Below are 576,716 nucleotides of genomic sequence, written 5' to 3'. Positions count from 1 at the left end.
GAACAATCAGTTCTTATGACATGGCCCTGTTTGATGCTTGCCCTCATGAAGCAACCACTGAAGACATGAGTGCTATAGCAAAGTGTGGTGAAGAAACTAGATGGTTCCTGGCTATCAGAAAGAATCATATCTGGGGTCTTAAGGGCTTGTCTTCAAACAAGCAGCCATCTAAGTTAGGTGTCAACTACGTCCACATGAAGGAAGCACACCATGAGAAGTCCCAGTGATGCAGTGTTTTTGTGTCAGGCTGAGAATGGCAAGAAGCACACCAGCCTGTGTGACCCAAGGATTGTGAATAACAAAATCCAAATCCGAAGGAGGGCATGGTATTAGAGTTTCAATTGTGAACAGCTTGTTTGCAGAAGGCTATGGATGACAGAGGAAGGATGACAGGGTCCCCGCATGGATTTAGTCTCTGCTGAATCCCCTCTGACCATAGTCAAGGCATGTGACTAACCATGCTGTCATACAGAGAGCACTGTAAACTCTATGAGGGCAGACACAGGTTAAAATGTAAGACCTTATCAGTTACTCTCCCTTTTGACACATTTTAAAGTTGTTTCACTTTGAATAATAATAAAAAAGATTTTCACTGAAAATATGCTGTGTAATAGAGAATATTGGGAAGTAATAAATGTGTTGTGATGGTTAAGGGTATGTATCAGCTTAGATAGACCATGATTCTCAGTGTTTTGGCAATTATGATGTAGTTTGGCAGTTATGTTATCCCCCATGATAACATCCAATATCATGTAATCACGTCTATGATCAGATCTGATGTGAACAACCAGTCAATTGAAAGAGAGTTTTCTCGATGATGTGGCTTTTGTCCAATATGTATAGGCATTCTGGAAAAGTTCTCTGGATTTTTGCTTGGTCTGGATCCTGCATAGGTCTTGTCATCATTTGACCTCTAGTTCTTTGAATGTTAGTCAGCAGCCAACCATAGGAGACATGTCCAGCCTGAAGTCTGACACACAGACTTGAATTTGCCAGTCTCTAAACGGCATGAGCCATTTCCTTGAGATCAGTCTCTCTACATCTATAGCTATATCTGTAAAACTCAAATCCACTGTCATCAAAATGATTCTGACTCATAGGAACCTTATATATGGTTTGCAAGATGGAAAATTGTTCCAGGAGCAGACAGCCTCATATTTTCCCTGCAGAGTGAGTTGGTGGGTTTTGAATTGCTGGATTTATTTTAATGGTCTAAGGCTTATTCCACGGCATAAACAGGGCTCCTCATTTATCTCTATATCTCTGTATCTATCTTTCCATATATGTATCATCTATCTAGCAGCATCAGTTGTTTTAATTCTTTGTACAACCCAGCTTGTGACATTTGTGCAGGCAGTGAGGTCTAAGGAAACAAAATTAAAAAGAGGTTTCTAGATTGGTTCTCAAATCTGACTAGTCTTAAAAAGTGTTAATAACTATGCCTCCATTAGTAACCAGGGCGTTGCTCATCCATGGCATGGGTTGGCAATACCATTACTACACGAAATATCACCATACTGGGGAGAAGTGAGGCTCTGGGTGATCACGTTTGATAGGGTTGTGTATTTTTGTCAGAATGAAAAGTATAGGGAGGCTGGTTGGTTGGTTGTACTTACTTTAGATAAAGTGGTAAAGGAAAGAGATGAGTTTAGGGCATTGAAACCACCGCCAAAGTGCCAAATGAAACACTTGCAAGAGAGATTAGTGCGATTTCATCCCTCATACTTTGGATACGTTTCCAGGAGAGACCAGTCATTGGAAAAGAGTATGGGGATTGGTAGAGTCAGTAGATAGATGAAGATCTTCAATGTGACAGATTAACACAGTGACTGCAACAGTGATCTGAAGCATAACAACAATTGTGAAGATGGTGCAGGACTGGGCAGTGTTTCATTTTGATGTACATAGAGTCATTCCAAGTTTCAGCAGACTTGAAAACACGTAGCAACAACAAGCAATAGCATCCTAGCAATAGCTGACAGATATAGGAGGCCCAGAGAGAATGAAGACTTAGACCCAGATGATAGTAACGGAGATCCTTTTTGTTTTAAGAAAAGGTCAGATTCAGGCTGTAATTGGAAGTAAAAACTGACAGGTTTCCGATGGTTGGGTTCGAGGTAAGAAAGAAGCACATATACACAAAGACACAGAAAGGGAGACTGTTCAAGTATGACACCAGAATCAGAGCACTGGAGAGAGTTGCTATTTGGTGACTTGGAGAAGACACACGGTGGGGAAGGTTTGGGGAGGAGTAGCAGGAGATTGGCTTTGGACATGAGAAGTTTAGATATATCTGCTAGACACTTCCTTGCTCTGTGTTTCTTCCCCACACTGTCCTGTATTTTGGACATTGAAAGAGTAACGAAATAGAGAGCAAATGTGTTGAGAATGATGAGGGCAACAAAAGTACAAATGTGCTTGACACGATGGATGGATGGATGGATTGTGATAAGGTTGTACGAGCCCCCAAGAAAATGATTTAAAAGAAAGAGTAATGATATCTTCACTTCAGCGAATGGTTTGGAAAAGCTCAGAAGATGCACTGTAGTCTGACCCAGCACTCTACTTTTCCACCTAATGGTGGCTTTGATATTTCTACATCGAAGGGATTTAAAGAAAGCAATCTCTGACGTATGGAATGATATGATATAAGTATTAACTCCCAATTAAGAAAAAAAAGGGTGGGGGAGCAACCTGCTCAGAAAGACATTAGAAACTTTTGTTGAAACTGTGCTTACATAAAAGTTCATAATTTCCACTTGGATTTTATGCTTTGTTTTGTTTCTTCAACATTTTTATAGGCACTTCATCTACCTATCATACAATTCAATAGTCAATCATATTAAGAAGAGTTGTACAATCATTACCACAATCAAGTGTAGAACATTTTCTTCTTCCTTGTACTCATTGTTATTCATGTAATTGTTTTTTAATTGTGGCAAAGGTAGACACGATAAAACATTATCCAATCCAGCAACTTCTACATGTATAGTTCACTGCTATTGATTATAATTTTTCATGTTCTACAACCATTATTGATATCCTTTTGCAAATTTTCCCACTACCATTAACATAAATTCTATGTCCCCTAAGCAAAACTCTTCCTCCTTCACCCATGGTAACCATGATTGTGTGTTATTAAGCAATAAAAAAACCCTACGATGCTTTGCTTATCCATTACATTAAGATGAAGAAAATATCCATTTTTCCTATCACATAATATGAATCTAGAAGAAGTTCTTGTGGGCATACTATCTCAGAATATACACTAGAACGAAGCTTTCCAGCAAGCCCAGGGCCATACGCACACTTGAGAAGGCAATCTACTTTCTCCCTTTCTTTCTTTTTGCTAGGGTGGAAAATGCGATGGTATATCAGATTGTGTTTTTATTTAAATGTGTTCATCACCCATCCTTGGAGTGTATGATACGATACCACTCTGTGATATTCAAGACTAGCTGGAGTTACTTTGGCCAATGAAATGTTAATGAAAGTGACTATACCACTTCCAAGTAGATGCTCTGAGAGCCTCAGAGGACTACTGTTATTGCCAGTCTCCTTTCTGCCATGAGAAAGCGCACCCATATCCCACAGAGTGAACCTGATCCCTAGAATGAAGAAGGTGGGATCAATCCATAAGTCGCACACAGGCAGCATGGAATATATGAACTTTTGTATTGATATTGTGTTACTGCAACAGAACTTAGACTCAAGCGAAGCATATAAGTTGTAAATGAGATAGTATCACTGTCTTTATAGAACTTATGATCCAGTGGAGGAAGTAGTAAATAAGTTATGAAAATAAAAGAGGAGGGTCAGTGCAGGAAATAGTCTGTTGTGAGTGAAAGAGATTAGGGGTGTGTGTGTGTGTGTAGGCCTGCTTTAGATTAGCAATAAATCAAGATACATAGACCCCCAAAGTCAGACTTCCTTCTCTCCCTCTTCACACTGTATTTTCTCCCTTCGTAACCCCTTCTCTTATCATTCGCCATCATCGCATCGTATCTTTCTCACCTTCTCCCTAAGTCCCCTTTCTACCCTGGACATTTGTGCGCATCCATATGCACACTTGCAAACATGCAAACACACACACACATACATAGGCACACACACAATGCTTCGAAGAGTCAAGTGTAATATCATAGCCCAGGGAGCCCTGCTGGTCCTACCAGAATGGCACACTGCTTTGCTCGCAGTCATTATTCACAACACCGCACACATTTTCTGTCTCGTTGACAGTGTTTCGAAACAACAGCTGCTCCCTTGCTTTCACATGGATTGCTCCTGTTTTGCCTTGCCAAAGAATATTAAATATCACCGTTAAACACAAATCTTCTTCAAGACAGCTTTTGCTGCCAGCCATCCCAATGGCATCTCTCTCGCTCCACTGGCAGTGGCTCCTTGGCTAGGGGATTTCAAACTGCCCGGCTTTCGTTTGATCCCAGCTTCTCTTCCTCCCCTTCAGCATCTCCGTTGCTGCCTTTATCTCCTCTTTCCTTCAGCTCATCTCCAGACTCTCTATCTCCCCAAAAACCAACTTTCTGCCACTAATTCCACATGACTTTTTATAGGGCTCTAGGAAGATTCCCAAGGCATCCTGGTGGTGCAAGGGCTACGTGTTCAGCTGTTTACTGAAAGTTTGGTGGTTCAAACCCACTAGTCACTCTGTGGGAGAAAGAAGGGGCCACAGGCTTCTGTAAAAGATTCACAACTTTGGAAATCCGATGGGTCAGTTCTACTCTGCTCTCTGGGGTCACTATGAGTGGGATTCCACTGGATAGCGATAGGTTTGGTTGGGAAGATCTCTGCCCTCCTCCCTAGTTTGCGGTTCCTGAAATGACCTACTTCAAAGTGCATTCTTTCACCTTACATTTTCTGATTAACTGGCATGGGAGCCACATCTGACCTCCTCGGACTTTAGTAGGGTAAAAGAGACTTCAATCCCCCTCCAGCCTAAGGCTGATTTCCACAAGGCAGAAGCCAGACCATCTGCCTTTCTTTCCTCTATTCTGACACCAACTATCCCTTTTCTAATATATATATTAAAAATCATTTACTTAGGAACTCATACACCACCCATCTCGATCCATACATACATCAATTGTGTAAAGCACATTTGTACATTCGTTGCCCTCATCATTCTCAAAACTCTTGCTCTCCACCCAATCTGATATATCTTCAAAATATCTTGTCTTATATTTCATTGCAATGGCCACACAGAATTCACAGAGAATACTTAGGATTAGGGAGAAGCTAACAGTACAAAATGTTCACGATACACTTTCATTGCCCACAGTGCCTTGTCTCAGCCATCCTGACAGGCCTGTCTCTCTCTGGTCCTTGGCCTCTCAGTCCAGTGGTCCCTGGGGCTCTGCCTTGTTCTGTGGGCCAGAATGCCCACCTGCCACTCTGATTCATGGTCTCGGTATTGCAGCCTTTGGTACCCCTATTGCCTCTGCCACTTCAGGCAAGGATCTCCCACGTGCTCTGCTGGTGGCTCTTCTTTCTCGTTGGCCTTGGGATTTCCGGTTTCTACTTCTCATATTACTTACTCTTATACTCAGCAGAATGGTTAAACTGACCAATCCTAGAGTTAGAATTCCCTACACTTTCTTTCCATGTCCCCACCTAGTAAATGGGTGGGAGTTAAAAAGATTATGGAGAGAAGAGCCATACCAGAGCAAGTTAACTTACTATCATTTCTAAGCCAGTATTCTGCACATTTAAGAACAAGAGTTTGAGCCCACTAATGATCTGGTAAGAACTGTGATCTCTCTCCTTCATTGACCCAGTGGCCTATGATACCCTCCCCACTGTCCCGCAACTCTCCACCCAATCCTTCCTGCCCAAGGTCAGAGCCAGGCCCTTGTAGATTAGGCTCCTGGTGCACCAGCCCCATGCCTGGAAACATGTGCAATCTTCCTCATCAGATCAACCTAACCTGGCCACCCCTGGATGGGCAAAACCTCCTTATATAACCAGTCATCCTGTCCCCAGCTGCCCACTGGTCCTGAGAGTATTCCTTCCAGGAAAGAGCACCCTGACCTGAGCCAACACCAACGACTTCCAGATCAGGTGCCCTGATCACAGACAACATCAAGGCCTGCAGGAACTCCATTTAGCACCAAATGTCGTATGCCCTTATCCCTCCTCTGCCCCATATAAGCTCATTGGCCAATAGAAGTTGCTAACCCATGGTGCCCACCCCCTACAGTTTTCTTTTAATATATTTTTTAAAGTTCCCATTTGTTTTCCTTCGCTTTCTTTATATCTTTTTTTCTCTCCATTTCTTTTTTAGTCTGTTAGGTTTTATTACAGCAAACACACAAATTTATGATTGTATGACATCGCATTCCTATCTCTCCAGGAATTCTTTTTTGTTTTTTAAAATCATTTTATTGGGGGTTCATACAACTCTTATCACAATCCGTACATCCATCCATTGTGTCAAGCATATTTGTATATTTATTGCCCTCATCGTTCTCAAAACACTTTCTTTCTATTTGAGCCCTTGGTATCAGCTCCTCATTTTCCCCTCCCTCCCCAACCCTCCCTCCTTCATGAACCCTTGTTCATTTATAAATTATTGTTTCCTATCTTACACTCTCTGATGTCTCCCTTCACCCACTTTTCTGTTGTCAGTCCCCTGGGGAGGGGGTTATATGTAGATCCTCATAATCAGTTCCCCCTTGCTACCCCACCCTCTCAGTATCCCTACTCTCACCACTGCTCCTGAGGAGTTCATCTGTCCTGGATTCCCTGTGTTTCTAGTTCCTATTTTTGCTTTTTAAAAAAGTTAAGTAGAGCTAATCAGGCACAGAAGGGAGATAAACGCATTTCACAGGAGTGAAACAGCATATGAAAAGGGCCTGTGGTGGGAGAATATCACAATTGGAGAACAGAGAAAAAAGCCATTGTGATCCGTTCCCCTTTCTCCTCCACCTTCCCCTTGCCCTCCTGGTGTCTCTATTCTTATTATTGGTCTGAGGGGTTTATCAGTCTTTTTTTTTTTTGTCTTTTCTTCAGTGTCTCTTAATTTCTCTTCCTTTCTTTTCTCTTTATTATTATTTTTCCTCCCTAGTTTACTTATGGTATTTGTATTTCTGATTTCCTTTCCCTAGTGTTTTTTTATTTCTTTATAAGTTAATTTTACTTGCTTCCCCCACCCCCAATTCTGCTTTTCCCCATTCGGTTTTCTTTATTATAGTGTTTTCTTTTTTTGCTGTTGTCTTTTATTTATTTTTTTCATTGTCCCACCAGATGGGATATAGCTGTGTCCGCACATCTAGACACACTTGTACCTCCTGCAGTCCCACCTACTGGGCAAGGGCCACTACCCACTCCTGTACCACCTGATCATCAATAAACAACATCCAACATGAACCAAACCTACTTTCAACTGTGCTACTGAAACAGTACACAGAGAACTGTGCCTAAGCCATACTCCCATCACATTCAACAGGAGACAAGTAGTGAGTGCCTAAGAACACATCCACATACAATCATATGAAATACAAATATGACAATGTCACAAAGTCTCAGTGACAAAGTCTCAGTGACAAAGTCTCAGTGACAATATAAATGTACACAAAGAATCAAGAGAGAATGGCTTGAACATTGATCAAACCAAAGAACCAAAACACCTTTCTGAGGAAGAAGGGACATTGGAACTACCTGATAAGGAATTCAAATGAATGATATCTAGGTACTTTCAACAAATTGAGAGAAAGATTAAGAGAGCAGTAGATGAAATAAAGGTGCAACTGTTGGTTTCCCCCTGTCCAGAGGAAAAAAGAGTGATGAAGTAACAGAGACACATAATAAGTCCAATGGACTAATGGACCATATGAACATCACTCTCCATTCCCTGAGACCACAAGAACTAGTTGGTGCCTGGCTACCACTACCAATCTCTCTGAAAAGAATCCCATTACATGGATAGGGTGGGGGAAAGCATGTGTAAAAATAGGCAAAATCATGGGGAATACCAGTCTTATTGGTCAGAGAGAAATTGGTAGAACCCAGTACTTTGGTCATCCTTGAGGTCTGGAACGGAACTCAACCCCGTGGCTCAATTTTCAGTCAAGCAATAGACAAGTCTATTTTCTTTTGTCTCGCTCTCATCGAGTTAATGCCAACTCTTAGCAACCCTGTGGGGCAGGGTAGAACTGCCCTTGTGAATTTCTGAGATTGCAACTCTTTATGGGAGTAGAAAGCCACATCTTTCTCTTTAGGAGAGGCTGGTTGTGTTAGGGTTCTCTAGAAAAACAAAACCAGGATACTTAGGATTTTATATAGACATATAGATAGAGAGATATAGATAGAGATAGATGCAGCATGAAGGAATATAACAGCTAATAATTGAGTCACTTTAATGGCAGCAATTTGGAGCACAGGCTGCTGTTATGTTTTAGTTGGCCCCCCCAATATTTAAAAACCAGGGACTGTCATCAATAATCTACAATTCTCATTTTGCTGCATCTAGCAATGCTGGGCTCCCTCCCCATATGGCAACAATTGGCCACAGAGAGGCAGCAAGTGCTGCAGCTCACCAGCTTGACCTTCTGGACCGCAGAGGGTGTGAGCCCTTCTTTTAGTGGATGGATTGTAACTTCACCATCCACAAGCCTTACAGCTGGACCAATGGCCAACCTCATGATAAATGAAGGTAAAATGGGAGTTGTCTAGGCTTTCCTTTTCCTTGGATCCACAAGCAACAGCCATGGAAGCCGTGGTCAAGAACCCACATGACTCATTGCGTTGGGCAAAAGACCTCTTTAGACTGTTCAAAAGAAAGACGTCACTCTGAGGACTACAGTGCACATGACCCGGGCCATAGCATACATTGGCCAGTGAAGAAAGAAGACTGGGCACTGGATACATTTGAATGATGACGTTGGCAGAGAGTATGGAATGTGTCAGGAAAACTAATTCATCTTACACAGCCAGAATACGCCTCAGAACTGAGGACAGCAGGGCTCCAACTCATGTCCTGTGGACGTGCTCTCAGGAAGAATAAGTCCCGGGAGAAAGACATCAGGCTTGGTAACATAGAGAGTCGTTGAAAAGAGCAGGACCCTCAATCAAATAGATGGACACAGTGACTGCCCCAGTGGACTCCGACATCACAATAATTGTACACTTGTGTAGTACCAGCACTGCTTCATTCTGTTGTACCCAGGGTCACTTCACAATGCTTGCCAATATTTTGGGAGGCCTGCAATTTAGGTTCCCTGGTCTCTGCTATTCCCCAACCTGAATTATGTTACTTTCCCTTGGCTCTCGGTATACCCACACATCAATCCCTCACCCAACACTTTTACTTCCCTGAGCTCTCTAGGAGCCCTGGTGGCTCAGTGATTAAGAATTCAGCTGCTAAATGAAAGGTCAACAAACTTCACCCAATAGATACTTCATGGGAGAAGGATGTGACAACAAGCTGGCAAAGGGATCAATCAGGCATCAAAGACCAAAAAAATCATATCATTGTGTGCTCACCTCCATGATACGATCACTGAAAACAAATAGGTGCATAAGCAAATGTGGTGAAGAAAGCTGATGGTGGCTGGCTATCAAAAGATACAGCATCTGGGGTCTTAAAGACTTGAAGGTAAACAAGTGGCCATCTAGCTCAGAATCAACAAAGCCCACACGGAAGAAGCACACCAGCCGGTGCGATCACAAGATGTCAAAGGGATCAGGTAACAGGCATCATTAGAACAAAAAATCTTACCATAGCGAATGCGGGGGGCAGTGCAGAGTGGAGGCCCAAAGCCCATTTGTAGGCCACTGGAGATCCCCTTGCATAGGGGTCTTGGGGAAGAGACGAGTCAGACAGGGTGCGATATAGCAACGATGAAAAATACAACTTTCCTCTAGTTCCTAAATGCTTCCTCCGCCCCCTACTATCATGATCCGAATTCTACCTTGCAAGTTTGGCTACACCAGAGGGTATACACTGGTACAGATAGGAACTGGAAACACAGGGAATCCAGGGCAGATGATCCTTTCAGGACCAGGGGTGTGAGTGGCTATACTGGGAGCGTAAAGGGAGAGTGGGTTGGAAAGGAGGAACCGATTAAAAGGATCTACATGTGACCGACCTCCTCCTTGTGGGATGGACAACAGAAAAGTGAGTGAAGGGAGATGTCAGACAGGGCAATATATGACAAAATAATAATTTATAAATTATCAAGGGTTCATGAGGGAGGGGGGAGCGGGAAGGGAGGGGGAAAAAAGAAAAGCTGATGTCAGGGGCTTAAGTGGAGATCAAATGTTTTGAGCATGATGAGGGCAATGAATGTACAAATGTGCTTTGCACAATTGATGTATGTATGGACTTTGATAAGAGTTGTATGAGCCCCTAATAAAACGATTTAAAAAAAGAAAGACGTGGCAATCAATTCTACAAAGATTCTCATTGCCATTGAATTGATTCTCACTCCTAGGATTTCCAAAACTATAAATCTTTATGAGAGCAGATAGTCTCATCATTTTCCCTCAGAGAAGTCCCGGGGTTTTAACCATCAACCTTGTGGTTAGCAGTCCAGCACTTGCCTAACAGAGGCACCAGGGTTCCTCCCTCCACCCCCACCCCTTGGAAACACTATGGAGCAGTTCTACTCTATTCTATGGGGTTCAAATAGACACAATGCCAATGGATTTTGGGGAGAGCAATCTAGAGTCTCTGTGGTTTCTGTCACTTATAGCTAAGAGATACAAAGGATATCCAAATGGCTGACTTCCTATGATAGAACCTCCAAATGATCTCACAAAGTGGTTCATTCAAGCGAATCCCCAAGCCAATGAAGTAGTCCTCAGACATATTGATGAGTTCTCAGATTGTGAAATCTTGTAATGTTTTCAGTGAATGCAGTTTTTACACATTAGTATATAACATATATGTATTTTGACTTAATTTTCCTGGCTTTGTTGTTGTTAGATGCTCTCAAGCCAGTAACAAAATCATAGTGATCCTCTGCGGAACAAGATGAAAAACGGCGCCTTCCTTACCATTGTATGTTGGAGTCCGTTGTTGCAGCCACTCTGTCAATCCATCTCACCACGGGTCCTCCTCTTTTTCACTGCCCCTCTACTTCGTCGAGTATGATGTCCTTCTCTGGATACTGGTCTCTTCTGATATGTCTCACAAGTCTCAGCATTCTGCATGTAATTCTTCCCAGATACATTTGGTTGGGTCCCCCCACCCACTTCTTTTGGCAGCATGGCACTTTCAATATTCTTCACCAGCACCATAATTCAAATGCATCCATTTGTCTCCTGGCTTCTTTATTCAATGTCCAGCTTCCACATGCAAATGAAGTGGTTGCAGAATACCATGGCTTGAGTCGGATGCACATTACTCCTCAAAGTGATATTTTTATTCTTTAACCCTTGAAATAGATTGTGTGCAATGGTTTTGCAAAATGCAATACATTGCTTGATTTCTTACCTGCTGCCTCCATAAGCATTGCTTATTTGTTACTCCCACCAAAACATCTTCATTTTTCCTGGGGGGCCTGAATAAGAAGGTGGAGGAAAAGATTATTGATTGTACGATTCAGCTGTGAGCGATTGTTAACAGGGTTCATTGTGATTGCTATCCTGCTGGGTATAAAATCAACCATCTCTAAAGCAGGAAGAGGATCTCGCATTCAGTAAGAGAGAAGCGCAAGGAGTCAAGTGTGTTCATTTAGATGCCTGCACATTGATCCTTCTTGATACAGGATACATCTTTGACATCAGAAGACCTGCAACAGCAGAACCAGGGCCAGAGCAGGAGATAGAGTGGTGGACTTCCAGCCCACAGAGCAAATAAAGCAGAGTGCTTTTGAATAGGAGGCTGGCTTGTGGAATGGGATGCCTCTGTGTACTTAAGTGAGGGAGCTGGGCTTACTGACCATGGAGCTAGAGTTGAGTGCCTTTGGATAATGCTCATATTGGCAGAGCATACCCTTTGGACGTTTATTAGAAGCCCCCAAAGAACTTTTTAACTTTGCCCAAGCAGGGCCGAAGACAGGTCCAATGGCTGAAGGCCAGAAAGGCCTGACTACAGGCATGGCAGAGAAGACATTGTCTGGACTGAACAGCTGTATCTTGAGCATTTCTCACCTGAATTGTTAATTTTATACTTACACTCATGAGCATTGTTTGTAACTTCTGTGTAGCCACTGCAATGAATTATTGAGCCCAGCAGAAAAGTAGAGTTCAAGCAAGTAGATTGCCACTGGGAGGAATGGTTGGTATCAGAACAGGGCTGATACGATGAAGGGTGGTGGCATATCTGACCCCTTTCTTGTGGCAATCATCCTTGGGAGGTCATGTATAGCCTTGGGAGGTCATGTGTAGCCCCCATGCCATTTTCTTCAAGAGTCTTCTACAACAAACTTTTCTTCATATATCATGTTGTCTATTGGTCAGATGTGGGGATTCTTATTTTCTTTACATTGCATTGTAATCCATACTGAAAGCTATAGAATTTCATCTTCATCAGTAAGTGCTTTAAGTCCTCTTACTTTCAGAAAGCACTACTGGGTCGTCTGCATTTCACAGGCTATTAATGAACTTCCCTCTACTTCTGATGCCTTCTTCATATAGTCCAAGTTTCCAGGTTATCGTCTCAGAATACCGATGAATAAGTATGGTAAAAGTTAACAACCCTGACATATAGCTTTCTTGACTTTAAACCATGAAGTATCCATATGTTCTGATGAAATGCCCTGGAATTCCCCTTCTTTGCAATATTATCTATAGTTTGTTAAGATGCATACAATAGAGTGCCTTTGCATAGTCAGTGAAACACAAGTAAACATCTTTCTGGTATTCTCTGCTTTCAGTTAAGATCCATCTAACATGAGCAATAATAATCCTTGTTTCACATCCTCTTCTTAATCCACCTGAAATTTCTGGCAGCTCACTGTTTTGTGTACTGCTGTAGCCATTTTAATATTACCTTCAAGATTTTACTTGTACATGATATAAAATATATTATTTGATGATTTCCGCACTCTACTGGGTCATTTTTCTTTCGAATGAGCACAAATATGCATATCTCCAAGTGAGTTGGCTATGTACTTGTTTTTTTTTGTCAATTTCTTGACATCACGTTTTTGAAATACTTCAACTGGTATTTATTTCATCAATTCCAGGAGCCTTCCTTGATTGTTATTAATGTTTTAAGTTTAACTTTGACTTCTTTCTGAAATTCTATTGGTTCTCCATCATATATTACCTCTTGAAGTGATTGAACAAATATTCACCAATTCTTTTTGGTACAATACCTCTGTGTGATCATTCCTATATCATCCAAACTTTTGCTCATATTGCAACTCAAGGTTTGAATTATTTTTTCACTTCTTTACGTTTGAAATATGCTGAGTTTTTTTTCCTTTTGGCTCTCTAACCCCAGGTATTTTCACATTTCTTTATAATATTTGGTTTGTCTTCTTGAGCTGCCCTTTGAAATTTTCTGTTCAGCTCTTTTACTTAATTTCCTCTATTTGGTTTAGCTACTCTATGTTCAATAGCAAGTTTCAGACTCTCTTCTATAACCTATTTTGGTCTTTTCATTATTTATGTTCATATTAATGATCTTTTGCTTGTTTATGTATGATGTTCCTGATGTCATTTCACAGCTCATCATTAATGTTCAGTGTGTCAAATCTGTTCTCAAAAAGTTCAGGAAAGATATACTCAAGGTTGCATCTAGGTTCTCATGGGCTTGTTTTAATTTTCTTTAGTTTCATCCTGAACTTACATATGAGCAAATGATTCTATGTTCCAGGGTTGTCCACAGATCTTATTTTGACTAATGATATTGATCTTCATCATCTCTTCTCACAGATATAGTCAATTTGATTCTTGTATCAGATCCCATCTATCAAGGTCCAAGTGTGCAGTCACTGTTGTGCAGTCACTGTGAATGTTGTTGACAAAGGGTATTTGAAATGAAGAAGTCATTGGTCTTGAAATTTTTTTTTTTTTAGCAATAATCGTGCCTCAGGTAAACCTCATTTGCTAAGGTATTTCCACTGCATAAAGCTTGGTCTTGCAAAATTTGTCATGGAAATTCCAGTATTTTTTCTATTGCCAAGGCCATATTTTCCCACTTCATTTTTATTTCTCATTTTCATATTCCAATCTCTAATAATTATCAATGCATCCTGAATGCATATTTGATCAATTTCTGACTGAAGGAGTTAGTAGAATTCTTCAATGTGGTCATAGAGCTATAGTGGTTGGTGTGAAAATTTGAATAATAGTTGTCCTTGATAGGTATATAGATATTATGCTGTTACAGGCAGCATTGCACTTCAAAGTTTGAAATGGTATTTGTGATGATAGATGCAACAGTATTCCTCTTGATTTTGTCATTCCTTTAATAGTGAGCTATATGATTATCTGACTTCAAATGGCCAATACCAGCCCATTTCATCTCAGTAATTCCTAGGGGATTTGGGCACTCCATTTAATTGTTGATGTCTTCCAATTTTCCTGGATTCCTATTTTGTACATTCTGATTATTATAGATGTTTACAACTCTTCTCATTTTGAATCATGCCCCCATCAGCAAATGTTGATCCCAAAAGCTTGATGTCATCCACATTGTTAAGGTCAACACTACTCTGAGAAAGAAGCCCTTTCACATTCCTATTTTGAGTGTCTTCCACATGGAAGGCTCACTTTTTGGCATTAGATCTGACTGTTCCATTGCTATTCATAAAGCGCTCAGTGGCTCATCCCTCAGAAGCGGGCAGTCTATTCCTTATGCCTAGACTTCCCTTAGTCTGGAAGCTGTGCTGAAACCTATTTCCCGCAGGTAACTATGCTGGTATGTGACACACTGATGGCATAGCTCATAGCATCACAGCAAGTGTGACAAGCTGACAGATGCGTCCTGAGAGAATCATGCAACCAACAAAAGTATCCCTCAACCATGATGGAGAAATTAGGACATTTCCAGGTAAACAGACCTACTCTACAAGGAATATTAAAGGGAGTTATTTGGACAGAGAATCAACAATTGTAGACAATGATCTGAGATTCACCTATATACCACCACCCAGAATTCAACCCAGATATAGGAGTTTCTGAAGTAAAACAGACCTACAAGACTGAAAATAGGGAACCGGAGTCTGGTGAATCAAAATTACTTGAAATGACTCTTCTGTCCATGTCTTTGTAACTCCCACCAAATGATTGGGTAGAAAAATACAAATAGAGTGTATGAAACACTAGTAGGAGGATTGGTCAGTTTTACCATTTCACTGGATGAGTCATCTCAGAAACAAGAAGAGAGAGAGTCCCATGACTATCAAGAAAGAAGATGTACCAGAGGAGCATTGTGAGATGCCACGTGTCTGAAGCACTGAGACCATACGGTGGATGAGAAGAGCAGCACGGAGACCAGGAGGCAGATTGGCAGGCTTCCTAGCCCACAGAACTGGGCAGAAGCCAAGGGACCATATGGCTGAGAGGCTGAGGACCAGAGAGAGACATACTTGCCAATGTGACATAGAAGAGGTATTATGAACAAAATATCTGTATCCTCAACATTTTGTACTCTGTGAGCTTCTCTAATAAACTTCGTAATCATGAGTACTGTCTGCCCCTGTGGGTTTCTGTGGCAGCCAATTTTATGGGAGCAGAAAGCCTTATCTTTCCCCCACAGAGAAAGAAGTGGGTTGGAATCGCGCGACCTTAGAGTTTGCAGCCTAACATGCAACTCATTATGCCACTAGTACTCTTTGAAGAAAATTACAAAGTTTATAGAAGGGATGGTGTAGTTACAGAATTTTCAAACGGAGAGAAAGTCAAGTCAATTTTAAGATAGAGCAGACTATTTTAAACTTGGAAACAAATTAATAAATTACAGAACAACCTCAAAGAAAATGAAAAGAACATCAAAATAAGAAAATATTAAAATTACACAGATGTACTAAACATTAAAACAACAGCACTGAAGGAAAGGACAAGAAAACCCATGAACAAAATTAACTCATCACAGAAAAGTAAATGGAACAAGGAAACTGGCAAATGCACAACAAAATGACAACAATAAATTGATAGTTATCAGTTTATTACACTGATTGTAAATGGGTTAAATGCACCAAATAAGAGATAGAGTAGCAGAATGGTTAAGGAAATAGAACCCATGAGTATACTATCTACAAGAGACACACTTTATACATAAAGACAAAACTAGACTAAAAATTCAAAGGATGATATATATATATTTTTGAGCTAATGTTAACTTAAAAAGATCAGGAGTAGCAATATTTTTTTTTGTAAAAAGTAGACTTTAAGATAAAATTTTATGTAAAAGAGAAAGACGGTACAAATCTGGCTAGACCAGACATGTATGCTGGTACAGATAAGAGCTCGAAACACAGGGAATTCAGAACAGATAAACCCCTCAGGACCAATAAGGGTAGCAGCGATACTGGGAGGGTAAGGGTAGGAGGGGACAGTAAGGGGGAACCGATCACAGTGATCGATGTATGGCCCCTCTCCCAGGGGGATGGACAGCAGAAAAGCGGGTGAAATGAGACAGCAGTTGGTGTAAGACATGAAAAAGAAAAAGAATACAGTAATTTATAAATTATCAAGGGGACATGGGAGAGGGAGGAGGGAAATGAGGAGGGTTCAAGTAGAAAGAAAATGTTTTGAAAAAATGATGACAACATGTGTACAGGTGTATTTGACACAATGGATATATGTATGAATTGTGATAAGAGCTGTAAGAGCCCCCAATAAAATAAAAAAAGAAAGGATATTATATAATGATTAAAGTATCAATTGAACAAGAGACCATAACCATAATACTTATGTCCTCAAGAAAAGAACCTCAAAATACAACCATCCAATTTACAGAGTTAAAGAAATAGGCAACTCTACAATACTAGTAGGAGACTTGAATACATTGTTTTAAATGAAAGATAGAACAACTGGAATGAAACCCAACGGACACAGAAAAACTAAACAGTACAATCAACCAGCCAACCTGACCTCATAGATACATACAAAGCAACAACGCAATATATATTCTCTGAGTATAGAAAAGGATAGAAAACTACCACATTCATTTTATGAAGCCAGCATAAACCATATACCCAAAGCAGGCAGAGACGTTACTGACAAAGAAAATAATAAAAAGTATCCCTCATGAAAATAGATGCAAAAAAATACCAACAAAATCCTAGCAACAGAACTCAACTATATACATAAAACAATACATCATGACCAAGTGGGATTCATACCAGGTATAGAGTGATGATTAAATATAAGACACCCAATCAATGTAATCCATCACAGAAATAAAGGAAAGGAAAAGAACTACATGATGCTATCAATTGATAGAGAAAAGGCATTTGACAAAATCCAATACCCATTTCTGATCAGCACTTAACAAAATAGGAAATAAAAGAAATTCTTCAACATAAAGGGCATATGTTCAAAAATCAAAAGGATCCCAGTGGTGTAATGGGTTATATGTTAGGCTACTAAGTGCGAGGTCAATAGTTTGACCCAGCTGCATGCTGGGAGAAAGATGAGACTTTCTGCTCCCCTAAAAATGTAGTCTCTGAAACCCATAGGGGCAGCTCTTCTCTGTTATGAGTCATTATGCATTAGAATGGACTTGATGGCAGTGAGTTTGGTTAATTGGGTTATACAAAACCAATGGCTAACTGAAAGCCTTCCCCTTGTACGGATACCTTTTAACACCCTTCCCATTCAATACTGTGCTGGAATTCTTAGCCAGAGCTATCAGGCAACACAGGAAACTCAAAGATATCCAAATTGGCAAAGAAGCCGGGAAATATTTGCAGATGACAGATCATATACATAGAAAATTCCAAAGACAGCTAATTTGGAGCTAATTGAAAGATTCAGCCAAGTGGCAGGGTGCAAGGACCAACATACAAAAATCAGTTGGATTACTTTATGCTAACAAACAGAACGCTGAAAAGGAAGGCAGGGAAACAATGTCATTTACAAAACCCACTCAAAAGATTAGATATATAGGGAGAAGCATAACCAAAGAAACCAAATATCCGTACAAAGAAAACTAGAAAGCACCACTTCAAGAAACTCAGAGACCTACATAAATGGAAGAACATACCATGCACAAAGATAGGAAAATGGCAATACTTCCCAAAACATAATAATGTAATGTAGCCCAGATTCCGTTTCCAACATCATTCTTTAACGAGATGGAAAACTAACCACTAACTTTACATGGAAAAGAAAGTGACCTCAGATAAGCAAATTACTACTAAAGAAGAAAAATGGAGGAGGCCTCTCACTTCTTAACCTCAAAGCCTACTACACAGCGAGGCTACTCCAACAGCCTGGCCCTGATACAGTGGTAGATACACAAAATCAGAATTGAGAACCCTGATGTAAATACATCCATCTATAGATGGCTGATCTTTGACAAAGGATAGAGACACATTAAATGGGAAGAGATTATCTCTAACAAATTGTGTGGTCAAAACTGGATACACATTTGTAGAAGAATGAAATAAAATCTATATTTTACAGCATATGCAAAAGCAAACTCAAGATGGATCAAAGACCTTAGTGAAAATCTAGAACTATAAAGATCATCAATAAAAGGGACAAACTTAAACACTATCCAACATAATGAGAATGTATACATACACGCACACCCACACAGGCAGCAGAAGACAAACAATATGACTGAGACCTCCTAAAATTTAGACACTTGTATGCATCAAAAGTTTCACCAAAGGAGTGAAAAGATAACCCACAGACTGGGCCAAAAATTGACAATGACGTTCAACAAGGGACTTCTCTCTAAAATGTATAGGAAATTTCAGCACCTTAACAAGAAAAAGACGATTAAAAAATTAAAAGGCAATTTAAAAATGGGCAGAGGGGCAAAAACAGACACTTCACCAAAAAGACACATTCAGGCAGCCAAGAAATATCACCCTCATTAGCTTTTCAAGAGGTTCCAACCAAAACAACGATACGCTATCACCTCATGCCACCATTACCAGCGAAGTTTGGTGGGGGTTTGAAGAGACTGAACCCCTCCTACACTGCTAGTGCGCCATAAAATAGTGCTAGCACTGTGGACAGCGGTAGGGTGCTTCCTCACACAGTTGGGAGTAGAGATACCATACGACCTCGAACCTCGCAGCTTCTCTATATAGTATTCCTCTTAGACAAATAAGAGGCAGGCTGTGAATACCTCCATGAACACACATGTCCATTGTGTTCACGTGAACAACAGCAGATGAATGGGACAAAGGGCCATGGGTGGGACTAGAGATCACTAGACGTTGGGTCACATGCACAATGGAGTACTGCGGGGAGTTCTAGAATGAGGGGTCTGCAGACCACCTCATAGCACTGGTGAACCTGGAGAATGCTATGCTGAGTGACAAATGCCATATATGAGACCAGTGGGTTAGGCCGCGTTAGAGAACCAAAGCCCTATTGATACGTGTCTGTATAAAGAGAGAAATGTACATCAAGAAAATGGCCACCACAATTGTGGAATCAGGTAAGTCAAGCCGACGGGTCAGACGTTAAGCAGGGAGCTTCCTCTAACTCATATGGTGGCAGGGACTGATGGACGAGGAAGTATGGAGATGAAGCAGGAAGATCTCAGGCTGGTGAATTCACAGGGGGATGAATCCAAGTTCTGCAGGTCAGTCTTGTGGCTGCAGATTACAATGAAGCCAAGATCAGCAGGTCTGATGGCAGGCTGATGTTGGCTCCCAGGGTCCACAAGCACCAGGATCTGTTGGCCCAAGTTCAGAGGATCAGAGATTGATGAGTCAGCAGGAAGCAATCTCTCCACAGAGTCTACTTATATAGGAATTAAGCCACACCCCCGAGGAAACATCCTTTCAATTGCATTAGGGCTGTGATCTGAATAAAGGGGTTGGCTGCACCCAGTAGATCTGTGATGGAGTTGCTTATATTGGGTTATGTAATATCATAGATGATGTTCACATTGAACACAGTTGCTAGGTCCATGGAGGCAGTTCTACCCTGTCCTATAGGGTCACTATGAGTCAAAATTGACTCAATGATGGTGAGGTGCTTTTTGAGGCATGGGAGAAGAAATCATGACCTAGAGCAGAGGCGAGAAGGGTGCTTTTTTTTTTTTTTTTTTTTGCCAAGAGCCATTTGGATATTTGTAACATAATTCTTGGACCATCCAAAATTATCAACTTAAAAATTAGCCTGCTATATTTGGTTAAGCATATAATTCATCCACTCTTAAGTGGATTAATGTTGGCTGAACCTGCTTCTCTTTGTGATATAATCTCAAATTGATGATTTCCTGGGCCTCATATGGCCTATGGGTGAGACATTCCCCATCCCTGGTCTAGAGGATCAACCCACTGCTATCGAGTCAATACTGGCTCATAGTGACCCGATAGGACAGGGTAGAACTGTCCTTGTGGGTTTCTGAGACTGTGATTCTACAGGAGTAGAAAGCCTTATCTTTCTTCCAAGGAGTGTCTGGTGGTTTTGAACTCCCAGCTTTGACATTAGCAGCCCAACACGTAAGCATAGAGGGTAGTCAGCTATTAACTTGGGGGAGGGAGGTAAGAACAAAATGATGGAGGCAGGGAAAGTCATTGGGAGGCTTAAAAGACAGAGCAACAGTAGAATCTACAGTTTTATCCATAACCCTGAAGCAGTTATCTATGAGTGGTGCTTAGCTAGACATGCATGCTGAACCGGTGTGGGAGGGAGAGTGTGTAAATACTAGAAGGTGGAAATCAAGTGGAGCTCTCTTAGAGATTACCAGTCACAGAGTAATATTCCCGATTCTAGGAATATAGGCATGTACAAGACAGAACAAAAGACCTCTTTCTAAGCACTTTTAAGTTCCAGGATTAACACAACAAACAAGTAAACAGACAAGATTATCCAAGAAACATGGCATGTGCTACGAAAGTAATTACATAGGATAATGTGAAGGAAAGTGACTGGATGGTGTAGTGGTAAGAGATTGTTTTATATGAGGTAGTCCAGGAATGTCCCTGAGTGGTACAAATGGATAATGGACTCTTTGCTAACTTGAGAGACTGGTGATTTAAGTAACCCAGAGACACCTCAGAAAAAAGACCTGGTGAACTACTCCTGAAAAATCAGCCATTGATATAGAGATAGTAACTGGATGTGTTAGTCTGGGTAAACTAGAGAAACAAATCCACAGAAACTCACTTGTATAAAAGAGAGTTTTATATAAAGGGTAAGTTCACATTAAGAAAGCATCCCAACCCAGTGCTGTCTAAGCCCATAAGTCCAACATTAGCCCATATGTCCAACACCATTCTACAAAGTCCTCAATCTCACAAAATACACACAATGACTCCACTGCAGAAGGAAAGCCGAATCAGTGAGCCTGTAAGCATCTCAGTGCTGGCATGGATCTCCACGCTGCTCCTCTAGCATCCAGGGCTGCATTGGGTTAGGTTCATGTGGCTTCTCCTCAGGGATGTCTTGCAGGCAATCAGCCTTGCCAGCCGGAGCAGGGAACTAGCTAAGGCAGCTGCACCCTGGTCCAACCACCAGAGAGCAAGAGACCTGAGAACTAGAAAGGCGAGACTCACCAAGCCATTTATCTCTCCGCCCTTCAGTTAATCCCACATGTGCTTATCGGCCAGGTTGGCACAATAAACCTTAATTATCTCACTGGATTACTGGTTTCTTGTAGGTAAGGGAGGGGGATTTGGGGGGAGGTAATGGGAGCCAATTATGATGAGTAAAAGAATGAAGAAAATGTTCTAAAATTTATCTTGGTGATGATTGTACAACTCTTCTTAATATGATTGAACCATTGGATTGTATAGCTTGTGAATTCTATGACAATAAAACTGTTTAAAAAAATCAGCCACTTAAAATTCTATAGAGTTCAACAAAAGAATGGAACATACAAACTGTAGTATCTGCATACAATGGAATACTACTGTCAGTACGAAAATGAAGTCTTGATACATGATACAATGTAGATGATGTTTGAAGACATTATGTTGAGAGAAATAAGTCAATCACAAAAGGACAACTACTGTATGAATTCAGTTATATAAAAATGTCAGAAACTGTCAAATTTATAGAGACAAATTTATAAGTGATTACCAGGATTGAAAAGGGAAAGAGGGGGTTATTGTTTATGAAACATTGAGTGTGGCTTATGGTGATGGAAAAATCACATTGATTAAGGGTAGGTTTATACAGCCAAATATTAAATATTGTCCCTAAGTCACACACCAGTAAAACGTTGAATTGGTAAAAGGTGTGTGATATTTACAGGAATGCCTGAAAAGGATTAACTGTTGAGATTGCTTAGGTACAACCAATAAGACGTGGTTCCTTGGTTTGGAGGTTTGTTAAGTTCCATGATAGTTAGATTTTGTGTCAACTTGGCTGGGCCAAGATTCTACGTGGTTTGGTGGGTGTGTGGCCTGGTTCCCATACTAGTGGATGCTGTGGTAACGCTTGTTTTTGGCTGGATTTGGATCTTGCTTCTGGCTCATTATTTGACCTCATGAGCCAGCAGCCAGCTGTATTGCCCAATGATCCTGGAAATCAGTAGCAGCTTGCTGTCTTATCCACTGATTTTGGATTCCTTTGCTTCTGCAGCAAGAAGCCTGCCATCTGACCTGTCAATCTTGGATTCATCAGCCTTTGTTGCTGTGTCTGAAGAGATGCCTTCAGTCTGCCGTCTGAGCCGTGGACTTAGAACTTGCTTGCATCTACAACTGTGTGAGCTATTTCCTTAATATAAACCTGTGTGTGTGCGCGTGCATGCACGTGCATGCACATCGGAGCCCTGGTGATATAGGGGTTATGCATTGGGCTTTCATCAACAACCAAAAATAAGATCAATTATAAAAATTACAAAGCCATAGAAACAAAATTATTTATATCAAAAGCGATAATGCTAATTCAATAATTATCTCCAAACCAAACTCACAGCCATCGAGTCATTGCCAACTTACAGTGACTCCTGTGAGTTTTTGAGACTATACAGTCTTCTCCAGAGGAGCTGCTAGTGGTTTCGAACTGCCAACCTTGTAGATCATAGCCTAACATGCAGCCACTACACTCCCAGGGCTCCTAATTTAATAATAGAGTTGAATACTATACAAACCCAATGGTGACTGAAAAAAAAAATCACCCTTAAAGCACTGTCCCCAGAAGTTTCACTAGTTTATGCATAGTGCTTAATCACTGGATAAATTCCATACTCCATTGACTTCCTTATATATGTAGTCCTGTGGTAATAATCTTAGTTACTTGTTTGAATTAATGCACTTCTCACCTTAAAGTCATAATGCAGTTTAAATGTTCCATATGCTCTCAAATCATGTACAGAAGATCACCTCAAACTGAAAACGTGGTTTTATTACATTGTGCTTGCTTAACTATTAAAATATGTAGTTGTTAGTATCTAAGCACACCACATAAATTATTATTGTCATAAAATATTTTTCTTTTGAATTGAAAAGAGAAAGAAAGAAAGCCCTACTTGCATGCACATGGGGCTGTCACGAAGCCAGATTGACTCAATGCCAACTGCTACTCGCACAGTTTAACAGGGGAATCATCTCTGAGGGGGCAGTTGAGCTGTGAACTAAAGAATGAGAAATAATTATCCACACGAAAATTTGGGAGAAAACCTTTTCAGACTGAGGGAACAGCCTTTAGGGAATGAGCTGTATGAGCACAGGAAGTCACAGCTGGTCCAAGATGGCTAGAGGAAAAGGAAAGAACACAAGCACCCCAGAAGAGAGACCAGAAAAGATACTACAGGGCTCTGTAATCCACCCAGGAAGCCAGGTGGTGGAGTGTTTGGCTGCTAATCCAAAGGTCAGTGGTTCAAATCCCCTCATCACTCTTCAGGAAAAAAAAGATGTGGCAGCCTACTTCTATAAATATTACAGCCTTGGAAACCTTTTAGGGTAGTTGAGGTGGGCTGGCCAGCAATGGATTTAGCTTTGAGTTTTATTACTCACACATGGTGAGGAATTTGAACTTCATCCCGAGAGCAACAGGACACCATTGGCGGTTTAAAGGAGGTGGACAACATACTCTGATTTCTATTTTGATTTACTTTGTCAACTGTAGGGAGAATGTAACATGGAATTTAAGAGTGTTTGAGCGAAGATCTAGAGTCCCGGTGATACTTTCAGGTAAGTCTTTCACTGGTATCTGCATAGGGTCGGCAGTTCAAAGACACTAGCTGCTCTGTGGGAGAAAGTGGACGCGATCTGATCCCATAAGGATTTTCAGCCCCAGAAACCCTGTGTAGCATTGCGACGACTTAGCATCAAATCTATAGCAGTGGTTTGTTTTTGGTTTTGTTTGTGGTTTTCCGATCCAAAGAGAGATGGCAGGACTTAGGATGGAGAAGAAGGCAGAGGGGCAAGTGTCTACATAATCACTGAATGATAAAGAGCTTGGTAGATGCAAAAGAGGAAAATGGTGATACCGCCTCCTTGAAGGGGCTTCAGAATATTAGACTGTTTGGCATGAAGGCGGAGGAGTCCTGGTCTGGACACACCTCTGAGGAGCAAGGACACCAACCTTACCTTCTATCTTGGAAGTGGACAGATTGGGAGGGAATGAGAGTTTCCCTCACTAGGGAGGCTTGCATGAGAGAGAGAGAGAGAGAGAGAGAGAGAGAGAGAGAGAGAGAGAGAGAGAGAGAGAGAGAGAGAGAGAGAGAGAGAGAGAGAGAGCATTTACTGAGGACTTCAGTAGCTGTGCCCAGTGATGCGGAGCCCTTTATCTGGCCCCATTGACCCATAGCAGAGATCATTCAGGGTCCAGCTCTGATTGAGAATAGTCCCATCTAATTTGAGGCGCAGAGAACCAGACAAGATAAATTGTGAGAACTCTGAGGTGTGTTAGAAAGATAAACGGCTTTTCTAAATTAATTTGGGCTTTAGACTTCAACCTTTGAAATTCTAATGAGGTTATTAGCCAGCCACCTCTCACAGATCTTCAACTGCTTGTCATCCCTCCGCCTACCCCTGCCCTCTAAAGGAGTCAGATAGGGCAGTTTGACTAGGAAGACATTCTTTTCTGTCTTAATACAGCGATGGCCAGGGAAATGCAACACCATTCTAAGAGGCGGAAATAAGCAGGCCAGGAGTCAATTTGACCATGGACTGGGAGGTTTCTTTCCCTTTCCTTAGTTCAGGGTTTCTGACCCATACCCCCCCTTCTAAGCCTCCCCGCCTCTCGACACCCCCATTATCTTTCCATCCTAGACATGCTGTCAAGAGAGACCAGTCCCTGGAGAAGGACAGCATGCTTGGTCAAGCGGATGGAGTGGCGAACAAGAGGAAGGCCCTCAATGAGATGGATTGACACGATGATTGCAACATTGGGTTCGAACACAACAACAATTGTGAGGATGGCACAGGACCGGTCAGTGTTTGCTTCCGTTGTACATTGAGTTTCTGTGAGTTGGAACCCACTCAGTGGCACTAACAACAACAACAACATCCCTCCACCGAGGGGCTCTTTTAGGCTTTCTGTCCCTGGTGATGTAGTGGGTCACTCATTGAGCTACTTAGCACAAAGGGAACCATTTGTGCCCACCAGCTGCTCAGGGGAGAAACATGAGGCTGTCTGATCCCATAAAACCCAAAGCCAAACACACTGCCACTAAGTTGTGACCATTGAGTTGATTCTGACTATAGCAGCCCTATAGAGCAGGGTAGAACTGCCCCCTTTAAGTCTTCACTGTAGTGGAAAGCCTCACCTTTCTCTGGTGGAGCAGCTGGTGGTTTTGAACTATTGATCTTTCGGGTAGCAGCCCAATTAGTAACCCACTACCCCACCAGGCCTCCCTCTCCTTGGAAACCTAGAGGGGCAGATCTAACCTGTCTTTTAGGATCACTGTGAGTCAGAATCAACTAGATGGTAGTGACTTTGGCTTTGTGGTTTTTCCTCATCACCATCCCCATGAGTTGTGAAAGCTACAGATGTCCTGTGTATCTGTTCATAGAGTGTTCTGGTGCAATAGCTAAGAGTCCCCCACTCCCAAGAGCCAATTTTTGACTCATGGGAGAGAAGAATTCTCCTACTGCACTTGTATATCCTAATGAAAAGGAGTGACCCAACTAGTAAGGATTTGTGGCACAAAGACAGAGCCTGTTGTGGAGATCTTTGAAGCTGGAAGCCGAGAGAAGCTAGACACCTCCCAAACTCACATTATGTGGGAACCAAATTGCTGCTACAGACAGGTAGAACTCTCACCGGCGGTTAGTAAATTGTAGGTCTGATATGCAAGTCAGCTTGGTGGGGCTGATTTGACTTTGAGCAGCACAGATGTCAAGCACTCGAGTACAACCAGAAAGGCTGGTGGTTCTGAGCCACCCAGAAGTCCTTCAGAAGAAGGGCCTGGCATTCTGCTTTCCAAAGGTCACAGCCTTGAAACTCTGCAGCTCACGGAACATAATGGGAGCCGATTTAAGTTTGTTTATCCTTGGTTGGTTCCTTTGGTACTCATAAAAGTCCTTGTTTGTCCTCTGTTGATTCCTCTTGGGCAAGGTAAGTTCAGTTCAAAGCCAGCAAAGTAGACCCAGTACCCAAACTGGCCATCTTGAAGCAGTCACATTGTGTCTCTCTTGCCACAAAGACTGGAAGTAGCAGTTGGAAAAAGACTTTTCATGTTCCGTATGCACACTTAGCAACCTGCTCATGTTCGACTCCTCCAATCTATCTGACAGGAGGTGTTCGTGCAGCCTTCTGGGAGGGCGGCTTTCGTCAGCTCCTCGTTGATTGTTTCTTAGCTACTAGGTATTAGGGCGCAGAAGAGTCAGAGAGCAGCCTCTGTCCGAGCTACATGGAGAGTGTTGGAGGTCACGCCAGGAGAACACAGCCGAGCAGAGCGGGTGGCTTTCTCCTCTACACGCTCAGCTCTCATGCGCCTTGGCCAGATGCTCTGGGATTAACCAGGTGTCGGTTCATCAGAGCCCATGCCCATCCCCCTCCCCTCACAACAGCAGGCTCTTATCGACAATTGTCAAGCCTGTGTTTACAGTACACAGGGCTCAGAAAGACGCAATCTATAAAAAGAGGCACTGAGTAGCTCTCAGGCTGGACTATTCCTGTTTCTCATCTCTCAGAGCTAGCAGGTGTCCTAGGATGCTCCCCAGTAAGATCTGACCTGGGAAAAAACCGAAATCGGTGCTTTTGCCTCATTCGGAGAGGCTCACATGTTAGACCAACGTGATAGACCCCAACGTCTTATGCGTCCCTCAGCTCACTGATCCTACATGGCGAAGACTGCCTTCGAAACCAAAGGAGCACATCAGCGGGAAACTTCAGCAGGCTCCTCACTCAGAATCCATGGGTCTCTGGCCCTGTGAGGGTGTCTCAGGATCACCCGTGGGGAGGGCAGAAGATGGGTCAGGAACTTGTACCCTTTTGAATAGTTGTCTTATGAGATCAAACTGTCAGCGCCCCCCGATCCAAAATAAAATCCAACTCACTGCCATGAATTTGATTGTGACCCATGGTGACCCTGTAGGGCAGAGTTACACTACCCCAGTGGGTTTCTGAGACTGTAACTCTTTAAACAGTAGGAAGCTGCAGCTTTCTCTCTTGGGGAGAGAGGCTGGTGGTTTCAAACTGCTGCCCTTGTGATTAATAGCCAAATGAGTAACCTACTATGTCACAGTAACTCTAAAAACACAAATGAGAAGCTTAAGGGGGTAGTGAGTCTATTCCCTCGGGTGGGGGCACACTGTGGGGAGAGATAGTTAAGAATGGTGACAGCATGAAAAATTATAGCCACTATTATTGAATTGTACATGGTGAAATTGATGAGTGGGCATTTGTTCCACTGTGTATATTTTTGTCAAAATTAAATTTAAAAAAAAGATGAAGTGAGCAAAAACAAATAAATTACTAATCACTTCGAGAAGCCTGTCCAGGCAGAGAGGCCCTCCCACGATTCTGACGCAGAAAGGGTGATGTGAGACTTGGGCATTTGTTTTCCAGAATGCACTGCCTGTGCCCCCCAAACCGGGACTCAGATGTGCAGCAGTCCATGACTATAGCTTGGGAAGGAGGAACCTCAGGGATTTCAGAGGCCTTCCCTGGCACTGTGTGTGTGTGTGTGTGTGTGTGTGTGTGTGTGGCTTTTGTCCAGATAGAGGGTCATAGAATTAAGAGACACTGCTAACCTGAAACCAAAACCTTCCCTAGAAGTCTGCCTAAAACCAAACAAGAGTTTAGTTCCACTAGTTTAAAAAGAGGAGTGAAAAAGAGGAGGGCCCTCAGGGAGCTGGACTGGCACAGTGGCTGGGATAATAGGCTCAAGCACTGGGACAATAGTGCAGATGGCGCAGGGCTATGCAGGGTTTCCTTCTGTTGTGCAGAGACTGACTAAGGGTCAAAACGCAGGCAATGGCACCAAACAATAACAGTAGTTTAAAAAGAAAGGAGCCCCGGTGACATATTGGTTACATGTTAGGCTGGTAACCTCAAGGTCAGCAGTTTGAAACCACCAGCCACTCCACGGGAGAAAGGCGAGACTTTTTGTCCCATAAGGAATTACAGTCTCAGAAACTCACAGGGGCAATTCAGTCCTGTCCTGCAGGGTCACTATGAGTAGGAATCAACTTGATGACAGTTTGGTTGGGGAATTAAAAAAAAAAAAAGGTCTGTCTTGAGAGCTTTCTATACAGAAGTAAAGTGACAACAGCAAGTGAAAAGATGACATAGGACCCTTAGGGGACAGAGAGCTTATGTTCATGGGGGAGGACCAGCTCGGAAAAGGAGAGTGAGAATGGTCCCACAGCTCAAAGCAGGCAGTCCAAGTCACTAAATTGCCCATGTATAAATGGTTGAATCGGTTACCTTGAGCTGGATATATATTCCCAACAACAACCAGCCAGCTCCGCAGAGGCAGGATGGAGCTTTATAATGCTGAAGATTCACAGGCTTGGAGATTCACAGGGGAGTTCTCCCCTGCTCCATATGGTCGCTGTGAGTCAGTATTGACTGGATGGCAGTAAAATGATGCTCCAGGTGGATGTAGGATAATTCTCTTTAACACAAAATGACAAGGATGTCTCTCAGGTAAATCAGAGACCTTTATAAATCATCGATGCATACGTGGATTTTGGGCTAGCCCCAATCGAAGTACAATCAGTTCTTACGTCATGGCCCTCTTTGATGGTCACCCTCCTGAAGCGATCACTGACATTAGGAGTGCGTAGCACACTGTGGGGAAGAAAGCAGATGATGCACAGCTATCGAAAAGAAGAGCATCTGGGATCTTCAAGGCTTGTCTTCAAACAAGCAGGCATCTAAGTGAGGCATCAACTAAGTCCACACGGAAGAAGCACACCAGCCTGGATGATCCAAGGATTATAAATATTAAAATCCAAATCGGAAGGAAGGAATGGTATCAGAGCTGAAATAATGAACGCCTGGTTTGCAAAAGGCTGTGAATGACAGTGGAAGCCCCCTTTCCATTTTCAGGGTCCCCACATGGATTAAAGCCTCTGGTGAATGTCCTATGATCATAGTTGAGGGATGTGAATAGCCCTGTTATCAGACAGGGAGCATTGCAAAGTTGATTGTGGCAGATGGAGGTAGATCAAAATGTAATAGCTTATCATTTGTTCTTCAATTTTAAATAAAAGTGAAATGGAAATGCAAACAGATTAAGCCCTTGGTAAATCTTCTCTGACCACGGACCAGGGATGTCAACAGCCTTGCTAACATGCAGAATTCACTGGGAAATGAATTGTTGCAGATACCATTAGGTTAAAATTTCGTACCCTATCATTTGATATATCTTGTGATCCATTTACACTTGTTTTAGTTCTTAATATTTTCTGCTTCTTTTTCAACTGAGGTTTTTATCTGTTTTACTTTGTTATTCTTGTTAGGTTTGTTGTTGTTGTTTGTTTTTTAATGTTTTCCTGTACATGCAATCCCGGATGGGTAAATCTATAGACAGTAACTGGATTAATATTTCCTTGGGGGTATAACAGGAGAGGTAAGGGGGAAGTATGGAGCTAAGAATGATGAGTACAAGAATGAAGAAAACATTCTAAAACTGATTGTAGTTATGATCACATAACTCTTCTTGATATGACTGGACTATTGAATTGTATGATACGTGAATTGTGTCCCAATACAACTGTTGAAAAAAAACCCAACAGAGTGGCAAAGACCCTTCTGTAGGAGAGGAGCCAGCTCACACGAGTGTCAGCAAACATTCATCAATGATCCCTAAGGCCAGAAGTGAATGGGTTCCTTCCACACCACCTCGTCCCATCTGGGAGACTGCTTCTATAAAGGAAAGTGCCACCAGCCCCAAAGAATGGCCTTGTGACCTCAAGAGAGCGAAAAATTGAAATCTTAAAAAACCGGCATATTCTTCTGGCAAAAAGAAATTTTTATTTTTACTCAATTTGCCTTTATCAACTACTCATCCCAATAGGACTCCATCTCAAACCAAAATTCCCGCCACTGAACTGATCCTGACCCATAGTGACCCTTTATATAGGTTCCTCTTTCTCCCACAGCGGGGCTGGCGGGTTGGAAGTGCTGACCTTGTGGTGAACAGCACGATGCCTAGTCCACAGTGCCCCCAGAGCTCCCTAACAGGATTCCCTCACTCACTCCCTGCCAGCGAGCCAATGCCAACCCATGACAGCCTGGAGGTCAGGGTAGAACAGGAGTAGACGGCCCCCTCTTCTTTGTGGCTTGCAGCCCACCTCAATACCACTGTGCCACCCAGGCTCCAAAACAAGATTCAGGCCTCTGCCAAAGTCGTGGCTTGACAAGACAGGGTTTGGGAGGACATTTTTACGTTGGCATCTCATACCATTTGCATGTATTTCTCATAAAAAATAAATAAGATGTTTAAAAGTGGAAACTAAATCACGCAAGCAAGCTGGCTCTGTCTGCAGCGTGAAGGGTGGGCTGACGGAATGGGAGGCATGCGAGGAGATTCTCACATGAGAAGCATGGTCCCTCGGGGAGAGACTGAGCGGGGCTGTGCCGTCACTGCCACCAGAGTGACAGTGCAGATGCTCAGAAAGTTCTGGTTGATGAACAGGTGAGGCACATCATATTCCTTGGGTATGTTTTGGGTATCAGTAACATTGAGAAGCACTGGACCGAAGCAGGGAGACCTTTAAGGAGGCACTTTTCTCGACATCTTTTTCCTGTTCTGCTAAGTGCAGTTCAATGGGAGCCAACAGAACAAAGCTCTGCCTGGTCCTGTCCCTTGCTTGCTGTTGTCGCTGTGCTGGAGCTCTTTGTTACAGTCCGTGTATCAATCCATCTCATTGAAGAGCTTCCTCTTTGTCCACTGACCCTCCGCTTTACCAAGGAGGACTGCTTCTTCCCGATAGCATATCCAAAGTACAAAAAGCAAAGTCCTTGCCAACCTCACATCTAAATGGATACTTCAGTTGTTTCCGCCTTTCATCTGTTCTGGAGAGTGCTGCCATTCCTTTCTTCCTTATGATTTATGTTGCATGCTTCCTGCACTGCATCACCAGTTTGGAGATTTCCTAAAAAGCAGAATCTGAGGGCTAAGGACAAGGTGGTCCTTCACATGCTAATGATGCGAGATCACTAGATTACATGGAAACCAGTTCCATCTGGCTGAACTTCTTCTAAGACAGGTTTGTTTCATTCTACCCACCCTCACACAAAGACCACATTACATTTTCAGGAAGTAAAAGGGAAAGATTAAGAAACCAACTCTTAGCTTGATTTCTGTTTTCCAACAACACTATCAAAATTTGCCTTAAGGCCACACACACTGGTCCTAGCCTCCAGCATCTTTCTCTAACTTGACTTCCGCTCCAATGTCTGATCAGTAACCAATGATGCTCACAATTCTGGCCTGCAAATCTGCACGATGCACACTCAGCCAAGACTGAATGGTAGTCACACATAGCCCATTCATGATCATCCAGTCTTACCATTTGTTTAGATCAGGGGCCAAATCCCACCCACCTTCTGCTTTGATAGTGGTTTATTGGGGCATATCCTTGCGCATTCATTCACATATTGCATATGACTGCTTTCACACTACAAGGGCAGTGCTGAGTGGTTGTGATAGAGATCATGTGGCACACAACGCCTAAGATGTTTGCAATCTGGCCCTTTAAAAAGTGCACCATCATTGGTTTATACCAGTGTTTTCCAAATTGATCGATACAGCCCCCCCCCCCCCGGGGGTGGGCACTGGAATGACTCAGAGGGGCTACAAAAGTAAGTGGGCAATGATTTTTCTTTCCTGAAAAGGCAGCAGTCAGCTCCGTTTGGGTGCCTATGGCTTAGAGCACTCTTGGATCTGGTCCCAAACAACTGACACACACCTCCTTCCTCTTCCTTCTTCCTCCCTTCCTTCCATTGTCGCTCAGACACATTTGCAACACACATCCCTAACGGGAAACCCAGGCTGACTGGGAACAGGAGAAGGACGAGGGTTGGAAAGCAGATCCAACTAACTTTCAGAGGCCCAGTTACCTTTCTATCGAACACACATAAAACACAGTTCCCTAACTTCACTTCGAGGTGTAATTTGTGGTGGTGAGGGTTAGATTCAATGTGAGAACGGTTGTATTCGAAGTGGTGGTGTTATGCACATGTGACATCTGGTGTGGGGTCTACAAGAGTCAAATCTGCACTGGGAGAGCCACTTGTGTCCTTCCAGTGTAGAGTCATCTTTGATTTCAATTGAGGGACAGGGAGTAGGGAAGGGGCAGTGTGAATGGAATCTGTATGGAGAATTTCTTCACACATCTCTGCAATTTTCTGTTGATGAAACAACTCCTTTCCTTTTGGGGCAGTGGTTATGTGTTGGGCTGTGATCCGCATGGTCGGCAGTTCAGAACCCCCAGCAGCTCCAGGGGAGAAGGACTGGGCTTTCCACCTCTGTAAACAGTAACGTTCTCTGAAAGCCACAGAGGCTCGCTCTGACTCGATGGCAGTGCGTTTTGCTGTGTGTTTTCCTTTTTCTCGAAGGAGCCCTCACATTGGACTGCTAACCACAAGGTGAGTGGTGTGAGTCCAACAGCTGCTCCACTGGACAAAGGCGAGGCTGTCTACAGTCTCAGAAACTCACCAGGGCAGTTCTCTCTGTCCTATAGGGTCACTGTCCATTAGAATTGATTTATGGCAGTGAGTTTTTGTTTTGTTTTGTCTTCCCTCTGGTATCTTCTCTGTCTTAGTAGTTAGCATAGGCTTAATTAGTGTTGGCACCAAGGTGGGGAAGTGATCGACCATGGAAGCATCACTTTAGGGATTACTCCGGAATGCTAGATAAAAGCACGGACCTAATAGTGAACACAGCATGTCGATGTATTCATTTTCCTCTGCCTTTTCGCTTTTAAAATCTAGGTATTATTTCATTGCTTTTTTATAATTGTTATAAACATACATATAACACATTTACCTTTCCATGTGTATAGTTTTACTGATCTCAGTTCTATGTTGTGCAATCATCGCCAGTCATGGTTCCCAAATTTCCCATCACCATAAACAGGAACTCAATACTTCCTAAACAGTGACTTCCTTTCCCACCCCACCCCCACCTCTCACCCTGCCACATCCTGACAACCCCTAATTAAACTTCCATCTCTGCAGAGTGAGAATGGTCGCACATTACAGAAGTTTGCATATAGAAATGGTTGGGTTGCTGTGTGCTCATCTATAGATATCTTAAAATAAGACAACTCAATGAAAACATTACGATAAATGGTACAAAAACTTTGATCTCTACCTTCATCTCATCTAGCTTTATTACATAAGTGAGATCAGCCAATACTTGTCTTTGCACACCTGCCTTCTTTCCCTCAGCACAGAGTTTTCAAGGTTCATTTGTGCTTCCTCGTGCATTTGGACTCCATTTCTCGTTGTGGTTGAGTCCCTGGAGAAGGACATCCTGCTTGATAAGGCGGAAGGGCAGTGCTAAAGAGGAAGCACTGAACAGGATGAACGGACACAGTGGCTGCAACAATGGGCGCCAACAGCAGAACAACGGTGAGGGTGGTGCAGGGAGGAGAAGTGTTTCATTCCGTCGTACACAGGGTCACTGTGATTTCAACCGACTCAACGCACCTAACAATAACATATAGTGGTTTGTGTGTGCCACAGTGTATTCATCCATTCATCCGTTGGTGTGTATCCATTTGGGTTGTTTCCACTTAGGGCTATTGTGGAGAGTGGGACCATTTCTTCCTTCTGAATTGCTTTGAATGAATAATAGTAACTGATTGTATTGAATCACCAATGTTGGAAATGTTCTAAAAAGCTCTATTGAGATGGCGTGCCCTGAGGGCAGAGGACAAGGTGGAAGACTAGATGTTGACCACAAGAGCTAACTAGATTACACGAACGTCTGCTCCGTCTAATCACTTTGTGAAGGTTCAGCAATGCAGATTGAAATATGCAAGGACTCTCAGATGGCTAAAACTAAACACCGAGGCTGAACTAGAAACTCTGACAATGTTTTGGTTTTTGTTTGTTTTCTGGTGTGTGTGTGTGTGTGTGTGTGTGTGTGTGTAAGACAGCCTTAACTTTACTCAAGGAAGGTTGGTTGGAGGAAGTGGTAGTAAGGAGGAGCTTAAAAGGAAATGTTAGCTCACCTGACTTCCAGGGAGCAGAGAAAGGAAAGACCTGGTCCATCGCTTAAAGGAAATCTTGTGGGATAGGAATGGAGAGACCCTGGACACGGTTTTAATTCAAGAAGTATGCTGGAAAGTGAACAGATCATAGGACCAGCTCTCTGGCTCATGTCTACATTATGTAACTCAGGAAACATTGCCCCCAAAGTCTGTTCCTTCCCTGAGCATGTCCTTGCTCCCTCCACATTTCTCTCTGACAAATTCAGCTCTCAAAAATAAAACTGAGGAATGCTAATTCCAATTGAGGTGTGAAAGATTAGAAAGGCTAAATCTATTACCTCTTCCAGGGTGATTTGCATTTTGATAAAAAAAAACAAAAACAGTGCTTCTTTACTGATGGGAATCCAGGCATGAAATGAGCTACTCTGAAGGATTCTGGGGGTAGGAGGCGAGGAATAGGCAACTAAGTTTTCTCTATCCTCCAAAAGCACACTCATGTTGCTGGAGCTCTCTTTTCTCACTGCTTCTGACTCATTATCCATATCATCAACTAACAGCTTTGTTTGCTTTGTAGTGTTGTTTGGAAGATAAAATCAGATACTCAAGGTATATAAAGTATTTAGCACAGTCCTTGGCACGTTAGAAAGAATCAGCAAATGTAAAATCTTTTTCTTGATTACAATTTCTACTCATCAGATGCCATCAATATTGCCATCCCCTTGGGCAGGCAGATGAGGCTTTGGCACAGGGAGGTTAAATAGTTTACCCTAATTAGTACAGAGACCTGGGATTCAAGCACGAGCGTTCTGCCAACAGGCTCCATGTTTAACAATTCTGCTATCCTCTTCAGAAATCATACGTGATGAAATTAAAAAATAGTCTCAGGAAGGAATTGGGTAAAATATTTTGATAATTTATCTGTAGACCAAATGAGAGGTAAACCAAAAAAATAAAAATTAAAAACAACAAACTCACTGCCATCAAGTTGATTCCAATTCATGGTTACTTTGTAGGACAGGGTAGAAAATCCTGCCCCTGTGAGTTTGCAAGACTGTAACTCTTTATGAGAGAAGATAGCCCATCTTTCTCTCTCAGAGCACCGTGTGGTTTTGAACCACTCACTGTAGTAAGCAGTCCAGCACATAAGTGCTACACCACCAGGCCTTTTTATTAAGGGGTAAGATGGGGATATTTAGGTCTTCCCTAGACTTTTTTTATTGTGGTAAAATATATGTAACAAAACAGTTTACATATCAACAACCTCCACATATAAGGTTTAGAGACATTATGTTCACTATATTGTTTAACTATCACCATTTTTCATTCCTGAATTATGCAATCATCATCACCTTGAATAAAGAGGCTCAGTGTCCCCTAAGTCCTTTTCAACATTTTTGAGTCTTGGTTTCCCATCCCTCCCACCTCTTACTGGTACCCATGGATAAGCTTTGGTTTCTATGTTGTTGTTAAGTGCGGTTGAGTCTATTCCCACCCATAGTGATCCTATGCACAACAGAATCAAAAACACTGCCCGGTCCTGTGCCATCCTCACAATTATTCCAAAAACTGAGCCTATTGCCACAGACACTGTCATTCCATCTCGTTGAGGACCTTCTCTTTTTTGCTGCCCCTCCACTTCAATGAGCATGATGTCCTTCTCCAGGGACTGGTCTCTCATGATATGTCTCAAGGTCATTAAAAAGACAAGTTAGAAAGAAAGAAAAGACCAAAGTTGACATCAGAAGAGACCAAAATTTTCCCTTGAATATAGTGTAGCTAAAGTAAATGGAAGAAATAATGATGTAAAAGCTGAACAAAAAATTTCAAAGGGCAACTCAAGAAGACAAAGTAAAATATTATAAGAGCTGGAGATTGAAAGTCACAGAGGGAGATCATGCTCAGTATATCTCAAGCTGAAAGAACTGAAGAAAAAATTCAAGCCTCGAGTTGCATATTAAAATATTATATGGACAAAATATTGAATGCAGGAAGCATCAAAAGAAGATGGAAAAATGCACAGAGCCTCTGTATCCAAAAGAACTGGTAAACTTTCAACCATCTTAGGAAGCAGCACATGAAGAAGAACCAATAGTATTGAAGGCAGAAATCCAAGCTGCACTGAAGGCAATAGCCAGCATCATAGGCTCCAGAAAGACCAATGGAAATGTTTCGACAAGCTGATGAGGCACGTGAAAGCACTCACTGTCTATGCCAAGAAATTTGGAAAACTACCTGGCCAATCAGTTGGAAGAGATCCATATTTGTGTCCATTCCAAAGAAAGGCGACCCAAACGAATGGGGAAATATCTAACATCATTAATATCACAAGCAAGTGAAAGTTTGCGGAAGATCATTCAACAACAATTGCAGCAGTACATTGACAGGGAGCTGCCAGAAATTCAAGCCGGATTCAAAAGAGGACATGGTACAGGGGATACCATTGTCAAATGGACCGTTACTGCAAGCAGAGACTACCAGAAAAATGTTTACTTGTGGGTTGTTGTTGTTTTGTTTTTCTCCTCTTCCTCCTTTCAAGTTGAAGTTTATTGGGGAAGAAGATTCCAGTACTGGAGGGCACCAAGCCGCATGTGGAAAGACACTCCAAAACTTTTGGCTTTTGTTGTCAGGAGGAGGAAGTAACAGCTTATCTTTGACGGGCTCTTATAATTTAAGGGGTTCATGGGTCAAGGAAGGTGAGCTGGCATACAGGAATCTAGGCAGTTGCAAGAGGTTTAATTAGGCTTAAATTAGTTTGGGGAGGGAGTGGATTTGTTTTTAGGAGTTTTGTCCACTTAACTGTTGATGCCATCTTTTTTTAAAAAAAAATCATTTTATGGTGGGGGGGAGCTCTTACAGCTCTTATCACAATCCATACGGATTGTGACACCATCTTATTACCCACAAGAGTCCATTTTACTTCATTTCACATGTGCCAGGTATGGGTGTCTCCCTGTTTGTGTCCTTCTACAGATGTTCTTCTGGACATCTATGCAATGTCCTGTGTGCCTAGTGCTGTGGGCACAGCATGTGCCATTCTGTGGGTGTGCATCTGCAAGGTTTGTCCCCTGCGGTCTGTGATATAGCCATGGTGTACTTGAGGGGGCGGGCTGCCCGTACATGTGTGAGTCCCTCCAGACTACACGTGTGCAGGTAGTAACCAGCATCATAGCCCAGGATTAAGATGTGACCCAGGAGAGGGACCCTTCACTCACTAGCTTGGTGACAACATCCAGCTTGCCTGTGTTCCTGTTCCAGCGATACTCTAACAGCATGAGGCATCTTTATTGTTGGGTGTGGCCACCCCATCGGCCTCATCTTGGCTACTCTGTTCCACTAGCGATCCTGGGCACTGCTTTCCTAGGGTTGCATTCTTGGGCCCTCCAACCTGAGTCACTCATGGTACATGGCCTGACGTGACTCCCGGACAGACACAATGTTTACTCGTTTTATTGTCCTCCTTAAGGCATTTGACCACGTGGATCATAAAAATTTATGGATGGTATTGAGAAGAATGAGATTTTCAAAAGACTTCATTGTGCTCATGTGGAAGCTGGACATGAGCCAAGAGGCAGTCATATGAACAGAACAAGGGTATAAGAATAAGAGTTTATGTTTTAAAATCTGGGAAGGTGTGAGCCATGGTTGTATCCTTTCATCATACTTATTCCGTTTGTACGCTAAGTGGTTAATAGGACAGGCTGGATGAACTATCTGGAGGAAAAACAATGGGACCGACAGTTCTGGGGGGACTTGGGGTGGGGGGGTAGAGGGGGTAAGGAAGTGGTGTTAAAAAACCCAGGGACAAGGGAAAAACATGGGACCCCAAATGGTAGAGAAGGGGGAGTGGCAGGCCTGGTGGGAAACGATCAAGGGTAAGGTTGCTTAGAGAAGAGGTATACTCTAGCCCAGGTGGCGATGAAGCATGGTAGTAGGGCAGGAGGAAAGTCAAGGGAGATGGAGGAAAGAGCTAGGAGTCAAAGGGCATTCATGGAGGTCTAGACAAAGACATGTACATGCAAATATATATAGGAGGATGGGGAAATAGATCTATGTGTCTATATTTATAGGTCAAGTATTAAGGTGGCGGAAGGACCTTGGGCCTCTACTCAAACACTCCCTCAATGCATGAATGCCTTCTTTTATTAAATTGGAACTCTATGATGCTCACTCTCCCGACACAACGGCTGGAGCCAAAGTGGGTGAACAAGTAAATGTGGTGAAGAAAGCTGATAGTGCCCGGCTATCAAAAGAGATAGTGACTAGGGTCTTAAAGGCTTGAAGATAAACAAGCGGCCATCTAGCACAGAAGCAACAAAGTCCACATGGAAGAACACACCAGCCTGTGTGATCGAGTGGTCCTAAAGGGATCAGTTACCAGGCATCAAAGAACAAAAAATCATCATATCATTGACTGCACACCTCCATGATAGGATCGCTGAAGACAAATGGGTGCATAAGCAAATGTGGTGAAGAAAGCTGATGGTGCCCGGCTATCAAAAGAGATAGTGTCTGGGGTCTTAAAGGCTTGAAGGTGAACAAGCGGCCATCTAGCTCAGAAGCAAATAAGCCCACATGGAAGATGCACACCGGCCAGTGCGATCACGAGGTGCCCAAGGGACCAGGTATAAGGTATCATGCAAAAAAAAAAAAACCAATGATATCAGTGTGTGTATGTATGTGTATATGTATATATGTATGTGTATATATGTATATATATATATCATATTAAATGAAGGGGGAAGTGCAGAGTGGAGACCCAAGGCCCAAGTGTCAACCAATGGAGATCCCCTCATAGAGGGGTTTAGGAGAGGAGATGGGTTAATTAGGGTGTGAGGTAGTATCGATGAAGAACACAGCTTTCCCCCAGATCCTGGATGCTTCCTCCCCCCAACTACCATGATCCGAATTCTACCTTGCAGGGCTGGATAGAACAGAGGCTGTACACTGGTGCATATGAGGGTTGGAGGTACAGGGAATCCAGGGTGGATGATACCTTCAGGACCAAGGGTGTGAGGGACGATGCTGGGAGAGTGGAGGGTGAGTGGGTTGGAAAGGGGGAACTGATTACAAGGATCCACATGTGACCTCTTCCCTGGGAGAGGGACAGCAGAGAAGGGGGGAAGGGAGACTCCGGATAGGGCAAGATATGACAAAATAACGATGTATAAATTACCAAGGGCATATGAGGGAGGGGGGAATGGGGAGGGAGGGGGAAAAAAAAGAGGACCTGATGCAAGGGGCTTAAGTGGAGAGCAAATGCCTTGAGAATGATTGGGGCAGGGAATGTATGGATGTGCTTTATACAATTGATGTATGTATATGTATGAACTGTGAAAAGAATTGTATGAGCCCCAATAAATTGTTAAAATAATAAAAAAAAGAATTGTATGAGCCCCTAATAAAATGTGAAAAAAAGAAAAGAAAAAAATTAAAGAAAATTATTAGGGCAAAGAATGTACAGATGTGCTTTATACAATTGATGTATATATATATATATATGTATGGATTGTGATAAGAGTTGTATGAGCCCCTAATAAAATGTTTAAAAAATAAAAAAATAATTAAAAAAAAGAAAATGAGCTGATTCCAGGAACCCAAGTGGAAGGAGAATTTTGAGAATGACGAGGGCAACAAATGTACAAGGGTGCTTTACTCAATTGATGTATGAATGGATTGTGATAAGAGTTGTATGAGCCCCAATAAAATGATTTATTTTTTAAAAAGAAAAAAAAATGAGAAGCTGAACTCTCTGAAGAAGAATATAGCATCAGGGTGGGAAAGAGGTTTGTTAACAACTTGCAATATGTAGATGACACAACCTGGCTTGCTAAAAGATAAGAAAACTTTAAGCACTTGCTGATAAAGATAAAAATCTGCAGTCTTCAGTATGGGTCGAAACTCAATGTAAAGGAGATAAACATCCTCACAATTGGACAAGTAGACATCACAATAAATGGAGACAAGATGGCAATCATCAAGGATTTTCTTTTGCTTGGATCTACAAGCAGAGCTCACGGAAATAGCTGTCAATAAATCCAAGGACACTCTGCATTGGGAAAATCTGCAGAAGCCGTTTCTAAACTGTTCAAAAGCAAGGATATCACCTGACTCAAGCCATGTGATATTTTCAATCACCTCATATGCATGTGAAAGTTGGTCTTGGAATAAGAAAGGCCGAAGTAAATAGGTGCATTTGAATTATGGTGGTGGCAAAGTATATTTATTGAAAGGATCAAGGAGTGCCACAAGAAAAACAAACAAACAAACATAAACAGCCCAAATCAGTCTTAGAAGAAGTACAACCAGAATTCCCCTTAGAGGCAAGGATGGCGAGACTTCGTTTCACATGTTTTGGATATGTTGTCAGGAGAGACCAGTCCCTGGAGGAAGATATTGGTAAAGTAGAGGGACAGAGAAAAGGAGGACAGCAGTGGACAAGAGTAATTGACAAAGTGGCTGCTACAATAGGCGCACACAGGACAATGACAGTGAGGACAGCAGAGACCTGGGCAGTGTTTTGTTGTGCTGGCCATAGGATCACGAGGAGGCAGAACCAACTCCACAGTACTTAACAACAACAGCTGCCACCGTAAGCCTCCATGGCGTGAGGTCCTGTAAATCTTAGCCTCCACACCTGTGGTTATAGTCCCATTTTGTAGTGAAGTATCTGTGCCACGAATTAGGCAAGATAAAAGAGGATATACCTTGAACCTCCACCTTTCTTGATAGTTGTGACACAAGTGACCACCCTTTGTTTCTGTGGCGGTGTGGTCTGTAGATTCGCTGTCATCTTGGATATCTGTGTTGAAACAGGAACTAACTTCCTGTTTTAAACCATTCCCTTAATAAGCAAACCACAAACTTTCTGCTTATCAGATAAAAAGCAACAGAACTGGCAGAAACTAGACCTGGCCCACCTAACATCCACAGAAGGGATCAGCATATTCTCTAGTTAACTTCTGATGTCAGAAGACAAAAGCCACACCAATATCAATGCTCCAGATGTGGACAAGACATCCACTTGGTGATGTGAGGCCTAGTGCATTCTTTTGCTTGGCTAAGCAAGAGAAACGTTTTTTTCTTTTTCTTTTTTCACTGGCGGATGTTTTGTGCCTCGGCAGCTGCACTGAGAAACTTGGCAACGCTCACCCTCTTGCTCTGCATCTTGCATCTGGCTTGTCTCTGCCTGACCTCCAGTTCTTGGGACTTGAGCTAGTGGTCTACCACCAGCTTCTTCAGCTTAGGAGTCAACAGCCCCATTTAGGACAAATGAGACAAATCCTCCAGACAACAGTCTGAACGATGGATTTGGGACTTGCCAACATCCATAGCCATGTAGGCATTTCCTTGATCATTGAAGCCTTCTTTGAGACATTTCAGTGAATTGCACGAAGGAGAATACTGAGGTGGGGAGTAGTGGTTTGTTGAAGGCCATTAAGACTCAGCCTTAAAACAGCTGAAAATTCTCATGACTTGTGTCAGTGTTTGCTGATTTCTTCTGTAATTTAAAGTTTAGAACAGACTGTAACGAATAAGAAAGTATGCAAGGTCTGGGAAAAACAGGTGGTTTACTTTTCTCAAGGATGTCTGGCTTAACAAGAGATAAAGTTGCTATATCTATCAAATGTGCTTGCTTAACAATGAGAACATTAACCCAGGGTTGTTTCTGCATGAATATAAGGAATATGTTATTATTATTATTTTTTGAAATCTATTGCCTTTTTATCTGCAATGTCTTCAAACCATGCTAGCACGTATTACTGCACAAGTTCATCTGAACAGCCTTGAGTTGAACCAAGTTCATGGAGTTATCCCCCTCCGCAAAGCCTGAAGGACTGACAGTCAATGACAGGTAAGATCGGCACAAGACATACCAACCTAAGACAGACATTGGTTTGCTCTTATTTTATGAAGGCATTCCATTGATCAATGACGGGTAAGGATGATTCTTGATGCCTGACGACCTAAGACAGACGCAGTTCCTGAGGAGTTTCTCTTGGCTTTGAAAAAATATATAAAAGGGGGACCTGTCCGGAGCCATGAGGCCCGGCCATTACTTGGAATTTATTAGGACCTGTCTGGAGCCGTGAGGCCCGGCCATTACTTGGAATTTATTAGCCTGAGTTCTGAGTATTCTTCTACCCCAGCCTATGTGATAGAACACTGCAGCTGTAAAGCTTACGCAAACAAGGTGTGATGTTCTTTAGATAAGCACCTGTGTCCTGCTTCCCCTTGATTGGGTAAAAGATTGTCCTCGCCTGCGCTTGATTTGCATGAACACGCCACTCCACATACATGGTTGAAGACTGTAAGCCGTTACTGACTCACGGACAGGGCGCGCTCCCCTGAACTCCCTGATTGGCCTGTCGCCAATCAAGCCCAATTTGCATGTGCGATGGGTACTTCCCCCATTGCTGGCCCATATAAGCTGTAACCCTTTGTTCAATAAACGAGACTTGATCAGGATACTGTCTTATCTCCATTCTCCGTGCCTCTTGTCCCCCCAATTCCCACTCTCTCCTCCAAGATCCACGTTGAAGTCACCCGCGGGACGGGACAGTGGTTGATATCTGGAAAAGTAGAACATTTGGAACCTCTTTAACCTAAACCTCATTGGGACCAATGATCCTTTGAAAAGGATCATTGTGATCGGTTCCCCATTTCTCCCCCACCTTCTCCTTACCCTCCTGGTATCATTACTCTCATTATTGGTCCTGAGGGCTTTATCTGTCCTGGATTCCCTGTGTTTCCAGCTCCTATCTGTACCAGTGTACATCCTCTGTTCTAGCTGGATTTGTAAGGTAGAATTGAGATCATGATAGTGTGTGGGGAGGGGTAAGGAAGCATTTAAGAACTAGAGGAAAGTTGTATATTTCATCTGTGCTATACTGCAACCTGACTGGCTCATCCTCCAGCAACCCTTCTGTAAGGGGATGTCCAGTTGTCTACAGATGGGCTTTGGGTCTCTACTCCACACTCCCTCTCATTCACAATAATATGATTTTTTGTTCTTTGATACCTGATCCTATTGACACCTCGTGATCACACAAGCTGGTGTGCTTCTTCCATATGGGCTTTCTTGCTTCTGAGCTAGACGATTGCTTGTTTATCTTCAAGTCTTTAAGAACTCAGATGCTATATCTTTTGATAGCTGGGCACCATCAGCTTTCTTCACCACATTTGCTTATGCACCCACTTAGTCTTCAACAATTGTGTCAGGAAGGTGAGCATTATGGAATGCCGGTTTAGTAGAACAAAGTGTTCTTGCATTGAGGGAGTACTTGAGTGGAGGCCCCATGTCCATCTGCTACCTTAAGACTAAACCTATAAATATATGCACATAGATCTATTTCCCCATCATTATATATAACTATATTTACATATGTGCATGCCTATATTTAGACCTCTTTAAATGCCCTTTTGCCTCCTAGCTCATCCATCTATTTTCTTTTACTTTCCTCTTGTCCCACTATCATGTTCAGCCTTCATTTGGGTTTCAGTAATTCCTCTTGGTTACATTGCCCTCAATCAAGCCCTACCAGGCTTCTTCTTCTTTTTTTTTTTTCACAAGAGAAAAGCTTGTAGTTAGTTCAGGGATCGTTTGCTGGCCCTTAGGAGCGTTTTCCAGTCCAGTCTGTTGGGGCACCACGCCCTGGCCCCAAAGTCCACTTTCAGCATTCCCTGGGGACCTTGCCACTCCATTCCCTTGCTGTTCCACTGCACTCCCCCAGTGCTTTGCCTCGGTGTGGTGGGATCAGGTCAGGTGCAATTCCCACACTGTGTCTCCGGTGCTGTCCACTGTATCGCCCTTAGTCACTGATTGGCATCATTTCTCATAGTGGGGCCAGCCATGTTGTTCTCTCTGTGGACTGGCTGCTCTACTCAGGAACATCATCCTCACGGCCTGGTGGGCCAGGCTGTGTTCCACTCTCTCCTCCTGCCCCTTCATCTGCTCCCGTGTGCTCTGATCAGATATGTCCATCTCCCAGAGCTGCAGAGTCAATGTCGTCCTTTGGAACAATTCCTTTTTGGGGGAGGGACAGGAATCCACTTAATTTATGGTGCTGGGGTCAGCCTCCCAGACCTCTCCACTGGTTCCCTACTCCACGCCGGGATTTTCATTCACACCTTGAGGCACTGGGTTGAAGTCTGGTCCCACTTTCCCTGTGGAGATATAAACAATACCCTCCCCTTCGGTGGATTAGTGCCCCATGCCCCCCCTACCCTTTTCTTCCTTATATTCATCCTTTTGTTTTCCTTCCCCCCCCCTCCACCATTGTCTACCATGTGCATCCCTCCTACCAGGCTTCTTACACCCTCCTCACCATTGATTTTAGATCACTTGCTGTTACCTTGTCCCTGGGGGTTGTTAACACCCACTTCCATGAAGGTCTTTCTTATACACTTATGAGTGTCTCTGGATTTGTTTCTCTCGTCAACCTGGACCAACACACTAGCAAGTCACAAGTCCGTGGGTCAGACATCAGGGTAGAGACTTTTAACTAATGTATCGCTGGGCTAACAAACCCAAGATTGATTGGTCAATTGCTGGCTCACAGCCTGAAATATTGTAAACCACTGGTTCAAGGCCAAAGAACCAGAGTTCAGATGATGATGTGTTAGTCTGGGTAGGCTAGAGAAACAAATCCATAGAAACTCCTATGTATGTAAGAAAGTCCATAAGTCCAATATTATTAGTCCCTATATCCAATGCCAATCTATAGAGTTCTCTTCAGACTCACAAAACACTTGCAATGATGCCGAATGCAGGAGGATCACAGCCCAATGGGTTGGATGTCTTGTGGATCCAGTGGTGTTGTAAGTATCTCAGCACTGGCAGTGGTCTCTATGTGGCTTCTTAGGCTCCAGAGGTCTGGTTGCATCAGGGTAGGTGCATGTGGCTGCTCCAGCTCCCAGAGTGTAGTGCCATGTGCTTTGTCAATAGAGCATCTCTCAGGGAGTGAGCTGAGAAAGAGATATCTCCCGCCTCCAAGGAGGAAATCCTGGGGTTCCCAGAATTCTCAGGAGAAGGTGGCCATGCCCACACAGAGACCTCGTTGGCTATGATCTGATTGACAGACTAGACTCCACCCCTTCACTCACATCCCTTTCATAGTGACATGATTATGTGACTACCACACACATGTAGGATCCAGACTGAGCAAAAAGCCAGAAAACTTTGCCAAAACATTCAAATATACTGGATGAAGTTCATACTTCATTATATAACTGTCAACCAACTGCCTAACTGCCAAGCAACTGAGAATCCTGGCCCAGCTATGTTGACACACAACCTTAACCTTAACAATTACACTCACCAAAATTTGTTGTTTTCCATTTTTTTGATAATAGCCATCCCAGGGTGTGTGAACTGGTTTTAATTTGCCTTTACTTAGAAACTGATGCATTAATCATCTTTTCATGTGCTTTTTGACATTTGTATATTCCCTTTGGGGCAATGCCTATTCAAATCATTTGCCCACTTTTACAATTGGGTTGTTTGTAGTACACCCCTAGTCTTTCAGAGTGATGTCTATATAGTTGGTCACTGGGCATCTCCTGGGAGCCTTACCCTGAGCATACTCCCCATTGACCTGTTTTCCTCTATAATTTTATTTCAGCTTGAAACCATTTTCTTTGAGAAGCCCAAGGTGACCTGAGATTCAGTAGTCAGGGGGAGACACTGAAAATGAAATCCAGGAAAAATTCTAGTTGAAGTGCCAGTTCCAATGGGAAGGGCAGAGGACAGAGTCTGTGTTTTATAGTTCTAGTAACCAGGCACCGAAAACCAGAGCTTTCAGGGATCAGGACAGTGAGGCAGAAGTATATTCTATGGAGACTCCTTTAGACCAAGTTGAAAAAGTTTTCTATTAGGGTGAAGTACCAAAGCCTGCCCAATGAACAAACAAATCTCTCTTGGAGGAAGCATGGCCAGAAGTCTCCTTAGAAGCAAAGGCGGTGGGACTTTTTCTCTTGTACTTTGGATATGTTGTCAGGAGAGACCAGTCCTTGGAAGAGGACATCATGCTTAGTAAAGTGGAGGGACAGAGAAAAGAAAAGAAGGCCTTTCAGAAGATGGATCGACACAATGGCTGCAACAATGGACTCAAACATGGGAGCAATTGTGAGCACGGTGCAGCCCCGCTCAGTGAATCACTCGGTTATACACAGGGTAGCGCTGAGTCTGCACCTCCTCGGTGGCACCTAACAACAACTGCTACATTGTGAAGTAGCTAGACAGTGGTTCTCAAACTGGGGTTGCGACCCCTTTGGGGGATGAATGACCCGTTCACAGCGGTCACCTAAGACCTTATTTCCGATGGTCTTAGGCCAAGACACTCTGTCTCCAGGCGGGTCTGCCCATATGCAGATACGCCCACATACGGGGTCCCCACAACATGAGTAACTGTATTAAAGGGACCTGGCATTAGGAAGGTTGAGAACCACTGGGTTAGGAGGACGCAGTCCTTAAAATGTGTAAAATGGAGATAATAACACTGTGATACTTACCTTGCTTGGGATTGTACTCACTCTCCCTCCCATGGAGTCGATCCCAATTCACAGCGACCTTATAGAACAGGGTAGACCTGTCCTCATTGCTCTCTGAGACTGCAACTCTTTAGAGAAGTAGAAAGTCTTGTCTTTCTCCCATGGAGCGACCGATGGTTTCAACCTGTGGACCTTGAGATTGGCAGCCCAAAGGGTAACTACTACACAGCACCAGGATTTTGTTTAGGGTTTTAATAATTAAATAGAGTGATACTTTGCTTGTTGGATGGCTCCAAACTTTAACTTTCCACTAGTCAAACAGCAACGTTTGAAAAAATAATCTGCTCCATGTTCGTAACTCTGCTCAATTGGCTAACTGAAAATCCGACTTGAAAAAGCTGCACGGGCCTAGTAAACTTGACCAACACATCTCGCCTTACACACAAAGGGGTGAGACTTTAGTCAACATTTAGTGCTTATCTCGGTGTGTGAAAACAGCAGCCATTGTGCTTTTTTGGTACTTTCCTTGTTGAAGATATCATAAAGATGGCTCTAAAAAAAGTTAGTGATGCCAGCAAGTAGGCTCGGAGGAGAACTGTGAGAGGCACGACAGAGTTAAAGAAAGAAATCATTGAGAAATGTGAACCTGGTCACCACTGCCTGTCTGCTCTGGTGGCTAAATGCAACATGGGTAAGTTGACATTCTCAACATTTTGGGGGCGGATTATTAAATCGGCTTTTATAATAAAGGTGTGAGATCGGATAAATCAGAAACAATTCGATGACTGTAGTGTATCCAAAACAATGATATGCAAGAAGGCTAAAACGCCTCTATAGGGAATTTAAAGTCTTGGAAACATGAATTTATAAGCGTGATTTGGGACCTCAGAAGTAATTATTTGGTTTTCCATGATTTCTTGTGGGAAAAATATGTTCAGGGTTAGAAGAAGGCTTATAAACAACCTACATATTTTTCAGTGTTTGAACATGAATTTGGAATGAATTAAGTTCGACAACCAACGTATCCCTGTAATATGAAATATAAGTTCTTTAAAAAACATAAGCAGTAAGTGTTAACAACTATTATTTTTAAAGTTGCATCAAATAAGTTCAGAAAGCAAGATAAATGTCAGCCCATTCCAGGTAGAATCTACCTGTTGCCCATGAGCTGTCTCAAAATCCACAAGCAGATCTCCTAGGTAGGAAGCTGGGAGGGTTTTGTTGTTTCTGTGCTTGGTTCAGAAAAGGCCGCTGCTGGGTTGACCAGCTGGCTGCAGAACATAGATGCTGTGTACTTAAATGTTTCCCACTGTCAAGCATATCAATATTTTAGGGAGTGGTGAGTTGTATTAATGGAGGAGAAGCATCGTAGAAAAGGAGGAGATGGTAGGTTATGTCTAAACTTGGCTGGGCCAGAATTTGCAGTGGTCTGGCAGTTGAGACCTAGGAATTCCCATGATATGATCTAGTACAATGTAAACAGACCCATAATAGGACCTACTAATGAGTAGCCTGTAAGATTAGGGTGGGATACAACAAACGTACTCAGATCATAGCCCTGATGCAATCAGTCAAATGGAAGTGTTTTTCTGGGAGTGTGTGTGACGTGCTTCTAATGCAAGTGGGAAAACTTGCCTGCTTTTACTGGGTCCGAATCAGTGACTTCTAATTTTTTGCACTTGAGTCAACAGCCTACCATACTGCCTGCTGACCTTTGATTTGCTTCCCTCAGTAGCCATAGCCTGGTTGACTAGATTTATCAGCCCCTACAGCTACACAAATAGGAGAAACCTCAAACCTAACATCTGACCCAGACTTGGACCTTGCCTGCTTCGACAACTGTGTGATTATATACATATATATATATATATATATATACATATATACAATAGAATGCAACACTGAATCCTCACAATTGTTCCTATGTTTGAGCCCATTAATGCAACCACAATGTCAATCTGTCTCATTGAGGGCCAATCTATCTCATGATGTCCCTTTCTAGGGACTGGTCTCTCCTGGCAACATCTCCAAAGATGTAAGATGAAGTCACGCTATCCTTGCCTCTAAGGAGCACTCTGGTCCTATGTCTTCCAAGTCAGATGTGTTTGTCCTTTAGGAAATCCAGAATACTCCCATAGTGTATTCTTTGCCAGCAACCAGAGTTCACACATTTCAATTATTTTTGGTCTTCTCTATTCAATGTCCAACTTTCACATGCTTATGAGGCAATGGAAAATACCATGGCTTGGGTCAGGTGCATTTTAGTCCTCAAAAGGACATCCTTGATTTTCAAAAATGTAAAGAGGTCTTGTGTAGCAGATTTACCTCGTGCAATATGTCTTTTGATCTCTTGACATCTGCGTCCATGAGCACTGGTTGTGGATCCAAGCAAGACAAAATCCTTCACAACTTCAAACATTTCTCCATTTTTATTGATGTCACCTATTGGTCCAGTTGTGAGGGGTTGGGTCTTCTTTACATTGAGTTGTTAACCATACTGAAGGCTGTCATCCTTAATCTTCATCAGCAAGTGTTTCAAGTCCTCCTCATTTTCAGCGAGCAAGGTTGTGTCATCTGCAAATTGTAGGTTGTTTATAAGCCTTCTAATCCTGATGCCACATTCTTCTTCATATAATCCAGCTTCTGTGATGATTTGCTCAGCATACAGATTGAATAAGCATGGTGAGAGGATAGTAGCCCTGACACACACCTTTCCTGATTTTAAACCCCGCAGAATCCCTTTGTTCTGTTTGCACAGCTTCCTCTTGATCCATGCACGATGACGTTTTTTGAAATTCCCATTCTTCTCAAAATTATCCATAGTTTGTTATGATCGACACAGCCGAATGATTTGGCATAGTCAATGAAACACAAGTTAACATCTTTCTGGTATTCTCTGCTTTCAGCCAAGATCTATCTGACATCAGCAATGATACCCCTTGTTCCCCATCCTCTTCTGAATCCAGCCTGAACCTCTGGTAGCTCCCTGTCAATGTACTGCTACGCAACAAAGCCCACATGGAAGAACATACCAGCCAGTGTGATCACGTGGTCCCGAAGGGATCAGTTATCAGGCATCAAAGAACAAAATATCATATAATTGGCTGCACACCTCCATGATACGATCGCCAAAGACAAACGGGTGCATAAGCAAATGTGGCGAAGAAAGCTGATGGTGCCCGGCTATCGAAAGAGATAGTGTCTGGGGTCTTAAAGGCTTGAAGGTGAACAAGCAGCCATCTAGCTCAGAAGCAATAAAGTCCACATGGAAGAAACACACCAGCCTGTACGATGTGTCACGAGGTGTCAAAGGGACCAGGTATAAGGCATCATGCAATATATATATATATATATATATATATATATATAAAATAGTGAATGAAGGGGAAGTGCAGAGTGGAGACCCCAAGCCCATTTTTCAGCCACTGGAGATCCCCTCACAGAGGGGCTTAGGAGAGGAGATGGGTCAGTCAGGGTGCGAGGTAGTACCGATGAAGAACACAGCTTTCCCCCAGATCCTGGATGCTTCCTCCCCCCAAATACCATGTTCCAAATTCTACCTTGCGGGACTGGATGGGGCAGAGGTTGTGCACTGGTGCATGTGGGAACTGGAGGCACGAGGAGTCCGGGGTGGATGATGCCTTCAGGACCAGGGGTGTGAGGGGCGATACTGGGAGAGTGGAGGGTGAGTGGGTTGGAAAGGGGGAACTGATTACAAGGATCCATGTGTGACCTCCTCCCTGGGAGACGGACAGCAGAGAAGGGGGAAAGGGAGACTCCGAATAGGGCAAGATATGACAAAATAACAATCTACAAATTATCCAGGGCTCATGAGGGAGGGGGGAGCGGGGAGCGAGGGGGGAAAAAGGGGACCTGATGCAAAGGGCTTAAGTGGAGAGCAAATGCTTTGAAAATGATTAGGGCAAAGAATGTACAGATATGCTTTATACAATTGATGTATGTATATGTATGGATTGTGATAACAGTTGTATGAGCCCCTAAAAAATGTAAAAAATAAACAAACCAACAAAAAACCCATACGAATCAGTGTAGGCCTTGAAGTAATTTTCATGTAAAGTAAATTATCTACCAGGATCCCTTTAATTCAAGAGTCCTGACAAGCAATTACCATTGAAATTCATTGACTGTGGAAATAATTGTATAATTCTGTTTGAGGTGATTAAATGATGGAATAATATGATATATGAATTAACTCCCAATTAATCATTTAAAATTTTAAAGAAATTTTTAAAATGTAATGCTGCAACCGTTGTTGGAAATATACATATATTTTTCATTGGTTTTGCATCTCTAGAGTGTAGAGAGAACCCGACTTAGGAACGAGGGTGAGAATAATTGTACAATAGAAAACGTAATTAATGTTCCTGAATAAATGTAATTTTAAAGCACATATCAAGATTTCATTAGTGGTTACCAGGGTTGGCCAGAAGGGAGGCAAACAGAAAGGAAGATACAATATTTAGATTCTGTTAAGGGCAATGAAACACTTGGGAATAGCTAAAGGTTATGACTGAAGAACGTTATGAATATATTTAATGTCACTGAACTGTGAAAGTGAGGATTATGAAAATGGCTAATAGTTCTCCACCTCTGTATTTGCCACCTTAAAAATATAATTAGTATAAAAAGAAAGAAATATCATGATTTGCCAAAGAAATGTTTAACCACAAGTATCACTAAAAAATGTAGACATGTAAGACCTGGATTTAGAGACTGTAGACTTTTAAAGTGATGTGAGGCTGTTTGGTGGAGAGATTGCTAAAGAGAAGTTCCTACCTTTCATAGCAGACAATGTTGCCATTCTTCCTATTTTGCAAAGCATTTTAGAACCGTGTTTTTTAAAACACTTACATCAAATGACATGTAGCAATGGGTAAATATGCTGCAAAAGAACCTCTTTACAAAAAAATTTTTTTAATGTCACTTGGAAGCTTAAGGTGTCCCTGCCCTAAGTCGTGATGTGGTGTTTTCAATCACCTCCTATGCATGTCAAAGTTGGATACTGAATAAGGAAATCTGAAGAATTATGCGTTTAAATTATGGTATGGGCAAAGAAAGGAACCCAGGTGGTATAGTGGTCACAGGATGAGCTGTGATTTACAAGGTCGGCAGATTGAAACTAACCAGCTGCTCTGTGGGAGAAAGACAGGGCTTTCTACTCCAGTAACAAATTCCAGTCTCCTAAACGCACAAGGGCAGTCATTGTGAGTTGACATAATGGCGGTGAGTTTGGTTGGCAAGGAATATGAGATATATCATGTACTACCAGATGGATGAACAACTATCTCGTACCTTAGAAATAAGGATGCCCACCACCACCCCACCACCACCACCACAACCACCCACCACCACCCACCACCACCACCCACCACCACCCACCACCACAACCACCCACCACCACCCACCACCACTACCACCACCCACCACCATCACCACCACCCACCACCACCACCACCCACCACCACCACCACCACCACCACCACCCACCACCACCACCACCACCACCACCACCCACCACCATCACCACCACCCACCACCACCACCACCCACCACCACCACCACCACCACCACCACCCACCACCACCACCACCACCACCCACCACCACCACCACCACCCACCACCACCACCACCCACTACCACCCACCACCACCACCACCCACCACCACCCACCACCACCACCACCCACCACCACCACCACCCACCACCACCCACCACCACCACCACCACCACCACCACCCACCAACCACCACCCACCACCACCACCACCAAAACAAAACAAAACAAAACAAAAAAAAGAAATAAGGATGCTGCTACTTCGCAGATATTTTGGACTGGTTGTCAAAATACACCAATCTTTAGAGAAGCGCTTCATGCTTTGTAGAGTGTTAGAGAAAAAGAGGAAAACCCTCACACTATGAATTGACACAGTGGTTGTAATAATGGGCTCAAACATAGCAACAATTGGGACGATGATACAGGGCCAAATGATGTCCTATTCAGTGTAGCTAGGTTGCATTGGCATTTCATGGGGAACTAGTTAAAAAAGCAGATATTGGACCCTTGAGTTCTGATTCATTAAGCTTAGTCATCTGCATTTTTAAGTAACTCCCAAGCTATTATTCTATTTAATTATTTAACTTTTGAGCAGATAAAGCATTTGCATGGAAACCTCCCACATAGAAACCCATTTTTTTTAAATGTGTAGATTGCACACGTCTCTCTCCCATCCCTGTTCTTCAGCTGCTTGGTTCCCAGTTTGCTCCAGCCCCCACCAAGAGACAAACCGGGATAGTCATTCTTATTCATTTCTTTCGGACCTTTATAAAGCTTGTTTTTTATATCAGATTGAAGCAAGTGCAAATGTATATTTGCACCGTCTCTTAGAACACTTTTTTCCCCTTAGAATACTTTTGTCTACTATTCTGTATCTTTTTAAAAAGTTACAATATTACATCATGATCCTTCCAAATCTGTGAGAGGTGGTACCTTAACACTTTAATAACTGTATAGTATATTATATTGTATATGGCTGTACCTATTTAACCACTCACTTATTTTTTTAATTAAAAGATAATTTTTAATTAAAAGATCATTGTGGGCTCTTACAGCTCTTATTGCAATCCATACATCAACTGTATAAAGCATATCTATACATATATTGCCATCATTGTTTTCTAAACATTCACTTTCTATTGAACCCTTAGTATCAGCTCCTCTCCCCCCTCCCTCTCGTGACCCCTTGACAAATTAGAAATTATTATTATTTTCATTTCATACACCAACTGCTGTCTCCCTTCACCCACGTTTCTGTTGTTTATCTCCCTGGGGGCGGGGGAGGGTAGGGGTAGGGGGAGTATGTGTTGATCATTGCGATTGGTTCCCTCTTCCTCCCCAAACCATTCACTTATTGATGAATGAATACATTTGCATTTTCCAATCCTCTGCTGATACAATCAATTGATGTACTAATTTACCTTATGCACATCTAATTTTGTAGAGGTAGGATGCATTCCAAAAACTGGAACTGCTTCTATAGCTGATCGTGATGCACACCGGAGTATAGGAATCACTTGCTTAGGGAATTTTGATGTGCTAGTACCTGCAGAATGACAGCAGTGGAGGGGCTCTTGGAGGACACCCCCTTCATTTCACAGATGAGGAAACTGAGTCTTAGACAGGGTCACTTATTCAAGATCACGCATCACGCTGGTAGCAAAGCTGAAACTGGAACCCGGTCCTCTTTATTTCTAGGCCAGTACCCTGCTTATCATCTGCAAACAAATGTGGAGTGTTCTGTGCATTATGATGTTTAGTTCATGTAGCTAGGGCTTGCATTGGAAAGATAAGTAGCAATTCAATGTCCAAGGTAACATATGCTGAATGCGAGATCTCTGCAGTTGTGGCATGTTAGGCTTTCATAAGATATCAGGATTAAACAGACTAACTCCAGTACAAACAATTATCAGCCATTGACGTCCCTCCATAAAATAGACAAAGGACGGTGGCTCCCTGCATATCTAATGTAGTCCACATTCTGGGAGAAGCCAAACCTTTGTCTCTCTGTGCAATGTTCCTTGTGGCCTTGCTGGAGAAGGGAAAGTCTTGCTAGTGAATAATTCCTGAGCACCAAATCTCAGAAAAAGAGACTTTGGAGTTGGGAAATCTCAACAGAAGCACAGGTCTGATCGCATCCATCCATCTTACAAGGTAGAGAAAACTTCCTCAAATCAACCAAGATCTTGCAGAAAGCACAAGTAAACCTCCTCAGCATCTCTTCTGCAACATAGCAGAGTTTTATTTCTCAGTTATATCCTGCAGAAGATACTGTCTTTGTCACCTTTCACTCATCATGGCGGGACAGGAGATGTGTCCAAGCAAAGCTCATCAAGCACCAATTTTTATACATCTTTTAATAGTAACCTGTCCAGTCTACACAATCTTCACCAAATAAAGGGCTACTTTTTAACTAAGGGAAGGTCTTGTGCAAAGAGTGGGGCAATTTATTGTACAGTTTTTCAAATCCTAGCTTTGCGGTAACAATATTGTAGAATTAGTACCAGACTAGTCCCAAGAAGTTGAACATTAAAGATGTCCCAAACATCAGACATTCCCAAGAGGTTACGCCGCTCCATTACACCCAGTGTCAGCCACCACTCCCCTCCCCCTTACTCTATCCCCTCACGTCTTTGAGCTCTGCAGCTCACTGCAATGTCTCACAAAGCTTAAAACATTTTAAGAAAATGGTTCGAGTGGTTATGCGTGCTCTTAAGCCCCCAATCCGACATTCAGTCATCTGGCGAAATCAGGACAGGTGGTAGACCACAACTCAAGTCCCAAGGCAGAAGTAAGTCCCATGGAGGCTCCAGAACCCGAAGCCAAATAAGTCCGAATGCCAATCTTTCGTCAGGAAGCAGAGCTGACAAGGGGTGGGTGGGGGTGGGCTGCTGGAGGGATGGTTTTCGTCTTTCAGCCCACCAGACCTCCAAGGCCAACAAAAGGTGGAGACTTACAGTGCATCCCGCCTTTATCCTCTACCCGAGAACTCCCTCCAACGCGCACGAGAACCAGTCCCGGAGGCTAGAACGAAGACGACATCACAGAAGGGATTATGACTAGCAGAGCCAGATTAAGGAATTGACTACCTTTCACCTTTATAGGGAGGGAATGTCCTAGTTGAAGAGTTTTGGACAGGGATCAAGAGAGCCTGGGATTTTGAACTGTGGGGAATGTGTGTGCCAATCAGAGGAACTGCATTCTGTATCCCATCAACAACCACCCGGCGGTTCTAATTTTGATGTGGACACGACAATTGCGCCACATTGGCGGGAGCCTCCTCTTTTTCTGGTCAGCAATTAATTGTCTCTCTTGAGAGCGGGGAGTGGGAGAGATGGCCTTCAGGAAAAGAGCATGTGAAGCAGCAAATGAAAAGTATTGTTTTTTATAGCTCTGGATCATGTACAGCCTAATAGGACCAAGAGAGCCCTTCATCACCCGTTTCCAACAAGAGAATGAACTAGGATGTTGTCAGCCTCACAGTGTTTAGTCAAGAACGATTGTTGTTAAAATCATCTCACAGACTCTCTCTCTGTATATAGATACATATGCTTCAAAAGTTCATGGACGATCATTTCATTCCATCTGTCTGTGAGCTTTTTGAAACCAAAATACATATATACATTGAGGTGGATTCCAACTCATAGCGACCCTGTAAGGCAGAATAGAATTGCTCTATCGGGTTCTCGTGGCTGTAGTCCTTATGGGAGCAGACTGCCGCATCTTTCTCCCAAGCCAAGGAGTGACTGCTGGGCTTGCGCCGGTCATCTTTTGGTTGTCAGTCAAGCATCTAACCATTGAACCATCATTGCACCATCATCTAACCATTGCACCATTTAATATCTCTATTTCTATGGTGGTGAAGTGGGTATGCATTGGGCTGCGATTCACATGGTCATCAGTTTGAAACCACCAGTACCTCCTGGAAGAAAGTCTGGGCATTCTACTCCCATAAACAGTTATAGTCTCAGAAACTCACAGGGGTCACTGTGAGTCAGCATTGACTCAATGGCATCCAGTTTATCTATCTATCTATCCTCTGTTTAGTGTATATGTGTATACATATACACATATATGAGGAAGTTTCAAAAAGTTTGTGGAAAAATGGAATTACAAAGTAATGGAATTTGTCCACAAACTTTTTGAAGTCCCCTTGTATATATGTGTAGGAACCCTTGTGATGTAGTGATTATGCGTTGGGCTGTGATTCGCAAACTCTGTAGTTCTACACCACCAGCAGCTGCTTGGTAGAAATACTAGACTGTCTATGCCCATAAAGTCAGGAAACCCACACGGGGTCACTTTGAGTCAACATTGACTCGATGGCAGTGAGTCACATGCAGACACAAGCACACATATATGAGGCAGCTTCAAAAAGTTTGTGAAACATGGAATTGAAAGACAATGGAATTTTCCCATGAACTTTTAGAAGCCCAGTGTATGTATATGTGTGTAGTCTAAGACCTAGACTAGGATGCCCAGGCGACTCCTTCTCAAAGTTTAGCCCTTTAAATACATCTACCGAAATGACCTGAGCTGCTTGTTAAAACATGCCTGCACCCCAGGCAACTGAATCAGAATCTCTTGTAGTGGATCCAGATAGCTGCATGTTTCCCAAGTTTATCTGGCAATTCTGTTATAACCTAGGAGGGAGAGAACTGTTGCCTTTATGAGGAGAGCCTTTGGGAGTTCTTACTCATTCTGCTCAAATACACTCCAGTGTTTTAAGCACATCAAAGCACCATGGTAATGGCAAAGAGTATTTACTGGTCACTCACTGTATACCAAACACTACGCTAAGTACTTAAGATATTATTACTTTATATTTAAGGCTTACAACTACCACTTAAGATATTATTACTTTATATTTAAGGCTTACAACTACCAATTAAGGTTGGGGATATGATCTGTGTCCTATAGATAAGGAAATAAAGGCTTGGAAAATAGAAACAAAAATAGCGATTAAATGGCTGAGCTGAAAAATAAAACATACTAATGGCAGAGCTGGGATTTTAACTTAAGTCTCTCCAGCTCCATATAATGATCAGAAGCATTCCTGTACTCTGCTTATAACAGTCATTCTATGAGTGGTTCTAATAGTAGTTAATAGCCCTCAAAAGTCACCAAAGAATGATAAGATGAGGGTTGTTACTCCTTTGGAGGAATGTAGCACATCTGTAACATTTGTGTATGTGTGTGTGAATATATATATATTTGAAATTCTCTTTCTCTGCCCTCTTTCATTATAGCATCTTTGGCAATTTCCCCCTGAGTTTTCAGCATTCTGAACATTGATATTTGTTTGAGTTAGGCTTCTGTTATGAAATGAGTTTATTTGGAGCATTCTTTGCATGATATTTGGTTATGCAATTATGCTGATCCTTAACACGTTGTGATTAAAAAAATATAAAGCCCTTACCTATTATCATTAAGCAACTTGCATGTCACCTTTTTACAATTCAACTGATGACTTCATAATATGGATACTTTTTTTATAACACCAACCACCAGAGTCCACCTGTATTCCTGCCTTCAAGGGACTACCACAGAACTGCTTTTGGAAATAGGAATATTTGAGAACAAGCACAAGTTGAGATCAATTGATTTAGAAAGAGAATGTATTATTTGCTTTTAATATTGTCAGCTTCCAGACTGAGATATAATAGGGAGAAATCCCGGGAAGACTCTTTCTAAAATGTATCCAAGGAAAACTGCATGGAGCACAACAGAATATTGTCCCAAATCCCTTACATTGGGCACATCATCAGGAAGGATCAAGTGCATAAAGAGGAAATCATGTGTTGTGGCCATGGAGGGAGATAGTCAATGAGACAGTTTGGCTCAGTAGATGCAATGATGGACTCGAAGATGCTGAATATTGTGAGACTTGCCCAGGACCAGGCAGTATTCCAATCTGTTATACATAATGTCATCATGAGCCAGAGCAGATTCGATGGCAGCGAGCTGAATCTAAGAATACAAAATGCATGAAAAAGATACTACCCTGGCTGGATGATTTACTGAGTAAGAATTATTAACTCCAGTTAAATGTGTAGTTTAGTACAACCCCTTTTTCACTTTCTGGGTCTCATCTAAAACCAGAGAATCTTGGACTAGTGATAAAATGGTAGCTTGCTCAACAAAGCCCACATGGAAGAACACATCAGCCTGTGTGATCATGTGGTTCCGAAGGGATCAGTTATCAGGCATCAAAGAACAAAAAATCATATCATTGGCTGCACACCTCCATGATACAATCGCTGAGGACAAACGGGTGCATAAGCAAATGTGGCGAAGAAAGCTGATGGTGCCCGGCTATCGAAAGAGATAGTGTCTGGGGTCTTAAAGACTTGAAGGTGAGCAAGTGGCCATCTAGTTCAGAAGCAACAAAGCCCACATGGAAGAAGCACACAGGCCTGTGCGATCACGAGGTGTCAAAGGGATCAGGTAAAAGGGATCATCAAAAAAAAATCTTCATAGTGAATGAAGGGGCAAGTGCAGAGTGGAGATCCAAAGCCCATTTGTCGGCCACTGGAGATTCCCTCACAGAGGGGCCTAGAGGAGATGAGTCAGTCAGGGTGCGACAGAGGGGCCTAGAGGAGATGAGTCAGTCAGGGTGCGACGTAGCACCGATGAAGAATACAGCTTTCCTCCAGTTCCTAAATGCTTCCTCCCCACCGCCCACCTACCATGATCCAAATTCTACCTTGCAAGTCTGGATAGAGCAGAGGTTGTACACTGGTGCAGATTAGGAGCTGGAGGCACAAGGAATCCAGAGTGGATGATACCTTCAGAACCAGGGGTGTGAGGGACGATACTGGGAGGGTAGAGAGTGAGTGGGTTGGAAAGGGGGAACCAATTACAAGGATCTGCATGTGACCTCCTCCCTGGGGGATGGACAACAGAAAAGGGGGTGAAGGGAGACGTCGGATAGGGCAAGATATGACAAAATAATAATTTATAAATTATCAAGGGCTCATGAGGGAGGGGGGAGCAGGGAGAAAGGGGAAAAGAGAGGACTTGATGCAAAGGGCTTAAGTGGAGAGCAAATGCTTTGAAAATGATGAGGGCAAAGAATGTACAGGTGTGTTTTATACAATTGATGTATGTATATGTATGGATTGTGATAAGAGTTGTATGAGTCCCTAATAAAATGTTAAACAAAATTTAAATGGTAGCTTGCTAACTCTAAGACTTTATGATTCTTTGCCATAAAGATTTAGAACAGCCCCCCCAAAGCTAGCCAATCTTCCCACTTATGCTACAATTAATTAACTATACGCTCAATTGCTATAATATGAGTTGCCTGAATCCCCCTGAGTTTAAACAAGTGGATATTTATTTCTCCAGATGGGGCACTCAAGGATGGTATGGGGGTTTGAAGATGTTAAGGGCACTGTATCTTTTTGCTGACCACCTTCCTGACATTCTCATGTGCAAGAGGAGGGAACACGATGGAAAACGTGCTTCTTTGCCTGAAGCACACAACTCAGAGGCTGCACATCGCATTTTTGCTGACCCTCTTACGGACCAGAGCTTTCTATGGCCACAGCTAGTTGGAAAGGTTATTGGGGAAAGGAGTCCTCATTTGAACTCTCATATGCAGGTAAAATGTCTCGGTGTAGAAAAAGTTGAGAGTAGTGTGTGTGTGTGTGGGGGGTGGGTCACCAAGCAGCTTCTGTCAGATTATTGTATTATGAACAAATAAAATTGTCTCTTACTTGGTGTAAGAAGGTTCTTGATGCATCTGCCTTAGGGGTCATGAGACCAGAAGTTGATGGTGCCCAATTACCATTACTGAACATTTTGACCTAAAATTCTGTGAAAGAATCGTGATCAAAAGTGGAGGCAAGGGAGGAGCAGTGGACAGAACAGAATTTACATTTGTCAGTGGAATTAGGCCTTCGGGAGTCATCAAGTCTGAATGAACACCTGAAACTATTGCTCTGAGTTCATCTTTAAATGTAAAACTTCAAATGACAAATTTTCATGAAAGTCTGCTGTGAGCTTTCCAAGACTAAATATTTACCAGTGCGGAAAGCCTCAGCCTTCTCCCTCAGAGTAGTTGGTGGGTTCAAACAGCTGACCTTGAAGTTCACGGGCCCATGTGTAACCCATTGCACCATCAGGGATCCTTGAACTAAACAATAATTGAACTGCTCCTTTGCCTTAACCATGTGCTGTGCTACCTGTGGGATCATGTGGCCTTGCTATGCATCGCTAGAGCATGTTGCTCCATGGGGACCGGCTTCTCTAAGCTCCCATGCCACTGGCCTCTGCTAAACCTCAACTCATCTTGTCTGAGGGCAGATTCCACTGTCTGCTTGCTTAACCTTGAACCAGCAGCAGATGAGTTGAAGGACCTTCAATATATTGACTGTCCATGAAAGTGAGTTGAACTGAGTCCCCTGTACTGCTGTGTTGTATTCCTTCTCCCTATATGATCCTATATCTCTATCTGTCTGTCTATCTATCTATCTATCTATCTATCTATCTATCTATCTATCTATATAGATATAGATATATAAAATCGCAAGTGCCCTGGTTTTGTTTCTCTAGAGAACGTTCCCTAACACAGTGAGTGTTCAACAGATATAATTGAAAGCACCTAATTTAAGTATACAGTGTGATGTTTTGGCATGTATGTACATCTGTGAAAACATAAACACAATCAAAACACAGTCAAAATCAAAACATAACTATCACCCTTAAAAGTTTCCTTGAGTCCCTTATCAATTTCTGTCAAAATAAATTAATTTGCATTTGGTAGAATTTTATAGAAATGCAATCATTTAGTATAAATCAGCAGTTCTCAACCTTTGAGTCGTGACCCAATAATTGTATGGTTGGGAGTCACGGCATTAGGAAGGTTGAGAACACTGGATGGTGGTTTATTTTTTGGTACAGGTTTGTTTTCACACCACATAATTGAGATTCATTCATATTGTTGTGCATATCTTTGGTTCATTCTTTTTATTGAACCCTATTCATTGTATGTATATGTGACAATTTTTCCATACCCTTGTTAGATATTTGGACTGTTTCTAGTTTTGAGTTCTTACAAATAAAATTCACATGAACACTGTGTACAGGCCTTCGTATGAATATATGCGGTCTTTTCTAGTCCATAAATACTTGGGAGTTTTGGGTGGGTATACATTTGACTTTTTAAGAAGCTTCTGGATTGTTTTCCAAAGTTGTTTACCATGTTATACTCCCTTTAGCATTGCATAACACTTCCAGGTTGTCATAGTCATTGAGGCTGCCATATCAAATCAAATAGAACACATTGCAGGGCGGATTGTTGCTGGAGTTGTGTAGTTAGGTCCACATGTGACACCTGTCATTGGATCTCCATCTTGATCCAGAATATAATTGTTCCAGTTTTTAATTTGTCTACTTTGTTTTTGATTAAGGTTTCACTGTTTCATTGTGTGATTGTGATTGAGCAGTTTGTATATATTTTGTTTTGATTTTGTATGTTTGACTGTATAGGAAACTCAGGAGAGGTAAACCAATTGATTCATAGTTTCAAAGGGACATGGCAGGGGAGGCGGGCAGGAAATGGAGAGCTAACAACAGTGACTACAAGGAAGAAGAAATGCCCTCGAATTGATAGTGTTGATGGCTGTACAACCCTTATGAAGGTGATTGAAATAGTGACATGTATGATATGTATACTGTATATCAGTGAAACTGTTAAAAAACAAACAATTTTACATTTATTTTTTCACAGGCTGTCAGCTATTTTGATTCTTTTTCAGGACTTTGAGACAGGAATTGTTTCATGCCTCCATCCTACTTTCTGGTGGCTGTCATCAATTCTTGGGGTCCCTTTGTTGCTTATAGATACATCTGCCACCATTGTCACGGGGTGTCTGTCTTCCTTTTGTGTGTGACTGTTATATAAAATACCATTCAGAAAGGATTGGGACTAGTAGCCCCCCCCCCCACTTTGATTTGACTTAACCGATAATCTCATTGTAAAAAGAACTCAAACCAACCTCTCTATCAGATTTGGGCTCTCAGCAACCCTATAGGACAGAGTAAAACTGCTCCTTTGGATTTCTGAGACTATAAATCTTTACATGAGCAGAAAGCCTCACCTTTTTCCCTCAGAGCTACTGGTGGGCTCAAACTACCGGCCTTCTGGTTAGCAGTCCAATGTATACCCCACTGCACTACCGAAAAACCCAAACCAAACTCACTGCTATTGAGTCAATGGCAACTCATAGCAACCCTATAGGCAAGATAGAACTGCTCCTGTAACGCTTTTCAGGGATAGAAAGCACTGTCTTTCTCCTGGTTACACCACAGGGGCTTCCTAATTTCTTCAAAGAGAAACTCTATTTCCTTAAACAAGATCACACATTAAAAAGGTCATGGTGTAGGACTTTATGATACTTTGGGGGTGGGAATATGTAAGTAAATCTAAATATATATCTTCCCTGGAGATGTGTCCTCTCAAACATTTTACCTATTTTTATGTGGGCTGTTTGTTTTCTTCGCATTGAGTTTCAGAGCCGTTTGTATGCTCTAGATCAGTGGTTCTCAACCTGTGGGGTGTGGCCCTTTTGGGGGTCAAATGACCCTTTTACAGGGGTCGCCTAAAACCATCAGAAAACACATATTTGCGGTTGTCTTAGGAACCAAGACCCCACTCCTCTATCCATCTCCAGGTAGGTCCGCCCACATGCAGAGATGCCCGACGTGAAGCCTGTTATCCATGCTACAAGACAAAATTTCATTTATTTGTTATTAGAAGTAAATATTCCACAACATATAATTACATATTTTTGTGATGAATCACTATGCTTTAATTATGTTCAATTTGTAACAATGAAAATACATCCTACCTATCAGATATTTACATGACGATTCATAACATTAGCAAAATGACAGTTATGAAGTAGCCATGAAAATAATTTGATGGTTGGGGGTCCCCACCACATGAGGAGCTGTATGAAAGGGCTAAGGCATTAGGAAGGTGGAGAACTGCTCCTCTAGAGACCATAATTTGCATATGCACAACTTGCACAAATTTTTCCCAGTCTGCAGCTTGTACTGGCCTCTTGAAAAGAGCAGTTTTTAATTCAGGTGAAGTAAAATGTTTCAATTCTGTTTCACTTCTGCTTCATACTCTTTGTATGAGAGCTGAAAAAAATTAAAAATCCTTGCATAACCCAGCGTTTTCCTAACATACAGATTTCCCCTTTCTGTTTTCTTCTAGAGGTTTTACAGTTACAAGTTTTATAAGTAGGTCTATGGCTCATGCTAAGTTAATGTTGTGTAAATGCCCTAAGGTATGGGTCATTTCTTCATCTCTGATGGTGCCAGAAACATTTCTGGGAAAGACTATCTGTTCTTCCATGAATTGCCCCGTTATCATTGGCCCAAAGCCCTTGTTACAAAGTGGATGGCTTTCAAGACAGAAATGTATTTTCTCACGGTTTTGGAGAGCTGCAACTCAGGTTGTCAGCCACATTATTACTTTCTGAGAGCTTTGAGACAAGGACCGGTCCAAGTCTCCCTTCTGTTTTTTCTGCTACAAAAATACAAAACACGAAGCTATTATTTGTCAACACATCCTCCATCTGGGTCTAGCCATTTCTGAGGGAGGTGTTTTCGTCTCCCTTCCTCCAAGGAATTCTGTGCTTTTCTTTTACACCGCATCCAAATGGCCACTTTCGCATCCTAGAGGAATTTAAATCATGTTCAGTTTCAATGTTCTTTGAGTGTTTTGGAAAGGAGCTCTGGTGGTGTTGTTGAGGGTTAAGCATCAGACTGGTAACCACCAGGTTTAGCAGTTCAAATCCACCAGCTGCTCTATAGGAGAAAGGTGAGACAGTCTGCTTCCTTAAATAATTTCAAATAGGTAAACGTATAGACACAAAAGTTTATTAGTGGTTAACAGGAACTGGGGCTGGGGTGAGGAGGGGAGTTATTGTTTAGTTAATGGTTGAGATGATAAAAATGTTTGGAAATTAATGGTGGTAATATTTACACAACATAGCTGAATTGTGCTTTTATAAAGATTTATAGCCTCTGAAACCCCATGGGACAGTTCTACTCTGTCCTATAGGGTCTGAATCAACTCTATGGTTGTAAGTTTGATGTTTTTTGGTTTGTTTGTTTGTTTGTTTGTTTCCTTTTGGTTTTGAGTTTTAGAAACAAAAAGAACTCTAAAGGGGCAAGATCAGGCCTTTAGGGTAGATAGGATGTGATTTCCCAACGAGGTTCTTGTGGGATAGCCCTAGATACCTTTGCAGAATGAGCAGGTACATTGTCATGTTAAAAAAAATTTCCTCTGCCCACCTTTCCCAGACTTTTTCTTACCAATGCAGTTCTCCATTTTCCTTGAACTTCTTCACAAGAAGCCCCTGTGTTTGCCCTTTGTTCTTTGAGACAATCTGTCAAATTGACCCTTTTGGAATTCCATAAAATAGTCACCATAACCTTCTAACCTGACCTTTCTGCCTGGAATGTAACTGGCCTAATGGTTAGGAGTTGGGCTTTGATCCAAAAGGCCAGTAGTTCAAAACCATCAGTCACTTTGCAGGAAAAAGACGAGCCTTTCTACTCCCATAACTAGTTACTGTTCCAGAAACTCACGGGGGCTCTTTTACCCTGTCCTCTAGGGTCCTTATGAGCCTGCATTGACTCTATGGCAGTGAGTTTGGTTAGGTTGGAGCAGAATCCTCAGAAGCCACACTTTTGATTGGACCTTTCTTTGGAGGGCACTCTAATTAGAGACCAAGACAAGACCGATACTGAGAAAACTTGTCTGCTTGCAGCCCTCTCTGATCTCAGAGTCGTGTCTGAACATGTTCTGCTTGGAGTAAACCCATACATGTATGAACTGGAACCCTATGTGCATATTTTTTAGCATACTCTCATACACGTGAGTCTGTTTCTAGACTCTACGCAGGTCCATTGATCATGTTGTCTATCTTTATGCCAGTATTACACTGTCATGATTATTATCGCTTTATAGTGTATTATAATAGGGTCGTGCTAACCTATCAACATTTTTCTTTTTCAAGATTGCTGGTTACTCTAGCTATTTTAATCCCCATATTAATTTTGGAATCGCCATGTCAAATTTCACAAAGTAGCCTGCTTGGATTTTCATTTCAACTGTGTTGACTCTCTAAACTTGGAGAGGATGCCTCTCAACATTGTTGAGTCTTGCAACCCCAGGGGCATGATGCAATTGTGCTTTGGCTTGGGTAGTCTTTCTTCACTCTCACTAGTGTTTTGTACTTTCAATGTACAAGCCTTGCATACCTTTTGTTGTCGTCATGAGTGATATGTTTTTTCATTTAAATTTTAGTTTGTTGATTGCTAATATTTAGAAATAAAATCGATTTTCTATAGGCTACAACTTTTCTAACCTCACTTGTTAGTTCTCATAACTATTTTGTATAGTCCCTCAAATTTTCTACGTAGACTTTTATGCCATTGGGAAAGAAAATTTTATATTTTCTTTTGGTCCCATTATTATGTCTTTCATTTTTAGCCAGTCACTCATGACTCATGCCTAGCTGCACTGGCCAGAACTTTCAGCAAACTATTGACTAGAAGTGGTGAGGGTGGACCTCCCTGTCTTGCTGGTCTGAAGGGAAAAGTCTTCAGTCATGCATCATGACGTTGGATGTTAGTTGTCCATTGTTCTTTTTACCCCCCAACATTTTTATTGACACATAATTTTCATATCATACAATCCAATAGTTCGATCATTGAATCATATCAAGAAGAATTGTAAATCAGTTTTAGAACACATCCCCTCAATGGTTGAATCAGCTTTAAAACGAGTTGTGCTCCCTCCTCAACTTCATTGTTACTCACGATCTCCCCTTACCCTCCCTATCAACCAGCGCCCCACCCCTACATCCCCTTTAAACCGTTGTATCAGTTATAATCACTATGCATCTACTCCTCCTGTACCTCGCACACTGGGAAACCCAACAGAAACAAGAAAAGCAAAATCGACACAAGGCGGTAAGGATAAAATAATAATAATATAAAAATACAAATAATGACAAAAAAGACCTCTATCAATATTTAAAAAGCCAGGGAAGAAATTTTGTCATGGAACGAGTAAGAGATACTTGCACTTAGAACAAATTCAGGTTGGGTCTACATGGAGGTTAACTGGCCAAGTTCAGAGATCAAGCCAACACTCAATATTACAATGGTTCCATTTTTCTTAAATACGCCTTTATTTAGTTGGGAAGGTTGTCTACTATTCCTAGTTTGCTTTCAGTCATGATCAGACATGGATGTGGAATTTTGTCATGTTTTTCTAGGCCTCTCTTGAGATGATTATGGTTTTTATTTTTTTCTTGTTTCTTTGTTAATATGTTGGGTTAAGGGTGCAGGATAGCACCGGTTAAACACACCATATTCCTCTGGTTCCTTGAGGCTTCCTCATCCCCCACTATCATAACCCCAGTCCTGCCTTTCACTGCAGGCTAGACCAGAGCATGTACACAGGGACGAATATAACAAAACAATAATAATTTATAAATTATCAAGGGTTCATGAGGGAAGGGGTGGCGTGAAGGGAGGGGGAAAATGAGGAGCTGATGCCAAGGGCTCAAGTAGAAAGTAAATGTTCTGAGGATGATGGTAACAAATGTAAAAATGTGCTTGACACAATGGATTGATGGATTGTGTTAAGAGTTGTATGACCACATGTGACCTCCTTCCTGGGAGAGGGACGGCAGGGAAGGGCGGGAAGGGAGACTCTGGATAGGGCAAGATATGACAAAATAACGATGTATAAATTACCAAGGGCACATGAGGGAGCGGGGAGCGGGGAGTGAGGGAAAAAAAAAGAGGAACTGCTGCAAAGGGCTTAAGTGGAGAGCAAATGCTTTGAGAATGATTGGGGCAGGGAATGTATGGATGTGCTTTATACAATTGATGTATGTTTATGTATGGATTGTGTTAAGAGTTGTATGAGCCCACAATAAAATGATTTAAAAAAGATAAGAACTCACGACACATGGAATCCAGGAACAGGAACGGGAGTAGGGATACTAGGACGGTAGGGGGAAGGTAGAGAGAGGAGGGGAGGAAGGGGGAACCGTTCACAATGATCAACACAGAAACTACACCATACCCCACCTCAGGGGGATGAACAACAGAAACTGTGGGGGAAGGGAGACTGTGATCAGTGTAAAATATGAAAATAATAATAATTTAAAGTTTATCAAGGAGTCATGAGGATGGGAGGGGAGGGAGGGAAAAAAGAGGAGCTGATACCAAGGGCTCAAATAGAAAATAATGATGGCAACATATATAAAAATATTCTTGATACAATTGATGTACGGCTTGTTATAAGAGCCCCAATAAAATGACCTTTTAAATTTATATATATATATATATATGTTAATGTTTCCAAATGTCAAACAAATCTAACTTTCTGAGATGAACCCCACTGGCCACAAGGAATTCTCCTTTTTTCATATTATTGGATTCAATCTGCTAACATTTGAGTTCAAATATTTGTCTCTAGGTTTATGAGAAATATTAGTTTTCCATTTTCTTTTCATGCCTTTGTTTGGTTTTGGTATGAGGGTGAAGATTACCTCATGTAAAGTCTTTTGAAGGATTGTCCACTTATATTTTATGGAAGAGTTTGGGTAGAATTAATATTACTTGTTCCTTAACTGATTGATAGAATTGAACAGTGAAGCAATCTGAGCCTGAAGTTTTCCTCATACCAAGATATATCTTATTCGTTGTGTTAAATAAAAGTAACAAAAATGAGAATTTTAAACATTTTCAGTGCACAATTCAGCTATGTTGCATAAATATCACCACCATTAATTTCCAAACTGTATTTTATCATCTTAAATACAAATTCTTAAACAATAACTCCCCTCCTCACCCTCCTCCAGTTCTTGCTAACCACTTACAAACTTTTGTGTCTATGGATTTTTCTATTTGAAATTATTTCATTTATGTGGAATCATACAATCATTTTCCTTTGGAGATGATTTTTTTTTAACATGGCACAGTGTTCTCAAAGTCCATTCAAGTCATACTATGTATCAAGATTTTATTTCAATTTTATGAATTTATCACATCATGTTTATGCATTCATCTCTGGTTTTATTGACAAATTCCTTTAAAAAAACAATGTAGAGCTAATCAGGTTATCTATTTGTTCTGGAGAAAACATTATAGATTATTCCTTATTATTTTCATATTTCATAAAAATTATTTTCATATTTTTCACTTCATTTAAAGCATTGACATTTTAGGCATAAAATGTTCATAATGTTCCTTTAAATATCTGGAGACCCTTAAGTGGTACCATTTCTCTCCTTAATTGATTGTGTGCCCTCTCCCTTTTGTTTCTGATCAGTCTGGCTAGAGAAGTATCCATTTTTTTTATCTTTGTAAAAAACAGACTGTGGTTTTCATGAATTTTCATTCTTATGTCTCACTTTTCTATTTGATCTTTAGTATTTTGCCTCTTCTACTTTTTTTCAGTCCTACCTTGTCTTCTTTTCTAGTTTCTTAAGCAGGAAACTGAGGTCATTCCTTTGATATTTTTCTTCCTTTAGTGTTAACATTTCACTACGATTACTTCCACTTTTGTACATCTGTGTATTTATTGACATCATGAGTTCATAGCAACACATCCCCCTTCCAGTTCAAAGCCACAAGGTTCATTATAGGCTTCTGCAATTCTTTATTTTTAAACTTTTCTTCACGGACTCCCTTTGTTTTCTTGCATGTCTCCAGTCTTCCATGTCTGTCATCACTGGTTCCTCTCCATAGATGCTGCATATAATAGCAATGAAGGAGGACATAGCTGATCTCCTTTGGCTTCCCTTTTGCTACAAGGCAAGAGTCAGGCATGCCTCCGCCGTCCACCCTTCCACCCTTTCTTACCTATACTGACACCAACTCTTCCTCCCATGCCACTCTACATCCATACTGAGTTCAAGAATTTGTTGCAATGACCAATCAATACTCACAATTAAGGGGTTTGTTAAGGACATCATGGAGCCCTGGTGGTGTAGTGTTGTGTATTCAGCTGCTAACCGCAAGACCAGCAGTTCAAAACCACCGTCACTCTACAGGAAGACGATGAACCTTTCTACTCCTGTAAAGAGGTACAGCCTTGGAAATCCACAGGGATAGTTCTACCCTGTCCTATAGGGTCACTATGAATAGGAAACCACTGATGGTAGTGAGTTTGTTTATTAGAGAAATTAAGGATCAGCAAACACTAAGGATACTGCCATTGGTCTCCTTAGCCAGCAGCCAAGTCTCTCTCTCCAATCCTCAGTGTCTCAGCCACATGGCCCCTTGGCCTTTGCTTCCATAGGTCAGTAATCCTGTCCCCACCCCCTCACCCTGTCACTCTATCCCATGGTTCCATCTGCTTGGGCAAGATAAGAAGGTACTCCACAGTCTTGGCACTGCATTCAAGTCTCTGTGCCATGGTCTCTGATGCCTCTCCTCTGGTCAGCCTTCGCCACTTCAGATAGAGGTCTTAAAAGCACTCTTCTAAGGTCCTTGGGGTTTCTCTTTGTGCTGCTTCAAAGATCCGCACATTCTTTTATCCAGAGAGGTGGGAATGAAACTGAAAACTGACCCATCCCTCCTCTCAGTGCTACATGGGCCTTATTTGCTTAGGCCCACCCAATCATTTGGTCAGAGTTATGGAGACTTGGGTAGAAAAGCCATATTAAGAAATTTCACCCCTACACAGATGCTTTAACCAATTCACACATAACAATGTGGATGATCTCATAGACAATTTGTCAAGCAAATTATATCAGATACAAAAATGCACAAGTAATTTGATTCATTTAAATTCAAATCAAGAATACGCAGTATTAATCAATGGTGGGGGTATCAGAATAAGGTTATTTCAGAGATTAGGGGGAATGCTCACGAGAAAGGAGCATAAGGGTTCAACTTCATGAAGCGACCACTGAAAACATGGGTGTTAGGGCAAACGAGACGATTATCGAAAAAAATACCATTTGGGGTCTTAAAGGCTTGTCTACAAATAAGCAGCCATCTAAGTGAGGTATCAACTAAGCCCACATAAAAGATGTACACCAGCCTGTTTGATCCAAGGCTGACAAATAATAAAATCCAAATCTGAAAGACGAAATTGTATTAGAGCTTAAATTGTGAACGCCTGGTTTGCAGAAGGCTATGGATGCCAGTGGAAGCCAAGTGCAGGGTCCACACCCGATTAAGCCTCCCTGTAATTGTTTCTGATCACAGCCAAGGGATGTGGCTAGCCTCGTCAACACACGGTATTGTAAATTTCAGTACGGCAGATATAATTAGGGTAAATGTAATATCTTATCATCTGATCTCCCTTTTGACCCATGTTAAATTTGTTTTACTTTTTAACATTTTCTGCTTTCTTTTTGATTGGAGATTCCCCCTGCTTTATTTCGTCATTATTGTGATTTTTTGGTATATTTCTCTGTATGTGAAATCCAGGAGAGAGTACCTGGATGAGTGGTTCATGAGGATCTGAGGATACGACAGGGGAGGTTGGGCAAATGGGGAGTTAATAACAATGAGTATAAGATAGAAGAAAATGGCACATGAGGGATGGGGGAAAGGGGAGGGAGGGGAAAAAGAAAAGAGGACCTGATGCAAGGGGCTTAAGTGGAGAGCAAATGCCTTGAGAATGATTGGGGCAGGGAATGTATGGATGTGCTTTATACAATTGATGTATGTATATGTATGGATTGTGATAAGAGTTGTATGAGTCCCTAATAAAATGTAAAAAAAGAAAAGAGGAGAAAAAAATGATTAGGGCAAAGACTGTACAGATGTGCTTTATACAATTGATGTATGTATATGTATGAACTGTGATAAGAATTGTATGAGCCCCAATAAATTGTTAAAAAAAAAGATAGAAGAAAATGTTTTCAAACATTGTGGTGATGATTGTACAACTCTTTAATATGATCAAACTATTGAATTGTATGATACGTGAATTATATGGCAATAAAACTGTTAACAACAGAAACACAGAAAGGAGCATAAGGGATGGTGGAGACATTCCATATCTTATTTGGGTAGTGGTAACATGAGTCTAGACATGCATAAAAATCCATTTACATATTCTTCATTTATGATTGGGACATTTGATGTACTTTAATGCAAATATATCAGGTATCATACAACTTTAAAAAAAGCAATCAGTATGCTATTTTTTCCTTTCTTATTATCATTTTATTGGTGACTCGTACAGCTCTTATCACAATTCATATGTACATCCATTGTGTCAGGCACATTTGTATATCTGTTGCCATTGTCATTTACAAAACATATGCTTTCTGCTTGAGCCCTTGGTATCAGCTCATTTTTCCCTTCCTCCCCACCCTCCATCCCTCATGAACCCTTGACAATTTATAAATTATTATTATTTTTCCATGTCTTACACTGACCGATATCTCCCTTCACCCACTTTTCTGTTGCACATCCCCCAGGGAGGGGGTTATATGTAGATCCTTGTGATTGGTTCCCCCTTTCTCCCCCACCTTCCCCTTCCCCTCCTGGTATGGCTACTCTCATTATTGGTCCTGAGGGGTTTATCTGTCCTGGATTCCCTGTTTCCAGTTCCTGTCTGTACCAGTGTACATGCTCTGGGCTAGCCGGATTTGTAAGGTAGAATCGGGGTCATGATAGTGGGGGGAGGAAGCATTGAAGAACTTAGGGAACATTCAGTGTGCTATCTTTCCGAAACATTTTGTGATTATGGAAAATGGTTACTTGTATTAAGGGAGTCTTCCTGAAGATTTCGCAACATTTATAGCATCATTAATTGAAGAAGCACTCTAGGCAAGTTTAGAAGTAATTTCTGCTTTACAGAGTCACAGTTACATAACAATAGTTAAGTACACTTCAATATTCCTTCTGTCCATAATTTTAACATTATGTCATTTTTGGCAACTTTTCATTAGAGGATTATATCGCATCAAATTTCACTCTTGAGCTGAGACTTCACATTAATACTTTAATATTTCACCATCTCAAATATGTATAATTCAAGTCCAAATGGTAAAAAGATTTAAATAGATATTCTCTAAAGAAGTTATTTTAAAAAATAAGTTATACAAACGAACAATACATGAAATAATTAGCATTGAACTAAATTCCAACTCAAAATACTCCTATAGGACAGAGCTGAACTGCCCCATAGAATTTCCAAGGCTGTAAATCTTTATAAAATCAGACTACCCCATCTTCTGAACAAAGGCCGCTGGGTTCAGACTGCTGTCGCTTCCGTTTGCAGGCAAGCATTTAACCTAGCGCCATTAGGGCTCCTCTAAAGGACACTAAGCACAGGCAGAGCTGTTAAAAGCCATTCGTCATTCAAAGAAACAGTCCTCACTGCCATCCGGCACAGCAATCCTATAGAGGGTTTCTGAGGCTTTGTAAATCTTGAGAGCAAACTGCCTCATCATTATCCTGAGGAGGGGTTGGTAGGTTTGAACTACTCACCTTGAAGTTAGCAGCCCAATGTGTAACCGCTATACCACCAGGGCTACCCTTATTGTTGTTCTTAGGTGCCATCCAGTCGATTCCACCGATACCAACCTTAGGCACAGGAGAACAAATCACTGTGTGGGTCTGCACTATGCTCACAATTGTTCCTGTGCTTGAGCCCGTTGTAGCAGCCACTGTGTCAGTCCATCTCCTTGAAGGCCTTTTTCGTTTCCACTACTCTGCTACTTTACCAAGCATGATGTCCTTCTCCAGGGACTGGTGGTGTTAGTCAGGGTAGACTAGAGAAACACACCCAGGGAGACTCATATGTGTATGGGAAAGAGCTGTATATACAAGAGCAATTGAATATTGAGAAAACATCCCAGCCCAGTCCAGATCAAGTTCCTAAGTCTGATAGTAGCCCACATGGCTGTCTGACCCCAATCTATAAAGTCCTCTTCAGACTCATGAAGTACATGCATTGATGTTGAATGCAGAAGAATCACAGGCCAGTGAGTGGGAAGTCTTGTGGATCCAGTGGTGGTGTAAGCATCTCAGTTCTGGCAGGGGTCTCCACATGGTTTCTCCGGCTCCAGATGTCTGGTTTCATCAGCCTCTCTCCATGTGTCTTCTCCACAGGGATGTCTCGCAAGGAGTGAGCAGAGAGAGTGTGTGTCTCCTGCTTCTAGGGAAGAAGATAGGAGTTCTCAGAATCCTCAGAAGGCCATGCCCTCACAGAGGCCCCATGGACTATATCCTGATTGACAGGCTAGACTCCACCCATACACTCTTTAAAAAAAATTTGTAATCATTTTATTGGGGGCTCATACAACTCTTATCATAATACATACATACGTACATTGTGTCAAGCACATTTGTACATTTGTTGCCATCATCATTCTCAAAACATTTGCTTTCTGCTTGAGCCCTTGGTATCAGCTCTTCATTTCCCCCCTCCTTTCCCCTCAACCCTTCCCCCTCCCTCATGAACCCTTGATAATTTATAAATTATTATTATTTTGTCATATCTTCACTGTCTGACATCTCCCTTCACCCACTTCTCCGTTGTCCATTCCCCAGAGAGGAGGTTATATGTAGATCCTTGTACTCTGTTCCGCCTTTCTCCCTCACCTTCCCTCCACCCTCCCGGGATCACCACTCCCAGTACTGGTCCTGAAGGGATCATCTGGCCTGGATTTTCTGTGTTTCCAGTTCTAATCTGTACCAGTGTACGTCCTCTGTTCTAGCCAGATTTGTAAGGTAGAATTGGTATCATGAGAGTGGGGCCGGGCGGGGAGAGGAAGCATTTTAGGAACTAGAGGAAAGTTGCATGTTTCATCGTTGCTACACTTCACCCTGACTGGCTTGTCTCCTCCCCGCGACCCTTCCATAAGGGGATGTCCAGTTGCCTACAGATGGGCTTTGGGTTCCCAATCTGCACTCCCCCTCATTCACAATGATATGATTTTTTTTTGTTCTTTGATACCTAATACCTGATCCCATTCACACCACGTGATCCCACAGGCTGGTGTGCTTCTTCCATGTGGGCTTTGTTGCTTCTGAGATAGATGACCGCTTGTTTACCTTCATGCCTTTAACACCCCTACACTCTTGATCCTCAAATTGACACCAGATTATGTAAGTACCACAATGGTCTCTCCTGATAACATGTCCAAAGTACCGAAGACGAAGTCTCACCTTCCATGCCTCTAAGAAGAACTCTAGCTATTCTTCCAACACAGATTTGCTTGTCCTTTTAGCAGTCCATGGTACTTTCAATATTCTTCTCCAGCACAATTCAAATGCAGCGATTCTTGTTTGGTCTTCCTTATTCAATGTCCAACTGTCACATGATTGTGAGGGAATGGAGAATGCCCTTGCTTGAGTCAGGCGCGCCTTAGTCCTCAAAGTAGCATCCTTCCTTTGAATACTCTAAAGAGGTCTTGTGCAGTAGATTGACTTAATACAACACATCGTTTGGCTCCTTAGGGCGCTACAAAACAAAACCACAGTGAGAAACTACTTTATACCCTTACTAGTTAGTTACCAGCTGCTGCCACGTCAATTCCAACTTACAATTACCCCATGTGCATCTGAGCAGATTTGTGCTCCATGATTTTCAATGGCTGCTTTTTAAAAACAGCTTGCAAGACGTGTCTCCTAAGGTACCTCTGGGTAGACTTGAATGTCTAACCTTTCAGATAGCAGTTCAGTCCTTGAATCATGTGCATCACTTCAAAGCTCTTCATACCCACTAGCATGGCAACAAGTTAAAAAGACAATAATAAGTGTCAATGAGAATGTGGGAAAGAGTTCATGTCTGGCCCAACAATTCCACTCCTACAGAGTTGAAAATGCATAGCTATACAAAAACCTGTACATGAGGGTTCCTAGAAGTAGTATCCATGATAGTTAAAAGGTGAGAACAGTTCACCAATCAACGGAGTAAACAAAATGTGGCCTCTCCATAGGGTGCAAGATCACTAAGCTATAAAGAGACATGTAGTTTTGATCCATGCGATGACATGGAAGATTCTTGAAAACATTGTGTTAAATGAGAGAAACCAGATACTAAAGACAACATATGAAAAAGGACACATATGATTCCTTTTATATGAAATGTCCAGAATAGGCAAATCCATAGAGACAAAAAGTAGGTTAATGATTGCCAGAAGCTAGGAAGAAGGGGAAATGGGAAGTGATTGCTAATGGATATGAAGTTCCTTTCTGGGGCAAGGATACAGTTCTGCAATTAGATAGAGGTAAATATTGCATAACTTTGTGAATGTTCTAAAACCCAATGAAATGAACTGTAAACTTCAAAAGGGTGAATTTTATGGAGATCATAGTATATACTCTGTTAGGCTGAGTTCTCTAGAGAAGCAAAGCCATGGACACATATATGTATGTCTATAGAAAGAGATTTATATCAAGAAAGGCCTCACACACATGTAGAAGCGGGCACGTCTGATCCAGTTCAAGTGTGTGGGTCAGATGTTAAGCTGAAGGCATCTCCTGACTCATGTAGCTGCCGGGGCTAATGAGCCAGGAAGCAAGAAAGTCTAATGAATACAAGGCCACTCGCTGTCCTCTCATGGTTCCTGTGATTGGTAGACAATATGCTAAGAGGTCAACAAACGAGAAGACACATCCAGAGCCATTAGAGGGGAAGCTTTCCCAGATAATCTGCTTAAAATGGATGAGACCAAACCCCCGTTTGCCAATGTCATCAAGACTGTGACCCAATCCAGCGGACTGCATTCCACCACAGTTGCTGGCTGCACCCAGAGTTGATTGGGTTATAGTAGATCCTTATCATGGGGGATTATTGCCAAACTACTGAGAAGTGTAAATCTGCTGCACAGAACCTCTTTGACATGTTGAAAAGCAAGGATGTTACTTTGAGGACCAAGGCGTGCCTGACCCAAGCCAGGGTATTTTCAGTTGCCTCATATGTATGTGGAAGTCGGACATTGAATAACAAAGACCAAAGGAAAATTGATGCATTTGAACTATTATGCTGGTGAAGAATATCATCGCTAACATAGACTTCCTAAAAAAAAAATGGAAGAATTGTCGCCAGAGTGCTTCTTAGAGGCAAGGATGCTGAGACTTTGTCTCACCTGCGTTGGACAGATTGTCAGGAGACATTATCGCCCGGAGAAGGACATCATGTTCGGTAAAGTAGCAGAGCAGCGACAAAGAGGAAGGCCTTCAAGGACATGGACTGACACAGTGGCTGTAACAATGGGCTCAAACGTGAAAACCATGGTGAGACCAGATGAGGTCTCAGTCGGTTGTCCATGGGGTCACTGGGAGTCAGAACCGACTCAACGGTGTCTAACCACAACTACAACAGCCGAGAACGCTGCCCCCCCCCCAAGGGAACTCCCAAACCGAGCCCTCACAGACACATTCTCTGTTTTTTTCTTTTTTTTTCCCCAGAAAATTAGGCATGCTTGAGATTTCCGACGACAAGATGAGCTATACCTCATGCTTTTCAATAACGACATTGCAATCTATCACATGTCTCTCTGCTAACTTAGAGCATCCATTTTCGAGGAATGGAAATGGTTTCTCCTGGTCTGTTGCTAAGGTGCATCCCGACAAGGATAAAGGGTTATTGAACGGTCTGAACATAATTCATGACGAATATGAAATGTTCTCTTCTCCAATTCGTGTTCTGAATTTGTTCAGGCAAATCTCCTTCCCTTCCCTTAAATCATGTGGTGTGGGCAGCATCGCTGGTTTCCTAGGTGCCTTTATGTCACAGCGACCTCTATGAAGACTGTGCTCCATAGGCTTTGCACGGGCTGATTTTTCAGAGGTACATTGCCAAGTTTTGCTCCTGCTGTTCCTCTGGGTACACTTGAACCTCTAACCTTTTGGCTAACAGCCAAGCATTTTAACCATTCGTACCACCCAGGAACTCTTCAAACCTATTGTCAATTCCCCCTCCCACCAAATTGTTATTGGCACATAACAACTCTATAGGGCAGGCTGTAAATCTTTACCACATTGTCCTGCTGGTGCATTTGAACTTTTGCTAGCAGGTCATTCACCACTGGGCCAGCAGGACCTTTATACTCATTAACACAGAAACCAAAACTCAAACTCACGGCCATAGAGTCATTTCCAATGCACGGGGGGTCTCCAGGACAGAGTAGAACTGTTCCTGTGGGATTCCAAGACTGTAACTCTTCGTAGGAGTAGAAAGCCCAGTCTTTCTCCCACTGAATGGCTGGTGGGTTAGAACTGCTGGCCCTGCAGTTATCAGCCCAGTGCATAACCACGACACCACCAGGGCTCCTTCCCATTAACATGGTTATAGTAAAAAAAAAGAAAGACAAGAAATAGCATACTTGAGGATGTCAAATTGTTTTCTAAAGCAGTCTCCTCCTTCTTAAAATCTTTAATCACATATCCAGGCCTAGGTTCTTCACAGGCCCCTCAGCTCAGTCCTTTTTCTCAGCTCATGTTATTTCTGACTTCCCCAGCGTAGGAGCTGTGTGATGCTAGCATTAGAGGAACAAGGTAAGGCTATTGAGTGTGACTGGACACATTTAGCCCCTCTGCCCTCTGTGCGGTAGGCATTTGGTGAGTTCTTATGTATGCCAACCACCCCACAGGCATGGCAGTCACCCCTTGGCTTGTTGCTCCTGGTATCTTAATTTTTCTCAATTAGACTTCGTCTTTGTTTGCAAAGAATAGCAAAACAGGAACTGTGAGGGTGAATGTAGTATGTCGAAGTATTGTTTCACACAAATTTTGTGCCAGTTATCTATGGCTGAAGGAGCCCTAGTATCACAATGATTAAGGACTTGCTGGCTAACTAAAAGGTTGGTGGTAGCCTATGTGATTATGGGGTGTTAATAGGATCAGGTATTGGGCATCAAAGAACAAAAAGGTCATATAATTGAATGAGGGAGAATGCAGATTGGGGACCCAAAGCCCATCTGTAGGCAACTAGACATCCCCTTACAGAAGGGTCTCGGGGAGGAGACGAGCCAGTCAGGGTGCAGTATAGCACCGATGAAACATACAACTTTCCTCTAGCTATTTAATGTTTCCTCCTCCCCCGCGCCCCCACTATCATGATCCCAATTCTACCTTACAAATCCAGCTAGACCAGAGCATGTACACTGGTACAGATAAGAACTGGAAATACAGGGAATAATCCAGGACAGATAAACCCCTCAGGACCAATAATGAGAGTAGTGATACTAGGAGGGTAGGGGGAAGGTGGAGGGAGCAAGGGGGAACTGATCACAATGATCTACATATAACCCCCTCCCTGGGGGACAGACAACAGAAAAGTGGGTGAAGGGAGACATCGGTCAGTGTAAGACATGAAAAAAAATGTATAAATGATCAAGGGTTTGTGAGAGCGAGGGTGCGAGAGGGAGGGGGAAAATTGAGCTGATACCAAGGGCTCAAGTAGAAAGAAAATATTTTGAAATCGATGATGGCAACAAATGTACAAATGTGCTTGACACAATGGATGGATGGATGGTTTGTGATAAGAGTTGTATGAGCCCCCAATAAAGTGATTTAAAAAATGAAAAATGAAAAAAGGTTGGTGGTTTAAACCCACTCAATAGCTCTGCAGGAGAAAGAGCTGGCAATCTCTTCTTATAAAGATGGCAGGCTAGAAATCCCTATGGGAATCACAGTGAGTCAAAATCCACTTGATGGCTCCTCACAATAGCAACAAAAGTATGTGTGTTTGTGTGTGTGGCATGGGGGGGGCATGTTACAGCACAGAATGCATCTTTTTCTGTGAGTGGTAACTCGAGAAGTTGAGGATCCCCTCTTCTGAAAGGTTAATGCGGTGCTTTGACAACAGTGGCAGCACTAGGGTTGGTGCCACTCCAAACTCACTGCCGTGGAATGGCTGAGGACTCAAAACGGCCCTGTAGGACAAGGGAGAACTGCTCCTGTGCGTTTCTGAGACTGAAATCCTCTACGCAAGTAGCAAGCTCCATCTTTCTCCTGAGCGGTGGCCAGTGATTTTGAACTGTTGACCTCCCGATCGCAGCCCAACTTCTTGGAACCATTACACCATCAGGGCTCCTCTGATGCCATCCAGTGTGTGGTAACCCAGGCCTGGTCACACAGACACACATGCAAGCAGGAGCGCAAGTGCGTGTACATCCACACTTGCCCACACACACACACACACACACACACACACACACTCTCCTGGGGCTCCTGCATGGTCCTCCTCCCCTAACAGAACATATATAATATATAATCCTTAGTAATATTGATTATCCACTTCTATCATAGAATCATAATTTCGCATTAGCATTTATTTTAGGTGGGTCGCATTACATGCATGTATTTATTTATCTATTACTCTCTTACTGATCATGTTTTGAAATGACAATATTTTCTCCTCCTCCTCATTCTGCCTCTGTCCCTCACCTCTTCTCACCCCTGCCCTCCATGTGGCCTTCAAAGTTTGCTTCTTTGGGGGTTTTCACAGAAAACCCTATTTCTTTTTTCTTTCCTAATAGCGGTCTTACACAGTTTTTGTCTTTATGAGATTGATCCACTTTGCTGAGCATCATGTTCGTCCATATGTGAGATGTTGGACAGTTTCATCACTGTTTTTTAGCGAGATATAGTATAGGAACACGTTTTTGTTGTTATATCTAACTACAGGGATATTTTTATAAAATAATACATTTCTGCTGAAACACTGTGCAAACATTTGATAGACAGTCATTTTGGTGTCCACCCCTGCTTACCTCTATGAAACCACTTAGGCTCTGAATTCTGGACATTGTAATGTTTAGGAAGAGTCCTGGTGCTATATGGTTATGCATTGGGCTGTGATCTACATGGTTGGCAGTTCAAAACCACCAACAGCTCCTCAAGAGAAAGACTGGACTACTCCCATAAACTATAAGTACAGTCTCAGAAACCCACCGAGGGTCACTATGAGTCAGCACTGACTTGATGGCAGCGAGCTTGGTTTTTGGTCTAATGCTTACAGGTCAGGAATGAGAGGGGACATCTACAGAGGAGCCACCAGTGTGGTAGTTGGTGAAAGAATGGCGTTCTTAAAGTCCCAGGGGAAGCAAATTTCAAGAAGGAAAAGGGGTTCAAATAATCAGAGAGGAGCTGAAATGTCAAGGAAGACACCGACTGAGAATTGATCATTTGATTTGACAACATGGAACAGCTGGTTTGGGGGGAGTGATGGAGACAAAAGCCTGATTGGAAATGATTCAGGAGAGAAAAGGAGAAGAAATGGAAATGGAGTCTCGACAGATCTTTCCAGGATTTTCCGTGTGATGGGGAGAAGAGGCATGAGAAAGAAGCTGAAGAGAAAAATGGAAGTTATTGGTAAAAAGAGAAGTAGGAGGGGTTTAGGAGAGGAGATGGGTTAATTAGGGTGCGAGGTAGTACCGATGAAGAACACAGCTTTCCCCCAGATCCTGGATGCTTCCTCCCCCCAACTACCATGATCCGAATTCTACCTTGCAGGGCTGGATAGGGCAGAGGCTGTACACTGGTACATAGGAGGGCTGGAGGCACAGGGAATCCAGGGTGGATGATACCTTCAGGACCAAGGGTGTGAGGGGCGATGCTGGGAGAGTGGGTTGGAAAGGGGGAACTGATTACAAGGATCCACATGTGACCTCCTCCCTGGGAGACGGACGGCAGAGAAGGGGGGGAAGGGAGACTCCGGTTAGGGCAAGATTTGACAAAATAAGGATGTATAAATTACCAAGGGCACATGAGGGAGTGGGGAGCGGGGAGGGAGGGGGGAAAAAAGAGGACCTGATGCAAAGGGCTTAAGTGGAGAGCAAATGCTTTGAGAATGATTGGGGCGGGGAATGTATGGACGTGCTTTATACAATTGATGTATGTATATGTATGGACTGTGATAAGAGTTGTATGAGTCCCTAATAAAATGCAAAAGAAGAAAAGAGGAGAAAAAAAAGAGAAAATGATTAGGGCAAAGAGTGTACAGATGTGCTTTATACAATTGATGTATGTATATGTATGGACTGTGATAAGAGTTGTATGAGCCCCTAATAAATTGTTTTTAAAAATAGAAAGACCTAGGGGCATGGCAGTGGAGGTTGGGGGGAAATAGAGAGCTGACAAGTACCAAAAGGAAGAAAACATTCTAAAATTGACTGTGATGATGATTGTTTAACTCTTCTTATGGCTGGCTATTGAATTGTATGATATGTGAATTATGTGCTAATTGAAAAATTATTAATAAGTAAATAAAATCGATCCTAGAGAGTAAAAAAAAAAGAGAGAGAGGTGGAACTGCTGGAACGAGGTTTCTGAGAAGCTGAGAGAAAATGAGATTAAGGGCCCTAGTGGAGCTGGTAAGTAAAGGAACCGGGATTTGATCCAGATTTTCCCTCTTCAAAATGTCTTACTGTCAACCCCCTTAGCTCTGTGCTGCCCAGATAATGCCCCTTAAGCACCTCCAGTCACTTAGGATGGCACTTAACATCCCATTCTCAGGCAATTTCTTTCCTTGGGATTTAGGCCTAGGCCCTTTCCATTTGAGAAGACAAGTGTTAAAGCTATAAAACGTGAGTCTGGCTCATCGTGTGATTTCATACAAGCCTCTCTGCACTTCTGGCTTAAAAAAAAGAAAATGATGAGGGCAAAGAATGTACAGATGTGCTTTATACAATTGATGTATGTATATGTATGGATTGTGATAAGAGTCGTATGAGCCCCTAATAAAATGTTAAAAAAAAAAAAAAAAGAAGACAAGTGACTCCAAAAGAGAGTCCAGTGACTGCTCTGTTTTATTTGTAATCTCATCCTAGTGGGCGGAGAACACCATTTCTCCCTCTGCCATGGTTCCTTTTCCAGTCGCTACAGACCTCTCAAATTGCTTTTGCTGGTTGTTGTTTTCATCCTTGAAGCAATAGTCATTTTTGCAGGTGTTTTTTTTTTCACATGCTTGGAAGCCTAGGCAAGAATCTTGGCAGACAGGAGTGAGAATGAGGGAAGAAAGCAGGGAAATGTCTGAGCCACCTTGTTGCCACCGTGCCGGGTCGGTTGTTGGAGAACAGCCAAGGGAATTTCACTTCAGTGCAGGCAAGTTTTTTTTTTTAATGATTATTTTCCAAGTCTTCTCTAGTGCTTTATTTTTACAAATTATTTTAAAACTTTTGAAATGTGAATTTGGTAAAGGTTTACAGAACAGATGATCGGTTTTATATTCAACAATTCACACATATTCGGTTTCATTTCATTCATGGCAATCGCCTTTACATACGTGCCATACTGTGTGTCCCACCTCCTCCATGTGCGCCTTGTTTACATTCTTCCTTCTTTCCTAACCCTTCCAAACTCTGTCCCTAAGGTAAAAGCAACCCTGTTGATCTCACCTGGTTGATAATCCAAGATGTATATACCTCATTTGTTTTATTTTTCCCCTTTTAGAGCTGTCTATTGTTTGATATCATCTCACATGCTTTAGGCATGTTATCAGGAGAGACCAGTCCCTGGAAAAGCACATCATGCTTGGTAAAGTTGGAGAGAATAAAAAAAGGAAGACTTTTGACAAGATGGATTGAGTCACTGGCTGCAACCATGAGCTGAATCATAAGAACTATTGTGAGGATGATACCAGACCAGGCAGTGTTTTGTTCTGTTGCACATAGGGTTGCTATGAATTAGAACCAACTCTCTGGCACCTAGCAACAACACTGTTTGACTGAAAACTGAGCCATTGATCTGAGTTCAATTCCAGACATGAAGGTTGACTGAGGGTCATAGTCTTGAGGTTCTACCAATCTCTATCTGATCAGTAAGCCTGGTCTCTTTTATGATCTTGAGTTTTGTTCTTCCAGTTTCTACCATTCTATCCATACCTTCTAATATGATCCCTTTCAGAGTTGTTGATAGTGGTAGCAGGGTACCATGTAGTTGTTCTGATCTCAGGGTCATGGGGATTAATGTTTACATGGTTCACTAATCCATTGAATGAATTGTTTCTGTATGTCTTTCAATTTTCATCTATTTTCTATCTTCTGGACTGGCAGACACCAACAGTTCTGCCTTAGGGGGCCACTCATGAGCTCCTAAGATCCCAGTCACTACTCTCAAAAGTAGAATATGAAACAGTGTCCTTGTAAACTATGTTCTGTCCATTGACTTTAGTGTCCCCCAAGAACAGAGTCCTGATCCCCTAGGCCCAGTGTTTGGTTACATTGAAGGCATTTTCATAACTTTGCCCCTTGTATGCTCTACCACATTTATGGTAAAACATGCAATTAAGGGAAATACACATATCCCAGTAGTCTATCATATATCTATATCTACATCTACATCTATATCCATATAACAGAGATAGTTCTCTTGACAGGCAATTCATTTGGTCCACTTTCATCCTATTGTGCACAAAGTAGCAAAACTTAGGCATGCATTATGGAACACTTGGGAAACTGTATGGGTCATTTGGGGTGACTGGGATGACTAAGACAAGAGATGTGAGTGAACCCAGGGAAGAGAGGCCAATGGCAAGAGACTGACAAAAAAATAGAGGTCCTCAGTCAGGCGGTTCTATTTGAACTTTTGTTGGCTGTGTCCCAAAGTCACTATGATCCTCTTGGCAAGGGGGAAAAGAGAAAGTAAGGGGGTAGGGTGCAGAAGAGAAAGAAGATAATAGGAAAGAAGGAACAGTGAAAGACATGTGGCATGATGTCAAAAGGAAGAAGAAATCAGCCCCCCCTGTCCTGTCCTTAATAATGGTAGCTATTTAGTGCCTTTATCTAGTGCATGAGCCCTGATGGGGTAGTGGCTTACACATAGGGTTACTAACTGCAAGGTCAGAACTTCTAGTCTATCATTGGCTTCATGGGAGAATCCCATAAAGATTTCCAACCTCAGAACCCCTAGGGAGCAGTTCTACTCTGCCCCAATGTAAAACATTGGATGATGTTTTACAGGTGCCAGCTATGACCAAAAAAAAATCATACCCTTTGCTATCCAACATCCTCCCATTATTTGCAAAAATGCAATGCTGAGCATTATGGTTTTGAATTCTGACATCAGGGCAAGAGGAAGAAGCAAAAGACACGATTCTGCCTTGATTATAATTTTCTGAATCGAAGTTATTCCTCTCATCATCTTCCTAGATTTGCAGGGCCTCCAACCGATGTAGCATTCGGCATCTTCTCCAAAGATTCACCTTGACTGAGATCCATTAGGTCTTCCACATGTGAAGAGAGTTCACCTAGTACAACTGGAATGCGGTATTATGCTATTTGTTTTGTAATCTAATCTGCTGTCTTTTGATGCTGGAAATGAGAATTACTCAGTCTAATCTCTCCAGGGATGTTTTCTTTCCAGGCAAGCCTGGTCTGTCTCCTATAGAAAATAGGATGAAATCCAATCTTCGGATTCTGTATTAGGCTGAATTCTCTAGAGAAGCAAACTCAGTGACACTTGTATGTGTATGTAGATAGAAAGAGATTTGTATCGGGAAATGACTCATACAGGAAGTGGGTAAGTCCATTCCATTTCAAGGCCGTGGAGCAGAGGCTTCTCCCGATGAAGAGGAATCAGAAAGACAAAGCAGGCAGATCACAGGCTGCTGGATACTAAGCTGCATGAATCCAGGGTTGGTAGTCAATGAACCAGGATCCAGATCCAGCAGCAGAGTGAGCTAGCTTCAGCACAGGGTCAATTTCTACTGAATAGGCCATGCCCTGAATGAAACCTGCCTCAATTGTATCCAGGCTGAGATCAGATGAAGGAGACCTAGTGGCACAATAGTTATGAGTTGGGCTGTTAAAGGCAAGGTCAGCAGTTTGAAACCACTGGCCACTCTGCAGGAGAAAGACAAGGCTTTCTACTTTTATAAAGAGTTCCAGTCTTGGAAACCCACAGGGGCAGTTTTATGCTGTCCTATAGGGTTGATGTGAATCAGAATTGACACAATGGCAGGGAGTGAATAGGAGATTCGCAGAAGATCCCATCATGCAGCTGACCACAGTAAGTTAGAGCGTATTATGGAAGAATCATGGCCCACCCAAGTTGACATAAAGCCTAATTATCATGGAGGCTGTGATTGAAAAGGAGAGGCCAACAGGACTAGGAGAGGCCCTTAGGGTGTAAATGGACTCCAAGGTCCATAGATCCTTTTTCTAGAATCACCATTCTGAGGAGCTCCCTTGTGTTTATAGTTAACATAACCAATCCCATTCAGATGCTGTGGTTGGGTGAAAACAAGATTCAGTGATTGGAGTGCACTTACGTGACAGAACAACAACAACAACAACAACAACAACACAACCACCATGACAAAATACCATGAGGGAGATCTCACTCTTCTTTGTCTTTTTTTCTTTCATTCTTTACTTGAAAACAATGGAATATTCATCTGGACCTGCTCTCTATACACAGAGCCAGAGCTACTCTGCTCTTTGTGAGAATTTCTCAGACTAAACCATATATATTAAGATCCTCTTCTGTTTCCTTAAAAAAGTTAATTATTTTGAGGTGATCGTGTGAGGGTAAATTCTAAGTATTTTTATTAGGAGTCCAGTTCATAAGCACACAAATTTATTCCATGAACAAATGTGTTTAAACATGCTCTGTGATCAGGGATGACGGCAGACAATTTCTCCCTCAGAAAGACACATGTCTGAGTCTTGTGCAATCAAAAACTCTAACCTCAGTGACATCGAGTCATTTTGGATTCATGGTGTTGTTAGGGTACCTTTAGGACCACGTCCAGCCACCACAGTGGTTTCCCAGGGGATCTGCTTGGCTCAGTTTAACTACAAACTCAATGCAGAGAGATCAACTCAGAAGGTCATAGTGAATGTTTGTTTTGTGGGTTTTTTTTGGATCCCAGAGGGATACTCTTAATAAATTTTCCTAAAAGACACTGGGCAATCATGGGATCTTATTATGAAAAAATTTTAAGAAATTTTAAAACTGCATTGGTGAGAAAAAGGCCAGACAAACTGTGCTGATGAATTGTTTTTCATCACAGCAATGCACCTACCTGGTCAGTCTTCTGGAATATTAAGGGCTGTCCTACAAGAACATCATTGTGAAACCTTACCCCATCTCACCTACAGCCCTGGTCTTACCCCTGCAGACGTCCTCTTGTTCTCCAAATTCAAAGAACATTTCCAAGGGCACATTATTTGAGTCCCTTGAGAATGCCCAAGCTACCCTTTGAATGTGGTAAAAATTGAAGAGTATAGAATTCATCAGGGAACGGTTCAACTCAAGCCACTGCCATTGAGTTGATTCCAACTCATAGCGACCCTATCTATAGGAAAGGGTCAAGTTGCCCCTGTGGGGTTCTAAGACCCATAGAAATGAGTTTGGTTTGGGTTTAGTCTTTATTAGGAACAGATAAGCCATGTTGCTGCTGGGTAGGTTTGAACTACAAACTTTACTGTTAGGAGTCCAAGGTTTAACCCCTGCCACTATGAAAAGAAATACCAGAAATGGGTAGCTTCAACAATCAGAAGTTTATTTCCTCACTGTTAAGGATGTTAGAAGCTCTAATTCAGGGTATCTGCTTTAGGGGAAAAAGTAGTTTTAGTGGTATAGTAGGTTAAGCACTGAACTACTAACCACAAGGTCAGTAGTTCGAAACTGCCAACCATTCCACACAGGAGAAAGATGAGGCTTTCTGCTCCTGTTCTACTCTGTCCTATAGAGTCACTATGAGTCAAAATGGACTTGATGGCCATGAGAGAGAGGTCTAGGACATGGTTTTCTTCTGTCTACTCTGGGATAATGCCTTTATCTTCTGTCCCTCAATTCCATGGTGACCTCCTATGTAACCTATACCTTTCTTTCCATTTGTGCTCCTTTCTCTATGCCTATTCCACTCTTTTCATATCTCAAAGTGATTCATTGGTGTAATAATGAAAATCATATTCTGAAATTGGATTACATCAACAGGTGTAGATACCTAAACCCATTGTCATCAATTTGATTCCACCTCAAAGCAACCCTGTGTATGTTGTCCGAGGCTATAAATCTATATGGGAGCAGAAAGTCTCACCTTTCTGCTGAAGAGTGCTGATGGGTTTGAACCATGGACCTTGTGGATAGCAGTCCTATACTTACCCAACAGTGTCACTGGAGTATAGATAGGCTGTTAGAATACAACATATATTCCTGGGGACACAATCAAATTCCCTACAGAGTCAAGGTGCAAAATGTGACTCCTGTCTTATTCCTCTCTTATTTATGCTTCTGACTTTTTTCCCTTAGAAATAAACCCATCAATATTTGGAAAATCCCATTCAAGAGGAATTTCTATGAAGTTATGAAATCTTCAAGTGTTTTGAAAACAGATACCAGCTATACCACCAAGGTCTTTAAAGAGCTAAGTCTCTTACCAACTTAACAGGAAGCAGGAAGTCAAAGAATCAACTTGTCTTTAGTGGTAGGAGGTACCCCCAAGTGTTCAGACCATCAAATTATTGTCATGTTGTGACTGAGCTTCTGTACTGAAATGCTGAGTGGCCTGATCACTTCTCTACCACCAAGCCCCAAACTGTCTGAACTGTGCGCCTATCCTCCACACCTTGGTTCTCCAGACCTAGTGAGTCATCTTACAAGAATGGGCCATGGGTTACAGGAGATCTAGGCAAGAGAATCAAGTGGATATGGGGCTAAGCTGGTCAGGGTTTGCATTTTGATAAAACTCCAAACCCAACTAACTGCTATAGAGTCATTTCTGACTCATAGCAATCCTCTAGAACAGGCTAGAACTGTCCCTGTGGGTTTTTGAGACTGTAACTCTTTACCAGAGCAGAAAATTTTTTCTTTCTCCTCTGGAGAGGCTGGTGGTTTTTGAAGTGCTAACTTCGTGGATTCAGCCCCATCTAGCTTGGAATATTACCTTTCCACTCATTAACAGTGTGACCTTAAGAAAATTATTTACCTATTTCTTTCTCCAAGCCTATCTCCTCTCAGGGATGAAATAATTTATGACACAATATGGAGAAAAAGATAGCTTTTATTATTGTTGTTAATAATGATATTGGGGGAGGGGTATAGACTGAGACCTAAGGATAAATTCAGAAGCTGATTGCAATACCCGTTCAAAGCTCGCTGGCTCTGGATACCCTTTAACCCATTCCAAGAGGAGATCTTTTTTTAATTGTAGTGACTTTAAAAAAATCATTTTATTGGGGGCTCGTACATAATACATCCATCCATCTATTGTGTCAAGCACATTCGCACATTTGTTGCCATCATCATTCTCAAAACATTTTCCCAAGAGGGGATCTTATTGGTAATGCCCTTTAGTAATCTCAAGTACTTTGGGCGTGTTATCAGGAGAGATTGGTCCTTGGAAAGGGACAGCGTGCCTGGTGGAGGGTCAGCAAACAAAGGGAAAGACCCTTGATGAGGGTGCAGGACCTAGCAATGTCGAATTCTGTCATACAAAGAGTCACTAAGAGTCAGAACGGACTCTACAGCAACAAAGAACAACAATCTCAAGTCAAATGACAACTATTTCCTCTCTTCAATTGGACACCACGGCTGGAACAGAGAATCAAAGGCGATCTTGGCTTTCCCATAAGAGGCTGATAACTTGAGGTGTAACAGGGATGCGAGAGTGCTCTGCCTGCCATCTTACACTCAGAGCCCCAGGTTAGGGTACGGGTACTTTCCTAGCGCCAGAAAGGATGCTGTCAACAGTCCTTTGAATCCTCTAGAGACTCCCACTCAAGCTTTCCAAAACTGCTTTCAGCTTATTGATTTCTGCCAGTGTTGCACTTCAGGAAAAGAGCAGCTACAAACCGCCAATTTGATCACATCTCAAAATCAATCACACATGTAGCAGATGCTTGTTTATGCCCCCACCCTCTTCTGCCTCCCCTGCAGCAAAGTGTTTGGTTTCTAAGAACACTTCTCCTATGACATGCAGGGCAGGATGAGAAACCCACCTCTGGCTGCCCAAGTGGAAGGATGGTTCACAGAAGATGGGCCCATTTGACCAAGGTGGGGTAGCTCTGATAGCTCCTTGAGGAATAGAACATGTGTCTTTGGAATTGGAAAGGAGGTCTGTAAAGCAAACGGTTATTGAGTGCCTTGCCTGGCAGGCAGGATGCTAGCTACTCTCCATATAGATTACCTCACTGATGCTCACAACTACCCTGCTGGGCTGCGATTGCTAATTCTTGTTCCACCTAGGAGGGAAAAAAGACAGCGAGAGGCTGCCTTCCTTGTATGGGGTTGCACACACTCTGCCTTGGAAGGGGTTCCCTTGAACCCGCCTTCAAGTCCCCAAGGCTCTTCGACTTTTTAATGCACTTTGTTATTAGTGAAATAAAGGCTATGTTTACTTGCATATTACTTTCATCGGGGTCTTACACACTTTCTTGCCGTAGTCAACTCCTGTAAAAAGAAAACTGTGCAATGATACATTATAAAGCTTGAAATGTGTTTTCTGTTAAGTGTCACCCAAAATACACTTGTCTGGTATGCCATGCTTCTTTCTTGCTTGTTTCTTCCTGGCCTTCCCATTGTTTAAGATAATATGCAGAAATTAAGAAGGTAGACACGAGCCGTGTGCAGGAAGAGTCGCGGTCAGGTTGGCTCTCACTCACAGTGACCAATGTGCGACTAACAGAACACAGCCAGCCGAGCTCCCAGAGCAGCGGTCCTCGTGCCTGTCCCGGGAAGCGCTTCCTTCGGAATGGCACCAGGGTCCACAAAGAAAAGAGAGCCATGGGCTAGGAACCCAGGACTGCAAATTTGCAGCACTAGTTTTGTGCTTCTCACACCACCATTCCCTGTGGTTTCTGGGGGATGTTCAAGCCAGAAAGCAGAGAATTGAGAGATGAATCACTAAAATCTCTTTGGCTTTCAGAAGAGAAGACTGAACTGCCAAGAAAGGGAGGGACTGGTTTCAGCTTGTTAAATCAAACCCAGGAATGGTAACCGCAGACTGTTTACTTTTCAACTACCTGGCACTGTGGCTCAGCCAAGTAGTGGTAAGGGGGAAGGGGGAGGCGGCAAAAGTAGTCGGACGTCCTGAAGAACTATTTTTGCTACTTGCACCACACCAGTTCATGACATGTGACCACAGACCATTCTTGGAACTCTTGGGGGGTGGGGAGGGAGACAACTCACCTGCCACCTTCAAGATTTACATCTCTGTGGGTGGTGCAGTCCAGTGGGTTCCCACACCTAGTGGCCCTATGTACAAATGAAACACTGCCTGGTCCTCAGCCCTTATCTTGGAGCCTGCCATTGGAGGCACTGTGTTAATCCATCTCTGTTTGCTGCTCCTCCACTTTAGCAAGCATAATGTCCTTCTTCAGGGACTGGTCTCTCTGACAACACATCCGAGGTATGTGACATGGAGTCATGCCACCCTTGCTTCTAAGGAACCCTCTGGCTGTACTTCTCAGACAGATGTGTTGGTCCTTTCGGCAGTCCACAGTGCTTTCCATCGTCTTCTCTGGCAGCCTCATTCCAACGCATCTTCCTATTCAATGGTCCAACCCTCACATGCTGATGGGGGGATTGAAAATGGCTTGGTCAGTCACACCTGAATCCTCAAAGTGACATCCTCACTCTAAAACGGTAGAGATCTTATGCAGCAGATTTACCCAGTGCCATCTGTCCTTTAGTTTCTGGATTTTTGTTTTCATTGTGGATCCAAGTAAGATGAAATCCTGGACAATTTCACTTGTTTCTCAATTTATCCTGTTGTTATCATGACAAGTAGAACTTCTGAAGACAGAGTAAGTGGCAGCTTAGAAAAGATTTCTCCAAGAAGATACTAGCTTAGAAAATACTTCGCCTGTGAAAGCTGAGTCATGGAAATGAGGGAAAGTATACATCGGGATGAAATCCCAACCTTGCCACTTACAAGGCACTCTGACTTGAGCCTCCCTTTCCTTGGGTATTACATGGGAATTCTAACAGTATCTTACCTATTAGGGTTGCTTGTCATGAGTCTTAAATGGGGTTCTTAACAAAATTCACTTGGTCAATTCTGGTGTTTCATTAGCCTTAACTCCCTGCCTCCCCCACCCCTGCCCTCTGCCCACATTGTAACTATTTCTGTAGATATTCTTAATCTTGTCTTTAAAAAAAAACAAGAAATAAGGAACTGGCTATAATTATTGATGTATAAACAAACCCCACCCCTAGGAGGATGAACAACAGAACCATGGGCTAAAGGAGACAGCAGATCGTGTAAAATATGAAAATAATAATAATTTATTATTTATCAGGGTCCACGAGGGTGGGGGGGTGAAGGAGGAAAAAATGAGCTGATACCAAGGGCTCAAGCAGAAAGAAAATGTTTTGAAAATGATGATGGCAACATATGTACACATGTGTTTTATACAATTGATGTTTGGATTGTTACAAGAGCTGTAAGAGCCCCCAATAAAATGATGCATTAATAAAAAAACAACAAGAGACTAATACCAAAATCTCATTCCCAAAGTTTCTGATTATCTCAGTTTGAGTGGGGCCCAGGAATCAGAACCTTTACAAAACTGGCTAAGATTATTCTAAGATATTGCCCAAGCTGCCAACCACTGGGTTCTATTCATTCATGGCATCTTTCCTTCCACGAAAGTATTCCTAGCAGATCCCCTCATAGAGGGGTTTAGGAGAGGAGATGGGTTAATTAGGGTATGAGGTAGTACCGATGAAGAACACAGCTTTCCCCCAGATCCTGGATGCTTCCTCCCCCCAACTACCATGATCCGAATTCTACCTTGCAGGGCTGGATAGGGCAGAGGTTGTGCACTGGTACATATGAGGGCTGGAGGCACAGGGAATCCAGGGTGGATGATACCTTCAGGACCAAGGGTGTGAGGGGCGATGCTGGGAGAGTGGAGGGTGAGTGGGTTGGAAGGGGGGAACTGATTACAAGGATCCACATGTGACCTCCTCCCTGGGAGAGGGACGGCAGAGAAGGGGGGGAAGGGAGGCTCCGGATAGGGCAAGATATGACAAAATAACAATGTATAAATTACCAAGGGCACATGAGGGAGGGGGGAGCGGGGAGGGAGGGGGAAAAAAAAGAGGACCTGATGCAAAGGGCTTAAGTGGAGAGCAAATGCTTTGAGAATGATTGGGGCAGGGAATGTATGAATGTGCTTTATACAATTTATGTATGTATATGTATGGATTGTGATAAGAGTTGTATGAGTCCCTAATAAAATGTAAAAAAAAGAAAAGAGGAGAAAAAAAAAAGAAAATGATTAGGGCAAAGAATGTACAGATGTACTTTATACAATTGATGTATGTATATGTATGGACTGTGATAAGAGTTGTATGAGCCCCTAATAAACTGTTTAAAAAAAAGTATTCCTAGCAATTCCATCTCCTTGTGTTTTATCTCTTCTTCTAAACTTTTTTTTTAATTGAGGTATAATTCACAAAGAGTAAAACCCACATCTAAAGTGTTCATTCTATGAATGTTTACATATGAGAACAGCCAGGCAACCTCAAGATCAAGCCTCAGAGCACTTCCAGCACCCCAATTAGTAAAGGCCCCCTCTAGGGTAACTGCCAGGCCAACTTTTCTCACCATGGATTGATTTTGCCTGGTGTCGCACTACTCCCGAATTCTTCTTGCAGTCCTGAGCTATGCAGGGCCACTGGATACAAAGGAGGTTTGCTCTGGGGCAGTGCCTCTTATCTTCTTGGTTAGGAATTTATACCTCCCCCACATATTGTTCTTGACCTCCCTATCAGTGAGTCTCGTAGGCCTTGCTGGATTGTAAGTGCTTTGAAAGCAGAGATTGTCTACAAATCCAACATGTTCCTAGACACAAAATAAAAATCCAAACCCATTGGCAATGAGTCAAGTTCCCAGTGATAGCAAGCTTATAGGATAGGGTAGAATTACACCATAGTGTTTCTTTATCTTTCAGGGGGCATGTGGTGTTAAGACCACTGACCTTTCTGTTTGGCAGATGAATGCTTAATCACGGTGCCACCAGGGCTCCTTATGCACATAACAACTCAAAAACCAAACTCACTGTCATTGAGTCAATTCTGTCTCACAGTGACCCTACAGCAATAGCTAGAAATGCCCCTGTGGGTTTCTGAGACAGTAAATCTTTACGGAAATAGATAGCTTCATCTATCTCCTAAGGAAATTTCAAACCACTGACCTTGTAGTTAGCAGCCTAATATGTAACCCAATATGCCACCAGGGCTCCTATGAATATCACAGAGGCTCAGTAAATGCTGATGTTTGTATGAATGATGGGAAAACAAACAAACAAAAAGAAGCAATAAGCAGACAGATCCAGGCAAACGCTTTCCTCTTCCTTGACCTCCCTACATATAAAGCTTATTTTTTAAAATTCATTTTATTAGAGGCTCATCCAACTCTTATCACAATCCATACACACATCAATTATGTAAAGCACATTTGTACATTCATTGCCCTCATTATTCTCAAAACATTTGCTCTCCACCTCAGTCCCTGGCATCACCTCCTCATTTTCCCCTCCCTCCCTGCTACCCCCCCATGAACCCTAGATAATTTATAAATTATTATTTTGTCATATCTTACACTGTCCACTGTCTTGCTTCACCCACTTTTCTCTTGCCTATCTCCCGGGGAGGAGGTTATATGTAGATCCTAGTAATCCGTTCTCCCTTTCCATCCCACCCTCCCTTCACCCTCCCAGTATCACCACTCTCACCATTGGCCTTGAAGGGATCATCCATCCTGGATTCCCTGTGTTTCCAGTTCCTACCTGTACCAGTGCACATCCTCTGGTCTAGCCAGATTTGCAAGGTAGAATTGGGATCATGAGAGTGTGTGTGTGGGGGGGGGGAGGTAGCATTTAGGAACTAGAGGAAAGTTGTTTCACCGTTGCTACGCTGCACCCTGACTGGCTCATCTCTTCCCCACGACCTTTCTGTAAGGGGATGTCCAATTGCCTACAGATGGGCTTTGGGTCTCCACTCCATACTCCCCCTTATTCACAATGATATGATTTTTTGTTCTGATGGTGCCTGATATCTGATCCCTTCGACATCTTGTGATCACCAGAAGAAGCTGGTGTGCTTCTTCTATGTGGGTTTTGTTTCTTCTGAGGTAGATAGCCACTTGGTTACCTTCAAGCCTTTAAGACCCCAGATGCTATAGTTTATGATAGCCGGGCACCATCAGTAAAGCTTATTTTTTACCGATAATTCTTCATACAATATCCAGGTTGTCCATTGGTGTTTGCCTGTGGATGGTCTAGGATGCATTTGACTTTTAGCTTAGATTGTGGGACCAGGAGCAGGTGGACGGAACAACCTGAAGAAGAGTCCAATGACCTAGCCAAAAAGAAATAGCTTGCTCTGCCCACACTGTTGAAAGAGCACTGGACCAGGCATATGAGCTCCAAACTCCCACCCTCCCTCTGTCAATAACTTGTGTGACCTTAGGCAACCCACTTCACCTCTCTGTGACTCATTCAGTTTCTGTGACTCAACAAAGATGATCACACTACATGTCAACTGAGCTGGGGGCTGGGAGGAGGGAGGGGCGTGCTATGGAGAAAAGAATTTAGGACAATGTCAGTACAGGCAGCGAAATGGCTCTTGTCACCAAGCCAGCTAGATCCACATTCTGCTTTCAGAATCAAACATGCCTGGGATAGAAAGGTGGGCAGGCAAGTTCATAGAATCATGGACCATTCAACTGTGCATCACAGACTATACAATCTTAGCCAAGTCACGTGGACAAACCTCCTCATTTTGCCTGGGATGCACAGTGAGATGATTCACCTCAAGGTCTAACTGAATTCAGCTGCAATTCCAGGTTTTCTTTAACTGTGCAGTGCAAGGCGCTACTTAAAAAGCAAAGTTCATTTGCTCTTGTTAGTGTCTGGAGACAAGAAGGCTCTGGCCTGTGTCCAGCACAGAAATAATTAGGATATTTTTCTGAAGTTAATTTCATTACTAAACCTTGACACAGCATTTCAGTTGTAATTATTGCTTGCCTGTTACCTGTGGGCAAGAGTAAGAGGGGGATTTCTACTCCAGTAAAGAGTGACAGTTCAGAAACGCACAGGGGCAGTTTTACCCTGTCCTATGGGGTCACCTTGAGTGAGCATCACTTTGATGGCAGTTTATGTTGTTGTTTAATCTATGGGGACAACAATTCCGTGTTCTTCTCATGCCTACTGTGTCCCACAGGAGCCCTGGTGGTGCAATGGTTAAGCACTAGGCTGCTAACTGAAAAGTCAGTGGTTCAAACCTTTCAGTCCTTTCTGGGATAAATGATGTGGCCCGGCACTCCCTATCCCCAGCTCCCGTTAAGATTTAGTCTAGGTCTTACCATAGTGAATGAAGGGGGACGTGTAGAGTGGAGGCCCAAAGCCCATTTGTCAGCTACTAGAGATCCCCTTGCAGAGGGGTCTAGGGGAGGAGATGAGTCAGTCAGGGTGCGATGTAACACCAATCAAGAATACAGCTTTCCTCCAGTTCCTAAATGCTTCCTCCCCCATCCCCCACTATCATGATCCAAATTCTACCTTGCAAGTCTGGATAGAGCAGAGGATGTACACTGGTGCAGATAGGAGCTGGAGGCACAGGGAATCCAGGGCAGATGATACCTTCAGTACCAGGGGTGTGAGTGGCGATACTGGAAGGGTAGAGGGAGAGTGGGTTGGAAAGAGGGAAGTTATTACAAGGATCTACTTCCTGGGGGACAGACAACAGAAAAGGGCATGAAGGGAGCGTCAGACAGGGCAAGATATGACAAAATAATAATTTATAAAATATCAAGGGCTCATGAGGGAGGAGGGAGCGGGGAGGGAGGGGAAAAAAAGAGGACCTGATGCAAAGGGCTTAAGTGGAAAGCAAATGCTCTGAAAATGATGAGGGCAATGAATGTACAGATGTGCTTTACACAATTGTATGTATGGATTGTGACAAGAGTTGTATGAGCCCCTAATAAAACGTTTAAATAAATAAATGGAAAAAAATTTAAAAAAAGATTTAGTCTTGGAAACCCTATGGGGAAAGATCTATTCTGTCTTATAGGGTCATTATGAGCCAGAATCGACTCGATGGCTATGGGTTTGGGTTTACTATGTGTCCACCCTCTGCTAGATGCTGTTCTCGATTTAGAAACATAAAGACCTAGCCCCTACTCTCAAAAGGCCTGATGTGGGAGACAGGATTAACAACAAGAGAACAATGGCATGTGATGAAGAATGAAATCAGTAGTGTAGGTAATGAATGTTGTAGAAATCTGGAGGCGGAGAGAGCTTTAGACACTGAGAGTTGGTGAGAGTGGGATTTTCCACGTGGGCTTAGAAGGATGGATAAGATTGTTTGTGCATATTTGGAGGAGGGCTTGGATTAGAGTGTGCATATGTGAGCAGAGGCACAAAGGTGGCCAATCATGAGAGGTAGCATTTGTTTGGCACTTTCTATGGCCTTCAGGCATCCTCAAACTATGGCCTGCAGGGCCACACGCGGCCCGCACGGTGCTTTTGCCCCGTTTGATTTTTTACTTCAAAATAAGATATGTGCAGTGTGCATAGCTGTTTGTTCATAGTTTTTTTTTTTTAACTATAGTCTGGCCCTCCAACAGGTCTGAGGGACAGTGAACTGGCCCCCTGTTTAAAAATTTTGAGGACCTCTGGCCTAGATAATTCAACTCATTTAATATGCATAATGCAGGAACCCTGATGATATAGTGGTTAGCCATTGGGCTGCTAACCACAAGGCCCACAGTTCAAAACCACCTGTCCCTCCTGGGAAGAAAGATGAGGCTTTCTATTCCTGTACAGTTAGTCTCAGACACCCACAGGGGCAGTTCTACCCTGTCCTATAGGGTCACTATAAATCAGAATGGACTCCATTGTAGTGCGTTTGGTTTGGGATTTTAAACTGCATAATGGAGTCCTGGTGGTGAAGTGGTTACCCATTGGGCTTTGAACCAAATGGTCAGCAGTTCAAAACCAGTGGTTATTCCTGAGGTGAAAGGTGAGGCTTTCTATTTCTGTAGAGTTGCAGTCTCGGGAACCCACATGGGTAGTTCTACCCTGTCCCATAGGGTCACTATGGATCAGAATTGACTCCATGACAGTGATTTTGGTTTTCTGGTCTTTGAGAATCTGTACAATAACTGGATGAGGGGGCTTCGCAAAGTTCATGCGGAAATACAGTATGAAAAGGCAATGGAGGTTTTACAATGCACTTTAGGGTTTTCAAGAGGAACTTTTCAGAAGTTGCCAGGCATGTGTTCTGAGATGTCTCTGGGTGGGATTGAACTCTCAACCTTTCAGCTTCATAGTTGAACACTTAACTGCTCGTGCCACCCAGGGGATCCTGGATTAGATAACACAAAACCCAAACCCAACGTACTGCCATAGAGAGGATTCCAACCCATAGTGATTGATTCTATACAGGGTTTTCCAAACTGTACGTTTTTATGAGAGCAGATAACATCATCTTCCCCTGATTTGTGTTTGAATCACCAACTGTACAGTTGTAGTCCAATGCTTAACCCACCACACTGCCAGGGCTCCTTTGGATTACATAATAAACCAAACTCACTGCCATTGACTCAGTGATAACTCACCTGTCCCCGTGGGTTTTCTGAGACTGTAGAAAGCCTCCATTTTCTCCCTAGGAGGGGCTGATTGTTTTCAACACCTGACCTTATGGTTAGCAGCCTAATGGGTAACCACAGTACCACCAGGGCTCCTGGATTAGACCCCACAACCTTTCGATTTCGGTATGAGGCCTTTGAGGTACAGAGGCCCAGTAAATTGACCAAGGTCACTGAGCAAGGAAGTGTGACATAAGTAAGATTTGAATGAAAGTCCTAAACACTTCACTATTCTACGAATGAAGAAGCCTGCGGCTTTGTGAAAATGCTGGCTACAGTCATTAAAAACCCCCCACAGAAAAGTGGGCGGAGGGAGATGTTGGACAGTGTCAGATATGACAAAATAATAATGTATAAATTATCAAGGGTTCAGGAGGGAGAGGGGAATGGGGAGTGAGGGGGAAAAGGAGCTGATGCCAGGGGCTTCAGTGGAGAGCAAATGTTTTGAGGGTAATGAATGTACAAATGTGCTTTATGAAATGGATGTATGTATGGATTGTGATGAGTTGTATGAGCCCCCAGTAAAATGAGTAAACAGTAACAACACGCACTGTTTTGCAAACCCAGGATTCAGAGCTACACCAAAGGACAGAGGACTGTGCCATAGGGTTTTCAAGGCTGTGAATATTTACACAGGGCAGCCTCCTCTTTTCCCCATATGGGTTTGAACCCTATGGGTTTGAACCGCCGACCTTTCCTCTCATATCCCGACGTTTAACCCACCAGAGCACAGGTTACAAGATAGGGCTAGGTCAAATGCCCAGTTCAAGTTTTAACGTGGAAATTGTTAGGATTAATGAAGTCATCCACCAAGTGCTACAATCTTAGAAAATCCAGAAACAACAAAGGATTGCCCGAAGCACCAGCACTGTCTTTCCTTATCTTGCTACTTGGTTATGTTGTTGCAGGTGGAGCTCTTTCCTAATTAGCACTTGAAGAGAATCGGGCCCAGGGTAGATGCAGTACAAAAGCCCCGAAGCACACAAGGCTACCTTACGGGGGAGGCTGTTTGTCAAGAAAACCAGACTTGGAAAGAAATGGGAGGACAATGGCTTGACGATATACTGGATTTTATGTTTTGCGCCTGGCTGGCTGCCAGCGACGGAAAAGTATTTCCTAGATGGGGTGTCTGGTCTTTGTTTTATCTTTCACCCCTCTTAGACATCCTCCTAACTCATTGTGAGTCTTCAATATAGAAACGAACAGGATTCTGAGAAGCTTCTTTTCCTGTTTCCTCCCCCCACCCCCTCCACAAAAGGTCAGTGGGGTCAGCAGGAAAGAGGCGACCACGTTTCAGTCAGCCTCCCTTGTCCAATTCCGGCGGTCTGACGGCTCCCTCGGTGCGCATCCGCGGTCGCGGCGGCCTTTTAGTGACTGCACTTTTGGCCACGTGCAGGTAGGGAAGCGGCTGCTCCCGCGCAGGGAGTGGGAGGAGGACGTCGGGGAAGCTCCCTCCGTTCGCTCCCGCGAGCCAGCTCCGCGCCGACGGCGGGCACGGCGGGCGCGAGGTAGGGGCCGGAGTGGGCACGGCCAGGGTGGGCGCTGGGGCTGGAGGGGAGAGAGGAGGCGATCTGGGCCGCAGCCAGCAGGGGAGAGGGCCAAAAGGCAGCGAATCTGTCCCTCGTCCGGGAGTGGGACGGCGGCTCGCCAGGTGAGGGATGAGGCGACCGTTTCACGGCGCCCACGAGGCCACGCCACCCGGAGGCCGTTCCCAGCCACCAGCCCAAAGCCCCGTCGGGCGGCGCGGCGGCGCTCCCCGCACTCGGAGCGTCTCCTCGGCCCCGGAGAACTTAGAGAGGGTCCGCGAAGTCCGCCGGAGCCCCCAAAGCGCCCGGGAAAATCGGGCCACCGGGGTGGGGGGAGGGGCGGAGCCCGGGTCGAAGACTTCTTGGAGGAGGAGGAGGAGGCCGCTTCTCTCCCAGGGTCTGCAGGGCGGGGGGGCCAGGGGGCCTCGGGCCGGCCAGAGGTGAGGAGGGCGGGGAGGGGGTGGAGGAGGAAGGAGGAAGGGGGCGGAGAGTGCGCTGGAGGCGGGAGGGCGAGGGAGCGCTGCCTGGCGGGTGGGAGGGGCGGCGGCGGGGGCCCGCGGCGGGCGGGAAGGCGGCGAGGCGGCGGCGGGGGCGCGAGGCGGAGCAGTTCCCGCGGAGGGCGGGGAAGGAGGGCGCGAGCGCCGCTGCGGCAGGGGGCGGCAGACCGGGAGGAGGAGCCGTGCACGCTGGTGGCGGCGGCGGCCGCCCAGGGGAGCCCAGCGCCGGAGCGCGGGGAGCGGGGGAGGCGAGCGGCCGCCCGAGCCTGGGCCACGGGGGGTGAGCTGCCGGTGAGTGGAGCCCCGCGGGCCGCAGAGGCCAGTTCCCGGGGCCGGGCGGAGGGCGGGGGCCGGCGGGAGCCCAGCCCCCGGCCGGCCCGGCCTCCCTCGGGCCCGCCCTCTGGCTTCCTCCCGGCGTGCGGGGCTGGTCCCGGGCGGGCCGCGGGGAGGTGCTCCCCCGGAGGTGGAGCTGGGGGCTGGGCGCGGGAGGCCCGGCCCGGCCGGCTCTAAAGGGGCCGCCAAGGCGGTTGGCGGCAGAGTTGCTCACGAGGGGGGGCCGGCCCAGCCACGCGGTGACCAGAGTAAGCGCTCCCCTAGTGGCGAGGGCGGGAGAGGTGGAGTCCGGCGGCCCGCCTGGCCCGTCGCCCGCCCCGCTCGCCCCTCTCCGGGGGCTTCTACACGCGCCTCCCCTCCTCACCCCTCTTGACCCCCTGCTGACCCCCGTGGCGTGGCCCGCTCCCCTAGGTCGCCCGCCCAGACCCTCCTGGCCTCTGGCTGACTCTGACCCCTGCTTGCCTCGCCCCCCGCCCCCCCCTCCCCCCAATGGTTCCCCTTTTCTTCCCTTGATAGTTACCCTGCCCTGCTTGGTAATGCCCAATGCAATTGCCTCTTTCAGACCTTTTTTTTTTTCCTCTCCTTCCTTTTAGATTGGCCAACGGCTCCTTTCAACCCTGCCTCGTTGGTGGCCACTGGAGAAGCGCGGGGGGCTCCCCAGACAGCCGTGGGGAGACGTTAGAGCCAGCACTTTACCCCAGGCCTCGCTCGCTCGCGTGTAGCGTTCCCTCCCCCTGCTCAGGTGCCCCAGTGTCCAGAGGGGAGTCTGGGGGCGTGCCCTCTGTACAAGTCCCAAACCCCGGGCAACCTTTCCGGCTTGTGTTCCATCTCGGTCTGGGCTACCTGCACAGTGGTCTGGGGCCACCACTTTGCATCATGTCCCGGTATAGCTACCAAAATCTCCTGGACTGGCTCTATGGGGGTGTGGACCCCAGTTTTGCGGGCAATGGGGGCCCCGACTGTGCTGCCTTCCTCTCTTGGCAGCAGCGGCTGCTGGAAAGTGTGGTGGTCCTGATCCTGGCCCTGCTGGAGATCCTGGTGGCCCTGCGGCACATCCTGAGGCAGCCAAAGGAGGACAGTAAGGGTGGCCATGGCAGCCAGCCAGAGCAGGTGACCGAGCGGCCAGAGGAAGGCAAGGAGAGCCTGAGCAAGAATCTGCTCTTAGCAGTCCTGTGCCTGACCTTCGGGGTGGAGGTGGGCTTTAAGTTCGCCACCAAGACCGTCATCTACCTGCTCAACCCCTGTCATCTGGTCACCATGATGCATGTGAGTCTGTTGACTTTTTCCTGGGCAACCGAAGTGCTAGAGTCAGGTGTGTGCTCTGGCTACTCGGCTGTGTCGAGCACCTCATCCCAGTGGGGAGTGGGACCCTTGAAAAAGGATGTTCTAATGCATGCCTGTCAGTGTGCCGACTGTAGCATGGGCTCCCCAGCCCCCAACTTTGCACAATGTGTCAGCCCCAGAGTAGAGGTGAGGGGCATTGTGCAGGGAACCCTAGGGACGATTGGCATTGAGGCCTGCAACCCCTTCCTTCTCAGCCCTGTGTAGGTGGCCTAGCAGCAAGTCCAGCCCCTCCCCACATCCTCATTCTGCATCCCATCTGTGGACAACGGGCCCAGCTCCCTGGCCTTGTGAGACTTTATTTCCCAGGGGTTTGGTAACACTTTTTCCTCAAGGTAGTCACATCGGTGTCCTAGTATTCACTGTGGGGATCATACTTTGCTGGGTTTCTTGTCATGACTCTTTCATTGGGGAGGGGACACTCTTAGAATGAAGCCGGCCTCTGAATTCTGAGGGGTTGGAGCACCACTGATTTCTTATGAACTGTCCCCTGAAACAAGCCCCAGACTGACTGAGAGGAACTTTGGGGCTGGTGGTCCCCTTGTCCATATGATGCTGGGCACACCTCTTCATCTCTTCCCTCTCCTGTCTTCCCTGGGAGTGCATGGTCGTAGGGTACTCCGTGAGATGCTAGCTTACCCTCCCCAATGTCCACCTATTAGCTGTGCTACGCAAGACAAATGGGGTGGAAAAGTCAAGTGGCCAGCGCCATACAGATCATCCCGGTGAGGACCGAGAGCCAGAGTGTCTGCCTGGACTCGGCCGAGCAGAGAGATGCTCTAAAGCTGAAGAGGAAGGGGAAGGGAAAAGGAGAGAAGAGGGAAGAAGACCCTTCCTTTTTTTCGATTTCAGGCTGTGGAAAGCCTGCTGCGTTTTATCCCGTGGCAGTCTTCAACCTGTCACTGGCATCGGATTGCTTTCATATTTGTAGAAAGTTACTCTCAGGAGACTTGTGAATGCCTCCGGTGGGGCCGGAGGTGGAGATTATTATCCCTATTTTCCAGGCCTGGCACTTGCCTTCAGTCAAAAGATGAATTAGCATGTGAGTTGGAAAGCCAGTGCATGTCCTCTCTCTGGGGCTGCAGGCTGTCACTGGAGAGGCAGGGCCTTCTCCAGGGGAGGCGCAGACACTTGCTGGTTGTGTGTTCCTTGCAACATGCATGATGACAGTTTCCTGACCTTAATTTGCCAGTTTGTCAAAGGCAGTGAGTGTCCTCGGGCCCCTTTCCTTCTGGCAGATGTGGCCAGGAGGTGTGGGCAGCTTTGGAGTCCAGAAACGGTTATGGATTGATGCACCCACCTACCCTCACCCCACGCCCGTATTCCCGGTAAGCATCAAGCAGGGCTATGCATTGGAGTGGACAGAGCTTTTGAAGAGAAGGCTTCTTGAAGTGATGCCATTCAAAGAAGCCCAGGGTTCTCCCACCCAGCTCGAGAATCTCTGTAAAATTTGAGCTGATTCCCTTTCTTTTTTCATGAATGGGCTTTTTTTTTAATGAGAGGAAATAACGCATCCCAGCCTCTGCTGTGTGAGGCTTTCTGGACAGGAGTGCTTTTTTTGGACGGCAGGTGGTAGGGGCCAGGGGATGGCTCTACTACAAATGGGGCCTGGAGCCTATCCATAAGGTCAACAAAGGACTAAATCCATTCTGTCTGAGATTGCTGCTAAGGAGCCCTGATGGCACAGTGGGCTAAGCGTTGGCCTCCCAACCAGAGAGTTTGTGCTGCGGGCCCACCAGCAGGAGAAAGATGAGGCTGTCAGCTCCCTTGAAGAGGTATAGCCGTGTAGACCCACAGGAGCTGCTCTGCTCTGTCCTCCAGGGCCGCTCAGAGTTGGAGTGGACTTGATGGCAATGGCTTGTGGTTTGGGCTGGGCTGAGACTACTGCTGTGTGATGGTATCTCTGGGTTTTAGTGGCAAGGTTGTTAGTAGTTTTTAGAGGCTGCCGGAGACTGAATTCTATATGGTTGTGTGACTTTGGGAGAGTACCCTTTCTGAAACCAATGTGGAAATTGTGTCAGGATTGTAAGCCTGACAGCTTCTTGGCTCTGTCGACAGGATGGGGATGCAGCAGGAAGCTCTTCTGAAATGCACCTAGCCTCGGGTGGAACAAGGAAGCTGGTATCTTCTCTGAAGAAGTCAGATGGCCAACCTTGTTTAATTTTGGCTCTGTTTCTCTTCAGTGACGTAAAGCTGACCAGCCCACCCCTGGGGACACGTGCAGATGATGATGTCCCTTGGAGCTGGTAGGGACAGAGGGATGGATATTTGGGGGACTATAGGCTGCTTTCTGTCATCTGTGCTTTTTTTATGGTCTTGTGCTAAGGGGTCCTGGTGGCGCTGTGGGTTTGGGGCTGCTAACCACAAGGTTGGTGGTTCAATCCCACTAGCTGCTATGTGGGAGAAAGATGAGGCTGTCTGCTTTTCTAAATATTTATAGTCTCAGAATCTTCTATAGGACCACTGTGAGTCAGCATCAGTGGGAGTGGGTGTTTCTTATTTGTTTGTTTTGTTTGGCTTCAACGCTGATCAGGCAACGAGCAGCATTTTACTGAGGGATTCATAAACGTGTCTAGGATTATACTCCTTTGCCCTTTACCCCCAAGTCTCCGCTTTGTCCTATTTAAACAGTAATCCCCTGGCTTATCAATGAAGCCAACTTTGCAGCCCTTCTATAGACAGTGAAAATCATATGCATTTTTCAAAGTTGATGTGAGTCCTTAATGAAAATCCAGCGGGGACTTCAAAAGGTTCAAGGATAAATGGATGAAAAGATCACCACCCCCCTTTGAAACCCCCTTGTCTACTAACAGAAGGTTAAAAGTAATTTTCTTACTGGGTTGCAGCCATGGCTCCTGATCATATATCTGGCTAATGATGCCTGACATTTATCTAGCACTTCCCTGTTTGTAAGGCACTTCCACATGCATTATCTTATTTAGTGGTGTGATAGATTAGCCTGGCCTTGGAGAAGCAGGATAAATGTTTCCTGTGATGGTGTGTATGCCCAAGGGAAGATAATGAGCACACAAAGAAAATACTTTGGCAAGTGAAGGAGGTGAATTCAGCTATATTATGGAAGTTGGTTCCCTGGGGGTTCAAGGTTCTGACAGGGAAAGGGCAGCATTTGCAGAAGGGAACAAGGTAACTTCAAAACCCTTTTGCTGTGTGCCTTTCGATAGATGGATACCAAGAGACCCTCTTTCTCAGAGAGTAAGTGTATGTTAGCTTACATCTGTGTGGTATTCTTTTCAGGCCAGGAAGTAAACTTGGAGGGAAAGCCGTTTGTCTCCCCAGCTCCCATTTTTATTGCAGTCAGTAAATATTCCCATGGTGGCGCAGTGGTGACACACCGGGCTACTAACCCCAAGGTCAGTGTTTCAGATCCACACTCCATGGGAGAGAGGTGTGGCAGCCAGCTTCCAGAAAGATTCACAGCTCTAGAAACCCTCCAGGGGTAGCTCTCCTTTGTCCTACAGGGTTCTTATAGGTTGGACTCTACTTGACAGCAGTGTGTGGATGTTACCAGACTGTCACGGCCACACTGCCTTTGGGGAACGAACTGCCAACTTGAAGAGCATGTGGAAAGGCAGAACTATATCCAAGTTCTATTCTTGATTAATATATTCCTGCTGTCGGCTTTCTTTTTGGGCCCTTCTGATTTGTCAACCACCTCAGGACTGGAAAATGATAAAAGACTTGCAGGATTGAAGCAATAGCATCTCGTATTTAAATGGCAGCCAGAGATCTTTGGGGGCCCACAAGCTTAAAACCCCATTGCAAAATCCCTTGTTAAATGTCAGTAGCATTTACCAATTATACCAATGCATAGTTCTTCATGCCTGGATAGTTCTTTTCTGCAAATTCTTTCAGCAGGTCTGGGTGACAAAGGCCCACGGGGCCCAGTCCACCCTGTCCTATAGGGTCTCTGGGAGTCGGCATGAATTTTGATGGCAGTGATTTTGGTTGGGTAACAGGGGATGGTCCTGCTGAGTGATCTCATTATTTATAGTTAGTGGCAGTTAGGACTCAGCTGCTACAAGCGGTGCGGAAGCTTTAAGCACGAAGAGATTCTGAGGGCTGCATAAGTTCTAAAAATCTCATTTCTCAGAATCAGGGATTCAAATGGCAAACAATTTGACTGAATGTACCAGCAAAGACAGATGGGAGCCACCGCCTTGATTCCGCCTCCTCGCTACCCTGGATGAGAGAGGCAAACTGGTGCATTGGTTCTTCCAGGCTCTAATCGATCTGGGAGCAGATTGTCAAAGTCTTTCTCTTCTGAAGCCATCGGTGGATTCCAATCGCCAACTTTTGGGCTAGCATCTGAGTGCTTAACCACTGGACCACCAGGACGTATTCTCTGAGTGACCCTGTGTTTCCCATGAGTCTGGTTATGTGATCTTTATCATAGGAACTTCACAGGAAGATGCTATTTTTGTCTGGTTCTAGTGTCCAGTGCCCTTAGTGTCCATATGTGTCTGTGCCCACATCTTCTGATTGGACCCTAAACTTCACAGGGCGCAACATATGTCATTCAACCCTCCATGCCTATGCACATACAGCTAGCTGTATCCCAGGTGGACATATGGCAAATGATAATGGATGTTATTGATCCCTTAGCCCCAAGCCAGTGGCTTTTAGCCAGTCATATTAAGCTCCAGCTTCATCTTTGCCACCTCCCCCCACTTCCCCCCGCACCACTAGAGCAGCTGTTGCTCTTTGCTTCCCCTTTTCAACCGTATTACAAGTCTAATTTCTGACAAATATTCATTATCTGTGCTTGGGGGTCATTCTTGGACCATCTTCCTGCCACCCCCTTGGCTAAGAGTTCACAGAACTTAAAAGTGTACATACCTTTAAAAAGCTTTGGAATGAACTGAAGTCACATTGGTATATTCCCATTGCTATGTGATGGATTTGTGTTCCAGAAAGCCTGATGCATTTCAAAACTAGGCTTTCTCCTCCCCCACCCCTGCCTTCAGATCAGACCACACCTCCTCATTCTGCATCTGTTGTCTGGGGCACTGATGACTGTTTCTGCTTGGAATTGACGTTGGTGGGTAAATGGGTACAATGAGGGATCCAGCCATCTGCTGACGGCTTATCAGATGGGCTGTGGCCTGTGTCATCAGTCCAGGGGGACACCAGGGGATGATGTTTATATGGGCCTCAGCAGTGAGGCATGGCATTCTTTTTCCATTGTTTGATTTTTTTCTCCCCCAAGGAAATTTGCAGAGGCTTTTTCCAGCTTTCATTGTTGCTGGCTTTTGAGGGCGTCCATTATAAAGAGAAGTGATGTGGATTGGTGGATTAAACAACTCACAGGCAGTGGTAGGTTTTAAAATTATGTGAGCTTAGCCCGTGCATTGCTATGGGAATCTGAGCAACGGCTTTAACCTTGTCCTGTCGCAGTCTTTGCTGCGAAATGGGCCACGTGGAACAGAGTGTTTTAAATCCTCTGGAAAACTATGTGGTCACAAACAGAGTGCCTGGGCCAAGCCAGTCAGATTTGGCAGGTGCCGAAGACATTTCCCCCTGAAGCTCACAGACTGACAAACTTCAACTCCTTTTAACCTTTCTTGATAGCCACTAGAATCCATTCCCCTAATCATTTCACTGGCTTTTCGCTGGATCCTTGCCCATTTCTGCAGATCTCTAATGCTGGCATAGGAATCCAGATGCTGGAACACTTCACAGAGGTCTAGGTCCCCTAAGCAAAGAGGAAAGATTTACTACTCATGCCAGGCACCTGTTAATACAGCCAGACTTGTGCTTGCTCTGTAATGGCTCCTATTCACTTGATCATCCTCTGGCTCCTGGGATTCTTGTTCTTCAGCCAGAGATGTGCCAGCTTCTTAGGCTTGCAGAGCTTGTCCTTTGCTCCTCCCCTCAGTAAGCACTCCTGATATTCTCTTGTATGCAGCCCTTATAGATAAGCCTGATCTAACTCCAGTTATTCCAGGCATTCTGGTAACACCTTCCGTCCTCTTTTCCTGAGCCTTTGAGTCTTCCTCTAAACATCTCACTCTTTCAAAAGGCAAAACTTTGTAGACATGACGGGTAAGTGTTTGTCTGGTTACCTCTTTTGACACATTATTAGTTCCATCTCCATCATGAGCTCGGGTAGCTTTTTGAAGACAAAGAATCATCTTTTGCTCCCCCCCCCTTTGTACCTCCCTGCAGAGCTTAATGTAATAATGTGCATGCACATAATTGTTTAATGTGTGCCTGGATAATGGTGACTGATGGAGCTGAGGTTTGGGGTTTGGGTTCTTTCTGTCTTCTCTTCCCTCTAGTGGCCTTGTCTACGTTTCCTGGAGGTCTCCTGGGCACTGTTTCCATGCACCTTGTACCCATTAAGAGAATTTCTCTGTCTGCTTTTTGAAATATCCAGAGGACAGCAGCTCCCGCATCGTTTTGTTGAATTTCCATCACAAGGAACTGGTTATTAGAACCATGGTCTGTGTTCTACCCAAAGTGACTGCTTGCTTTCATCCCAACCAGGGAACGAAGGCTGTTGGATCTTGGTCATCGTCCCGTGGTAGACATCTGGATGTGCCTATTTTCTTCTTTTGCTTCTTTAATATCATACAAAGTAAAAAAAATTGATACTAGGCTAGTGGCTTGCTGTTCACCTCTCTCCCTCCCTCCCTCTCCCTCTCTCCCTTCTTCTGTATTATACAGGCAGTTCCTGGCTTATTAATGAGATTTGTTCTGAAGTGTGTCTTTAAATGGAAGTTATAGTTAATTCAGAACAGGTGCATATGTTTTTTCTTTACCTTTTCTTTATAGGGTCGCTATGAGTTAGAATTGACTTGATAGGAGTTTTTTTAAAAAACTTTTCACTGTTTTTTGTTGTTTACATTTTTATCTGCACCCAATCCACATATCATATAATTTGATAGTTCACTCATTCAGTCATATCAGAAGAATTGTGTAATTATTACCACAATCAGTTCTAGGCCAAATTGCCTTTAAAATGAGCTGTGTAATCACAGTCAGTTCCAGTGCTCCCTCCCCTGTGAGCTTGATTTTAGTGCAGTAGAGGATGGCTAGTGATCTAGTGCATTAGGTGTTATGCATCGGGCTGCTAATTGTAATGTCAGCAATTTGAATTCTCCAACTTCCCCATGGGAGTAAAATGAGGCTTTCTGTCCCCCAAAAGATTGACAGTCTTGGAAAGGAGTACTTTGTTCTACTCTGTCCGATAGGTTGCTGTGACTCAGAATGGACCCAATAGCAGTGGGTGGTGGGTGGGCTAATGCAGCAGAGGCCCCCCGGTGGCATAGCCGTTTCAGTGCTCAGTTACCAGCCAAAAGGTCAGTGGTTCTAAACCACTAGCCGCTTGATGGGCCAGAGAAGAGGCAGTCTGTTTCTGAAAGGATTTATACCCTTCAAGTGGTCAGAATCCACTTGAAGGCACTGAGTTTGTTTTTTTGGTGATTTAATGCAAGAAAAGGCTCAAAGCCTTTTTCAGTGATTTAAAAGCTGCATGTCCAGCAGGCGAAGGTGATGAAGATGAAGAATTTGTTGTGAGGCAGGGGTTGATTCAGGAGGCTTGGTGGCATAGTGATTACACGTTGAACTTCTAAGCACAAGGTTGGCAGTTCAAAACCACCAGCCACTCTGAGGGAGAAAGTGGAGGCTTTCTACTCTGGTAGAGAGTTACACTCTTGGAAACCCACAGGGGGCAGTTCTACCTTGTTCTTCAGGGTCACTGTGAGTTGGCATTGACCTTGCTATCAGTGCCTTTCTAGTTTATGTGTTGCATCAGTCCTTTCAAAGTGAATGTGAGTTTCCATACTATTTGTAACCTGCAAACTCACTATGTGAGGGGGCTTCAAAATCTTCATGAAAACACGGAATGCCAACGCAAACTTTTTTGAAGCCTCCCTCTGCTCCATTGGATTTTGGAGTATCTGGTTCATTTCAGGCTCTTTGGCCTGTAACTGCTAAATGGACAGCATCTGAAGAGGAGCGAGTCTCTGATTTTATTTGTAAGAGAATCCCTGGGAAGCTTGTTATGAATCAGATGCCAGGTCATCTATACAGAGATTCTGAGAATACCTCTATGACTGAGACTGAGAGCCTGCATGTATAACGAGGTCCCAGGTGATTCTGAGGTCACTGACCTTGACTCCTACTTTGAGAGACATTATTTTGTGGTTGAACTACTAGCTGGGAAGTTGGTTCAGAAATTCTTCCTGGCTGGTGTGAATTTTGGGTGACCTTTGGGTAGGACATTTAATCTTCTGGCAGTATCTGGTAGTTACGTAGGTGTTAAATAGTGATGCTCAAATTAGAGGTTGAGAACCCTAAGGTGGAATTTCAGGTAGCATTATGACTTGATTGGTGACTCTGTTTTGTCAGTAGATAAGGTCAGCTATGCTTCCTTTATCACCTTCCAGTCCTTCCATCTGGTCACTAAGATCAGCAGAGACCAACTAGAAGAATTGCTGGCACGTGATGGTGATTTTTGAATCCTGTTGGCAGGCCTGTGCTTTTACATGCCCACATGAATCCATTCATTCTTTCATTCATTCAGCAAACGTTTATGGAGTTCATATTGGTGTGCCAAATATTGTGACAGGCACTGGAGCTTCAAAGATAAATAAGAAACAGACCTCGCTATCATGTTGCTCATGGTTTAGAGGAGAGAGACAAAGAAGGAAAAACTGGGCAACAGGATTACATCATGGCAAATACAACACAGACTTGAACAAAGCCTTAGGGGCGCATATAGGACAGAAGGGGTCTGTGTGTGTGTGTGTGTGTGTGTGTGCGCGTGTGTGCATGAACGCGGACGCATTTAAGGAAAGTTTCCTAGAGGAAGTGACATATGAGCTGACTCATGAAAGAGGAATGTTTGCTCCATGAGAGCAGAGATCCTTGTTTGTCTTGTTCATTCTTTTGTCCCCCGTGCCTAGCTCCAGGCCTGGGCTCATAGTAAAACCGAAACCAAACTCACTTCCATTGAGTCCATGCTGCTTGACAGTAACCCTATAGGACTGTAGGTCGAACTGCCCTTGTGGGTTTCTGAGACTGTAACTCTCTACAGGAGAAGAAAACCTCACTTGCTCTCCCGAGGAGCAGCTCATTGTTTTGAACTACTGATCTTGCTATAGTTAGCAGCCCAATGTGTAATGCCTATGCCACCAGGGCTCCTACTTTGTACCTGTGTGTAAATGCATGAATAAGAGTTTGTGGAGTGTTATAGGACGAAGGGGTTCGCAGGTAGAGCAAACATTATGTGTGAATGCATTGGGCTACTTCCTCCCTTAAAGGACAATGTCTCACCAATTGTATCCTGGCGTCATTCACATGTTATTATCAGGGGCAGGTTCTCAGTATGCTTTCTTTGGCAAACCAAGTAGAACTCTGAGTGCTCTGTCATTTCTGGGATGTGGGTAAGAAATCCTTTGATGGGTCACATAAGGTAGAAACGTGTGTCTGTGCTGCCTTCAGATAGGCTCATTCTGTAGAGGACATAAAGGCAGGTGAGCAGACATTAAATACATATACGAGATAGGACAATATTGGACAGGCAGGAGATGTTCAGCAGGCAGGAGATGCGTTTTAGCGGCTCATGGAATGACTATTGATTGTCGCCACCTAGGTCCCCAGCAGAACTGATGACCGTTGGTGCCAACCTTTCATCTTTTTCATATTCTTCCTTCCTTGCGTCCCAGTCCTTCCACCTTCCCAGCCATTCAAACTCGCTCTCTCTGAGTATGCTGAGCTCTAGAGAGTCCCTTCCATACTTCAAACTGTCTGTCCTGCACAAGGAGCCCTGGTGGCATTGTGGTGCTGTGTTGTGCTGCTGACTGCAAGGTCAACAGTTCAAAACCACCAGATGAGATACTTTCTACTCATAAAGAATTTTAACCTCAGAAGTCCACTGGGGCACTTCTATCCTGTCCTATAGACTCGCTAGGAGTCGGCATGCACCGACTTGATGACAGTGAGAGTGGTTTTGGTTTTACGTCCAGTTTTTGGCCTCTTCCCCATGGCCAGGAGAGGTCTGGTCAGCAGTATTTCAGTATGCTACTTGCTGAGGCCCAAGATATCATATCGATGTGAGTTACTTTCCAGGTTGGATAGAGTAGTTAATCTGAAGGCATGGGAGGTCCCCTTCTCTTCTGGGTCCCAGTCCTGTTTACTTGGCTCTTTCACAGGGAATGAACTGCCAGCTTAATAGGGTGTGGCTTGCCTATTTGTCAGTCAGTACATGGTATGTCAAAGGACTTGGACCTGTGACTAGCCTGAGATCTTGGAGGTGATCTTGAGGGCATCTCACAGTTCATTGGTAGGAGCTGCCAGAGGAACTGCCAGGAAGAGAGAGGGGCGGATGAGTGTTGTCCCTGGATTGGTGGTTGGTTCTGAGGAAAGGGAATGGAGGGCAGGAGTTGGAAGGTTAGGGAGACTTGGCTTGTTTGTTGAGGTAGTCCCAACTCTGCTCTGTGGGCAGCATTTTAGTTGGGTAGGAGAGAAAGGAGTATGCCCATCTGGAGAGGAAAGGACTCAGACACTATCATTGAGTGGATGCTGACTCATAGCAACCCTACATGATAAGGTAGAACTGCCCCTTTGGGTTTTGAGACTTCATCCCTTTACAGGCAGAGAAAGCCTCATCTTTCTCCCTCAGGGTAGCTGATGGTTTCAAACTGCTGACCGCAAAGTTAGCAGCCCGATGTGTAAGCAAGCTCTGATTCCATCCAGATGCCTTCAGCCTCCCTGTCTGTGACACACATCAGCAGTGCCATAAACGTGAGGTGTATTTTACCTGGGAATTGAAATGCCTCTGCCAGTTAACCAGCTGTGTTTGCAAAGAGACTCTTGACAGACTGGGCTCTGGCTGTTGCCAGTCAAGAGACATTTTGTTCAGGTGCTGACTATATAAGGTGCTGAACCAGATTGCACTGTAAGCCCCCAACAACATCTCTGGGACCACAAAAGGAAAAACAACAACAAATAAACAGACCCACTGCCAGTCTAGTTGATTCCAACTCATACTGTGAGTAGAATTGCTCCACAGGGTTCCCAAAATATGCAGTTACTAGATGTTCTGGGCAGAACATTAGCAGAGGTTGCTGAAGGTGAGGCACTCTTTTCAGAAATCAGGTTGAGGGAAAATGGGATGTGTTAGGTTGGGTTTTCTAGAGGACCCAAACCAGTGACATTCATACATGTATAAGAAAGAACTTTATATCAAGGAAGCAGCCTGGCCTAGTTCAGTTGAGGTCCAGGGGTCCAATGCTAGCTGGAGCCTCCTCCAGACTCATGCAGCGGCGGGCTGAAACAGCAGGAAAGTGAAGGAGGAAACTGGGAGACCACAGGGTGGAGGGTGCAGAATTGCGCGGATCCGACATTGTCAGGAACAAGGCAGGGCGCCAACAGCTGCTAGGGTTTGCAGGTCACATGGGCTGCCGGCCGCAGAAACCAGCCGGATATAAGACCCAAGCAAGCCAGAAGAACTGACAAGAGAGAGGCCAGTTCTCCACAGTATGTCTTCTTAAATGACCACACCTCCAAAGAGGTGTCATCAGGTTGTGATCTGATTGACAGATTGGACAACACTCATATCTTCTTACAAGTATGACTAAGTTGGCACAAAGCCTAATCATCACATCGGGGTAAGGAGAGACTTCTAGAAAGACTTGATCTTCTTTTCCTCAAGTTTTCCAGATCTGAGTTGCTATTATGTATATGGAAGGGGTAGCTAGGTTTCTCATTGGAATTCATTTGCCACATTCTTGGTGGGACCCTGTGGGTTTGGATCAAGGCACCACAGGGATTCTCAAGTAGGGCGGTCTGAAATGCCGGCTTTGCCAAGTGTGAGCCCAATGTAGAGGTTAGAGCTTTCAGGCCATATTTCTTGGCTTTGTGTTGGTGTTTCATCCCCATGTGAGTTTACATATGTTACTGAGCTGCTCTAAGCTTCGGTTTCCCTCATCTGTCAAATGGGAGTTCTGTAAAAAAACCACTTTGCCATGGGGTCAACTTCAACTCATAACAGGCCTTTATCAAGTTCCTGAGATTGTAAATCTTTCTTCCCCGGAGTGAGTGGTGAGTTTGAACTGCTGATCTTGCAATTAGCAGTCCAAAGTTTACCTGACAGTACCACCAGGGCTCCGTACCTGATCTATAAGGAACCCTGGTGGCATAGTGGTTACATAGTTAGACCTGCTAACTACCAGGTCTGCAGTTTGAAACCATTGACTGACCTGGCAGAAGGATGAGGCGTTCTACAACAAAAACAGTTATGGTCTTGAAAACCCACAGACGCAGTTCTACCCTGTCCTGTAGGGACTTTATGAGTCAGCATCAACTTGATGGCAGGGAGACTAGGGTTATTGTGAGAGGGCAATGAAATTGTTTCCGTCAAATTGTTAGCAGCTGCTCTGGCTGATTGTGTACACTCAACCAATTATATATCCTTCTGGCACTGGCAGCCCATGTGGCCCGTTTTTACTAGTCATCATGTTGCTTAATCTTTATGAACCTAAATTTATACATTTATACAATGGGATCATAGCCATGTATGCCCTGCATGGTTTTGTTGAAAAGTCAGTGAGAACATGCTAATAAACCACATAATATACCCAGTATAGAGTAAATAGTCAATCACTTTTAGTTGTGATGATGATGGCAGTGATGACCACCATCATCATGGCTGTTACTGTGAACTTGGGTGCCTGATGTTGGGACTTGTTACAGGAAGGCAGCTTTAAGGGATCTAGATCTTGGGTTCTCAAACTGATTTGTCCTACTACCCTGGTTTTAGACACACAAACCCACAAACAAATAGCACCCGTCCCTGGCAATTAAAAACTTTTGAACTCTATCCCTTAATTCAGGATAAAGTATATATTAACACCCCCCCCACAAAAAAACCCTCACTGTCATCAAGTTAGTTCTGACTCATAGCAACCCTTGAGGACAATCTTAAGGACAAGGTAGACCTGCCCTTGAGGGTTTCTGAGACTGTCATTCATTTATCATTGGAATAGAAAGTCTCATCTTTCTCCTGCAGAGTGGCTGGTGGTTTTGAACTGTTGACCTTGAGGTTAGCAGCTTTGTTAGTCTGTACTGTCTAGAACAGTGGTTCTTGACTATCCCTAATACCACAACCATTTAATACAGTTCCTCATGTTGTGATGATACTCCAAACTATAAAATTATTTTCGTTGCTATTGCATAACTGTAATTTTGCTACTGTTATGAATCAAGCGACCCCTGTGAAAAGGTTGTTTAATCCCCAAAGGGTCATGACCCATAGGTTGAGAACCGCTGGTCTAGAGAAACAAGCCCAGTGACACGCATATATATGTAAGAAAGAGCTTTATATCAAGAAGTCATCTTCTATCAAGAAGGCATCCCAGCTCAGTCCAGGAAGCTAGCTGGAGCCCTCCTTCAGATGCACGTAGCTGCAGGCTGATGATACAGAAAGGGGAAGTGGGATACAGGAAGCCCACGGGCCAGTGAGTGCAGAGTCACGAGTGGATCCAAGGGCTAGTGGAAACATGGCAGGGTACTGATACACTTCAGGATTGGGCGGCCCACATGGGGCTGCCCCTGCAGGTTGGCACAGAGTCCTAGGATGCAGGAAGGTTAAAGGGGCAGAGAAAGGACAAGAGTCCTCAGTGTCTCTTATAAAAAGGCCACACCTCCCAGGAGGCATCATCAGGCTGTGACCTGCTCAACAGGTTGGAGCCCCCTCTTACACAAGTACAAGTTGACATGCCGACTGTCATGGCAGCACAACACATAACCTATTATGCCACCGAGGCTCCTGTGACTATAGTGTAAGCACCTGCTTTTGCAGCCTGTCCCCAGGTCATTCTAGCACTCCCCAGGGGGCGATATGACCCACTTTGTGAAAAACCGATCTGAAACAAGGAAAGCTTTCCTGGTAGCTTTGACTCATGCATGGGCAGAGAAATGTGGGTGCTGGCAACATATTGTCGGCTACTGTCAAGTTGGTCCCGACTCAGAGTGATACTGTGCACAACCCAAGTGCCTGTGTCTGTACCATCCTCCTGATCAGTTATGGATTGGATTGGTGATCCTTAGAATTTTAAATGGTTGATTTTTCAGAATTAGGTTGCCAGGCCTTTCTTCCTAGTCTGTAATTGTTTGGAAGCTCCACTGAAGCTTCTTCAGGACCATAGCCGCATCTGCAGCAGCATAACTGAGTATAGGGGAAACGGCTGGCTGCTGCACATGTGATGCAGTGGCTGTATGGAAAGGATTCTATCACTGCCTCATCCTACGGTAGCATCGGTTTATAATCTCTGAGGGGCAGTGTCGCCTGGTTGTTGTGGGCCAAATGGTTTTTTTTTTTGAATGATCTGAAGCTTACCTTCAATCACTCGGTTCTTCCTGAAGAATTTGGAGGATGGCTTTTTTGGTTTAATTATTGCTGTTATTCATCAATAAGCTGGATCCATCGTGTAAGCCATATTGAGACTGGTAGCCTAGGAAACCATGGAGGACGTGACAGAAGTATGAAAAGAGTGGCTGGAGGAGGGGATAGAAAGAGACAGGCCATTGGGTATCTTTCAATTTTTTCCGTTAATCTCTTGATTGAGATGGAGGCGGGCATGAGAGGTGGGTATGTCCAACTTTCCAAGGGCTACCCATTACCAGAGTTGGGTAAAGAGAAAGGACTATGCCCAGGCTTCTGACAGAAAGGCAGGTGTGCAGTGGATCAGAATTGCAGCAGAACCCTAGTTAGCTTGCTAACTGCAAGGTCAGAAATTCGAAACCACCTGCTACTCTGTGGGAGAAAGATGTGGCTTGGTATTCCCATAAAGAATTTTCACTGCCATTGAGTCTATGCCAACAAAAGCCTATAAGGCAGAGTAGAAATTCCCCTGTATGTTTCCAAGACTAACTTTTTGGGAGTAGAAAACCCGAGGAGCTGGCTGGTGGTTTTGAACTGCTGACTTTGTGGTTAATAGCACAATGTTTAACCACCATACCACCCAGCTTGTAAAAAGTTTCAGCCTCAGAACCCCACAGGGCCAGTTTTACCTGTCCTACATAGGATCAGTGTTAGTCAGAAACAACGTGATAGTAGTGACAGTATTTCAGCTGAAGGTGAAGAAGAGTGTAAGGAAACATCAAATTATTGTGCCTTGTTGGTGCTTTTATTGTTAGGTGCCCTGGAGTTGGTTCGAACTCATAGTGGCCCTATGTACAACAGAGTTAAACATGGCCCAGTCCTCACAATTATTGTGATGTTTGACCCCACTGCCGCAGCCACATGCCAGTCCATCTCATAGAAAGTCTTTGTCCTTTTTACTGATCCTTTGTGTGCCTTGACTTATACATCATTTAATGGCAGGAAAAAGGATAGATGATTCCTTGAACATCTTTGGGACATGACAAACTTCTCTCCTTTATTGAGACTAGCTATTCTTTTTCAGAATAGATTTTTCTCTGGGACCTAGCAGCCAGGCACCACTTAAATGCAGCTTTCCTGAGCCTGGGAGTTGGTCCTATGACTTTACAGCCTTGTGATGGGGTGGGGATGTCCCACCCTCCCAGAGCCATTGGAAGGCCTCCAGGCATTTTTCCAAGTATTATGGGTAAATAGGCTGCTCCTTCGTCTTTGAGTTTATGCGAAGTGATAAGGCTAAGGTCATGTTTTCTGTAATAATCCTGGTTCCCTGGGAGGAGCTACTTATTTTAGAGGGCATTTCTAAAATAAACATCAAGCCAACCAACCAGCAACCTCTAGAAATGTTGCGGGGAAGTTCACTCGTTCTAACGACCTGGGCAAGGCTGTAACAAAAGGTCTCTTCATGTCAGCACTTGTTCTTTGTTGGTTTGCATTTGCTCAAGAGTTTCCTTTTTTAAGTTCCAGACACTTGAGTGTGTGTGTGCCTGTCACTACACTTTATTCTCTGTGCCCTGCAGGAATGTTTCTGCGGGTCATGTGCACAAGTGCCTCATTATTTTCAGTGGTTTCCAACTTGGCCTCTTCAGCTGCTGGCTGCTGTTGGCTGCTGTTAGCTGAGGCTGGGACTTCACTTGGGCCTGTCTCCCAATTTCCCAGGCTCTCAGTGTCTCTGAGGCAAGGGGCTGGTTTTACCTTGGGATTTCCAGTCTGCCCTGGGCTAGTGCTGTAGAATGAACCTTGGGCTGCTATCCACAAAATTTGTGAGTTCAGAACCCAACAGTCACTCTGTGAGAGGAAGTTGAGGCTGTCTGCTCCCATAAAGAATCAGAGTCTTGGAAACCGGCCTGTAGAGTTATTGGGAGTGGTTACAGGGACTTGATGGCAGTGAGCTTTCTGATTTTGGTTTATGATAGCTCACGATGCCTGCTTTCCTGTTTAGCCAGCGAGCTTGCCGCACAAAGCCAAGATCATGTTCCCTTGTTTGCAGGGTGGGTGTCAGCTGGTGAAGACCTGCACCTGGCCTTCTTGAGTAGGACTATTAGGGGCCCTGTTGTGGGCATAGGTCAGGGATGAGCTTTAGACCAAGACAGGAGAAGAATGTGAAACATGCCATTTCAGAGGGGCTCCTGGAAGACTGGCAGCTAGCATCTGGCCCTGCCTCGCCAGTCAGCCTAGGGTCATCTTCCCAAGTGTCTCACTCCCTGCTTTGGAGCTGTCTTGCAAAACAATTTAGAAAGTACACTGTGGCCTGCACGTGGGCTTTGTTTGGTTTTTTAATTCTCCCATTCTACCCTGTCAGTTGGCAGTGAAGTCAGGATTAATTCTGACTCCTCCCACTTAACTTTGGTTTCTCTACCTTTTGGGGTAGGGGGAGGCAGTAGTTTTGGTGCCGTTGTGCTTATAAGTTGGGTTGCGGTTTGAAACTACCAGCTGCGCAGAAGGAGAAAGATGAGACTTTTTACTCCTGTGAAGGGTTACAGTCTCAGCAACACAAAGGGACAGTTCTTCCCTGTTCTGTAGGGTCGCCAATGAGGCAGCATCGACTCAATGACAGTGAGTTTGCTTTGATTTGGTCTCTCTGGGGGTGTGGGTGATGCAGTGTGTGTGTGTGGGGTGTGAGTTTCCCTTTCCATTTGCAACTGTCCATTAATATTAAGGACAGCTGGTGCCATTGCTCATTTTGGGCTATCCTCAGGTGCCCTATAAGGATCCCTGTTGGTGTAGTGGTTACACATTGGGTTACTAACCACAATGTCTGCAGTTTGAAACCACCAGCTACTCTCAGGGAGAAACAAGGAAGCTTTCCTGCTCCCATAAAAGTGTTAGTGTCTCAGAAACCCATGGGGCCAGTTCTACTCTGTCCTCTAGGGTCGCTAGGAATTAGAATTGACTTGATGGCAGTGAGTTTGGGATTTCAGACCTTTTAAATCAGCGGTTCTCAACCTGTGGGTTGCGATCCCTTGAGGGGGCTGAACAATCCGTTCACAGGGGTCACCCAATTCATAACAACAAAATGACAGTGATGAAGTAGCAATGAAAATAATTTTATGGCATGGGGGGGTTACCACAACATGAGGAACTGTATTAGAGGGTCATGGCATTAGGAAGGTTGAGAACCACTGTTTTAGATACTGTCAAACTAGGCCAGGGTCAGGTAGAGCATAGCCAATCTTAAGAAGAAGAGCTCCCTATCATTTTTTGTTATCTCAGCCCACTCACTGAACAGGTTCTGAACAGTAGTAGTGATAACACTTGAAACCTTTTAGCATGCTGCTGCTTACACCACACGCCTTGTTAAGCACACTTCCTGGGTTACTTCATTTGCAGCCTTCCACAAAGGTCAGTTTTGTTTGAGCTAATTCTTCTTTGCCCCTACACGCTGAGTTCTCTTTGGATGGACTGCAGACACAGGCTGTTCTCGTACTACTTTCTCTGATGATTGAAATGGCAGAGGGGAGGCCAAATCCGAGTGAAAAGAAACCTCAGTGAGGTTATCATTTTCACCTCTCCCAATTCCTTCGTTTTTCCACGCAAAGAAACTGGAGTCCTAGAGCCCCAAGTCACACAGCTAGTCACACCAGAAGTCTCCTGACTCCAGGTTCATGTTCTTTTTACCATAACACACATCGAGCTGGAGTTTGTTTCTGGCTCAATCTCAGAGAAACTGAAATCTTGGGGTTTTTGAGTATACGTGTCTATCGCATCCTCCAGAGTGAGCGTCCCGAGGCTGTATGCCACCTCTTTCTCGCCCCCCCCCCCGCCATTTTGGTTTTCTGGTCTTGTTGCTTCTCTTCTACAGAGGACCTTGGAGTCTCAGTATTTGCTTGCTCTGGGCAGGTCATCCGCGGGGCCCCGTATTCTCATTGAACCCGCATGTTCAGAGTCAGCGTGATTTGCCTCCAGATAATGGTTACAGGCAACCCTGGATGCATGCTGTATCTAAGTGATGATGAACACACTTACCATCACCCAGGTTTGTTTGCGGATATCTTATCATTAGTACTATGATTAATTTTGCAGCATATAATTTCTTGCTGTTATCTTTCTCAGATGTAATGTTTCCAGGCTCCAAAGACAGAGATCGAATGTATAAAGTTATTGTTAGTAAAGTGCAATGATCATGAAAACTAAAGAAATCAAATAAATGAGGCATTCGACTTACATCAGAGTCAACTTTCCACAGAGTAGTTCTCAGAACAGAATCTCATAAGTTTGGGGACTACCTGTATTTAGAAGTAGGGCCTTTTCCATCAGCTATGGATTCAAAGGACATCATCACATCCTTGCTCTACATAGAGGCCTCTACCAGGCCTTTGCGGAGCTCTGGTCGTGTAGTAATTACATGATGGGTTGTGATCTGCATGGTTGGTAGTTCAAATCCACCAACAGCTCTGAGGGAGAAAAACTGGGCTCTCTACTCTTGTAAACAGTTAGTCTCAGAAACCCAGGGTTGGTGGGTGTGTGTTTGCTATGAGTCAGCAGTGACATCATGGCAGTGAGTTCATTTGGTTTGGTTATTAGACCTTTATCTGTTCCTAGAGGGAGCCATGGTGGCTTAATGGTTTACAAGTTGGGAAGTTAACCGCTAGGTCAGTAGTTTGAAACCACTGGAGGCTCCCTGGGAGAAAGTTGAGGCTTTCTATTCCCATAAAGATTCACAGTCTTAGAAATCCATAGGGGCAGCTCTACTCTAGGGTCAGTATGAGTCAACTTGACAGCAGTGTTTTTTGTTTTTATCTGTCCCTAGGGGACAGACATATGAGACTCTAGGGCAAGAAACTGTTAACAGAACCCAGAACCATTCTCTAACATCGATGACAAAGGTCAGAGAGGAGAAAGGACTTACATAAGCCACCAGTCCAGTGGAAGACATTTCATCTTGGTAAAGAGTACTGAATTACCATCAGCTTGACCTGGCTACTAGTTGTACATTTTATCATTAACTGGTTGACAAAGGAAAGTCATTTTGGCTAGTCATATAGCTGTTCTATGCCTCAATTTTTCTTATGCAGTGAGATATACCATGTATACTCATATATAAGGCTAGTTTCCTAGCACATTTTTAATGCCGTTTTTGTGGTAAAATTAAGTTCTTCGGCTGATAGTTGGGTCAGCTTATACTTGAGTATATATGGTAATATGGTAGATATGAGTCAGAATTGACTCAATGGCAATTAGATTTTGGTGTGGTATTTTTGTGACAACTCTGGAGCCAGTGTTCAGGTTCAAAACCTAGCCCTACTTTCTAGCGGCATGGCCTTGGGGAAGTTAATTAAAATCACTGGGCTTGTTTCCTCTTTGTTGTTTCTTTTCTTTTTTATTAAACATTTTATTAGGGGCTCATACAACTCTTATCACAGTCCATACATATACATGCCTCAATTGTATAAAGCACATCTGTACATTCTTTGCCCTAATCATTTTTTTCCCTTTTCTATTTTTACATTTTATTAGGGGTTCATACAACTCTTATCACAATCCATACATATACATACATCAATTGTATAAAGCACACATTCCCTGCCCCAATCATTCTCAAAGCATTTGCTCTCCACTTAAGCCCTTTGCATCAGGTCCTCTTTTTTCCCCTCCCTCCCCGCTCCCCCCTCCCTCATGTGGCCTTGGTAATTTATACATTGTTATTTTGTCATATCTTGCCCTATCCGGAGTCTCCCTTCCCCCCCTTCTCTGCGGTCCATCGCCCAGGGAGGAGGTCACATGTGGATCCTTGTAATCAGTTCCCCCCTTCCAACCCACTCACCCTCCACTCTCCCAGCATCGCCCCTCACACCCTTGGTCCTGAAGGTATCGTCCACCCTGGATTCCCTGTGCCTCCATCCCCCATATGCACCAGTGTACAACCTGTGCCCTATCCAGTCCTGCAAGGTAGAATTCGGATCATGGTAGTTGGGGTGAGGATCTGGGGGAAAGCTGTGTTCTTCATCGGTACTATCTCGCACCCTGACTGACCCATCTCCTCTCCTAAACCCCTCTATGAGGGGGTCTCCAGTGGCCGACACTTGAGCCTTGGGTCTCCACTCTGCTCTTCCCCCTTCATTCAATATGGTGTGTGTGTGTGTGTGTGTATATATATATATATATATATATACACACACACATATATATACATGTACATATATATATATATATATCTTTTTTTTTTTTCATGATGCCTTATACCTGGTCCCTTTGGCACCTCGTGATCGCACTGGCTGATGTGCTTCTTCCATGTGGGCTTTTTTGCTTCTGACCTCTGTGTTGTTTCTATTCACTATCGGGTTGATTACAATGCACTGTGACCCCATGTGTTACAGAGTAGACTTGCTCCATAGAGTTTTCTTAGCTGCAGTCTTTTTTTTTTTTTTTTTAGCTGCAGTCTTAATGGAAAGTAGATCCCTAAGCCTTTCTTTAACTGTATGGTTGTGGGCTCGCACCACCAACCATTAGGCAAGCAGTCAAGCATAAAACTTTTACACCATCTGGGGACCTTCTCTGGAGCTCTGGCGGACTACGAGTTGGGCTGCTAACTACAAAGTGAGCAGATCAAACTTACCAGTTGCTCTGCAGGACAAAGATGAGGCTTTTTGTTCCCATAAAGCTTTATAGCCTTGGAATTTCAGAGGGGGCATTTCTCTTGTGTCTTATAGTGTTGCCATCTGTCAGAATTGACTTGAAGGCATTGAATTTGTTTGAGGGATCATCCTCATCTATAAAATGGGGGTAAATAATAGTATCTCTTGTGGGGTTGTTGTGAGAATTCAATGTATAACTACATATAAAGTATTTAGAAGAATGTCTGCTGCATCGCACTGCCATCGAGTCAGTTCTGACTCTAGTGACCTTATAGAACAGAGTAGACCTGCCCCTGTGGGTTTCTGAGGATATAGACATTTACGGGAGTAGAAAGACTCACCAATCTATAAGGCATCATCAGAAAAAAAATCTTACCAGAGTGAATGAAGGGGGAAGTGCAGAGTGGAGACCCAAAGCCCATTTGTCGGCCACTGGAGTTCCCCTTGCAGAGGTGTCTAGGGGAGGAGATGAGTCAGTCAGGGTGTGATGTTGCACCAATGAAGAATACAGCTTTCCTCTAGTTCCTAAATGCTTCCTCCGCACCCCCCCCCCACCATCATGATCCGAATTCTACCTTGCACGTCTGGATAGAGCAGAGGATGTACACTGGTGCAGATAGGAGCTGGAGGCACAGGGAATCCAGGGCGGATGATACATTCAGGACCAAGGGTGTGAGTGGCGATACTGGGAGGGTAGAGGGAGAGTGGGTTGGAAAGAGGGAACCTAGTAAAAGGATCTACGTGTGACCTCCTCCCTGGGGGATGGACAACAGAAAATGGGTGAAGGGAGACGTTGGACAGGGCAAGATATGACAAAATAATTTATAAATTATCAAGGGCTCATGAGGAGAGGGGAGCGGGGAGGGAGGGGAAAAAGACATGATGCCAAGGGCTTAAGTGGAGAGCAAATGCTTTGAAAATGATGAGGGCAAAGAATGTACAGATGTGCTTTACACAATTGATGTATGTATGGATTGTGATAAGAGTCCCTAATAAAATGTTTTTTAAAAAAAGACTCACCTGTCTTCCACCGGTGCATGGTAGACACTAAGCAAATATGAGTTATGACCTATTATCATCTGTTAAATGACTATGACCATTGCCCTTCCTGTCTTATGGGGTAATTATGAGAATCAAGCGTAATAAGGTATGCAGACATGTTTTATAAATAAGAAAGTGCAATCTAAATGGGTGGAAATGGCATTTTGTGAGACCATGGATAGTCAAAGGTTTATTGGCTCCTTGATTGTTAGATCAGATATTCATGGTTACCTTCTTAGCAGAGAGGAAGAATTGTCGGTTCATATGTGGTTATTGTTACTGTCAAATGCCATTAAGTTGATTCCAACTCAGGGTGACCCCATGTGTGCAGGGTAGAAATGTGCCACATAGAATTTTCATGTTTGTGACCTTTTGCGTGGAGCCCTGGTGTCACAGAGTGGTTACTTGTTGAGCTGCTAACCCCAAGGTCAGCAGTTCAAAACCACCAGCTGCTCCGAGGGAGAAAGATGAGGCTTTCTATTCCTGTAAAGAGTTACAATCTCAGAAATTCACAAGGTGCAATTCTACACTGTCCTATATGGTCACTTTGAGTTGGCATCAACTTGATGACAGTGATCTTTTGGAATTTTACTTCATGGCCACATGCATGTACCAAAAGAGCTGCATATAACTCACAAGCTGCCACAGTTTGCCGATCCCTGCTCTCGTCTATTATGTGTCCTTATTAAGTATGCATAGATATAGAAGTTTGAATTGTTGGTTTTTATAGAAAAACATGAGCTTACACTATATACATAGAAGGAGCTCTGGTGGCATTGGCTAAGTGCTTGGATGATAGCCATGACATCACTATAAGTCAGAATTGACTTGATAGAAATTAGTGGTTTTTTTTTTAAATTTCAATGAGAGCATAGTCCATCCAGACCACTGGTTCCTAAATAGTGCCTACTCCTGAGGGAATGAGGAAGGTGGTAATGATTAACATATTTGTATACTGTTTGAATTTGGTAGGAATACACATCTCTTTTATAATTAAAACATACAAGGGAATACTACCCCCCCCCCCCCGCCAAAAAAAAAGACAAAAAACTGCTGGTTGGAGCTTTCCTAGTATGGGTTTTTCCCACTAGGTGAGCATCAAGCAACTCGCTCTGAGTTAGTGTACCCAGTGACATCACCTGGGAAGGTTCTCTCTGGTTACAGATTTTTTCATAAAAGTCTTATCATTCGAACCTCATTTTTTGTGTGTGATGGCTGATTTAAGAGAGCAATGTGAAATTTTGTTTCCTGCTTGGGGAAAAATGCCACAGAAACTGTTGTGATGTTGAACAGTTTACAAGGACAACACTATGGGGAAAACTCGTGTTACAAGTGGTTTTCTCATTGAAATGTTGATTGATGACAACCCTCCTTCTGGCTGGCTGTCAACTTCCTGAATGGACATAAATGTCGACTTGTAGTGCATTTGGAGTTTGTTCCACCAGAGCAGACTGTTAATCTAGCTTTCTATTTGGAGCTGTGGTTCTCCTCAACCATCCCTAATGCTGCGAGTCTTTAATACAGTTCCTCATGTTGTGGTGATCCCCAACAATAAAATTATTTTCATTGCTCCTTCATAACTGTAATTTTGCTACTGTTATGAATCGGGCCACTCCTTTGAAAGGGTCATTTGACTTCCAAAGGGTTTGTGACCCACAAGTTGAGAACTGCTGATTTAGAGGTTCTGAAAAGATTGCGCGTAACTGTGTGTGACAAAAAAGGCCTGATCTGTGGCAAATGGGGGATTGTTTTTGCCGCCAGGACAATGCACCTGCTCACGCAGCCATCTCTGGGCCAGATTTTGGCCTCCAAAACCCAGCATGCATCTCTTGACCCACTCACCTGACTCACCTGACCTTGCTCCGTGTGGCTTTTTTTTTGTTTATGTAAATTTAAGAGAGACATGAAAGGACTGCGATTTGACAACATAGAAGAGGTAAAGAAAAAAATGAGGGAGATGCTTTCAGCCATTCAAACAGATGAGTTTGGAAAATGTTTCCAAGAATGGAATTGCAGATATGACAACTGTGTTGTGAAAGGGAGGGTACTTTTGAAGGTGATAAGATTTCTTTGTAAAAAAAATTTAATTGCATAGCTTTGAAAAAGAAATCTAGGTTTTTTTTTTCCAGGGGTACACCCTTGTGTATTTTTCATAAGAAAGAAACACCATTGGCAATCCGAGAGAATTGTTTTAATGGAAAAGTTACAGCGAGTGAAGGAAGCCAGCTCACGAGAGAAAATCTGGCAACTGAGACAGCATCATGTGCTTGGGGAGGCTGTGCTCCCAGAGGCCTCGGAGTCTGTGGGGTGGGGGTGAGGCAGGGGCACAGAGAGATTACCACTGGAATGAGGCCCCTCTCGTATTGCCAGGAGGTTCTGCTGAAAGGGAATTGCACAAGTAGAAGAGTAGTCAGTAGTCTGCTACTTACTTCATGAGGAAGGAATTAAAGAAGCAGACCTATGCCTATGCACTACAGAGGGAGTGGGGAATGTTCATCCCTGTGAGGGAAACACCACCATAGGGCTTCCTCTGAGAAGGGACAAATTAGATCTCAATTATAGCAGGGAGAGTTATTTCCCCCAAAGGAGATTAGAGGCCAGTTAAACCTCTGTTAAATGACATGGTGGGGACATAGGTTAGAGGTGTTAATTGTCTACTCTGACTAGCTGAGGGTTAGGAAAGGCCCTTTTTGGTTTAAGTTCTGGCTGCCAAAAATGTTTCTTCCTGGCTCTGGAAAGTGCCTGAAATAGAGTAACTAGGCGTGTTGCAGGCTTCCGAACCATCTTCTGCACTAGGTTTGGGGTGAGAAGAGAAGGAGAAGATTGAGGTCAGGAGTTCTGAACTCACTGCCCCTAACCGCCCTTGTTGCCAGCTGTTAGAAATTACCAGAGACGCTCTCCCCAATCCCATTGTGGTATAATTGACGTGGACTGAGACTTGGACATTAGCATTTTGAAAGGCTGCTCTAGGTGATTTGAACATACAGCTTGGGTTAGGAACCACTAGTGCAAGAGAATGGATTCAATATGTAGTGTGTTCAAAACCTAAAGTAGCCCTAAGATTGTAGAGGTGTGTGTGTGTGCGTGTGTGTGTGTAAAACATCATCTCAGTGCATTTATTTTCGTTTCCATCCTCCCAAAGCCCATGAGGAATTCTGGTGTCATAATGGGTTATGGGTTCAGCTGCTAACCGCAAAGTCAGCTGTACAAAAACACCACCTGCTCCAGAGGAGAAAGAGGAGGCTTTTTACTCCTGTAAGGAGTTACAGCCTCAGAAACGCACAGGACCAGTTGTTCCCTGTTCGACAGGGCCGTTATGAGTTGGAATCTACTCAGTCATAGTGAATTTCTGAGTAGGCGCATCACTAATAAAAGACTCATTGAGTTTGGGGATGTTACGTTGAGGATGCTACTTTGAGGACCCGAGGTGCACCTGACCAAGCCATGGCATTTTCCATTGCATTGTATGCATGTGAATGTTGGGCTTTGAATAAGGAAGACCATATAAGAATAGATGCAGAAATGATGCCACTCATTGACTAAGGGCGATACAGGGGACAGCACCGGAGACACAGTGTGGGAATTGCACCTGACCTGATCCCGCCACACCGAGGCAAAGCACTGGGGGAGTGCAGCGGAACAGCATGGGAATGGAGTGGCAAGGTCCCCAGGGAATGCTGAAAGTGGACTTTGGGGCCAGGGCGTGGTACCCCAACAGACTGGACTGGAAAACGCTCCTAAGGGCCAGCAAACGATCCCTGAACTAACTACAAGCTTTTCTCTTGTGAAGTGTTTTGTTGTCAGTGGTTTGTTTTTGTTGTCTGGTTGTATACTGTTGCTTTGTTTTCCTCTGTCTTGTTTTCGTGCATGTTAGTGTCTCCACAGGTCTGTCTGAATAGGACAGGCTGGATGAACTATACTGGAGGAAAAACAACGGGACCGACAGTTCCTGGGGGACTTGGGGTGGGGGGGTAGGGGGAGTAAGAAAGTGGTGTTAACAAACACAGGGACAAGGGAACAACATGGGACCCAAAATGGTAGTGAGAGGGGAGTGGCAGGCCTGGTGGGGAATGATCAAGGGTAAGGTTGCGTAGAAAAGAGGTATATTCTAGCCCAGGTGGCGACGAAGCATGGTAGTAGGGCAGGAGGAAAGTTAAGGGAGATGGAGGAAAGAGCTAGGAGTCAAAGGGCATTTATGGAGGCCTAGACAAAGACATGTACATGCAAATATATATAGGAGGATGGGGAAATAGATCTATGTGTCTATATTTATAGGTCAAGTATTAAGGTGGCGGAAGGACCTTGGGCCTCTACTCAAACACTCCCTCAATGCATGAATACTTTCTTTTATGAAATTGGAACTCTATGATGCTCACTCTCCCGACACAACTGCTGGAGCCAAAGTGGGTGAACAAGTAAATGTGAAGAAAGCTGATGGTGCCCGGCTATCAAAAGAGATAGTGACTGGGGTCTTAAAGGCTTGAAGATAAACAAGTGACCATCTAGCCCAGAAGCAACAAAGTCCACATGGAAGAACACACCAGCCTGTGTGATTGAGTGGGTGGTCCCTAAGGGATCAGTTATCAGGCATCAAAGAACCAAAAATCCTATCATTGACTGCACACCTCCATGATAGGATCACTGAAGACAAATGGGTGCATAAGCAAATGTGGTGAAGAAAGCTGATGGTGCCCGGCTATTGAAAGAGATAGTGTCTGGGGTCTTAAAGGCTTGAAGGTAAACAAGTCGCCATCTAGCTTAGAAGCAAAAAAGCCCACATGGAAGAAGTACACCAGCCAGTGCGATCACGAGGTGCCAAAGGGACCAGGTATAAGGCACCATGCAAAAAAAAAAGAGATGTGTGTATATGTATATATATGTGTGTGTGTATGTATGTATATATATGTGTGTGTGTGTGTGTGTATATATATATATATATATATACCATTTTGAATGAAGGGGGAAGTGCAGAGTGGAGACCCAAGGTCCAAGTGTCGGCCAATGGAGATCCCCTCATAGAGGGGTTTATTAGAGGAGATGGGTCAACTAGGGTATGAGGTAGTACCGATGAAGAACACAGCTTTCCCCCAGATCCTGGATGCTTCCTCCCCCCAACTACCATGATCCGAATTCTACCTTGCAGGGCTGGATAGGGCAGAGGTTGTACACTGGTACATAGGAGGGCTGGAGGCACAGGGAATCCAGGGTGGATGATACCTTCAGGACCAAGGGTGTGAGGGGCGATGCTGGGAGAGTGGAGGGTGAGTGGGTTGGAAAGCGGGAACTGATTACAAGGATCCACATGTGACCTCCTCCCTGGGAGAGGGACGGCAGAGAAGGGGGGGAAGGGAGGCTCCGGATAAGGAAAGATATGACAAAATAATGATGTGTAAATTACTAAGGGCACATGAGGGAGGGGGGAGCGGGGAGGGAGGGGAAAAAAGAGGACCTGATGCAAAGGGCTTAAGTGGAGAGCAAATGCTTTGAGAATGATTGGGGCAGGGAATGTATGGATGTGCTTTATACAATTGATGTATGTATATGTATGGACTGTGATAAGAGTTGTATGAGCCCCTAATAAATTGTTTAAAAAAAAAGAATAGATGCAGTTGAATATAGGTGCTGGAGAAGAATATTGGCAGTACCATGGACTACTAAAAGGATAAAATCAATCTGTATTAGAAGTAAGGCCAGAGTGCTCCTTAGGGGCAAGGATGGCAAGACTTTGTCCTAAAGCCTTTGGACATATTGTCATGAGAACCTAGTCCCTGGAGAAGGACATCATGTTTGGTAAAGTAGAGGTACAGCAACCAATAGGAAGGTCTTCAGATGAGGTGGATTGACACCGTTAGTGCATCAGTGTGCTCAGGTATAGGAACAATTGTGAGGATGTCACAGGACCATGCAGCGAGCGCTTCATTCTGTTGTGCATAGACTTGCTATGGGTCAGAGCCGACTCAATATCACCTAACAACAACAACCCTGAGTTCTAATTAGTTATTGGTGTGTTAGCAATCAAACCCAAACTAAAATTCACTGCCACCAAGTTAATACTGACTCACAGTGACCCCATCGGACGGAGTAGGACTTCTCCCATGGGTTTCTATGATTGTAAATCTTTACAGAAATAGAAATCCTCATCTTTCTCCAGCTGAGTCTCTGGTGGTTTTGAACTGCCAACCTTGTGGTCAGTAACCCACTGTCCAACCAGGGATCCTATTAGAGCGAAATAATTCAGAAGTTTCTCAGTAATAGCAGCAAGAGGTGGTATGAAGTCATAACCCAAAAAGGCAAGAGAAGTCAGAGGAATTCTTGATTTCTGACTGCTAAGTGGACTGCTAAGCATAAGGTTGGTGGTTTACACCCACCAGCTACTCTTCAGGAGAAAGATGAGGCTGTCTGTTCCTATAAAGATGTACAGCCTCAGAAACCCTGTATAAGGTCGCCATGTGTCAGACTCTATATGAAGGCAGTGGGTGTATAGTTCAAGTATGGAGCCCTGGTGTTGCAGTGGTTAAGCTCTCAACTGCTAGTCCAAAGATTGGTGATTCAAACCCACCACCCATGACTCCATGAGAGAAAGAAGTGACAGTCTGCCTCTGTAAAAATTAGTCTTGAACCCCTTTGAAATGGTTCTTCCCTTCCCTTCCCTGTAAGATCCTTAACAGTTGCAATCGACTTGAAGATAAGAGTTATTAGAGTTCAAGTGCTTTCCTTTGTAGATAAGGAAACAAGCCCAAGGTAAGAAGCTACTTGTCTGTAGTCATGCCCCTTCCAAATGGCAGAGAGCCAGAGCTTATGTGCCAAGCCAGTTTGCTTTGAGGTCTTATTACACCCCTGTTCAGTCAGTCAGTTAAAGAACAAGGGAACCTAATGGCATTATTCAGACTTTCTCGAGAATTCTACTCTGTGCTTTTTATGCTTTCAGACTTCCTTATGGTCAAAGCTTGCCTGAGGAGGAAGGGCAGCATAGCTTTAGGCCCAAGAGACCTGAAGATAGTTCCATTTCCCTTTCCAGAAACAACCCTTGTCCCTAGCTCCTCCTTTTCTACTCCTTCGAAGGAGCTATAAGCTCTGATGGCATAGTAAGTTACACGTTGGCCTGCAAACCTCAAGGTCAGCAGTTTGAAACCACCAGTCAATCCTTTAGAGAAAGATGGGGCTTTCTACTCTCATACAGAATCAGTCTAGAGAAAAAATTACAGTGTCAGTCACAGGGGCAGTTCTACTCTGTCCCATAGGGTCGCTATGAATCAACATTGACTTGATGACAGTGAGAGTTTTGTTTTTACCTTGGAGGCCAAAGGTGCCTGGTTTTATGTGTGGGCCTGAGATTTAGTGCACTAGGTGGGACAGGTTCCTAAGGTCTGCCATCAGGTTGGTTCTGCGGCCTGTCAGTTCTTAAGTCAGAAATCCAGTTCCAAATCTGAGGTTTTATGTGAAGTTCTTATTGTTACTCGATGACATCCAGTCAATTTCAACTCTTAGTGACTCCGTATGACAGAACAAAATGGCTCCATAGGGTTTTCTAGGCTGTAATCTTTACAGGAGCCAACTGCCAGGTCTTTCTCCAGCAGAGCTACTGGCTGGGTTCAAAGCACCGACTATGGGCAGAGCACTTAACCATTGCACTGCCAAGACTTACCGTCCTCTCTTAAACTCACCCACCCTTTGCCCTTGAGTCGATTCTAACTCAGAGATCCATATGAAGGTTTTCTGAGACTAAATCTTCACAAGAGCAGACAGCCTCATCTTTCAGGGAAAGCTAGTTGGTTTGAATCATCACTCTTTGGGAGAAAGATGAGGCTCTCTATTCCTACAAAGATTTGTAATCTCACTGACAGTTTTGCTCTGTCAGTCACAGCCCAACATGTAACCACTGTATCACGAGGACAATATGGAGATAGTGTTTGCTAGCCTCAGAGCCCTTCCCACCAACACAAACAAGAGTTAGAGACCTGACAGCCCTGCCTTCTTGTATACTAAGTTGTGATCGTCACAACCAACATTTTTATTGAACACTTGTCATATACCAGCCCTCCTGTGGGATAAATGCTATTACTGGCATTCCCAATTTACAGATAAGGAAAAGTAGACCCAGAGAGGTAAAGTAAAGTGACCAAGGTCATACAACTAGAAAGTGACTAAGTTGATATACAAATATTAGTTGGGCTGACTCCAAAGTCAATGTTGTTCACTTATAGGCTTGTCAGAGCCTATCATTTAAAGAAATTACTAGCTAATTGCATTTCTTGTATAGCTGAAGAACAACTTGCCATTTTCCTGAAAGTCAATTTAGAGAACTAATCTGAAGAGAAGAGATGAGCATGGGGTGGACCAGGTCAATAGACAATCAGTTTCCCACATGGTCAATTTTTATACTTGTAAATGAGAGGATCTGAGCAAATGATAGCCCTTTCAGCTCTGACAGGTGATGCTAGGCTGGCTCTTTTTCCACCTTGTGGTAGAATGGGAGGCAGGGGGAATTAGAACTAGATGAGGGGCAAAATGCATCAGAAACATCAGAGCAGGGGTAATTTCAATATTCCTAGGAGTCTCTTAGGTGGGTCAGTAAACATCAGATGACCTTACCATGCTTGTTTCTGTTTTCCTTTGGGAATTTATAAAGAAATTTCTTTTCCATTAGCATCTCACTCTTGTCGGCAAACACTAGTTCTCCTAAGTGATTGTTATTTCATTTCAGGCCTGTGGGCTCAAATATATATACATACATGTATGTGCATACACACATATATACACATATATTTCTAAATAACCAACAAACCCTGAAAGGTAACAGGGCACCTAAATATAGGGTACTCATATTGTGTTGCTTTATGTTAGAATGACTAGAATTTGTGTACCACTTTTTAAAAGAGAGCTTTGGAAGATAATGGATTCTAGAATAAAAGCAATCTAAACAACAGGTGGTACTTGAAACTTTTATGTCCCAACAGAGTTTAAGAGCAGATACATGCATAACGAGGTCTTTTGTAATTTGCCTTTCATTGATCTGTTCTGGCATTTAAAAAGAATCAAATAACCAACAACCTCGTATTCAGGAACACTGAGGCTAATGTGGTAGGCTGAGTTGGTTAGAGCAGTAAAACCAGCGACACTCATGTATCAGAAAGAACTTTCTATCAAGAAGACACCCCAGCACAGTCCAACTCAAGTCCAAATGGACTCAAACGGGTCCAAGGCTAGCTGGCGATGCAGAAAGGTGAAGCAGGAAGTAGGGTGAACACAGGCCTGTGGGTGCAGAGTTGTGGATCCAAAGTTGGTGGGAAAATGTCAGGGTGACAGTTCCCAGAGTTGGTGGCCCACATGGAGCCACCCCTGGAGGCAGACAGAGTCCCAACCTGCAGGAAGGCGAAGGGACAGAGAAAGAGGGTAAGGGTCCCTAGTGTCTCTCTCATGAAAAGACCACACCTCCCAGTAGGCATCATCAGGCTGTGATCTGACTGACGGTAGAACGCTATCCCTCCACTTATACATAGGTGCAAGTTGACATAAACTCCAACTGCCACAGCTATTTAGCTCTAAAATCTATCTTATGCTACAGTTAGAATGGCATCTTTGATCTTGAAGAAATGTTTTTGTGCTATTGTTGGTATGTGTATGTATGTATGTATTGTTGAGCTCAAAAAAGTTTCATTTGAGTTGATTGCAACCCATGGGTGTCAGAGTGGAACTTCTACTCCATATGGTTTTCAGTAGCTGATTCTCAGATGTACATCACCAGGCATTTTGGTCAAGGTGTCTCTCTGGGTAGAATTGAACATTTAGTATTTTGGCTAGCAGCTGCATGTGCTCACTGCACTAACCAGGGACTCTGAACTCAGAGATAGCTTGCCATGGAGTTGGCTCTGACTCGTAGTAACCTTATGTATAACAGAATGAAAAGATGTCTCGTCTTGTGTTAGCCTCATGATTGCTGCCATGTTGGAACCTATTCTTGTTGCTACTGTGTCAATCCACCTTACTGAGTGTCCTTCATACGGTTAGTAGTGCTATACCTCACAAAGCAAAGCCTGATGTTCTTCTCCAGTGATTGATTTTTTTCAGACAGCATGTCCAAAGCAAGCCAGTTGGACATTGTTCTGTTGTGATCCATAAGGATTTCATTGGTTAATTGTCGGGAGTGGGTCATCAGGCCTTTCTTTGATTTTGCCCACTTCCATTGAGTCGATTCCGATTCACTGTGAACAGCTCCCCAGAGTCTTGGAGACTGTAAATCTTCATAGCAACACATTGTCTCATCTTTCTCCCATGGAGTGGCTGGTAAGCTTGAGCTGCCAACCTTGTGGTTTGCAGACCAAGGCTCATCCCACAGCTCCACCAGGGATTCATATCTTCACAGAAAGAAAGCAAATTCCCTGTGCTTGAGTTGACACTGCCCCATAGTGACTTTCTATTTGAGAGGCCCTTATTTGCGACTTCATGTGGCTTACCTTGCATGTGACATGTATCTTAGCTCCTATTTTTTTCATTTATGCATGTCTGTCACCCTTTTTGTAAGGCAGGACAGGTTAAGACTAGGTACTTCCACTGGGAGGGAATATTTTTATTGGAAAACAGGAAGAGGAAGTGCTACCTGGCTAACAGGTGAACTCTGTTTGGCCTTGGTGCTTGGCACATAATTAGTGCTATACAGATGTTAGCCTTCTTTGGTTTGTGTTCTGCTAACCCCCCCCCCCCAAGATGAAACCCTTGGGATATAGTCATCGCTTGTGTTCTCAAGCTATTTGGGCAACCAAGTTAGTAAATGCAGTCATATGGAAGCAGTTGAAAACCAGGTGGCATCAGAAAAACCAAGCTGCAGATATGAGACAGCTTCAAAATGTTCATTGAAAAATGGAATGAAACAATATAGGAATTTTCCATGAACTTTTTGAAGCCTGTACCTCCTGTTTTTCAGCTACCAACGCTATATACCACAAGTTGATTTTATTCTAACTGGAGGCTGTGTAAACTCATATGAATTCATTTCCTGCCATTAGTATTCTGGCTTTGATTAAAAAAAAGTAAATGAAATGAGAGCACAGAGTGGCAGTTTTTCTGTTTGCTTTTTTCCCCTTCTGTTTCTTTTAAGATAGCTCAATCATGCCACAAAATAGCAGTATTTCATCTGGATTATTCACTAGGCTAAGCTGGGTGCTGTGATACCATAAATACTCACGTATAAGCCGAGTTTTTCATCATATTTTTAATGCAGTTTTGTGGTAAAATTAGGTGCCTCAGCTGATATTTGGGTTGGCTTATTCTCAAGTATATACAGTAATTTGCTGGTATTATTGTCTTTTTTTATTGTTTGAATTCCCAATGTACTTTTGGCCTCTGGTCTCTAAAGGAGGGAGAATTGAAACCCATAGCTTCATACATGTGTTCCCTCTACTCAACTTCATTTTGGGAACTAACTCCCTTTTTTTTATTTCTTCTAGCTTGGCCTGGGGCTTTGGAGTCAAAAAGGTCAGGTTTAAAGTTAATTTCCACCCTTCATGAGCTGTATAGTCACCTAATTACTCTCATCTTGTTTCCTCAATGGGGCTAATAATTCTGTCAGTCTCATCAGGTTACTGAGAGAATGAAATGTGTTAATATTTGTAAAGCCTTCAGTATACTTTGTGATAGATAGTAGTTGTCAAAAAAAAAAATTCTTTAGCGCGTCCTCCCTCCCATCTAAGATAATGAATCCCCAATAGCAGCAGTGTTCTTATACATCACGAACCGCCCTTTCATGACATGTTATCAACAGAGAGCAGTCCCTGAAGAAAATCATCATGCTTGATAAAGTGGGTCGGCAACAAAAAGGAAGGTGCTCAACAAGATGGATCGACACATTGGCTGCAACGATGCTCTCAAATACAAGATCAGTTGTGAGGATGGTGCAGGATTGATTGGGCAGTAACTCCTGTTGTACATTGGGTCTCTATGAGTCAGAACTGACTCGATTCACCTAACAACAAGGGACCCGAGGCTTTTCTATTTCTTTTGAAGATTAGTGGTCCCTGGAACTCTGGATTTCATCCTCAGAAGAAGCTTGAAGTTGTTGACTTTTACTGCCAGTTAAGAGTTGGTAAGATTGGGATAGAACTCTTCAGAGAAAAGCAGTGTGCTTGTACTAATTGCTTTGTAGACAGTGGGGTATATAAGTAATGAGCTGTGTGTGGATGTGGGAGTTAGTGCCCAGCCTTTGGGAAAACATTCATGAGTTTCCTTGCCTCTTGTAACAGGTGACTCCTTGACTCCTTACCCTTGAGATACATTGAAGTCCAATAGTTAGAACCTTAGAGCCCTGGGGCCTATTAACTGTTTCTTCCTAGTAATTATAATGGTTTACATTCACTTAGTCCTTACTTTGTATCTGACACTGTTCTAAGTGCTTTAAGGTGTATTAGCTCATTCAATCCTCTTAAGAATTCTGAAAAAGTAGAGCACAGAATTCCTAATTTGCTGAGAAACAAGACTAGTAAATGGTGGTGCTGGGACTAGAAGCCAGGGGGTCTGGCTTGAGAGCCCAAGGGTTTTAGCCAGCTACTCTGTGCAGTCTCCAGTACATAATTTCTCTGTTTTAAGTACACGTGGATCATTTTCTGATGTCAAGAGGTGCAATTGATTTTTGTTCATGACGTTTTGTTTTCTAGCATTCTGGCTCATGTGCTTTTAAATTAGATTCTAACAACCTGGTTGGTTCTCATGTGTTTAATTGATATCTTTATTAATTTTTCTGGAGATTCTTTGGGGTTCCCTTTGTTGAGAATGCTACTCAACAAATCATGAGATCTTTTTCTCTTTCTTTGTGGTCATTATGTATTTTTAAAATTTCTTTTTCATACTTTGCTCTTCTGGTTAAGACCTCTTCTATTGTTCCTTGTCTTCTAGGGTATGCTTTTGGTGCTTCAACATAAATTATGATGTTTACTATACATTTTTGGATAGATTTCCTTTTTGATTATTATTCTCTTCTATTCATAGTTTGCTAAGAATGTTCCATCCCCCATCCCCAACTCATGAATGGACATAGAATTTTATCATGGACTTTTCTTTTTTCATCTATCGTTTGATGTGGTGAATTATCTTTTTTTTGTGGTGAATTATCTTGATTGACTTTCTAATATTAACTTTGTATTCCTGGAATCTGATTGCCTTTTTCATGATGTATTATCTTTTTTATTGTTTCTGGATATGACCTGTTGGTATCTTATTAAATAGTTTTGCAACTATTTCCCTGAATGAATCAGGCTTTTGTCTTCCTTTGCCGTACAGTCCCTGACAGGTTTTAGGATTAAGTTTATGCTGACTTCATGAAATGTGTTGTACGGGGCTTCTTGTTCTAAGCCCCGGGACAGTTGGTATAGGGCTGAAGTTTTTTGTTTCTTAAATGTTAGAACTAGCCGGTGAAATGGCATGGAGTTTAGCATCTTCCTGTGGGAAGATTTTGGATTACTGGTTGGACTTTTTAAAAAATTAAGTCATTTTATTAAGGGTTTGTAGAACTCTCATCACAATTTACACATACATCCATTGTGTCAAGGACACATTAGTTTCCCTCATCATTCTCAAAACATTTGCTTTCTACTTGAGCCCTTGGTATCAGCTCCTCATTTTCACCCTGCTTTATGAACCCTTGATAATTTATAAGTTATTATTACTTTGTCATATCTTACACCATCTGACATCTCCCTTCACCCACTTCTCCGCAGGGAGGAGGTTATATGTAGATCCTTGTAATCTGTTTCCCCTTTCACCCTTGCCTTCTCTCCACCCTCCCGGTATCACCACTCTCACCATTGGTCCTGAGGGTTAATCTGTCCTGGGTTCCCTGTGTTTCCAGTTCCTCTCTGTACCAGTGTACATCCTCTGGTCTAGCTGGATTTGTAAAGTAGAATTGGGATCATGATAGTGGGGGAGGGGAGGAAGCATTCAAGAACTAGAGGACAATTGCATGTTTCATTGGTGCTGCATTACACTGGCTCACCTGACTGGCTGGTCTCCTCCCTGTGGCCCTTCTGCAAAGGGATGTCCAATTGCCCAGAGATGGGACCTGGGTCCTCAATCCGCACCCCCCACCCCATTCACAATGCTATGATTTTTTTGGTCTTTGTTGCCTATTACCTGATGCCTTCAACGCCTCATGATCTCATAGGCTGGTGTGCTTCTTCCATGTGGGCTTTGTTGTTTCTCAGTTAGATGGCCGTTTGTTTATCTTCAAGCCTATAGGACTCCAGACTCTTTTGATAGCCGGGGACCATCCGCTTTCTCCACTACATTTGCTTATGTACCTACCCTGTCTTTAGCGAACGTGAGGGGATAGGCTGGTGTGCTTATACCATGTGGGCTTTGTTGCTTCTCAGCTAGATGGCCACTTGATTACCTTCAAATCTTTAAGGCACTAGAAGCTCTATCTTTTGATAGCCGGGCTCCATCTGCTTTCTTCACCACATTTGCTTATTCACCCACTTAGTCTTCGCAGTTATGTTGGGAAAGTGAGCACCATATAATACCAGTTTAATAGAACTAAGTATTCTTGCCTTGAGGGAGTACTTGTGTGGAGGCCCAATGTCCATCCGCTACCTTAATACTAAACCTATAAATATATGCATATAGATCTATTTCTCCATTTTCATATATGAATATATTTACTTATGTTCATGCCTTTATTTAGACCTCTATAAATTCCCTTTGCCTCCTAGCTCTTTTCGTTATTTCCTTTTACTTTCCTCTTGTCACATTATATGCTCACCCTTCATTTGGGTTTCATTAATTTCTCGCCGTTACACTACCCTTGATCACCTTCTACCAGGCCTCCTATACCCGCCTCACCACCAATTTGGATCATTTGTTGTTCCCTTGTCTCAGAGTTTGATAACACCACTTCCTTTCCCCCTACTTCTCCCCCTCTCCCATGTCCCTGCAGAACTGTTGGTTCCATTGTTTTCTCCTCCAGATTGTTCATCCAGCCTACCTTATTTAGACAGACCTATAGAGACTTGCACAAAAAACAGACAGATTAGTAATAATAATAATAAATTGACCACATGTAATGTTCCCTTTGTTCTAGGAAGTATTTCACTTTTATATCAATCTCAACAGATGTTTCTAAGTTTTATTAAAATTTCATAAGAACCAATTTTGCGCTTTGTTAACTCTTTCAATAGTATGTTTATTTTCCATTTTTATTTTCTCTTCCTTTCTATCTACTTTGGGTTTTGTCTTTTTTTTCTTTTTCTCACTTAAGTTAGGCACTTACCTCATTTATTTTCCCACTGTTATTTGACGATCAGCATTAAAGGCCAATAGTTTTGTTCTAATTACTGCTTTAGCTACATTCTACATATCTGGATATATAGATTTTTGTTGGGGTGGTAATGGTTCATTTCCAAGTGTTCTATCATTTCCATTGAAGGTTTTTCACCCATGAACTGTTTAGAAGGTGTTAGCATTTTTTTCTTAGACTTCAGTTTTTTTACCCTTTTGTTATTGTGTCACTCGTTTCTGTCTTAATCACATTGTGATCAGGGAATGTGGTCTGATGTTTATATTTCTTTGGAACTTGTCGAACCTTGTTTTGTGGTCCATTATGAAGTGTATAACCTGTAGATTAATCGTGTTTTTTATATTACTCTTTGAGAGCCCTGATGGTGTTGTGGCTTTGTGTTGGGCTGCTAACTACAAGGTCAGCAGTTTGAAACCTTGACTTGCTTTTTAGGAGAAAGATGATGGCGTTCTTACTCCTGTAAAGAGTTCCATTCTCAGGTCTGCTTGTTCTATCAATCCCTGGGAGAGGTGCTAAAATATACTACCTGGAAGCTGGATCTATCTGTTTCACCCTGTAGTCCTGTCAACTTTTGCTTTATATACTTTGAGCTTATGCCATTAGGTATATTAAGCTCTTTTTTCAGGTTTCCTCATTATATCTATTGATCAAGTGTTGAGTATAGGGGTGCTATTGGGTGCAGTGGGCTAAGCATTGGGCTGCTAACCACGAGAGCAGCCTTTCAAACCCACCAACGGCTTGCTTTTTGGGAGACAGATGAAGCTATCTGCTCCTGCAAAGACAAAAGCCTCATAAAGCCTAAGGTGCAGGTCGACTCTGTCTTATAGGATCGCTATGCGTTTGGGTCAGAATCGATGCACTCGCAGTGAATATTACAATTGAACCTGTAGATAGATCAATAAAGGTGACTTGATGATGGCCAAAGCATCCCTCAAGGTGGGCTGGGTAAATTGGGTTTTGAGCTCCAGGGAAGAAACACATTTAAAATCAGAATTGCACATTCTCGGGACTAGAATTGAATTTTAAAAACAATTTGACTTAGCCAAATAAAATTAACACCCTCAGAGCCTCTGTTGCCAAAGGCTTTTGTCGTCACAGCACAGTTTTGAAAGCTGTGTTCCTGTTGGGTTGGGTGTGGGGTAGATGGAGAGCTTTCTTTCCCTTGGGTCTTATAGACATTACTATTGCTTGGCCAGATAGGTTTCTGACTCATTAGTTATGTTTCTTTCTCCTGCTTACCATTTTCTGTGGGACATGGCCCCAAATCCCATTACTTCTCTGCCTTTCAGTTGGCTGTAATTATGTGAGTCATATGTGTTCCTCTTCCACCTGACAGGGCTAAGGTGTGGAGAAATTGAGATAAGAGTTGTATGAAGGTTCTAAATAATTTATCAGCTTCTTGGCTCACTTTGCAGAAAGAAAATTCAGGCTGTAGGAGACAAGTGCTCACAAGGACCAAGCACCAGAAATGATGACAACTACTACACCTTTGATTAGATTTTTGAATAGAATCACACTACATGAAGCTGGAAGTCATACAGAGAAATAAATTACTTTTGGCCACATTTGGGTGAAAATGGAACTTTCCAGCACTAGTTCCTGAACCTCCATGGTGCTGTGAAATCTTATTTTCAGGCTCTGTTAGGACAGCTCCTGATTCACATTTGATTTCCAAAATAAACATTCTGAGCTGGCCCTCTGCTAGGCCTGTCTTCTCTCCCAGAGAGTTTGGCAAAAAGGAAAGGCTAGCAGGTGGATCAATTCTCAAACTCTCACTTGCCATTGAGTTGATGATGACTCATAATGACCCTGTATGACAGAGTAGAACTGCCTTTATGGGTTTTCAATACTATAAACCTTTATGGGAGTAGAAAACCCCATTGTCCTCTTTTGGAACTTCTGGTGGTTTCAAATTAGTGACTTTGTGGTTAGCAGCCCAAACTCGAAACCACTACACCACTAAGGGCTCCTTGGGGAGTCCATTAGGCCCCCAGCTTTGAAGCTGCCCACTGCTTTAAATACTCTCATACTCATCCTTCTGTCATTCTTTTAAGCAAATGCTTAAAATTAAAAAAAATTACAGAAGTAATATGAGGGGATCCCCCCCAAATAACCCAGGTTTTTTTCCCCAAAGCTATGTATTTAACATTTTTTTCGAACACAACCTTATCACCTTCAAAGTACTCTCCATTCCAAATAATGTATTTGTCAAATCTGCTATTCTATTCTGAGAAACATTTTTCAAAATCATCTGTTTGGATTGCTGACAGCACTTCCATTGTTTTTGTTTTTTCTTCACCTCTTATACTTTATCAAATCACTGTCCTTTCATGTCCCTCTTCATTCACAGAAACAAAACAGAAGTCGTATGAAGCAACTCAGTTGCATGGGGCAAGAGAGGCATGCTTTTTCTTTGCCAAAAACTAGCGCAGTGATATGGCTGCATGAACAGGTGCATTGTCCTGGTGGCAAAACTAGTCCTACGTTTGCTACAAATTGGGCCTTGTTTGTCACTCAGTTACACAATCTTTTCAGAACCTCTAAATAGAAAGCTTGATTAACAGTCTGACCTGGTGGAATGAACTCCAAATGCACTACAAGTTGGCATTTTCATTCATTCGGGAAGTTGACAGACATCCAGAACGAGGTTTGTCATCAGTCAACATTTCACCATTTTTGAAAGGAGAAAACAACTTGTACACTTGAGTTTTTTCTCATAGCACTGTCCTGGTAAGCTATATTCAACATCACAACATTTTTTGTGGCATTTTTCCCGAGCAGGAAACAAAATTTCACAGCTGTACACTGTGTTCTCTCAAATTAGTCATCACAAAAAACGAGGTTCCAGCAAAATTGCTTTCATGAAAAAATTCACTGACTAGAGTGCCCCTTCCCAGGCAGTACCACTGGGTGCACTAACAGAGTGCATTGCTTGATGTTCACCTAGTTGCAAAAATGGTACTATGAAAGCTCTGCCCACCAGAGCTTTTTTCTATGTTTTTTGGGGGTACCCCCTCTTATAGGATCATGCATTTAAGAAAATAAAAATACAGAAATACACAGAAGAAAAGTGAACTTTCCTGGTCATTTCTCCCAAATGATCAATGTCAGAGAATATCACCTCTACACTCCCTTGGTCATTGCCTTTAAATTGGCTTTACACACACACACACACACACACGCATCCAACTCCATGGGGAGGGGTGGGGTGAGTTTTAGCTTTTACAGCATATGGCTGTATGAAGAAAAGTGAGGACTTAGAGGTATTGGAAATACCAATTACTCATCTTTATTTTAAAAATCAATAAATTATAAGGCAGGGCATAAGAGCTTAGCTGCACATACCCTGGTTCAGCTGTCTCTATGTCTGTTGGGTGGGTTGGACAAGAGAAACCACTGAAGTTTGGTCATTTTTTTCCCTCCATATAAGAGAAGTGGTACCACTGACGCTGATTGTGGATTGTGGGTTTGTGTTTTTGTCTCAACTACTGGTTAATATGCATTAGTGGGTCAGTGCCCAAGGAACTGGCAAAGTCATATCCTGGCCCCCTGTTATGTTGTGGCTTCCATTTTGCAATCCCAAAGCTTATTTGATTGCTTGCAGCAACTTAATATATGCCGCATCCAAAGGGCCTAAAAGCACAGTGAAATAACCAGCCTGATGGAAGTAATGGCAGAAGCATATAATCATAATCTAGTATTGTCTTCCAACACAATAAAGTGGTGATAGTATTCTCTAAACTGTAAAACCAGGTAATAATGCAAAAGATCATTGTGATCATGACTAGTGAGATTGGCTGTAACCCAGCAACTTAACTGTGATATACCTCCATTGCAGTTCCAAAGGGGGCCCTTAAGCCCCTTTCTTCCCCAGGCACTAGAAAGTGCTACAGAAATACAATCTGTTGGTGACTGTAAAAGCTAGGCAGCCAAATTTAATAAGCCATTTGTCAAGAAGATGGAAGATAATGACCATTTTTTGAAGGTGATAGACAGATAGTTACCTGCTGAAACAAAGCTTGTACTGAACTATTTTGGAGTGGGAAGAAGTATTGCTATGACAACACATTACTTCTATTTGATTTAGAAAGGGAGCAGTGCAGTCAGATGGTTCAGAAAGCTTCTGAGAGCAATTGTTGGTGCTGGGTGTGTTAAATTATAAAATGTTAAGTATGGACTCTTAAATAATCGAGCATCTTAGTGCATTCTGTATCTTCTTAAACCAATAAAACTATCACTGCTACTCACACACTTACTCTCTCACTCTCTTACTCACTCACATTGAGTCGACTACAACTCATAGTGACCCTCTAGGACAGGGTAGAGCTGCTCCTGTGGGCTTCTGAAGTTGTAAATCTTTATGGGAGCAGAAAGCTTCATCTTTCCTGCAAGGAACGAATGGTGTGTTCAAACTGTCAACCTTGTACTAGTAGTACTTCCTGCTTAAACAAATAAAACAAATACCCAGCAGCAAAGTTATATGTGATTGGTTTCCTTTGGATAGGGTGCCCCAGTGAAGTTCATGGCCTTCACTTGCTGAAATAACAAAGATGCTCATGTGTTATTTGTGGTGGAGAAGGTCAACTTCATGGTCCATTTTTGTTTACAGTATCTATTTTAAAATACCTGATAGACCTGCAATTATGGTAATTTGGAGTTTCTCATTCTGTAGATGATTTTTTCGTGTGATGGATAGGGTGCTTAGGCCATTTCCATCCCTCAGTATCCATGCCTGAGAGAACAAGGAAACAATGGTTTGTATGAACTGGTTCGTTGCAGTTTGGGGAAGTAGGCCTGAGGCGGTGGCAAGGCATTGAGACCAGAGGAAAACATGTGAATGTGAAGGATTTGTCCTGGAAAGACATAAACCAAACACATGACCCCTATTAACTGGAGATAACTCTCAGGGATTTCTTGAGGGTTAGTTAGATATGGGAGCTCCTTTGAGGCTCTTGGAGTGCGGGTGGTGTAATGGGTTAAGCACTGGGCTGCTAACCACAATGTCAGAATTTGAAACCACCAATTCTGAGGGAAAAAGATGAGGCTTTCTCCTCCCATAGAGTTACAGTCTAAGAAACCCACAGGGGCAGTTCTATCCTGACCTATGGAATTGATATGAGTTGAAATTGGCTGGCAATGTGATTTATTGAGTTGAGATTCTTGAGACAGAACCTTCAACTAATTTCTTATCTCTCTTCTTTTGTGTCTTCCTCAGGCTCTCTGTCCCTGTTCCACCTTAACCCCCAAACATCTCTCTGTTTTTACGTACTTCTCTCAAACTCTCACCGCCATCAGCCCATGCTGACTCATAGCCACCCTATAGGACAGGGTAGAACTGCCCCGGTGAGTTTCTGAGATTGTAACTCCTTTTTTAAAAATAGTTTTATTAGGGGCACATACAACTCTTATCACAATCCATACATACATCAGTTGTCTAATGCACATTTGTACATTCATTGCCCCCATCATTCTCAAAACATTTGCTCTCCACCTAAGTCCCTGGTATCAGCTCCTCATTTTCCCCCTCCATCCCCGTTACCCCCTCCCTCATGAACCCTTGATAATTTATAAAATATTATTTTGTCATATCTTTCCCTGTCCAACATCTCCCTTTGCCCACTTTCCTGTTGTCTGTCCCCCAGTGAGGAGGTCACATGTAGATCCTTGTAATTGGGTTCCCCTTTCCAACCCACCCTCCCTCTACGTTCCCAGTATCGCCACTCACACCATTGGTCCTGAAGGGATAATCCTCCCTGGATTCTCTGTGTTTCCACTTCCTATCTGTGCCAGTGTACATTCTCTGGTCTAGCCAGATTTGTAAGGTAGAATTGGGATCATGATAGTGGGGGAGGAGGAAGCATTTAGAACTAGAGGAAAGTTGTATGCTTCTTTGTTGCTACATTGCACCCTGACTGGCTCATCTCTTCCCGGAGACCGTTCTGTAAGGGGATGTCCTGGGTCTCCACTCTGCATTCCCCACCTCATTCACTATAATATGATTTTTTGTTCTTTGATGCTTTATAACTGGTCCTTTTGGCACCTCGTGATCCCACAGGCTGGTGTGCTTATACCATGTGGACTTTGTTGCTTCTGAGCTAGATGGCCGATTGTTTACCTTCAAGCCTTTAAGACCCCAGATCCTATATCTTTTGATAGCCAGGCACCATCAGCTTTCTTTACCATGTTTGCTTATTCACCCGCTTTGTCTTCAGTGGTTGTGTCAGAAAGGTGAGATCATAGAATACCAATTTAATAGAAGAAACTTATTGCATTGAGGGAGTACTTGAGTGGAGGCCCACTTTCCTTCTGCTACCTTAATACTAAATCTATAAATATATGCACATAGATCCTCATATATAAATATATTTGCATATGTACATATTTTTATTTAGACCTCTATAAATGCCTTTTGACTCGTAGCTCTTTCGTCTATTTCCTTTGACTTTCCTCTTGTCCCACTATTGTGCTCGAGACTGTAACTCTTTGTATGAGAGTAGAAAGCCTCATCTTTCTCCCAAGGAGTGACTGGTGATTTTCAACTGCTGGACTTGTGGTTAGCAACCCAAACTATAACCACTATGCCACCGGGGCTCCTTGTATCCTTCTAGAACAGAAAAATTAGTTATTGTTAAGGTGCTAGGGAAAAAGCTTGGAAAATGGAGGGATGCCTTCAAGAAGACCAGGAAACTGCCTTAAACTGCCTGTCCAAGCATAACTCACAAGTTTGCATATGGCTCTCCCTTTGGTGGGTCATTACTATAAGACTGAGGCCATTTCACAGGGTTTATGCTGAGTATGAAGTTTGGAAACAATAACAAACCCTCTAACCTTTCCCTTGAAATAAGTAGTGGCCCTATGGAGGGAGGGGAAAAAAAAGAACTGATGCAGAGGGCTTAAGTGGAGAGCAAATGCTTTGAGAGTGATTAGGGCAAAGAACATATGGATGTGCTTTATACAATTGATGTATGTATATGTGTGGATTGTGATAAGAATTGTATGAGCCCCTAATAAAATGTAAAAAAAAAGAAAAGAGAAAAAAGAAAATGATTGGGGCAAAGAATGTACAGATGTGCTTTATACAATTGATGTATGTATATGTATGGATTGTGATAAGAGTTGTATGAGCCCCTACTAAAATGTTAAAAAAAAGTAGTGGCCCTAAATCACAGCAGTTAGTGAATCATAGGCTCTGCCTGCCATATAATTTGTATTCCATCTTCTTAAATGAGCTGTTGTTTGTGTTTTACTCCTTGGCATCCTGTCAGGTCATGTCCCACCCATTTCAGAAACTTGTAGTGCTTTAAGTTGTATAAAAAATAAAATGTTGTTAGGAGCTGTATTAGCCCCAAATAAAATGGTTTAAAAAGGAAAAGAAAATGTTGAATGAAAATGTTGAAATGAAATTGTTAGTTCTTCCTAAAGGCCCTTAACCATGTGGAAATAGACCTTTTTTGGGGGGAAAAAGATTGTAAAAGTAACCATAGTGATTACAGACAGTTTGGAAAGTAATATTAGAGTATATAATTGGGGCTGGCAAACTTCTTTTGTCAAGGGCTATACAAGGAAGCTTCAAAAAGTTCGTGGAAAAACAAAATTAATAGATCATGTTATGTTTCCATGAAGTCCTTAAAGCCTCCCTTATATACATGTACATTAAATACTTCAGACTTTGCAAGCTATACTGTTTCTGGTGCCATAGTGATTTACTCATTGAGCTGCTAAACTCAAGGTCTGTGATTCAAACCCACTAATTCCTCCATGAGATAAAGACAAGGCTTTCTGCTCCCTTAAAGATTTACAACTTTAGAAACCAATAGGGGCTATTCTGCTCTGTTCTATAGGGTCTCTCTGAGTCAGAATTGACTCGATGGCAATGAGATGGGTTTGGTTTTTTTAAAGTTTACTGTCTCTGTGGCAACTACTCAACTCTGCCAATGTAGCAACCAGACAATGATAATATGTGAATGAATAATGGGCATGGCTAATACCAATAAATCCTTATTTACAAAAAGGGTAGGGGCCTGGACTTGCTCATGGATCATAGTTTGCTTCTTCCTGGTAGAATAAAACTTACCCAAAGTCTTGCTGTCAAAATATTAACAGTTGGAACTTAATTTTTTTCCTTCAATTCAAATTGCTTTATATGGTTCTAATTATATTGTATATTGCAAATTGTGTACTCTGAATTATTTTCATTTAACATTGTGAAACATTTTCCATGCCATGTAAAATTTCTGAGGCATACAATTTTTTTAATAGTGAATCTTTCTTTTATTTTAGTATGACTCGGGTAAAAGTTAATAGAACAAATTGGTCTTCAGTCAACAATTCATAAATATTTTTATTCAGAGGAAAAAAATTTAACTTAAAACAAGGGATTTATTTATTGTATTATTGAATACAACTTGAACTTTGGAAATAGTATTTAGTGCTACTGCTCAAGTAGGTCAGTGAAGACAGGCTCTCCTTTTCTCCTCTGTAATTCTTACTGTTTGCTTTTGCCTTCATTGTTGCAAGATGGCTCCTGTGCCCTTTTTCATAGGACCGGGATGAAAGGGAAATGTGAAATGGCACAGCCCCTGTCACTGAGCCTGTTCTTTTTTTAAAACTATTTTAAAAATAAAAAATATAATTTTATTGGGGGCTCCTACAGCTCTTACAACAATCCATACATCAGTTGTATCAAGCACATTTGTACATATGATGCTGTCATCACTTGCAAAGCATTTTCTTTCTACTTGAGCCCTTGGTATCAGCTCTTTTTTCTCCCTCTGTACATGCTCCGTATTTGTAAGGTAGAATTGGGGTCATGATCGTGGGGGTGGGCAGGAGGAAGCATTTAAAAAAACTAGAGGAATGTTGTGTGTTTTGTCAGTCCTATACTGCACCCTGGCTTGCTCATCCCTTCCTTGTGACCCATCTGTGAGGGGATGTCCAACTGCCTACAGATGGTCTTTGGGTCTCCATTCTAATGCCCCTTGTTCACATCAAAATGGTGGTTTGTTTTGGGTCTTCTGATACCTGATCCCATTGACATTTTGTGATCACACAGGCTAGTGTGCTTCTTCCATGTGGACTTCTAAGTGGCCCTGCTGGATGGCCCCTTGTTTAACTTCAAGCCTTTAAGACCCCAGATCCTATATATTCTAATAGCTGGGCACCATGAGCTTTTTTCACCATATTTGCTTATGCACCCATTTTGACTTCAGCGATTGTGTTGGGAAGGTGAGCATCACAGAATGCCAGGTTATTAGAACAAAGTCTTCTTGCATTGAGGGAGGAGTTGAGTGGAGGTCCAATGTCTATCTGCTACCTTGATACTTAACCTTTAAATGTATGTTCATAGTCCTATATCTTTATCGTTATATATTAATATATTTACATATATACATGCCTATATTTATACCTTGATAAATGCCTTTTGCCTCCTAGTTCTCTCCTATATTTTCTTTTACTTTCCTCCTGTCCCACTATCATGTTCGACCTTCATTTGGATCTCAGTAATTCCTCTTGGCTACATTGCACTTGATCAAACCACATCAGGGGTTCTACACTCTCCTTGCCATCAATTATAGATCTCTTGTTGTTCCCTTGCCCCTGAGTTTGTTTGCTTCATCCTCCTTTTCACCCACCTCCTCTTCTCTCAATTCCCCTGGAACCTTTGGTCCCATTGTTTTCTCCTTGAGATTGTTTGTCTTGCCTATCTTATATAGATAAATATGAAAAAAAGAAAAAAGGGGGGGCGTAATAAATAGTTCCAGATCGGTCAGCTGACCCTTATGTATGTTTTCTGATGGAGTCTGAAGAGGTGCCAAGGCCTGCCCTCTGAGTCTGAAGCCTATTTTCGTGATTCCTCGGGGGCTTCATTGCTTTGCTACCCTTACTGCTCTGTTGGGCTCCCTTCGTGTTTTGCCCTGGTGTGTGTGTGTGTGGGGGGGGGGTACATGTCAGATTGGGCACAGTTCCCGCACTGTGTCTCCAGTGCTGTTCCCTGCAATGCTGTGTGTCAGTGAGGGGATATCATGCTTCATGGTGGGGTTGGTCCTATGGTAAGAAAAAATTTTTATTAATGGTTATATAGTATTCCATCCTATGTATATAAGACTTTACCTAACATTGCCTATTGTTTCTGCTGTTGTAAAAAATTTAAACTGATTTATGTATAAATTTGTATTTCAGTTTATTTTGTCATACCATTTTCCTTGAAGTGGAATTATTAGGCCAAAGTATGGATGGTTTTAAGGAGCTTATTATAAAGGATGAGTCAAAAAGCATTGCTGCAAAATCATAGAAACATTTATTGAACAAAAACATCAAAACATGAAGCTCTTGTTTCTTGACACACCATCTACCTATGTCTCTGCATTTCTGAAAGCAGAATTTCTCCCTCTCCAGTCCTTCCACACCCCATTCTGCACTTTTCAATTTGCACCACATCAAAACGACAGTTTGGGCATCTTTGAGGGACTCAAATTGTGTTCCTTTTAAATTTCTTTAAATCTGAGGAACAAAAAAAGTCTGAAGGAGCATGGTCAGGGTTGTAGGCTGGGTAGAATAAGATTTACCAATAATATTCTTGTATGCCAGCCCTTGCTACCCTCAAAAATTGAACAGGTGCATTGTTATGATGGGAAACAATTCCTTGGAGCCGCTTTCCTGCTCTTTTCCTTATCAGTGTGCAGTTTTGTTGTCGTTTGGTGCCATCTAGTCAGTTACAACTCATGGTGACCCCCATGTACAACAGAGAGAAACATTGCCCGGTCCTGTACCATCTGCACAGTTGTTTGTATGTTTGAGCCTATTGCTGCAGCCACTCTCTCAGTTCATGTTGTTGGCCTTCCTCCTTTATCACTGCCCAGCTCCTTGACCTTCTCCAGGGACTGGTGTCTCCCGACAACCTGTTCAAAGCACGTAAGATGAAATCTTACTTCTTCCACAACAGATCGTCTGTTCTTTTCACAGTCCAAGATATTTTCAGCACCATTAGTCCAATGCATCAATTCTTCTGTGGTCTTCCTTCTTAACGGCCCAAACTTCACCTGCATAGGAGGTGATTGAGCATAACCATAGCTTAGGCTAGTCACACCTTAGACTTCAGAGTTACAGTGGAAAACACGTCTGATCTTCCACTCACCAGCGCAGTTTTCTTAAAACTTCTTAATAATAAGCCCCCGTGTCATTTTAGAAAATAGATAAAGATGATCCATTTAGAGATTCCCCCAATTACCATAACCTTCCAAGCTATCCTCTATGTCAGCCGATCCCATCAGAAGCCACTGTTCTGATTGGACATTTGTGTTTCTGTAAGGCATATTAATGTGAGTAAGACCAGTGTTTTATTGAGAGAAATTCTTTGTAGCCATCCACTGATTTCTGAGCTGCGTTTAAATGTTTGTTTGTAATAAGCCCATGCATGGATGAACTGGACCCCCAGTAGCAATGTTTTTTGATATGTCAAACTAAATGACTTGCCAAAAAAATATAGTTCCAATATACACTCTCTAGAGAGCCTGTCCTACCCAAATTCTTGCTAATATCAAATATTCTCATTAAAATGAAATCTTTCAACTGTCTTTCATTATTAAGAACAAACAAAACAAAAAACATCCCAACTCCCTGCCATCGAGTCGATGCTGCCTCATACTGGCCTTGTAGAACAGGGTAGAAAGGCCCCTGTGGATTTCTGAGACTGTTTCTCTTGATGGGAGTAGAAAGCCTTGTCTTTCTCCCTCAAAGTGGCTGCTGTTTTTTAACTTCTGACTTTCTGTAGCGTCACCACTATGCCACCAGGGCATCTCTCTTTTATTATTAGAGTGGACTAATTTTTTTAATTTTGTAAATTATTGTGTAATTAATTGCCATCTCTTTTTTGCTCACTTTTCTGTAAATACACTTTGGACCTCAACTCTTCCCACCTTTTCATGCAGCATTGTCCTTTTTTTCCTTTTAGCCCCTTCCGTTAAAAGTCTACTTACCCTTTGAGCTTAATCCAGCTCTGAGTTCATCTTCTAGTTTGTGGATCTCCCTACTACTAGTTCCTCCCTTCTAGCCTTTGAATCCCCCATAGCATATGTGGGTAGCTCATTCTGCCTCATTTTGAAGTTTTCCATGCACTGGTTTTGTCCTTATGCCATGTTATCTTTATATTGACTCTTAAAGCCTAATAGAGAGTTTAATACACATGGATGGACCAATCTATTAGTTCTTTGTTGTATTCAGTTATTCTTGTTGAAAGGGTCCTGAGATTTGTTGCATTGCAAGTTATATATATATATATATATATATATATATTGCATTGTCCCTATGATAGTAACAAGACTGGCTGAGATTACTGATAAATTATATGATACTTTCTGGTTACTTAAGATGTATCCTATGCATTCCTTTGTGTGAAGATAAACATTTTACTGCTGTAGGATATTCTGGGAAATGTTCTTTATCATCACTGTTAGTGGAGTAGCCACTCATCACATGTGAATATTGAGCACTTAATCCTTGGTTCCTGCAACTGAGGAACGGGATTTTTCATATTATTTAGAGTCCTTTCAGTAGCCACATGTTGGTACAGGCTACCATGTTGGACAGGGTAGGAGCGTATAGGATATTTAAAGACACAGTGTTTTCTTATGCAAAGAATAGCTTGGTAAACATTTGGGCTGCTTACTAGTGGCTCCCTGGGATCTGCTCTCACAAAGATTAACCCATTGCCTCAAATTGTATTTGGCTTATAGTGACCCTATAGAACAGAACATATAGAAGTACCCCCAGAGGTTTCCAGGGCTATAAATCTTTATGGAAGCAGACTGCCACATAGTTTGCCCATGGTATGACTGGTGGGTTTGAACCTACCGAACTTTTCAGTTAGCATTGGAATGTTTTGAACACTGTACCACCAGAGCTTCACGTAGAGGTAATGGCCTCAGAAACTCGACAGGGGGCAGTTTTACTCTTTCTTGTAGTATGAGTTGGAATCGACCCAATGGCACATGGTGTAATTAGTTCTGTGCTTGGAAAGGTTGAAGGTTTGAGTCTATGCAGAGGTGGCTCAGGAGACACGCCTGGTGATTTACTTCTGAAAAATCAGCCGTCTGAAACCCTGTGCGCACAGGTCTGTAGTGACACATATGGTCACAGTGAATCTGAATTGACCTCAATAGTACTGGTACTGGTAGAGTAACATTAAAGTTGTGGTTTCTTGGAAATTTGAAGAGATAACCTAGACCTGGTAGAACAGCAAGGAGGGAAGAAGATGGAAATTTGATGCCAAATGGAAACTTGACTGCAGTGGGAGGTTTCTCTTGGGAGGAAAGGGAGATAATTGTGGTTTGGTAGGGGTAGAAGTAGAGCAGGATAATGTAGATTTTCCAGAGGAGGCCTTTGAATTTGGTGTGGATGATAATAGGGTGGGATGAAACATTCTTGAGAAGATGTGGGATGATGAGAGTGGTGTTCTAAAGTTGTCGCTGCCAGGAGTGTGTAAGGTACTGGAAGAGGATGTTAGTTTTTAGCTCATCCTTTATTGGATGAGCCCTAGTGATGTAGTGGGTTACGTGTTGGACTGCTAACTGCAAGGTCAGCAGTTCTACCTCCCAGTTGCTCCATGGGAGAAAGACAGGCTTTCTACTCCCATAAAGAGTTACACTCTTAGAAACCCACAGGGGCAATTCTACCCTGCCCTGAGTTGTAATTGACTCAATGGCAGCAAGTTTTTTTTGGGGGGGTGGGGGTGGGTATTGGATGATGGAGCATTGGTAGTGTAGTAGGTTATGGAACTGAACTGCTAACCGCAAGGTCAGAATTTCTAACCCACCAGCTGCTCCTCAGGAGAAAGATAAGGCTGTCTACTTCTATAAAGATTTACAGCCTCAGATTCCCTCAGGGGAGGTTCACATCTGTCCTACAGGATCTCTGAGTTAGAATGGGCTCAATAGCAGGGGGGTTGGTTTTGGTTTATTAGATGAGGCTGAGCCCTAATTGAAACCCAGCCACATAAAACAGTCATGATTTAGTTTCACATTAGCTTCCAGATATTGTGTGTCTTGCTGTGGCTCAGAAACATGCCATACAGAAGACCCAGGCCTTGTAGATAGTTGAGAGGTCCAAAAGAATAGCCACTTGTGTGAGGGGAGCCTGGCCAGTCACTTGTGCTGAGCCACAGATGAGATTGTCAGATGTAATCCTGGTACCTTGGTAGGTGTGTCTTGAATGACTCTCTAACCTATTGGAAACAATCTGGGAACTTTCCCAATCTCTTTCCACTTACCTGCTTTCTGTAAGGCCCAGTGACAAATTTTTAGTTTATTGTTAGAAAAATTATTTTTAGTTTGGGGATCCCCTCCTTAACTTTCAGTCAGGTCCTTCTATCAGCTTCTTTCTGCCCTCAACCTGTCATCTTCCTTACTGCATTGCTTCTATTTCCTTAATAAAGAGCCTAGAGGCATGGGGTGGGGTGGGTTATGAGTTGGGTCGCTAACCACAAGATTAGCAGTTCAAATCCAGTACCAGTGTCTCAAGAAAAAGATGAGACTATTCCTATAAAGAGTTAGGAAATCTTGGAAACCCAAAGGGGCTGTTTAACTGTCTAATAGGGTAACTGTGAGTCTGAATCAACTCTACAGCAATTGGGTATACATGCACACACATGCGTGTACACACACACACACACACACACTTATTTCCTTAATTAGGTTGTGACTTTAGCACGTGGGCTTCATCAGTATCTGTCATTGTTCTTACTATCTGCCTCTGGACTTGCTTTTAAGGAGAAGAAAAAACATTCTCAAAGGAATTCTCCATCTCTGTCTCCCTCACACCCCCTGACATTACCAGCAAACCTGGTCATTCCTGTTCTCTCCTCCAGCGGTATTACCAACCTCCAGCCCCTCCCCCCCGGTTCAGCAAGACAGCCTCGCTTTCAGGATCCTTATTTTTGGGGAAACATGTCCTAGTGAAATAATACCTGAATGTCTTCAGAAATCATTGACTCCAGAGGGACCATTGGAGACAGGCTGGCAGTCAAATATGTGTGTGTCAGCTGGTCTTGCACTTGAGAACAGAGCGCCCCTTCCACTCCCTGACAAATCGACAGGGAACAGTTGTTGAGAAAAAAAGGCTGCCTGTGTGGGTCTTACCTCACTTCCTGCTCTTGAGATTCAGGGGGCCAATCATAAAGTAGCCCTTCTTTCTTTTGACAAGAGGAAAACCACTTCCTGATAATCACCCTATTTATAAAGTCTTTACCTTGAGGGAGTATGAGGGAGTGGGTAGGGAAAGTAACCCCATATAGTGGCACTCTTTTAAAAATTTAATTCTTTTAGATTTTTGTAGAAAGCAACCAAGGTTCAATCGAGATCATGAAGAGCCTTGTTGCCTGCAGACTGCTAACTGAAAGTTGCCTGGTCAAACTCCTGAACTGCTGTTCAGGAGAAAGATGCGCCGTCTGCATCCCAAAAGAACTACAACCTTGGGAATACAGCAGCAGTTCTACTCTATCCTGTATGGGTGCTATGAGTTGGGATCAACTCAACAGGGAGGTGTTTATTTGTTTTTAAATCCTGCTCATGTAGGGGTATTTTTTAAAGATTAGAAACATGGACTTCCGCACGATTTATTGAGCACCTACTACATGACGTGTAGTAGAGTGACCCCATGTGTTAACACAGTAGAACTGCTCCATAGGTCTTTCTTGGGTGTATTCTCTATGGAAGGTTCCATGGTGTTACATATGGGTCAGTGGGTCATTGCTAACTGAAAGGTTGATGGTTCAACCCCATCTGGTGGCTCTGTGGGAGAAAGACCTGGTGATCTGCTTCCATAAAGTCCCCAAACTCAAACAGTAACCCAAATGAACTGCCATTGAATTGATCCCTACTCATTGCAACCTTACACAGGGTTTTCTGAGACAACCTCAGCTTTCTCTTAAGAGAGGTTGGTGGGTTTGAACCGTTGGCCGTGTGGTTAGCAGTCCAATGCTTCTTTCCCACAGCACCACTAGGGCTACTTTTCCTTAAGATTACTGGCAAAACAGTAACAGCAGCAGCAGCAAAAACCTATGGGGCAGTTCTACCTGATCACTGTGAGTCTGGGGTCGCTATGTGTCTAAATAGACTCGCAACAACAGTCTGCATTGAGGCACTTCATCAGGTCTTTCTTCCACTGAGCCATGGGGTGTGTTTGAATCTCTAACCTTTAGCCTTTAGGTTACCAGCTGATTACAAAACACCTGCCCCTTCCAGGGGGCTACCAGGAACCAGGAGCTGACATAGCAACAGTTAACAACAACATCATTATCTGCAAGTAATTCTGTGGGACACTAGAATTCCACACTACCGGCTTAAGAGCTTAAGTGTTTGATGCTGCAATTTTCTAGGTGCAAGGTAATTGAGGAAGACTAGAATTACCTTTGCTAAGAAAAGCTGAGGTAATTGCCATCTGTCTGAGAGGGTTCTGCCTTGTCTGAAGGCAGGAAGATAGATAATATGCTGCTGGCCACCTCAGAAATAGGATTTTATGAAAACGGCTGCTACTTTTTGCAGTTGGGTGGAAAGGGGAGCTGGATTGTTTTTGAGTCAGGGAAATGTTACACTCCAAACTTGAGGGGGTCATAGTTCCCCATCTGTTGGGGATGCCTTCTTGGCCTGGCATTAAGGAAAGCTAACAAAGGAAAGCTTTCCACTTGGTTTCTTAATCTTAAGAAATAACTCCAAGCTCTGGTTCACTCACTGCCATCACATTGATTCTCACTCATAGAGACCCTACAGAACAGGAACAGACTACCCCTGGGGATTCAGTCTTGGCGGGAGCAGATAGCTTCATCTTTCTCCCACAGAGTGGCTGGTGGGCTCGAACTACTGACCTTGTGTTTCACAGCCCAATGTGTAACACAGCACACCCCAGAACTCATTTAAGAAATGGCATAAATATCAATGGAACCATCACCTCCTGCAGAAAACGAATTCGTTTTCGCTTAGCAGAGTCATGTTGTAGGCATTCAAGGCAGCTGGACTTTGATTGTTTTCCTGAGTAGGTGAACCAAGATTTCTGGAAGCTGGGATGCCTCTGAAAGCGAGGGTTGTGTTGCACAACCTTTGAGCAAAGATGAGTAGATGATCCTTATCGCTTGCCTTCATAGGAATCCCAGCCAGCAAGGACAGGATTCGATCATTGTAACCAATCAAGAGAAAAAGTCATAGATAGCTTAGTAAAATGTTAAGAGGGCTTTCCACTGAGGTGTACCTGTAACCTCTCCTTGAAATTTGCCCATGGGTTGCCACCATCTCTTTAGTAAGAATGAGAAGAGTCTGGCAAACCTGACTGTAACAATTGCACCTGTGAGAAAATCGCTTGTGATCTAAAGCGTTATGTGCTCCACCCTGGTTTAAGCACAGGAGGGCAGCATGCCAATATAAGGAATCCCATGAAGATCCTCATAGGAAAAAAAAATCCTTAGTGAATTGTAACCTTTGAAGTTCCTGCTTACATTTTCATTTTTTACATATTGAGGTTGCTTTCAACCGTAGACCCATTTTGTAGGCTACAACCTCCATTTAGTAGGATGACTGGGTGTGTTCTTATAAGATGCTCTGGGAAATGGAATCAGTATCATGGTCTTCCTTGAGCTAGATCCATCGACAATAAGACGTCAGGTTTAGCAGCAGGGACCTTCAGTTCGTGCAGGAGTGGGGAACTTTTTTTTTTATGCCAAGGGCTATTTGGATACTGATAACATCATTCATGGGCCATGCTGGTCAAACATTTCATGAACTCCCCTTTGATGTGATGGCTGGAACTGCTTCTCTTTGGTGAGGAGTGAGGTGAGCTGGTATAGATGATTTCAAGGCCTTATATGTTCTTCACCCCTGAGTTAGTGTGTTAGGGTTCCCAGCAACTTCCCGACACCCCCTCCCCCCCGAAGAGCTTTATTAACCTATGCTTCATATACCAGGAAGGTGACTCATTTCAAGTATACAGTTCAGTGGTCTTTAATATATTCACAGTTCAGTATAACCACCGGCACAATCTGCGAACCTTCTCATGGAAGCTTCCGTACAGTTTAGCTATCATCTCATCCCCACTATATTGTTGTCGGCTTTCCATTAGCGATCTTCATTACAGACTTTACTTGATGGTGTTTTCTCAGTTAAGGTTCGTGAGTTGTTACAGTGATGTGCTGGTATATGTTAATACCCCCGCCTGGGAGAGGGGAATAAAGCCCTGATTTATTACATTTGCCAAGTTCCATGGTTTATATATTTCCACCATAGACATTTCATGCTACTTTCCCACCAGCCTCCTACCCTTCCTCCCTCCATCAAGTAGACTCCAATTCATAGTGATCCTATAGGACAGATTAGAACTACCCTTTTGCGTTTCCAAGGCTGTAAATCTTTATTAGAGCAGAAAGCCTCCTCTTTCTTCCACAGAGGAATGGTGGATTCAAACTGCTGACCATGTGATTAGCAGCCCAGTGCATAAACAACTACACCATCAGAGCTCGTAAGCCACTAATCCAGCGGTTCTCACTAATCCAGTGGGTCGTGACCCCTTTGGGGGTTGAACAACCTTTTCACAGGGGTCGCCCAATTCATAACAGCAAAATTATAGTTATGAAGTAGCAATGAAAATAATTTTATGGTTCGGGGGTCACCACAGCATGAGGAACTGTACTAAAGAATTGGAGCATTAGGAAGGTTGAGAACCACTGATCTAATTAGTCCTGACTAAGAAACAGAGGAATTATAACAAAAGAGCCAGTGTCACTTAGACTTCCAGCATACCACTAACTGATAGTTTAATGAGTTACTGGCTAGGCTGCTAACCACAAGGTCAGTGGTTCAAACCCACCACCTGCTCTACAGGAGAAAGATGAGGCTGTCTGCTTCCATAAAGATAAGAGAAACTGTTTGGGTTACGAGTTGGGATGCTAACTTCAAGCTCAGCACTTCAAAACCACCAGCTGCTGAGTGGGACAAAGATGAGGCCTTAAAAAAAATTTTACTGGGGGCTCTTCCAACTCTTATCACAATCCCTACATACCCATTGTATCAAGCTCATTTGTACATTTGTTGCCATCATCATTCTCAAAACATTTTCTTTCTAATTGAGCCCTTGCTATCAGCTCCTCCTTTTTCTCCTCCCTCCCACCCCCTCCCTCACGAACCCTTGATAATTTATAAATTATTATTATTGTTTCATGTCTTACTCTGTCCGATGTCTCCCTTCACCCACTTTTCTGTTGTCCATCCCCCAGGGCGGGGGTTATATGTAGATGATTGTGATCAGTTCCCCCTTTCTACCCCGCCTTCCCCTTCGTGTCCTGGTATCTCTATTCTCATTATTGGTCCTCAGGGATTTATCTGTCCTGGATTCCCTGTGTTTCCAGCTCTAATCTGTACCAGTGTACGTCCTCTGGGCTAGCCGAATTTGTAAGGTAGAATTGTGATCATGATAGTGGGGGGTAGGGAACATTTAAGAACTAGAGGAAAATTGTATGTTTCATCGGTGTTATACTGCAGCCTGACTGGCTCGTCTCTTCCCCGATACACTTCTGTAAGGGGATGTCCAGTTGCCTACAGATGGGCTTTGGGTCCCCACTTCACACTCCGCCTCATTCACATTGATTTGATTTTTTTGTTGTTGTTCATTGATGCCTGATACTTGATCCCACCGAAACCCCATGATCACACAGGTAGGTGTGCTTCTTCCATGTGGGCTTTGTTGCTTCTGAGCGAGATGGCCGCTTGTTTATCATCAAACCTTTAAGAACCCAGACCCTGTCTCTTTTGATAGCCAGACACCATCAGCTTTCATCACCACATTTGCTTATGCACCCGGTTTGTCTTCAGCGAGCATGTTGGGGAGGTGAGCATCATGGAATGCCAATTTTAACAGAACAAAGTGTTTTTGTATTGAGGGAGTACTTGAGTAGAGAGACCCAATGTCCATCTGCTACCTTAATATTAAACCTATAAATATATGCACATAGATCTATTTCCCCATCATCAGATAAATATATTTACATATGTTCATGCCTGTATTTAGACCTCTATAAATGCCCTTTGCCTTCTAGTCCTTTCCTCTATTTCCCTTTACTTTCCTCTTGCCCCACTATCATGTTCAGCCTTCATTTGGGTTTCAGTAATTCCTCTCGGTTACCTTGTTCTTGATCAAGCCCTACCAGACCTCCTACACCCTCCTCGCCATTGATTTTGGATCACTTGTTCCCTTGTCCCTGGGTTTGTTAATACCCACTTCCTTTTCCCTGCCTCCCCTCTGCCATGTCCCCCAGGAGCTGTCGGTCCTGTTGTTTTCTCCTCCAGATTGTTCATCCCGCCTTTCTTATCTAGAAGATGAGGCCTTCTATTCCTATAAAGATTTACAATCTCAGAAACCTACAGGGGTAGTTCTATTCTGTCTTATGAGGTCCCCATGACTTGTAGTTGACTCTGTGGCAGTGAATAGTGAGTATACTCTATAGAATAAAAGTCACATATACATATATTTGTATCACACTATATATATGGAACATATTTTAAATGAAATCGCAGATATCATAACTTAAGTAAATGAAAATAATTTTCAATTGTGACATTCTCATTCCTTATTAAAATAGGAATTGCATAAATAATGTCCCTGAATTATGCATGCAAAGAATGTTGAAATGACAAATGTTTTCTTAAGTATAATGTTGCCAGTATAAGGAAGAACCCCCCCCCCCAACTTCAACAGTTTAGAAAATAAGACAAAATAGCTACCATTTGTTGAGTGTCTAAGTGGTTAATGTTTGTTATCTGAAACAGAAGAGGAAATTACAAATGCACAGTAGGCTGGGGCTTGAATCCAGATCTCTCAGACTACTGTGCACTACCTTATGTCTCATTACCAAAACCAAAGCAATCTCACTGCCATTACCATTGCGCCAATGCTGTTACAGTGACCCCCTTGGGATTTCCGAGACTGTAACTGTTTATGGGAGTGGAAAGCTCATTCTTTTTCCCTGAGAGCTGCTGTAGATTGAATTTTGTCATTCCCACTCACCTCTCAAATTTGAGTTGTACATTCTAGGCTCTGTCTGTGTTTACAATCTTCTTTGAGATTGAGTTCTGTTCTGTTAATGAGGCAAGATTAGTCTTTTGAAATATAAAAGAGAGATAGAACGAGAAAGATGCCAAGTCAAATGAGGATCACTGGGAGCAGAAGCTCAGAAGACATGGACCGTCTAGAGCTCACAGAGAAAGGAAGCCTTTTCCCTGAGCTCTGACTTCCAGCCTCCTAAACTTGGAGGAAGGAGCTTTGGTGGTAGAGTGGTTATGCATGGGGCTGCTAACCACAAAAGGCCAGCAGTTGGAAACTACCAGCTCCTCCTCCGGAGAAAGATGGGGCTTTCTATTTATGTAAAGAGATATAATCTCGGAAACCCACAGGGTCAGATCTACCCTGTTTTACAGGATCATTATGAGTCAGAATAAATTTCTCTTTGTTAAAGCCACCCATTTGTGGTATTTCTGTTACAGCAGTACTAGGTATCTAAGACCGCGGTGTTTAATTACTGAGGGCTGATTGCCATAGACAGAGTCTGCTCCTCAGAAGGTCTTCTTTGCTGCTTCTGACCTCTTGTCTCTCTAAAGGCTGTTCAAATTGGAACAACTAAAGGGAAATCCACCAATCAGAGAAAACATGCATGGTCCAAAATAACCTTTTTCTGATTGTAAAACTGTAAGGACATGGCTAAAAATAACTAGTGAAACCCCCCTCACCAAAAATCATCCTTTTTAATGACTAAAGTGTATTCTTTCAAATAGTGCATATAACTCCCTCTTCGTATGTGCTTTCTTTTACAACTTCGTAGTTCCTTATAATCTGAAGCATTTTCCACTTAATAATATGGTAGGCCTACTGTCCATTACAGTGCATTAGTTGTACCTCATTTATTCACAGCCATTGAGTGGATTCCAACTCATGGCAACCTTATATGACAGTGTAGAACACAGACTGTGGGGTTCTGAGACTAAATATTTTCATGAGTAGAACGTCTTATCTTTCTCCTGTGGAGCAGCTGCTGGTTTTGAACTGCCAATTTTTCAGTTAGCACTCTGAGGCAGAACTCACTAAGCCATAGATGAAAGAACACTCCAGGTGTTTAGAATTGAGACACTGGTCCTATTCCCTCCTCTGGGTTTGACTCTTTATTATTTGCAATGCTTGAATCCACCCAGTGACAGCCATTGTTTGATGGCTGTCTAGCATGCTTTATTCTCTCTGCCACGTATCACTCTAGGGAATGAAATAATCCAAGAATGATAAGCTCTCACTTGCTATCTGTCTATGATGCTGCTTGCCTTGTGTCGTTTAACATTGAACACTGACCTCACATAGCACTTGGAGAAACTTAGAACAAGATAAGATGATTGTAGGGTGTAAAGCAAACTGACAGAGTGCCTACAGAGAGATGGGCTGAAGGCCAGTGTTACCAGTTTATCAGAAGATTTTTTCTTCCTACTTTACCACGGGGAGCTGGCAGCAGGGTTTTTTTTTTTCCCTTCTCTGTAACATGCCATATTTAGATTCTTCTAACAGTTTAGAGAATGAATAGGGTACTAAGCTGCTAGCAATGGAGTTAGGTGACGTTTTTGTCTTGAGAGGGTAGACTTATGGATGTTTAAAACTCATGAATAGGCATGTCATTTTCTTTCCAATGACTTAGTATGCATCAGACCTGTACCAGATATACTTTATGGTGCTTGCTAGTCTATATTCCTCTAGAAGGCAAACTCTTCCCCCTGTAGGTATGTTGTGGGAGGGGTAAGGAGCAGCCAGTAGTAGCCTGTGCCAGAGCCTTTTGAGTTTTTCAAAACAACCCATCCATAAGCTGGTCAGCTGCATGGGCTTGATAGACCAGACTGGGTCATCCCATTCTTCTCTGTGGAAATTTGAATGTGGAAGCCGAGAGCCTAGATTAGGGCAGTTAGCAAGGAGAAGAGCCCAAAGATGGAGATGAGCGTTAGATATGTTTCTGTTAGAAAGGGAAAGAAGCCATGAGTAAGCAAAGGAAGCAGGTGAGACTTGAATCCAGAATCACCCAAGCACCCAATTTGATTCCACCTTCCAGTTCACCTGAGTTCCAGCTTTGTCCTGCCCTAGGATTCTTAGGGGATACCTGTATTTCTGCTACTGACTTTTCCTTCCTTGTCAGCTGAGTCTGCTTTCTTGTGTTAAAAATGGTCAATCTGCTAAAAGGTGGAAACAGCTTAACTCTCCATTAGGAAATGAATAAATACCATGAGGTACACCCATAAACCAAGACACCAAACTCGCTGCTATTGAGTTAACTTTGACTCACAATGGTCCCATGGGGCTGAGTAGAACTCCCCTGGTAGTTTTCTGAGGCTGTAAATCTTCAAGGGAGCAAACAGCTACATCTTTCTCTCATGGAACCAACTGTGCCAATGGAACTCCTTGGGAGACATCCATATAATGAAATATTAATCAAACATCAAAAGAAATGAATTGATTGACACTATAGCCTGGATGAAACTTCAAAAATCTTATGCTAAATGAAGAAGGTTCTTTTAATAGAAATTGTATAAAATCAAGCTATATAGACAGAACACATAGAGACTGGTGGTTGCCAGGACCTGGGCCATATGGAAAGGGGGTGTTGACTGCTGAAACAGGTCTGGGGCTTTCTTTGGGGCTGATGAGAATGTTTTGGAACTCCATAGAGACAGTGCTTGGACAGCATTGTGAATGTACTAAAGGCTACTGAGTCACTGACTTTTAAATGTTGTGTGAATTTCACTTTACCGTTGAAAGAGAAAGATTGTCAAAGTGGATCTAGGTCCTTAACCTTTACAATTGTAGTTTCTGGGGTTGAGTGCATAACAAACAGGTGGTTAGCTTTGAAGGGCTTGTGTTGCAGATTGTGTAGGTATTGCAGGAGCAGTGGAAAAACACAGATACCTGACAATTTCTCTCAAGCTCAGTGCTGACTTTATGGGCTTTCAATCTGTGTTCCTGGCAAATGGTGAGAATGAAAAGAGGCAGGGATCCCAACTGTTCATTTGTCCCCTCTCAGCTCAAACAACGGGGTGCCTTCTATATCCTAGTTAACCTCTCAGTAGAATATTTGCCTGCCATTATTTTCCCTTTCCAGTCAACTCTTGAATATTTTTGTAATAGAGGGAAACATTTGTGCGAATAATTGAAGACAGCCCCACCTTGGCCTCTCAGTTCTCTGCCATCACAGTACTGCGTGCTAGAAATGGAAACCAACTAGTTACTAGTGGGAGAGGCAAAGAGATTGAGAAAAGTTGGGGCACAGCCAAGCAAATTAACATGGTTTCTTCTTTAACATACCTTCCTTCAAAATGGTCCCTGTTGAGTTCCTTTTGTAGTGCCAGTAGGAGATTTCTGGAAAGGCACTGCCATTTGCTTTGTTAAAGTTAAATACTTTTGTGTTCTTATTTTCACAAAAGCTTACATTAGAGTTAGGGACAAGCTAGCTGGCTAGGATGCTGTTGTTGTCTCCCATCTATTTTGCCCCCAGTCTGTCAGTGCGCCACAGCTGCCTGATTGTTCCAAGTTGAATGTTGAGTCCTCAGCAACCTTTATTCTTACTCCATTCAGAATTTGGGACTCATCTACAACCATGGTTTTAAAATACGACTTTTGGGCCACTTGCATGAGAGCCATCTTGTATGCTTATTAAAAATACTGGGTTTTGGCCCTACTTCACTCAAAGCTCATTGCCATCAAGTTGATGCCAATTCATAGTGACCCTGTAGGACAGCGTAGAACTATTCCTGTGGGTTTCTGAGGCACTAATTCTTTACTGGAGTAGAAAGCCTCATCTTTCCCTTGGAGGGGCTAGTGAATTTAAACTGCTGACCTCATGGTTAGCAACCCAATGTATAATGATTATGCCAGTAGGGCTCCTATTTACCCTACCTGCCTCAATTAAATTCCTATATCTAGCAGGAGCAGGGGGAGCTGGCTTGGGAATATGCATTGCAATACTCATCTATCTTCAGGTGATACTTCTATACGTTAAACTTTGATCAGAGGGAATTCTGGGAAATTAGCAGCACTTTCATTTCACTTGTAGTGAATAAAATGAGTGGGCAGGGAAAGGAAAGAGGCATTCATATGTCAGAGAGTTTTTTCTGAGTGCAAGTAAGTTCTCTCGAGTAAGGAAAGTAGGGGAAATGGATGTGGGGTAGAGGTGAAGGGGAGATGCCACGGTAAAATTTTAGAAAAGTCGCCTCGCCCTTATCATTCAAATTCATATGTGTTGAATTAATGATTGAGTAATTGAGATTGTATGAGGGGGTTCCCCCAAATAATGGAATTTTTTCCAAAGCTATGTATTTATTTATTTATTTGTTTTTACAAAACAACCTTATGGCCTTTTATATTAGCCCGGGTTGATTAGGGAAACAAATCTAGGACACTTATATATATGTAAGAGAGAGCTTTATATCAAAGAGTAATTATATGTTAAGAAACAGCCCAGCCCAGTCCAGATCAGTCCATAAGTCTGATATTAGCCCATATGTTTGAACCAGTCTATAAAGTCCTCTTCAGACTGACAGAACACATGCAATGATGCCAAATGCAGGAAGATCCCAGGCCAGTGGGTGGGAAGTCCTGTGGATGCAGTGGTGATGGAAGCATCTCAGGGCTGTCATGGGTCTCCACGTGGCTCCTCTAGCTTCAGGGCTCTGACTGCCATGACCATGTGGCTGGTCAACAGTAATGTCTTGCAGGGAGTGAGTGTATCTGGCCTCCAGTGAGTTATTTATTTCTGTCACACCTCTAAATAAGGTCATCAAGCTGTGAGCTGATTGACAGGCTAGACTGCACCCCTTCACAAGTTGACAGGAGATTATATCATTGTCATACCTTCAAAGTAACCTCCATTACACTTAATACATTTGTCAAATCTGTGTTTCCATTCTTGGAAACAATTTTTTCAAACTCATCTGCTTGGATGGCTGACAGCACCTCCCTCATTTTTCCTGCAATTTTCTATGTCCTCAAATTGTTGTTCTTTCAAGTCCCTCTTCATTCTTGTAAACAAAGAAGTCACATGGAGCGAGGTCAGGTGAGTAAGGTACATGGGAGCAAGAAACGCTTGTTGTCTTTTGTCAAGAACTGGAGCACTGAGATGGCTACGTGAGCATGTGCATTATCCTAGTGGCAAAGCCATTCCCCCATCTGCCACAAATCAGGCCTTTTTTGTCACATACTGTTAAGCAATCTTTTCAGAACCCCTAAATAGAAAGTTAGATTAACAGTCAGACTTGGTGGAAGGAACTCCAAATGCTCTATTCCCCTCACATCAAAAAGTCAAATGAGCATCATCTTGGTCTTTGATTTCATTTGAGCTATTTTTGGGTGAGGTGACGCTAACTGGCTTGACTGATGTTTGCTTTCAGTATCATAAGAATAGTACCATGCCTTGTCACTAGTAATGACTTCGGAAAAAAAGGCTGGATCTCTTCAGAGCTGTTCTTTCAAAGTAGGGCATGTTTTCATTCAACACTCTTTTTGTTGGTCAGAGCCTGAGGCACAAATTTCAGTGACCCTTCTCATTCCCAAACATTCCATTAAAAATTGCTGAACCAAGCTCCAAGACAATACAGATAACTTCCCCATCTATCCAATGGTTCATTGTCAGTCTTTGAGCACAAGTGGATGAATTTTGTGGACATTTTCGTTCTTTTGGGAAGTTGCTGGACGTTCAGAATGAGGTTTGTCATTAATTCACATTTTACTTTTTTTGAAATGAGAAAACTACTCGTACACTTAAGTTTTTCCCATAGTGCTATCCTTGTAAACTGTGTTCAACATCACAACAGTTTCTGCTGCATTTTTCCCGAGCAGGAAACAAAATTTCATAGCTGCATGCTGTTTTCTGATATCAGCCATCACAAAAAATGAGGTTCGAGTGAAACTGCTCTGAGGAAAAAATTAGCTGTGACCAGAGAGGCGCTTCCCAGGTGAAGCCACTGGGTACACTAAATCAGAGCGAGTTGCTAGATGTTCCCCTAGTGGGAAAAAAATGTGTACTATAAAAACTTCACCTAGTGGAGCTTTTTCCCGTTTTGGGGGGGTTGTACCCTTTCGTATGTGTGCAAGTTACAGATTTGGTTTATATCTATGTCTCTTTCGAATAAGAACCCACCTCTTTCTCCATTTCTGCTGTTTTCTTCATTTAAAGTGAGAATTGCAAGTAATCTTCACCAAATTTGGGGCTTTGTGGCAATTAAAATCTTTAAATAGCTACTGCATAATGCCATTCAGTGGTTGTACCTAAATATAACCCCACTAATCAAATGAGAATCCTGTGTTTGTTTTAAGCGAGTGGGTAGAATGCTCTGTGTTTTTCAAACAGTCTCTGTGGAGTAAAGCAGGGTTCTGTGTTTCATTGCTCCCCAGAAATTTGCCAACCGTTGAATGGGTTTTGTTCCAAAAGTTTCTTTAGAAGTCTGTTTAGAATTCACATGGCATTTTCTCATGGACACAATATTCTTTTGGGAGGTTAGGTTCCCAAACCAGCCTGCAAAAGCCTATTTATTTTGAAGTCGAATTAAAAAGTTCAGTCCCTTAGCTCCTAAACATAATTCCTAACAGTATTTTTTTTTTATGGAAGAAAGCATCAGATTTCAGGCTTGTGAGCCTAGGAACTTCATTCCCTAGGGATAATCATAGAGATATCTTGTTGAAAAAAGAATCCAGAGCCCTTCACAGTTTGGGTTATCTGATTTCTGCCTACCTCTCCAAGGTCAAGTCTTGTCTTATTAACTTGGCATTCTTATCCAGGCAAGAGGAATTTCGTTGAGTTCCTTGACCATGCTTTTCTAGCCTCTGGGACATTTAGGTCTTTTCCTATGCTCTTTCCTCAGTCTGGACTATCCTCACTCTCCCACCCCCTGCCCCCACATACCTCTCTTTCTTAATTGGTGTGTGTGTTAAAAACAAAACACGTTACTATCAAGTCAACTCTAATTCACAGCAGTCCCATGTGTGTAGTACCGCTGTGCTCCATATGGCTTCAGTGGCTGATTTTGACAGGGAGGTAAAGCACCAAGCCTTTCTTCTGAGGTACCTCTGTGTGGACTTGAACTGTTAAACATTTGCATAGCTTGTTTCACATTTGTACCACCCAGGGACTCTTGAAAGGCCGATCACAGTTGTTGTTTTTTTAATGATAGCCTTGTCTCACATCTATTGAGCCAATTCTGATTCATGGTGACCCTATAGGACAGGGTAGAATTGCCCCTGTGGGCTTCTGAGACAGTAACTCTATATGGGAGTAGAAAGCTTCATCTTTTAAGGAGTGAATGGTTTCAAACTGCTCATCTCCAGGTTAGCAGCCCAGTGCGTAACCACTATTCCACACCATGTCTCATCCTTCCTGTCCACAAAAACAAAGATGATGTCTGTGTTGCTCACTGTGGTATCTCCAGCGCTTAGCATTGAGTGTCTGGCAAGTAGTAGTTTCTCATGGCAGGTAAATGAATGATCTAGTCCAGAGGTTCTCATTTTTTTGTAGTTGCTATTCACATGAAGCGAGCCTTGGTGGTGCTATGGATTAAGCATTCAGCTGCTAATCACAAGGTTGGCAGTTCAAAACCACCAGGAGAGAAAAATGAGGCTGTTTGCTCCCTTAAAGATTTACAGTCTTGGAAATGTTACATAGGATTGCTATGTGTTAGATTCGGCTTGATGGCAGTGGGTAGTTTGTGACTCGTGATTCAGAGTCCAGGTGGTGCAGTGATTAAAGCACTCAATTGTAAACAAGAAAGATCCACAGTTAGAATCTTCCATGGGAGAAAAATGTGGCAGTCTGCTACCTTAAAGATTTATAGCTTTGGAAACCCTACCCTATGGAGAGCTACCCAGTCCTACGGAGTTGTTCTGAATAAAAATTAAGTTGATAGCTGTTGATTTGGGTTTTGGATACATATGATAAAGTATTTTTATGTGCCCAAACAGACCAAGCTGAGTTGCTAAACCATTCTGAGACCCACCAGTTGGTTCCAACTCTCTTCTTGTAGAGATGTGTGCACTATAAAATAGAGGAGCCCCACATTTTGCCCACGTCCATACTTTTGTTAAAAACTGTTCTGAAACTAGAACCCAGGACTTCTGACTCTCAATCCATTGTTTTTCCTTCTAGAAGTTTACATGTTATAGAATTTTAAATACCTTAGAACAGCTTAGCTCTCTGTATTTGAGGCAGTTTCAAACCACTTGACCTGGCTCACTACTGGTGAAGTACGCTAAGGGGAAACAGGAGGGTGTGAAGCAATATTGTAAGTACAGTCTGTGATACAGGTTTGGCTTCTCAGTGCTGAGTTTGGAAGAGAGGTAAGGGAATACAACTTACCCTAGGTATTCCTTACGGTATTTAAAGATAACAGTATTTAATGGATATGCATTATTCTAGGATTCCACAACTGTAGAGAGCATTGAACATAAGTATATGCTCAGTGGGCTTTTAGTGAGTATTCTTATGTAATTTGCTAAAATCCCCATTAGTGTATGATGATAGCATTTGGAATTTTTTATACCAAGGGAGGGGAAAAGAAAAGAGGAACTGATACCGAGGGTTCAGTAGAAAATAACTGTCTAGAAAAGAATGAAGGCAACATGTACAAATTCACCTGATTGCAAGCAATGTATGGATTGTGACAAGAATTGTAAGCGTCCCCAATACAATGGAAAATTTTTTATACCATTTCACATTTATTTGAAATGCATGTAGTTTGATAAACATTGTTGTTATTTTTATTGGTTTTACATTGCTCCTATAGAGTTGAGCATGGCGGCCACTGGTGGGTCAGTGGTAGCATTCGGGCCTGCCATAAGGAAGACAGGATCCGTTTACTGACCAATGCACTTCATATGCAGTAGAAGCTTGTGTCTTACTACGATGATAAATTTCCAGTCTGAGGAACTTCCAGACTTGGAGAAAAGGACTGCTGATCTACTTCTGAATACCATCAATCAAAAAAACTCTCTAAATAACCATGGTCCAATCTACAACCAATCATGGGGATTGTGCAGGCACCAGCATCATTTTGTTCCATTGTGCTTGGGGCCTCCACGGGTTGAAGGCCAATTCACTGGCAACTAGCAACAACAGTGGGCGATTTAGAGCCCTGCCTCAGTTATAAAAATGACATAGTACTGTGAATATCTTCTGCACAATACTTGCCATACTCATTGGACCTTTCTGGGGATTGTTGTCCATAATATAGTGTACTGTAACCAGTTGCCCTAGAGTTGATTCTAGTTCATAGAGATCCTATGTTTTTTCAGAGTAAAACTGCAAACCCCTATAGGGATTTTCATGGCTGTGACTCTTCAGAGGTAGAGTGCCAAGGTGCTTCTGGGTAGGTTTGAACAGCCAGACTTTCAGTTAGTAGCCACATGCTTAACTGTTGTGCCACCTAGGGACTGGATTAAAGACCATATGGCCTAATGGGTCATCTTAGTAAAGTTGAAAAGCATTTAGGACAAAAGAAAGTAGTGGAAAGCTTCATCCAGTGACCTGCAAGGAGGAAATACATGTAGACTCTGGGAACGAAAGGGAAGCATGCTTTTCCATGTGTATGCCTGTGGCTTGAGTGCTGGCTGTATGTGATAGGTACATGGCTAACTGGAGGGGACTGCAAATCTCAGTTCACCACTTGGATTCCAGTAGGACACACTCTTGTTATATTTCTCCCTGCAGAAAAGAAAACAGCTGGCAGGTGGCTCATTAAGAACATATAAGATCAAAAACCCCCAAATCAACTTCAAAGGCATGTTAGAGCCAAGTAGCCTTTCACTGGGCCATCCAAAGTCCTTAGAGACTTGTTGCGCCAATATCATAGTGAATAACAAAAGGGACTCACCCTTCATTGCAGTCCTTTAAGACAAGGCATAAAGTTTGGTTCTGTATCCCCTCAAGCCAGTTGTTTGCATGTATGTTCTTTCTGCAAGTCACTCTGAATAGACTTGCCTTAGTCTGCCTGAGCTGAGCACACCTAGTGAGCTTAGAGGGACTCTTCTTGAGATAACACATTCCCCTCAGGATTGCCAAACCACCAAACTCTGGGCCGTTTGGTTGCTCCTCAGAACATGAGGTCAAAAGGATTTCAGTGGGCTGGACAGTAGCAAGTATCCCAGAGTGAGCCCAATGTGGAATACCCTTAAATTGGAGGCAGTTTTTCAAAACAAGCCCCTTTTGGTATAGAAAAGCTCTTTCCCCTCTTTTCTTTGGCCTTCCCCCCCTTTTTCTTTTCCATTTATGCCTCATCACAATTTCAGTTCATCTCAGGCTGAATTTTCCTTTTGATGTCTGCTTTCCAGAATAGCCCTTGTCCGAAAAGAAGAACAAAAGGCCAACAAGTCCAGTGGCTTTTAATTTGCAGCATCCTCAGCTCTCTCAGCCATGTCTGTGCTTCCCTGGTTGGGAACAAAACCAAGCTCTCTGGTCAAGAGTGCAACAAAGGAAGAACCCTTTTTAGAAACCCAAGCACCTGTGAATTTGATGTTCTATTGTCAGTCAGCTTGGCACAACGGGTCAGGTGTATGAAGGGAAGAGAGAGAGGGCCAGGAGAAAAAAATTGGTTTTAACCTCTGCAAAAGTGGCCCTCCCCCTCCCTCAAGTTTGACAGAAAAGAAAGCAGGTTTGTAAGGATTTTAAGTTGCTGTATTCAGGGCTGCTTTCAGCCGTTGGTGTCAAAATAGACACGTTGGGCATGGGAACAGGAGTTTGGTGTACTAATATTCACGAGTGCTCTCAGACAAGATGCCTTTGTTCTTTGGCTCCCTTTGCCATTTTTTAACCCCCCCCCTGCAACCCAGTTGCTTTCACAAACCTCTTCCACCTCTCCTGCTTCCTTTGGTTTCAAATCACAGAAGTCCTATCTCTGTGCTACCAGCTTGTTGTCTTGGTTACAGGCTTCTTGGGCCTGCCTATTTTTGAGCGAAATGTATTGCTGAAAGATTTTTTAAAGAAAAAAACAGTGACAGAAGTTAGCTCTCTCTCTCTCTTTTGAAGAATACTAGACTTTCGTTTGGTGAGGAAGAACAGTTGTTTGCCAACCTGGGGCACTTTGTATAAATCACCTGGGGGCACACTACACAGCTGAACCCCCGGGGCCCAGGCCTCAGCAATCGAATCAGGGGCTTGTGAGGTGGGCACCACACATTTTGATACTTACAAATTCTTGAAGTGATTCAAAGGTGCATTCAGGATTTAGAATCACTGCCAGCCTGACCAGCTCAGTTCCAGGCTATTTGAGAGAGCAGAGGAATATTGGATCAACTTTTGTGTACCTTGGTTTTACCATCTTAGAAGATGGGGCCAATCAAGCTTCCATTAATAAAGAGGCGCACTCTGAGCTCCTGCCAATACAGTTGCATAGCAAAAAAGCATGCATCTCCACACACAAATCCAATTATCCAGCTGGCTTAGTGCCTGGGACGTTATAATGGCTTGAGACAATCTCTGGGATTAAAATATATCTTTCCATTTGCTTGGAAAAGGTGGTTATGAGAAACAGCAGTTTCCCTTTCTTCAATACAATTTGGTAACATACAAGTCTGTCAGTTGGCACCATGGGTTACTCATTGGGCTGCTTACCACAAGGACAAGGCCACCAGCCACTCCTCTGGGAAAGATGAGACCGTGTCCACCCGCAGAAGGATTTACAGCCTCAGAAACCCTATGCAGGGTCTTTATGAGTCGGAATCGACTCTATGGCAGTGGGGTGGACTTAAGTTTTGCAACCTGTCCACATTTTAGCAACTACCATGTCTCTGGTGATTAACATAGTGTTTATTTTTGTGAAATTCCTCTTTTATAGTATATTCCTAACAGACCAGTAGTGCACATTCACGATCAAAGGCAGGAATATGATGCATAGCCAATAAAAAAGCCCATTATGAGTCATCTCCCTTCAATTACCATTGTAAGCATACTTTTTCTCTCTGCATGTTATACATGTTCTTCTAAGAATGGGACCATCTACAGTGTTTGCAACTTTCTTTGTCTTAAGATATCGTGTTTATATTTCCATGTTAGTACATGGAGATTGACCACATTAAAACAAAAGTTTTATTGACATATAATTCACACATCACATACTTCAGTGGTTTAAAAAATATTCGAAAGAGCTGTGCAAGCATCACCACAATCAGTTTTATAATTTTTTGTACCCATTGTTAATAGCTCCCCATGTCCCTCGCAACCTACCCTGCCATAACCCTAAGAAACAATTCATCTAGTTACTGATAGATTTACCTTCAATCTCAGTTTTAAGGGCTTCTGATTCTCATACAGACTTGTTTACCAATTCAAACAATTTCAAAGGAATACCCTGACCTAGATCTAATCTGTTTTTTTGTTGAACAAACAAGCGTTATCAGTTTCTTGGAGTTCTTGAGAGGGACTCTGCATAAATAAGGCTTGGCTTTTTGAAAGGACCCTGGTGGCATCCTGGGTCATGCATTGGGCTGCTAACTACAGGGTCAGCACTTAGAAAGTACCAGGGCTTCCATGGGAGAAAGACAAGGCTTTCTACTCCCTTAAGGAGTCTCAGAAATTTTCGGGCGAAGTCCTACCCTGTCCTTATCGGGTCAGTATGGTTGGAATTTACTTCATGGCAGTGAGTTTGGCTTTGGCTTTTGTGGTGAGTCTTTCCAAGTAACTAAGCTGTTTTATGATTTTGAATTCTGTTTCACATTTTTCTCACTCTATCCAGGAACTTCTCATGCAATCCTTTTCAGAAGTAGGTAGTGGTAGACCTACTTCAGTGGTTCTCAACTTCCTAATGCTGTGACTCTTTAATACAGTTCCTCATGTTGTGGTGACCCCCCAACCATAACATTATTTTCATTGCTACTTAACTGTAACTTTGCTACTGTTATGAATTGGGCGACCCCTGTGAAAGGGTCATTCTAACCCTCAAAGGGGTCGTGACCCACAGGTTGAGAACTACTCATCTAAGAGTGATGGGTGGAGTCTCCTCCCCCCACCTTTAAAAACCAACAACATGGGTCTAGATGGGAGATTGGAAGCCAAAATTTAACTCCTGGCACTTGTTCTTGCCAGTACTTTCCCCCCTTCGTTCCCCTCAGAATATTCGTCTCTGAGTGGCACAAAGGAAGAAACGAGAAGACACAGCACAGAGGATGCATTCTAGTAGCCAGGTTTTCCTTATTGGTTGACAGAGTGCTGTACTCTAGAGCAGAAGACTTTTGTCAGCTAGACAGACGGTGAGCTTCCTGCAGACAGTAACTCTGTTCTGCATCTCTTTGGTCAGAACCCGAAGCAGGACAAACTGATACAGGCATCAGAAGATTGGTATTTTAATTACATTCTTACTTTATAATTTAGCAGCTTTGCAAGTTGTGGCATTAGTTGTTAGGTGCTGTCTAGTGAGCGTCAAATCATAGCGACCCCATGTTCAACAGAATGAAACGTGGCTTGGTTCTGTGCCATCCTCCTAATCATTGCGATGTTTCAGCCCATTGTAGCAGCCACTGTGTCATTTCATCTTTTTTCCCTTTAAACGATACCCTCTCTTTTTGATGAACCCCTCTTCATTACCAAGCACGATAGCCTTGGTCTTTCCTAATAACATGTCCAAATCAGGAGAGAGAAAGTCTCCCCATCCTTGCTTCTACGGCGCATTCTGGCTATCCAGGAGGATAAATTGGCTTGTTCTTCTGGCAGTCCGTGGCACAGCCCAGATTCTCTGCGAACACTGCATTTCAAATGCCAACGCTCTTCTTTGCGCTTCCTTTTTTATTGTCGAGCTGTTATATATTTATGAGATGATTGAAAATACTACGTCTTGGATCAGGTAAGTCCTAGCCACTCATACTCTTATGTTAAAGGATGAGAAAACGGAAGCTTAAGTATAGGTTTTAAAAAATAAACTAAATTCCCTGATTTAAAACTACCCCCATCATTCTCCTGTTCTCCCCTCCCCAAATCTTTGATCATAATCACATAACTCACTGAGGGCAGAGCTCTGCAAACATTTGCTGGCCCATGTGCCTGGGACCCTGACATAGTTGGTTCCCTTCCTGCAAGCAACTGGACACCACCCATCCATCCCAAAGGTTGGTATGGGCTCTATTCTAATTTTCCTCCAGGCGTTCAAGGCAGCTAGGTCATAATGTCCTTGGTATTGTTCTGGGATGGAAGTCAAGGTAGCAGTGTGATCCGCTCGTGAATAGGTCAGAGGAGAAAGACTCCCGTCTCACTGTGCTTCTCTTTTACTTTGTGTCCTGGGTTAGGCTCTGGCCAAGGAGAAAATTCACACATGCTTGTTGGGGGCACTTTTATGTGGCTGGCACTGTGTTAATTATTATGAGGAGTGAAGACAGGAATCAGGGATTATGGGATACAAACATAGTTCTTTGGGGTTGGCCAATTCTTAGTTCATAACTTGACTTATTTATGAGTTGTGGGAGCTTAGGCAAGTTACTTAGCATCTGCGGAGCTCCGGTTCCTTATATATAATTGGTGAAAACTAATAGCTCTTACTTCATAGCATTGCTGTGAGGATTACATGAAATAATATGATGCTAAGTGGAAAAGTATTGCAATGACAGTTTAAATTGATACACGCACGGGTTTATTCCAAACAAAACATGGTTAAGCAGGGCTGCGATCAACAGACAACTGCCGACACATTCTGTCAGTCATACACTTATTAGTCTCATTAGGGTGCCTTCAAAAGACAGTCCAATCAAAACAGTGACTTCAATGAGATCTGCGTCAGTTAAGTTCAAAGCGGAGAGGTCAGCTCAGAAGGCTATGGTCACTTTGTGAATGTGTTTGTGGGATTCTAGAGAGAATCATGTTACATTTTCTGGAATGGCACAAGACAGTCACTGGGGTTTTATTGAGAAAAAGAATTAAGAAAACAGCCATGCCATGCCTTTTGTGATAACAAGATGCTTGAAGCCAAATTAATCAGGCTTATTTGTCAAGTCCAAAATGAGAACCTAATGGAGTGCTAAAAGTTTTATGAGAGAAAACATGTAGACTTTTGGATATCAAGGGGACCTGTGCTTTCTCTCTTTTTTTCTTGCTCAATCAACTCTTTATTTTATTATTTTTTGATATTTTATTAGGGACTCATACAACTCTTATCACAATCCATACATATACATACATCAATTGTATAAAGCACATCCGCACATTCTTTGCCCTAATCATTTTCAAAGCATTTGTTCTCCACTCAAGCCCTTTGCATCAGGTCCTCTTTTCTTCCCCTTCCTCCCCGCTTCCCCCTCCCTCATAAGCCCTTGATAATTTATAGATTGTTATTTTGTCATATCTTGCCCTTTCTGGAGTCTCCCTTCCCCCCTTCTCTGCCGTCCGTCTCCCAGGGAGGAGGTCACATGTGGATCCTTGTAATCGGTTCCCCCTTTCCAACCCACTCACCCTCTACTCTAGCAGTATCGTCCCTCACACCCCTGGTCCTGAAGGTATCATTCACCCTGGATTCCCTGTGCCTCCAGCTCCTATATGCATCAGTGTACAACCTCTGCCCTATCCAGCCCTGCAAGGTAGAATTCGGATCATGGTAGTTGGGGGGAGGAAGCATCCAGGATCTGGGGGAAAGCTGTGTTCTTCATCAGTACTACATCGCACCCTGACGGACCCATCTCCTCTCCTAAACCCCTCTGTGAGGGGATTTCTAGTGGCCGACAAATGGGCTTTGGGTCTCCATTCTGCACTTCTCTCTTGATTCACTATGGTATATATATATATATATATATATATATATATATATATATATATATATATATATATATATATATATATATATATAAAATTTTTTTGTGTGCTTGATGCCTTACACCTGGTCCCTTTGGCACCTCGTGATCGCACTGACTGGTGTGCTTCTTTCATGTGGGCTTTGTTGCTTCTGAGCTAGATGACTGCTTGTTCACCTTCAAGCCTTTAAGACTCCAGATACTATCTCTTTTGATAGCCGGGCACCATCAGCTTTCTCCGCCACATTTGCTTATGCACCCGTTTGTCTTCGGCGATCGTATCATGGACGTGTGCAGCCAATGATATGAATTTTTGTTCTTAGATGCCTGATAACTGATCCCTTCAGGACCACGTGATCACACAGGCTGGTGTATCCTTCCCTGTGGGCTTTGTTGCTTCTGAGCTAGATGGCCGCTTGTTTATCTTCAAGCGTTTAAGAGCCCAGACACTATCTCTTTTGATAGTTGGGCACCATCAGCTTTCTTCACCACTTTTACTTGTTCACACGCTTTGGCTTCAGCAGTTGTATCAGGAGGGTGAACATCGTAGAGTGCCAATTTAATAAAAGAAAGTATTCATGCATTGAGGGAGTGCTTGATACTAAACCTATAAATATAGATACATAGACCTGTATAAATGCCCTTTGAATCCTAGCTCTTTCCTCCATCTCCTTTGACTTTCCTCCTGCCCTACTGCCATGCTCCATCCCTACCTGGGTTACAGCTTTACGTAACCTTACCCTTGATCATTCCCTACCAGGCCTGCCACTCCATCACTACTATTTTGGGCCACTTATTGTTCCCTTGTCCCGGTGTTTGTTAACACTAATTCCTTACCCCCACCTCCCGCTATCCCAGTCCCCCTGGAACTTCGGTCCCGTTGTTTTTCCTCCATATAGTTCATCCACCCTGTCTTATTTAGACAGACCTGTGAAGACAATAGGATGCACAAAAACAAGACAGAGGAAAGCAAAGCAACAGTATACAACCAGACAACAAAACAACAACAACAAACCACTGTCAAAGAACAAAACAAAACACATCAAGAAAGAAGAGCTTGTAGTTAGTTCAAGGATCGTTTGTTGGCCCTTAGGAGTGTTTTCCAGTCCAGTCTGTTGGGGCACCACTCCCTGGCCCCAAAGTCCACTTTCAGCATTCCCTGGGGACCTTGCCACTACATTCCCTTGCTGTTCCTCTGCACTCACCACACTTTGCCTCGGTGTGGTGGGACCTGTGCTTTTTCTATTGTGCATCAGACCTTTGTAGGGATCATAATGTGTATCCATGTGTCTTTCCACTGCCATCTCTCCACTCTACATCAGTACTAATGATTCTGTTGGATATTTCTATTCCATGCAAACAATTTTTTCCCTTCTCCCTGTGTCATTCTTTTCATTTTCTTTTAAATCTTCTTGCTAGGATTTGGAAAATGTTTCTCTCTCACCAGTGATACAGTTGCAATAATCACCTCATTGAATTGTCTTTTTTTTGACTTTGTTTCCAAATTCTAGGAACGCTTCCAAGCTGTGCCGCCTCGAATGGGTATGCACTGCACAACCCTAGGAGTGGGTGCCATTCACATAGACTCTAATTGAATGGCGCCACTAGGGTTGTGCAGTGCATAGCCTGCACAACTGTACTCAGCGGCCCCAGGCACAATGTGATGCCAGTGCTTTCCTGGTCAAGGGCAGGGCATGGGAAGAAGTAGAATAGAAGTTTGAAACCATTCTCCAGGATTGCGGAAGAGGACCAAAGTAGTAAGCTGCTACTGTGATCAGAAAAAGAAGAAAGAAGTGGTATGGCCATGGGAGGATTATCCTCTGCCAGTAACTATTGAATGGGAAAATGACTTATCTTAATTCATTAAGTATAAAGTATACAATTTCGGGGGGGGGGTGTTGAATAGGAGGGAGCCTTGTAAATAAGCTTGGAGTTAGAAGCTGGTTATAAGCTTGTCTGTGGGTTGTGAGGAGAACATTCCAGAGGAGGTCAGAATAATGAAAATGAAGACAAAGGTAGGACACTGCAAAGGGATGCATGGGTAATGGTGAGAAATTCATTTTGGTTGACCGGAAAGACGCAAGAAAGCCAATGGGGAGCAATAATGCTGGTTGGGGTTGGGGAGGGTGCCAAATGATAATGGAAAAAGGGAGAGAATTGAATCCCAAAATAAGAAGTTTGGACTTTATATACCAGGTAAAAAGTAGGCACCAGAAGGTTTGGTTTGGTTTTTAGAAACACATTGCAGTGTAATTCATATACTATGTAATTCACCCATTTAAATTGCACTATTTAGTGTAGTTCTTTTTTTTGCATGTCACAGAGTGTACAACCATCACAAACAGCCTCCATTTCTCAGTAGCTACTGCTCTCTACTTTCTGCCTCTATGGATTTCCCTCTTGTGAACATTTCATATGAATGAAACCACTTAATGTGTAACTGGGATCTTTCACATAGAGTGCTCTTTTCAAGATTCATCAGCAACTTGGCATGCATCTCCATTTCATTCCTTTTATTTTACTAAATAAAATTATGTAAATATATCACATTTTGTTTACTCATCCATTGATAGACATTGGTTACTTCTACCTGTTGACTCTTGTTAATAGTTAATATTACTGCTACAGGCCTGTGTGTATGAGGGTGTTGTCTTAATTTGTGCTTAAGTCCACAATCCTAGGACTGGAATTGTTGGGTTATATGTCAATTCTAGGATCCCTGGTCGTGTAGTGGGTTGCTAACCACAAGGTCGGCAATTATAATCGACCAGCTGTGTAGTGGGAGAAAGATGAAGTTTTGTGCTTCTGTTAAGAATTATAGACTTGGCACTGGAGACACAGTGAGGCAATTGCGCCAGATCTGACCCCACCACACCGAGGCAAAACACTAAGGGTGTACAACGGAACAGCAAGGGGAACAGAGCAACAAAGTCTCTAGGGAATACCAAAAAATAGACTTTGGGCCCATGGTTTGGCACTCCATTAGATGACCAGAAAACACTACTAAAAGTCAGCAAACAGACCTTGAACTATTTATAGGCTTTTCTTTATTTTGTCATTGTTTTGTTGTTGTTTTGCTCTGTCTTGTTTTTGTGCATATTATTATCTCTGCACGTCTATCTTGATAAGATAGGCGAAATGAAAAATCTTGAGAAAACAATGGAACCGATGGTTCTGGGGGCACATGGGAGGGGGGCAGGGGAAAGGAAGTGAGTGTTAACAAACCCAGGGACAAGGGAACAGGTGATCCAAAATTGATGGCAAGAATGGTGTAGGAGGCCTAGTAGGGCTTGATCAATGGCAGTGTAACCAAGAGGAATTACAAAAACTCAAATGAAGGCTGAGCATGATAGTGGAAGAAGTGGAAAGTAAAAGGAAGTAGAGGAACAATCTAAGAGGCAGAAGGCATTTATAGAGGTCTAAATACAGGCATGTGCATATGTAAATATATATAAATGATGGGGAAATAGATCTATGTGCATATCTTTATAGGTTTAGTATTAGGGTAGCAGATCGACACTGGGCCTCCACTCAAGTACTCCCTCAATGCAAGAACACTTATTCCATTAAACTGGAATTCCATGATGCCCCCTTTCCCGACACAACCACTGAAGACAAATCGGGTGAATAAGAAAATGTGGGGAAGAAAGCTAATGATACCTGGCTATCAAGAGAGAGTGTCTGAGGTCTTAAGGGCTTGAAGATAAATAAGCAGCCATCTAGCTAAGAAGCAACAAAACCCACATGGAAGAAGCACACCAGTCGGTGATCAGTTATCAGGCATCAAAGAACATAAAATCATGTCATTGTGAATGAGGGGGAGTGTGCAGTGGGGACCCAAAGCCCATCCGTGGGCAACTGAATATCCTCTTAGAGATGGGTCTCGGAGAAGAGGTGAACCAGTGAGGGTGCAGTATAGGACCGATGAAACAAAACTTTCCTCTAGTTCTTAAATGTTTCCACCCCCCCACTATCATTATCCCAATTCTACCTTACAAATCTGGCTAGACCAGAGGATGTACACTGGTACAGATAGGAATTGGAAACACAGGAAATCCAGGACAGATGAACCCCTCAGGACCAGTGCTGAGTGGGGCGATACCTGGAGGGTGGGGGGAAGGTGGGATAGAAAGGGGGATGGACAACAGAAAAGTGGGTGAAGGTAGATATCTGACAGTGTAAGACATGAAACAATAATATATAAATTACTAAGGGCTCACGGGGTGTGGTGTGGAGGGAGGAGAAAAATGAGGAGCTGATATCAAGGGCTCAAGTAGAAAGAAAATGTTTTGAGAATGATAATGGCAACAGATGTACAAATGTGCTTGACACAATGGATGGATTTATGGATTGTGATGTGTTGTATAAGCCCCCAATAAAATGATTTTAAAAAAAGGTTTACAGCCTTGGAAACCCTAGGTAGCCATTCTACTCTGCCCTATACGGTTCTTGTGAGTCAGATTCAAGTAGCTGGCAGTGGATTTTTGTTTCGATGGTAACTACCGTATATACGGGAATATAAGCCAACCCCAGTATAAGCCTAAGTACCTAATTATTACCTGGGAAACAAGAAAAACTGATTGACTTGAGTATAAGCCTAGGGTGGAAAATGCAGAAGCTATTGGTGGGTTTCAATAATCAAAACATGAAAATAAAATTACTAAAATTTTAGATATCAATGAGGTAATGTATTTAAATATTTATTTTAAATAAAAACATAAATAAAAGAACAAGTCATTTAACATTAGTAAACCAGCACAGTAAATGGAAAATAGGTTCCACAAAAACAATAAGGTATCAACAATGATACCTTAAGAGTACTATTCCCTGAGTTCAATCAACAACCAAGCTAAAATGTAGAGAGTTAAAATCCTTTGAAACTGGAGTCATCATCATCATCCATATCCCAGTTCAGAGCTTCAGCTGGTGTGAGGTCATCATAGATGCTGTCCTCACTGAGATCACCCTGATCACCATCACTGCTGTCATTTTCGTACAAAGTACAGTCTTCACTGCCATCCATAGCACTACTAATACTACATTTCTGGAAGGCACGTCACAACATGTCTTCTGGAATGTCTTCCCATGCATCTCGAATGCACTATGTAAGCCCACCTGGAATAGCAGCTAAAGTAACTTTACTATATTTTGCCAATATTTGTTATGTCATCTGATAGTTGGGCTCTGAACATATCCCAAACAAGTAAAGATGGCTTTTTCTTTTAGGCTGCTCCTGGTCATCGGTTCCAAATTTCTTCCAGCCATTATTTTTTGTTCTGTCTTCATCCATCCAGCCTTTTAACATGTGCACGCACAGTAATTCTTGATGGGAAATAGATCTTTTTAGGCTTTTACAAATGATGACAGGACACAGGTTAGTTTCATTAGCCAAACATGATAGAACAACTGTAAAGTGTTTTTTTTTTCATTACCTGTGATTTTGAGAAAAATGTTTTTTTTCTCCTAAACTTGCCACAGTTCTGTTGCTTGGAAGATCAAAAGTCATGACAGTTTCATCCATATTCCCAATGTCTGTCAGGTCATAATTATATATCCTTCTTTGTTTTATAATAAATGACTGGAACGACATTATTTTTTCTTTAAGGTCTTGTGGCAATTTCTGGGAAATATTTGTTCCTTGTCTCAAACATACCAGTAGGCCGAGCCTATTCATGAAGTGGGTACACCATCCTGCCGATGCAGCAAATTTTTCAATGCCTGGTGCTTTATATTTGTCATCCTTAGCCATTTGTACAGCACGTATGCGGATTCCCATGCATGTCATGCAGTAACCATTTTGACGACACTCCATAACCTATTTATGCCATTCACTCTCTAGAGTTCCATAAAAAAGGCATTAAAGCACGATGAGCTTTTTTAGCTTTAGGAATCTATTTCTGCCACTCCCTCACTTGCTTTTCGCCAACACAGAATTCCCTACTTGCAATACTGTTATTGCTCTCTTCTGCTTTTGACACAACTTTCATTTTGAAACCAGCCTCATATGACCCGCGTTTTTGTTTTGGTTCAAGAGTATCCATTTCTAATAGGATAAAAAAACAAGACTTTGAAACAGAACTTTCATGGTAATGCCCTGCAGTATCAGTGGGGCTTTGAATGAACAGCGGAGAAATGGCAATCACCTGCGAGATAATGGGCGCTCGCCCTGTTACCTTGGGGGGGGGGCAACGAGATGTTATACCTCGCTGGGGTACCACTGACCTGTGTATAAGCTGAACCCCAGTTTTTCCGCACATTTTATTTGGCTGAAAAACTCGGCTTATACATGAGTATATATGGCATTTATAACGGAAGAACCTCTGAATTGTTTGACAAACTGCTTGCACCATTCTGTATTCCTACCAGCAGTGGATGAATACTTCAGGGTAGTCAGTTTTCAATTGCCCCTCATTCTTACCAATACTTGTTATACTGGACTTTTTTACTTTAGCCATTAAACAAAAGAAAACAAATGCAAACTCAATGCTGTTGAGTTCATTCTGATGGAGGACGTCCCTATAGGACAGAGTAGAATTGCCCGTTTTGGTTTCTAAGACCTGATATCTTTTTAAAAATTGGATGCGCTTACAGATATTACAACAATTCATAATTCAGTTAAATCAGGCATAATTGTAAAATTGCCACCACCATCATTTTCAAAACATTTTCTTTAATATCAGCTCCCCATTAACCCTTCCCTCCCCTACCAAATCCCCCTCCAGGAACCCTTATTGTTATATATTATCATTGCCATTTCTTACCCCATCCAGTGGAACCGTTCACTTGCAATTCTGTTATTCATTCCCCTTGTGTGGGGTTATACAGTCATCATTGCTATCAGTTTCCTATTCTCCCACCCTCTCTCTTCCTGTGCTCTCAGAGAATCATTACTCTTGTTACTATTTCTGAAGGGTTTATCGATCTTGCATTTCATGGATCAAAAGATCTTAGTTATACAAGTGAACATATGCAGGTTTAACATAATAGTAAGGGAGGAAATATTAAAGAACTAGGTTATTAGCTTTGTCCCAGTTTTCTTAGTAGTTTTACAGGAGTAGACAACCTTATATTTCTCCTGTGGAGTTCTGGTAGGTTCAAACTTCTGACCTTGTGATAGCAGCTCAGTGACTAGCCTAATTTGCTGCCAGAGTGTAAAGTAGCACTTCATGGTAGTTTTCAAAAAGTGCTGTAAAAATGTAGAACCTAAAACTTGTCGTTGAACCATTTTATCTGTGAATAATTTAGTGGCTTTAATTACACTTCCAGTATTGCCTAACAATCACCACTCTTTTACAACTCACCATTCCAAACAGACCCTCTGTAAACTCTAATCAGTTATTCTTTATTCCTTTCTTCCCCAGTCACTGTTTGCCCCAAACTACTTTCTGTCTTCCTATGTGTGCCTATTCTAGATAGCAAATGTAAATGAAATCATACAATATTCGCTCTTTCTGTCTGCCTTATTTCAAAGTTAATGCTTTCAAGTTAATCCACGTTATGGTTTGTATTAGAACTTTTGTGCGTTAAGAATATAAGAACTTCATACATGCTTATGGCTAACCAATATTTCTTTATATTGTACATTTTGTTTATCTATGTACTTACGGAACTTTTTGCTTATTTCTACCTTTTTGCTTTTGTGAGCAGTAGTGTACCTGTATCTGTTTGAATCCCTGCTTTCAAGTCTTTTGTATACATACTCAGGAGGGAAATTTCCAGGTCATAAGGCTATTCTGTGTTTTACTTTGTAAGTAAGTATCTATAAGGGTTTTGGTTTGCATTTATCTGATGTCTACTGTTGTTGCGAAACTTTTGTGTTATTAGTGTTCACTTGCAAATCTTTGAGAATTGTCTATTCAAATCTTTGTTCTGTTTTAAATTGAATTGTTGGCCTTTTTGTTGATTGGGTGCAAGAATTCTTTACATAGTCTGCATGATATCAGATAAATGTTAAGAGTCTCATTGAGAGGATTGTCTGCACTTTCTTGATAGTACCCTTTGAAGCACAATTGTACTTTTGTTGTAGATTAATTTACTTAATTTTTTCTTTTATTGTGCTTTTGGTGTTATATCAAATAATTTATTTCTAAACCTAAAGGTCAAGATTTTCCCCATCTGAAATGAATGTACAAGTGTGCTTTACACAATTGATGTATGTATGTATTGTGATAAGAGTTGTATGAGCCCCTAATAAAATGATTTAAAAAAAAGGTTTACCCAACTGTTGGGGGCAGGGAGAAAATTTACTCCTATATATTTTTCCAAGATTTCTGTACTGTACTTTTTTTGCTCTTATATTGAGATTTTTATTGTTTTGAATTTATTTTTGTATATGGCATGCTCACATTCTTTTACATGTAGACATACAGTTTTGCCAACACCGTTTGTTGAAGTGACATTTCCTTTCCCATTGAATGATCTTAGTACTCTTGTTGAAAATCCATTGATTAGATACATAGGTTTATTTTTAGACTCAATTCAATTCTGCTGGACTTTATGTCTTTCCTTAAGCAAGCACTACACTCTCTTGATTCTTGCTTCTTTGTATTTTTTAATGTTTACTTGTAGTTTATTGACTACATAAAGGCATTCGATTGTGTAAATCATAAAAATATTATGGATAAAATTAAGAAGGGGAATTTCAAAGCACTTCATGTGGAACCTGTACATGGACAAAGAGGCAATCATGACTAGAACAAGGAAATATTGCGTGGTTTAAAATCAGGAAAGGTGGGTGTCAAGGTTGTATGCTTTCTTTTTTTGTTTCTGTGTTTGCTTTAATCGTTTTATTAGGGGCTCTTACAACTCTTACCACAACCCATACATACATCAATTGTGTAGAATTGGTGTTAACTTTCCTATGATCCAGAGGAGCCCTGGAGGCTTAGTGGTTACACTTGGGCTACTAACCGCAAGGTTAGCAGTTTGAAACTACCAGCCACAGCCACTCTGCATGAACAAGATGAAGCTTTCTACTTTTATAAAAATTTATAGTCTCTGAAACTCACAGAGGCCATTCTACCCAGCCCCATAGGCCCTCTACAAGTTGGAATAGATGCAGAGAGTTTGGTTTGTAATTTAGTCTAATATGAATACTTGGTAGAATTCCTGGGTGAAGCCATCTGGTCCTGGACTTTCTTTAGGGTGGGAATTTTTAATGACTTGATCTACTTTGTTGTTGTTGCTATGATCTGTGATGCTTTCTTTAGCAGTCTGCAATAATTAGATAGTACACTTCTACACATGTGTCCATTGCATGTAAGTTTAAAAATTTGTTGTAGTACAATCTTGCATACTACTGTTATCTTTAAAATTGTTTTCAGTTGGCCCTGTTTTGATGTCACCCTTTTAATTTCTTATTCTTGATATTTGCATCTTCTTTTTTCCTTCAAGTTTTTAGTAGTTTCTCAGTTTTGTTTTCATAAAATCAACTTCTTGTTGATTTTCTTTCTATAATTTTTTCTGTTTCATATTCACTTATTCTACTCTAATCTGATTTATTTTCTTCTTGTTTCTGAATATTTATTTTGTTTTTGTAATTGTTGAAGACGTTTGGTTAAGGGGTTGATACTGGTTTGTTCTTTTTTGGATGTGTGGTTTAGTGCTATACATTGCCCTCTGAGTACTGGTTTTGCTAAGTCTCAATGATTTGGGTATATTGTATTTTCCTTCTATTTGTCTGAAGGAATTTTAAGGTATTTCTTATTTCTTCACTCACCCAAGAGTTTTGTAAGCAGGCTGTTGTTCATTTCTATTTGATTTTTTCCTTGATCTTTCTATTATTAATTTCTACTTTTGTAGCATCATAGCCTTATAAAGTGGTTTTTAATATTTCAATGTTTTAAAATTTATTTAGACTTACTTTGTGGCCTAACATAAGGTCTATTTTAGGAAATATTCCATGTGCACTGGAAAAGAATGTATATTGTGTTGTTGTTTGGTAAAGTGGTTTCTATATATCTGGGACTCATATTGATTATGTGGTTTAGTTCTGTGTCTTTATTGAACTTCTTTCCAAATATTCTTACCTCCCTCAAGAGTGGTCTATTAAAATCTTTTACTATTATTGTAGTACTGTATATTTCTCTCTTCAGTTCTGTAAGTGTTTGTCATATTTTGAGGATCTTTAATTAGATGCTTATATGTTTATTATGGTTACGTTTTCTTGTTCAATTGTCCTTTTAATCATTAAGTAATGCCCATTTTTGTTGCTCATGATGGTTTTACCTTGATGTCTGTTTTATCAGAGATTAATAATGTCATTCCTTTTTTGATTGCTATTGGGTTGATATGTTTTCTCCATCTTTGAATTTTTAATATAATTTTGTCTTTGTGTCTACAGTGCATTTCTTGTAAGCAGCATATTGATGAGTCCTCTTTTCTTATCCACTCTGCTACTCTCTATCTCTTGACTGGCATCTTTAATCCATTTGCATTCAGTGTTATTATTTATTATTGATATGTTTCAACTTGTTGCTGTGTGTGTGTTGTAATTGTTTTGTTTGTTGTCCATAAATTTCTGTGCTGAATTAATTTTTATTTGTGTATTGTCCTTTTTGATTTGCTGTTAATTTTCTTTCCAGATTTTTTGTTTTCTTTTTTGATGAGATTAAACTATTTTTTTTTAACAATTTACTGGGGCTGATACAATTCTTTTCACAGTTCATACATATACATACATCAATTGTATAAAGCACATCTGTACAGTCTTTGCCCTAATCATTTTTTTCTCTTTTCTTCTTTTACATTTTATTAGGGACTCAAACAACTCTTACCACAATCCATACATATACATACATCAATTGTATAAAGCACATCCATACATTCCCTGCCCCAATCATTCTCAAGGCATTTGCTCTCCACTTAAGCCCCTTGCATCAGGTCCTCTTTTTTTCCCCCCCTCCCTCCCCATTCCCCCCTCCCTCATATGTCCTTGGTAATTTATACATCGTTATTTTGTCATATCTTGCCGTATCTGGAGTCTCCCTTCCCCCCTTCTCTGCTGTCCCTCTCCCAGGGAAGAGGTCACATGTGGATCCTTGTAATCAGTTCCCCCTTTCCAACCCACTCACCCTCCACTCTCCCAGCATCGTCCCTCACACCCTTGGTCCTGAAGGTATCATCCACCCTGGATTCCCTGTACCTCCAACCCTCATATGTACCAGTGTACAGCCTCTGTCCTATCCAGCCCTGCAAGGTAGAATTCGGATCATGGTAGTTGGGGGGAGGAAGCATCCAGGATCTGGGGGAAAGCTGTGTTCTTCATCGATACTACCTCACACCCTAATTAACCCATCTCCTCTCCTAAACCCCTCTATGAGGGGCTCTCCATTGGCCGACATTTGGGCCTTGGGTCTCCACTCTGCACTTCCCCCTTCATTTAATATGATATATATATATACATGTATACACATACATATATACATATACACATACATACACACACATATCTTTTTTTTTTTTTGTATGATGCCTTATACCTGGTTCCTTGGCACCTCGTGATCGCACTGGCCGGTGTGCTTCTTCCATGTGGGCTTATTTGCTTCTGAGCTAGATGGCCGCTTGTTCACCTAGATTAAACTATTTTTGAGGTTACCTTTTTTATTCTTAAATTTAAGACAGTCTATTCCCTCTTGTATACTACTTTTCTTTTCCTCCCTCTGAATATTTTGTATCTATACTTTTCTCTCTATCTTCTCTATATTTATGTGACTAATAACTTTGGTTCCATATTTTCTGTCTTATAAGTTTGTTTTATTTTATATACTGTGGTAAATGGATTTACGGTTTGGATGATTTTGTCTTGTATATTGATCTCAGATTTATATCTACTGTTATTGTTAATTTTCTGTTCAATGGACTCCCCTTAGTATTTTTTTGTAAAGTTGGTCTTGTTTTTACAAATTCTTTTAGTTTTTCCTTGACTGGAAATATCCCAATATTTCCCTCATATTTGAGGGATAATTTTGTTCATTATAAGATTTTTGGTTGGCAAGTTTTTCCTTACAGGATTGTATATGCCTTGTTGACTGCTTGGTTTCTGCCGAAAATTTTGAGCTGTGCTTATTAGTTGTCCTTTACAGGCAACTTTCCTCCCCCTCCCCCTATGTTTTCTCAGGATTCTCTCATCCTTGGTATCTGAGAGTCTGACTACAATATGTTGTGGTGATTTTTAAGTGGGGTTGGTGTCTATCTTATTTGAGATTCCTTGAGCATTTTTGAATTATTTTCTCTTCGTTTTTGGTGTTAGGGAAGTTTTCTTATAGGAGTTATTATACTACTTTCTGTGTGGACATTTTTGCTACTTCTTGTTCTGGATTCCTAATTACGTGTATGTTGTTTCTCTTGATAGTGTCCCACATAAGTCTTAGGCTTGTTGTAGACAATTTTTTCTTCTCTTTTTTTGTTGATTGTTCTTCTTGTAGATTAACTTGAAGAGAATTGTCTTTAAACTCACTAATTTGGCTTTTCATTGCTTCATTTGTACTGCTTTGCCCTTTTAAGCTGTTGGCTAACTCTGTTATCTTAGTATTGACCTTAGTTTCTGTTTGTTATAAGGTTTCTAATTTTTCATTAATTTTTGTACAACTCTCTTAATCTTTTTACTACATACATTGAAAGTATCTGACGATCATTCTTAATAATTTTTGTGGTGGTTCCAGTGACTTTCTTCGACAAGGATGTCCTTTGGGTCTGTGTATTGTTCATTTGTTTGTGCCTGCCATTCCTGAGTTTTTGTGTGGCTTGAGATGGATTGTTGTCTTCATGACTTTGTGGTGTAGCTGTTAGACTTGACGGGTAGCTGGGTTATGTGGGGACAGTTGACTCAAATGATATGAGAAAGGGAGAAGAGGGAAAGCAAAGCAACACTGAGGAATGTAGCACATTTTGGGTAGGCTCTTCCCTCAAACGCATAGAACTGAGGTGGATAGGTGACCAAGAGCCCTTGTACCTTTTTTCTCAACTAAGTTGTGGGGAATTTGTTGCTGGCAACCCTTTAAGGGTTAGGAATTAAGGGGAAAAAAGGAAAGAAGCCCCATGCCTGCTTTATTAAGACTCAGGCCATAGGAAGTAGTGATGAGAGGGAGTGAGCTGCCCTGCCCTGATGGTCAACAAGTTCATGGAAGAAAAAAAGATGAAATAAAAAAAAAGAAAAGAAAAATGTTCTACATGGAACCTTTATTACCAGCCACGTTGAGAAGGAGTGGGCCTGGACCCCCTCCAATTCTCAGGATCCTTGGAGAAACAGGGCTGGTTTGGCCCCTTTTCTATTCTCTTCTCCAATATAACGGATCTGTCTGTCTCACCCCTTCAGCACCCAAAGTCTAGGGGGTGTAGAAGGTTACTGATTTGCTTAATTTGGCTCACTTAGCTTTTACCTTGTTCTTCCTAGTCTCTTAGCACCTGTCTCTCCGTGTTTGTGAGCTACGTTTTTTGTTATAGATGGAGTAAACTAAAACCAAACTCTCTGTCAGTGAGTCACTTCTGACTCATAGTGACCCTATAGGACACAGCAGAAAACTGACCCTTTGAGTTTCCAAGACTGATCTCTTATTGAGAGTAGAAAGTCTCATCTTTCTCCTGAGGAATGGCTAATGATTTTGAACTGTTGCTTTTGTGGTTAGTAGCCCAACTCTTAAACAGTCTGCCACTAGGGCTCCTTTAGAAGGAGTACTTTAAGAAAATTACAGGGATTAAACTAGGATAGATGGTGAGGATGGATTTGAGATATGTTAAAAATGGTAAAAGACAAAGTGATGACAGGACTTTAGAGACTTACTAGATATGGGAGCTGAAGAAGAGAATATATAAGATATCTTTGAGGGTTGTAAGATCAACTAATTTATTGGGTAGAAGTGCCCCTTGTAAACTTTGAATTTCAGAATGATTCTACATTTACAGAAAGGTTACAGCGATATTGCAGAGAATTCCTCTTTATTTTTTATTCGGCTTTTTCAAATATTAATCTCTATATAACCTTGGTAAAGTGATCAAAATGAATAAATTATCATTGGTATAATACTATGGACTCCGTTACAAATTTTATTTTGTTAATGCGCTTTTACTCTTCCAGGATATAATATGGGATTCCCAGGCCGGATTTAGTTGCCATGTCTCATTAATTTTCTCTAATCTTAGTCAATTCCATAGTCTTTTGTGACTGATAGTTTAAAAAATAGTGGCTGATTATTTTGTAGAGTATCACTCATGATTATATTGAGATTCTGCCTTTTTTTTTTACCGTAAGAGTATCACTAAAGTGATGTTGTGCTCCTCTTGTGCATCATATCAAAGGTACTTGATGTGGATATGTTAACCTTGATTCCTTAGGTAAAGTGACGGATGCCAACATTCTCCACTGTAATATTACTGTTTTCTCATTTGTAATTAATAAGTATCTTGAAGTCAGTGTTTTTTTTTTGTCATACTTTCATTACCAAGCCTTGTATCTGCTAGTAGTTCTGCAACAGTTGTTGTTTTGCCTTATGTCAGATGTCTAGGGTCTGCATTCTTTTCTTTAAGCTTCATTAGTTTAAATTCTATTTTAAGGGAGAGTTATCACTTCTGATCCACTTTTGTTCAGGGACCACCTGATGAGGATGGGGTTAGGGAAAGAAGATGAAAAATTCAGAATCAGTCATCTTAGGTCTTAAGTGCCTATGTGACATTTAGGTGGGAACATACAGAAACTACTTGATGTTCTTGTAGGAACAACAGTTGAGATATTATAATATTGGAGGTATGCATTATTATTTCCATCTAAGAAATGTAAAAGCGCAATCAGGGTGAAAACGTGAGGCATAGTTGGAGATAAATCTGGCAAGGCAGCCTAGAGCAACATCATTTAAGGGTTTGATTGTTTGGGACTTTGTTCAGTGGCTCACCAATACAAATTTCAGAATTGTGAGCAGGAAAAGACATAATTAATCCTGTTTCTCATTGTCTAACACCATGTGCAGCTACAATTATTTAATATCTTAAATGAAGTAATATCCAAATACCAAATGATTTATATAAGACATTAGAGAAAACAGAATTGTTGCCTGGAATTTTTGGTGAAGGCTTTGCGGAGGAACTAAAATTTGACTTGGGTTTGTTTGAGATATTCAATGAATGGAAGAAGAGAAAGGTCTTCTATTTAGATACGATGCTATCAATAACTTAAATTAATTTTTTTCTTACTGTGTGCCAAACACGGACCTAGTATTTCATGCATTTAATCCTCTCATCTGCCCTATGAGATAGTACTGTAACCCCCCCAGCTAACAGATGAATTAACAGTGTAGAGTGGTTAAATATTCTCTCCCCATAGGAAACTAGTAAAGGAAGGCAAATAATGTAACAGAATGTTAATATGTAAATATGGAATTAAAAGTAGACCTAGGTGAGTTCGAAGTTTAATAGGAACTGTTGCTGATATAGCTCATAGAATGGATCAATCTTCTATTGCAATTAGAACATTATAGCTATTATATATTGAGGGCTAGCTATGTGCTAGATATTGTACCAATTACTTTTCTTACTTTATTTCATTTGAGCCATTCAAAAACCTTATGAAATTTAACTTTCTCTTAGAGATCAAAAGCCCACCAATCTTTTATTCAAGGTCACATTCCTAGTGAGCGGCAGACTTAAGTCTGTCTTCACTCTAAAATATGAATGTATTCTTAACTCAGCCACACTATCTGCCCTGCCTCCATCCCTTTAAAAGGGAAGGATTTACCATCAGACTAGAAAAGTAGATATTTGTGAACAAAATCCTCTGCTGGACAGTGCTTAGAGCACTGTCAAATATGACTTTGCACCTTGTTTTTTTCTATATCACGATGACTAACCACAGTGTATTCTTTCTTTATGTTCTAGTTTATGTAGATAATAATTTGGTCTTTCAAATCTGGGAATCATTCTGTCTTTAAAATGAACTTGCAATCTTTTAAATTTATTGTATGTTGATTTTAAAGCTCAACTCCAAGTAAGCATTCTTATTTCTGTTTTTACCTGTGTTCTTAAGGTAAGCTACGTATATTGTCCAAAAGGGAAAGTTCTGAGAAAGAGGTAAGAAGGAAACTGAATATGATCATTCCACCACAAAATTTGGGGAAGACCTTTTGGGTAGACGATGCTCACTTTTGTATTTGAGTTAGCCACAGGAGGAAAGGTAAAAAAGCCATTCTCTAATAGTGGATAAGGTTAACAACAGCGTAGCTCCTTCATGGTGGAGAATTGGATTTCAAAAATAAAATTAGGAAAATACCAGGACACAACAGGCATGTTTATAATCCCAGAGTTGTACAATGTTTTCAAAGCATGGCATCAAAGGCAAAAAAGCCATCAAGGAAAGAATGACCAAAACACCTGATTACCTAAAAATAAGGAAGCTTCTGCGCACCATAATACTACTGTAAGCAAAAACAATACAGTGACAAAGTGGCACAAATAGTTTCAACATAGATCAAATGTTTTTGGTACTTGCATGGAAAAAGTGCCAATTCATGGCAACCTCATGTATAATAGAATGAAATATTGCCATACCATCTTCCTGATTGATTGACTATGCATGCATCCATTGTTGTATATTGAGTACCTGCCAACCTAAGGGATTTATCATCCAGCACTGTGTTAGGCAATATTGTGATCCATAACATTTTCGATGGCAATTTTTAATAAGTAGATTGCCAAACCTTTCTTTCTCATCTGTCTTAGTTTGAAAAACTCCCCTGAAACCTGTTGGTTTTGGAAACACAAGTGTCATGGTATCCAACCGCATACCAATACACAAGCCACCCCAGTTTGACAAGCTGACAGACAGGTGGTGGATATGCTAAATACCGTGTATTAAATATCATTAACATATAAATAGCTTTTCTAACAAAATTAGATGAAGAATACCCCAATTAAAAATAGGCAAAACTCACAGATGGTCACATCACAAAAGAAGCAATATAACTAGCCAATAAACATATTAGAAAATAGTTTGTTTTGGGTATTCTGAGACATAGAAATTCAAATGAGAAGTTGGGTATGTATATTACCTTTCAAACAAACTATAGTTACCAAATGATAATTTATCAGACTTTTACCAGAAAATACATTCTCATTTGTTGCTGATAGAGGTATACATAGTTTTTCTATATTCCCTAATGTTTGGATTCAAATAACTTTTCTAGAAGACATTTTAGCATTTGGATTTATGCATCAAAATGCCTTAAGGAAAATAAAGGTTTTAAGAAAAAATATTGTTTTATTTAGAATGTCTCCTATAAATGTAAACTTAGGAGACCTGGTGATGCTGTCAGATAAGCGATGGACTGCATGCTCAGCAGTTCAAATCCACCAACCACTCCCTGGGAGAAGGATGAGGCCATCTGATCCTGTAAAGATTTTTATAGCTTCTGAAATAATATACTAGATTACTATGAATCAGAATTGACTGGGTGACAGTGGTTAGGTTGAGTAAGGAATTTACCCATGTCACAGTGCATACTTAGGGCATGTTGTCAGGACAGACCAGTCCCTAGAGAAATAAATCATGCTTGTTAAAGTGGAGGGCAGTGAAAAAGAGAGGAAGGCCCGCATGGAGATGGAGAGATACAGTGGCTCTAACAGTGGGCTCAGGCAAAGGAACAATTGTCAATTGTGAGGATGGTGTAGGCCAGGCAGTGTTTCATTCTGTTTTGCACAGGGTCACTATGGGTTGGAACTGACTCAATGGCACCTAAGAACAACAACAACAGAATGGGATTGGTTGAATAAATTATTATGCATTCATTATCATTGAATTAAGTGAAACCATTTAAAAATGAGAGTCTAGAAGTGTGTTTCTTGCCACTAAATATGAGGGTTATCAAAAAGTATTGCTGTAGAATCTTTAAACTAAAAACTCTTCTTTTAAGCAAAATGTCAAAATGTGAAGCTATTGTTTCTTGACATACCATCCATCTAGGTTGTGGAAATAATTTCTTTCAGAAAAATTAATACAAGACTCGTTCCAAGAAAAGGAGCCGTAGTGGCATAGTGGGTTATGCACGGGACTGCAAGGGCAGCAATTTGACACCATAACCAGCTGCTCCAGGAGAGAGAGATGGAACTTTCTGTTGTCAAAATGATTTGCAGCCTTATAAAGTCACCATGAATTGGAATCAATTTGATAAAAGTGAGGTGTTTGTTTGTTTTTTGGGGGGGCAGGACTTAGGCCCAAGGAGATAGGAATTTAAGATGTTCTAAATGTCACACTTTTCCTCTCTAGTATCCCTGATAGCAACTAGCACTTTCCCCTTATTACAGTCTCTCATGTCCTAGGATTCTGCAACTAGTTGCAACATCTCACAGAACTCATGAAGTATGAAGGAAAATGGTTCACAGGGGTGTGGGTGCAGTAAGTCTCAAATTCAAAGTTCAGATGTCTTCTTAGAGCAGTGGTTCTCAACTTGTGGGTTGCCACCCCTTTGAGAGTCGAATGACCCTTTTACAGGGGTTGCCCGATTCATAACAATAGCAAAATTACAGTTAAGAAGTAGCAATGCAAATAATTTTATGATTGGGGGGGTCACCACCACATGAGGAACTATATTAAAGGGTTGCGGCATTAGGAAGGTTGAGAACCACTGGTTTATAGCAGGGGTCCTCAAACTTTTTAAATGGGGCCAGTTCACTGTCCCTCAGACCTGTTGGAGGGCTGGACTGTGGTCAAAAAGAAAACTATGAGCAAATTCCTATGCACAGTGTACATATCTTATTTTGAAGTAAAAAACAAAACAGGGCAAAAACGCCTGGCGTCCTGGATAAATACCCTCGGTGGGTCGCATGTGGCCCGCGGGCCATAGTTTGAGGACCTCTGGTTTAGAGGATACTCCTAGTCCAAAAGGCTACAGAAGCTGGTAAAATCAGGCCAGGTGTTAGCCCCCAACTCAAGTATGAAGAACCAAGCATCAGGCAGAAGCAAGCCAGGGCCAGAAGTGAAAATGTCGAAAAGTTAAAGGAGGTATCCTTGTTTAATCAGGAAGGGTAGGTAATAACAACAAGGGCAAAAATAATAATAAGGCTTTAATGGAAGTGTGGTATTTTCTTTTTGCACACCGTACCTCCAGGAAACAAAGGGTGATGATTGAGTAGTAAAGTAGAGACTCAAAATGCATCCCTTATTTAGGATAATAGAGACTAACTCTTGGTCTATTAGGATAATAGAAAACTCCCTCTAAAATGACCACAGGTATAGAGGCTAGAATTTATAATTCATCACAAAAGGGATTATGACTTGAATGGCCATAGTAAGTAATTGATTGCATCTCATTGGGCTATCCACTTGTGAAGGTGACGTTTTCCAGCTCTAATCCTTCTCCAAAAAATTTTGTGTTCTTCCGTTTGCATGACATCAAAAATGGCAGTTTGGGTATCCTCGAGTGAGACTCAAATCACGTACTTTTTAATGTTCATTGAGTTTGGTGATCAAAAAGAAGTTGGAGGGGGCAAGATCACGACTGTAGGGTCAAGGGGGGAAGGTTTCACAATGAAATTATTGTAAGACAGCCCATGTTACCTTTGATGAATTGAGTGGGTGCTTTGCCCTGATGGAAAATGATCCACAGGTCAGCTTTCCCAACCCATTTCTCACCAACGCAGTTTTCCATTTTCTTACCACTTGTTTCTAACAAGTCCCACGATCATCCTCGATCCTTCAAGGAAGTCTGATTTTTTGAATCACCCCAAACCAGTGATCATACCCTCTGAGTAGACTTCTCTAATATGAAATGGCCCAGCAGATCTCCACAGCAACAACACCATTTTCATTGTACCTTGCTCTCTAGATTGTGTTGGTCAACCCAGGAGTCATCCTTGGTTACAATTAGTTCTATAAAATCATCTTTATTACCTTTGATCTTCTCAATACTTTTGACAACAATCAAACCGAGTGAAAATTTGTGGAGGCTATGTTGTTCTCATAAAATTGAAAATGCCCAAACCACATTATATCCCAACCTCAATAGCTATCACTACACTGGTAATCCTCCATGGGTTAAGCCACCATTTCTTAATTTGTCAGGCTGGTGGTCTTTCCTCTCTTGGTTTATCTTTCAGGTATTCCCAACCTTCCTTAAAATACTTTATCCATTTACAACTGGAATTTTTTGAAACGGGCAAAGTATTACCTTAAGCTTTTTGGAAAGTCCCAATGATTTTTGAAAATGTCCATGTGAGTTTTGGTAAAATAATTGATATTAGCCTTGACTTCAAAATCATTTCCCCATGGTACCATATTGAGACTAAAACAAGTGTATGAATGAGAGAGAGCTTATCTGCACTGATCACAGACAGTTTTTAGCCACATTTTGTTGGTTGTAAACCTGTGCATGTATGCACTGGAACCCGAGTAGTAGCAATGCTTTTTGACTTATCCTCGTAGGTTCAGGTTACCATGCTGGAGAGGTAAGTGAACTTCAGAGCAGAGATGAACTTGTTTGCCTACCAAGGCACTTGGACTCTTTCTGTAACTATTAGCAAGCCAATGAAGGATTTTTTAATGGCAGAGAAGACTGGCTACATTGTTCTTGACGGTCAAGAGATTAGTGAGCAGACTATTTCTTCGCTTTTAAAAAATAATTTTATTGGGGGCTCTTACAACTCTTATCACAATCCATAAATCCATCCATTCTGTCAAGGACATTTGTACATTTGTTCCCCTCCTCATTTTCAAAACATTTGCTTTCTACTTGAACCCTTGGTATCAGATCCTCATATTTTTCCTTCCTCGCTCCCTCATGAACCCCTGATAATTTATAAATTATTATTATTTTGTCATACCTTACACTGTCCAATGTCTCCCTTCACCCACTTTTCTGTTGTCTGTCGCCCAAGGAAGAGGTTATATGTAGATCCTTGTAATCCATTCCCCCTTTCTACTCCATCTTTCCTCCACCCTCCCGGTATTGCCACTGTCAGCACTGGCCCTGAGGGTATCATCTGTCCTGGATTCCCTGTGTTTCTAGTTCCTATCTGTACCAGTGTACATCCTCTGGTCTTAGCCGGATTTGTAAGGTAGGATTGGGATCTTGATAGTGGGATGGGGTAGGGGAAGCATTTAGGAAGAAGAGGAAAATTGTATGTTTCTTCATTGCTACACTGCACACTGGCTTATCTCCTCTCTGCTACCCTTCTGTAAGGGTATGTCCAGTTGCCTACAGATGGGTCTTGGGTCCCCAATCTGCACTCCGCCTCATTCACAATGATTTGATTTTTTTGTTCTTTGGTGCCTGATACCTGATCCCTTTGATACCTTGTGATCACAAAGGCTGGTGTGCTCTTCCGTGTGGGCTTTGTTGTTTCTGACCTAGATGGCTGGCTGCTTGTTTACTTTCAAGCCTTTAAGACCCCCCGTGCTATATCTTTTGTAGCCAGGCACCATCAGCTTTGTTCACCACTTTTGCTTTTGCACACATTTGTCTTCAGCAATCATATGGGGAAGGTGAGCGCACAGTGATATGAGATTTTGTTCTTTGATGCCTGATACCTGATCCCTTTGGCACCTCATGATCACACAGGCTGGTATGCTTCTTCCATGTGGGTTTTGTTGCTTCTGTGCTAGCTGGCTGCTGATTTATCTTCAAACCTTTAAGATCCCAGATGCCATATCATTTGATAGCTGGGCACTATCAGCTTTCTTCGCCATATTTGCTTATGAGCCTGCATTGTCTTCAGCGATTGTGTGGGGAAAGTGAGCATCATGGAATGCCAGTTTAATAGAACAAAGTATTCTTGCATTGAGGGAGTACTTGAGTGGAGGCCCAATGTCCATCTGCTACCTTAATACTAGGTCTATAAATATATGCACATAGATCTATTTCACCATCTTCATATATATCTGTGTGTGTGTGTGTATACACACACACACACACACACACACACATATATGTACCTGCCTTTATTTAGACCTAGAAAATCCCAGAACAGACTATTTCTATGATCCAGGGAGAAATGAGGGTCTGGGCATATGAACATTAGTGAATAGAATTTTAGGACAGACCTTGGCAACCCAGGAAATTAATCTTTCGTGGAGAATTAATATGAACTATTGTCCTTAGAAATCTCCAAATAGCTGTGTGCCATTGTAGGTGGTGGAGTCAGGAGAACCATACCTAGATGGCTGGACCTGGTAAAGTTGTGTGCTAGCCCCAGCACCATTTTCACACCTCTATAATTCTTTAAAACAATAAAAAAATTTAATCATTTTATTGGGGCTCATACAATTCCCATCACAATCCATACATACATCCGTTGTGTCAAGAACACATGCACATTTGCTGCCATCATCATTCCCAAATCATTTGCCTTCTACCTGAGCCCTTAATATCTGCTGCTCATTTTCCCCCTCCCTCCCCATTGCCCCCTACCTCATGAACCTTCATCATTCATAAATAATCATTATTTTGTCATATATTACACTGTCTAATGTCTCCCCCTGCCCCCTTCTCTGCTGTCCCTATAAGTTGAGGAGGCTCTAAGTTGATTCTTGTAATCAGTTCCCCCTTTCTACCTCACATTCTCTCCACCCTCCAGGCATCGCCACTCTCACCACTGGTCCTGAAGGAGTCATCTGTCCAGGATTCCCTGTGTTTCCAGTAGCTCTCTGTACCTATGTACATCCTCTGGTCTAGCCAGATTTGTAAGGTAGAATCGGGATCATGATAGTGGGTGGGGAGAAGGAAGCATTTAAGAACTAGAGGAAAGTTGTGTTTCATTTGGTCCTCATATTTCCTGTGGCACTAACACTTCCTCTTGTTATCAACACTGTCTTCTATAGGTGCTATAAATATTATGCTTCTGCAATGTAATGTTGGGATGGAGCTGAGTAGTGATAACAATGAACTGATAAGACTTTGGGGACAGGAACAGAAAGCAGTCGTGTCTGAGAGATTGAGCAGGGAAGATTTGGGAGCCTGGAACCTGAGGAGTAGCTCACAATCAGAGGATGAATTGGGACAGCATCAGTGTACCTAGTTGTGATGCTTAGGAAAGAGTTGAATTTGCAGGTTTCTGGGCAGGAGGACTTTGGAGCAGTCCAGGGAATTTCCTGGGGAAGCTGAGAGAGTTATTTTCCATCCAAACCAGCTGTGAAGACTTCGATGTAAGGATTCAAGGATGCAAGAGTTCACCACACCTAGGGATGAGACAAGTTGGAGCTGGTACTCTGAAACCAATTGTGTAAATGTAATTTTTTCTCCTGTTCCTTTGTGTTTTGAAGTGTCTCACATTGTAGGCAATAGATCTTGTAAGCTTTTTGAGGTCACAAGTGTGGAACTATTCAGGTGACTCTTGGGGTAACATTGGGATCAAGGGATAGGGCAAGAGTCTAAAGAAAGGAAGCCCCCTGGTGCCTGCATTGTGTCAAATTTGACGTGAAAAGTGCATTGAAGGAGGTAGAGAATCTGGATTCTTGTCAGAGAACCGGTCAGCACCTTTGTCCGCAATTTCTTTATCTGTAACATGGGGATTAATTGCACAGCCATGCCTAGCTCAACAAGTGATGGGAGAATGGGACCTACTTTGTAACACTTCTTTATATGCTACTGCTCTTTTCTTGGGGTGCTGAGCTGGGCAGAATTCAGCATGGATACAAAATGAGATGTGGGTGCTAGGATATATTCAGATGCTTCCTCATCTTCCTTTAGTTCTTGCGTGCATTTCCAAGTACCCCCTCTTACCATTCTATTTGGAACTGAATCAACAGTTATCTTTCTATTTGCTTGTCTCAAACACATGCTACCAAAATTTGGAGTTTGGTGGAAACTATATTTCCAGTGTTCTCTCTTCCAAGGGGCCAAGGCTGAGGGCCCTTGTGACTCATTGGTCCTTGGGCCTCTGATGAATTCAAATGCTATTTTCCTGTGACTCCTTTGGTTAGTGGTACTCATAGGGATATGGCTTAAGCATGCCGGAGTAGAGTTTCAAGGTTATAGATCTTTGAAGTTGCTGAAGGGGAGGCCATACGATTGCTGGAAATAGAATATAATGAATGTGTGGGTTCCCTCCTACCCTCCAAAATCTGCTGATTTGACATGTCTACAAATATCTGATTTAAAGATGGCTTTAAAGATGAGAAACACCAAATGTTGCTTGGGATGGCTTGGTCTCATGAAAGGAGCTAATGGAGAATCAATTTAGAGTCAAGCCTCAAAGGAAGTTGGATCTATGACTGGTGGAAGATAATATAAGCCACTTACTTTATAGGATGGGAACTGAAGATTTGCTCCTTTTAGTGATTTCTAAGTTTCTGACTTAGTATTTTTGTAGATCAGAATGAGCCAAATGGAGCAGTTATGGGGAAATTTGCCTCCAAGATCTTCTCATCCTCTTTTGACTGTAGGTATAGAAAAGCAGGAGTTAACTGTGGGGCCCTGTGCTGTATTGTACTTCTCTATCTAGCATGTTGGAGGTGCTTTGAGTAATCCAGAAACTCATGGCTCTTTGATGACTCCAGAGAGCGGTACTGTGGAGCTTTCTTGGGTAATTGGGTGGTTGTGTGGGAGCAGTCTATTCTTTCTGTACTGAAGCAAATGAGTAGCCTTTGATGAGCCTGATGCTGGGTAAATGTGCAGTCTTCACTCTGGTCCCTTGTGTAAGGTGAGTAATTTTACTGCTAGATCAGTGGTAAAGAATACCAGCTCCTTAGGGATGGGGTGGGGAGCAGGGATAAACTCATTTATATGATTGAAATTTTAAGCCTACAATCCTTATCTAAAACAATTTGGCCAGATGTATTTTAGAAATCAGAATATTTGGGATTATAGAGAGGTGATTTAATACCTCTAGTGTGCTTTACATGTACTCCCAGTGAGGCCTGGGGCAGCAGCCTCCCATAATCACGTAACATGATTTCTATCAAAACTATCTTTGCTGTAAGTGGAGTAAATAAAATCTGTGAATAGCCTCACATCAGCGCTAGACAGGTTTTGTTTCCAAATTGGCTTTTGGGGTGGAGAAATTAAGTTTTTAGAGTTTTTTGGGGGTGAGGTGGAATTACAGGTAAGATTTGTAGATTGGTAATTTTCACTGGTTTTGTGCTTTTCACCAAACTGCTTCAATGGGGTAGAGGTAGAGACTTATTCACAATGAATATTTCTTCGGATGGGTTCTTGGATAGAGTGCTGGTGTTGGACTCCTGGACATTTTTTTTCAAGATTCTTCCATTTTTCTTTCTCTTCTTCTGGGCAGGGATTCAAGTAGGTGTCTTTCCTTATAGAGATGTTGTTCTTCCTCCTTCCTGCAAAACAAACTGAGAACACATACATGACAAGGCTTACAGCCCATATAACAGATCAAATATATGTTAATAAAAGTTCTCAACAAGGTAGTGCAGTGCATCTATGCTCTCTAAACAATTCCATTAAATGACTGCAGTTGGCAGGACTCTACCAACATGAGTTTCATTCCATTGTGACTTCTCAATTCCCGACGAAGGTTGGTGATTTGAACCCATTCAGAACTGCCTTCCTGACCACAAAGTCAACGGTTTGAATCTATAAATCTTTCTGTATGAGGCTGCATATGCCTGAAAAGATTTAGAATCTCAGAAACCCACAGGGGCAGTTCTACTATGGCTTGGGAAGCGACTGGATGGCAGTGAGTCTTTTTGAGTTTGAGAGGAGTCCTGGAAGACAGATATGTTGAGCTGCTTCTGAAAGGTCATAGCCTTGAAAATGCAGTGGGGCTGTTCTCTTCTGCACATGAGTTGTCACAGGTCACAATCAGCTTGAAGGCAACTAACACCCATGACAGTCCTGACCCCTAATATCCTCTGTCACTGTGACTCTTAGCAATCTAATATTTAGGGTTTCTAAGACTGCGTGTCTACGGGAACAGATAGCCTCATCTTCTTCCCAGAACTGCTAGTGATTGTGAATCACCCACCATGTGGTTAGCAGCCCAGTGTCAAACCCACAGGGCCAGCAGTGCTCTGACAGTAGTTCAGATAGTTCAAACATTCTTTATATGGCTGCCTGTGATAGAATCTCCTGGGGTCATGTTAAGCAATCAGATTCCTGAGCTTTGCGTCATAGAGAATTCCTAATCGGAGAGCCCAGGAAACTTGTATGGGCAACTAGTTCACCAGGGACTTCTCTGTGCCCCCTGATACTTGAAAACTGCTGCGTGGATAAAGGCCAAACTGCCACCACTGCAGGCTTTTAATCCTGGTCTACGTCACACCCAGAAGCATGGAATTGATGTGTCTCTTAGAAAGCCCAAGTTCTGGTTTCATTTGCCCTGGGAGGAAAGTAGAAGAGCAGAAGCACCCAGACTTTTTAGAAACAAACCCATCAATCAAAAAGAGGTTTGAAACTTGGAGTGGCTGCATTGATAAAAATAGGACACCCAGTTATATTGGAATTTCAGATAAACAGTGAATTTTCATTTGGTATAAGAATGCCTTACAATAATTAGAACACATGTATACTAAATTATACACCATCTGAAATCCAATTTAACTGCAAAGCCTGTCTTTTTAGTTGCTACATCTGGCAATACTGGACCTTGATAAACCCTACCTTCCCTCACAAGAAGCAAACCAGAAGCCATTTGTGTATGTGTCCCATGCTCAGAATCTATTTTCACTTGCCCTTGGCTCAAAGCTTCTGAGATTGGCCATTTGTATCATATTGAAGTTGAAGCGGTGAAAGACTGAGTCAAATTAACCCATGCTCTAAGTCAAGAGGAAGTGTTCCAGGGACTGAAAGTTCTCTGGTGCTGCTTATTTACCTAGTGCTGTCATGATCCAACCACCCCAAGTGGGTGACTTCGGAAACAGAATTGTATTGTCACACAACTGAAGAGGCTAGAAATCTGACTCCAGGGTGCCAGCTTTAGGAGAAGGCTTTCCCTCCCCACCCTGGAGAAAAGCCCTTGTCTTTTGAGCTCCGATTTCTAGGTGAGTTTCATGTGACTCTCCTATCTCTGTTCTCTTGAACCTTTTTTAATCTCTTCCAAAGGATTGTTGTTAGGTGCCAGTGAGTCAGTTCTGACTCCTAGCGACCCTGTGAACAATAGAAGGGACCCTGTGCCCACTCCTCACAGTGTGTTCTGACCATTGAGACCACTTGTTGCAGCCACTGTGTCAATTCACCTGGCGAGGGTCTTCCTCTTTTTTTCTCAAGCATGTGCCCTTCTCTGGGGACTGGTCTATCCAGATAACACATCCCTCCAAAGTACAAGATACACTGGATACTAACCCCACCTCATTAACATAACAAAGAGGACCCATTCCCAAATGGGATTATTACTACCAGCCAAGAAGTTAGGATTTAGAACACATTCTCTGGGAACATAATTCAGTCTATAATGGGGCCTATGAATAATCTTTGAGATTCTGCTTATTAAAAGTTTCCTCCATAAGCTACCCATCGAATACATCCCTTATATTTTTCTGTGTCTCTATGTATGGCACATACACAGACGTACCCAAATACACAGGAGTGCCCACAAACCACACGCATGAGGGGAGCTTCCAAAAGTGTGTGGGAGAATTCCATTATCTTTTAATTCCTACTTTGCACAAAATTTTCAAGCCACCTCATATACAGATAGATCCATGTATGCACATACACACACATACAAACTCAAAACAAACAAAAATACAAACCCCAAACTGATTGCCATGAAGTTGATTCTGGTTCATAGTAACCCCATAGGACAGACTAGAACTACCCCAGTGGGTGAGTGCTGGTAGTGTAGTGGTTATTGTTGGACTGCAATCCATAAGGTCAATAGTTTTCTGCTGTGCAGGAGAAAGATAGGGCTTTCTATTCCCATATAGAGTTACAGTCTTGGGAACTCACAAAGTTGGCATTGATTTAATGGCAGTGAGTTTAACTCTTGGGGAGTAGAAAGCCTTGTCTTTCTCCCAAGAAGCAGCTGGTGGTTTCGAACTGAGCTTGTGGTTGGTAGCCCAACTTGTAGCAACTATGCCACCAGGGCTCCTTATTACACACACACACACACACACACACACAGTACATGAGCTTATGCAATTCTAAACATATGTTGGAAAACTCCCTCCTTACCTTTATAATTTTTATATTTCCTTTTTGTGTTGAGTTTTCACAATTAAAGTAATTTTCCCTCAAATGTTGAAATAACACAGACTCCCTGTGTCCCGTATTTCTTTTGATAACCATACTTCTTTTTCAATTGCAGATCTTTCTCCTGGCCTGCCCTCCATGTCGAGGAGCGATCGTTGTATTCAAGTAAGGGAAAATTGTTTTTTTGTGTGTTTTCTTTTTTGCTCTTTTGTCATTGCTATACAGACTGCTAACAAAGAATGATGAGGACATTGTTGTGAACACCTTGGTAACCCCAAGAAACTGCATCTTCTCTGGTCTTTTCCCAGGGACAAACATCTTTAAAAGTCCCATGAAACAGCAATGTTGTATTTAAAGATCTGTATGTTGTCAAACCCTTAAACATACCCTTTAAGCAAATCCATGGAAGGTTGCTGTCCCAGAGTTTTTCTGCAGAACATAATAGGGGATAGACAACTTCCCTCTTCTCAAGGATCTTTTCATTGTGATCCTATTGCTGTAGTGAGGATTTAGCTCTTCCCTCTGAACGACACACACACAGACACACACACACACACACACACACACACACACACACACGGGGATAGAACAATATTATTTTATTAAAAGCCTTGACTTTTCTTCAAAATGCTGTTTGATTCCAACTCATGATGAACCCATGTGTTGTAGAGTAGAACTGCCCCATAGTGTTTTCAAGCCCTGGTGGTATAACTGGTTACAGATTAGACTCCCGACCTCAAGGTCAACAGTTCAAACTCCCAAGCCACTCTGTGGGAGCAAGATGAAGCTGACTGCTCCTGTAAAAATTCACAGCCTCTGAAACCCACACGGGCAATTCTGCTTTGTCCTGCACAGTCACTACGAGTCGGAGTCCGTTTCATGTCAATGAATTTGGTTTGGAGTTTCATCTTTATGGCAGAAGTTTGGGTCATTAGAGTTTCACACGTGAAGCTTATGGGTGGATTTGAACGACTAACCTTTGGTTGAGAAGCTGAACACAACCGTTTACCCTACCAAGGCTTCTTTTCTTAAAAATAGCCAGCATCAAATCCATCAATGTATATTGGAGGCAAATCATGTGTATCTGAAAGGCAAATTTGCTTAAATGAAATTGCTATGAGCCCTAGAAGCCTTATTTTAAATGTGAGATTTGACCTTCTCACTTATCAAATCTTTTATTAGAGTTGTTAATGATAAGCTAAATCTGTAGAATTAATTTCATCCCTTCCTCCCTTTCTGTGGCCCGCATTTTAGAGCTGTTCATGAGCAGTGAAATGGCAGCTAGCCAGAGGGAGAGAACAGGAAGCTAGGAGCCTAGCAGAACCTTGGATAATTGAGAGTAGTGTAAATGGCTTTCTGATTTACTTAAGTCATTAAAGTGTTAGGGGTAGGATGGGGATACCCCATTTGCTGCTTCCGAATAGCCATTTAAGTCTCTTGCCTTAGGTGAGAATGTTTCTGCTGGGTGATGGATAATGGATCCTGATTTCATATATTTCTTACTTGAACAACTCCTAAAGGGAAGGGGTATTTAACCTTGTTTTCCTTCCTTGATTTTCCAAAATGAGCTCAATGATTCAGTGTAATGTTTTTAGAGTAACATTTATGGATTTTATTTCATCATAATGAAAGTAACAATATCCATTTTAGGAAATACAGAAGCACATAAAGAAGAAACTAGTGATTGCCCATAATCCAACTCTAAGAGATCATTTTAGGCAATTTTCTATCTTCTTCTTTCTTTTTTGGTGATGATCAGAAAGCATATGGAGTAATTTTTGTTTTCTCATCGTATGTTTTCCCAGTTTAATTGACTTAGATATTTATATAGCTGCATAAGCATGTAAAATTATTGCTGGAAAAAATTATTGCTGAAAATTTTGGTGGTAAATTGTATAGGTGTAATAAAACATGTATTTATTGTATTTTTTCACATGTATAATGCAGTGACACTGATGATAATCATTATGTTCTGCAATCATTCCCATTAGCCTTTTCTGAAATTATTCTAGCACATTTGCTGAAATTGAGTTTCTGATTTTCTAGTGTTACCATTTTTTTCTCTTCCTATTTGTGTCCTTGCTCTACCTTTCCCACAGATTCCTGCATATTACCAGACCAGTATGTATTCTTTCATATTTTTCTTCATGGTCATTTAATTATACATACATACGTATATACATGTTCTTATATGTGAGAAAGACAAGGCTTTCTATTCCCATAGACAGTTACAGTATCGGAAACCCACAGGGGCAGTTCTACCCTGTCCTATAGGGTCCATATGAATCAGAATTGAGTTGGTAGCAGTGAGTTTGTAGTAGACATATGCTTATATAAATATAAGTACATACATAAATGGATATGTACATACACACATATTAAAGTTCACACATAGAGTTTTGGAATTTTTGTGTTCTTAGTCATTGTTGTTTTAGAAAAATAGGTTTCTTTTGTCTACTTTTAATATATCTTGCTTTTCTCGTTCAACAATATTTCATAGAAATCAGTGATAGTATAGCTGTTAACTCTTTTGACAGATTACAAAATATTTCATGGATGACAGTAATTTAGTTATTTAGAAATTCTTCTATTATTGAGTATTTTTGTATTTATATTTCCAGATTTCTGTAGCTAACACCCCCTACTCACTTATTGCTATTGAATAATTCTGTCGCATAACGATTCTATATAGGGTTTCTGAGGCTTGATAAATTTTCATAGATTTTTGTTTTGAGCAGACATCCTCCTCTTTCTCCTGCAGATTGACTGGTGGGTTTGTACTTTATGGTTAGCAATCAATGCTTACCCAACAGCAACACAGGCTCCTTTCTATCAATACAATAAATGCTGAAATGTATCATTGGACATAGACCCTTACATACTGGTGCTTTCAATGAACAATTATACGCACGTACATGTATACAAGGGGGTGCCACCCCCACAAAAACTGGATGTGATGTGAGGGAGATAGTGCATTTGGAGTTCATTCCACCAGATCAGACTGTTAATCAAGCTTTCTATTTAGAGGTTCTAAAAAGATAGTGTAACAGCGTGCGACAAAAAAGGCCTGATTTGTGGCAGATGGGGGACTGGTTTTGACACTACAGCAATGCACCTGCTTACGCAGCCATCTCAGTGTGCCAGTTTTTGGCAAAAACCAGCATGGCTCTCTTGCACTATGTGCCTAACTCACCTGACCTCGCTCCGTGTCACTTCTTTTCCTTTCCACGAATGAAAAGGGACATGAAAGTACAGCAATTTGGTGACGATATAGAAGAGGTGAAGAAGAAAAAAACCAACAAAAATAAAAAAAGAAGAGGTGAAAAAAAAATGAGGGAGGTGCTGTCAGCCATTCAAACAGATGAGTTTGAAAAATGTTTCTAAGAATGGAATCACAGCTTTGACCAATGTATTAAATGTAATGGAGAGCATTTTGAAGGTGATAAGGTAGTTTTGTAAAAAAAAATTTATATACATAGCTTTGGAGATGGGTGGGAATTCCGTTTGAGGGGGGGCACCCCCTAGCAAATACAAAATATAAAATCCACTGCCTTCGAGTTGATTTCCATTCATAGCTACCCTATAGAGAGTTTCCCAAGGCACTGTAAATCTTTACAGGAGCAGACAGCCTCATCTTTTTCCTGCAGTGTCTATTGGATTTGAACCATCGGCCTTGTGGTTATTAACCCAATGCTTATCCAAACAGGGCTCTGTGTGTGTGTGTCACTGTTATCCCTGACTTATGGTTACCCAATGCAAAGTAGAATGAAACACCGTCCAGAAATGTGTGTGTGTGTATATAGATATTTATATACTGGCAGTAGTTATTATGGTTCTTTTTAAAATTTAACAACTTAACATGTATATTTTTATTACTAGTAGTAAATTTCAGTATTATTTCATATGTGGTTTATTTTTTGTCCAATTAAATTTGGTCTTCCTGAATTGCCTATATATAGCATCTGCTTAATTCCTCCGTGTTGTTTAAATTTTTCCACATTTGTAACAACTCTGTGTATCTTAGATATTGATAATTGGTCTACCACCATTGTTACAATTATCTTAACCAAATATTTGTTTATCTACTGGATTTGCTTGTGGTTTATTTTCCATGTACTTTGAAAAATATTTTATATATCCAAATAGGACTCTTCATTTTGACTTCAGGATTTCCAGCCTTGGTTAAGAAGTGCCAGCCCATCTCTATGTTTTACATCTTCTTGCTGTTGTGCACCATCAAGTTGATGTTGACTCATAGGAACCCCATGTAACAGTATAGAGTTGCCCTTTAGGGTTTTCTGGGCTCCCTGTGTTTTCTGTGGAGTGGCTGGTAGACTTGAAACACTAACTCTTTGACTAGCAGCAGAGGGCTTAACCATTGCACTGTCAGGGCTCCATACATGCATACATACACACATGAAGGGGCCTCACATGTTCAAGTAAAAACTCCCATTTCCTTTTAATTACATTTTTCCCTGAACTGGATTATGCATTGTGCTGCTATTTGCAAGATCAATGATTCAAAGCCACCAGCTGCTCTGAGGAAGAAAGATGAGGCTATCTGCTCTCAAAGATTTATGGTCTTGGAAACCCACAAGGCAGTTCTCTGTCTTGTAGGCTCCCTATGAGTTTGGATCAACTCGATAACCATGAGTTTGCTTGATTGTTTTTTTGTTGTTGTTGTTGCAGATTTCTTAAAATAATATTCTCTGCTACTCTGATTTTCATTAAAACCTTGGAAGCATGCTATTTACCATAAATGTCAGTGTACCCAGATGGATAGTCCTATGGTCTTGATGCCAGTGGTTGCTTTGTTGAACAGCACTGCATCTCTTACTTTTTTCTCTACTGTTTTTTTTTTACTGTGACAGCCAAGTGTGAGTTTGCCAGCATATGAGCTAGGCATTTTCTTCATGGACACATGCCCAGTTACTGCAAGAAAGGGTATAGTGAGCACAGTAGGCTGCAAAACCTATGTTGGTCAGGAGCTGGCAACTCTCTTTGGAATGGAAAAGGGGCAGGTCTTTCCACAGGGCTTCCATAATCCACTTGACATGAGGGAGTGATCGCTCCCTAGTGCTCTGGCTAGGTCCCAGAGTGCATCATTTATGTGTGCCTCAGTTGACATGTGACTTGCTAAGCCCCACTGCTATAGTCTGCTGCTGGAAAGACTGCCTCAGTCAAAAGCCTGCCAAGATTTTAAGTACTATCTCCCTTACTTAACTACCACAGAAGGACAATGCTAAATAATGGTATTAGTAGTCTTATTGGTGATTTTAATGGAAATGTCTCAAGAGTTTCCTTAATGTCACTGATGTTTTTATTATGTTAAAGAGGTACCATTTTCTGTAATTTTCAGATTGTGTGTATGATTGTGTTTGTTTTAAATTCAAGAATGGTTGCTGAATTTGGCTAATGTTTTCAGGGGGCTTATTTGTGTTTTCTCTTTTGAGTTTTTTGTTGTAGGTTCCCAAACTTATTTGGCTTAACACCCTCTTTTCAAAAAACAAAACAAATTATTCAGTATCCACCCCCACCCAGTTAAAAACTTTTGCAGTGTAGCCCATAATCCAAGATAGAGTACATGGCTCTGCTTTTGCAGCTCTCCGGGATTTCTCCAGCCCTCTTCAGGGTGTGGTATCATCCATTTTAGGAAACAATGTTTTAAGGGGTCTGGTCGCCTCGCTTAGTGGGTCATGCGATAGAGCTGTTAACTGCAAGATCAGCAGTTCAGATCAGCAACCACTTTGTACAAAGTTGAGGTTTTCTACCCCTGTAAAGATTTATAGTCTTAGAAACCCACAGTGACAGATCTACACTGCTATAGGGTCGCTATGAGTCAGCATTGACTTGATGGCAGTGAGTGTTCGTTTTATGCATGTCTTTGTCTTTTTTGGTTCTGGAAAATCCTACAAGGAGCCCTGTTGGTGTAGTGGTCACATGTTGGGCTGCAGTCCACAAGGTCAGCAGTTCAAAGCCACCAGCCGCTCCAAGGGAGAAAGATGATGCTTTCTACTCCCCTAAAGAGTTACAATCTCAGAAACCCAGAGGGATAGTTTTACCCCTTCAATAGGGTTGCTATGAGTTGGCATTGATACGATGGCAGTGAGTTGTTTTGGAGAAAATCTCACATTTTTGACTTCAAATAAAGAGTATCTCTGTGTGTCTTTAGATACACTCTAATGTATCCAAGTATATTCTCTGACACCAACTGCAAATGTAGTTCCTCCGCTTCTGACCCTCACTATGGGAGCATGTTCAGACCTCGCTAGTTACAGTCCACAGATGCTGGTTACAAATTTGGGGGTTCCCAAGGCTCCTTCACTTCCTAGCTGCTGGCTACAAATTTGGGGGTTCCCACTATCTTGTCAGTCCAATAATGGATTAGAATGATTCATAGAACTCAGGAAAGTAATATTAGCAAAAAAGATACAAATGAAGAGGGCAAAGTCTGGGAGATTCCCTAATAGGAAGCTTCCTTCACTCATACATTGCTGTTTATCACAAACCAGGACGTTTACTTGAGCGTCAGTGTCCAATTCTTAAGACATTTTATGTGAATTAGGTGGGCTTTACATTTTAGATCATCATTTTGTATTCAAAAAATTAAACAACTTAGCACACCTCCCAAGAGCATTTCTTGTTTCCACCCCCCTTATTTTTTCCATTTCGCTCTTCATTATCATCTCTTTTTCTCCAGTTAACACCTGTCTACCCTCTTGCCCATTGCTTACCCATTTTCTCACCTACCCCTGGTAGCCATCAATGTCTATTTCTGTTGGTATTAAAGTTTTTATCTTGATTATTCTTTATAACGGTGGTCTTATACAATACTTGTCCTTTTGTGACTCACTTCACTCAGCATAATGTCCTGAGTCCCTTCATGTTTCACAGTTTCATCTTATTCTTTAATGTTTCAGAGTGTTCCACTGTGTGTAGGTATCAAAGTTTCCCTATCCATTCTTCCATTGAGGGGCATTTTAGCTTGCTTCAGTCTTTTTGCTCCAGAGTTTTTATTGAGTCTTCATGTGGCTGCCATGATTGATTGGGTCACTGTCCCATGGTTGATCTCAACCTCCAGGTATCTCCTCACCAAAGGTTGTACTGCTGTTACCTCTTAGGTGTTTTTGTTCTACATATCCCAACTACAGAGTCAGTTAGCATAAGAAAGATGCTAATTACTCAAAATTTCAAGAGTTTAAAGTTACTCTCAGAACCCCAAGGACAAAGACTGCATTATTTGGGTAAAGTTCATCATATATCTCATACCTACTCATTTCCCATAATAATAGATCCTTGGTAGGGCAGTGGTCAAAAGGGAGGAGGTTTGAACTCACCAGATGCTTCACCTGAGAAAGATGAAGCTGTCCGGTTCCATAAGCCTTAAAACCTATGAGGCAATTTTGCTCTATTTTACAAGGTTGCTATGAATTGAAATTGGCTCGACTGCAGTGGGAATGAATAGAATTCCTAGTATCAATGGTGTTGCCTTATTGGTCCAGTTGTCAGGATGTCGGTTTTCTTTACACTGACTTGTAATTTATATTCAAGGCTTCGGTTCCTGATTTCTATCAACAAGTGCTTCAAGTTCTCCTCACTTTCAGCGAGCAAGGTTGTGTCATCTGCATATCATAGGTTGTTAAGTCTTCATTCCTGATGCTATGTTCTTTATATTGTCCAGTTTCTCAGATGATTTTCTCAGCATACAGATTGAATAAGTATGGTGACAGGATACAATCCTGACACAAGCTTTTCCTGAGTTTAAACCATGCAGTATTCCCTTGTTTTATGCACATTTAAAGGAGATTGTTATTTGTCAGTCAAAGCATGTGGGTTGCCTTTGCCTCTGAATATATTGTTGGTGGTCAGAACCCTGTTTCCATTACACAGTTGGCAGAGAAGTTGATGCATAATTCCCAGTGTTTTGTAGCTAATCTTCGAATGGTTTCTGCTGAGCATCTAAGGCATCTTCTACCTTGTTTACCATAGTTTGAGAAGAGTGACTTGAGTGTTGGGCTGCTAACCGAAAGGTTGGCAGTTTTCTCTATGAGAAAAAGATGAGGCAGTTGCTTCTAAATATTTAAAGCTTCAGAAACCCTATGTAGCAGTTCTACCTTATCCTATTGGGTTGCTGTGGATTAGAATTGACATCATGGCACTGGGCTTATCATGTTATGAACATATTAAGTATGTGATGACTACAATATCTTGCATGCCTATTGCCGGAGTTTACTTGTGAAGATTATTTCTCTGTCTTAGTCAGGGTTGACTAGAGAAACAAATCCATTGACACTCATGTGTAAGAGAGAGCTTTATATCACAGAACAATTGTATGTTGAGAAAACATCCCAGCCCAATTCAGATAAAGTCCATAAGTCTGATATTAGCCCATATGCCCCATACTACTCCATAAATTCCTCTTTAGACATGCAATGATGCTGAATGCAGGAAGATCACAGGCCAGTGGGTGGAAAGTCCTGTGGATCCAATGGTGGTGGAAACACATCTCCAGGACTCTGGCTGCCATCAGTGTGGCTCCACATGGCCTTAGAAGAAAGGTGAAACACACACACTCACAACACACACACACACACACACACACACACACAGTGAGAGAGGCCCACCTTTTCTGGTGGCAGAATTAAGAGAGAGAAATTCCCAGAAGCTTCATGAGAAGGTTTCATCTACAAGGAGGGATCAATTAGGTTGTGACCTGATTGACAAGCTAGACCCCATCCCTTCATTCTTTTACCAAGTTGACATGAAATTGTGTAACTACCACATTCTCGCAGTATGTAGTGTACCACAACCAATCCCACCATTTCTACCCTACTGATATTTGGGAGTTGAAGTCTTCAAAAGCATGAAAGAGCAGTTCGGGGCTGAGGTTCTGTACAGTATAGAATTAGCATGCAGAAAGCCATTTGGGCTTTGGTCTTGGTTCCTGAGATCTGAACCAATGTATGAGGCTTATAAATGGAAGCCAACCAATCAAAGAGAGACCACCTAAGGGCCAGATGTGAACTAAACCTCAAGGTTTATGATATAATCTATCGTGGTCACATGGGGAGCCCAATAAGCATTTCAAAATATAGATGCTCAGAGAGCTTCCTGGTTCATGTCTGTTCTTGAGAGAGGGTAGAGTGCCCTTCTTTGGAACATGGAAACTCCATGCTGTGACCTCTCCTAGACCTTGTTTTCATGTATACTCTTCGTTTTGTAATATTACAGCTATTATTATGAATATATTGTCCTGTGAGCTCTGTGAATGTTTCATCAAATTATTGGCCCCAAGGATGCAGGGGAGGAGGCTGGTCTGAACTGGAATGAGTCATGTGGACTTCAGGACTTGTGACTGGTAGCCTGAGGGGCTAAAGAAAAACCCCAGGCTTGGAGCAAATGCTCTGAAGTTGTGGGTGCTTTGTGGACTACCTCCCTTGTAGGGGGTGCACATTGACTCACCCATAGGCGACTGGGGATGAGAAAAAAAAGACTGTTGTGTGGGCAGCTGGGGTCTGAACTGAACAGCAAAAGGAAACAGAGTGCTATAGGGTGCAGTTGGCATGTGTTGTGGGATTTGTTATCCAGCCCCTATACTTTGCTGTCAGAGGTTGTTGGTGATCGTAAACCAGTTTGCACCACTGACACAGTGGGCCTGGTTAATGAGCCCACAGAAAGTGCAGCTAGATTGTTGAATCTCCCTGCAAGTAGCAGTTGTGTAGTGGAAGAATGGCCACCCAGTTTTTTGATTACTAGAAGGGCTTTTCTACTTCTCTTGCATCTTGAGAACCCTCTGCAGCTGTCTGAAACATTTCTATCAGATGCCTTCTTGTCAACAGTATAATCAGCCATTATGGCTACTTCCTGCAAATGATTTCTTCTCTTCCCAAGTGTGGTAGTTACATAATCTGGTGTCAACTTGACTATTAAGAGTGAAGGGGTGTAGTTTAGCCTGTCAATCAGGTCACAACTTGATGACCTCTTTTGGAGGTGCTAGGGGGATAAATAACTCACTGGAGACCAGATACACTCTCTGCTTCATCTTCCTGCTGATAAGACACATGGAGCTATGCTAGAGCCCTGGAGCTTGCGGAGCCACATAGAGACCCCTGCTAGCACTGAGATGCTTCCATTCCACTCACTGGTTTGTGATCTTCCTGCATTCAGCGTCATTGCATGTTTTGTGTGAGGCTGAAGAGGAATTTATAAATTGGTATTGGACATATGGGCTAATATTGGACTTAGGACTTGATCTGGGCTGAGATGTTTTCGTAATATACAATTACTCTTTATATAAAACTTAAAAAATCATTTTATTGGGGCTCATACAACTCTTATCACAATCCATAATGTGTCAATTGTGTTAAGCACATTTGTTCATTCATTGCCCTCATCATTCTCAAAACATTTGCTCTCCACGTAAACCCGTCATCAACTCTTCAATAAAACTCTTTCTTATACACATGCGAGTGTTTGGATTTGTTTCTCTAGTCAACCCTGACTAACACACCAAGGCTTGAAAATCTTAACATTGTAGTTATTAGCCACCAACAAACTCATTCAGTGAAAAGAGTAATTATCAGTCTGTGTCAGATGTTTCTGCAGCTTTCATACTAGTATTCTTGGGCTATCAGGACTTCTTCATCAACCGGAGCCTTAAGCCTTTCACATATGGCAACAATGCTGCCTTTATGATACTTAGTCCCTTTTCTCTTAATAGCTTTAATCCTTTTCAGGATACTCCTGACTTTCCAGCTCTGACAAAGATATGGAAAGAGCTTAAATTTCTACTATGATCTCCCATTTGCTAAGTGAAGAACAGATCTTTAGTACATGACATTATTCTCTAAGTAGTGCCAAGGTCTAGTATCTCCTCTTCTGAAGTGGTAAGAAAGCTAATAAATCCCCATTGCAGCTGATAGGTGGGGCTGGGCCTGAAGAAGCCAACAATCCTGTTCACTGCAGGCCTCAGTCTTGGAGTACCTCACCAGGTGGTTCTGAACGTACTGGGCTCTGTTAAATCTGTTATCCAGGCTGCAGGAGGGTAGATGCTAGGTCACTGGTATTTGAAATGCCACTTGAATCACCATAAGTTGAACAGGTTTCAGCAGCGCTCCTAGACTAAGAACAGATTATGAAGGAGTAGCTTGTCCACTTTAGAGAAATCAGCCAATGAAAACATTATGAGTAGCAGCAGAACACTATTAGATACTACTCATCTCATGAGTAGCAGCAGAACATTGTTGGAAAAGATAGTGCTCTTTAGGTGAGAAGGCATTCAACATATGACTGAGAAAGAGCTGCTTTCTCAACCACAATGACACGGATGGAGTAAAGCCTTTGGGATCTTAATTTGCTGATGGTGTAAGACTCAAAATGAGAAAATTAAGCTGCAATCATCTATTAAAAATTCAAACTATGAATTTAGGAAAATTGGAAGTTGTCAAAAAATGGAATGGAACTCATAAAGCTCTCTATCCTAGGAACATGTGGGGTGAAATGAAGTGATCTGGGTCATTTTAAATCAGAAAATCATATGGCTCACTATGCCAGGAAAGATAAGTGGAAGAGGAATGTCATCTCGTTTGTCACAGAAATTAAATTGAATACATTTATGGGAAGAGATGATGGAGAAGCTCAATATCACCACCTAAAATGTGGTCGGGAGACCATAAATTGCTCAGCTCTAAGTTCAGGTTGAAGCTAAAGAAAATTAAAAGAAATCTACAAGAGCCAAAATATGACCTTGGGCATATCACACCTGAACTTCAAGAATGTCTCAACAGATTTGATACATTGAACTCTAAAATGGGTGTCGGAAGAGACTGACCCTTGCTTTTCATCGCAGAGTAGTTAAGGCAAGTAGAAGAAATGATGAAGCAAAGAACTGCTAAGGGCAGTTTAGATAGAAAAATGCTAAGTGCACCCTGAGAAGACAAAGTAAAATATTATAATGGAATGTGCAAAGACTTAGAGTTATACAACCAAAGAGAAGAGCCAAAGAAAAACTTCACGCCTCGAGTTGCAATACTGAAAGATAATATGAACACAATACTAATCGATACAGGAAGCATCCAGAGAAGAGGAAAGAATACACAGAGTCACTCTACCAAAAATGTTCAAACACTTCTAGAGGTAGCATATACTTAACAGCCGGTGGTACTGAAGGAAGAAGTCCAAGCTGCACTGAACACGTTGGACAAAAACAAGGCTTTGGAAATTGATGGAATACCAATTTCTACAAGCTGGTAAAGGACTGGAAGTAAGCACTCTCATCTATGCCATGAAATGTGGAAGACACCTACGTGGCCAACTGACTGGAAGAGATCCATTTTTGTACCTCGTGCAAAGAAAAGTGACTCAACAGAATTTACAAATTATAGAACAATATAATTGATGTCTAATGCAAATAGAATTTTGCTGAAGATCATTCAACAATGGTTGCAGTACATTGACAGGAAACTGTCAGAAATTCAGGCCATATTCAGAAGTGGATTTGGAACAAAGAATATTGTTGCTAATATGAGATGGATCTTGACTGAAAGAGCATACCAGAAAGATGTTTACTTGTGTGTTACTGATTATACAAAGGTATTCAACTGTGTGGATCATAAAAATCCATGGAAAGCCTGAAGAAGAAACTTGTACATGAACCAAGAGGCAGTGAACGGAATAAGGGAACGCTGCATAATTTGAAATCAGAGTTGTATCCTCTCACCATGCATATTCATAATGAGAGAGGCTCGGCTATATGGAAAAGAATGTGGCATCAATTTTGGTGGAAGTCTTATTAATAACCTTCTTTAGATAATGCAGCTAACACAGCCTTGCTTGCTGAAAGTGAGGAAGACTTGAAGCATCTGCTGCTGCTGGTCAATATGGATTACAACAATGTAACTCAAAAACTCGCTGCCATTGAGTCAACTCTGATTCATAATGTTAGGCTGTTAACCACAGGTCAGCAGTTCAAAACTGCCAGCTGCTCCTTGGGATAAAGACTAGGCTTTCTACTCTTGGAAAGAGTTACAGTCTTAGAAATCCACAAGAGGAACTTCTACCCTGTGCTATAGGGTCACTATGAGAACTTAATGTAAAGATAACCAAAACCCTTAAAACTGGACCAATAGGTAACATAATGATAAATGGGGAAAAGATTGAAGTTAAGGATTGCATCTTGATTACGTCAGCAATCAATGCTCAAGAAAGGAGCAGTCAAGAGATCAAATGATTCATTGCATTGGCTAAATCTACTACACAGACTTGAAAGTTTTGGGAAATACGGAAGTTACTTTGAGGACTAAGGCAAGGATTTTCCATCGCCTCATATACATAGGAAAATTGGACATTGAATTAAAAAGACCGAGGAAGAATAAATACAGTTGAATTATGCTGGAGAAGAATTTTGAAAGTCCATGGAGTGCCAAATGAACCAACAAATCTGTATTGAAGTACAGCCAGAATATTCCTTAGAGGCAAGTCTTTTGAGACATCATCTCACATACTTTAGATATGTTATCAGGAAAGAGCAGTCCTTAGAAAAGTACATTATGTTTCATAAAAAAAGAGGAAGACCTTCAAGGAAGTGGACTGACAGAGTAGCTACAGCAATAGGCTCATACCGAAAAAGAGTTGTGAGGATGGCACCAGCCCAGGAAGCATTTTGTTCTGTTGTGCACAGCTGGGGTTGCTATGAATCCGAAAGACTGTGGCACCTAACAATAGCATACATTTATGTTAGCAGTCTGCAATCTGTAAACAAGCATTGTATTGGCTACTAACTGTTTGTTCTATCACAATGCTGAAACGCTTAGAACATATGCACATGTATCTCGATGATGAATCCCAGTAAATGGGATTTTAATAATGCAGGTATAAGTTTTTTTATTTTTTAAAATAGAAGAAAAATACTGTGCAGTTGATTTTGACTTATGGTAGCACTATGGTGAGTCCGAGTAGAACTGTCTTCCATCAGATTTTCCATTGCTGATTTTTAAAAAACATTTTATTAGGGGCTCATACAACTCTTATCACAATCCACACATATACATACATCAATTGTATAAATCACATCTGCACATTCCCTGCCCCAATCATTCTCAAAGCACTTGCTCTCCACTTAAGCCCTTTGCGTCAGGTCCTCTTTTTTCCCCCTCCCTCCCCGCTCCCCTCTCCCTCATGTGCCCTTGGTAATTTATACATTGTTATTTTGTCATATCTGCTGTTTTTTTTAAAAAGGTAGATTACCAGCTCCTCTTCTGGAGTGTATCCAACCAAATGCAGTTGAGCCTCCAACATTCCCATTAGCAGCCGAGCATGTTAACAGTCCACATCATCCAAGGACTCCTACATTTTCATTGATATCTCTAAATTGATCTCCATACAAGCTATACTTTAAATGACAAGACTGTTAGTTGTTGTTGGATGGGTTTGAGTTGGTTCTCAGTTTTACTTTGGACAGGCTATCAGGAGAGACCAATCCCCAGAGAAGGACATCATGCTTGGTAAAGAATGTCAGCAATAAAGAGGAAGTCCCTCAACGAGATGGCTCAACACAGTGGCTACAACAGTTGTGAGGCTGGCGCAGGACTGGGTGGTTTTTCGTTCTGTTGTACACCGGACTGCTATGAATCAGAACCCACTTGTCAACACCTAACAATAACAACATGTACAACAGAATGAAATCTTACCAAGTCCACTGCCAACCTCAAAATCATTACTGTATTTGAACCTATTGTTACAGTCACCGTGTTAATCCATCTCATTGAAAGTCGTCTTCTGCTTTAATAAGTATGTTGTCCTCCATGAATTGGTCCATTTTGATAATATGTGAGATGAAGTCTCACTATCACTATAACTTGCTTTTAAGGAGATTTCTGACTGTAGTTTTTTGGACAGTTTTGTTTATTCTTCTGCCTCAAAATCCCACCAAATTGATTGCCATGGAATCAATTCTGACTCATAGTGAAAACACCATTAACTCCAAGAGAGGAAGTAAGATGTAGAACATTGTCTTTGTGAGCGTTTGTATTCCACTTGACTAAGCTGTTTCCCAAGAGTTTGATCCTAAGTTCCTAAACTTAGCGATTCATTCCTCAGGGTATTTGGGTCTGGAAATACACATACAAACCGTATATACTTGGGTATAAGCCCGAGTTTTTCAGCACATATTTAATGCACTTTTTGTGGTAAAATTAGGTGCCTCGGCTGATATTCAGGTCGGCTTATAGTTGAGTATATATGGTATGTGTGTAAATATATGGCCAAGGTATATAAGAAAGGGCTATCCCTCCATGATTATAGTACTGTAGTGGTTACAAAATGGGCTGCAGCTCAGAACCACCATCTGCTCAGCAGGAGAAAGATGAGATTTCCACACCTATAGTTAAAGTTTCAGAAACACACAGGCCAATCTTCCCTGTCCGATAGGGTCACTATGAGTTGGAATGGTCTTGATGCCCATGAGCTTGATTTTTAGATGATTGTTTTCTTTCTTCTTTTTTTGAAAGTTTTTATAACTTTGCCACCTGTATATCATATCATCACATTCCTGGATATATTTGCAAAAATTATGAATAATTATGTAGAAATATATTTTGTTAAATGTTTGACATGAGGAGCTGGTACCAAGAACTCAAGTAGAAAGAAAATGTTTTGAAAATGATGATGGCAACAAATGTACTAATGTGCTTGACACAATGGATGCATGCATGTATTGTGATAGGAGCTGTATGAGCCCCCATTAAAATGATTTTAGAAAGATGTTAGACCAAGAATATTTCTACAAATGTATTCCTATGTGCTACATATTTGTGCGTTTGCATTTACACATTTGTGGGTACAGACTCATTCACTTTTCCGCTCCTGTTGAGCTCGTGTGTAGAAATATTTGGTCACAGATTATTGTTACTATTCTTGTCGGACTGTGTGTGTCATAGGATTCACCCCTGTTGCCTTTCATCCTCATGCTCCTCCCAGTGTCTTGATCATTTTGTGCCGACCTTTCCTTTATTAAAAGTTGTCTTTCCCTTCAACCAAGTCTGTGTGGGTAGACGTGTCCTCTAGTGATTTGCCTTCTCTTTCCCTCTCACCCCTCGTAACCTTAGTTTTTTAAAATTAATTTTATTAGGCGCTCATACAACTCTTTTTACAATCCGTACATACATCATTTGTGTCCAGCACATTCGTACATATGTTGCCATCCATCATCATTCTCAAAACACCTGCTTTATACTTGAGCCCTTGGTATCAGCTCCACATTTTCCCCTTCCTTCCCATTCCCCCCGCCCCCTTGATAATTTATAAATAATTATCATTTTATCATATCCTTACACCATCCAACGTCTTCCTCACCCAATTCTCTGCTGTCCGTTCCCCAAGGAGGAGGTTACATGTGGACCTTGTCATCTGTTTCCACTTTCTCCCTCACCTTCCCTCCATCTTCCCGATATCGCCCCTCCAACCACTGTTCCTGAGGGGCTCATCTGCCGTTGATTCCCCGTCTTTCCAGTTCCTATCCGTGCTAGTGTACATCTTCCGGTCCAGCCGGTTATGTAAGGTAGAATTGGGATCATGATAGTGGGGGTGAGGTGGAGGAAGCATTCAAGAACTAGAGGAAAATTGTATGTTTCATTGTTGCTACATTGCACTCTGACTGGTTCGTCACCTCCTCCCAGCCTTTCTGCAAGGGGATGTCCAAATTTCCCCCAGATGGGCCCTGGGTCCCCACTCTGTACTCTCCCTCATTCACAATGCTATGATTTTTTTAAAAATTTGATCTTTGATGCCTGATACCTGATCCCTTCGACACCTTGTCATCTCACAGGCTGGTGTGCATTTTCCATATGGGCTTTGTTGTTTTTCAATTAGATGGCTCCTTGTTTATCTTCCAGCCTATCGGACCCCAGATTCTATATATTTTTATTACTATTTTAATCACTTTATTGGAGGCTCATATAACTCTTATCACAATCCATCCATCCATTCGTTGTGTCAAGCATATTTCTATATATGTTGCCATCATCAATTTCAAAGCATTTTCTTTCTACTTGAACCCTTGGAATTAGCTTCTCATTTCATTCCTCCCTCCCCCACCTTCTCTCCCTCATGAACCCTTGATTATATATAAATTATTATTATTTTGCATTGTCTTACACTGATGGATATTTCCCTTCACCCACTTTTCGGTTGTCCATCCCCCTGGGAGGGGGTTATATATAGATCATTGTGATCAGTTCTCCCTTTCTCCCCCACCTTCCCCTTCCCCTTCCCCTCCTGGTATGGCTACTCTCAATATTGGTCCTGAGGGGTTTATCTATCCTGGACTCCCTGTGTTTCCAGCTCTTACCTGTACCCATGTACATGCTCTGGTCTATAGCCGATTTGTAAGGTAGAATTGTAGTCATGGTAGACGGGGCCAGGGGAGTGGGTGGGAGGCAGCATTAACGAACTAGAGGAAAGTTGTATCTTTCAATGGTGCTCTACTGCACCCTGACTGGCTTGTCTCCTCCCCGTTGGTAACCTTCAAAGAATGCTTCTTTCTATTAGTAAACCCTTTCTTGTCTTTGTATCGTAGTGGTCTCATACCATATTTGTCCTTTTGTGATGGACTGATTTCATTCAGCATAATGTTCTCCATGGGAGCCCGGTGGCAGAGTGAATATGAATTGGACAACATTCGAGAAGGTCAGCAATTCAAAACCATCAGCCGCTCCGAGGGAGATAGATACGGCATTCCACTCCCATAAAGAGTTATAGTCTCAGAAACTCACAGGGGCAGTTATACCCTGTCCTATAAAGGTTGCTATGAATCAGCATTGACTCGAGGGCAGTGAGTTTCGTTTAATGTTCTCCAGACTCATCTATGGCATGAGGTGTTTGGCAGATCTGTTGTTATTCTTTAAAGTTATATAGTCCTCCATTGTTTGTTTGTTTATCCTCTGATGGACACTGAGGTTGCTTCCAATTATTTTCTATTCTGAATAGAGCTGCTAAGAATATAGGGGTGTATATAGCTGTTCAAATTAGAATTCTTATTTCTTTTGTTTGAGACACAAAACTTAATTTAATAGAAATTTGCTTGTAGTTCTTACATTCTCTGGAAATCACTGCCCCATCCAGAAGTGGCCCAAGTCCTGGGAGCAGGGGTCAGAGAGCAGGTCCTAAGAGCTCCCCTTTTCCTCAGTGCTGGAGGGCTGGGGACACCACCCTCTTTCTCCTGCCTCCCCCCCACCCCCTAGGCTCCAGCTAGGAGAGCAATTGGAATCTCGGACCTGGGCTTCTGCATACCCCTGTCCATGGGCTGGAGAGGAGGCTAAGGGTTTGAAGGGAGGAGAGGACAGAGGAAGAGAAAGATGTCGATCAAGAAAGATGAGAACCGGGGATGAGGTCTGAGTGATAATTGAAGACAAAACACCAGTAAAAAAGAAAACAAAAAACAAAAAAAGAGGGAAGGGACAAAACCAAAATCCGCCCCAAATCTGAACCCGCCTGGAAAAAAACAAAAAGTTCTCTAGTCTCATAGAGACATTATTTGATGCGGCCCACTCTGCGGCGGGAGAGCTCAGGCTTCAGTCCAGCCCTGGAGGCAGGAGGCCCAGCCTCTACAGCTCGTCTTTAGCCTGTCCCACATCTTCCTCGTCCTCTTCCTTGTCCTCCTGCTCCTCCTTGTCCTCCGCCTCCTCCTCCTCTTTGCGCTTCTTGTCTTCCTCCTCCTTTAACCTCTGCTCTTTATCCTGCTTGTCCTGCATGGCCTTTTCTGCAGCCTTTTGTGACACCCCATGTCTCATTGCCAAACTCCTCGGCATAGGCCTCGTTGTTGGTGATGAGGAAGTTGTCGAAGATGGTGCCAGACTTGACTTGCCAGAGATCCGGGCCCAGCACAGCAAAGCTGTCGTAAGAGTAGATGCTGTCATCGGGGGAGTACTCGGAGTTGTCGATCTCCGGGTGGATCCACTTGCCTTTGTAATCTGGGTTGTCGATCTGCCGGGGCATCCACTCGCCCTTGTAGTCAGGGTTCTGAATCACGGGGGGCACCCACTCGCCATCCATCTCCTCGTCCCAATCATCGGGCTTCTTGGCATCAGGGTCAGGGATGTGCTCTGGCTTATCCCAGTCCTCAGGCTTGGAGTCTGTGGGGTCATTGATCTTGGCTCGCTCATCCCAGTCTTCCGGCTTGGCGGCATCGGGATCCTTGATCTTCTTGGGTGCCAGGAAGTCCCAGTCGTCTTCCAAGGAGCCGGACTCCACCTGGCTGTTGTCAGTCTTCACTTCATAGGTGTTGTCAGACCTCATGATCAGAGTATACAGGTGGGTGAACTCATCATCCTTGCAACGGATGTCCTTGTTGATGAGCACATTCTTGCCTTTGTAATTGAAGTTGACATGAACCTTCTTGGTACCAGGACCACAGATGTCAGGACTGAACATGATGTTGTACTCAGAGTCGCCGTGCATGTCTGTCTGGTCCAAGCCATCAGGAAACAGCTTCACGTAGCCACCCCCATAGTCAATGTTCTGCTCGTGCTTCACGGTAAACTGGACCACCAGGGTCTTGTCCTTGTTGCTGAAGGACTCGAATCTTGACGACAGGGCATAAAAGTGGGCGTCCTGGCTCGTCTGCAGCCCTTTATCTTTCTCCTGGTCACCGTAGAACTTGCCAGAACTGAGGACGAATTTGCCAAAATCCGACTTGTGTTTGGATTCGATCCAGCGGTCCGTCCACCTGTCTCCGTCCAGAAACTGCTCCTTCAAGTACACGGTGGGTTCAGCGGCGGCCAGGCCGAGGAGGCCCAGCAACAGCGGTACGGGTAGCAGCATGGCGGGCCCAGGGGGCAGCGGCTCTGCAGCAGGGACCTAGAATTCTTATTTCCGTAGGATTTATACCTCGTAGGATTTCCAAATTTTATAGTATTTTTGTTTCCAACTTTGTGAACATGTACCATACTACTTTCCATAGTGGTTACTCCATTTTACAGTCTCACCAGCAGTATATGATGGTTCCAGTCTTTCTACACCCTTGGCAACATTGGTTACTTTGGTTTTGTTTTAACTTTGCTATTCATTCAAGGGCAAGATGACATCTCATTGTTGTTTTGATTAAATCTCTCTAATGGCTAATGACGTGCCCTGGTGGTGCTATGGGCTAGGTGTTGGGCTGCTAACCTCAAGGCTGCTAGTTTAAGCCCAGCAGCTGCTCTATAGGAGAAAGATGAGACTATCTCCTTCCAAAAAAAATGTACAGTGTCAGAAATTCTGTACAGGCTCACTGCTTAAAGTTGCTCTGATGCATAGTGGACTACGAATTGGGCTGCTAATGGCAAGGTCTTCAATGCACATCCACCAGCTACTCCTCAGGAGAACGACGGGACTTTCTACTCCTGTAAAGAGTTTCAGGCTTTGAAATCCACAGGGGGCAGAGTTCTGCTTTGTCTTGCAGGCTCACTATGTCAGAAATGATTCAGGGGTGGTGGGTATTTATGTAGAGTCACTATGAGTCAAAATTTACTGACAGTGTGTTTAAAGGGCTGATTTTGTTTCTTCATTTGTTTTTTGGTCACTTGAATATCTTCCTTGGTGGAGTGTTTGCTTATGTCGTCTACCTATTTTTAATTGGATTGTCTGCCTTGTTTTGTTGTTGTTGAGATGTGGAAATGTTCTATAAGCTTTAGAGATCATTTCCTCATCCAATATGTCATTGCCAAAAAGCCCCCCAAAACCAAAGCACATCTGCCCCATTTTACAGGTTCTCCTCTGACCCTTGTGCATGCATATCTAGGTTTTTGGAGGTCTTAGTATTTTAGTGTGCCTTTTGCTGTTTGCACATTTCTAATGATGCTTGATAGAATATTTACTCCACGTGTTAGGCTGCTGAAGTGTAGCCCTGATTTCTTCTTCTTCTTTGACCTTTATGGAGGGAATGGTGGTTACATTTTCCAGGCTTGGGATTGTGCTCAGAAAATGTAGCTGCCTTGTGAATACCTACCACTTAATGTGATGGGTTGTCCAAGTGTGTGCAGCTAGGGTGGGGGAACCCATGGAGTGAGTCACTGAGCCGGTGCAACTTGAATAGCACGGAATCATCTCCCACCCAACTCTGGGTAAGGAAAGTGCAGAGCAGAGAGCTGGTGTACACCTTCCTCTGCCTCAGGAAGTGTACGGTAGCCTCTCTGTCTTCCTCCAGTGATCAAGCCCTTAAACCAGCTCATTTCCATGTGCACGTGGAAAGGAGTGGATCTGTGATACAAGTGGGATTATTTGGTCTTGAGTATCTGCTGACTCAGACCCGTGAGGCTTTTGAAGGAGGTGAGATGAAATTTCATCTGTGCTGCAGAAAACAGGGAGTGCATTGCTTGATGGAGAGAGGACTGTAGGCCAGGTGTGAGCCAAGGTAGGTGAGGGAAGCATGGGGATGGGTGAGGGAAATTGGGACAGCCTGATATGTGATCTTAGCATTGTGAGATTGATACCCTGCTAGCCTTGGGCTACATGATATTATGAGACTTCCGTAGCCTCATGGCTCTCTCTCTTTGTACACACCATTGTTAGACTTTTACTTTTTTAATAGCACGTCTTTTCCCAGAAAGACTCAGATCTAGGGGACTACCCCAAAGTTATGAGATGGGTTTAGGTCAGATCTATTGTGTTCTAATGTCTTAGAATGATTTAATCATTTCAGTATTCCCTTTCCCACTGCTCATAAGCTCCCACTGTTCTCGAACCTGTGGGATTCTGAGCTGAGAGTTGTGGATCATTTGGTGTTAAAAATGAGCAGTTCTTGGGTACCTGTGCCTTAGAGATGGCTGATTTTGGCTCAACATTTACCTTTATCCGTACAGAAAAAGGTGTTGGGACTCCAGTCTCTGACCTGATGAGCCCTAGCAAAACTCTGCTCTTGGCACTGGAGAGAAAACCATGCATATGACATTTTGTAGCTTGAAAAGGGTAAGAGATCAGGTTCCTAGAAAATCTGTAGTGAATAATGATTCAAGGGGACAAATTTCTTTTGCTAGGTAGATTTTTCTTAGCAGTTAACATCTAATTGACAGGTTGCCTAAATGCTTAGGAGAAGGAAGAAGTTTTAAAGGTTTTCACAAATCTCTTCCCTTTCTGTACACACACAGCAGCTGCCCTCCCAGCATACATGCGTTCAGTTTTGTTTGCTCCTGGAAGCTTTGTCTTCTTTAATCTTGGGCCAGACTTGCCGATTGAATATTTTCATTACCCCTAATCCTCTGTTGGAACTTCTCTCTTACTCTTTCTAGAACCAGATACCTTTTATTAATCTTCTTTCTGGATTTCAAGGCTTTATATAGGTACTACATCTCTGGGTAAAAAGCCGTTCAGGTGATTTCTCCCATCTGAAGAAGCACATAGCATAGTCCTCAGCAGATAAGTAGGGAGCAATCATGGGCAGCTGTTCAAAGCTACCAGCTACTCAGTGGGAAAAAAGATGAGGCTGGCTCTTCCTGAAAACCCGAGGGAACAGTTCTACTCTTCTCTACAGGTTCTCAATGAGTTAGAAACAATACAAAGATGGCAGTGGTGGCTTTTGGTTTTATTGGATGTTGTGACAGATAAACTGATTTATGTAAATTTCTTAACAGGAGCTAACACCTATTGAGTACTCGGTACAGTAAGTGTTCTCTTAACAACAGTATACTAGTATAGCATTATATTTGTCTTGATATATATATATATATATATATATATATATGTATGTATATAATTTATTCATAGAGTTTGAGTCCCAGGAAGTAAAAATTGCATTCATTCAGATAAATTGAATATTAGAATGATAATGACTTTAAGCTAAATAATGCCTTTTCTCTACTTCCTGAGTTTTACATGGGGGGAATATTAGAATCTCTGTAGTTATATGGCCCTTATCTCTATTTGGTCCAGGAAGAAGGACGTGGGAAGGAATTCCCTTTGTGGCTCTCAGGAAAATCCAGCCAAGGATTTCTGTTCTCTGTCTTTTTAATTTCCAATTTTTATTATGGAAATGTTCAAACAGAGGAAAGGGAAGAGAATAGTACAATGAATACTTGTATGGCATGCATGAGATGAAACAGTTAGTGGCATGTTTTTCTTATGTGTGAGTTCTGAAACTATACGAACAGACAGAGTGGAAGGAGCCTGTGCTCTGGGGTCAAAGAAATGTATTGTTTTTATAAGTTACAGGATGCAAATCTCAATGTAATTGGCTAAAGGGTTATAAATGTCAGATGCCAATATCTTGCAATATATTCATACATTTGAGTAAGCTCGAACAGTGAAAAGTAGAGATACATGTCTCAATACAGATCATTAGAAGAAGCCATGCTGAGTAAAAAATGTCATTTGCACAAGAGTATATACAGTACAAATTTTCCTTAATATGTTCAACCTGAACCAACACTGTATATGGTTTGTGGGTACATACAAGTGTCATAACTTTTTTTAAAGTCATGATCAGAAAGGATACCTGTTCACTTCAGGATAGTAGTTACCTCTGTTTGAGATAGGGCAGAGGAATGGGATTCAGGAGCAGTACACCAAAGTCTTCAACAGAACCAGTGATGTGCAAATATATTTAAAGCTGGATGGTAGGCACAGAGGGGCTTATTATATTTCTTATATTTTTCAATATGTTTGAAATTTTAAATGTAAAACAAAACAACCCTGGGCATTAGAAAACATTCATTAAAAAATCGGAGAATTTTGGCTCACTTATGAATGTAAAAGCAAAGATTGGGGGTACAGTATTTTGCCTCATTTAATTACACAGTAAAATTGACTTTTTTAGTACACGGTTCTATGAAGTTTAGCACATATATACTCCAAACTCAGAAAACCATCAAGATGATTCCAAATCATAAGCCCATGTGAACAAGCAAAGCAAACTCACTGCCCTTGAGTCATTGTGACTCCTAGTGAGCCTACAAGGCAGAGGAGAACTGCCCAATGGCTTTCGGAGGCTGTAACTCTTAATAGGAGTAGAAAGCCTCATTTTTATCTGAAGGTGAGGCTTTTGGTTTTGAACTGCTGACCTTAAGATTAGCAGGCTTTCTGGGGCTGTGAATCTTTATGGGAACAGCTTCATTCTCTCATAGAGTATCTAGTGAGTTTGAACCACCAACCTTGCAACTAGCAGGCTGATACGTACCTGAAAACACCACCACGGCACCTTTACTTGCTACACTGTCAGGCATATGGCAGTCAGGGTATAGCAGTTTTTCAAAAAAAAATCCTCTTTCATATGGTCTCATTAGAATAGCATCGTCCCACATAGTAAAAGGTGATACTAATCTTTTCTCTGACACTCTTGTCCTTTAGAGAATGGCATATAGCTGGGTCCCTACAGGATATGACCATTGTGATTCAGTCAAGTTATCGAATGCATACGTCCTCCTTTACTACTGCCGACGGGGCTTCTGTGGTGTGGGTCTACTACAGATATTTATTCGTTCACCCATTGAAGGCTCTCTGGGCTGATTCTAGATTTTGGCGCTCATGAAGGGTTCTCAACGTCTGTGTACAGCTTTTTATGCATACATCAGTTTTTTTCTCTTTAAAATATTCCAGATTGGTATTTGGGGGCCATCTGAGGATAAATCAAATAGTATTTCTACTAGGGTTCCAGTTCATGCACGCACAGGTTTATTCCCCCCCCCCCAAAAAATGCGTTTAAACCTGTCTCTGCAATCAGTGGTAGCTCCAGATAAATTCTGTCAGTCATATACTTGTCAGGGGGTACCTCCAAAAGAGATCTAATCAAAAGAGTGCCTTCTGAGGGGGTCTGCCGGGCCAATTAAATTCGAGGCAAGAGTGCTAAGTTCAGAAGGTTATGATGACATTTTTTAAGGCTCCTAAGGGGCAATCCTGATAGCATTTCTCAAAGGACAATGGATGATCACAGGGGCTTATTAGGAAGACGTTTTCAGAAAATTGAAAACTGTGTTGGTGAGAAAAAGGCCAGGAAAGTTGTCTGAGAAGTTTTGTTTTGTCACAACAATTCACCTGCTCATTCTGCAAAACAGCAAAGGTTGGGAAACGTTACTCCATTCGCCCTACAGCCCTGTTCTTCTTACCCCTTCAGACTTTTTTAAGCTCCCCAAACTCAAAGAACATGTATAAGGAACAAAATTTGAGTTCCTCACAGATGCCCAAATTGCCATTTCAATGTTCTGTAAATCAGTTCTTTGGGGGCAGGTTTAAAACAACCCAATCCCACTACTGTTGAGTAAATTTTGACTCATAGTGTCCCGGTATGTAAGGTCAATCTTTATGATAGCAGAGAACCTCATCTTTCTCCTATAGAGTTGCTGGTGAGATTGAACAAGCAGCCTTGCGGTTAGCAGTCCAATGCCTAACCCACCGTGTCACCAGGGTGCCTTTTAGCTACAAAGTTAGGTGAGGAATATGACAAGAAACAGCAGTATCACATTTTGACATTTTTGTTAATAATAGTTTCTCTACTTTGTCAGGGGAAGCTAGCCCCTAACACATCATTATGGGTCCAGTAGGCACAATTATACAGCAGTAATAAGTAATGATCATAGTAAAGTTATAGAGAGCATAAGAAATAGAAGAGAAGTATTGAAATAAATGGAGTCAGACACAATCATGGTGCATGCTCACCTCAGCCCCGCTTGGTGGTCCACATGGAGGGAGAGAGCATTTAATGCTAGCCCAGGCTTTTTATATTCTCTGGGGACATGCAAGCCCCCTAATTACAGGCGAGGACATACATCACAGGGATGGGTTGTACTATAGGCAATACAGTAATGAGAGGGGGTGGTCTAGGGACATACATGCAATAGGAAGAGGAGGGATTGGGGGGTATGTGACAAGACAGGCGGATCCTAGATTTAGGATAGCAACTTAACTTTGGATGTCACAGAGCCTGTTTTGCCTGTTAGTTGGCTCAATGGATTGAGACCATTATTGGTAGGGTGTTAACGCTTGGTCACAGGCCTCAAGGAGAAATAGTTTATTGTCCCCAGCAGCAGGGAGCTAGGCCTACCCTGTAGTCTGGTGACTAACTGCCCTAGAGGCCTACCCTGTAGTCTGGTAACTAACTGCCCTCAGGTAGGATGTCTGTAAGCGTCTGACCTCCCCCCACACTACTTTGTAGCAGTACTTTAAAAAATAATAATTTTATTGGGGGCTCATACAACTCTTATCACAGTCCATGCATACATCCATTGTGTCAAGTACATTTGTACATTGGTTGCCATCATTCTCAAAACATTTGCTTTCTACTTGAGCCCTTGGTATCAGCTCCTTTTTCCCCCTCTCTCCCCGCTCCCTCCTCCCTCATGAACCCTTGATAATTTATAAATTATTATTATTTTGTCATACCGTACACTGTCCGACATCTCCCTTCACCCACTTTTCTGTTGTCTGTCCCCCAGCGAGGGGGTTATATATAGGTGCTTGTAATCCATTCTCCCTTTCTACCCCATCTTCCCTCCATCATCCCAGTATGGCCACTCTCAACATTGGTCCTGAAGGGTTCAGCTGTCCTGGATTCCCTGTGTTTCCAATTCCTATCCACACCAGTGTACATCCTCTGGTTTAGCCAGATTTGTAAGGTAGAATTGGGATCATGATAGTGGTGGGGAGAGAGCATTTAAGAACTAGAGGAAAGTTAAATGTTTCATCATTGCTACACTTCACTGACTGGCTCGTCTCCTCCCCGACATCCTTCTGTAAGGGGATGTCCAGTTGCCTACAGATGAGCTTTGGACCTCCACTCCGCACTGTCCTTCATTCTCAATGATATGATTTTTTTTTGTTCTTTGATGCCTGATCCCTGATCCCTTTGACACTTCGTGATCACATAGGCTGGTGTGCTTCTTCCATGTGGACTTTGTTGCTTTTGAGCTAGATCTCCGCTTGTTTACCTTCAAGCCTTTAAGACCCCAGGTGGGCACCATTAGCTATCTTCATCACATTTGTTTATGCACCCGCTTTGTCTTCAATTGCATCAGGAAGGTGAGCATCATGGAATGCCAGTTTAATGGAACAAAGTGTTCTTGCATTGAGGGAGTACTTGAGTGGAGGCCCAATAGTCATCTGCTGCCTTAATTCTAGACATAAATATATGCTCATAGATCTTTTTCCCCATCATCATATAGAAATATATTTACATAAGTACATGCCTGTATTTAGACCTCTATAAATGTCCTTTGCCTCCTAGTTCTTTCCTCTATTTCCTTTTACTTTCCTCTTGTCCTACTATCATGCTCAGCCTTCATTTGGGTTTCAGTAATTCACCTCGCTGACCTTGCCCTTGATCAAGCCCCACCAGATCTCTTACACATTCCTCACCACTGATTTTGGATAACTTGTTATTCCCTTGTCCCTGGGTTTGTTAACACCATTTCCTTTTCCCCACCTCCCCCTCTTATGCCCCCCCCAACCATCATTCCATTGTTTTCTCTTCCAGATTGTGTATCCAGCCTATCTTATCTAGATAGACCTACAGAGATAATAATATGCACAAAAACAGGACTGAGCAACAAAACAACAACTAAAAACAATGACCAAAAAAAGAGAAAAGCCTGTAGATAGTTCAAGGTCTGTTTGTTGACCTTTAGGAATGTTTTTTGGTGGAGTCTGATGAAGTGCCACACCCTGGCCCCAAAGTCTATTTTTGCTACTTCCTTGCCCTCTGCTGCAAGACGCCCTTAGTGTTTTGCCTCAGACTGGTGGGATCAGATCGGGTGCAATTCCCTCACTGTCTCCAGTATTGTCCCCTGTAGGGCTGTGGGTCAGTGAGGGCTGTCATGTCTCATAGTGGGGCCAGCCATATGTTCTTCTTTGTGCATTGGCTGCTCTCAGCAGGGATATCGTCCTCAAGGCTTGGTGGATCAGGATGTGCTCCACTATCTCTTCCTCCACCTTCATTTGCTCCAGTCCCTCTCTCTGAGATGTAGCTTCAGTGCTGTCCTTTGAAGTAAATTCTTCTGGGGAGAGGGGCAGCTATCCACATTGGTGGGATTGGGGCCAGCCCCGTAGCAGTACTTTTTAATTTATACTCATATGATCAGAGTATTTGTATCTATATAAGAAACTGCTTTCCAAGTGGTGTAATAGTTTTTATGTCTACCAACCCTGTATGAGAGCTCCAGTTTTTTCTCCCCATCCTCTCCACCAATTTCCACTCTCATGATTTTTATGTTAATGACCCTCCTACCTAAGTAACGATAATGGAATGCCTTGTAGTGGTCTGCTCAACAATTTCCGCACATTTTAAGATGGGGTTATTTTGTATTCTAATTGTTGAACTTCAAGGTTCTTAATATATTTTGGAAGAAGTCTTCTTGAACGGATCTATAATTGCTAAATATTCTTCTCCAGTCTATAGATGATCTTTTGGTTCTCTGTAAAATATCTTACACAAAGCAAATGGTTTCAATTTTGACAAAGTCCAATCAATAATTTAAAAATATCTTTTCATCGACTGTGATTTTGGTGTCACATTTAAAATTTCCTTGTGTATCTGACAGTCCTGAATATGTTTCCTGTTTTCTGTGAAATGGGTTATTATTTTGGATTTTGTACTCAGATTTATGACTTAGGCTGAGTATATTGCATGGACCTGAGGCTCTTTTTTGCTTTTTTACATCTGGTTGTCAGTTGTTTGGATAGCCATGAACAAGAGAATGAAATTGCAGCCTTCCTTCTTACTATATATATAAAGTAACTCAAAACGGATCAACCAAAATATAAGCGAGAGAAAACAAAAAAACCATTTCAGAGAAAACGTAAAGGCAAATCCTCAAGAGCACCAGGAATAGCATAGAGCAATTGGACTTCATAAACATTTAGAATATTTGAGCTTCATATAACACCATCAAGAAAAAAATAAAGGGACAATCGCAGAACAGTGGGGGAAACTTGAATGTCTCATGCAGAATACCTATATAACTTTGAAAACACAACAATGACAAAGACAACCCAGTTTCAAAATAGATGAAGGAATTGAATAGGCATCATACCAAAGACGATATAGAAATAACCAAGCACCCCATGAAAGGAGGTTTAACATCATTAATCATTTGGGGAACACAAACTAAATCCACAATGAGATACCACTTCTCGTGGCAACCCTATAGTGAATGGTAGAACTGCCCCTGTGAGTTTCCAAGACTGTAATCTTTGCAGGAGTAGAAAACCTCATCTTCCTACCTCAGAGTGGCTGGTGGTTTCCAACTGCTGACCTGGCAGTTGGTCCAATCTGTAACAATTAAGCCACCCACCCCGGCTAAAAAAAAGAAGATAGACAATAGCAAGTATAAGTGAGAGTTCTAATAAATTGATATTGTTGGTGGTGGTAATGTAAAATGGCATTGCCAACTTTGTAGAACAGTGTGGTAGTTCTGTAAAGGGTTAAGTCTAGAGTTAGACGTGACTTAATAATAATCATATTTCTAGATATGTACTCAGGAGGATAGAAAACATGTCTACACAAAAACTTGTACAGAAATACCCATGACAGCATTGTTATTAGCTGTGTCAGACTGGGTTGACTAGAGAAACAAATCCAGTGACACTCATATATGTATAAGAAAGCTTTATGAACCGACAAGAAACATACAACTTTCCTCTAGTTCTTTAATGCTTCCTCCCCCACACTATCAGGATCCCGATTTTACCTTAAAAATCAAGTTAGAGCAGAGCGTGTACACTGCTTCAGATAAGAACTTGCAAAACAGGGAATCCAGGACAGATAAAGCCCTCCAGATCAATAATGAGAGTAGCGATACTAGAAGGGGGAGGGGAAAGTGGGAGAAAGGGAGGGAATCGATCACAATGATTGGCATATAACCCCCTCCCAGGGGGACAAACAACAGAAAAGTGGGTGAAGGGAGATAGCGGTTGGTGTAAGACATGAAAGAAATAATAATTTATAAATTATCAAGAGTTCATGAGGGAGGGAGGATAGGAAGGAAGGAATAAGAGCTGATATCAAGGGCTCAAGTAAAAAATGTTTTGAAACTGATGATGGCAACATATGTACAAATGTGCTTGATACAATGGACGTATGTATGGCTTGTGGCAAGAGCTGTAAGAGCCCTAATACAATGCTTTTTTTGAAAAAAAGAAAGAGCGTTATATCAAGAAGTGATTATATATCAAGAGAGCATCCAAGCCCAGTCCAACTCAAATCCATAAGCCCATTACTAGTTCATAAGCCCCTCTTCAGACTCGCATAGCTACAGGCAATGATACAGGAAGATCACAGGCAGGTGGATGCAGAGTTGAGTGGATCCCAGGTCGCTGGACACATGACAGGGAAGTTCTCACGGTGGCTAGCAAACAGGATGGTGAAGGGAGAGAGATCCACATGGTGGTCCCCAGAGTCCCAACTTATAAGAAGGCCACATCCCCAAGAACACATCAAATTTTCAGCTGATTGACAGATTTGACTCCACCCCTAGCCAGGAGTGTCTCCTTGACTTAAAATCATCTGACTACCGCACTAGCCAAAATGGACTGTTAAAAGGACTCCATTGCTGCTAAATACAATATGAAATGAACCAAGTAAAAGTAGCCAGCCACAAAGGACAAGTAGTATATAATTCCATTTATGTGAAATGTCCAAAACAGGCAAATCCATAGTGAGGGAAAGCAAATCAGTAATTGTCAAGGGCTGTAGGGAACCCTGGTGGTGTACGTATGTTACATGTTGGGCTGCTAACTACAAGATCAGCAGTTCGAAACCACAGCCATTTCAAGGGAGGAAAATGAGGCTTTCTACTCCCATAAAGAGTTACAGCCTCCTAAATCTGCAAGGGCAGAACCATTCTGTCCTGTAGGGTTGCTATAAGTAAGAATCAACTTGATGGCATCATGTTTATTTTTAGTTGATAGGGAGAGGAAAATGGGGAGCTAGTGTTTAATGAGTACAAATGTTTTGGAACCTGATAGTGGTCAGATTGTGCAATGTTGTGACTGTACTGCATATTTTTAAAACTGAATTTTATGTGAAAATTACATCCCAATAAAGCTGTTACTTTTTTTTAAATATTGAGATTTCCTTTAGTCTTTTAGTGTTTCTGGTACTAACCATTCTGCTGTATCTATTTTGCAGATAATCCCTCTTTTATTTATGGGTCCTTTCAATGTTTCCCAACATTTTAATTTTAGTTTCAGCAATTTTAAGTTCTTTATGTTTATCTTGTTCTAGGTTTTGTTCAACTTCCTGAATTTGTAGGTTTATGTCTTTCATCAAATTTCAGTTTTCAGCCAATATTTCATCTTTTTAAAACATATGTATTTTTTGTCTCGGAGTCTGGAAGTTTTATGACATGAGTGTAAGACCTTTTGTTCTGAGAAATCTATTTCCAATGTTTCCCCCACCCTCTCTTGTTCTAATTTCTATTGTCAGTTCCTTGACTGTTTTGTCTGTCATCTCCAACAGGTGCGTTTTAACAGTTTACTTTTTGGTCAGCCACAAAGTGTTTACTTGTGGCACCACCAGGGCCTCTTATCGCCAGTCTACACTATAGAGGATATCCAATATATAAATATTTTAAAATCTTGCTTAGTAATTCATTTTTAGTCCAAGCTTTCTATTTGTTTTCTCTTTGTATCTTCTTTTTTTTTTTTTTTGCTAAAATGTGGCGTTTGACTATTTATTTTAAAAGCTTTCCCCAATTACAAGCTGGAACATTTCTATTAGATCTGTTTTAAAATTTTGTGATTTTTTTGGGTGGTTCTTTGGATGCTAAGAAAATTTGATGCCATTCTGGATATTTTGAGCATTCTGAAAGGCTGAGTCTTGTTTAAATCCTAAGGGAGAATGTTGGTCTTGCTTTGCTTTTAACTGATTCATGCTGTTTCAATCTACTTTCATTGGCCTGTGATTCTGATGTCAGTCAACTTTCAGAACATTTGCCGGTGCTGTTCAGATGTGTCCCAGTTGTGTGCCACGTAGTGGCCTGCCTCAGACTGGGGTGTTGTTCTGTCTGTTAGCTCATTTCTCAGTCTTTGGCATGCTATCTGTGTTCATGGAATGAGATTCATGCTTGCTCAACTCAAGAAGGGAACCAGGAATCCATTAACCACATAACAGATGTTTTTTTCTTGGCTCCTCTTTTAGTCCCCTGGACTTTGTTATAAAGACTTTTGTTTCTTCACTCTGATGGGAAGTTTAACAACTGCACCCATGTCTGAAGTCAGGTATAAAAAGCAAACAAACAAAAATCCCAGCATGACTGTTTACCCTTTAAAGAACACAGACTCACCAAATGGAGGACAGGCTTTCTTATCTTTAAGACTTTTCAGCTTCTGAAGTCCTTGTTTCCACAGGCAGCCTCTGCTATCATTGGGTTGCTTGGAGGCTGCAGTGTGACAGAGTCGAGACAAAAAAGGATTGCCATATATTTTTGGAGCATTAGGAGTTCCCATCCTTGTACTGTAGACTAGAACTAGAGGGCTCCCCTGGATACTTGAATTTCTGTTCCTTGGTGCTCACTTTTGATACATTGTGCTCAGATGGAAAAAATGAGCAGCTCATCACTGGTTTGGTGGCCTTCTTTCCCAATCCTCCTACCATTATTTACTTTTCAGTTTTAGCTAGTCGCTTTATCCATTCTATTTAGACTTGATAGCTAGGGAATACTAAGGTGGGGTGTGCTTACTTCATTTTAAGCCATAAGCAGACACTGCCTATCATAGTTCAAGTTAGCTGCCTAGAGTAAACCAACCCACTGCTGTTAAGATGATTCTGATTCATCATAAGCCTATAGGACAGAGTAGAGCTGTTCCCTAGGGTTTCCAAGGCTGTCATCCTAATGATTCCTATGTAATCCTGTAGAATCCTAATTAATCCTATTGAGGTGCTGGTGGGTTTGAACCATCAACCTTTCAGATAGCAGATAAATGCTTTAACTACTATCAAAAGACTCCTTGAATAGACTGAGAAATATCTCTACATCTAAATAATATATGCATATTTTATGTATATATTGATAGATATATAATCCCATCAGCTGCATCATGGGAGAAAGATGAAGTTTTCCACCTCAGTAAATGTTTACAGTCTTGAAAATCCACAGGAGCAGTTCCACTCTTTCCCACAGAGGCACTATGAGTCAGAATCGACTGGATGGCAGTGAGTTTTTTTTTTTTTCATCTAACACATTTGTTTTTTATTTATTATAACTTAGGTGGGAGGTTACCTTTCAGATCATGAACTTTATATATCATAAGCTATAGTGCTCACTTCGGCAGCACATATACTAAAATAAGCTAAAATAGAAATCAAACCCCACAGCACCTCACCCCTCCTGTGACCCTCGATTTCCTTTCTCCCTTGTGTGGATCACCATCTTCCCCTTCACCCAAGTCAATACCCATCAACCATGTAGACCAAAGGGCTACAGGATTTTGAGATGGAAGAGCCAGAAAATGTAAATATTATTGGAGAGCCATAAATATGCATTTTTAAGCAAAAGATATAATCATTATCTGAATAATATCCTTAACATTTTTCAATTTTACCTTAAAGCCACATGGAAGATACTGAAAGAGCCTCCTGTGGCTGGCGAGGTGCAGTTGATCAACCCCAGAGCTACACCATTGCTTTATCAGCCCCCTTGTTTACCTCCTTCCCTTGACAAAAGCCAAAATTGGGTCAGTAAGGAGTAGAATTATAACAATTCTTAGCAGTTTTCATCTCTTCCGCAAAATCTTTCTTAGATCTCCAGGCAATAGCCTTTATTGCCCTTTCCACAGATATTGTCACCTGTCCCATATACATTGGCTCTCAGTTGTAGTGGAAGTACTACATTGAAATATAAGCAATTTCATAAAGGTTTTTAATAGCTCCATTTATACACACACACACACACACACACACACTGCCACTGAGATGATGCTGATTCATAGAGACTCTAGGACAGGGTAGAACAACCCTTGTGAGTTTCTGAGACTAATTGCTTTCAGAAGTAGAGAACTCTGCCTTTCTCCCATGGAGAAGCTAGGGGTTTTAAACTACTGACATTTTGGATTGCTACCCAATGCAGAACCACTATGCCACCAGGGTTGTATGAATAATAGTGTGATATTCATTTACACTGATTAATTAAGGATACTGATGGAGCCTTGAGTGTGTGATCCACACTCTTGGCAGTTTGAAACCACCAGCAGCTGCGTGGAAGAAATACTGGGCTTTCTACTCCTGTAAACCAGAGGTTCTCCCCTCTCACAGGGGTGGCCCGACTTATAACAGTAGCAACCTTACAATTATGATGTAGCACCGAAAATAATGTTATGGTTGTGGGGGGGGTCACCATAAAATGAGAAACTGTATGAAAGGATCGCGGCATGAGGAAGCGTGGGAACCATTGTTGTAAACAGTTGCAGTCTCAGAAACCCATAGAGGGTCACTCTAAGTCAATCTTGATGGCAGTGAGAGAGAATAAGGACCATGTACTTTTCAGTCCACATCATTTTATATCATGGGATGAAATTCTCTTAACACCCCTTTCAGGCAAGTATTGTTTTTAACTACATTTTATAATCAAGTCAGTTGACACACACAGTGTGTCCAGAGTCATTTTGGCCAGTAAATGGGAGAGCTGTGGTTTGAACATGTTATATTCTCAACCCCAAGGTCTTAACCATTATACATGTACCTTGTGCAAGTTAAAAATAGAGTATTCCCATGAAACCTTTCCTGAGTCCAAAAGATGTAATGCCAAGAAGCAATGATCATGAACATGTTACTTGTTAGGGACTCTCGAGTGGCTTCCCACTCATAGCGACCCCATGTACAACAGAACAAAACACTGCCCCGTCCTGTACCATCCTCACTATTGGTCTCACCTGAAACCACACCCAAAGTCGTTCCATCCTCACTTCTAAGGAGCATTCTGGAAAAAATGTTGAGCACTTCCAGCCTTAAAATAGAACCCACTCAAATCAAACCAAATAATACGTAAAATCTAAACTACTACTAACATAGAGTGTTCACAGACAGATAAAAGATATGACTGCTAGTTATTGGAGATACTGAGGATAGTGCTCAGAAAGGAGCCTTTCTCTGCTGGGGTGCTTGCTACCATTGGTTATAGAACAAACACTGGAGGGGCTGGCCCCATGACCACCTAAGTGGACAACTGCCCCCCCCCCTGAAGAATTAATTTCAGAGGACTGCACTGAAGCTACAGCTACAGTTCGGGGAGAGGGACGTGTCTGATCAGAGCACACGGGAACAAATGAAGGGGGAGGAAGAGAGAGTAGAGCACATCCTGGCACACCAAGCAAGTCCTGAGGATGATATTTCTGCTCAAGGCAGCTGTATTAGTCTGGGTACTTTAGAGAAACAGATCCACAGCAACTCATGTATAAGAGAGAGGTTTATATAAAGGTTAAGTGCACATCAAGAAAACATCCCAACCCAGTGCTGCCTAAGCCCACAAGTCCAACATTAACCCATATGTCCAACACCAATCCACAAAATCATCCTCCATCTCTCAAAACACACACTATGATGCTGACTGCAGGAAGAAAGCCCCATCAGTGAATGTGTAAGCATGTCAGTGCTGGCAGGGGTCTCCACACGGCTTCTCCAGCACCCAGGGCTGCATCGGGGTAGGCCCATGTGGCTTTTCCTTGGGAATGTCTCACAGGAAGTCAGCCTTGCAAACTGAAGCAGGGAATGGCTAAGGCAGCTGCACCCTGGGGCGACCATCACAAAGCAAGAGAACCAAGAACTAGAAAGGCGAGACTCACAGAGTCATTTATCCCTCTGCCCTTCAATTAGCCCCACATGTGTTTATCAGCCAGGTTGGCATGATAAACTAACTCAGAAGCCATTGCACAGAGAGAACCATAGGGCCAGCCCCACCACGAGATAGTCACTGACCCATAGCACTATGGGGGACAACACTGGAGACCCTCTGGGGGAATTGTGTGCAATCCGACCCCACCACACCGAGGTGAAACACTAAGGGTGTACAACAGAGCAGCAAGGGGAGCAGAGCAATGAAGTCCCCAGGGAATACCAAAAGTAGACTGGGGGTGTGGCATCCCTTCAGACTTGGCTGGCAAACACTCGTAAAGGTCAAAAAATAGACCCGAAACTATTTTTAGACTTTTCTATTTTTTGTCATTGGCTTTATTGTTGTTGTAGTTAATGTTTTATTTTCTATTGTTGCTTTGTTTTTCTCTGTTTTGTGTCTGTGCATATTATTATCTCTGCATGGCTATCTAGATAAGATAGGTGGGGTAAACCAGCAAGAGGAGAAAACAATGGACAGTTCTGGGCGGATATGGGAGAGGAGAGCGGGAAGTGGGGGATAGGAAGTGGGTGTTAACAAACCCAGGGACAAGGGAACAACAAGTGACTGAAAATCAATGGCAAGGAGGGTGTAGGAGGTCTGGTAGGGCTTGATCAAGGACAATATAACTGAGAGGAATGACTGAAACCCTAGTGACAATGAGGAAATATGACGAGGAAATAGATCTATGTATATATATTTATAGGTTTAGTATTAAGGAAGCAGTACTCCCTCAACACAAGTACGCTTGGTTTGGATGATCCAGCATTCTTAGATGCTCACTTTCCCAACATTATTGCTGAAGATAAATGTGTGCATAAGCATATGTGGTGAAGAAAGCTGATGGTGCCTGGCTATCAAAAGATATAGTAACTGGAGTCTTAAAGCCTTGAAGGTAAAAAAGCGGCCATCTAGCTGAGAAGCAACAAAGCCCACTGGAAGAAGCACACCAGCCTGTGTGATCATGAGGTGTCGACAGGATCAGGTATCAGGCATCAAAGACCCAGAACAAAAAAATCATGTAAATGTGAAAGGTGGGGGTGGGGTGGGGAGTGGGGAGTGGAGTCCCAAAACTAATCTGTAGGCAATTGACATCCCCTTACAGAAGAATTGCAGGGAGAAGACGAGCCAGTCAGGGTGCAGTATAGCACCGATGAAACATACAACTTTCCTCTAGTTCTTTAATGCTCCCATTCAACTATCATGACCCCATTCTACCTTAAAAATCTAGCTAGACCAGAGGATATACACTGGTACAGATAAGAGCTGGAAACACTGGGAATCTAGGACAGTTAAACCCCTCAGAACCAATAATGAGAGTAGTTATACCAGGAGGGGAAGGGGAAAGTGGGAACTGATCACAATGACCTACCTATAACCCCTTCCCAGGGGGATGGACAACAGATAAGGGGGTAAAGGGAGACACTGGACAGTGTAAAACATGCAAAAGTAATAATTTATAAATTATCAATGGTTTGGGAGGGAAGGGAATAATGAGGAGCTGATATGAAGGGCTCAAGTAGTAAGAAACGGTTTTGAAAATGATTATGGAAATAAATGTACAAGTGTGCTTGATACAATGGATGTAGGTATGGATTGTGATAAGAGTTGTGCGAGCCCCCAATGAAATGATTGAAAATTTAAAACAAAAGCAAACAAACACTGGAACAGTAGTTTCACTTTGTGTCATTTTTTGGTGATAGTGAAAATTCTCTCTGGATTTCTTGTGGTTAATGAAAACAAGTTCTAATGTGGGCCTTTTGTAAATAAAGTGGCATAAAGCAAACTTAGGAAGAGCAGGGAACTAACTACATTTCCTCTCGGTATTTCATTCCTCACTGTGCCTGTCGTAGGATTGTTAGATTCTTGAGTCACAGGTATGGTGTCTTACTATCTGTCTTATTTTCCCTACAGCATCTAGAACAGGTGAGCCCTGCAGTAATGGATTGGATAATGTTTGTGAAACTAAATTGAACGAAATTAACTGACCTAAAAGAATCCAATCTATGGTTCTTGTCGTATTGCCCCCCTAGTTTTACCAGCTAAGTTAACATAGCTCAGTATCCTATACAAAAACAGAAAGGCTTCCCATAAAATATTTGTGCCAATAAGCTGGTAGGAAAGAGGTTTATTAGTATAATTACTGTATATATGCGAATATAATCCGTCCTGAGTATAAGCCCAGGTACCTAATTATTACTTGGGAAACCAGAAAAACTAATTGACTTGAGTATAAGCCTAGGGTGGGAAGTGCAGGATGTGAATTAACACAGAGACCAGAGGGGAGAGACGGAGCGCAGCCACAGACACATCCTTACCAGTTCAGCTGCCTGTGAAAGTGAATCACTACGGGTGCTTCTGCGAATTGGAGCCGTCCACGTCATAGGACGGCTCTGATTGGTTAGATGTGAGTAAACACACATTCAAAGCCCTGCAGTGTCAGGGAGGCTTTGAATGAACAGCGGGCGAACGGCAATCACCTGCGAAATGCTATACCTCGTTGGGGTACCAGTGACCCTTGTATAAGCTGAACCCCAGTTTTTCAGCACAATTTTTGTGCAGAAAAAACTCCACTTATGCACGAGTATATATGGTAATTGAACAGGACTCTTCAGTTGGACTTTTTGCTCTTTCTGGATCTCTTTCCCTTACTTTGAATTTGTAAAATTTGTCCCTTTCTCTGTGTCTCTCTTTCTCTCTTTCTCTCTGTCTCTCTGTCTCTGTCACACACACACACACACACACACACACACACACACACACACCTTTGATTTTCTCCACCATGAAGCTGATACTAAAAACCAGGAGGATTAAATGAGATGATGTGTTTGAACCATTAGTCCATTCTTTCAGTGGTTGGCATGGAGAACTTCTTCCCATCCATGATAATAATTGACGTATAAGAGTTCTTTATATTATTATAAATGCTTTTCTGTTGGTGTACATGAAACTTAGGAAACTGACTTTTGAGACCTCAAAACAAGATCTATCTTAACCTACAAAGGTATTTTTCTTTTTGAATCTCGATATTAGTTTTATCTCCTTATCTTTGGCCTTCCACTTAACCTTGGAATCAGCTCAATCATTTTCAAGATTTAACTTTTGATGTACAAGTGTCTAATGGCCTTGTAAATGCCAGCATGGTTTTACGGTCAATGAGCAAAGCCTGGCACAAGAGCCCGGGATTTTCTAGAACTGTGATTTTGCCTCCCTCAGGGTGAGTCTTTGTGCTGTGGCTGTCACAGAGGAGCAGGGCTGGTCAGAGTTGGTAGCAGCCACTTCCTCAGAGCACAGGGTGCCTCATGGAATAAAACCCTTTGTTGAAAACACATAGAAACCTGGCCCGTCCAGGAAAACAAAGGTGACAAGACTTTGATGTACCTCTTCCCTTTTTATGGACCAAGAGAAGCCCTGGCCTGGCTAAGAGCTTTCTCTCCTGCAGGCATCTTCTGAAAGTCCATTAGGCCTGGGGCGGGTAGAAAAATACTTGGAACCCAAGGAAATAAAAGAGTGACATCCCTGAGCTATCTCTTAGGTCATATTTTAGAGGGAGACAGGCTCTGGCACAAAGAAGTAAAAACAAGAGAAGAGTTTGGGATCTGGAGTCTGAGATACCTGAATTTGAGTCCCCGATCTGCCTCATGTGTGACATTGTCCAAATCATTTCACTTCTCTGACCCTGGTTTCCTCAACCACAAAATAAAATTGGTTATTATAGTTATTGTTAGGTACCCTTGAGTACATTGTAACCCAGTGACCCTTTCTGTGCTGAACAAAACAAAAATCTGCACAGCCCTGTGCCAGCCTCACAGGTGTTTCTATGCACGAGCCCATTGTTGCAGCCACTGTGTCTATCCATTTTGTTGAAGGCCTCGACTTGACCAAGTATGAGGTCCTTTACCAGGGACTGCTCTCTCCTGACGATTTGTCAAAGTATGTAAAACAAACTTTTACTATCCTCGCCTCCAAGGAGCACTCTGGCCAGACTTCTTCCAAGACAGATCTGTTTGTCCTTTGGGCAGTCCACACTTTCAATGTTCTCCTCCAGCCCAACAATTGAAATACATTAACTCTTCCTCAGTCTTCCTTATTCAGTGTCCAACTTTCACATGCATAAAATGGTAATAGTACCTATCTCAAAAGATTTCTGTCAAAAATAAGTGAGAGAGGGAATGTAAATCAGGTCATAAAAACTCCAAACCCACTACCATCGAGTGGATGCAAACTCATGGAGACCCTATAGGACAGGGTCTAATTGCCCCCCATGGCTTTTTGAGACCGTCGCTCTTGGCAAGAATAGGAAGTCTCTTCTTTCTCCCAAGGAGTAGCTGGTAGTTTAGAATTGCAAACCTTGTGATGAGCGGCCCAGTGCATAACGACTATGTCACCAGGACTCCTTAAGGCAGGTGTCCTCAAACTATGGCCTGCTGACCACATGCAGCCTGCCAAGGACATTTATGTGGCCTGCCGGGTGTTTTTTTCCCTGTTTTGTTTTCTACTTCAAAATATGATATGTGCAGTGTGCATAGGAATTTGTTCATAGTTTTTTTTAAACTATAGTCTGGCCCTCCAGTGGGTCGGAGGGACAGTCAACTGGCCCCCTGTTTAAAAAGTTTGAGGACCTCTGCCTTAAGGAGTTAATAGCCTGGAATATTTTCTTAAAGTTTATATTGTGGATGAGTAAAGGTTTACAGAACAAAGTATTGGTTTTTATTTCAGTAATTCAAACATATTTGGTTTCAACACATGCATTGCAATACCCTTCATGTATCATCACTTACCCTGTTTCCTTCCAGGGTTTCCTGTTTCCATTCCTCTTACTTTCCTAACCTTCTGAACATTGATCCTGAGTTAATGTTGGCCTTTTGATCTTACATGGCTCTTTATTTTATAATGGGGTAAGTTTAATTTTAGACCTGGTTGGAGGGTCATAGCCTTGGTCATCTTGCCGGCCCTACCTGTCTATCTGTCCAGTAAGTCTGGTTGGTGGTTTTGTAATTTTACCTTTTAATAACCTAGACCTCATCACCATCATCGTGGCATTGTTAATATAAGCAACATCAGGAGAAGACCTACTGTGGCATGTGAAATATAGTCTTGTTCTCTAATGCCTCCCTGTAATGCTTTTTTAGTCTTTGGCTCACATATATGCGTTCCTAGGACAAATGCTCTAGGTCTTTAAAATCTGAACCTTGGAGACACCAAAGCTAGTGTGTGTGTGTGTGTGTGTGTGCGCGTTATCTAGATCTCGATTCTAGTAGATCTAGATTCAGAGAGATCCAGATCCAGATCCAGATCGTCCCTTGTGGTCTGAGGTACACCTTGGATCAGTGGTGGCTGTAGATAAGGCATCCAAGTAGCTTTTCCTTAGAAGGGACAGGCTGGCTTTCTTTGTTAATCCCTTAATAGGAAAGAACCATTTGCCTTGGAAGATGAAGGAAGCTGCTTAGATTCAGCTCCAGAGCTCTCACAAGTAGGGTTCATTCTGGCCTTAATTGTTTTTGACTTAATAAAGGGTTCCATTATGTTTGAACAAGTCTAGTATTGGGAAACAGCATCTTTACCGGATGCAGAAGACCAGCCCTTCCTTTTCTGCCTATGTATTCCTTTTGCTTTGTGGTTCGCTTTGTAAGGTACAGAGTCCAATATGTAAAAATACATCAAAGAAAATCAGGGCCACGAGTACTTTGGCCCACTCACCTCCTGCACATGCCTCAAAAGGCAGTTCTAAGAAATTGGGATGGGAGGAGAAGGGGAGGCAGGGACACAGTTTCCACACTATACTTAGCCCCCTTGGCTCTGCCTGCCTTTTTCTGCCCAGGTCTCTGTTTGGGTCAAAGCACTGGGCATGGCTGCATACTTAAGCTGCTATGTTATAACAAGTGGGTTTCTACTGTAATAATAGAGCACTCTGCTGGCATCGTTCTGTATTTCTAAGGCCGCCTGAGTTGCAGCACTCAGGGCCATGGATCGGACCGGTTTGATGGTTTAGGGAACCCAGAAGTCATTATGTAATGAAGTGCCGGAACGAAAGTGTGCTCAGCAAGTGTTTTGAGGGGATTTTGAGGAAGCGTTGATGCTCTTCAGAAATTTTTGGTTAATAGAAATTATATGGCTTCTCATTTATTCTGCATGTATGCAAACTCTAAGGTGGTTTTACATGGAGAGCCTTAAGGCATGGTTTAACCTGACAGATATCTCCTGCTTTTGCATCAGAGCCTGAGTGACCTGGACTTTGTCTCCCTTTCCCCCTCTTCTAGGCTGCAGATGCACATGTTAAATGGGGCTCTTCTGGCTTTGCTCTTTCCTGTGGTAAATACTCGCCTGGTAAGTAGCCTATTCAAAGAACTCGCCAGGAACCTATGAAACTATCCGCCTGCTTGTTCCTGACTTACTGCCTGCTTCCAAAAAACCATATGCCCATGGGACAGTTGAAGGAGCTAAAGTTTTTCATTCTTAGCTTTCACATAGTCCTGTTTGGAGTCGGTCATCAGTAGGACTTGATGGCACAAGGGGACTTTGGCCGAACTTTGGGGCTGCAATAAGGGGATTTCAATCACAGCCAGGACAGACCGAAAAAGCTTGCAGAAGCTCTTGGAGAGATTTGATGGAGAGAAAGGGGGATTTTAGGCCTGTCCCATTAGATCAGCGATTCTCAAACTGTGTGTGTTGTGACCCCTTTGGGGGTTGAACAACCCTCTCAGAGGAGTTGCCCGATTCATAACAGTAGCAAAGTTACAGTTATGGAGTAGCTACAAAAATAATTTTATGGTTGGGGTCACCACCACATGAGGAACTATATTAAAGGATTGCAGCATTAGGAAGGTTGAGAACCAATGCATTAGCTACAGATTTCCAGATGTTCCCATAGCCTCTAGTGTAGATTAGCCAACACTGGCGGAGAACAATCTGTGGGGAGTTTCAAAGTCTGTCCATTTTGCACAGGGCACCCTTAGACAATAATTAAGGCTAACTCATCCGAAACCATGGAAGAATCTAGACAACAAAACCCCTCATTGGCTAACTAGAAGAAGATTGGGATTCAAGAACCGCAGCGCTGGGACTGGCAGAGCTCTGTCCTCCAACTCCTATCGGTGGAACTGTGTTGGGATTAGTGAGGAGGTCTGGTAGTTGTGATTGCGCATGGGACTATTATCCACATTTCGGCAGTGTGAAACCCCTAGCATCTCCGTAGGAGAAAGACTGAGCTTTCTATTCCTGACAACAGTTACAGTCTCCAAGAAGTTGCCTGTAATTTCGTAATGACTGCTCTGTTTTCCTGAATGAAATTGTTACACACCTTAATATCATAGTCTACATTTCAACTTTTCATCTAACATTTTAGTGTTGACAAAGTGTTTTCATATAACAGTTGTATGAACTAGATGGGGCAAGTACTATGTGCCCACGTTTTCAGACTAAGAACCAGACACCCAGAGAGTGATTTTTCAGAGTCACCTACGTTATAAGTGGTAGAATTAGGATGAGAGTCCGAGGCTCCTGACTCTAAAACCATAAGTATACTTTGTTCCCCCTAAGGATTTGGTCCCCCACTCCCTCCCTTAAATATTTATATATGTCCATATAATAGTCATTCTTTTTAGATGGATATTATATAAAGATGGAAAATTTGAAAAACCCATTCATGTTAAGCAGTGATTTTCAAAAAGGTTTTAGGCTCACCTAGGTGTACTTAAAAGCATAACAAAACATGCTGATAAAACAACACACAACCCCCCCTAGTACCCTGGGATCCCTTTTGGGGAATCTGAATTCATGATCTGTGATGTAGCCCAGGCATAATGTTTGTTATGTTTAAAAGTTTTATTGAAATAAAAATCACATAGCATATGCATTATGTTTTTGAACGTACCCCAGGAAATTCTAACTTGGAGGCCAAGTTGAGAACCACTGATTTCATACAGTGATTTTAAAATTTTAATGTTCATAGGAAATACCTGAGGTGTTTGGTTAAAAATAGGCTGGACAGGTCTCATCCCCAGATGATCTGGTTGAGAGGATCTGGGGTGATGAGTAGGCATAAGATGCCCCTAAGTCAGCGGTTTTCAACCTTTCTAATGCCACATCCCTTTCATACAGTTCCTCAGGTGGTGGTGACCCCCGCCCCAACCATAAAATTATTTTCATTGTTACTTCATAACTGTAATTTTGCTACTTTTATTAATCAGGCGACCCCTGTGACAGGGTCGTTCAACCCCCAAAGGGCTCGTGAACCACAGGTTGAGAACCGCTGATAGAGGTCCTTGTCTTTTGGAGAATCAGTGTGCTAGCATGCAGAGGTAAGTTCCTTATAGTGTACAACTCTAAGTGTTATCTGAGGAAGATAAAGGTAGAGAAATTGCATCCCTTGTACATCGCTCGTGAGAATGTCAAATGGTGCAACCGGTTAGAAATCAGTATAGCAGTTCCTCCAAAGGCTAGACACAGGGTTACCATGTGACCCAGTGATTCCACTCTTAGGCATGTACTCCAAAGACTTGAAAGTTGGAACTCAAGCAGGTACGTGTATGCTAATGTTCATTGCAGCCTTATTCCCAATAGCCACAAAGTGGAAACAGCCCTGGTGCCTGGATCGACAAAAGGTGGAATATGATTCAACTGGGAAGGTAAATGAAGTTCTGATGCATGCCATCACATGACTCAACCGTGAAAATACTATAATGAATAAAACACAAGGTAGACACAAAAGGGCGGGTTGTATCATCCCATTTATAGGAACTATCTAGAGAACAGAGTGTATTTGTGATTGCCCGGAATCTACGAGTAGAGGCAAAGGGGATTTCCTGCTGAAGGGCTACTGAGTTTATGTTGGAGGGAGGAGAGGAAACACTTTTGAAAATAATGGGGATGGTTACAGAAGCTGATGAATATAATTAATTCCACCGCTTGTATGCTTGTTAAGGAACGAAATGGCACATTTCACATTTTCTATTTAGATCTACTTTATTGTACGTGCATGGGCTCACTGTACACCAATTTTGGGCTGAGGATCAGTGCTGCATGTAAAAAATGCAGAATTCCAGGTCCCACCTCAGACCCACTCTGACAGAGTGCACTTTTCACCTAGACCCTTTCTTCAGCCCTCCAAACATTTTAGAAATAGACCACAGGAGATTGTAAGGAGGGGAACCTCGGGTTCAGGGAGTGTAGGCTCAGTGTGAATAGGCAGGATGCATTAAATTCAGGATTCCCCAGTGAACTGGGGTCAGCCAGCCCAGGCTGTTGAGATAGGTATCTTTGTTTTCCCAGCTATATTCCCCACCTTATATGACTTGCTGATTTCACCTGGGAATGGTCAAATCTGAACTCCTTAACACCAAAGGATGAGATAAAGAAACCAAATAGAAAAAAAAAGCATGTTGTTGTTGCTTAAAGGGGCTAATCTCTGCCTGCCACAGCTGTCTTTCTCACCAGCCAGGAATGTTGTAGGTGGGAGTAGGTATAACATGCCTGTGAAGTTAACATGCTCAGGCAGAGAAATGGGTCCAAGGCCAATGGATCCCATTCTGCTCATTTGCTCACCTGCTCCTGGTTTCTCGGGTGCTGGAGCGGTCCTCAGCTCTGTCGAATTCGAGAAAGGGAATGGCACACAAGGAATCTTCCCTCTGGCTTGATCCTGAGATAAAGTGCTCCCCCCGCCCCCCACCACACCAGCCCAGGAGCCACCATTCTGGCTAAAGGATCCGTTCTCAATTGAGGAGGGGACTGTGGTTGTTAGGGGCCATTGAGCTGGTTCCAGATCCTCGGAACCCATTGTCCAGCAGAAGGAAACACTGCCTGGTCCTGCACCAGCATCGCCACCATGGCCTCAAACATAACAGTCGAGAGGAGGTGAAATTCCTCTAGCCAGGCATCCTCATCCTTTTTTATCACAGCGTCTTTCTTCTATTAAAAAAAAAGCCAAACTCCCTTCTCTTTGTAGAATCATTGAACCTAAAATAAAATAGGACTCCCATGAAGCAAACTTGGACAAAATGTCCCCACCCAACCCCAAGTCCCAGATGATTTAGAAAGGGATGGAAAATTTCATTCCATCACTATTGTGTTGCTCCAATGGTATCTCATCTTTCCTAGGTCTGCTTATGGTTTCTTAGCCCCTTTAAGGAGAGCAAAAGCAGCACTTGTAGCTGGCATTTCTTGATGCTTCCTGTATGCTAGATAGAACTCTAAGTGCTTTACATGGCTTATGTACTTCATCATCACATTAAATTATGAGCTCAGGCACTGCTATGATTGTTGTAAGGTGCTGCTGAGTCAATTGTCACTCATGCTAACCCAAAGTGCCACAATAGAACTGTCCCAGGAGGCATTCTTTGCTATACTCTTTATGGGTAAAGTATTTATCAGGTTTTTCTCCCACAGAGGTCGTGGATGGGTTCAAGCCTCCAACCTTTTGCGAATGAATACTTAACCATTTACATCAGCAAGGCTAATAGTTCTTTGTCAGTATAAAGCCAGACAGCTAATCCAGAATGCTCAAGTCATTTTCCCTACCATCACAGCTGCTCTGGTGGACTTGGTGATGACCGCTGCTCTCGTAGGCCCCATGCACTTCCTCGGCCAGTGCAGTCTGTCAAATCCCACATGGCTGCGAGTGAGAAAGCTGCCCAGTCCAGCCTGAAGAAAAAAGACAGACAGGCAAGAGGAAATCACTGCCTTCAAAAGAAGCGATGAAGCCTCACCGGGTGGCACTGCCACCAAACATGCACTCCATAAGCCTTGTCTTCTTCTTTTCCTTTGTGTCACTGTTGACCTCTGTAAGATGCAGAGAGGCTGCATCAAGTTTAAATGATGGGGCTCCCGCTTTTCCACAACAAAGAATGTTGAACTCTAGTGAGATGAAGGGTACCTGTACTGTTCCCACCAACCTGGCTGGCTAGCTGGCAGGGAAGGAAAAGAACGGACGTGGTGGTCGAGGAAGGAGTTAGGTGGGAGCAATGGTGAATGAATGTCTACAATAAAAGTAAAGCTGGTCTCGGGTATTTTGTAGCCAGTCACAAAATGCAGCTTAATCAGAGTGCCATGTTGTTGCTCAGATGATTTTAATCAATGGAACGCATGGTTTTTAATATCTGCAAATAGAAACATTTAAACCCAGACACAAAACAAAACCCAAAATGGACTGTTCTTTCTTAACGAGGCTCTCCAATCTGGTCAGCAATCTTGGCAGTCTTCTAAACTGACACTGTGACGGACTCACAGTGGCTCCATTTGCGTGCGCCTTGGCGATTAGCTTTGGTCTGGTTATTTTAGAGGGCTGGACTGTATCCTAGGGGTACTTGGGGGCCTTGAGGACTCTTTGCTTTGCAGATTTTTTGTTGAGCTCACGCTGACTTCAGATGAGACAGAGAAAGGGTGACATCTTTTTCTTAAGCCTGGGGATCCAATTAGGAAAGAAGCCAGCTTTGGGCTTTTCTTTTTGCCCTTCCTTTTGGGACCTTTATCTTTTTAATCCTCTTTTACAGTCCTTCCCCCTCACCCCATTTTTGCTCATTAAGCGTAATGAGAAAGCAAGAAAAGTAAAATGAACTAATTAATGTGTTGTGCCAGTAATTCAGACTCATGTATATAAAGCCAGAGAGAAGGAGTTGCAGGAAGGTACCATCAGCAGCGAAAGGATTTGGGGTCATCAGTGAATTTCCATTGCTCTGCCTTGTAGTGGGACACTGCAATGGCAGGATTTGACAAGCAGCTAGAGAATGCCCAAGTTCTTCCTGAAGAAGGAGCGGACGTTCCACTGGCACAAATGATCAGTAAGTACTTTTTGCAGCCAGAATTCTAGATAAGGTCTTTTTCTGGCTCTAAATGAAGTGCCCCCCCCACACACATTCAAAACAATATAATCTCTTATTCCTATATATTAACCCATTGTCCAATTTCAAAGCAAGTAAAATAGAATGAGGGAGATACAGAGAAGGTGGATTCTGATGACTTCTTTCTCTAAATTATGAGGTTCTTGAATGCAGTTTTACCTTGCCAACTCAATGAGAAAGGGAGAAGGAAGAAGAGAGGGATGAAAGAGCTTCAGAACTAAACTCACCATCATCTAGTTGAGTCCATCTCACAGCAACCCCATAGGACAGGGTAAGACTCCCCTGTGGCTTTCCCAACCTAACTCTACATGGGAATAGAAATCCTCGTCTTTCCCCCAGTAGAAGAGCCTGGACTCGGGAAACAAATATGAAAGCCTATAGAAGGAGGGGTATGAAAATATTTGATTCTTTGGGGGGGTTGTCTATCTTCAATATCCTTTGTTTCACTATTCTTTCAGTAACCCCCTGGGGATGATATAAATTTATTTATTTTGTTTTTGTTGATAATATACGCTGCGAACCATACTCTAGGTAACAGTTTTTCTATATACCATTTAGTGACATTGATTATACCCTGTGAGTTTTGTCACCATTCTCACTCTCTCCTTTCCTGAGTGGTTGTTTCACTATTAAAATAAACTAATTTCCATACAAAGAACCTCTAGTTCCTTAATATTTCCTCCCCTTACTATTAAGGTTTTTTTTTTTTTTTTTAGGAGAAAGCATTTAGGAACTAGAGGGATATAATTCTTTTAGCACTCACCCCTCCCCCCATTGCCAATGAGTGGATTCCTACACATAGAGACCTTGTATAGGGTTTCTGTGGCTGAAAAACCTCATGAGAATAGATCTCTTCCAGGGCAGCTTCTTCATACACTAGTGAATTCCAGATCTTTACCTTTGATGATTTTTTTTCCGTAGTCCCATCTTGGATGGTCCATAAGTCTTTCAGACTCCACATAACAAATCCCTTATCTTCTTTAGTCAGTACCACATGGCTTATATTATATGCCTAGGAACCATTATAAATGCACAATGTATGCTTCTTCATGTATTATCTTAATTGATAATATAATACCCTCTGCTTTTTTGGAAAGGAGGAAATGAAAAATGTGTCATGGAAATGCTGATTGTTAGAGTAGTGAGGAGCTCAGAGCTTGTCTGATCTAACCTTACAGAGAAGGGACTTAGGAGGGTAAAAGACTTTCTTCAGAAACCAAGTATTTGCTTCTAGAATTCAGGACTGAAAATTCTGGGCCAGTTTGAATGCTGGTAAAGCAAGATGTTAGAGAAACTTCTTAGCTTCCTTTCAACTGAAGGAGTTGGATGGACAGTGGGTTTCCTTAAGAAGCTGAAGTTCTCTTCCCAGATAAATGCATGTGTGCGCCCACAGACACAATTTGCGTGTCATCTCAGAAGGGGCACTCGCATTCCCCTTCACGAATTCATTTGAAGATCTATGTAAGGCACACCATGTAATGTCTTAGTATATGGTGGTACAATGGTACTCGACAGGTAACCGAAAGATAAGTGGTTCAAACCTACCAGTAATTCTGAGAGAAAGATGTGATCATCTCCTATAAAGATTTATACTCTTGGAAACCCTAGGGTACAGTTCTACTCTATTCTATATGGTCGCTATGAATCATCATTGACCCAACAGACTTAGTTTGGGTTTTGTCTTAATTTTCTGGTTGCAGCCATAACAAACTACTACCAAGTAGTTGACTTTACACAACAGAAATAGATTTTCTCACAGTTCTTGCTAGTGTTGATTCCTTCTGTGAGCTTTGAGAGGGTAAGTGTACCAGGACTTTATCCTAATTTCTGGGGCTCTGGTACTGTAGTTGGTTATGTGCCAATCGGTGAACCACATGGTCAGGAGGAAGCTGAGACTTTATGCAACTGTAATAATTGACATCCTTGGAAACCCAAGAGAGCAGTTTTACGCTGTCCTGTAGGGTTGCTGTGAGTCACTCGCCATCCGTGCGTTTCATCCTGGTTTCAGGTGGCTCTTGGCCATTCCTTTGCTGTTTATGTTTGCATTTGTCTCAACAGTTACATGGTGCCTTCCCTTGGATTTTGACTGTGCTTCTATATCTGTTCCTTTTTCTAAGACATCACTAAGAGGGATTGGGATTAGGACCCACCCTACTCCAGTATGAGCTGCTTTAACTGAGACCAAAAAACACACCCTATTTTCTAAACAAGGCCACATTCTCAGGTACCAGCCACTTAGGTCTGCAGCATTTTTTAAAAGGGAGGTAGCAGTAGGGCAACGCTTTAATCTATAACAGCAGTTTTAAGCTATTAACACTCTGTGAACTCCCTGTAATAGCCAGTTGGTCCTTTTGCCTAATGGTGACACTGGGTTCCTTAATTATGCGTGTCCTTAGGTGAAACCACTGCCCAGATGAAACCACCTTCTGCAGAGTGAAATAGCAAAGGGATAGCACTAAGCCCAGTTATATAGTTGAGGTTTTGTTGATGCCTTCCATCTCGCACAGCTGGTATGGTAGCCCTTAAAATGATACATTGGCCCCAGCTGGAGCCTCGGCCCCCTTCCATTCACTCTCTAACCTTTACAAGGGTTTCTTCTGAATGGGAAGTACTGGAAAAACAAGATATTGGAAACAAAAGAGACTTAAGACACTGTGTCAGCCCCATTCTCCCACCCAAGATGCTAGCCTAGCTTGTGTTTGTATTTGCAGCCATCTGGTCTTCTACCGGAATAATAAAAAGACTAATGATAATGATTATTTTCATCAAACTTCTTCTTCAAGGCCTAACGCCTTGACTATAGTATTATCTCATTATTAAAATTGCCCTTTATTATGTATCCATGTGGATCTATTTTGTTATTTATTCCCCCCCCTTAGCCACCCTCAGCCCCCCAATTTGTGCCCAGCTCTTTTTCTCCATTAGGAATGAATCTCCTGACTGTTCCTAACACATAGACTGAGTGGAAGAGGCTAGTAATATTATGGTCATGACTGCCCCGTCTGCCCACCATCTCCAAACATTATCGTAATGTTCTTGGGAAATCACTTTGCCATCAGCACACCTTGTTCCCATGTGGGCTGTAGGGAAAACTTTGCTGTCATCAATGTAAATAGGCTTTAGAATCCCACTCTTGGCTAATTGGCACTTCAAAATGTGCTAATTGACCTAGAAAAGTTATTTCTGTGACTGGCAAATTCAGCTGTTTTAAAAAGTTATGCTTTGGAGTTTGGACCTGAACGGGGCACATTCTGTCCTTCTGCTTTCCTGAGAGTACTTGCAATATAAAAAGGGACTTAGCTGCCTGAAGAGCTGATTGAGACATAATTGTCTACAAAGCCCAGTCTGTTTCTGATTCTGCCAATGGGCTATGTGTAAAGCTCTATGTATGGCGAAGTTGAGAAGAACCTGGGATTTTGGATCCAAACCAAATTCTATGGCCAATCCTAGATATAAAGTGGCTCCGGTGGCACAGTGATAAAGCACTTGCCAGCTAACCAGCAGGGTGGTGGTTGGAACCCTGTGCTCTGTGGGAGAAAGACATGGGAGATTGCTTTTGTCAGTTTTACAGGCCTGGAGATCCTATGGAACTCTTCTATTTTGTTGTGTAAGGTGAGTTCAAACTGGCTCAACAGTTGTGTGTGTGTATGTGTGTGTGTGTGTGTGTGTGTGTGTGTGTGTAAGTGAGCGTTAAAAAGTCCTCAGCGCTCACATCTATAAAATGGCGGTGATGAAGTGCTCATCTCCTAAAACTGTTCATGAGAATTAAATTGCATCAATCATAGCCCCAAACCTGGCAAACAGCCATCAGGAAGTGGCGGCACAGTGGGCTACATGTTGGGCTGCTACCTGCCACTCTGTTGGAGAAAGATGAAGAATTCTCCCCTAAAAAGTTGTAGCCTGAGAAACCCACAAGGGTAGTAGTTCTACTCTGACTGTGAGTTGAAATTGACTTCATGGTAGTGAGTTTGTTTTTTCTGATCAGATTGACTATTCCTCTTTGATCCTTACCAGAACCCAGGGATACATATGGTCATAACTCCATTTTAAAGACTGAGCCTTAGAAATTTTCATTAATTTACATAGGAACACATACTGGGCTATGTGGGATCCAGCTCCACATCCAGATGGGTTCTATGGGATGTTTATATAATTGAGGGGTAAATTAAAAAGAGACATAAGACAAGGCAGGCACGTGTTCACCTCTTCCGATGGAAACCAGAACCAGAGTGAGGGAATACTGTATTCGCATGAGTTTTTGTAATCTCAGGCATGCAAGCCACAGTAAGCACATACATAATAGGAAGGGAATGTATTAGAAGCATCCATCTAAAAGAAGGGGGTGAGCTAGGGGTATACATACAATAGGAAGGGAAGGTGCTAGAAGCATACATGTGGCCAGAAGGTAAATCCGTAACAAGATGGGCAGGTTCTAGAGCAGCGGTTCTTTCCTAATGCCGTGACCTTTTAATACAGTTCCTCATGTTGTGGTGACCCCCAACCATAAAATTATTTTCATTGCTGCTCATAATTGTAATTTTGCTACTGTTATGAATCGGGCGATTCCTGTGAAAGGGTGGTTTGACCCCCAAAGGTGTTGCGACCCACAGGTTGAGAACCGCTGATCTAAACAATTAGGAAGTAGAAGGAAGAAAGAACTTGAAATTAGATACCAGAAAGACTGAAGTTCCGGTGCCAATTTATCCCCTGCTCTGTGGGAAATAGAACCAGGAAGCGAGTATGCAGACAATACTGTCAACATGCATACTTTAAGGAGTCTGAGAGACCCGGGCTTCCATGAAGGAAGACCTTCATGTCCATAGGTTGGAGCTGCAGCCTACTCACATTCTCCCAAGTAAGAGATTTTCCACACGATATTCTCCCATAATAATGCCAATCTTAAGGTACTTACAAGCACATGTTTATTACTATATACCCTTGAAGGTGAACTGCTTGAAGGCTGCTTGCCTGAACGTTGTCTGCCATCAGAAATCAGACCCTATTGTCTATCCCATCCTAAGTAGGGCCCACTCCCTTTGGTTAAGGATCTTGGATTGTTCCCCTGGAGAAGAGCCTAAAGACACCCAAGGTCAAGCCAAGTTCAGAGTACCAAGGTTAGGCTGCCATCTTAGCTCTAGAGCAGGGGTCCTCAAACTTTTTTTAACGGGCCAGTTCACTGTCCCTCAGACCCTTTGGAGTGCCAGACTATAGTATTAAAAAAAAACAAACCATGAACAAATTCCTATGCACACTGCACATACCTTATTTTGAAGTAAAAAAAAAACCAAAAATCAAATGGGGCTAAAACACCCGGCAGGCCAGATAAATGTCCTAGGTGGGCTGCATGTGGCCCGCAGGCTGTAGTTTGAGGACCCCTGCTGTAGAGGGTTGCTATGAGTCAGAATTGGCTTGCTGGCAGTGGAAAGATGTTGGCTAGTTTAAATTTAGGTTTCTTACATAATGCAGATTACACTATAAATATTATTCCAATATCTGTTCCTTGATACAACCATTAGCAAGTCAGTGATACCTTACTGATGGACATAACTCATTTTTGGTAATTGTTTGGATGGATTATGCAATCAGCCTAGTGTCTAGCTCCTGTCTTGCATCATGACTATTCTTTGGACCCGGACAATGTGTTTTGTTTTGTGTCTGTTCTGGGCAGGACCTTGTATCTAGATCAAAGTAGATATCCCCAGATAGAATAAATGAGTTAGTCAATCAACTTGAACCTCCATATTACCCAGGGAAGTCTAGCAATTTATTTTACACATGCCCTGAGATCTTGCTTGTGAAGATGGAGGGAAGACAGATGATGTTTTTTTTTCCAAAATTACATGTTTACCATTTTAGAATAACATTGGTTTTCTAATTATGACAATAAGGGTGTTTATGTTGAAACATTAGAAACACCAGGAAAATATAAAGGAAAACATAAAAATAACCCCCAATACAAAGGTGGCTATTTTCCTTCCAACTTTTTATTGTGAATTGTTTGGGTTTGCCTATCTGATCATTGTTTCTACATTTCACAACTTATCAAACCTCTCAATGGCTTGCTTTGTTTCTTCTCCTTGCCTTTTCCTTCTAGGAACCCTGGTGGCATAGTGTTTCCACATTGGGCTGCCAAACCTAAGGTCAGCAGTTCAAAAGGCCTGCAGGAGAAAGACAAGGCTTTCTGCTCCCAAGAGTTAATCCTGTTGGAAACCCACAGGGACAGTTCGACCTTGTTCTATAAGGTCATTAGCAGTTGGTATCAACTAGATGGTCGTGAGCTGGAGCTTTTCCTTTTTCCTTCTCCCTCTGGAATCTTACATTCCCCTTGGCCCCTGTCGACCCTCTAACCTATTGTGTCTCCTTCTCTCCTTTGCCTCCCACCTCTGGTAAGCATAAATGTATAAAGGTGAGGTTTTATTTAATGCATTATAAAACAACAGAAAAATCCAGGAATCTTTCCTGTCTTACAAAAAATAATGTTTCCATAAAAAATAAAGAAAGAGACACACACGGAAATCACCAAGCAGTAATGACTTCAAGCAAAAATTAAAAAAACAAAAACAAAACAAACTCACTGCCATTGAATCGCTGCTGCCGACCCTTAGTGACAGGGTAGCAGTTCCCTGGGAGTTTGGCACTGGAACTCTTTATGGGAACAGAAAGCCCCGTCTTCTGCAGAGTGGCTGGTAGTTTCAAACTACTGACCTTTCGGGTCACAGCCCAACTTATAACCACTGTGCCACCAGGGTTGTGCAACTATTATATATTATATAGTCCTTTTGTGCCGCCCCCTCCTTTTCCTCCTCCCTCTTCTTAACCATTTGAATAAAGTGTCTAGAACTTCAAATCTGTCAATGAGGTTCAAACTGTCATTACTTTTCAGGAGTGGCAGAGTAAGAGACTGCTGGTCTCCTGAGCTTATAAATTGGTTTGTATTTTCCCAAAGGCAGATTAGAAAAAAATAACATCCAGCAAGCATAACCCTTCACCCTAAGCAATAGAAGCGTTATCTATGTGGCAGTTTCACTCTCCCACTTGGTAGACATTGGTTCTTACCCTTGGCTGCACATTGAGAATCACCAGAGTTGTTTTCAAAACATACCCAATACGTTAGTCTAGGTCAACTAGAGAAACAAATCCACAGAAACTCATATGTTTATAAGGGAGAGTTTTATATAATGGGTAAGTGTACATTAAGACAGCATCCCAACCCATATGTCTGACACCAATCCACAAAGTCCTCCTCAAACTTGCAAAACACATGCAGTAACACTGACTGCAGGAGGAAAGCCAAATCAGTGAGCGTGTAAGCATGTCAGCGCTATCAGGGGTCTCCACGTGGCTGCTCCAGCACCCAGGGCTGCATTAGGTTAGGGCCATGTGGCTTCTCCTCAGGGATGTCTTCAGGAAGTGAGCCTTGCCAGCTAGGGCAGCGGCACACTGGTCCGGCCATCAGAGAACAAGAGACCAGAGAACCAGAAAGGCGAAGCTCACTGAGCCACTTAGCTCTCTGCCCTTCAATTAATCCCAAATGTGTTTATCGCCAGGTTGGCACAATAAACCTTAACTATCTCACCCAATTTTGTAAAGCACCTCAGGCAGTTCCAGGGTGTAGCAAGCCCCTTTCTGCTAACCCCCCAGTTCTGTTTCCATCCTGCCACTGCCTAAAACACGGAACTTTCGCCAAGTTAATTTCACATCACTGAACTTCAGTTTCCCTATTTGTCAAATGGTCCTAATGATGCCGATTCTGTCTCCTTCATCTTTTATGAAGCATGGTTTTACTATATTGTTTTATCATTGTTGGTTTTTGTTAGTTGGTTGGCTTCTTGTTTTGTACTGTTTCCTGTGTTTGAAATACAGGATAGGCAAATCTATAGACATTGGGTTCATAATTACCTAGGGACATGGCAGGGGAGATTTGGGGAACATGGGGATCTAGCAACAAGTACTGAGAAAGTACAAATAATAACTAAGAAAGAAGAAAATGTTCTGAAATTGATTGTGCTGATGATTGCACAACTCTTCTGAATATGATTGGGTGATTAAATTATATGATATGTGAATTATTTGCTAATACTATTTTAAAAAAAGAAAGGAGTTTTAAAATATTAAAACCACACAAACAGGTACTTGCCCCCTTAATGTTTTTTTAATCATTTTATTGGGGGTTCATATAACTCTTATCACAATCCATTCTTACATCAATTGTGTAAAGCACATTTGTACATTCGTTGCCCTTACCATTCTCAAACCATTTTCTCTCCACTTAAGCCCTCGGCATCAGCTCCTCATTTTCCCCCCCTCTGCTCTCCCATCCCTCATGAACCCTTGATAATTTATAAATTATTATTTTGTCATATCTTACACTGTCTGACATCTCCCTTCACCCACTTTTCTCTTGTCCATCCTCCAGGGAGGAGGTTATATGTAGATACTTTAATTTTTTGAGGGAGATTTTATAACAACAGGAAATCCCATATAGTGCAGGTATTTACTGTTCATAGCTACTAAGGTCACATTTTGAGTCACCCTGGACGAAAGGCCTGGTGATCTGTTTCTGAAGAATCATCCATGGAAAACCATACAGAACACACTTCTGCTTCGACACACATTGGATCACCAAGAGTTGGAGTCAACTTAACAATTGTTTGGTTGGTTGACCAACATTACTGAGACTTACTTTTCATTTCATATATTTACTCTTTGCAAGGGTAAAAATCAGTGATTTTTAGTATATCCAAGGAGCCTTGGTGACACTATGGGTTAGGCATGGGGCTATTTAACCACAGGATAATTGCACAAATCACCCAGCCACCCCTTGGGGAGAAAGTCAAAGTAGTCTGTTCCCATAATTTATAGCCTCGGAAACCCTACAGAGTCGCTTAGCATCAGCAAAAAACAGGAGACCCTTGACAGGATAGTTTGACATGTTGGTTACAACAATGGACTTGAACATAACAATGACTGTGAGCCTGGCACAGGACCAGGTGGTATATCTTTCTGTTGTACATAGGGTCACTATGAATTGGAACCGACTCAACAGTACCTACCAACAATAACATGACTCAGAATCTCCTAGGGAACAAGCAGGTGGTGGTTTGAATGGCCAACCTTGTGGCTAACAACCCTACATGAAACCACGACACCACCCGGACTTCTGTACCCTAATAAAAGGTTAAGTAATTCATCCAAGGACATTCGTTAGTATGTGCCTGCTCTGCCTCCACCAGCAGTGGGGTAGATGCTGATTCATAGTGACCCTACACAGGGCAGGCTAGAGATGCTCCAGAGGGTTTTCAAAGCTATCATACTTTTACCAAATCAGATTGGCTCATCTTTTTCCTGTGCAGTGACTGGTAGGTTTGAACTGCCAACTTTGGGGTGAGTGGACCAATGCTTAACCCACCGTACCACCAGAACCCCTTAATATATGACAGAGTTGCAAATTAGGACAAGCTCCTTCCACTATAGTATCCCACCTTGCTACTCCAAGTGTGATTTGTGAGCCCTCACAGTCTGCCTCCTAGTGGGTTATGCATTGATCTGCTAGCCTCAAGGTTACCCGTTCAAAACCACCAGCTGCTCCATGGGAGAAAGAAGCTTTCTACTTCTGTAAAGACTTAGTGTCTCAAACACACAGGGGCAGTTCTACCCTGTCCTACTGGGTCCCTAGCAGTCAAAATCGACTTGATGGTAGTGAGTTTCTAGGGGCTTGTTAGAAATTCAGATTTGGGGCCCCCACCTCAGACTTACCTTTTGTAAGATCTCCCAGTGATTGGTGTACCTGGGAGAGGGGCTGGGAAGTGACTTTGAAAGAAGGCAAAACAAGCAAGATAAGTATCCCAGGGCAGAAAGATAACTCAAGAACCATACAATGCTGGTTTTATTTCAGTTCTTTCCTTCAAGGAGAGTGATCTTCAAGCAAATGTGGGTGGAGCATACCTGATAAAAGATGGAGCACTGTGTATCAGGCATTTAACTCTAGCGGATTAGATGTTGGACTGATAACCACAAGGTCAGCAGTTCAAAACCAACAACCCATCATGGGAGAAAATTGAGGTTTTCTACTTCTGCAAAGAGTTATAGTCTCGTTCTACTTTGGGCAGTTCTACTTTGTCCTAGTAAGGTGACCAGATTTTAACATTGGCAAAGCGGGACACCATTGGTAAAACTCATATCCTGGTGAAATAGCCATGTGGCAGCTGAAAACCGTATACCCTAGCTTGTCTTGCATTCTTTCCAAAAAGAAGGACTTTTTAAAACACCACAAGACACGGGAAAACTTGTTAAAAAATGGTACTGTCCCGCCCAAAGCGGGACGTCTGGTCACCTTATGACCTACAGGGGTCTTTATGAGTTGAAATTGACTCTATGGCAATGTTTGTTTTTTTTAATGGCCGTAAACAATAAGACGTGAAAAAGTTAAGCTTGTTTTCAGTTGACTATAAGTTATACTTCAATACTCAAAAAAAGTTTAAGGAATGAAAAAAAAAAGCTCACTACTACCAATTCACTGCCATCAAGTCAATCCAAACTCCCGGAGTTTCTGAGGATGCAAATCTTTACAGGAATAGCTCCTGTGGAACAGCTGATGAGTTTGAACTAGGAACCTTTTGGGTAGCAGTCCAATGCTTACTCAACAGTTAAAACTATTACTTTAAAAACAACCACAATGTTTTTGAAGTAGGCTAAAGAGGCAGATTTGGAGTCTGGCAAAAACCCCAAAATGTTTTGTATGTGAATGTAGTAGTGGAGGAGGGAGAAAGGTGGGAAACAGCTTTTCAGGAAGCTCGGTGGGTTACTAGAGAACACTGGTATGAATTGGGCAGTAGAACTAGAAATAATCCTTGTGATATTTCCCCCAACTGTTTAAAGAGCCATGGTGTAGCAATTACATGTTGGGTTGCTAATACCAAGGTCAGCAGTAATACTGCCAGGCATTCCGTGGGAGGAAGACAGGACTTTCTACTTCCATAAAGAGTTAGACTTTTGGAAACTCACAGGGGCAGCTCTACCCTGTCCTATAGGATTGCTGTGAGTTGGCATTGACTCGGTGGCAGAGTTTGGTTTGGGGTTTGGTGGTGTCATGGGTTACTCATTGAGTTGCTAACCACAAGGTCAGTAGTTTAAACCCAGCAAGCTGCTCTGTAGAAGAAATATCTAGGGCAGTGGTTTTTAACCTGGGGGATTGAACAACCCTTTCACAGGGGTTGCCCGATTCATAATAGTAGCAAAATGACAGTTATGAAGTAGCCTTGAAAATAATTTTATGGTTGGGTGGGAATCACCACATGAACTGTAATTAAAGAGTCGTGGCATTAGGAAGGTTGAGAACCATTGCTCTAGTAGAGCCTTGGTGTCTTGCTGAGTGGCAATTGATGCCATGGCAGTGGGTTTGATTTGATTTGGTCTGTTACTTGTATGGTTTTAATTGTCTCAGAAAAGCAGAAGGTCCTTATCAGTTGGAATTCATGGGATGCCAAGGAGATTTATTTTTGTTTCGGCCTCTCGTTGATCCCTCTGGCTGTTCACTTGGATTGTGTTAGAAGGGTATGCATCCTACCTAAATTGCTCTCGTTTTTCCTCTGGTGGAGAGCTGGGCTGTTGGTGGGTGGGCGTTGTGAGTTCTGGAAATGATTTAGGATAGGAAGAGGCAGTGCAAGCAAAGAAGAGGGAAATGGGGGGAGCTTTAGAGCCCTGACTCAAAAGATGAGGCCCCACGTTCTCCCTGGTAATCACAGTCTTCAAGCCCTACCCCGAGGGGAGGAGCGTGAGCATCTGGGCACACAGTCTGGGAGCATGAGGCAGGCTCACCTGCTGTGCTCTCCTTAGAAACCTTCCCCTTGCTCTGATAACCTTGTTCTCCCTGGCCTGTGCCAGGCGTCAGCTGAAAGCTCTTTAATGAAATGAAACCCAAAGGAGAAATGATAAAAGTATCTGATTTTAACCTGAAGTGTGAGAACACCAGATGTTTCATTCAGGCTGAAGCTCTGAGGGAGGAAAGGCAATTAGCAGCTGCTACTGATTTAGCAACAGACACCTGCTAAATGAGAATCTGTAAAACCGGCCACACTTGGCACCAGATTGGGAGGATGCCATTCTGGTGTTTGGGGGAGAATTGTAAATTTTGTTGGTCCAAAGAAGGGGGAGGGCTTGAAAGAAGCTGAACATACCTACCTTGACCAGAGCATTTTTGTTGTTGTTGCTAAGATGGCTATTTAGTGGATAGACTGAGAAAAAGGAGAAAGAAGGTTTCTAAGTATTCCCTGCTTCTGGCTTGGCTTAGGCTGCCTTTAGGGGATCACCAGGATGGAGGCAGAGAAAGGGCTGACAGAATGGTGGATAAAATTCCCTCTTCTTTCTCCATTGGATCCAGAGAAATCTCTCCCATCCAACCAAAGACACAAGTTTCAGAGTATGAGAAGCCCACAGCTGGAGATGTAACCACAAAAACAAACTCACAGCCATTGAGTCAATTCTGAATCATAGCAACCTTTGAGGACAGGGTAAAACTGTCCCGTGGGCTTACGAGAAGGTAAATCTTTGTGGGAGCAGCTAGCCCCATCTTTCTCCCCTGGAGCAGATGGGGCTGGTGTATTGAATGCCTTCTGATTTCCAAACTCCTTTCCCAAGTGGACATGAAGTTTTTTCTTTCCAACAGAGGCCCACACCAAAATACAAACAGTGAGCACATAGACATTCATGGAGAGGTTTATAGATGTGTGTATGCATGTGCGTGTGTGAGTGACAGAGACTGTGTGTATGTGGGAGAGGGACACAGAGTGGGTGTTCAAGAAACAACTGAGTGGAAAGAAAGCAATTGCGTCGGTCATCTAGAAGATTGGACCACACCCAGCTGTGCTCTACATCAGCCATGGTATGTAACTGCAGTTTCTTGGTTTCTAAACGTGGCCAGTGGTCAGCTGTAACTTGGGCCAAAGGGCTGGGCCCTGCTCTCCTCCTTCCATTGATGAGTAAGGGGATTGCAGCTTTCCTCTTGGAACAAGGTCATTGTTCACAAATGCATGCACTGAGCTTGCCTGGGAAAATGTGTTCTGTAGTCTTTTCCTGGCAAAGTGTTGTAGGGTGGCTCAGGATTCCATTCCTAGGAGGAATCAAGAGATATAGCTTTTATTCTTAAATGGAGTAGGTCCTTGGACAAGAATATCCATCTTAATGTGGTAGTTAACATAATTTCATGTCAGTTTGAGAATATTAAGATTGAAGGGGTGGAGCCTAGCCTGTCAATCAGGTCACAGTCTGATGCCTCCTTGTGGGCATCTCATGAGGATTCTGGGAACTTCCTTTATTCCTCCCTGGAGGCAGGACGTACTCTCACCTTCACATTCCTGTTGACAAGCTACATGGAGCCACACTGATGGCAGGCAGAGCCCAGGAGCTGGAGGCACCATGTGGAGACCTGCGCCAGCACTGAGATGTTTCCTCTGCCACACTGGCCTATGATCTGCCTGCATTTTGCATCATTACATGTGCTGTGTGAGTCTGAAGAGGAATTTATGGACTAGTATCGGACATATGGGCAAATATCAGATTAATGGACTTGATCTGGACTGAGCTAGGATCTTTTTTCAATATATGATTGCTCTTTGATATAAAGCTCTCTCACACTCATATGAGTGTCCCTGAATTTGTTTCTCTAGTCCAGTAGTTCTCAACCTTCCTAATACCTCGACCCTTTAATACAATTTCTCATGTTGTGGTGACCCCGCAATCATAAAATTATTTTCGTTGCCACTTCCTGTCATTTTACTACTGTTATGAATCAGGCAACCCCTGTGAAAGGGTTGTTTGACCCCCAATGGGGTCGCGACCCACAGGTTGAGAACCACTGCAAACCTGGACTAACACAGATGCGTTTCCATTTGGCTTCCTCAGCCCTGCAATCAGTACCAGTGCAGGAGGGAAAAGTGAAGACCAAGTCAGGGATAGAGGAGGAGCTAGAGATCTCACTCTCCCAGCAGAATTGGGGGAACTCCATCTTTGCTGGGGAGGAGAGCATTCCCATTAATTCGTTCCAACAGGTCGAATAGCCAGAGCACAGATCATTGTCCTGTAGTACCAGGCTGCTCTAGAGGGAAGAGATTGGAGCTCACCAGCTACACTTGTGGGTCTTAGTACTGCAGGGTCTTGCATACAACTGGGTCTATGTGTACAAGTAACCATCCATTTGCTAAATATGGGCTTAAGGAAGCCTAGTATGCACTTAAGAATGCAAAGCATCCTGTATGCCATATTAAGATGGCTCCTCAATAACTGAGTTTCTTCTCTTCTTTATAACTTAAGACCTAGAGGCCTTATCTAGGAGTCCTTGGATGGTACCATTAAGAACTTGACAACTAATTGAAAGGTTGGTAGTTGCAACCCACCCAGAAGCACCACTGAACAAAGGCTGGGACTCTGCTTCCTTGCAAACCCTGTGGATTATAGTTCTGCTCTGTAACGCATGGGGTTACCATCAGTCAGAACCAAGTTGACAGCAACTGTGTTGTTTTGTTGTTGTAATTGAAATAGGTTTCAATGAATTTGGGAAATAGTCTAACAACCAAACGAAGAATGTCACATCACAAGGTAGTTTTGCTTAGAGGACCCAGGCCTTATCAAAGGGTACTCTTTCAGGGACTTTAACTAATGAGGGAGATTGGGTAGGGCTTGAGCCTCCACGCACCCTGGGCTCAAAAGAGTCTGACATCTCTCAACCTTTTGGTCATATTTTATCTACTTCTTTGTCCTGCTATGCTGTATTTTAAATAATCTCTAGTCTAGCTAATTATCTATTTGGCTGTGCTTAAGTAGCCCTGAGGTGTACATTGAGCTGCTAACCACAAGGTCAGCAGTTTGAATCCACTAGCTTCTCAGTAGGAGACAGATGAAGGTTTCTACTCCCCATTAAAATTTACGCCCTCAGCATCCCAAAGGGCCAGTTCCTACACTTTGTCCTACGGGGTTGCTATGGGTCAGAATTGACTGGATGGCAGTGAATTGACTGTGTATGTGTTTAAGGAACCCTAGTGGTGCTGTGGGATAAGGATTGGAGTGCTAAACCCAAAATCAGTGGACCAAAACCCACTAGCTTCCCTGAGGGAGAAGAGGCCTTTTTAGTGACCCCATTTATAACAGAACTAAACTTCACCTGGTCCTGTGCCATCCTCACAGCTATTTCTATGCTTGATCCCATTGTTGCAGCCATTGTGTCAATCCATCTTCCTGAAGGACTTTGTTTTTTCCCCTGCCCCGATGCTTTACCAAGCATAATGTCCTTCTTCAAGGACTGATCTCTCATGATAACATGTCCAAATTGTGTGAGACATATTTTGTAAAGTACTTTGTAAAGATGTATTACTTTATAAACCCACAGAGGCAGCTCTATTCTCCAGTACTGGGTCCCTATGAATCAGAATTGACTCAACAGCAGTAGATTTGGAGATATATATAAACCTATCATTGGGCTTTGATTCAGTGATTATATATATTTTTATGTTTTTAAAGCCTTTTGAACACAGTCTAACCAATAGTTACATTGCTTGAATTTCTTACAGCTCTGTTTTGCTGTTTCATGCTTTTTTCTTTGAGTGCTTAGGTTTTATTCGCTTAAAAAAAGACTTGTTACTGGTAACACTTTACTATAGACGCTTGTTTTTGCCCAGGAAGAGGAGTAGCCCCCACATACCACACATTACACACACACACACACACACACACACACACACACACACACAGTGCCCCCTGCCCTGCTATTAAGAGGAGTAGCCCCCACATACCACACATTACACACACACACACACACACACACACACACACACACACACACACACACAGTGCCCCCTGCCCTGCTATTATCCCCTGATGGAGGAAATAAAGGAGTGAAGAGTGAGGGGAAAGAAAAGACGCTTGTTTTCTTTGGCCTTTTCTTTCCAGGAATTGTTTGAGGCTTTGGCTCCCTCTAGAAAGAATCTGTCTTTGTTCCCACCAGACTCTGTGGATAACCAGTTTGGGATTAGCTTAATAAAATTCTCCGCCTATGGTTTTTGAAGTCTCCAAGTAGGGCCAGGCTTGTGGTTCCATGTTTTTAGTCAGGAGGCCCCATTCTCTTCCTAATATCCCCATGTAATAGTTAAAAGTAAAAAAAACAAGACACACACACGTGCACGTGCACGCACACAGCCACACAGTTCCCATATTGCCATTGTGGCAGGAGTGAGGTTTGGGAGATCTCAGCTTTATAATGGAGAAGTCCTATTAGAGAGCCTTTGGTCAATTTTGGCCTTTGTCTCGTCCTCTGTGCCTAATGATGAGGCGACAACATATTACAACTCAAATTTAGCGGCTTTAGCAACTCTTCTTTTGGTAAAATCCCATTTTACACTTATTTCTCTGTGTTTCCATCTTCACTCAGTCAATGGACAGTAAGGGTTTCCCTAACAGGCAGCCAAGTTTCTCTCTAGCCCTCAGTCTCTAATTCATGTGGTCCTTTGGCCTTTGCCTCCATGGGCTCAGAAGCCAGTCTGTTACTCGACCTCAGAGTCACCTAGTCTCAGGCCAGATGAGGAGAAGGTACATCACAGACTTGGTGTTACTCCTCTGAGTCTCCATGCCAAGGTCTCAGATGCAGCTGGTGAGGGCAGCTTCCACTACTTCAGATGAAAATTGTAGCCATGCTCTTCCAAACACTTCAGAGTATTTCTCTCTGCTGTAACTTCCAGGATGACTTATGCTGACAGCCAAGAAGAGGTGGTAATCAAAACTGACCCATCCCCTCCATTAGTATTACACATGCCATGTTTGCCTAGTCCCACCCAGTCATTTGATGAGCATTACAGAGACTTGGATAGAAGAACCACATTAATTTAAAAAAAAAAGAGCCACATTAAGAAATTTTACTCTCCCATACTTATCAGCTTACAGATTTTTGTAAGCAGAAAAACAATGTATGCTTAGTGGTTTTATCAATGATTTTAAAAATAACTTATTGAGTTTGGGGATGGTTTCAATAGAAAGACTCAAAAAGCAATAAACCTTTGATATCACCAAGAATGGAATTTTGGCTTGTGTTTTTCAGTCCTTTTATGTCTGAGTCCATATTGTTCAGTTGATCAATTTGGCCATCTCTTTGTTCTTGGTATTCTCTGGAAATGTCTCTAAATAGTGAACAGATAGATACCTCCCCTACACCTGATATCGGACTAAGTTCTCAGAGGTATCAGGAAGCCCAGTTCACTCATCGTGTGGCTGACAGAACATGAATACTGATTTTGAGCCCTTCGAACTCTGACTTAAACCATCTCTTTAGTCTCTTTGCCTTTCTGAACCCCAGCATTTAGGGTAAAGTGGGTTTATGTAGTAGGTGCTCAATATTTGTTGATCGAATGGATGAATGTGTCAGTGGGTTGGTTCTTTTGCTCTGTGGGGTGAGGGGGTTGTATCTAAACTTCATAGTTGCTTGGGAACCTGGGACCATGCTAGGTGCCTGGAAAGAGCATAGAGTTTTAAACAGAAGAAAGGGAAAGAAAACGAAAAAGAGAAGTGAGCAGAGTATGTCAGGATGTGATCAAGTGCCATCTCTGGTGGTCTCTGAAGGATATAATGGCCTCCCCCTGTTGTAGGGATTCATGAGCCTGGCTCCAACTTGTGGGAAAGGTGATAGAGTTTGTTAAGCATGGATGTTGGAGGCAGCAGATGGGGAAGCCTGCTTCACAAATAGGTTCTTAGCGCACTGGATGACTTCAAACAAGGGCTCTCAGTGAGTAGAAGATTAACCAGAGTCACTGTTTGGCTACCAGAGGCCTGAATGCTCTTGACCTATTTTGACTGGGCTGAGAACCAAATCTCAGTTGCTTTGAGCCTTGTCTTCACTCTACTGCTAGTGTGGACTTGGTTTTTATATCCGGCCTTCTGATAGTCCCACATAAGAGATTGGGAGTTAAGGAGTTAACCATTGTCCACCACCATCAAATTTATTTCAGCTCACACTGACCCTATAAGGTATAGTAGAACTGCTCCTTAGGGTATCTGGGGCTGTAATTCTTTAAGGCGGCAGACAGTTTAGTGTAAAAACTACTACACCACCCTTTCTAAATGGCTTACATTTTCGGGGTGGAATCTGCAAGCCAAGGCAGGGTTGAGTTATGCCTTAGTCCTGTCAAGAAAAAGGCCCTCATTGAGCCCCTTGTCACACCACCTTTACAGGAAGGCCTGGCCTGGATAAGTCAGTCTGCAGGTGCAGTTTGGCCTCTGCACACAAGCTGATTATCTTTTTTGACTTGCAGCTGCTCTGGTTCCCCCTACAGGCCTTTGGAACAGTCTCTATCATTAGCCTTTCCCCCCAACTTGTGTGGAAAGAGCCACACAAATATTTACTTTCCCTCCTTGAGTAAAATAATGAAATGCTGTATTCAGAGCTGGCCTTTTAAGGTCTGAAGTATCTTTTTGTGTGCTCACAGCTTCTCTCATTTTTCTTGAAATTTGACCTTTGACTCAGTCTGAAGAGGTGACAAATCTAGATTTAGTGAATTCTGAACCAGCTGGGTAGACTTGGATGCTGAGGTCATGCCTGTATCATCCCCTGCTTCCTCTCTTCCCATCACATGATACCCATGAGATGGAGAAGCAGGTGCCTAATAGGACACGCATCCATAGAAGGGCTGGGGGTGGGGTCGCAAGGGAAGATACTATGAGAACAAGAAATTTGGAAGTCTGTGGAATAAGGCCTTCGCATGATAGTAGATCCTATTTCTTTTCCTTAGAGGAATAGCTTAGAGCATAAAACAGATATGGTGGTTAAGATCATAGGTTCCAGAGAAAGGCTCAAATCCTAGCTCAGCTATTGAATTAGTCGTGAGATTTTCAGCAAGTTGTTTAATTGAGCCCCACTCCATTCTCTTTTGAAATGTACCTTGCATTTTCAAAATTAGCATAACATTTCATTCATAACGGATTCCATCATTGGTTCATGAGTAGACTAGTTTTATTTACATGTATAATTGTTTATTTATAAATATATTGAATAACTGTGAACCCACCAAGCTTAAGAACTAGACATGTTGGCAATACCTTACATTTGCCAACAGATCTTCCACATCCTGTTTCCTCCCTCCTTAGCCTTGTAGAAATAACCATTATCCTCAATTTTGTTTTTTTATTCCTCTGATTTTTAAAAGAAATCTAGTTTTGTCTCCCCTCTCATATACAAATGATAATAATACCCTTAACCAAATCCACTGCCATCGAGTTGTGTCCAACTCATAGCAACCTTATATAAGTTTTCAAATGCTGTACACCTGTGATAGAAGCAGACAGCCTCATCTTTCTCCCACAGAGCAACTGGGGGGGGCGGTTTGAACTGACAACCTTGCAGTTAGCAGTCCAATGTTTACCCCACAGCACCACCAGGGCTCGCACACATATATTCCTAAATACGGCGCTATGTAGTTCTATTTGGGTTTTGACCCTTAAAATAGAAAAAAGAGTGTCATGTTGAATGTAGTCTTCTGGGATTTTTTTTCAAATACATAACATTAAGATCCATCCATCTGCTTGGGAATAAATGTAGTTACAATGTCACAGTGGTATAACATTCTACCATGTAAATTTACCATGATGCAAGTACAGGCATCCATCTTCTTTGTGATAGGCATTTGCTTGTTTACAGTATTTTGCTGTTAACAAAAACCTTTCCTTATCTTAAAATTGGGGGTTTGCAATAGGAGCCACCTCACAGGGATAAAAGGATCTAATAGTTCGAGGGCCCTTAGAATAGTGACAACCTTTTCATAGTAGATAGTTTCGCCAGTAAGTATTATGACCATCATCATTTTCTTCTTCCTCTTCTTCCTCCTCCTCATCCTTCTCATCACAGCTCAGGAAAATGCAACAGGCTTAGTGATGATATAACTCCCAAAGTCACTCAGTAAATGTTAGGGCTTACTCTTGTTAAGGAGCCCTAGTGGTGTCATAGTTACATGTAGGTCAGCAGTTAGAACCTGCCAGCCACTCCATGGAAGAAAGAGGAGGCTTTCTATTCCTGTAAAAAGAGTGTTGGGCACCCACAGGGACAGTTCTTCCTTGTCCTACAGGGTCACTATGAGTCAGCATTGACTCAATGGCAATGGATTTTGAGTATTCTTATTATCATTAATTAGCCAGTTAGAATATCAGAGCATCCTTCCCTGCCTTCAGAAAATTTTTTTTAATATTTTATTTTTTTCTCCTTCAGAAATGAATTTTGGTTACTAGCAGCTGTCCTGAAAGATTGATCCTTGCGGTCTGGGTCTCCCAAGATGGACAGAGCAGCCCATAAATCAGTCAGAGGAAGGAGAGAAGCTAGGGGTTTCATGTTCATCTTAGCGTGCCATTGAAACACATTAAAGATCTGACAGACCTTCTGGAAAGGTCCATGGGCTTCCCTGGCTGAGGCAGGCAGATCTTGAAGGCGTTCTCTTTCACACCAGGATAAATATTTGCACAAATGGCTATGCCACCAGTGGGGCGAAAAGTCAGCTATGGGCATAAAATGTTTCGTTTGACATCAGGAAGCTGGCATGGGCAAGCCACCTAAAAACCACAGCTCTGTTCTCTTGCTTTCTCAAGGGCTCTGGGTCCCAAGAAAGAAGTCAGTTGCCAGCAAGTCAGAGCAGCCCTGCTAAGGTTTAGACTTCAAAAAGAAGCCCCGGTTACCCGCTGCCCCCTGCTCACAACTCATGGTGAGAATGAGATAGAGAAACATGTGCATGCAGGGGCATGAACATCTGTCCATAGAAGGGGTAGAAGTGGGATCACAAAGGAAGATGCTATGAGAACAAGTGATTTGGGTTCTATTTGCTGTGTTATTTTCTTAACATGCTCAGTGGCTGTGAGGGAAGACGTTCTTCAAACTAGAAAACTGTCACCACTGTGAGGATGACATAGAACCAGGCAGTGTTTCATCCATTGTACATGAGGTTGCTAAGGACTGATTTAATTATACCTAACAGCAGCAGCAACAATCATCATTATAAGAGCTTAATGCATACTCTTGATGAAGGATTCCTGCAATATAGGGCTGTGGAGATTATATCCTGAAATATCTCCTATCCCATTTCCCAGAGATAATTTTGGTTAACAGTTTGGAGGGTATTCCTGATTTGACCTTTCCCTTCTTTAAAAAACAAAAAAGGTTCATGATTCATAAATGAAGCCATTTTAAAAATCATTTTATTAGGGGCTCATACAACTCTTAGCTCAATCCATACATACATCAATTTTGTCCAGCACATTTGTACTTAAGTTGCCATCATCATTCTCAAAACATTTGCTTTCTACTTGAGCCCTTGGTATCAGCTCATTTTCCCCCTCCCTCCCCACTCCCTCCTCCTCCTGAACCCTTGATAATTTATAAAATATTATTGTGAATGAAGCCATTTTAAAAATCACTTTATTGGAAGCTCGTACAACTCATCACAATCCATCCAACCATCCATTGTGTCAAGCACATTTGTACATTTGTTGCCATCATCATTCTCAAAACACCTTTCTACTTGAGCCCTTGGTAAAATGAAGCCATTGATTTGTAGTTAAAATGAAACTATACAAGTGTAGGAAAACCTGCAAAAGCTGGAACCTGTATATAGCAGAAACCTATTAGTTAAGGAAAGCACAAATACTTCCCACTAAAGTGAATGAGCCCCGATGGTGTGGTTACACGTGGGGCTGTGATACGCAAAACCACCAGCACCTCCACTGGAGAAAGATTGGGCTCTCCAATCTCGTAAACTGTCACAATCTCAGAAACCCACCAGAGGTCCACTGTGAGCCAGCATTGACTTAATGGCCATGAGAATTTTTTTTGAGTTGAGTGTTGAGTTAACATGAATGATTAAAAAGTAGTATGATTGCATCTTGTCAAAGGTGGAACACTTGTGAGACCTGGAAAAATAAGACAGGCTCATTGAAATCTGGCCCTCACAGTTTTCACTGTCTATAGATATCCAAGTTAAGGCCTGACCTTCCCTAGACCAATCTCTATCCTATCTTATTTATCATTTTATTGGGGGCTCTTACAAAACTTATAACAACCTATCATTCAGTTATATTACACATACTTGTACGTATGTTGCCATCAACTTTTCCAAAAACATTTTCTTTCTACTTGAGCCCTTGGCATCAGCTCCTCTTTTTTCCTCTCTCTGCCTCATCCTCCCACCCTCATGAATTCTTGATCAATTATGTATTATTTGTGGTTATTTCATGTCTTATACTGTCTGTTGTCTCTCTTTACCCACATTTCTGTTATTCGTCCCCCTTGGGGGTGGGCTATATGTCCCAACTTATTTTTTTCCGCCCCCACCATCCCCATACCTTCATGATACTGCTATTCACATGACTGTTCCTGAGGGTTTTATCTGTCCTGAATTCCATCTTATCTGTACCAGTGTGTGTGGTCCTGTCTAGCTGGATTTGTAAGGTACAACTAACTGGGTCATGGTAGCAGGGGAGGGGGGGGATACTAGAGAAAGGATGTGTGTTTTGTCAGTGCTACACTGCACCCTGTTTGAATTGGCCCTTCCTTGTAAACCTTTTGTGGGTGGACATCCAATTGTCTACAGATGGGCTTTAGGTCTCCATTCCAACCCTCTCTTTTACACTGATATAATTGTTTGTTTTGGCTCTTTTGATACATGACTCCATCAATACCTCATGATCGCACAGGCTGGTGTGCTTCTTCCATGTGGGCTTATTTGCTTCCCTGCTAGATGGCCACTTGTTTAACTTCAACCTTTAAGACCCCAGATACTATATCTTTTGATAGCGAGGCACCATCCATTTTCTTCACCACATTTGCTAATGCAGTCATTTTGTTTTCAGTGATCTTGTTGGTAAGGTGAATATGAAAGAGTGTCAGGTTATTAGAACAATGTGTTCTTGTGTTTAGGAAGGCATTGATCTGAGGCCCAAAATCCATCTGCTATCTTAATACTTAACATATGTACATTGACCTCTATACATGCCTATAGCTAGATCTCTATACATAGCTTATGCTTCCTACTTCTTGTCTCTATTTCCTTTCACCGTCCTCCTGACCCACTGTCATGCTCACTCTCCATTCAGCTTTCAGTAATTTCTCTTGGATACATTGCACTTGATCAAACCCACCAGGCATTATGTGCCCTCCTCGCCATCAATTTTAGATCTCTTGTTGTTCCCTTATCCCTGAGCTTGTTGGATCTCCTCTCCCCCTTCCTGCTATGTCCTCTCCCATGTACCCTCCACCCCCAGGGCCACCAGTCCCATTGTTTTCTTCTTGGGATTGTTTGTGCTGCCTATCTTATATAGCTGTCCCTTATTTATGTTTTCAGGTCAAGTCTGATGAGGTGCCAAACCCTGTCCCCTAAGTCAGAAGTCTGTTTTCGGGATTTCTCAGGGACTTAGTTACTTTGCTCCCCTTGCTGCTCTACTGCACTCCGTTCGTGTTTCTCCCTGCTGTGTGTGGGCAGACCGGGCACATTTTCTGCACAGTGTCTCCATGTTGGCCCCCATGCCAATGTGAGTCAGGGAGGGAATGTCCTGTCTCATGGTGGGGCCAGCCCTAAGGTCCTCTCTGCATTGGCTGCTCCAAACAGGGATGTCATCCCCAGGGCTTATTGATGGGGTCTGTCCTCCTATCTTGGTCTCTTCCCCAGTACAGTAAATATTGTCCACAAAAGAGGTATCTACAATATACACTTATTTCCTTTTACTTAGAAATAATGGTGCTTTCTTTTGAAAACATGTTTTCATAGTGTTCCATAGTAATGTTTTATGACTTACCTATCGAAGAACATCTAAGTTGCTTCTTTTTTTCCCTCCTGGTGTGTGTGTGTGTGTGTGTGTGTGTTTACAAATAATCCTGCTGTGAGCATCTTTATAAATAGCTCTTTTTGCATGTGTGCACTCTGTTAGTTGAAATTCTAAGTCAAAGTGAGTAGGCCTTTTAAAATTCCAATAGATAATGGAAGATTCTCCAAAAAGAGTGTAGCTTTTTTTTCACCCTGCCACTGATTAGATCTTAGGGTTTTGCCATAATCAGTTCATGTATATTTACTTCATTTAAAATGGAAAATTTCCCCAACTTTTGTTATAAGCATTTCCAAACCTACTGAAGAGTTGAAACAATAGTCTAGCAAATACTGCCATCAAGTCCTTGCTGACTCATAGCAAACCCCCTGTGGGTTTCAGAGATTCTAACTGCTTATGGGAGTAGAAAACCCAATCTCCCTCCCCGCCACCCCAGGAACTGCTAGTGGTTTCGAACTGCTAAATATGCAGATTGCTGCCCAATGAGTAACCAGGACACCACCAGGGTTCCTAGTATAGTAAATAGCCACTAGGCTCAACAGTTGTTACCTGTTTGCTCTGTTCACTCTCTTTATTTCTCGATGTAAGTTTCGAGAATCATTTGAGAGTTGCAGAGATCTTGATACTTCAGTTTGAAGTACTGTAACTTGCACCTCGTAAAAACAAGGATATTCCCTTAAATAACTATGATGCTATTGTCACACTTAAGAAAAGTATTAATAATAAATAGCATCTACTTTGTACTAGTTTGTATTCATATTTCTTTAGTTATCTCATACTAAGTGCATGGTCAGCAGTTTGAAGCCAGCAGCCTCTCCTTGGGAAAAAGACGGGGCTTTCTACTTTCATAATAGTTACCATCTTGGAAACCCACAGGGGGAGTTCTACCTTGTCCTGTAGGGTCGGCTATGAGTTGACAAGGGCTTAATGACAGTGGGTTTTGGGTTTTCTTTCTTAAGTTGTCTTAAGAACGTCTTTTATAATAACATAAGAAAAAAACCAAGCTCCACGCAAGTGTCAAATAGTCCTTTTGATTGTTCCAGCCTATTTTATGTAAATATTTTAAAATCTAGAACACTCCTTTCACCGTTGTTGTTCATGACAGTGAAATTCGGATGAGTACGGGCCAGTTATTTTGAGGATTTGTCTTCCGGATTTGTCCCCAGTTGTTCCCTTATTTTTTTTGTTTTGAATGGTGGCTGACTACATGTACTGTGGGTTTCTGGGTTGTTGGCCCTTTTTTCTTTTTTCACTAATGCTCTATTTGATGGTCATTTAAATTGTGGCTCCTCTAACGAGATATTTAGTCTCAAAGAATTTGTGGCATTAGTGGGCCACAAGGAAAGTCTGTGGTGAGTGAATGATGACAAAGCGTTCCAGAGCCAAGCTTTGTTGGCCAGACTGTCCGTTACTAAGAGAAGGGAACAGCCTTCCCTTTTCCTTCCAAGGGGGATAGAGTAGCTTTCTTTTTCCTTTTTTGAAACTTTTAATTGTGAGTTAGGTGGAAGTTTACATTTCAGGTCATCTTTTTTTGTATTCAACTTACCAAACCTCCCAATAGCTTACTGTGTCCCCTCCCTCTTTTTTTCTCTCTCTTGTTCTTCTTGTACGATAAGATCTTCCCCCTGACTGAAGTTAACCCTTGTCTACGTGCTAACCGTGGCTTGCCCTTCCCTACCCCTACCCTGCATTCCTCCTTCCCCTTTCCACCTCTGGTAACCATCAAAGATGGTTTATTTTTTAAATCGTTTTATTAGAGGCTCATACAGTTCTTACCACAATCCATACATACATCAATTGTGTAAAGCACATTTGTATATTCATTGCCCTCGTCGTTCTCAAAACATTTGCTCTCCACTTAAATCCCAGGCATCAGTTCCTCATTGTTTCCCCGCTCCTCCCTTCCTCATGAACCTCATTATATTATATAATAATACAAATTATTATTTTGTCATATATTGCCCTGTCTGATGTCTCCCTTCACCCACTTTTCTGTTGTCAGTCCCTCAGGGAGGAGGTTATATGTAGATCCTTGTAATCAGTTCCCCCTTTCCAATCCACCCTCCCTCCACCCTCCCGGTATCGCCACTCACACCACTGGTCCTGAAGGGATCACAAAAATGGTTTCTTTTGGTCTGAAAACCTTTGTCTTGATTTTTCTTTTTATAATAGTGTTTTCACACACATTTGTTCTTTTGTGATTGACTGACTTCACTTATCATATCCTCCAGACCCACCATGTCATGAAGTCCTTCACAATTCTATCATCGTTCTTTAGCAGTGAACCTTTTTCTCTTGTGTGCATGTATCAAAGCATCCCAATTCCATTATCCATTCTTCCAGTGATGGGCATTCTAGGTTGTTTCCATCTTCTTGCTCTTGTTAATAGTGCTGTGATGGACGGGGTGTGCATACATTTGCGCACATGCTCTCTCCCTTATCTTTTGTAATAGGGACACTTTTATTGTGAATGAGGTGAGGGGTTTACATTCCATGACCATCTGCTCTGCATTCGGTACAAACCACTCATCACCCCCCACCCCAACCCTCATGCTCCTTATTTCTTTAGGGGTATTTACCAAGCAAAGGGATTTGCTGAGTTATGTGACATCTCTATTCCCATTTGCTTGAGGAAGCACCATACTGTTTTCCACCGCGGTTGTGCGGCTTCACAGCCCCACCAGCAGTATAGAGGGTTCTCGATAGACTATCTTTTTCACTCCCTGATATATTTTTAAAGATTACAGTGTGAGGAAGAGCTGAGACTATGCTCCTTTCTTTGTAATTACCTACACTCACTTTGGACCTCATCATCAGCCGGGGACCTTTTTTTGGTATGTATGTGTGGGGGAAGTACTGCTACCATTTCTGAGCTGTGAGCTCTCTCTGCTTCCAGTGATGGCCTCTTCTCACATAGTTCCTCTTTCTTGAGCTTGTTCTGTTTGCATCTCTTGCCTCCGGCTCATCTTTTCAGCGCACTTCTGGATCCTAGCCCCTGTACCTGCTGCAGATTTCTTATTGCCTTGTGCCCTCCTACTTCTTCCTCTGCTTCTGGTTCCTTCTCCTCAGTGTATAAATAGGTTGAAGTCTCTCCCCTTCTTTCTAGTGGTTTATTTGTATCTCTGTTGTCAGGTGCCGTTGTGTCAGGTGGGGCTCATCATGATCCTGTGTACAACAGAACAAAATTCTGCCTTGTCCTGTGCCAGCCTCACAATGGTTCTGATGCTTGAACCCATCAATACAGCTATGGTGTCAGTCCATCTTATCAAAAGTCTTCCTATTTTTCACTGCCCTACTCCTTCATCCAGCATGAATCCCTTCTCTAGGGACTGGTCTTTCCTGACAACATAACCAAAGTATGCAAAATAAAGTTTCACCATCCTTGCCTACAAGGAGCACTTTGTCTGTTCTTCTTCCAAGACAGATTTGTATGTTCTTTTGACAATCCATGGTACTTTCAGTATGCTTCTCCAGCTCCACAACTCAAATGCATTGAGTTTCCTTGGTCTTCCTTAGTCACTGTCCAACATTCACTTGCATATGAGGCAATCGGAAATGCCATGGCTTGGATTACGTGTACCCTAGTCCTCAAAGTAACATTCATGCTTTTCAATGCTCTAAAGAGGTCTTGTGCAGCAAAGTTACTGAAGGTAATGCTTCCCTCCCTCTATCCCTTTATTCTTCTTGAAAGATTATGGAGATTGAACTGTACCACACAGAGTATACCCTAATGTAAGCTGTGGATTTTAGTTAATAAAAATATATCACTATCATTTCATCAGTGTGTCACAGTAATACATGAATGGTAACAATGGGGAAAACGGTTGTGGGGAGGAGCTTTTGGGAATTCTGTGTATTCCTTGTGTGATTTCTCTGTAAACTGAAAACTGCACTAGAAGACAGAGTCGTTAGTGCTTGCTTCAGCAGATCAAATGCAAAATTTACAACCAGGATGACATGCGAAGTCATGACGCATTCCATATTTTTTGATGCAGAACCTGGTACACTGTCTGCCACGTGAAAACCTAGAGCAGTGCAAGCCTTGTTACAGAATCAGCAGGGTTTACAGAACTTAGTAATGGAAGCTGTGGACCTCATCCCAGGGTTTACTCCTGGCCTGTGGGCATTAGGAGGCTCCGGTGGCACTTCTGGAAGCAATGCATCTAGTTCTGCACCTAGTGAAAGCACAGGTCCCACTGCAGGACCCGCCGAACCTCGACACGAGCAGTGTACTCAGCAAATGCTGCGGACTCTTGCTGAAGTAACTCCTCAGCTACAGATTCCAGAAGTCCGATTTCAACAACTGCGCAGTGCAATGGGATTTTTGAACCATGAAGCAAACTTGAAAGCTCTAATAGCAACAGGTGGTAATATCAGTGCGGCTATTGAAAGGTTCCTGGGTTTCCAGTCTGTATAGCAGCATTTCTACAATTTGAAATACATATGTATGTAATTTATTCTTGATAATGGCTCTTAAAATCTTTAAATACCACTTAAAAAAAAGATAGTGTAGTTTTTTAAAAATTACTATTCACCAGAGGTCCTCCAAGTAGGATATACTAGGTCTTCAATTGGAGTGTGTGACTAAAAGATGATATTAGCACTTCTGTGCTAATTTGAAATCGTATCTTTTTTCCATTTCTATGTGGCCTGTGTTTTATAATATATGCATATGTGAAGGTACGTCAAGAGGTATAGCTGGTCAGATTCCAGTTCATACATGCAGGGATTTATTCCCCACGAACTGTGTTTCAACATGTCTCTGTAATCAATGGGTGGCTAGAGACAACTTATCTCAGTAATACACTTGTCTTAATCTCATTAGGGGGTCTTCACCAAATTAAAATGAACTTTGGGTACCATGGAGGGGGAAATGATTTTGAGTTCAGAGGTAATTAACTCTTCCACAAAACTCAAGTGGACATCTTCCCAAATCACTGGAGTTGTACAACACGTTTACAGGAATGCTGTCCCACAGAAAACGACCATTGTTTGATGGATCAACCATTTCAAGGAAGGATGGGAAGCCATCAAAGATGAATTCAAGGTGGTAGAGAAGTCAGCTCAGAAAGCTATAGCAACCATTATTCATTCCAAAGAGATAATCTTGATTGGTTTTCTCAAAGGACATAGGATGATCCTAATGGTTTATTAAGAAGGTTTAAGAAAAATGATAACTGAATTGGTGAGAGGAAGGTCAAGAAAGTTATGCAGAGGAATAAATCTATGCATGTATGAAGTAGAATCCTAGTCACAATTCTTTTTGACTTGTCTTCTTACTGTATGCTGATTCCAGGTAAGCATGCTGCATGCACTGTTTCATCTCATTTCACCACAGCCTGATGGGGTTTCCATTTTACAGATGACCAAACTGAGGCTCTGCAAGATTCAGTGATTTGTTCAAAGTTGTACAGCAAACAAATGATGGAGCCAACATTTCAGTCTAGGTGGCTGGGCTTCTAGCTGGAGATAATTTCTTTAGGAGTCATCAATCTATAGCTCATTTTCAAGCCAGTATTCTGGAGGTTACCTAGTGGGTGAGAGAAGATAGAGAAGAAGGCCAAGGTCTTTGTTTAGGGCCACTCCGATATTTAAGAGGAGACAGATGAGGAAAAGTCAACATTGAAGCAGGAGAAGCAAAAAAGAGAGTGGTATCATAGGAACCCAGTGCGGAAAACGCGTTCAGAATGAGGGAATGATCAACTACATCAAATGCTGCTGATAGATCAAATAAGACAAGGCCTGACCCTTGACCAGGATGAGCTTATATAGTTGTACAGATTGTTAGCTGCATAAGGGCATGAATGCAGCTTGGAAGCCCCCCCATTGCATCTCTTCATTAAACAGAAAACCATCTCACGACCATCAAGTCCTTGCCAACTCATCGAGATGCTGTAGGTCAGGGTAGAACTGCCCCTGTGAGTTCCCAAGACTGCAACTCTTTACAGGAGGAGAAAACCCTGTCTTTTTCCCAAGGAGTGACTGGTGGTTTCCAACAGCTGGCCTTGCGGATCTCAGTCCAACGCTTAACCGTGCTGTTACCAAGGCATCTCTGAATAGGAATGATTCAAAGAAAAGGCACCTGTATAAAATGTATACCAAGATGCCCTGTGAGCTAGTCCCCATCCTCATGTTATCATTTGGAATTAGGAAAATGTAGGTTAATGACATCAGCAGAAGCAATTTGAGGATGTGTTATAGGATGTGAAGATTTACAGTCTCCGAAACCCTGTACAGGGTCACTGCGAGTGGGAACCAACTCCATGGCAGTGGGTTTTGTGGGCGTGAAGGATTGGAGCAGATGTGGTATGGATGACACTGTGAAGGAAATGGACAGTTACAGGTGTGACGTCCAACGGTAGTGGTGCATGGAGTTAGCGGTGGATGGAGTCTAGACTAGATGCGATCTTGAGCGTGAGTGGAGGGACTGGCCTTGGCCAGATGCGCTGCAGTTCATGCGTAGTAACAAAACACAAGGCCATCGTAAGGATAGGTCCGGGGAGGAAGGGAATACAAAGGTAGGAGTTTGTAGGTGTGCTTGTCATATTTCTTTTCTCAATGAAATAGGAAGCGTGATGATAAGGTGAGAAGGAGGAAGGGGGAAAAGAGCTGTTTCAGGTGTGAAAAAAGGGAGAGAAGGTATGAGATCATGGTCTAGAAGAAAAGAGAAAGACGATGAGATTCTGGAATGGAGTTAATTGTAGGACAGCATTGAGGGCCGCTGCTGGTTGTGTGAAGAAATAAATTTAAAGGATTTGCAGCATGGCTTTGTCTTTTCCTCCAGCCATGTTTACTTGCATGTATAAAAACGTTTAGGTGGAGAGGTGTATGTAACCAAGAATGTGGTTTTCTCATGGCAAGTAGGAGGAGATCAGAAGAATATATAGAAAGGAATGGTGACCAGACGTAGAGACGTGAGTGTGTAAGTTTGGTGAGGAGCTGGATGTAGAGAAACAGGGTCATAAGTTTGGTGAAGAGCAACACAAGGATGATACCAGCTGATAAACTGTTGTGGGTCCTGGGGATAAGATATAATTCCTAAACTGCGATATGAGAGGGAGGACATTAGATAGGAGGTGGTAGTTGGAGAGTGGGATGCCTGGCACAGAGCGTATGGAAGGATGACTAACATTGGTGATGTCAGGTATGACTATGGGAATAAGAGGCAGAGATGCGATCTTGAAGGCAGTGGAGGCCAAATGTTTGAGAGGCCAGAGTATTGCTAAATATGGGAAACGTGGGGATTTTTACCGAGAAGTGTTGGAAAGATGGGGAGAGTGAATCAAGAGTAAGGTCTATAAGGGCTGAGGGCAAATACATGATGTGGGGGTGTGGTGGTATTTTAGTCTGGGTAGACTAGAGAAAAAATCCAGGGAAACTCATATGTATGTAAGAGAGAACTTTATATCAAACAGCAATTGTATATTAAGAAAACATCGTCTAGTGCAGAAGTCCAATATTACCCCTTATGTTGACACTAGTCCAGAAATTCCTCTTTAAACTCATGCAGCCATGATATGATGCTGAATGCAGGGTGATCACCAGCCAGTGGGTGGAAATTCTTGTGGATCCAGTGGTAGTAGAAGCATCTCAGCACTTGGGCAGGTCTTCATGTGGCTACTCTAGCTCCAGGGCTCTGGCTCCATCAGTGTAGCTACTTGTGGCTTGTCAACAGGAATGTCTCGCAAGGAGAGAGAGTGTATCTGGCCTCCTGTGAGCTATTTATCTCCGTGCCTCCAAATGAGGTCATCAAGCAGTGACCTGATTCATAGCCTAGACTCCACCCCTTTGCAAGTTGACAGATGGGGTGGGGCAGTCCATAGATGGCTATAATGAAGATGAATTGTATGGTCTATTGACGTGAGATTCAAGTCTGAGGAGTGGTTAGAAAGGAGGTAGAAAGAATGGTCTGGAAGAGATAGATGCAAAAACAGCAATGAGGAGCAAAGAGAACCCTTCTTAGACCTTGCATAAGGAATTGTGGGAGGAAAAACACGTATTACTTGTGAGGATTATGTTATTGTTAGGTGGCATAGAGTCAGTTCTGACTCACCCTGACCCTATAAGCAATCGAGGGAAACTCCTGGTCCTGTGCCAGCCTCACAATTGTTGTGAGGTTTGAGCCCATAGCTGCAGCTACTGTATTAGGCTGTTTTGTTAAGGATCTTCCTCCTTTTCACTGCTCCTCCACTGTACCAAGCATGATATCTGTTCTCAGGGACTGGTCTCTCCTGACACCATGTCCAAAGCACATGAGATGAAGTCTCACCATCTGTGCTTCTAAGTGGCATTCTGGCTTTCTTTCTCTGACAGATTTGTTCTTTTGGCAGACCTTGATACTTTCAACATTCTTCATGAGCATTGTAATTATCAACTTAAAAATTAGCCTGTGCAGTCAGAATGGACTCAATGGAAGTGAGTGAATGAGAGAGAGAGAGAGAGAGAGAGAGAGAGAGAGAGAGAGAGAGAGAGAGAGAGAGAGAGAGAGAGAGAGATAGAGATATTTGGTCAGGCTTTTAATTAATTCTCCTAAAATGTGATGGATGAAACTGCTTCTTTGATGAGGCATGTGATGTTAACTAGTATTCATGATTTCGAGTTTTCCCTCAGCCCTGCTTTAAAACAAAGGTTTCCAAATTTACTTGGCCTACTGCCCCATTTTCAGACACACACACACACACACACACACACACAAATTAATGCTTCCTTACTATAGCCCATAATTCAGGATAAAGTGTAGCTATCTGCTTTTGCAGTGCTTTGAAGAACATCCTCTACTGAGGAACACTGCTTTAGAACAATAAAGTACAAGGATGGCTTGGATAATGATTTGAGGATAGAGGGGACGGTGATGATGATGGCTGGTGGGCTTGGGCTCAAGAAAAATGAAGACCCAGTTAGAGGATGGGGTGGAATTGCAGCTGTACAGGGCCATGGGAAGAATTGCGTTCTGGTGTTGCAGGGTGACGTGGGTGTCTTGGGCTTCTTCGGGTCATTGAAGTAAGCAGTGAGGTAGGGCATGATGGTCTTGGTGATCCCCATGAAAGAACATGGTGGCACAGTTGTCAGTAGTGTACCTTGGGAGGCAGGAGGTGTCAGGGATTTTGCTATGAGATGTTTCAAGCAGTCTGACTCAGAGGCCTGGAGAACTTAGCTTTTTTGGTTCTTAAAAAGATGTTTATTTGGATGTGAGAAGGAAGTTAGTTAGTGGTCTGTGTAGCTGAAAACAATTGTATTGTTATTGACATTCTATTACATGGCCGTGAAGACATTTCTTCAATACTCTGAGGATTCCCTAGTTGAAAGGTATCCAGGATGTGTGTAGGCTAGAGTTTGCAATATTCTCCTGGGGAAAGAATGCCATTTCACGGAAATGGTTTGTCAAATGGGAGAAAGAGGGTTGACATAAGGCTCCAGGTAGAAATTCGTGGGACTCGGCCCAGATTCAGTGCTCAGTGAAAACTGAGCTGTCTTTTTCTTCTGTTCACTGGATGCCCTGAATCTTCATCTCCAAGACTATAAATATTATATTTCATTACATTAATTACTTTATATTTATCTGTTGAATAGGGAGGATCATAGTCCTCGCATCACAGGAAAGTTGTGACAATTAAACAAGATAGCAAGCTCCAACAAAAAAACACAAACCCACTGCCACTTTGGAGTCAATTCTGACTCATAGCAAACCTATGTTGGCTTTCCAAGGCTGGAAATCTTTAGGGGAGCGGATAGCCTCATCTTTCTCCCATGGACTGGCTGGTGGGCCAAATAAGTTCAATTGACCTTGTAGTAGCCCAATTCCAACCCACCAGGGCTCCTTACTGAAACAGGAGAGCTTATGTAAAAGTGTCTAACACTATGTGCTTAATAAATATTGTTGCTATAAATGACAAGAGGTATGTTCTTGCCTCCCATTCAGTTCCCTTCTTCTTGCCATTTTTGTGTCTTTGGTTGGTTGTGTTATCTTTCCTCTACTCCCTTTCTTCTCCCTCCTTCCTCATACTTCCTCTTCTCCCAAAATCAAATCTTTCTCCTCTTTGACTGCCAGTGGTGCCACACCTAGTATAACCCTGTTGGTGGTGGTGGTGTTAGGTGCCAGTGAGTCGGTTCCAATACACACTGGCCCTACATACAACAGAACAACAGAAAGAAACACCGCTCGTCCTCAACTAGGTTGCAGCCACGGTGTCAATTCATCTTGTTTGAGGGCATTCCTCTTTTTCACTGCCTCTCTACTTGAACCTCTTAGTGGTCCTTCAAAACCCCCAACCAAACTCACTGCCATCAAGTCATGTCCAACTCATAGAGACCCCATGGGACAAAGTAGAACTGTCTCTGTGGGTTTCTGAGACTGTAAATCTTTAGACATAAGGGACTATTGGGGCAGATAGGAGTCAGCCCTCAGAGGAAGGGAACTGCTGGTGGGGCAGTCTCTTGGCTGCCTAAGTGAGGTTGGAGGTTAAGGGATCCAGAGTGAGTTGGTGACAGCCTCTCACAGGCCACCTTGGCCACTATGCCAGGTGGAGTCGAGGACAGCTGTTATGCAGATGAGCACAACTTGAAGAAGAGAAGATTAGACCCAGTCACCATGTGTGTGGGGGGCGGGGGCGAGAAAATGAGGATGGTGCTAGTCCCATGGTTGCTCCTGCTGTTCACACCACTGTTTGCATGAATAATAATCTGTCACTCCTCTCAACTGACCTGCTCCAACACAGGTGGTGGGGTAGGGTGGGCATGGAGTATTAATGAAATAAATATACTGGTTAAGTCCTTAGATTTCAGAGCTAGAAAACCAGGGTTTGAATCCTGGTTCTGCCACTGAACATGCTGTGTGCCCTGGGAGAAGTAATCAAGCCTCCCTGCTCCTCAGATTTTCCTCTCTGAAGTCGAGATACTAGGAATAATAGTTCAGTGAGTATGAGAATTGGGAGAATTGCCACATAACAGTGCTGAAAATAGTTACTGGCAATTAACTCCCCCACCCCACTGCCCCCCCAAAAAAAACCCCAAACTTACTACTATTGAGTTGATTCTGAGTAATTAACCCAATTCACTGCCATGGTGTCAATTACAATTCCTGGTGACCATGGGTTTCTAAGACTGTCACTCTTCACAAGAGTAGAGACTTTCATCTTTCTCCCATGGAGTGGCTGGTGGTTTTGAACTGCTGTCTTGGAGGTAGCAGCCCAATGCGTAACTACTACACCAACAGGGCTCATTTTCCTGACATACAGTGACTCTGGTCAGGGTTTCCAAGACTTTAACTATTTCCAGGAGCAGATAACCTCATCTTTCTCCCAAGAGTTTGAACCACCAACCTTGTGGTTTGCAGTCTAGTGCCTAACCCAAAACATCATGAGGGGTCCTAATAATAGGTATTATATAAGTGTTTGGAGCCCCTCATGGTGCAAACAGTTAACACATTTGCCTGCTAACCAGAAGGTTGGCAGCTCAAGGTTCTTCCAAAGAAAGGTCTGACAATCTCCTGAAAAATTAGCCATTGAAAAATCCTATGGTGTGCACTTCATTCTGACATGCACATGGTTGCCATGAGTCAGAGTTGACTTGACAGCAACTGGGTTTGATTTGATGTAAGTGTTTGCTCTGTGAAATTCAACAGCAACAAGCCAACCAACAGCAGCAACAGAAAACCCAGGTCCCGGCTGTAGAAAGTGTCGGCATAACTCTTCATTTTGCTGATGCCAGAACGTGGGTAGGGAGATCATCGGGCTGTTAAGGGACCAAAGCAAATCCAGAACCCAGATCCGACTGACTTCAAAGTCTTGGCTTGAAACTGCTGTGCTAAACGGCTTCTCAGGACATGCTATTGGCCATTTGCTTTCTAGGAGGATTGGGAGGGAGAAACAAGTGGGCCCCTGTGAGTTCAGGTGGAAAAACAGCTGCAGATGTCTGGATCTCTGCTCCCCGCCATTGGAGGGAGTCGCCTACGTTCCCAGGTCCTTTGCACTGAGTGATTCATTTCCTTCCGTAGGAAGGTTCTGATTGTAGTTGGAGAGCTGAGCCTTCTGAGAACTGTATCCTCCTTTTTTTTCTGGGCAACCTCAGTCAAGTAATTTAACCTTTTTGCCTCTCACTTGCCCCAGCTGTCAAATGCAGGTGATGATACTTTCCCTACTCATCCCCTGGGGATCTGGGGAAGATTGAATGGATAGTGGATGTGGAAACATTTGGGGTGGGGAGCAAAACTGAGTGCTGGTACCAAAATTTAAGATGGTGGAGTGATCACAGCCCCCACAGACCACATTACCATGAGTGAGGTGTCAGTGTGGGTCTCGCAGGTATCCATCGCTCCCCTTATCAAACCTCATGACATTTTCCAGCTGGGTGGTATAGGAGGTGGGCCTTTGCCCACTAGGTCAGCAGTTTGAAACCACCAGCCACTCCACAGAAGAAAGACGGGACTTTCTAGTCCCATAAAGAGTTACAGTCTCAGAAACTCACAGGAGCAGTTCGGCTCTGCCCCAGACAGTCACTATGAGTCGGCATCAACTGGATGGCAGTAAGAAGGCACCTGCCTTGTAACAAGCTCAGTAGGGACTCTGGGAACCTCATTTCCTCTTTGGAATGACTGAGGTTTTTACATTTCACTCAGTGTGCTTCGAGTTATCATTGAGCATCATCTGGGTCACTGGGAAATGTTCCAGGAGTCCGAGCCAGTGTCCAGGGTCCTCTTCTGGGAGCCCTGCCATCTTTTGATTGGCCTCCTGTGTCAGGGGAGCCACGAACTGCCTCCTCTCATGAGCACACAATCTTGGTTATGTGCTTGCTCTTTAGCAATCTGAGAGGCAGCTGACCACTTCCCTTCAGGGGCCTTTGCCTCTCTGGGCTGCCCTTGGGTTGCTTATGTGCGTTGGGGGCTGTGTAGGCCTTAAGGCTATGCCTCTTGTCAGTTGCGGGAGTTCTTCACCATTTGCTGCCTGCTTCAAAGCTCTCCAGGAGCCCTGGTGGCATACTGGTTGATGTGTTGGGCTGCTAACTACAAGATCAGTAGTTTGAACTCACCAGCCACTCTGAGGCAGAAAGATGAGGCTGACTGTGCTTGTAAGGAGTTACCTTTTTGGAAACCCACAGGGTCAGTTCTACCCTGTCCTATAAGGGTTTCTATGAGTCTTCATCAATTGAATATCAAGGAGTTTGAGAGAGTTCAAGCTCTATAGGAAGGTACTCATCCCAGATAGAAATTGTGCTCTGGTTTGGTAGTCGAGGGCTTCTGCTTGAGAGCGATGAGGACACAGGAGGGCATTCGTGAGTGTGTGTGTGTCTGTGTTTATGCCACTTTGTGAGTGTGTTGGACAGAGGGAGGGTGCACATGTTTTGGGGCACACCTTGCCAGAGGGAGGGTGGACACGTTTTTGGGCACACCTTGATAGAATTGACCTAGCTACTTGGTCTTCACCCCAAAGCAGGACTTACTCTGGGATGGCCCCAAAAATTCAAATGGAGAAAATGGATTCGTGAATCTACTAGATCTAGCCATGTATGTTTCTTTTTTAAGTCTGGAAAATGAAGATAATGAATTTTCCTCCTTATGAACTTCAGGTCAATATGTAATAGTCTACTATTAAATATTAAATGTTACTTTCTCAGGAGCAGGAAGTAACATCAGGTTGTTTTTCCAAGTATATTATGCAGAATACTGAGTATTATTAAAAGGCAACATTTAAAAAGTCAACTGGAGGGAGCCGATTATAGGGATCTACATAAAACCTCCCTGGGGGGCAGACAACAGAAAAGTAGGTGAAGGGAGACGTTGGACAGTGTAAGATATGACAAAATAGTAATTTATAAATTATCAAGGGTTTATGAGGGAGGGGGGAGTGGGGAGGAAGGGGAAAATGAGTTGATGACAGGGGCTTAGGTGGAGAGCAAATTTTTGAGAATGATGAGGACAATGAATGTACAAATGTGCTTTTACATAATTGATGTATGTATGAATTGTGATAAGAGTTGTATGAGCCCCTAATAAAATGATTTAAAATATGTAAAAAATTAAGTCACTGGATAATAAGTTACACATGAAAGTAAACATCGCTAAGCTGGTTTCTTCATGTAGAGTGACATGGTGACTCTGCGAGAGGATTGGGGTGTATGTGTTAGGTAATAGTCGCAAACTTCAAACGTAAACTTTGTCATGGAGCTAAGACTATCTCTGCAACTTACACAGGCCATCAATCAATGAATTTCACCCCCCCCCCCCCCCCCCGCCTCTTAATTGTGAAAAGGAAGCCTAGTGGTGTAGTGAGTTACACGTAGGGCTTCTAGCCACAGTAAGCAGTTGGAAACCACCAGCTGCTCCTAACAGATTTATAGTCTTGGAAACCCACAGGGGCAGTTCTCCTCTGTCCTGTACGGTGGCTATGAGCTGGAACGGCATTGATGGCAGTGGGTCTGGAGTATTGTGAAAAGCAGTGAATTGGTGAAATGCATGGGGCACCTGAACATGTATCTGTCTTGATCCAAGGGTATTCCCCTTCAACATATTGAAATCTGAAACACCCCTCTCTCTCTCTCCCTCCCCTCCTTACAGCTCCCCTTTGAATTGGAGATCTATTACATTCAGCACGTTATGCTGTACGTGGTGCCCATCTATCTGCTGTGGAGAGGAGGTAAGGACGGCACAGCCACCCCTATCTTTTTCTCGTCTGTTTGGTTTTTGGGTTTGTTTTTTTTTTCCATTCATAATCTCTTGGGCACCTACCAGGGATCTTGAGCTGCTGTTTGGCTGGGTTTCTTCAGCATGCTTCATTCCAGATGCCAGGCAGTAGAAGCATAGGGGCATGGGCCGGGCCTGAAAAGAGTTGGAGTGCTTCTTAGTACCTTCCTGAGTGGGTGAGCATGGTAGCACTTTTGCAGGCTCCGGTTCGGGGCTTTTTGTCTGTAGTGGTTTGAGGCTTGCATGGAGCCCTCTACACTCTGCTATTCTTCAGGGATTGAGCCTTACCGCCTGCCTCCATATATAGTCTCGAGGCAGTCAAGTAAGTCACTGATCAGACCCTGGGGGACTATGAAATTGTGGGAAGAGGCAAGTGTAAGAGAAGTGATCCCCATGTAAGATCACCCAGTGAAAACCTTCATTTGGTCATGAGGGAAAGACCACAAACCTGGTAGGTAGAGAAGCTTATCCATCTGTGACTGCATACCGACTCTGAAATCATCCCCTCCCTCTATTGTACACATTGATGGCGTACCCTTTAGGCATATTGGGAGAGCCATTTCCTCTCCATAGTCTCCTTCTGAAAGACCCTATAGGAGGAAGGCAATCTCTTCTAATCGTTGCTACTAGCTGCTGCATCCTAGAGGCTGGGATTTTCTGGGACACCCTCACAGGCAGGAGGGGTTTCATTTCTTCCTGGCCCTGAAAATGGCATGGGGCATATGGATCCTTGAGGCCGCTAGAAGCTAGTTTGAGGGTTTCTACTGGGCTTGGCTAATGCTGACTTCATCTCACTCTATTTCTGAGGATTCTTCAGCACTTGTTCTATGAGATAGCATCATAGAACAAGCAACCTCAAGGCATATTGAAGGATGGGCACTTGCTTTCCATGCCGTCTGCGTACTGTCAAGAGATTTGTCCCTTGTGTACAGGTGTCTATCAAATAGACCTCTTCCCTGTAGCCTTATTTACATATACATTAAAGCTGTTTTTACCCTGTTCGACCACATGGGGTCTCATGCTGTCAAAGAGCACTTTCTTTTCATTTGCTCTCACAGTGCTTTCCCAATGAGCTTTAAGGGAAGTTCAAAGCCCAACATTTAGAAGGTCAGAGTCCACTATCCACTTCTTGGTTCTGTACCCTGTGCCACAAGGGAGCAGCCTCCTAATGGTCAAGTCTTAGTAGAGCACACGTTTTTTTCACCTGAACCAGCCAGGCAGCTGTCCCAGGGCTGTAGACTTTGACCCACTCATGGTCTCTGCTGTCCAAGAGTCCTGAAAGGACTGGTGAGTTTTGGCCAACTATGCTTGACTATTATTGAAATTTACTGGTACTCTCAGGTCAGCATAAAAATGTCAGACAGCTCGGGGATCTTTGACTGACATGGAAAATACTAAACAGAAACATTCCCTCCTGAACAAAAACAAGCTGGGACGCTGTATTCTCTAGAAGTGACTGTGGTCTGATTGGTGTCAAGTACAAGTAAACTTTAAGTCTCATTTATTTGCTATAGTTAGTTCTTTCCCCACTCCTCTGACCCCTGGTTCTGAGAAATCAACATATTGCCATTGAGTCGATTCCAATTCAGGGACACCCTGTCTACGGTTTCCAAGGCTATAAATCTTTGGTTATTTTTAAGGCTTTAAATCTTTCCAGAAGCAGATAGCCTCATTTTTCTCTCAAGAAGCAGGTGATAGGTTTGAACCACTGACCTTGTGGCCAGCAGTCCAATAATTAGAAGAGGATATCAATGGCTATTGTTTTTTTCACTTTCTACTGCATTTTCAATGGTATTATTAGCCTATCATACAATTATATAATTTAATAGTTCAATCATGTGAACAATTGTGCAATTATCACCACAATCAATTTCACAACATTTTCTTCTTTCTTGGACTCATTGTTAGCTTCTCATTTTCCCTATGATCTTCCCTGCCATGGCCCTAGGTAATTATTAATCCTGCTACTCTTTCTATAGATTTACCTATCCTGGATTTCATATACAGAAAATCATACAAAACACAAACAGGAAGCAAACAAACAAAAAACCAACTACAATGACAAAACAGTAAAACACCTCAATCCAAAAGAAAGCAGAAGGTCTGTCTAAGTAAGATAGGCTGGATGAACAATCTGGAGGAGAAAACAATGGGACCAACAATTCTGGGGGGACATGGGAGAGGGGGAGGTGGGGGGAAAGAAGTGGTGTTAAACCCTGGGATGAGGGAACAATAAATGATCCAAATTGGTGGTGAGGAGGGTGTAGGAGGCCTGGCAGGGCATGATCAGGGGTAATGTAACCAAGAGAATTACTGAAAGCAGATTGAAGACTGAGAATGATAGTGTAGACAAGAGGAAAGTAAAAGGAAATTGGGGAAAAGAGCTAGGAGGCAAAGGGCATTTATAGAGGTCTAACTAAAGGCATGTACATATGTAAATATATTTATATACGAGGACGGGGAAAGAGATCTATGTGCATATATTATAGGTTTAGTATTAAGGTAGCAGATGGACATTGGGCCTCCACTCAAGTACTCCCTCAATGCAAGAATACTTTGTTCTCTTAAATTGGCATTCTATGATACTCACATTCCCGATACAATTGCTGAAGACAAAGTGGGTGAATAAGCAAATGTGGCAAAGAAATTTGATGGTGCCCGGCTATCCAAAGATATAGCATCTGGGGTCTTAAAGGCTTGAAGGTAAACAAGCGACCATCTAGCTCAGAAGTAACAAAGCCCATATGGAAGAAGCACACCAGCCTGTGCAATCACGAGGTATCAAAAGGGATCAGTTATCAGGCATCATCAGAACAAAAAATCATATCATTGTGAATGAGGGGGGAGGAATGCAGGTTGGAGACCTAAAACCCATTTGTAGGCCACTGGACATCCCTGGTCTTGGGGAGGAGATGAGTCAGTCAGGGTCGATGGAGCAATGATGAAACATACAACTTTCCTCTAGTTCCTAAATCCACCCCCCCCCTACTATCATGATCTCAATTCTACCTTACAAATCTGGCTAGACCAGAAGGTGTACACTGGTACAGATAGGAACTGGAAACACAGGGTATCCAGGGTGGATGATCCCTTCAGGACCAGTGGTGTGAGTGGTGATACTGGGAGGGTGGAAGGAGGGTGGGGTGGAAAGTGGGAACCGATTACAAGGATCTACATGTGACCTCCTCCCTGGGGGACAGACAACAGAAAAGGGGGTGAAGGGAGATGTCGAACAGTTCAAGATATGACAAAATAATAATTTATAAATTATCAAGGGTTCATGAGGGAGGGGGTAGTGGGAAGGGTGGGGAAAAATGAGCTGATGCCAGGGGCTTAGGTGGAGAGCAGACGTTTTGAGAATGATGAGGGCAAGGAATGTACAAATGAGCTTGACACAATTGATGTATGTATGGATTGTGATAAGAGTTGTATGAGCACTTAATAAAATGATTTTTAAAAGAAAGCAGAAAATAATTAACAACTGAAACAACTTTGATATGTGTCAATAGGGAGATCAAATGATAAGGAACTGCATTTTAGCCTAATTATATCTTCCATAATCAACCTTACAGTGTTTTCTGTCTGATAGCATGGCAATTCACATCCCTAGACTATGATTGGAGGCTTAATTCATGTGGGGACCCTGCAAGTGGATTTCTTTCTTTTTTTTACGTTTTATTAGGGGCTCATACAACTCTTATCACAATCCATACGTACATCAATTGTGTAAAGCATATCTGTCCATTCATTGCCCTCATCATTCTCAAAGCATTTGTTCTCCACTTAAGCCCTCTGCATCATGTCTTCTTTTTTTCCCCTCCCCTCTATCCCTGCTCTCCCCTCCCTCATGAACCCTTGATATTTTATAAATTATTTTGTCATATCTTGCCCTTCACCCCTTTTCTGTTGTCCATCCCCCAGGGAGGAGGTCACATGTAGATCCTTGTCATCGGTTCCCTCTTTCCAACCCACTCTCCCTCTACTCCCCCAGCATCGCCCCTCACACCCCTGGTCCTGAAGGTATCATCTGCCCTGGATTCCCTGTGCCTCCAGCTCCTATCTGCACCAGTGTATATCCTCTGGTCTAGCCAGACTTGCAAGGGAGAATTCAAATCATGATTGTAGTCAGGGGGGGGGGGCATTTAGGAACTAGAGGAAAGCTGTATTCTTCATCGGTGCTACATCGCACCCTGACTGACTCATCTCCTCCCCTAGACCACTCTGCAAGGTCTGCAAGGGGATCTCCAGTGGCCGACAAATGGGTTTTGGGTCTTTACTCTGAACTTTCCCCTTCATTCACTATGGTAAGATTTTTTTTGTTCTGATGATGCCTTAATAACTGATCCCTTCAATACTTCGTGATCACACTGGCTGATGTGCTTCTTCCATGTGGGCTTTGTTGCTTCTCAGCTAGATGGCCGCATGTTTACCTTCAAGCCTTTAAGATCCCAGACGCTGTCTCTTTTGATAGCCAGGCACCATCAGCTTCCTTCACCACATTTGCTTATGTAACCCGTTTGTCCTCAGCGATTGTATCATGGAGGTGTGCACCCAATGATATGTTTTTTTGTTCTTTGATGCCTGATAACTGATCCCTTCGTAACCTCGTAATCACACAGGCTGGTGTGTTCTTCCATGTGGGCTTTGTTGCTTCTGAGCTAGATGGCTGATTGTTTATCTTTAAGCCTTTAAGACCCCAGTCACTATCTCTTTTGATAGCCCGGCACCATCAGCTTTCTTCACCACATTTGCTTATTCACCCGCTTTGCCTTCAGTGGTTGTGTTGGGAGGGTGAGCATCATAGAATGCCAATTTAATAGAAGAAAGTATTCTTGCATTGAGGAAGTACTTGAGTGGAGGCCCAATGTTCTTCTGCCACCTTAATACTAAACCTATAAGTATAGGCACATAGATCTATTTCCCCATCCTCATATATATTTTTGCATATGTACATGTCTTTGTCTAGACCTCCATAAATCCCCTTTGCCTCCCAGCTCTTTCCTCTATTTCCTTTGTCTTTCCTCCTGTCTCAATATCATGCTCCATCCCCACCTGGGTTTCAGCAATTCCTATTCATTATATTACTCTTGATCATGCCCTACCAGGCCTCACACACCCACCTCACCATCAATTTGGACCACTTGTTGTTCCCTTGTCCCCGGGTTTGTTAACACCACTTCCTTACCCCCCATTTCCCCCATGGAACTGTCGGTCCCGTTGTTTTTCCTCCAGATTGTTCATCCAGCCTATCTTATTTAAACAGACCTGCGGAGATAGTAACATTAACAAAAACAAGACAGAGGATAGCCAAGCAACAATATACAACAAAACAACAACAACAAAGAACAAAACAACACAACAAGAGGCCTTGAGGACAGTGACCCCAATTAGAGCAGCCAGTCCACAGAGAGGACCACATGGCCAGCCCCACTGTGAGACATGATGTCCCTCACTGACCCATGGCCCTGGGTGGGGGGCAGCATCGGAGACACAGTGTGGAAATTGTGCCCGGCCTGATCTCACCACACTGAGGCAAAGCACTGGGGGAGTGTAGCGGATCAGCAAGGGAATGGAGGGGCAAGGTCCCCAGGGAATCCTGAAGGTGGACTTTGGGGCCAGGGCGTGGTGCCCCAATAGACTGGACTGGAAAACGCTCCTAAAGGCCAACAAATGATCCTTGAAGCGAATGGATTTCAAGCTCCACTGTTATCCATAGCCTCCTGCAAACTAGGTATTCACAATTTAAGCTCTGATACCATTTCCTCCTTTAGATTTGGATTTTATTATTTACAGTCTTTGGGTGACACAGGCTATAGTATGCTTCTTCCACGTGCACTTAGTTTACACTTTACTTAGATGACTGCTTGTTTGAAGACAAGCCTTTAAGACCCCAGATATTATTCTTCCTGATAGCCAGGTACCATCTAGTTTCTTGACCACACTTTGCTATAATACCCATAGCTTCAGTGATCTCTTCTTGAGAATGAGCATTGAGTATGGCCATGGAATATCTCCTATGTATGGAGAGACTGTGCTTGGCATGGTTAGTGTCTTTTCTCATCATCAATAACCTTGTCTATCCTTGTATAGAGGCGAAAATCAAGGCTCAGAAATGTTAAGTGCCTGGCCCACAGCCATTCGTAGCTCAACCAGAATTCAAAACATCCAGCATCTTGTTCCATACTGGTGTTATTTCCCATAGGCCACAATGTCCTAGAGAACAGCTGCCTGTCTCCAAACTACATCAGATTGAGTGCCCCTTCTCCACACAACCATCCATACAACACATATTAAAAGTCGATGCCTACTGGATGTAAAGCATTTGTATAAGGAGCCAGAGATGCAAGGGACAGGCACAGACCTTCCGCAGGGATTTAACTGGAGGAGACCAGGCAGACAATGGTAATTCAGCATGATCAGTGCTACAGAAAGAGCACTGTGAGAGCAGAATATGATTTCCAAAGCCTAATTCACCTTCTTCATAATTTCTGGCAAGCGAATATTCTTAGAGAAAATCCTACTAGGAGCCCTATTCTCTAGCTTATGAGGTAACAGAAATGGCACTTTGTTGTATTTAAAAACAACAACAACAAAGTAAGAGGCTTGTCACTCCCATATTTTTAAACCTACTATATAGCCACAGTCATCAAAACAGTTTGATTGGTGAAATGATAGATACGAAAACCAATGGATAACAATCAAGAACCCAGAAATATAAGCAAGTACCTACAATCACTTGATTTTGGATAAAGGACTAAAACACATTAAGTGGGGAAATGATAACCTGTTCGATAAATGGTGATGGGAAAAATGCATCTTCACACCATGTACAAAAATGTTAATAAGATGGATCAATGGCCTAAATATAAACCCTAGAACTATAAAGACCATCAATAAAAAATTGGGACAAATTTCAGGACTCTCCTACAAGGACAAACATAAGGGCCCTAATTTAAGATATCAGTATAGTACCGAACATAATGAAAAATATCCCCCACTGTCGACGATAAAGGGAGAAAGATAGGACTCTACTCCCATAAAGAGTTACAGCCTACAACACAGAGCATAATCAATGGGACTGGATTCTCCATGCAGAAATTTTTGAATTGGAGAATATTTTGTTGTGTATATTTTGCCAAAAATTAAAAAAATTACTTGAATAGTAGTGAGTATAAGTGGATGAAGTGCTAATAAAACTGTTAAAAAAAGCTATGGCCTTAGAAACTCACAGGAACAGTTCTACATGGGTCCTTATAAGGTCTCTATTAGTCAGTATTGACTCAATAATTTGGTTTGTTTTATAGAAGATAAATCGGAGGACTGATACCTTCTAAAATACGACATTTATGTACATTGAAAGACTCATAAAACGAGTTAAAATCGAAAGCACAAATTGGGGAAAAATTTCTGGTAATGTTGCATCAGATCAAGAGCTAATCTCCAAAATGTATAGACAATGACAATACCTTACCAAGAAGAATATAAACCAAATCAAAAAATGGCACCAGGTATGAAGAGACAATTTCCTAAAGATGATAACCATGTGGCCAACAACCCCATGAAGAGAGGTCCCTGTACATTAGCAATAAGAAAAATAGAAATTAAAGCCATAATCATCCCACCAACACTCATAGAAAAAATAAAATAATAGTGTTGGAGAGTATGGGTAGAGAATGGAACCTGCATACATTGTTAAGAAATCATAGAATTGTGTCAGCGCTATGGAAAACAGTATAGCACTTCCTTAAACGCAAATAAAAATAAGATTCCGAAATCTTTCTGCTTGGTCTATACCCTAAAAGAAATAACGAACAAAACCCAACAGACTTATTCACACCTAGGTTTATTGCAGCAATTCCCACAATAACAAAGAGATGGAAACAATCACAAACTCCAGCTCTAGAGGAATGGATGAACCAAACATCAGGTATATTCATACACAAGAATATTGTTAGGCTGTTAGGTGCCATTGACTCAATTCTGACCCATAGCGACCCTATGCACAACACAGCAAAACACTGCCTGGTCCTGCGCCATCCACACTGGTCCTGTGCCTGAGCCCATTGTTGCTGCCACTGTGCCAATGGAATGTTATGCATCCTCAAAACACAATGATGAGTCTGTCAAACACACGGACAAAGTTGGAGACCATTATGCTTAACAAAATCAGTCAATCTCACAGTGGTCAATATTTTATGACACCATTATTATAAAAGAAAATGAAAAAATTATACACACACAGTTATTGCTAGGGACCCCTAGGCACTGGAACTCAGTGAGGATTTCCCTTGTAGGTCATATGAGATGCATTTCATTGAGCAGACCTCTGACTCCAGGCCCTGGGGGATGCATCCAAGTACGAACCCCACCCCCTACCACCACCCCAGGACTCGATGCACATCCCCAACCTTCTATCGTCTACTTTGCCAGCAGTGAGCCTCTGTGGGGCTTCAGTTAGTGTTCCAGCTCTTTGCTACCATCTGCTGTTCACCTGAGAATTATTCCATTTAGAGAACACCCTGTATTCATTCCCGAAGGCTGGTTTTATCTTGGATCCTGAGCCTAAGACCTAGTAAGCCTTGCTGAGGGGGGATTGGATCTGGAATGAATAGCCTTTGCAGGAGTTCATTTGTTTTTTTGTGTTTGTTTGGTTTTTTTTTTACCCCTGCTTTCCTATAGATAACTCCCTTGTCCAGGAATGCTCCAGCCCTGCTGGAGACATAAACCCACTGCCATCAAGCCCATTCAGACTCATCACAACCTGATAGGACAAGGTAGAGCTGCCCCTGTGGGCAGTGGAAATAGACAGCCTCATCTTTCTCCCTTGGAGAGACTGGTGGTTTTGAACTGATGCACAGTTAGCAGCCTAACACATAAGCCACTACATCACCAGGGTTCTTTGCTTGATCATGTAGGGCGTCTTTACTCTGGTTTGGGCCAGAGTTGGTGGTCCTTCGTAGGAATCTCATCTTTCCCTCATTCCTGAAGGCCTGAGCCACCACTACAGTCCCAGAGCCTACCTTGGCCATTCTGCACTGTTCTCCCTCCATCCTAGCTCTTCTGTTCTCTGCTTCCTTTCACCCCCAATTCATTGCTTGTAGACTGCTTGAACTATTTTTTTCTGATAACCCCTTCTCCCCACAGCTCTTCAAAGATCACAGAAGTCTTTCTCATTCTTGCTTGTAGCTCCCTCTACTGGAGGTTGCTCTATTTCCCCTGGTTCATAGGCCTCCCAGCTCAACACTGTTCCCAGGCCATTATTTCATCTTGATGAACATGCTTCCCTTCCCGTCCCTCCCCTCCCCCGCCCCGTTCCCCCACCTCTGTTTTTCATCACCACAATCATGTGGGCCACTTCAGTTTTTGCCCCACGACTCACAATATTCCCACGACAACCCCAGTCAGCAGTTTGAGACACTTCGAGTGAGGATTACTCCTCCCCCCAACCTCTTAAGGTGTGAGCTTAAGGGCAGCACCTTTTGCATCCCATTCTTATCAACCACCTCCCTGCTGGAAATTGTCCTCCCTTAAAAGTCTTCTGGTAGCAGAAGCCTCTGTGCCCCTTTCTTTGACGCCAATCTCTCTTCCCTTCAGCTTCCTTTCCTCCCCTTCCATTTGTACTACCGGGACCAATTACTGGCTTCTGGGGTCAGTATGCAATACCTTTTCAGTGTGCCCTGTCTTATCCCGATGGGGAAAATTGCTTAAGTCATTCGTATGGGGACCAGTGAAAATATAGCGGGAAGATCCAAATATCATGTGTTCTCAGTACCATTGGTCACTTATTTTCTCCTTGTTGAGCTCCCACTAGCATTGCCCACAGAAGTCCTGTCCTAAAACCTTTACTGTCTTCCTCAAACTTCTTGTCCTTTTTACTCTCAGTAGATGGCCCCCTCCTCGCATGCCTGAGAAAATTGCGGAGCTCAAGTGAGGATTCCTGCAATTATTTCTCTCTGCTTCCACCAGTGTCCTTACTCATTCACTCCTAACATTCCTCTTTACTCCATCCTGAAGGAAGTGGTATCACTCCTGTCCATATCCCGTGATCCCCTGATGTGGTTGGTTACCTCCCATTCCTTCCACTGTTTCTGGAATTTTATTTACTCTATCAGCTACTTTTACTCCTGGATTTCCAACCCCTTATTCCCTGTTGGCCGCTCCTTTTCAGCCAATAACGATGCCTAAGTCTTTCCCATTCTACAATTTTGCTCTCAATCCCACACAATCATATTTTCTATCTTCTCTTCACAGCTAAGCATCTTAAAAGATTCGTCTAAACAACTGTTCCTTAAATGTAAGTCATGACCACATGTGTGATATCTGTGTAACTATTTGTATTATTCTCTAAGCAATGTATTTCCTAAATTCCACTGATCTTTCTTTTTATTTAAAATCATTTTATTGGGGGCTCATACAACTCTTATCACAATCAATACATACATCATTTGTGTAAAGCACATTTGTACATTCATCACCGTCATCAGTCTCAAAATATTTGCTCTCCACGTAAGCCCCTGGCATCAGTTTCTCATTGTTTCCCCACCCTCGCCACTCACTCCCTCCTCCCTCATGAACCCTTGATAATTTATAAATTATTATTTTGTCAAATCTTACACTGTCCAATGTCTCCCTTTACCCACTTTTCTGTTGTCTGTCCCCAGGGAGGAGGCTATATGTAGATCCCTGTAATCAATTCCCCCTTTCCACCCCACCCACCCTCCACCCTCCTAGTATCCCTACTCTCAGCACTGGTCTTGAAGGGATCATCCATACTAGATTCCCTGTTTCCAGTTCATCTTTCTACCAGTGTACATCCTCTGGTCTAGCCAGATTTGTAAGGTAGAATTGGGATCATGATAGTGGGTGGGGAGGAAGCATTTACGAATTAGAGGAAAATTGTATGTTTCATCGTTGCTACACTGCACCCTGGCTAGCTCGTCTCCTCCCAGAGACCCTTCTGTAAGGGGATGCCCACTTGCCTATGGGCAAGATGGGCTTTGGGTCTCCACTCTGCACTCCCCCTCATTCACAGTGGTATGACTTTTTTGTTCTTTGATGCCGGATACCTTATCCCATGGACACCTTGTGATCGCACAGGCTGGTATGCTTCTTCCATGTGGACTTTGTTGCTTCTGAGATAGATGGCCACTTGTTTACCTTTGAGTTTTTAAGACCCTAGACCAGGGGTCCGTAAACTTTTACAACAGGGAGCCAGTTCGCTGTCCCTCAGGCCCATTGGAGGGCCGGACTATATTTTAAACAAAAACTATGAACAAATTCCTATGTACACTCCACATATCTTATTTTGAAGTAAGAATGCAAACAGGGAAAAACACCCGGTTGGCTGGATAAATGTCCTTGGCGGGCAGCATGTGTCCTGCGGGCCAAAGTTTGCGGACTCCTGCCCAAGACAAGATATCTTTTGATAGCCAGGCTTCATCAACTTTCTTCGCCACATTTGCTTATTTACCCACTTTGTCTTCAGCGATCGTGTTGGAAAGGTGAGCATCATGGAATGCCAGTTTAATAGAACAAAACATTCTTGCATTGAGGGAGTACTTGAGTGGAGGCCCAATGTCCATCTGCTACCTTAATACTAAACCTATAAATATATGCACATAAATCTATTTCCCCATCCTCGTATATAATTACGTTTACATATGTACATGCCTTTATATAGACCTATAAATGCCCTTTGCCTCCTAGCTCTTTACTCTATTTCCTTTGACTTTCCTCTTTTCCCACTATCATGCTCAACCTTCATTTGGGTTATAGTCATTCCTCTCGGTTACATTACCCTTGATCATGCCCTAACCAAGCCTCTTATACCCTCCTCACCACTGATTTGGATCACTTGTTGCTCCCTTGTCCCTAGATTTGTTAGCACCACTTCCTTTCCCTCCGCCTCTTCCTCTCCCATGGTCCCCTGGAACTTCCAGTCCTGCTGTTTTCTCCTCCAGATTGTTCATCCAGCCTATCTTATTTAGACAGACCTACAGAGATAATAGCATGCATAAAAACAAGACAGAGCAAAACCAAGCAATAAAAGAAAACAACAACAAAAACCCAATGACAAAAACAACCCCACAACAACAAAAAAGAAAAGCTTGTAGTTAGTTTAAGGCTATTTGTTGGCCTTTAGGAGTGTTTTCCAGTTGAGTCTGATCAAGTGCCAAGCCATGGCCCTAAAGTGTATTTTTGATGTTCACTGGGGATTTTGTTGCTCTGCTCCCCTTGCTGTTTTGTTGCATACCCTTAGTGTTTTGCCTCAGTGTGGTGGGATCAGATCGGGTGCATTTCCCACACTGTGTCTCCAGTGTTGTCCCCTGTAGGGCTATGGGTCAGTGAGGGATGTCGTGGCTCACAGTGGCCCGGCTATATGATTAGTTGCTCTGAGCGGGAATGTCTTTGCAAAGGCTTGGTGGGCCAGGCTGTGCTCCACTCTCTTCCTCCTCCTTCATTTACTCCCATGTGCTCTGATCAGACATGTCCCTCTCCCTGAGCTGTAGCTTCTGGGGGGAGGGGCAGCTGTCCATGTAGTTGGGATTGGGGCTGGCCCCTCAGACCTCTCCACTGATTCCCTACTCCATGCCGGCATGTTGCATTCATATCTTGGAGCACTGGGTTGAAGTTTGGTCCCTCTTTCCTTCTGGAGATAGATACAATACCCTCCACTTGGCCTACTGATTTTTCAAACGAAAATATATTTGTTTTTAAGGTAAACTTCATGGTAATTCTGAACTTGTCGTTTGGCATGCTGGAAACGTTTCTCTATCTGTTCTCCCCCAGAAACCACCTCGTGAACTTTGCCACGTGAGACACTTTTCTTTCTTTGATGGGTACAACTTCTCCATCACCTTTGTTTCCTCAGAGTGGGACCATCCGGCATCTAACCCCTGTTCACCTTTTGCAGAAATGGCACTTCCAACCATTGCCACTGGAATTCAAATGAACAAATCTAATGATCACCCCTCAGTCTTTATCCTACTAGAATTTTCTATCATGTTTGGTACTGTGGATCATGTCCAAATCTCCCTCTCTGTTGCTGTGCCTCCCAAGTGCTCTTTATGCACTCTGCTTTTCCTCTGCTCTAAGAGATGCTGCTTTCCCCATACTTCTGTTTTGGGCTCACCTCGAACTGCTGGTGTGGTCTCATGCACGTTCACCATTCAGCTACCAGCTCTACAGTGATGGGTACCAGATTTCTGTCTGTAGCTTAGCCCTTTCGCCTCCTCCCCTCCCCTCCTCTCTCCTCCTCTTCCTCCTCTCCCCACCCACAGTAGCCAGTTTGATATTGTTTATTCCTCCTCACTACTCCGGCTCAGCTTCTCTATGCTGTACCCACTTTCTGCCAAATCCGCCCTGCTCTTCTTCTTTTGGTTCTTGACAAATGGCACCACCTAGTGACTCAAGCCAGAACCTGGGAAACATCCATACTCTCTTCATAAGTCATCTAGCACATCTTTGCAAGTTAGCAAGTGCCTTCTTCTCCCAGATTCTGGACTAGTTATTGTGGTTGCCTGGATGAGCAAAACATTAGACCTCCACTCTCACCGCATGGAACTGCCAGCCTATTAAGTAATCAACCCAGCAGAATGTGTAGTTCTAAGGGAGATTCGGCCTCTGGAGGAACAGGAGCATGGTTTGAGGAAAGGTGATACCAGAACAAGATAACTGGTGGGAAAGTCATGTTCACGTGGCAATCTGAAGGTGTTTACTAGGCAGGTGTAAAATTGAGGAAGGTGAAGCCTTCCAGACAAACCAAAGCAACAGTGCTCGGGTGGGGGGTGGTGGCGGTGGCGGTGTAAATGGAATAAAATCAGGCCCAAGGGGCAGGCAGGGGTTACATACAGAGGGCTCTGTTAATCTGTTGGGAGTTTAATAGTGGCATAGTGCGTTCCAGGTTGGGCTACTCACAAGGTCAGCAGTTTGAAACCACCAGCTTTCTACTCCCATAAAGGGTTCCAGCCTTGGAAACCTACACAGGGCAGTTCCCCTCTGTCATACAGGGCCGCTAGGGGGTGGATTCGACTCCATGTCAGTGTGTTTTTGATGGGATCAATCTGTTGTTATTCATTGCTCTCCAGTCAACTCAAAACAGTGCTTAGCTGGCCGTCAAGTGCTTACACCTTGAGCCACCAAGGACAGGGTGGAACTGTGCCTCCCCCTGCCTTTCCCTTTCCAAGGCTGTAATTCTTGACAAGCAGGCTGCCACATCTTTCTGTGGAGGGGAGGCTGGTAGGTTTGAAGCACTATTCACTTTTCAGTTCCCAGTGGAACAATGAGTTAAAGCCCCACCAGGGCTCCTTCGAGAGAATCCTAACCAATTCTGGGTTTAGAGACCTTTCAGTGGCTTCTCATTGTCCTCAGTGCACAAAAGAGTCTGTATGTCATGGGCCTGCCCCATCGCATGCCTCCTCTCTCCCCACTCCCTTACTTGTGCTTCCCGCACCAGTACAGCTTCCTGAGTATATACCTTGTGACGGACATGCCGGCTGACCTTTGAAAACGCTGGGATGTGTGCTAGGAAGGCCCTTCTCTCGCTCTGCAGACGCCAGTAATCTGAGCGCCAGCCTCGGAGTACCCTCCTCCCTCTGTAAGGGGGACGGCGTTGCCGTGGAGCTGTGATGAACCCTTGCATTTAGTAAAGCAGGTGGCTCCAGTGACCCATGTAATTTGAAAAGCTCTCACCTGAAGTACCAAGCTGGAATTACAAAGCCCTCTTTGCTTATCTTGTGCATCTAGAGAAGGTCTTAATGAGTGAGTTCATTTAATACTCTTTTCTTTTTAATTTAGAAGCACTTGGCCATCAGGCAGCAACATTCATAAGCCATTTCCCACAGAAGTAAAGGTTTCTGTGTTCACAAAATCTCCTTTGTGAGCAATATAGTCATCCCTTTGGTCATGAATGTAGACAACAAAGCCCTGTTAAATGAACAGGGTCGCCATGAATGTATATCACGGAAATGTGCCTTTCGTGTTAAAGCAGCAGCGGCAGGCATTGCAACCTCATGTTCCTCATGTTCACATGTACTACCCCCCAGTGGGAGAGACCGCTTTGGATTGGGAAGGATTGTGATCATCATCTTTCAAGATGGACCCATTCTCTTCTCATTCCACCAGTTGGTAGCTTCTGGGTATGAGTGAAGTGCCAGCCACCTAGGAAGTAGCCTCTCTCTTAGTGTGCTTAGTTTGTGTTGCTGCGGTTGTGCATTGTTTGTCAGGTCCACCCCGATTCACAGCAAGTTGCTATGTGTCAGAGTGTGACTGCTATGAATCTCTCTGGGAGGATTTGGCCCATAGACCAGCTGTGGTTTTGAACTACTGATCAAGTGGCTAGCAGCCCAAAGTGCCTGTCACCCACTCAAAACCACAAACTCACTCCCATCAAGTTGATTCTGACTCACAGTGACCCTAAAGGACAGAGTAGGAACTGCCCTTTGTGTTTCTGAATTGATAACACTTTACAGGAGTAAAAAGCCTCTTCCTTCTCCTGAGGAGTGGCTGGTGGTTTTGAACTGCTGACTGTGCATTTTTTCACCAGGACTCATGAGAGAGGGGTTTTACTAAAGGTCATGTAGGGTAACATGAAGACCGGTCTCTTTTACATGCAATTCAAAGCCATTTATCATCTGACCTTTTCCTAGTTCTCTGATCTCATTTCCCATCACTTACACTCCAGTCTCCATTACTAAATGAACAAATCTGGCAGATTTGTCCCTTTCCCTGCCATGCACACACTAGCTTCTATACTTGAAGCCTGGCAGACTCCATGGTCTCCTTTATAAGCTGGCATAAGGTTATTACATCCTCTCTGGCGCCATCTCTGACTTACCTAGGCACTCTAAGGTACATTTCTCCTGAGGTTCTCATCTTGAGCAACTGCCCTAGCTCTTTACCTATCTGACCTCTAGGTGGCAGTAGTCATTTCTTTCTTTTTTTTTTTTTTTTTCATCTCAGGAGATTTAAAAAAAACCTCAAACCGAACTCAGGGCCATGGAGCTGATGGCCAATACATAGCGACCCTATAGGACAGAGTAGAACTGTCCCCATGCGTTTCCGAGACAGTAACGCTTTATGGGAGTAGAAAACCCGATTTGTTTCCCACGGAGCAGCTGGTGGCTTTGAACTGCTGACCTTGAAGTTAACAGCACAATGCATAACAACTACGCCACCTGGGGTTCTTTACTCAAGAGATAAAGCCAGCCAGTTGAGACGATGGAAAGCTCTCTTGGCTAGGGAGGAAGGGAGACATCTAGAAAATACCAGGATGCTGCTGTGGGTGACTGGGTGGAATGGGGTGCAACTCAGAGAATGAGTACAGAGAAAGGAGGGGCATGCTTGAGGGAGGAAGAAAATGTTTCTTGAATTTGAAGTGTTTAAGGGGTCCTGGTGGCATAGTGGATTACACGTTGGACTACTAGCCACGAAGGCAGCAGTTAGAATCCAGCAGCCCCTCTGTGGGAGAAAGAAAATAGAGGGCTCTCTGCTCCTGTAAAGATTTGCAGCCTCAAAAACCCACAGGGGCAGTTCGATTCTGTCCTGTAGGCTTAGTCTGAGTCAGAATTTCCTCAATGGCAGTGAGTTATAAAAGCCTGGAAGGAGCTCTGGTGGAACGAGTTTTACAGTGGGCTGGTAGCCTCAAGGTTGGCAGTTCAAACCAACCAGCTACTCCTTGGGAGAAAGATGAGACTTTCTGCTCCTGTAAAGATTTCAAGCCTTGGGAAACCACAGGGCCAGTTCTACTCCGTCTATAGATTTGCCGTGAGTCAGAATCGGTTCCACACCTGAGAGTTTAGTTTGGGTTTTAAGGATTCCCGGTAGCACTGTCGGATAAACACTAGACTGCTAACGAGTAGCCTCACCACAGAAGAGAGATGGGGGCCGCTGCCTGCTCCCATAAAGACTGGTGGCCTCAGAAACCCTATATGGGGCCATTATATGTCAGAATTGACTCAGTGGCAGTAGTTTTGGTTGGTGGGTTAAGATCCCAGTGGTCAGTTGGATGGAATCTCATGGAGGTTGACACTTGGTAAGTAGGGTCGAGGCCAGGGGAGAGCTAACACGTGAGGGGCATTTCAAAGTTTGGTTCTTTGGGCCACATATTTCCCTCCGCCTCCATTTCTGTCCAAGGGTGGGTCACAAACAGAATGGGAATCTGAGTGCCACTTTGTCATGAGTTGGGCCTCCAGAGCAGGTTTCCTTGTGCCTCCCACTGAGTCAGAGGCCCTGAGAAGCGAAAGGGGAGAGGAAGGGAAGCCGCTCAGATGTGCACCATCCACAGTGCCTGCGGCCCAGGATGAAGCAAGCTGACCTGCTTTCCAATCCTGCTTTCCTCTCTTACCAGCTGTGCCATTTTGGCCAAGCTCCTTAACTTCTCTGGGCGTTGGCTTCCTTATTTGATAAAATCAGAAAGGGGATGCAAGCAGTTCACTCACTGAGCAGTGAAGCAGAATGTTGGCAGCTCACGCCCACCTTGAAAGAAAGGGCTGGCCACTGACTTCACCCAAAACCAGCCGCTGAAAACCTGGGAGAGGGCAGTTCTACTCTGACCCACCGGGGTTGCCATGAGGCAGCATTCACACTTGCTGATTGGATGTAATGTTCTTGCAATAGTGCGATAGTTCAGTTGCTTTGTGAGGATGAGTTGTCAGCTAGGATTCTTATGTTTGGGCTTGCAATTGTGCCATGGCCCCACCACCTCTGAAAATGGGGTCTGCAGTTTCTCAGGCTTGGAGCAATCCCTTCAGTGGGTCTTCAGCCTTTGTTGGTGAGCTGGGGCAGGATGCGGGGGGCGGGACGGGGGGGAAGAGAGTCGAAATAGTGCGGCAAGCAGGATGATATGGTCCTTCTCCCCATAAGGAAGTTGAGGGTTCAAATGATTGGTCATGGCTTTCAGCTGGTACAGAAGGAAATGAGGCTAGGAGAGAGCTGAGGAACCAGGGGGAAAGCCAAATGGGGCAGGGAGTGAGAGGGAGCAGACATCAGGAGGAAGGCTTTGAGCGCCTGCACAGCAGGAATGAGGATATGAAAGGTGAAACTCAGGGAAGGGGTGGCCACATGGTCATGAGGTATGGCAGCTTAGAGAAATGACAAAAGTTAGCACGTGGGGAGTGAGGTGGAGTAGAGGTGCAGACCAAGGTAAGCGCGTTCAGGAAGCTAGGAAAGTGAAGGTGCTCCAAAGTTCACACACGTGGATGTTGAAATTACCCAGAGAAAGGTGGGAAAAGAAAGAGCGGAAGCCAGGGGATACTGATCTGGTATGAATGTGATAGTGACCTGGAGGACAGTGGGTGGCAGTGGCAAGGATGAGACACTGAGTCTTGAAAGATGGAGAAGGGGGAAAGTGTGACCATTTGGAAGCAGTAATGAAGGGCTAGAGCATAGCTCCTCAGAGGTATTTGGCCTGTGCCCCCTTTTCAGGGTAAAAAATAAAAATGACAGCATCTCCCTGACAATTCAAAGCTTCTCCACTATCTAGCCCATCCTTTAGGTTAAAATGTAGGGATCTGCTTTTACTGCCCTTCTCCCTCCCCAGACTGTTCCAGTACCTCCCAGGAGGAGCAGTATTGCTCACTTTGGGCAATGCTGAGCTAGAAGAATATTCCATATTTCTTCCCAAAGCCCACCCCCCCAAAATTTTTAAAGTTTTCTGTAGAAATTATTGTAAGGTATTCAGTCAGCTCTGATTCATAGCAACTCCATGCAAAGCAAAATGAAAAGTAGCCCAATCGTGAACAATCTTCACAATAATTAGTATACTTGAGTCATTGTTAGGACCACTGTGTACAGTATTCACTTTGTAGTACTATATTGGACAGTATTCTGGTGTGAAGCATAGAGTTTCTGTGGGTATAATTTTGGAAGTAATTCAAGAGGCCTTTCTCTCTAGCCCAGTGGTTTTCAACCTTCCTATGCCGCAACCTTTTAATAAGTTCCTCATGTTGTGGTGACCCCCACAACCAAAAAATATTTTCGTTGCTACATCATTACTGTAATTTTGCTCCTGTTATGAATCAGGCAATCCCTGTGAAAGGGCTCATTCGACCTCCAAAGGGGTCGCGACACACAGGTTGAGAACCGCTGCTCTAGCCCATCCTAGGTTGGAAGTTCTGCTGAAACCTGGTCTATGGATGACCCTGGTGGTATTTGAAATACCAGTGGTATAGCTTCCTACCAGATAGCCACAGGCACTCAACCACAGTAGGACAAACTGACAGGCAAGGCTAGTACTGTACAGATAGAGCACCACATGTTGTCCAGTGGATTCCGACTCAGAGCCACACTAGAGGGTAGGGTAGAATTGTTCCACAGGGTTTCTAAGACTCTAATCAGAGCAGACACTATTTGCCCTTGAACCAGCTAGTAGGTTTGAATCACTGAGCTTTTGGTTTGCAACCCAAAGATTCCTTGCTATGGGGATTCAAGTGGATCGACTCATTAGTGATCCGATAAGATAGAGTAGAACTATTCCTATGGGTTTCTGAGGCTGAGGAATAGAGATAACCTCATTTTTCTCCCATGGAGCATCTGGTGGAGTCAAGCTGCTAACCTCATGGGTTGCAGCTTAACTGTTAACCCACTATACCACCAGAGCTCTTATTGGAGGGATCCACAAAAACACTAAAGTCACTGCCATCCAATCAATTTGGACTCGTGATCACATTATAGGACAGGGTAGAACTGCCCCTGTGAATTTCTGAGACAATAACTCTTTATATGAGCAGAAAGCCTCATCTTTCTCCCAAGGAATGGCTGGTGGTTTTTCGGTTACCAGCCCAACTTGGAATTCGAGATCTGGTGGTGTAGTCGTTACAAGTTGGGTTGCAATCCCTATGGTAAACAGCTCAAACCTACCAGCAACTCCATGAGAAAGAGTGGACTTTCTACTCCTGTGAATAGTTGCAGCCTGGTAAACCCACAGAGGGTCTCTATGAGGCAGCAGTGACCTGATGGCAGTGAGTTAGGGTAACTAAGACACTTTTCTTACTGAAGGATTAAACCAAGCAACTCTATAGGACAGGTTTAGAGCTGCCCCTGTGGGTTTCCAAGAGTGTAACTCTTTACAGGGGTAGAAAGCCCCTTCTTTCTCCTGTGGAGAAAGCAGTGACCTCCGTAGAGTGCAAGGTCTTATTAGGGCAAGGAGGTGGTAACAAGCAGGCAGCTTCAGAAGGATTCATTGATGGTAGGTGTAGGTTTCCAGAGGTCCTAGTGATCGCACTAAATTTAGAGAGAAGTCAGGGCTGCGTGTAGCCGAACTTCATCCATATCTCTATAGGCCCACAGCTTGGTCCTGGCCTGCAGGTTGCTGAGAGCAACTCAAGGTCTCTGAGAACAACCAGCCTTTCTTCATCTCTATGTCGGTTTGTTTTCTTTCACATTGGTTCATGATAGTTGTTTGATTGGTAGGGGTTCTTTACTTGGGGCCTACAAGTAGGATTTAAGGAATTCATTAATTTCTTCTTCTCAGGTGCCATCAAGTTGGCTCTGATTCATAGTGACCCTTGGTACAAGAGACCAAAACGCTACCCGGTCTTGTGCTGTCCTCACAGTTTTGATTGTGCTTGATTCCATTGTTGCAGTCACTGTGTCTCTCCTTCTCCTTGAGGGTCTTCTTCTTTTGCACTTCCCTTCTAGTTTACCAGGGGAGCCCTGGTGGTGTAGTGAGGTATGCATTGACCTGCTAACCCAATGGTCAGCAGTGCAAAATGACCAGCTGCTGTGTAGGCAAAAGAGGAGGCTTAGAAACCCACAGGGACCCCTCTACTCTGTCCTACATGGTCACTATGAGTTGGAATTGACAGGATGCCAGTAAGTGTGGAGTTTGAGTGTTCTACTCCACTAGGCATGATGTCTTTCTCTGGGACTGGACTCTCCTGATAATATGGCTAAAGCGCCGGAGGTGAAGTCTCACCATCCTCCCTTGTTTTTCTTTTTAAAAATTATTTTATTGGGGGCTCCTACAACTCTTATCACAATCCACCCATCCATCCATCCATCCATTGTGTCAAGCACATTTGCACATTTGTTGCCATTATTTTCAAAACATTTTCTTTCTACTTGAGCCCTTGGTATCAGCTCCTCATTTTCCTCCTCCCTTCCCACTCTCCTTCCCTCATGAACCCTTGATGCTTTAGAAATTATTACTATTGTTTCATGTCTTACACTGACAGATGTCTCCCTTCACCCACTTTTCTGTTGTCCAGGAGGGGGTTTTAGGTAGCTCATTTTGGTCCGTTCCCCCTTTCTCCTTACCCCTGCCCCTTACCCTCTTGGTGTGGCTATGCTCCATAACAGTCCTGAGGAGTGCCAGTCTCACTTTGAAGGAACATTTTACCCGTACTTCTTCCAAGACAGACTTGTTTACTTGTTCTTCTAACAGTCCACGATACTTCCATTATTCTTTGCCAGCTCCATCATTGAAATGCATCAAATCTCCAATTATTAACTTGGATGGGGAAAAAGCCCCACATCTTTATTTTCACTAACCTCTCCCTGAAATGTTGCATATGAATGTAGGCCAACAATCACCAGTATTAGCTACACCTGCATCTTGATCGTTACTAACAGTCACAGATGGCTTAATATCATGTTACAGGAGTTCCAGACAGTTTTTGTGTCTCGCTGCTTTGAAATTGTGATTGTTGTTAGACCTGGTGCCACATCATATTACTAGATGCATTAATAGTGAAGCACATAATCATCTTATTGCAAATTGGATGCACTCTTTTTATAACCATATTTTCATACAAGTGGCTTCCTTTTATGCATTGAAAATGGTGTTCTGAGAAAGTGTACATTAGTCTCGGCGGACACCTGGGAAGCTTACACAAGTACCTTCATATCTCACTAGAGGGCGCTCTCGTTTCAGATTTGGGAATTGCTGACCAGTGGCCATCTCTGGCTTGACATAGACAGGCAGATAAGGCTGGTTTTGAAGTAGAGGCAATTCAGATGTCTTTGGGGGACGTTTCAGGAATATGATGTCTACGAACCCCACTAGTGTTAGGTAAGTGAGCCACTTCTCTCTCAAATGGGTATTACATTTGCTGTATCCTCTGGAGGAAGAGAATTGGAATTCAGCTCCTGTCCTAAATCATAGGAACAGTTAAAGCCACAGCACTTTGGTGGGTGATAGCTAGAAGACTTGTCCCACGTTCCTACTGACTTCTGAGTCCATCTTGGTTACAGAGGTCCATCTTCCCCTCATTGCCCAGCCAGTCTAACTAGCCTTAGGATATGGCGAAGTTCTCCTAGCCACTGACTTTCCAGTGCCACTTTACAGGTGAGAAGAGGGCTTCCAGATCAAGGAGAAAGAAAGAACTCATAAATCCTGAAGGCTCCTGGGAAGCTAGTGGGTACGAGAGTAGCTGGGGAACTTGACAAATTGGTCATGGACTAAAGCCTGAACAAGAAGCCTATTCGTTTATGAATCAGATTGCAATGGTCCCTGTTTCAGAAGGAGTGGGGATCGGCAAGGCTTTGTGAGCAGTAAATGACTATGTTCTGCCTTAATTTTATCAGCATCCAGGAGACAGTCCTTCACACCTGAGCAGATGCTTGGTCCCTTTGCTTGTAGACTTTCTCAGCCCTCTGGTATGACTCCCCCTAAGGCCATGTTTCTTTTGGAGTTAAGGGAGGGATGGATATGGAGTTCTGGTGGCATCCTGGGTACCAGTTAGGCTGCTAACCACAAACCCAGCAGTTCAAAATCACCAGCTGCTCTGTGGGAGCTTACACACTGAGCTGCTAACTGCAGGAAAAAGACGAGGCTTTCTGCCCCTGACAAATTTGACAATCTTGGAACCTCCCAGGGGCAGTTCTGCCCTGTCCTATAAGGTCACTGTGAGTCGGTATCAACTGGATGGCAGTGAGAGGAGGAATGATTTCAAACCTCAGAAACCCACAGTGGGCCATGATTTGGAATCAACTGGATGGCAGTAAGTTTGATTTGGGTTGTGAGGGGATGGGTATAGATGAGCTCCCGGGTCTAAGGAGGGCTGCTGCTGAATCACCGGAGAGCCAGAGGTGGCTAGAACTTCGGAGATTCTGGGGCTCACCCAGACAGCCTAGATTCAGAAGTGTGCAGCACAGCCCAGAATCTGCCATTTTCCTAAGTATCCCACCAGGGCCAGTTGTGATGGAGCTGATGCCAACTCCCGGCAATCCCATGTGTGTCAGAGTGTAACTGTGTTTCCACAAAGTTTCTTTCACTATAGTTTGCTTGACATGGAATTCACCTCTCATACAATTCAGTGCTTTCATGATAGTCAAAAAAAGTTGGGCCATGTTCACCCCAATCACTTTGAGTCCAGAGCATTTTCAATGGCTGATATCTCAGAAGTAAATATTGGTAGGCTGGTTCTTATTCCAAGGTATCTTGAGGTAAACTTGAACCTTTAACCTTTGGCCAGCAGCTGAATGTGTTAAACCATTGGCACCACCCAGCAACTGGTTCTTAGAAGTTCCCTCAGCAGTTTGCTCTGTGTGGTCCATGGACCAGCAGCATCAACACCACCTGGGAACTGGTCCAAAGTGTAAATTCTTGAGCTCCCCGCTCGACCTACTGAATTGGGAAGCTGAGGGGTGTGGTCCAGCAGTCTACATTCTAGCAAATCTTCCGTGTGATCAGGACCATTTGGTTAGGTTTGTGACGTTTGAAGTTTGAACAAACCACGATTGCCTGAAAGTGAGGTCATTTAAAATTGATTTCCCAAACTCACCAGAGATCCAGGTCATAGGAATCACAAGGAATACTCAAGCCACAATGGTGTGTGTTTAAATGAGCATGTTCCCCAGACTATCTTCATATGCCTTGAGGTTTTGTATGCCTGCAGTGCTCCTACAAGGCAGGGAGGTCCTGGGATTTTCTATGCAAGATCACTGAGGATTTTCTAAGAAAATCAGTGAGTACTGATGTTTAAAGATATTTTGATTTGGCCCGAAGGCCATATGGCAACTTGGTAAGAGTAGCGGCTCAGACTAGGTTCACCTTTTTGGAAGACCACTGACCCTGATCCTCATATATGAAGATAAGCCTTTTTAAGTTACCTTCACCACAAAATGGGTGGCCAGACAGACGCCATTGCACTAAGACAGGCCCTCTAACACCTCAGGATAGAAGACCATTAACATTGAACCCTCCCATGCAGATACCCAACCTCTCCTTCCTTTTGTAATCAACAGACTGTAGTGTGTGATTCACTTGTGAAAATATCTAGACGCAGAAAACCCTGACTTGAACCCTCCACTCAGTGACCAATAATGACAAATCCAATCCCAGGGTGGGTGGGTGTGGGTGGGTGTTATGGCTTGCAGAGAGAAATCTTCAGGGCAACTGAAGCTTGCACAAGCCAGAGATGGAGGCATCCCCTTTAGAGAACACCCAAGATCGAGAGGAGTTGGTGGCTGAGAAATGGGTGGAATTCTCATCTTTCATCGAGTGAGCAACCTGGGTTTGATTCCGAGGCAAGGTCCCTCATGCACAGTCACTATCCATCTGTCCATTGCGGCTGATTTGTTGCTGGGAGGTGGGACAAGTTTCAGTAGAGCTTCTGGAGTGAGACACACCTGGAAGAGAGGCTTTCCTGAAAGCAGTCATGGAAAACCCTCCAGATCTCAGTATTTTGTTCCACCCTGCATCTCAAGGGCAGTTAACAACCACAACAGTAACCACAATGCCGATGGCATTGGCATTGTGTCAGGAACTCAACCTGTTGTTCGCTTTCTTGTGTCCAAATCTCCTGGTTCAATGTTTTCCACCACAGTGAGTGGTGCCCCTCCCCACCCATTAGCAAGCCAGTAATCTGAAGCTCATCCTGAACCCTTCAATTGTCCGTATCCTTTACATCCAACTGGTGACCCAAATCCTTCAACTTGACCTCCAGATCATGCCTCATATGAATCCCCACTTTAGAGGAGTCCTGGTTGCACAGTGGTTGGAGGGCTTGGCTGCTAACCGGCAGGTCAGTGGGTTGAACTTTATATGTATGTGCAAACTGGGCACCGAAGAAAGACCAGAGAAGAATGAAGGCATTCGAAGTATGAGGCTGACGATGAGTATTGGAAATGCTATGGACTGCCAGAAGAACAAGCACATCAGTCTCAGAGGACTGACAGCTATCAGGAGCGCCTAGCCTCTGGTAAAGAATGCCATGTGTGGTAAAGAGTCAGCAAAACAGAGAAGATCATCAGCAAGGTGGATTGGCACAGTGGCTGCAGCAATGGGCTCAAGCATGGCAGTTGTCATGATGTCCCAGGGCTCGGCACTGTTTTGTTCGGTAGCACATAGGGGCGCAAGGAGCTCTAGGAGTAGGAGCCAACTCAAGAGCATCTGCAATAACAACTCTCACTTTGGTTTCGATCAGGCCATCCCCTACTTGGTCTATTGTAACAGCCTCCTTCCTGGTCTCCCTGCCTCTCATTTCAACCCATCTCAATCTGCAGTCAGACCCCAAGCCTGCTGTTCAAAAGGGTGGTTTCTGGGACAGCAGTCCCCAAGTCTCCTGGGACCTAGTTAGAAATGCAGAATCTCGGGTGTTCCTCCCAGACCTACTCTATTGGAAACTTTTTTGCTAAGGTCCCAAGATGATTGGAATACACAGGAAAGTGTGAGAAGCACTGGGCTACAGCCCAATTCTGAGCACTGTCCCAAGGACATTTTACATTGCTCTTCGAATAAAAACCCAAAGCGTCTAATGTAGCAAACAAGTCTTTTTTATTTTTCCATTTTTTTAAAAAAAGTGTGAATTAAGTTAAGGTTTACAGAAGAGCGGGTCATCACTTTTCCATTCAATGATTCATACACCTTTTGTTTCCTCTTACTTGGTGCAGTTCTCTCAGTATGACCTCACATATACCACTTCTGCCCTGTGTTTTCTATTTCCGTTCCTCCTCCTTTCTTAACCCTTCTAAATTTTGCCCCTTTGACCTTAAGTTAATGATGATTTAAGATGTGTGGACCTCATTATAATGCTACTGTTCCCTTTATAGAGCTGTCAATTATTTGGCTAAAAAGTGAGCCACACCGGCGAGTTCATTCTCAGACATGAAGGGTGACTAAGGGCCACCATCTCAGAGGTCCCACAATTCTTATATGCCTAGTCTTTTTCATGAGTTTGGTTTTCTTCCACCTTTTTGTCCCACTTTATCCAGGACCTTCTAATGCAGTGTTTCTCAACCTGTGAGTCATGACCCCTTTGGGGGTTGAAGAACCCTTTCACAGGGGTTGTCTGATTCATAACAGTTGCAAAATTACAGTTATGAAGTAGCAACGAAAATAATTTGATGGTTGTGGGGGTCACCACCACATGAGGAACTGTATGAAAGGGTCGTGGCATTAGGAGGTTTGAGAACCACTCTTCTAATGTAATAAATAATCCCTCTCAGAGCAGTTGGTAGTGGTAGCCATGCATCATCTAGTTCTCCTGGTCTCAGGATTGTGGACATTGATATTCAAGTGGTCCATTAGTCCATTGGATTAATTGTGTCCACGTTTCTTTTCAATTTTCATTACTCTTCTTTCCTTCTGACAGGGAGAGGCCAGTAGTTTTCCCTGAGATGGCTGACTCACCTGTCTATTGCTTGGCTGAATATGGAGTCAGGGGGTCAGTTCAGTTTCAAACCTGAAGGATAATGAAGGGCCATAGTCTTGGGGTTCCACTAGCCTTTATCTGACCAGTAAGCCTAGGTGTGTGTGTGTGTGTGTGTGTGTGTGTGTGTGTGTGTGTGTGTGTGTGTGTGTGAGAGAGAGAGAGAGAGAGAGAGAGACAGAGACAGAGACAGATTTTGAGCAACTAGACTTCTTCATGAATTTGCCCTTTTCCACATCTCCTGCCATTTTTCTTTCTCACATGATGGTCCAGTGCTATGGAACCATATATAGGTCTGAGCAGACAGAGCTTTTCACTGGATTTGTCATCATTTCAAACGAATCTTTATTGAGCCCCTACTTTGTGTCATACGCTGTTGTAGTTTCTGGGGCTTAAACCATACAAAACAGATAAACTGATCCACACCCTTCTTCTCATAGGAAGAGATAGAAAGTAAATCAACAAATAAAATATACTGCAAGTCAGGGGATGCTAAGTGTCATGGATGTAAAATGGTCAATCCAAAAGTATGGCTAATAGGGTTCCCTTTCATTCATGCATAGCTTCAATCCAAACAAATTGTGGGTAAGCAGGTTGTTACATCCAATGGATGGGTACAGTCAAGTTCTCAGAGTAAGACGTGCCTTAGTCTTGTTGGAATTGTCTTCCAAAAGCAGAAGCCCAGTCAAAACAGTGGCATCCCAAGGGATCTGCTGGATAAGGCAGAGAGGTCAATTCCTGAAGGTCATGATGACTCTCCATTGGGATCCCAAAGGGGTAGTAATCTTGATAGCTTTCCTCCAAGGATACAATACAATCACAAAGACTGTGAAGAAGTTGCAAACTGAAAACTGCCAATGAGAAAAGGGGCAGACAAGTTTCAGCAAGGATATTTTTCCCATCACAACAAGGCACCTGCTTATTCTTCTAGGGAGGGTCGCAAGGACTCTGCTCTCTGAGTCTCTCATTGGGAAACCTTCCCCCATCCACCCTGAATCCCCGTTGGTGTCCCACCAGACTTCTTTTTTACTCCCCAAACTCAAAGAATATTAAAAAGTGTGTTAGACTGGGTTGACTAGAGAAACGAATCCAGAGACACTCTTAGGTGTGTAAGAGAGAGTTTTATATCAAAGAGCTGTTATATATTGAGACCACATCCTAGTCCAGTCCATATCAAGTCCATAAGCCTGATGTTAGCCCATAACGCCAGTACTAGTCCAAAAACCCCTCTTCAGATTCATGCAGCACATGCACAAATGCAAAATGCAGGAAGATCCCAAGCCAGTGGGTGCAAAGTCTTGTGGGTCCAGTGGTGGTGGAAGCATCTCCAGGGCTCTCGCAGGTCTCAGTGAATAGGAAGATGAAAGGAGAGAGTGTATGGCCTGCCTCCAGGAAGAAAGAGGAAGAGGCCACCTGATTGACGGCTAAACTGCCTACATGTTCCTACGGGAGCCATGTTGGCACCAAAACTTAACTATGGCAAAAAAGGAACATGATTTGTGTCCCTCAAGAATGCTAAAACTGCCTTTTTTTGGACATAGTGTAAATCAAAGAGCACAGAATTCTTTGGGGTAGATGGAAACACTGCCTTCTGAAGGTGGAGGAGATCTTGAGAAAAATAGCTTCATGTTTGATGTTTTTGAGTAATGCAGGATTCCATGGTGTTGCAATATTTTGGACCTTGGCAAGTAAAGTGGGGTTTAGGAGATAGTAAGGGTCGCTGGGTGGCACGAACTATTTTCACTTGACTGTTAACCTAAAGGTGAACTAGCAGCCACCCAAGAGCACTGCAGAAGAAAGGCCTGGCAATCAATTTCCCTAACGGTTCCAGTCACAGAAATTCTCTGGAGGAGTATTGGTCTGGAGACAAATGGAGTTGCCAGGAGTTGGAATCAACTCGAAGGCAGCAGGTGTTTTATTGTTTTAAGGTGGGTCGTGTTGCTGGGTGGATGAAGAAGGCTGCAGTTTCCAATGAGAGGGCCTTTCTTAAAGGGAAAGTTTGAGCTAAAAGTTTGTCAGTGAGCAAACAAGCCATTGGAATCTGGGGACGAGCATGCCAAGCAGAGGAAGCAGCAAGTGCCAAGGCACTGAGAAAGGTGACTTGTAGAGTATTCCAGCAACAGCAAGTAGGCCAATGTGGCTGGAGCTCGTGAGCGAAGAGCATAGAAGATGAGGTCAGGAGACAAGGGAACAACAAGTGATCCAAATTGGTGGGGAGGTGGGTGTGGGAGGCCTGGTAGGGCATGATCAAGGATAATATAATGAAGAGATATTGCTGAAACCCTGGTAGGTACTGAGCATGATAGTAGGATAGGAGGAAAGTCAAGGGAAATAGAGGAAAGAGCAGGGAGGCAAAGGGCATTTATAGAGGTCTAGATAAAGACATGTACATATGCAAATATATTTATATATGAGGATGGAAAAATAGATCTACAGCACCTATATTTATAGGTTTAATATTAAGGTAGCAGATGGACATTGGACCTCTACTCAAGTACTCCCTCAATGCAAGAATACTTTCTTCTATTAAATTGGCATTCTATGATGCTCACCTTCCCAACACAACCGCCGAAGACAAAGCGAGTAAATAAGCAAATGTGGTGGTGAAAGCTGATGGTGCCCAGCTATCAAAAGATATAGCGTCCCTGGGGTCTTAAAAGCTTGAGGGTAAACAAGCGACCATCTAGCTCAGAAGCAACAAAGCTCACATAAAAGAACACACCAGCCTGTGTGATCACGAGGTGCTGAAGTGATCAGTTATCAGGCATCAAAGAACAAAAAATCATATCATTGGGTACACACCTCCATGATACGATAGCTGAGGACAAATGGGTGCATAAGCAAATGTGACGAAGAAAGCTGATGGTGCCCGGCTATCAAAAGGATCTGGGGTCTTAAAGGCTTGAAGGTAATCAAGTGACCATCTAACTCAGAAGCAACAAAGTCCAAATGGAAGAAGCACACCAGCCTGTGTGATCACGAGGTGTCAAAGGGATCAGGTATTAGGGATCATCAGAACAAAAAAATCTTACCATAGTGAATGAGGTTGGGGGGAGTGCAGAGTGAAGTCCCAAAGCCCATTTGTCGACCACTGGAGATTCCCTTGCAGAGGGGTCTAGGGGAGTAGAGGAGCCAGTCAAGATACGATGTAGCACTGATGAAAAATATAACTTTCCTCTAGTTCCTAAATGCATCCGCACCCACCCACCCCCGCCACTATCATGATCCAGATTCTCCCTTGCAAGTCTGACTAGACCAGAGGATGTACACTGGTACAGATAGGAACTGGAAACACAGGTAATTCAGGGCAGATGGTACCTTCAGGACCAGTGCTGTGAGTGGAGATACTGGGAGGGTAGAGGGAGAGTGGGTTGGAAAGAGGGAACTGATTACAAGGATCTACATGTGACCTCCTCCCTAGGGGATGGACAACAGAAAAGTGGGTGAAGGGAGACGTCGGACAGGGCAAGATATGACAAAATAATAATTTATAAATTGTCAAGGTTTCATGAGGGATGGCGAAGTGGGGAGGGAGGAGGGGATGAGGACCTGATGCCAACGGCTTAAGTGGAGAGCAAATGTTTTGAGAATGATGAGGGCAATCAATGTACAGATGTGCTTTACACAATTGATGTATGTTTGGATTGTGATGAGTTGTATGAGCCCCTAATAAAACAATTAAAAAAAGAAAAGAAAAGAAGATGAGGTCAGGAGAGATAACATAGGTGAAAGAGAGATGATGTATAAGAATATTTATGGGGAGTATTTTTTCTGCCAAGGGGCATTTGAATATTTATGACATCACCCATAGGTCATACTGGTCAGACATTTAATTTGATTGTCCATAATATGATGGCTAAAGGAGCCCTGGTGATCTAGTGTTTATGTATCGGGCTGTGATCTGAAAGGCCAGCAGTTTAAGACTATTAGCTACTCTGCAGGAGAAAAATGAGGCTGTCTACTCCCATAAAGAGTACTTAATGGAGTAGTTCGACCCTGTTCTATAGGGTCACTAGGAGTCATAATTGACCGATGGATGCTTTTAAAAATTAATTTAAAAATATTTTTGAATTTGGTTTTTTTTTAGTTGGTTAATGTGATGGCTGGAACTGCTTCTCCTTTATGAGTTTTGTGATGTTAGTTGGCAGTGCTGATGTCTCCTACCCCTATTGTGGACCATCCAAAGGGTATGGCATTCTATTCTTAGTGAGATGAGTGGCCATCGGAGGCTTTGAGCAGATAATGGTATGTTCCAACTTAAATGTGGAACAGTCACCCAGAGTCCCTGTTCGGTTATACTGTAGAAGCTCAAGGTCAGTGACGTTTGCTATCCTCCAGGAGGGAGAGGACAGGCTTCAGAGGCAAATGAATTCAAGGTCATTAGATCAGGCTTGTGGCTGGAAGAGGCTAATTAATTAATCTAAGTTTGGCAGGACATATGGCAGGCTGCTGATGTCTCCCAGAGTCAGCAGGCAATATGACTGTTGGCTCAAGTACAAAGACCTGGAAGCTGATTAGCCAGATGCAGGATCTAGACCCAGCAAAAAGCAAGCAAGCTTTTCCACAGCATCTAATTATATAGGAAGTTGGCTGCACCCCTGAGGAAATCCTAATCTTCTTGCATCTGCTTCACTACTCACAGCAGATACCAGCATGGAGTTGATTATATCATATTAGGTCACATCCTGGGAGACTAGTAGATCTCAACTGTCACACAGGGAATCTTAGCCCAAACAAGTTGACACAAAATGCAATTGTCGCAGAAGATTGAAAGTTCAGGACACTCGAAATTTCATCTGGATGTGTCCTTTGCATATATCTTCAATTTCATTGTTTCTTTCACACTTTGTTATGCTCATCTGGAAGAGAAAACTACCTCTGTTTCCTGGTGTCCTTCTAAATTAGATGTAATTAGTAGTCAAAGTCATATGACGAATAGTTTGGGAGAGAGCCAGGTGCTAATGTCTTCATGGAATGAGGGGCCATGGCCCATAGTTCTATAGGTAACTAACAGATAAAATTAGCAGGTAGTATGTTAATGGTGGTTGTGGGGGTTAGGTAGAAGAGAAGAAACCGCATATACTAGTGTATAAGCCGAGTTTTTCAGTGCGTTTTTAATGCATTTTTGTGGTAAAAGTAGGTGCCCCAGCTGATAGTTGGGTCGGCTTATACTCGAGAATATATGGTAAATCATCTAGAGATGAGAAAACAAATGGAACTTACTCGCTTGTCCTATGGGGGCCCAAGAAGAAAACTCAGTTACTACTGTAGAGGACTACAGAGGAAGCAGGCTCCTGAGGAGAAGAGCAAGGTTAGGCAAGAGAAAGAGAATGGGGTTACATTCAGTGGAGGAATTAAGAATACAGGGAATTTGGTTGATGATTTCTCTGTGACTTTGCATATGGTGCTGCTTTTTCCTGGAATTCCTTGCCTTGCATTGGGTAGGTGGAATATTTTTTTCTTCATCTTTCACAACCCAGCTGTTACATTGCTGTTTCCTGAAATTGCTATAGCAAAGATTACCAGTGACGAGCATGTTGTCAAATCCAGTGGAAAGATTTGCCTTCACTGTATGCCCTGGTGGTGTAGTGGATAATACAGTGGACTGTTAACCACAAAGTCAGCAGCTTGAATCTCAACAGCAGCTGATCAAAGGGAGAAAGATGTGGCTTTCCATTCCTGTAAGGCATTACAGGCTCAGAAACGCACAAGGGGCAATTCAACCCTGTCCTACAGAAGTCACTATGCTAGGAATCGATTAGATGGCAATGAGTTTTTACTAGATCCCTCTAGAGCAGGGCTTTCTGTAATAGGAAGTTTCTATCTCTGCAGTGGCTAATATGGTAGCCACTAGCCACATGTGGTTATTGAGCACTTGAAATGTGGCCAGGACAACAAAAAAACCTGGATTTTTCATTTTATTGCACTGGTTGATTGAAATTTAAATAGCCATAGGAGGCTACTGGCAACCTTGTAGCTGATCCCGTTCTTCCTCTTGAAACGATGTTCTCATGTCTTCTAGGACACCCTCATCTAGTTCTCCTGCCTCTTTATCTTCAATCTTGTCTTCATATGGATCTTCCCCCAGCTACCGACGACTTACCTGTAACTGTTCCCTAGGCTCTAACTTTGGTCATTAGATCATTTTCTTCTGTGGACCGTTTCTTATTAATGTTATCCAGCACCACCCACCCAATTCTCCTAAGCGCAGAAGCTCGACATCTATAGCCTAGTAGATATAACTTCTCTCTCTTTTTTTTTTCAAATCAAAGCATTTATTCCCAAAGCGCAGCTATGGAAATGATCGGCAGGGCCCCTGCTGAGGGGCCGGCCTCGCCCCCACCACGGGTCAGGAGTCTCCTCTGTCCATGTCCCCAACAGCTTGTTGGACGGTGGGGGACGGGACAGCCAGAAGGGGGAAAGTCACAGCTTTGGGGTGGGGGGATGGGGGTATCTAGGAGTTCCCTGATGCTAACTAGTGCTGCCAAGCCCCCGGGCTGGGGAGCGGCAGGTCTGCACATTGAAGGGTTCTCTGTAGAAGCTGGTCTGTGATGAAACAGCAGGCCGTGAATCACATTTCTTCTTCTCCTCTTGGCCATGTCAAACTGCGGCTTCTGGAAAGTTCGGTCACTTCCCAGCTGGACACCCCCTAGGGCACCATGTGTAGGTTCACAGGGTCGTAAGCCGACACCCACAGGTCCTGCAGCAGAACTTCCAGATTGTTCTTCAGGGTGGCTTCTCGTCATAATGGAGGGCCATCACTACTCTCAGATACTCCTGGAGGGTCTCTGAAGGCCTGCTCCACCTGGTGCACTCCTCCACGAGGGACTTGGGGTTGCCTAGGAACTTCTTCAGCATCATGATGCTGTCGGTGTTGGGGAGGCAGTTTGTCCACGGCAAGCACCCGTACAGCCACTTGAGCAGGCAGTAGCCCAAGGTCTGCAGGTCACTCCGGCGGGAAGGTCCGCATCCTCTGTGCAGATCCATGCTGATGAACTCCAGGTCTCCGTCATGGGGGGTCCTGCTGCCTTCGACATAGGCCATGTGCCGGCCCTCTGGGCAGTAGCGGAAGGTGAAGCCGTAGCCCGCCAGGGTCACTTGGCTCCTGTCTTCTGGATTCACGGAGATATTGTCAGCGGTCACGTTCCCGTGCACGTACTCATTTTCATGGAGGTACTGCAGCGCGTCCAGCAGGCGACAGGCCAGCTGAAACACCGACCTCTCAGGAATGATGTGCTTCGGGTGACAGTCCAGAGTCGACTGGAGGCTCCTCCCCAGCTTGGGGAACACCATGAACCTGTACTTGTCTGCATGCATGCCGAAACCGAAGCAGGTGGGGATGGCCAGGAGCGGGTGCAGTACAGCTTCTTCCACTTGTTGACTTGCTGAGGTTTGGCGGCTCGCTGGAAAAAGCTCTGTTTGTTGAACAGACGTCTGTCCTTGGCATCTAGTTTGAGAGAATAGCTTTGCTTCTGAGACGTTGAGGCGTCGGAGAGGAGCTCAGCTTCGTAGAGAATGCCCTGGTCGTCCCTGGTCTGTAGGCAGCTCAGTTTCCAGTGCTTTCTGTTCTTGTCCGTCAGCACGGTCCCCAGGGGCAGGGCCTCCAGGGAGGCGGTTACCCGGCTCCGCTTCAGGTTCTGGGGGCTTTGCCGGGTTGCCTGCGGGCTGGTTTTGGGGGTCGGAGGTTTGTTCCAGGGCCCTGGTTCCTGTCTATGAGAGACACCCAGTCCAGAGAGCGAGGCCAAAACGGACTTGGAGCCTCTGGGCTGCTGATATTTCCTCAGTAGCTCCTTAGACCCGGAGCTGTCATTGTCAGAGCAGAGGGATGACGGGGGAGAGGTGACAGTGCTGGACCATTTCACTTTCTTGCAAGGACTTTCAGGGCTGGAGCTCGGGTCTTTCCTGGCGCCTCGGCAGGATGGCAGCGGTGGTCTGACAGTGGTCGGGGACCTCCCTTGCTCCTCGGTAGGCAAGCATTTCCCGCAATAGGGGCAGAATTTGAACGTTGACTCAATATTTTGGCCACACTTGGGACAAAAGGTGATCATGCTTTGTGGGGTAACTGGCCCTTAGAGTCACTGGGCTGGACAGTCCATCTCCACGGCGCCCTGCGGACGTGGTCAGGGTCAGGCGTCCAGAGGTTGGCGGCCCGCCGCCCCGCCGAGCCCGGGACTCACCTTCTCAGTTGCCCCGCGGGAACTTCTGCCCGGGCAAGGAGCCTAGATATAACTTCTTGACATGCCTGTAGAAACTCACTTGTCCGCCTGCCGCATCTTGAACTCACCTCTCCTTTAAATCAGCTCCTCTCAGTCACTAAAGCCATAGACTGGGAGTCACCCTAGATGTCTCCAAATTCGGTAAGTGGTCAGAGCCCTGGGTCACTGTAGCAATGTCCAAGCCAGCTTTGCTTCTCTTCAGTGCATCTTGTGTGCCGCTGGGAAAGCAATCTACCCAGTGCCATCGAGTTGATTCCAACTCATAGTGACCTTCTAGAGCAGTGTATATTTCTTCCCTGGGGTTTCTGAGGTAGTACATATTGATGGGAGCAGAGAGCTTCCTCTTTCTCCCTTAGAGTAGCTGGTAGCTTTGAATTGCTGATCTTGTGGTTAGCAGCCCCATGTGGAACCCACTACACCACCAGGGTTCCCTGGAAAGCAGTCTAGTTAGTTTTAGCCAAATTACAGCCCTGTCTATTCATCATCAGCCTGTGTCACATGCCCTCTCCCTTAATGCTGCAGTTGATACCCACCTGTTCGTAGATCCATGTAAACCTCAGGTCCTTTCATGCCTCTGCCCAGAGTGCCCTTCCTTCAATCCCCTAAGCCCAACTCCTCCATGGCCTTCTAAACTCACCTCGATTGTCATTCTCTCTAGCTTCCTTTTCTTGGTGCTCCTATTATCTATCATGCTTTCATTCATTATTAAGAACAGCATGCTTTGGAGAATGGGACATAAGGAAAATAAAAGGAAATAGAGGAAAGAACTATGAGGCAAAAGCTTTATAGAGGTATAAATATAAGCATGTACATATGTAAATATATTAATATATAAGGATAGCTGTATTGGTCTATGTACGTGTATGTTACAGTATTAAAGGCAGAAGGCCTCTACTTAAGTCTTCCCTCAGCACAAGAACACTTTGTTCTAATACTGTGTGATACTCACCTTCCCAACATTATCACTGAAAACAAAATGGTTGCATAAGCAAATGTGGTGAAGAAAGTTGACGGAGCCTGGCTATTAAAATATACGTGTCTGAGATCAAATAGGCTTGAAGTTAAACAAGCGGCTATCAGCAGGGAAGCAACAAAACACACATGGAAGAAGCACACCAATCTGTTTGACCATCAGTGTCAATGGGATCAGGTATCAGAAGATCAAAAACAATTATATCGATGTGAAGGAAAGGGGTCAGAGTGGAGACGCAAAGCTCATCTATAGACAATTGGACATCCCCTCACAGAAGGCTCACACGCAGTATTACACAGACAAACCACACAACATTCCTCTGCTTCTTTAATGCCCCCTACCTTCACTATCATGACCCCAGTCTCCTTCACAAATGCTGCTAGAACGAAGTATGTACATTGGTTGGTACAGTTAAGAGGCTTCGACACAGGGAGGCCAGGGCAGCTAAACCCCTCAGAAACATTAATGGGAATAGTGACACCATGAGGGCAAGGAGAGGGGGGGGGGCGGGGAGTAAGGGCGAACCAATAGCAATGATGGATGTATAACACACACACACATACACAAGGGGGATGAACAACAGAAACAGCAGACAATGTAAGATATGAAAATAATAATTTGTAAATTATCAAGTGTTCATGAGGGCGGAAGGGTTGGAGAGGGAGGGGTTTTCCCTCTGATAATAAGGGATCAAGTAGAAAGATAATGTTTTGAAAATGATGGCAACAAATTAACATGGTTGCTTGATATAATTGATTTTTGGATTGGTGTAATATCTAGAAGATCCCCCAATACAATTATTAAAAAAAGAAGATGATGCTTTGTAATGTAGAGGTTTGGAAAAAGTGAGGAGGACCTTCAATGAGGTAGAATTGCACAGTGACTGCAAAGGGGCTCGAACAAAGCTACAATTGTGAGGATGGCCCAAGACTGGGCATTGTTTTCTTCTGTTACACAGAGGGTCGCTATGAGTTGGAGCCAACTCAATAGCATGTACCACAACCAGCAGCTGATGACAACATCTGATTTACTAGTGGACTGAGTATAGTGCAGTTTTTCAGGGCAGGGACAGTTTTTGATTCTTTATCCCTACTCACTCCCATCGAGCCAAGTCTGGGACCCATGGTGCCTTAGACAGATATTGAGTGAATGAGCTGAAGGAAGTAGCAAGAAGATTGGAGAATGGGATGCTAGTTTGCTCAGTCTTATCACATTCATGGGTGGGATTATAGGATAAGACAAGGGTCCTTGGGAGGCCCCTGAATATTGGTCTTTGCTGATGGTAATGCAATTGGCTGCTTTTCCAACACTCATAAAGCTTCCTTCTGGCAGGAATTGATTTTACAGAAAGCTATTATCTTGGTCTCCCCCTACCTTTAGAACTGAAATGCATCTATCCTCTTGGGAGAGTTGATGCTAGCAGAAAATGTCACCATTTTTCTTCAAGTAGGGGGAAAAAGATTTATGTGTTTAATTTTTTTCTGAAAGTGCTTAAACTTTCTATTTTCTTTTAGAATAAAACTGTAGTTTTTCACTGGGATTATCTCGAGGGTCATATCCACGTATATAGAGGGAAAATGATCTTTACTTCCATACTTTCTGCATGAATCTGTGTAGACTGTGCTATCTATTTTAGGGTGTTTTTTTTCATCCCCTTTATTTCACAAAGACATCGAGTGTTTGATTGTCTTTGTAACAAAGCATCAACAACACTGGAAATGGAGTGAAAACTGCATTCAAAAATCCCTCTTCACAAAGATCACCTCCGCGTTAAGACTTCCTATCCTCTCTCAGTCTTTTTTAAGATTCTCAATAGTTGTGGAAGCATGATAAAAATGCAGCTACTATCTGCCCAACCCCCTGACATGTGGGCTTATAGAGACTCTTTTTTATACTCAGCAGCCCTGAGGTAAAGACGTTCCCTCCAGACTACAGATGGGGGGGGGGTGGCTTAAGGAGGCAGCATAATTTGTGCAAGGGAACCAACCACTCTAGACGGTGGCAGCCAGAATTCCAACCCAGGACTCTCTGACCTTCTATAAATGACATATTACCTCCATTGAGTCGATCCCAGCTCATAGCAACCCTATAGGGCAGAGCAGAAACGGCCCCGGTAGGTTTCCAAGGCTAACACTTTATGGAAGTAGAGAGCCTTAGTTCGATCTGTTCCCCCTTTGCTTTCTCTATTCCCATGAGGCAGAGGTATGTGTCCACCCTCCATCCTCCTGTATCTGTTCTAACATACTTTACCTATTCTGATACCCACTGTTCCTCTCATGCCACTCTACTTTTATGCTGGGTTCCGTAAGTGTTGAAATGGCCACACATAACTCATAGACAGTACTCACAAGTAAGGGAATTTATTAAGGAAGTTATTAGCGGGTGAGTACAAGTCAGGATCAGTCCACAGTAAGGATGCAGTCATTGGTCCACAGCAGCCCCTTTCTCAGCCAGCATTCAAGTCTCTTTCCAGTCCTTCTTCTCTCAGCCATGTGGTCTCTTGGCTTCAGCCTCCATGGGCTAGGAAGCCAGCTTGCTGCTTTGCCTCATGGTCGCATAGCCTCCTTGCTTCTCCTCTTCTCTGTCTCAAGGTCTCTGCTTCGACCTGTGGCCTGTCTCGGCTTCAGCCTGTCTCAGCTCTATCCCATGGTTTCCAAGCCTCAGCTCCTGGTGCCTCTGGTGTTGGCCTGTGCTACTGCAGGCAGAGATCCCAAATGTGTTTCACTGGCTGCTCTGTTTCTCGTGGTCCTGGGATTTCTCTGGGTTCCTGCTTCTGAGATGGCTTGTTTTGATACAGAGGTGTGGATTTTGTCTTTCCGCAGACCATAGAAACCATAGACCATAGACTTGAGGCCCACTCCGAAGACGCAGAATCCATCTCATGTTAATTCTGTGACAGAAAACTCCATCCAAAATGGAATTTCACCTACAGGCCTAGAGGCTAGAATTTACAATACCTCACAAAAGAGATTATGGCCAGAAGGGCCATATTAAGTAACTGACTACATCTCAGCCCCCAAAGCGTGTGTGTTTCCATCACTCGGCTAGATTTGCTAACATCGTCAGACTGTTTTGCATATCACCTTTTATGCTGGCCATTACTAGGCCATGGACTTTTCCCCAGAATGAAAAGGAACCCTGGTGGTGTCATAATGATTGCCCATTTTGCTGCTCACCACAAGGTCAGCAGTTGGAAACCATCAGCCATTCCAGGGGAGAAAGATGAGGCTTTCTACTCCTAGAAAGAGCTACCCGTTTCAGAAACCTGCGTCCTATAGGGTCACTGTGAGTCGGAATTGACTCGATGGCAGTGAGTTTGGTTTGGGTGTGGTGTCCCGGGTGTTAGAGGGGATTCAGAATGACCTCTCTGTAAGACAACTGGCATTCTTGTATGTGACAGATGAAGAAATGGAGGCTTGGACAAGGGGCAGTGAGGGCTCTCTCTGGCCGGCTCTGAGTGTTCCTTTCCTTACATAGTATAGTGGGCAGGGAAGGGCAGGACCAGAGACTAATGCAAGACGGGTTGCCCCAAGGACCCGGGTGGGCACTGTGCATGAGTTAGACTACTAACCACAAGATCAGAGATTCAAATCCATCAACTGCTCCACTGGCGAAAGATAAGGCTTTCTGTTCCCATTGAGACTTACAGTTTTAAAAACCATTAAAGAGGGTCAAATGAGAGTGGGTTTGTTTTGTCTGTTTGTTTTTTTGGCCCCAAGTCTGCTCTGCCCATACCCTTTTCTGCAGCCACTGCGTGGGGCCTGTTAGTACTGTCGTTGGGGCAGCCAAGGAGAGGCTGGAGAGAAGAAAGGGGGGGTTGGGAATTGGCTTAGGTTGAATGAGTGGCAACCTAATCATCTCTGCCAGTTCTTCAGATCTCTTTTCCCTACAGCAACCAGGGTACCAAGACAGTACCCAACTCATGTTAATTCAGTAAAGAGGAAGTGCCTAGATCATGAGTACATAGCTCAAGGAATCCTCACAAACCCAGCGCTGAGCCAGCTGCTTTGTGGTGGTGGTGGTGGTTACTGTCAAGTTGCTTCTGATTCGTGTATGCAGGGTAGAATGGCTCCAGAAGGTATTCAAGGCCGTGACCCCTTGGAAGCATATGGCCAGGTCTGCTTTCCCTGATGCCTCTGGGTGGCTTTGAACCATCAGACTTTTGGCTAGTAATCATGCACTTCACCATTTGTGCTACAAAGTGAGACTGTGTCCAAAGCTAGGGATATAGAAATGAATCTGATGTGTCCCTTGACCTTGAGATGCTTTGGGTATAGAGAGGTAGACAGGTTAGGAAAAGCAAATAGCACTGGTGGTGTAATGGAGATTAGGACAAATGGCAGCCTGAGCTGTGAGCAGTGAGCTTGGCTGTGTCAGACTGGGTTTTTCGAGAGAAGCAAAACCAGTGATGTGTGAATGTGTTTGTAGATAGAAAGAGATCTGCATATCAAGACACGACGTACACAGTTGCAGAAGTCAATAAAGTCAGTCCAGTTCAAGTCAGGCTTCTGACTTGCGTAGCTGTGGAAGCTGATGATCAAAGAATCAGGATGATGAAGCAAGGGGTCCACAGGCTGATGGATGCAAAAGTAAATGAACTCTAGGTTGCCTAAATGAATCCATCGTCACCAGTCTGCTGACGGCAACTGGGAGAGGCAGGTCAACACAATAGGAGTTAACCAACCAGATGGGCGATCCAGCTCCAGCAGAAGGCGAAGGGCCAAAGAGAAGTCAGCTCTGCTCAGTCTCTCTCTTAGCCAAAAGGCCACACACTCAAGGAAGTGTCATCAGCCTGCAACCTAACCGATAGCTTGGGCTCCACCCCTAACTTCACCCAGAAGTATCTAGTTGACATAAGCACTGGCTGTGTTTTCAGAGCCCCTCTCCCTGTGCTCTGCTCTTGCAACTTAGGGTTGACACCATCTACCTCACAAGCTCAGTTTCTCCAGCTATTGAATGGAAGAATTAATGGCAACGCAAGACTCACATGACATGAGTCACCCATCTTTGTTTTTCTTCCTGTCAGTCCATGGTGTTGCATGGATTTCTGGTCAGATCTTCCTCTCTCATGTTACATATCCTCTCTTGACTTCAGTTACCATTATGTGCTGAAGCCATTTACATCGGGATGCTCAACTCTGATCTTTCCACTGAGTTTTTAAAGTCATATGCTTGTCAGCTTTGGCCGTTACCTTTGTCCATTCTGACTCTTGTTGGCCCTATGTGTGTGGAGTAAAACTGCATGGACAAGAGTTTTCCAGCCTCTGACCTTCCACAAGGAGAACACCAAGCCTGCCTTTCAACTCATATTTAAACTTTCTATCATGTTGGGACTTCATAATAAATAAGAATAATCACCATTTGTTAAACCCCAGTGTGTTAGGAAGGGTTCTCTAGAGAAACAAAATCAGGACACTTATGCACACACACACACAGAGCACAGAGGGCTCAGTTAAACTTACCTCTATGGAATAGTTAATATACCAGAAGTCCTTCAACTCAGGAAGTCCTTCAACACATGGGGGGCGGGGAGAGGTGGCTCTCAGGTACAAGGTCAAGGAAGAGACAGCAGAGGCTTCCCACAGGCAAGATAGGAAGAGTCTGTCCACAGGCAGCAAACAGCAGGGCAGATCAACAACAGTCCTTAGCTTGGGAGCTTAGTGAAGCAGGTCCTGATGGGATCTCGAACTCAAGCAATGCAAGGCAACAGGATCCATCAGCCTCAAGCTCAAGCGATGTACTGTATAAGCCGACCCGAATATCAGCCAAGGCACCTAATTTTACCACAAAAACTGCATTAAAAATGTGCTGGAAAATTTGGCTTATACTCCAATATATATGGTACACGCCATCAGTGTGGTGAAGCAGGTCTTGAAGGAGTCTCAAGCTCCAGCAACACAATTCATGGGTTGGCGTGGCCCACGAGTAGTGTAGCTCACAGGTTGAGGCAGAGAACTAGCTAAAGCAGCAGCACACTGGTCCAGTCACCAGAGAGCAAGAGAGAGGGGGTGGGCCTAACAGAGCCATTTATCTCTTTGCCCTCCAATCACACTGCCATCTGATTAATCCCCCATCTTCTTCTTGAACAGGTTGGCAAAAGAAACCTAATGATCACAACCAGATACAGTGCTATAATTTTGAATTATATTAGCTGATATGATCTACTTTACACCTTTCTGAGGCAGGCAGTATCCCCCATTTTATAGATGACTGAACCTGAGCTCATGGGATCCTGAGACTTGCCCAAGGCCCTGAAGTTGGTATGTGACAAGGCCCAGATTTCTAGTACGTAACATAGAAAATATTGAAGTTTGGATCCACAGTCAACATCCATACACACCACAGCCAAGAAAACCAAACAAGTGGCAATCCACTGCAAAAGCCCTCTTCATCGTGCTCAAAAGCAAAGCTGTCGCTTGGGAGACTGAGGTGCAATCTTCTCATCGGCATGTGAATGCTGGGCAAAGAATACAGACAACTGCAGTAGATGTGAAGAATTGATACCTTTGATTATGGCGTTGGCGAGGCATAGTGACTCTTCCACAGACCGTTAGCAGAATGAAGTACAGCTAGGATGCTCCTTGGAAGCGAGCATGGTAAAACTTCACCTCATGCACTTTGGACATGGATGGAATCATATCTGGGGTTTTAAAGGCTTGAATTTAAACAAGCAGGCCCTCTAAGTGAGTAGTCAGCTAAGCCTGTGTGGAAGAAGTACAACGGCCTGTATGATCTAGTAACGACACTAACAAAATCCAAATATGATGAAGTGACAAGTTTCCAAGCTCAATTGTGACCACCCAATTTGTAGAAGGCTATGGAGGACAGAGGAAGCCCAAAATCCATCTGCAGAGAATCTAGTCAGATTAAGACTTTGGTAGATTCCCTTGAGGGACTTGAACAACTTTACCATCACACAGAAATTATTATAAACTTGATTATGGTGATTTGAACCACGATATTATATGATACTTGGTCAGTTGACCTCCCTCTTGACCCAACCGGAATTTGCTATAGTATCAATTATTTCTCACTTGTTCCATGCCAGAATTTCTTCTCTGACTTTTTTTCTTTTACTTTTTTTATCTTTATATTATTGTTATTTTTTTATTTTTGTTTCTGTTAGGTTTCTCAATTTATGAAGCACAGAAGAAGTAGGTGCATAGAGACAACTGCTGCAAGGGTTTATTGGGACTGGGTTGCGGATGGGTAGGATGTGGGGAATTGGGGAGCAAATAATGAACTCAGGATATGGAGAGAACTGATTGTGATGATATAAATACAGCTAGTTTTAACAGCAATTTAACCATGGAAGTGTATGACGTGAATACTATATCAAGAAAAACAAAGAAAGCAATGGCTGCCATGAGTGAAGGAGGAAGAGTTCCTGCTTAGGGGGCATTGAGCTTTTGTTAATGGGGGGGATAATTAGGAAAAGGATCTCAATAATGGCTGTACAATACAAAGAGTGTACTGAATGGCACTGTGTTATGAAGGTAGAAGTTATGGAAATGGAGAATATTTTGTTGAGTATATTTTTACCACAATTATAGTAATTACATACACACACACACTGCCCCTCAGAGAGTTTCTGAGATGGTAAATCGGAGGGATTTAAACTGCTTCATCTTTCTCTCACAGAGTGGCTGGGGCATTTAAACTGCCAACCTTTCACTTAACAGCCTGATGGATGCTTGGCCCACTACACCACATGTCTAAAATCAAAGCCCATAATTTCCCTGCTCCAATCTGTGGTGTCTCCTCTCTTTACCATTGCAGTACATGACATCATCAACCTCCATGATGGCCAAACTAGAACCCTAAGAGTCTTCCAAGATCTTTCCCTCTTTCTTACCCTCTAATAGAAGCCCTTGTGGTATAGTAGGTACACAGTGGGCTGCTATTTGTAAGTTCAGCAGTTTAAAATCACCAGCCACTCTGGAAGAAAGATGAGGCTTTTTGATACTGTTGAGTTATAGCCTTGGAAACCTAGAAGAGTAGTTCTGCTCTTTCCTATAGGGTCATTATGAGTCAGAAGAGACTTGATGACAGTGAGTTTGCCTTTGGTTTACCCTCCAGTATCCAATCTTCTGTCAAGTCTTCCAAAATATCTCTTCTACCACCTGTCAACTTGTCCTACTGTAATGGCTTGCATGTTGCTGTGATGCTAGAAGCTATGTCACCAGTATGCCATATCTTAGCAGGATCACCCATGGTGGACCATTTCTACAGAACTTGTGTCCCAAAAGTGAGTAGAAAGAAAGTCCTGGAGAGCGACTCTTGGAGAATGACTAGCGAACGCTTTCTGGATTACAACAGAATGTTGCTCGATACGGTGCTGGAAGGAACTCAAAATTTGTAACAATGGATTCAAATAAACTGGTCATTATGGAGAGGGCACAGACCTGGGCAGCATTTTGTTTTTGTGGTAGAAAGGCTAATTGTGGGTCAGAGCAGACTTGACTGCAGCTAACAACCAGTTTCTTTTGCATCCTCACTTGTTGTTCCCTTCAAAGGCCATCTTTGTCTCCCTCCAGGTTCCTCTAGCAGTCTCCTCACCAGGCTCCTTTCCTCAATCCTTCCTGCTCTGCAGTCCATTCTTTACACACTGGCCAGGGCGAGTTTGCACAAGGACAGGTTTGGTCACATCTCTTCCCAGCTGCAGACCTTTCAGCACTGTCTGTGGCTCCACAGTTTCTCTCCATGGGCTGAGATTCATCCAGGGGATGTGTATTGGTTAGTTCACTAATCAAGGAATTCCACATGCCAATTTATATTTCCGGCTTCTTGTGGCAGTTGCATAATCTGTCAACATGTAAAGGGGTGGAATTTAGATGTCAATCAGGTCACAGCTTGATGGACCTCATTTGGAGGCACAAATGAGATAAATAGCTCACTCGAGACCAGATCCACCATCTCTGGCTGCAAGACATTCCTGATGACAAGCCAGATGGAACTACGCTGATGGAGCCAGAGCCCTGAACCTAGAGGAGACGTGGAGACCCACGCCAGTGCTGAAATGCTTCCACCACCACTGGATCCACAAGACTTCACCCACTGGCCTGTGATCTTCCTGCATTCAGCGTCATTGCATGGCTGCATGAATCTAAAGAGGAATGTATGGACTAGTATCAACATATGGGGTAATATTGGACTTATGGACGTGCTCTGAACCGGGTTGGGATGTTTTCTTAATATACAATTACTCTTTGATATAAAGTTGTCTATTACAAACATATGAGTGTCTCTGGATTTGTTCCTCTAGTCAACCCGGACTAACATACTTCTCTTACCAAAGCAATGTATCTGGCAACTCTGGACCCACATCTTTGTAGAGGGGAATGATTGGCGGGGCCACTGGCTTTCCTCTTTAGCACAATCTGCATGCCCCCCTACTGTCTCGTACATCCTAGACATGTCCCAGCTCCCGTTAACCCCCTGCTGTTCAGGATGAAGCCTGTGTTAGTCTGGGTATACTAGAGAAACAGATTCAAAGACACTCCTGTGTATAAGAAAAAGCTTTATACACAAGAGAAATTGAATATTGAGAAAACATCCAGCCCAGGGTATATCAAGTCCATAAGTTTGATATTAGCCCATATGTCCAGTACCAGTCTATAAATTCCTCTTCAGACTCACGCAACACATGCCATGGCACTGAATGCAGGAAGATCACAGGCCAGTAGGTATAAAGTCTAGTGGATCCAATGGTGGTAGAGGTATCTCAGTGCTGGCAGGGATCTCCACGTGGTTCCTTCAGTTCCGAGCCTCCGACTGCCACCAGCCTGTCTCCATGTGACTTGCAACAAGAGTGTCTCTGGGAGTCTGCATCTGTCCTGCCTCCAGCAAGCTATTTATCTCCTTCACACCTCCAAATGAGGTCATTAAGCTGCGGCCTGATTGACAGGCTAACCTCCACCCCTTCAGCTCATTAAGTCTCAAGTTAACAGCAGATTATGTAGCTATCACAAAGCCTAAATGCCCAACATGGCTTCTAAGGCGCTATGTGGCCTACCTAGCCTGGAGCTGACCAACTCTTAGCTTTAGCCTTGCTCGCTGCCTTATCACATGCTCCGCCTGTAGCCACACGAAACTCTTGTTTAGCCACAGTTTTCCACATTGCTACACTCTCACTCTTGTCCATGCAGCAGCTTCGGAATGCCTCAAACTCACCGTCACTACGTCAAATCAGACTTTATAGGATGGAGTAGACCTGCCCTGGTGGGTTTCTGAGACGCTAACTCTTGACAGAAGTAAAGAGCCTCATCTTTCTCCCGCAGAGCTACGGGTGCTTTCAAAGCGTTGAACTTGCAGTTAGCAGCCCAACCCACAACACCACCAGGCCTTTATTCTCTTAAATCATTTTATTAGGGGCTCTTACAGCTCTTATAACAATCCATATTACAGTTATATCGAGCACATTTGTACATTTGCTGCCATCACTTTCTAAACATTTTTATTCTGTTTGGCTAGCTCCTCTATAAGTTCCCTTTTTCCTTCAGGGCTTTACTTACGTGCTCCCTCTATCACAGCAGTTCTCAACCTGTGGGTCGTGACCCCTTTGAGGGTCGAACGACCCTTTCACAGAGGTCGCCTAATACCCTCTGAAAACACATATTTCCGATGGTCTTAGGAACCTCTCCTCTCCTCTATCCATCTCCAGGTGAGTCTGCCCACATGCAGACAAGCCCACATAAAAGTACCTGGCATGAAGACTGTTACCCATGTTCCCATGTTACCCATGCTATACCATGCTTCAAGTGTTCCATAGGGTTTCTGAGACTGTCCATCTTCACTGGAGCAAACTGCTTCATCTGTCTCCTGTGGAGCCACTAGTGGTTGGAATCATTGACCATGTGGTTAGCAGCTCCACATCTGATGCAAACCACCACCAGCGCTCCATAGTACAGTGACACAGACCTTGGTGAACTCTTCCACCATCCTGTGTTGTAATTGCTATCGTCTGGTTCTGCCTCACCTGGCAGACTCTGAATATGAGACTGCAAAGAACCCTTGCCTTCTTTGTCTTTATACCCCCAGAGCTTTGCACAGGACTCAAAATATAGCCAGGTGCTGTTACGTCTTCCCGGACCTGGCGACCTGTGCATTGTAAAGTGGAACTGCACTCCATAGGGTTTCCAAGGCTGTGGCCTTTGGGAAACGGATTGCTAGACATTTCTCCGAATTGAAGATATTGAGTGCCTGATACCTGTTAAGCCATGGCGGCACAGTACTAAAGCACTTGGCTCCTGATTGCCACCAGCCACTCCATGGCAGAGCGACATAGCAGTTAGCGTCCATAAAAATTACAGCCGTGGGAACCCTGTGGGGCAGCTCGGTCCTGACTTAAAGGGTCACTACGAGTAGGAATCGACTTGATGGCAATGGGCTTGATAAGTGCTGAATGAATGGATGAATCAATGTGAAGCCAACTTAATATAAAACACTACTCCAGGATGTGATGTCACCACCGATTTGTTGGGGGTGGGCATGCAGTTTCCTTTTACTCTGGAGCTCGCCCTGCCACCCCTCTCCCAGTTTTCTCTCCCAGAGGGATAGTCATCACATCCAAAAGCCATCCCCCTGCCCTTCAAACCCAGTCTACTGGGATAATAGACTGGAGGTCACAATGCTGGGGAAATATATTCTTCTTGATGGTAGCTCCTAGTGGTGATCCGGGAAAACCCTTTTTTAAAAACATTAACAAAAAAATCCCTCATTATTGTGATTGGATGTAGGCTTACACTCAACAGTTTTACATTCAACAATTCACATATATTTCTCCTCCTTTTATTCGTTGTAATCCTTTCGATGCACTCACCCCCACCTCTTTCTTGTGTTTCTCCACGCCTCCTTCTCACCTAAGCCTTTTGAACTCTGTCCTTGGGCAAATATTGCCCCCTGGATCTCAAACGATTGATTGTGTCCAGGTGCTCCTGCCTTGAGTGTTACTGTTTCCCTTTTACACTTGCCTGTTGTGTGTCTGAAGATTGAGCCAGGAGGCTGAGATGAGTTCCAGACCTGAAGGGGGGTTGGGGACTAAGGGCTCTTGTTTTGACTCCACAGGCTCTATCTGACTAGTAAGGCTGGTCTTATTTTTTAATGATTTTGAGTTTTGTTCTTCATTTTTTCCCCATTATGTCCAGGACCTTATAGTGTGACCTCTTTTAAAGCAGTTGGTAGTGGTAGCTAGGAAACCATCTAGTTCTGATCTCAGAGTTATGAAGACTCTGTGTGTGTGTGTGTGTGTGTGTGTGTGTGTGTGTATGCTCTTTCCTAACCATTAGACAACACTGCCTCCCCTGGACTACTGAGAATTTATACATATATTAAAATTCTCAGTAGTCCTGGGGAGGCAGTGTTGTCTAATGGTTAGGAAAGAGCACAACCATTTTGCATGTTTTGAAGTTATTTGGATAAAACTAACAATCACATTATCACATTCTCATTCACCAGACCAGACCAGGAGCTCTAAATACATGAATATATTTACTAACACTCCTAAGAAGTAGAGTCAGAGGATCGACATTAATAGGCAAGTAAACTGAGGTTCAGGGAGTTTCAGCACTGTTTTCAAAGTCACACAAGCAGTAGAGCTGGATTGGAACCCCAATTGGTCTGGTGTTTAAAGTACTTTTCTTGACTACTACCTTTCCTTTATGGCATTTCTCTTTAGAAACCTGCAAGAGTGGTTAAAATCATTTTAAAAGACTGCTCCACAATTACACATATACACAGAGAACAATTCTAAAGCTTTTTTTTGTTAACTGAGTAATTTTGAACTATAATTAACCTATCATCCAATTCAATCGCTCAACATATTAAGAAGGGCCATGTAATCATCACCGTAATCAACCTGGAAACACTTTCTTCTTTCTTGTACCCATTGCTGGGGACTCCTCATTGCCACCCAACCTCCCCATCTGTGCCTCCAGGTCACTATTAATCCTGAATGATAATCTTCATAACGATTATCATTTTTCATCAGAATACCAGGAAGACAGATAAATCCTAAGGAACCACACCTATGCACCCGCAGTGATTGCTTTCAGATTCATGAGAACTGGGGCTATTGTGTTTTCCCTGCTTTTGCTTTCCATCTGCTACATTTTTAATGATCATGCACCATTTTTATAATTAAAAAAGAAATCTCTCTCCTGCATAGTCACAGAATCAAAGTGGCAGAACAGAGGCTCTGTGGATTTGAGTACCCAGCTCATCAGTGGGCCTTTCTTTTTTATTATAAATGCTAAATTAATTTTTTAATAGTTTCATTAGGGCCTCAGACAATTCTTATCACAATCCATACATACATCAATTGTGTAAAGCACATCTGTCCATTCATTGCCCTCATCATTCTCAAAGCATTTGCTCTCCACTTAAGCCCCTGGCATCAGGTCCTCATTTTTTCCCTCCCTCCCCACTCCCCCTCCCTCATGAATCCTTGATAATTTATAAATTTTTATTTTGTCATATCTTGCCCTGTCCAGCGTCTCCCATTACCCACTTTTCTGTTGTCCATCCCCCAGGGAGGAGGTCACATGTAGATGCTTGTAATCGGTTCCCCCTTTCTACCTCACCCTCCAACACAACTGGTCGTGAAGGGATCATCCACCCTGGATTCCCTGTGTTTCCAGGTCCTGTTTGTACCAGTGTACATCCTCTGGTCTAACCAGATTTGTAAGGTAGAATTGGGGTCATGATAGTGGGGAAGGAGGAAGCATTTAGGAACTAGAGGAAAGTTGTATGTTTCATCGTTGCTACATCACACCCTGAGACTCTTCTGTAAGGGGATGTCTAGTGGCCTACTAATGGACTTTGGGTCTCCTCTCCGCACTCTCCCCCCACCCCATTCACTGTGATAGGAGTTTTTGTTCTGATGATGCCTGATACCTCATCCCTTCGACACCTCGGGATCGCACAGGCTGTTGTGCTTCTTCCATGTGGGCTTTGTTGCTTCTGAGTTAGATGGCCACTTGTTTACCATCAAGCCTTTAAGATTCCAGATGCCATATCTTTGGATATCCGGGCACCATCAGCTTTCTTCGCCACATTTGCTTATGCACCCATTTGTCTTCAGTGATAGTATCATGGAGGTGAGCACACAATGATATGATTTTTTGTTCTTTGATGCCTGATAACTGATCCCTTCGGAACCTCGTGATCACGCAGGCTGGTGTGCTTCTTCCATGTGGGCTTTGTTGCTTCTGAGTTAGATGGCCACTTGTTTACCATCAAGCCTTTAAGACTCCAGATGCCATATCTTTTGATAGCCGGGCACCATCAGCTTTCTTCACCGCATTTGCTTATTCGCCTGCTTTGTCTTCAGCGGTTGTTCAGGAAGGTGAGCATCATAGAATGCCAATTTAATAGAAGAAAGTATTGTTGCATTGAGGGAATACTTGAGTGGAGGTCCAATGCCCTTCTGCTACCTTAATATTAAACCTATAAATATATGATCATAGACCTATTTCCCCATCCTTATATATAAATATATTTGCATATATACATGCCTTTATCTAGACCTCTATAAATGCCCTTTGCCTCCCAGCTCTTTCCTCTATTTACTTTGACTTTCCTCCTGTTCCACCATCATGCTCAGTCCCCACCTGGGTTTCAGCAATTCCTCTTAGTTACATTTACCTTTGATCACGCCCTACCAGGCCACCTTCACCCCCTCCTCACCACTGATTTGGATCACTTATTGTTCCCTTGGCCCTGGGTTTGTTAACACGACTACCTTTCCCCCCGCTTCCCCCTCTCCCATGGCCCCCAGAACTGTCGGTCCTATTGTTTTCTCCTCCAGATTGTTCATCGAGCCTATCTTATAGATAATTACACACACAAAAACAAGACAGAGCAAAACTAATCAACAATATACAACAAAACAACAACCATAACAAACCAATGTCAAAAACACACAACATAACAAGAACGAGAAGCTTGTAGTTAGTTCAAGGATTGTTTGTTGGCCTTTAGGAGTGTTTTCTAGTCCAGTTTGTTGGGGTCCCACGCCAGTGGGCCTTTCTTGAGTGGCTATCACTCCGCCAATCAGCCAAAAGGGGCATTCAGCAGGCAGTGACTGTGACCTCAGCCCTTGTACCCTCATGGGACCAAGGAGGAGAAGTAGGTCTTGGTTCCTGCTGTCTCATGGTTTCCCTTTTTTTTTCTCCAGGTGCTTATACCCCGGAACCCCTCAGCAGCTTCCACTGGGCCCTTCTCTCAACTGGCCTGATGTTCTTTTACCACTTCAGCATCTTGCAGATCCTGGGCTTGGTAAGTTGGGTTATATCCCTGCCTCTTCCCTCTGTTTGAAACAGTCTCCATAAATCTGGATAATCCTGGTTGGTGCTGGTATATCGCATGTGTTTTGAAAAAGTACTGGATGCTAAAGGCCAGGACATCAGCTTGTTGTGTCTGGGTTGCTGATTTATGTTCCTCCAGCCTTGACCTCTCCAGAGTTTTTGGAATCTTTCGGGAATGACTGTGTCTTTCATCCCTGGGGAGGCAAGGCTGCCCCTTTACCGATGGCCATTTGGGCTGGAAACAGGGAGTTGCAACTGGAAAGTGATTTTCTGTTTACCCCATGGGGTGGCAGGAACCCCACCCCCCAACCTAGACCCTGGGCCTGAGGAAAGCTGCTGCTTCTGTGGCCATGCCATCCCTGCTCCCAGGCTCTGTAGCAGTCTGTGTGGAGTTGTGTGCCCAGTAGCACTGTGGCGCTGAAGGTCTCCGAGGCATTCGGGGAGGGGGGGGTGCTGTGCATAGTGTCCTGGAGTGTGGAGAATGGCTGGATTTAGTTGTTAAATGATCCAGAACCCACGATTGCTGAGCGCATGAGTGTGTCTTGGTAATAAAGTGAGTAGGAAGAGTTGCAGACTGGGACCTGGCATCAAGAGACCCAGCCAAGTCCTGGGTCTGCCTCTAATCGGCACAGGCCCCTGGTCCTCTGAGCCACCTTTCTGTGACACAGTAAAGCAACAATAACAAAACTTCCCAGAGAGGTATTGAGGACATGTCTAATGGGAATGGGCTTGAAGGGCTTTGGAAGGCAGCGCTGGGGCCGTCCTCAGGGTAGCTGTAGCATGGCAGGCTTGTGTTTGAGTGGTATGAACGTAGCAGCAGCCACGCGGAGCCTCGAGTGATTTTGCATGATTATAGCATGGAAGCGAGGTCACCATGCCCTCTCGGAGAAGCACTTAATTTTACACCCTCCTCTCACTCACCCTCGCCCCTCTGTCGTTTGCTGGGGTTGTGTGGGCGGGGCCGAGTTTGAGCTCCTTGCCAAGTACATTAAATGCTTCCTGTGTGCTAGGGAAAAGGCAATGTGACTATCACACCCTTCCCTCCCAGTGCTCTTCCAGAAGCGACAGTGTCTTCATGTCACCGTGCATACCATGTGCTGCCCGCCCCCCACCTCTGGGCTTTTCCTCAGGTCACGCCTCCTACAAGGAAGGCCATGCCCACCCCATTGCTCGTCATCCATCTTTCATGAACCCATTCAGGTGCCACTTCCTTCAAGAAATGTGTTTTTTTTCTGAGGATTTCAGCATTCGTTGCACGATAGTCCCCAGAACTTCTCCTGGAGTGTGGAACACAGTGAGCGCCATCTTGTTTGAGGTCAGCTGTGCACCACTGACCCTCCCCAACTTACTTGATGCTCAGTTAGGTGGAGGCAGGGACCATATTGTTCTTTTCTGCTCTTACATCCCCCAACCCTTCTCCCTAGTCTAGGTATATAGCAGGTACTTAGGCATGGCCACAGCCACGGGCTCCAGGCCCACGAGAAGATACGGTAGTACAGAACAGAACCACCTTGACCCTGGACAGCCAGGCTTCCCGCCCCCTCCCTCTTTTCTCCCCTGGCTTTGACCCACCCCACAAACCTTCTGTGGGAGAAATTCCTTTATGAACAGGTGGGGATTGTCCAATCCCTCCTTGTCTAGTCCTCCGCCAGACAGAGATGGCTGAACTGGCAGAAGCCAGAGGAAGCCTAAGGATGGTGAACGCTCACTCTACCTCCCTTGTCCCTGCAGGTCACCGAAGTGAATTTGAACAACATGCTGTGTCCGGCCATCTCAGACCCATTCTACGGCCCGTGGTATCGCGTCTGGGCCTCGGGACACCAGACTCTCATGACCATGACCCACGGGAAGCTTGTCATCCTGTTCTCATACATGGCTGGGCCCCTGTGTAAATATCTGCTGGATTTGCTCCGGCTCCCAGCCAAGAAAATAGACTGAAGGTGGTTGTATTTCTTTCTTCTTTTATTTTCCTTCTTTTTTTTATCCTTTGTTTTGTTTTTCCTCCCTGAGGAAGCAATCCCCAACTTGACTTGGAGAACAATCAGTTCTTTTCTTTGTCTTTTTCTTTTTTGCCCTCCTCTGTCCCTTTCTTCCACCATTCTTCCTTCCCCAGTCCTTCCTCCCAGGACTTCTCCTTAAGTGCTGGGGGGAGGGGTGGTGGTGGAATTTTCCTTCTTCCCTTTGACTGTCCTCCCTGTTCCTAGTGGCCTTACATGGGGAAGATGGCAGTTGGTGTCTCTTTCACTCTGGTCGTTGTGTGCTTTTACTGACAGCTGTTTAAGGAGAAAGGGAACAGGAAGCAGGCCTTCTTTTTGGCGTTGAAGTCACGTGATTGATTGGGTTGTGATTCATTTCTATACTGCCAGGGTCCTCCAGGCTTATGCGAGGTAGGGGTGGGGTATCCCCTTTTGTTGCCAGCACAGCCTCACCATCAGGGGACTGAGGCCTTGTTTCTATACCAGCGGTAAGCCCAAAGCATAGGGATGTCCCGGCTCACAGCCAAAGTAGGACTGCCCGAGATTCTTCCCACTGATGGCCCATGATTCAAAGCAAGCAGCCAACCTGCCACTCCCCTCCAGCATGCTGCCTGGGGTGGCAGGTGGGGGTCACCACCCAGGCCAAGGCCTAGATTCCATGTAGGGGGACAGAGAAAGGTGGGGGCGGAGGGATTGCCATGTTAAGTCCAAAGGGAACAAGGTGAAACCATGTCCACACTGGCCAAGCCCCTGTGTCAATGCTGCACAGGAGAGCTAACAACTGACCAACCCAAATCTCTGACGTGAGCCTAGCAATTCATCAACACAAGTGGTGACTTGAGAGGACTATGATTTGAACCACTGACACTGTTTCAGTTTCACGTCGATCATAGCTCCCCTGTGAATCTGGAGTGACCCTTAAATGTCCTCTCTTTCCTGCTCTCTTCTCGAAAGGCAGCTGTAGGAAAGAATGCACTGGAGTTTTGATGTGGTCTTGATGTGTGAGTTGGGGGAAGCCGTTGAGCAGGGTCCAGTCCTGCCTGGGCTCCCATGGGCCCATCTCATGCTGTTTTTGTCAGCAGTCCAGGCTGGGGAACGTTCCTGGCAGCATAGTTTCTCTAGGGTCAGGTTACCTGCCCGAGGGCAGACTTGGTGCTGACTTGTTTCACATGAAGGAACTCCTCACCCTGCCCCTCCCAGCACCCCTGTCTAGGCAGGGAAGGAGGCAGCTAGGCACAAGCAAGGTTTGAGCTCAAGGGTGCATGAACCTCAAGAAAAAAGAAAGGGCCTGGGCATTGGCTGAGGCCTGGTGATGTAATGGGTTACTCACTGGGATGCTAACCCAAAAGTCCACAGTTGGAAACCAGCAGCAGCTTGGCAAGAGAAAGGAGAGGCCTTCTCCTCCTGTAAACCCTCAGACACTCCCGGAGTGGTTCTCCCCTGCCCTTCCAGGGTCACTGGGAGGTGGAGCTGATGCACTAGCAGTGATTTTGGTTTCTTTGGATTGGGGGGCTCCTACGAAGCACAGGTTGGCTTTAGAACAGGCAGAATAATTCAGTGGCTTTTCTCTGAGTCGCCTCTCCCTTCTGCCCCTCTGGACAACCTAGTGACTGTGGGCCAGTTCCAGCATTTCCAGTGGTGATCTATGGAGCTTCAGGGACTCAGTGCTCATGATATTTCATAAACGGGTCTATAGGAGACAGCAGCGTTCAGGAGGGTCTCTCAGAGGGAACAGACCCAGGGTTGCAATCCCAGGGCCTATAGACTGTGGGGGCAGCGGGCATTGAGGTGCCACTGTCTGTGGGGGTGCGGGGGCAGACAGGGACAATGGTTTCCGAGGGTTCAGAAGCAGCATTTCCTGGAAGTCTTCGAGGACTTGGTCAAGCTTTTCTTAGGGGCTTCTCCCCTTGGGGAGGCCCGCTGCCTGCCAGCCCCAGCCCCCACTAAATGACTCTGTTTCATCACACACGGAGGCGCATAGAACTGGCTGATGAGGAAATGTGCTAGGGTTGAATGGCCCTTGGCCCAGTCTTAAGAGGCAAAGTTGGAAGGAGGTTGAGGGAGGAGCCCCAGGGGCCCTGCCTGGCCCCCAGCAGTCTGCTCAGGGACTGCAGGCAGATGCTGTGAGGAGATGGGTCCTCAGCTAGGGCAAGCCACAGGGGTGTGGTTTGGCAAGCTATCTTTTCCTCCCTTTCCCCGTGGCCATCAGCTCACCCTCTGCTCATACTGGGATGACTCGCAAGGCTTACCTTTGCCCTGGCCACAGCTCAATGCCCCATCTGGCTGACACCCTCTGCTGCTTAGACAGACCCACCTGGCAGGAGAAGAGGAAAGCAAAGGAGCAAGATCAGGCCTCTTGGCTGACTCTGCCTCACGTGAGCACAGTGGGCAGACCTGGGAGAGAGTGAGTAGAGTGGGCACTGGGACTGTTGCTGTAGGAAGGACCTGGGGTCCAGCTCATGGGGAGAAAAGCAATTTTGCTGGACACCTTGCTTTGGGAGTTGGCTCCCCTACTTACCCAACTGCCAGCCTGATGCCCCCAGCCCTGCACCAGGAATGAGGTTATCACACTCGGTGGCCAGTCGGACCTGAATGACCATCTCCTTTCTTGGGCTTTTCTGCCATTGCCTAGGTGGCCCCCATGCCGCCCAGATCAAGTTCCCATATTCCATAGGCCACCGTATGGAAGATCCATGTGTGTGAATGTGTGGGTGTATAAAGAGTGCATGTACAAGCAACCCGTTTCCTTGAAAATCGTACCGGGAAAGGCAAAGAGGCTCCCTGAAGCCCTCAGGTGGCCTTGGCCAAGGATCTAGGCCCATGAGAACATGCTGTTACGCTGGCTGACTCGTGGCATCAACTCCGAACAACAGGGGGATTGACACGCCCTTCGGACTTCCCCTGACCCACTCCCAGTATTTGGTTTTCTGCACCAAAGATGATCTGGCCGCCTTTGCTCCTGGAGGCAGAGCGACATGTTCCTCAGTTAGCTTGCAACAGGCCGCACCTTGCTTCTGAAGCCACGGTTCAGGCTCCCTGAGCCAACCTTCTAGTATTCCATTAGGTTTCCTCACCTTCACACAGGGCCGGTGGGACCCTCAGGGCGATCAACACTTTATCCTCCAGGACCTCAGCCTAGCTCTCTGATAGAAGCTCTTTGGCAGTCGCCTCTGTCAGCGTTGGGATGCTTGTGATCATGGCTACGTCAGTGTTTTGTGCAGGGGCACAGTGCCCCCCCCCCCCATCAACAGCTGATCTCTGTGCACAGACCCTTCTTCTCCTTGTCTCTGCCCCATAGCCATCCCCGGGTTTGCAGAGGCTGAGGTCCAAAGCATGTGTCCTCTTTGAAAATGTTGCCCGAAGGTCTTCTTGTTGGTTTCTACTCAAGGGCAAAGAGGGAAGCGAGAGGGGCAAAGAGTGAGACCTTTAGTGACAATGCGAAGGAGGGTTACCTACAGGCTTTACCGAGACTCCTTTTCAAGACCCCAACTTGAGAGGAGGCCTCCCATCACCCTCTCCCTCCTGCCCTCTCTGAGGTGGGTAGAGGTGACCCAAGGGAGCAAACAACTCTCTTGGGTATAGAGAGTGAGCCTGTCCGGGCTCAGAAACACCTAGTTGCTTCTTGTCATTCGTGTGTGACATTTTGGTAACACTGGCGTGCTACGTGTGGGGTACAGCATACCTACAAATCGACTCCAGTGAGGGGGCCACCCCCCAAAAAAACAGGAAGTAAAAACTAACACATCGAAACAGATCCTTTCAAGCCAAGCTGTTGTTTTTAGAAGTGCTTTCTTTGCCTTCGGTGTCCATCTGGGGTTCTCTTTTCAAGCATTCTTCAGATCTCTCCGTGCTCTGGTGATCCAGAGAGCCAAGATGCGCTGATCTGGACTAGTTCCTGCCAAGGACTTGACAGGGCCTTGTCCCTCTTCCTTCTTTCATCCTTCCTCTTTCCCTGTCTTCTCCTTCCCCAAGCTGGAGCTGCTATGCACTGAGTGTACCTCTCGCTGTCACCCCCTTCTCTCCCCTCCCCAACCTCTACCCCCACCCCCACGGGCGACCTCTTTTGAACTACTCTTTGCGAGTTGCCCTCAACAGTGGGTGGAGGGGGTGGGGTGGGGTTCAGTGTTTGGGGCAGGCTGGCTCTTGTGTATTATGGTCTCCCCCACCCCCACCAGGTTTGCTCTACCTCTTGGGAGCATTTTGTAACGCGTTTCCTCTGATTTGTAAAACCCTTTGATTGTACTGAACCGGTGTCTGGAGTCACCTTTGGAAATAAAAGGTCATGAATTTGTGTCCTTTGCGTGCTGCCTTTCAGTCTTGGGGCTTTCTGTAGTTGAAGATCTCAACAGGAGGAGAATCCCTAACCGGGATCTTGCCATTACCATGTACAGCTTTGGTTCACTGTTAGGAAGAGATTTTGGAAGAGCCAGAAGCCCTGGCCTGGCCTTGCCTTCTAGAGCCTTCTTGGAAAGTTCCTGGCTTTGCCTACTAGCTACAGGGTCCCAGTGGCTCTCCGCCCTCACTGGCCCGGTGAGCCCAGCCATTGTGGTAGGAGCCAGCTGCTTGCCCCTGTACTGCTGACCTCCCCCGCGGCTGCCAGGAACCCCACCCTCTGCGGCCCACTGCCAACTAGGGGATTACTGAGCTAGAGAGGCCACCTCTCCAAGTGTTCAGGACTACCTGACCCATGCTCCCTGAGGGGTCTCCTCTGTGCTTGGCACAGTACATCAGGGTGGTCACACTGTACCATGGAGAGAAGGGACCATGATCGTCCTGCCCTCCTGGAGACGATTGAGTTGGTTGTTCCAAAGCCACCCGCTGAGTATCCCATGATCACTGTGATCCAGTTGACCCTCCTTTATTAGCCTGCTGAGTGCTGCTGCTCCTTGCAGGGCCCCAGCTAGCCCAAGTGACATCGTGTGTCGGGAGGGCTCTCCTGATTGGCCAGGAGCCGGGCACCCAGGCTATGACTGAGGCAAACCCAAGAACCTAACTTAACGCCATCCATTCAATGCCGACTCCTGTGAGACAGAGGAGAATGGCGCTGTGGGTTTCTGAGACTGTTGCTCTCTATAGAAGTAGAAAGCCCTGTCTTTGTCCCACAGAGTGGCTGGTGGTTTCTAAATGCTGACCTTATGGTTAGCTGCCTGATGCATCACTCCGACACCACCACAATCCTGGTCTGTCTGCATAGCCACCGGTTGGGACGAGGCCTTATACATCCCTTGCTGCCCTCCCAAGCTCTCCATTGACAACACAGCAGCTACAAGTAGCAGCTTCAATGTGGTTGCTACTCAGATGGACCAAACATGAGGCTGATCTCTTCACTTGGATCTCCTTGGGGGCAGTACCCGCTGAATTGTAGAAATATCACCTTCCGAGCAAGAGACTCCAGTTGAACTCCTGGCCAGTGCACTCCAAGTGAGATGGGGCATCTTATACTCAATAGGACAGAGTGTAACCAGTGACTCTTAAATGTTCTTTCTTTTTCACCGAGACTTAAAATAATAGACACCAGACAATTCTAAGACTTCTTACTTGCTGCCTTTGAGTAGATTCTAACTCATAGCAAGCCCCTATGGGACAGGCTAACACTGGCCCCTGTGAGTTTCCGAGACTGTAATCCTTTACGGGAGTAGAAAGCCTTGTCTTTATCCCACAGTGCAGCTGGGGGTTTTGAACTGATGACTTTGCATTAGCAGCCCAACCAATGCATAACCCCCTACACCGTCAGAGCTCCTTAGGGCTTCTTAGACTTGAAAAGCTGCCATCTTTGCTACCTTGGATTCCTCCTGCTCCTGAGAGTCCCCCTCTCACTTGAGACAACCCCTTTGGAAGGATTTATCAGCCAGCTTTCAGCACAGAGCCTGGCTCTAGCATGCTGTCACTTTTGTTGCCCCTCTGTCTGCTTCCCGACAGACCCTGGTGGCACAGTGGTTCCACATTGGGCTGCTAACCACAAGGTCAGCAGTTGGAAGTCACCAGCCAGCCTCTCAGCAAGGGAAAGATGAGGCTTTTGACTCCCTTAAAGAGTGACCGTCTCAGAATACACCCCCACCCCCGTGCTATGGACAGTTCTACCCTGTCCTGTAGGGTCCTCAAGGGTCAGAATCAACTCAATTAGCAGGGAAGTGAGTTTGAGTTGGAATGGGGATTTAAAGCTGCCCAAGGGCAGGGTGGGCCCCAAGTCTTCCCTTATGCTCCAGCCCCTGGCACAGGAGGTCATGCCACAGAAAGTGCTAACTGAGCAATGACCTCATCCCCGTGGAATGGACCATTGCGACCTCATCCCTGCAGCCATGGCCCTTCCGTGCCAGGATGCTATTGTTCGCTCAGGCACCTCAAACACCAGCCTGTGGGCTGCTGTCTTGCGGAGGCTCTCTGCAGGCGCCTTTCCTTTGGGGTTGGGACCCTGGGTGAAGAGGAGGAGCAATACCATCTGTTCCACGTGAACCTTACCCAGACCTTGAGATGAGGGTCGGAGGTGAGAGGGGTAGGCATGGGGTCCAGCTGGTTTTCCACGTCCTAAGAGCCCTGGTGGCGGCGTGCCTATGTTTGGGGCTGCTAACTGCAAGGTCAGCAGTTCAAAATGACCAGCCGTTCCAAGGGAGAAAAAGAGGCTTTCTACTTCTGTAAAGAGTTACAGTCTTGAAATACCACAGGGGCAATTCTACCTTGTCCTATAGGATTGCCAACAGTCAGAATCGACTCAATGGCAGTGAGTTTGGGTTATTTACTTAGGTTGTTGGTGACTGTGCCTGTTCTCATGGCCCAGAGGTGCATAGGGGTTTGACTGTACTCCCCCACGATGTGGTTGGGCTTTGTGGTATGTGGTGTGTGGGTATGTGTCTGGGTGTGTGTGTGTGTATGTGTATATATATACATATATATGTATATATAATGTATGTAGCAGAGGTATCACCTCAGTTCTATGAAATTTTTTTGGCCTTCGTAGCCATTTTTTTCCTCTTACATTTTCATACCTAATCAACTTGAGAGGCATCTTACACTCCACGGGATGACAGAGGACAGCCAGTAATGTGTTTTTTTTCTTTGAGGTATAATATAATGTACATTGTACATTTTACATTTTAAGGCTTCTCAGAATTCATAAGATGCCATCCTCGATAACTTGAAGGCCCCTTCCTCCTTAGAGTCCCCCTCTCGCTCAAGAAACCCCCTCGGGAGTGATTTAGCAGCCAGCTTTCAGCACAGAGCTGAGCTAAGCCATGCTGTCCTCCGCCCACCCCTAGCCAGGCCAGGGTAGAGTTCTGCTTCCTGACAAGAGAGAGACCCCCTGCTTTGCTGAGCTGCCTGTTGACTCAGCAAAGTTTGGGGCATGTGAGAGGACAAGAAACAGGGCACCTGTACAAGGAAGTCCACCATGCTGACAAAGGGACGGAGTGGAGAGGAGGAGGGGGCCAGGCCAGCCAGGCTGGCCAACCCCAGCAACTCTGGGTTCATGATATCCCAACTGCAGCTTAGCCAGACAGCTCAGCTGGCTTCCTAGGCTAGCTCCTGGGACTGGGCATTGCCAGGGTTGAGCTGGCAGGGTAGTGGGAGGAGTCTGGCCCATCGTGCCCACACCTCCATCTTCCTGACACACATAGAGGAAGCTGGATGTGCCCCCCTCTCTCAGCAAGGTAGAAGAAAGGCGAGGCAGTGAGCCTTGTAAGGAAAAGTGGAGCCTGAGCCATGAGCATTTCATAGCCGTTGGAAATGGCTAGCACCCATTCTTCAGTACCAGTGGCCTCTCAGATGCAGACAAACCCTTTTAACCTGGAAGTCAAGTTCTTTCCCAAAGGAACAGACATGTCTGCACCCAGATCCTAGGATCCTTGGGCAGAAGCAGCTTGTGGCCATTCCCGCCCTCCCCCCACCCCTCCCCTGAGTTTAGCAAGACATGATCAGGCCGGATTACAGCTGCCCTGGTGGAACTGGGTTAAAGTATTGACCTAGTTAGTCCCCTCCTTGATGGCCTCCTGCAAAGGGGACGAGGGCGGTTAGGGGCTATTTCTGAACCTTGATCCAGTCCCCAGAAGACTGGGTGTGGGCCTCCCCTGACTAGAAAGACAGTCATGAAGGCTGCCTGGCTGAATGCGCGTCGGCGCTGCCCCTGGGAGAAGCATGTGATCACAGCTCATGTATCCTTGGACGAGGAAGCGTCACAGCAAGGCAAGGCCAAGCCCCAAGAGTTTTGAGCTTCAAACTTTAAGCCATTTTTCAGAGAGGGCCCTAGTCCTGTACCTTTGCCATCTTCAGTTTTGGAGAGAAATAGCAGATGGCCAAAATGTAGTCTCCAGGCATAGTGGATGATTGTCACTTGCCTCCACTCAGTAGGTACTGTGCATTCACAAACAAAAATCACACTCATTGCCCCGGAGTCGATTCGGACTACTAGCGACCACATACGACAGGGTAGAACTGCCTGCGTGAGTTGCCGAGACTCTAACTCTTTATGCCACTAGAAAGCCCCGTCTTTCTCCCTAGGAGCGGCTGGTGGTTTGGAAGTGCTGACCTTGCAGTTAGCAGCCCAATGTGGAACCACTATGCCACCAGGGCTCTTTCTGTGCATTGAGAGTGATAGTTATTAACTTCTCTGAGCCTCTGTTTACCCCTCTAGAAAATGGGAGCAATCATAGTACCCCCACCTCCTAAAAGTTGTTGTGACCATCAAAACTAGATAAGAGACATAAAAGCACTTGGCATGGTGCCCGACACAGCGTAGGCATTCCTTCTGTAAATGTCAGAAGGTGCCGCCATCACCACCATCACTACCACTACCAACACCACCACCGCCATCATCAACGTCCTCATGAAGACAACATAATGAGTGGGGAAAAGCACTGTCTAACGAGCCCGGTGAGCCTGACTGGCATCCTGCCTCTGCTGTTTTGTAGCTAGACGGCCCTGGATAAGTGACAAGCTCTTTGACCCATTTCATTCCGCAAAAGGGGCAATTCATAAGGCTGTTGAAAAAATGTATGACATGGTCGACTTAGCTCACGGTAAGCACTCAATAACTGTTGGATATTTTCATTTCTTAGGAGCCCTGATAGTGAGTAAGGTAAGCACTGGGCTGCTAATCACAAGATGGGTTGTTCAAACCCACCCGCTGCATCCCAGGAGAATGATGAGGTTGTCTGCTTCTGTAGCGGTTTACAGCCTTGAGAAGTGTCTGAAGTCAGTGCTACTTTGCTCTATAGCGTCGCTATGAGTTGGAATCAATTCAATGGCAGTGGGCTATGTTTTTTATTCTAATTCTTTTAAATGGGCGAAAAGAAAGGATCTTCTTATTTTTATTTTTTTTAACTTTTAAGTGCTCGATCCCCCCCAAGCTGGGGGACTCACTGGGTCACCTTTGGGATGACTAGAGCAATTTCGATGTGACTCCCTTTCCTGAAGCGGGAGAAACTCATATGGTGGCCGTGGGAACCAAATATGCCCATCTACCCCACAGGAGCCCTGGGGGTGTGGAGTTTGGAGTAAAGTTTAAAAAACAATTCCTAAAAGTGTTATGAAATAAAGGACAGATATGTTCCCAGACTGTCAGTCGCCAAGTGGAAGTCATTTCTGTGTGATCAGGAATGAAGCAGTGTAGCGCATGGGGATTGTTGCAGTCAGGTGGTGCGAATGTGAATCCTGGCTCTATGACTCATGGGGTGTGTAAATTGGGAAAGCATTTAAAGTCTTTTTTTGTTCTTTTATTTTTTTTAAAATTTTAACAATTTATTAGGGGCTCATACAATTCTTATCACAGTTCATACATATACATACATCAATTGTATAAAGCACATCTGTACAGTCCCTGCCATAATCATTTTTTTCTCCTCTTTTCTTTTTTTACATTTTATTAGGGACCCATACAACTCTTATCACCATCCATACATATGCATACATCAATTGTATAACGCACATCCATACATTCCCTGCCCCAATCATTCTCAAAGCATTTGCTCTCCACTTAAGCCCCTTGTATCAGGTCCTCTTTTTTTTTTTTCCCCTCCCTCCTAAAGTCTTTTAAAACCTCAGTTTCCTCATTTTATTGAGGCGAGGCATATAAAGTTCTTCAGCCCAGTGCCTGAATGTAAGGTCTCAAAAAATGATCCCTTGTGGTGTAATGGGTTGCATTGTTGGGCTGCTAACCACAAGGTCAGTGGTTCGAAACGACTAGCTGTCTCCTTGGGAGACCGTTGAGGCTGTATGCACCAGAAGAGTTGTAGTCTCAGGAACCCATGGGAACAGTTCACCCCTGTTTAGAGGATTACTTTGAGTCTAACTCAACTCAATCGATGGCAGTGAGTTAGTTTTGCCCCATAAGAGACATCCCACTCAATCTGAGCAGTTAGACTGACCCTGGGTTCCCCTTGTAAGCGTTATCACCCATAACCAACAGGGGCCACCTGCGCTGGGCAGGATAACCAAGAACAAATCACCACGGGGTATTGCTGTAAGCACAGAGGTCGCTAGGGTCACCCACCACTGTCTCTGACGACAATAGTGGGAAAGGGGCCATTGGTGAGGCCTGTGTTAGTAGCCTGGCAACGTCTCCATGTGCACAGTTCCTGGTATTCATTTGTATGCTGGCAACGTGGGGAAATGTTTGCATTACTCACACACGCTCTGTCCTCAAAACGATAGGGAGGTCCCACTCTTCCCAGGCTGTGATGCTTTTCCTACTTGGCCAGGCTCTGAGGAAGTGGGGAATATGATTCCCACTTTAGCTCTCTGGGCAGCCCGCCCCGGCTCCACGTACACATGTTGATCCATACGGTAACCTTGGATGCTTCCGGAATACCAGTTAGACACAAGTGCTAGTTTCATGAAAAGTAACTTACACCAATGTTGTGTCTAATAGCTGCCCATGGTCCAGGCAATGACTGCAACTCTCGGCAGCTTCCTGTCAGCAAGATGTGACTTAAACCTTCTATTGTGTACCAGTGGAGCTTCCTGTTTTACCAGATCCCGAATGTAATCCTGCCTTCCTGCCTTTCTCCATAGCTGGTGATTCAGAAATTCACCCAGACTTCCCTTCCCAAGGGCTTCTCTACTGTCTGCGCTCCTGTCACCCCATACATTTAACCCCCTCCCCGCTTTTCCTTTAGGATTCAGGGTCAGATGGTGTAGTGGGGTACACATCGAGCTGTTCACCACAAGGGCAGCAGTTCAAAACCACCAGCCGCTCTACAGGAGCAAGATAAAGCATTGTAATCCTTGAAAGAGTGACCGTCTCAGAAACCCATGGGGGCAGTGCTCCTCTGTCCTAGAGGGTCACTGTGAGTTGGAATTGAGTCCATGGCCCTGAGTGTGGAGGGCGGAGGACAGCAATTTTTCAGCTACTGACATACTCAATGTTCTTCTCCTGCTCCTCCTCAGGGCTCAAAGCAATTTCTGAAACCAAATGGCTTAGTCTCGGTCTAGGCATTTCTTACCTCTCACTGACGACAGAGCAGACCATGACGCTCAGCCACTGCCTTAGTTTCCCAGTGCTGCTGCAAGAGCCAGGCCCAGGCAGGTGGTTTTCATGCATAGCAATTCATTTTCGCACACTGTATATTTATATACTTATATTCAGACATAGGATTCGGTTAAATTTTAACACCTTATCATTTGATCTCCCTTTAACCCATTTTAAATTTGTTCTAGTTTTTAAATATTTCCTGCTTTCTTTTCACTTGGGATTTTTCATTGTTCTACTCTGTTACTGTTAGTTGTTTTTAAAAATGTTTTCCTGTATATGAAACCCAGGATAGGTAAATCTATAGATATAAATGAATGGTTCTTTGGGGATGTGGCAGGGGAGGTTGGGGGAGAAATGGGGAACCAATAATGTTGAGTACAAACCGAAGAAAAATGTTCTGAAATGGATTGTGGTGATGATTGCACAACTCTTCTGAATATGATCGAACGATTGAATTGTATAGTTTGGGAGTGTTATGCCAATAAAACTGTTTCCAAAAACCACACTACCACTGAGTGGATTGCGACTCCCAGTGGCCCCTGGGGGTTTCTGAGATTGTCACTCATTCTTCTGAGGAGGAGCTAGTGGTTTCAAACTGCTGACCTTCCTGTTAGCAGCCCAACGCATAACCCACTGCACTAGCATTGTTTCTTCTAAAAAGACTACCTCTTTCGAATTCCAAGAATCAGCTGTCATGTCTTTCTAAGCTGACCTGTCTGCAGTTTAACCAGCAGAGCCCCTTAGAAGCCACTGTTTTGATTGGACCATTCTCTTACACACATAGCAGAAGTTCAAATGCAGGACATCAGCTCTAGGGGTGGCGTCTTCATCTCAGCCTCTCTGATACTCTCAGTGTTCCTTGGAGATTTCTGCATGGCAATCTCTTTACCTCTTTAGTGCTTGCTGGTTTCTGTGCCTGATGGCTCTTGACCCATGTAAAACGTGATTGGGTTAGGATAGCCCCCTGCATGGGTGCGGACTCATTACTATGACAAAACCCACTCCCACGTGGGATGACAGCCAACACATAGAGAACAATCTAGAACCACTATTTTCCATGGCCTCACTGCACTGCTCTCGCCATTCCCTTGCACATTCCAGCTGCAGGAGCATGTCCGTGACATCCAGGCAATGGGAGATGGTTACTGTCGCTGCCATATTGGCCAGCCAAAGACATTCCATTTCCAGACAAAGGAGCCCCAGCTGTGCTCTCCTGTCACACTGAGGTGGGTGCCATTTCATGACGCCCTCCCTCTAAAGGGAGCCCGGTGCCATGTGGCCCATCATCTGATGGACTCTTCCCGACTGGACCAATCTTTTGGGCCCCTCACAAGTCTTCACTCAGGATGAACTGCTCATTTGTTTTACACAAGGACACTGTATTCATTTTGAAGCCAGGGTGTGGTGGTTTAGGATCTGGGGGGAGACAGACACTCCATAAATAATGATGGATCTGGCTGAATGTGGCTTTTGGGAGGAAACAGCTAAGATAGAAACAAAGATGAAACTGGGACTTGTCCAAAGGTTCTCAAACTCACTAGGCATGTTGAGATGACAACCGTGGTTCTCCGTTGGTCCTGTGGGGCCTTGGGATTCTGTTGGAGCGACCTGAAAGGTCCACAGATTTTTGACTTAAAAATATATATTTTAAATACTGTTGTTGTTAGTTGCCATCGAGTTGGTTCCGATGCCCAACAGAAGGAAACCCTGCCCAGTCCTGCGCCGTCCTCACAGTTGATTTTGTCTGAGCCCATCATTGCAGCCGCGGTGTCCATCCACAGTGCCCCAGGGACCATTCATCAGTCCCCCTAGTTGGACGGACGGATTTCAACAATTTTGGATATAAACACAACTTCAATACATTCTGCACATAATCTCCTCAGAGGTCATCTTTATTTATTTTTTAAATCATTTTATTGGGGGCTCATACAACACTTATCACAATCCATACATCCATCTATTGTGTCAAGCACATTTGTACATTTGTTGCCATCATCATTCTCAAAACATGTGCTTTTTACTTGAGCCCTTGGTATCAGCTCATTTTTCCCTTCCCTCCCCACTCCCCCCTCCCTCATGAACCCTTGATAATTTATAAATTATTTTGTCATGTCTTACACTGTCCGACGTCTCCCTTCACCCTCTTTTCTGTTGTTCATGCCCCAGAGAGGAGGTTATATGTAGATCCCTGTAATCAATTCCCCCTTTCTACCCTGCTTTCCCTCCACCCTCCCGGTATTGCCACTCTCACCACTGGTCCTGAAGGGATGATCTGTGCTGGATTCCCTGTGTTTCCAGTTCCTATCTGTACCAGTGCACATCCTCTGGTCCAGCCAGATTTGTAAGGTAGAATTGGAATTATGATATTGGGGGTAGGGGACATTTAAGAACTAGAGGAAAGTTGTATGTTTCATCATTGCTACATTGCACTCTGGCTGGTCTCCTTCCTGCGACCCTTCTGTAACGGGATGTCCAGTTGTCTACAGATGAGGTTTGGGCCCCTAATCTGTACACCCCCTCATTCACAATGATAGGATTTTTTTGTTCCTTGGTACCTGACACCTGATCCCTTCGACACCTCTAGATCATACAGGCTGGTGTTCCTCCTCCACTCAGGATTTGTTGCTTCTGAGCTAGATGACCGCCTGTTTACCTTCCAGCCTTTAAGACCCTAGATGTTTTATCTTTTGATAGCCAGGCATCATCAGCTTTCTTCGTCACATTTGCCTATGCACCCATTTTGTCTTCACTGATCGTATCAGGAAGCTGAACGCACAATGATATGATTTTTTTATTTGATGCCTGAAACCTGATCCCTTTGACCCCTCATGATCACACAGGTTGGTGTGCTTCTTCCATGGGGGTTTGGCTACTTCTCAACTGGATGGCAGCCTGTTTACCGTCAAACTTTTAAGACCCCAGATGCTGTATCTTTTGAAAGCTGAGCACCATCAGCTTTCTTCACCACATCTGCTTATGCACCTGTTTGTCCTCAGCGATTGTGTTGGGAAGGTGAGCACCATGGAATGTCAATTTAATAGAACAAAGTGTTTTTGCATTGAGGGAGTACTTGAGTGGAGGCCCAATGTCCATCTGCTACCTTAATACTAAACCTATAAATATGTGCACATAGATCTATTTCCCCCATCATCATAAATAAGCATATGTACATATATACATACCGGCATCTAGAGCTCCACAAATGCCCTTTACGTCCTAGTTCTTTCCTCTATTTCACAGGTCATCTTTAAACAAGCTAGAAGACAAGTTGTTTGGAGATGGACTGGCTTGGGAGCAGTCCCCCAGATTCTCAAAAGATTGCTTCCCACAAGCTTGGGGTTTGAACCAGGGCCTTCCGGCGTGGAAATGCAGGGAGGAAGGCAGGGCTTTGAATGTCAGAGGATCCCAGGTTGGCGGTGTGGGGTGTGCACTGGAGCACTCACAACAAGGTCGGCAGTTTGAAACCCCCTACAGGAGTGCTCTGCCAGAGGAAAACGGGGCTTTCTGCTTCCATAAGGAGGGCCAGCCCCAGAATCCCACGGGGGCAGTTCTACCCTGTCTTAGAGGGGCCCTGGCAATTGCAAACGACTCGATGGATGGCAGCGAGTTTGGTGTTTGGGACTTTTTAGGGTCATAGTCAAAATAGTGTATGCAAGGGTTTGCCTGGGTTGTTGTCCCCTCCCTCCCGCAGCCAAATCTGGACAAACAGTTGTGAGGATCTGAGTTCATGGGGTCCGCACTTCTGTTCTCCAAGAGGGCAAACATTCCCTGGTGCTCTTGACTGGCGAGTCTGAATCCAGATCTAGGTGTGACGTCCAAACAGTACACTCCCTTGCCTACCACCGCCACCTTGCCTCCCTCCTCACACTGATAAAAGCCCGGGGCTAAGCACATATACTCCATCATCAGAGGCCACCTCGCCCGCAGCGGAGCTTCCTCTTCAGAAGCAGTGACGCCTGAATGTCAAAGAGGAAATGCTTTCGCTCTCTGACGAATTCAAGTTGGCAGCGTGGGAGGACTGATATCAAAACTGCTCAGGCCCTCGAATTCCACGCACGCAAGCACGCACGCACAAACCTGTTATGTCTTACAGCAACCGGACAGGGTAGAGCTGCGCCCCCAGCCCCACCCGCACCGTTTCCGGCCTTGCGGCTGGCAGCGTAACTCGGGGCCAGGGCTCCGCCGTGAACCACAGGTAACTCAGAGAGTGAGGGAGGGCTGCAGGCTCAGTAACCCAGGTAATGCCACTCGTGTCAATCCAGAGTGCCTACCCTGCTAAAGCAAAACAAAACAAACCTTCCTTATGTGCCATTACCTAGCAAGGCAAAGGGGAAAGCCTCGCGTAGGGGACCCCCTGAATGGAGCGCTCCCACCATCAAACTGCAGCCCTCATTGGGCCGAGATGGCTACTTGTGGTGGACACGAACAAATGCGAGCAAACTGATAGGGTCATGGGGCGTTGGGACACTGTAACAGAAAATTTTCCTGGGTGTATTCGCCGGCAATGAATACTCAAATATGCGTGCTGGGATACTGAGAAAGCAAAAATGATTTTGACCAAACACACACACAGTGGCACACATACACCCCCCCCCCACTCCCAGCCCCCTCATCCTTGGTTGCCTTCCCATGGAGGGCAGGATAAGACAACAGCCAAGAAATGAAGCCAACCAAGAGACTCCTCTCTCGAGGCAGGCAGTTTTTTTATAGCCCTGGAAAATCAGTAGCACCTGTTATCCAACTCCGGTGACGTCACACTGCTTACACTCGGGCGTCTTCTCCAAGCTCGGTGGGAGCAGGGTTCATTTCGTAGCAGTCTGGAACTGGAAAAGTACCAGGGAATGATGAAGTGTGTGGAATTCCTTTGTGTTGCCGGGGGTGGGGGTGGGGGGTGGAGGGGGGAGAGTGAATGTGTATACAAGCTCGTGGGCATTTTCTAAGCTTCTGTCTTGGACTCAGGAAATGGCCGTATCTGGATGGCTGGAGAAAGGCTTCCTCTGTCATCAAGCTGATTCCTAGGGTAGCGCGCGCGCACGCACACGCACACCCCACCAGCTCACAAAGCCCACTGGTGGGCCTGGAAGAACCTTGGAGCCGACTGAAGCACCACTAAGCTCCCACCTGGCGGCGGGGGCGGGGAGGGGGAGGTGGGGGGTGTGGGGAGCGGGTTACTGACTGGATTGCTAACTTCAAGGGCAGCAGTTAGAAACCACCTGCTGCTCTGTGAGAAACAGATGAGAATTTCTGCTCCCTGAAGAGTTACTGTTTCCAGAACCCACAGGGGCAATTCTACCCTGTCCCAGAGGGCTGTGCTGAGTCAGAATTGACTCGAAGGCAGTGAGGTTTCCTTTGGTTTGGGTTAATCTTGGTAAACTCATTTGGAATTCAAGACTGATGAATGCCTTCGATCTGTGGCCAGGGCACACTGTCCAAGGAAGGCTACACTAGATTGCCAGGCCAGAGTTCCGGCCTGGCCAGAAGGGTGCCCTGTCTCATCGTATGCTAAGGAGGACCAGTAGGCGGACCCAGCCAGGGATCCCAAGGATCACAGGCAACGAAATCAACATCCATTCCTAAATTGCTTTCTTTCTTTCTTTTTTTAATTTCTGAGTTGCAACAATTAACTTTTCAGCAAGCAGCCTTCAGGAGGCCAAGAGCCTCTGCGGAAGCAAGTGAAAGCAGGAAACAACCATGGTGGCTTGGTTTGAACATTTTATTGGGTAAATGATTTTAAAGGTAATAACAATAGTGTCAAAACTACTACAATTATCTTTCCACAGCCAGACCTTACAGACCCACATAAACCTCATGGTTTTTTTAAACCTTTTTTTGCTTATTTTGAAATATTTTAAAGCCATACATGTTATAGAAAATGCCTGTTTCCAATAGTTCCTCCAAACTAGTAAGCAATTAGACATGGAAGGAAGGGGGCTCTAGTGACCCTACGAGAAGTTGCGAGTCACTTGTGATGCTGTCCTGTACTCAAACACCAGGATACTACGAAAGGAGGAGGAGAAGAGCTATGGCAAGTCGCTAGCTGTCTGCTTGTCACAGGCCTCGCCATTGCACCGTCAAGGACTCGTTATGCTGGTGACGGCTTCAAAGGAATTTCAGGGAACATAGAAACCACTAAAATAACTTAGAAACGCGATCCAAATATTTCAAAAGTAATCAATTTTGCTATACAAAAACAGTCAGAGGTGGTTACAAAAGTTGCTTTGCTCAGTGCGTCTATGTCCCAGCACAGCGACTGGGGGCCAGAGCAACAGAAAAGGTTTGTTGAAGTCTCTGAAACATGAATCAGCACAAAACCAAACAAGGAAAAAGCCCATCTTTGTGTATAAAGGATTGATGCTGGTCTTGAGAATAATGTCATCAGAAACCCTTAAATCGAGAGGCACACAGTGGGTCTCTGCACTTACAAAAATCAAAGGAAAGTCACCAGTTTATTTCAATGGGGGGGGCGCTCACACCCCTTAAATAAATATAATTCAGTTGAACGTCACTAGCAAAAATCACTTAGAAACTGTACAAAAATAAAAAAGTTAACACATTTAATCCTGCAAGGTTTTTGTAAGGACGTGGAAGGCAGGCTTTGCGAGCAGCATCCGGGCATGGCTGGGGACTTCTTTGGTTTGATCGAACACACGTAAGAGATGGGACCTATTCCAGAGGACAGTTTCAAATTTCCTGCACATTTTGAACACGAGATGAGAAGCCAGGATACAGACTTCCGGTGTGCTGGGCACTGGGGCTGTGTGCACTGTGCATGGGACTGAAAATGTGCGAACTGCTTTTGGAGGGGTGAGGAGCAAAAAGCCAACCTGTCCCATCCTCCTCCACAAGTGATACTGACGTCACAGGATGGGGGGGGGTAAGGTGGGGAGGGTAGTAGCACATTCTCGTGCAGTCAGAAGGCCACTTGGAGGAGGTGGGGTAGGGGTGGGGGTGGTGTGTGGGACAATTGTTCTTTTGGAATCTGGTACCTGGCTGACCTTGTTTAAGAACAAGAAAATCCTTCCAGAAATGGAAGCCTTTTGCTACATACCAAAGTAAAAGACGTACTATTTTCCACTAAGGGAAAAGACACAGTTGCATTGGGAAACAATGGAAAACGTAACTGGAACAAATTAACATTTGAATGGGGTGGGGGGGTGATGTAAACTTTGTGCTACTCAAATGAAGTTCAAGTATTACTTCGGAGCTGTTGAAAGATCACAGAACTCACACAATAGTCAGGTGATGCAGAGTGCAATTCACATTGGTGTTACTGAACAAAGAAACCCCAACTGGCTAGCATGTAGCCTGGGCAAGTAGAATCTTTGTCTGAGGGTAGAAACACATGCTACAGTCTCCGACATGTTCAAAGTTCATTCACACCACATAGTTAACAGCTTTGTAATAGATGACCAAAAGAGAAAAAAAAAGCCATGGGGAGAGGGGTGAGCATTGGTTTTCGCCCCTTTTACACCGCAAAGCCTTCTAGGCAGCAGCTACACCGGAGACACAAATGCACCGCGCAAGGCTTTGAATACATCAAGGAGACCAAACACAAAGCAAACAAACAAACAAAAATGATCCTTTCCCCCCAAAGCCATGGTGGGAAATACTGCTGACCTCGACCTATGAAGCCTGCAGGAAGGTTGTTTCTTCAGTACGACATGACACTGGTAAGAAAAATCTGTATAACATCTGCATATATCAAGGATTTTTTTTAATGTGATATGATTTGAGAGTCTGCATGACCAGTCACATGACCTGCTCAAGATTGATTAGCACCTTTAAATACAGAAACACACACACGTGTATGTACAGATGTGTGTGGAAGTGAGCACACACACGCGCACACATGTATGTAATAGATCTTTTCTTAAAAAAAACCACATACACACGCATACGCACATATAGACAACTTCTAGCCATAAGCTCACTCAGGGCGGCGCCCGTGGAACTGATGAGATGATGGACTAAAGATGTAGTTCAAAAAATATTGGTCTATTTTGTCTCTCTTCAGTTTGCTCGCTTTATTTCATTGACTTTTTTTTCAGCACTCTATCATTCACCTGTGCTCAGTGTCCCTATGAGGGCAAGGAAAGTTTCCATCAGGTAGCCACTTGTGGTCACGCTGAAAGACTAATCCCAAGTAGAACTGAAAAGGTGGGAGACCCCTTCTCCAGCGCTCCATGGCGAAATGTTGTCTGAGTCGGCCCCTGACTCACTGGAATTGGCTCCCACAATTGCCTTTCAGGCTGAAATATTGGCTTCTGAGTTAAGGCATCACAAATGAAAATGATTGGTTCAACAACAGGTGATGTGGAATGAAGGAACCCCAACAATCTACTAAGGACTCTCAACAAACCCCCGCCCCCAACCACAACCCCCACCCTCACATGCAGTGTGCTGGCCACAGTGGCAAGCAGAAGCAAGTCAACCACTCCAAGTCCCGAACTAGAAAGGGCTTTTTTGAATTCTCACCTAGCTGTCTGTCTATACCTACACCACCTCCATTTCCATATTCCACGGCATCATAATCTTCTAGTCTTAGAATGGATGTGAAGGGATGCTTTGGAAAGTTCATGGAAAAAATCCCATTATCTTTTAATGCCATTTTTCCACCAACTTTTTGAAGCCTTCCCTTGTTCTGCACCATAGGTATAGTCATCACTTGATATATTGGTTTCCTGTTTGGAAAACAACAACACAAAGCAACACACACATACGCACACACATACACACATATATGTGCATACACACAAATACATCCACATATACATATAAACACATAGGTGAAGGGGCCTTAAAAAGTTCATGGGGAAAAAATACCATTATTTTTTACTGTCATTTTTCCCTTGCACTTTTAGAAGCTTCCTCTTATGTGTGTATGTATATATGTATATGTCTTTTTGTTTAAGTAACGTAAGATGAAGGTCATCTTTCTCCAGAATCTGTCATTTTCCTGGGGACAAATGGTCCTTCTATTGACACCAGGATGTTCTCTTTGACCATCTCGTGAGATAACTGGCCCTACAGTTTGGGCTGGGCTCTAACTGTATCCATCATCTCGAAGTGCCAACGCCCTGACTCCCGTTTGGCAGGCGTACCGACAACAGTTTCTCAACATAGGAAATGTGTCGCCATCCAAAGTATGTAGTGCACAAAGCCAGTCACGCCATTTCATACACCTGAAAGTCCAGGATTGTCCCCAATGACAAATACCTCTCAAATCATGGCGTCCATGAGCTTCCATCTCTCAAGCGATTATCTTTACCATTTCATTAAATGGTAGCTAACATTGTCTCTGGCCACTCAATGACTTATTGAAGCCTAAAACTAACAAATTTTAAATTACTAGAGAAAAAACAAAGGTCTCTTTTTTGGTTTTTTTGCTCAAAATATTTTTTTCCATTTAAAAAAATACTTAAGAGTAAGGAAATTTGTCTAGTCTGTGGCTTCAAGTATAGAAACAATAAAATATTACAAGAATATTTCTCTAAATTACTCCCCCCTTGTTATTACCCTCCCCCTGCCCCTTTAACTCCATTTAATTACACGCTTTTCAAAGGCACTGAATTCTCTTATCTGCTCTCTTCCTAATAGTCACTGTTTTTCAAAGTGATTTCTGTGGCATATCTGGAAGGTAGTTTGTACTTGTAGAAAGTGTTTTAGTTGGTAAGTTAATCCACAACGTGATGAGGCAGTCTCTCCTCTGAGAACCAGTATGGTAGGCATCCGTGGTTTCTCAGTCTCTGGACCTCTGAAGGTTAGCTACTGGAACTCCAGTTCATGAATCTGAGCCATGGGAAAACATCTACTGAAGGAGTGAAGACCCACCTATGAAGTCCTAATAACAAAGTGATGTTTACACAAACCCAAGAGTACCATATGAAGACCTGATATTTGAGAGGAAGACTCCCAAATTCAACTATCCCCAAAGAGCCACTTACTGAAAAAAACTACAGAAGAACTGAAATAAGATCCTTAAAAACTACGTACTATCTTCCATCCACAGTTGAAGAAAGGAAGGGAAGCAGGGAGGGACAGGTGGAGAGAGGACGGACGGACAGACAGAAAGAAAAATTAAGAAAGAAACCTGATTTTGATAGAAAAAGCCAAATTCGATATACTCTTGTAGGAAATAAACCCCAAAAGTTATATATGCTGCAAAAAAAATAATCAACGAGCAAAAGAATCAAACAGGATCTTCTTAACAAATGCCATTTTTCCTACCCGTTACCATGATGATCTAGCCTGACTATGTCAAAACTTCATCACAGTAACGGCAACTATCATCATAACACAGTACAGTCAAAGAGATAGCTAGACCACGAAGGGGCAGGGTCTCCTGGAAAGAGGTCTGCAGAGAGGCCCAGGGACTGGTTGTGCGGCTCAGTGTCAGGAATAATGGTTGTATGGTGGCAGGGGATGCCCAATGCCATTTTGGAAATGATGATGCTGGCGATGAGCCAGGTATTCAGCATAGCTCAGGGTCATCTTTTCACTACGGTACCTGAAAGAAAGCCATGGTAAAAACAACGGTTAACATCAGCAAATATGTCGTTGACTTGCCAACACCAGAGAAAAGGGGGGAGCACGGAGATCAGTTTCTGCTTGAGGGAAACGCCGAGAGCAGCAGCGCCTCGCTCAGTGCGGCACAGCGACTAAGGGGCCAAGCTAGGACCTGAGCCCTGGCATTCTACGCTCCCAGCCCCGTGCTCTTTCCATACTCCTATCCCTTGTTGAATTTGATCTAGACATTCCCGAGATGTTATGCTTTCTTCTAGTCGTGCTAACACTCACTGTCCCTAGCTTGCTGACAAGGGGGACCAATGTGTACTCCTAGCCATTCCAGTGTGTCCTTCGCTCTCAGATGTCCCATCTCCCCCTCCCTACACACAGCTACTTAGGTTTCCCATCCTCAGCCTTTCCCCCACCACATCTCTCAAACATGGATGTGGCTTTCTTCTACCTTCGAGCCCTCATCTCACATGACCTGTCAGCCCACTGTTACTGCCACTCTTGCTCAGCAACTGTTCTTTCCAAGGACCGCGCCGGATTCCGTCACCATCGTGCTCCCCACCCACTCCCTTTTTCATGCGTTCTTAGCTCTTGGGCTCTGCGCCACCACCGCCTCCTGGTCCTTCCCCTGCTTCTCTCCCTGTCCCCTCTATCCCTGTACTGTCAGGTTGACCTCGCATGGCCACTGTCAGCTCCTTTGCAGCTCCAGTCTTTCCTCCGTGGAGGCACTGCCATCCCAGGTTCAGCTGTGGCCCTTTAGAGATGACCCCCCAACTCGTCATCTCGGCCATGAGCTCTCTGTACATGGGGGCATTTTCAATAGACCTTCCAGTGTAGCTCTCCCAGGAGGCACTGACAAACCTCAGTGACTGCCTGAGCAGGAGTCTCCACCGATGGGCCCTACCGCTGTTAAGGGCATCATCGTGGGCCCTCTGATCGAGATCCACACCTTAACATCCTTTCCTTGCGGCTTGGTCCTCGGTCCTGCTTCTGAGGAATGAGTCAGTTTTCCTTTCTTCCTCTCCTTCTGCCACAGTTCAAACCCACATCATTGGTGTACCGTGACTCTAGAATCTTAGATAATAGCACTAACTCCTTCTTTTCCCATTTTGCAATCCCATCCAACCCCAGTCCAAATCCACTCAGACGGAATCCCTTACTAACTGTCCGCTGCATCAGGTTCACACTCCAGGGCTTCCAGAGCCTCCAACCTACCTTCTGGATCATCTCTTATCTCTGATGACTTGCCTTCTATACATGAGGGGGCTCCAAAGGGGTGGTAGAGAAACGTACATTCTTTCTTCATTCCATTGTTCCCCATCAACTTTTTGAAGCCCCTTCATATTTAGTATCAACAGCCAGACAAATCGGGCTAATATTCCACAGTACTTTGCCTTGGCTCATAGGTTCTCTTGAAGGGGATTCCTTTCTTCCTCCACTCCCTGCTTGTCAAATAGCCCAGCCATTCTTGAGGCCCACGCTTGACTCAACTTCCTCTTTGAAACCATCTGTTGCCTCCCCACCCCCACCCCATGCCTTCCTGGAATAGCTTTCTCTACTGCAGCATCTTACTCTACCCATCACATTCTTGCATTACTAATGTTTTGGAATTTTGGCGGGGAGGGGGTAAATTGTGCCTGCCCTTTGAGCCCCCTAGACTGTGCACTCAGGGAGCACAGTAGTAGGGGTAGTTTCTGATTTGTCCCTCCTCAGTGCTTAGAATGGTTCCGTGTTTAGACTATAGACATGCGAGTCATTTTCTGGAATTGAAGTAGATGGAAATGGCCACCCATTTTCTTAAAAGTCTGATGTCTCCCTTTTAAATGTGTATGCATGTGACTCTATGCTGGGATGTTTTGAGCATTTGTAGGTTTATCGCAAGAGGAATTTTAGCACATTTTGTGTGTGTAGCAGCCGTCAACCCCTGTCACAGTTCTCAGATTAAATTCCGATTCAAGGGCTACTGATCATAATCCTTGGGTTGTGCTAGGCAATGGCAAAAGCGAGCCAATCACCAATTCAGGTACTTTCTCCAGTGTCATCTAACGTCTCAGAGGGCCTGTGTTGACAAAGCCAGAATCAACACACAGAGCTAAAGATGGGAAGATGGGCTCATACATCAGACAGGCTTTACTGCCCGGCAGCCTTCCACTGTATCCGCCCTCAGTATGGCCCTGCCATTCCTCTCCACTCTGTTTCAGAAAAGAGAAGCGAGGACAGTTAGAGAAAGCACAGGCAAGTCAGGCGTTGCAGTCACATATACCTCCCGGTGAGCCTTACACCAGGAGAAAAGGCCTTCGGTACCTGGTCAGTTTTATGGTTTTCCTGAATTCATTAGTAATCGGAGCTTTGTATCCGCCTTTCCTCAGTAAGGAGTCTATGGTCTGAATGTGGTCCCATCCTGTGGAGAGTGAACCAGAGAACACAGCAGTCAAGCACATGCAACAAGCACCTTTGCTTAAGCACAGCGTGACTTGGCAGAGGTCAGTTATCACTGTCTCCAAATGGCAGCAACTCCTTTGCTCCTACAAACAGTCACACCGAAGAGCTAAGATGTCATCGTGGATAGAAACAAGTCGACTCGACACACCTTTAGTTCTGGCTACCTGAGATGTCTAACGGCGGTGGCTTCAGTCTCAAGCACAGTTGTAAGCACAGTGTCTAAGAAGCTGGCAGAAACGGCTCAGTCCTGTTTCTGTAACAAACCAGACCCGACTTTCTAACCGGGGCATCTTTTGGAAGGAGGAAAGAGTCGCTAGTGCCATCACACCAGGACTCCCACACAAACTCATGGTAATTGCTGTTCCTTAATGTTATCTTCTGCAGCCATTCAAGCCCCCCCCCCCTTTTTGAAAAGAGCATTCTGACTGGTTCACACAGGAGATGGAATATTACTCTCTGGGGTGCTCTACCGCTTAGGTATGTTTTCTGGAGGCATGGATGCAGCAAATTTCAGGTATTCTCTAAAACCACCCGAAGAGACCTCCAGCTAGCTGCCTTAAAGCCATTTCATAAGGCTGAGTTTCGGCGTTCTGTAGCTCACACTGATGTGAGACAAATGTGGCAAAACCAAATGGCCACGCTTGTCTGATGAGAAGACCAAAAAAAAAAAAAAACAAAATTCATAAGATGCAGAAGCAAATATCCATTTCAATCAATATGAAATTAGAATCCAGAAATGGCGAGAAAGGACAAACTCCTGCTAAGGTAAAAAAAAAAGTTATGTTTTGTTGTGAGAGCTTTGTGTAAGCAACCAAAGTTTCCCCATGGGAGGCAACAGTGACCCGTGTGTTCTCAGTGGCCCTCCTCTCCCTGGGAAATGTGTGATCTTCCAACTAGTATGAGACATTTGGAGCCTGACAATGAACTAATTGGGCTAACTGTCAGATACCAGGCTTGCTGTGTCACAAGGCTATGTGCACAGTGTAATCTGGAAACTGGTACCTCAAATGAGTAGCTCACTGTTGCCTAACATAAAGCCCCACTTTGGCTAAGTCTGCCCTTTTGCAAGATTCGTTTGTTTCGGTTTTGCACATGTGTCTCTGTACAGGCCAACTGTACTGCAGAGATTCAGCTATGGTATCGTTCACTGATTGGCCACAGACGTTGCAGTGGCAGTGATGGAAGAGTCATTTCTCAGGATTTGACACTGACCAATTGTCAGACAGAACTGCAAGGTCAGATAGTGCATTTTCGGTTGTCTATTCGTTTCAATTCTTCACCAGCTCATATGAAATAAAGTGCAACAATGACCTTGCTCCTTTGCAACCTCCGGTAGGTAGGTGGCGGTGCGCTTTGATCCTTTTTCATTGATGAATTCTATTCTAATGCCATGTACACCCACCTGAAAGAAATGGGCAGTTTTATTAGTACAGTCTTCTTTAGAAAGAAAAGGTCATAACTTCACTTTCAAGAGAACGCGGCACTTCCTTCCCCCCCCCCCGCCCCGGGGTTTGGAAAGGCCTATCAATTTTCTCCTTCCAAAGCTTTGATTTCGGGTGCGGAGGTCATTATGACGGCCATGGAGACTGAAAAGGTGTATCTGCAGGTGCCCACCATGTGCTGGGCCAAGCCGTTCTGTTAGAAACTGGGACAACCCATCGGGGACTGGGTGAAGAGGATGGTGGCTGGGATGGCTCCTGCCCCCACGTCCACATGATGGCCCGAGGCAATCGGGAACCAGCTTCCAGAAGATAGCTCGCAGCCACCCCACGCTGACTGTACAACCACCACTTCTTCAGAGCAAACGGCACACCTTCTGGGCCGAGCCCTCCCAAATTCTCTAAGCCACAGGCTGCCATCCAGTCAGGTGGGACTCCTAGATGACAGACTTAGACCCCACCCCCACCCCGTGGGGTTTCCAGGCTGCAGTCTTTACAGAAGCAGACGGCCACCTCTTCCTCCCGGAGAGCCTTGCGGGGTTCCAATCACTGGCCTTCCCGGGGAGCAGCTGAGCCTTTCACCACGGCACCTTCTCGACTGTCTGTCTAGTCCCTTAACAACCTTGAACTGCATGGAATTGAGCAAACATGGCCAGATAAGACTGAAGAAAAAAAAAAAACCCAAGCCCCAGGCAATCCTACATAATCATCCATTACAATTCTTCTTAAAAATATATATACATGTCTAAACGTGGGTCGGTGTCAACCCCTCACTGTCCTTCTGCAACATGGCCCTTAGAGAGTACTGCCACCAAGAATTCATGTGCTTGACACAATGGATGGTGATAAGGGCTAGAGGAACCCCCAATAAAATGATTTAATAAAAAAAAGAATTAAAATTCCTTTGGGGCAAGCTCTAGGGCCTTGCTCAGAGATGGCTATAGATTGTTTATATGAACCAGACAACCTGCAGTGAAGCTTGTAAACAGGCTTCTACGGAAGTGTGGGCAATCTACTGGTCAAATACAGTTTAAAGTAACACCCCTTTGCTTGGATTCATGTGGAATCTAAAGGAACTTTCTTCTCCCCTCCTATTCCGTACAGAATAGCATCTAGCTAGCCCTAACACTCGTAAAAAGCTCTTAACGTCTTTCTGTAGGCCGGTGTTAACAATGAAATCTCTAAAATATAAGCAGCTCCATTCCATTTTCAGTGTTTTCAAAGTAGAATATAAGACCGTGCAAAGTAATAAGGGCTAAGATCCTGTAAACATCATCTCCCACGAATAGACCTGCATTCTTTCCATCAGTCTGGATGGAAGGATCTAGGTCCAAGAACAAGGGATGGGAAGGCCAATGAAAACCCTTTTGTGTCTGCTCTTATGCTGAATTTTTCCAAATTTTCAAGGAAAAAAAGCTTCTGGAAACACATTTTGTTTTCTCCCCCAGGTCTTTGTCCATCCACCTATTAGGGCCTATCAGATCATCGCAGCAGTTTATTTTGTTTTATTAAAGCATATCTCGGTGACTAGGTCTTCTATCTATTTAATCAGTCTACTTATGAGTCTCCCGGTGAACGCGCCACTGGGCGACTGTCTTGAAAATGGACAGTGCCTGGCCTTCGTCCACTTGCTGGTGGGCAATGGCAGTGGGCAGATGAAAAGAAATTGGCGTGTCTATCTCTCAGGTATTTTCAGGATAAAGGGACATCTACTTATCTCTTCAGTGCTTGGCACAGTACTGAGACAATAACAAATTTGCATGGTGTCTGTATACTGAATTACTGAGCAGTAACTCTGACAATATTTCCTTGCCAATATCAGATTCCTTATCATTTGTTTTTAACAATCTGCAGCATACATAATGTATGCTCCCAGCACTCACTGGAGTGAAGTTTGAATCATCACCTCTATTCAGCAAAAAGCTGCCGTGCTGAAATTGGAAAGATTATCTGATGTATATTAAGGTGTCTAAATCAAAAATCAGAGAGGAAGAAGGTCTCCCTATCTGTGAGCTGAGTGGTAAACTAAATCAGTGATGCTTAACTGGCATAGAGTGGCAAACGTGGGGGTGCGGGGTGGGGGGAAGGTCCAAGGGTTATCAGAACTTCCGGAGGGTTAATGTTTTAGCAAGCATAATTTAAAAAAACACAACTCTCTGGGAGATTTTTATTCTAGATAAACGAGATAATCTCCCATAGCCAATCTAGCTCTGCTGAAGCATGACTGTATAGTGAGGAGAAAAGATTTACATAAATAGGGCTGGGGGTTTTTTAATATCTACATCCCTTCTTCATCTGAGAGTACATGATGTATTCAACAGAAATTTCAGAGATGCTAATAATCAAAAGAGAAATCAAGACCAACTGAATAGTATATGAAGGAGCGCTGGTGGAGCTGTCAGGTAAATATGTTGGACTATTAACCACAAGGTTAGTGGTTCAAACCTACCAGCTGCTCTGCATGAGAAAGGTGAGGCTATCTGCTCTCATTAAAATATGCAACTTCAGAAACCCTATATAGGGTCACTGTGAGTCAGAATCAATCCAGTGGCAGTGGGTGGGTATGCTATATGAATGAGTTTCTCAACAAAGCTATTATATTATACCCACCCCTCACTTTATCGACATGGTTAGGCTCCAAAGACAGGGCTGTTATGCAAAAAAAAGGCATTATGGGAAAATGCAGGTTAATCACATCAGATCACAAATTAGGGCATCACATAACTGCCAAACTTCATTCTATAACTCAAAGATCCAAGAATCTGGGTTCAGCAATGTTGACATATAATCTTAACCAGCATTACTCTGGACTTGTACCTAGCTATTTGTTACTGTCAGAGGTACATGATTAATGTTTGAAACAGTATTTTGTGACTATTGTTATGAATGCAAAGTATTGGATAATGAGATAGTTCTTAAACCCAAATAAGTAGTAGGTGTATAATAAAGAGATTAAGGCCAAAAACTAAGGATCAGTTAGTCAAAATAAAAATCACTCAGTCTCTCCTGTTGAGTTACTGCCCTATTCACAGCTTTGTTTTCTGGCTTCCTATGAATCTAAGCAGTTGAAGCCCTTGTAGGTCAAACTGTATGTATGGTGTCTCCTAAAGTGAATCCTTTGTGAAAAACAACTGCGTTGATAGGCCAAAGGTCCATTACACAAAGACAAAACGTCACATCGATAGAGGGACTCCTTTTCCAGCTAGCGGGCTCGGGAGCATGATAATGCTCATAATCGACTCAAAGTCTAAAAAGTTCTTGTAACCTGTTGAGCGGCAGTATTTTCCTTACTTGTGGCACCACGCATGCCATCACATGATCATGGTGCACGATTCAGCCAGGAAAGTGGAAGATAGCCAGATGCTGCGAAGGACCGATCGTTGCCACCCGGTGTCTATCACTGGCTTTGCAAATTTATGTCATCTCTGCTGGACTGAGCACCCACCCTCACTCCACACTGTTCTGAGAGGTGCCTATACCAAAGCCGGCACTCCGAAATGGAACCTTCATATCCCCCTACCCAGAATGGAAGAATCTGCCCCAAATGCAGGCCACAGCTGTAAGATCAGCTACATCAGAGACCAGCAAGCCAGGGAGCTGGGTAGGATTCCCTGAAGTAAATGTTCTTCCCGACTCTGTTTCAGCAGCTTTGTTTTTCTAAGGGTGGATACGGAGGTAGAATCTGGGCAAACTACATCACAAAATATAACCCTAACTAATTTTGCACTGCTCAAAATACAGGCAGGTGAGCAAACACTGGAGGTGATGATGGTGGTGATTAGGCTGTTAGAACTGAATCCGTTCTGCCCCATAGCAACTTTTTGGTACAACAGAATGAAACACAACCCAGTCCTGCCCCGGCCTCACAATGGTTCCGACCTGCGCTTGAGCCCATTGCTGCAGTCGCTGTGTCAGTCCATCTCCTAGAGGGCCTTTCTCTTTCCCCTGCCCCTCCACGTTACCAAGCAACTAGAAACTTGCAACTCTGGCCTTATAGAATCTGCAGGTCATTTTTTAAATTATTAGATGGTTGGGGGGGGGTGCTTTCAAGGTCCATCAGCTGTGATAGTAGTCTTTTAATCCAGATTGTACTTTTGCTAAGCAAAGTTATAAATCAACTTGAATGGTGGTAAATTAAATGTAAGACAGATACGAGGATATGGAATTAAACAGAGCTGTATCTGTGTGCTGAGAGAACACTGTGACCAGGTCGAGAGACTTCTATTTCATGCTAAAAAGAAAGCAACATTTCTTCTGATCCAATCCATCGCAAGTGATTCCCATGAATGTCACTATACAATCATTTGCTTTTAATATTGCTCAAGATGATTAAATATCAAGATTAATATTAAGACCCTAAAAGATATCTCAATTATTCTGTGGTTGATTATCCAGTTCGGGGATTATTGCTGCAACCACGATGCCGACTGCCAGCAGCCCCGTGCTCTTTCTGCTCTCATCCATTTCTCTAATTCCTCACTCCTCGATCGGAGAGCATGTGGGCACAGAGGAGAGGAGATACATGCAAATGAATCAATTTTGCTACATGGTAAAAGGTTTGGTTGAAGAGGAGATTATAAATAATGGCTAAAATGAAGCTTCTAGACTGTCTGCAGATTTCATTTATCCTTGTTATCTGGTCTCTTGATAGAAATGTGGCTTCGTTTTAAACCATTATCTTCTAATGCTGTGACTCTCAATAGAGGGGCAGTATAAAAAGTGCCCTCTCCCCTGTTACAGGGCCCCTATGGTGCTTGCACGATTTCATACGCAGAGCTTCATACCCCCGGTTTATCCATAAGGCAAGTGTTAGTCACATGCCTCACTAGCAGTGCTACACAAGGGTGAGACTTAAAAGAATCATCTAGCCAAAATTATCCCTGAGTATGTTTTCTGGCTATGTGGACTAGGTTCCACGCAAGTCTCTGACCATTTGGCTCCCCCATTACCTCAGCAGGTCCTGATTTTCAGAACTAAATTTGACCCTGGCCGCATCCTGGCCCACAGAACCCACCCACCAATCTGCTTCCTGCTGTAGCTATTGCTACTTCATGCCCCACTCTTCCTGATTTTCAGAACCGGATGTTTGGTTTCTCTGGATTAACAGGATCCCAGCCCACCCCCATCACTGATTTCCACCCTGAAGGAAATAAAATTAAAATACACTAAGGGGTCAGAGAAGCCAAAAGTTGGCTGGCATGTCATTTTAGATGAAATTATTTAGCCAAACATTGTCCTAGCAATGAACACAGCAGCCAGTGACTGGCTGGTCGCATAAGACTGACCTGCCACACTCAATAGTGCCAGTTCATTGAATGGAGTGAAAGGACTCTGCTCCAAATGAGAGGCGCTTAGCATGCTGGGCACCCTCCCACCCCCAACCTTTAGAAGCTGGCATCTGAGCAGAAGAGCAGCCTCTCTCCCCAAAGGGCCCCTGGTACCACGGACAGAAGCAAACACTGCCTTAGAGAGCGAGTGGGTCAAGCCCAGAGACAAGCATTTGTTACATCCCTGGGAAGGGGGAGAAACCAAACAAACCCTAAAAGAACAACCAGCACTTTCTACCCTTTTACTCCCAGCCCCGCAGCACATTCTGTCCCCGCCCCCAGCCCAGCCCGTCCATTCAGTATTCAGAAAACCGCAACTGCTTCCTTCTCCCACGGAAAGCCAGTTCAACATGAAAGGAAAACGCTTCTGACTTGGAGCGCTTCCAAATGTATAATCAGTCCTGGGGCTACAAAAACGTAGCTTTCTGTCTTGAAGGCTGATAACCAAGTGTAGAGATCTAAATGAAATACTCTCCCCAATCCTGATACTCCACCCACTCCCACCCCCACCAAATGAGGAGGAGATATGCTTCAGACCTGCCCCTGAGATCCTCGCAGCTGCGATTTTCCGTCACTTCCATCCACCAAGCACTTTGCGAAGCGATTCTAAAGTTTGAGAGGTGCCCATCTGCACCACCGGGTCCCTGCCTACATACACCTTAAACAGGGTGTGGCTGCAATTCCTTTTTTTCCCTTTTAACTCGGTAATTTTTACCTCTTTACGCATGCAAAATTGTAATCTTGGCCTCTTTTGTTTATTTGTCTACAAAAATAGGACATGATGTTTTACCAAAAAAGAAAGCCTTTCGGGAAGTTTAAAGGAGGAGATCAAACTGCCTACGTGATTGAGAAACAGAATTTTCTCTTGAACCGAGATGCTGCTAATGACCAGTTTCTAGGCTGTTTTTCTCCATGATCCATTATCTAGTTTCTGTTGCTGCCGTTACTTGCAATCTCTCTTTAGTAAGCAGCTTTCGAAGATGAAGAAATACTGGAAACATCAATCAAAAGGGATAATTGATTGCAAAACCATCTCCCGGCTGCACGGAACCTTTCTAACACATTCGACTATGAAAGCCTGGCTCCTCAGCTCCCTCAGTGGCGGTTTCCTTTTTCTTCCTGTTATTTGGGAAAACCATTTGCACAGGCACCTTGACCAACACTGCTGTTCTCTGAACTCCCTCCCTGCACAGTTGTCACCTTCAGCTTACAAATGTGTTCTGACTCAGTGGACCCAATTCTTGGCTTTTGCAGTGCTTAGAGGACCAATTAATGCCAATTTTGATTTATGTAGGAATGTAGACATCTGGTCTATCAGGAACACAAGCCTGCCAATTTCTTTCACAAAGGCCCCTGACCAACAATCTATTTTAACTAATAGCTGGCACATGAATCTAAGACACCTGATCTAGGTAATAAATGACCCTCTGAACTTTCAGCGACTGAGTGAAGTTTTAAAGAAATTATGGCTAATGAAGGGGTACTAGGAAGCCAACCATGTTTACCTATCATTTGCAATGAAAGACACTGTCCTGATACTAAGGTTTTACAGAGAACAAGTGACAGTTCAGAGTGCAATTAAGAGGGCAAAAAGACCCACCCCAACTCTCTGTAATGATTAATTATAATGAACATTCTATAAAAATTGGACATCCTGAAGCTCTCCAAGGAACGTTCAGGCAATACAGGTGACCTTTAAATGAAAAAGCCTGCTTTTTATCAAAAGGTACTACAACACATTCCTACAATTTTTTTAAAAAGGAAATGAAAAAGAGAGTGGATGTACTGACAAAGAAATGAAAGTTACACAAATTCTAAAAATCGAGGCATGTGAATTTGTTGTTTATATGGCCAGGAACTAAGAAAATTCCTATTCATGTTAGAACTGTACCATGAGTTCAGGTTTTCAAGACAGTTTTTCTTCGTCTATAAAACAGATATGTTGCTACCATGTTCCATGTGGGTTGACTCTATGGATATGAATAATTTTTGAAGTCAAGAGAAAGGCCAAGAAACCCTTTCAAGAATCTTTCAGCAAAGCAACATATCTATTTGTAAAGTAAAAAAAAATCATCCCTTTATTTCAATGGCAGTGGTTTTATCTACTAGTTAAATTTTGATTTATATCTATAATATTCATATAAAACAGAGCTCTTTCTGTTTCCCGAATAATTTCCTTCTTGCAGAGAATTACCTTGTGAAAGAAAAAAAGAAAATATGAAAGCATCATTTTTAAAAAGGGGATGATTTTCCACTTTCCCTGCCTACATTGTTAATCGTCATGTTAAAAGTTAGAAAGCTCTTCTTGTAACTGCTAACTGACTAGTGGCGAGTCAGTCTCTAAGAGCATAATGAAAGCAAAGCATTCTTTCTTTAAAGGAGTCACAGCCTCACACAGTGTGAGCCCCCACATAGGAAGGAGCCTTAGGTGTTAGCTAGTCCTATCTTTTCAGCTGCTTGGTGAAGAATTTCAAGGTGCAGAAGGGTCACAAAGCTGGCCAGTGGCAGTAAGGAATAGAGTTGAGTCTCTGGAAGGCTCAAAATTCAGCACTCTTTTGACTAAATGCTAGGGATACTGCCTCCCCCCACCCCCGCCTATTGTACAGGAGAGAATAAACAACCATTCAGCTCTTCCAGGAGAGCAAGGAAAGGGTCTATGGATGTTGAGGGAAGAAGGAAAACATCCAAAACACAATGGGAGGAAGGTAGAAAACAGCTCCAGGAGGTCCAAGGATGGACTCAACAGCCCATTCCACCAAGAGTTCAGCAAATGAAGGCTGAGCATGATAGTGGAACAAGAGGAAAGTATAAGGAAATAGAGGAAAGAACTAGATGACACAGGGTATTCATAGAGGTCCAAAGACTGGAATGTACATATGTAAATATATTTATCTAAGAGTGTGGGGAAACAGATCTATGTGCATATATTTATAGGTTTAGTATTAAGGCAGCAGGTGGACACTGGGCCTCCACTCAAGCACTTACTCAATGCAAGAACACGTTATTCTATTAAATTGGCTGAAGAAAAATGTGTGCATAAGCAAATGTGGTGAAGAAAGTTGATGGTGCCCGGCTATCAAAAGATAATAGCGTCTGGGGTTTTAAAGGCATGAAGATAAACAAGCAGCCATCTAGCTGAGAATAAAAGCCCACATGGAAGAAGCACACCAGTCTGTCTGACCATGAGGTGTAAAAAGCACCTGTTATCAGATATCAAAGAACTAAAAATCTTACCAGTGGGTGCCCACCTTCCTGATATGATCAATGAAGACAAACGTGTGCATAAGCAAATGTGGTGAAGAAAGCTGATGGTTCCTGGCTATCAAAAGATAAAGTGTCTAAGGTCTTGGAGGCTCAAAGATAAACAAGTGGCCATCTAGTTCAGAAGCAACAAAGCCCACATGGAAGAAACACATCAGCCTGTGTGACCACGAGCTGCTGAAGGGATCAGGTATCAAGCATCAAGGAACAAAAAATCATATCATTATAAATGTGTGAGTGCAGAGTGGAGACTCAAAGCCTATTGGTAATGGGTGAGTGCAGAGTGGAGACTCAAAGCCCATCGGTAGCCAACTGGACACCCCCTTACTGATGGTCTGTGGGGAGGAGATGAGCCAGTCACGGTGCAGGGTAGCAATGATGAAGCATATAACTTTCCTCTAGTTCTTAAGTACTTCTTCCTTCCCACTATCATGATCCCAATTCTACCTTACAAATCTGGCTAGACCAGAGGATGTACACTGGTACAGAAAACAACAGGAAACACAGGGAATCCAGGACAGATGACTCCTTCAGGACCAGTGGTGAGAGTGGCGATGCCTGGAGGGTGGAGAGAATGTAGGGTAGAAAGGGGGAACTGATTACAAGAATCCACGTATAGCCTCCTCCCTGGGGAAGGGACAGCAGAGAAGAAGGCAGGGGAAGAAGTCAGACAGTGTAATATATGACAAAATAATAATTTATGAATGATGAAGGGTTCATGAGGTAGGGGGAGTAGGGAGGGAGCGGAAAAACGAGCAGCTGCTATTAAGGGCTCGTGACAGGCAAATGTTTTAAGAATGATGATGGCAACAAATGTACATATGTGCTTGACACAATGGATGTATGGATGGATAGTGTTAAGATTTGTACGAGCCCCCAATAAAATGATTTTTTTCAAAAGAGCTAATGGAGATGTTTTTTGCATTAAATCACCTCCTAAAGTGACTTTACTTTCTGGGGCTTCTTCCACATTGACTTGTTGACTCACAGCAATTTTTCTCTGGAAGGCCAGGAGACATGCCACATTCCTTTCCCAATGCTTCCCAGCACATGAAAAACACGTAAAGTAGAGAATCAGGACACAGGCTAAGTTAGCATACTACTAAATACTGGCATACAGAAATCTCATCATCTCTGGAAAACATTGGGAGGAGCATTTTGCTAAAAATAACATTCTTATGATGTTAAGGCAACCATCCAAAGTTTGAGAAGAACCACATTGCAGATCAGTGGTTCTCAACCTTCAGTTTCTCATGTGGTGGTGCCCCCCGCCCCCCCCCCCCACACCAACCATCACATTATTTTTGTGGCTACTTCATCACTGTCATTTTGCTACTGTTAGGAACCGGGCAACCTCTGTGAAATGGTCATTTGACACCCCCAAAGGGGTCGTGACCTCAGGCTGAGAACCGCTGCTTTAGATCACTGTGGTGGTCGTGGTGGTTAGGTGCTGTCTAGTTGGTTCCAACTCAAAACCACCCCATGTTCAACAGAAGGAAACAATGCCAGGTCCTGTGCCATCTTCACAGTCATCGCTGAGTTTGCACCCACTAGAGCACCCACTGGGTTAGTCCGTCTCCCTGAGAGTCTTCCTCTTCTTCTGGAACCTTCTACTTTACCAGGTCTGCTGTCCTTCATCAGAGACTGGGCCCTCCTGATAACATATCCCGACTACTGTACAGCACTGTGGGAAGAAACAAATAGCATGTACAACTGGAAGTCCCTTCTTTCACTTGGTGGCTCTGTGAGTCACACACCATCTGGGAATGAATGGGAACTTTTCAATCGTACATTAAAAGGAGCTCAAAAAATAAACCAAAGAAATCTTCAAGCGGGAGAGAGGGTAAAAAGGAGAACATTCGCCTCAACTCTATGAGAGAGAATGACGGCTGCCAAATTTGCTCATCTCACCGTTTACTCTCCTGAAGGTTATTACAAAAGCTCTCTATTATTAACTGCAGGCTCCCATGTCAGAAATGGAGTCCTGACCACTCACGAGGTATGCCTTAAAGGTTGCTTTGAAGAGTGAAGCGCAGCTCTCTGAGAAGCAGGTGTGTGACAAGGCTTATGGATGACGACAGATGCTTTCGGGAGCGAGCCAGGCTGGGGTTCTGGGGGCCAGCTCCACAGTTCAGGGACAGATTTCTGGCATCCCCCAGCAATCCTGCTGACCAGCTCCACCCAGCACGGCTTGATGACATGTAAGCAATGCGTGCTATGAAGGCGCAGTCTGTCTTTGGACCACTGTGTGTTGCCCGAGGGACAGCTGTGTGGGCAGGTGAGACTCAGAGATCCAGGCAGCTGGCCACAGCAAAACGCCACCTTATGGTTTGTGAAAACAACTCCCATCTAGCTACTGAAATAGGATCTCAGGGTCTGCATTCAAAGACAGAAAAGATCGGTCCCTTGTGCCTCCAAATGATCTCATCTCTCAAGCAGAGAGATAACTGATGTCTGACTACAATTTAGAAAACATTTTGACTCCTGTCAGCAGATGGTTCTATTAGCTTCCACAAGATCATCCACAAGTTAGCATATTTGCTTTACGAGGTCTTCTGCAAACCAAAAGCGTGTTCTTGTGGATCATCCTGCAAATGAGTAGCTAGGAGATGACGGACCTAGTATGACCCTGCAAGTCAAGCTCTGACTATCCTAACGACACTGGTCTTCTAGCCGCTCAGTTCTTTCAAAGGACACGCGGCTCTAGTTCCAGCCGGAAAACTGCTTTAGAGGGCACCAGTAGGCTACCTGAGGGTCTCTTTTGTTCCCGAAGAGTCTGCCAATAGTCTATAATTCAGATAAGGCCGCAACTTGAAGAACATAGAACCGGTGAGACATTCTTGTGTTCAAACTCAAGGCAGGGTCATGGTGAATTTCTCCCTAGGGGAGTACTTTTTCTCAGCGAACCACCACTTCAACTTTGTAGGAAGACGTTTCAAGGCATCAGGTCAGTTCATGAACTGTCCCCGCCACCCCCAACCCCAAATGGATCGCTCATCGCCCTTCTCATACTTCTCAACCCCCAAATCACTGCCATGGAGGGGATTCCCACTGAGAGGGACAGGGAAGGACTGCTCCCATGTGTTTCCAAGACTGTCACCCTTTTACTATTTTTTTAGTTTTTATTGGTATAGACTTCACATGTAATACAACTTAATCGTTCAGTTGTATCAAGATTTGTGCCATCATCACGACAACCAATCTGAGAACATTTTCTTCTCGGACTCCTTGTTAGTTCCCCATTGTTCCCCATCCTTTCCTGCCCTGCCCCCAGGCAACCGTCGATTTTTAGATCCACCCATCCTGGTTTTCGTATGCAGAAAATCACACAGAACACAAGCAGGAGGCAAACAAACAAACAACAACAATATAAAAAAACCACTAACAATGACTGGACAAACATAGAAGAACCTCACTTGAAAAGAAAGCAGCAATTAGTAAACATGGGGAAAATGATCATGGGTCATAAAGGAGATCAAATGATAAAGTAATGCATTTTAACCGAACTACATCTGCCATCATTGATGTTATACTACTCTCTGACAACAAGGTTGTCCGCATCCGTCGGCTGTGGTCAGAGGGGATTCACCTGAGGCTTAATCCATGTGGAGATCCTACAAATGAAGTCTGGGGTTCCACTGCCATCTATAGCCCTCTGCAAACCATGTGCTTCTAACTTAAGCTCTGATACCATTCCTTCCTTCAGATTTGGATTTTTTTTATTGAAAATCACCCAGGCTGGTGTGCTTCTTCCATGTGGACTTAGTTGATGCCTCCCTTATGTGGCTGCTTGTTTGAAGACAAGCCTTTAAGCCTCAGATGATAATTTTTTTCCAATAGCTAAGCACCATCTGGTTTCTTCACCACACTTTTCCACAGCATTCATGTCTTCAGTGATCTCTTCATGGGGTGAGCACTGAGCAGTACTATGAGACTGTTAGTCTGTATGGGAGTGGAAAAACCTCATCTTTATCCCAAGGAGTAGCTGGTGGTTTTGAACTGCTGACCTTGCAGTAAGCAGCCCACGGCAGTACCCCCACCAGGGCTCCTACTGAGGCAATGAATAAGTAGACGGTGATGTGGGCAATGATTAATGATTGTTGGAGGGCTGGAATGAGTGTCCATTTTGTCTTTACAACCACTGTCAACAGTGGTGGTGTTTTCAACAATTTATTATCAAATCTACTCAGATTTATTGAGTGGCTACCTATAGACACTAATCTTGAATGCTGTAATTGCTATTCTGAGGAACCATACGGATGTATTGTTGATCATTCTGTCAATTCACCATTGATTTGCAATTAATCACAGACCTGTGGAACAGTTTACCCCGCGTGCCTCACATCACATTAAGATCAGAAGCTTTGTAGCCTCTAAAATAAAGTCTGAAGTAAAACCTCCTTCCCACTACTTTGTAAAATTAGAGACATGTCAGCAAAAGAATTTTCAAAGAGATTGAGTTAGAAAAACGAAAAATAAAACACACACTTTATACGGTGACCAGATGTTAACATTGGTAAAGCGGGACACCATTGATAAAACTCATATCCTGGCGAAATAGCCACATGGCAGACGAAAACCGTATATTCCCTTCCCGTTCTCCCGCCGTTCCCTAGCTTGTCGTGCATTCTTTCCAAAAATCGGGATTCTTTTAAAACGCCGTGGGACATGGGAAAAAGTGTTAAAAACTGGGACTGTCCGGTCACCTTAACTTTAGATGAAGAACACAATCAGTTCACTTGCTCCCTGGTCACACTCCTCACCTCAGGACCACACAGACGGCTCTCTTGTTACTGAAATTACCTAACTCTACGTTTTGGGACGTCCAGACTCAGTCTTTTGCCTGCTTTGATGTGGGCACGTTTACCTCTTTAATTAGGGATCCCACTGAAGCAGCACACCTCAGCAGTGAGGGGTCAAATCTCCAACTTGACTCTGGCCAGAACAGCCCGATGCTTAGCTAAAACATCCTCATTACCTATAGGTGACTTTCAATCTTCTCTTCTAGAACAACTCGGCAACATTTTGAAATCCTATCCTGTCTTACCTCTGATGCAAATACTTTTTGCTTCAATTTAAAATGGGTAAGATCATTTCGTTCATGGAAGAAAACTTGTACCTAGTGAACAGTGTGCAATTTCTCAGAGGAAAGATTGGATTTTCCTAAGACAGGACTGACTTCCCATGAAGGTAATTCCCAATCTAATATAAATGCATTTATATACAAAGATAAACCATCGATGAAGACATCCTCATAATCTTCTATCTGTTGATTTAGATTATCATCATTATGACATCCAAGTTATTTGAATCATTTATATTCAATATGATGCGCTACATAAATAAATAGGCAAATATACTGACACAAAGACACAGAAAAAGAATGGCAAGAAATATTCCAAAATGTTAACAGTACCTTCATCCAAATTATCAAGTGTTTCTCTTTAAATAATTTTGAAATAATTTAAGTTTTCTTCTTCAGTAAATTGAAATGATTATCATCCATATATATGTTTTGCATTTCTATTGTGGGAAATGCAGCAACATCAAACTGACCATTCAAACCATCCTGACGTCGAGTGCCATTGAGCACATTCACAATGTGCAGCTACCCAGAGCCAGGGCATTTGCAACGCTCCAAATGGAAGTGCTGTATCTAGCAAGGAATCGCGGCCCGTTCCCTCCTCCTCCCTGTCCCATAGCTGCTGAAAAGTAGTAAATGGCTTTACAAAATACTATAAGGAAGTGTGTTTTACTATATAATCTAATATTATTATTTTATTATATAATTATATAAGTCCAGAAGTAGAGTGGCCTTCAAGGTAGTTGATCTAATGACTCAACTATGCAAAGACCCAGAACCTTTCCATTTTTTTAATATAAGAAATTTGTTTCCAAGAATTTGCCTATTGTGAATATTTCTATCAATGTGTCCGGTTCCTTTCACTTAGCATACTGTCGTCATGGTTCATTCATGGGGGAGCATGCACCAGTACGTCCTTCCTTGTTTACGGTTGAATCATAGTTTCTTACAGAGATGTACAGAGTCCGTGGCCAGCTAGTGCAGATCGACACGCAGTTACTAACCAGGAGACTAGCCTGGCAGAGCCACCTCAGCGCTCAGATGTAAGGCCTGGTAATCTGCTTTCAAATGGTCCTGGCCTTAAAAATGCCTGAGTGCAGATCTACTGCACAACACACGCTTCACCGTGAGCTGGCATCAACTTGATGGGAACGGTTTGGGGCTATGGTTTTTAATATGGACCCACCACATTTTGTTTATCCATTCAGCAGCTGATAGACATTTGGGCTGTTTCCACGCTTGGTGTATTATGTATCAGGCTGCTATGAAGAACATTCAGGTATAAGCTTCTGTTTGAACGCCTCCTTGGAGAGTCGTATTAATAAAGGACTTTTTAAATGTCTTTAATTCTACTTTGGCATTCTTGCGTTAAAGTAATGCTTTTTCAGAGTTATAAAGGACAACATACAGAATATCATTCCTGCAATAATGTCAATTCATTTTTATTCATTTCCTAAAGCTAAAATACATTCCAGTACTTAAAAAGGAAATTTTCAACCTTACTCTTCAGGAACAAATTTTTCTTATGTCAAATACTGATCCCAATGACAAAGCAATGAGAAAGATAATCTTTTCCTCTTATCAACAGCCATCCTAGAAGGACTTAATTTGCATTTAAATGCTTATCTATGAAAAGCATAAAAATATAGAGGGAAATACATTTTTATTTTGTTTCAATAAGAAAACATAATAGACACCAATATTTGAGTTCCAATGAATACACTAAGTACCAAATTCCAAAGGGCAGTATAGAATCTTTCAGAAACTTATGCTTACAGATAATGACCAGAGATGATACATACACCCTGAAAGACTATACAGTAGCAATTCATGTGTTTTAGCTCCCATACTCCTAACAGAATACTGACACGTCTCATGAAGGTAAAAAGTACACACTCATATTAATTTTAGCTGTAGACAGTGCTTTATGTAGGCTAAAGAGGAGATGTATATTCTGAGCTCAACCTTAACTATGGGGTCCCCCATTTTTCCCCCCAAAACATATGCACTCATGTGTATGATTCACATCTCTCTGTCTCTCAGACCCAATACGAGCACGTGAACACACACACACACACACACACACACACACACACACACACACACTCCAGAAAACAGAAATAGAATGCTGGCTAAAACAGCAGCAGCAGCATCCTTATATCAGTAAAAAGAGTCATCCCAAACTATTGCAATTATTAATAAATAGGGGATATATTTGGGGACAATTTAAAAATAAATCACTGGGAAACATTTCCGTAATATTGGCAGACCTCTATTTAAGAAAAATTAAAATAGGAATAATACATTTACATAAAAATATAAATTAGCAGATGTTCATTATACAAAAGGTTTTTCTACATTCCAAATTTACTAGGATCAGCATTCTCATTTTTTTTCTTTATGAAAAGTCATGAGATGGTTTCATGATCTGATCAAGTCCCCCCCAAATCACAAAAGTTAGAAGAAACATTTTCATTCCACTCTGGCAAGAGCTTATCAGTAGTTCTGGCATAACAGCAATAATTTATAGTGTTGGGTTTTTTCCAATGACGATTGGGAACTGAATGTGGAAAAACAATATTGCAGTGCAGTGAGTTATCCAAAATCTCACGAGGAATCAGGGTACAGCCCAAAATAAAACTGAAGTCCAGTGAATTGTCCACAAGGCAAAATACCTTAGTTACTAGGGGAGATGCTCCTTTTGAAAAACAAACAAACAAAAATCAACAATAGGATGAGGAATATAATGATTTATGAGTGTGTAGGAGACAATGAATGCTATGCATCTCCCTGAATTCCCATTGTTCTATTCTTGTTACTATTTCCTTTGTAAACTATGTTATGCCAATAAACCTTGGCATCCTCCGAGAGTTTATGGTCCCTCCTTTCATTTTTATAGTCCTTATTTCTTTAGACTCATTATTGCTCTCTGTTAAGAAGGTGTTTTATCTCTAAAACAGAGGAGAACTGCTCCCCTGGGTTTCTAAAGCTGTACATCTTTACAGAAACACAGTGCCTTGCCTGTTTCCCTCAAAGTGCCTAGTGGGTTTGAACTACTAACCTTTCTGTTAGTAGCCCAATGCCTAGTGCACAGCACCACTGGGGAGGCCTAAGGCATTCTCTGGTCGGAGCCAAATCTTATCCCTTTTATGCATGTGAGACAGTGCCTTGAACAGAGTGGGCGCTTGTGTGGGGTGTGTTCATAGATAAGGTTTCATAGACATAGATTCAATTACTACTGCCCCCCCCCACCTAAGCAAATGATGGTGAGGCCCTCTGCATGTCAATAACAAGCCAACTTCATATAAGACAGAGAATCGAGAGTCTACTCTAATAATGGAAAGACACCTCCCCCCCAGATATAACCTTAATTGTATGTTAGTTGTGATTAAGTGCATAAATTAAGGTAGAGAAGAAGGAATTAGCATTATTTAACTCTAGTTAATCAACACTCTATTATTATCCAGGAGCTGATTTCCCCAACTGGTGTATGAGTATGATCCTGTTTTGCAACTCATTTGTTGCATCCTGTGACCATCGAATCACGTGGCGACGGTTATGTCAGAGTGTATAGGGATAATGGAAGTATGAGGAAAAATAAACTCCAATCTGGTAAAAGTTGTTGGAGAAAAGTAGAGACCAACTGCCATTTGGGGATCACACAGTCCTACAAACCTAGCCCCTGACCAGCTGTGCGTTTCATTGATCTGTGTGACCCTTGGCTGCCATCATACTAGAGAATGGGTTGAAAGATTTATTTTCTGGGCCTTATTTTTAATATCTACTCAAGATTTACCTTCGTGGTGCTTTACAATTCTTCAATAGTCTTACCTCCCAGTCCAAATAATCACAGACATCTTCAAAGTTAGTGAGCAGAGACACTGAGCAGAAAAGCCGTGGCAACTCATCCCTTGTCATTGGGGGGAAACGGCTATCTTTAAGGGCACTGTTGGAAACAAAAGAAACATTAAGGCAATCACTAGAGATATAACATTTCCTAATTTCAAAGGCAGCATTCATTTTAAAAGGGTCAGAGGTTTTAAAAATTATGTATCATAAGTACAGTCAAGAAGCTCTGGTGGCGCTGTGGGATAAGCATTGAGCTGCTTACAGCAAAGTCAGCTGTTCAAACCCACCCGGGCAGTTCTACTCTGTCACACAGGGTCGCTGTGGTTCAAATCCACCTGACAGCAGTGAGTTTGCTTTAGGTACAGGTACAATAATTTCTTAAAAGTATTCAAAGTCCTCATAGATTTTACAAGTCATCTCTTTTTCTTCTTTTCCCATTCAAGAGATTGTGCTTACCAGCCAGTCCTGTGATAACTGCAATAGTAAAGTGTGAGTGATCAGTTACATTTCCTGAATAGTCATCTCATCCCCTGGTACACTGCCTTATTACTCATAGAACCCAAACTCACAGGAACTTATGGAAGGTTATCAGTGCCTAATTCTGGAGGGGAAAAATGAGTGTTTGTGTATAAATCTACATTTGCATCCATACACACACGCACATACACATACACACACGCACACACGTGGGGTCTTCATGAAGTTGGTGGAAAATGGAATTAAAAGATAATGGAATTTTCCCACAAAGTTTTTGAAGCACCTCTGTATCTATCTATCTATCCATCCATCTTCTATCTTACACTGTAAAACTATCATAGAATTTTGACTTTTTCAAAAAGAAATCAAAATTCAATTTTATTCAAGCAAGAGAAATCCAAGAAATTACAAAGAAGCATGCAAATGATAAACTAAACATATTCACAAAGATTTCAGTCCCCCTATAAAGGATAATTCAAGGTCCAACTCAAAACTTGTGAACCTACACGAAAGGGGGCGAATCTAGGATATAAAAGCATGATCAGGGACCATTAAGCACATCGATGGACTTTGGAGTACATCAACTTTGGTTGAGACCTGTAATCAAGTGTAGTACACTACAGTGCCAAGCTCTAGAAAAATTCTCTTAATGGACTGAAAATGTTAAAAGACCATAATTCTTTGTGAGATAGAATAGAATCAATCAATCTTTCTCTCTCTCTCTCTCTCTCTCTCTCTCTCTCTCTCTCTCTCTCTCTCTCTCTCTCTCTCTCTCTCTCCTCTCTCTTCCCTGTACTTCTAAAAGAAACCACTTCCTGGTCAAGAAAAATACACACACTTCTGTGTGCACACATATTAATTAATACTGACATTCAAGCCATCCATCTTCAAACATCCTATGCAGAAGACAGGCTTAGAAAACATTTTCACAGATTCGTCCTCAGAGGAGATGCCCACAGCCTACTTGGGCCTTTAGAAATTATTATTTTTTTTAACAATTTATTGGGGCTGATACAATTCTTTTCACAGTTCATACATATACATACATCAATTGTATAAAGCATATCTGTACAGTCTTTGCCCTAATCATTTTTTTTCTCTTTTCTTCTTTTACATTTTATTAGGGACTCCAACAACTCTTACCACAATCCATACATATACATACATCAATTGTATAAAGCACACCCATACATTCCTTTAACCCCTTCTTCAGTGAAATATTTTTCCTATTCATTTATTTGCGTTCTGGAATCTGTGGTTCAAATTCTTTTCCATGGTCTATCAGTACTTTTCATGCAGTTTAGTGCTCAGTCTATTCTGGTACACACAGCAGAATTCTGTACATTTATAATGTGTACATGTGTTTTCCCTTCCAAGGAGCCAAGATTAACCAAGGAAATTGGGAAACTTGTGATAACTTGTACTCTGAGAAGAATTTCACCGTTTTATGATTAAGAAAATATATTTAGTACAATTTGATCTTCATTTTCCTAAGGGCAAGTACTTAAAAATATATTCAAGTACTACATTCAAACCCCAAAGAAAAATATACGCATTTGTGTATACCTCCCCCCACACACACACAGGCACACACATACTTCAAAGAAGATTAAAAACTCCAACCAGAAGAATGTCATTCATTAAAGTCAAAAGGCCAATACCATTCTCAGGTTTCCTGTTAAAGAAAAAGACATTAAAGAGTCTTATAGTCTTATAGACTTGAAGCATATAACATGCAATTTAGATGCACCTTTATAATTTCTAGTAGTTATAGTGACATTTCTACATAATAGCTTTACTGACCATAATCCACCTACCATCAAATTCGCCCTTCTAAAGCACATAATATATAATCTTAAAAGGGAACTTCTCAACAACTCCTCCTGGGTCTTGAATTCGATATAACTTTGCACTCACTATGAGATGACTTAAACAACCCCTAGATGTAACAAATTCATCACAATCACCTTCACTTGCTGCATGGGTTTTTTTTTTTATATCACTGGAAAGGTTTCAAGTCTTTTCTTGCCTTAAGCTCATTGCCACTGAGTCTATTCTGACTCACCCCCACATAAGGTTTCTTAGTCTGCAGATATTTATGGGAGCTGATAGCCTCATCTTTCTTCAAGGAGCAGCTGGTGGGTTTGAACTACTGACCTTGAAGTTAGCAGCCCAACATTTATCTCACAGTTCTTGCACTAACCAAGCCAAACTCACTGCCCTTGAGTGAATTCTGACTCATAACGACCTTATGGGATGTAGTAGAGCTACCCCAGTGACTTTTTGAGACTCAAATGCTTTCTGGGAGTCGGTTAAGGTTAAATAAGAACATTATGCACCTGTTCCAACTCACCTGCCGGTCCACCTACAGACACAGTCAGAAACAGATCTCAGTTGCAACCTGGGGTTTCCTTATTTTGAGTTGTGTAACCATCACCACAAGAGCCCAGGTGGCATAGTGCTTACAAGTTGGAATACTAATTGCAAGGTCAGGAGTGTGAAACCAACAGGTGCTCTGAGGAGGACAAGGACGCCGTCTACTCTGTAAAGGAGTTACGTTCTCAGAAATTCAGAGAGGCAGTTCTACTCGGCCCTATAGGGTCTCAATGACTTGATAGCAGTGTCTTTTTGGCAAAGCAATCTAATCTCAGAATATTATCCACACCCCAAAAAGAAACACCACTCATCAATCCCTCCTTCTCCCTCCCGTCCCTGGCCACCAGGAATCTACTTTCTGTCTGTACAGATTGGCCTCTTCTGGAAGTTTCATGTAAATGGAATTATAAATGTGTGACCTTTTATGTCTGGCTTCTTTCATCTGGTACACGGTTTTCACTGTTTAACAATGTTGTTGCAAGCATCAACACTGCATCCCTAATCCTAATAATATTCCATTACACAGATCTGCTATGGGTTCTTTATACATTCATCAGCTGATGAGCATTGGAGCTGTTACCACTTTGGGGCTGAGAACATCCATGCACACGGTTGGGTATGGGCATATGTGTCTAATTTCCTTACTTATCCCTACAAGTGGGACTGCCACACCAAATGGTAAGTCTATGTTTCAATTTACGAAAAACTGCCAAACTCTTCTAAAACAGCTGTGCCAGCTTACATTCCGATCAGTAATGTGTTGGGGTTCCAATTTCTCTACTTCCTCACCAACACTTGCTATTGTCTGTTTTTATTTTAATACTAGGATTCCACTCATTCATTCACTCACTCTCTCATTCACTTCCACTGTGTTGATTCTGACTATAGAGCAGAGTAAGCTTTGGGTTTCCAAATTTTAATTTTTTTTACAGAAACAGACAGCCTAATTTTTCTCCTGTGGATAAGCTTGTATGTTCAAACTACTGACCTTGTAATCAGCAGCTCCTCAGGCCTCCTTTAGTGCAGAGCTACTTATTTGTATCTGGCTCTGGCTTCTTACACTAAAATAGCACACTACATTTCCACAGTTCAGTTCCCAACACCTTGCGGGCAATGTATCATGTTCGTTACATTGTATCCTAGCAAGCTAATGCAAGGGGAATCTCCCCTGGGTGCAAGGCAAACTATTACAAAGAAATGAAAATGTCAAGCACCCAAATAGAACTGACAATAAATCTAGCATTTTTTCCCCTGTGATGTGGAGCCTTGTTGTTCAATCATTCCACACCTTAAGAGAAAAGAATGTCTAATGAAACTCTGCATGGGTGAATCTATAGAGACATTAAATCGGATGAGGTTTCCTGGGGGGTATGATAGGGAAAGTGGGGGCATGCAATGGGGAACTGATATCAAGGAGTACAAGAAAGAAGAAAATGTTTTGAAACTGATTGTGGTAGTGATTGTACAACACTGCTTGATCAGACGGAACTATTGAATGGTATGATGTCTGGATTATGTCCTGATAAAACAGTTTGGGATTCAGTCTAGCTGGTTGCCTGGTTTCCATTCATTAGGCTGGGGAATTTTTCCTTACTGAAGGGTCACAGGGAGGAGACCAGCCAGTCAGGGTGCAGTGTAGTAACAATGAAACATACAACTTTCCTCTAGTTCCTAAATGCTTCCTCCCCCAACTGTCATGATCCCAATCCTACCTTATAAATCTGGCTGGACCAGAAGATGTACACTGGTACAGATAGGAACTGGAAACACAGGAAATCCAGGGCGGATGATCCCTTCAGGACCAGTGGTGAGAGTGGTGATACCGGGAGGGTGGAGGAAGGTGGGGTGGAAAGGGGCAACCAATTACAAGGCTCTACATATAACCTCCTCCCTGGGGGATGGACAGCGGAGAAGTGGGTGAAGGGAGACATCAGACGGTGTAAGATATGACAAAATAATAATAATAATTTATAAAATAACAAGGGTTTATGGGGGAGCGGGGAGGGAGGGGGAAATGAGAAGCTGATACCAAGGGCTCAAGTAGAAAGCAAATGTTTTGAGAATGATGAGGGCAATGAATGTACAAATGTGCTTTACACAATTGATGTATGTATGGATTGTGATAGAAGTTGTATGAGCCCCTAACAAAATGAATTTTGAAAGTATGAAAAGAAGAAGAAAACAATATCTAGACCAAGCAGCAAGTTGGAGAAGGGCTAGCCCAGTGATTCTCCACCTTCCTCATGCCGTGGCCCTTTTATGTAGTGCTGACCCGCTCCACCATAACATTATCATTGCTACTTCATAACTTTAATTTTGCTACTGTTATGAATCATAATGTAAATGTCTGATATGCAGGATGTACTCGACAACCCCTATGAAAGGGTCCTTGGATTCCCAAAGGGGTCATGACCCACAGGTTGAGAACCACTGGGCCAGCCCATCGCTAATGAAAGAAGGTGCTAATGCTGCCTCGTCCCATCAACACTTAACAGCCTCTAACGGATGAAGCTCTGAAAGAGTGCAAGTACAGCAGTGAGAATGGAAATCGTCTGATTTTACAGAGCACGTGCACAGAAGACTCTGAAAACACGAATGAAAGCAAAACACCATGACTTTTTTTCATCCTCAATGAGATAACAATCCATCAAATTCATGAGCAGAGAAAAAAATCCCAAAGGTAGGAATCGCTCAATGTCTCTGAATGCAAAGCCATAAAGGAAAGAACCAGCAAAGACTTGAAAAATCAAACTCCCTGCCACGGAGTCAAGACTGACACACAACGACCCTATAGGACAGGGTAGAACTGTCCCTACGGGTTTCTGAGGCTGTACATGTACCTGTTTACAGGAGTAGAAAGCTCCCTCTTTCTCCTGCAGAGTGGTTGGTGGCTATGACTGCTGACCTTTCCTTTAGCAGCCCAAATCCTTGTGCCACAAGGATTTAAGAGATTATAAAAAAGATTATTAACCACGAAGCTGGAGACTGACTGGAACTGCCAGGTTGTTGCGGGACTCAGCTTTTCTCAGCCATGCTCTCTATAATGTAAAAGGCCCTGTTAAAAACAAGACTTCAGACACCAAAAAACAAGACTTCGGAGAGGATTCTGTGCAGTCTGGGGTAGGGCAGCAGTTTGTTCAAGGTGAGCCAGCTAGCAAGTAAAAAGGATAGAGATGTTTTTGTTGCTGTTCGTTGCCCTCAAGTTAGTGTCAATTCATGCATGTATTAGAACAAGGACAAAAAGATCACTACAAAAAATAAAGCTTCTTATCATGTTATCCCCCATCGCTGCCCCAATTAAGAACTTCTCTGCGATAGCCCACAATTAGGATCACGTGTAGCTAGCTGTCTGTGTCGTCCCCTCCCCCCAGCATTGCAGCAACCCCGTCTATCCCCTCAGGGCAGTATTGCCTGCTTTGGGAAACATTTCTTTATATCATATCTAAACATCGGTTTTAGCCTCCTTAAGGAACTCAAATTTTGCTGCTTTTCTTTTTCTTTAAATCATTTTACTGGGGCCTCAGACAAATCTTTTTTTGTTTTTGGTAATTGTTAGATCATTTCACTGGGGGCTCTAGTACAAATCCAGACATTGTATTAAGCACATATATTGCCATCTTCATTTTCTAAATATTTACCTTCGATTTGCGTCCTTGGTATCAGCTCCTCTCTCTGCCCTTCTTCCCCCACTCTCCCACCCTTGTTAACCCTTGATAAATTATAATTATTTTCATATATTCACACCATCCGCTGTCTCCCTTCATCCATGTTTCTGTTGTTCATCCTCAGGAGAGGGGGTTTTGCATCGATGACAAACCGTTCTTGTACTTAGGTGAGATGTTAGTAGGGGCCCAAAGTCCATCTGCTTCCTTATTTATATGTGTGTGTGTGTGTGTGTGTGTGTGTGTGTGTGTTTGCCCTTTCCTGCTTTCCTCCTTTTCTTTTATAAGTCATGTTATTGGGGGCTCAATACAATTCTTATCACAATCCATCTATTGTGTCCAGCACATTTGTACATTGGTTGCCATCATCATTCTCAAAACATGTGCTTTCTACTTGAGCCCTTGGTATCTGTTCCTCATTTTTCCTCTCCTTCCCTCACGAATCCTTGATAAGTTATAAATAATTATTATTTTGTCATGTCTTACACTGTCTAATGTCTTCCTTCACCCACGTCTCTGTTCATTCCCCAGGGAGGGGGTTATACATAGATCATTGCGATCAATTCCCCCTTCCTCCCTCACCTTCACCTTCCCCTCCTGGTATCACTACTCACATTATTGGTCCTGGAGAGTTTATCTGGCTGGATTCCCTGTGTTTCCAGTTCTTATCTATACCAGGATACATCTTCTGGTCTAACTGGATTTGTAAGGTAGAATTGGGATCATGATAGTGGGGGGTTGGGGAGGAAGCATTTAGGAACTAGAGGAAAGTTGTATGTTTCATCAGTGCTATACTGCACTATGACTGGCTCGTCTCCTCCCCACGACCCTTCTGTAAGGGGATGTTCAGTTGCCTACAGATGGGCTTTCTGTCTCCACTCCACACTACCCCTCATTCACAATGATATGACTTTTTTGTTCTTTGATGCCTGATACCCAATCATATCAGCACCTTGTGATCACACAGGCTAGTGTGCTTCTTCCATGTGGGCTTTGTTGCTTCTTCAGCTAGATGGCCCCTTTTTTATCTTCAATCCTTTAAGACCCCAGACGCTATGTCTTTTGATAGTTGGGCACCACCAACTTTCTTCACCACGCTTTGTTTTTAGCAATCGTGTGGGGAAGGTGAATATTATGGAATGCCAGTTTTGTTTATTTAAAAAAAATTTTATTGGAGCTCATACAATTCTTATCACAATCCATACATACATCAATTGTGTAAAGCACACTTATACATTTGTTGCCTTCATCATTCTCAAAATTTGCCCTCCGCTTGGGTTCCTAGAATCAGCTCCTCATTTTGGAATGCCAGTTTAAAATAACAAAGTGTTCTTGCATTGAGGGAGTGCTTGAGTGGAGGCCCAATGCCCATCTGCTACCTTAAGACTAAACCTATAAATATATGCACATAGATCTCTTTCCCTATCGTCATATATAGATTTACATATACATGTTTGTATTTATACCTCTCTAAATGCCCTTTGCCTCCTAGTTCTTTCTTCTATTTCCTTTTACTTTCCTCTTGTCTCACTATCATGTTCATCCTTCATTTGGGTTTCAGTAATTCCTCTCAGTTACATTGCCTTTGATCAAGCCCTACCAGGCCTCCTACACCCTCCTCAACATCTATTTTGGATCCTTTGTCCCTGGGTTGGTTAAGACCCACTTCCTTTCCCCCAACTCCCCCTCTCCCATGTCCCCCCAGAAACATCGGTCCTGTTGTTTTTCCTCCAGATTGTTTATTCCGCCTCTTAGCTAGATGGCCCTGCAGAGATAATCATATGCACAAAACAAGACGACAAAAGAAAACAAAAACAAAAGGAAAAGTCTGTAAATAGTTCAGGGTCTGTTTGTTGTTTCCCCCCCCCCCCCCGCTGAGTCTGATGGGGTGCCATGTCCTGGCCCCAAAGTCTATTTTTAGTATTCCCTGGGGACTTCACGGTTCTGCTCTCCTTGCTGTTCTATTGCATGCTCTTAGTGTTTCGCCTCCGTGTGGTAGGGTTTGATCAGGCACAATTCCCACACTGTGTCTCCAGTGTTGTCCCCTGTAGCGCTATGGGTCAGTGAAGGATGTTGTGTCTCTGTGCTTTAGCTGCTCTGAGCAGGAATATCGTCCTCAGGGTTTGGTGGACCAGGATGTGCTCCACTCTCTCTTCCTCCCTCATCATTTGCTCCTGTGTTCTCTAATCAGACATGTCCCTCTCCCTTAGCAGTAGCTTTCAGTGCTGTCCCCTGAAGTGAATTCTTCTGCATGGATGAAACTTTGGGTTGTTTCCAATTTGCAATTGTTAATTGTGCCACGATGAACATTGTAGCACATATATCTGGCCGTGGTTTCTTGCCTCTTCGGGTTATATGCCCAATAGGGGGATTGCTGGTTGTATGGTAGCTCAATTTCCACCCATTTTAGATATTGCCAAATCGATCTCCATAGTGACTGTATATACCTATGGGTCCACCAGTAGTGGAGGAGAGCTCCTTTCTCACCAAAGCCCCTCCAACACGTGTTGCTTTCTGATTATTTTTTAATTGGGCTATCTTTGAGGGTGTTAGGCGGTATCTCATTGTTGTTTTAATTTGCATTTCTCTTATGGCTAATGATCAGGAACATTTTCTCATATATTTATTGGACATTTGGATTTCTGCCCTTGTGAAATTTCTGTTCAGTGGGCAATTAGTGTTTTTCTTTTTGGAAGCTAGCAGAGTATTGTAGATTTTAGTAATAAGGCCTTTGTCTGATGTATCATTGCTAAAGATATTTTCCCAGTCTGTGGCTCTCTTATTCCTCTCTTGGTGAAGTCTTTTGATGTACACAGGTGTTTTAACATCAGTATATTCCATTTGTTACTTTGTGATTCATCTGTAGTTGTGTCTTTCTATATTTCTGATATCCTATGCATTCCCTGCACCAAAGTTCTCAATCTATATTTCTGATATCCTATGTATTGCCTGCACCAAAGTTCGCAGGTTTGTCCCAATTCCCTCATCGATGGTCGTAATAGTTTGGGTTTTACCTCGAGGTCTGTGATCCACGTTAAGTTTATTCTTGTGCATGGTGTGAGATAAGGGTCTAGCTTTATTTTATGCAGATAAATATCCATTTCTTCCAGCACCACTTGTTGAAGAGGGCATCCACTTCCCATTTGATATTTTTGGGGCCCTTATCAAAAATCAGTTGTCTGTATGCTGATGATTTCATTTATGGGTTTTCAGTTTTTTTTCCATTGTTCTGAGTATCTGTCATTACACCAGTACCATGTGGTTTTGACCACGGTGGCTGTATAATATGTGCTAATGTCAGGTAAAGCAAGCCCCTTCCACTCTGTCTTTCTTCTTGAGGAGGTCTCTGCTAATTCTGGACTTCTTCCCTCTCCATATGACGTTTGTAATCAGTTTTTCCACTTCTTTGAAGAAAGATGAGGGTAATTTTATCGAGATTGCATTAAATTTACATAGTGCCTTAGGCAGAATGGACATATTTACTATGTTGAGTCTTCCAATCCACTAACATGGGGTATTCTTTAATTTGTTGAGGTCACTCTTGTTTTTTTGTAATAATATTCTGTAGTTTTCCTCATACAAAATTTTTGTTCTTAAAATCATATCATTGTGAATGAGGGGAAGTGGAGATTGGGGACCCAAATCCCATCTGTAGGCAAGTGGACATCCCCTTACAGAAGGGCCGTGGGGAGGAGACGAGCTAGGCAGGGTGCAGTGTAGCAATGATGAAACATACAACTTTTCTCTAGTTCTTAAATCCTTCCTCACTCCCACCCCCCACTATCATGATCCCAATTCTACCTTACAGATACATCTAGACCAGAGAATGTACACTGGTACAGATAGGAACTGAAAACACAGGGAATCCAGCACAGATCATCCCTTCAGGGCCAGTGGTGAGAGTGGCGATACCGGGAGGGTGGAGGGAAAGCAGGGTAGAGGGGTAGAAAGGGGGAATCGATTATAAGGATCTACATATAACCTGCTTACTGGGGGATGGACAAAAGAAAAGTGGGTAAAAGGAGACTTTGGACAGTATAAGATATGACAAAATAACTATAATTTATAAATTATCAAGGGTTCACGGGGGAGGAGGGCGTGGGGAGGGAGGGGGAAAATGAGGAACTGATACCAAGGGCTCAAGTAGAAAGCAAATGTTTTGAGAATGATGATGGCAGCAAATGTACAAATGTGCTTGACACATGGATGGATGTCTGGATTGTGATAAGAGCTGTACGAGCCCACAATAAAGCGATTTTTAAAAATCTTTTGTTCATTTAGTCAGGTATATCCCAAGATATTTCTATTTGTGCTAGGCTGTTGTGAAGGGCACCCCCACCTTTTTTATCTCCTCTTCTGTGGTCTTGTCTGATATGTACAGCAGTCCAATGGACTTCTGTTTCTTGATCTTGTATCCTACCACTCTGCCAAACTCCCCTATTGCTTCCAGTACTCTCCTTGTGGAATTTTTGGGATTTTCCATATACAAAATTATATCATCTGCGAAAAACGATAGCTCTTACTGCCCCACCCCTTCAGGGCAGTATTGCCTGCTTTGGGAAACAATTGTTAATATCATATCTAAACATCAGTGTTGGCCTCCTTAAGGAACTCAAATTGTGTTCCTTTTCAATGTTCTTTGAATTTGAGGAACAAAAAGAAGCCTGTCGGGGCAAGAGCAGGATGTGGGGGAAGTTTTCCAAATGACAGTTGCACAGGACAGCCCTTCCCACCCCCAGAGAATGAGCAAGTGATCGGACAAAATTTCTTGGCAGATTTTTCCTGGTCTTTTTTCACCAATGCAGTTTTCAATTTTCTTAAAGCATTTCCTAATAAGTCCCCATGATGACTCTGTGTCCTTCATGAAAATCTATCAGGATTAGCCCTTTGGAATCTCCCAGTTACCACTATGTTTTGAGCTGGCCTTGAATTAAAGTGGCCTAGGAGCCCTGGTGGTAAGCATTGGGTTGGGATCTGTACGGTTTGCAGTTCAAAACCACCAGCAGCTCCTCAGGGCAAAAACTGGGCTTTCTGCTCCCATCAACAGTCACAGTCTAGGAAAACCCACAGGGGTCACTATGAGTCAATGTGTTCTCGATGGCAGTGAGTTTGGCTGTTTTGTTTTGTTTTTAGCAGATCTTAGAAACCACCAATTTATTTGGACCTTTTTTTTTAAAGTACCCTAACTCAACTAAGGTAAATGTCTTACTGAGAGGACTCGTCTGCAGCCATCCACATGCGTAGTTTGGAATAAACCTATGTGTGCAAGAGGTGGGTAGCTAGTATCAATAGTTATTTACTTCCTCTTGGATACGAGAAGGAAACATTGCCTGGTTTGGTATCATCTCCTGATTGTTGCTCTATTGGAGCCTATCGTTACAGTTATTATGCCAACCGATTTTGTGGAGGTGGGGATGCACCTCAGATTTTCCAACTCAAGTTCAAAATTCTTGCTAGTGTCCACACTTGAGTTGCCACCTTTGAATGATGGGTAAGCACTGGACTGCTAACTGCTAGGTCATCAGTTCAAACCCACCAGCTGCTCGGTGGGAGAAAGATGAGGCTGTCTGTTCCTGCAAAGATTATAAAAGTCTCAAAAAACTCTTTTATGATTGCTGAGTCAGCAGTTCTCAATCACCAGGCACTATGTAGGAGTAAAATGGGACTTTCTGCTTCCGTGTGAAGAATTACAGTCTCAGAAACCCTTAGGCCGCTCTCCCCTGTCCTATAGGGTCACTATGTGTCTGGATAACACGAGTTTGGTGTTAATGGTCATGCATTGGCTGCTAACTACCGGTTCAACAGTTCTAAACCATCAGCTGATCCTCGGGAGAAAGACAAGGCTTTCTACTCCTATAGAGAGCGAAAAATCTCAGAAATCCATGGAGGTGGCTCTCCCCTGCCCTACAAGATCACTATAAGCTGGAATTAACTCACTGGCAGGGAGTAGAAATTAGAAATGACTGGATGGCAATGGGTAATTTTTCCCCCTTTAGAGAAAACAGATACAACAGAGTTGCTGCTCAATGATCATATAACATCAACATATATTAATTCTAAACTATATGCAGAGATTTTCCCTTTAGTAAGCTCCAACATTTGCTTCGCAGGAAGCTTTCACTCACCCTAGTCCCACGAATTTCTCCCTTGTGAATGTTCCAGTACACACACACACACACACACACACAGAGAGAGAAACATACAGAGTTTGGTGTATATAAATCTAATATCTAATATATATATTATATGTAAAATATAGTTTGGTATACACATACACACAGTTTGGTTTTTAGGGCCAACAGGTACACGAACAGAAATCTTTCAATGTGGTTCGTTTATTTTTAGCAATTTCACCGACATACGTTTCACACCTCATACATTCCAAATGATATACATTTTAATGTGCTGAATGAGGGGTGAAAGAAAGAATTAGAGGTCAGACCAAAAGACAGAGAAGGTAGAAAGGAGAAAAACCAAAGTAAAAATTAGTATATAAAAAGCAAGGGGGCTAACTGCTATTACCCAATCGTTCACATGACAAATGTGAATGTTGCATTTCTGTAGCATTTTCTTAACAATTAAAAGAAAGTCGCAGAGGAACAAAAAGGCAAGAAGTGGAAAAATAAAGTGAGAGGCCCCATAAGTACAAGCAGCAGGACATGTCTATGTAGAGTCCAGAGACACATACCCAAGGGGGCAAAGAGAGAAAGCACAGAAGGGAGAATGGATGGAGGAGCACTCAAGGGAGAGAAAGAGTGGGACATGCTGTAGGCTTTTATTTATATCATTTGACTCCTAGCCTGTGGGATTCAATTAGGCTCTATTGTTATCATCTCCTGCTCTGATTAATTGAAAAGTTCTTGAATGGCTCTCGTCCCCAAGTCTTAAAAAGCCCCCACTCTCTGTAAGATAGCCATAGCTGCCCACCAGGCGGGAAAATCACTCTCTGGGCCACAAGCTGTGATGGCCAGAGCAGTATCACCAGCATCTGCCTCCTAGGCCACAAGTTCCTCACCTCTAAATTAGGAGGCGAGGTTGCGAATTAGATTTAGTGGAACATGACTAAAATTGGATAATACCCGATCCATTAAAAAACCAACAGGTTGCTAAATGTGTTGTGTATTTCACTGCTGTTCCTCATCTCCCTCTAAGTCATTTCTACAAATGCTTTCTCTGAGGGAGTTCTGGATTGGCTCTTTCCTGTTTTAAGAAATGAACTAATAGGGTTTTATGTTTGTTTGTTGTTAATACTTTTTCTGACAAAGCAGTTTAAAAATATGTTCTAGCACAGTGCAATGAACATAACTGAGTTTTCTCCTTATGACTCAGATGCATCAATAATACTCAATGTGTCTTTGGGTTGTTCGCTACAATAAAGTACTAAAATAGAATGCTCGATGACCTTACAAAGAACAATCTGGCTGTTTGAAAATCAGTATGACTAACAGGTCACCTCTGTTTTCAAGAGTGAGTATTAGACCAATTAGCTGACATAGACTTTTAAAGTTTCCAAGGATCTCAACTTTGTGTTCTAAAAATCAGGACTGGTTTTTAAATTAGGATTCAGTTTTATTGCCTTTCTTGTAAAATTTAGAAACTTTTACAACCCATAAGGAGTATTAATTACCCAAAGCCATAAAAATATGTGTTCTCAAGGTATAATAAGCATTTTCTATGACTTACTATAATAAATATAGCTCATGATGCTAGAAAATTAGTTATCATTAACACATAAGACTGCTTCACAGTCTCATTGAAGATGACATGGTAGAATGGTCACAAGAAGCTAATTTCCAGGGTCAACCATACCTGCATTTCACTTCTAGCTTCCACTGCATACTAACCATGTGATATTTGGGCGGGTCTCTTATCCGGCACCAGCAAGCATTTCCTCATCTATAAAATGTCACACAGAGCTACTGCACGAATGAAAAGATTCTAAATGCAGAAGTGTCTTACATACACCACACACTCAATAAACAGTGGATACCAAAGAGTTTTCATTGATCATTAGCATATTTTGTAACTGTCAGCAGAGTGATTACCCATTGGCTGCAAATCAAAGGTTTTAAGTTAGAAACCACCAGCTGCTCCACGGGAGAAAGATAAGCCTTTCTACTCCCATAAAGAGTTCCAGTATCAGAGACTCACAAGGACCATTCTACTCTGTCCTGTAGGGTTGTTATGAGTAAGAATTGACTTAATGACAGTGAATTTTGTACATACGAAAATCAAACTAAAGCCATTGTTAGAGCATCTTTCACTTATAGCAACCCTGTAGGACCAAGTAGAACTGCCTCCATACAGTTTTTAAGGTTGCAGATGTTGCCCCAAAAGGCTGCCACATCTTTTTCCTGCATAGAGGCTGCTGGGTTTGAATCAATAGCCTTTCAGTTTAGCAGCTGGACACTGTAAAAGATTGATAAAAATAATCTACTCTGAATGTAAGGTGGAATGCTCAGGCTAGCTTAGCTTTATTTGTGGTAGAATCTGCTCTGCATTCTCTGGTACAAGTTTGCTGGCTACAAACAACCCAGAATTGTAGGTATATTTACAGAAAGAAAGCACTCATATGTCTAAACATTTTCTCCATAGTGAAATCTACTATACAGAAACGAGTGAATTCCTGGTAGCCCCATACGTGTCACAATAGAGTTTTAATTGGCTTATTCATCAGGAGTAGATCAGCAAGTCTTCCTTCTGAGGAACTTCTCAGTGGGCTTGAACCTCTAGTCTATTGCTTAGCAACTGAGCATGTTAACAATCTGCATCACACAAGGCCTTCCTACTCTATCAACTAAGGTGCATTTCAGTCAAGATATTTCATTATCCAACAGGTGCATATTCATATGCTGCTTAATAAGTTGTTTTTCATTTTCTCCAGCTAGATTTTAAAATTCTCAAGGGGCAGGGATTGGCCTTTTACTTCTTTTTTTTTATTTTAACAATTTATTGGGGCTCATACAATTCTTTTCACAGTTCATACATATACATACATCAATTGTATAAAGCACATCTGTACAGTCTTTGCCCTAATCACTTTTTTCTCTTTTCTTCTTTTACATTTTATTAGGGACTCATACAACTCTTACCACAATCCATACATATACATACATCAATTGTATAAAGCACATCCATACATTCCCTGCCCCAATCATTCTCAAGGCATTTGCTCTCCACTTAAGCCCCTTGCATCAGGTCCTCTTTTTTCCCCCCCTCCCTCCCCATTCCCCTCTCCCTCATCTCCCTCATATGCCCTTGGTAATTTATACATCGTTGTTTTGTCATATCTTGCCCTATCCGGAGTCTCCCTCCCCCCCTTCTCTGCTGTCCCTCTCCCAGGGAAGAGGTCACATGTGGATCCTTGTAATCAGTTCCCCCTTTCCAACCCACTCACCCTCCACTCTCCCAGCATCGTCCCTCACACCCTTGGTCCTGAAGGTATCATCCACCCTGGATTCCCTGTACCTCCAACCCTCATATGCACCAGTGTACAGCCTCTGTCCTATCCAGCCCTGCAAGGTAGAATTCGGATCATGGTAGTTGGGGGGAGGAAGCATTCAGGATCCGGGGGAAAGCTGTGTTCTTCATCGATACTACCTCACACCCTAATTAACCCATCTCCTCTCCTAAACCCCTCTATGAGGGGATCTCCATTGGTCGACACTTGGGCCTTGGGTCTCCACTCTGCACTTCCCCCTTCATTTAATATGTTATATATATATATACATATACATACATATATACATATACACATATATACACATACATACACACACTTATATCTTTTTTTTTGCATGATGCCTTATACCTGGTCCCTTGGGCACCTCGTGATCGCACTGGCCGGTGTGCTTCTTCCATGTGGGCTTATTTGCTTCTGAGCTAGATGGCCGCTTGTTCACCTTCAAGCCTTTAAGACCCCAGACACTATCTCTTTTGATAGCCGGGCACCATCAGCTTTCTTCACCACATTTGCTTATGCACCCATTTGTCTTCAGCGATCCTATCATGGAGGTGTGCAGCCAATGATATGATTTTTTATTCTTTGATGCCTGGTAATTGATCCCTTTGGGACCACTCGATCACACAGGCTGGTGTGTTCTTCCATGTGGACTTTGTTGCTTCTAAGCTAGATGGCCGCTTGTTTATCTTCAAGCCTTTAAGACCCCAGAAACTATCTCTTTTGATAGCCGGGCACCATCAGCTTTCTTCACCACATTTACTTGTTCACCCACTTTGGCTCCAGCCGTTGTGTCGGGAGAGTGAACATCATAGAGTTCCAATTTAATAAAAGAAGGTATTCATGCATTGAGGGAGTGTTTGAGTAGAGGCCCAAGGTCCTTCCGCCACCTTAATACTTGACCTATAAATATAGACACATAGATCTATTTCCCCATCCTCCTATATATATTTGCATATACATGTCTTTATCTAGACCTCCATGAATGCCCTTTGACTCCTATCTCTTTCCTCCATCTCCCTTGACTTTCCTCCTGCCCTACTACCATGCTTCATCGCCTGGCCTTTTACTTCTATACAAGAAATGCTTATCATGTACAAAAACCAATTCAAGATGGATCAAGGACCTAAATGTAAATACCAGTGCTCTAAAGACCATCAATGAGGAAACAGGGCTGACTTCAGAGTCTTATTGCAGGGCACAGACACACTATCAAATATAACCAGGAAAACACATACACTGAAGAAAAAACAGATGACTCTCATTCAATACTCACTGCCATTGAGTCAGTTTTGACTCAGCAATGCGACAGTATACAGTAGGACTGCCTCTGTGGATTTCTGAGACTGTCCCTATTCACAAAGAGTAGAAAGCCTCATCTTTCTCCTGCAGAGTGGCTGGCAGTTTCGAACTGCTGACCTCATGGTTAGCAACACCTAACCCACTATGCCACCAAGACTCTTAAAATTAATGACTGGGATCTACTACAAACAAGCCATGTACATGCATCAAAAGACTTCAAAAGCGTAAAAAGAGAACCCACGGCAGGGAAAAATTATTTAGCAAGAACATGACAGACAAGGGACTAATCTCTAAAATCTATCGAAAACAGCAATACCTCAATACGAAAAAGACAAGTAACTCAATTTCAATTTAAAAGTAGGTTAAAGACATGAACTGGCATTTTACCAAAAATGGCATCCAAATGGCTAACAAACACATGAAAAAAGCTCACAATCATTAGCGAGAGAGAAATCAAAACAACAATGAGTTATCACCTTACACTGAAAATGACTCAAACCAAACTCACTGTCGCCGAGTTGATTATGACACCTGACACCTCAATTAAAAAAAAAACCACCCACAAAAACAAACAGAAAACAAGAAATGCTGGAGAGGGTGCAGAGAAATTAGATTTCTCATACATTGCCGGTGAGTCTGTAAACATGTACAAACATTGTGGAAAGCAATATGGCACTATCTCCAACAACAGGGAATAGAAACTCTCCATGAGCCAGGAAAGCCTCTGCTGGGTATGTGCCCTATAGAAGTAAGATATATGCATTCAAACAGACAGGTGTCTGATAAGTCATTTGAACTGTTGAATTCAGAGTGGATGATCTAAAATATAAACCTCCCTCCCCTCCTGGTTCACAATAAAGATTCATTTAAATGAAAAAGAAATGCCTATCAAGAAATGAAGGGCTTTGAATTGGGTTAATATTATATTCACTGTTTTATAAAATGTGAAAAGGTTACATGCAACGGAGTATAAGAAGCAGCTGCTTTCCTTAGCTAAACCAGTACTTTCTAAACTGTTAAGATTTAGTGTGCTTATCCATACACATTTAAAAAAAATTTGAACATACATCCACTCTATATACATATACACTTGACTACCAAAAACAAACACAAAAAAACCCTCCACCTCGCTGCCATCAAGTCAATTGTAGCTCATAGTGACTTTATAGGACAGGACAGAATACTCCTGTAGGCTTCTGAGACTGTAACTCTTTTATGAGAGCAGAAAACCAAATCTTTCGCCCTCAGTGGTTTCAAACTGCTGACCTTGTGGTTAGCAGCCCAACATGTAACCACTACACCACGGGTTAATAAATCAAAACACAATATATAAGGGTAAGCTGTGTTCTTGACAGCACAGTTGCAAATATGTAGGCACAAACGGGTCTTGAGAATATTGCTCTTATATTTTGGCTAATAGTCAAGCAAGTGTGATGAATTACTTTTGTTTCTATGTTATTATTTGGTCACAGAGTTACAAAGTGAGTGGTAGTGCCACTGTCTCATCCTTGCCTTGCTCTTGCATGATTACGCTCATTATCAGCCTACTGCAGAAATCTTATTCAGCTACTTGTTCAGGCTGTGTGGGTTATTTTCTAGTCTTAGCTCAGTAACCCCAGCAGAATAGTCAAGTGGCTTAACATTTCTGCCAAGAAACCACAAGCTGAAGATGACTGTGAATTGACAGAACCAGCCACACGTACAAAGAAGTATGCTGCAGTACGCTGAGCCGGAATGAAAGAACGAGTGTGCTGCTGTCCACACCACCAGATGATGGATGGGTCTCATCCTTGCCTCAGGATGCCTTACTTCGAGGATTTGGCAGGCACCCTCTAATAGGGATGAAGGGAGAGCACCCAGGTCAATCCGTATATTAAACATTGCTGTTTGTTGCTTTTAGAGTCGATTCTGAGTCACCGTGACTCAACGTGTGCAGCGTAGAACTTACGCCAGCCGCTTTCCGAGCCTGCGACTTTACAGAGGCACCTCACCGATGCCTGTCTTCCATGGTTCCTCCGGATCTGTTCCACCTCTCGACCTTTCTGCTAGTAAATGAATGCTTAAGCATGGCAAAGCCCAGGAGCTCTATTTAGCAGATCTTGTTGTGTGACGTGGAGCTGATTTCCGCTCCATTCTGATTCATCGCGGCCTTGCAGGACACAGTAGAACTGGCCCGCCGGGTTTCCAAGAGAGTGTTGTCTTTGTGGACGCACACTGCCATGTTGTTTGTCTGTGGATCTGAACTGCTGGCCTTTCTCTTTCAGCAGCTGAGTGCTTTATCCACTGCATCATCAGGGCTCCCTTTTCTTTGGTTCCATATTTACTTATCCCCCCCCCCCGCCGGCCCTGTATCATTCTGTAGTTCAATCACATCACGCAATACTGAACAGTTGCTACCACAATCGGCTTCCAAACAGGACTCCCTTTTCAATGCACACTGACTCTTTCTGACAGGATAGAACGCCTCAGAGGGTTTCCTAGGCAGGAGAAGATCTCCGGGTCTTTTCTCCCATGGAGCTGTTAGTGGGTTTGAACTGCCAACCTTGTGGTTAACAGAATACTTCCCCACTCTACCTCAAGGGTCCTTTAGATTAAATATTAGTGGAGTTGCAATACTTTCTTATATGGTAGAGAAAACAATCATTTATAGAATTTCAAATATTTCCTTCCCCGATAATTGAACATCTGGGTGCCTCGTTCTTTGGAGACCGCTCATTTAAAGCTCTAGCAGACTAGTCCTAAGCATTACTTAATAGACAATAAAACCTGTGACAGCCAGAAATTGTGTAAGGTGGAAAGCTGTCAGGGAAGGAAAAACTTAAACCTTCTCCACAAACACAGAATGATAGGAAAGGCGTAAGACTAGGTCACACCCTTGCACCATGCTGAAGCACGAGGCAGTCCCAGCGTCAGCTCTCACGGGTTTCACTGTGCTTAGAAATGACCTGTGACCAAAAGCAGCTTGAAATACAAAGGGGAGTCTGCATCTGTTGGGTACCTATTATGTATACAGTCATCTTGCTTAGTCCTCAAAACAACCCCGTTTTGTAGCTGAAGAAGTGATGTTCTGTGACAGTGATTTGCCAAAGGTCCATAAAAACTCGTAAGGACGCTGAGATTTGAACACAGGGTCGACTGCCTATAAACCTCAGGTTCTCTCTGAAAGCACCGGATCACTTTGAGAATCAGCGTCCCTTCAGCAAGTCAACATAAGTACATCCATATTCATCCAGTTTTAAGGCATTGTTCTTCCCCATCAATGCCCTGGTGGTGAATGGGATTGTGTGCTGTGTCGCCAACCACAAGATCAGCAGTTTGAAACCACCAGCTGCTCAGCAAGAGAAAAACGAGGCTCTCAGCTCCCGAAGAGTTACAGGCTCAGAAACCCGCAGGGGCAGTTCTACCCCATCCTACAGAATCGCTATAAATCAGATTTGACTCACAGACAGTGAATTTGGTTTGGTTTTATCAATGCTTCTTTTCAGGGATGTGTGTAAACATTTTGACTCTACATGTAAGTGGGTTTGAAACTGTCTATATAATAGATGGTACTTTTTTATTGTTTTCATTCTCCTCTTCTTTCCCATTTTGATCTTGGTGATTCAGAGCTGCTGCCATTGAAAAACATCTGTTTTATCTAAAGTTAATAAGCCCTATTAGTGGGATACTAAGCCTTCCCTTATTCTGAAGCCTTTCCACAATTTGAAATTGAATCTGTTGGAAATCATAATAGCGTTACCCAACTACTAGTCTTGGACATAATCGAGGCTAGCAGGCCTGTTTCTGATTTTTAACTTTGCTTGTCCAATCTGAATGAATAAGCTCTCTCATGCGCACAAGAGTCAAGTTTTGTTTTGTTCCCCCTTCCCTTTCCTCTTTCCTCAGTAATCAAATCTATAAATTCAACTCTGTACACTGCAGAGCATATGTTGTCACGCTAACTTATGTGCCCCATTAGGGTGGTTCTTGCTTACTCACTGGTTTACTATCCTTTCCAAGACAATTACCAGACTTAGACAGGAGAGGTCTGCTTCTGTCTGTCTGGGCGGCCTCTATATCATTTTCTAAGATGTCCCTGACTTGGTGGGGCAGGGGGCAAAGACCCAAGATAAGAAAGGAAATTATTTTGGTCAAGCTTAAAGAGTTGGTATAAGAATAAACCGAACAATGATGCCATACAGAGGCAGAGAGAAAGGAAGCATCCTTCCTCACTACCTCAGTGTTAAACCACCTCTTGGAGTTTTAACCCTGTTCTTTCCTCATTCTCCACAACCAAAGTGAGGAACAAAGAGGAGAATGATGCAAAGCCTCAACCAGGCGATGACAGAAGAGAAGAGGGAGCACAGATACAAAGGTAGCACCCCACGAGGGCCATGTGAGGACGAGTCAAACAAGTCAGCGTGGAGGCGGTCTCATGTTCTCATGTGCCACATTGGGTCAGGGTGACCTACTCCCTCTTGTTCTGTTTCACCATTCAGGTAGGAGGGGGCTGGTACTGGCAGAGCGAGGGAATTGATCCACGGACTGGTTCTGTCTAGGGTTTTTGAGGTAACCTGGCAAAGCAGACTGGAGATTAGGAAGGAAAGAGAGGCTCGGCCCTGCAGCCAAGGTGCTCCACTAGAAAACACCAGGCCATGCTGCTTGAACGAGTTTCAGGATCTGTGCACTTCTAACTAGCATATTTCTTTACAATTTTACTGACACTAATTTAAATAAAACAAACTGAGAACTGAAAATATCCAAGGAAAAGAATTACAGCAGTTTAATCTTTGATGATGAGGTACTTTTTGTATATTTTATTTTTAATCACCATTTGATTTTCATTTTATTTGATCACTTATTAACAATTACCCCAAAGTATATTTACATCATTGATCCAAGTTAAGCCTCAAGTTTCCCCATGAAACAAAGTCAGTGCTATATTGTAGCTATAATAGGTATCCTCCAAGAATAAATCAAACTAAAAAACAAGCTCACTATCATTGAGTTGATTCTAACTCATAGCAACCTTATAGGGCCGGACAGAACTGCCCCTATGGTTTTCCAAAACTATACTTCTTTACAAGAATAGAAAGCCTCATGTTTCTCCCATAGAGTGGCTGGTGGTTTCAAATTACTAACCTTGTTAGCAGCCCAACTAGTAACACTATGCCACCAGGGCTCTAGATCCTCTAAGAACAAGGCTCCCTAAAGCAGCGGTTTTCAATGTGTGGGTTGCGACCCCTTTGGGGGTCAAATGACCCTTTCACAAGGGCCGCCTAAGATCATCAGAAAGCACATATTTCTGATGGTCTTAGGAATCAAGACACTGCTCCTCTATCCATCTCCACACAGGTCCACCCATATGAAGATATGCCCATACTCGAGTACCAGGAAAGAACACTGTTACCCATGTTACACCATGCTTCAAGACAAAATTTCATTTATTTGTAATTAGAAATAAATATTTTCAAGCCTTTAAGACCGAGCACCATCAGCTTTCTTCACCACATTTGCTTATGCACACGCTTTGTCTTCAGCGATTGTGTCAGGAAGATGAGCATCATGGAATGCCAGTTAATAGAACGAAGTATTCTTGCATCGAGGGAGTACTTGAGGGGAGGCCCAATGCCCATCTGCTGCCTTAATACTAAACCTATAAATATATGCACATAGATCTATTTCCCCATCATCATATATAAATATATTTACATATGTACATGCCTGTATTTAGAACTCTATAAATGTCCTTTGCCTCCTAGTTCTTTCCTCTATTTCTTTTTACTTTCCTCTTGTCCCACTATCATGTTCAGCCTTCATTTGGGTTTCAGTAATTCCTCTCGGTTACATTGTCCTTGATCAAGCCCTACCAGACCTCTTAAACCCTCCTCCCCTCACTTTTAGGTCACTTGTTGTTCCCTTATCCCTACGTTTGTTAACACCCACTTCCTTTCCCCTGCCTCCCCCTCTCCCTTGTCCCCCCAGAACTGTCGTCCCATTGTTCTCTCTTCCAGCTTGTTTATCCCTCCTATCCCATCCAGACAGACACGCAGAGATAACAATATGCACAAACACAAGACCGAGCACAACAAAGCAACAGTAGAAAATATAACAATAGCTACAACAACAAAGACAATGACAAAAAAAGAAATGCTTATAAATAGTTCAAGGTCTATTTGTTGTCCTTTATGAGTGTTTTCTAGTCGAGTCTGTTGGGGTGTTCCCTGGGGATTTCATTGCTCTGCTCCCCATGCTGCTCTGTTGCACACCCTCAGCGTCTCGCCTTGGTATGTGTGTGTGGGGGGGGGGGGCAGGGTAGGCACACTTCCCTCCAAGTGTCTCTAGTGTTGTCCCCGTGGTGGTATGGGTCAGTGAGGAACATCCTGTCTTGTGGTGGGGCCAGCCCTACAGTCCTCTCTGAGCATGGCTTCTCTGAGCAGAAATATTGTCCTCAGGGCTTGGTGGGTCAGGATGCACTTCACTCTTTTTTCCTCCCACCTCGTTTGCTCCTGTATGCTCTGATCATACATGTCCCTCTCCTTGAGCTGTAACTTCAATGCTGTTCTCTGCACTGAATTCTTCTGGGGGGAGAGGAGGGCTGTCCACTTAGTTGGTAATGAGGCCCGCCTAGCTGCGAAACAACAAAGTCCACATGGAAGAAGCACACCTGCCTGTGTGATCATGAGGTGTCAATGGAATCAGATGTCTCAGGCATCAAAGACCCAGAGCAAAAAAATCATATTGTGAATGAGGTGGGGGAGTGCAGAGTGGAGGCCCAAAGCCAATCTGTAAGCAATTGGACATCCCCTTACAGAAGGGTTGTGGGGAGAAGACAGGCCAGTCAGGGTGCAGTATAGCACCGATGAAACAGCTTTCCTCTGGCTCTTTAACGCTTCCTCCCCAACCACTATCATGACTCCAATTCTACCTTACAAATCTTGCTAGACCAGAGCATGTACATGGGTACAGATAAGAGCTGGAAACACAGGGAATACAGGACAGATAAACTCCTCGGGACCAATATTGAGAGTAGCCATACCAGGAGGGTAAGAGGAAGGTGGGGGGGAGAAAGGAGGGACTGATCACAATGACCTACCTATAACCCCCTCTCAGGGGGATGGACAACAGATAAGGGGGGTAAAGGGAGACATCGGATAGTGCACGGCATGAAAAAAAAGGCAATAATTTATAAATTATCAAGGGTTCATGAGGGAAGCAGGAAGGGAGAGGGAGGGGGCAAATGCGGAGCTGATACCAAGGGCTCAAATAGAAAGAAAATGCTTTGAAAACGATGGCAACAAATGTACAAATGTGCTTGAGACAATGGATGGATGGATTGCGATGGGAGTTGTACGAGCCTCCAATAAAATGATTTTTAAAAAGAAAGAAATATTATGCCAAATTTGTAACAATGAAAATACTTCCTGTACAGCAGATATTTACATTATGATTCATAACAGTAGCAAAATTACAGTTATTAAGTAGCAACACAATAATTTATGGTTGGGGGTCGCCACAACATGAGGAACTGTATGAAAGGGTCGCGGCATTAGGAAGGTTGAGACCCACTGCCCTAAAGTCATGAAATGCCAGAGACGAAAACTCTTGGGGACCACAGCTTTCTTTTTCTGTACATTTGGGGGAACCAATGGCCAGCAAAGATGGCTGTATGCCAAGTCACACAGCTACTTAGTAGCAGAGGTGGAGTTACTATACAACTTTACTCCTTTCAGCAAATGCTTAGTTTAAGGTGAGCCTGTGGCTATAGAAAAAGGGCACTCCAACTCTTATCTCCATCTTAGTTATATTTTGCTAAATCTAATTTGCAAAAGATTTCCCATTCTGTTGCAGGGAAAGTTTCCTGCTTTGGTTTCCGTTCCAGGAGAGAAGCACCTGGGGGCCTGATAGGGGTTGGTAAAGCTTTGCTACAATCATGATCATTGCTGATGGGGTACCTGGGACATAATAGGAAAGTCATGGTAGATAGGGAAAGGCAGCAGCAGCATTTGAGCATGCAAAAAATAAAAGCTATAGATAAAAGCCATGCAATTTCAAGTACATTACTGGGATAATAGCTCTGCCCCCACAACAGTGAAACCTGTCATAAATAAATGACAGTCCTCGTGGTTGCTGATGGAAAGGAATACTCATGACCACGAGTTTAACTTAGTCAGCAGGCCGTTACTAGGTGTCTACTTTGTGTCGAGTGTAAATGCACATCCAGGGACATACTATGTTCATTTACAGGCCTGGGGACCACCTTGCTTCTGGGACATCTTACTACACTGCCATAACAGGACCAGCATTTACATGCACTTTCCAAAGTACCTCATGGGAAGCACAAATCTCATAAAGCAAGGCACAGTTGAGAGATGTTAAGCAAACAACAGAAAACACCTAAGCTTGCAGGGCCTTACTTCTTAACATTTATGAATCTTAGCCCTATAGACCAGGAGCCCTCGTGGCATAGTGGGTTCAATGTGGGGCTGCTATAGCTGGCAGCCAATGGAAAATCTGCTCAGCTAAGAAAAAAACAGTTTCTTTATACCCACAGATTTTATGTTATATGTATGGTTTCACTAGACCCCAAGTTCTGTGCATCTGCTTATTTTGGCTCATCACTATACCCCAGCAAGGAGTCTCAGAGGGACAGTGGTTAAGTACTTAAGTGCTATGTGAGGGAGTGATGGCCCAACAAACATTGATCGTCTTGACTTTAACCAACCAGTAGCCCCACCTGAAATGCTGCAAGACTTTCCTGGATTAAAAATGCTATTGTAGAGCATGTTCACTGGTACAGATAAGAACTCTCAACACATGGAATCCAGCACACATAACCCTCTCAGGAACAATAACGGGAGCATCGATACCATGAGGGTAGGAGGAAGGCAGAGGGGGAGAAAAGGAGAACCGGTTGCAATGGTCGATGTATAACTGGCACCCCCACCCCAGGGTGATGAACAATGGAAACATGGGTGAAGGGAGACAGGGGCTAGTTTAAGATATGAAAATAATAATAATAATTTATAATTTATCAAGGGTTCATGATTGTGGGAGGGTTGGGGACGGAGGAGGAAAAATGAGCTGATACCAAGGGCTCAAGTTGAAAGAAAATATTTTGAACAGGATGATGGCAACATATGGATTGTTAAAAGAGCTGTAAGAGCCCCAATAAAATCATTATTTTTTAAAAGACACGTAGAGATTTCCAAGGGATGCCAAGGCCACAAAAGTTGAAAGAAGACAAAGATCTTCCCCAAGAGATGCCAGAGACCACAATCTTTCTCCTAGAACTGCCTAAACTTTCAGAAACTGTGCTTCTGCTTATCAATGCGATCCACTGGTGGTATTTTTGTAGTAGCAGAAGTATAAGACATTTATCCTAAAAAAAATGCGATATTGTTATCAGTTGCCATGGAATTGGCTCCAACTCATGGTGCCTTTTTGTATAAAATTATAATTTAAAAAAAAATTACCCAGTCCTGTACCATCCCCATGATTGTTGATATGCTTGAGTTTATTGTTTTAACTATTGTGCAAATTCACCTTGGAGAGGTGAAGCCACCTCCACTCAGTGGGAGAATGACTTGGCAGTTGTACTCTGCCTTACAGGGTCACTGTGAATCAGACGTGACTAGAGAACATGGGGCTTATATACCATGTGCCTAGTGTGTACAGTAGCTGTTCAATACATATTTCATGGCCAGATAGAAGATAGCAAGGTGGTCTCATATTTAAAGAACATTTACTAGCAATATATGTATATTAACTGGACTCACTTGTTCTGTTTTTTAAATGGTCAACTATTCTGGATACTTTAAATATTATTTTATTCATTAGTTGAAAAATTGTCCATTAGCATGTACTCTGTTCATCATCTACTAAATGCTGCTCATTTAGAAGGTGGCAGCTGATCTTTTGATTCTTTACTTTGATGACTGTGTATTCACAGTGTAGCACCGTTTGGCAACACTCTCCGATCTATAACTCAGACTGCTATAAATAGATTATCATCTACTTCAATGATAGAGTTACAGTGTTGCTTTTATCTCAGAGGCATTTTCCTCGAGGAAACACAGGTGGTGTGCATCCAGAATGGGGTCTCATAGCTTCTTAGGTTGATGGGATGCTTATTCTGGGATGTTGTGGAGTCAATAGCATATAGCGTCCCATATTACCAGAGCACGTTTATGCCTTTTGCACCTTCTTATGATGGGCCATCTGGAGACATCACAAGATGGCCAAAGGTAGACATAGATAAGAGCAGGATAACGGTCTATAAATTAACATGGGGCAACAGGAAATCTTAGAATCCCTTTAAAAGACCTCTGGACATTATTCTCATTTTCGGTGGGATTTCTAGATAACTAAGTGCCTACCAGAGGCAGGGGGCTTGTAGAAAGTGGATCCTCAGGAGCAATGAAGATGGTTGAGTGGAGGCTGGCTGGCTCTGGTGACTGTGGGTGAGCCTGGGGCACCTTTGTGTATGTGTCTCAATGTTAACCAACTCAGAGGTTCTTCCAGTTTACCAGGTGGTTGTGGGTTGAAGTTATTAGTATGCAGCAGCATTTGCTCGCTTAGTTATATGAGACTGGAAAGTCTAAGTTCTGGTTTACCTTCACAAGAAATAACATTGGTTTAGAATGCTACTCAGATTCGGCTCTGCAAATCTGGAAGCCCAGAGGATGGCACCTCATTTTTATTTGCCACTGCCATGCCCCTCTGCCCACTCCGGCCCCCATCCCATTCCCCAGCCACCTCCTAGACAGAACTCAAAGCCACTTCTTGGGCTGTGGTAAACAACATTCAGAAAGCTGAGAGAATATTTTCTGTGGACTTAACTTTCCTGGAAATAATTACCACTGATGGAAACCAAATTCTTAGTAACAAGGATAAAAACCTTGGTTGTTTTGTGCTCCAGTAATTCAAATGTTGTGGTAATTCAAACCAACCTAGGCTGAAGGTTTCCCTTCGCAAGTCTGTAAAAGAATGGTCTGCTAGAGCCAATCAATTATGTGCTGAAGGTCTCACGGCTGGAAGGTGCAGAGCAGCCGAGAGAGCGCAGGCTATTTCCAGGACTTTGGAAGTAACCTTCTACATACAGCAACCACATTCTAAGCACAGATCTTTTTGTGTCGGTTAGGAAGCAGGTCTTTGGAGGGCTTCTATTCAATGGCCCCCACCCCCCATTCGTCCATTTTCACTTATTATCTGCGTCACTAAAATAAGCACAGCTCATTTAAGACAAATATTTCGGTCATTCTTCAGTAATTAGACAAGACTTCCTTCTTTGAAGTTAGGAGCCTTTTGTGCTGCCACCTACAGCCTTTACGGCACTCAGAGCCTGTCTACCTACAAGGCAGGCAGGCAGTCACTGCAAACCCAGCCCCTGCCTCTGAACCAAGTCCAATCGCTTGCTTCATGTCTGAAGGTAAAAAGTCACAAAGCATTTTATTACCTTCGGCTACATCTAGCTGCAAAATTGGGCAGGGAAGGGGGGATGGGGGGCATATACACCTGAGGTGGTCGACATGCTAACAGAAACTAACAGCACCAAAGTAACAGATTAAAGCACTTTAAACACTGCAAATTCATCACTGACTGTCCAGTCAGTCATTATGAAACACAATGTCAAATGCATGCTCTCCAAAATAGCATCTCCAGCCAAAGGAAGCAGTCGGGAGGCTGTTACACCTCACACATGCACACAGAGCACTTTCCCAGCTCCCCGAAACCACGCTCAGCAAGAGTGGCTCACTGCTCTGGGGTCTCAGTTACCCTGTCAGCTCGTGGGTATTATACAGGTTTCCCTAGTGCCCTGACACTCTTCACACTGTGCACCATGGCTGCGCTTATCAATTCCTCTCGGTCCGGGGTGCTAAGAGTTGTTGTTTTCATATACTGAGCCGTGAAGCAGAAGAGTAAAATGACAAGTGGCTCCAAGATTTCCAGTTTCTATAGAAACCTTGAAAATTCCAGAACCACCAAATGGGTTTACGTTTTCTAAAATGGGGGTGGCAGGGACACTAAAATTGATAGGTATCTTTTGAAAGGCCTATACAAGAATCCCGAGTAAAATAATCATAGGTTAATGTTCCAACAAAAGTAAAAGGCAACTCAAGGGAGCTGAGATGTCAAAGGGCACTCCTGTACACATTTCTGATGATCGGCTGGCAAAGAATTACATCCCTTTCAGAGTTTCATAACAAAGGGACCACTCGGTTACAATATAAAAACAACTCCAGGAAATCTCAGGGGTGGGGGGAATCTTCCAAATGTTTGTGTGCTTTTTTGATGGGAGGGAAGGCAGGGAGACACAAAAATGTTAGCATCTTTTTCTCCGTATCATTGTGTGTGTGTGTATAAAGTTATGTTTTGTGTAGGAAAAACATGTAAGACAGTCTGCTAACATAGCTCATTGGCCAACTGCTGGGCTGAGTGAGGCCACTCATAGCTGTTCCAGTTTAGGAAGAGTTTTCCTATGAAAAAAGAAAAAGGCATATAGTCCATACTTGGATAACACTCAGTATTGGCTCCTATTTTTAAAAATAAATATTAAGAGATCAATTTAGCAATAGTACAAATTGACCACTTGTCTAGAGTTTGTTCACTAATCTATTAGCATGCATACATTTTAACATATTGGTAATTTCTAATTTGAAAATGGTTCTCTTGGACAGTGAACCTGACAGCATCCATTCTGTCATTCTCACTTCACAAAATACAGGTGACCCTGTGGATCTGAAGACTCATAGCACTCAAGTTGATTCTGACTTAAAGCAACCCTACAGGACAGGGCAGAAATGTCCCAGAGGGTTGACAAGGGCCGTGATCTTGGTGGAAGCAAATTTGCAACATCTTTCTGTAGCAGAGGAACCATTGAACTGATTTTGCGACACTGGCTGTTCATTTCCACCGTGATCTATGAACACTGTTACTTAGTTATATGAACTCAGTAACTTTGCCAGATACTTGCAAATGTTCTTTTCGTTGTTAATGGAAATTACTGCGATGGGCCATTTGACTAGGGGGAAACTGCCCCCTCAGGCAGCTTTGAAAGCCAGGCAAGTCAAGGGAGTTGAGGTGTCAAAGGGTACTCCTACACACATTTCAGATGATCGCCTGGGAAAGAAGTACATCTCTCTAAGAGTTTCAAAACAGAGCTATCATTCAGTTACAATATAAAAACAACTCTTGTAAATTGGAATCATATTCAGAAAACATCTGGAACGTTCCCCAAAGGAGGAAAGTTTACCAAAGAGTATTGCTAAATAGATGGAAGAAAAGATGCTGACTTTTATCCTAATACAAAATCCAGTCAGTTTCCATTGTACAAGACAGATCAACAGATGTACTGTTTACCTTTAAGGAAGCCTGGAATCCATTTCAATACAACCTGGAAACCCAAAGATTCTGAAGCAACAAGTTCAGGTATTTCGGGTTCCATAACAACTGTCCACTGTTTACAAACATTTATTTCTTTATAGATTTCTCATCCACAAAACGTATATTTGGTTAGAAGGAGGATTTTCACAGCTTTGCTTTGTAGCACAGACAAAGAGAAAACAGTAGTACCAAAGGTCTCTTCCCTTTATCCTCCATATTATATATATGTAAAAAGAATCTATTAAAGAATCATGTATTGTATTGAAGATTACACTCCACGGCTGCTATCATACAAGCTTTAAATTAACTTTTAAAACACTGTTTGATGCTCAAATCCAGAAAAAGATAAGCCAAGATTATGTCCAAAAAGACTTAAGACATTAAAAGTGGCTCTTATTCCTGGATTTCTTGTGTATGAGGGAGGCAGGGGGAGGGAGGGGAAAAATGAAGAGCTGATACCAAGAGCTCAACAGAAAGCAAATGTGTAGAAATGAATGAAGGCAACATATGTAGAGACATGCCTGATGCAATCAATGTATGGATTGTAAAAGAGGTGTTGGAGTCCCCAATTAAATGATCTTTTTTAAAAAATGGCTCTTGTACCACTTGGTGCCGCACATGTCCCTCTTCCTGTGTCGCCTATCCCTTCTAGCGGTATCAGCTTCCTCCTCTTGTATAAAACGGAACCTTTGGAGTTTCTTTCAAGTCTTCCTTTTACCTTCCCACCTAGTCATGCCTGTTCTGTTACTACCAGGGTTCTGTTATCTGTCCCCTTTCATCCCTTCTGCTACCAACCTAATTCAGGCTAAAGCATCTTTCAGTTGGAATATTTGAAATTAGCTTGCAAACTGGATTTTGTCTAATCTCTATCCTTTCCATTCCATCTTGATCACAGCATCCTGTGTTAGATTACCCTGTTCCTCAGCTGGAAATCTTTTAATGGCAACTCAGGCCTTCAAGGCTAACAACATCTAGCCCTAGCCTACCACTTCCTCTCCAGCTCTCCTCTCGAGTTCAAGCCAAACTTGGTTCCTTCTAGTTCTCTTGCAAACACCAGACGCTTCCCTGCCTCCTTCCATCTAGCTAGGCGAGATTCTCTGAGACATAATGCAGTCCGTTGTCCCCACATGTCTATTTAGTATTTTTGAAGGTGGGAATTGAGTATTAAATACCCAGAGAGGCTCAGCTCCAATGGCAACTCTTCTAGGGAACCTTTCCCACTCTATCCAGCCAGAGCAAATTTCTCCCATCTCCAGTGCTTTTCGCTAGACATTAATATAATGGCTCCTACCTTCTTCCTTGGGGGTATTTTGCAAATGTGTCACTCTCCCTTACAAAACTGCAAGATTCCTTGGGGGTAGATAGTACATATTGTTTATCTTTGTAGCCCAACAATACCTTGCTTGGAATTCAAGAAATGTTCAGTAAGTAGGTGGTTAGTAAGTATGGAGTTGAACTGGGCAAACTGCATTTCAACCTGACACATCTGAGAAGCCAAGACTGTGAGGACTGATAATAAATTCTATCATTAAGAACAGCTGTGTTTTAATTGCTGCGTATTTAGAGAAAATACTGAATGCATCTTTCAATCAAGCTTTGAAACTATAATAACCATTCTACGTTTGAATGACCTTATTAAGAAAATGAGAAGAACAAGAACACTGAAATCTGTAGTAATACAGTACCAATGAGGACAAGATCTTTGACAGTAGCCTCAGCTGCACAAGTTCCACCAACGAAACACACAGGCACTCTTCGTCTTCTCAAGACTATGAAGAGGGCGAGATCAGGCACAGTAATGAAAACTAGCTGGCGACACTGGGCGGAGTGTTAGTCCTGAATCTGCCAGCACTCCTTGCTACAACTGAATTTGGATCGTCTCCCGATGGAGGAGCTGAGTTGATTTGATTTTCTTTCCATGTTTGACAAAATCAAAACTTGGAAGTACCCTGACTACTGGCAATTGTTAAGCACAGTAAATCCCTTCTCATTCTAGAATCCCCTTAAATGCCCTGTATTCACAACTTTTGTGTCCACCAGATGTTTTGCTGAAATGAACACATCCGTATCACATTCACCCTAAAAGGGCTGACCATAATGGTGGAAATGTAGCTAGTTCCTCAATCGCTAACCCAAATCTGGGGAAAGAGGGTGAGGCACTCTTTTTGTTTGATGGATTTACATCTTATTTGCAGCATCAACACAGCCTCCTTGGGGAGTTTCGTCCTTGGCGGAGACACACATCACCACCACCGTCAGTTGCTGTGGACTGGATTCCCACCTGTGGCAACCCATGTGTGTCAGGGATCTTCTGTGTCTGGTTTGGTCTTTGTTTGTTGAAGTACATCACCAGGCCTTTCTTCAGAAGTGCCTCTTGGTGGACTCAAATGACCACTCTTCTGTTTAGCAGCCCTTCATAGTAATTGATAGCACCCCTCAGGGAATCTTGTAGAATTAGCTTGCTAGTAGTAAATGGCACAATGTGAAGCCAGCGCTCATCTGAAATTCTGCTCATTCCAAACTGCTTTAATCATCTCCACAAGATTATTCTTGAAAAGCCAGCACCCACTCACCCAAGCTTTGGTGGACTAGGAATGACAAACAAAATATTACAGAAATAACCAGCTCTTTCTTACAAGGACTAAAGAACCATATGGGTGATAGTATCACTATGAATAGAGATGCTTCATGGTACCATCTCTTGCAAATACTTGTAAACGTAATTGTGCACTAGGGGTAGTATATAGGACATTCAACAACAGCCTCATTTCATCATGCTATTGCCTCACAATCATCTCATATGTAGAATCAGTAGATATTGGTAGTCTCTAACTTACAATGAGGTTCATTTCCAATGACTCCACTGTAATTTGGTACCGACATAAGCTAAATACCTCCCCGCCCCAGTTTTCCTTATTGCCTTTTATTATCAGTATCTTTATAAATCCAAACTTGCCATGCACATTACTAATAAAAACCAAAACAAACAAAAAGCAGTTCTAGTGATTTCCTGCAATTCAATTACATGGTAAATTAGGGACTACCTTACAGGCTTTTCCATGGGAGCACACTTTATACTTTTATTTCTATTGTTTGGTTTTTTTTTTTAAGTTTTAGGAAAACCCTTTTAATTTTTTTTTTCTTCTTTTACATTTTATTAGGGACTCCAACAACTCCTACCACAATCCATACATATACATACATCAATTGTACAAAGCACACCCATACACTCCCTGTCCCAATCACTCTCAAGGCATTTGCTCTTCACCTAAGCCCCTTGCATCAGGTCCTCCTTTTTTCCCCCCCCTCCCTCCCTTTTCCCCCCTCCCTCATATGCCCTTGGTAATTTATACCTCGTTATTTTGTCATATCTTGCCCTATTCGGGGTCTCCCTTCCCCCCTTCTCTGCTGTCCCTCTCCCAGGGAAGAGGTCACATGTGGCTCCTTGTAATCAGTTCCCCCTTTCCAACCCACTCACCCTCGAAAAACTTAATATAGGTGCAACTAGGATTTCTCACTGTTTTGTCCACCCAAAGCTTCTCATAAGAATTAAGCATTGGTGTTACTTATTAAATAACACCAGCACCATTAGGAAACAAATGTTAAGTTCTGAGGAGTCAGTTACAACTCATAGCTACTTTGTCTACAACAGAAGAAAACCTCACAATTGTTATGTTTGAGCCCACTGTTGCTGTCACTGTGAACTGCATCCCTTTGAGGCTCTATGTCTCTTTCAAGGACCCTCCACTACTTTACCAAACATGATGGCCTTCCTCAGGGACTGGTTCCTCTTAATAACATGTACAAAGTACACGAGACAAAGCCACACTATGCTCACTTCTAAGGAGCATTCCGGCTGCACTTTCTCTAAGGCAGATTGGTTTGTTCTGGCAGTCTGTTATTAGTCTGGGTACTTTAGAGAAACCAATCCACAAAAAATCATGTATGAGAGAGGTTTATATAAAGGGTAAGTGTACATCAAGAAAACATCCCAACCCAGTGTTGCCTAAACCCACAAGTCCAACATTAACCCATATGTTCACCACCAATCCACAAAGTCCTCCTCCATCTCACAAAACACACGCAATGATGCTGACCGCAGGAGGAAAGCAAAATCGGTGAACCTGTAAGCATCGCAGTGCTGGCAGCAGTCTCCACATGGCTGCTCCAGCACCCAGGGCTGCATCGGGGTAGGTCCATGTGGCTTCTCCTTGGGGATGTCTTGCAGGAAGTGGGCCTTGCCAGCTGAAGCAGGGAACTGGCTAAGGCAGCTGCACCCTGGTGCAACCATCACAAAGCAAGAAACCCGGGAACTCAAAAGGCGAGGCTCACCCTTTATCGCTCCACCCTTCAATTAACCCCACGTGTTTATCGGCCAGGTTGTCACAATAAACTAACTACCTCACAGTAGCTCCTTCAATATTCTTTGCTAACAACACTATAGTTCAAATGTATTACGTAATTCTTCTCTAGTTTTCCTTATTCATTCTCTAGCTATCACATGGGGCAAATAAAAACACCATGGCTTAGACCAGGCACACCTTATGTCCTCAAAGTGGCATCTTTGCTCTTCAACAATTTAAACAAATCTTGTGCATCAGATTTGCCTGATGCACGATGTCACTGGATTTCTTTCCTTTTTTTTCCTGTAACCATTGTTCTTAAAAAAAACCAACATTTTATTAGGGACTCATACAACTCTTATCACAATCCATACATACAGCAATTGTGTAAAGCACATTCTGTACATCCTTTGCCCTCATCATTTGCAAAGCATTTGCTTTCTACTTAAGCCCATTGCATCAGGTCCTCTTTTTCCCCCCTCCCTCCCCGCTCCCCCCTCCCTCATGAGCCCTTGATAATTTATAAATTATTATTTTGTCATAACTTGCCCTATCCGACGTCTCCCTTCACCCCCTTTTCTGTTGTCTGTCCCCCAGGGACAGGTTCACATGTAGATCCTTGTAATCGGTTCCCTCTTTCCAACCCACTTACCCTCTACCCTCCCAGTATCGCCCCTCACACCCTTGGTCCTCCTATCTGCACCAGTGTACATCCTCTGGTATCATCCACCCTGGATTCCCTGTGCCTCTAGCTCCTATCTGCACCAGTGTACATCCTCTGGTCTAGCCAGACTTGCAAGGGATAATTCAGATGATAGTTTGGGGGGGGGGTATTTAGGAACTGGAGGAAAGCTGTATTCTTCATTGGTGCTACATCGCACCCTGACTGAGTCATCTCCTCCCCTAGACGCCTCTGCAAGGGGATCTCCAGTGGCTGACAAATGGGCTTTGGGTCTCCACTCTGCACTTCCCCCTTCATTCACTATGGTAAGATTTTTTTTTCTGATGCTGCCTTATACCTGATCCCTTCAACACTTCATGATTGCACAGGCTGGTGTGCTTCTTCCATGTGGGCTTTGTTGCTTCTGAGCTAGATGGCTGCTTGTTTATCTTCAAGCCTTTAAAACGCCAGACGCTATTATCTTTTGATAGTTGGGCACCATCAGCTTTCTTCACCACATTTGCTTGTTCACCCGCTTTGTCTTCAGCGGTTGTGTCGGGACGGTGAGCATCGTAGAGTGCCAATTTAATAGAAGAAAGTATTCATGCATTGAGGGAGTGCTTGAGTAGAGGCCCAAGGTCCTTCCGCCACCTTAATACTAAACTTATAAATATAGGCACATAGACCTATTTCCCCATCCTCATATATGTGTTTGCATATGGACATGTCTTTGTCTAGACCTCTATAAATGCCCTTTGTCTCCTAGCTCTTTCCTCTATTTCCCTAGACTTTCTTCCTGTCCCACAATCATGCTCTGTCCCCACCTGGGTTTCAGCAATAACTCTTCAATACCTTACCCTTGATCATTCCCTACCAGGCCTACCACACCCGCCTCACCACCAATTTGGATCCCTTGTTGTTCCCTTGTCCCTGGGTTTGTTAACACCACTTCCTTACCCCCCACCTCCCCCTATCCCATGTCCCCCTGGAACTGCTGGTCCCGTTGTTTTTCCTCCAGATAGTTCATCCAGCCTATCTTATTTAGACAGACCTGCGGTCACAGGATTTCTTCTTCCAGGAACATTAACTGTGAGTTCAAATAAAATGAAATCCTTGACAACTTCAGTCTTTTCTCCATTTATCATGTTGTCAGTTGGTCTAGGGGTGAGGAATTTTGCTTTCTTGAACTGTAATCTATAGCAAAGGTATTTTCATCAGTAAACGTCTGAGGTCCCCTCCGCTTTCAGTAAGGTTGTGTCATCTGCGTATCAGGTTGTTAACGAGGCTTCCTCCAATTTTGATTCCATATTTTTCGCAGAGTGCAGCCGCACTGATTATTCGCTCAACATACAGACTGAATTAGAATTGTGAAAAGATAGAACTCTGATATACACCTTTCCTGATTTTAAACAATTCAGTGTCCCCTGGTCCTGGTCCAAAGTCTGTCGTAGCCTATGGACAAGTTCTGCATGAGCACAACTTTGCTTTAGTTACTCAATAATCAAGAGCAAGTTTCAGAGTCTCTTCTGACATTCACTTTGGTCTTTTCTTTCTTGTCTTTTTAACTACTTTTTATTTTCTTCCTGGATGATGTTCATGATGTTATCCCACAACATGTTGGTCATTAAAGTCCAATGAGTCAAATATGTTAGTGAGATGATCTCTAAATTCTGATGGGATATATACTCAAGATTTCATATAGGCTCTTGTAGACTTCTTTTCTCCTCAGCTTCCACCTGAAATTGCATACTAGCCATTGATGGTCTGTTCTATAGTTGGCACTTGGCCTTTTATTGGCTGTTGATATTGGGGCTCTCCATTATCTCTACCAACAGATGTATTCCATTTGAGTCCTGTGTCTTCCATTTGGCTAGCTACACATGTACACTCAATTTTACATTGTTGAAAAATGGTATTTGTAATGAGTAAGTAGTAGGTCTTGCAAAATTCTATCATGGAATCTCCAGCTTCATTTCTATTGCAAAGGCCATTATTTTCTAACTAATGATCATTCCTCTTTGATTCACATTCCAATCACCAATAAATATCAGTGCATCTTGAGCACCTGTTTGATCAATTCCAGGTTACAGAAGTTCAAAGAAGTATTTGATTTCTTCATCACTGGCTTTAGGGTTGGTGCATAAATTGGAATTAGTTGTATTTACTGGTCTTTGTAGACCTATAGATATTATCAAAGACAGCATTGTCCTTCAACGTAGATGTTAAAATGTTCTCTTGGATGATAAATATGACACCATTCCTCTTCAACTTTTCATCCCTAAAATAGTGTACCATATGATTCAAAATGGTCAATGTCCATTCACTTCAGCTTATTATTCCTTAGAATATTGATCTTTATGCATTCCATTTCATTTTTTTACTTCTAACTTTCCTACATTCTTACTTCGTACATTCCACATTCTTGTTTTTAATGGATGTTTGCAGCTGCTTCGTCTCATTTGGGTTCATGCACCACCATCAGGCCAAGGTCTCGAAAGCTTTCTTCCATTTATGGTTCATTGTACCCTGAGAAGGCAGCTCTTCTTTGGTTGTATTTGGAGTGCCTTCCAGCACTGTATCAGACAGTGTTCCCTTGCTTTTCATAAGGTTTTCAGTGGCTAATGGCCCCGAAGTACACAGCCTATTCCTTCTGCCTAGTCTATTCTCAGTCTGGACACTCCACTGAAACCTGTTCCCCATGGGTGACCCTGCTGGCTTCTGAAACACCAGTGGCATCGCTTCCAGAATCACAGCAATACAGACGCCACCACAGGATGACAGATAGACAGACAGGCAGGCAAGTGAGGTATGAAGCCAACCGCAAGGAAACATCCCTCTGATTTAAACGAAGAAAACAAACTACAGATTTGTCTCTCATTAGGTTGTATCTAGACACCCAAATAAAATCCTTTTCGTACAGTAATTTTTTTTCTGTGACTTACATTTTTTGATGGTCTAAAATTTCAGAGATGTTTTAACCTGCATTTTTTGTTTTCCTTGCATAAGTTGTTGCTTCTTTAATTTCTTTACTTAATGTACTCACTTTCCACATACTACAGGAGCTAACTGTCTTATTGAGTCATACATCTTGATCTATGCCTTGTCCCCCATAGCTATGTAAGGAACACAAGGGCGTGAAGAAGTGAGCCCAGAGCTAATCGAACTAGGAAAGACAGTCATGTAAGACATGGACTGCTCTGCCGGGCGAGATGAAACAAGTGTAGGAATACACCAAGGCAGAAGCCTTGATTATCAAAGTTGGGGTAATCCCTAAGTGGATCCTTGGGGAAACATAACAATCTGAAATGTAAGACTGCAGAGTCATGAGCATTTCCCTAAATTACTGCTATGACATTTACAATGTTTCTTCCTCTAACGGTTTCTTAGTCCTGAACTTAACATGGGATCCAGCCTAGGCAAGAGAGAGAACAGCAGCAATCAGCTGATACTCAACTCTTGGACAGAATTTCTGCTCTACCACATCCCACAATTCTTTTCGCCTCTATGTTCAGTCAAAGAATTAATCCTACAAGTGACCTTTAAGTATATTTTTTTTGGCCCAAAGACTAAAGATGTCATGAATGCCTGGGCTCCTAGCATGCCCAGTAATTTTCTGGGCTTTCTTTAACTGCATCATTAATTTACTGTGTTGCTATGGTCACGGTTTGGTATGTGAGACTTGAATCTGGGAAAGGATAATGTATTCTGATGGCAAAATTCCTTGAAATCCTATTAAGAAACTTGTGACATGGACAATGTACCAGCTAACATTACTATTCATTTTATTATAATTAACAAGCAGTGAATGCATACAAAAATATGAAGGGCATTTTTGCTGCGAAATTTAAAAATAGCTATCATGGCAACAGTCTTCCAATATATATTGCTTATTTCAGACAGGTACAGAATGGTTTTTAAATAGATGACGATTATATATATGTATATGTGTATATGTATATATATATTCAGTACCGGTGCTCAGATTTTCATTACTATCTCTTAAATTTCCCCACTGCCTTTTGAATATTCTCAGATCCTAAACTTCCAGCTGCAGGAAAAACAGAGGTACAATATGAGCAATTTGGAAAACCATACAATAAATCTAAACATGGTAAAATGGATATTGTCTATGACTAAATACATATAATTCATTTTTGGAATTATTTTCTTATTTCTATGAGTAAACTCTCCACTATGAATGTATCTATACTCCACTGATTTACTGATATAATTATTTTTTGTTTTATGAGTTGCATAAAACCAAAGGACAAAATTCACTGCCACTGAGTCGATGTCGACTCATAGCATAAAGAAATTTCAAATTGTGAATGTAAAAGTAAGGATGGCCCAAAATCAAAGTCAAACCCAAACCCACTGCTATTGAAGTGAATCTTGACTCACAGAGAACCTATCCAGGGTTTCTAAGACTACATATCTTTATAGGAACAGAAAGCCTCATCATTTTCTTGCTGGATGGCTGGTGGGTTTGAACAGTTGACCCTGTGGTAAGCAGCCTAACCAACTCCTTAAAGGAGCACAACAAGGGCTCCTTAATAATTTGGGCCTGAATTTCTCTGGAACTTGGAATTTGTTTCCTTAAATATAATTTTCATGGAGACAACAACTTTACCTTTCCAAAATGGCGGCTCTCTTTTGATTGGTTGTGGAGAAGAACAAAGTCGGGACTTTTATCAACAGGGCCAGTATGGTGACTCCTACTGCAAGCTCTTCAAAAGTCACACTGAATTTCTGCAGGCTCGACCTGGCTAGAGACCGGAAGGCTGAACTAGCATCCCACGTAATTTGCTGACATTCAAGGCTGATGTGCAGAAAAGAAATCAAAGTTTGGGGAATGGTGATCACTAAGAAGATGACAAATCCTGATAGGATTATGGGAATTCAGAGCACTAAACTGGATTGAGGGGATAACTGTGAAGAAAAAAAGGCACATCGAAGACACCAGTTCCACAGAGTCTTAAAGGAAAGAGAACCCAAGAGAAGTGGTGTGAGACCAGCATTAACAGACTGAAGATATAAGAGAGATTCTAGAAAACTGAATTAAGAAACTTGAGTTCCCACATGAAGAGAAAGGTCATTCAGGGATATTTTTCCTGTGAGCTGAGACCAAGGGAAACCAGTTGGGATAGTAAAATAGCTATAAGATGTTTTCCCTGGAGAAGGGGGAGTAAATGATGTCACTGGTTGGGAAGACAGGCTTTGGATCCAGACAGATTAAGGTTCAAATTCAGGTGCTGTTACATACCACGTTCCATTTAGCAAGCTACCTAATCTCCTTTTGCGGTTTTTCTCCAAGTGTACTATGAGCCTAATACCCTCGCCTCTATATGATTGTTGAAAAAATAAATGAAGTAATGTACAGAAACTAGGTAGGACAGATCGAGTCCAAAAACCAAATAGTAGTTATTACTGTCATTAAGATTAATAACCAGTACTAGTACATTGGAGCTTTGTTTGAAGAAAGAGGGAAAGATGAAGGCCTTCTACAAGATAAAGTGACACTGTGGCTCTAGTGGTGGACTCAAATCTAGCAACAATTGTGAGGATGGCATAGGACCGAGTAGGGTTTTGTTCTGTTATATATAGGGCCGATGAGTCAGAACCAACTCGACAGGACCTAACAAGATACGAATAACAGAATGAATTTAAGCTTTTGTTTTATATCTCCTTAATAGTGATATTCTCTTAGTCTTGTAATCCCAGTTGAAGCAAAAAGCACATTAATTGCCCTAAGTGTTTTTGACATTGTATAGAAATATGCTACACACTTGAAAGAAGGCAGATAACTTGGGAGTAAGTCTGCTCAGCAAGAATGACACCGAATTCCTTGCAGCCATATGCTTAACAAAAAAAAACTAAAATAAACCGACGTGCTTGTATGGACAGCTTCCATTGTGGAAATTGTACTGAAAGTCCCAGACAATGCCAGGAGACCTGTGTTTTCACTCCAGTTCGAACATTCCATCATCAATTATTTGGTAGGTTGTTGGGGTGGGAGGATCTGTGGCTGTGGCAGTTACATAATCTCCTGTCAACTTGAGCGAAGGGGTGGAGTCTAGCCTGTCAATCAGGTCATACCCACTGGTGCCTCTGTGCATAGCCACTGGGCATAGCCTTCTCCTGAGGATTCTGGGATCTCTTATTTTCCTCCCTGGAGGTGGGACACATACTCTCTCTGCCTTCCCTTTCCTGCTTTTGAGACACTCAAAGAACTGGAGGAGACCCACGCCAGCACTGAGATGCTTCCATTGCCACTGGATGCACAAGACTTTGTACCCACTGGCCTGTGATCTTCCTGCATTCTGCATCATAGCATTTGCTGCTAGTCTAAAGGGGAATGTATGGACTAGTATTGGGCATATGAGCTAATATTGGAATTATGGACTTGATGGGCTGGGTTGGGTGTTTTTTCAATAAACAATTACTCTTTGAGATAACATTTTCTCTTAAAACCATATGTGTTTCTCTGGATTTGTTTCCTTAGTCGACCCGGACCAACACAGTGGCATTCTCAAAAACCTAGAACTAGTTCTATCTTGGAATCACTGGGCTTTCTGAACCAGCCAATTAAAAAAGTTTAATGTAGGCAGGGAAAGAAGTTGCGAGGGCAGCAGCTTTGAAGGTTCAGTAAGTAGAAAGTGTCTGGTTTTAAACTGTTGTGAGTGGGTGGATGGGAGTCCATTGTCAACCTATCTATCTTACCGCTCCTAAACTTCTAAAGACTCAGATGTTATTCAGAGGGAAAGTTTAACTACAGCTGGTTAATGTGGCTTTCTCTACAGCAGTGGTTCTCAACCTTCCTAATGCCACAACCCTTTAATACAGTTCCTCATGTTGTGGTGACCTCCCAACCATTAAGTTATTTTTGTTGCAATTTCATCACTGTCATTTTGTTACTGTTATGAATCAGGCGACCCCTGGGAAAGGGTCGTTCCATCCCCCAAAGGGGTTGCGACCCACAGGGTGAGAACCGCTGCTCTAAAGGATAAAGTGCTAAATACAGGCAACCTTTGCCTGCTGGCATTCCAACTAGAACTATGTGGCCACTGGAGTTGCGGCAATGGGTTTAGAGACATTTGAAGATGTGCGTTCCAAGACAATGTCCACTTCTTGGGAAATTGTAAGAAGGGTTAATGCACCTGCTGGGAGTTGCATTAAAGAGAGGACTTCTAGGTCTGGCTTCATGGCAAGCATCAATTTGGATCACTGTGCTTCTTCTACCGTAGCACTTGAAACAGGAGCTCAACCTTCTGCGGGTCTGCTTTCTTGGATCAAGGATCCCTCTTCCTTGGCTCAGTCTAGCTCCTTCTGGCCTGAAACCACCCTCACATTACTCATTAGCAGCAGCAAATCCCACTAATTCCACTACACTGACATTGAGAAGAGGTGACAGAAGTAAGCACTTAGAAGCAGGCAGCCAGGGAGAAGAATAGAAATGGTTATCAGGATCAAGTAATAACACTGGTTTTCATTTATGTGCTCTCATGTGGCTTTGTACACGACTTGACTTGTGATTGCAATTTCCAAAGGAAGAGGCAACCATAGAAGGTTGCCTGTCATACAGGGTACTGCAGTAGAGGTCTGGACCAAGTGCTGGGAGACTATAGAGTTTTGCTAAGGAGTGTCAAGGAAACTTCACAGAGGAAAAAACCAGCAAGCTGAGTCTTGAAGGATGCGTAGGAGTTGCCTGGGTGGGAAGGGAGAAGGGCGTGGCCAGCACAAAGAACATGTTCAAAGTGAGAGAGACATGAAAGACTATATTTCAGAGGTGAATAACTGGGCCCGGCGCGAATGTGAGGTACCGGCCTGACTGTCCAGGGCCTGCACGCCGTGCAGCTAAGAAATGCTGACTTCCTCTGTGGTAATGGGGAGTAAGCAGAGCTTTTAGAAGCTGAGAGTGCCATAGACTTTCATCACAAAGGTAACTCTGGTAACTCGTGTAGAATGCTGTGGAGGGGAAGCACAGAAACCAGTGAACCCAATGGAGGACCTGGACAAAGGAAGAGCTAATCTGCCCAGAGGGTGGATTCAAGAGACATTTTCAAGACAGAACCAATAGGACATGCTGACTATAGCATTTTACTCAATGCCCAGTTTTATGTATGTGCGGTGGTTACCAAATTTCATAGCAACTTAAAGATAGATACACGTGTAGGGGTGGCATCCAACCTGTCAGTCAGGTTACTGCCTGATGGTGCCTCCTTGTGGGTGTGGCCTCCTCTTAAGAGGGCCCTGGGAACCTGCCCCCTCTCTCTGCCTTCACTTTCCTGCCGACTGACCCTGATTGCTGCCAAAGCCACCACTATTGGATCCACATGACTTTGCACCCACCAACCTGCTATATTCCTGTGTTCTGCATCATTGCTTGTGACTGCATGTGTCTGAAGAGGGACTTATGTGGGCTGGGATGTTTTCACAATACAGAATTACTTCTATAAAGCTCTTCTTTACACATAAATGAGTGTCACTGGATTTCTCTAGTCAACCTGGCTTAACACAATATGCATATATATACTTAAATGAATACACAGAGAAATGAAATAATTGATCGAAAGGTCACTAATTTGTTGGGTTTTTAAAAATAGTGCCTGTTAGTTTTCCTATTATGAAATTTCTGCTAAGCTATATGTGTCCAAGAGAAAAAAAACTGAAATGGCTACAAAAATGCAAGTGCTTTGTGTTGCTTTCATCTCAGCTGTTTTCACTACCTCATTTCTTTCTGCAGTAGAAATAAAAACATATGCTAAGTTCCTAATAGGAACCAGATGCTTTATATACATATTGTTCTTAATCCTCACAACAAATCAACCAGGTTCTTTAACACCCATTTCATAGATGAGGAAAACAAGGTTGAGAAATGTTAGGCAACTTGAATAAGGTCACAAAGCTAAGAATGGAATGCCAGTATGGCTGATTCGGATTTCTTTTTCTTTTGTTCCCCAATTTTTCAAAAGTGAGGGTTTACATATCACGTCATTTTATAAAATAGTTTTATTGATATGACTAATACATCATACAAAGCAATGGTGCAATCATATTCTGATGAGTTGTACAATTATCACCACAATCAATTTTCTAGCATTTTCTTTGGTCTTGTACTCATTGAATCGGCTTCCCATTTCCCCCCATCTCCCATGCCACACTCATAAGAAATTATTCATCCAGTTACCATTGTTATAGATTTCCCTATCCTGGGCATATAAAGAAATACATACAAAACAAGGACCAAAAATAAACACAAAGAAGGGTCTAGTAACAACGACCAAATAAAATAATAGAAAAACATCAATAAAAAAGAAAGGAGAAAATATATAAATCAGAGTAAATTCAAAATGGGTCAAAAGGGAAATCAAATGACAAGGGTTCCATTCAAGCCCAACTACAGCTTCTAAAGTCCACTTTGCTCTGCTCCCTTTCTGATATGAAGGCTATTCGCCTCCCTAGTCTGTGATTAGAGAGGATTGATCCGAGATCCAATCCAAGCAAGGACTCTGCAAATGGATTTGGCTCTAATATTATCGTGCGCTGTGCTCTGCAAACCAGGTGTTTAGAATTTAAGCTCTGACACCGTTTCCTCCTCCGAATTTAGATTTCATTATTTTACAAACCTTGGATCGTGCAGGCTATGTATTGTGCCTTTTCCATGTGGACTTAGTTGACGCCTCACTTAGCTGCTTATTTGAGATTAGCTCAGATGCTATTTTTCCTAATAGCTGAGCACCGTCTGATTTCCTCGCCATATTTTACAGTAGTGCCTAGATCTTCAGTGCAGATCATTGTTTTGCATTCAACAGCCCATCAAGCCTCCCAGTTGATTGTCCTGCTCCCTTGCCCCAGCCTTTTTTCTCCCCATCGCCCTCTTGTAGGATCTCCTTTTGCTCTTCACCCAAACTCACCACTGTTCACCTTCTAGCCCAGTGTTTCCCAACGTACGTTACTGACAATCCAGGGGAGGCAATAAAAGCAGGTATCTACACTTTTGCTATTTTGTATATTCCCCCAAACCAAATTCACTGTTAATTCAGTTGATGCCGACTCAAATTGACCTCATAGGCTAGGGTAGAACTGCCCCTGTGGGCTTCTGAAACGAACTCCTTATGAGACTAGAAAGTCTCATCTTTCTTTCATGGAGTGGCTGGTAGTTTTGAACTGCTGACCAAACGGTTAGAAGCTCAACACAAAACCACTATGCCACCAGCGTTCCTGATACTATATTATATAGAGAGACACTTAATAACACATCATTTAAGTAGAGAGTTGAAGGATGTGAGAGAGTAAGCTACATGGATAGCTGGGGAAGACTTCCCAGGCTGAAAGAATGGCAAGTACAGAGACCATGAGGAGGGACCTAGCCTGGTTACTTTGAAAACAATGGTTGTCAAACAAGAAGACCAGTATAGCTAAGGCCACATAAACAAAGGTGGTGTTGGGTGCAGGAGATGAGGCTGGGGGAAGGAGGTAGGGGTGGGCAGCTCATGGTGCCTTTCAACAGTGGCCATTCACTTTTCTTCTGAATGAAGTATAGGTCTAGTAATGACTGGCTTTTACTCTAGGTGAGATGGACAGACTTAGGAGGGCTTCCCGTCTCAGACAAGGATTAACAAGGAGTAACTGATAAAAAATGTAGTCATTCCTTTGGGGGTGGCGTGTGCTCACTTTAGAGAGTGGGTAAGTGGGCAGTTCTCAGCCATCAGCTATGAAGAAGATGCGATCACACGGGAGGGCACATACCCTTAGACAACAGAAATGCACCTTGGTGAGCAGAGACGTGAAACTCAGGACACTTCAGTACACCACGGATGCCCATTGCCAAATGCAGCTTGTAAAAACTGTGCTTTTAAGAAATGCAATTAAATATTGTAACGTACATTTACAAGGCTGCGCATTTAACATACGCATCTTTCCAGCTTTGAAGTACTTTGTAAGTGCTTCGATGGAAAAGCCCACAATACCTGAGATGGTTCCCATTCCTACCCACCACTCTTTGTTGGAGGTGGAAACTTGGGAAGAGGGACTCACCAACCACTTCTCCCGGTGGTCTTGAAGTCAGGCTTCCAGAGAGAAAGCTTTCATTTGTTCGTGGCATTTTCAGGCCTGCTGAAACCCAACCTGTGTTCTCAGTCCTACTTCCACTCTCAAGAGCTAGCTTGGGAGCCATATATTTTCTAATGTCACATTGGCTCTCCAGAGGGCTTTGAAAAAGACTCTTAAGATTTTTTTAATTTCCTAATTTTTCTTTCAGATTCAAAATAATTATTGTACTAGTATTATTAGCTATTCATGATATATACTTATTTATGCGTGTGTACTCATACACACATTCATACAAACGGGATCCAAACAGTTCATGGAAAAATTGTATTATCTTTTCATTCAATTTTCCTGGAACTTTTTGAAGCCCCTTCCAGTGTGAACATGTGCATAGAAACCTTGATGATTATACATTCATGACATATGGTTTGGGGTACTTAAGATGGGCTGTGTTGAATATGCTGAGGTGATGCTAAAACACTGGGTTCAGTACATAGTTCATGTGTTCCTGTTTTGAGCCCCTTTGTAATGGACTGCCTAAGATCCAGGGTGTAATTTGTAAGATGAAACAAAATCAAAGGCAGAAAATTCCAACCAGCAGTGTACAGTTGTTGACTGAACCTTGTATGCAACAGAGTACCATGACTTTCAAAGGCTTAGAATACTTCTCCAGATACCCACCACCCACTGCCATCCAGTTAACCTAGATAGTGTTTGCAAGGCTGTAAATCTTTAGAGGAACTGTAGACAGCCTCATACTTTTCACATGGAGCACCTGTTGGGTTTGAACTGCTGACCTTGCAGTCCAAAGCTTCCCCTTAACTAAATGGGAACAGAAAGGCCGTTTTAGAAGAATGGCTTAGGTTAACAGCAGCCTGAGAATGTAATGGCATTCTCTCCTCTATATCCATCAGTGTTGGATCAGTGTTGTGGCAACAGTTGGATTCATTTAAATAAACTTTGTGAAACATATGGGGAACTTGCAAAAGTCCCAGGGGAAAGAAAATCCTATTATTTTCTAATTCAATTTTCCCACAGACTTTGTAAAGCCCCCTCGCACAAAGTAGAAAGTAGTATAACAACAGGAAGTTGCATTCTGGACAGTCTCTTCAATTTCTTTAAATTTAAGTTTCTGAGCAACTTATTTTATGACCTTATTTCATCTTCTCTTCATTGGTAGAAAAGACACGACAGTTGACATTTGCATGTAAATATAAATGAGGTGTAAAAGTAAGCACAGTCACATATAAAAACATTGGGAATGATAGTTTTCATATTTATATTTATCGTAGAATTAATTTTGTGAACTTAAAGTTGTAAAATAAATGCAAATTTGTTTCCTGAATATGAAACCAATTGGATGGCTGTACTTTACTGACTTAAATTTATTAATTTACTCATTTAAACATGTCAACGGTATTGGAAAAGTACACTGCAAATCCTCTATTAACAATAAAGGGCTTCATACCAAATGAATGTGGTAAATAGTTTTGCCTCTGAAAAAATTCCTGATATCTATAAAGCTGTTCTGATTCTAACAGGACTTTTGTTGGTGTTGTTTTTGTTTTTATGGTTTTATTTATTTTTTAAAACATTTTATTAGGGGCTCATACAACTCTTATTTTAAACAGCTAGCTCCCACCACTAGTCTGTCAGTTTGTCACACTGTGGTGGTTTGTGTGTAGCTGTGATGCTGGAAACTATGTCACTGGTATTCAAAATGCCAACAGATTTCAGTGGAGCTTCTAGACAATGCAGAAGGACTTAACTCTCTACTTCACAGGAAGGATCCACGGAAAACCTTATGCATAGCTTCGAAACATATCATCCTGAGGGCTGAAAAATGGAAGCGGAACCTTGTTGGAGATAGTGCTGGAGGATGGACCCCTCAGGTAGGAGGGCACTTGAATAATGAGTGAGGAGGAACTGCTTTCTCAGAGTAGAGTTAAACATGGCGGCATGAGTGGGTAAAGCCTGTAGGAGTGGAGCCTTCAGGATCTGAATTTGCTAATGGGGCAGAAATAAAGGTAAGGAGAAACAGCTGCAAAAAATCTGCTGATGAATGAAACTTGAAATGTGCAAAGGATGAACCTAGGAAAATTTGAAGTCATCAAAAACAAAATAGAGCACATAAATCCTACATCCTAGGCATTGGTGAACCAAAATGGACTGGAACTGACCATTGACCATTTTGAATTGGAAACGCATTATGCCTGATATGATCGCTGAAGACAAATGGTGCATAAGCAAATGTGGCGAAGAAAGCTGCTGGTGCCCGGCTATCAAAAGATATAGCATCTGAGGTCTCAAAGGCTTGAGGGTAAACAAGCAGCCATCTAGCGCAGAAGCTACAAAGCCCACATGGAAGAAGCACACCAGCCTGTGTGATCACGAGGTGTCACATAGATCAGGTATCAGGCATCAAAGAACAAAAAATCTTATCATTGTGGAGGGGGAGTGCAGATTGGGGACCCAAACCCCATCTGTAGGCAACTGGACATCCCCTTACAGAAGGGTGGCGGGGAGGAGACAAGCCAGTCAGGGTGCAGCGTAGCAACAATGAAACATACAATTTTCCTCTAGTTCTAAAATACTTCCCCCCGGCCCCACTATCATGATCCCAATTCTACCTTGCAAATCTGGCTAGACCAGAGGATGGACACGGATACAGATAGAAACTGGAAACACAGGGAATCCAGGATAGATGATCCCTTCAGGACCAGTGATGAGAGTGGCAATACTAGGAGGGTGGAGGGAAGGTGAGGTAGAAGGGGAAACTGATTATAAGGATGTACATATAACCTCCTCCCTGGGGGACAGACAACAGAAAAGTGGGTGAAGGGAGACGTCGGACAGTGTACGGTATGACAAAATAATAATAATTTATAAATTATCAAGGGTTCATGAGGGAGGAGAGTTGGAGAGGGATGGGAAAATGAGGACCTAAAACCAAGGGCTCAAGTAGAAAGCAAATGCTTTGAGAATGATGAGAGCAACAAATGTACAAATGTGCTTGACACACAATGGATTGTTGATGGATTGTGATAAGAGTTGCACAAGCCCCCAATAAAATGATTTTTAAAAAGAAAGAAATAAAAGTAAAGCATTATGATTTTACCATTCTTGGAATAATATGATCAAGAAGAATATGGCATTCCTCATTGGCAAAAAGGACAATACAAAATCTGTCATGAATACAATGCAAGGGTGATAGGATATGTTTATCCACCTTCAAGGAAAGCCAATTAATGTAATTATTATTCAAATTATACACCAATTTCAGAAATTGAAGAACTCTACCAATTGCAGTTAGAAATTGATCAAATAGGCAGGTATGATGCATTGATAACTATTGGCGATGGAACGCAAAAGTTGGAAATAAAGAGAAAGGAACAATCGTTGGAAAACATGGCCTTGCTGATAGAAATTAAGTTAGAGAATATGCACGATAGAATTTTGCAAAACCAATGACTTGTTCATAGCAAATACCTTTTTTTTAACAAAATGGAATTCCCTAGATGTAATACACAGAAATCAAACTGACTACAACTGTGTGAAAGCATGACGGAGATGCTCAATAGCAGCAGCTAAAACCAGGCGGGGCTGACTGTGGAACAGACCATCAATTACTCACAGGTAAGTTTAGGATAAAGCAGAAGAAAATTAAAACAAGTCCACGAGAGACAACATATGATCTTAAGTCCATCCCACTGGCATTACAAGAACATCTCTAGGACAGATTTGCCACATTGAGCACTAATGAGAGAAGATCTGATGAGCTGTGGGAGGACATTAAGAGCATCATTCACCAGGAAAGCAAAAGGTCGTTAAAATGGCAGGAAAGAAGGAAAGGATCATTCTGGAACTTCCTCTTCATCACAGGGTAGCTAAAGCAAATGGAAGAAAGGATGACGTCAAAGAGCTGAATGGAAACTTCCAAAGAGCAGCTGGAGAAGACAAAGCCAAATATTATAATGAAATGTGGAAAGGCCTAGAATTACAAAAGCAACATGGAAGAACATATTCAACATCTCTGAAATGGACAGAACTCAAGGAAAAAATTCAAGCCTTGCACTACTATCTTGAAAAATTCTAGGGGCCAAATATTGAATGATGCAGGAAGCATCAAGAGAAGGTGGAAAAATGCAGAGTCGCTGTACCAGAAAGAACTAGTCGACGGTCCATCATTTCAGGAGTTATCATATGAGCAAGAATCAATGGTGTTGAAGGAAGAAGTGCAAACCGCACTGACTATATTAGCCAAAAACAAAGTTCCAGGAAGTGACGGAATACTCGTAGTGATGTTTCCGCAAGCTGAAGAAGCACTGGAAGCCCTCGCTCACTCATCTATGCCAGGAAATTTGAAAGACGGCAACTTGGCCAACTTTTAGATCTAAAATCAGAAAAGTTGTGTGTCAGGGTTGTATTTTCTCACTATATTTGTTCACTGGGGATGCTGAGCAAATAATCAAAGACACTGGTTTATATGAAGAAGAATGTGGCATCAGGATTGGAAGAAGGCTTACTAACAACCTACGATATGCAGATGACACAACATTGCTTGCTGAAAGTCAGGTGGATGATGGAGATCAAGGATTGCAGCCTTCAGTATGGATTATGACTCAATGGAATGAAAACCTCACAACTGAACCAATAGGTAACATGATAAGTAGAGAAAAAGGTGAGGTTGCCAAATACTTTGTCTTGCTTGCCTCCACAATCAACGCTCGTGGAAGCAGCAGTCAAAATATTAAAAGGTGTGTTGCATTGGGTAAATCTGCTGCACATGACCTCTTAAGAGCATTGAAAAGGAAGGAAGTTACTCGGATGACTAAAGTGTGTCTGAGGCAAGCCATAGTATTTTCCCTTTCATCACATGCATGTGAAAGTTGGACATTAAATAGGAGAGACAGCAGAGGAATCCATGCATTTGAATTGCGGTGCTGGAGTTGAATGTTGAACATATCATGGACTGCCAAAAGAACAAATAAATTTGTCCTGGAAGGAGTACAGCTGGAATGTTCCTTAGACGCAAGGATGGCGAGACTTCATCTCATGGACTTGGTGTGTGTTGTCAGGAGAGATCAGACTCTGGAGAAGGACAGCATGTTTGGTGAAGCAGAGGGGCAGTGAAGGAGAGGAAGCCCTCGATGAGATGGGTAGAGATAGTGGCTGCCAACATGGGCTTAGGCACAGGAACAATTGTAAGGTTGGCGCAGGAGCGTGCAGTGTTTCGTTCTGTTATGCACAGGGGTGTTATGCGTCTTAGTCAACTCAGTGGCACCTAACAATAGCAACAGCCATCTATGTTTATTCTGTTTGTTATAAAGTATTTTTTCTTTTGTGAACAAAAAGCAGCTCAAATAATGTAGCTCTAGGATAAGACTTTTAGATCGAATTTTTTACTTGATAATTCGAGAGAGATTGTGTAAAATCTGAAAGTTGTTTTAAAGAGCAGTATATTTATACTGAAAGCAGAAAGACTCACAAGTGTTTAATCTTTAAAGAATCCCAAGTTGTTATCCATAATGAAAGGGGAATTTTGTGCAGGACTGATACTTTGGGACCTCCACGCTTGAAGCAGTTTAGAATTTGAGGAAAGAGATCACAGAGGAGAGCTATGTTTCTTTTGCCTTCTAAGGAAACCCTTTCAAACGTACTTTCTCGTGCTCATCAAATATCTAAGAATTCAATACAAAACTACAGCAGAAAAAATACCACCAGGGTTGTTTTTGTTTTAAGTACAGATAGTCCTTGGTTTAATTACTTCTGATTTTGAGAAAACTCGTGAATTTGCTCTCACCTCGAAACACCCTACCCAATTCCTCCTCACAGTCAGGTTCAATTGCTCCAAGTACAGCTTTCCAATCATTTAAAAGGCTCTGAGCCCTTTCTTGCACTAAATGCCCCACCCCCAAAGCCAGCGAATCGAAGTCAATTCACAGCTACCCCACTAGTCAGAGCAGACTGCTCCATAGGGTTTCTGAGGCTGTAAATCTTGTTGTTGTTGTATTGAAAAAAATACATAAAATCCAATTTTCATTAAGTGTCGGAAATTACGTTGAATTGTACATCTTTACAGAAGCAAACACCTTATCTTTCCAAGGAGGAGCACCTGACTGACCGCTGAGTTAGCAGCCCAGTGTTGAACCCGTGGGGCCACAAGGGCTCCTCCTGTACTCAGTCCCACACAAAACTCACTGACCGGAGTTGGCTTTGACTCACAGCGACCCTATATAGGGTTTTGGAGGTTGTAAATCTCTTTTCAAAAATTTTTAAAGTCTTACTGATAGGTAATTGACATGCATAATACAATGGTTTGCATATATTTAAAAGAGTTGTGCAATCATTACCACAATCAATTATAGAACATTTTCTTCATTTTTGTACTTATTGCTATTAGCTCCCATTTCTCCCCAACCTCCCCTGTCATAACCCTAAGGAACTATCAATCAAGTTATTGTCTCTATAGATTTACCTAGCCTGAATTTTATATAATGACCAACACCCCAATACCTCAGGTTGTAAATCTTTATGGAAGCAGATGCCTCATCTTTCTTCTGAGAAGAGGCTAGTAGGTTTGAAACATCAACCTTGTAGTTAGCCATCCAACACCAATCTGAGAGTGCCACCAGGGTTCCTTTCTTACAGTAAGGTTAGATAAGAACCCTATCCCACCTATCTCAACTTAACTACACATTCAATTCAAAGACATATTTAGTAATGAATCTCGTTCATAAGCTATAGGTTGTACGAAGCTACTCATAAAATTGTCTCTGGTTGTTAAAACCCATTGCCTTCGAGTCAATTGTGACTCATTGTGACCCTATAGGGCAGCAGTTCTCAACCTGTGGATCATGACCCCTTTGGGGGTCACATGACCCTTTCACAGGGGTCGCCTGATACATAACAGTAGCAAAATGATAGTGATAAAGTAGCCATGAAAATAATGTTACGGTTGGGGGGTCACCAGCATATGAGGAACTGTGTGAAAGGGTCACGGCATTAGGAAAGTTGAGAACTGCTGCTCTAGGATATGGGTTTGCACGGCTGTTAATTTTTAAGGGAACTGATCACCAAGTCTTTTCTTCTGCAGACCCACTGGGGGTTTGAACTGCCAACATTTCAGTTGGCAGCTGAATGCGTAATCCCTGAGCTACCAGGGGACCTTAAAAGTGGCGAAACCATATTATATATATGATACTGTAAACAGGAATAGACATCATGAACATTAGCAATAGAATATTGTAACCTCCTTTGAGAGAACTGAAAAATAAATCTGTTCTTCTAAGGCCTAATGACTCAAGTGCTTTAAAAACTCAGGTAGATGCAATATTTCTTTTTCAAATGCTAAAGCAAAAGACATAAAGCTTTATGTGGCTACAATATAATGTTGGACTCTACCTAATATAATGGTTTCATATGATATTTGTGTTTTAATTTATCTTTTCCATTTCACTCTGTCATCTAAAAACATGAAGAATACCTCAGGCAATGATTCTCAGGGGGGGGAGGAAACTATCCATTTACTGTATGGAAAATACAAATTCATTTTAATAGGATAGAAGGGAAGGAGAATCAGAACTATTACATTTTGCTTTCCTTCATCTATCAGGCATCAGGGCGATACTACATCTTGAGTCTGGCTATTGTTTAGCATAATGTGCATATATTCAATTCCGGCAGCTTTCATTTTTCCCCATGGGTATTTCATTTGTCCTTACAAAATATTTGTACTAAACTTCTCAAAAGAGCCCACACTTGGTATGTAGTAACTGGCTAATAATGATTTATACACATCTCAGAGAGTTAGATTTTTATCCCCATGTACCATAAATACAACCCAAAATTTAGAGTGATGTAAAGTGTTTTGCTTTGCTCAAAGTGAATTAGGGATGGACCGATTGAAATCATTTCAAAAATGGCTTTAAACAGATTTCTACTCTTGTCATAGTATAGTACTCTTCATCTAGTATTACACCCCTGTCACTCAGGCCAAAACCAAAATTCCTTTACTAGGGCTGTAATTATTTATATAGCTTCTTATCTCATCTACTCTATTATAAACTCCTTAAGCCAACATTTAGACCAGATTTGCAGGATGAACTGGTTAAAGATGATTCAAACTTGGAATATCTTACCATAAAGTGGTAAGATGAAGTTTATGGACAGATATAGGAATAGAGTGGATTTCTTGTAGTTTTTTTTTTTGTATCCATTAAACTCAGGAACCAAGAATCTTGATACTGCAGAAATGCATTTCCAGCTTCTCTCACACATTCTCTCCACAGGTGGCTTTTTCTGTCTAAACAGAAGCCCTAGGGTATGGTGGATTAGATTCACTGCCATCATGTAAATTCTGACTCATAGTGACCTGACAGGGCAGAGGAGAGAACTCTAGGTGGGCTTCCAAGACTGCAACTCTGTATGGGAGAATAAAACCGCATCTTTCTCCTGAGGAGCAACTGCTGGTTTTCAACTGATAACATTTTTTGGTTAGCAGCCCAACTCATAATGCACTATACAACACCGGGGCTCCCATGAGCTTAGTATTGGGCTGCTAATCACAACAAGGTCTGTGGCTCAAATTTATCTGCGACTCCGCAGGAGAAAGTTGGGGCTGTCTGCTCCCATAAAGATTTATAGCCTCTCACTCTCCCGACACAACTGCTGAAGCCAAAGTGGGTGAACAAGTAAATGTGGTGAAGAAAGCTGATGGTGCCCGGCTATCAAAAGAGATAGTGCCTGGGGTCTTAAAGGCTTGAAGATAAACAAGCGGCCATCTAGCTCAGAAGCAACAAAGTCCACATGGAAGAACACACCAGCCTGTGTGATCGGGTGGTCCCGAAGGGATCAGTTATCAGGCATCAAAGAATAAAAAATCATATTATTGGCTGCACACCTCCATGATAGGATCGCTGAAGACAAATGGGTGCATAAGCAAATGTGGTGAAGAAAGCTGATGGTGCCCGGCTATCAAAGAGAGTGTGTCTGGGGTCTTAAAGGCTTGAAGGTGAACAAGCGGCCATCTAGCTCAGAAGCAAAAAAGCCTACATGAAAGAAGCACACCAGCCAGTGTATCACAAGGTGCCAAAGGGACCAGGTATAAGGCATCATGCAAAAAAAAAAGATATATATGTGTGTGTGTGTATATATATATGTATATATATATACATATATATATACCATAGTGAATGAAGGGGGAAGTGCAGAATGGAGACCCAAGGCCCAAGTGTCGGCCACTGGAGATCCCCTCTTAGAGAGGTTTAGGAGAGGAGATGGGTCAGTCAGGGTGTGAGGTAGTACCGATGAAGAACACAGCTTCCCCCAGATCCTGGATGCTTCCTCCCCCCAACTACCATGATCCGAACTCTACCTTGCAGGGCTGGATAGGGCAGAGGTTGTACACTGGTACATATGGGGGCTGGAGGCACAGGGAATCCAGGGTGGATGATACCCTCAGGACCAAGGGTGTGAGGGGCGATGCTGGGAGAGTGGAGAGTGAGTGGGTTGGAAAGGGGGAACTGATTACAAGGATCCACATGTGACCTCCTCCCTGGGAGATGGACGGCAGAGAAGGGGGGGAAGGGAGACTCCGGATAGGGCAAGATATGACAAAACAACAATTATATAAATTACCAAGGGCACATGAGGGAGGGGGGAGGGGGGAGGGAAGGGGAAAAGAAAAAGAGGACCAGATGCAAAGGGCTTAAGTGGAGAGCAAATGCTTTGAGAATGATTGGGGCAGGGAATGTATAGATGTACTTTATACAATTGATGTATGTATATGTATGGATTGTGATAAGAGTTGTATGAGCCCCTAATAAAATGTTTTTTTTTAAAAAGATTTATAGCCTCAGGAACCCTATAAAGAACTGCTCTGAGTTGGAATCAGTTTGATGACAGGGGATCTGATTTTTGGTTTGTTTGTTTTTTTCTGTCTAAAGGTGTGGTAGTTACATAATCTGGTGTCAACTTGAGCCTATTAAGAGTGAAGGGGTGGGGTTTAGCTTGTCAATCAGGTTGCCGCTTGGTGACCTTGTTTGGAGGTACTATGGAGATAAATAATTCACTGGAGGCCAGACCCACAGTCTCTGGGCTTCGTCTTCCTGCTAACAAGACACATGGAGATATGTTGATGGGACCAGAGCCCTGGAGCTAGAGGAGCCACATGGAGACCCACGCCAGTGCTGAGAAGCTTCCACTGCCACTGGATCCTTAAGACTTTCCACCCATTGGCTTGTGATCTTCCTGCATTCGGCATCATTGCATGTGTTGTGTGAGTCTGAAGAGGTATCAGACATATCTAATATCAAGTTTATGGACTTGATCTGGACAGGGTTGGGGTGTTTCTTAGTATACAATTACTCTTTCATATAAAGCTCTCTCTTATATACATTTGAGTGTCTATGAATTTGTTTCTCTAGTCTACCAAGGCTAACACAAAAGGCATTGTGCCTGTAGCTCTGAATCAAAGCAACAGGAGTATTCCAACTAGAGACTCTGAGGGAAAACACACAAAGAAATTAGAAGTTGATATACTCACTCCACTTAATTTTGGTGGCAGTAGTTGTTCTATGAATCCAGACAAGTCCTTAAAATTCAGGATCTATCACTTATATACTAAGACTGGTTCTTGTTCTACAGTTTCTCTTTCTACATCTACTGGCTCTGTCTTTTGAACTCATTTATGTACAGTAGTACAAGCTGGGCTAACCAACCCCTCTGTCCACCAGAAAACCACACTCAAACTCCCTACTAGCTAGTTAATTCTGACTCATAGTGACTGTATAGGACAATGTAGAACTGTCCCTGTGGGTTTCTGAGACTAGCTCTTTATGGGTCTAGAAAGCCTCATCTTTCACCCATGGTGCTGGTACTTTCGAACATTGGACCTGGTAGTTGACAGTTCAACACATAATCTACTATGCCACCAGAGCTCCAGGACTAACAAAGGAGAGCATTAAACTGGATTTTGGTAGGTTAAATTTAGCTAAGCTTGTATAGGGATAATGTTGAGAAAAGAACATATAAGAACATAAAATAACCAAGGTTCTGTACTAGATCTTACACTGAATGCTTATAAAATCTGACAAACTTTTAATTTCTCATTTGGTATTTTATACATTGAAACTATCAAGTTAGCTATGAATTTGGAATTCAGGCCATCATACCCTTTTGTTAAAAAGTAGCACATTCTCTTTTCCATAAAAGTGTGTTGTCTAGGTACTAAAAGATAGGTTGTACATTAAGTTCACTTTGCATAATATTTTTGATGCACCAAATTTATTTCTCCTAAAAGCATTCTTTAGCTAAGAGCCTTGCCACAGACACTTGCTAAAAATAATCTGGCCTTAGCAACTCCTGAATGAGCTTCCATGACAATCGTCAGAATTGACTCATGTACACTTTTGCTTTTCATAAAAAGACCAATTTGAGTGATGCTACCAGAAAGACATATTAAATAAGAGACAAAGAGAAAGACAGGAAGAACCTGTTTAATTACCCACAATAGGCTAAGTATAGTTACCAGAAATAATCAAGAATAAGAATTATTACAAAGTTGTCTACCCTAACACGGGGTGGGATAAAATTATACTGCGTATAAGGTTCTAAATTCATATTACTTGTAGGATAACAACTCCATTTGCCGTAGCCTCTAAGTTAATACAATTGCTCACTGCCATTAAGTAGATTCTGACTCATAGCAACCCTATAGGTCAGGGTAGAATTGTTCCTGTGGGTTTCTGAGACTGTAACTCTCCATGGAAGTAGAAAGTCTCCTCTTTCTCCCTTGGAACAGCGGATGGTTTCAAACTGCAGCCCAATGTATAAAATGCATAGGAATAAATGTAACAAAAATACGTAGGAATAAATCTAACAAAGGATGCAAAGGACTTCTATAACCAAAACTATGAAATGCTGCTGAAAGAGATTTTAAAAGACTTATATAAATGTTTCATGTTCAGAAGTGGGAAAGTTACTAGGAATATACCCATGAGTCTATACCAGTATGGCAGAAGATACTTCTACACATATATTTGTATGTGCTGTAAACACATCCAAGGATATTATAGAACATACAGGGTCCAAAGTTCTGCAAACTTTCTTAGCCATAACCAAACACCATGAGGGAATGTCTCCTGGGCTTGGGGTCCTAGGGCCACATCTCTAGGGACGACTAGGTCAACTGGTACAACAGAATCCACCATGACAACATTCTACATCGTACTTCCATGAGGCGCAACTGGAGTCTTCAAAGCTTTTCGTGCAGCCGTCTAAAATGCATCTATTGGTTTCTTCTCACCCAGAGCAAAGAAGAGAGAAGAAAACCAAAGACTTAAGGAAACAATTACTCCCAACAACTCAGGAGGCATGCAAACAACAGCTTTCACTATTTGGAGGCCAGAAGAATGAGATGGTACCTAGCTGCCACTACCAACTGCTGTGCTCAGTATCACAACAGAAAACCTTGTACTGAAAGGGGGTTAAGGGTGGGGGAGTACAATAAATTCAAAAAACAGGAAAAAAAGACCAGATTATTACTGGTTTCTAGACTAATGAAACCCTCAAGATTGTAGCCCTTAGACAGCCTTCAAGCCTGAAAATACCGTCGTGGATCAATATTCAGCCAAATAATGGATAAGACCTATAAAGCAAATAATAATACCAGAGAGGAATGTGCCATCAATCATATAGGGCTAAAAGGGCAGCATTGCCAAAAAGCAAAACTCAGAAGGCAGGACAGAGGGTGAATAGAAATGCACCCGCGGAGGGTGGGACAAGAGGGCTGTTACATCAAGGGGCTTTCAACCAAAAACACCGAACAAAATGTGTATGAACCATTGAAGTGAAACCAAATATTCTCGGTAAACTTTCACCGAACCTACAATACAAAAAAATCTTAAGTTTCATGGATTGGAAGACTTAATATTGTTTATGTGTTAACACTACTCAAGGATATCTATGGATCCAATGCAATTCCAATCAAAGTTCGAAGAGCCTTCTCTCAGAAACAGAAAAAACAATCCTCAACTTTATATGGAAAGGCAAGAGGCTGGACCCAGCAAACTCAATGCTGAAAGACAAGAACAAAGTAGGGGGACTCACACTTGCTGATTTTAAATGTAAGGTACAGCTACAAAGGAACCCTGGGGTTATGAGGTAAGCCACAAATCATAAGCTCAGCAGTTCAAACTGACCTGTTGCTCCAAGGTACAATATCGTCCTCATCTTTCAATGAGGCTATTGCTTCTATAAAGAATTACAGCCTTAGAAGCCCAAAGAGGTGGGTCTACCCTGTCCAAAAGGTTGCTATGGCTCAGAATGGGCTTGAAGGCAGTGTGTTTCAATTTAGTTTTTATACAGAAACAGTAATCAAAACAGCTTAGTATTAATATAACAATATACACACAGACCAATGGACTAAAAATAAGAATCTAGAAATAAATCTACATATTTATGATCAACTGACTTTTTTCCCCCCCCTCAACTGACTTTTTTACAAGTGTGCTAAGTCCATTTGATGAGGAAAAAAGAATCCGTCCAATACATAGTATAAGGGAAATTGCATTTCCACTTAGAAATAAATGAACAGGATCCATGCTTCACGATGTACAAAAAAAGTTTGCATAAGGGTGCAAACTAAGGAACTCTAGTGGCGCTGGTGGATAAAAATTGGACTACCAACTTCAAGGTAGACAGTTCAAACTCACCAGCCACACCACAAGAGAAAGATGAGGCTATCTGTCCCATAGAGTTACAGCTTTGAAAATCCTATACAATGGTCACTATGAGAAGGAACTGATTCAGTGGTAGTTGGTACAAAATAAAACCATAAAACTCTTAGAAGAATAATCAGAAGCAATGCTATGGATTAGCTAATATAATAACAAAAGCACACATAGCAAATAATTCAAAGAAGTGACTTGGACCTCATAAAAATTAAAATCTTTCATTTATCAAAAGACTTTACCAAAAAAGAGAAATACAAGTTACTAATTGGGAGGGTAACTTTGGAAATCATCCATCTAACAAGAATCTAATACACAAAACATATATAAAACTTCAACAATTTAACAACATGAAGACACAAAAACCAACTACAAAATGGGCAAAATACTTGTATAGACATTTCACCAAAAAGTGTATTCAAATAGCAATCAAATACATGCATCATTAGCCATCAGAGAAAGGCAAATCGAAATCACAAGGAGATGCTATTATACTCTCACTAAGAAGGCTAAGATGGAAAAAAACAAACAAACCAAATCACATGACATAACAAATGTTGGCAAGAATGTAGGTGGAGAAATTTGAACCCTTGTGTATTGCTGGAGCTTAAAGACATTTATGTTGATCAAAAAATAAGTCAACCACAAAAGGACAGATTTACATGATCTGACTTATATAAAAAGACAAGACAAAGCAAATGTACAGAGATTTCACGAAACCACAAGGTTCACAAGTCTAACCCACCAAATTGATAGTCCAGAAAGAGTATATAGGGGAGGCAATGGCTCGGAGTGAACTCAATAGCAGTAGGTTATAGCTTGGAGTACCATAGAGAGCAAAATTTATTAGTGGCTAACAGAAGCTGGAGGTCAGGGCTTAAAGGGAGTGACTGGTGATGGAAAACGCATATTGATTAATCAGAGGCAATGCTATGGATTATCTAATATCTATACTGTTACCCAGTTGATTATTACAAATTCTGTCAATAAGTTGTGCACCGGCGAAAAATTGAATTGGTAACATTTGGGATCGATATATTTATAACAGTGACAAAATAGAGTAGCTGCTTAGGCTGCTAATGTACAATCAAACACCTCATTGAATATGGTTCCCTGGTGTAGAAGTTTAGGAAAATAGTTTCATAGGACAGTGTAGATAATTGATCTAATCGCATGGCTACTGTTATCTGTCTACTTTCTAGTTCCCTGCAGAATGCCTGAGGTCTTACGAACTTGCAAGCAGCCATCCATGACACAATAATTGGTCTCTATTCAAGTGGAAAAAGGAAGACAGAGAGTCCGGAATAGGTGCGAGACATGAAATGTGTGGCTCCTTGCCTCCATGAACAAAATAACTAGGTGGTGCCTGGGAAGACTTGACATCTTTTTTTTTTTTTTTTACGACTTTACATCTTGAACGGTGTAGGAAGTCTTACCTTTCTTCCATGGAGCACCTAGTGCCTTTGAACCACTGATGTCACACTATCAAGATTCCTTCAAACCAGACAATAGTTTAGCACCACTGGTAAAGAGGGCAGGAAGGAAGAAAGGAAGGAACAGAGCAGAAAAAGGGGAACAAAGGCCTGCTTCGAGCATTGCGCTTTTTAAAGCAGTGCTCCTATGGGATCGAACTGACAACAGCAACTCCAAAGAGTAGCCAGGAATCTGAGGGGCAGCGAGTTTATGTTGAGGAGGGGAACGACAACTCCGAAGAGGACCATGGTCACACAACTTGAACGTGGAATCACTGGAGTGTGCAGGCACAATCTGTTGAAATGGTCTATGTTTTTGCTATAAACATCAAGACCAACAAAATACACAGGGAAAAATCTGTACATAATCTCATACTGCTGAATAAAACAGATTATCACACCAAAATATAAGAGTAAATCTTTTTACAACAAATATAGTTAACTCAGAAATATCCACTGTAGCTAGGAGCTTGGAAAGCCATAACATGGTCTTGTTGACTCTTTTTAATGTCGCAGAAAGCATAAAAGAAAGGGAAGATTTTTGACCTGCAAACAATCTCTACCTTTCTGCCTACTCACGCACTCAAAACAACACTCCCCAAACAAAACGCATCCCCATGTTTGTGGTCACCTGTGCCCTAGAAAAGAATACACCTCTGCTGCTAATTTCTCAGAAGCAATACACCCATTCCTCACTTAACATGAGTTGGGTGCCAGAGACCAGGCCATTTTGCAAAATTGGCATTATTGTTGGGAGATGAGCACACCGGGGCTGGAACATCAGAACGCTCGTACCCCCAGCACCACTGTGTTCTGGACCCCAAAGGCGTGCCACTGAGAATGCCACGACAGTGAGCCTCGGGCTCAACAGTCCTAGTGACAGTTACTGGCTCCAGGGCTCAGGCAAATGGCAGGACCAGGGTCAAGATGATCGGCGGGGTTTGCGGCTCATACTCATGCCCCCTGCAGCTGCCTCCTCTGCAGCCCCAGCCACCTGCTGCCACCCCTTAAGTTGGGGAGGATCCCATGACACAAGAAATGCCCTGCTGATTTTGAAGGGCTTATAATTTGAGACCAAGAGTCTGGAGATGAACAGCTGCTTGGAAGAGGCGCTCACGATCCGGGCCTCTGGGTTGAAGGGAGCAACTGGCTTCGCCTGCCGCTCTCAAGCCCCAAATTACCCACAATACCCTTTCTGCTGCAGGATTTGGTCCCTTCAGAACTCTTGAGTTGAAAAAAAATGAAGAAGCAATCTCCCTCATCTCTGCTTCCTCCTGGGCCCCTCTGGCCACTCAAAAAACGTTGACAAAGGGCTCCCTCCAAGTCTACCTCAGGGGACAGGAAGCACTGGTGGTTCGAGCAGTGGGGATGGCATCTGCCAAAGGCCTTGTGGAGAGCCAGTTCCTTCAGCTGTGAGCTTGAGCGGCATGGGGGCTCTGCAGGCCAAGGGCTAATCACAGGGAGGAAACTCAGGTTTGTGCACAAAAACGGTCAGATTTTTTACTAGAGTCACGGATGCAAAATGTCAGAGATAGTCACTAAGTGAAGAGTAACCCGAGCTCAGAATCAGGTGTCAACTAGTTCCTCCGCCTGCACAGTACTGTCGTTGCCAAGAGGTTTAGGCAGAACTGAGCAAATAAAAGAATGTCATTTAAAGGTGATGATAAACCCCACTGCCATTTACTAAATAAGAGCACATCTATGAATCCCTTACATACTCTACAAAAATTACTGCCAACTTGAATTTACATCAATAGACCTGCACAGAATAGGGCACTTTATTAGCCAGAAACTTAAGCAATCTTCTTTGACTCAGATGTTTGTATTCATTTGTATCAGTTTTAATTCTTTTCTCCATAAAATTTTTTTACTAAGCCATAAAATAAAGGGACAGAATCATGGAGAAGCCATAAATGCACTCACGAACCTCTTCTTCAGCTAGGCACAAGGCTACTGCGCCCCACCTGTGCCCTGAACTCAATTCTAATTCATCTGGACCCATTAGGACAGAGTAGAACAACCCCTTAGAGTTTCCTAGGCTATAATCTTTACAGAAAGGCATTCTAGAGGTGCTGTGGGTTAAATGTTGACCTCCTAACCACAAGGTTTATGGTTCAGACCCACCAGCCATACCACAGGAGAAAGACGAGGCTGTCTGCTTCCTCAAACATTTATTGTTTCAGGAAATCTATAAAGGATTGTGTGAATCAAAATCAATTGGATGGCAATGGGTTAATCTTTAAGGAAGGAAATTGCCAGGTCTTTTCTCTGAGAGAGCAGCTGAGTGGGTCTGAACTGCCCACCTTTACGTTAGCAGCTGACTGCTTAAGCGTTGTACCATAAGGATTCTTTCTCTGAAATTTTACCCAATAATCACAGAGTGACTTGTAGGCTTTAGTTTATCACTAATTTTTAAAAATTGTTTTATGGGCATAAAATTCACATATATTGTAATCCAATGGTTCAATCACATCAAGAAGAGTGGTACAATTATCGCCACAATCAGCCTTAGAACAGTCTCTTCAGTCTCAAGCAGGGAAGGTTGGGGGGAAATGGGGAACTAATAGCGAAGAGCACGAGAATGAAGAAAATGCCACCAATTTCTCTGGATAGACTTCTCCCAATAATTCTGACCTCTCCCATTCTGCTTCCCATTTGTTCGCATCTTCGAAGGAGGCCTGGTGGTTTCATTGGTTACACATTGGGCTGTTACCCACTGCCAGAAGATGAGCCTTTTTGATCTCACAAACATTGTACAGCCTCAGCATCCCTGGGCACAGCTCCACTCTGCCCAACAGGGTTACAATGAGCCCGAATCGACTTGGTGGCAATGGGTTTTCCTGATTTCACCTAGTCTCTAAATAGAAAGAAAGAAAAGTCCATCTAATAGCTGCGCAGTGTAATTCCCACAAAGGTCTCATGATAGTCCACAAAGAATCTATGAGTTTTTAAAATTGTGAGGGAATTCTCTCTCTCTCTCTCTCTCTCTCTCTCTCTCTCTCTCTATATATATATATATATATATATATATATATATATATATATATATATATATATATATATATATATATATATAATCAATAAAAAGTTATGAGACCATACAATTTGATGATGTCAAGCATTTCAATTTTAAGACAGTATTTACAAATATTTAATCTAGGACAGGCTTTTCATTTCAAATGTCATCAGTTATTTGTCATTTTAAGTTTTAGAGAAATAAGAAGCTACTAGGATGTTCGATAAGGAGCTGTGATGGCGTAGTGGTCACACATTGGGCGCCTCATCGAAAGGCCAGCAGTTTGAAACCAGCAGATGCTCCATGGGAGAAAGAAGCTTTCTACTCTAATACAGATGTGCCATTTCAGAAACTCACAGAGGCACTTCTCCTCGGACCTATTCAAAGTTGCTATGAATCAGTAATGACTTGACGGCAGGGAGTTTGGAGTTTAGGAACAAGTTAGATTACTAGCTTCTATAAGCTGATTAACTTTCTAAAAGAAGAAAGGATATATCTACGTAACATTCTGAAAATTGAACTAGAGTCTAGTTGATAACACCTAATGAATAAAGAACTAGGTGTTAGAATTTTTTTTAAAAAAATACCTACATCTGGAAAATCTTGCTTTCCATGCTTGTTTCATTTTCTTTTCTTCCCCTTCAACTCTCTGAGTTCATTTGATCGAATTTGTACCTTGTATGTTTTACTGGGTTTTAAGTTTGAAAGATCAGGATTGAAGAATCACCAATTATTATATTCTATAATATTAAATTATTACTCAAACTGAATCACACACAACAAAAGAATATAATATCATAGAGTAATATATTTTTATAACAGGCATTATTCCTTTAATAAAATACTAATCTAAGTCCTTCCCCTGCCCCTTAAATAGACCTAACAATCCTAGCGTGTAGCCTATGAATAATCCACTCTATAGATTTCCTGGACTTTTAAATATAATGTTCCAAAGTTACAATCTTAACTCTTAACTAGATTTTTGGAAGAAATCTTAACTCATGATTTTCAAAATATATTAACCTGCTTTTGAGTTCATCATTTTCAGGAAGCAGTGTCATCAATTCTTCATAATGTAGGAAGCTGTATTGTGGATATACAGTAGAATGACATTTCAAACCCTATGTTTAATTTCAATTTTCTACATAAGTATCCTTAGCCCTAGTGGTATAATAGTTGTATGTTGGGCTGTGACCCACAAGGTCAGCAGTTCATACCCATCAGTGGCCTCTTGGAAGAAACACTGGATTTTCTACTCTTGTATACAGTTATGGTCTTGCAAACTCCAAGGGGCAGTTCTGCCCTGTCCTATGATGTCGCTATGAGCCAATATCTACTCAATGGCAGTGAATGTGGTTGTTGGATTTAGTGAGGAACCCTGGGAGCATAGCGGGTTATGCGTTAGGCTGCCAATTGCAAGGACAGCCATTCATATCCTCAGTGGGAGGAAGATGAGATGTTGTGCTCCCCCAAAGAGTGACCGTTTCATAAACCCACAGGGGCAGTTCTACCCTGACCTATAGGATCGTATCTGCCAGAATCAACTCCATGGCAGTGATTTTGGAGTGAAATTTTTAAACATTCCTAAAAGTGTTATGAAAGAGAGAACAGATAAGTTCCCAGATGTCCACTGTCAAGCTTATGTCCATCAGTGGAAGTTTTTCTTGTTTTATCTGGAATGTAGCAGGGTAATACATATATTTTTTTTCTTTTGCAGTCAGAGGGCCTGAATGTGAATCCTGGCTCTACTACTGATTGAGTGTGTAGATAGGTACATCATTCAAAGTCTCTGAACCTCAGTTTCCTCATTTTTACAATGTGAATATTAATACCTAAAAGTTATTAAGAGGACTATGCATATAAAGCTCCTCAGCCCAGTGTCTGACATGTAAGTTCTCCATGAATAGAATCATCATAAGATTATGTAGAAAACATAAGCACAGTATTGGACAGAAAAACATTATACTGTGACTTTGTTAAATGACATCTTACAGGTTTTGATCCTAAAATGAGTCCAGGAAAGAGTACAAATATATGTTAAGGTATGTTTCCTGTTGTTCATCTCTTCCAAACAAACGTTTTAGCAATATTAGCATATGATTTCCAAAATATTACAGTAAACTGATTTTGAGGCCAGGAAGCAGTGAAGCGTAAATTCTAGAATTAAGCAAAAAGAAATTCAGTCCAACAACAATGAGTAAAAGCAGACAGGCCTATGTGTGTGCATATACACACACATATACCTCTAGTATACAATGTACAATTTGAGGAAGTTGTATAGAACTGTCAGGAAAAACTTATACTGTAAACAGGAAGAGCATACAATATGATGACTGTAATGAGGAATACACATGCAGGCATATTTCCAAGTCCAACTCTCTGTACAATTCATTTGGAATCTGTACAATTCATTTGGAATCACATTATTATAAGAAAAATATATCCCAAATTGTCCGTCATTTCCCTTGGAGGTAGATTCATGAACACAGAAAAGTTGGATATTCTCATCCCATAGCAATGTATGCAGAAGAGGTTCACATTTTCTTTAAGACAAAAGCTTGTTATGACTACAGCTATTACTCCTATCGATTCTAAAGTGTGTAATATTTGATAATGGAATTTCTGCTACAAATTGAAAAGAAAATACAAAGCATTCCTACATTGTCAACTCTAACTCCACAAATATTTTAAAAAAACCACTAAAATTCTATTGCTGATGTAGGCTTCTCAACATGGGTTCCTTGGAAAAGTGATGAGGTTTTTGCAATGAGTTTAAGTCGTGGGAATACTGTAATCTGTGTCTTTCTCTCAGAGAGACACAAGCTTATTAACACACAAGGTTCCAAGAAGTCCTGCGCTGAGTAGAGATGTTTAAATGCTTAACCAATGCCTCCCAATTTTATTGGGCATTAAGGATCCTTTTTCCACAGAATGCTAAAGAATCAGTGTTCCACAGAACAGTTTTTTGGTTGTTGTTTTTTTTTTTTGGCAAATGCACAAGAAATTGCTTTTGATTCATTATTACAGGAGTCATTACATCTACACCTGTCCCTGAAAAAGATAGTCACTGACAAAATTGGCTAACATCTAAAGATGTGTCCGCTCTACTTCATGCACGTAGGGAAAAAGTAAAAATCTAACATGCTTAGTTAGACTAATATTTAGTCACTTGAAACTCACTGCCATCGAGGTGATTCCAACTCATAGTAATACTATAGGGCAGAGTAGAACTGCCCCTGTGGGGTTCTGAGGCCACAAATCTTTATAGGGAGCAGAAAGCCCTCAGAGAAGCTGGTGGGTTTGAACTGCTGACCTAGTGGCTAGTATGCCAACATGTAAGTCATCATGCTCCCAGAGTTCCACTAGACTAGCACTTAACCTATCTTTAAATGTGATGCAGTTATTTCCAGAATAGGCATTTGACCCCCTTCTTGCCTGTATGTTAGTAGACAGAGTTCAAACTCCTCGATTCAAAGAAAACCTGTGACTGTCCCAGCCACTGCTTTTCTTTGTGGACTCACTTAAGAAAACCTTGCACCTGTGAGCTACTGCATGTTTCAAATAAACTAAAAAGCCAAACTCCCTACCACGGAGTCAATTCGGACTCATAGTGACCCTACAGGGCAGAGTCGAACTGCTCTGGCGAGTATGACATTGTAACTCTTTATAGGAACAGAAAGCCCCCGTGTGCCCCCAACTTCCAAATGGGAAAAACTAAACTCAGTTACCAGCATTTTATTTACTGGTGCTATAAACCTGTATTTATGCAATATTTCACTCAAATAAGGAACCGTTTCACAGCATTGACTCTTCATGTGTTACTGCATTCACCTAACATCTTTATTAAGTACATAGCACAAAATATTGTAATTACTACTTTCCTTTAAGCAACTTGTCCCACATACCAATAGTCAGCAGGGACCAATTTCTTGTTGGACAGACAGTGCATGTTGTAACTATAGAACCCATATCAGATAATTACCCTAACATATGAACAAAAACAGGAAATTCCTTTACTAATAGCTTTTTTATTTAAGGAACTTTCTTCTCTTGAAATAATTCTGGACCACAATTTACTAGAAATCTAAATGTGAATAAAACCAAATCAGATGGCATGCTAGATAGCTTTTTGTGAGTTCAGAAATTAGGAACTTAGTTTTAACAACCATAATGAGGTATTCATTATTTGTCATTGTGTTGGATGAAACAAAATCAGTAAGTTATAATTAATTCTGAGTGAAGTGTGAATGTGAATGACTATGCTGCCAGGCTATGGCATCACTCTTTTCAGGCACTCTCTTCAATTTTTAAAGTACATTAAAAAGGAAAGCAAAATGCTTAAGCTGAAACAGACATTAACTGACTTTAGAAAGCTTGTTAGGAAGACACAATGATGATTATTATGTAAAGTAATACATTTGGATAACCCATGGATATTTGGTTATAGATTTTCAAATTATATAAAACAAGCTGGTCACTAAAAGGAAGAAAAAATAAGCACTTGAGAACATCTATGTCAGAATGCATAGAATCACAATATCTTATGCCAATATAAACTGCCTTATACTAGAGATAAGGAAAATGGTCACAGAAGGGAAAATTGACAATAAAGGAGCCAAGATGTTAACAATTCAGTAAAGGAAAGAAAGTTTAAGTATCAAGTTCAAATCTCATAAACTTTTCTTTTAAATGTAGAAGCAGTGGAACAAAAATTGGTCTTCACCTGGTAAGTGTGTACTCCCTGAGTCCTGAATGCAAATTCATGGCAGAAAAAGTACCTATGCATCCACGCAATCTTTTGTCTCGACCAATCTTCCATGTTACAAACAGTGGGCTGTAATGAAACATTGAAAAATACAGTTAAATAAATTCAGACAAATACCTTTTGATACTTACTGTTCAAAGTTAAATACTTGAGACACACCAAACAAACAAACAGACAGTCAAGGGTCTCAGAGTCTAGTCTGATAGGACCAAACTAAGAATAATGATAGTTACATTTTTTTGAGCTTATTCTATGTTAGGTATGATGATAACTGTCTTAAACAAATTATTTATTTGACTCCTCATTAACAACTCTAGAAGGCCGATGCTATTACTATCATCCCGATTTCATTGATAAAGTAGCCGTGGAGTTAACAGATAATGTAGTAGGTATTCACACCTGGGTAATCTTGACTAGTGTCTTAACCACTTTGGTTGAAGGCATGATTATTTAAACCTTAAGTTATATAGATGGTTTCATAAATCTAACTTAGATAAGTAAGGGATAAAGTCAACAATTTCAACAAATACTGAATATGTTGAGCACTGTGAAAGGTCCTCCAGGAAAGACAGAGATGTCTACAAGTTCAATTCACCAAGGTTTTAGTAAACTACCGAGCCACTTTAACCACTGTACCACCAGGGCTCCTAATGGCAATGTTAACAGAGCAGCTGTCAAGAAGCAACGATAAACTGATAGATTATTCATAAAAAGGCCATCAAGAAAGTATGTCATTTCTAATGAAGTTTAATAAAGATGCTTGAATTCCCCAGCAAGCCACTGACATCCTTAATAAATAGTTTAATCTGCATCAATTTTTTAGGAAATAAAATAATTTAAACATCTTGAGACTCTTTGAAATGACAAATATCCCAGAGTTAGGGTGGTGCATGTATTGCAGGTATAAGATTTCAACTTTCTGAAATTTACATTATACGGCGACACACCGTAATATGTGTGTGCGCACACACACTATACATATTTATATATGGAGACTACATTTACACACATACATGTATACAAACACACACACACACACTACATATATATGGATTTGAAGACTACAGCCACTCTTTCTTTTTTTAAATTTTTTTTTAATACAGCCGCTCTTAAAATGCCCTTTAGCCAGTCATCAGCAGTTGGGTGAAAAGATACCCTGTTAACGTGCTGTATTACCCACTCCAAACATTTCATTTATGCTAAGTTCTGACTGATTGTCAAAATGGGAAAAGAAGTTTCCCCCCAAATGATGACTATAAACCAGGGAACGATTCTGAAAGTTACGGTGGAGAATTGTCTCTTGCTTCGGCAGCACTGAACCCTGGTGGCGTAGTGGGTCACATGTTGTGTGCTGAGTGCAAGGTCAACAGTTTGAAAGAATCAGTAAGAGGCTTTCTATTTCCCTCGAGAGTGACAGTCTTAGAAACGCCCAGGGAGAAGTTCTACTCTGTCCTATAGGGTCACTGTGAGTCAGGACAGACTGGATGGCAGTGAACGTATAGGCAGTACCTGGGTTACACGCACAATTCGTTCCCATCTCTATCTTTAAGGAGTTGCAGTCAGATTCAGACAATTCTTAGTTACACATTGGGGCTGCTGACTGCAAGGTCAGTAGCTCGAACCCAATAGTTGCTCTGAGGGAGAAAGACAAGGCTTTCTGCACCCATTAAAGATTTATAGCCTTGGAAACCCAAAGGAGCAGGTATATTCTGCCCTCCTCTGACTTCTTTCAGTCTCTTATTCCAGCTCCCTATTTCTCTGGCCTCTAGCCTCAGCCTTCCCTGCTTCATGGCCACAGGTTTACTCAACACCTGTATGCTGATAAAGGAGCCCTGATGGCACTGTTGGGTAAGTGTTGAACTGCTAAGGTCCAAAGGGTTGGCAGTTTAAGCCTACCAGTTTCTCCTAAGTAGGACAATGCAGTTTTCTGCTCCAAGGTAGGAAAATGAGGCTGTTGGCTCCTATAAAGATTTACAGCCTTAGAAATCCACAGGGTGGAGGGGGAGTGGGTTGGAAAGAGGGAACCGATTACAAGGATCCACGTGTGACCTCCTCCCTGGGGGACGGACAGCAGAGAAGGGGGTGAAGGGAGACTCCGGATAGGGCAAGATATGACAAAACAACAATTTGTAAATTATCAAGGGCTCATGAGGGAGGTGGGAGCGGGGAGGGAGGGGAAAAAAGAGGACCTGATGCAAAGGACTTAAGTGGAGAGCAAATGCTTTGAAAATGATGAGGGCAAAGAATGTACAGATGTGCTTTATACAACTGATGTATGTATATGTATGGATTGTGCTAAGAGTTGTATGAGTCCCTAATAAAATGTTTTAAAAAACCAAAAACCAACAATGACAAAAAAGAAATCTGCAGCAGCAGTTCTATTCTGCCCTATGGAGCCACTCATTTGGAGTCTACTTGATGGTTGTGGGTTGGATTGGGTATGGTTTAGTGCAAGAAAGGGCTCAACCCTTTTTCCATGAAAGAGCTGCACATGCAGAAAGTGAAGGTGACTGTGATGAACTTGTTGAGAATACTGGCAAAGTGAGGGCAAATCCACATGACCTTAAAGGGCAAGTAGCTGTCCATAAGGCAGATGTTCACAATGGAGGACTGCTTGCAGTTTACTAGGAAAACAAGATGGCATTACTTTCTTTCATTTTTTCCTCTTTATTCATACAAATACTCAAATCCCTGCTCACTGCGAATAAGTTGATTCTGACTCAGCAACCCAATAGGACTGAGTTGACCTGCTTCGCGGCATTTCTGAGACTGTATTCTTTACAGCTGCAAACACCCTCATGTTTCTCCTGGAGAGTGACTGGTGGGTTTGAACTGCCTGCCTTGAGGTTAGCAGTCCAATGTTTAACCCGAGAGTGTTACCAGGGCTCCATTATACATATATTAGTGTCCTAAAATCCATGCATTATTTATTTGTTTTAGAAATCATTTTATTGGGGGCTTGTACAATTCTTATTACAATCCATACATGCATCCATTGTGTCCAGCACATTTGTACATTTGTTGCCATCATCATTCTCAAAACATTTGCTTTCTTTTTGTATTTAACATTTTATTAGGGGCACATACAATTCTTATTACAATCCATACATATACATACATCAATTGTATAAAGCACATCTGTACATTCTTTGCCCTAATCATTTTCGAAGTATTTGCTCTCCACTTAAGCCCTTTGCATCAGGTCCTTTTTTTCCCCTCCCTCCCCGCTCCCCCTTCCCTCATAAGCCCTTGATAATTTATAAGTTATTATTTTGTCATATCTTGCCCTATCCGGAGTCTCCCTTCACCCACTTTTCTGTTGTCTGTCCCCCAGGGAGGTCACATGTAGATCCTTGTAATCGGTTCCCCCTTTCCAACCCACTCACCCTCTACTCTCCCAGCCTTGCCCCTCACAACCCTAGTCCTGAAGGGATCATCCACCCTGGATTCCCTGTGCCTCTAGCTCCCATATGCACCAGTGTACAACCACTGCTCTATGCAGTCTTGCAAGGTAGAATTTGGATGATGGTAGTGGGGGGGGGGAGGCATTTGCTTTCTTCTTGAGCCCTTGGTATCAGCTCAATTTTCCCCTCCTTCCCCAATCCCCTTTCCCTCATGAACCCTTGATAATTTATCATTATTATTGTTTCATCATATCTTACACTGCCCGCCGTCTCCCTTCACCGACTTTTCTGTTGCCCATCCCCCAGGGAGGGGGTTATATGTAGATCCTTGTGATCGGTTTCCCCTTTCTACTACCTTCCCCTTCCCCTCCTGGTATGGCTACTCTCATTATTGTTCCAGAGGGGTTTATCTGTCCTGGACTCCCTGTGTTGCCAGCTCTGATCTGTACCCGTGTAAGTCTGGTCTAGCCAGATTTGTAAGGTAGAATTGTGATCATGATAGTGGGGGTTGGGAAGGAGGAAACATTAAAGAACTTAAGTAGAGTTGTATGTTTCATCAGCTCCTCTCCTCCCCGCAACCCTTCTGTAAGGGGATGTGCAGTTGCCTACAGATGGGCTTTGGGTCTCTACTCCTCCGCACTCACAATGATATGATTTTTTGTTCTTTGATGCCTGACCATGCATTATTTTTATTATTAAAGATTAATGTTGCCTCTTTGTCACTTTCTAATTGGTTACAGTGAATGTCAACAACAGCTTTTCTGGACAGTACAATATTGATCCTCTCCCATAATAACACCTAAGAGGCCCTTTGGCAGCATCAGAAGAAAGTCAATCATACTGTAATATACATAATCATAGGTCATAAAAATACCATAATGACTTCTCTATAAAGAACAACTAAGTCATTTTTCTTCCTCAGCGATTTGAGTGAGAAATCTAAAATTGTGAGTCAGTTCACTTCCTAACCAAAACACTAGAAATGTAAATTTAAAAGTACATTACCTTCAATTATCTGTTTATCCCCCATCACTCTTAATGTAATCTCATCTGCTGGAGCAAGCATTCCAAATTTACAGGGTATGTAGAAAAGGAACACAAATGGAAAACTATGTAATATGTTGCATGGCATGCACATGCATAGTGCTGGAAAATCATAACAGTGTTTCTTGTGATGCCATACACTCAGTGCTGCAATCCGAGGGCAGGATGCTCGTGGAAGAGTTAGGCTTTGCCAGGCTAGCTGGGGGGGTGGGGGGGGAGGCACTCGGTGAGCAAAGGCATGGAGATGTCAAAGTGCACGGTGCATAGTCTGACAGTCTCTTCCAGAGTTAACCTTCTCTGAATTTCAAGCACCATTGAACGTGTGTTCTCAAGAGCCCTCCTGCGAGGTGGAGCAGATTCAGAATCATCTGCCTTCTCCCTGTTCCTTCCCTAGCCGAGACAACCTCTCCCTGTGCGAGTGCAGTACTGGGGGGAAGGAGCTGTGTCAGAGACGCTGACAAGCTGCTTTGCAACCCCCACTGTTTTTAGGGCAGGTGGCTGGAGATGGAAGCAATCGGACGTTATAAAATCAGGATAAAACTACCCCCTTAACAATCTAGGACTCTTTTGCCATTTACAAATGCTCATCCAAAGCTGTTACAATGGTCACGTGTCGGAAATGAAAAATCACTAAAATACTTAAAAGCCATGTTTAATGGGAAAAAAAGGACCTGGGAAGTTAAGCATTTTAAAGCAGACTGGGGCTGAATAAAAATCCCTGCGAGCAAGAGACTGCCTCTCATATGTGCTAACTGCTTTGCACAGAGCAGTGACTATGGGAACATTCAGTGCATATTATCTAAAAATAGCAATAGATACAGAGAGACACACAGTGAAGAAATAGTCCATTTCATTCTTAAATGTGCTATTAAAACACGTACGGGCTCCCCAAAGGACATACGATATCAGCATAATGTGAGGCAAATGGAAATTCAGAGGGCATCTGAGCCACTGTAGAGAAGCTGCTGCTCGGTGGCAAGGCAATAAGGAAAACAGTTCATAGTAAGACGGAGATGGAGTGGTTTTGGAAGATAGTTTTACCATATGGTTTGAGGCCACCTCCATACATTGAAAAAAATACTACAAACTGGGAAGGAGCTCAAAATGAGATGAAATATTAATGGAAATGTTTATCTGAGGGTAACCAGACACGGCTTTTAGAGGAATTTTCCTACTTCTGAACATTCTGTACCACTGTGTTCTAAGAAACCTTTAGTGGAAAGTAAATTTTCTCCATTTTTCCAAGTCTGGAGACAGGAACAGGAAGTAGCTACCTAATCTAGGTGAAGCCTCTTTGCCAGCTGGCAGCTGACAGAGTCGGGTCAATAGTGGCGATCAGGGAAATGTAGTTCCACAGAATCAGCAAAAGGAAAGCAATGTAATGTAAACTGTGAACAGGATACTGCACCGTCGATGTTGCATCCCACTCTCATAGCCTCTCTTCTGAATCTGTTTAATCGATGATTAAGGCAGAATGGATTTGAAAGGAACAATTACAGAAGACAATTAACAATATTACCATAAATCCCTATCTCCCCTTCCATACTAATGCACGAAAAAATATGTATATATAAATATACCCACTTATCACTGCCATCGAGTCAATGCTGACTCATAGCGACCCCTATAGGACCAAGTAGAACTGCCCCTGTGGATTTCCGAGACTGTAATGCTTTAGGGGAGTGGAAAGTCTCATATTTCTTTCTTAGAAATTGAGCCTGTAATGCTTTATGGGAGTGGAAATTCTCATATTTATTTATTGGAAATGGAGCCCTGGTGGTGTAGGGGGTTACAAGTTGGGGTGCTAAACGCATCAGTAGTTCAAAACTACTCCATAAGAGAAAGATGAGACTTTCTACTCCCGTAAAGAGTTACAGTTTTGGAAACTCACAGGGACAGGTCTACTCTTTCTACAGACTTACTATCCGTCAGAATTGACTTGATGGCAGTGAGTTCGAGTGTATATATTAATATGAGTTTGGGTTTGAATATACACACAGATATACTACAAAATGCGGTGTAGAAGGGACCAGTTATCAGACGTCAAAGAGCTAAAAACCCTATCAGTGGGTGCCCGCCTTCCTGACACAACCACTGAAGACAAACGTGTGAATAAGCATATGTGGTGAAGAAAGCTAATGGTGCCCAGCTATCAAAAGATATAGCGTCTGGGGTCTTAAAGGCTTGAAGATAAACCAGTGGCCATCTAGCTGAGAAGCATCAAAGCCCACATGGAAGAAGCAAACCAGCCTGTCTGACCACAAGGTGCAGAAGGGACCAGTTATTAGGCATCAAAGAGCTAAAAACCATATCAGTGAGTGCCCACCTCCCTGATACGATCAATGAAAACAAACGTGTGCATAAGCAAATGTGGTGAAGAAGGCTGATGGGGTCCGGCTATCAAAAGATATAGTGTCTAGGGTCTTAAAAGCTCAAAGAAAAGCAAGTGGCCATCTAGCTCAGAAGCAACAAAGCCCACATGGAAGAAACACACCAGCCTGTGTGACCACGAGCTGTCGAAGGGATCAGGTATCAAGCATCAAGGAACAAAAAATCATGTCATTGAAAATGTGGGTGAGTGCAGAGTGGAGACTCAAAGGCCAATGGTAGCCAACCGGACACTCCTTACTGAAGGGTTGTGGGGAGGAGATGAACCAGGCAGAGTACAGAGTAGCAACAATGAAACATATAACTTTCCTCTAGTTCTTAAATACTTCCTCCCCCCACTATCATGATCCCAATTCTACCTTGCAAATCTGACTAGACCAGAGGATGTACACTGGTACAGATAGCAATTGGATACACAGGGAATCCAGGACAAATGACTTCTCCAGGAACAGTGGTGAGAGTGGCGATGAGTGGTGAGAGAATGTAGGGTAGAAAGGGGGAACTGATTACAGGAATCTACGTATAGCCTCCTCCCTGGGGGAGGGACAGCAGAGAAGAAGGCGGGGGGGAGGGACATCAGACAGTGTAATATATGACAAAATAAAAATAATTTATGAATGATTTAGGGTTCATGAGGTAGGGGGGTGGGGAGGGAGGGGGGAAATGAGCAGCAGATATTAAGGGCTCAAGTAGAAGGCAAATGTTTTGAGAATGATGATGGCAACAAATGTTCTTCACACATGGATTGTGATAAGAATTGTATGAGCCCCCAATAAAATAATTAAAAAATAAAATAAAATATAAATGGGATCATAGTGAATGGAATTTTCCTGCACATTTTTGACGCCCCCCTCATGTATGTACACGGGAGTGCCAAAAAAAACCAGAACTGTGCTAGGTGGAACAGAGCTTTCATAGTACATATTATTCCCTCTAGGCAAGCATCCAGCAACTCATTCTGATGTAGTGCACCCAGTGGCATTGCCCAGCCAAGTTCTTTCTGGTGGTCAGTGAAATTTTCCCTGAAAGCAGTTTCACTTGAACCTCACTTTTTGTGATGGTGGATTTCAGAGAACAGCACGCAGCTGTGAAATTGTGCTTCATGCATGGGAAAAATGCCACAGAAACCATTATGATGTTGAGCACAGCTTATAAGGACAGCACTATGGGAAAAACCCAAGTGCACAAGTGATTTTCTCATTTCAAAAAGACCGAAATGTTGATTGATGACAAACCTTGTTCTGGACATCCATCACCTTCCTAGACAAAATGTCGACAATGTCGACTTGCAGTGCATTTGGAGTCTGTTCCACCAGGTCAGACTGTTAACCAAGCTTTCTATTTAGAGGTTCTGAAAACATTTTGTAATATCGTGTGACAAAAAAGGCTCGATTTGTGGCAAACTGGACTGGTTTTGCCACCACGACAAAGCACCCACTCACGCAGCCATCTCAGTGCACCTGTTTTTGGCAAAAGATAGCATGCCTCTCTTGCCCCACGCACCTGCCCTGACTTCTCATTGTTTCTGAGAATGCAGAGGGACATGAAAAGACAGCGATTTATGATGTAGAAGAGGTAAAGAACAAAACAAGGAAGGTGCTGTGAGCCATACAAACGGAGGAGTTTGAAAATTTTTTCCAAGAATGGAAGCACAGATTTGATAAATGTATTAAGTATAATGAAGGGTACTTTGAAGGTGATACTAGTTTTGAAAAATCATCTGGTTTTGGGGGGGTACCTCCTTATATATTCTTAGTTCTCTAATCAATCCACTCTTCTGAAAATGAGATTTGTGGGTGGTAAAATTAAATATATAATATCAATCCCTACCAACATAATTATAATGTACTCTAACAGGAGTAATAACAAGGTTATTTATATCATAGTTTTCTTGTTATATCAAAAAAAAGATTGTTCCTGTACTATACTCAAGCACCTTAGCAATTTAGCTAAAAAAATATCCAACTGTATTACTCATAGCATCTGACTAAACGCAATACCCATAATTCCCCAGGATTTAGAACTTTGACAGATATGGTAGTGTCTCCCTTCCCTCCACCACGTGGTTAAAACTTTTCACTTCCTATTTCAATACAAAAAAACGATATGTTTCTTCACCAAACCACATAGACTACACGTTCAATTAGTTCAAACATCCTCAATATAGTTAATTCCCTAACAAAAACTTTTATATGTAGTTTATATAATAATATCTATAACATCATTAAGCTTCAAGGGCTTTTAAGAGATTCTTTATTTCCTCTCTTTTTGCAGATTAAAAAGCAAACACCCATTTAAAAAACCTTGAGTTTCAAGGAATCTAAGTATAAAATCACCAAGCTGGTTAGTGCTAAAACTCAGCTAAGTGTCCAAATTTTCTTACTACTAATTTATTGATTCCCTTTATAGGGACAAAAACAAAAATCTGAGTAGCAAGCCTGCACCTCTTCTAAAATCCTGAGAATAGAAAAATCTCATGAAGCCGACACAGTATTATGGCACACAGGTGAGCATCTGCATGCATCGCCTCCACTGACTTCTCCCAGGAGAGGAGAGAAATAAAGGTGAAGGTAGATATCAAGATGATTGGGAACTGCTGGGCCAGCCTAAAACAACTAGATCTAATATGCAAGTTTCTACATAATCCTCAAGGAGCCTTGTTGACACAGTGGGTTAGGCATTGGGCTGCTCACCTGTGAAGTTTTACAATCTTGGAAACCCTACAGACCTGAATTGAACTAAATGCCCTTTACAGTTAGGAAAAAAAGTCTCAAAGAAGTTATGTAACATATCCAGAATCACATATAGTAAGGCGTAAGTCTAAGGCTCCTCACTCTAAGACTTCTGCTTAAAAAAAAAATCATACTGCACTCAGTCTCTCACTCTCCCTCACACTCACTCACTGTCACTCACTCACTCTCTCTCCCACTCACTCACTCTCTCATTAATTCACCCACTCAACTCTCTAATTCACTCACTCACTCTCTCACTCACCCACTCACTCTCTCTCTCACTCACCCACTCACTCTCACTCTCTCTCACACTCACTCTCAAAGGAAAAAAAAGAAAGAAAAAAAATTTTTTAAATCATACTTCACTTTATTTCACTTCACAGATAATGTGTTTTTTTAATTAAAGGTTTCTAGCAACCTTGTGTTAAGTCCACTAATGGTGTCATTTCCCCAACAATAGGTGTTCACTTCATGTATCACATATTAGAAAGTCGGACAGTGTTTCAAACTCTTTGATAATACTATTGCACACTTAATAGACCACCAAACCAAACTCACTGCCATCGAGTCAAATCTACCTCATGGTGACCCTATAGGAAGGGGTAGCCTCTGCTTTTCTTTATGCTGTACTTGTTTCAGTCAGGAAAGGAGACACCATTCTGAGTATTTCAAACAGGGGATAATTAATATAGAACTTCAAGCTTTGGGAAGGATAAGAAATTCAAAATATGCTAACTCATAGCGACCCTATAGGACAGGGTACAACTAGTCCTGTGGGTTTCCAAATGAATTCTTTATAGGAGTAGAAAACCTCATGTTTCTTCTGTGGAACAGTTGGTGCTCCTTAAATGCTCGCCTTATAGCTGCCTGATGCTCAGCCACCAAGGCACTTAAAAGTTACCTACCATGGAGTTGATTCCGACTCATAGCAACCAGAAAAGGGAGAACTGCTTCTCTGTGTTTCTGAAGCTCTATTTCCCGCCCCCAAAAAACATTTTAGTAGGAGCTAATGCAGACATCGCATCCTTCTATAGTTGAATCTTTCGGGTTTGGGTCTGGGTTTTTTGTGTTGTTGTTCTTTGTTTGTTGCATTTTTTATTAGTTGAGATTTTATATATCATAGCACCCCATATTCCAATCACATCAAGTAGAATGTACAATTATAACCACAATCAGTTTCCAAACATTCCTTTTCTATGGACTCCTTGACATCACCTCCCTTGAGTGCCCCCACCACCGCTGTACCCTCATCCCTCCAAACTCCTTATTCTATTGCTTTTTAAAATCCACAAAATTCCTCCCAATGGAAATTTCCATTTCCTAGTTGTTAACAACTAAGCTAGGTATTGATCTGATCATTTAATTAAGTAATTCACATTATGGAAGAAATGAGGCTTACCTTTTCTAGGAATACTTTTAAATTCAAGTAAGATAAACAGTGCGAGGAGAGAAAATGAAGGGTGGCAAAGATAATTTTGAGACACATTTTACATTTTCTCAATGACACCAGTCCTTTACTGTAAATAATAAATATATACTAAATCATCACTGTAGTCTTGTACCATATTCCTTCTTACAGTCTTTGTAAAGAGACTGGGTTCCATGTGGCCCAGTACAAAAAAGAAGCCCTGCTTAGATAGACAGAATGGATTGCTATCAAAAACCAGAACTATTTAAAAGTGGAATAAGGAGTTACTAGCCTTTCAGTATTTTTCTTTGCCTGGCATTCCAAGAAATTCTAACATAGCAGCATTATATTCTCTTTGTTCATTATTATTTTCATTTAACTGGTAAATGCGAGAGGAAGGGAGGCAATCTAAAAAGTCTTGGAGATGATGGGCAAAAATTGACAAAGTGAATTTTTGTAAATCAAGGGTGATCACCACTGACACACAACCTGCCAAGTCACAGGCATACTTTTTTATTTTTTAATCATTTTATTGGGGGCTCATACAACTCTTATCACAATCCATACATCCATCCACTGTGTCAAGCACATTTGTACATTTGTTGCCATCATCATTTGCTTTCTACTTGAGTCCTTGATATCAGCTCCTCATTTTTCCCCTCCCTCCCTACCTCCCTCCCCCATGAACCCTTGATAATTTGTAAATTAATATTATTTTTTGTCATATCTTACACTATCCGACATCTCCCTTCACCCACTTTTCTGTTGTCCATCCTCCTGGGAGGGGGTTATATGTAGGTCATTGTAATCGGTTGTAATTTAAAAGAGTCACTTGATTCTGCCAATTTCTCTTCCTTTTAAGACCAAATCAACAATTTTCAGTAAAATATTTTTAATTTGGTCTCCAAGGTTTTATGTTGGGATAGGCTGGTTTATTTTTTTTTCAGAGCCCTAAATTAGATGAGAATGATTACCTGGATTGGAAAAATTTATACTATATTTGCATGTGTTCTTCTTGTAGACAGTTTATACTGAAGTGGGTATTTACTAGAAGAGAACATTTTACGGATGAAATAATGAGTATTTTGTTCTGATAACAAGAACTCATCACAAATCTAAACTACAAAAAATTATTTATAAATAAATTACTTATTCAAAAAGCATTAAGGTTTGAGAGCCAGCATGTATAATTAAAAAATTATTTTAATAAAAACACAGACTAGGCAAAAAAAGAGATGACTATCTATTAAAATCTTATGATTCCTAAACGTGATGTGAGTAAAACTAAGGAAAACAGGAGAACTAGAGCCACGTTTTTTTTAAATGAATGTTGATTGATATAGTCAATTATGATTTTTCACATCCTTAATAACTTTCATGGAACTGTGCTTTGGACCTTTCACTTGACAATGCATATGACAAATGTTCATGGAATTCATAATACTTTAAATAAAATCAAAACAAGAAAAGCTTTTTTGTTGGTTATTTTATGCTGTTTTTGTTCCTGTCTCTACCTCGCTATAGGGTCACTATGAGCCTGCATCAAGGTGGGCAGGGAGTTGGTTTTAATTTATCTATTCTTCTAGGGTTCTTGGGTGGTGCAAACTATTAAGGGCTTGGCTGCTAACCAAAAGGTTGGAGGTTCAAGTCCATCCAGAGGTACCTCAAAAGAAAGGCATGGCAACATACTTCTGAATAAATCCACTGCGTTCAACAGAAATGTTTCAGTTAAACTCTATGGAGCCCAATTCTACTATATCACACGTGAGGCTGCCATGAGTACAAATCGACGTGATGTCAACCAGTTTGCCTCTGCTTTGGTATCTCCTTCTCTAGCTAAGGACTTACGTTCAACCATATCATCTTCCTTACAGAGCCCACTCAATTATCAGAATGAGGGCTTATGGGAGATGAATGTGTTGATTGATTTAAGCACTGACAGAAAAGCAACTGGAAAGTTATACAGCTTCTTTATCTGATGAGGTTTGTAACTTGTCTCCCATTCCAAAGGGATCTGAAGCAATGTGCCAACTAAATAAGACCTGCAGTAAAATTGATGTATTTGTTTTTCACTTGTTTTCTGGGTTTAGAAAGGAAACTGTTTTGACTTTAAGGACCTTGAAGAGAATTACTCACTGTGTGGGAGCTGGAAAGCCTCAGCTTTGTAGCAGGAATTTGCCACACCCTTCTCATTCAGAGAGTAAAAGAAAGGCAGGATCTAGGTACAGAGTATTCAATGTGAAACCTTATTTTGCTTAAGAATGGATTTTGTTGGGTTTGTTTTGCTTTGTTTTCCTGTGTTCTGCTTTTCAGAAAATAGCTCGACCTCTTGAGAACCTCTACTATGCATGTCACCTACTCGATTTTGTATTAGAAGTCCTAGCCAGAGCAATAAAACAAGAAAAGGTGGGGGGGGGAGGTGTCCAGATTGGAAAAGAAGTAATAAAATTATCTCTCTTCATAGGTGATATGATTCCATATCCAGAAGATCCGAAAACTTCTAGAGCTAATAGATAAATTTAGCAAAGTTGCAAGATGAAAGGTCAACAAAACCATTCCGTTGGGATTCTATACACCCACAATGAGAAATCAGATAGAAAGAAATGTGGATGCAATTCCACTTACAATAGCATCTGAGAGAATAAAATATCTAGGACTTAAGCAATGAAAACTATAAAACACTGCTGAAAGATTTTTAAAGACTTAAATGAATATAAAGACGTTCCACATTAATACATTAGGCTATTTATTATTGATGTCAATACTACTCAAAGCATTCTATAGATTCAAGTAGTCCATCAAAATCCCAACAGCCTTTTTTACAGAAATAGGAAAATCAATCCTCACCTTTATATGGAATAGCAAGAAACACTAAGTAGCAAATATAATACTGAATGAAAATACTAAACTATGAGCACTCATACTTCCTGATTTCACAACATACCATATATATATTTGCAAAGAAGGGAAATTTCAGAATACATTACTGTGCTCACGCAGAATTTGTAAATCGATCAAAAAAAGTTGAACAGAACAAGGAATATTGCATGGTTTAAAATCAGAAAAGATCTGCATTGAGGTTGTACCTTCCTTCATATGTGTTCAATCTGTATGCTAACCAAATAAGCTGAGAAACTGGACAATATAAAGAAGAACATGGTAGCATGATGGGAGGAAGGCTCATTAACAGCTTGTAATCTGCAGAAGGAACAACCTTGCTAGAAAAAAAGTGAAGAGACTTGAAGCACTTACAGATTAAAACTGAAGTCTGCAAACTACTATATGAATTATAGTTGAATATAAAGAAAACAAAAAATCCCCATAACTGGAGCTTTTTAAACAACATCATGATGAACAGGAAAATGATAACAAGTAAAAGGATTTCATTTTACTTGTATACTCAGTCAGTGTCAGGCATTGGGAAAATCTGTTACAAATGACATCTTTTAAAGTGTTAAAAAGCGAATATGTCACTTTGAAGACTAAGATATGACTGACCAAAACCGTCATATGAATGTGAAAGCTGGAAATGAATAAGGAAGACCAAGAATAGATGCCTCTGAATCATGGTGTTGGTGAAGAATACTAAGTATGCCATGGGCTTTCAGAAGAATGAACAAAACTGTCTTGGAATAAGTACAGCCAGATGTTCCTTAGAAATAAGGACAGGGAGACCTTGTCTCATGTACTTTGGACATGTTATCGGGAGGTTCCTGGAGAAGGACATCATGCTGGTAGATGGTCAACAATAAAGTAAATTTTCAATGAGTTGTACTGACACAGTGACTACAACAATGGGCTTTAATATAGGAAAGATGGTGAGGATGACATAGGATTGGGCACATTCTGTTGTACTTAGAATCAATATGAAGAGAATGGCACCTAACAGAAACAATAACACACAGCTACAGTGATCAAATTAGCCTGGTCGTGGTATAACAATAGACATCGCCCAATGGGATTTCATTGCTAATCCAGGAATACATTCACACATCTATAGTCAACTGATTTTGACAAGGGCGCTAAGTCCATTGGATGGGGAAAGAAGAGACTCTTCAATAGCTGTTGCTGGGAAAATTGGATTTCCATATGTAGAAAAGGGAAAGGAATTCATGATTCCTACCAGACCCCCCCCCCCAAAAAAAAGATTAAGGAACTAAAATTACAAACTTATACCATAACATTCTTATAAGAACAAACAAGAGCAATGCTGTCAAACCAAGCTTTCAGCACTGTATTATCTAATATAGCAGCAAAAGCACACACACACAAAAGACACATGAAACAAATGGGACCTCATAAAAATGTAAAACTTTGTTTACCAAAAGACTTTGCCAAAAAGGTGAAAAGATAAACTACCAATTGGGAGAATAGTTTTGGAAACCATATATTCAACAACAAGTTAATAACCAAAACATATCTCAAACTTTAATAACAGTAAGAAGACAAATAGCCCAGTGGATAAATAACCCCTTCACAAAGATCCTGATAAAATAACCCAATCAGAAAATGGACAGAGTCCTTGAATAAATATTTCATTAAAGAGGACATGAAAAAGATACTGAAGACCATCAGCCCTCAGAGAAATGCAAATCGAAGCCACAAGGAGATACCATTATATTAGGAACCCTAGTGCTTAGGCATTGGGCTAACCACAAGGTCAGCAGGACCACTATGAGTCAGCAGTGAGTTTGAATTAGACGATAGTCAGGAAAAAAACATTCTTTTTCTTTTTCAAGAGAAAACTAGAAAATAAATCTTGGCAACAGTGGGGATCATTGGAAAACTTAATGGTTGTTCACATATCTTCTGTGAAGTGCATGCTCCAACTTTTCACACATTTAACAAATATCTACCGTATATACTAGAATATAAATTGACCCGAGTATAAGCCAAGGTACATAATTATTAGCTGGGAAACCAGAAAAACTGATTGACTCGAGTATAAGCCCAGGGTGGAAAATGCAGAAGGTATTAGTGAGTTTCAATAATAAAAACAACTGAAAATAAAATTACTAAAAATCAAGACATCAGTGGGATAATGTATTTAAATATTTATTTTAAATAAAAACATAAATAAAAGGGCAATAAGTCATTTAACATTAGTAAACCAGCACAGTAAATGAAAAATAGGTTCAACAAAAACAATAAGGTATCAACAATGATACCTTAAGAGTACTATTCCCTGAGTTCAATCAACAACCAAGCTAAAAATGTAAAGAGTTAAAATCCTTCAAAATTGGATTCCTCATCATCATCCATATCCCAATGCAGAGCTTCAGCGGGTGTGTGGTTATCACAGACACTGTCCTCACTGAGATCACCCTGATCATCATCACTGCTGTCATTTTCATACAAAGCACAGTCTTCACTGCCATCCATAGCATTACTAATACTACATTTCTGGAAGGCACGTTGCACCATGTCTTCTGGAATGTCTTCCCATGCATCTCAAATCCACTTTGCTATTAACTCTGTTTCAGGCTTCATGAGATTTCTTCCTTTTGTTAGTCGGGCTTGACCATATGACATCCATTCATGCCACATCCTTTGCACACGGTCTTTAAAAGGTTTATTCAAAGATACATCCAGAGGCTGCAGTACAGATGTAAACCCACCTGGAATAATGGCTAAAGTAACTTTACTAGATTTTGTCAATTTTTTTATGTCATCCAATAGGTGGGCTCTGAACATATCCCAAACAAGTAACGATGGCGTTTTCTTTAAGGCTGCTCCTGGTCATCGGTTCCAAATTTCTTCCAGCCATTTTTTTTTTGTTCCATCTTCATCTATCCAGTCTTTAACATGTGCACACATAGTCATTCTTGGTGGGAAATTGATCTTTTTAGGCAAGGTCTTTCTTTTAAAAATAATGACAGGACCCAGCTTAGTTCCATTAGCCAAACATGACAGAACAACTGTAAAGTGTTTTTTTTTCCCCATTTCCTGTGGTTTTGAGAAAAATGTTTTTTTTCTCTTAAAGTTGCCACAGTTCTGTTGCTTGGAAGGTCAAAAGCCATGGCAGTTTCATTCATATTCCCAATATCTGCCAGGTCCTTCTTTGTTTTATAAATGACTGGAATGACATAATTTTTTCTTCAGGGTCTTGTGGCAATTTCTGGGAAATCTTTGTTCTTGATCTCAAACATAGGCCAAACCTATTCATGAAGTGGGTACACCATCTTGCTGATGCAGCAAATTTTTTCAATGCCTGGTCCTTTATATTTGTCACCCTTAGCCATTTGTAAAGCACATATGCAGATTCCCATGTGTGCTACGCAGTAACCATTTTGACGACACTCCATAACCCATTTATGCAATTCACTCTCTAGAGCCCCATAAAAAGATGTTAAACCACGACGAGCTTTTTTAGCTTTTGGAGTCTGTTCCAAGTCAGCCTTCATTTTTCCGCCACTCCCTCACTTGCTTTTCGGTCAACACAGAATTTCCTACTTGCAATACTGTTATTGCTTTCTTCTGCTCTTGACACAACCTTCATTTTGAAACCAGCCTCATATGACCAGCATTTTTGTTTTGGTTCAATAGTATCCATTTCTAATAGTATAAAAAAACAAGACTTTGAAAAAGAACTTTCATGGTAATGCCCTCCACCACCCCCGCGATGTGTTAGGGGGGAGGAGCGGGGGAGTCCATGCAGGCGGGGGAAGCAGGATGTGAATTAACACAGAGACTAGAGGGGAGAGACGGAGCGCAGCCACAGACACATCCTTACGAGTTCAGGTGCTGGCGTAAGTCAATCACTACGGGTGCTTCTGAGAATTGGAGGCATCCACATCATAGGACGGCTCTAATTGGTTAGATGTGAGTAAACAAACATTCAAAGTTCTGCAGTGTCAGCGAGGCTTTGAATGAACAGCGGAGAAATGACCATCACTTGTGAGATAACTTGGGTGCTCGTCTCGTTACCTCGGGAGGGAGGGAGGTGCAGTGATATGTTGTTACACCTCGCTGGGGTACCACTGACCCATGTATAAGTCGAACCCCAGTTTTCAACACATTTTTTGTGTGCTGAAAAACCCGGCTTATACACGAGTATATACGGTAATTATATTTTTCAATAGTTTTATTGGCATATAATTCACATATCATATAATTCACTAGTTCAAGCATATTAAAGAGTTGTACAATCACTACTACTATCAGATCTAGAACATTTTCTACATTATTGTACTCATTGTTTTAAGCCCATTTCCACCCATATCAGGTTCATAATAAGCCTTCCTCTGATCTTGATGCCACATTGTTTTCCATATAATCCAGTTTTTCTGCTTATTTGTTCAGTATACAGATTAAATAAGTATGGTGAGGAGATATAACCATTTTTTAAAAACCATGCAGCATTCCCTTTTTCTATTAGCACAAATGTACAAGTTTCACAGAACACAATGGAGTGTTCTGGAATTCCTCCTATTCTCCTCAAGGCTTTCCAGTTTGTTATGATCCACACAGTCAAATGCCTTGGCGCAGTCATAAAACAAGCAAAAAATTTTTTGGTATTCTCCGCTTTTGGTCAAGATGCATCTGACATCAGCAATGATATCCCTTGCTCCATGTCCTCTTCTGAATCAAGGCCTGAAGTTCTGACAGTTCCCTAGTCAATGTGGTGCTGCAACTGTTTTTGGATGATCTTCAGTAAAATTTTACTTGCATATGATATTGTCCTTAGAATATGACCATTCACTGTCACCTTTCTTTGGAATGGGTACAAATACTGATCTTCTTTCATCAGTTGGTCATGTAGCTGTCTTCCATTTACTTGCCTAAGCCAGGAAATTTAGAAGCCGGCTACAGCAGAAACTAGAGTTTTAATTTGGGATGGTTTTTAATTATAGGGTTATTTAGATTATATAGGGTTATTCAAATTTTCTAGTTCTTCTGAATCAATTTTGGGATTTGTGTCTTTTTTACTTTTTACAGTTTTTGTTTCGTTTTCTCTGCAAGACGGTTTTAATTCTTTAGTCAAATATTTTAGAGTTTTCAGGGAATGTATGGATGCACTTTATACAATTGATGTATGTATATGTATGGATTGTGATAAGAGTTGTATGAGTCCCTAATAAAATGTAAAAAAAGAAAAGAGGAGAAAAAAATGATTAGGGAAAAAACTGTACAGATGTGCTTTATACAACTGATGTATGTATATGTATGAACTGTGATAATAATTGAATTAGCCCCAATAAATTGTTAAAAAAATAAAATAAAAAAATATTTTACAGTTTTATTGGTTATAATATACATATCATACAATTCAATAGTTCAATGCATCAAGAAGAGTTGTACAATCATCACCACAATCAATTTTAGAATATATTCATTTTTCTTTTTCTTATTTAAATTATTTTTTATTAAACACTTTTATTGGGGACTCTTACATCTCTTACCACAATCCATACATTCATCCACGGTGTCAAATACATTTTTACATATATTGCCATCATCATCTTTAAAGGAATTTTTTTCATTTTAATTTGTTGTAAAATTTATTAGCGTGAACTTATGTAGTCACATTTTCTCATTCCTAATATTGGTAATTTGTGCTCACTTAAATCTTTTTTACATAAAAATTATCAATTGTATAGATCTTTTAGAAGATTTAGTTTTCAATGTCACTCTACTTTTCTCCGTGATTTGCTCATTTTCTTTTTCATTGATTTATAATCAATATTTTTTTAAAACGTATTTGGGGTTTAACTTATTCTTATTTTTATAGCTCATTAAGGTAGAAGCTTGGTGGATTTCTTTTCGATCTTTGTTCTTTTATAAACATTTTAAACCTAACATTTCCCTCTAAAGACTGCAGTAGTTGTATACTACAAATTTTAAAGTTTCATTATCATTTACTTCTAATATTTTCTAGCTTATATTATGATTTTGTCTTTGTCCCATGATTTATTTTAAAATATGTTGTGTATCCTAATAGTTAGGATTTTTCCAGATATCTTCTGTTTGGTTGGTTTTGGGAACATTCGATTGTGCTTTAGGTTAAAATTTACACAGCAAATTCATTCTCCAATCAATAATGCAAACACAAATTGTTCTGTGATATTGGTTGCAATTTTTATAATGTGACAGTATTCTCCTCTGTTCGGTCCTGGGATGTTTATTTGCATTCATCCAATTTTCTAGTCCAACCCTGGCTTCTCATCTTTGGTTTTGGACAAATGCTGTCCTCTTGGTCCTGTGTAGTTGATGTATTCTAAGGTGCACATTCTTCCTGGAGGTTACCATTTATGTTATTGGCCCATCTATTAATTGACTGTAAGGCATGCAGCACAGAGTTTCCTCTAACTTGAGAAGGTCCTGGTAAGAATAGGTTAAAAATGTAGGACAAAATAGGAATTCAAAAAACAACAAACACCCACCCCCCAACTATTATGATCCCAATTCTACCGTACAAATCTGGCTAGATCAGAGGATGTACACTGGTACAGATAGGAACTGGAAACACGGGGAATTCAAGACAGATGAACCCCTTGGGACCAGTGGTGAGAGTGGCGATACTGAGAGGGTTGCAGGAAGGTGGGGCAGAAAGGGGGCACTGATTACAAGTATCTACATATAACCTCCTCCCTGGGGGATGGACAGCAGAAAAGTGGGTGAAGGGAGACGGCGGACAGTATAAGATATGACAAAACAATAATAATTTATAAATTATAAAGGGTTCATGAGGGATGGAGGGAGGGGAAAAATAAGCTGACACTAAGGGCTCAAGTAGAAAGCAAATGGTTTGAGAATGATGATGGCAACAAATGTACAAATGTGCTTGACACAATGGATGGTTGTATGGATTGTGATAAGCGTTATACGAGTCCCCAATAAAGTGATTACTACAACAACAACAACAACAAACAGATTTACTAGTATGAAAAGGACCGGTAAAAGCCCTCAGACAACCTTCTAATTTGAAACTAAAGATCCTCTAGTTCATTTATTGATTTTTACTTCTAATTTAATTTCTAATTTATTGGTCTAATTTAATCTCACATTGATCAGACAACATATTTGCATGAGATTTATCCTATATTGCAATTTGTTTATGGCCCAGAGTATGATCTATTTTTGTGAATGTGCCATCTGAATTTTAAAAATATATATTGTGGCATGACTAGGTCTATTGTTTTTCATTGTAAATATCAATTTGGTCAGATGTGTTATTAGTGTTGATCAAGTTTGCTTTTGTCTACAATTTCTAGAAATTGCTGAGATCACTGGGAATGGCCAACTCTATACTTTCAAGTTTAGCAAATTTTCCTTTACATATTTTGAACTAGGTACATATGCACTTAGAATTATGTCTTATAGATAAATTGACAATTTTATTCTTAATTTTATTCTTATCCCTCCATTCTCCTGGAAATATTGTCTGTTGGGAAGCCCACTTTGTCTTATATTGACATAGTCACTCCAGATTACTTATGATTAGTTTTTGTATGATCTCTTTTCCATCTGTTGTACTTTTAACCTAGTTCTTCATACTTTAAAGCAAGTCTTTTCTGGCAATGCATAGCTGGAGCTTTCATTTTTATGCATTTTCATTGGAATGCTTAGATTTCTATTTAATGTAACTTTCTTTTTTCCTTCAGCTCTTTTCTGTGCTCTATGTTAAAGATTGGGTCATTCCATTGATGTTTTCTTCTACAGAGTCTATTCTGCTATTAATACTATCTAATGAAATTTTCATTTCCTACATTACATTTTCAGCTGCAGATGTTTTGTTTGTTCTTTTATGTCTTCTATTTAAAAAATATTTTATTAGGGGCTCATACAACTCTTATCACAATCCATACATACATCAATTGTGTAAAGCACCCTTGTACATTCATTTCCCTCATCATTTTCAAAGCATTTGCTCTCCACTTAAACCCTTAGCATCAGGTCCTCTCTTTTTCCCCTCCCTCCCCACTTCCCCCTTCCTCATGAGCCCTTGATAATTTAGAAATTATTATTTTGTCACATCCTGCCCTGTCCAACATCTCCCTTCACCCCCTTTTCTGTTGTCTGTCCCCCAGGGAGGAGGTCACATGCAGATCCCTGTAATTGGTTCCCTCTTTCCAACCCACTCTCCCTCTACCCTCCCAGTATCGCCACTCACACCCCTGGTCCTGAAGGTATCATCTGCCCTGGATTCCCTGTGCCTCCAGCTTCCATCTGCACCAGTGTACATCCTCTGGTCTAGCCAGACTTGCAAGGTAGAATTCAGATCATGATATTGCGGGGGGGTGAGAGGGGGAGGAAGCATTTAGGAACTAGAGGAAAGCTGTATTCTTCATCAGTGCTACATCGCACCCTGACTGACTCATCTCCTCCCCTAGACCCCAGTGCCTGCCAAATGGTCTTTGGGTCTCCACTCAGCACTTCCCCCTTCATTCACTACGGTAAAATTTTTTTGTTCTGATGATGCTTTATACTTGATCCCTTCGACACCTCATGATCATACAGGCTGGTGTGCTTCCTCCATGTGGGCTTTGTTGCTTCTGAGCTAGATGGCCGCTTGACTACCTTCAAGCCTTTAAGACCCCAGACCTTTTGATAGTCAGGCACCATCAGTTTCCTTCACACATTTGCTTATGCACCCATTTGTCCTTAGTGATTGTATCATGGAAGTGTACACCCAATGATATGATTTTTGTTCTTTGATGCCTGATAACTGATCCCTTCAGAAACTTGTGATCACACAGGCTGGTGTGTTCTTCCATGTGGGCTTTGTTGCTTTTGAGCTAGATGGCCGCTTGTTTATCTTCAAGCCTTTAAGACCCCAGATGCTATATCTTTTGATAGAAGGGCACCATCAGCTTTCTTCACATTTGCTTATTCACCTGCTTTGTCTTCAGCGGTTGTGTCAGGAGGATGAGCATCATAGAATGCCAATTTAAAGAAGAAATTATTCTTGCATTGAGGGAGTACTTGAGTGGAGGCCCAATGTCCTTCCACCACCTTAATACTAAACCTATAAATATAGGCACATAGACCTATTTCCCCATCCTCATATGTATATTTGCATATGTACATGTCTTTGTCTAGACCTCTATAAATCCCCTTTGCCTCCCAGCTCTTTCCTCTATTTCCTTTGACTTTCTTCCTGTCCCACAATCATGCTCCATCCCCACCTGGGTTTCAGCAATACCGCTTCATTACATTACTGTCTTCTATTTCTTAATAGCATTCTTCTTTTTCTTATAATCCTTCAACATTTTCATAGCTATTTTGAGGTTCTTGCCTGTTAATTCTATAAATAACATTTCTGTTTCCTTTTTATTGTCTATTTTTTCTGCCTGATTATTGGTCACATGTTTTTTTATATAAATCATTTTATTGGGGGTTCTTACAGTCTTATCACAATCCATGCATACATCCATTGTGTCAAGCACATTTGTACATATGCAGCCATCATCATTTTCAAAACATTTTCTTTGTACTTGAACCCTTGATATGAGCTCATTTCTCCCCTCACCACCCTCCCTCCCTCCTAAACCCTTGATAGTTTATAATTTTTTTTACACTGTCTGCTGTATTCCTTCACCCACTTTTCTGTTGTCCATTCCTCTAGGAAGTTGTTATATGTAGATCATTGTGATCAGTTCCCCCTTTCTCCCCCTACCTCCTGCTAGTTCTAATCTCATTATTAATCATGCGGCTTTATCTGTCCTGAATTCCCTGTGTTGTGAGCTCTTATCTGTACCCATGCACATGCTCTTTCTAGAGAGATTTGTAAGGTAGAATTGAGGTCATGATAGTGAGGTGAAAGAAGCATTAAAGAACTAGAGTAGCGGTTCTCAACTTGTGGGTTGTGACCCCTTTGGGGGTCGAATGACCCTTTCATAGGAGTCGGCCAATTCATAATAGCAGCAAAATTATGGTTATGAAGCAGCAACGGAAATAATTTTATGGTTGGGCGGGGGTCACCACAACATGAGACACTATATTAAAGGGTCAAGGCAATAGGAAGGTTGAGAACCACTGAACTAGAAGAAATGTGTATGTTTTATTAGTGTTATACTGCACCCTGACTGGCTCATCTCTTCTTTGTGACTCTTCTGTAAGGGGATGTCCAATTATCTACTGATGGGCTTGGGTCTCCACTCTGCACTCCCCCTCACTCAAATTGATATGATTTTTTGTTCTGTGTCTTTGACACCTGATACCTGATCCCATCAACACCTTATGATCACCCAGGTTGGTGTGCTTCTTCCATGTGAGCTTTGTGGCTTCTCAGTTAGATGGTCACTTGTTTATCTTTAAGCCTTTAAGACCCCAGATATTATATCTTTTGATAGCCGGGTACCATCAGCTTTCTTCACCACATTTGCTTATGCATCCATTTTGTCTTCAGCACTCGCGTCAGGAAGGTGACCACCACGGAATGCCAGTTTAATAGAACAAAATGTTCTTGTGTTGAGGAGGTACTTGAGTCAAGGTCCAATATCCATCTGCTACCGTAACACATAAAAATATATGTACATAGATCTATTTCCCTATCATTATATATAAATATATTGATATTATGGGTCATGTTTAGTACTTTTTGGTGTGTCTAGCAAATTTTTGGATGCCAAATATTATCATCATTATATTGCTTAATGTTTGACTTTGCTGTATTCATTAAAACATTTTAAATTGTGTTTTGTCATGCAGTTAAATACTTGTTGATAATTGTTTTACAAGGTCTATTTTTAAGTTTTGTCAGTTTAAGTTTTGAGAACCCTTTAATCTACCTTAGTCCTATTCCCAGGAGGAAGACTAGACTTTCTGTTCCCAAAGTTACAGTCTCAGAAACTATCCTGTCCTATAGGGTGGCTATGAGTCAGAATTATCTTGATGACATTGAGTCTGCTTTGGGGTTTTTTAAGTCCTACTCCAAAAGTATGACTCTTATAGCATTCCTGCCCTAAATATTCAAAAAGTTTTCTCCAACTTTGCTGCAAGAATCCAAGCATCTCTCTTAGCCTGCATGAGCTCTGGTTGTCTTCCGGCAAACAGGGAGCAGACGTGTTTATCTCCAAGCCAATTGAGTTTGTTGAAATTCATACTGAGCCAAAGTTCAAGGAGCAACCTATGGAGAATACTGTCCAACAACTCCCTGTTGCCTCAACCTCCCAGAGTTCCTATCTCTATCTCAACAATTCAGGGAGACTCTTTTTTTGTTTTTTTACAATTTATTAGGGGCTCATACAACTCTTATCACAGTCCATACATATACATACATCAATTGTATAAAGCACATCCATACATTCCCTGCCCCAATCATTCTCAAGGCATTTGCTCTCCACTTAAGCCCCTTGCATCAGGTCCTCTTTTTTTTCCCCTCCCTCTCCTTTCCCTCCTCCCTCATGTGCCCTTGGTAATTTATACATCGTTATTTTGTCATATCTTGCCCTATCCGGAGTCTCCCTTCCCCCCCTTCTCTGCCGTCCCTCTCCCAGGGAGGAGGTCACATGTGGATCCTTGTAATCAGTTCCCCCTTTTCAACCCACTCTCCCAGCATCGCCCCTCACACGCTTGGTCCTGAAGGTATCATCCACCCTGGATTCCCTGTGCCTTCAGCCCTCATATGCACCAGTGCACAACCTCTGCCCTATGCAGCCATGCAAGGTAGAATTCGGATCATGGTAGTTGGGGGGAGGAAGCATCCAGGATCTGGGGGAAAGCTGTGTTCTTCATCGGTACTCCCTCGCACCCTAATTAACCCATCTCCTCTCCTAAACCCCTCTATGAGGGGATCTCCATTGGCCGACACTTGGGCCTTGGGTCCAGGGAGACTCTTTCTATAAAGAGTTATAGCCTTGGAAACCCACGGGGGCAATTCTACCCTACCTATAGGGTTGCTATAGCAACTCAGTAGCAGTGAGTTTGTCTTTTAAAAGATGCTGCCTAGTTCCTCATCACAATGTTACAGTCCATAGCCTACCTTTAGGGAAATAACTGGAGTGCTTTAGGGCTCACTTGGTTTCTTTCCTTCCTCTCAGGGATCAGAACTCAATATGTGAAAGCTGTTGTTTCATATCTTTTGTCTAGGTCTAGGTGTTGATTAGGGCTACGCCAGTTACCCCTTTATGGGCATGGGTGGTAGTCCCAAATATTTTCAACCATGAGTCACTGGAAAGTTCAAATTAGGTGGTAGGGTACACACATTAAATGTAGAAAAGTCCTACCACAAATAGAAGATGTCTGAACAAGCGAGAACATGAACCAGGAGGCAGAAAGCAGTAAGGAAAGAGATATAAAGTGACTCAATCAGCTTCAGAACACAAAGGTCAGAAATGTCACTCTTAAATTTTTTTTTCAACTCTAAAGTAATGGGAAAAATATTAAAGTAGCCAGGTAGGAACTAAACTTGACAAGAGTGTCAGTTACCAGTCACACTGGTTTTCCTTCTTTAAGTCTATGCCCAAAATAGCTCACACCTCTTATCTTTCTCCCTGTGAGATTAAAGGGGGGGGGGGGAGTAAATGCAATCTGAACAACCTTATTTACAACACCTAAGAAACCTGGAGGAAGTTATTAATAATCATGAACAATGGATGATATACATGTGTTTTCTTAACTACTAATTTTTAAGCAGCTTGTTCCCCCCAGCTATGACAATGTAAACAAGTTTACAGCACAGTTTTCTGCCTCACTGTTGAACTAAATAACACTGAATTTATCACAGCTTTAAGAGTATAAATATTGCAGTAGCAATGCTATAGCTACAAAAGGGCAGTCACTTAAGGGTAGGAACTTGCAATAAAGAAACCAGAAATGCAAAGTTATTTTCTGATGGAAAAAAATAATGTGATAATAACATACGTAAGTCATCCAAGGGGGCTTCAGAAAGTTCACACAAAAATGGAATTAAAAGATAGTGTAATATTTCCTTTTATTTTCTTCCAAATCAACGGCCTTACATTATGTATTGTTAACCTCTCAACAAGGAAGCATAAAAATCAAGGCAGAAACCAGATTATTTGCCAATACAAGTTCAATTGGTAAAGTCTTAAACTCAGCATGAGAGAGCACTAGTGAGTCAGGGTAAATGTGTCATGCATGCCATCACACAGGGGGCTCCTTACAGACCCAGCTTGGTTCTTCTCCAATGTCTTCTCTTGGAGTTTGGAGTTGTGTTTGATCTGATTACCAGTTTCCATGTGAGTCCATTGGTGAATGGGCAAATTCTGCTTTTCTTATTTGGTCAAGAATTGCTCAATCCTGAAAGTCCTATGAGAAGCCATTGCGAAGACAGAAAACAACCATACTTGGGAGGGTAGAAAACAGAGAGAGCAGTGGGATATTTCCACGGATTCTTTGATGCCCTTTTGAATATATGTGTGCAATTGAAATTTTTTTCTAGTAACATATATGGCGACACAATGATAGTTCCAGGTTCAAAACATAGATTCTAATCTGAGAGGGACAGAACAAAATAAGATGCCACAGAAAATTAGGCTGCCAGTAAGCAAGCCAGTGTATGACCCATCAATGACACTGAGTGAAATGAGAAGGGCAATTACTTACCTAAAAAGAATTCTTCTTGCTTTAGCCTATAAGTAGTCTGCTATAACGGCCTAGGAACCCTGGTGGCATAGTGGTTAAGTGTTTGGCCACCGACTGAACAGTTACTAGGTGAAATCCACCAGGCACTGGATAGAAGGAAGCTGTTAGTAGTCTGCTTCCCTAAACAATACAGCCCTGGATTATCTATGGGCCAGTTCTACCCTGTCCTAGTGGAAATAACTCAGCAACAGTGGCTTGGTTTGAAACAGAAGCTGAACAAAGAAACCCAACTCTGGGAAGATAAGAAAAAATACAGCAACCTTACCAACAAGTATATATACTTCCTAGGTCCATTTCAGTGCTTTGGCTTAAAAACTACCAACTGAACTCATAGGTGTATGGCAATCACAAAATTGCCAAGATAATGTATAACCAATTTTAACGCATAGTGACCCTATATAGGGTTTCTGAAGATTTAAATCTTTTTCCCCTCTGAAAACTTAGTTTCTTGCTTTCCTAGTACATATATACTTCATGGGGCTATAATAATTAATCAACATTTTATAATGAATGGATCTGTAAATCTTTACAGGAAGAGATATCCTCATTTTTTCTGAGTGGCTAGCACTGACCTTATGGTTAGCTGTCTAAGTTTTACCTGACAGCACTATAGCCCTCTCTCCTTGACACACTATACTTCCCCCTCCAAAAAAAAAAAAGCAAACTAAACCTACTGCCACTGAGTTGCTTCTGACTCATCATTCAATGCCATTGAGTCAATTCCACCAACTCATAGCGAATCCTATAGGACAAAGTAAAACTGCCCCCTGGGGGATTTCCAAGACGACAAATCATCTTTCTCCCTCAGAGCAACGGAGGGTTTCGAACTGTTAAATTTGTGGTTAACAGTCCCACACATAGCCCACTACACCACCAGGGGTCCTTTCCAACTCATAGAGACCCTAAATAGAATTTTCTAGGCTGTGTAAATCTTTATGGGCAGGATTAGAAAGACATCGTTCTCCCACAGAGCTGTTAGTGGGTTTGAACAGCATCATATAGCCTGGAAATGAGGGTGAGTCACTTCACTTCTTCCCATCAATAGCAAGAGCCACCAGAGTTACTGAGTATGCTCACCCCTGAAAGTTAAGGTTTTTTTCCCCTATAATTCCACCTAGTTCTCTTCTTGAAAACCAGCAAGAGCAAGATCTCAAGCTTTTGTTTTGTTTTAATGAATCTTGCAGATTAGAAAACACATCTATTTAAAATATTATTTATTTTAAAAACTGTCTCTTTAATTCCAGACTAGAAATGTACTTATGTAAAGTTCTAATCCATCCAGGGTTTCTATATAGCGGTAGAAGCATAGAACAGGGAGAGGGCGAGGTGGCGAAAATAAAATTTCCCTTACGGACAACCTCTCCTACCATTTCTCAACAGTAAACACTAAGCTAATTTCTAGTTAAAGGGAATCTCTTGACTATCCACGTGTCAATTGAATACTGTTAGACGACAAATCTTTTCATTAGAAGAGTCTTTCAGTCAGCAGCTTCGTGTTTCCAGACTTGCCTAGCAAATGTGCTCATTCTGCCAATGAAAACATATCACAAAGCACCTCTTCTTCAAAGAAATGAATAAATGAAAATCAAGCAATGGTAAAATTGTTGTAATTAGCTGTAAGGAACAACTAGTTGAATACAAAATGTTTAATATAGGACTACACATCTAATTTTAAAATGTAAGAGGGAAATTTTGTCGTGACTGCTTTACTTACAATAAAAGCATTCTGATAGGGTCTACAAAATCAGATAACGCATGTAAGTGTCAAACCCAGTGCCTGAGTCAATAAAAAAGAGCTCTCTTTTCATCTAACACTCATCTGGAAAGAAGATCGGTTTCAATTAAAGAACTCTGAATTAAAGAATGCTTTAAAAATGTAATTTTATTATGTTTGGGTATATTCACATTCACCAGATCATCTCCCTCCTTCTCTACTAAACTGGTACTTAAAAAAAAAATAAGGTAGTTTTAGTTAACACCCAAGAATACCAGATAATGAATATATTGCCTATTTTCATGTAAAGGGAAACTTCTAGAACAAAATCAACCGTCTTTATAGTCGTCCATATGAATGAGCATAGCTTTCAGATACAGAAAGGAAAATACAAATGGAAAACAAGTCACTAAGATTTCTACTGATAGAAATATGGAAACGTTAAAATAATTCCAAAGCATAAAAATAAAACTATCTGAGAATGTGATTTTTTAAACCTTCATTTTAATTAGAATTGTGTTAAAAGAATAAAAAGCAGGTCTGATGAAACATTTTGTAAATGATCATGATAATATGAATGTGTGCATACACATATGCACACCTACAAAGAACTGCCATTTTGAGCATTTATTACATTTCAGATGTTTTATAAGTATTTACCTGTAATAATTCAGTTAAATCTTCACAACCACCCTATAGAGCTAGATACTAAGATTAGTCTTCATTTCACAGATAGGGAAACTGAGAAACCGGAGATGATCATTAACTTTCCAACAGCTATACAACTGCAGTGTAAATCTGATTCTAGGTGTTCTGTCTCCACAGCCAACACCATAATGTTGTTGTTGTTGTTGTTGTTGTTAAGTGCTGTCAAGTCTGCTCTGAGTTATACTCCATGTACAACAAAACTAAACACTCCCCAGCCCTGCCCCATCCTCACAATTGTTCTGTATGTTGTTGTTGTTGTTGTTGTTATGAATCCATTGTTACAGCAGCCACTGTGTTAATCCGTATCCTTAAGGGTCTTCTTCTTTCTCACCGATCTTCTACTTTACCAAGTCCAATATCCTTTTACGGAGCCTGGTCTCTCCTGGTAACATGTGCAATATACATGAACAAGGTCTCGCCATCCTGACTTCTAGAGAGCATTCTGGCTGAACTTCCAAGCCAGATGTCTTTTCTTGTTGCAGTCCATAGTACGTTCAACCACTACTTCACCAACTCCATAATTCGAATGCATTGATTCTTCTTCGGTCTTCCTTTTTCATTGTCCAACTTTCACATTTATAAGAGGCGACTAAAAATACTGTGGTTTGGGTCAGGTACATCTTAGTCCTCAAATAATATCCTTGATCCTCAAGACTCTGCAGAGGTCTTTTGCAGCAGACTTCATTTCCTGACTGCTGCTTCCATGAGCATTGATTGTGGATTCAAGCACAATTAAATTCTGGACAAATTCAATTGCTTCCCCATTTATTAGAATGTTATCTATTGCTGTGGAAATGAGGGTTTGGGTTTTGTCTACAGTGAGATGCAATCCATATGGAGGGCTACAGTCTTTGATCTTATCAGAACGTGCTTCAAGTCCTTCTCACTTTTAGCAAGAAAGGCTGTCATCTGCATATTGCAGATTATTGATAAGCCTTCCACCAATTCGGATGCCATGTTCTGTTTTAATGTAGGCCAAGTCTCGAATTATGTGCTCAGCATACAAATTAAAGAAATATTGTGAATGGATACAACTGACACGTACCTTTCTTGATTTTAAACCATGCAGTCTTCTTTTGCTCTTTTCTAGCTATGACTTCTCGACACATATATAAGTTCTGCATGCGCACAATAAAGTATCCTGGAATTCCCATTCTTTTCAATGTGCTCCATAGTTTGCTAGGATCCAGTCATCTTTCTGGTATTCTCTACTTTCAGCCAAGATCTATAGCTATGATCTATCTCATGCTATGCCCTCTTTTGAATATAACCTGAATTTCTGGCAGCTCCCTATCAATTCTCTTCATCAAAAATTTACTTGCATATGATATTAAGATTGTTCAATAATTTCCACATGCTGTTGGGTCACCTTTTTTTTTTTTGGAACGGGCACAAATATGGATCTCTTTCTGTCAACTGGCCAGTCATCCAAATTTCTTGGGATAGATGAATGAGTGCTTCCAGTGCTTCATCAGCTTGGTGAAACATTCAAATTAGCAATCCATCAGTTGCTGAATTCTAGTTTTTGGCGAATGCCTTCAGTGAAGCTTAGATTTCTTCCTTCAGTATCACCCATTCTTGATCACGTGCTACCTCCTGAAATGACCGAACCTTTACCAGTTCTTTTGGAAGAGTGACTGTAGATTCTTTCCATCTTCCTTTGATGCATCCAGCACAGTTCAATACTTGGTCCATAGAATCCATACGTATTTCAAAGAGGCTTGTATTTTTATCTTCAGTTCTTTCTGCTGGAGATATGCTGAGCATGTTCTTTCTTTTTAGTATTGTACCTCCAGGTCTTTGCACATTTCATGATAATTCATTGCTTTATCTTCTTAGATGCCCCTTTGAAATTTTTCATTCAGTTCTTTCATTTCATCATTTCTTACATGTGTCTTTGATACTCTACAATTAAGAACATGTTTCAGAGTCTGACATCCACTTTGACCTTTTCTTTCTATTTAAAAAAAATAACCTGTTGTTTTGTTCATATCTGATATTTTTTAATATCATCTCACAGTCGGTCAGGTCTTCTGTCATTAATGTTCAATGCATCAATCTGTTCCTGTGATGCTCATGAAATTCAGGTGGAATATACTCAAGTCCACTCTGGCAGACTTGTTTCAATTTTCTTCATCTTCATGTAATATATATGTACTCTGAATACTTTTTATCTACATGTGAATGTGTGTATTGTTTGATGTAAATCACATGAAAAAATGAACTTTTAGTGTGGAACTGAAGGAGCACTTTTAAAGAGTATTACTTTAAAAATGAGAATAAGGATAAATAAAATTGCTGACTTTGACTGTAAACCATATAACTAAAATAAACAGAAGATTAAAAACATGAAAGTTCACTAGAAAGAAGAAACTTGTTCAATTTAAAGATCTAGAAGAATTGTGGCAGAATAATATAAATTGAATATTCATTTTAAGGGAGTAGACAGCTTTGTCTTCTTCCTATAGCTAGTGGTCTGATCTTGCAGATTGCAGTCCAACTCATAACCACTATGCCACCAGAGGCCCCCAATATTCATTTTAAAAGGTTATGGTCCTTATGAGTTGGAATTGACTTGGTGGCAATAGGTTTTGTTTTTTTCTTGGGAGATTATTCAAATAAAGTTTCAAGATGCATACATAGCACTTTAGCCCATTTTAAATACATGTTCACTATCAATATTTTTTAATTGGGGGAAATACAGAAAAGCAAAAGAAGAACATAAAAATCACATATAATCTTAATACCAAAAGTAATAAAAATTTACATTTCCATGTTGTAAAGTTTTCATCTATGAAATTTTTATACAAAGTTAAGCTCGTAATACTGTTTGGTTTTACTTTTCAACTGAATTACATAAACATTTTCGTACATGGCTCCAAACTCCCAAACCAAACCCACTGCGATTGAGTCAATTCAGACACATGGAAACTTTAAAGTACAGAGAATAACGGCCCTTGTGGATTTCTCAGGCTGTAAGTTTTAAAAAAAAATCATTTTATTGGGGGCTTATACAACTCTTATCACAATCCATACATACATCAATTGTGTAAAGCACATTTGTACATTTCTTGCCATCACCATTCTCAAAACATTTGCTCTCCACTTAAGCTGTACATTTTTATAGGAGCAAAAAGCCTCTTTTTTTTTCTCCCTGTGAATGGCTGGTGGATTCAAATTGTGAGCCTTTAAGTTAGATTAATCAATCCCCATATACCACCATGGTTCCTTTCCTAAATGGTTACTGCTTTCCAAAACCATTTTAATGGCTCCATGATCGTTCATTGTGTGATTATATTAAAATTTCTTGCAGGAAATAGCTCTGTGTCTTAATATTTATAAAAAATGACTGTGCCGCTTATAAGAAAGTAAAATAAATTTTATTTTACCTCCTTGGGTTAAAACTTCAAGATTATTTATTTACAATCTGCATTTTTGAATCATTTTAATGACTGGCAGCTGCTTTAAATGTTCTCGTTGTTAAACCACTAAAACACCGCAATGGAAATAAATGGTCTTAATTTAAGGTCAAATGGCAGTTATAGGTAAAAAATTAAACTCAACTCTATTTGCCTCATGGTTATGAATGGCTTCTTTCCAACTTGCAGGAATGTTCTTCAAGACTTTTGAAAGACTAATGTCAACAAGAACTTATTCTTCAGTCCTATTCCATAAAAACTAAAAAACATTTGAGAAAGCTGCTATTTTTATAGTTTTGTTAAAACAGCATATTTGAAGAGTTTGAAAGCCCTCTTGTCAATATTCTTGCTAGAGCACTGTGAGACAATAATTTGTTTAAAGTGGTGTGTGGGGGGGGCACGTAACTCTAAAAGTACATTTTTTAAAATAGTTTCTCTAAAGCAGCGGTTCTCAACCTGTGGGTTGCGACCCTGTTGGGGGTCGAAAGACCCTTTCACAGGGGTCACCTAAGACCATAGGAAAACACATATTTCCAATGGTCTTAGGAACCAAGACACTGCTCCTCTATCCATCTCCAGGTGGGTCCGCCCACATGCAGACACGACCACATATGAGTACCCTGTGTGAAGACTGTTACCCATGCTACACTATGCTTCAATGCAAAATTTCATTGACTTGCCATTAGAAATAAATATTTCACAATATAGAATTACATATTGTTTTTGGGATTAATCACTATGCTTTAATTATGTTCAATTTGTAACAATGTAAATACATGCTGCATATCAGATATTTATGTGGTGATTCATAACAGTAGCAAAATTACACTGACGAAGTAGCAACGAAAAATAATTGGATGGTTGGGGTCACCACCACATGAGGAGCTGTATTCAAGGGCAGTGGCGTTAGGAAGGTGGAGACCCTCTGCTCTCTAGAGGTATTTTTTTCCTAGCTGCTTTCCTCCCCGGTCTCTGTTTAATTGCCTGGCCGTATGCCCTTACTCGCCAAGGCTGCCAGCACCGCTCACAACCGTGCAAGAATCACCCAAAGGAGCCAAGTGTTAGTCTAAGTCTCAGTAGTAGAAAGGTTTGAACTTCAAAATGGGTGTCAGAGAAAATGTTCCTTTGCTGACACTGGCCTTACGATGGTGCTCCAGTGGGGAAGTATCCAGCTGCTGACAGAAAGGTGAGTGGCTTAAATCCGCCAGCTGCACCTTGGGACGAAAATAAGGCACTTGGCTTCTGTAAGGATTACAGCTCTGGAAACCCAATGGGGCAGTTCCATTCTGTCCTGTAGCATCGCTGTACGTTCAAATCAGCTAGATGGCAATGGGGTTATAGGGAGTTTTATCTTCCCAATAACTAACATTTTAAAAGAGTCAACCAGAGGTCACCGCAGCCCTGGTGGCACAGTGGTTAAAATGTTCAACTACTGATCTGCCAGCCACCACATGGGAAGAAGATATGGCCATTGATTTTTTTAATGATGTACAGCCCGAGAAACTCTATGGGGCAGCTCTACTCTGTCCTGCAAGGTTGTGATGGGTCAGAATGGACTCAGCAGTCAGGAGTTTGGCTTTCTGGGAACCAGTAGAGAACTGTGTTCCATCAGGGTTTCCGTGGCTGCGTTTTAGAAGTAGATCATCAGGCCTCTCAGAGGTGCCTTTTGGATGGACTCACACCTCCAACCTTTAGGTTAGCAGCCGAGAGTGTTAATGATTTGTACCACTCAAGGTCTTAGGATGGTCTTAGGAATTTGTACCACTCAGGGTCTCCTAGTTAGTCAGAAAACCTAGGTGGAGTGATCCACATCCCTATGTCCTCAGCCCCGGCTAATCAAGATGAGGTCCAGCACACGGCCTGCTTGATGGACATTTATAGGAAGCTAACAACATGATTCACTAAAAAAGATTCTAGAAACCATGAAATATTACACTGACATATAGAATGCGATCTCCATTTCTAGCCAATCAAATCTCTATAAGTAACCTCTCAATAAATGTTCATTTCCTTCCTTAGGTACCCGGAAGAAGTAGAGGCACTTTGAGTAGCCTCCTTATAAGTTTAGTCATTTAACGTGTGGTACTTTTCTCGAGGCACAGGTTATGATGGTAGTGTGAATAGGATGCACCAGGCTAGACTGACTGCTAGTCAATCCAGTGGGCCCACGTTTTCTAACCAAAAACACCAAGGTCAATGGATTAACCTGTCGATCAGGTTGTACTCTGAGTCAAATACCATTTGATGCTTTCACATGCACTCTAACCCTCATCCCCACCACTCCCAAGGTGATTCAGACTCACAAAGACCTTATATACAGTTTCAGAGGTGGTAAATCTTTATAGAAGCAGACAGCCTTGTCTGTCTCCCAAGGAGCCATTGGTTGGTTGGAATGTGTACCCAACAGCGCCATCAGAGATCCTTGCAATGCTCATAAGAGCCCTATGAAAGGTATTATCCCTATTCCAGAAACGAGAACAGGCTGACGGGGTGTCTTATTTGCCCAGCACACGACTAGTATAGGTAGACCTGATACTGCTAACCCAGGGCTGTCTGAAGCCTCAGCCAAGAAACACATGAACTTTCTCACCGTTTTCTCTTTCTGTGATTTCAGTCACTCTTTTGCTTCAAATGTGAGTTAACAAAAATTGCTGGCCCACTCTGTACCATTAGGAACCAGATTTTAAAAGAAATAAAGAATGAACTGCCATTGAGTCGATGCCAAACCATATTAGCAGAGAGAAAATTCTGAGGCGGCAGAGCCAGGGGGATTTTCAACTTCAGTACATTAGTTAAAGCTAGCCCCTAGCCACAGGTAAAGCTAGCCCCTAAGCGCAAGTGGAAACAGGCGCCATCATAGTCCATCAAGTATTTATTGATTGACTGATGAAAAGATTTCTCAAGAAAATTCAGGATATCCTTGGCAACAGCAAATCCAATTCGTGGTATTCTCTGTCAAATAACAATCCTCTGGTTCATTTGTAAACAGGTGATTAAGAAAGTCTGTTATTAAATACCAAGACCAAATAACCAGAAATAACCAAAGACATACCTGTTAAGAGTTTCCTTTTCCACAGGAATGAGAGTGAACAATACGGAGGAGGGTGTGAGTCAACACTGTTACTTTTATAAGAACAGAATAGCAGAGGGAACCAGGAATCAAAACAGAGGAAAGCTGGACAGCAAGAAAATGTTATCATCATTGTTCCAGAGGCAGAGGGTTCCAAGAAAAGCGAGTGAAATCACGGCAGGGCCAATCCAGAGCAAAGAAGCCCTAGAAATACAGTGCAGGAATTGTGCCCGGTCTGACACCCCCACCCACCCCCACCACTACCACCACACACACACCATGGCGTAACACGAAGAGTGTGCAACAGAACAGCAAGGGTAGCAAAGCAACAAAGTCCCCAAGGAATTCTAAAAATAGACTTTTGACTTGGGCAGGGTTTGGCACTGCATCAGACCTGATCAGAAAACATTCATAAGGGTTGGTAGACAGACCTGGAACTATTTATAGGGTTTTTAATTTTTTTATCTATATAAGATAGACAGGATAAACAATCCCAAGGACAAAGCAACGGGACCGACGGTTCTGGAGGGACAGGTGAGGGAAAGAGAGGGGGAATCGAACAAACCCAGCGACAAGGGTACAACAAGAGATCGAAAATCAATGGAGAGGAGGGCGCAGAAGGCCTGGTGGGGTTTGATCAAATGCAATGTAGCCAAGAGGAACTACTGAGAGACGAATGAAGATCGAACATGACAGTGGGACAGGAGGAAAGTAAAAGGAAATAGAGGAAAGAACTAGGAGGCAAAAAGCATGTACAGAGGTATAAACATAGGCATATATGTATATAAATATATTATTATGTATAATGATAGATATATGTGCATACTTTATAGATAGCAGGACATTCTACCTCTACTCAAGTCCTCCCTGAACACAAGACCACTTTGTTCTATTAACCTGGCATTCTGTGATGCTCACTTTCCTGACACCATTGCTGAAGTCAAAATGGGTGCATAAGAAAATGTGATGGTTTGGATTTATGGCAGGTCCGATCCCAGATCCCATAGTGTCCCATGCCAAAGCAAACTTTAACCCCAAACCATTGCCTGGCTTTACCCTGGAGGCTTCAGGCACCACCGAAGTGGGTTGCACAGTGGGGGGTGGGGGAGCAAATGTGATAAAGAAAGTTTATGGTGCCTGGCTATCAAAAGATATAGCACCTGGGGTCTTAAAGGCTTGAGGTTAAACAAGCGGCCATCTAGCAGGGAAGCAACAAAACCCACAGGAAAGAAGCACACCAACCCATGAGATCATGAGGTGTTGACAGGATTAGCTATCAGGCATCAGAAGACTCAAAACAAACAACCACTTCATTGCATCAAGGTAGGTCAGAGGTGAAGCCCAAAGCCCACCTGTATATCTGGACATCCTCTCACAGAAAGGCCACAGGGAAGGGATGAGCCAGTCACGGTGCAGTATATAGCACCAATGAAACACACAGCATTCCTCTAGTTCTTTAATGCCCACCCCCACTATCATGGTCCCAATTCTACATTAAAAATCAGACCAGAGCATGTACACTGGTACAGATAAGAACTCTTGAAACAGAATCCAGGACAGACAAACCTCTCAGGAACAGTAATGGGAATAGCGATATCATGCAGGGGGCGGGTGTGTGGAGAAGGGGGAGAAAGAAAGAGGGAACCGATCGCAATGAATAATAGACATACACCACCAGCCTCCACTCCAGGGAGATGATCAACAGAAACGTGGGTGAAAGGAGACAGCAGATGTTGTAAAATATGAAAACTAAAGTAACTTATAAATTATCAAGGGTTTATGAGGGTGGGAGGAGAAGGAAGGGAGGGGAAAAATGAGGAGTTGATTCCAAGGGCTCAAGTAGAAAGAAACTGTTTTGGAAATGATGATGGCAGCATATGTACAAATGTGCTTGATACAATTGATATATGTATTGCTATAAGAGCTGTAAGAGCCCCCAATAAAATGATGTATAAATTTTTTTTAAAAAAGAAAGAAAGCAAAGAGGAGAAGGGGAAGGAAGGAAGGAGGCATGAGTCTTCAGGGCAAAAATGCAGAGTGTATGAGACAACGAGAACTGTGGGCAAAGACATCTTTAAATGACTAGAATTGTTCCAAGATGGTCAACACAATTAGAAGACAGGTTTGGTTTGGTGACACTCTGATACGATTTTGGAAATCAGAACGCTTTGATTTTGACTGTAAGAATCTGGGAATCTTCTGTAAAAAAAAAAGTCAGTGTCAGGGTAGTTAGGAGCTGTGTGGATTCCGATACTTCCACTTTTTCCTGGTAAACCTATCAACTAGCAAATTATCAAAACCTTAAGGTATTATTAATACATAAAAGGTAAATGATCACCAATGATAGCCTCACAGACCCAATCCTTATGATATGTTCTTTCCAAGCCACCAAATACTAAAGAATGTGCCCTAAGTGGAATCCAAACAACCTACTGCTGTCAAGTTCATTCTGACTCTTAGCAACCCTACAAGACAGAGTAAACAGACAAAACACAAAAATTAGCCTTCAAATTCCTCTGTTTCCTATATCTATATTGGGGATAGGGATGGTGGGAAATAGTCATAAAACTAATATGCAATCAAGCTTGGCCAAGAGCACAGAAGGTGCTAAGGAATTAATTGCTTAGAGGCCACTCTGAAATCCATGGTGGTCTCCCAAATCATCACCAGTAATGACAATAGAAGTTGGAGCCAAAAGCCATGGATGGAAACTTTACTGAACTCTTCACATCCTTTAGGTATTAGACTAAGCATCATCTTCTCAAAGACTTGGACTCGTCCTAGCTAAAGTAAAGGATGAAAGCTTTCCGATTTCCTATGCCAATGTGACTTACTTATCCCAAATACAATTAGTTCAATGGCCTGTCTCCTCGACTGGACTATAAGCTATATATAAACAAAGTTGCTGTCTTCTTATTTCACTATTATAGTAAAACCTGTAAGAGCTGGAACTCAAAGGGACTGCCTGGTTTTCCAGATCTCACAAGTTTTGAACTTTTGACAGCCTGCAGTCTAACCACTTTTCTTTTGTACATTTCAGAGAAAATATTTGCGTTTTACTTCTCTTACTGGTTTCTGCCTTAAAGAGATTTTCCTTTCACAAGTTTTCCTATATCTCCCTAGTGCTAGCACAAGGGTAATAAAAATATTGTCCAAAACCATAGAAACCCATATTAAACAAAATAACTAAATGTGTGTGAAGTTATTGTTTCCAAAATATTCTCCATCTAGACATGTACATTTCAGAAGGCATTATTTCCATCTCTCTAACCCTTCCCCAACGAATGCTACACTCTGATTCATACCACATCAAAATGGCAGTACTGGCATCTTTGAGTGCCTCTGGTCATGTTCTTCATGCATGTTCTTCCTGTTTGGGTAACAAAAAGAGGTCTGAGGGATGAGGTCAGGTCTGAGGGCCAGGGTAGGGTACTTTCCAAAGGAAAGTCGCTTAGTATAAAATATACTTTGTGACTCTCATAGAATGAGCAGATGCATTGTCAGGATGGATAAATTCCTGGGTGCAACTTTCCTGGCCTTATTCTCAACCATACGGTTGTTAATTTTCTCAAAACTTCTTCGTCTAACTACCCTGTGATTATCCTGTGTCCTGTGAGTGAATCTATTGAGATAGTTCTTAGGTTGTTCTTCGGTGCTGTCGAGTTGGATCCAAGTCATAGTCACCCATGCATAACAGAACGAATCACTGCCCAGTCCTCCACCATCGTCACCATTGTTTTTCTGTGTGAGACCATTATTGCAGCCGCTATGTCAACTCATTTCTTTGAGGGTAATTCTCTCTTTCCCAGACTTTAACAAACACAATGTCCTTTTTCAAGGACTGGTCTTTGCTGATATCATGTGCAAAGTACGTGAGACAAACTCTTGCCATCCTTGCTTCTAAGATAAGGTGACCAGATGTTCCGCTTTTGGCAGGACACTCCCGATTTTTAACAATTTTTCCTGCATCCCACGGCGTTTTTAAAAAGTCCCGATTTTTGGAAAGAATGCACGACAAGATAGGGTATATGGTTTTCGGCTGCCATGTGGCTATTTCACCAGGATATGGGTTTTATCAATGGTGTCCTGCTGGTGTCCTGCTTAACAAATGTTGAAATCTGGTCACCTTATTCTAAGAAGAATTCTGGTTGAACTTCTTCAAGAAAGATCTTTCACTAACTACGAAATACAACCGCATCAACGATGATGGAAACCTATATACAAATATGCTTGATAGATTGCTTCATGGGATGTTATAAGGGCTGTAAGAGCCCCTAATAAGATGATTTTTAAAAATCCAACTGCTCATCCTCTTTGGTCTTCTTTCTTCAGTGTCCAACTTTCACATGCATATGAGGTGTCTGAAAATACCATGGCTTGGGTCAGGTGCACCTTCGTCCTTTGCTTTTGAATGCTTTAAAGAGGCCCTTATGCAGCAGATTTTTTCCGATGTAATGTGTCATTTGACTTCTTGTCTGCTGCTACCTTGAGAATTGATGGTGGATCCATGCAAAATGAAATCTTTGACATCTTATCTCTGTATATCATGATGTTATCTATTGGTCCAGGTATAAGGAGTTTTTTTTTGTTTTACATTGAGATATAATTCATACTGAAGATTTCGATCTTTAGTTTTCATTATGAAGTGTTTCAAGTCCTAACTTTTAGCAAACACGGTTGTGTCTTTTGCATGTTGCAGGTTGTTAATAAGCCTTCCACCAATCCTCATGCCATGTTGTTCTTCATATTGTCTGCTTTCCCAAAGGATCTGCCCAACATACAGATTAAGTAAGTATGGTGAAAAGAGACAACCCTGTCCCAGAGCTTTCCGGATTTTATTGTTTTTTTATTGGCCACATTCTCTTGTTCTCTTTTGTTGGAATGATTGCATCTTGGTCCAGGAATAGGTTTCCGGTATGCACAATGAAGTGTTCTGGAATTCTCATCATGCTCAAGGATATCCATAGTTTAAGATCCACACAGTCAAATCTGCCTTTGTACAGTAATAAAACACAAGGGAGCACCACTCTAGTATTCTCTGCTTTCAACTAAGTTCCACTAGTAACGATATCACTTGTTTCATGTCCTCTTCTGAATCTGGGTTGACTTCCTTGTCGATATACTGCAGCAACTGGTGTTGAATTATCTTCAGCAAAACTTTACTTGCATGTGCTATTAATGGTATTGTTATAATTTCTGTATTCTGCTGGGTCACTTTTCTTTGGATTTGATACAAATATGAATCTTTTCCAGTCGGTTGGTCAAGTAACTGTCTTCTAAATTTCTTGGCATAGACAAGTGAATGTTTCCAGTGCTTCAGCTTGTTGAACCATTTCCATTGATAATCTGTCAATTCCTGGAGCCTTTGTTTTTGTCAAATGTCTTTAGTGCAGTTTAGAATAGTCCCACAGTAGCATTAGTTCTTTATTATATGCTACCTCTTGAAATGGCTGAATTCCAATCAGGTTGTTTTGGGGGTGTTTTTTTTGTACAGTGAATCAGAGTATGCCTTCCATTGTCTTTTGATGATTACTACATGGTTCAATAATTGGTCCATAGAATCTGTCAATGCTGCAAACTGAGGCATGAATGTTTTCTTCACTTGTTTTAGCTTAAGATATACAGAGTGTGTTCTTCCTTTTTTATTTTTCTAATCCAGGCCTTCTCACATTTCATAGTAATATTTTACTTTATCTTCTCAAGGTGTCCTTAGAAGATTTCTGCTCATTTACTTGACTTTATCGTTTCTTCCATTTGCTTTAGTTATTTTACATTCAAGAGTTAGTTTCAGAGTTTCTTCTGACACACACTTTGATCTTTTCTTTGTTTCTCTTTTTAATAGTTTTATTGGCATATACCTCACATATCATACAGTTTAATCATTCAATCATAAGATAGGGTACCCCATAAAACTTGGAATGCCCCCAGAGCTATGTATTTAATTTTTTTTTACCAAACAACTTTATCACCTTCAAAGTACTCTCCATTACACACAATACATTTGTCACATTTGTGACTCCATTCTTGGAAACATTTTTTAAACTCATCTGTTTGGATGGCTGATAGCACCTCGCTTGTTTTGTTCTTCACCTCTTCAACATCATCAAATAGCTATCCTTTCATGTGCCTCTTCATTTTCAGAAATAAAAGAAAGCCACATGGAGGAAGAGCAGGTGAGTCAGGTGCATGGGGCAAAAGAGACACGCTGTTTTTTGCCCAAAACTGGTGCACTGAGATGACTGCGTGAGCAAGTGCATTGTCATGGTGGCCAAACCAGTTCCTGTCTGCCACAAGTCAGGCCTTTTTGTCGCATACTAATACACAATCTTTTCAGGACCTTTAAATAGATAGTTTGATTAACATTCTGACCTGGTGGAATGAACTCCAAATGCACTATCTCTGTCATATTAAAAGACAAACAAATGAGCATCAGTTTTTGGGGGGTACCCCTTTGTCTTAAGAAGAATTGTAGAATCATTACCACAATCAATTTCAAAACATTTTCAATTCATGCTCATTGATGTTAGTTCCACATTCCCCCATCCTCCCCTGCCATGTCCTTAGGCAATTAAAAATCCTGCTACTGTCTCTATAGATCTACCTATCCTGGATTTCATAGACAGAAAATCACACAAAACACAAAAAGGAAGTAAACCAACAACAATGACTAGGCAAAGCATAAAATACTCAATCAAGAAAAAAACAGAAGATATTAAAAACTTTAAAATAGGTTGAAGGGGAAATAACATGAAAAAGTGTCACTATTTGAGTTAAATACTTCTGCCATAATGGTCTACACAATCCTCTCTCTGACAGCGAGGCTATTCACATCCCTGGACTATGGTCAGAGGGGATTCACCGGAGGCTCAATCCACATGGGGACCCTGCAAATGGATTTTGAGCTTCCACTGTCATCCATAGCCTCTGCAACCCAGACACAATTCCTTCCTTTGCATTTAGATCTTATTATTTACAATCCTTGGATCACACAGGCTGATATGCTTTTTCCATGTGGAATCAGTCAATGACTAACATATGGCTAATTGTTTTAAGACAAGCTTTTCTATCTGATGCTATCTGATTACTGGGTACCATCTCGTTTCTTCACCACACTATGCTATCATACTCATATCTTCAGTGATCTCTTCATGAAAGTGAGAATTGAGCAGGGCCAAGTCATAAGGACCAATTCTTCTGAAATTGGGTCTAGCATTAAGTGGAAGCCCCAAATCCATGGATCTACCTATGGTTTAGCGATGTCTCTCTTCACTTCAGAGTCAACACTAGCATTTTATGACCGAGAACACTACAAATCATCCCCGTGGGACACGAAGTAATCCTATTGGCAGTGAGAATGAATAATTTAACTAATGATATAACATTTAAAACACTATTGAGAAAAAGAAATCAGACAACTTGGGTCAGCTTGAGACTGCAATATGTGCATTGTTGATTTCTACAGATTAAACTCATAAGTGACTAGGAGCTATTTACATGCAAAAATAGGAGTTGGCGATGGGGCAAAAACTTTCAATAATACTCATTCACAAAAGTAGAACCATGCCTACCAGATTAATACGTGTCTTAAGAAAGCAAGAAGATAATTAAAATAGTTAATATACTGTAGCCCTGGTACACCATTCACTGGGATCTGAACCAAAGCAAGGGATCTGAACCGAAGTCCAACAACTGCCAATTCCATAACCTTGGGGTAACAGTTATTTGCTTCTCACAGGGCATTTTAGCCTTAAGTTCAAGGGAGTATGTCATTTCCTTTAATCTACTACAGGTAAGTTTGAGGTAAAGCTCACATCACTTATTGGAGTTTCCACCTTGAATCCTTCTGGTGTGGACTAGGAAGGATACTCTGCACCTTGAAAAGGTAGAATCTAAAATCTCAATAGTCTATTGCACACAGCTTGGGTCACCAAGGGCTGGATAGAATCTAAGACAAAATGTCCAATTGTATATAAATACTGTTAAGCACTTTATTCCTGTTTAGAGGTTGCTCCTCCCGGTTAACCTACCAGCAGAAATGTAATCACCTTCCCTGAGAAAAATGCCTCCCTGCCCCCATCTTGCATTGACTTTCCAATAAGTTTTGCTCATCACACTTGTAGGAGTATCTGTTGATTTGAGGTGACCGTAACACAATGTTGTATGGCAGCAATTGAATGGTCTTGTCCCTCTCCCCAGATCTGAAACACTAAACACAGCTGAGGTGAGGTTGCCGATGTCAAAGTGTTTTTTAAGATGTACATATAAAGGGGGATAATATATGGTTAATGAGTATTAGGCAGGCTCTTTACCCTCATTGCTTGGGAGACAGAGTAGAAGATTTCATGATATGGATGGACCTGGAAACCAACATGCTAAATGAATTTAGTCCATCACAAAAAACCCCAAATGCGGTTTGAGTCTACTACTATAAGGATAGGCATCAAGACAAAGGCAGGCTTCTGAACTCAGGTCATGTTTCCTGTTTTTAAGGGTCTCTTACCTGCTTCAGTTTAATGATCTTAATGTCATGCCACAACTCTCCAGGTTTCCAATCATTAGTGTAAAGTCTGTTCTTGACATGGGTTATAAATTCAGGAGGGATATGATCAAGGTTGTATTTTGGTTCTCATCAAGTTTTCATTTTCTTTAACTTTAGCTTAAACCTGCATATGGGTAATTAATGGTATGTTCCATAGTCAGCTCAGGCCTTAATTTTCCTTTTTATTAATCATTTTATTGGGGGAGATCTTACACATTTTATAAAAATCCATCATTTAATTATATTAAACACACTTGTTCATATGCTGCCATCAACATTTCCAGAACGTTTTCTTTCTACTTGAGTCCTTGTTATCAACTCCTCTTTTTTCCTCCCTCCCCCCACACTCGTGAATCCTTGATCAATTATATATTATTATAGTTATTTCGTGTGTTACATTGTCCGTTGTCTCCCTTCACCTACATACCTCATACTTGTCCCCTGGGGAGTGTGGGTGGCTATATATCCAACTTTATAATGGATTCCTTTCTACCCCTACCCCACCATCCCTATACCCTCATGATATCCCTACTCCCACTACTGTTCCTGAGGGTTTTATCTGTCCTGAATTCCATGTGTCAAGAGCTCTTATCTGTACCAATGTGTACACTCCGGTCTAGCTGGATTTTTAAGGCAGAACTGGGTCATGATAGTGGGGGAGGGGGAAGTATTCAGGAACTAGAGGAATGCTGTGTGTTTCGTTGACACTATACTGCACCCTGGTTAAATTTTCCCTTCCTTGCAACTCTTCTATGGGGGGATGTCCAATTGTCTACAGATGGGCTTTGGATTTCCACCCCATCCCCCTCTTTCACATCGATATACTGTAATTATTTTGAACCTGATCCTGTTCCATGTGGGATTATTTGCTTCCCTGCTAGATCTTCAAGCCTGTAAGACCCCAGACACTATATATTTTAATAGCAGGGCACCATCCACATTCTTCACCACATTTACTTAGGTACCCATTTTGTCTTCAGTGATCATGTAGGGAAGGTGAGCATCAAAGAATGCCAGGTTATTAGAACAAAGTGTTCTTGGGTTTAGCGAGGTCTTGAGTAGAGGCCCAAAGTCCATCTGCTGTCTTAATATATGACATAAAATATATGTACATTGGCCTCTATACTTTTTCATTATAAATTAATATTTACATATATACACCTATAGCTGTACCTCTATAGTTTTTGCCTCCGAGTTCTTCCCTCTATTTTCAGGCCTTGTTTTGAGCAATAATATTGAGCTTCTCTATCCTATCTTCCCACAGATACAGTCAATTTGATTCCTTTGTATTTTATCTGGTGAAGTCCATGTTTATAGTTGCTCTTGAAGCTATAGCAAAAATGTATTTGCAATGAAGAATTTATTGGTCTTGCAAAATTCTGTCATACCAGCTCCAGCTTTGCTTTTATCAACACGGACTTATTTTCCAGCTTATGATCCTTAGATCTTTGTTTCCAACTTTCATATTCCAATCACATGTAATTATTAATGTATCTTGATTGCATGTTTGATCAATTTTTGATTGAAGAAGTTGGTAGAATTCTTCAATTTCTTCATCATTAGTTCACTGGTTGCTACAAAGTCGAGTAATTTAGTAACTGCAATTCCTTGTAGGCATACAGATATTTCCTATCTCAAACAGTATTGTACTTCAAGATAGATCTTAGAACGTTCTTTTTGATGATGAATGTGATGCTATTCCTTTTCAATTTGTCATTTCTGGCATAGTACAAAATGATTATCGAACTAAAAATGGCCAGGAAAAGTCTATTTCTACTCACTAATGCTTACAATATCACCTTTATATGTTCTATTTTATTTTTGTTGACTTCCACTATTCCTAGATTCATATTTCATACATTCCACATATCGCATGTTTTAAATGAAAAGGCTAAAGTTTTAAATCGGCAAATAGAAAGTCTTTATGTATCTAGTGTCCCTTTTTTTCCAATCTAAAAATTGGCATAAAGGCTGGGTAATATTAGGAAACTGAGGCAGCCATGGAGACAGCAGTAAAGAAATCTGATGATGTATTGCATTTGAGTAAAAATGCTGCAAATGTCCTGTTTAGACTGTTAATGAACAAAGATGTCAATTAGTGGACTAGGGTGTTTTTGACACAAACCATGGATTTTTAATTACCTAATATGCATGGGCAATTAAAAAGAGGAAGGCCCTTTAACTAGATAGATTGACACCATGGATACAACAATACTCAGTCAGGTACAGGAACAATTATAAGGACCATGCAGTGTTTTGTTCTGTGGTGCATAGGGCCACGATAGGTCAAAACTTTCTCAATCTAATAACATGCATGGGAAAATTGGACAATTCATAAGGAAGACAAAAATACTTTATGCCTTCCAATTATGGTGTTGGTAAAGAACACAGGATTTACCATGGATGGCAAGAAGAACAAATCTATATTGGAAGAAACACAGCACGAATACTCCTTAGAAGTGAGGATGGAGAGACTTTGTCTCATATCCTTACAGCATGTTAACAGAAGAAAGAAGTCTCTGGAGAAGGACATAACTTTGGATAAGCAGATGTTCAGTGAGGAAGACTCTTAACAAAATAGACTGACAAGTGGTTGCACCAATGGGCTCAAACATAACAACAGTTGTTAAGGATGGGGCAGGGCCCAGCAGTGTTTCATTCTTTTGTGCACAAGGCTTCTATGAGTTAGAATCTACGTGACGGCACCTAACAACAAAAATGCACAAAGTGGAACTAAATGGTTGAAAGTAGGGTGATCCTGGGAAATCCAAGATACATGGTTACTGTCTGGAATTCTTCTATTTTTAAACGAATCCAACACCAGTGTGGCTAAAGAACTGCAGAGAGTTTCACAATACCCTCAGTCTCTGGTTATGACTAACCCTGAATAAGAAAGGCCCATGATTTCTCAAAAAGCAGTGTGTATGAAGTTACTTATGGTCATCTGTTCTTTCTTTACATCCCACCAGATCTGTCTGAGGGCATCAATTCCTTGGCCATAATCTAGGAACCTCTTTAAGATACATACCACTAGGCTATCCTTGATGTCCTAAATTAGCTACTGCAGCATTTTAATGCCAGTACATGAGCTCTTTTTAACTATTTGATTGCTTTTGTTAGCAAGGGGTCACATAAGGCCATTAAACACTAAACAACGTCCATGAGTTAAGAGTTTCTCTCAGATCCTGTAGAAAGCTTAGTGGAATTTCCAAGCATTGGTAATGAGTATGGGGTTGAGAGAGCTTGGAGTATTACTGCCAGTGGTTCAGTCAGAGTGAAAACAATTAGCAGTACTTAGTCCTCTTCCGGGATTCCGGGGGAGTAGTGGCTATGTGTGGGGCTGTTAACCAAAAGATCAGCAGTTCAAAAAAACCACCAACCACTCCATGGGAGAAAGACAAGGCTTTGTATTCCTTCAAATAGTTACAGTCTCAAAACCCCACAGGGGCAATTCCCTGCTTTCCTATAGGGTTGCTCTGAGAGAGAATTAACTCGATGGCAGTGAGGATTTTGTTTGTTTGAGTCTATTTCTAATCTGGAACAGTTCACATCTCCTTAGATAATTGGGTACTCTCTGGCTTCCTGGGTATCATTATTTTGTGAGAAAAATTGTGTGCCTCCTGTGGCTTGAAATTCCTATCTTAGTATTGTTCATGCTTGTAGCTCCCAAGTTATTAGCCTACATGATATTGTCAGTACAGATTTGTGGTAGTTACATAATTTCATGTCAACCTGACAAGCAGACCTGAACTAACACAAGACTGAACTCAAAAAAAAAAAAAAAGCAAACACTGCTACTCAGACAATTCCAAGTCACAGTGTAGACCAGAGTGTCAAACTCAATGAAACCGTGGGTCATTTGGTACAACAGGCAAGATTCACGTGGATCACATTACATTTACAAATTTTGTTAAATTAATGTTTTGAAGTGAGGATTCAGGAATATGGACAGGATAATTAAAACACTATACAATTGTTTTTATTTGAACATTTATTTTATTTAATGTATTTATAAAATTAAAATTATTCTTTTTTACCCGAATCTTGCCAGCACTTTCTTCTCACTAGTTTTCATTTACCTCTTACATTGTGACCGGAAAACATAACAAAGCAACTAATAAAAAACACAAAATAGTGTACAGCTGACACACATGATGCACAATCATAATGACGTCCCTCTAAAAATGTTAACTAGCGCTGCCGCTAAGAATAATTCATAACAGCACAGCCCAGAGTGCTCTTCTGAACCTTTTCGCTATTGGGATCTGTTTACATGACGTGACACAGAGTGGCAGACATATCGCTTCCAAATGTCGCCGGAACTGAGTCAGCGCGTTTGTACACATCCACAGGCCCCCAGGAAAGGCACTGGGCCACATGTATACTCATCTTCAGTAGCTAAAGGGCTAACGAGGGAATTGTATGTATGGTATTGCCTCAATCTCCCCTAAGAATTATTTTCTCCATAACAATTTTTTCTATTTTCACTTTATTTCAGAGCATCGTGGGCCACAAAAAATTACCATGCGGCCCCTGGGCCACCAGTTTGACACCCCTGGTGTCGACTAAAGCTGTGACTACTATGTCACTGGAGAACTTAATCTTTGATTTGAAAGAGTCTGAATTAGGTATTCAGTTGTCTGGATTAAGAGAGACTACAAAGGAAGCTAATGGGCTTTCCTTGCCCATTCTTTCTCAGTAGAATTATAAAGTGTGCAGGATCATACCACAGATAATAAGCCAAACTCCAGCTCACAGCGTCAATTTAGCACAGCAAACTAATATGAAGTACCATATATACTGTGTAATACACTGAGGAATTTTTGGAGGGGAGTGGGACTATCCGTAATCTTGAGAATTTTATACTCTGAGAGATATACTTTAAATTATTTAATATAAAGCAGTAAATGATCATTAAAAAGTTGTGAAAGAAGAGTGGTAGAGGCAGAAAGAAGAGACATGTAGGCCAATCTGAGCATTCAAAGATGTATGAAAACAGAAGACCATGACTGGAGAGAGTGATTTTAACTCAAGTCTTTGTGTGGAGTCAATAGATACTATAAATTGAAGACAGAGTCGCAGAAAGGGAAGAGGCTAAAGAGCTGACAGAACAGGGTGGATTTTGGACTTCTTCGGGGAGGACAGAGAGTTGTCTTTTATTGCACACCCACTCCTCCCCCACATATGCACCCTTACAGTAGAGAAAGGGGTAGAGGATGATCTGGTTGGAAAGAAGAAAGGCAGGCATTAAAACACCTAGCTTGCCACACAACAAGTTCTCAATAAATGTTGTTTCTCCTGTTTCTCTCCAGAAACATTACCAGAATTTCAGGAGTCAAACTGTATCCTCTTAGGATTTCAGTGAAAACTGGAGATCTCCACTTGGAAGCAAACTATAGACCTTCCTCTGTAGAGCTTCCTCAGTGTAGACATGACAAAATGTTCTCCAAAATCCAGTTGGCAATGGCACACACAGGCAGGCTATTAAGATGAATACTGCTAACCTAATATAAACCTCTAGATCACTGGGCACATTAGCTAGATAAATACTAACCTGTAGCATTTCTCTTTGTACTCTCATTTTTATCTATTTTTTTCTTTCAGATCTTCATCATAGTTTATCTTTATGCCCTCTTTGGGTTAAACTAGCTCAATGTTCTCTCCAGCAATGAATCTTTTTAATTTCTCACTTTGCTTCAGTCATATCACTCGACAGAGGGAAAAAAAATGTCAAAAGGAATGAATATATGCTTTAATACAAGTCACGCTACTCTCCGTCACCTGATTCAAGAATCCCCAGTTATTGTCATTTCCCTATAATTTCCTGGAAAAGACTATTTATCTACCTCAGTTTATAATCCTTGCTGATTAGAATGTCTAGTGCTCTCCCCCCAAAAGAAAGTCTACATTTCTATGATTTAAAAAATAATTTAAAACCTTTAATGATCCTTCTCCAACAAATAAGAACCAGCTCACTAACATGACTAATATGCCTCCACACTCCCACCAATGATCACAAATATCTAACTCCCCATTACCTACATGTGGACTTAGAGCTTGACCAAAAGCTAAATGGCTACTTCCCAACCCACTCCCAAACATTTTTAGTTACCTACTTATGGCTCAGTCACTCCAATAAGGGCACTGATGCATGGTAAGGAGGCACACAGAGAACACTAAAGATATAATGGGAAAAGTTAAGAGAAGAAGGCATGACTTTTTACACTACTTGCATTAAGGTTTCTTACAGAAGCAGGAAGGATATACATGTACATATACACACATATTAATATAAATAAATCTTACATCTGTATGTAAGGTTTAATTATATTAAAATCAAAACATAGCTCATGGTTGTAGTCAGGTGCCATTGAGTCAGTTCTGCCTCATAGCAACCCTATGTATAACAGAACAAAATACTGCCCAATCCTTCACTATCCTCACAACTGTTCTTATGTTTGAGCCAGCATAGCTTAAGGTCATAGAAAGAACCACTTTCTTAGTTAAGTAGAAAAGATGGTTTACGTATTGTGTTAGTCTGGGTAGACTAGAGAAACAGATTATGTAACTACTGCATGTATGAATGAATGTCCTAGTGGAAGAAGTTGATAAAATATTCTCTGGAAACTGGAAAGTTACACACTAAGATTACTATAAATTATGTGTGTACATGAACACACATACTTATGAGTAAGCCTACCAAACCCCCAAAGGTACTATTCCTTAGACTTCTATTTCTCAGTACCGTAGTGGTAGAAGACAGTGATCTTCAATATCATCCACTCACGTTTGCGATGCAATTAATCTTTATATCATAACCCCCCAAGAAAGGCATCTTGCAAGTTACAGCCTTCTCATAATTGTACTGGAAGATATACTGTAATTTACTTAGCATAGCCATGAATTTAGAGGACCATGATTCAGAAGCTGAAAAATAGAACCTACTGGAAGCACTCCAACTTGCTATATTTCCTGGAATACAGGTAAAAACCCATTACAGTTAACATCAAGATAGCAGAGCTTCCGCGTACTAATGTTCAATCTCAGAGCAAACTGACGATATGCTGTTGAGTTGGCCACCAATATAATTATTTCTAGCAAATAATCAAGGATAACACATGTTTCTTTCTTCCACTTCTCTTCCAGTGACAGGCACTCTTTACAACGAAAAAACATTTAGGTGCTGCTGGCCAAGAAGCTCTTGCTTGATAATTCACAGTGAACATTAAAATTGAACAGTACCTTCCGTCAGTTTTATTCAGCATCACTTCCCCAGTCCGGCCTTACGTTTTCAAATCTTATACACAAGCAAATACTAGAATCTGATGTAGGTGTCAAGTCAATTCCTTGCCTAGGCCACGACTTAATCTTCAAGCTATTTTGTAACTAAGTCTATCTATTTTAACTGTCACTTCTATAAGATTTATGTCAATTAGGTTATACACTTAGTCTGTTCATTTTTTTCAGTTAAATTGCTAATATAAAGTCTACCCAATAGGAGATAATTTAAAACACAGTAGATTCTCATTCTTCTTTGTATGCTTACAGCTGTCATGAAATATACCACATGTTTCCAATAATGTAGTAAAATGAAATGTTTGATGTAACTAAAATTTCACAAAAATTTCTAGTTCTTGCCTTTAATAATAAAAAAGTGTTAAAAATGGACAATTTTCTCCCTGACTCCATGGCAGAGAAAAGTTAACATCTAATAAAATTATGCATTTTTCGGGCACAAGATTTAAGCAACTTGCTAGCATGGCACTTAGTGAGCATAAGCATATAATTCATAGAAAACACTTTACGTTCTTTCTGAAAAGGGCCTAAAATGCTTCATTTTCTGTAACAGTATAGATTTCTGTTGTACACATCATGTGTCCTTAAAACACCCTTATAAAAGATTATTCTTATTCCTATTTTTACAAATATTCGATGGAACCCAAACTCAATAGCCTGCTTACAGTCTCTCAAGCTACTCTATTTTCCTGCTTTTCACTAGTACAATGCTTAATGGTTTTGAGATTGCAGCACTCCATCATTAGCTGGTGGACTTGTTTCCCTCCTGCCAGTGTGGTATGTGTGGATATTTTAATTCAAACTACTTTTGGTTTTAAAAATTCATGACCTCTTGAAGTAATGAGAGGCTGATTAAAAAATTCACCTCAGATTAATATCCTTACCTTAAATTTAAAAATGTTACCAAGTACCTCTATATAAGATAATATTCCATTTAGATAGATAATAGTGGAGTGGGGAGAAGGGAAGAAAGTTATGAAGATGATAACAAAGTGGTACTCTGAGGGTTTTGCTACTAAAGGCGTTTATAAACTGATGTGAAAGACATTTGCACAAATAATAGAAAATATGTGATAAATTGGGCATTGGGGAAGATTAGTGGGAGTTATTAGCAGAGGACATGACATATTTGAAAGAAGCCAGCTTGGAAGTTTGGAACTGACACACTAGTCTCGTGCTCCAGAGTTTATCTTATACACCATTAGCGCACGAGCATGTGGGTGCACACGCACACAGACAAATGTATTCCCACTTACATCCAGAGATGTACAAGTAGAAATCCCACATACAGTTATGACTGTTGTACTCTGCTTTCCAACTCTGTGTCTATGAGGCTGGATTCACCGAGATGGCAATAATTTTTAGGATGTATGCTACCAATGGCCACAAATACATAGATATTTCTTTATCTTCAATCTTTCACTTTACTAACAGTTCTACAATCTAAATAGAAATCAATAAAATATTAGTTAAATAAACCATGGGCTACCCATACAATAGAATACCATGTATTGTAGTCTACCCACTGATATTGTATCAATCCATCTCTGGATATTGGTAATGCGCTTTAGTTATGTAAGATTTACCAATGGGAGAAGCTGGGTGTTAGGAACACAGGATATTTCCATATTTTCTTTATTATTTTTTGCAACTTCATAGGAGTCTACAATTCTTACCAAATAAAAAAGTTTTAAAAGAACAACCAGACATTAAGACGTGACAAAATAATAATAATTTATAAATTATCAAGGGTTCGTGATGGAGGGGGGAGCAGAGAGGGAGGGGGTAAAATGAGGAGCTGATACCAAGGGTTTAAGTGGAGAGCAAATATTTTGAGAATGGTGAGGGCGACGAATGCACAAATGTGCTTGACACAACTGATGTATGTATGGATTGTGATAGAGTTGTATGAGACCCTAATAAAATGATTACAAAAAAAAGAACCAGGCATTTCCACATATGCTGATATGGAAGCATCTTCAAGATTCACTGTTACATGAACAAAGATGACACAGAAAAATACATACAATATGCTCCACTTTGTGGAAGACAAAAAGCCATGTCCATATAACTGCTAGCATAAGCATACACTAAATAAGTGCTGATAGCAGCGATGGTTTTTGGTAAAGGAAACTGGTTAGGTGGGAGACGGGGGAAATGAGACCTACAGCTTGTGTGTGCGTGTGTGTGTGTGTGTGTTCAGTTTCATCTACTGCCTCTTCAAAAAAATAATTCCTGGTGTAATTTTCTTGTCATATCTGGCATAGTTCCCAGGTCAAAAGGTCTAGGAATTATGGGATGGGATTCAGGGATAAGTTTGTCCACTGATCCAGGATTCTGAGAGGTTCCCTTGCTGGTCTGTGAACTACTCAAGGGCTCGGGACTGTACTATTTGTTGTACCTGGCACAGAGTCTGGTACATTTAGGGACACAAGTTTTCTTGACTTAATTTGACAAATTATCTTGGGCATGACATGTTGATCGACACTTATAACCCCAGACCCAGGATTCCTCACTATTGACTTTCCTCCTGAAATGATGTTTAAAAAATATATAACTCATTAGCCTGCCATTCCCAGGTCAACAACTGTCTATCCCTAGACACCAATGCTAGGAAAAGTATCAGATTTATTTAGTGAAGACAGGCTTTTCTTTGGAAATATAGGTGGCTTATATAATCTTTTAAAATTTTAATATAAAAATTACTAAAGTTAGTCTTCAGCATAAAAATTAAGTTATAAGGAATCAGTCTAGATTACATATATGATCTGAGTGTAGCAATTTGTATGTTCATGAACCATGAGACTCTTTACTCAACTTAGCTACAACCCCTCCTTCAAAGTCATCACCCCTTTTGCTTTTATGGGCTTTGTTTGTACCTCTACGATGCCCTTATCTTGTTGAATCACAGCTATCTCCATGTATAACCTGGTACTCTTAGAAGAACATGAATAAGTAGGAAAGCCTTATTTTCTTCTTTATTCCCCAGTAACCAATATAAAATTCAATCACCTTTGAAGACAGCTCACTTAGTTCACATTTCATTATTGAAAAATTGAATAACATTTTTAAAAGATCACTTAATTTATAACTAGACTATTTGCTTAAAATAGTATAGCAAGTTTGTTGTGAGGGTACATAAAAACATTCACAATTACAGAAAAGAAATTGTGCTGTCATAACTAATAAGCCTTGTCCTTTTTTTAAAAAAAGATGATGCTTTGAGTTTCGAAGGTGAAGTTAGAACTTTCCATATCGATGAACTGAAACTGCATCTTTTCTCCCTTCCTCAGCCATTTATTTACAGCTTGTCTCTAAGCTGAAATGTTACTACAAAATTGCTAAGCTACTCTCTTTAAACTTGGTAAACAAATGCTAAAAAAGGAGACTAAGATCCCCAGGGGAGAAAGAAGACAGTAGTCCCTTCAGAGAGCACCAGTTCAATAGCTTCCTACTTACAAGGAATCCTACTTTGTTTGCCAGCCAGTCAGCCAGCGCCTAGAAGTACTGCAGTCCTTTGGTACTACATGCAGCAGGTTCAAGATTCACTCAAGACAGTTCAAAGCTTTTTATCCATTTGTCCTGTCACCTTAGTTCTTCTTCAAATAAATAGAATTGAAAGCAAGTCCAAACTAGAGCTGATTTTGATACCCAATAGGAACAAATCATCAATACCATAAGTATATTGGAAGTATAAGGCTTAATGGTGGCAGGGACTCCACCTTATCTAAGAAACTCCCACAGAGCCTGGAACATTGTAAATTCACTTTTTAAAGTGTTTATTTGGATTACCTATATACTCAAATATAAGCTGACCCAAATATCAGTCGAGGCACTTAATTTTACCACAAAAACTGCATAAAAAATGTGCTGGAAAACTCAGCTTATACACGAGTATATACAGTAACTTCTTCAAGGAGTAGAAGTCAAAACCCTAAAAGAGACCAGGATGACTAGTCTGATAGGGATAGATGGGACCCCCAAGACTGGCCTTCATCAGCCCATGGACCTTAGCCTTTCAGTCTGGAACTGAACTCACCTCCTTGTTAGAATAAGCAGCCATTTAAGATCAAAAGGAGCCCTGGGCGGTGGGGGTGTGTGTGTGTGTGGGGTTTATATGTTGGCCTGCTAACCTCAAGGTCAGCAATTCAAAACCACCAGCTGTTCTTCAGGAGAAAGGCAGGACTTTCTATTCTTGTATAGAGTTACAGTTTGGGAAACTCAGAGGCCGTTCTACCCTGTCCTTTAGGGTCACTAAGACAATGACAGTGACTTTGATTTTGGTTTGGTTGGTTAAGATCAAAAGGGCTTTGAAGACAAAGCTAAGAGGGTAAAAAGGGGTTGGAAAGGTAACAAGAAACGCAAGGGAAATGTGGAATAAATAGTGGTACACTGAGGACATTGCAATGAATTAATTGAATCAGAATGCGTATGAATTATTGATCATGTAAAACCACGATCTACTCTGTAAGTTTTCATCTAATTCACAATAAAAGGGATTTAAAATTTTTTTCCACATAGTTTTATCATTGTCAAACTTCAGAAAAAAAGAACATTCCCTTAAGGGACTGCATTTAAGCTAAAATAACTCCTTAGGCAATAGAAAGAAATATTGTGTGAGACATATCTCACATCGGGTTGCAGATCTCTTGAAATTAGTTCTAAAAGAAAGGTGGGGAAACTCAGAATGATTTTTTAAATTGTTTTAAGTTCCCCAAGGCATAATGTTACAAAATTCTAAAACATATTAACTTTAATATTTTAAAATGTCAATGTTTTAATATTATAACCCCCCTCCCAAGTTAGAAATCATACTGAGAAGAAACAGGAGAGGCTTAAATTCTCTTTGGTCTAGTTTGGATGTCTTAAAAAATTGGAATAAGAATCGACTCTTGTATTGTGAGATGCATGGTTTATTGGTAAGAACAAACTCTTATTTCATAAAGATATTCTGAGGATTATTTTGAAATTATGTTTTTAGTCTTTAATTAAGCACTGTACAGAAAGAGCCAATATATTCTACTTAGGCAATATGCTTGTGCCTGTTTATAGCATATGGAATTGTAAAATGAAGCAACTCTGGGGGAAAAATCAATTTATACCTCCACTCTTAAGAATCTAACCTACATATTAGAGTGCTAAAGTTCTAAAGCTAACTATCAACCCATGACTCTAATTTGAGGTATTTTTCAATGGATGCCTTGGAAATAATAATTAACCTCTTACAATGATATAGTTTAAATTAATACTAACATAATTTCAATAGTATGTAGAATTTTTGCTCCTCTATAGCTCGGTTCTCTACTGTTGTTCGTATTTTCATTTAAATTTTGTATTTATAGATTTTAAACCCATCCACCATTTTATAAGTATCGCTTTATGCCTTTGTTTTTAAAAATCGAGAAAGAGTTGCTAACTCTTTATACTATGAATAACTCTATTAGGTAGGTAGCTTTACTGGTGCTCCCTATTTCTTTGTGTACATTCAAGTTACTGCACAGTGTCGCTTAAAACAACCTTTAGTGTTTCTTTTCGCAAATGTCTGCTCATGATGTGTTCTCTTGCTTTTTTGGAATGTTCTAATTTTGCATACATTTTTTTGAAGGACAGAACTGCTAGACAATTTGGTTGACAGTGTAGTTTTCTATTTCTTTCAAGCACTTAGAATAGTTCATCTCACTGCCCTCTTGGCCTACATTGTTTCTGATGACAGGATAGCTCTTGATCTTACTGAAGATCCTTTGTGTGTGACGGCTGCTTTCAAGGTTCTTTACACAATATGTCTATGTGAGGATCTCTTTGAAATTATCGTATTTTGTGTTTGAGTTTCTTGAATGTACACATTGCGTTAATTAAATTTATAAAGTTTCAAATTATTATTCCATCAAGTATTCTTACTATCTCCTCTCTTCTCTTCCATACGCTGGCATGCTTGATGATGTTCCACAGGTCTCTAAGGGTCTACTATTTTTTTCTTCATTTTTATTCCTCTTATGAGGAATTCCAATTAATCTATCTGCAGGTTACCTCCAGGTTAACTCAGTCTCATTTCACTGAGTCTTTATTATTCCAGCTCAAATTTGCTGATGAACCCTGCTTGTGTTTTTTTGTTCATTTTAGTTACAATTTTCAATTAAAATTTTTATATTCATTTGTTGTAAAATAATTTCTATGTACTGGTTGATACTATCTATTTGACAAGACACTATTCTCATATGGTCCTTTAATTCTTTAGACATGGCATCCTTTACTTTTTAAAAATACATTTAAAATAGCTGAAGTAAGGTCTGTTTTAGTATGAGGTTAAATCAGAAAGTATGGCTACTAAGTTTCCAGTTCATACATGCATGAGATTATTCCTAAGAAAATGTTTTACACGTGTCTCTGCAATTATTGAATGGCTGCAGACAAGTTCAGTGATACACTTGTCTTAGTCTTGTAAGGGTGACTTCAACAAAAAGGTCCGATCAAAACAGTGGTTTCTAAGGGGATCTGCTGATCCAGTTAAATTCAAGGCATAATGGAAACTGTGTTTCAGGACTCCAAGAGGATCATCTTAATAAATTTTCTCAAAAGGCAAAAGATGACCATAGGGGCGTGTTATTAAAAAGCTTTAAGAAATTACAAACTGCATTATGGGAATACTCTAGACCTTGACTGTCAGAGGTACATGAGTGTATACATCTGTCAAAACTCATCAAATTGTATATTGTAAATGGGTGTGTTTTATTAAATAAAAAATTACACCCCCTTAAAAAATTACAAAGTGCATTGGTGAAAAAATGGCTAGGACAAGTAGTCTCCAGGACCTTTTTCCTATCAAGACCATGCACCTGCTCATTCATCAAAGGCAGCAAGGGCTATCCCATGAGAATTTTGTTGGGAACTTTATCTCACCCACGCTACAGCTTTTATGTTGTCCCTTCAGACTTTCCGTTGCCAGTCATCAAAGAACATTTTAAAGAACACAATTTAATACCCCATACTCACTACCACCGAGTTGATGCTGACGCATAGCAACCCTACAGTACAAGCAGAACTGCCCCTGTGCGATTCCAACACTGCAACTCTCTCTGGGAAGAGGAAGCCCTGTTTTTCTCACCTCTGAGTTCCTAGAGGATGCCCAAACTGCCATTTTGTTGTGGTGTGGAGCAAAGAGCATAGAATTCTCTGAGGAACGGTTGGAGAGATAGAAGCACGACCTTCAGAAGGGTACAGACTAGATGGATGATCTATTGAGAATCAATAGGTCCACATTCTGATCTTCTGATTCACTAAAGGCTTCTATAGTTTTGTAGCTTCCAGAAGGAAAGGTTCTATTTACAGTTTTGTTTTGTCTTTTAATCCCCTGCCATACTGTTTCTTCGTGTGCAATTTTTTTCCTTCAAAATTGGGTATTTCCCATATAGCATGTTTGAGAATCAAATTCCCTTCGGCATATGCTCTGCTGTTACTGTTTGCTTGGTGTTTTGTGATATTTCAGAACTGAGTCTGTAACATTTTCCTTATCATACGTAGCTACTGATGTCTCTGCTCACTCAACTTAGTGGTAATTATTCAACAGAAGTTTCCTAAAATTTCTTGAGCCAATATGTCTTTCACACTTCAGCAAGGGTGTGTGTGTGTGTGTGTGTGTGTGTGTGTGTGTGTGCGCGCGCGCGTGCATGTGTGTGTACTGGGATAAATTTCAATGATCCAGCATGTGTGTATATGTACTGGGACACATTTCAATGATCCATCAGTTTAGAATTCTGCCTTAGCCTTCACGACCTGCTTTTTCAAAGATCAACCACAGGTGAGAGATTAGGGCTCTTTGACCATTGGGCTGCTAACTGCAAAGTTCGAAACCACCAGCCACTTCTTGGGAGGCAAATGGGTGCTTTCTACTCCCGTAATGAGTTACAATTTCGCAAACTCACAGGGGAAGTTATACCCTGTCCTAAAGGGTTGCTAGGAGTTGGCATAGACTCAATGATAGTATGTTTAGTTGGTTTTTGGTTACAGTCTATCTTTGGCATGGACACATCACTGTACATGTGTATAGCATTCTAAATCCCTGGATCTTCCTTTTAAGTTTTTTGGCTAACCTCTTTGTGCCAACTGATATTTCTACCTTAGGGAGTAGTGATGTTAAACAATTGTTTTTGATTGCTTTCCACGGTTAACAAAAAAATACATTTTTTCACTGAGCAAATTATACATCAAATAAAGACAAGTTTTGTGACTGTGGCTTTTCTAGGAGGGTGCCAGACAGGTCAAAAAGTGACAATTCTCTGAACATAATGAAAATTGAGGAGCTATATAGGGAAGCTATGAGTCAGAATTGACTCAATGGCTATGGGTTTGGTTTATGGGTAGGTGCTTTCTCCATTAGATGTTGGCTTTAGGGCAATTTACAAATGAGAAAAATAAATGAATTCTGTCTCACTCTTCTTACAGAAATCTAGCCATTTTATGGGAGAGCATCCTTTCATTAATTCTTCAAGCTCTGAACATGCTGGCTATGACGATTCTTGGTAGTCTTGTGGCTTTTAAAAAGGTACAAACTTTTAAAGGTCCTAATGCCATCATTCCAAAAGTTTCCTCTTCATCCTAAATTGAAAAACATTCTGAAACCGGCATCTTCTAAAAAACTAACAAAACCCAAACTGTGCAGGCCCTCAGTGTTATGAATGGTTCACACAGTTGGCAGCTGAGAAGTTGGAGGCTAGAGTCCACCCGAGGCCCCTCAGAAGGAAGGTCTGGTGATCTCCTTCTGAAAAATCCGCACAATACTATTCTGACACACTTGGGGTCCCCCAGGGCTCAGAGTTGATGCAATGACAAATGGTGATTAGTCAAACAAAATAAAATGGTGAAACTGGGGTGAGGTGGAACTTGATGAGATTACCTTGTTTTTCCATGTTTACAAAGTTTTTTCACCTTTGACAGGATGCAGTCTTTCTACTTTTGCATCACTTCTTTTAGGGAAAAATATTTTCGATTTCTTTCTCTAAGAGGTTTCTGATTTTTTTCAGACTGTATTATATAACCTTAGGCTCTTTAAATTGCCCAGCAAAAATACATGAGATCCCTCACAAAATCTACATATAAACTGCTAGGTTAAAATAAATGTTAACATCTACAAAATTCAAAAAGGAAAAACTTGATGAGCCTCGCTTTATATTCCATTCTACCTTTGATAATGATACAAAACTAAATATGTTGTGTGTGAGTGTGGGGGGCAGTTAAATAACAGATGTAATAAAAAGCATGTGCTGTTATTTGGCTGTATTTCAAGTATTAAACATTATTTCCTCCTTTTAAAGATTCACCTATTGTAAGAACGCCTAAGAGGATATGGGACTGGCAGCACCACTAGTCCAACACATAGAATCTTAACTACATAATAGAAGAAATTTACAAAGGAAAGATCTCAATGTGTTTCTCTGATGAAATGGGAGAAGATGGTGATGATAATCTGCAAGTCTGGACTTTTATAAGGGATCACAAACATTGTAAAAACTCATTTCCATAGAACTTTTACTAGTTTATCACATACAATTGATTACTCAAAATAATGTTGCCAAACCAAAGTACAAATCACACACACAAAAAAAGAATTGACAATCAGCGTAGCATCATCCTAAAACTAGCTGAGGAGAAACCAAACCTGTTTTGAGAGTTCTAGAGAGTTCTAGAGGCCTGAATGAATTAGTTGCAGGTTTGACATAAAAACAACATGCTCAGATCTGTCAGAGGGTGGGGTGGGGTTTTAGGTAGAGGAAATATTTCCCTTCTTGAAACAGCACTTGAAACTGTGCATAAGACTGCGTTCTCTGCTACAAGGCACAGAATAATGTCACATGAAGAATAATACTGAAAAAAAGTCACTGATTTCGTATTGCAATAATGTAAAAGTGATGATAAAATCATCAATATCTTTCCTGTGAGACCCATTTAAATGGAGAAAATATTTAATATAAAGAAAATCATATCAATAAAAATAATAGTATCATTGATATTTAATATCCTGTTGTTTATTCCATTTCATATTTCATGAATCTAATTCTTCCATACTACTTAAAAGAATAACATGTAATAATACTATAGACATAATAATTTTTCATTGCTGTTGGTTTTTCAGAATTCATAGATGTAAAGTCTAGAATTTCAGGAATTTGGGAGTAACCATTAGGTCCTTGTTTATATTTTCATTTATGCCGAGAAGATTGATATGAAGAATTTTAACTTTGTATACTTTAAGGCTATTGTATATGAGCAAGTTACTATGTTAGTAAGTTTATGCTATCACTGTACCAGGTTCAGAAAATTTTTTTGCATTTCAAACTATGAAATATCACAGGAAGTGACAAAAATTTTGCTTTTGAAATAGTTTGCCCTCAAGCAGATTTATACTATGGGTGATTTACATAAATAAATTGCTTTAAAGTTTCAAAGCAATATTGGTTCTTAAAGCGTCACTATGAGTCAGAATCTACTTGATGGCAGCGGTGGGTTTTTTGGACAACAAATACATATTAATTTTGTGTACATTAAAGATTAATGTTCTGAAGTTGTCTGTGACTTAGGTCTGTGATATAAACAAGTCTACTATAAAGTATATCATGAGCACAAATTATATGCCAAAATATTATCTCTGATTTCAAGGATAATTTATAATCCTTTGGGTTAGGCTTTAGCAAATCTGCTTTCTTTCATCTAAATTATATTAATGGAAACACAGACACATCAAATATTTCCATAAAATGAAGTTATACTTTTGTTTGCCAAATGTTAGCTAGTCCAAGTGTGACAATGACATAATGGTGGGTTAGTAAGTCTATTACGGAAACCAGCTTTATAACAGATAGCTCTTTATCTTTGATATGCTCATTTTCTAAGAGAGGGTTCATACTGGTTCATAATCACTGGGCCAATAAATAGTTCATTAGACTTTTCAAGATTCTCATCCAAAGTACTCTGTATGCGAAGGAAAGCAAAAGCATGAATAAGTAGGCATTGAGGAGAATTGTCATAAGATGGCCCAACGTATATGTATTTGTTTCAATATCAAATTTGTGTATCAAGTTTTAAGCCTGGAAGATAGCACCAAGAAGGGGCACTTTGTTAACCTGTAGCTTCAATGATCCTCCATCCCAGGGTTTCCCAAAACAAGTGATACCACCTCCTGGAGGGCACTGGGACAATTCAGGAGAGTGGCTGCAAAAGCAGATACCTACACTTTATCCTGGATTACAGGCAACAGTACTAAAGTCTTTACCTGCTGGGGGTGAGGTGAAGATACTAAGTAATTTTTTTTCCTGAAAAGGAGGTAGTAGGGCATATTCAATTGGAAATCTATGCTCTAGCAAACTGCAACATAGCTACAGGTTCCATTATGTTTAAACACATGCTTTTCTTTCCTGATATGTCTATAATAAGGAGTTCTTCATCTAGTGCCCAAAGAGATTTTTTTTGCATGTGTAATGCCCAAAGAGATTTTAAAGGGTCTTCAATGGTACCCCACTTTGACTTTCCCACCCAATGTTAGTCAATAATCCTTGAATAGCTTTAAGAAGCCAGCACTATCAAAAGTTTCTGTGAAAGCCTGATGAAAGATATGTAACTTCTATTTTTAATGTACATACACTCAAAAGTCTACCAAAACCAAACCAAACCCACTGTCATAGAGTTGATTCCAATGCATAGCATCCCGATATAGGGTTTCCATCTTTATTGGAGCAGAAAGCCTCGAGTACACAGAACCCCTAAAGTCCACTCCTGGGCACTAGCATAAGAATGCCTCAGTGTACACATATTAGAAAAGAAAGATTAATTTATTTAACTATATAGGGACATATAACTTAGTAGAAAGGGGGAACCGATTATAAGGATCTACATATGAGCTCCTCTCTGGAGGTCGATCAATAGAAAAGTGGGTGAAGGGAGACGTTGGACAGCGTAAGATAGGACAAAAAAATAACGACTGGTAAATTATCAAGTATTCATGAGCAGGAAGGGAGAGGACATTGAGGAGCAGCTGCAAGGGACTCAATTGGAAAGCAGATGTTTTGAGAATGATGATAGCAACAAATGTGCTTGACACAATGGATGGATGTGTAGATTGTGATAAGCATTGTTCAAGGCCCCAATAAAATGATTTTTTTGAAAAAACAACCGAAAGAGAATAAATAAGTTGTAACAATTTATGTTCCAATAATTCAAATCTTCCATAGGAATGGAACTGTAGAATAAACAACAAGCAAACGAATAAAGTTTATGCCATAACTCATTGAGAAATAGGGACAGGTACTCTTACCCACATGCAGACAGCCAGGTTAGTCCCCATATAATTAACAATAGCAAATAAATCCTCAAAGTTCAAAGATCATATGGTTGCAGTTATATACACAGAAAGAAAGGGAGGGTGGGAAAGAGTGGGGGAAATAAGCTGATACCAAGGACTCAAGTAGAAAGAAAATGTTTTGAAAAAGACGATGGCAACATATGTACAAATGTGTATGCCACAATGGATGTATGCATAGATTGTGATAAGAGCTGTAAGAACCCCCTATGAAATGATTTTTAAAAAGATACCGTTGCTGGAAGAAGTATGATAGAACATCTCACTTATCCTCTGCTTTTAAATCTCCTCCCTAGAAAAGCTTCAAAAAAACCTTTCAGATCTAGTACTGCACTAAATTCAAAGTCAGCCCAGGTAATACTTATATAGTTTAAATATTCAAAGCCATTGTTGAAGAAAAATGAACTCAGAACTCAAATTTATAATTTTACCCTGCCCCTCCAGCACACTACTGCCACCTCAAAAAGGAAAACTAGTAGGACCTGAAAATAACTTTCTAGATCATACAAAATGGTAAACATCGCTAGAATTTGGGTGGTAAATATTACACACTGCACTTACTAGCCAGATGGCCGAGTGTGCTCCTCAGCAGTTTGAACCCAGTAGCTGCTCCGAGGAAGAACGATGAAGATTTACAGCCATGGACTCTGAGAGAGGCAGTTCTACTCTGTTCTCTCTGGTTGCTGTGAGTCAGAATCTACTCAGTGAGTTTGGGTTTTGCTTTAGTTGACCACGCCTTTAGATAACCGAGACTGACATTCTCAAACGTTCCACAGAGAAATTACGCTGAAGAATGGGGCAAGAGACGGGTCTTCCGACATTAACACTTCCAATTTTCTGATGAGAGCAAATGGGAGTCAAATTATTCAAAGAAATCTATGAATAGTTCTGAGATCATAAGGGCAGCGAAGTCCACACTGAGCTGCTGAAAATTCTGCAAGAGAATAAAGGGTTAAGGACGGGTTATGATGGAACATTGAATAATTATAACTTTTCATGACAGTGAAAGAAAGTTTCAAGACTAAAATGCTCCTCTTTTGTAAAGCACTGTGACCTGGATTCCTCTAGCGAGAACTGAAATAAACACACGCGTAGGTTGATAAGGGTAGCCCACTGGAGACAGGAACCAGCACCTTTTGAACCCACTCCTACTTCTTCACTTGAAAATGGACTTAGTTGGTTCTCTTGTCCATGACCCAAATGGAAACCACTGCCAACGTCCCCCCTGTGATTATGCTCTACACCAGGGAGGCCGTTGCCCATTTAAGATGCCTGTCCTTTGGAGCCTATGAAAAATGAAGGTGGTATCTACATGGTCCAAGCCTGTCTATGCAAAACTCGCTCATCTCCGAATAGAGGCACCCTGCTGGCACAACGGTTGCACGTCGGGCTGCGAACTGCAAGGGCAGCAGGGCAATACCACTAGCCAGTCCCGACAAGCCTTTCTATTCGCAGAAAGAGTGACAGTCTCAGGAATGCTCAGGGGCAGTTCTGCCCTGTCTTAGTCACTGTGAGTCAGAATGGACTCGACGGCAGTGCCCCCCCTGCCAAAGGCATGTTACTTCAGGCATGTTATCAGGAGGAACCAGGTCCTGGAGAAGGACATCATGTTTGGTAGCGAGTCAAGGAAAAGGAGGAAGATCTCCCATGAGATGGACTGATGCAGAGGCTGCAACAATGGGCTCAAATATATTAACATTTGTGAAAATTCCTAGAATCGAGCAATGTTTCTTTCTGTTGTTTCACAGGGTTGCTGTGAGTCAGAACTGACTTGACGTCACTTAAAAACAAACCAGAATGAGGGAATCCACCTTTGTTAACAAAGATCGTAAGCTTATTAAGTGTGATCTGTCCCGAAAGCCACTCAATGACATTTGGCCTTCTAACCTATCACGTGGCAGGGGTCTCTGATCAATGACATAGGTCAGCACTCATCTTTTCCTCAGCAACTGTGATTTTAAAATGTTTTCCTCTAACAGCTGGTATGTCCTCATCTCACTGTAGTAATATATAATTCAAAGAACAAACCATTCATAATTCAAGGCAATGACATGAGGGACAGCTGATTTACTTAAAAGCTAAACAGACTGTATAGGGAATGCTGGCAGTAAGCATGGTGCTTGAGTTCTTATTTCCTGAGACAAAGCTTACATACATGTGATTAGAACCTGTCAGAGATTGATCCCATACACACATCTGGGGAACAACACCTTTACAGTCAGACACATTCTGGAGGCTGAAAGGAGTGAGTTCCGAAATAAAATTTGTGAGTGCTCACCAAAAAAGAAGGACGGGTTCTGAATGTATTGTCTGAATTTAGCTAAAGGCAAATTATCAATTAAATAAGTGTTATATTTAGACCTCACTTTTTTAATAGAGCAACTGCTGTTCGCTATATAGTAAAAGATGTCTTTTATTGTAACTTAAGAAACTATTTTAGAAAGGTTTTTTCCTAAAAAATGAACTCTTTTAAAAGGTTGCTTATACAGTTTGCATGTCTTTGAGTTGTAGCAATGTTGAACAGGACATGTTAACAACCACAAGGACATTTCATTAACCCACTAGATTAACCTATGTTTAAATGAATGTAATGAATTCCATCATTCAGCATGACTACACAATCCTCCTGTAAATGTTACAGTTCTCCAATATCCACCTCGTGCAGCTTAAGTATTCAGCATCCAAGTAAAATTTCATTAATTTAGAAAGACAAACATGGTCGAAAGACATTTAATTCTCTAATAATTACAGTGTTTTATTTTTTAATATTACACGATTAGAGTAAATAACCAAATTTTCTAATGTCATGTTTGAGACACTGCTGTTTATAAAATAGAACATAGGACATAGAAGGCTCTCAGGCAAAGGGTGATGTAACCAATGTGAATCTGACTTTTGCTGAATGTCTATTGGTGAGTGAAAGCACTTTGTCTATACAGCAGACTTCTGCTTGTGCTATTTCCCTGTCTCTTGTATGGGCTTCATGACATTCATGACATTAAAGGAGCTGCTGAGGCATAATCAACAGGACAAAAGGGAAACCTGACCGAGAAAGAAACAATTCACAGGCCATTAATAGTTTAAAATCATCAACTGGCAGACCTTTATTTTCTAATGCCTGAATTATAGTAACCGTCTTCTGAGGGTCCCCTGCCTTGCTGCATTCTCCCCACTTCAACCTATCTCTGCTTGTTGTTCATTGCCCAATATGTACTGCTCATTATTACCCCTAAGTCTCTACGCTGTTTCTATCTAGACTGCTTTTTCCATCTACAAAATTCCTACCCAGCCTAAATCCTACATTGTCCCATCTTTACCCACAGTAGTCTTTGTCCAAACTTCTCCAGACTGAATTGTCTTCATTTACTCATTCAGTCATTAAATCCACTATGGCTCCATAATGTGTTTCATGAATATCGTCTCAACAGGGCTGCAAGCTTCTTAAAAGCAGAATGCATGGCTTGTGCCAACTTTACAGACCTTTAACACACATCCAAAAAGGCGTCTAGCAACCCTAACAGCTCCTTTATCATTGTTGAACTGAGATAACAGAATTAACGCTGACATGAACAGTATTAGCTTAGAGTAAGTGCTAGATATTGATATAAAACACATAGTCTTTAAATTATAATGGAAAATCTTAACAGAAATACTGAGAAAGACCTTAACAGCTAGGCCTGGAAAATCCAAGTTAATAAAAGAAAAGATAGAAGTATCAATATATAATAATTTATTAAATGGCTTTATGTACTATAAATAAGAGAATTGAACTACTATTCATTTTTAAATGTCTGCAAACAAAGAGGAAATCACATCAAAAGTCTACTTTATTCTTTAGATCTGAAAGTCATCGCTGAATGGACAAAGTTAGAAACTGCTTCCAAATCCAAACTGGTACATTGCAATTCAGTGGTGATATTAACAAATACCTGCACTCTTGCTAAGGAAAAGGAATCTCATCTTAGTTTTATAGACTAGGCAAATAAACAAGACCCATGACTTGACCAAATCTATTATTTCATGGATGTTGCTACTTCAATTAAGAAGCCCTTGTGACACAAAGAGTAGGCCTGGTGTCATAAAGGATTACACATTAGGCTGCTATCAGCTACCTGCTACTAGTTCCAAGGTTGGCGGTTCAAACCTACCAGCTGCTCTGGGGGAGAAAGGTGAGATTTTTCGGGCCTGGGTCAATCAATATTCTGTCCTATAGGGTTGCTATGAGTCAGAATTGACTCGATCGCAATTAGGTTGGGCTTATTTTAGTGGCAAAAATGCAACAATTTTTAGGAAAAAAACATAGCACTGCCTATTGTTTCATTTTGTCCTGATGATGAGTCAGAACTGACTAGACAGCCCCGAACCACAGGAACAACAACAACAGTGGCACAGTGGTTAAACAGCTACGAACTGAAAGGCGGGTATTTTGAGCCAATCGGCTGCATGGTGAGAGAAAGATGTAGTAGTTGACTTCCACAAAGAACAGTTCTACTCCGTCTTTAGAGGGTCACTGTGAGTCAGAATGGACTTGGTGGCAATGGGATTTGGTGTATTCCCACGTTTGGTTGTGGCTCGTAGCAACCCTGCAGACAGCAGAACGAAACCCTACTCAGTCCTGTACTGTCCGCTCAATTGTGACTATGCTGGAGCCCGTGCTTGCCACCGCTGTATCAAATAAGGGTCTCTTCTTCTTTTTCACTGACACTCACTCCACCAAGCACGATGTCTTCCTTTAAGGACTTGTCCCTTCTGATGGCGTGCTCAAAGTACATGAAGTGAAATCTTACCATGCTCACTACTAAGGAGCATTCTGATTATACTCCGTTCACGGCCGATTTGTTTATTGTTCTGGCAGTCCACGGCACTTTCAGTATTCTTCACCAGCACCTTAATTCAAATGCACCCATTCGTCCACAGTGCTCCTGGTTCACTATCCAGCTTTTGCGGGCATACGCGGCAATCAAAGATACTATGACTTGAGTCAGGCGCACCGTGGTGTTTCTTCCATGTGACATCTTTGCTCCCACTCTCACATTCAGATGGGAGCTTTTCATTAGAAACAAGCGTGTACACTCTAAGAAGCGATTTCAGGCAGTGTATAACTAAAGCAGTTTATTTATACACAAGTGGACTTAAAATGCTTTACTTATAATATCCCATTAGGCAAGGGTGTCTTCCAATTTGTCATCTCTTAAGAAAACCCATTTTCTTAGAAATAGTGGGTTTGATTGTCAGCCCTAATGTTCTCCTTTAATATCTCTATACTTCCACCTTTAAAGGTGGGCGAAAGGGGCCAAGTGGCAAACTGTCAAAGATGTTTCCTTAGCAGACACATTACCCAGCCCTAAAGAATGGAGGGTCAAACGAATAACTTAAAGCGGAAAGTTAGCCAATAAAATAACACGTCAAAATTCAGAGGTTTGGTATGAAACATCCTAATAAAGCAAATAATAAATTCCAGGTCCCACAATAACGGAAATGCTCCTAATTTGAAATACCTTAAGAACAGTTATTTCCGACACTTCTGCTTTTACACTAGTTTATTAATAATTGTAAGTCTGGAGAAATAAACACATCGAAGACGAAATTAGGCTCTGTGCATTTCTGACATACCGCATATACTCGTGTAGAAGCCGAGTTTTTCAGCACAAAAAAATGTGCTGAAAAACTGGGGTTCGGCTTATACACGGGTCAGTGGTACCCCAGTGAGGACAGCGTCTATGATGACCTCACACCAGCTGAAGCTCTGCATTGGGATAAAGATGATGATGATGAATCCAGCTTTGAAGGATTTTATCTTTACATTTTAGCTTGGTTGCTGATTGAACTCAGGGAATAGTACTCTTAAGTTATCATTGTTGATACCTTATTATTTTTGTTGAATCTATTTTCCACTTACTGTGCTGGTTTACTAGTGTTAAATGACTTATTGTCCTTTTATTGGTTTTTTTAAATTTAAAATAAATATTATTTTATTTTATTTTTTTTAAATAAACATTTAAGTACATTACCCCACTGATGTCTCAATTTTTAGTAATTCTAATTTCATTTGTTTTGATTATTGAAACTCACCAATAGCTTCTGCATTTTCCAGCCTAGGCTTATACTCGAGTCAATCAGGTTTTTCTGGTTTCCCAGGTAATAATTAGGTACCTCGGCTTATACTCGGGCCGGCTTATATTCCAGTATATACGGTATGTTTATAAGATTCCTTTTTAAAGGATTCCCCAAACTCCTATACAAAATTAGATACCATATGGAGAACCACATTATTATATATACCTTTGAAAGATAGGCTAACAGCGAAATATCCACATAATGCCTGATAACAGCAAAATGCCTACACATAGGGCCCTTTTGTATGATTGTTTCTAATTTGTTTTTCTTCCCCTGTATTTGTTCCTGCTATGAATTAATGCCAAATGGTAGACACTCCAGTTATTTGTGAAAACCTAATTTGTAAACTAGGCTGACCATAGTATGTTCTAATAAAATAAGGTGAAGACAAGGCATACAAGAAAGAATTAAGTATTTTCAATGGCATGCCTTGCTATGAGTGCATTCTGTAGCCAAATTATGTCAACATCTATCTTTTATTAAGGTGTCTGGCGGTGCTAAGGGCTAAGTGTCGGGCTGTTTACCACAAGATTGGTGGTCCAAGTCATTCAGCCACTCCGTGGGAGAAAGATGAGGCTTTCTGCTCCAGTAATGATTTACAGTCTTAGAAACCCTATCTAGGTCACAACGAATTGGAACTGACTTGATGGTAGTAAGTTTGTTTTGTTTGGGTTTTATCCTTTAATACTATCTGTTCCATAATCTGAACCCTGGTGCTGCTGTGGCTTATGCACTCAGCAGCTCCAAACCACCAGGCGATCCATGGGAGGAAGAGGCTTTCGACTCCCCTAAAGAGTTATGGCCAGCAGTGAATTAGGTTTGACTTTGGGGATCTATACACTTTGTTATGGAGACCAACTGTGAGCAACCTGTCGAGAACGAACTTCATACATCTAAAGGGAGGCTATACTAATTCCATCACTACATCTAATAATTACTACATAAACCAGTTGCCTTTGAGTCCATTTTGTGCTCCACATGGTTCTCAGAGGCTGCTATGTTTGAAAGTAAATCTCAGGTACCTCATCCAACCTTTTAGTTAGCAGCAGAGTGCCTCGGGACCTCGCCACCTCGGGACTTCAATACCTAAATGCAGACCTCAAAAGATACATCTGAATGCCTGACTATTCATAAGGACACTTGAAAAGTTAAGAAAGGATAATGACCAGAGATAATGACCGACGACATTTATGCCCTCTGTCCCAAAGCACCAAAACTTAACTCAAGGTCTCATTCTGATGACACGATACAGATGGGCATCACTGTGGGCTTTTACACATATTTAGAGAGCCTTTTCACATAGGTCCTTTTACATGATTATTTGTTGTTTTTTTTCATTTCTTTGTTTCCTGTATTTGTTCCTGAGATGTATCATTTTAGCATGAATGCCATGCCCAAGTGGCTCTAAAGATGGGGCACCTAGGCTTGTATGATGTAAAACATGTCTCTTGAGGCCGCCTTACCGCAGACTCTACACTCAGTCTCCATTTGCTGAGTGAATCCAGGCTTCATCTCAATGGGTTATCATCTCAGTTTTCTCCCTCCCCAATTCTCATGAGCCCTTTATTCCTGCTTCTGATTCTGAACAGCTTTGTCCACATAGCCATTACCTCCAATGTGACGGTGTGGAAGCGTGCTATTGTTGTTGTTGGCAGGGAGGGGCCACTGAATTGGTTCCAGCTCATTGGGACTCTGTGTACAACAGAAAAAACACTGCGTGGATCCGCTCCATCCTCACTGTCATTATTATGGTTCAGCCCACTGCCGCAGCCACCGTGTCACTCTGCCTCTAGGGGTCTTATTGTTTCCTGTCCTCTACTTTACCAGGCATGACGTCTTTCTCCAGGAACAGGTCTCTCCTGACAACATGCCCAAGGTACACGAGACAAAGTATCACCAGCTTTGCATCTAAGGAGCACCCTGGCTGTGTTTCTTCCAAGACCAGTTGATTTGGTCTTCTGGCAGTCCGCAGCCTTTGCATTCTTCTTTGCCAACACTATAATTCAAATGCACTGACTTCCTGTGGTCTTCTATATTCATTGTCCAAATTGACATGGAAAGAAGATTTCTGTCAAACAACTTGCCGGGCAGGGCAATACTTAAAGGAATTTGCCAAGTACAACACATCCCAAACCACATGCCACCTCATTAGTGACAGAGAAACAGAAGGGGTATCATTCTCATTGATTATGTTTTGTTGTTGTTGTTTTGTTTTTGCACTAACAAGTACAAGTGTGGGGAACATGGATCTATGAATTGAACATAAAATTCTAACCACTAATCACACACAATTACCAGCATCGAAGAACTATTCCACCTATTCACGTACCTGGCCAAACTAGTGGCACGTTTTGTGTTTGCTTGCTTTTGTTCTAATGCAAAAGAAGCTGTGGCAAGTTTTGAAATTTTTGTGTTTGATTGGTTTTATTGTTGAGAAGAGTATAATATTATGGGGAAAGGTAAGAAGATTTTATGGGATTTTCTTTAGGGAATAAGTCACCAGAATCCTCTTCCACTTAGCATATAAAAGCACCCACCCACCCCACCCACCCCACTTGAAACCCACATAAAAGGGGCACTTGTCTTATGGCAGTGAGTTAAGTACTTAAGTCCATGCTTTATAATTATATAAGTTATTTGCATCACAAATGACCTAGACCCAACTCTGTGGTTGGTAGGTCTCTCTTAGAAATTAAAGTTATCTAACATGACTTGAAATAACATTTCTTGGAGGGGCTGGCTACTTGAACAGACACAGTACTATCTTATCGGTACCTTAAGCTGATACGGCCAAAATCAATTGTCATAGATTCCCATTTGATGAAGATGACTCAAAGATCCACTAACATGGTAAGCAATGTCTAGAATGGGGAGTGGATCCCAATAGAATTTATGCTACTAGAATTATGTGTAATATGTTTACAGATCACCTTGGTAGCATATGGAATGTTGGGGCAAACTGTATAGGCGGTTAAAGTCAGCCTAACTTCTTTCCATTACTAGATTTTTTGTCAGCTTCTTCGGGAGAGATATTACGTAATAGTCAACTTTGCTCTCCCAGCACTGTATGTGGCTTTGAGTCACAAGGAGGATTATCTATAGAACGCGACAGACAGGGAAAGGCAGCAATCATCAAGACCATCACAGACCTATTAAAAGCCCGGTACTTGAGTAGAATTTTTCACATCCGTCCATCCACTGAAGAATGCAAAAACCAGAAGGCAACATGGTGACCCTGCCAATTGATAGCGGATGCTCTTCACTGTTCAGCAAAGTTGCAAAGCAGACCCAGCCTGATCCAAACCACTTACCCAGGTGACATATAGAAGTTACATTACGGACTGGGTGCCTAAGTGCAAGGTCAGCAGTTCGAAATCACCACCTGGTCCTTGGGAGAAAGAGGAGGATTTTTTTTTTTTAAAGAGGAGAATTTCTATTCCCATAGAGTGTTAGTCTTGGGAAACCACAGGGACAGTTCTGCTCTGTTCTACAGGATCACAATGAGTTGTAACTGACTTGATGGCAATGAGTTTGACTTTGTTGTTGATGTTTTTTAACCAAGTGGACACAGACCCTAGAACCTAATGCCAGGTACTTCTAGTTCTTTAGAAATGTGCTTTAAGTTCTGACACTAAGTTTCTGAGCCGGGCATCTATAAGGCTCTAATCGAATGAAGGTTGTGCTATGACACGGAAGAATCACTAACTGCTTTACAAATTGACAGGTCTGAAGACCACAAGAATGTATGAACTAGGAAAGCCCGCCATTCTGCCCGTTATCTTCACTAGCAACACAAAGCTGAACACCGTCACTGATCTCCTTCATCTGGGCAGTTCAAAGTCACAACTGCGGTGGAGGGGAGGCTGCAGTGATATTCCCAAAGACCAACCAAAATATGTCCCAGAGCCTCTGTTTCAAACTCTCTCTGTGGTTCTACTAAGTCAAAAAGAACGGGCATTTGATAAGTGCCAAACTCTCGAAACTACACATAGTAAGAGCGCATGCCATTTGCCCAACTATCCATTTCTTTCCATTTCCCCCTCCTGGTTCCCTAGGCTTATAAATTCCAAATCATGTTCAAAACCTCTCTCCCATTCACTTCCCCCAGACAAAGACAATCTGGTAGGTTCTCCTTTTGTGTGATGCCTTTTCACTCACATGCCATCACCTAATTTCAGGTTCTCACCCTAGAGCACTTCCGCCTCTCTTGGTACTTGTTCCCAATTCTTTAAGCCAGTATGTCTTCTCCTTTCTCCCAAATTAGATACAGTTGGGACTAGGTGAAGGGGGGGAGAGGAGGGTTCTTAAGATTATGATCAAATTTCATAGCCATTCCAACGAGAGCTTTTTAACAAACTTATCCTGAGCACAAGAATAGCTAGACACGGAGCCAAAAGAAGAATTGGGAATGATGGAAGCCAAGAACAGGTGAGCTGCAATCTTTCCCTCCTACACAAAACCTGACCCTGGAGTGCCAGTCCCTGCATCTGCTGATGAACTTAGTCCAATTCTCCATCTTGCAACATCCCTCCTATGTCCATCAGATACTCCACCCCTAGAGGGGCTTACTCACGGTTCCAATGCAAGTTTTCCTACCATCCTGGTAACCTTCAGTCTAACTGGTCTTCCCAACTTGAGACTCTACTCCGCCTGGTTCATCTTACACTCTCTCCTGAAAATGCAGTTCTCCCTCTAAAAGGAAACTATGATCCGATCCAGTATCTCTTATCTTATTTTCCCAGCAGGTCCCCAACACAAAAGGCTACTTTGAATTTCCGTGAGGGTTTATGATCTTAGAGACCAGTAAGGGGGTGGTGCGAAGAATGCTGAAAGCGCAAGCAGCTGACTGAAGACAGCTGCCGGGAATCCCCAAGTGCTGTGGCAAGGGGTGTGGTGGTGACAGCAACCGGTTTGAGAACAATCAAGGAAGATTTCACGATCTATTATTGGTCAGCCAGACTCATCTCTGCACGGCGTCCTTTTGAAAACTTGGCTCCGATATGATCCCCTCCCAAACGCCGCCTTCCTGACCACTCCTTATGCCATGTGACTTTTCATGCTTAGGTAGATAGTATTTTGTCTGTATCTTATTCATCTACAACCAGGTGCATTGTCGCTTTGTGAGTACTTTCAGCCACTTCTGTATTTGTGGCACATCTTGATCGGGGCTCTAAGTTCTGTGAGGGTGAGACCATGCCTTTTATTTCTCTGGTTCCCATCCAGGGAACTGAGCACAATGTGCATGCAAAAAGTCAACAGTTGCTTCCCTCCCCCCAGTTCCCCCCCCCCCCCGCCCCTGTGGCATATAATTTCCATTCAGCTGTTCAACACTAGCATTTTTAAGGTCGCACAAACTTGAGAGTATGATGCATTAGGAGCTCGACAAAATACACCCACACTCAACACAAAAGATGCCACTTAAAATTGGACCCAACATAAAATGTGCTCCACCCAACAGATGATATGATTACGCCATATAGTTTCTGCGTGGCCTCTTTATATTTCATAAGCACATGGCTCCATTTAGCTCTCAGCATCACTGCAAAGATGGAAACTCAACTCCAAATACGTTTATGGTTGGGAATCTATTCTTCCCACCTACACAACCTGCCTTCCCACACCATCCGCAGTGTCCTGTGAGCAACTGCCCAATTACTGAATGTGGAAAGGCAGCTTAGACAGTGAAGCTCCCTTCTTGGCAGTCCCTGGCGTTGACTGCTGGTCCCCACTTACTTAGCTTAATTGATTCAGAACAATATCAAAGAGAGACATTATTATACAAGTTCCCTCAAAGCAACTATTTAAGAAAATTTAAATGTAAAAGCCATGACCCATTGTGCTGCTTTAAAACAGGCCGGCATGTGTGACATAAGAAGATAGAATAATGCCTATTGAAATCAGGAAAACTCGGGAACTTTGACTAATTTCCTGGTACCAGTTTCAGTGTTTCACACACAGACATTCTCAAAAAGGAAAAGGATCTATATATGGGAAGTGCAACTGACTTCCAAAACGTAATGTGCAGCAGGAAGGTTGTAGTGTTGCTAAAGCCGACACAGTTTCACAGAGTATCCTTTGTAAAAGACAACAATGTGAATGTTAGTAGGCTAGAGAGAAACATATACTTTGAAAACCAACTCATGCAGGGGTTAGCGAGCACTCCTCCAACCCCCTTACTCTTTCAGTAGGGGGTCTTTCTTCCCATTGGACTGAGAGATCCCAGCAGAGATTCCTTCCTGGCTGCCACCCACCATGGGACCTGAATGCAGCACAAACACAATTCATCCAAAAGGGAAAAAAGTACGGGACTAAATTGCCACTCCCTCTAGCCATATGGGAGTGGGGGGGGGGGGAGAAGCGGGGAGTTTCTCTTTTAACTAAATATGCCTTGCCCTACATACACCTTTATGCATGAGTATAAAAATAATTTTGTAATTTATTTTTCTACACCCTTCCATTTCCATCGTGGGCAGTTGTTTACACCATCAATGACAAGTGAAGATGTACCTGCACTTTTTATCCCCCATCACTAAGGACACCAGATTGCTTTTCAGTGGAAATCCACATGGAAGAAAAATAAGCCATTCTAAGGCTCAACATTTTCCACATTGCTTTCTTTGTTAACTGTACATTATGACCGCAGAATGGAAATCAGGACCATTATTTGAGGGTGAATACGGAAATCTGTAATGACCTCAGAGCACCATCTGCAACAGACAAATACACCTTCCAGCTATTCTAGTCTGTCTTCATCAAAAGAGGCATAATTGAAACATAATAGCTTGTGTTTCAAATGCTGAGTTAATATCACTTTGACCTGAGCTGCATTATCAAATAATCTTTTTTACTAACAGATAATAGGGGTGTTACTGTTCTGGTGAAACAAAATGTCCATCTCCCTGCCTGAGCAAAATTTCCCGGCCTTCCAAACCCCTGGACAAATAGTACTTTGACTGCTGTGGGAGGACAATAGACAATAAAGAGTTAACCCTTCAAACGCCAGGTCGTTCAAAATCTCTGCAAGTCCAGGAGTGGATTTTAAAAAACTACTTGTTATTCACCTTAGTGGAAAATGCTCACACTTATTGCTGTTTGAAAGAAGCGGCACTGTGGGTTATGGGTTGGGCTGTTAACCACCAGGTCAGGTCGGCAGTTCAAACCCCCCAGTTGCTCCCTCGGAGAAAGATGAGGCTATCTGCTGCAATAAAGATTTATAGTCTCAGAACCCTAAGGAGAAGTTCAATTCTACAGTACGGGGTGGGGTGGCTTTGAGTCAAAATCCACTCAGTGTCAGTGGGCTTTTAGTGATGGTTAGTATTAAAGTACCTTCTATGCACTTCTCAGTAATGCGGCATCCAAGACAATATCAAAGACAGAAGACTGGACAATCCCTGTGCCTTAGCAGGATGCTTTTATATGGATTTGTTAATGAGGCGAACTCTGAAAATGCGACCCAGCAAGCCTAAGTGTAAGTCAAAAGCCTTAAAAATCTTGTTCACAACATGTTGCTTAGTGAACTAATCATTGAAAAGATTTCTTTATGGTAACAGAGGGGGGCTTTGATTATTCAAATCAATATAACTGACTTTAATATATCATCTTTGTTCTCTTTTTGTTACCTAAAATATGTCCCTCACCTTGAACAATTTCTGGAAAAGATTCTAAAGCCACAATACAGCCAGGTTGCCAAAAGTCACTTCAGTCCCCATGCTTGCACTGAAATTATCCCAACAAACGCAGACAGCATTCAGTCTCCCTGGTGCTACATTAGAGAGAACATGGTAAGTGACTGTAACATCCAAGCAGCAAGTCTGTGTTCTGGAAACTGACAGGGGAAACTGCCATTTCCATACAGTGCTTAAAGAACTTATTCATGTCCTGTCGGCAGCCCTCTAGCCCTGTGCTTCAGAATGGGTGGTCCGAAGAATTGGAGCCACAGTGTCACCAGGGAACTTGTCAGAAATGTAAATTCACAGCCTCACCCCAGACTGACTGAATCAGAAATGCTGGGAACTGGGCCCAGTAATTTGTGTTTTAACAAGCACTCCAGGAGATTATGAAGCACTAACATTTGAGAACCAGCTCCTCAAACTTTAATGTGCCTAAGAATCACCTGAGGGAGCTTGTGAAAAATTCAAGTTCTAATTCAGCAGCTCTAAGGCAGGTGGGGGGGGGGAGGGGGGGTCTCAGAAATTTCCATTCCTGACAAGTTCCCAGGTGATGTTTTTCTGTAGTTTACACTGCTAGCTTTTCCCAAACTGGTTGTTTACCAAAATTCCCCATGAGACTACTAAAAACCAAATTAATCAGAATCTCAGGAGAAAGGCCCAGTAGAATATAAACTGTGTTTCACAACCTCCTCACCTTGGGAGCTTTTCATAATCCTGATGCCCAGGTCCCACCTAAGACTACTTAAATCCAAATCTAGGGCGGGGTGGGGGTGGGGGTAGCAATGGGATGAGGGAGTACCCAGGCACCGGTATTTTTAATAACGTGCCTATGATCCTAATGTGCATTAAAGTTGTATTCAAGGTTGTGGAATCGAACTGGGTCAACACCTAGCACAGGGGTCGCCTTTATGGGAGCAAACAGTTTCCTATAAGGTACCTGTTTTGGCTCCCTGATATATAAATACCAGAACTCTGGATTTGAATAGCAAAAGGCCTTCAGTCGTGTCTTTAGCACGTCTTGAACCTCCTATCTGTGGGCAAAGGCACATGTAGAAATGAGGCCAAAGCCTTCGCAGTGCATCCCTAACTTTTAGCACAAAGATGATCTGGGTTCCCTTCGATACCTTTCCACCTTCCCCCACGGTGCTAGCTGTGGCTACCTCTCTGCAGTAGGGTAAGCACGCCAAAAGACCGCAGCAGTGGTGAACATGCTTGTATCCATACAGCTTTCTTCTCTATTGACCTGCCCTCAGAAAACCTGAAAGAAATAGAACCCCTGATACTACTTACTGCCTTTCTGAGCGGAAGGGTTCCAGATAGGTTTTCAACTTCTAAACATTTCACCAGTTGCAGATATTCTAGCAGGTGGGACTTAGAAACAAGATGAAAATGGTGTGTTTTGCAGGGCCCATTCTCACTGTAATTCTCGCCAGGTGAGAATGGCTGAAAGCTATCTTCTGGAGATAGGCAGGGCTTGAGAGAGTGTTGCTCATGACATGCTCTTGGGGGACTATTTATGTCTCATGAGCAACTGCATAGGGCCCCTCTAGTAAGTACACGGTATGATTAAATATCTACAGCAGAAAGAAAGAAATATGGTGGAGGACTAAGACGCTGTCGAAGGAGTTGTTATTTCATTCCCATAATTAAGCACTGCTTTTGAATCAGTTTCCTGAGATCTCCACTGCACACCTCAAAAATGACGTGAAAATAAAACAAAGCCGCTTTCTCCTGAAACCTCTCTTTCCATTGAAGTGCAATTTCATCCCCGGCACCCCCCCCACCCCCGTTGGTCCTGTTCATTGTCTACTCCAAAGAACACACAGCACATTGAAGGCCAGCTTAATGGTGACAATTCTTCTTCTACTACTACTATTTTAACCTATGGAGGGAGAATGGTCACAAGTGTGTCTGCTTTTATCTTTTTGACGCCCCTAATAAGTCACAATGGAAAGGACTCCGGTGGCTAGGGTGCTCAATAGAAGAGAAACAATACCTAAATCCATGTTCAAAATTGCCCACGGTTTGAGGAGACTTGCACTACCATTTTTCCGTGGGAACTGGTCAAGCTCGCCTTTCCTTTGAAAACTTCTTGGGTTATTCACTCAGTTAACCCAGACTCACTTTAAAATGTGTGAAAATAGCACCTCCTGGAAGTGTGTCCTCATATGCTTTGGAGCAATGGAGCGTGAATACTGAAGCAGCCTTTGCCAAACTCATGTAACAGCTCAAGAAGAAAATGGGAACGAGTTTTTGCAGTCCCAGGACTTTGCAGAGCTAACCCAGAACTGGGCTTTAATGCAGGATAGGCATCTCAGAGGAGGCAGGAAAGGCAAACATAAGTGACTTGAGTTCATAGATATTGCATACATTTTTACATGGCAGTCTTTCCAAGATTTTTTTCCCCCTTCTTCTTCTTCTCCTTCTTCTTCTTCTTTTTCTGCAGAGCCACCAGACAAACTGGCTAAGTAAAGGTGTGGACGTGAGAGCTCAGTTCCGAGAATATATAAGCACTGTGGAATGTACATGGCGATTTCATTGGCTTGACACAACCTGTATGCCCTTTCACAGACATCTCCTGAACCAAGGCCCGAAGATAACCCACATCCAAAATAAAATGCACAGAGGAGTCATACAAAATCAAATACATTTTAAAGTATATCCAAGCCAAGGAAGAAAAAAAAACAATACACACTGACAATTTCCAGGACACTTTATTGCAATTTCCACGTTACATATTAATGCAATATTTTCAGACTAGACAAAAGTGTTTTCACTTATACAGTTAGTCGTCATATCCCCTAAGATAGGAAAATGAAAAGGGGCAATTTAAGAGAGAACAGCGATTCAGATATTTATGATGTGAGGGAACCAGGGTCACTTGTCTCAGCTAAGAAAGGGACTGGTGTATTTCAGTTGGAAGTTTCCTGCCATTTTTTCCTCTAATTTTCCTTGTGGCCGCTCAGTCCTCATAATAAAAGCCATCACCCTCTTTCTCATCGGGCCCTTCCTTGAGCTTTACAGTCGGTCTAGCATTAAACTCAAAAAGTCAGTTTACACTCAAGTTTACACATTTTTTAAAAAAAAAGAACACACACACATAAAAAACCATATGCCCCACTTCCTACACATCCAAATGGACAGGGCTTAGAATTAACCTTGCTTTCAGCTATAATCCTGCTATTTTAAGCCATTCCAACCACATAAACTTGAAGGTGGGGGGTTAAAAGGGGGGTTAAAAGTACAAAACCAAAGGAACCCATCAAAATTCCTACACAGTGACCACTGGGGAGGGCTGAAATCGTTCTCAAATCCGCAGCATCTCATAGATTTCTTCAAAGTGAGGTGGACACAAAAGCAAGTGCTCGCTTAATGTACACACTGACACCGTGCCTCTACGCTGAGGAGGGCCCTGACTTTGAGTGAGCTATTCCCCAGTCCAGGAGATGAGAGAGAAAAAAGAGAGAGGGGGGAAAAAAAAGGTCCCACCCTTCAAACTTGAGGGAGCCAGCGGTGTGTTTCCCTAGAAACACATTTTAATGGGAAGGCTCGGATAAAAATAAGTAGCGAGGGTAAACATGTTTTAAAAGAAACAAAACCAAAAAACCCACTCTCCCCACTCCATTGGCCATGATGGGCAACCTCTGGCAAGCTCCGCAGCTAAGTCCCATCACTAGCAGAACAGAAGTTGGAGAGTTGCTATTTTCCCCCTGCCATGGGATAGTAGGCTCTCGGAGTGCGAGGTACGAGGAGGGAGCGAGGAGCGGGGCAGCAACCCTGGCGGGGCTTTCACTGGGGGAAGCCGGAGCGGGGTTCGGGGGAGGGGGGGTGTCATTGGTGTCAGGGAAACCAACGTGGGGAGAGGTCAACACCTAGAGTCACCCAGATCGCCCAGAGCAGGGCGGGTGGGGGCGCTGGCAAAGTGGAGAAGGCGCGGGTGAAAAAGTCCTGGAAGTTCTGGCAACGAGAAAGCAACCCCCGGCGGGAGCCGGCGGGCCATCCGGGTGCGGGATGCGTCCCGGAGAGCTCAGAAAGCGCGGGGTGCCCTTCGGGCGAGCGCCTCCCGGGAGGGAGCGGGGACCAGGCAGCGGCTGGGGCAGCTGCCCGCAGGCAGGGAGGAGACTCGCACTTTGCCTCAACTCTCAGCCCCATCGCGGGCGCTTGGGGAGGGCGGCGGAGGGCACGGTACTCACTAGGGCTCGTTGGTGAAGCGGGGGGTCCGAGGCTGCTGGTATCCGTACAGGTGACAGTAGAGCACGTCGAAGCAGAAGCAGCACATCTCCGCGGACACCACCATCTTCCGGGAACCCGGCGAGGAGGACGAGGCGGCGGACGACGAGGAGGGCGAGGAAGAGGTGGCGGCGGCCGGGGTAGAAAGTAGGGTCCCCACTCCGCAGCTCGGGGGTGGCGACAGGGAGATCCCCCCGCCGCCGCCGCCGCAGCCCTGGGGGGGAGAGAGAGTACAGCCGCTGCCGCTGCCGCTACCTCCTCCGGTCAGCCCTCCCAGCCCGTTGAGCCGCGGACCGGCGCCTCCGAGTCCCAGCTCGGCCGCCCGGCACTGGCTCTCGCCGCTGCAGTGGGAGGAGGAGGAGGCGCCACCACCGCCACCCGAGCCGGAGGGGGGCGAACTGGACAGTTTCTGCTTCTTCACCCCGCAGCAACCCGCCGCCATCTTGGAACGGTCTCCCCCACGCAACGCTTCCGACCCATAAGTGAGGCGAGCTGGCGGCGGGGGCGAGCACGCTGCGGCCTGGCCGCCGGGGGCGCGCCGGGCACGCGCGCCGCTTTCCGGACGCCTCTCGGGGCCACGCGGCTCGTCGGGCGCGCGCGCGCGGCGCGGACTCCACTGGCCTGCCCGGCCCGCCACTCGCCCGCGTCCCCAGCCCGGAGCCCTACCTGCCCTCTGGCCCGGGAGGGAAGAGGGCCATGAGGCCGTGCGCAAAGGAGGGGAGGAAGAAAGGTGCGGGACAAAGTGGCCCAGAGGAGAGGAGGGAGGAGGTGGGCACGCCCCAGGAGGCAGAAGGCCATGGGGAGACCCAGGGGTGCGGGAGGGAGGCGGGTGAAGACAGTCCGAAGTCAGCGCCCAAGTCCCAAAGCACGTCTTGATGACTGCTGCTGGACAAGGTGGTAGTGACACTTGAGCCCAGTCCCGTGGAACCGGAGCAGGGTAGCCTCCAAGGCGAGAGCTTCGCAACTGTGCAGAGGGTGAGCAAGCTGGGCCTGGGGACCCCACACCTGGGAGCCCCACTGTCAAGTGTGTCGAAAGCAGTCCGGAGAAGAGCCACACTGCAGTGTCTTGAATACGCATCCAAGCCCCCACACTGGTGGCTTTACAAGATTTCTTTGCGGACAGATGATTCGAGCCCAATCGAATCTAGACATATGGTACGCCATCCCCCATATTCCCTCCTCTCAAAACTCACCGCCATGGCGTGGATTCCGACTTTTAGTGACCCTATAAGACAGGATGGACCTGCCCCTGTGCGTTTCCAAGACCATAATACTTTACATGAGTACAAAGCCTCCTCTTTCTCCGCAGGCAGGCATTGATGGTGGATTTGAACCACCAGCCTTGTGTTTAGCGGCCCTAATTGCAAGACTACGCCACCCATGAAAATATTGAGACATGGGAAAATGAAGTCCTTACCAACATCTCACAGGGCCCAAGGCGTTCACTGGGGCTTGGGGCCAGTGAGGTTTTCTTTGAGGAGGTTGCGTTTGGTGTGGGGGTGGGGGACAAAGTAATTAGAAATATACCTGCAGTCAGCACAGGTCTTACAGGTAAGTAGGGCAGAAAGCGTCTTTAATCGCAGGTTGAAAGGTTTTACTGAGCTATATAATTAGATAGTTCTTAGGAGCTATTTCCGAACTTCTCAATTAAAAAGAAGAAGAAGATGATGATGCTTGGATGGATAAGGAGACCCACAATGGAGTCAACCCCAGCCTAGGTGACAAACATGCAACGAAATAAATAATATCGATAACTAAAGTGACATTCCGTACTTGTACATTGTTTGCATTGTGTCTGCACCATCCTGAGTCCTCTAGAAGGTGAAGTGTCTGCATATTCCAAAACATCAGAAGATTGATTGATTCCTCTCACCATTAATCTGAATGTGTAGGAGCTTTAGATTCCTGGGTACTGTTCGTTTTGTACAGGGAAATAAAAGGTGATTCGTTTAATAAATATGGAGCCTCTTTTCAATTCTCGGGGCATGGAGCCTCTGCTCAATATCCGGGGTTCCTTGGACCACAGTGGACTGCTAAGGAGAAGAAGAGTAGTTCGAAACCGCCAGCCACTCCATGGGAGAAAGACGAGGCTGTCTACCCCTTTAAACAGTTAACCATCTGGGAATCCTCGCATGGGCAGTTCTACCCCATCCTCCACTGTTGCTATGAATCAGAATAGACTGGATGGCAGTGAGGTGTTTTTTTTTTTGGCGGGTGTGTGTGTGGGGTGGGGGTGGGGGTTGCTCAATACTATGTTTGCACAATACTATACATATGTTGAAATCCATGGGCTATGAAGGAAATGTGCTTCCCACTCTCAAAGAGTTTCTGAATTTAATCCCGTAGTTACTATTTATTCAAGGGAGCCTCGGTGCTATGATGGTTATGATAGCTGCGCTGCTAACTGATCCAAATTCATCCATCTGCTCCAGTACAGAATGCAGCATTGGATAACCTATGAGGCACGCCTACCAGGTCCTATGGGTCACTGTGGCTTGTAATCAACTCATCAGTAACTGAACTTCCCCCCCTTTGGGAACAAAATTGAAAGTATTCAATATTTTTTTGTGCTTACAGTGCCATGCCTCATCTCGCCCAAAGGAATGTACTATCTCAATTGATCTTCAAGGCAACCCTCTGAGGTTGGCCTTTTCTAGATGAGTAAATGGAACTTCAAAAGCTACTTTCCCACACAACTAGAAAGTGATAGAGCCAGGGTTTGAGTGCGAACATGGCTACTTTCAAAAGGCATGTCATACTATTCTGAGTCTCCGTATGTTACAGGAAGATTAGTGATGAGCATAAGATGCTAGCATTAAACTGCAGTAGGTGGTGTAGTGGTTACACGTTGGCCTGTGAACCACAAGTCAGCAGTTTAACCCCACCAGCCACTCTTAAGGAAAAAAGACTTAACTTTCTACCCCGGTAAAGAGTGACAGTCTCAGAAACCCACAGGGACAGCTCTACTCTGTCTTCTAGGGGCACGATGAGTCAGAATTTACTCAATGGCATTGAGTTTGATTTGGAAAGTAAAGGGGGAGCCAAAGAAAAATAAGGTTGTGGTTGTTAGAGAAAGGTGGATACAATGATATTATGTCATCCACGAAAGTTGGAGATTCTCCTTCCAAGGAGATTTAAAGAAATACATCATTGATGTGGGATGTCTAGATGCAACCTACAGCCAAAAAAGATGGACTAACCATTTGGTGCTGTGTGGTCTCATCAGCGCTATAAGAACTAACCACGTGGCTGAGGAAAATGCCAATTACACTATCAACTACTAGTGGAGTAAAAAAAAAATACATTGAGGTGTTTTGTCTGTGTTCTATAGGAGAAAGCAGAATTTCTCTGTGTGGTTTTCTGTATCTATTTAAAAAAACAGGGGAGGGAAAAACACTAGTAGGCTGTTAGGATATTTTGTTTTGCACGTTATTCTTAACCACCCGAGCCTACTATTTAATGTGTTTGAAACTAGGTCAAATATAATATCAAACAGTAGGAACTGCTTCACTCCCCACCCCACCCCAAAGTTATCACTTCTAAAAACCCAGAGTCATTTAATGACATCACACCACAGTTTAGCACAGGAAGCAAAGTAGGATACCATGGATGGCTGCTTCTGCTAGGGGAATTGAGGAAAGCGGAATGTAATCTCCCGATTTAGAATTTGGCCAGTAGACAAGAGTCTAACGCCCCTACTCTTGTGAAAATAGCAAGGAATCTTTAATAAGCACCAGTAGGCATGCCCTTAGTTCTGCATTTCATCTAAAAGACAAAGGTCCCCAGCATGGCTACCATACCAGGCTAGGGGTTGGACACAGAAAGAACTTTTTCACCAAAAGGTTTTTCACTCCAAACCTCACCCGCATAAAGGAAACAAAGGAAGCCAAATATGATCGTTGCAGAAAAACACAGCATTAAGTGACCACAAGTGGCTACTCTCTGAAATACTTTGTTCCACTAGCTAAAGGGGCGGAAGGGGTGGGAAGCCAGTGGAACCTTCCTCGCTGTGCTAACTTCTCTTGGAGTTGGCTTATGTCCCACACTAACCTTGAGTCTCAAGATGCTTTGTAAATCCCCTGGCAAGTAGTGCCGGTTGTAGTAATGCCTCCTTTTAAGCCTTTGAGGAAACACCTCCCTGCCTGGCCTTGTTTCCTTGCAGTCGCCAGCATGGAACTCAACATATTTCATTCACGCGTGCGTAAATGAAATCCACAGAGCAAAATCTGTGAAAACCGATCGTGTTACAGTGGTGGAAAGTGCACAATGGATGGAAAAACTGACCTTGTTCAGGAGGCTCTTGAGTTGAAGTGTAAAGGTCAAAGTATGATAGAGCGCCTGTGTTTCTAGCTACTGCTGATACTGCAGTGCCGCGATAAAAACCCTCCAGAGAAAACCCTAAGGTGCCTCTGTTCTTTGTAACTGACTGTCAAGCAGGGAGCTAAAGATTCTGTGTGTCCCTTACAAGCAAAGCACACCCCCCCAACACACACCCCCACACACATCATAGTCTCTGTCAAAACAACAACGACACATGCATTCCTTCAATTCACGACCGAAAAGTTAAAAAGTCAAAAGAAAATAAAGTTGTCCAATGAATGGCCATACTGGATTCAGGCACAAGAGCAGGAATGACACTGCATGGTTAGGTTAGTACCACTCTGGGATATGTCATTCTCCAACATTGCTTTTTAATGCTTTATCCCAGAAGGATTAGAAAGTTCTGTTTGTTTGAAATAAACTCACTGTCACCCAGTCGATTCCGACTCCTTGAGTGAGCCCGAGAGGACAGGGCAGAACTAACTGCCCCTGTGAGTTTTGGAGACTGTAACTCTTCAGAGGAGTGGAGAACTCTGTCTCTCTCCCTAGAAGTAGCTGGTAGTTTTTGACTGCGGGCCTTGTGCTTAATAGCCCAACGCATAACCCACTATGCCACTAGGGCTTCCGTTTTTGGGGTGAGGGGGTTGTTTGTGTTTTTTGATAAAGTATATGTAAATTTCAACATCTCTGATTCTGTAAAATAAAAACAAAAAGCAAACCCGTTGCCATCACGTCACTTCTGACGCATAGCCGCCCCTTAGAGGGTCTCTGAAGCTGTTATCTTTATGGGAGCAAAAAGCCTTATCTTTGTTCCAAGCAACAGCTGGTGGCCTTGCACCTGTGAACGTGGGGATAGCAGTCCAGCCTTACCCTGAGCTGTGCCTGCCTCAAAGTTGCTATGAACTAATCTGCGTCAAATGCTTCGTCCTACAGCAAGGGCGAAAACTATTCACACAAAGGTCATGCTCATTATTTCCTATGTGCGACAACTGGAAACTGAATTAAACCCAACGGTTATTGAATATTTTATGACCCTAATATAGTCTCGTGTTTACAACATCCCAAACTCACTGCCATCGAGTGGATTCCAACTTATAGGGAGCCTGTAGGGGCCCTGGTGGCGTAGGAGTTACACGGTTCAAACCCAGCAGCCGCTCCATGGGAGAGAGACTGGGCTTCCTCCTCTGGTCAGCTGTTATACTCTCGGACACCCATACGGGGGCGCTATGAGTCAGCATTGACCTGATGGCATTGAGTTTGGTTTGGTGGGCTCTACTCCTATAAAGAGCTACCGTCTCAGGCAAGTCACAGGGGCTGTTCTTCCCTATCTTGTAAGGTCGCTATGAGTCAACGTCGACTGGATGCCAGTGCGTTTAGATTTATAAGGCAGGGTAGAAGTGCCCCTGTGGATTTCTGAGATGGTAACTCTTTCTCATCGGCATCAAGTCAATTCTGGCTCATGGCAACACTATACAGAAGTAGAAAGCTTGCTCTTTCTCCCGCTGGACAGCGGGTGGTTTCAATCTGCTGACTTTTGCTGTCAGCAGCCCGACACATAACCACTACACTACCAGGGCTCTTTTGCAACATACTTTTTTTTTTAATTCTAGATAGTGAGAATACTTTTCCTTTGACGAACTTTTCCTTTGCTGAAGTGAAAAACACTTGTCCTGGTGCAAAATGGAACCTGTGGTTTCTGGGGGATTCTTGTGGAATGTGGAACATTTGTTCTCATACCCCATTGCTGTCCAGTCAATTCCAACTCATAGCGACCCTATAGGACAGAGTAGACTGTCTCCATGGGATCTTCAGAGCTATACATCTTGATAGAAGCAGACTGACACGTTTTTCTCCCATCAAGCAGTTGATGGGTTTGACCCATCGATCTTTTGGTTAGCTGCCAACTAACTGTGATGCAAACAAGACTCCTTTCCTTTACAGAACTCGGCCTTGGAGTTGATTTCGACTCACAGTGACTCTATAGAACAGAATGGAACTGCATTCTGTGGGTTTCTGAGACTAACTCTTTATGAGAGTAGAAAGTCTCATCTTTTTCTTGTGGGCTGCTGGTGCCTTTGGAACTGCATTTTTGTGCCTGAACAAATGTTATTTTTATCATCTGTCATCTAACTTCCTCAACTGTCATCCTTGAACAACTGCAGAATGCAATATTATTAGCACTTCTTTGACCTAACCTTGTACACATGCAACGCATGATTCTGTTGGAAGAAGTGGCAGTTTCCTTTCAGAGTTGAATATGTGTGTGAATGAATGCTGAAATTATTTGCTATATTTCAATTCAAAATGATAAATTCATTTTTCTTTTCCCAATGACAAGACAACTTCTTCCCATTCCAAATCCCTTCTGTGCCTAATGAACATGTTTTGAGCGAAAGGACCATGATCTACCTTGAACTTTCCTAGTTGTTTCATTGGGAACATCTTCTCCATTGGAGTGCAAACTAACTGAATGTGGTTTTGCCACCTATTTCCTTAAGACCAATTTACATTAAATCTTTAGTGAGATTCAGATAGATCTGACACTGAATCAACTCAATGACCATGCGTTTGTTCTTTTGAGTTATACTGAATGTGGACAAATGAACAAATCTAGCTAGTGGTGGATGGGAAAAATAATTTTTTTTAGGGAAGAGTTGATCAAAAAAGAAGTTATTTTTGGCAGTTAGAAGAAAATATGAAGGTGTTTCTATGCTCACTTAGAAAATCTTTATTTCACGATTTCTCTCTCATCTCTCTTCCTTAAAGAATGCATCTATTATCCTCTATACATATAATGGAGTATAAGAATATATATTTTACAACCCAATTGTGCCCCCTACTTATGAAATTACAGTAATTTTCTATAACAGATCTTATTGTGTTCTGGAGAACATGCAGCTCATAGGAATTATAGGTAGGGTAGGGTGAGCATTGACATCAATTAAAATATAATCCTCTTATTGTGTTAAAATTCTCTTTTGTGCAAATATTCAATTTGAAGTTCAAATTCAGTCATGACAGTGAGAATGAAAAATCAGAGGCCCATCATCTCTGCCGACTCCTGATTGAAATAGAGCTCCTTTAGCCTCATTCTGTCCATTGCGTAAATGTCCACAACTTAAAACATATTCTCTGAGCATGTGCAAGGCGCAATGGTGCTGCCAAGGAGTTTGTCCATCTCCCCTTTACAGTCCAGGTTCCCTACCTGAACTTCTTCAGTCATATTTTTGGTCCAGTCCCTGCTGTTTTTGTAAGGTGCTGTCAAGTAGTCTCCAGTTCATCGGAAGCCTTGGTCCAGCCCCTAACTTGGGCTATCCACCCCCTAGCCTCTTTAGGGATATGTACCCCACACCACAGCAACACCCTGGCAAGTATCAACCCAGCCAAACTCGCTGTCATCAAGTCAATAACCACCCTACAGCGCCGAGCAAAAGTGTACCTGAGGCTTTCTGAGACTGCAAACTCCCAGCCAGAGTAGAAAGCTTCATCTTTCTCCCGAGAAGCAACCAGTGATTTCAAACTGCTGACCTTGCAGTTAGCAGCCCAACACATAATCACTATACCACTAGGGCTCCTGGAAAGTACCAAACCCCAAAGCAAACTCACAGCCATCGAGTGGATGCAAACCTGTAGCAACCCTATAGGACAGGGTAGAACTGCCCCTGGATTTTTGAGAGTGTAACTCTTTACAGCAGTAGAAAGTCTGTCTTTCTCCCACAGAGCAGCTGGTGGTTTTGAACTGCTGACCTTGCAGTTTGTAGCCCAATGCATAACCACTACGACACCAGGGTCCCCACCTGGTAAGCATACTACCTCCCAATTCTGGACTACCTTCTGCATCTTCTACAATATCCCACAGGGGAACCCTAAATTTCTTTCATACCGCTTAACAGGCTTCTCTCATCCTCAGACTTCCAAGCTGCTTTATGGAGGAAGATGCGTTTTCTCTGGGTCTTCAAATTTCCCGTGCTCCGACCTCCTCTGTGGTCCTCTGAGTCCTCTCTAGACCTTTCTTTTTCTTTTTAGCAATGGAGATATAATTCACAAAGCATATAACTCATCCATTTAAGTGATGCATTTCAGTGGTTTCTAGTATATTCCAAGCAGTGCAACTTTATTACAACTCATCCTAGCCCCCCGGAAACGCAGGGTCCATTAGTAATCACTCTCTCTCATCCCAATTGCCCTTGACTCTTGTCAATCACAGCTTTATTTCCTTTCTCTGTGGATTTACCTATTCTGGAAATATATAAACAGAAACATACAAAATGTCATCTTTGGGGTCTGACTTGTTGCACTTAGCACAGTCTTCTCAAGAGTCATTCATATTGTAGCATGCATTGATACTTAATTCTTTTTTATGGACAATAACATTCCATGGAGGAGATATACCCCAATATTTAATCCATTCATTTGTTGATGAGTATGTTTCTATTTTGGGGTTATAATGAATAATGCTACTATGGTCATTTGTATACAACTTTTGTGTGGATGTATACTTTTATGTCTCTTGGCTGTACATTTGGAATTAGAATGGATGGCAACTCCATATTTAACCTTGTGAGAAACTACTTGACTGTTTTCCAAAGTGACTGCGCAATTTTAGAATCCTACCAGCAGTGGGAATAAGTAACTAAGGAAGACCGAAGGGGAATCGATGCATTTGAATTGTAGAATGGGAGAAGAATATCTAAAAAACCATGCACCACTGAAAGGACAGACTGGTCTGCCTTGGAAGATGTGTGTCCAGATGTGCTCTTACAGGCAAGGATGGTGAGACTTCATCTTTTAGACTCTGGACATGTTGTCAGGAGCGAGCAGTCCCTAGAGAAGGACATCATGCTTGGTAAAGTGGAGGGGCAGAGAAAAAGAGGAAGGCCCTCGATGACATGGATTGACGCTGTGGCTGCAACGATGGGCTTGGACATGGGAACAATTGTAAGGATCGGACAGGATCCGCAGGGTTTCGTTTTGTCATGTATGGGTTGCTATCGGTCAGAAATGACTCAATGGCCTCCAACCACACAGCGACAACAACACTAGCAGTGTATGAGGAGTCCAATTCATATTCTTGGCAACACTTGTTTTTATTTACTTATTAGTAATATAGCCATCCTTGTGGGTGGTATGTCATTGCAGTTTTAATTTATATTTCCATAATAACTTGTGATGTGGTATATATGTTCATTGTAGGCACTTATTCCCACTCTACATGCCGGTCTTTGATTCATTTTGAATTTAATTTTTCCATATAGTGTGAAATAGACTCCAAATTCATTGTTTTGCATATGGACATCTACTTGTCCCACTTCCATTTGTTGAAAAATTACCATTCCCCATGGAGATGTCATGGCATCTTGTCAAATATAAATGCAGGCAAGAGTTTATTTCTAGATCTTCAATTTCATTATATATCTATATCTATCGATCTTGCTATCCATAGCTATATATATAGTCTGTACTCAACAGTAGCTAACAACAAAAACAATATATGTCTTTCTTATACTGGCATTATGAACTCTTGATGACTGTAGCTTTGTGGTAAGTTTTGAAAGTGGGAAGTGTGAGCCTCCCAAATCTGTTCGTCTTTTGCAAGGTTTCTGTGGCTGTTCTTGGATCCTTGCATTTCCATAAAAGTTTCCGAATTATTTTGTCAATCTCTGCCAAAAGACCAGTTGGTATTTTGAATGATGTTGCATTGACTTTCTGGATCAATTTGCAGAGGATTGACATAATAACGATATGAAGTCTTACAATGAAAGATCATGGGTGTCTTTACATTTATTGAGATTTTCATTTCTTTCAGTAATGTTTTATAGTTTCCACTGCACAAAGTTTGTGCTTCCATGGTTAAGTCCTAAATATTTTATTATTTTTGAAAATGTTGTAGGTGGAATTATTTTCTTAATCATACTTTGACACTGTCCACTTGATTTTTATATAGTGATTGTATATCTATCCTGCAACCCAGACATACTCATTTATTTGTTCTCAACGTGTTTTAGTGGAATCCTTAGGATTTTCTATATACAACATAATGTTATCTACGATATTCTTGTACTTCTTCTTTTCCCAAATGGGTGTCTTTTATTTCTTTTTCTTGTTTAGTTGTCACGTTAAAATTTCTAGTACAGTGTTGAGTAGAAGCGATGAGAACGCAAGGTTGATATCCTTTCTGGTCTTAGGGGAAAGTCAGTCTTCCTTACACTATTAACTGTGATGTGACTTTTCATGGATGGTTTGTTTCAGATAAAAGAAGTTCTCTTGCATTTCTAGTTTTTTGAGAGTTTTTCCATAAAAGTGTACCAGATTTGCTGAATGCCATTTTTATATCTATTAAGAAGATCCTGTCGGTCTTGTTCTTTCTGCTGTTACATCAATTGCATGGATTGCTTTAATTGAGTTATGAATGTTTAGCTTTCCACTTCTAGAATGAATCTCACTTGGTCATGATGCTAATCCTTCCTGGCATGTGTCATTGAGTCAGATTTGCGAGTAACTTTTTGAGGTGGTTTGTTTTTTTGCCTCTGTATTTATAAGAGATATTCGTTTGGGTTTTCTTGTGGTATGCATGTCTTTTGCGACTTTGTTGGTTTTGTATTTTTGGTATCAGGGCTATTGTTATAAAATGCAACTAGTTGAGTGACTGTCCGAATTGAACTGTATCGTCTCCCAGTTCAGGAAGCTCAAAGTTTAAAGTAAAGTATTGGCCATGTTAATTCCTTCTGAAAACTCTGCAAGACGAATGGTCCCATACCTTTTTCATAGCCTCTGGTAGCTCAATGCATGCTTGAACTTCCCGCGACCGCAGCACACATGGCATCCTCACTCAGTCTCCCTTTCTGTGTCCTCTTTTACTCACATGCCAGTCATCTAGGATAGGACCTACCCTTTTCTAGTAAGAATTCATATGAACTTAATTGATAAACTCTTTAAGAAAAAAAACATTTCCAGTCACAATAATAGTTATAGACGTCAGGACTTCAGTATATCTTACCCCCCCCCCCCCGCCCCGTGTATCTTGTTGAAGTACACAATTCAATCCACAACCCTGAGGAATACTGGATTTATAGAATTCGTTTGGAAGCTTCCTTCTTCTGTTTATTTGAAAGAGATTGAGACGTACTGTTGATAATTCTTTAAATGTGTAGTATAATTCATTAGAGAATCTTTCTTTCTGTCCTGGGCTTTTTTTTTTTTGAAGAGGGAGGGATTCTTGTTTTGTTCTGTTTTTTTTTTTTTACTAGTTTAATCTCATTTATTATGGACCTGCTCACATTTTATAGTTCTTTTCGCATCAGTTTTGGTAGTTTGTTTCTAGAAATTAGTTCATTTTATCTAAATCACTTAATTTGTTCCATTTAAAGTTTGATCAGATTCTCCTACAATCTAATCTGTTTATTTCTGTCAGGTCTGTAGTGTTTCCTCTTTCATTGTTTATTTTAATAATTAGTAGCTTTTCTTCTTTGTTTGGTCTGTTTCATGGAAGAACTTTCAATTTGGCTGATCTTTTCAATGAACCAACTTATAGTTTTCTTAATTCCCTTTATTGGCTTTCTTTTCTCAGTGACTTTTACTCCAATCTTGATTATTTCTTTTCTTTGGTTTGTTTGGCATTGGTTGTAGCTTCTTTTATCAAAATCATAAGGTGGGAGGTTAGATTATTGGTTTAGAATCTTTCCTTTTAATAATATAGGCAGTTGCCTCTAAATTTTCCTTTAAGTCTTGTCTTAGATGCACCCCCTAAACTTTTGCATGTTATGGTATTGCTTTCATTCACTTCAAATTCCCTGGTGATTTTTTTTGTAGCTTTGATTATTTAGGAGTATGTTTTTTTAACTTCTTCATATTCATGCATTTACCAAATTTTATTGTTACTTATTCCTGATTTCATTGTATCATGCCCGAAGAACATACTTTGCATGATGACACTTACAAATGTTTCACAATTTGTTTTATGTCATAACATTTGATCTATTTAGAAAAACTGTTTGGCATGAAATTGAGAAGTATGTATATTCTGTTATTTGGTAGAGGGCTTATATAGATGTCCATTAGAGATGGTTGGATTATTGTGTTGTTCATAAAAGGATCATGCATGATTGTAAAAAGAGCTTGAGTTTTATCCAAAGAGCAATAAGAAGCCATTGGGCTCAGTAATATCAATTTTGGTAACAAGTGGGAATCTAGGAGACCAGTCTGGGTACTTGTGTAATCCAGTAGAGATCTAGATGTAGGTAGTAGCACATAAAATGAAGAAGGGGAAATATTTCACATACACGTTGGAAACATAGTCAATAAGATTTAGAAGGAATATATTGAGCTATAAGAAATGGGAGACTTAAGTATAGTGCCTACATTTCTAATTTTAATAACCGAATAAGCAGTGCTAGCACTTATAGAGATGGCAAAGGTAGATGCGAGAGTGGGGGAGGGGTATATCAGGAGTCCTTGACATAATAAGTTGTTTAAAGTATCTGTTTGACATCCAAATGGAAATGTTAAGTTGGTGGTCTGATATACAGGTCAGGAACTCAAATGAGAAGTCTTTAGCAGAGAAGTACAGTGTTGGAGTCATCAGCTTATCGCTGGCATTAGAAGCTATGGTGCAGATGAGATGATATAGAAAAGGAATATAACAAAGACGGAGAAGAGGATCCATGATTGAAAATGCAGGACTGCAATATGTGTAGGTATCTGGAAAATTGACCAAAGAAGAACAACAGCAATGTAAGGGGTGGGGCACCAGTAATGTTAGAGTGTTGTGTCACAACAGCTGAAGGGACTGGCTAATGATGTCAAATGCTGCGTGGAATTAACTAAGATAAGGATAGAACAGTGGCCATTTGTTTTGGAAATATGGAGCTGCTTGTTGCAGTAACATGAGCAATTTCAGTGGAGTGGTGAGGCCAGAACTATGTGAAAGTGAATGGGAGACGTTAGGAACTATGGATAATACAGACAACTCTCGAAACCTTTGGCTCCAAAAAGGAACAAGAAACAGAGAAAAGAAGTGGTAGCTGTGGAGAAATGTTGAACCAAAGGAGGACTTTTCTTTAATGAGAGGTTGTTTCTAGAGCTAATAAAAGCATTATTATTATTATTAGCATGATTTCTTTGGTGATAATCATTACAAAGTCTTCAGTGAACGACTGAACAACTATTGGACAGACTATTTAACTTAAGAGCACCTCCAGCCTAAAAAAACACCAATGATATGATCCCAAAGCACCAATTATCATTCATCTTAATCTTATAAATAGGGAAATCAATAGGGTAGGTGCAGTTAAGCAATAAAGAAGACTGAACTGGAACAACATATTGAAAACATAGAGAATATAGAATATAAATGCCTGCTTGGCATTTAGTGGTTTTAGTACAATGATAGGAAGAGAGAAGTAGAAAGTTGAGAAAAAAAAGAGAAAGGATGTGAATCATTTACACCAGCCTTAGGGTTCCAGTGGGGAGGAAAAATATGTTCATATAATGTTTTTACTATTTCTGCAAGCTTCTGCTCTCTAGAATCTCAACAGTCTAGTAATTGCTTTGACATATCCACTCCCAGACTTTTAGTACGTGTTACTTAACATTCATTTCCTTTGTCTCTCAAATTGCATATCAATACTTACTTCCTACAATTGTTATAAGTAATAAATACAAGACTGGCTGCAAAATGCTTAGCATAGTGTCTGCATCTGTTAGGGTAGACTACATGATCTATTAAACAGATCCGGGCAGATGACACAATCTTGTTTGTAGAGAGAGTAGAGAGAACTTGAGGATTAATCTTCAATATAGAGAAAATGAAAATCTTCACAATTGGACAAATAAGTAACACTACAATAAAAAATATATTGAACTTGTCAATGATTTCACTTTATTTGGCTCTGCAAGTAGCACCCATGAAAGCAGCCATCAAGAAAGGAAGTGACAGATTTACACGGGAAAATCTACCAAAAAAGACCTCTTGAATGTGTTAAAGAGCAAAGAGGTCACTTTGAAGACTAAGGTGCATCTGACACAGCCCATGGTATTTTCATTGGCTTCATGTGCATATAAAAGCCGGACAATAAATAAGGAAAACCAAAGAAGAATGAATGTTTTAGAATTATGGTATTGACAAATATAGAATATACTATGAACCTCCAGAACAAAAAGCAAATCTGTCTTGGAAGAAGTTCAACCCGAAGCAAAGATAGCGAGACTTCATCTTCAGTACTTTGGACGTGTTATCAGACTGGACCAGTCCCTACTTTAATTGATAAAGTAGAGGGTAAGTTAACAAAGGAAGACCCTCAATAAGAATGTATTGTCACAGTGGTTGCAACAATGGACTCAAACATAACAATTGTGAGAATAATGTAGTTTTCATTCTATTGCACTTGGGTGGCTATGAATCAGAGTCAATTCTAAGGTATCGAATTAACAACAGACACTTCATGGGTCAATTAAGTAACAGGTCTAAATGGGTGTTCTCAGAGATACAGTGATAAAGTTCCTAACCCCCACCTCCAAGTGAGGTCATTTAAAGACCAAGGATAATTCCCTTTGGTGCTTTTGGCATACCATGAATTGTGTTGCCTTCTGCATCCAACTGGATACTTGTGGAGGCAAACTTGCTCTCTTAAAAGTCCTAGCCAAAGAGGTACACATTACTTCTGCTCTCTTCCATGGCATAACACTAAGTCCCATGGCTACACCGAACATTAAGGGAGACTAGAAAACATAATCTAGTTTTACCTAAGCCAAAACAAAATGTGTGGGGAGAATAGATATGGGGGAGTACTCTTAGCGATCTTCTTATGTGCTAATTGGAAATTATACTACTTTACTTAGAGGGTGGTTATAAAGACTAAATAAAATCATATGTGTGACATCCTCCTCAAATGTCTAAGACAATGTAGGCATTTAATAAATGTTAACTATTATTATTACTGAGTCTTTTGGTAGCAATGAAATCTGATTTCAAAGCGAGCTGTCTTTGGTAGTGATTTTTTTCTCTTTGGTGAGGTAGTGATTTTTATCAAAACTTTTCATTTTTTAACTTCTTAGCAAGCACTCTACCATGTATTTTTCGTATATTATATCATTTCATCTTCAAAATAGATTTTTAAATTTGGAATTATTATTATCATTTCAACTTTTGGGGTTAGAAAATCAAGGATTAGGTAGGACTGGTAACTTTCCAAGGTTATACATCCAGAAATTAGTGGCAGAGTCCAGACAACGCAGGTTCAGACTACTCTGCCAAAGCCTAAATCCAACTACCCCATCTGTAGAGGCTATCTCTCCATGGGCAAAGCTGCTTCTCTCGTAACCATCTAAATAGAGGCTGCTTATAACCTCAGTATCTGTATACTTTACAGTAACAAGGTTGTGAGGTGCCACCTAAACAGCTCTGAATCATAGCAAATCAATGCACAACAGAACAAAACACTGTCTGATCTTGTGCCATCCTCACAATTGTCCCTATGCTTCAGCTCATTATTACAGCCACAAAAGTCTGGGAGTAGATATGTTTGGACAACATGATAAATCTGCCATGGAAATTGTACATGTAAAGAATGTTAAAATGGTAAATGTTTACACACACATATCTCAAAACCAAAAAATGTAGAGATAAATGTCTTGTGATGTATTCACTCATTCCCATTAAATTGCTTTGTTACCCAGTACCCTGGACCCATCACATTCCTCTCCTCATACTTTCCTTTCTTTACCTTCCCTCCTCAACTTGATTTTAACCGTCCATATACTAGTTTCCTCCATGCCCTCTTGCTCATTGTCTTCCATCACATCTGCCCTGCTGCCAATCCTTACTCATAAAACAGCTGCACCATATGCTGTATTCATTTTGTAGTTTGTTTTCTAGGCCCTTAAGATGGATGCCTAGCTCTTTCATCTTCAGCCTATTTTCCCCTCTTTGGAAATATAAGCATCGGAGTCTACCAGGAATCTTTCCTGCTAAGCACTACATTAGCTACATCTCCTAAGTTTTGTCCTGTAGTGTTTCATTTAGGTGTGAACTATTTTCTAAATTTCATTAAGATTTTTTTTCTTTGGCCCATGGCTTATTTAGATGTATGTTAGTCATTGATAATCATTGAATTTTTCCATGATCTTTTAAAAGCCCCCTCATTTTTTAGTTATCATTTTGTTGCTGGTTTCTGGCTTAATTTCATTGTGAATACATAATACAGATTATCATTTGTATTATTTTCATCTTTTGCTTTATGGTCCAATATATGGTCAATTTTGAGAAATGTCTTACATGTGCTTGAAAAGCATACATCTTCTGCAATTGTTGGATCCAGTGTTCTATACACTTAAGTCAATTTTGTTGTTTAAATCTTCTATATACTTACAGATTTTTTTTGGTCTATTCATTCTATCAATTCACTGAGAGGTATGTTAAACATTTCTCATGATTATGGACGTGTCAGTCTCCTTGTAGTTTTGTTGATTTTGGCTTTATTTATTTTGAGACTATTACCATATTTTCATAAAGAACACATCCATCTAATAACGCTCATACATATAATGCACAAAAATAACACAATTATGGGAAAATGTTCTGGTAAAGAGCACCTAATGCATATAGAGTGCATGCCTCATGGTATTTCCAGAAGTGAATTTTGGCCCATTTCACCCTCATTCAATAATCTCTAAATGTCAATTTTGATAATACTTGTATAAAAAGGTAAAAGTTATGGTCCAGAAGTCACGGATCCAGTTGGACAGTACCGTGATAATCAAAAAATAAACAACTTAAACTATACACTTGTTTCAATTAAGCTGATAATGATCTCACTGCCACTTTTCAACCACCAATCAGAATGATGGATCTACTGAAACCTGCCCTTAATCACAGGTCATCAACAGGAAGCTTAACAAAAGACAAGTCTGCACTGACACAAATGGCATTGAGTAGTTCTCAACAGGAATCTGTTTGATCTGAATCAGCATCGTTATTACAGTCGTTTTATGACTCTGGCTTTTAATTAAAGGAATTTTTTTCAAAAGGAAAACATACATTCTTGATCTCGGTTCAAACATTAAACATGGAAATCTTATCAGATCACCATAAGTGAAGCCATTACGCAGTGTTCCCACTGCCAACATAGCAACCCTACAGGACAGAGTATAACTGCTTCATAGGGTTTCCAAGGCTGTAAATATCTATGGAACCAGATGGCCTCAACTGAAGAGCTGCTGGTAGGGCTGAACTGCTGACCTTGGGGTTAAGCACCCAATGCAACACAATACATCAAGCTATGTAAGATCTTATTATTTCTGTCCTCTTATGTCTTATTGGTGTCAATATCTTTAATCAATAACGATAAGTCACCTTAGCATATAAAAGACCCTTGTTTCTTGTCCATTTCACATTTAATTTTTGTGATCTTTTTATAAGAAACAACTATTTATAAATGTATAAATCAACAGAGAAAAGATTAAATGTGTCAATAATTTCATCTTATTTGGATCCAAAATCAACACACATGCAAGTGGAAGTCAAGAAATCAAGCAACATATTGAATGGGGCAAATCTGCTTCACAAGATCTCTTTCACATGTTAAAGAGCAAAGATGTGATTTTGAGGAAAAACCATAATATTTTCAATCACCTCACATACATGGGAAAACTGGAAAATAAATAAGGCAGACCAGAGAAGAATTGATGCTTTTGAACTATGGTGTTGACAAATATTGAAAGTACCACGAACTGCCAAAAGAACAAACAAGTCTGTTTTGAAAAAAGTACATCCAAAAACGCTTCTTAAAAACAAAGATCATGAGACTTTGTCTCACATGTTTTGTTTGGACACGTTATCCAGGAGAGACAGTCCCAGTCATTGAAAAAAGAAGAGAAAAAGGAAGACCCTCACCAAGGTGGATGTCCACAATGGCTGTAAACAACAGAGAGGCTAGCACCGGCATGGGCAGTGTTTCCTTTTGTTGTGTAAGGAGTCACTATAAGTGAAAACAACTCAATGGCACTTAACGGCAACAACACAACATCTAAATCTTACACCTCTTTAGGGTCATGGCAGAAATTGAACACAAGTTCTGGACTGCTGGCTTCAGACTGGACGTTATTGCAAGGGTGGAAGAAACAAGCAAAGGAACAGAATGTCAGGCAAAGAGATGGGAGTTGGAGAGCCGTGCATTCTCAAGTGGAGGAAGGAGGAAAAGGAACTGAAGAAAATGAATCTGCAAACATGAGCACATTGTGGTTCCAAAATCAAGTGGCTTGAATTGAAGAATAACTTGCAAGAGTAGATTTTTTTTTTAAGAAATCAAATCAAGCTGCTGCTACTATCTCAATTCAATCTGAGCATAGCCTCTGGCATATCAAAGAGGAATCCCAGATTTCAAAGTATCACCTTGATTTCTAACTTCATTAAAAGGAATGGCTTTCCCCCCCCCCCCCGTCAGAAGAATTTATTTCAAAGGATGGCACTGAATCTACAGTTCCGGAAGAGGGACTTATCTGATCGGAGCACATGGGAGCAGATGAAGGGGGAGGAGGAGAGAGTGGAGCCCATCATGGCCCACCAGGCCAGGAGGTCGATGTTCCCAATTAGAACAGCCAGTCCACAGAGAGGACCACATGGCCGGCCCCACTAAGATACATGACGTCCCTCACTGACCCATAGCCCTACAGGTGACAACACCGGAGACACTGTGTGGGAATTGCACCCGATTGGATCCCGCCACACCGAGGCAAAACATTATGAGGGTGTAATAGAACAGCAAGGGAATGGAGTGGCAAGGTCCCCAGGGAATGCTGAAGGTGTACTTTGGGGCCAGGGCATGGTGTCCCAACAGACTGGACTGGAAAACACCCCTAAAGACCAACAAACAATCCTGGAACTAACTACAAGCTTTTCTTTCTTGTTGTATTCTGCTTTGTTTTTGTCATTTTTTTTGTTGTATAATGTTGCTTGGTTGTGCTCTGTCTTGTTTTTGTGCATGCTATTATTTCCGCAGGCCTGTCTAAATTAGATAGGCTGGATGAACAATTGCAGGAGAAAACAAGGGGACTGATAGTTCCATGGCGACATAGGAGATGGGGAGGTGGGGGGAAAGGTAGTGGTGTTAATAAACCCAGGGACAAGGGAAAAACAAGCGATCCAAATCAGTGGTGAGGAGGGTGTGGGAGGCCTGGTTGGGCACGATCAAGGATAATGTAACTAAGAGGAATTGCTGAAACCCTGGTGGGGACTGAGCATGATAGTGGGACAGGAGGGAAGTCAAAGGAAATAGAGGAAAAGCTGGGAGGCAAAGGGCATTTATAGAGGTCTAGATAAAGACATGTACATATGCAAATATATTTATACATGAGGCTGGGAAAATAGATCTATGTGCATATATTTATAAGGTTAGTATTAAGGTAGCAGAAGGACATTGGACCTCCACTCAAGTACTCCCCCAATGCAAGAACACTTTCTTCTATTAAATTGGCATTCTATGATGCTCACCTTCCCGACACAACCACTGAAGACAAAGTGGATGAACAACTAAATGTGGTGAAGAAAGCTGATGGTACCCGGCTATCAAAAGAGATAGTGTCTGGGGTCTTAAAGGCTTGAGGGTAAACAAGCGGCCATGTGGTTCAGAAGCAATAAAGCCCATATGGAAGAAGCACATCAACCTGTGTGACCGCGAGGTGCTAAAGGTATCAGTTATCAGGCATCAAAGAACAAAAAACAACAACAAAAAAACTTATCATTTTGTGCTCACCTCCCTGATACGACCACTGAAGACAAATGGGTGCATAAGCAAATGTGGTGAAGAAAGCTGATGGTGCCCAGCTATCAAAAGATATAGCGTCTGGGGTCTTAAAGACTTGAAGGTAAACAAGCGGCCATCTAGCTCAGAAGCAACAAAGGCCACATGGAAGAAGCACACCAGCCTGTGTCAAGTGATCAGGTATCAGGCATCATGAAAACAAAAAATCCCATCATTGTGAATGAGCCGGGGACTGTGGAGTGGAGATGCAAAGCCTATTTGTAGGCCACTGGACATAGCCTTACAGAAGGGTCTTGGGGAGGAGACGAGACAGTCAGGGTGCGATGTTGCAGTGATGAAAAATACAACTTTCCTCTAGTTCCTAAATGCTTCCTTTCCCCCAACCACTGTCATGATCCGACTCTTACCTTGCCAGTCTGAGTAGACCAGAGGATGTACCCAGGTACAGATTGAAACAGGAAACACAGGGACCAGTGGTGTGAGTGGCGATACTGGGAGAGCATAGAGAGGGTGGGTTGGAAAAGGGGAACCTATTTGGGGAATCTACGTGTGACCTCCCTGGGGGACATACAGCAGAAAGGTGGGGGAAGGGAGACGTGGGACAGAGCAAGATATGACAAAATAATAATTTAGGAATTATCAAGGGTTCTTGAGGGAGAGAGTAGTGGGGAGGAAGGGAAAATTGAGGACCTGATGCCAGGGGCTTGGGTGGAGAGCAAAAGTTTTGAGAATGATGAGGGCAGCGAATGTACAAATGTGCTTTACACAATTGATGTATGTATGGATTTTGATAGGAGTTGTATGAGCCCCTAATAAAATGATTTTTAAAACATGAGGAGCTGATACCAAGGGCTCAAGTAGAAAGCAAATGTTTTGAGAATGATGATGGCAAAAAATGTACAAATGTGCTTGATACATAGATGTATATATAGATTGTGATAAAAGTTGTACAAGCCCCCAATAAAATGATTGGGAAAAAAAGGAATGACTTTTCTGTGAGAATGAGAACCACTTTAGGCTGGCAACTTCTGGCTAACTGGAAGCAAAGATGGTCAAATTCCTTGAATTTGTTTCCAAAGACATCTCTCAACGCAGCATCTCTGCAATGGATGAGGTGCTGGTATCTTTCGACATTGTAGCAACCAGGACTGTAGCTACTTCAGGTACTAAAATCCTATCCATTACAATCACTGGACACAAAAGGGCTTGCCTCATTGTAGTCCTTGGTCACATTTTGAGAAGGATGAAATGAAAGCTGATGGTGATTTTCAAGAGAGTTACCATGTCCGTTGAAAATTTGATTACCAGTTCAATGTAATAAGAAGGCCTCAATGAGCTGTGATCTTACAAAAGTTTGGGTAGATAAATGTTATAGAGTCAAAAAAACAAAACCAAACTCACTGCCACCAATTCAATTCTGACTCTACAGGACAGGGTACAACTGCCTCTGTGAATTTCTGTGACAGACTTTAACTCTTTATCAGAGTAGAAAGCTTCATCTTTCTCGCGTAGAGAGGCTGGTGGTTTCAAACTACTGACTTTGCAGTTAGCAGCCCAATGTGTAACCACTACAACATCAGGGCTCCTCATTATGCAATCAGACAGAAAAATTCTTTTGGAAGAAATCACTACTGATTTTAGGCACCATCGCTGCTTAAAAAGACAAAAATATCCACACATATGTTAACTCAACTGGTGCCCATGTAACAATCATACTTGGTGGCCTTATCTGAAAGATGGAGACACTGGATATAGCGGTTCATCACCAGTTCAAAGCTTTCATAAGAAGATAGCGCGATGGATGGATGTGGTCTGGTATGCGTGAATTCATAGGAAGACTGAAGTGGACAGTGATTACAAAAGTCTTCAAGTGGGTGGCTTCTGCTCTGGGGAATCTAGCCTTTCAAATTAACTGCAGCAGCTTCAGAAAGGCTGTATTCGAGTTCTAGCCGACTACCAATGACAATGATGAAGATGACAAAGGAAATCCTACTGATGACATGAGTTCTGATGTCACAGAAGGGTGTCTGCAGGTACCTCTGAGACATTGCAATGATGAGCTGATCAAAGATTCAACTTTGAAGGGTTCTGGGAGTTCGATGATGATGAATAAACTAAAATGGCCTGTTTTGAGATGAAAACAATTTTGTTTGGTGACTTGCATTTGTTGATTTCTAAGACATTGATCATCAAAAATTGTGTTTCAATTTAAGATTTATAAAACAAATCAAATACAAACAACATCTTTCTCTTATAATTTTAGGCCTAGGATCATTTCTTACTTACTAATTTCTAGCTCTTCATCCATCCATACTCTTGGGTTTCAATGTAGTATCCCATTTCCATCAAAGCTTGTTCAGTTCTCCACTGAGTGCACTTAGTTTAGGAAAATACCTTCCTTATATGAAGTTTTCATGAGATTTTGCCCCAGTAACATTAAATCTGTGGGACAGAAATTTAAAAAGAAATTGAACTCAGTAGTATGTTAAATATATGTATACATATATGTAACATGCCTATGAAAACAGTGCACAGAGGTTTCATGGTTACAAAAATGTATCATTTGCAATTTTCATAAAAATATAGTTTGAAATTAATGCAAACTTAACATATTTGTATCTTCCTAGTGGACTATATTTTAATTAAAATGCCCTATATATCTTTGTAGTTTTCTTTTTTGGAAGGCAACCTCAAAACCTATTTTTTGTGATATTCATATAATACTACTAGTGTTCTTTGGGTTCACTTTGTATGATAAGTCTTTTTCCATCCCCTCACAGGCAATCCCTCTGTCTTTTTAAAATATAATTATGGTAAATTGCATAAAGATTCCATTTTTATAATTTATCCCAGACTATCCTTTAATACTGTAGGGTTGCCATGAGTCAGAACTGACTAGAGGGCGGTGAGTAAGAGATCTTTTAACACAAGCATTTAGTCCATTGGGTTTTAATTTTCTTTCTTTTTCTTACAAAAATTTGTTATGTTTTAGGTGAAAGTTTGGCTAGCAAATTCGTTTTCCATTGAACAATTCCTACACAATTTACTCAGTAACACCGATCACTATTTTCTACAACGTGTCAGTAATCTCCCCACTTCTACCCGACATTCTCCATTCCCATCCCTCCAGGTTCCTTGTCCCTCCTCGACCTCTCGTGTTTACTGCTGGACACATGTTCCCCATTGCATCTTAATTGTTTTAAGGACCACCTTCTTCGAAAATGCTATGGCTTATTTTCCAGGTCAATCGAGTCTTGGCTGAAAGGTGACCTCTAGGAACGGTTTCAATTCTAGGTTAGACGTGTATGTTATGGTGGCTCGTCTTGGGAGTTCCATTAATCTCTTATCTCTCCAATAAGTGTAGTTTTTAAATGAATTTTCGTTTTGCTCTTTATTTTACTCCCAGTATGACTGGGACCTTCTATTTTGTCACTGGCTGTTATTAGCAGCTGCACACCATCTGGCTCTAGAGGCTGTCATGTGGATGGGTCCCTAGTCCTGCGGACTAATGGCTTCCTTGTGTCTTTGGTTTCCTCCACTCTCATTTGCACCAATTGGGAAGAGACCAATAACTGTGTCATAGATGCTGTGTTAGTCCAGGCTGCCTGGAGAAACAAATGCAGAGACACTCATATGTATGTGTGTAAGAGAGAGCTTTATATCAAAGAGTAATTGCATATCAAAGAAAACATCCAAGTCTAGTCCAGATCAAGTCCATATGTCTGATATTAGCCCATTTGTCCAATATTAGTCTATAAGACCTTCTTCAGGACTCCCTCAGCACATGCAACGATGCCAGATACAGGAAGATCGCAGGCTGATGGATGAGAATTCTTGTGAATCCAGTGAGAGTGGAAGCATTTCAGGGCTCTAGCTGCCATCAGCATGGCTCCACCTGGCTTGTCAATGGGAGGGTGAGGTGAAGCAAAAGTGTGTGTGTCCCATCTCCAGGGAGAAAGAGAGGAATTTTTCAGAATCCTCAGGAGGTCATATGTGCAAGGAGGAGTCATCAGGCTGTGACCTTATTGACAGGTTAGACTCCATCCCTAGACCTATTTACCAAGTTGACATGACATTATGTCACTACCACAAAATCCACTCATGTTTTTTTAAGACGGTGGAGGCTACTCATAAAATTAGGATATAGAAAAATATCCTTATGAACTACATATGTAAATGAAACTACATATCTCCTAAGACTCTGACCCTTAGCCTTTAAGTCAAGTATTAATTCATAAGCTGTTTGGATATGTTGAGAACTTTCCATAACTGTGCCCACTATGCTGCTCCATTATATAATTGAATATATACAACATGTTCATACACACTCACACACATACATGCCCACAATTATACTTTTGCATGCTATATAGGTATATGCCCTCCTACACTCATATAGTATAGTCACAATTTTCAGTTATTATTATTGAGGCAGAATTGTATATATTATAGCATTTACCATAGCTGTCCCTTTCTCTTTTGTAGCTCTGTCTGTGTCTTCACTTACCTTGGTCACATTTTGCTTACTTCTCCCATATTGTGCATTCCCTTTCCCTTCACCAGGATTAATATGAGTCTACTATCTAATAATTGTTCCTCCCTGCCCCTCTCATCCCTGGTAATAATCCAAGAATGTTGCTTTCTATTTAAAAACTCATTATTGACTTTATAAAAGTGTTACCATTCAATATTTGTCCTTTCATGATTGACTTATTTCACTCAGCATAATGTTCTCCAGATTCATCTATGTTATAAGATGTTTTGTGGACTCATCATTATTCTTTATTGTTGCATATTATTCTCTTGCATGTATGTGTCATATTTTGTTTATTTGTTTATGGCTGGGGACAGTAGTATATGACAAGGTTGGGCTCTCTAAGCCCCTCCTCTACTTCAAGTGCTCTGGGTGGAAACTCGTGATGCAGGGATATTCACAGTTTGTTGGGTGTCGAGTTGGGCAAAGACTCTCCCGGAGTTGAGGACTTTTCTTCTAGTGCTGTTCGTGGGGCTGGGGGTCCATGGGAGCTCTTATTCCTTGGAGGCTATGTGGGCCATAAGATCATCCACTCTGTTGTAGCGAAATTCATTGTCATACCAGGAAATGAGATTGACAAAGTAGTTGTTGAGGCCAATGCAAGCCCCAATATCAAAGGTGGAAGAGTGAGTATCACTATTGAAGTCACAGGGCCAATTTGGTTCTCAGTGTAGCCCAGGATGCCCTTGAGGGAATCATGTCTTCTTAGCCACCTTCTTTTTACCTTTAAAAAATTCATTTTATTGGGGGCTCATACAACTCTTATCACAATCAATCCATCCATCCATTGTGTCAAGCACATTTGTACATTTGTTGCCATCATTATTCTCAAAACTTTGCTTTCTACTTGAGCCCTTGGTATCAGCTCCTCATTTTCCCCCTCCCTCCTTGATCCCCTCTCCTTCATGAACCCTTGATAATTTACAAATTATTATTATTTTTCATGTCTTACACCATCCGACGTCTCCCTTCACCCACTTTTCTGTTGTCCATCTGGACACCATCAGCTTTCTTCACCACTTTTGCTTACACAACCAATTGTCTTCAGCGATCATATTGGGAAGGTAAGCGCACAATTATATGATTTTTTGTTCTTTGATGCCTGAAACCTGATTCCTTCAACACCTCATGATCACACAGGCTGGTGTGCTTCTTCTTTGTGGGCTTTGTTCTTAGCCACCTTCTTGATGTCATCGTACTTAGAAGCTTTCTCCACACACCAGGTAAAATCCACGACCTATACATTGGGAGCGGAGACATGGAAGGTCATGACAATGAGTCTACCCTTCAGCTCTGGGTTAACCTTTCCCACAGCCTTGGCAGCACCAGTAGATGTGGAGATGAGGTTCTGTCAGTCCCACAGCCACCAGGCTGGAATTTCCCTAAGGGGCCATCGACTGTTTTCTGGGTGGCAGTGATGGCATGGACTGTGGTCATGAGTCGTTTCATGATACCAAAGCTGTCATGGATGACCTTGGCCGGGGTGGGGTGGGGGCACACAGTCGGTGGTGCAGGAGGCATTGCTGACAATCTTGATGGAGTTGTCACACTTCTTGTGGTTCACGGCCATCACAAACATGGGGGCATTGGCAGAGGAGCAGAGATGATCACCCTTTTGGCACCGCCCCTCAAGTGAGCCCCAGCCTTCTCCATGGTGATGAAGACACCAGTGGACTCTACAACATGCTCAGCACCATTTGCACTCCACTTGATGTTGGAGGGATCTCCCTCCTGGAAGATGGAGATGGCCATCCCACTGATAAGTTTCCTGTTCTTGGCCTTAATGGTGCCATTGAACTTGCCGTAGGAGGAATCATACTGAAACATGTAGACCATGTAGTTCAGGTCATTGATGCCACCAATGTCCACTTTGCCGGAGGTGAAAGCTGCCCTGGTGACCAGGCGCCCAATGCATCCAAATCTATTTACTCTGACCTTTACCATCTTGTTACTAGTCTGCAACTGGGACTGCACAGAAATGGGGAGATGTGACTGCTTGCTGCACAAGGAGGAGCACAGAACCACATTTTGTTTATCCATTCATCTATGGATGGACATTTATTTCCCTACTTTAGCAATTGTAAATAATGCTGCAACAGACGTGGGCACATATCTATTTGTGTCTCTGCTCTTACTTCTGTAGGATATGTGCATACCAGTGGGATTGCGAAAGCATGTGATATTTCTATGAGGGGGGTTTGAAAAGTTCATAGAAGATGTTTTTGATCTTTTAATTCCATTTCTAACTTTTAGTGGTTGTTCCCAGTTAGCATTTTCACCAGCAGTGAATAAGAACCCCAAATCTTGCCAGCAGTTTTTCCCCTGTATTTTTTTCATCAGTACCATAACGGCAGAGATGAGATGGTATCGCAGTGTAGATGTCATTTACATGTTTTGAATTGCTAATGACTGCGAGTATCTCTTTATGTGGTTACTAGCGGCTTGAATGTTTCCTTTGGTGAAGTGTCTATTCATGTCCTTTGCCCAACATTTTTATTGCATTGTTTTTTTTCTGTTGAAAATTTCTATATATTTTACAGATTAGAATCTTGCAGGTATATCACAGTCAAAAGTTTTCCTTCAGTTTGTAGGTTCTCGTTTTGCTCTTTTGACTTTTAATTTTTAGGAAGTTCCAGGAATCTAGATTATCTTCTACTGCTTGTGTATTGTTAGTTGTGTTTGTTAATGTATTCAGGACGCGGATTTTAGACCTCTAGCCTTTTATTTTTAGATCATTTTATTGGGGGCTCGTACAACTCATCACAATCCATACATCCATCCATTGTGTCAAGCACATTCGTACACATGTTGCCATCATCATTCTCAAAACATTTGCCTTCTACTTGAGCCCTTGATATTAGCTCCTCATTACCCCCCTCCATGCTCCCCTCCCCCATTAACCCTTGATAATTTATAAATTATTATTTTGTCATGTCTTACACTGTCTGACATCTCCCTTCTCCCACTTCTCCGTGACAGAGGAGGTTATATATAGATCATTGTAATCGGTTCCCCCTTTCTCCCTCACCTTCCCTCTACCCTCCTGGTATCGCCACTCTCACCACCAGTCTTCAGGGGTTCATCTGTCCTGGATTCCCTGTGTTTCCAGTTCATATCTGTGCCAAAGTACATCCTCCGGTCCAGCCAGATTTGTAAGGTAGCATTGGGATCATGATAGTGGGGGGGGGGGGGGAGACATTCAAACACTAGAATAAAATTGTATGTTTCATTATTGCTACACTGCACCCTGACTGGCTCGTCTCCTCCCTGCAGCCCTTCTGCAAGGGGATGTCCAATTTCCCACAGATGGGTCCTGGGTCTCCACTCCATACTCCTCCTCATTCACAGTTCTGTGATTATTATTATTATTAGTCTCTGATGCCTGATAGCTGTTCCCTTCGACACCTTGTGATCTCACAGGCTGGTGTGCTTCTTCCATGTGGACTTTGCTGTTTCTCAGTTAGATGGTCCCTTGTTTATCTTCCATCCTATAGGACCCCAGATTCTATATCTTTTGACAGCCAGGCACCATCAGCTTTCTTGACCTCATTTGCTTATGCACCCACTTTGTCTTCAGCGATCAGGTCAGGGTAGGCTGTTGTGCTTCTTCCAAGTGGGCTTTGTTGTTTCTTAGCTAGATGGACGCCTGTTTATCTTAAAACCTTTAAGACCCAAGATGCCATGTTTTTGATAGCCGGGCACAATCAGCTTTCTTCACCACATTTGCTTATGCACTTTCTTTGTCCTCAGCGATTGAGTTGGGACAGGCTGGTGTGCTTCTTCCATGTGGGTTTTCTTGTTTCTCAGCTAGATGGCCGCTTGTTTATCTACAGGCCTTTAAGACTTCAGATGCTATATCTTTTGGTAGCCGGGCATCATTAGCTTTCTTCTCCACATTTACTTGTGCACTCATTGTCTTCAGGGATGGTGCCAGGAAGGTGAGCATCTCAGACTGCCGAATCGTTAGAACAAAATGTTCTTGTGTTGAGGGAGTACTTGAGAAGGGGCCCACTGTCCATCTGTTTCCTTAATACTAAACCTATAAATATATGTACATAGATCTATTTCCCCCTCATCGTATATAAATATATTTACATTGTATATGCCTGCATTTAGATCTTTATGACTACCCTTTGCCTCCTAGTTCTTTCCTCTTTTTATTTGTACTTTCCTCTTGTCCCACTATCACGTTCAGCCTTCATTTGGGTTTTAGGAATTCCTCTCGGTCCAGTCTTGATCCAGCCCTGCCAGACCTCTTACACCCTCCTTCTCACTTTTTTTGGATCACTTGTTGTTCCCTTGTCCCTGAGTTTGTTAACACTCACTTCCTTTCCCCTCCTCTCCTTCCCCCATGTCCCCCCGAAACTGTCATTTCCTTGTTCTCTCTTCTAGCTTATTTATCCCGCCTATCCCTTCCAGGTAGACATGCTATGTACCATCACAAGACTAAGTACAAAAGTAAAATAGCTACAACAACAACAACACAAAAAAAGCCCCATATAATAGTTCAGGGTCTATTTGTTGTCCTTCATGAGTGCTTTCCTGTTGAGTCTGATGGGGTGCCATGCCCTGGCCCCACATCTATCCCTGGGGACTTCATTGCTCTGCTCCCCCCCGCCCCCGCTGCTCTGCTGCATGCCCCAGAGACTGGCTTCGGCATAGTGAGCTCAGGGTGGGCACAATTCCCGCTGTGTGTCTCTAGTGTTGTCCCCAATGGTGCTATGTCAATGAGGCAGAAATCTTTGTCCCTTGGTGAGGCCGGCCCTGTGGTCATCTCTGTGCATTGCTGCTCTGAGCAGAAACATTGTCCTCAGGGCTTGGTAAGCCAGGATGTGCTTCACCCTATTTTTTCCCCTTTCCCCCCTTGTTGGCCCCTGTGTGCTCTGAGCAGACAAGTCCCTCTTCTTGAGCTGTAGCTTCAGTGCTGTCCTCTGAAGTGAATTCTTCTGGGGGGATGGGAGAGGGTGGTGCTGTACACTTAGTCGGTAATGGGGCTGGCCCCTCAGGCCTCTCTATCAGTTCCCTGCTTCATGTCAGTGTGTTGCATTCTTGTCTTGGAGCTCCGGGTTAAAGTCTGGTCCCTCTTTCCTGATTTCCTCGGAGCTCCAGGCATGAGCTCCCTATCTAGTGGCCATCTTCCCCTGACTCTGTACTACATTTTATTAAAAGCAGGTTGTTGAACAGTTTTAAGAGGAAACTGTGCATCACCACAGACAGATCTTAACAAAAGTAGCTGCAATGATTTCTCATGGGCTCCTTCACATACAATTCACATGCGATTACAGGCAATTTTCCAAGGAATATGCATTTTCTTCCTCTTTTTAAAACGTTTTTATTGGGGGGCTCTTACAGCTCTTATCACAATCCACCAATCCATCCATTGTGTCAAGCACATTTGTTTATTTGTTGCCATCATTTTCAAAGCATTTTCTTTCTACTTGAGCTCTTGGTATCAGCTCATTTTCTCCTCCCTCCCTCACCCTCGTTCACTCATGAACCCTTGATAATTTATAAATTTTTTTTTCATGTCTTACACTGACTGATGTCTCCTGTCACCCACTTTTCTGTTGTCTGTTTCCCTGGGAGGGGAATAATGGTAGATCATTGTAATTGGTTCCCCCTCTCCTCCCATTACCCTCCTACCCTCCTGGTATCGCTACTTTCATGATTGGTTCTGAGGGGTTTATCTGTCCTGGTTTCCCTGTGATTCCAGCTCTGATATGTACCCATGTACATGCTCTGGTCTAGCCAGGTTTGTAAGGTAGAATTGGAGTCATGGGGGTGGGGTGGGAGGAGGAAGCATTAAAAAACTAGAGGAAAGTTGTATGTGTCATCGGTGCTACACTGTACCCTGCCTGGCTCATCTCCTCCCCACAACCCTTCCATAAGGGGATGTCTGGGTGACTACAGATAGGCCTTGGGTCCCCATTCCGCACTTCCCCTCATTCACAATGATATGATTGTTTGTTTTTTGATGACTGATACCTAATACCTTCAACACCTCATGATCACACAGGCTGGTGTGCTTCCTCCACATGAGCTTTGTTGCTTCTGAGCTAGGTGGCCCCTTGTTTACCTTCAAGCCTTTAAGACCCCAGATGCTATATCTTCTGATAGCCGGGCACCATCAGCTTTCTTCACCACATTTGCTTATGCACCCACTTTTTCTTGTGTCCTACACCCTCTTTGACATAGATTTTAGATCACTTGTTGTTCCCTTGCACCTGAGTTTGTTAACACCCACTTCCTTTCCCCCACCTCTCCTCTCCTGTGTCCCACATGAACCGTCAGTCCCATTGTTTTCTCCTCCAGATTATTTATCCCATCTATCTTACCTAGATAGACATGCAGAGACAATAGGGCATGGAACCCCATTAGACTGACTGTAAAACACTCCTAAAGGTCAACACACAGACCTAAAGCTATTTATAGGTTTTTCTTTATTTTGTCATTGTGTTTTTGTTGTTGTTTTGATTTTTTCTTTTGTTGTTTGGTTTTACTCTGTCTTGTTTTTGCTTAGTGGTTTTTAATTACAATGTCTTCATTTCTTTAAAAGATAATTTGTGGGAATACTTTGAAGTCTAGGATGATATTGCATTCCTGTCAAGGCTTTTGTTGGGTTTATATACTGCAAAAGAATCACCATTTTAACAAGATCCTGTAAGGCATCACCTGAGGATCTTGTTAAAATGTAGATTGTGCTTCCATATATCTAGGGTGTAAATATGGATCCCTAGCCCTGGTGATGTAGTGGCTAAGTGTTTAACTGTGATCTACAAGGTAAGCACTTGGAAACCACCAGCTGCTCCTCGGGAGAAAGGAGGTATTTCTACTCCAGTAAAGAGTTATAGTTTTAGAAACTCACAGGGGCAGTTCTACTCTGTCCTGTCCTATAGGGTCACTATGAGTCAGGATTGACTCAGTGGCCATGAGTTTGGGTTTATTTTGTTTGTTTTGGGTTGGATAGTGGTTCACATAGTGGGCTGTTAACTGTAAGGTCAGTAGTTCCAACCCACTGCCTGCTGCATGGGAGACAGATGAGGCTGTCTGCTTCCATAAAGATTTATAACTTCATGTTTTGAAACTGATAATGTTAGCAATTGTACAGCACTGCTTTAAATGATTAAACTATGGGATGATAGGATGTCAGGATTAGGTCCTAGCAAAATGGTTTGAAAGAAAAAGAAGTCCTCTTGTGTGTGTTTTGGGGGAGAGGGGTATGTCACCTGCACGCTGATAGTTTAAGTCTGTATTGTTCCAGTTTTATTGGTAGAAAAGCATTATCAGAACATGCCGGGTAGGTTCTTGACTTTGTATTTGTTTTTCTTTCCGCACAGTTTATGGATTATTCCTCAAAGCTTAAATTCCATTCAGCAAACGTTCTCAAAGAAGTAGTAGTTTCATCTCTCTTGCACTTATATTTGCATTTATAATTCCTGTAACCTTGTCAGCTCTTTGCTCCCTTTAGCAAGATGTCTGTTGCAGTTTATCCAGCGCTTCTAGTTCTTCTCTGTGCCAAAGTCCAACTGCACACCCAGCCCACGATATTACCAGAACCCCACCACCTATTTCCTCCACTTCTGCTCTGGGACTCTAAAACTCTAGAAGGGGAAATGACAACATTGAATGTATTGGCTCTATAACAAATTTCTTCTTTCCATAATCAGCTGGCCTTTTCTACTGTTGGATGACTCATAGAGTCGTCTTTCTGCAACCTCATTTCTCATTTCCCATAGCTCCTGTTTCAATCCATTATCACACTCCTCCAGTCTTCTCATCTTCATCCATTTCAGAAAATCAAGTTTCCTACTCTAAGTAAACAAACAAAGTCAGATGTCCATGGGGGGGGGGGATTCCTCAAAGTTGATTATTTACTCTTTCATTCTTTCCTCTTTTTCTTCTCTCAGATGATGAGGAGTTCCTTCTTTTGAACTTTCCATTTCCCTCTGCTTATGTTCTTCCTCTCTTCCACGGACTCCACTTTTTCCAAGCATGATGTCCTTCTCCTGGGGCTAATCCCTCCTGAAAACAAATAAAATTCCCTGAGACAAGGTCTTGCCACCCATGATTTGAAAGAACACTCTGGCTGCAGTTCTTCGGCAGATGTGTTCATTCCTTTGGTAGTCCATAATATGTTTAAAGTTCTTTACAAACACCATAACTTAAAGGCATCAATTAACTTATTTGATTTTATCTATCCACTGCCTAGCTTTAGCATGCATATGAGGAAGACTGAAAATACCTTAGTCTTCAAGGTGACATCTTTTTTTTGAAGACCTTAAGGATGCTTTCTTTTTTGGGGGGGGGCGGGGCAGCAGATTTGCCCAAAGTAATAAATCCTTTGATTTCTTGAGTGGTACTTCCTTGAATGTAAATTGTGAATCCAGGTAAAATGAAATCCTTGGCAACTGTAATCTGTACAACATTTATTATGATGTTGCTTATTGGTCCATTGGTGAGTATTTTTGTTTTAATTATGTTAGAGTGCATGTAATCCATATTGAAGCCTATCGTCTTTGCTCTTCATCAGTAAATAATCCAAGTCCTCTACACTTCCTACAAGCAAGGTTGTGTCATCTGCTTATCACTGTTTGTTAATGAGTCTTCCTCCAAGTCTGATGCTTCAGTCTTCTTCATATAGTCCAGTTTGCAGATTATTCTTTCAACATACAGGTTAAATAAATATAATGAAAGCATAAATTCCTGAGCACATCCTCCCTAATTATAACCACACACTCTCCCCTTATTCTGATGGAATGATAGCATCTTGGTCTATGTACAGTTATTGTTTGAGTACAATTTGGTATTCTAGAATTGCCATTCTTTGCAATGTTATCCATAATTTATTATGTCTACACAGTTGAATGATCTTGCATAGTCGATATAATGCAAGTAAACATCTTTCTTTCTGGTATTTTCTGCTTTTAGCCAATATCCATCTGACGTCAGCAATGGTACCTCTAATTCCATGGTTTCTTCTGAATCCTCTGCTATCAGGCCACTCTGATATTGTAGATCATTTACCCCCTCCATCTAGTTTCCACTTATTGAAATCAAGAACATTCATACTTCTTTATATTCCTGACTCAATGACTGGCATCTATAATGCTTCTCAAGTGAATGCAAGAAGGAGGGAGAGGAAAAAAAACAAAAGAACATACTCTCCATAGATGGAAGAATATTTAATCCCAGCCATTTTGGCAGTGTCATCTGAAAGGTATCAGCAATAAATTGTCAGAGAACATCCTGCCAGTTCATTTTCTTACATCTCAAAGAGAAAACCTGTATCATTCCTTTCTTACATGTGTCCTAAAATCCATAGTACAATGGTGGTAACTTTTTTGTTTGTTCAAAATATACCTGCGGAATTGAAGTCAACTGCAAGTCCACCCATGATTATATGACGTGAAGGAGCATAGACAAAGTGGAGATCCAAAACCCACCTGTAAGATAATTGGACAGCCCCTTATAGAAGGACTGCATGGAAGGGATAATCTATCCATGGTGCAGAACAGCATGGATGAAACACATAACTATCCTCTAGTTCTTTACTATTTCCTCCATTTACTATTATGGTCTTAGTTTCACCTCATTGATCTTGTGAGACCTGTGTATATTCATTTGTATTCTTAAGGAGATTTGATGTATGACATCCAAGATAGATAAACCCTTCAGAAATAGTAATACGGTTGGGGAGGGAAGGGATAAAGGGGAGTTGATATCAAAGAGATCATGAAGAAAGAAAATGTTTTGAAAATGATGGTGGCAGCAATTATTTTACATATTTTATAATTATGCTTGATCTAATTGAATTATGGATTGTTATAATATCTGTAAAAGCTTTCAATAAAAAGATTTTTTAAAAGAAAGATTAAATATATAGTCAGATAGAAAAATGAGAGGCCAAGAGCAGCTTGAATTTACTGTATGGATATAATGATATATGAGATTTTGCATCCTGGTAGCATGGACCAAAATTCATTGCTATAATTTTAATTTGTTGTTTTGTCCACTCTGTACATTCAAAAATGAAGACAAATCCTTCACTCCTCCCCTTAAAGGTTGTTAGGAGACTGAAATCAATAAGGTAAGTAAAAGTGCTTTTGGAAGGTATTGAAAAATGAATATATTTTCATAAAATGTAAAATCAGTGTGAAAACAAGCATATATATATTTTAATTAGTTGGGATTTAGTACATATTCCATATTTAAATCACATCAAGTAGAATTCTACAATTGCTACCACAATCAGCTTCCAAGCAATCTTTTTCTAAAAATTCACTTCTTGACCTCGTCTCCTTTTTACCCCATCACTACCACTGTACCCTGCACCTCCAAATCTCCTTATTCTTCTTGCTGTTGTTATAGGTTTATCACTCCTGGGTTTCATATACCCAAAAAACCCCAACAATAACACCAAAAATAAACCACCTAAATATATTTTATAGTTTCTAATTCTATATTGAACCAACGCATATATTATGATCATTTATTTATATTTGTGGTCTTAAACATATGTACTGTCTTACTCTGGTGGCTTGTATTGAAATGTTCTTTTTAATGTTTCCTTGAGAAATAACCTATTTTTTTCAGTTTTTCTGTAATTGTTTTGTGTTCATCATTTTCAAATGACAGAAGTTGAGCTTTTCCTCTTGAACCCTATCTACAATAATTTGATCTTTTCTGAAAGTCAGTGTTATTTTTAGGGTGCTGTGAACTATAGCAACTGATTTATAGCACTGGTAACTCATATTATGGACCACACAGGGTCAGATCTTGGATCACAACGATGTACCACATTTCCAGAAGCTTAGACAGACCCTACGACTTGAGAGTGTTTGGGTTACCAAAGTATAAGGGGTTAGATTTCCTTAGTGAATGCTATGTTAGGTGCCATGTTGTCCTTAGCAAGTCATACAAATCTATGTACAACAGAACAAAACCCTGCTTCATCCTGTGCAATCCACAATTGTTGTTACATTTGAGCCTATTGTTAAAGTTACAGTGTCAATCCATTTTATTGAGGGTCTTCTTTCTCACAGGCTTTTTAATTTACTGAATATGATGTCCTTCTCCTTGGAATGGGCCCTCCTGATAACATATAAAGTCAATGGCACAAATTCTTGCCATTCTCTCTTTGAAATAACTTTCTGTCTGTACTTTCTCCCAGACAAATGTATTCACACTTCTGGCCTTCCATGATATTTAATATTCTTTGCCAATATTATAATTCAAAGACATCAGTTATTCCATCTTCCTTAATCATTGTTCAGCTTCTACATGCATATTATGGCTTTGGTAAGGCACACCATAATCTTTCAAGGGACATCTTTGCTTGTGAATGCCTTAAAGAAGTGTTTTGCAGCAGATTTACTCAATGCAATACATCCTTTGATTTTCTAATTCTTTCATGGACATTAGTTAAGGATTCAAATAAAATAAAACCCTTGGCAACTTCAGTCTTTTCTGATTATCATGATATATTTGTTTGTGTGCATTTGTGAGGATTTCTGTTTTCTTTATGTTGAAGTATAATCAGCCAAGTTTAGTCTTTGATCTTCATCAGTAAGTGTTTCAAGTCCTCTTCACTTTCTGTAAGCAATGTTGTTTTTTCTGCATATACAAAATTGCTAATGAGTCTTCCTCCAATCCTGACACTGCTGCCTTCTTCATATCAGAGAATTTTCTTGACATACATATTAAATAAGTATAGTGAAACCATACCACCCTGAGGCGCATTTCTTGCTTTCAAACCATGCAGTATTCTCTTGTTCTGTTGGAATAAAGACCTCTTCATCTTTTTAAATGTTTCACATCAGCACAATGAATTATTGTGGAATTCCAATTCTTTGTAAACTTGTCCATAATTTGTTATGGTCCACACAGTTGAGTGCCTTTGCATTGTCAATATAGCAAAGATAAATGTCTTTCTGGGATTCTCTGCTTTTCACTAAGATTCATCGGATATCAGCATTGATATCCCTCCTTTAAAGTCCTCTTCTGAATCCTGGCTGAGTTTTTGGCAGTTCCCTATTGATTTATTGTTACAACCATTTATGATTTATTTGCAGCAAATTTTTCTTGTGTATGACATTAATGGTATAGTTAGCTAATGTTCACATTCTATGGGATAATCTTTCTTTGGAATGGGCACCAATATGGATCTGTTTCAGTTGCTTGGCAAAACAGCTGTCTTCCAAATTTCTAGGCATAGATGAGTGAGAATTTTCAGTGTTGTATGTTTGTTGAAACATTTCAATTGGTATCCCATAAGCTCCTTGAGCCTTGTTTTTTGACCAATGCCTTCAGTGAAGCTTGGCTCTTTTCCTTCAATACTGATGGTTGTTGATCATATACAACCTTCTGAAATGATTTTATGCCAATCAATCCTTTTTGGTACCATGACTATGTAGTCTTTCTGCCTTCATTTGATACATGCTGTTTTGTTCAATATTTTGCCCATAAGATCCTTCAATATTTCAACTTGAGGTTTGAATTTTTTCTTTAGCTTTTTTTCAGCTTGAGAAATGTTTCTGGTCTTTGTTCATTTAATTAACATTGTCTTCTCCAGCTACCTTTTGAAATATTCTAGGGTTCCAGCTCATAATTCATAGTTCTATTTCAAGCAAAACATCTCTATGTGATCAGTAAATGGCTGCAGAAAAGTTCTCTCAGTAATATGCTTGTCTTAGTTTTCTTAGGGTGTCTTAAAAACCAAAACACAATGATGCTTGCTTCCTGAAACAACAAACAATTTTGAGATCTCACATACTTGCGTACTTCCAACAAGTTATCAAGAGGGACCCAGTCCTTGGAAGAGGAATCAAGCTTGGTAAAGTCGAACGGCAGTGAAGTATAGAGGGGTCTTCAATGAGATGCATTGGCACAGTGACTGCAACAATGAGCTCAAGTATAAGAGAATTTGGGGGATGGCCTTGGACTTGGCAGTAATGTTTCCTTCTTTTGTACTAAGTTGTTCTATGTTCTGTTGTCACTATGAGTCAGAGCCAAGAGAGGGAAGACTGAAGAATGAAGAAACTATTTGAATTCATAAACAGTGGAAGCAGATCCAAGAAATACTACTAATGAGATAGCTACTGATATTGACATCTAACA

At 42.3% G+C, this 576,716-nt stretch overlaps 2 protein-coding genes, 1 non-coding gene and 3 pseudogenes across 5 annotated transcripts; 2 read left to right on the top strand and 4 right to left on the bottom strand.

Annotated features, from left to right (window-relative positions):
• The first annotated feature begins 100,452 nt into the window (after positions 1 to 100,452).
• On the top strand, positions 100,453 to 347,574 carry TMEM164 (transmembrane protein 164). Of its 3 annotated transcripts, none has more exons than XM_075538894.1 (7): positions 100,453 to 100,574; positions 101,210 to 101,882; positions 204,238 to 204,287; positions 246,160 to 246,226; positions 290,111 to 290,189; positions 341,192 to 341,292; positions 343,053 to 347,574. In XM_075538894.1, exons 2-7 carry the CDS (start codon positions 101,493 to 101,495, stop codon positions 343,257 to 343,259), a joined length of 894 nt encoding a protein of 297 aa, XP_075395009.1. In that variant the 5' UTR covers positions 100,453 to 100,574; positions 101,210 to 101,492; the 3' UTR covers positions 343,260 to 347,574. The 3 variants fall into 3 exon arrangements, with proteins under 3 accessions (XP_075395009.1, XP_075395010.1, XP_075395008.1); XM_075538893.1 differs by lacking the exon at positions 100,453 to 100,574 and adding an exon at positions 100,767 to 100,864; XM_075538895.1 differs by lacking the exon at positions 101,210 to 101,882 and having other exon boundaries at positions 100,469 to 100,574.
• LOC142434432 (calreticulin pseudogene) lies at positions 222,687 to 223,957 on the bottom strand (annotated as a pseudogene).
• Positions 323,347 to 325,040, bottom strand: LOC142434262 (serine/threonine-protein kinase VRK3 pseudogene; annotated as a pseudogene).
• Positions 347,575 to 360,464: 12,890 nt separating the features above from the next.
• AMMECR1 (AMMECR nuclear protein 1) lies at positions 360,465 to 539,473 on the bottom strand. The gene is made up of 6 exons (XM_075538603.1): positions 538,955 to 539,473; positions 456,314 to 456,424; positions 386,657 to 386,771; positions 369,027 to 369,117; positions 367,578 to 367,674; positions 360,465 to 365,265 (listed from the first exon to the last, which is right to left on the bottom strand). The coding sequence occupies exons 1-6, from the start codon at positions 539,431 to 539,433 to the stop codon at positions 365,151 to 365,153; spliced, it is 1,008 nt and encodes a 335-aa protein (XP_075394718.1). The 5' UTR covers positions 539,434 to 539,473; the 3' UTR covers positions 360,465 to 365,150.
• Positions 493,757 to 493,889, top strand: LOC142435411 (small nucleolar RNA SNORA42/SNORA80 family). Its single transcript, XR_012781472.1, has one exon. It is a non-coding gene; the product is annotated as a small nucleolar RNA SNORA42/SNORA80 family (small nucleolar RNA).
• A 24,621-nt stretch (positions 539,474 to 564,094) lies between the features above and the next one.
• On the bottom strand, positions 564,095 to 565,544 carry LOC142433678 (glyceraldehyde-3-phosphate dehydrogenase-like; annotated as a pseudogene).
• Positions 565,545 to 576,716: the final 11,172 nt, after the last annotated feature.

The sequence above is a fragment of the Tenrec ecaudatus genome, chromosome X, assembly GCF_050624435.1.
Source record: "Tenrec ecaudatus isolate mTenEca1 chromosome X, mTenEca1.hap1, whole genome shotgun sequence".
NCBI lineage: Eukaryota > Metazoa > Chordata > Mammalia > Afrosoricida > Tenrecidae > Tenrec > Tenrec ecaudatus.
Note: the sequence above shows the minus strand (reverse complement) of the source record. Positions and strands in the feature narration are given on the sequence as shown.

Bases quoted from the DNA above. Each gene is read 5' to 3' on its own strand.
- TMEM164 (XM_075538894.1), top strand. From the start codon at position 101,493: ATGTCCCGGTATAGCTACCAAAATCTCCTGGACTGGCTCTATGGGGGT. The intron at 101,883-204,237 runs GTGAGTCTGTTG...TTTCAATTGCAG, and splicing joins ATCTGGTCACCATGATGCAT to ATCTTTCTCCTGGCCTGCCC. The intron at 341,293-343,052 runs GTAAGTTGGGTT...TTGTCCCTGCAG, and splicing joins TCTTGCAGATCCTGGGCTTG to GTCACCGAAGTGAATTTGAA.
- AMMECR1 (XM_075538603.1), bottom strand. From the start codon at position 539,433: ATGGCGGCGGGTTGCTGCGGGGTGAAGAAGCAGAAACTGTCCAGTTCG. The intron at 456,425-538,954 runs GTGAGTACCGTG...GTTTCATTACAG, and splicing joins CGCTTCACCAACGAGCCCTA to CCCACTGTTTGTAACATGGA. The intron at 367,675-369,026 runs GTCATTGTTGCA...CACTCTCCACAG, and splicing joins GGAGGTTGCAAAGGAGCAAG to GATGGGACCACATTCAGACC.